The following is a 450,260-nucleotide window of genomic DNA, read 5'->3' as shown; positions in this document are numbered from 1 at the left end:
CTTACTAGGTACGTGTGTGTTTGTGTGTAAGCAAAAGCATGGGAAACAATCCAGAAGCATTGTCTGCTACTTGAGAAAACATTCAGCAATTGCAAAGACCTGGAGACATGTTTAAAAAATAAAAAAAATCACATGATCACTGAGTCATTTCCAGGAAGGGGAAACTCCCAGTAGCTGAAATCTGAGAAAACGAAACTTAACTCGGGTCTTCAGCACGAGGGAGCCATGGCTGCTGCAGGGGGTCACATCCAGAATCTCCGTGATGAAGCCACTTGCTCCATCTGCCTGGATTACTTCAAGGATCCAGTGACCATCCCGGAGTGTGGGCACAACTTCTGCCGATCCTGCCTGGTCCTGTTCTGGGGGGAATCGGAGGCAGAGGCTTCCTGCCCCCAGTGCAGAGAAAGAGTCCAGAGAAGGAGCCTCGTCTCCAATCGGCAACTGGCTAATGTGGCGGAAATAGTGAAGAATCTCAGCCTTCAAGAGGGAAAGGAGGAAGGAGGGAAAGGAGGAGTCTGTGAGAAGCACCAGGAGCCCCTGAAGCTCTTCTGCAAAGTCCACGAATCCCCCATCTGCGTGGTGTGTGACAAATCAAAGGAACATGAAAATCACAAGGTGATTCCTCTGGAGGAGGCTTTCCAGGAATACAAGGTAGGAGATCCCTGGATCTGGAGGGGGAGAAATAAATAGCTGTGGATTCTTCTTGGGAGGTTTTCTTTTGAATTCTCAGGTCCAAAGTAGACATGACATTGATTGGTCGTTGTTTATCGCCTTGGAAGCAGCCCAGGGGAAGCCTGAGGGCTCCTGGGGTGGCTGGAGGGGGGAGCTGAAGTCTTTCTCTCTGCCAGGGGGACAAGGGGATCTTGAAATACTCACAGCAGCTTCAAAGATTTGAACTCGGACCATGGCAGGGAGAGAAAGGGTTAACCTCGTCCACATCCCCCAGCAAGGCTGCTTTGTACATATTTAGAACAGTAGAAATGTAAATGGCACATAGACAACTAAGTACATGTCTCCTTTGGTTGCCAGGATGCCTCCTCAATGCCCTGCAAAACAGAGAGCAGCAAGGGATCAGCTGGGGGTGGGGCAGGGACTGTTAGCCAGGAATTGACCAGATGGTGCAGGATCCCACCCCCCAAGTATCTGTTGGAAGCAGATTTCGGAGTGGAAGCACTTACTGGTGGCTTATTCGGGGGGGGGGTGCCGTGGAGCCTCTGCAATGAGGTTTCGGGGGGGGGGCGGCTGAGGATCTCCTCCCATCCCAAATGGCAAAGGACTCCGTAGTTCAGAGTAGCATCTGCAAGGACAAGGGATATATATATAATGCCTTTTAATTTTAATCCCTTTAAAAAATATCACTTGTTCCACTACAGTGGTGCAAAAATGCTCCTGTGCCATGCTGGTGGCTTATTCTGGGGGTGCTGTGGAGCCTCTGCAATGATGTTTCAGCAGGGGGGGGGGGCTGAATATCTCCTCCCACTCCAAATTTTGAGATGCTCTGGTCTATCCCTGCATCTCTCGCCTCTTGGGCTGACCTCACTATCTCTTTGAGGCTAGACTGATACATCCCAGGTTGGATCCTGCCTTAGCTTCCTCCTCCTCTTCCCACTTCTCCCTGAGACCTCAAGTTGAGAAGTCAGGCTGGGACCCCCAAGGAAAGGAGGGGAGGCTGAGAGATCACTCCACAAGGGAGGGTGTTTGAGAAAGGGTGAAGGGCTGCAAGATCTGCAAGCAAGGGGGGACCTAACTGGGATCCTGAGCCCCACAGGGGTGCTGCAGATGAAGGTAGTTGATCCATGGAGCCGTGGACCCAAGAAGGCTGAAAACCTCTGTACTTTTATTTCCTCCAGGAAACTACTTTGCTATTCTAGCAAGGCCACTGGGCGCAAGAAGCCATTGTGATTTTCATCTCTCTGTGTGTCTCAATCGAAGCTGAGTTTTCCCTTTTCTCTTTAGGGAGAGATCTGTCACCGCCTGGAGATTCTGAGGAAAGAGAGAGAGGAAATTCTGGCCCATCAAGCAGATCTGGAAAAGGAAAGCAAAGACCTCCTTGTAAGTGTCTCTGTTGTTACCAGACAGGGAACAAGCACTTGAGACCTCCAGGTATAGGGCAGTGTATAAATTCAATAGAAGAGGAGGAGGAGGGGAAGAAGAAGAAGGAGAGGGAGAAGGAGAAGGAGAAGGAGAAGGAGAAGGAGAATTGAGTCAGGACTGAGAAGTGATGGGGAAATCTGCCCATTTCAGCTTCTCCTCATTTTTCATATCAGTCTGTTTATTATTTTATTGTTCTGAAAATGAATCAGATGTTAGGGTAGCTACCTCCTTGTATAAATATTTTGGTCTATACTTTACCCTCATAAATACATTTTTTGTGAATATTACCTGGCTGGGTGAAGCTTCAAAATATCAGAATTTTAAAGCTCTGTTTTGGTCTCCATATTTATTCAGCAAGAGCGAATTAGGCAAGTTCACCTTTGAATGCAGCTAAATTGAGTTTATTTCCCCTTGTCATTTATTACTTAGGAATCTACCCAGACCCGACAGATAGCTGAGGGAGCTAAGGAAAAAGCAGTGGCAGTAGAGGAGAAGCTACCACCCATTCAAAGGCAACTGGATGGTCATAGGTCGACGTTGTCTATGATCGAATTGAAGGAGAAAGAAACGAACCTAAGGATCAGAGCCGTACCTGAAGCTGAGAAAGATAACTTGGTTGATTTTCTCATGCAGGAAATTGCAGACTTTTGGAAATCAGATTTGGAAAAGGGAGAAATCAAGATAGTGAGGGCCTTTAGGCTTGGAGGAGGGGGGAAGAAGAACAGGGTGAGAGACTGTTTGATTACCCTCCGGACAAAAGAGGAGAGAGACAAAATCTTGAGTCTGCACTTCCAGAAGACTTTGGTAATACATCAGTCAAGAGTGGAGATATTCAAAGACATCCCGAAATACCTTTTGGACCTTAGATCTGACTACAGAGATTTGGTTGGTCTGCTGAGAAGCAATAGAATTGTTTTTAGGTGGGAATTCCCCCAAGGCCTATCTTTTAGCTTCAAAGGAAGAAAGATAAAAATAAGATCAGTGGACGACAAGGAAAGATTTTTGAGGGACCACGAGGAAGATTTACAGAAAGGATCTGGAGAAGAGCCAGGAGTACTGGAAAGAGGAATACTAGACAAAGCAATACTGCCTCTCGGATTGGACGATCTAGGAAAAGTGACACCACCAACAGAACAAGAACAAGCACTCGGCGCGGTTGGAGGAAAAGCAAAGTAACTACACCATAGCCCTGCAACTATTAAGTTGGAATACCAATGGTCTTAACTCCTCCCATAAGAGGAAAAAAATCTTTCATATATTAAAAAAGGAACATTTGGACTTGATCTGTTTACAGGAAACACATGTGATAAGACTACACAGGAAAGTATTGATAAATAAAAGATTGGGGCAAGAATTTATTTCATCAGACAAAGTCAAAAAAAGAGGAGTAGTGATTTACGCTAAGGAGAGCTTATCACCGAAATTTATTTTTAAAGATGATCAAGGAAGATGGGTTGCAATTGAAATTCAAACACAAGGAGAGAAATTTTTGATAGTAGGAGTTTATGCACCAAATGAGGGAAAATCAGAATTCTTTAAAAAACTGCACAAGACTTTGATGGACTATATGGATTATAATGTGATCTTGATGGGGGATATGAACGGAGTGGTGTCTACAAATATGGACAAGGCACAAAGACAGGTAGTTTTTAAGGATGGTAGACTACCAAAAACCTTTTTTGAAATGACTGATAATCTGGATTTAGTTGATATTTGGAGAACAAAGAACCCCTTAGGCAGAGAGGGAACCTTTTTCTCTGAATCCAAAATGACTTGGACAAGAATTGACCAAATATGGGTAACTAGAGTACTGGCTCCAAAGACAAGAAAAGTGGAAATTTGTCCTAAAACTTGCTCCGACCATAATGCTGTGAAGATGGAGATGCAACTAACACCAACTGGCTCTTTCAGATGGAGGATGAATGACACCTTGTTTAGGAGTGAAGAAGTGACTAAGAAGGCCCAAAAAACTTTGAGAGACTATTTCGAGATAAACATGAATACTACGGTTGAAAAAAGAGTAATCTGGGACGCAAGTAAAGCGGTTATGAGAGGGTTTCTGATACAACAGAATGCTATAAAGAAGAGAACTCAAAACGAGAAGAAAGATAAAATTTTGGAGAAAATAAAGGAAAGTGAGAAGAAATTGAGAGCAAAAGCAAAGTCGCAGGAGATTTTAAGAGAAATAAAGTTGTACCAAGTACAATATATGAAAATGATGAATCAGGAAATAGAATGGAAAATGAAACAGATGAAACAAAAGACATTCGAGTCGGCTAACAAATGTGGGAAACTGTTGGCTTGGCAAATGAAAAAAAGACAGAAACTTAATACTATTACAAATTTGGAAGTGGAAGGAAAGAATATACAGAACCTAGTGGAAATTAGAAAGTGTTTCCAGAGATACTTTAAACAATTATATACACAAGGGCCTCAAAAGGAAATTGACATAGATCGGTTTTTGAAAACAAATGGATTACAAAAAATCTCTCAAGAAAACAAACTAATGTTGAACTATAAAATAACTGAACAAGAGGTAGAAGGTGCCATTCAGAGTATGCAATTGGGTAAATCTCCAGGACCAGACGGATTGACTTCTAGATACTATAAATCTTTGAAAGAATGGCTAATACAACCTTTAAAGGAAGTCTGTAATGAAATATTGGAAGGGAAAAAGGCACCGGAATCGTGGAAGGAAGCGTATATCACACTTATACCGAAGACAGAGACTGAAAAGACGCAGCTCAAGAACTACCGCCCCATATCGCTGCTTAATGTGGATTATAAAATTTTTGCAGACATTTTGGCAAAAAGATTTTAAAAAGTACTAGTGGAAGGGATCCATAAAGATCAAACAGGCTTTCTCCTGGGTAGACACTTGTCTGACAATATGAGAAACATTATAAATATTTTAGAAAAATTGCAAGAAAATATAAATATAAAGGCAGTATTGATATTTGTGGACGCGGAGAAAGCCTTTGACAATATCTCTTGGAGCTTTATGAAGAAGAATTTACAGGGGATGGGGGTTGGTCAAGCTTTTGGAAATGGTATAGGTGCAATATACTCTGAACAAAAGGCCAAACTAATTGTTAACAACGTGGTGACAGAGGAATTTAAGATAGAGAAAGGGACACGACAAGGATGCCCAATTTCCCCATTGCTTTTTATATCGGTCCTGGAGGTCCTTTTAAATATGATTAGAAGGGACCAATTGGTTGAAGGTAGGTATGCATGTCGGAGTCAAACAGTACAAATTGAGAGCATTTGCAGATGATTTAGTATTAACGTTACAGGAGCCAGAATCTAGTACTAAAAGAGTGTTGGAACTGATTAAAGAATTTGGTCAGGTCGCAGGATTTAAGTTGAACAAGTTAAAAACTAAGGTTTTAGAGAAAAATCTAACAGCGATTGAAAGAGAGAGGTTTCAGAAGGAGACAGGTTTAACACTGGTTAATAAGGTGAAATACCTGGGGGTTAACATGACAGCTAAGAATGTGAATCTATTTAAGGATAACTACGAGAAATGCTGGCGGAAGTGAAAAAAGATCTAGAAATATGGTCAAATTTGAAGCTTTCACTGCTAGGCCGTATAGCTGCGATAAAGATGAATGTATTGCCAAGAATGTTGTTTTTGTTTCAAACATTGCAGATTTTGGATAAAATGGATTGTTTCAAGAAGTGGCAAAGAGATATTTCTAGATTTGTCTGGCAGGGCAAGAAGCCTAGAATAAAATTTAAAATATTAACGGATGCAAAAGAAAGAGGTGGATTTGCCCTGCCAGACCTTAAACTTTACTATGAATCAGCAGCTCTTTGCTGGTTGAAAGAATGGCTGCTTCTTGAAAACACAGACATTTTGGATTTAGAAGGTTTTAACAATGTATTTGGGTGGCATGCATATTTATGGTACGATAAGGTCAAAGCGCATAAAGCTTTTAAAAACTACATAGTCAGGAAAGCATTGTTTAACGTTTGGATAAGATATAAGGACCTGTTTGAAAATAAAACCCCAAGGTGGTTGTCACCGATGGAAGCGAAGGCTCAGAAAAAGCTCAATATGGAGGCCAAATGGCCGAAATATTGGGAAATTTTGGAACAAGAGGGAGATAGATTGAAACTGCAGAGCTTTGAAAAATTAAAAAATAAAGTGCGAGATTGGCTTCATTATTACCAAATAATGGAGGCATTCCATGTGGATAAGAAAATTGGCTTCCTGGTGGAAAAATCAAAATTGGAAACAGAACTGTTAGATCCCAATACTAAGACTTTGTCAAGAATGTATAATCTGCTGTTGGAATGGAATACTCAGGATGAAATGGTGAAATCTGCTATGATTAAATGGGCACAAGATGTTGGACATAACATTATGATGGCTGACTGGGAAAAGTTATGGACCACAGGTATGAAGTTTACGGCATGTAATGCCTTAAGAGAGAATATTATGAAAATGATATACAGGTGGTACATGACACCAGTCAAGCTTGCAAAAATCTATCATTTGCCCGATAATAAGTGTTGGAAATATAAAGAAACTGAAGGTACATTCTTTCACCTTTGGTGGACATGCCCAAGGATTAAGGCTTTCTGGGAGATGATATATAATGAAATGAAAAAGGTATTTAAATATACCTTTCTGAATTAACCAGAGGCCTTTCTCCTGGGCATTGTCGGCCAATTGGTGCCAAAGAAGGATAGAACTTTCTTTATGTATGCTACAACAGCAGCGAGAATACTTATTGCAAAGTATTGGAAGACACAAGACCTACCCACCCTGGAAGAATGGCAGATGAAGGTGATAGACTACATGGAATTGGCGGAGATGACTGGCAGAATCCGAGACCAGGGAGAAGAGTCAGTGGAAGAAGATTGGAAGAAATTTAAAGACTACTTACAGAGATATTGCAAATTTAATGAATGTTAGAATGATGTTGGATTGAACCTAACTGGTTTTAGTTGAAATGTTATTAAGAATTAGGTAAGAATAGATTGACTATAGGTAAAGGTGCAAATTTAAAGTTAAATTGTGTTAAGATTAATTATGGACTTAATTTCGAGAAAGAGGGAAAGGACTTGCTGAAATAACAAATTGAACTAGAATACAAAAAGGGAGGTGTGAGGAAGTCAAGGAAATAAGCAAATGAAAGATAAGAATATGAAAATAAGGGCTTTTGCTTTTTCTTTTTAAATGTTTTTGTTTGTAAAATGTTTTTCTTTTTTTATCTTTTTTCTGTATTGTAATCCTTTTATTGTTTGTATTTCTTTTTTTCTGTATTAGTTAAATACGAATAAATATCATTTAAATAAATAAATAAATAAATAAATAAAGGTTTACTTCTTTAGCCACTGGAGGTTTCATGTCTATAGAAAAATCAGAAGTGTCCACCCTGTTTAATTCTCATAATTTTGTTTCTGTTTTGAGGCTAAGCACCAAACACACTCAGACCTCCTCTTTTCTTGCAGAAATTAACAGAAACAGAGAGGCTGAAGATTGTGGAGAAGTTCAGAGAACTGCGCCAGTTCCTGGAAGAACAAGAAAAAGGTCTGCTGAATCACATGGAAGAGGTGGAGAAGGAGATTGCAGAGAGAAGGGATGAGCAGCTGGCCAGACTCTCCAGGAAACTCTCCTCTCTTGAGAGGATCATCCAGGAGTTGGAGGAGAAGAGTCAGCAGCCAGCAAGTGAACTCCTGCAGGTAAGATGGTGGCAGGAACAGCCCAAGGCTCCAGGAAAAGGCTGCCTCCAATCCTTTATGTGTCCCTTTCATGTATTCAAGGAGTGCAGGGGCTCAGATGATGGAGCCTCCAGTCAGGTTTGTAATGGACAGGAAGACCCAAGAGACCTGGGATGCTTAACTCACCTGAATGCAGACTAGAGATTCTTCTGTGTTCTTGATGGAACAGGAGGTGGTTTTCTGCTCTTTTGCTGATGATTTGTCTCCAAATGATGCCTTCCTTCTTGGCAATGCTGCCTTCCTGCCCTGGGCTGGGCTTCAGCCAGGACAGAGGGACTCATCCAGACTGCTGCTTGTCCCACCCCTTTCTTCCAGGAAAACCTTCTGTTTACTGTTGAATTAGAGCAAACCTCAGCCAGGTTTTTTCTGCATTGATGTTTCCTTCAATGTTGAACTAAGGAGCAGGTTTTTCCTGAGGGAAAGCGGCAGGGCAAAGGCAAAACCACATGGCCCCGTGTTTTCTGGACACAGGAAAAGCAGAAGTGTGGAGGAGCCCAAAGAAACACGGAGCTGTTTTATTACCCCTCTGGAGGCATTTTATGCTGCAGGTGCTTTTTAAATTTCCAGTTGGAAAGTAGAATTTGAAATTTGGGGACTTCTGTGGAAGACAATTTGGGACAGTTCCCTGGTAGGATTAACTTGTAGGCTTCCTTACGTCTGAATGGCACAATGCAAATGGGATTAAAGTTAATTAATTATAATCTAAGACAAGAGATGGGATGGAATAATTGTAAACAGGTATGGAAATGTGGAGAACTTGATACTGGAAAAATTATTAATTTCAGATTGGAGAAATAAAAGCTGTGAGAAACCAAAACTTATTGATTCCACCATCCCTGCCTACAACCTTGCCATGTGCCAGGCAGACTGACATCCGAGGGCCAGGGTCTGAGGGGGTCTTCCTAGTGTGGCCTGTGGTGTGCAGTGAATTCCCTTCTCTTTTCTCCTCTAGGATGTGAGAAGCACCTTGCAGAGGTAAGTGGATCTGGCTCATTTCCATTAGCATCACTCTTTGAAGCTGAGATGCAAGAACCTCAGACATGGCCCTCCAGGGGCTGCAGGGGGGAGACAGGTAAAAGCAGGGCCCCCTCTTCTGAACTTGTAGCCCCCCAATTCTCCCTCCAAGGTTGAAGGTCAACTGCCTCCTCCCTCCCTCCCCACATCACTTCACACAGGGATGGGGCTCTTTTCTTTCTCTTCCACCTTCTGTTCATTGACTTTGGTAATTTCAAACATGTAGAAGAGAAAGTGCCAAAGATCCCTTGGAACAGCTTAGGACGTATCAATATCTTTCCATGTCCCACTGGAAGCCCCCCAACTCTGGTAACTCAGCCCCTTTGTGGCACTGAGGGAGGGAAGGTCTGTTTGTCTAGAATGGGTTGGTTCTTTTTCTTGGGAGCGTTTCCAAGTGAGAGGCTGAAGGTGGTCTTGAGTGGGGGGTGAAAGTCAGGTTGTTTGATGCCTCTGGAGGGAGAGTCCCATGGGGCATGGGGTTGCACACTTCCCCATGAGAGAGGGGGTGCAGGGAGGGTTGAGGTTGCTCTCCTTGACCGTTTGGCAGCTTTGGACATCACTAACTAGCCAGTGTAGTGTAGTGGTTAAGAGCGGTGGACTCGTAATCTGGTGAACCGGGTTCGCGTCTCCGCTCCTCCACATGCAGCTGCTGGGTGACCTTGGGCCAGTCACACTTCTTTGAAGTCTCTCAGCCCCACTCACCTCACAGAGTGTTTGTTGTGGGGGAGGAAGGGAAAGGAGAATGTTAGCTGCTTTGAGACTCCTTAGGGTAGTAATAAAGCGGGATATCAAATCCAAACTCCTCCTCCTCCTCCTCCTCCTCCTCCTCTTCTTCTTCTTCTTCTTCTTCTTCTTTTTCTTCTTCTTCTTCTTCTAACATCCTCTGGAGAGGCTCAGGGAGGGAGGGATTACAGGCACTCCATTTCAGGGGTTTGGCCCTTACGTCCTGGGACCTTCCCAGAAAGTTGTTATGGGGCAGCAGAGTTTGAAGCCATGGGAGCCCTCCGGTGATGTCGCACAGGGTTGCCTCTTGTCCCTTGTGCTGTTTAGCATCCTTACGAAGCCATTGGCCAGGGCTTGGAGGTGGGTGTCAACAGATCACGTTGAATTACCTGTTGGGAAATAAACTTCAACTTTGTTCATGTTATTGAGATCTCCTGCAATAATTAGGGAGACGGTGCCACAATGGGGCCATTCATTGTTTTTCTTTTCACCAGGTATGAGAAAAGAGAGAGTCCAGAGAACCCACTGGCTTTCCCTCCAGAGCTGAGGAACAGGATCTTGGAATCCTGTGATCTAAATCACCTTGTGGAGGATACAATGAAACAATGGAAAGGTAATGAAAAATGGCTGCCAGGATTTCACAGTGGGAATTCTATTATTTCTTCAGAGTTGAACATGCCAGGCTCTTACTGCATGGAATTGAATAACCCCAGGATACCTTCCTTCTTGGTGCTCCAGCCTTCATTTCCTGTCCCCCAGAATGGCCCATGTATATTGTGACGCTGGATCCTGTAAAGAAAGCCTGTATCTGTTTTCAGTTATACGGAACCTCCTTTTCCTTTTGGTTAGCAGTCTACACAATCTGGGGTTGTCCTTCTGGAGGTTCTCCTGCTCTGAATGGAGTCAATTTAAGGATGCCACATTATGAAGTGTTACTTTTGTATGGAGATTTATCTCAGGTGGAAGAGTGTTGCCCTAACACTTTATATCTTTTTGCTTCCTCAGATGCTGTGTTATACAGAAAACAGACTCAGAAAGGTAAATTTCAAGGGGAGGAACAATTTGACAGGAGGGATGGGGACTGATATTTCATGGTGTTAAGCCGTCTTTTCTGCAGACTTTGGGACCCCCATCAATGGCGTCACTCTGGGTAACAGTCCTCTAGTGGTGTTTGGGTTCTTTGTCTGTCCCATGAATGAACTGGGAGCGAGGTTGAAGGCTTGGACTGGGGGCAGAACCTGCTCACCAGTCCGAGTTCCATTCCTGCCTATAGACTAGTATCCTGGTTTCACCCTCGATTTCTTTCCTAAAATCTGTATGCTGTTTGTTTGTAGGGAAAATCCTCAGAGCCTTACAATATCTTACAAAAGCCCTTAAGGAGGATCCTGCAGGGTCAGTCCAGTGACCATGATAGATAGATAATATTTATTGCGGCCATAGGCCCATACAGGTAAAAACAACACATAAGTGACAGCTTGTGCCGTGGGAGAAAAAAAAAAACAGTCGCTAAAACACCACTATAACAATAAAATACTATAAGATGGAAAGGCATGCTACGCCTTAATTAGCTTGTAGCGCTCCTTGGCGTCGCTTTTGGGAGAGGACAGCGACCAGGAACCTAGCCACTTTCAGGGTCGTGTGGGAATCCTTGTCCTGCAAGATTTGGGCAAGGTGGAATTTTGGTGGGGTACCCTCTAGTTTCTGTATGATTGATCTCAACAAATTTGCCCGTGGCACATTGAACAAGGGGCAAGTGAACATAATGTGCTGAAGCGACTCCGGCGTCACCTTATCACATTCGCACGTGGCGGGGTCTTGGCCCTTTGAGAATCTATGTCTCAGGACATTGGAGGGGAAAACGTTGAACCTCGCTTTGGTGAAGGCCAGTCTATGGGCAACAGTCGAAAGGGAGGAGAGGTATGATGGAACGCAATAAGTTAAAGTGATACCAATGTTCTGGGGCGAACAAACACCTCCCCCCAGCATATAATTTTGCTGTAAGTCGATGTCATCCAGTCTTTGACGGATCAGTCTTTGAGCAGTGATTTGGTCTAGTTTTAGGGAATCTGAGGGAGAGATTCCGTAACTCAGGAGTTTGGCATGAATTTTACTAGTCCAAAGGCTGGAGAATTCATCTCGCCATAAGCATTGGACAAGGTAATGGTTTGGTAATCTATGCCACAATGATAACCAGTAATTGAAGACTTGCTTCCACAGGCAAGTTTCTAAGGATGCGATCTTCAATTCTAGTCGCATGGCTGCGTTGCTTACGCACAGGGGGAGCATTAGGAGCCGACGTAGGAATTGGCTTTGCAGAGTCTCAAGGGGAGCAAGGTCTGTCATCACGGCCCAGAGCGGGGCAGCATAAGCAAGCACTGCAACCACTTTTGCCTTGAACACCTTTAGGGCCGAGGGAACATGCAGAGCTCCGTCCGAAAAGAAAAATCGGAGGAGCGCATATGACAGGGTTTTGGCCTTGTTAAGTAGGTGTTGAATTTGAGCTTTCCATCCCAAGTTGTATTGAAAAATAACTCCTAGATATTGAAATTTTAGGACTTGCTCTATTTTTGCTCCACCAAGCTTCCATTTGTATAATCTCCGGCTTCTGGAGAAAATCAGAATCTTGGACTTAGCATGGTTGATGGTTAATTGGTTGAGTTGGCAATACGTGGCAAAGATCTTCAGAGCTCTGGTTAGTCCAACACGTGTATAAGATAGAATTACCGCGTCGTCCGCATATAAAAGGAGTGGGCAGCGGTAATCCGCTAGTCTAGGCGCGTGTGTACTTGGAGATGAGTTAACTAGGGGTGCTCGCATGTCGCTGATGAAAAGGTTGAATAGGCAGGGAGCCAATATACATCCTTGGCGCACTCCCTTGTTTATTGGTATCGAATTTGTGAGGTCGCCCGCAGGAGTAAGTCTCACTCTGGCAAGGGTACCTTCGTGGAGCTGACTAATGAGCCATAAGAGTCTTCTATCAATGCCCTGTTTCGCAAGTTTCTCCCAAAGAATATTTCTAGGAACGCTGTCAAAGGCTGCCTTTAGATCTAAGAAGGCAGCACAGAGGTAGCCCCGGGGAGGGGAGGAGTACTTCCGTGCCAGATGATAAAGAATTATCGCATGATCTGTTGTAGAACGTTTAGTTCTGAACCCTGCTTGTTCGTGGCCAATCTGGTTAGTCTCATCTACCCATCGCAATAATTTAGTCAGCAAAAAGCTGGCATAAATTTTCCCTATGATCGAAAGGAGGCTGATGTTACGGCTCCGTTGGGGAACCTTTTTTATGAATTGGTACTATAATGGCCTCCTTCCATATTTTGGGGATGAGACCGGAAGCGTTGATTGCATCGAAGGTTTTGGCCAAGATGCCGGCCCACCATTTTGGGTGTAGTTTGATGGCTTCAGCAGGGATCAGGTCGGGCCCAGGGGCTTTGCCCGGTTTCAGCTGAGCTATTAGCTTGGCTATTTCGTCAGGATCGGTGGGAGGCCAGATAGGTAGGTGGGTAAACAGATGCATCAGATGGTCGGAGGGAGCATCTGCCTGTGAGAAGCATTTCTTCAGGAACAATTCCCATGTCGGTGCAGAGATGACTGCTCTTGGGTATTTCCTCACCCTTCTGTTAATCAAAGACCAGAATTCCCTGGATCTGTGTGGTTTTGACGCAGTAATCAAAGCCTGCCAACGATTATGTTGCCACTCACGCTTGGCGGTTTTCTGCGTGCGTTTGTAGACTTGCTTGGCTTGGGCATAACTAGCTGGCAGAGTAGATGCATCGGAGATCTTATATACATTATATATAGCACGGAGGCGCTGTCTTGCTTGTTTGCACTGCGAATTATACCAGGGGGCACCGTAAGTATACTCGTTTCGATTTAAATTTTTGGGTGGTAACCTAAAGAAGGACGAAAGATCAGTCGTATGATGGTGGAAGCGCTTCAGCACTATGCTATGCTCGTCTGAGGCAGAGCCTATGTTGGAATGGGGCCCGAGGATTTCTTTTTGAAAGAATTCCTGGTACCTTTGAGCCTGGGTCTCCGACCATTTGATTCCTCTTACTTGGAGAGATTCGTTGGTTACCATCTGGGTCGCATGTCTATGAGCCTCCGGCTGCCAGTTCAGGGAAAGCTTAGCTACAAGGGGAAGATGATCACTAAATTGTACATTCTCGATCTTAAAAGAGGAAATACACTTAAGTAGATCCCTAGAGACCAACAGGTAATCGAGGACGCTGTTTGATTTAACGCTCAGGTGAGTGAAATCCCCTGGAATATCAGGGAGGCATGTGCCATTTAAGGGGACCAAATTCAAACGGATGGCCATTTGATAGAGGAGTACCCCAGCCTCATTTGCTCTGTGGTCTTTAGAAGTTCTCCTCATGATATGTTCCAGGTCGTAATTATCAAGGTTTGGGGTAACCCACCATTTGGCTTTGGTCAGCGAGTCCCAGTTTGCTGCTGTGCGGGCATTAAAATCGCCACCTATTATGACCGGGGTGTTAGGGAACTTAACATAGCATGAGAGCAAATGCTCTTCTAGCGAGTCCCATTTAGAGCCCAGTTCGAGGGAAGAACCCCCAGGTGGCAAGTAAACATTTGTAACTAGGAGCGAGATCTTTTCCCCCGCAATCAGCCCGGTAAGGGCGTAAGGAGGCAAGGCCTGTACTAGAGTAAATTTAGAATGTAGGTTGAGGGAGATGCCTATTATTAGGCCCCCTTTAGGGCGGCCTCCTTTCAGGGAGGGGCAGGCAGGGAGTTCTAGCAGCTCAAAGCCATTTAGGACAATTTTCTCTACTTCCCACGATTCTTGGAACAAGATGATATGAAACAGGTTAATAAACTCCAAGAATTCTGGCTCATGTTTTTTTCCCCTCCAGCCCGCGATGTTCCAGCTGAGGACTGATAGGGGGGAGTTCCTGTTCTGTTCAATTCGCTGTCAATTCAGGGAGAGAAGTGAGTCCTTTGGAGGCAGAGCAGACCCCACAAAAAAGTCAGTTATTTTACTTTGCATGGCAGGCACCTGCTGGAGGTGCCTGATCTTGAAGTTGGTAGTGAGGTGTTCAGACTGGGGCGACAAAACGGGTCTCCCGCTGGCTGGCCCAAGGGCGGACACTTCAGTGGGAGACTCCACAGGATTTGCTGAGACTGCCACACCGCGAGGTCTAAAGGTCGCCGATGAAACCATTTGATTTATATGTCCGGCCGGGTCTTCAGTCCAATCCGGGTCATTTTTTGATGTAAGTGGAACACTCCCCTGACCTGATGCTAGCGAAGGTACTGGGGATGCTTGACGTACAGGTACTGTTTGTATGTCGGGTCTATGCCGCTCAGGGGAATATGAGGACTCCAGTTCCGGCATTGATGGATTGGATGGTAAGGAATTGTTTTGGTGGAAAGGACTCTGAGTTACACTCTTCGGCGGGGGACTCTTGGAGGGCGAGTCAAAATTTATCAAGAGTTGGGATGGGAGGCCAACTTGTGAGGCCAACTGGTTCTCATGTATAGGGAACCTCCCTTGCATTTTGTTTTCCCTCCACACAATCTGGAGAGGTTCTTTTGCGGCTTCTCTAGATTTGCTTGGATTTCTCCCTCGTGAAGTGTGTTAAAAAGGGCACCCGCAAGCACCCAGTCCCTCCTCCACCTCCTGCCCAGTCTGGTCTCCCAGCAGCAGAGCAAGGCCTGAGCTGCCTCCTCCTCAGTTTCAACCTCACCAGCCATCCCCATCTCCTGAGACTTCCCACTGTTCTTATGAGATCAGCCCCATTCCATGAGAGATGACTTCCCATTCCACGAGACCCTTGGAAGTACAGTGCAAAGCTCTGCTGATTCATCCTCTGCAGTTTGGTTTGTCAGCATGCTTGGAAATTCCGGTTTCAAGAGCTTTTCCCTACCAGTTTACTTGGTGCAGATGTTCACCTTCCTCCAGCCCTCCAGTACAGATCCCCATTTCATTCATGGCTTTTGAATGGTTGTATTCTGCCATTTTATAGCATGGTTTACCATTTCTGATTTCCCCATGACATCATGGAATAGTAGAGTTGGAAAGGATCCCAAGGATCATCTAGTCCATGGGTAGGCAAACTAAGGCCTGGGGACTGGATCCGGCCCAATCTTCTTCTAAATCCCAACTGCGGACTGTCTGTGAATCAGCGTGTTTTTACATGAGTAGAATGTGTCCTTTTATTTAAAATGCATCTCTGGGTTATTTGTGGGGCACAGCATTTTGTTCATTTCCCCCCCCCCCAAGATACAGTTGTACCTCGGGTTACAGACGCTTCAGGTTACAGGCGCTTCAGGTTATAGACTCTGCTCACCCAGAAATATTACTTTAGGTTAAGAACTTTAGGACGAGAACAGAAATCGTGCTTCGGCGGCGTAGCAGCATCAGGAGGCCCCATTAGCTAAAGTGGTGCTTCAGGTTAAGAACAGTTTCAGGTTAAGAACAGACCTCCGGAACGAATTAAGTACTTAACCTGAGGTACCAAGGTCTGAGGGACAGTGGACCGGCCCCCTGCTGAAAATGTTTGCTGACCCCTGATCTAGTCCAACCCCCTGCAATGCAGGAATCACAGCTAAACGTGTTACTTGTTTTAATTGCTTAGGCCTTCAGTTGTTGTCTTTGCAATTATTTGTTCTATGTTCTTTTGCTTAAAATAAGGAAAAAACAGATGCTTTCCTCCCCCCCCCCCAATATAAATTTTTGAGCTATTGCAATGTAGCCTCTTAACCCTCTTTTTGCTTCCTCAGATGTCCAGTCACTCAGAAGTCTCCAGAGAGGTAAATTTCACATGGAGACCCCAATTGACAGGAGGGGGGGACACTAGTGTTTCATGGGGGTCAAGAGTCTCTTCTGTACAGTTGAGAACCATCCACCGCTTGACTTTAGCCCTGCTGTTTGTGCCACAAAGGCAGAGAGGGTGGACTTGAAGGGGGGAGAGAAACTTCCCAGAAGGATCAGGCGGAGGAGGGAAGAGTTTTACCCCTGGCTAGAGAGAGTTGGGTTGCTTTTCCATCATGTGACCTTTTTCAGGCCTGGTTGCCATGTGTCCTCTTTTTCCCAGCCATGTCTTCTATTTTCATGATCAAAATTTCTTAACATTCGTATCGGGGCAGATTTTTAAAATTTGGCAGAATGTCCCCAAGTTTTTTGTTCGGTTTTTTGGTTTACAAGAACTCATGAAAATTTTAATATTGCATTAGAACAGGCATAGGCAACCTCAACCCTCCAGATGTTTCAGCACTACAATTCCCATAATCCCTGACCACTGGTCCTGTTAGCTAGGGATCATGGGAGTTGTAGTCCCAAAACATCTGGAGGGCCGAGGTTGCCTATGCCTGCATTAGAGTCAGATATAAGGCACCCGGTTAGGCTAATCTGCAGCAGAGAATCACAACAGAGCAGCATCTTAAGCTAGCAACATACTGTAAAAACCCCTTCTCTTGTGGCTGAACCAAAAGGACGCTGGCTCAGCTACAAGATCTTGGAGAAGGAGTCCGGGAGGGCAAGAGTTAAGACCCCCCCTGCCCTTAAGGAGAGTCCACATGCAGATGTTCAACAGGTTAATAAATTGTTCTGTGCGCACTTACATTCAGAAAGATGTGAACATGTGCCCAAATATTTCATGTGGCAAATGAGGGAGCTATATGTATTATTCTTATTCTTTTGTTGTTGAAAGTTAAGAGCACTGCTACTAGCAATATATCACACCTACTACAGCCTACATATAGTAGGGGTATTTCAAATGAAAGTCGTCATAGCGATCCATCGTTAAAAGACGAAGTTGGCCAATGTGTCCTCTTTCTTGCTCTTCAAAATAGGGCAGCCCTACACTTGCCTATCATGACTGTCTCAGCCCCAAACTGGTAACCTTTTGAGTTATTCCCCGCTTCTCTCAGGGAACTAGTCTTAAGGTATATATTAAATCCCAAAGAGAAGCATGGAATAAGGAGTCCTTTGTAAAATTGCCCTGCCACCTGCCTCCTCTTCCCTGGCGGCAAGGCCTAAACTTCCAAGATGGCTGGGAGGAAGTAGAGACCAAGTGGGTGAGAGAGATGGAGAGCAGGAATAAACAGGCCCCCCACTTAACACGATTTTCACTTATGTGCACGAGGGCCCAGAACATAACTCCCGCAAAAGTGAGGGGAAGCCTCTATGTGGTTTTGTGTTGTGTTTTTATGCTGTGTACCACCCTCAGACCTATATATGATGGGCAGTATGCAAATGTTGATATTATTATTATTGTTGTTGTTGTTATTGTTGTTGTTGTTATTGTTGTTATTATTATTATTATTATTATTATTACATGGGGGTCCTCATCCCCTATTCCAACCCAGAGGTCCCCGAAGGCCAATTCCCACGGAGATTGTCAGAGGAAAGCAGCTTCTCTCCTCTCCTGCCTCCTCCAGTTCTCCTCTCTTTCCTCTTAGATAACACAGAAGAGCTGAGTAAAAGGTTTCCTGGGTGGTTTTTCCTCTTAGAAAATGCCTGGTTTGGAAGGAGGGCAGGCACAATGCACATTGAATATAAGAAAGTGAAGGAAACTGATTTAAAAACCAACCAGAAGATATTTATTCTGATGAGAGTCTGCAAGGAGGCGTCTCAGTGTCCCATGTGATGCAGAAGAAATCCCCTTGATCTGAAAGGGAATCTGGGTTTTTGGGGTGTTTCTTGGATAAGGATGTTCACCTCTCTCTCTCTGCTGACTCTGCCTGATCTTCTCTCTCCCTCATCTTCTCCCAACAGCAAATGTCACTCTGGATCCAGACACAGCCCATCCCCGACTCATCCTGTCCAAGGATCGGAAAGGCCTGAGATGGGGAGACAAACCTCAAGCCCTGCCTGACAATCCTCAGAGATTCAGCTACTATTTTTGTGTGTTGGGACGTGAGGGATTCACAGCAGGCAGACATTTCTGGGAAGTCACTGTGGGAAGTGGGAGATGGTGGGCTGTGGGGGTTGCCAGGAAGTCTGTGGAGAGAAAGGGTATCTTCCCCTTAAGGCCTGAGAGAGGGATCTGGGCTGTGGGGAAGTGGGGAGGGGGGTACTTGGCCTGCACCTCCCCTTATGACTCTCCTCTGTCCCTGAGGGAGAAGCCCAGGAGGATCCGGGTGACTCTGGACTATGAAGGGGGACGTGTGTCTTTTTCTGACGCTGACTCAGGAGCCGAACTCTACACGTTCTCAGGAGCCTCGTTCTCTGGAGAGACCCTCCTCCCTTTCTTTTATCTGGGGGGAATTGAAACCCCCCTCATTATCTCCTGAGGAGACTAAATCTGCCTCTCAGGCCCAGCAGGAGTTTCTCTCCAGACCAGAGTGACTCATATAAAAAAACATTTACCCACCAGCAGAACCATGGGCAGTTTTTCAAGGGGAATTTGAGAGGATTCATTTTCCTTACTTTCTCCATAATTCCCTCTGCAGCTTACTTCTTCTTAAAGAGACAGTCACACTTTTAACAGTCCCAATAAATCATCTTTTCCTCACCTTCAGTCTTGTTTTCCTTTTGAGATGTCTTGTTCGGCAAAGGTTTCCTGCACTGCAGGGGGTGGGACTAGATGACCCTCAGGATCCAGCGCAACCCTGCAATTCTACGAAACCTTCCTCTCCCCACAAGACCTTATGCAGCTGTGAAAATCCATGCATAAGGATGGGAGCTGCAGTCCGGCAGCTTCCAGAGGGGGCCCCATGGGCTGTGCTGCCCTATACATTTCGCAGGGCACCTTCCCCATGTTCCTCAGCCCCACCCCAAATGCACAATGCTCCCCCAAGGAGGGTCTTTTCAGCACCAGCTGCATCTGATTTCTCTCCTGGGATGCCAAGAGCTAGAACAACAAATGTCTGTGGAATTGACCCCTCAAAGATCTGGCAGGACTCTCCCTGGCTCCACTATCAGGGCCGCCGACTTCTGACCGGTGCAGCCTGATCTCCTTTTCCTGCATTTCCCACGGGGTGGTGGCACATGTCAAAATAAAGACACCTTTGCCCCCCCCCACCTGCCTGAGGGCCACCTCCCCTTGCTCCATCCCCTCTATGATGTTGGCGATGTTTGTGTGTCATCATACGTTTCCCTGTGAGTTTCCACTCACCCCATGGAAGGACACAAAAAGCCTCCCATTTGGTCCAGCGCCCAACAGGGGCCACCCAAACGCCCGTGGGACACCTGCAAGGGGGACCAGAGAGCAAAACCAGCCTCCCCCCCCCCTTGCAGTTTCCAGCACCTGAGATTTAGAAGCCTTCTGCCTCTGGACTGTGGAGGCAGAGCAGAGCCATTGTGCTTCACAGCCTAGTGCTCCATGAATTTGTCCCCAGCTCAATGGGTGGAGCATGATAGCCTTAATCTAAGGGTCACTGGCTTGAGACCACGTTGGGCAAAAGATTCCTGCACTGCAGAGATCTGGAGTAGGTGACCCTGGTTGTACCGTTCAACTGTGCAATTCCATGATTTTAAGTTGGCTGCCATCTCTGCCTCCAGTGGCAGTGAGTTCCATGGTTCATTTACACGCTCCACAACGAAATGCTTTTTTCTGTCCTGGATCTCCCAACATTCAGCTTTGTTTGGGGGCCACGACTTCTATGAGAATCTGCAATGTGGAGATAATGTGTCTCTGTCTCCCTGCCTCCATCCATCGTGGGGACCAGAGCAGGGGGTGGACAGTTTTGTTTGTCCCCTCCTGGGGCAGGAAGCCTCAACAGAGAACTTTCTTGAATTAACAACAACAACTGGCCATCCGCCTATGTCTTGTGACCTAGATAAGGTGTGTGTTCTCCACTGCAAATCAGGATGTAACCAACATTTCTCCCTCTTTTTTCTGTGGAATGTGGCACTTTTCAAGAATATTTGCTGGTCGTATTCCCTAAATGAATTATCTGGTGCCCGATTAATCCCTTCCTCTGCATGTAGCTTTTTCCGCACTCGGGGCATTCATAAGGTTTCTCCTCCGCGTGGGTCCTTTGGTGTTTGATCAGCGTATCTCACGGAGAAAAGTTTTTCCTGCACTCAGGGCATTTGTGAGGCTTCTCTCCTGTGTGGATGTTCTGATGGTCAATCAACCTACAAGGATGATTTTTCTTTATTAACAGGAGGCAATCCAGAAGCATTTGCTACTACTTGAGAAAACATTCAGCAATTGAAAAGACCTGGAGACATGTTTTGTTTAAAAAACAAAGATCACATGATCACCGAGTCATTTCCAGGAAGGGAAACTCCCAGTGGCTGAAAACTGAAAAAGCGAAACTTAACTCGGGTCTTCAGCACGAGGGAGCCATGGCTGCTGCAGGGGGTCACATCCGGAATCTCCGTGATGAAGCCACTTGCTCCATCTGCCTGGATTACTTCAAGGATCCAGTGACCATCCCAGAGTGTGGGCACAACTTCTGCCGATCCTGCCTGGTCCTGTTCTGGGGGGAATTGGAGGCGGAGGCTTCCTGCCCTCAGTGCAGAAAAACAGTTCAGAGACGGAGCCTCATCCGCAATCGGCAGCTGGCTAACGTGGTAGAAATAGCCAAGAATCTCAGCCTTCAAGAGGGAAAGGAGGAAGGAGGGAAAGGAGGAGTCTGCGAGAAGCACCAGGAGCCCCTGAAACTCTTTTGCAAGGAGGATGAAGCCCCCATTTGCTTGGTGTGCGACAAATCAAAGGGGCACAAAGAGCACGAGGTGATTCCTCTGGAGGAGGCTTTCCAGGAATACAAGGTAGGAGATCCCTGGATCTGGAAGGGAAGAAATAAAAAGCTGGGATTCTTCTTGGGAGGTTTGCTTTTTAGTTCTGAAGTCCAAAGTAGACATGGCATTGATTGGTCGTTGTTTATCGCCTTGGAAGCAGCCCAGGGGAAGCCTGAGGGCTCCTGGGGTGGCTGGAGGGGGGAGTTGAAGTCTTTTTCTCTGCCAGGGGGACAAGGGGATCTTGAAATACTCACCGCAGCTTCAAAGATTTGAACTGGGACCTTGGCAGGGAGAGAAAGGGTTAACCTCGTCCACATCCCCCTGAAAGGCTGCTTTGTACATATTTATACCGGTACAAATGTAAATTGCACATAGACAACTAAGTACACGTCTCCTTTGGTTACCAGGATGCCTCCTCAATGCCCTGCAAAACAGAGAGCAGCAAGGGATCAGCGGGGGGGGGGGGAGATGGCCAGGAATTGACCAGACGGTGCAGAATCCCCACCCAAAAAAATATTTTGGAAGCAGAGAGTGGAGTGGAAGCACCTACTGGTGGGGAGCACGCTTATGGGGGGGGGGCTATGCAATGAGGTTGGGGGGGGGCTGAGGATCTCCTCCCATCCCAAATGGCAAAGGACTCAGTGATTCAGAGTAGCAACTGCAAAGGCAAGGGATATATATATATAATGCCTTTTAATTTTAATCCCTTTTAAAAATATCACTTGTTCCACTACAGTGGTGCAAAAATGCTCCTGTGCCATGCAGTGCTACTAATGCCACGAAATAGTAATAATAGTGGAAAAAAGCTGGTCCCTTTGAATTGGCAGGAGGACCAGACAGCAATCTTCTGACCAAAGGAGGACCAGACAGCAATCTTATGACCAAATCCACCAAAGGTGGATTTTGGCTGCAGCAAGAACTTCTCTGGCCCAGAAATGGAAGAAGCTGCAGCACTTAAATCTCCTCTGGTTGCACAAGCACACTTGGGGTCTGGCTACTGCAGAGAAAATAACTGACAAATAGCAGAAAACCAGAATTGCCATCTGACCCAAAAGAGGGGTTTGGAAGTTTTCAAATGGGTGAAGTTTTGAGAAGCGCTGCTCTATCCCTGCATCTCTCGCCTCTTGGGCTGACCTCACTATCTCTTTGACGCTAGACTGGTACATCCCAGGTTGGATCCTGCCTTACCCCTTCCTTCTCCTCCTCTTCCCACTTCTCCCTGAGACCTCAAGTTGAGAAGTCAGGCTGGGACCCCCAAGGAAAGGAGAGGAGGCTGAGAGATCAGGCCACAAGGGAGGGTGTTTGAGAAAGGGTGAGGGGCTGCAAGATCTGCAGGCAAGGGGGGACCTAACTGGGATCCTGAGCCCCACAGGGGTGCTGCAGATGAAGGTAGTTGATCCATGGAGCCGTGGGCCCAAGAAGGCTGAAAACCTCTGTACTTTTATTTCCTCCAGGAAACAACTTTGCTATTCTAGCAAGGCCACTGGGCACAAGAAGCCATTGTGATTTTCATTTCTCTTGTGTGTCTCAATCAAAGCTGAGTTTCCCCTTTTCTCTTTAGGGAGAGATCTGTCGCCGCCTGGAGATTCTGAGGAAAGAGAGAGAGGAAATTCTGGCCTATCAAGCAGATCTGGACAAGGAAAGCAAAGACCTCCTTGTAAGTGTCTCTGTTGTTACTAGACAGGGAACAAGCACTTGAGACCTCCAGGTATAGGGCAGTGTGTAAATTCAATAAAGAAGAAGAAGAAGAAGAAGAAGAAGAAGAAGAAGAAGAAGAAGAAGAAGAAGAAGAAGAATCATAGAGTTGGAAGAGACCACAAGGGCCATCGAGTTCAACCCCCTGCAAAGCAGGAAACACCATCAGAGCACTCCTAACATATGGTTGTCAAGCCTCTGCAAGAAGAAGAAGAAGAATTGAGTCAGGACTGAGAAGTGATGGAGAAATCTGCCTGTTTCAGCTTCTCCTCATTTCTCCTTTTTCCATATCAGCCTGTTATGAATCAGATGTTACGGTAGCTACCTCTTTGTATAAATATTTTGATCTTTACTTTACCCTCATAAATACATTTTTTGTGAATATTTCCTGGCTGGGTCAAGCTTGAAAATATCAGAATTTTAAAGCTCTGTTTTGGTCTCCATATTTTTTCAGCAATAGCAAATTAGGTAAGTTCACCTTTGAATGCAGCTAAATTGAGTTTATTTCCCCTTGTCATTTATTATGTGAATAGCAGTCAAGGAGAAGCTTGAGGACTTGTGAGCTGAAAGGGTGGAAGCATTTCAATACAAATCCTGATTTACCATAAATTCTACTAAAGAATTGTCTTTCTAAATGTGGGCTCTTGTTCATTTTAAGTAAACTCAGGCCATTTTGAACCTTTAAAGAAAACAGGGGAGCTAGGGGGATGAACTCTGCACTTTGTGCTCCTCTGTTTCTGTTCCTTCCTACACCCCAGTCTAAACTGAGGTGTGTTTTATGTCCGTGGAGGTTCTCTGAACAACTGTGAACTCTGGTTATGCCATGCCCCAAAACATGCAGGGGAAATCCATGGCTAAGAAAAAAGAGCTCCTTCCTTTAGGCTGTATCCGTCTGCAAAATAGAAGTCAACAGAAACAGCAGTGGAGAGGGCCTCCCCTCAAAATAAAGGTTTACTTCTTTAGCCACTGGAGGTTTAATGTCTATAGAAATATCAGAAGCGTCCTCCCTGTGGAATTCTCATAATTTTGTTTCTGCTGTTTTGAGGCTAAGCACTAAACACACTCAAACCTTCTATTTTCTTGCAGAAATTAACAGAAACGGAGAGGCTGAAGGCCGTGGAGAAGTTCAGAGAACTGCGCCACTTCCTGGAAGAACAAGAAAAAGGTCTGCTGAATCATGTGGAAGAGGTGGAGAAGGAGATTGCAGGGAGAAGGGATGAGCAATTGGCCAGACTCTCCAGGAAACTCTCCTCTCTTGAGAGGATCATCCAGGAGATGGAGGAGAAGAGTCAGCATCCAGCGAGTGAACTCCTGCAGGTAAGATGGTGGCAGGAACAGCCCAAGGCTCCAGGAAAAGGCTGCCTCCCATCCTTCATGTGTCTCTTTCATGTATACAAGAAGTGCAGGGGTTCAGATGATGGAGCCTCCAGTCAGGTTTGTAATGGACAGGAAGACCCAAGAGCCCTGGGTCTCTCCTGTGTTCTTGATGGAACAGGAGGTGGTTTTCTGCTCTTTGCTGATGATTTGTCACCGAATGCCTTCCTTCTTGGCAATGCTGCCTTCTTGCCCTGGGCTGGGCTTCAGCGAGGACAGAGGGACTCATCCAGACTGCTGCTTGTCCCACCCCTTTCTTCCAGGAAAACCCGCTGCTTACTGTTGAATTAGAGCAAACCTCAGCCAGGTTTTTTCTGCATTGATGTTTCCTTCAATGTTGAACTAAGGAGCAGGTTTTTCCTGAGAGAAAGTGGCAGGGCAAAGGCAAAACCACTTGGACCCGTGTTTTCTGGGCACAGGAAAAGCAGAAGTGTGGAGGAGCCCAAAGAAACCCGGAGCTGTTTTTTTACCCCTTTGGAGGCATTTTATGCTGCAGGTGCTTTTTTATTTCCAGTTGGAAAGTAGAATTTGAAATTTGGGGACTTCTGTGGAAGACAACTTGGGACAGTTCCCTGGTAGGATTATCCTGTAGGCTTACTTACGTCTGAATGGCACAATGCAAATGGGATTAAAGTTAATTAATTATAATCGAAGAGAAGAGATGGGATGGAATCTTCTCCTGAACCCACAAATATTAAATTTCCCTAAAATGCTGGTGGATTTTCATAAGGATTTAAAAAATAATAATTGTAAACAGATGTGGAAATGTGGAGAACTTGATACTGGAAAAATTAATAATTTCAGATTGGAGAAATAAAAGCTGTGAGAAACCAAAACTGGCTGATTCCGCCCTCCCTCCCCAGAACCTTGGCCTGTGCCAGGCAGACTGACATGTCAGGGCCAGGCTGTTCCTCCACTCCAGGGTCTGAGGGGGTCTTCCTAGTGTGGCCTGTGGTGTGCAGTGAATTCCCTTCTCTTTTTCCCTCTAGAATGTGAGAAGGACCTTGCAGAGGTAAGTGGATCTGGCTCATTTCCATTAGCATCACTCTTTGAAGCTGAGATGCAAGAACCTCAGACATGGCCCTCCAGGGGCTGCAGGGGGGAGACTGGAGGACTCACTCCCTGAGGCATCTCACAGGTAAAAGCAGGGCCCCCTCTTCTGAACTTGTAGCCCCCCAATTCTCCCTCCAAGGATCAAGGTCAGCTGCCTCCTTCCTCCCTCCCTCCCCACATCACTTCACACAGGGATGGGGCCTCTTTTCTTTCTCTTCCACCATCTGTTCATTGACTTTGGTAATTTCAAACATGTAGAAGAGAAAGTGCCAAAGATCCTTGGGAACAGCTTAGGACGTACCAGTATCTTTCCATGTCCCACTGGAAGCCCCCCAACTCTGGTAACTCAGCCCCTTTGAGGCACTTAGGGAGGGAAGGTCTGTTGGTCTAGAATGGGTTGGCTCTTTTTCTTGGGAGTGTTTCCAGCGTGAGAGGCTGAAGGTGGTCTTGAGTGGGGGGTGAAAGTCAGGTTGTTTGATGCCTCTGGAGGGAGAGTCCCATGGGGCATGGGGTTGCACACTTCCTGTGTGAGAGAGGGGCTGCAGGGAGGGTGGAGGTTGCTCTCCTTGACCGCTTGGCAGCTTTTGACATCACTAACTAGCCAGTGTGGTGTAGTGGTTAAGAGTGGTAGACTCGTAATCTGGGTTAACCGGGTTCGCGTCCCCGCTCCTCCACATGCAGCTGCTGGGTGACCTTGGGCCAGTCACACTTCTCTGAAGTCTCTCAGCCCCACTCACCTCGCAGAGTGTTTGTTGTGTGGGAGGAAGGGAAAGGAGAATGTTAGCTGCTTTGAGATTCCTTAGGAAAGTAATAAAGCGGGATATCAAATCCAAACTCCTCCTCCTCTTCTTCTTCTCCTCCTCCTCCTCCTCCTCCTCCTCCTCCTTCTTCTAACATCCTCTGGAGAGGCTCAGGGAGGGAGGGGTTGCAGGCACTCCATTTCAGGGGTTTGGCCCTTACGTCCTGGGACCTTCCCAGAATGTTGTTATGGGGCAGCAGAGTGTGAAGCCATGGGAGCCCTCCGGTGATGTCCCACAGGGTTGCCTCTTGTCCCTTGTGCTGTTTATCATCCTTACGAAGCCATTGGCCAGGGCTCGGAGATCATGTTGAATTACCTGTTGGGAAATAAGCTTCAACTATGTTCATGTTATTGAGATCTCCTGCAATAATTAGGGAGACGGTGCCACAATGGGGCCATTCATTGTTTTTCTTTTCACCAGGTATGAGAAAAGAGAGAGTCCAGAAAACCCACTGCCTTTCCCTCCAGAACTGAGGAACAGGATCTTGGAATCCTGTGATCTAAATCACCTTGTGGAGGATACAATGAAACAATGGAAAGGTAATGAAAAATGGCTGCCAGGATTTCACACTGGGAATTCTATTATTTCTTCAGAACTGAACATGCCAGGCTCTTACTGGATGGAATTTAATAACCCCAGGATACCTTCCTTCTTGGTGCTCCAGCCTTCATTTCCTGTCCCCCAGAATGGCCCATGTATATTGTGACGCTGGATCCTGTAAAGGAAGCCTGAACCAGAGTGTATCTGTTTTCAGTTATACGGAACCTCCTTTTCCTTTTGGTTAGCAGTCTACACAATCTGGGGTTGTCCTTCTGGAGGTTCTCCTGCTCTGAATGGAGTCAATTCAAGGATCATAGAATCATAGAGTTGGAAGAGACCACAAGGGCCATCGAGTCCAACCCCCTGCCAAGCAGGAAACACCATCAGAGCACTCCTGACATATGGTTGTCAAGCCTCTGCTTAAAGACCTCCAATGAAGGAGACTCCACCACACTCCTTGGCAGCAAATTCCACTGTCGAACAGCTCTTACTGTCAGGAAGTTCTTCCTAATGTTTAGGTGGAATCTTCTTTCTTGTAGTTTGGCTCCATTGCTCCGTGTCCGCTTCTCTGGAGCAGCAGAAAACAACCTTTCTCCCTCCTCCATGTGACATCCTTTTATATATTTGAACATGGCTATCATATCACCCCTTAACCTCCTCTTCTCCAAGCTAAACATGCCCAGCTCCCTTAGCCGTTCCTCATAAGGCATCGTTTCCAGGCCTTTGACCATTTTGGTTGCCCTCCTCTGGACACGTTCCAGTTTGTCAGTGTCCTTCTTGAATTGTGGTGCCCAGAACTGGACACAGTACTCCAGGTGAGGTCTGACCAGAGCAGAATACAGTGGCACTATTACTTCCCTTGATCTAGATGCTATACTCCTATTGATGAGGCCCAGAATTGCATTGGCTTTTTTAGCTGCCGCGTCACACTGTTGGCTCATGTCAAGTTTGTGGTCAACCAAGACTCCTAGATCCTTTTCACATGTACTGTTCTCAAGCCAGGTGTCACCCATCTTGTATTTGTACCTCTCATTTTTTTTGCCCAAGTGCAATACTTTACATTTCTCCCTGTTAAAGTTCATCTTGTTTGTTTTGGCCCAGTTCTCTAATCTGTCAAGGTCGTTTTGAAGTGTGATCCTATCCTCTGGGGTGTTAGCCACCCCTTCCAGTTTGGTATCATCTGCAAATTTGATCAGGATGCCCTTGAGTCCATCATCCAAGTCGTTGATAAAGATGTTGAATAAGACTGGGCCCAAGACAGAACCCTGTGGCACCCCACTAGTCACTCTTCTCCAGAATGAAGAGGAACCATTGATGAGCACCCTTTGGGTTCGGTCAGTCAGCCAGTTACAATTCCACTGAGTGGTAGCATAGTCAAGACCGCATTTTACCAGCTTCTTTACAAGAATATCATGGGGCACCTTGTCAAATGCCTTACTGAAATCAAGGTAGGCTATATCCACTGAGTTCCCTTCATCTACCAGGCTTGTGATTCTGTCAAAAAACGAGATCAGGTTAGTCTGACATGACTTATTTTTCAGAAATCCATGCTGACTATTGGTGATCACAGCATTCCTTTCTAGGTGCTCACAGACTGTTTTCTTAATGATCTGCTCCAGAATCTTCCCTGGTATTGATGTCAGACTGACTGGGCGGTAATTATTTGGGTCCTCTCTTTTCCCCTTTTTGAAAATAGGGACAACATTTGCCCTCCTCCAGTCTGCCGGGACTTCGCCTGTTCTCCAGGAATTCTCAAAGATGACTGCCAGTGGTTCTGAGATCACATCTGCCAGTTCTTTTAATACTCTTGGATGCAGTTCATCTGGCCCTGGAGACTTGAATACATCTAAACTAGCCAAGTATTCTTGTACTATCTCCTTAGTTATTCTGGGCTGTGTTTCCTTTGCTGAATCATTTGCTCCAAATTCTTCAGGTCGGGCATTGTTTTCTTTATCGGAGAAGACTGAGGCAAAGAAGGCATTGAGGAGTTCAGCCCTTTCTGTGTCCCCTGTTTGCATTTCACCATCTTCTCCTCTGAGTGACCCCACTGTTTCTTTGTTCTTCCTTTTGCTACGAACATACCCATAAAAGCCTTTTTTGTTGCTTTTAACCTCTCTAGCAATCCTGAGTTCATTCTGTGCTTTAGCTTTTCTGACTTTGTGTCTACACTTCGTGTCTAAGGATGTCACATTATGAAGTGTTACTTTTGTATGGAGATTTATCTCAGGTGGAAGAGTGTTGCCCTTACACTTTATATCTTTTTGCTTCCTCAGATGCTGTGTTATACAGAAAACAGCTTCAGAAAGGTATATTTCCAAGGGAGGAACAATTTGACAGGAGGGATGGAGACTGATATTTCATGGATGTTGAACCGTCTGTTCTGCAGACTTTGGGACCCCCATCAATGGCGTCACTCTGGGAAACAGTCCTCTAGTGGTGTTTGGGTTCTTTCTATGTCCCATGAATGAACTAGGAGGGAGGTTGAAGGCTTGGATTGGGGGCTGAGCTTGTCCCTGCAAAGAACCTGAACACCAGTCTGAGTTCCATTCCTGCCTATAGACTAGTATCCTGGTTTCACCCTCCATTTTACAGATTTTGCTTTCTTTCATAAAATGTATATACTGCTCAATTGTGGGGGAAAGCCTCAGAGCCTTACGATATCCTACAAAACCCTTAGGGAAAATCCTGCAGGGTCAGTCCAGTGTCCATGGTTTCTGGTTCTCATGGCTAGGGAACCTCCCTTGCATTTTGTTTTCCCTCCACACAATCTGGAGAGGTTCTTTTGAGGCTTCTCTATATTTGCTTGGATTTCCCCCTCGTGTAGTGTGTTAAAATGGGCACCCGCAAGCACCCAGTCCCTCCTCCACCTCCTGCCCAGTCTGGTCTCCCAGCAGCAGAGCAAGGCCTGAGCTGCCTCCTCCTCAGTTTCAACCTCATCAGCCATCCCCATCTCCTGAGACTTCCCACTGTTCTTATGAGATCAGCCCCATTCCATGAGGGAGGACTTCCCATTGCACGAGACCCTTTGAATCACAGGGTAAAGCTCTGCCGATTCTTCCTCTGCAATTTGGTTTATCAGCATGCTTGGAAATTCCGGTTTCAACAGCTTTTCCCCACCAGTTTACTTGGCGCTGATGTTAACCTTCCTCCAGCCATTCAGTACAGATTCCCATTTCATTCGTGGATTTTGAATGATTGTATTCCACCATTTTCTAGTATGGTTTACCATTTCTGATTTCCCCATGGAATCATGGAATAGTAGAGTTTGAAAGGATCCCAAGGGTCATCTAGTCCATGGGTAGGCAAACTAAGGCCTGGGGACTGGATCCGGCCCAATCTTCTTCTAAATCCCACCTGCGGACTGTCCGGGAATCAGCGTGTTTTTACATGAGTAGAATGTGTCCTTTTATTTAAAATGCCTCTCTGGGTTATTTGTGGAGCATAGGGTTTTGTTCATTTTCCCCCCAAAATACAGTGGTACCTTGGGTTACAAACACTTCAGGTTACAGATGCTTCAGGTTACAGACTCCGCTAACCCAGAAATATTACCTCGGGTTAAGAACTTTGCTTCAGGATGGGAACAGAAATTGTGCTTTGGTGGCGCGGGGGCAGCGGGAGGCCTCATTAGCTAAAGTGGTGCTTCAGGTTAAGAACAGTTTCAGGTTAAGAACGGACCTCCAGAACGAATTAAGTACTTTACCCGAGGTGCCACTGTATAGTCCGCCCCCCCCCCCCAGGTCTGAGGACCGTGGACCGGCCCCCTGCTGGAAAAGTTTGCTGACCCCTGATTTAGTCCAACCCCCTGCAATGCAGGAATCACAGCTAAACACGTTAGTTGTTTTAATTCCTTAGGCCTACAGTTGTTGTCTTTCAATTACTTGTTGTATGATGTCATCTTTTGCTTAAAATAAGGAAACAACAGATGCTATGTTATGGTGATGTTTTGTAAAAAGATTTTCTTTGAACTATTGCAGTGTAGACCATTAAGCCTCTCTTTTTGCTTCCTCAGACGTTCAGTCACTCAGAAGTCTCCAGAGAGGTAAATTCCACACGGAGACCCCAGTTCACAGGAGGGGGGGGACTAGTGTTTCATGGGGGTCAAGAGTCTCTTCTGTATGTTGAGAACCATCCACAGCTAGACTCTAGCCCTGCTGTTTGTACAGTGGTGCCCCGCAAGACGAATGCCTCGCAAGACGAAAAACCCGCTAGACGAAAGGGTTTTCCGTTTTTCGATGCGCTTCGCAAGACGAATTTCCCTATGGGCTTGCTTCACAAGACGAAAACATCTTGCGATTTTTTCCGATTTCCCCCCCTTTTTCTAAGCCGCTAATAGCCTTTTAGCCGCTTAGCCGCTAAACCGCTGATAGCGCTAATCCGCTAAGCCGCTAATAGGGTTGCTTCGCAAGACGAAAAAACCGCTAGACGAAGAGACTCGCGGAACGGATTATGTTTGTCTTGCGAGGCACCACTGTACCACAAAGGCAGAGAGGGTGGACTTGAAGGTGCCCACGGAGGGGAGAGAAACTGCCCAGAAGGATCAGGGGGAGGAGGGAAGAGTTTTATTCCTGCCTAGAGAGAGTCGGGTTGCTTTTCCATCATGTGACCTTTTTCAGGCCTAGTTGCCATATGTCCTCTTTTTCCTGTCACATCCTCTATTTTCATGATTAACATTTTTCCCCGGGCGGATTTTTAAAATTTGGCATAATGTCCCAAGTTTTTTCTTTGGTTTTTTGGTTTACATGAACGCACAATTTTTTTTCTAGTGTATTAGACTCAGATCTAAGACACCTTGCTTAGCTAGTCTGCAGCAGAGAATCACAAGAGAGCCGCATCTTAAGCTAGCAAAATCTCTTCGCTTATATGCTGAGCTACAAGATGTTGGGGAAGGAGTGCAGGAGGGCAAGAGTTAACATCCCCCTGCCCTTAAGGAGAGTCCATATGTACATATTAAACAGTTTAATGAATTGTTCTGTGCATACTTATGTTCACAAAGATGTGAACTTGTGCCCAAATACTTTCATGTGGCAAGCAAGGGAGCAATATATAGTATTATTATTATTATTATTATTATTATTATTATTATTATTATTATTATTTATTATTATTCTATGATGTCATAGATGATCAGGCGGAGGAGGGAAGAGCTTTCCTCCTGGCTAAAGAGAGTCTGGTTGCTTTTCCATCATGTGACCTTTTTCAGGCCTGGTTGCCATGTGCCCTCTTTTTCCCAGCCATGTCTTCTATTTTCATGATCAAAATTTCTTAAAATTTGTATCGGGGCAGATTTTTAAAATTTGGCAAAGTGTCCCCTTTTTTTTGTTTGGTTTTTTGGTTTCTAGGAACCCATGTAAATTTTAATATTGCATTAGAGCAGGCATAGGCCTCCTCGGCTCTCCAGATGTTTTGGCACTACAATTCCCATCATTCCTGACCACTGGTCCTGTTAGCTAGGGATCATGGGAGTTGTAGTCCCAAAACATCTGGAGGGCCGAAGTTGCCTATGCCTGCATTAGATTCAGATCTAAGACACCCGGTTAGGCTAATCTGCAGCAGAGAATCACAACAGAGCAGCATCTTAAGCTAGCGACATTCTGTAAAAATCCCTTCTCTTGTGGCTGAACCAAAAGGACGCTGGCTCAGCTACAAGATCTTGGAGGAGGAGTCCGGGAGGGCAAGAGTTAAGACCCCCCTGCCCTTAAGGAGAGTCCACATGCAGATGTTCAACAGGTTAATGAATTGTTCTGTGCACACTTACATTCAGAAAGATGTGAACATGTGCCCAAATATTTCATGTGGCAAGTGAGGGAGCAATATGTATTATTATTCCTTTGTTCTTGGAAGTTAAGAGCATTGCTACTAGCAATATATCACAGCTTCTATAGCCTACATATAGTAGGGGTATTTCAAATGAGAGTCGTCAAAGCGATCCATGGTTAAAAGTCGAAGTTGGCCAATGTGTCGTCTTTATTGCTCTTCAAAATAGGGCAGCCCTACACTTGCCTATCATGACTGTCTCAGCCCCAAACTGGTAACCTTTTGAGTTATTCCCCCCTTCTCTAAGGGAACTAGTCTTATGGTATATATGAAATCCCAAAGAGAAGCATGGAATAAGCAGTCCTTTGTAAAATTGCCCTGCCACCTGCCTCCTCTTCCCTGGCGGCAAGGCCTAAACTTTCAAGATGGTTGGGAGGAAGGAGAGACCAAGTGGGTGAGAGAGATGGAGAGCAAGCACGATTTTCACTTTTGTGCATGAGGGCCCAGAGATCCCCAAAGGCCAATTCCCACAGAGATTGTCTGAGGAAAGCAGCTTCTCTCCTCTCCTGCCTCCTCCAATTCTCCTCTCTTTCCTCTTAGATAACACAGAAGAGCTGAGTAAAAGGTTTCCTGGGTGGTTTTTCCCCTTAGAAAATGCCTGGATTGAGAAGAGGGCAGGCACAATGCACATTGAATATAAGAAAGTGAAGTAAACTGATTTAAAAGCCAACCAGAAGATATTTATTCTGATCAAAGTCTGCAAGGAGGCGTCTCAGTCTTGCATGCGATGCAAATAAATCCCCTTGATCTGAAAGGGAATCTGGGTTTTCGGGTGTTTCTTGGATTAGGATGTCCATCTCTCTCTCTCTGCTGACTCTGCCTAATCTTCTCTCTCCCTCATCTTCTTCCCAACAGCAAATGTCACTCTGGATCCAGACACAGCCCATCCCCAACTCATCCTGTCCAAGGATCGGAAAAGCCTGAGATTGGGAGACAAACCTCAAGCCCTGCCTGACAATCCTGAGAGATTCATTCAGTGGCCTTGTGTGTTGGGACGTGAGGGATTCACAGCAGGCAGACATTTCTGGGAAGTCACTGTGGGAAGTGGGGGGTGGTGGGATGTGGGGGTTGCAAGGAAGTCTGTGGAGAGAAAGGGCAGCTTCGTCTTTAGCCCTGAGGGAGGGATCTGGGCTGTGGGGAAGTCGGGAGGGGAGTACTGGGCCTACTCATCCCCTTTTCCCTCTTCTCTGTCCCTGAGTGAGGAGCCCAGGAGGATCCGGGTGACTCTGGACTATGAAGGGGGACGTGTGTCTTTTTCTGTCGCTGACTCAGGAGCCGAACTCTACACGTTCTCAGGAGCCTCGTTCTCTGGAGAGACCCTCCTCCCTTTCTTTTATCTGGGGGGAATTGAAACCCACCTCAATATCTCCTGAGGAGAGCCTAGATGGGCTCACCTCCAAGTACTACAAGACACTAAAAGACTACTTGATTCAACCACTAATGGAGGTTTGCAATCAGATTATGGGGGGAGGAAGGGCACCGAAAACGTGGAAAGAAGCTTTCATCACATTGATACCCAAAGTGGAAACTGAAAAGACTCAACTTAGGAACTACCGTCCCATCTCACTCCTAAATGTGGATTATAAAATATTTGCAGACATTTTGGCAAGCAGATTGAAAAAGGTTTTAAATGAAGTAATCCATAAGGACCAAGCAGGCTTTCTCCCTGGTAGGCATTTGTTTGACAATACTAGGAATATTATTGATATTCTGGAACTTTTGCAAACAAATATTAACACTAAAGCAGTGCTAATTTTTATTGATGCTGAGAAGGCCTTTGACAATATTTCTTGGAAATTTATGAAGAAAAACTTGGAAGGGATGGGAGTGGGACGGGGGTTTGAAAATGGCATAGAAGCAATTTATTCAGAACAAAAAGCTAAGCTGATAGTGAACAATGTGGTGACAGAGGAGTTCCATATTGAAAAAGGAACACGTCAGGGGTGCCCCCTATCCCCCCTATTATTTATATCAGTCCTGGAGGTTTTGCTGAACATGATTAGGAGGGACCGGCAAATACAGGGGATCACGGTCGGAGTGAAACAATATAAACTGAAAGCATTTGCAGATGATTTAGTTTTAACACTACAGGAGCCAGAATCTAGTACAAAAAGAGTTTTGGAACTGATACAAGAATTTGGTCGGGTGGCAGGATTTAAGTTGAACAAACAAAAAACTAAAGTTTTGGGGAAAAACTTGACGCCTTTAGAAATAGAGGGGTTTCAGAAGGAAACAGAGTTAACTGTGGTTAAGAAAGTGAAATACCTGGGGGTAAACTTGACGCCTAAAAATTTGAATTTGTTTAAGGATAATTATGAGAAATGTTGGTCAGAAGTTAAGAAAGATTTGGAAACTTGGTGGAGATTGAAGCTTTCCTTGCTAGGCCGAATTGCTGCTGTTAAGATGAATGTTTTGCCAAAAATGTTATTTTTATTTCAAACCTTGCAGGTCGTGGACAGAGTGGAATGTTTTGGAAAGTGGCAGAGGGATATTTCAAAGTTTGTCTGGCAGGGCAAAAAGCCCCGAATAAAGTTTAAAATACTAACTGATGCAAAAGAAAGAGGGGGGTTTGCCCTGCCAGACTTAAGGTTATACTATGAGGCGGCAGCCTTCTGCTGGTTGAAAGACTGGATCTTATTAGAGAATACAGATGTCCTAGACCTGGAAGGTTTTAACAATTCGTTATGATGGCATGCGTATCTGTGGTACGGCAAGGCAAAAACACATGGAATGTTCAAAAACCATATTGTCAGGAAAGCAATTTTTATGGTTTGGATGAAATACAAAGACTTACTTGAAAGTAAGACTCCGAGGTGGCTATCACCAGTGGAGGCTAAGGCGTGGAAAAAACCCAATATGGAGGCCGGCTGGCCGAAATATTGGGAATTAATAGAAAAAATTGGTGACAATTGGAGGTTGCGGAGCTTTGAAAATTTAAAGGATAAGGTGCAAGATTGGTTTCACTATGCCCAAATTAATGAGGTTGTTAAGTTGGACAAAAAAATAGGATTCCAGGTGGAAAAATCGAAACTTGAGACAGAGTTGTTAGAACCAAAGACCAAGGTATTATCGAGAATGTATAACTTGCTGCTTAAATGGAATACACAGGATGAGACAGTTAAATCAGCCATGATAAAGTGGGCTCAAGACATTGGTTACAATATCATGTTTGAAGACTGGGAAAGGTTATGGACCACCGGTATGAAATTTACGGCATGTAATGCCTTGAAAGAAAACATCATGAAAATGATATACAGATGGTACATGACCCCAGTCAAGCTTGCTAAGATATACCATTTGTCTGATAACAAATGTTGGAAGTGCAAGGAGGCTGAAGGAACATTCTTTCACCTTTGGTGGACCTGTCCAAGAGTGAAGGCCTTCTGGGAAATGATTTATAACGAGTTAAAAAAGGTGTTTAAGTACACCTTTCCTAAGAAACCGGAGGCCTTCCTCTTGGGCATTATGGGCCAAAAGGTGTTAAAGAAGGACAGAACGTTTTTTATGTATGCTACCACAGCAGCAAGAATCCTGATCGCCAAATATTGGAAGACTCAAGATTTGCCCACACTGGAAGAGTGGCAAACGCAACTGATTGACTACATGGAGCTGGCCGAGATGACCGCCAGAATCCGAGACCTGGGAGTAGAAGCAATGGAGGAGGACTGGAAAAAATTTAAGAACTATCTGCAAAAATTTTATAAATTATATGAACTATAAAATGACGCATAATTTGAAATGCTAGCCCCAGCAATGAGAGTGTAATATTTATGAAATTGGATAATATTATTGAAAGAATCAAGTTCAAATGTTAAAAATGAAAATATGTTTTGTTTTCAGAGTAAACGGATAATAAGGGATTTAAACTTAAATTGCAATTGAAAGTACAAAAGAAACACATGAAACAAGGTTATAATTTGCTGATAAATTTATTGTCAAGAATGCATTGTGCGGGAGATGTGGGGAAGTTCGATAGAAAGTTGAAATAAGCTGTCGAAAGGTGACGATTCTTTTTATCTCTTTTTTGTATCTTTCTTTTTTCTTCTTTTCTTCTTTTGTCTATGACTGAAAAAATGCAATAAAAATTATTAAAAAAAAAAAAAAATCTCCTGAGGAGACTAAATCTGCCTCTCAGGCCCAGCAGGAGTTTCTCTCCAGACCAGAGTGACTGATATAAATAACATTTACCCACCAGGAGAACTTTGGGCAGTTTTTCAAGGGGAATTTGAGAAGATTCATTTTCCTTCATTTTCCCATAATTCCCTCTGCAGCTTACTACTTCTTAAAGAGACAGTCACACTTTTAACAGTCCCAATAAATCATCTTTTCCTCACCTTCAGTCTTGTTTTCCTGTTGAGATGTCTGATTTGGCAGAGCATGAGACTCTTAATCCCAGGGTTGTGGGTTGGAGCCCCACGTTCGGCAAAGGTTTCCTGCACTGCAGGGGGTGGGGCTAGATGACCCTCAGGATCCAGCGCAACCCTGCGATTCTACGAAACCTCCCTCTCCCCACAAGACCTTATGCAGCTGTGAAAATGCATGCATAATTGGATTAATAGAGGGGAAAAAATGAACCCCTTCCCCCACATCAGGCAGGAAAGCTCCTTACTCTGGAGACCTCAGATGGGAAGAAAATAAAAAAGAAATTGAACAGGGCGTCAGCTTCAAATGTCCTCTGCAAATAAAGCCTCCCCATCTCCACACGTCAGAAATAAACCTCATTGCACTGAGTGGGGCTTCTGCCCAGTTATACGTGTTTAGGGTTGATGCATTAACGTTCCGTATTTACAGGCTGGACTCTGTCTATCAGGGGCCTCAAATGGGGTGTCCTCTGGATAATGCTGGACTCCCCTCTGACCCATCCAGCATGGCCAGGGGTCAGAGAGGATGGGAGCTGCAATCGGGCAGCTTCCAGAGGGGGCCCCATGGGCTGGGCTGCCCTATACATTTCGCAGGGCACCTTCCCCGTCTTCCTCAGCCCCACCCCAAATGCACAATGTTCCCCCAAGGAGGGTCTTTTCAGCACCAGCTGCATCTGATTTCTCTCCTGGGATACTAAGAGCTAGAACAACAAATGCCTGTGGAATTGACCTCTCTCAAAGATCTGGTATTACTCTCCCTGGCTCCACTATCAGGGCCGCCGACTTCTGACCTGTGCAGCCTGATCTCCTTTTCCTGCATTTCCCATGGGGTGGTGGCACATGTCAAAATAAAGATACCTTTGCCGCCCCCCACCTGCCTGAGGGCCACCTCCCCTTGCTCCACCCCCTATATGATGTTGGTGATGTTTGTGTGTCATCATACGTTTCCCTGTGAGTTTCCACTCACCCCATGGAAGGACACAAAAGTGTCCCATTTGGTCCAGCGCCCAACGGGGGCCACCCAGACGCCGTGGGACACCTGCAAGCAGAACCAGAGAGCAAAACCAGCCTCCCCCCCCCCCCTTGCAGTTTCCAGCATCTGAGATCTGTGGATATTTCACCCCTCCCATTGCAAGAATCTGCTGACAATGTTTCAGAAAGGAGGTTGGGATTTGCTCATCGCTTCTTCCGCTCCAGCCTGACTTCAAAAGGAGCCTGAGTGTTATCTGTACAGTGGTACCTCATGTTAAGTACTTAATTCATTCCAGAGGTCCGTTCTTAACCTGAAACTGTTCTTAACCTGAAGCACCACTTTAGCAAATGGGGCCTCCTGCTGCTGCTGCACCGCCGGAGCACAATTTCTGTTCTCATCCTGAAGCGAAGTTCTTAACCTGAAGCACTATTTCTGGGTTAGCGGAGTCTGTAACCTGAAGCGTATGTAACCCGAGGTACCACTGTATAGAGATAAGGTGACCGCTCAAGCAACTGTAACACTCATGCAGTTCAGCATCTCCGATAGTCTTCAGTAGTTTATTTTAGTTTTGCAGTAGCTGTAAAAGAATAAAGAAGTTATGCTTCAGAGCCGTCGTTCGTGTAATATATACTCTGCTGTGCTCGGCTGACTTTGGAACTGAGTTTGGTGCTCACAGCTCCGAGTTGTGAGTCCACAGCACTTAGACCTGCTCCCGGCAGTGGAAGGTCTCTGGAAGTGCTTTCCCAGCTCGCCTGGCCCAGTCGGGGCTGAAGAGGTTGAGCCCAGTCGTTGGCACCGGCTCATAGGCGAAGCTGACAAGATTTAGAAGCCTGCTGCCTCTGGACTGTGGAGGCAGAGCAGAGCCATTGTGCTTCACGGCCTAGTGCTCCATGAATTTGTCCCCTTGTCTTGTCCCCAGCTTGGTGGGTGGAGCACGATCGTCTTAATCTAAGGATCACCAGCTTGAGCACCACGTTGGGCAAAAGATTCCTGCGTTGCAGAGATCTGGACTAGGTGACAATTGTGGTCCCTTCTAACTCTGCGGTTCCATGATTTTAAGCTGGTAGCCATCTCTGCCTCCAGTGGCAGTGAGTTCCATAGCTCAATTGTGTGCTGCACAATGAAATGCTTTTATCTGTCCTGGATCTCCCACCATTCAGCTTTCTTGGAGGGCCAACATTTCTACTGCTATGAGGATCTGCAATGTGGAGATAATGTGTCTCTGCCTCCATCATGGGGACCAGAGCAGGGGGTGGGCAGTTCGTTTGTCCCTTCCTGGGACAGGAAGCCTTGACAGAGAACTTTCTTGAATTAACAACGACTGGTTTCTTGAGGCAGCAGGAAAACAAATCAGGAAGGAGCAGGCCTCTCAAACACAACACAACATCTCTCAGCTCCGGCCTCTGAACTGTGGGAACAGAAAGTCAATCCTGGAGATGCCATGCACTGGTGTGTGTGTGTGTGTGTGTGTGTGTGTGTGTGTGTGTGTGTGTAATTGAGCTGCATTGGTGCTTTAGATGCAGGGACATCTTGCTCTGCAGTGTCTACTTACACTAAGTGGCTGTGGCTCTACTGGATTTCAGACCGGCACCTTTCCCAGCGGAGATGACGGGGTTGAACCTGGAAAAAGCAGACGCTGTTCCCCTGAGCTGCAGCTCTTCCCCATTTTTGAAGTAATGCTCATGACCTTCTTTATACTATTCGTTTAACTTTCTGAAGACCCAACTGATTCCTATTTTAGGTGAAAAGCAATTAATAAGGAGTCTGACAAGTTCATATATTCACATCCAAAAGTCACACTCAAAACAAGACCCCATTTAGAGCCCCAGAGAGGAACATGCAGCTGAATGATATAGACCAGTCATGATGTTACAATCACTAAACCAAGATGGCATCGTAAGAGTTGAACAGAAAATGGCGTCCTCTTATCTTATCTTCACGACAAGGCAATGCAAATCCAGAGGCCCATCTAGTCCAGATTCCTCTTCTCCCAGTAGCCGATATGGTGCCCCAGTGGGAAGCCCCCAAGAGGACAAATATAGTGTGAGTTACTGGGAGCTGTGGTTGTCAGTGTGGGTCTGTGGCTGCCCTTGTGATGTGTCCCTGGCCTTGGTTGGGAACCATCAAGTTGAGATGCTTCATAATGGAGTCTAGAACATTTGGGGACTTAACTAATTAACCTGGGGGGGGTCTTGCTTCTTTTAAGAAAATAATAGCTATTAATCAACAAAACACAATCCATTTTGTTGTCAACTGCAGCTGGTGCAACACAGAAATAGACTCTTCAAAATAAACTTTCCTCCCACTCCATCCTTCAACCCCATTATTTTTCTAATCAGATCATCTATATCTTCTAGATCAAGCACATCCAACCACAAGTAGCCTGAGATCCACCATCCAATATCAAAAACTGGCAGTGATCTACCACACTCTCCCTTTGTCATTCTTCAGCTTAAACATATTATATTTGCCTGAGGGAGGGAACCGCCAGAAGGCCCTTGGTGCTGGACCTCAGTGTCTGGGTAGAACGAGGGGGTGGAGACGCTCCTTCAGGTATACTGGACTGAAGCCATTTAGGGCTTTAAAGGTCAGCACCAACACTTTGAATTGTGCTTGGAAACGTACTGGGAGCCAATGCAGCGCAGAAAGAGGGGGAAGGAGGTCAAATTTTGAAATGTTAAATTGATTGTAAAACTAATTAAATTTATAAATAAAAAACTTTTTAAAAATACACTGTTGAATTTATCTTAATGCTGCCAATGTTTTCAAGTGTGCACAATCCCCCCCCCATATATTCAATAAACATTTTCCAATGTGGCCCACCTTGTCAAGTTTCCTGTTCTCACAGGGCTCAGCTATACAGCTGCAAATATAACGTTTTAATGTGTTTTCAGTGCATTATACAAATGTGACACTAGATGGCAATGGTGAGCTCACGGCAAATTCAATATTTTTTTTAAAAAACCTTTTTTTTTTTAAAAAAAAAAGGCATTTTTATATGTGTCTAGATTCCACCACAGTGGTCAAACAGCTGCATGTGGGAAGCCCCTAAGTGCCGCAGTGCCTCTCCCCACCTGCAAATTCCCAGAAACTGTTATTCCAAGATAGACTGCCCCTAAGAATGGAGGCTCCATTCAGCCGGCCCAAGTGGAGCCCTGAAGCTGGACGCAGCCAGTGGCCCCTCCAGTCCAGCCTCCTGTTCTCACAGTGGTCCACCAGATGCCCCGATGGAAAGCCGGCAAGCTGGACACTTAACAGTGACACTTAAAAGATTCCCTGAGCCTGGTATTCAGACGCATCTCTTGTCTCCGACAGTGAAGGGGGAACTGTGCCAGGACTGCCCTGACGGCCTCATCCTCTAGGGAGGATGCTTAATCCACTTTTAAAGCCTTCCCAAAGGACCACAGCTTTCTGTTACGATATAGAAGCAATGCAGCTGCAAACTGCTAGCTTGAAAGCAAAACATAATGGGAATGTTGGGACTGCCCGTGGGAAACAGAGGGACAGTCAATTCACAGTGCGAAGCATCGCAATTAGCTCAGAGTGTAATATGAGCTGTACAGGAAGTGCAGGAAGTGTTTGCTACTAGACTGCTGGAGCTTGAAGAGAGCAGTCATGTTTTTTGTAATGCTGCAAAGACAGAAATAAAGGCATGTAAATATGTTTCTGTCTATCTCTTTCCCCTGCCAGGGGGGGCAGGAAAGAGGGGGGGGGTGTTCTTCCCACGTTTGAGAAGAATTGCCTATCGAGACCTAGTCTGGATCTTGCTGGGGAATGCAGCCAGGGAGGTCAACAGGAGATCAAGCCGGGTGCCTGGGATTGTTGCCAGTTTCTCCTGATATGGGCTTGATTTCCGACACTTTCCCCATCCATCCAGGCATCTGACTTTGCACCAGAGCACCCGTTCCCTTCTCTGCTCCCCTAATGCAAAGGTTTAAGGGGTTGGGGGAAGGGAGGGAAACCATTGCAATGGACGTTTGGGCCCTGCTTTTCTGATGTTTTGTAACTGCATGCAGAAATCTATACAAGAAAACCAGAGCTGGGAGGTTTCTTTCCCGTCTTCACGCTCCTGGCCACCTCTATTGCTCAAAGAAATTCACCAATTCCTCCAAATGGGGGAATACAATGCTGGCATTTCGGGCATTTCTGCTACCAGGAGGCCGAGGGACCCCGAGAGTCCACCATCTTTGCGCTCAGTGGCTGAAGCCGGAGAGACGCACCGAGGCTCAGATCTTGGATTTAGTGATCCTGGAGCAGTTCCTGGCTGTCCTCCCCGCGGAGACAGAGAACTGGGTCAGGGAATGCGGAGCAGAGACCAGTTCCCAGGCGGTGGCCCTGGCAGAAGGTTTCCTCCTGAGTCGGGCAGAGGACCAGAAGCAGCAGGAGCAGCAGGTGAGAGACAGTTTCACTGAGATAATAATAATAATAATAATAATAATAATAATAATAATAATAATAATAATAATTTTTATTTATATCCCACCCTCCCCAGCCAAAGCCGGGCTCAGAGCGGCTAACATCAAATGTATAACACATTAACATAAAATCAGACAATCAATTAAAATACATCCTCACCTGAGATATTTCCCAGGAGCTGGTAAAGTGAGGGGGAGATACCCTAAAACGTTTCACTAATTGCCCAAAGTCTTCTGGATTGTCTCAACTCTCCCCAAAAAGTGTTTTCCCTCTTAGAATTTTATTTTTGATCCTAGTCCTCATTGCTGTTTCAGGTAAAGGAACGAACTGCAGAGGCAGGAGGAGATTTCTCTGAGGCCAAGGAAACGTTCCTTGTGGTGGCCTATCAATCAGGAAGGTGACAGAGAAACCGCCTTACGGAGTAAGCATAGATGGGCCCCTTCGACCAGAAGAATGGCTCCTTGCAAGTTCAGGATGAGCATGATGTGCAACTTGTCTGAGTGCCAGTCCCTCAGGTTGCAGGATCCAAGGGGACATTGAAATAAGGCCATCCATCTGCTAAACCACGGGTAGAAACCTAAGGCCCGGGGGCCAGGTGCGGCCCAATCGCCTTCTCAATCCGGCCTGCGGACACTCCAGGACTTTGTCTTTTATTATTATTATTTCTTTGTTTATTATCTTTGCTACTTCTTTATTTTTCTTTCTTTATAAATGTTCTATTTTATATAATTTTCTTTCTTTTTTTACCTGTTAAGAGATAGTACATAATGTTTGTACAGACATGTAAATTTTTTAATCAATCAAGAATATTAATTTAAAAAAGAATGCTTTTATTTAAAATGCCTCTCTGGGTTATTTGTGGGGCCTGCCTGGTGTTTTTACATGAGTAGAATGTGTGCTTTTATTTAAAATGCCTCTCTGGGTTATTTGTGGGGCATAGGAATTCATTCATTCCTCCCGCTCCCCCAATATAGTCTGGCCCAGCACATGGTCTGAGGGATGGTGGACCGGCCCATGGCTGAAAAAGGTTGCTGACCCCTGTGCTAAACAGATCCCAAACTTCTTGTCTACGTGAGAAGCATGTGCTACTGCGAAAAAAGCGAGCAAAAGCAGGGAGACGTTCATCCAAACATAGCAGAGGAAAGCTCCCTCAGAACCACCCAGCCAATCCGAGCACGTTTCCTCAGTGAAGGTCATGCCGCTCTGCTTGGTTGCTAAGCAGCAGCTCCGCCCACCCCTCTTGGCCAGCTCTCTTTAAACACCACCAGATTTAACCCTTAGCTGATAAACTGCATGATCCCTGCTGTTGACCTTCAACATTCCTGACCTCTTTGTCTCTCGCAGGTGATGAAATCGTGCTGACGATTCGTGCTCAGCCATCTCTCCTTGGGTCACCAAATCAGGTAGAGGGAATCAGGACCGGGGACCCGGCCAGTACCGCTATCTTGCTACCCACTAGGAAGGCTGTCAACGCCACTCTTGAAGATTTGAATCAGGAGTGGGGAACCCCAGGCCTCATGGTAGGGGGCACTAACTGTGGCCCTCCACGCCTCTCTCTGGCCCTTGATCTTGCCTGTTGTTTCCTTGGAGGGAGGTAGAAAATTTTGCCTCTGGATCCGCCCCGAATATTGTCTTGAATGGAAAGAGGCTCCCAGGTGAGGGAAAAAGCTTCTCCAGCCTCTACAGTGGTACCTTAGTTCCCAAACACCTTGGTACTCCAACAACTTGGAACCCAAACACCGCAAACCTGGAAGTAAGTGTTCCAGTTTGCAAACTTTTTGGGAAGCTGAATGTGCCTCCGTTTTGAGTGCCTTGATTCAATTGTGAGTGTTATGCTTCTGTTTTGAGTGTTACGCTGAGGTCTGCCTGTGTTTGCTATTTATTTTGACTCGTGTTTTTGTGACTGTATGGAACCCAGTTCAGCTACCGACTGATTGATCGTGTGATTGCAGTACATTGTTTATTGCTTTCATTTTATGGATCAATGGTCTCGTTAGATGGTAAAATTCATGTTAAATTGCTGTTTTAGGGGTTGTTTTCAGAAGTCTGGGGCGGATTAATCCATTTTGCATTACTTTCTATGGGAAAGCGCGCCTTGGTTTTGGAATGCTTTGGTTTGGGAACAGACCTCTGGAATGGGTTAAGTTTGAGAACCAAGGTACCAATGTATATTAATCCTGAGGGTAGTGCCCATTCCCCTCCCCTTAACAAGGCTTTGGGATTTTGCTTGTAGGCCAGTCTATTTTGATATCTGCAAGGAAGCATTTTCCCCACCTGCCTTCTCCTTCTCTCCCTCTCAGGACTCAGTTTCACTGAAGAGGAATGGGCTCTGCTGGGTCCTGACCAGAGAGCCCTGCACAGCCAAATTATGAAGGAGATTTGCAGGATCGTGTCCTCTCTCGGTATGGTTCCCTTTTACTCTGCTTGATGATAATATATTTTCAGAAATGCAAGTAACTTAATTGGGAATACTCAACGGGTTTAACGACTGTGTGTCAGCATCACAATTCTTATTCTTTTGGTCCAGCGAGATTTATCTATTTGTGTATATCTTCTGGATATCTCTTTCTATAGCTCTGCTTCTGTTTATCTACCGTTTTCCCATTTAACAAAATTCCACAGGAGGATTAACCCTGGTCAGATGCCAGTAGAAAAAGTAAAAATTATTATCATATTATTTGTAACAATGATTCATTGATTTCCTTAAATACGATTGCCTTCTATGGCGAAACTTACCAGAAGAATAAGGAATCAAAATAACATTTTTTTAAAATAAAAGAATGGAAATGGTTTATTGAATATTTACAGATAAATTGTAAACAGATAAAAACATTGGTAGGATTATTGTAATAACCTGCAGTTTCATATGAGTATATATTTAAAGAAGATGAATAAATGAGCAAATTAAGTTAATTTGGATATGCAGAAGATATTAAAAATAAATTTGAGGAACTGCAGAGAGGGGGAAGAAAGTCAAACCTTGAAATATCAAAATGATTGTAAAATTAGTGAAATGTATTTTACGTGAAAAGTATTTTAAAAATATTTTTACAAAATAATTGATTGCCTGCTAAACCACCGTCTCAAGGCAATTTATACAAAAAATGTTTTAAAAAGCAGTTATATACACAAAGGCAACAAATAAAAATAAGACTAAAACCGTAACAAGTGGACACCCATTATTAAAATCTATTTATCCAGCTGAAAAAGGTCCCAATTCCCTCCCCCCCCGAAAGGGATGCCATTCCACAGAACACAAACAGTGACACTAAAAGCCCCATTCTGGGTGTGTGCTTTGGAGATCTTTGGAACTTGCAGGAGAATCTCTGCTGTATATCTGGGACTGAGCAGAACAGGGACTTGCATGCGAGTACAAACTCCTTGAACTCAGCCCAGTAGCAGATTGGTAGCAAGTGCCAATCCCACTAGCAGGCTGTTCTATGCTGGCAGTAGTTTCCTCCCACAAGCCTGAGGTGGATGGCACTGTGGTCTAAACCACTAAGCCTCTTGAGCTTGCTGATGGCAAGGTTGGCGGTTTGAATCTGTGCGACGGAGTGAGCTCCTGTTGCTCTCTCCCAGCTCTTGCCAACCTAGCAGTTCGAAAGCACGCCAGTGCAAGTAGGTAAATAGGTACCACAGTGGCGGGAAGGCACGAGTTCTGGTTTCCATCACGGTGTTCCATTGCGCCAGAAGCGGTTTAGTCCTGCTAGCCACATGACCCAGAAAGCTGTCTGCGGACAAACACCAGCTCCCTCGGCCTGAAAGCAAGATGAGAGCTACAACCCCATAGTCGCCTTTGATTGGACTTCGTAAAGCTTTTTCTGTTTCATTTTATGATGTACATGAAACAGAGATAGCAGCTATAACTATAGTGATCAGATGGGATTACTATGAGGAATGATATGCATCAAGCCATTGTGTCCGCAATGAAAGCACTGCGTTGACTGGGTTTGATTCATTGACAATAATTTCTGATCAAATCCCACAAGCCTCTGCACCTATGCCCTTTTTCTCTACTGCCATTTCTCTATGTCTGACAAACCTGTATAAGCATTCTAGGACACAGACCAGTTGCTGCACCAGGCATCCTAGGCCAGAAAGTTAATAGGTTACAGTGGTGCCCCGCAAGACGAAATTAATTCGTTCCGCAATTTTTGTTGTCTAACGAATTTTTCGTCTTGCGAAGCACGAAATCCCATAGGAATGCATTGAAAATCAATTAATGCGTTCCTATGGTCAAAAAAAGCCCAAACAAAGCCAAATTTGGTACAACAACAGTTTATTAACTGCTCTTTAAAGTCACATATACTGTAAAGAGCAGTTCGAAAATTTAAGGGAAAATAAATTAACTTTATAAACAAAACATGTCTTTGTTTTTAGTCAAAGAAAAAAAGTCGCGAGACGTTTTCGTCTTGCGAAGCAAGCCCATAGGGGAAATTCGTCTTGCGAGGCAAATCGCGAACGGAAAAACCTTTCGTCTAGCGAGTTTTTTGTCTTGCGAGGCATTCGTCTTGCGGGGCACCACTGTACTTTGATGTAGTTTGTTAATCTTTAGATAGCTCTTAGGGCCAGGAAGAGAGTTCACAAAGAGATGGTGAATACCACCCTTCTTTCCTTTACTGATCTAACTTTGTCCCACATGGGGTTTTTTGAAATGCTCAGAGGAAATCTGATTGGTTCTTACGAACACTGTGTACAAAGTTCTTTTGTGAATAAAACGACCTGGGCCAAGGGGTAGGGAATTATTATACGCACTCCTCCCAGAGTCTTGCTGGTCAATCCACGTGTGTATTTTATTAATCAGAGTCCAATCCTTCCTTGCTTTGGGAACGCTACATATAACAGCAGATGAAAATTAGGATATGAAAAGCAAAACTATAGAATGGGCACCTAGAATTGTACATGGATTCAAACAGCACAGTCCAAGTGAATAATATTGGCATTATCTGATGATCAAGTATATCTCCGGATTTGCCAAGCCTCTGACAACAGTTGTCTATCAGATGATGGTTCTGCTGTATATAGAATCACAGAACTGTAGTTATAAGGGACCCCAAGGGTCATCTAGTCCAACCCCCAGCAATGAAGTAATCTCGGCTAAAGCATCCATAGCAGAAGGCCATCCCACCTCTGCTTAAAAACCTCCAAGGAAGGAGAGCCTGCCACCTCCCGAGGGAGACTGTTCCATTGTCAAAACAGCTCTTACTGTCAGAAAGTTCTTCCACTCCAATAATGGCTGTCCTGGGGTGACCAAAACACAATCATTGGTTTACTCTCTGTAGGAGTTATTTGATATGATTAAAGATCTTCCCACACTCCAACCCTTTCTAAGATGTTTCCCTTGTACGAGTTCTTTATTGTTTAGGAAGGGAGCCCCTGCCACTGAAGTTCTTTCCATACGCCAAAAATTTCTAAGATTTCCTCCCTGTATGAGTTCTTTGATGCGACTTAAGGTGGCTACTCTGACGGAAGCTCCTTCCACACTCCGAACATGTGTACGGTTTCTCCCCTGTATGAGTTCTTTGATGCGACTTAAGGTGGCTACTCCGACTGAAGCTCCTTCCACACGCCGAACATGTATACGGTTTCTCCCCTGTATGAGTTCTTTGATGCGACTTAAGTGAGCTACCCTGACTGAAGCTCATTCCACACTCTGAACATGTATACGGTTTTTCTCCTGTATGAGATCTTTGATGCGAGGTAAGGGCACCATTGTCACTGAAGCTCTTTCCACACTCTGAACATGTATACGGTTTCTGTCCTGTATGAGTTCGTTGATGCAATGTAAGTAAGCTACCACGACTGAAGCTCTTCCCACACTCGAAACATTTATAAGGTTTCTCTCCTGTGTGCAATCTTTGATGCAAGGTAAGGCTGCCACTCTGGCTGAAGCTCTTTCCACACTCCAAACATGTATATCGTTTCTCCCCTGTATGAATTCTTTCATGCGAGGAAAGGTAGTCGATGCGACTGAAGCTCTTGCCACATTCCCAGCATTTATAAGGTTTGCTGCCTCGATGAGTTTGTTGATGTCTAGAAAGCCCATTGCTGCGAGCGAAGCTCATTCCACACTCCAAACACGTATGCGGTTTCTCCCCTGTATGAGTTCTTTGATGCGACTTAAGGGTGCTAATCCGACTGAAGCTCCTTCCACACTCTGAACATGTATACGGTTTCTCCCCTATATGAGTTCTTTGATGCGAGGAAAGGGAACTATTCTGACTGAAGCTCCTTCCACACTCTGAACATGTATACGGTTTCTCCCCTGTATGAGTTCTTTGATGCAACCTAAGGCTGTTACTATAAATAAAGCTCTTTCCGCATTCTGAACATGCATACGGTTTCTCTCCTGTATGAGTTTGTAGATGCAAGGTGAGGGAATAACTTTCACTGAAGCTCTTTCCACACTCCAAACATTTATATGGTTTCTCCCCTGTATGAGTTTGTTGATGTAACATAAGGCTCCTCCTCCAAATAAAGCTCTTTCCACACTCTGAACATGTATACGGTTTCTCTCCTGTATGAGTTCTTTGATGCGACTTAAGGGAGCAACTATGACTGAAGCTCTTTCCACACTCAGAACATATATATGGTTTCTCTCCTGTGTGCACTCTTTGATGTAAAGTAAGAGTTGAGTGACTACCCAATCTCTTTCCACACACGGTGCATTCATGCTTTTTCTCCTCTCTGGCAATTTGGTTTTCACCACCCTGAGACGTACCAGAGTCACCCGCCGGCTTCTGCCTTCGTCTCCCCTCTCGCCTGCTGCCTCCATCTTGAACCCTCAGCTTCCCTTGTTCTTTGGATCCTTTCGGTGACACTTCTGATTGTTCCCCTTCTACCAGCATCCCTTCAACATCTCCTGATGGAATAAAAAGGCAAACTGATGAAATGCTAAAGGAGCGTCTTCACCCCAATCATTCAGTCAGGACACAGAGATCCAGGTTCCAAGGGCCTTGTGGCAGTTCCTTCACTGTGAGAATGGAAGTTACAGGGACCGAGGCGGAGGGCCTTCTTGGTAGTGGTGCCCACCCTGCGGAACGCCCTCCTGTCAGTTGTCAAAAAAAATAACTATGCAACTTTTAGAAGACAATTGGAGGCAGCCATGTAGAGGGAAGTTTTAAATGTTTTATTATGCTTTTATATTTGTTAGAAGCAGCTAGAGTGGATGGGGCAACCCAGTGACATCAGTGGGGTACAAATAATGAAAGTATTAATATGGTATTATTATTTATTGAGTTTATATACCGCCCTATACCCGGAGGACTCAGCGTGGTTCACAGAAAAGATCACATATATAATCAGAATAAAAACAACCCAATAACACTCCCAAAAAAAGAGCCACGTTTGAAGATGACTATAGGATGTCAAAGATATCTAGCAAAAGCCTGGTTAAAAAGGAACATGTTTGCATGCCACCTAAAGGTGTAAACCCCTTCATGGATCACTGCCTTGTCGTGGCGAAGGGGCTTGAATAACTCGGCTATGACCTATGCCATGCAGGGCCACCTAAGACAGACAGGTCAGCCGAGAGTTTAGACTAAATGTGATCCACCTGGAGAAGAAACTGGCAACCCACTCCAGTATTATGCCATGAAAGCTCCATGGACATAAAACAGGAGAAGCTTTGAGAGGAAAGTGAGTTTCCAAGGCATGCTCTGATTCATGGGGAGTATAAGGAAGGCGCCAGGTGAACTTCCCTGGGGAGAGCACAGACAGGGAGCCACTGCAGAGAAGGCCCTGTTCTCGTGTTGCCACCCTCCGGACCACTTGAGGAGGAGGCCCACGAAGGAGGACCTCAGGATCCGGCTAGGTTCATATGGAAAGAAGCAGCCCTTGAAGTATTGTGATCCTGAGCCATGTAAGGCTTTATAGGTCAAAACCAGCACCTTGAATTGAGCCCGGAAACTAATTGCTAGCCAGTGCAGTCGGACCAGGATGGGGGTAATATGCTCAAACCGTCTTACTCCAGTGAGCAACCTGGCTGCTGAATTCTGCACTAGCTGAAGTTTCCAAACTATCTTCAGAGGCAGCCCTACGTATAACACATATCTATATCTAACCTTGAAGTTCCCGGAGCATAGACAATGGTAGATAGGCTATCCTTGTCCACATAGGGGTGTAGCTGGGCTACCAGCCAAAGGTGATGGAAGGCACTCCAGGCCATCTGAGCCTCGAGCAACAGCAAAGGATCCAGGATTACCCCCAAGCTACGAACCTGCTCCTCCAGAGGAAGTGTAACCCCATCAAGAGCAGGCGACCTTCCAGCCATCTGCTCTAGGGAACCACCCACTAACTGAGCCTCACTCTTATCTGGATTGAGCTTCAATTTGTTGGCTTTCATCCAGTCCATTACCGAGGCAAGACACTGGCGGGAGAGGGTGCTCAGGGGTGTTGGGAGTAGTAATAGTAATAGTAATAGTAATAGTATTAGCCTGTCTGTATAAGGCCTCAACCACTCTTGTAATTTTAATGTGAAGTTGCTTGTTTCTCCTTTTTTTCTTATAACGTCTTCTGCCCAGAACTCCTCTTGCAGAAACTGCTGTATTTAACTGAAACACAAATGTTTTAAAATGTGTGTGGTTTGGGGGGGTGTTATTGGGTTGATTTTGTTTATGTTTTGATTATGTACTTTGAGTTTTTATATTGCAATTTTATCCTGTGAACTGCCCTAAGGCCTGTGGGTATAGGGAGGTATACAATTTTAATAAAAAATAATAAAATCAGGCCAGATAAAAATTATTACAAGTTCCAGGTGCAGCCCCAGCAGAAGGTTTCCCAATGCTTAAGGGTTTGCCTTGACCCCAAGCCCTATGGGGAGCCCAAGGAAGGTCCCCTACCTGCAGGGAGAAGAGCAGGAGAAAGATCTGCCCTTCCATTGGGAAAAGATTTCCTATCCCCATACAAAGGGGGAAAGCCCTATAAATGCATTATTTTAGCGGAATTATATACAGAATGCATCCATTGTGGCAAATGTAAATATTTGGGGAAATACCCTTTGCAAAAGCGTGAGCATTAGGCGAGATCTTCACCAAAATGCTGAATAATTTTCAAGAGGTCTTTAAAAATAATAACGTGAAAATCTGGATAAATTGACGACAAAAGGAGACGCAGAAAAAAACTTACATTGAAACGCTTTGCCTAACAGGATTTTTTTTTAATCCGTCCCCACAACTCCCTCCAGCTGCACCCCCAGTCTCTCCCCCAGTTATAATACATAATAATATGACGCACCTCCAGCGCCTCCGCGAGGAAGGACAGCCGCCGCCATGTTCGGCATCTTCCCCCCAAAAGCAAGATAGGAAGCGGAAGCTGCTATTCTCCCGACAGCCTTTTTTCTTCCGCTCTAGGAATCTCAGCTCTGTCGCCGCTGCTCTTAACCGTTTCGGAGCCGAGCGGCAGGAGCCTCTGGGCTTCTCCGGGCAAAGAGCGAGGAGAGGCGCTGGTCTCGCCTCCGGAAAGCCCCGCTGGATCAGCTGCATGGGAGCCCCAGATAGTTTTCTAAACTATTAAAATTTTTTTATTATTTTCAATTTTCAAAATAACATTTTTCCAAATTTGCCATAAATGTCTTCCCCCCGGCCCCCCTAGTTTCCGTCCCCCCTTTATTCTCCTTGTATATAATTATATTTCTCCAATTAATTTCAACTTATTTTTCCCCTCCTAATTCTATTCTTGGTTCATAAATGTTACATCAAACCTGCTAATGTTTTGACGTTTTTACAGATTCTCTAAAGTAGTCTATAAAGTTTTCCCATTCTTGATTGATTTTTTTCTCATCTTGGTGCCTGATCTTTACGGAAAATTTAGCCATTCAAATTTAGCCATAGTCAATCATCTTTCCATTCTTCTTTCTTTGGGACCTTTTCTTCTTTCCACATCTGGCTGCTGTAGTCGCATAAATAAACAGTCTCTTGCTTCCTTGGCAACTCTCCTATTACACCTAGTAAAAAAGCCTCCGCTTTTTTAAACAAATTTAATTTTAAGAATTTTAAAAAGTTCAGTGTATATCATTTCCCAGAAGCCCTTTACTTTTTTACACGTCCACCACATATGAAAACAAAGTTCCTTCCTTATCCTTACATTTCCAGCATAAATTAGATATATTTTTATTCCTTTTCAGCAAGCTTTACTGGAGTCAAATACCATCAGTATATCATCTTCATATCATTTTCTTTTAATGAACTACATGCCGTGAATTTTAAAATCTCTTTCCACAAGTTTTCCTATGATTCAAGTGGTATATTATAACCTGTGTTTTGCCCAGTGTATCATTACAGCTTTAACCTCTTCATCTTTGTCTCCCATTCCAACAGTGGTTTGTACATTCTTGATAACAATTTCTCATTATTTTCTAATAATTCATTTTTGAACTTTGAGAATTCCTTCCCAAAGTCCTTCTCTTTGTCACCTCTGAATATGTCATTTATTTGGCAATATTGTAACCTATCTGTTAACAGAGCTTTTTTATCCTCATATTCTTTACCTTTAATTTGTTTTCTACTTCTGTTAACAGATCTTTGTATGTTGCCCAGTTTCGTGTTTACCTCTTTTTACAGATATGGTTTCTAATGGGGAAAGCCACAAAGGTGTCTTGTTCTCTAATAAATTCTTATATTTGTCCCATACTTGGTGAATTGATTTCCTTATAATGTGGTTCAGGAATCCCTCATGCACCTTTGTTTTCTCATACCAAAATTAAGCATGCTAACTAAATCTATTACCACGTCCTTCCAGATCTGATACTTCAGTATTGTTTACAGTATCCATTAGCCAATACCGTGGGGCCCATTGTGTAAATAATGTATATAAGGCAGATACTGTGGGGGAACATTCATTCCTCCTCACCACTATGAGCTGAATAAAGAGTATGAAATCCACTCTCGACTCCAAGTATATTTCACACCTTATAAACAATAAAAGAACAATTCTGCATTTGTTATCTTTTTCTGTTCTTCCTTTGAAAAAACAAAACGAAACAAGAAATCAGTCCCTGGGGAGAAGATGTTCCATGATGATTAGTAGGCCCTGCTTAGTGAGGCCTTTGCAGGAGACATCCCGGCCTGGTTGTTCTCCACAGCAAAACAAAAGAATTGTGGACCATAAAAAGGTCTGTTTCTTCATTTTAAAAGCACTTTATGTACCATTTATTTTGGTTGTGCATCTCACAAGAGTCGTGGAGCTCTGCTGCCGCCAATTAACCATGTTTTCCAAGTCCTGGGGAGGGACAAGCCCCGCTCTCTGACCCCTGGTCACCTTCCTCTCTGTTTTCAGAGACTTCACATCCACGTTGAAGTGTCTCCTCTGCTCTTCGGGGCTGGAAACTTCCCTCCCCCCCCCCCAAAGGGATAAATGAGATTTTCCAGAAGTTGTACTTTGCACCCAGTGGTCCCAACTCCACCTTCAGAAAAGGGCAACCCAAATTATCGAGGGGATGGAGGAACTCCGCTGTGCAGAAAGGTCGCGGAATTGGGAACTTTTTAGTTTAGAGAAAAAGCAAGTAAGAAGTGACACGATTATAAAATTGTGCATTGTGTGGAGAAAGTAGGTAGAGAAAAGCTTTTTATTTCTCCTAGCGCTAGAATTTGGGGGCGTCACAGGAAGCTGAATGGTGGAAGAGTCAGGATATATAAAAGAAACCCTTCGCACAGTGAGGAATTAAGCTATGGAACTCACTGCCACAAGAGGCAGCAATGGACTGCTGTAATAGAGGATTTGAGGAACCATTAAGGAGTACTCTTTGGGTTCAGTCAGTCAACTGGCTTGTAAACTATGCTGTTTTCAATGTGCATTTTATAGTTGGCTTCACTTAGCAATGTTTTCTTTTGAAATGTTCAAGTTGTTGTTGTTTTTTGTTAACTTTGTGTTAAATATGTATTCTGTAGTCGACCTCCTTTGTAATGTTTTATTTTGAAATATTTTAAGATAATATTTTAGTTTCCTGTTAAATATGTTGCTTTGACTGTATACTTTATATTTGACATTCTTCAGAAATGTTTGATTCTAGATTGTTTTATTGATGTTAAATATGCAATAAACTGCTTTGAGATTTTTTAAAAAAACATCAAGGGGTACAGAAATAATAATAATAATAATAATAATAATAATAATAATAATAATAATAATAAATTAATTTGGGGGGAAGTCTAGATGGCATCAGTGGACCTCACTACTCTCCCTTGTCAGTACTCCCTCTCTCCTTATCCCCCAAACTTGCTGGGCCCAATTTCCCTAATGGCAGAGGGGCTAGCAGCTTGGCTCCCTCTCCTTGCTGCTTCCACACATTTGGAGAGGGCATACACCAAACATTTCTAAGATTTAATCCCTGTATGAGTTCTTTGATGCGACTTAAGGGAGCTACTCTGACTGAAGCTTTTTCCACACTCTAAACATGTATATGGTTTCTCTCCTGTATGAGTTCGTTGATGCAACGTACGGGAGCTACTACACCGGAAGCTCCTTCCACACTCAGAACATGTATACGGTTTCTCTCCTGTATGAGTTCGTTGATGCAATGTGAGTTGGCTACCACGACTGAAGCTCTTGCCACACTCCAAACATTTATAAGGTTTCTCTCCCGTGTGCAATCTTTGATGCAAGGTAAGGCTGGAACTGTGGCTGAAGCTCTTTCCACACTCCAAACATGTATATCGTTTCCCCCCTATATGAACTCTTTCATGTGAGGAAAGGTTGTCAATGCGACTGAAGCTCTTGCCACATTCCCAGCATTTATAAGGTTTGCTGCCTCGATGAGTTTGTTGATGTCTAGTAAGCCCATTGCTGCGAGCAAAGCTCTTTCCACACTCCAAACATGTATGCGGTTTCTCCCCTGTATGAGTTCTTTGATGCGACTTAAGGGTGCTACTCTGACTGAAGCTCCTTCTACACTCTGAACATGTATACGGTTTTTCCCCTGTATGAGATCTTTGATGCGAGGTAAGGGCACCATTGTCACTGAAACTCTTTCCACACTCTGAACATGTATACGGTTTCTCCCCTGTATGAGTTCTTTGATGCAAGGTAAGGGCACCACAGTGACTGTAGCTCTTTCCACACTCTGAACATTTATAAGGTTTCTCTCCTGTATGAGTTCGTAGATGCAAGGTGAGGGAACTACTTTGACTGTAGCTCTTTCCACACTCCAAGCATTTATACGGTTTCTCCCCTGTATGAGTTCGTTGATGCAACATAAGACTGTTACTCCAAATAAAGCTCTTTCCACACTCTGAACATGTATACGGTTTCTCCCCTGTATGAGTTCTTTGATGCCTAGTAAGCTGGCCACATTGACTGAAGCTCTTTCCACACTCGGAACATGTAAATGGTTTCTCTCCTGTATGTACTCTTTGATGTAAAGTAAGAGCTGAGCGACGACCAAATCTCTTTCCACACACTGTGCATTCATGCTTTTTCTCCTCTCTGGGGATTTGGTTTTCACCATCCTGAGACATACAAGAGTCACCCTCCGGCTTCTGCTTTCGTCTCCCCTCTCGCCTGCTGCCTCCATCTTGAACCCTCAGCTTCCTTTGCTCTTTTGATCCTTTTGGTGACATTTCTGATTGTTCCCCTTCTGCCAGCATCCCTTCAACATCTCCTGATAGAATAAAAAGGCAAACTGATGAAATGCTAAAGGAGTGTCTTCACCCCAATCATTCAGTCAGGACACAGAGATCCAGGTCCCAGGGCCTTGTGGCAGTTCCCTCACTGTGAGAAGGGAAGTTACAGGGAACGAGGCAGAGGGCCTTCTTGGTAGTGGTGCCCACCCAGTGGAACGCCCTCTTGTGAGATGTCAGATAAATAACTATACAAATTTTAGAAGACATCTGAAGGCAGCCATGTAGAGGGAAGTTTTTTTATGTTTTTTATGCTTTTATATTTGTTAGAAGCCAGCTAGAGTGGCTAGGGCAACCCAGTCAGATCCGTGGGGGTACAAATAATGAAAGCATTAATATGGGATTATTATTTATTGATATGGGATTATTATTTATTGAGTTCATATACTGCCCTATACCCGGAGGACTCAGCATGGTTCACAGAAAATATCACATCATATATAATCAGAATAAAACCCAACCCAATAACACCCCCCCAAAAAAGAGCCACGTTTGAAAAAAACTATAGGATGTCAAACATATCAAGCAAAAGCCTGGTTAAAAAGGAACATGTTTGCATGGTACCTAAAGATGTATAACCCTTCATGGATCACTGCCTTGTCGTGGCAAAAGGGCTTGACTAAATCAGAGAAGGTATGACCTATGCGGTGCAGGGCCACCCAAGACAGACAGGTCAGCCGAGAGTTTAGACTAAATGTGATCCACCTGGAGAAGAAACTGGCAACCCACTCCAGTATTATGCCATGAAAGCTCCATGGACTAAAAAAAGGAGAAGCTTCGAGAGGAAAGTGAGTTTCCAAGGCATGCTCTGATTCATGGGGTCACGGAGAGTCGGACACTACTAAGACGACTAAACAACACCAAAGGTGTATAAGGAAGGCGCCAGGCGAACTTCCCTGGGGAGAGCATTCCACAGACAGGGAGCCACTGCAGAGAAGGCCCTGTTCTCGTGTTGCCACCCTCCGGACCACTTGAGGAGGAAGCCCATGAAGGAGGACCTCAGGATACGGCTAGGTTCATATGGAAAGAAGCAGCCCTTGAAGTATTGAGGTGGTACTTGAAGTATTGTGATCCTGAGCCATTTAAGGCTTTATAGGTCAATACCAGCACCTTGAATTGAGCCCGGAAACTAATTGATAGCAACCTGGCTGCTGAATTCTGCATTGGCTGAATTTTCCAAATTGTCTTCGGAGCCAGCCCTACGTATAACGCATATCTATATCTAACGCTGAAGTTCCCGGAGCATAGACAACGGTAGATAGGCTATCCTTGTCCACATAGGGGTGTAGCTGGGCTACCAGCCAAAGGTGATGAAAGGCACTCCAGGCCATCTGAGCCTCGAGCAACAGCAAAGGACCCAGGAGAACCCCCAAGCTACGAACCTGCTCCTTCAGAGGAAGTGTAACCCCATCAATTGCAGGCGACCTTCCAGCCATCTGCTCTAGGGAAGCACCCACTAACTGAGCCTCACTCTTATCTGGATTGAGCTTCAATTTGTTGGCTCTCATCCAGTCCATTACTGAGGCAAGACACTGGCGGGAGAGGGTGCTCAGGGATATTAGTAGTAGTAGTAGTAGTAGTAGTAGTAGTAGTAGCATTAGCCTGTCTTAAGTAAGGCCTCAGCCACGCTTGGAATTTTAATGTGGACTTGAAGTTGCTCGTTTTCATTTTTTAAAAACCTCTTCTGCCCAGAACTCCTCTTGCAGAAACTGCTGTATTTAATTGAAACACAAATGTTTTAAAATGTGTGTGGTTTTGGGGGGGCGTTATTGGGTTGATTTTGTTTATGTTTTGATTATGTACTTTGAGTTTTTATATTGCAATTTTATCCTGTGAACTGCCCTAAGGCCTGTGGATACAGGGAGGTATACGATTTTAATAAATTATAATAAAAACAGGCCGGATAAAAATGATTACAAGTTCCAGGGGGGAGCCCCTGAAGAAGGTTTCCCAATGCTTAAGGGTTTGCCTTGACCCCAAGCCCTATGGGGAGCCCAAGGAAGGTCCCCCACCTGCAGGGAGGAGAGCAGAAGAAAGATCTGCCCTTCCATTGGGAAAAGATGTCCTACCCCCATACAAAGGGGGAAAGACCTATAAATGCATTATTTTAGCGGAATTATATACAGAATACATTAATTATGGCAAATGTAAATATTTGGGGAAATACCCTTTGCAAAAGCGTGAGCATTAGGCGAAATCTGCACCAAAATGCTGACCAATTTTCAAGAGGTCTTTAAAAATAATAACGTGAAAATCTGGATAAATTGACGACGAGAAAAAGGAGACACAGAAAAAAAACTTACATTGAAACGCTTTGCCTAGTAGGGGTTTTTTTAATCCCTCCCCACAACTCCCTCCAGCAGCACTCCCAGTCTCTCCCCCAGTTATAATGCATAATAATATGACGCACCTCCAGCGCCTCCGCGAGGAAAGACAGCCGCCGCCATGTTCGGCATCTTCCCCGGGGAAGCTCCTATTTTCCCGACAGCCTTTTTTTCCTCCGCTCTAGGAATCTCAGCTCTCTGTCGCCGCTGCTCTTAACCGTTTCGGAGCCGAGCGGCAGGAGCCTCTGGGCTTCTCCGGGCAAAGAGCGAGGAGAGGCGCTGGTCTCGCCTCCGGAAAGCCCCGCTGGATCAGCTGCACGGGCGCCCCAAATAGTTTTCTAAATTATTTTAAAAATATCTATATTTTTTATTTTCAATTTTCAAAATATCATTTTTCCAAATTTGCCATAAATGTCTTCCCCCCTGGCCCCCCTAGTTTCCGCCCCCCCTTTATTCTCCTTGCATATAATTATATTTCTCCAATTAATTTCAACTTCTTTTCCCCCTCCTAATTCTATTCTTAGTTCAAACCTGCCAATGTTTTGACGTGTTTACAGTGTTCTCTAAAATAGTCTATAAAGTTTTCCCATTCTAGATTGAATTTTTTCTCATCTTGGTGCCTGATCTTCACGGAAAGTTTAGCCATTTCGGCAGTCAGTCATCTTAGTTATCCATTCTTCTTTCGTTGGGACCTTTTAATCTTTCCACACCTGTTTCTTCTGCTTCTTAATCTCTTCCTTTATGCCTATCAGTTCTGAAGACATTACTGAATGAAAGCATCATATAGCATTTTGTGTTTAACCATGTAGTAAATAATAATAATAATAATAATAATAATAATAATAATAATAATAATAATAATAATAATAATAATAATAATATTTGTATACCCCACCCATCTGGCTGAGTTTCCCCAGCCACTCTGGGTGGCTTCCAATCGAATGTTAAAAACAATACAGCATTAAATATTAAAAACTTCCCTAAACAGGGCTGCCTTCAGATGTCTTTTAAAGATAAGATAGCTACTTATTGCCTTCACATCTGAAGGGTGGGCGTTCCACAGGGTGGGCGCCACTACCGAGAAGGCCCTTTGTCTGGTTCCCTGTAACCTCACTTCTCGCAACGAGGGAACTGCCAGAAAGAATAAATGAGCATCTCCGACCCCATCATGCTGCTGCTGCTGCTCTGAGTGAGTGCTGGGAGGACCGCTCCCTTTCCTGCCAACTCCATCTGGCCTAGGGAGTGGGGCCTGCACTCACCGCCACAGTTGAGAGGCCTGAGCAGCTCCCTGCAGCAAGTGACAAAATGGTTTTAAATGTTTTAAGTGCTTTTAATTTGCTGCACTTTAAATTGTTGTTGTTGTTGTTTTAATAATATTCTATAATTTTATTGTTTTATTTCTGCTTGGGTTTGGAGAAGTATTTAGTCAGGGTGGGGAGTAATTTAATTTTAGCACTATTGTTTCTTGCTTTGCTTTTTTATTATTCTGTTAAGTTATTATATAGTTTGTATTTTGCCTTTTAAGGGGAAGGGTCAGGGCTGCCTGGGAGTGGGCCTCAGCCAATAGAATGGCTGGGGCAGGTTCCACAGGGGGGAATGTATTGGGACACCCGATCTCAGTGATCACGGGCAGGAGGAGGAGTTACGCTAAGACCAGACCATGTCATTACCGAGGAGGCAGGGTTAGTCGTTGTTTGAGGACTATCCCTGCCTCCAGGTCTGGTCCTGACTGGAAGGATACTGGAATCAGCAAGGGAAACCCACATGACCTGAAAGTGTTGCTGTGCAATGCCAGGTCAATGATGAATAAAACCACTGCCATCCACGACTTGATTGTGCATGGAGTATTTGACCTGGCATGTGTGACAGAGACCTGGTTGGATGAAGCAGATGGGCCTGTCCTTGCCGCTGCTTGCCCACCAGGTTTCTCTTACGCATAGCAACCCAGGTCAGGTGGGCGGGGAGGGGGGGTTGCAGTGATTTTTAGGAAGTCATTAGTCTGCACCAGGCGTCCTATTGGGAAGACCCAGTTCTCTGAGTGCATGTTCTGGAAGTTGGGCAATAGGGGCTGTACAGGATTCCTATTGGTGTACCAACCTCCCCGCTGCACCAAGGATTCCCTGCCCGAGCTGCTTCAGGTCGTGGCGGATGATCTCCTCGAGACACCTAGCTTGGTTGTCCTGGGGGATTTTAACATCCATACCGACACGACCTTACAAGGCGCCGCTCGGGACTTCGTGGAAAGCATGGCCTCCATGGGGCTGTCCCTGAATAAGTTTGGCCCAACTCATAGCCGCGGACATGCCTTAGACTTGGTGTTTACCTCTACGGATGTTGGTGATCTGACACTAACTAAAAGCAAAACAAAAGAAGTGCCATGGTCAGATTATTTCAGGTGCAACTGGACTTCTCCGCGACCTTTCCCCTCTGCAGGGAGGTGGGACCGATTCAGATGGTCCGCCCCCACCACTTAATAGATCCAACTGGTTTCCAGAGAGTGGTAGGGGATGTTTTATCCCAAGTTGATGGCCTCTCAGCTGATTCCCTGGTGGCCCGCTGGAATGCGGAGTTAACCAAGGCTATTGACTATCTGGCTCCGAAGCGCCCTCTCCGATTGCATGGAGCGCGGACAGCCCTGTGGTTTTCCCGGGGCTGAGGGCGATGAAACAATCGTTGAGACGGCTAGAGCGCCGGTGGCGGAAAACTCACTCTGAATCAGACTGGACATGGGCTAGAGCTCAACGTCGAGCCTACCCAGTGGCAATGGTGACGGCGAAGAGGGCCTTCTTCACAGCCTCCATTGCATCTGCAGAAAACAGCAGCAGGAGACTTTTTCAGGTGGTTCACAATCTATCGGAACCACCTGCACCACCGGGGCCTGGTAGGGACCCCAAGATCTCCTGCAATGCTTTTGCAAAGTTTTTTTGCAGATAAAGTCGCTCAGATTCAGAAGGAGGTAGATTCCACCGTGGGAGCAGGGCCAGGGCGGGAGAGTGCTAGAGTTCTGTCTAGTCCTGTTATATGGGATCAATTCCAATCTGTTACCTCTGAGGATGTGGACAGGCTGCTTGGACAAGTGAAACCGACCACCTGTCTCCTTGATCCTTGCCCATCCTGGCTGATAAAAGCGAGCCGGGAAGGGCTGGGCAATGGGCTCTGCGGGTGGTGAATGCTTCCCTCTGTGAGGGAGCCTTCCCAGACCCGCTGAAAGAGGCCGTTCTTAAACCGCTTCTTAAGAAAAACATCTTTAGACCCAGCCAATTTGGCTAACTATTGCCCAGTCTCAAATTTAACATTCTTGGGCAAGGTGATTGAGCGGGTGGTTGCCGAACAATTCCAAGCACGCCTGGAGGATGCGGACCATTTGGATCCCTTCCAATCGGGATTCAGGCCTCACCATGGGACTAAAACTGCCTTGGTTGTGCTGGTTGATGATCTCCGGCGGGCTAGGGACAAAGGTGAGAGCTGTTTCCTAGTTCTGCTGGATCTCTCAGCGGCCTTTGACACCATTGAGCATAACATCCTTCTGGACCGTCTTGAGGGGCTGGGAGCTGGGGGCACTGTTATACGGTGGCTCCGCTCCTTCCTCCTGGGCCATGTTCAGAAAGTGGTGGTGGGGGATGAGTGTTCAGACCCCTGGGCTCTCACTTGTGGGGTGCCTCAGGGTTTCGTCCTCTCCCCCATGCTTTTTAATATCTATATGAAGCCGCTGGGAGAGATCATAAGGGGGTTTGGGCTGGGTGTTCATCAGTATGCAGATGACACCCAGCTCTACCTCTCCTTTAAATCAGAACCAGTGAAGGCCGTGAAGGTCCTGTGTGAGTGCCTGGAGGCAGTTGGAGGATAACTATGCTTTCCTCTGCTTAAGAAATTTCTTGACGCTAAGACCCGTTTGAGAGTGGAAAGTTTCTCCAAGCAAAATTACCAGGTTTGTCCTTGTTTTCCTGCTCATTGTTTGGAGAGAAACAGACCGCAAGCCGGGTTCGGACATCCCAGTAAGTCAGACTCTGGTGTCTTTTCAATGGAGCAATGTCAGAAATCCGGGAGCAGCCGAAAGGTGTTACCGTATCTTAGCAGTGTATATACCTTGGGGCTTCCAGTTCACACGAAGCCATCACTTAAAAAAAATAAATGATTTTTATTTGATTTTACAAATTCATTCACACTCAAAATAACAAATAATAAAAATCATACAAGATTCTTCTGAATCTCAAGACCTCCCTCCTCCCCTCCATGGGTTCTTTAATTAACTTTTTCAACTGCATACTATAAATCCTAATTTTTCAGTCCTCCATTATATCCAAAGTCTATGTAACATTACAGTGGTGCCTCGCAAGACGAAATTAATTCGTTCCGCAAGTCTCTTCGTCTTGCGGTTTTTTCGTCTTGCGATGCACGGTTTCCCATAGGAATGCATTGAAAATCAATTAATGCGTTCCTAGGGAAACCGCCTTCAGACCAGGTCCGGGGACAGTCTGTCCCCGGACCTCTTCTGAAGGCTGGGGGGGGGGGGGACAAGGGCTTTTCTTCCCACCCCCAGCATTTTAAAAAACCCCGGGACAGCGGAGGACTTCTCCGCTGTCCGGGCGATCTTAAAATGCTGGCGGGCGGCATTTTAAAATCGCCCCGGGACAGCGGAGGACTTCTCCGCTGTCCGGGGCGATTTAAAAGCCCCTGGGAAGGCAGGCAGGGGGGACAAAGACTTTCGCCCCCCGCCCGCCTTCAGAAGGTGTTCCTGCCCCCCCCCCGGCTTCACAGCACTGCTCCGAAGCTCGGCGGTGGGGGCAGGTGTTCCCGCCCCCCCCCCCCGCTTCGGGGCAGCGTTCCGAAGCGGGGTGGCTGGGGCAGGTGTTCCCGCCCCCCCGCCCGGCTTCGGAGAAGCGATCTCCCTGCAGCCGCTTGCTTCAAAAGCTGCCCCCGATCTCTTTTGAATCAAGCGGCTGCGGAGAGAAGCGATCTCCCTGCAGCCGCTTGTTTCAAAAGAGGTCCGGGACCTCTTTTGAAGCAAGCGGCTGCGGAGAGAAGCGATCTCCCTGCAGCCGCTTGCTTCAAAAGCTGCCCCCGATCTCTTTTGAAGCAAGCGGCTGCGGAGAGAAGCGATCTCCCCGCCGCCCCTTGCTTCAAAAGAGAAGACCCGCTGTCCCCGGGGCAAGCTTCGTTTTGCGAAGCAAGCCCACAGGGAAATTCGTCTTGCGAGGCAACTCGAAAACGAAAAAACCTTTCGTTTTGCGAGTTTTTCGTCTCGCGAGGCGTTCGTCTTGCGGGGTACCACTGTACAAGAGTTATTTAAGACCTGCCAAAGAATTCAAATATTTACAGCAGTCTGCCAAATATGATATAAATTTCTCCCATTCTTTGTTGAAGTTTGATCTTCCTGGTTTCTGATTTTCCCAGTCATTCTTGCCATCTCTCCATAATCCAGTAGTTTGCCTGCCAGTCCACCCTGGTAGGGATTTTATCGTTTTTCCAACTTCGGGCAGGCAGCTTCCTTGCAGCTGTTGCTGCATACATTAACAGTCTTTTCAAAAAGGCTTCTGTTGTTGTTTTTTAACAAACATTATTTTAAACAGTTTCCCCCCAAATTCATTATATATCATTTCCCATATTTCCTTTGTTACTCTACAGTTCCACCACACATGGTAAAAGGTGTCTTCCTTTTCTTTACATTTCCAGCAAATATTTGAACTTGTCCTGTACATTTTTGCTAATTTACCCAGGAGTTAAATACAAGCTGTACATCATTTTCATATAATTTTATTTTGATGTATAAGGTAAAGGGACCCCTGACCATTAGGTCCAGTCGTGGCCAACTCTGGGGTTGCGGCGCTCATCTGACTTTACTGTCCAAGGGAGCCGGCGTACAGCTTCCGGGTCATGTGGCCAGCATGACTAAGCTGCTTCTGGCGAACCAGAGCAGCACACGGAAACGCTGTTTACCTTCCTCCCGGAGTGGTACCTATTTATCTACTTGCACTTTGACGTGCTTTTGAACTGCTAGGTTGGCAGGAGCAGGGACTCACCCCGTTGTGGGGATTCGAACCGCCAACCTTCTGATCGGCAAGCCCTAGGCTCTGTGGTTTAACCCACACCGCCACGCGCATCCCTATTTTAATGTATAACACGCTGTAAATTTCAAATCCCCTCTCCATAATTTTTCCCATGCTGGAAATGGAAAAATCACTTATTTTAACTGTGGTTTAACATGGCATGTGAACCTCACCAATGTCACTGAAGCACCAATCTGTTGCAAAATGTAAGTGAAAGTAGAATTATGGGTGATGTTTCACCTTAATTGGAATATTTACAATAACGCATATTTACGACTGGGTGGTCTACGGAAACTGAGCACAGAGCCACACCATTGAAAGCATATCCAATGCATATTTAAAGCAATTTCTTCCAAATTCTCAGAATTTGGAATTCTCAGAACTATGGTTCCCCCACCACAGAACTATAATTTGCAGTACCCTTAATGTTGTTGTTATATTTATATCCCACTTTCCCCCCACAAGAGGGTACTTTCTTCCATATGTGGGAGTTATGTAAGGTAGCAAAAGCTTTCTGATAAATGATTTATAATGAGCTGAAAAAAATGTTGAAGATAACTTTTGTTAAAAATACACAGAAGCTTTACTTTTAGGAAAGGTACCCAAAGAACAGAAAATATACCGTATTTTTCGCTCTATAACACGCTCCAACCATAACACGCACATAGTTTTTAGAGGAGGAAAACAAGAAAAAAAAATTCTAAATGAAACAGTGGATGTATGATTTTTGTGGTTCATGCTGTGGCCACAGACATGTGATCTGACGGTGAGTTTGGGGTAGCCCAGTGCAAAAATCCTGAGGATCCATGTGGATCCGTGCTTTGTAACCACGTTTTTGCACCCCTGCGGCCCCAGGCAACAGTGGGTGCGTGATTTTTTTGGTGCAAGCTGTAGCCATGGACATGCTATGTGATCTGATGGTGAATTTGGGGTGACCCAGTGCAAAAATCCTGAGGATCCATGTGGATCCATGCTTTGTAACCACGTGAATGAAGGAACTGTCAGTGATGAAGGAAGAGGAGAGGGGGGGAGCTCACATTTGTCCTAGGCAAAGCAGCCAACTTCTATGGGCCTAGGTGCCTTCACCCCCCATTAAATATTTGAGGGAGTCATCCCCCACCCCCCATTGTGGTATGTGAGTGGGGCTTACCTGGCTGTCCCCCAATATTTTTTGAAGTTGGAAGAGGGAGGGAGGGAGGGAGGGAAGGAAGAGAGAGGGGGAACTCACATTTGTGCAGCTGCCTTGCCTCGAACCGGAGCAAAAAGAGGAGGAGACTCAGGGACACGAGCCTTGTAAGCCGCTTTGTTTGAATTTACCGGTGAGGTGCTGGGGGAGGGACGGATGGGGATGCCCTCTTTGTCCCGCCTTCCAGCTCATTGTAAAGAAAGCAGAGTAAGAGCCGCTTACATTTGTGTAAGGGAGAGCCATCGAGCAGGCAGACACTGAGAAAGAGAGGCTGTCTCCCTTTCCCCACCTTGGCTTTTACACGCTGCGCGCAGCTCTTGCCGGCTTCCGAGCTGCCTCCCTTCTCCCACCTCCCAAAAAGCCATCGAGCAGGCAGACAGGAGGAAGAGAGGCTGTCTCCCGACACGCAGCTGTTGCTCAGCTCTTGCCGGCTTCTCAGCAAGCCAAGCGGAGGAAAAGAGACTGCCGAACAGCCAGCAAGAGTGGCTCCTCCTGCCTGCATTCGCTCCATAACGCGCAGACACATTTCCCTTTACCTTTTAGGGGGGGGGGGAACTGAGTGTTATGGTGCGAAAAGTACGGTATATATATTTATATACATTACAGTCGTATATCAGGTTACATACGCTTCAGGTTACAGACTCCGCTAACCCAGAAATAGTACCTCGGGTTAAGAACTTTGCTTTAGGATGAGAACAGAAATCGCGCAGCGGCAGCAGGAGGCCCCATTAGCTAAAGTGGTGCTTCAGGTTAAGAACAGTTTCAGGTTAAGAACGAACCCCCAGAACGAATTAAGTACTTAACCCGAGGTACCACTGTACTATAGCTGCCCAAATGATTTATGTCCAGAGATGGAAAGAAGAAACAGTTCCGACAAAGGAGGACTGGAAAATAAAATGGATGGAATATGCAGAAATGGTGAAACTTACCAGAAGAATACGAAACCAAGAAGAGAGATTTTTTGAAACAAAATGGGGAACATTTGTTGATTATTTGAAGATACATTGTAAATCTTGAAATATTAGCAGGATAGACATAAATTTGTGCAGTAAGAAATAATTAAAAGAGAACATAAGGGCAAATCAGTAAACAGGTTTGAACTGGATATGCAGTAATAAAAATATACAAAGTAAGTAACTGCAGAAAGGAGGGGAGGGAAGTCGAAAGAAACGCAGATCAATTTTGCTACAAATTTTTGTAAAAATATTTGTAAAAGGTGAAAACAAAAAATAAAATTATATTAAAAAGTAATTAAACTATAGCAGAATTAAAACAATATAAAAACAAATCTATTAACACACAGGTAGTAAAACAACAACAGCCCAGCCCCATTAAAAGCCCTTTCCTTAAAAAACAAAACAAAAAACCCACACCCCTTAATAATCTACTTTTCCCAGGATTTCTGAGGGAAAGTCATGTTCTTTAAATGTGTTGGATGTGCTTTGAATCTATGGTGTGGATCTGGCCTAAGAGGCAACACATGATATGTGGTTTCTCTTGGGTGTGAAATCTGAGAAGTTGTACTTGGATGAACGTTCTTTCTAGGCGTAATGCGTTTCTATACTTCCTCCTCTTCATGAGTTCTCTGATGCTTACTGAGGTATGATCTCCTTTTAAAGCATTTTCCGCACTCGGAGCATTTGTAGGGCTTCTCCCCGGAATGAGTCACTTGGTGCTTACTGAGGTTTGAGCTCGAACTGAAGCACTTCCCGCACTCGAGGCATTTATACGGTTTCTCCCCCGAGTGAATTCTCCGATGACATGTAAGGTGTGTGCTTCGACTGAAGCTCTTTCCGCACTCCGAGCATTGATACGGCTTCTCCCCTGTGTGGATTCTTTGATGAAACGTGAGATTAATCTTCTGATTGAAGCTCTTTCCGCACTCCAGGCATCTGTACGGCTTCTCCTCTAGGTGGATTCTCTGATGAGAAGTGAGGTCTTTGTTCAGGTTGAAGCTCTTTCCACACACCAAGCATTTATAGGGCTCCTCCTCCGAGTGAGTTGCTTGATGGTACATGAGGATTGTGCTAGAGCAGAAGCTCTTTCCACACTCCAAGCATTTATACGGTTTCTCTTCGGAGTGAGTCCTCTGATGCATACTGAGGGTTGTGCTGTTGTTGAAGCTTTTACCACACTGCAGGCATTCGTAGGGTTTCTCCCCCGTGTGAATCCGGTGATGGTTACTGAGGCCCGTGCTCAAACGGAAGCTCTTTCCGCACTCCGAGCACTTATATGGCTTTTCCCCTGTGTGGATTCTCTGATGGGTAATAAGGTCGGCGTTCTGACTGAAGCTCTTTCCACACTCTGCACATTTATAGGGTTTCTCAGCCGTGTGAATTCTCTGATGTGTGGAGAGGGCTGAGCTCTGACTAAAGCTCTTCCCACACTCCGAGCACGTATACGGTTTCTCCCCTGTGTGAATCCTTTCGTGATAAGTAAGACTAATTTTGACACTGAAACTCTTTCCACATTCCGAGCATTGGTACGGTTTCTCTGCCATGTGAGTCCTCTGGTGCATAGTTAGGCTTGAGTTGTGACTGAAGCTCTTCCCGCACTCTGCACACTTATACGGTTTCTCCCCTGTGTGAATTCTCTGATGAGCAGTCAGGCTCGTCCTCACCGTGAAGTTCTTCCCACACTCCGCACATTTATAGGGTTTCTCCCCAGTGTGAATTCTCTGATGACGAGTGACATACATCTTCTGACTGAAGCTCTTCCCACACTCCAGGCATTGGTAAGGCTTCTCCCCAGTGTGGAGGCTTTGATGCACGATGAGGGTTGTGCTGCGACTGAAGCTTTTCCCGCACTCCAGGCATTTATAGGGTTTCTTCCCCGTGTGGATTATCTGATGCTTCCTAAGGTCCGAGTTCGAACTGAAGCTCTTTCCACACTCCAGGCATGGGTGCACTTTCCCCGCTGTGTGAGTTCTTTGATGCCTGCTGAGGTTTGTGAACCAACTGAAGCTCTTTCCGCACTCCAAGCATTTATAGGGTTCCTCCCCTTTGTGGATTTTGCAATGAGCTCTGAGTTTAGACCTAGAACTGAAGCTTTTCTGACACACGAGGCATTGACTGGTCTTCTTTCTTTTATCAGTTTTTTCTGGGGTTGCGATTTCAAGGCAGCCACTGCCCTGGGAAGCGAAGGGTTTTTCCCTCCCCTGATTTGCTTTTCTTGCTGGCTGTCTCCTCTTTCCACACCGTTCTTTTTCCAGCGACACCCCCCATAGTTCTTCCGTTTCCTCAGTTGCCCCTTGGTCACCTGTTGCAATGAAGACAAGAAAACAATAAGAGTCCATATTGGAAATGGGAACTTCAAATAATTGAAGGACCTCAGGTAATTGTTAATTGGGATGTGCTACATAATTTCTCTCATAATGTCTGTCCTGCACTTGCAAATAATTCTCTGCCCCTTGATATAAGGCAAGTGCCTTCGCTGTGCTGTTTTCAGGGCCTGCTAAAAGCCTTTTTTACACAGGTAAATCTGATAAGTACCATATTTTTCTGTGTATAACACACCCCTGTGTATAAGACAACCCCTATTTTGGGGACTCTTAATTAAGAAAATGGGAGGAGATTGCCCAGAGTTGTTAAGCTTTTTTTGGGAGGGTTGCACGCGTCACCAAGAGTTTGGATTTGATATCCCGCTTTATCACTACCCGAAGGAGTCTCAAAGCGGCTAACATTCTCCTTTCCCTTCCTGCCCCACAACAAACACTCTGTGAGGTGAGTGGGGCTGAGAGACTTCAGAGAAGAGAACAGAAAGGGGCCACTAGGGGCGCATCGGAAGATGGCTGACAATAACATCTCTCCGACCCACACGAGGTAATTAAGAGGCTGTGATGGGAGTAAACAGCCTCCCGCCCCCCCTAGTGGGTGGGTGGGGGACTGCCCTTGCCTGCTGTGCCCTATACCACCCCCGAATTTGAGGGGGTGGGGGCACTAGGCAGAAAGCCCTTGTGCGGACTTCAGCGCTCCTGGACGCTGTCTGATTCGCGCCTCTAGCTGCAGCAACTTCAAAAGAAACAATTAGGAGGAAGCTAATGCACATATTTCAAGGAAGAAGGGGGAGTAAAGACTGCTTACCGAAGAGGTCTCTGAGAAACAAGACGGGTCGGAGGAACAGGAATAAATCATGAAATCATGAGAAGACACACCAAGGCTCGGTATGTTCAGCAACGGGACTGGATGGGGGGGGGACTTTCCTGTCTTTTCTCTATGTGATTAACCGAGAACCCCCCCCCACAAGTCAGAAATGCCTTTAAATGACTTAAGCTGAGGATTTAAGACTGTGTGGAGATAATTTTCTAACCAAAGCATGTTTTAAGGAGACTGTGGAAAGTATAAGAGCTTTGGAATGACGCAGCAAAAAATAGTGTCGCCATTTTGGCAAGCTCTGTCGAAAGACTTATGTCTGGGTGGAGGGATAGATCTGTTTTCATATTGTGGGTGAGACTCCTCAGAGGGACTAAAGAAGGCGATAGATGCGAGACCGATGATGGAAAGAGTGATTTTATTTATGAAAGTGAAGATATATGGAAACCATCTCGATATGATGATGGGACGACTGGAAAATTCACACAGGATTAAAACTGGTGTTTACCTGCTTAAGGAGATTATCAGAAGAGATCATAAAGAAAAAAAGAAAAATATACGAACAAGATGAGATGTGAGAACATCAAGATAGGACTGGATAGAATTATGAACATTATTTGGACAGATTTATGGATATTAACGCAGCAGCAAGATGATGATTGGAATCCCCTTCGGAACTTGAAATATGGGTCCCCTCAACAAAAATTTAAAATTCGGCTTTGTAATTCAGAATTTATGTGATGTGATGTGATTTGATTTGATTTGATTGGTTGGTTAATAAAAATTATTATATTTTTTTAAAAAAAAGAGAGACTTCAGAGAAGTGTGACTAGCCCAAGGTCACCCAGCAGCTGCATGTGGAGAAGCGGAGACACGAACCCGGTTCCCCAGATTACGAGACTACCGCTCTTAACCACTACACCACACTGGCTCTCGCCGACAGCAGCCACCAATCGCCTGCCCAATTGCCTCAGCGGCAGCCAGTCAACACCAGGCCTTGCCACAGCCACCAATCACCCACAAAATTGATGCAGAAGCAGCAAATCGACAGCAGCCACCAATCACCCACCCAATCGCCGCTGACAATCTCCTGCTCGCGGCTGCAACCAATCGCCCCCCTACACTATCTGTGTTTAAGACGACCCCCAATTTTTAACATTTTTTTTTAATCGTCTTATACACGGAAAACTACGGTATGCTACTCTGTGATTTTATTTTGGAATGTGTCTTTTTAAGACTTGCTGATTTTCTTTAAAAAACCGTTTCCACTCATTTGTTTTTAAGCTTATGGTTTTATCGGTAATTTTAATGTCTCTTTTATATTATAAGCTTATTGATTGATTGATTGATTGATTGCATTTATATACCGCCCTATACCCAGGGGGTATCAGGGTGGTTCACAGAATAAAATCAAGATATAAAACCACAAAATATCTAATCAAAATAAAATCAACAACCCAATAGCCCCCCCCTCTAAACTGCTCAGGGGTTCTGATGACTGAAAGGCACATCAATTCTGTTAATAAATATATAGAAATAATATGCATTTGTGGAACATTGATTTACAATTAATGATGTCTGTTGGCTGACAAAGTGAAGAGTAACTCTACTTGACATTCGGGGAATCTGTTAAAATTAAATGCAAGTCTATGCAGGAATTGAAATATGTAGTTGATGAGAAATGAAGGGGGGAATTAATGCTAAAATATTTTTAAGCATTGAAATGGAATTAGTAATGTATGTTACATTGAGCAGCAAGTAAGGGAGGGAAGAGAAACATCATGGAAGCGGGGTGGGAAGTCAATTTTTAAATTTGTATTATACTTGAATTAATTTTATTAAAACAATAAGGACCGAAAACAATGATTTAGTTATTTGCTTGTTGTTCCAGCTCTCAGCTATTAATGTGTCCTGCAACTGAGTATTAAAAATGGCTATTTTGATGACGCCAAGCCTTTAATATTTTGCACCAATGTATAACCATGCATAGGGAAGCGGGTGGCTCTGTGGGTTAAACCACAGAGCCTAGGACTTGCTGATCAGAAGGTCGGCGGTTTGAATCCCCACGACGGGGTGAGCTCTCGTTGCTCGGTCCCTGCTCCTGCCAACCTAGCAGTTCAAAAGCACGTCAAAGTGCAAGTGGATAAATAGGTACTGCTCCGGCGGGAAGGTAAACTGGTTCGCCAGAAGCGGCTTAGTCATGCTGGCCATATGACCCAGAAACTGTACGCTGGCTCCCTCATACAATAAAGCGAGATGAGCGCCGCAACCCCAGAGTCGGTCATGACTGGACCAAATGGTCAGGGGTCCCTTTACCTTTACCTATAACCATGCATAACACTCTAGTGCAGGCGTAGGCAAACTCCGGTCCTCCAGATGTTTGGGACCACAATTCCCATCATCCCTAGCTAACAGGACCAGTGGTCAGGGATGATGGGAATTGTAGTCCCAAACATCTGGAGGGCCGGAGTTTGCCTATGCCTGCCCTAGTGGGTGTGTTTTTTTAATTAAATTGAAAGGTGGGAGATAAATGCTCTTAATCAACGAAGAGATATCAAATCCCACTAGAAAAGGAGAATGGGATTTGGGACACGAAAGCATAGGAACCATTCAACAAGTAGGTTCTTAACTGCTCTTTTAGACAGACACCCTTACTGAGCGAGTCCAGGATCCTGCCCTTTTCCTCCTTGACTTCTCCATGCAGAGCCGCCCGGTCAGGATCCAGGGACGCCCAGGCCTCCTCCTCTTCCTCCTTTTTGAAATGCAGAGCCATCTCTTCAGTGGGTCACCGGATCCTGAAAGGCAAGATTTCGCTTTCACGCAAAACGCAAAGACCACCGATGGCAGAATCAGGAGACAGGGCTGAAGCAAAGCTGGTACTTCTGGTCAGCAGCTGGAAATGAACCCCTTGCATGATCCTTTGGCTTCACTGCCAAGGCTCATACTTTTATAATCTGGCTGTCACAGCCCTCTCTGCCCTTCTCCTCCTCTCGCCAACCCCACTAACGAATTTAGATGTTTACAATGGTTTATAAAATAAGATTAGGATGCGGATGGCACTGTGGGTTAAACCACAGAGCCTAGGACTTGCTGATCAGAAGGTTGGTGGTTCAAATCCCCGCGATGGGGTGAGCTCCCGTTGCTCCTGCCAACCTAGCAGTTTGAAAGCACAAAGTGCAAGTAGATAAATAGGTACCACTTTGGCGGGAAGGTAAATGGCGTTTCCGTGTGTTGCTCTGGTTCGCCAGAAGCGGCTTTGTCATGCTGGCTACATGACCCGGAAGCTGTACGCTGGCTCCCTCGGCCAATAAAGCGAGATGAGCGCCGCAACCCCAGAGTTATCCGCGACTGGACCTAACGGTCAGGGGTCCCTTTACCTTTGCCTATAAAATAAGATTATAAATGTTTCCCCATTCCTTATTGCAATTTTGGTCTTCCTGGTTTCTGATTCTTCCGGTCATTTTTGCCATTTTGACATAGTCCATCAACTTAGACCTGCCATTCTTTACTGGTAGGGACTTTATCTTCTAAAATCCACATTTCCAGTACATCCCTCATACAAAATACTGAGAGCCTGGAAGCGGGACCTAGTTTAGCCAAGTCTCACCCCCAAACCACCTCAAACGTGGTTGAAATTAAGGTTTTCGCTCGGCTGCAGTCAGGCTGCACAACCGATTCTTTAATTTGCAGGTGGTGTTTTAATCTACTGGGTGCACAAAACCTCACTTCCCTCCTTTATTTTAGAAATATTATTTAATATAAATTTAAAAGAGGGAAGAGCCATTTCTGCTTCTGCACCTGAAGTTCAATATGCAGCCCCTGCACATGAAGGCTTTAATAATAATAATAATAATATTTATACCCCACCCATCTGACTGGATTTCCCCAGCCACTCTGGGTGGCTCCCAACAAAATATTAATATTAATATTAATACTACTACCTAATGGTCAGGGGTCCCTTTACCTTTTTACTGCTCGGACACTGTGTTCTGCCTGGACACTGAGGTCCGGTGCTAAGGGCCTTCTGGCAGTTCCCTTGCTGCGAGAAGCCAAGTTACAGGGAAGCAGGCAGAGGGCCTTCTCGGTAGTGGCGCCCGCTCTGTGGAACGCCCTCCCATCAGATGTCAAAGAGAACAACAACTACCAGACTTTTGAAGACATCTGAAGGCAGCCCTGTTTAGGGAAGCTTTTAATGTTTAATAGGTTATTGCATTTTACTGTTTTGTTGGAAGCTGCCCAGAGTAGCTGGGGAAACCCAGCCAGATGGGTGGGGCATAAATAAATTATTATTATTATTATTATTATTACTAGTACTACTACTACTAAAGTTCTATTCCGCGCACGTATGAACTGTTTTGGTGAGGGATACCATGAGATGCACCTCCAACAGCCTCTTTACAGAAGTGACCAACCTTTGCAATGCTTTGGACCTCAAAATCTACCAGCCAGCGTTGTTCTGTTTCCAGGTTCTTCTTTAGTTTTTCTCCCTCCTTCCCTCTCTCTGACTGATATACCTTTCCATCCTTTCACCTGAAAGATTTAACCAGGCCGCTGAGTGCTTCACCAACTCCCCCTTTTTAGTAAAACTGATGAAACAGGCGCAATCAAAGAAAAGCCACCCATCTTAATCCCGTGGCCGTGGGTTCGAATCCTGCATTGGGATTGCTGCATTGCAGGGGGTTGGACTAATGACCCGTGGGGTCCCTTCCAACTCTACGGCATAGCTGTCAACTTTCCCCTTTTCTTGCGAGGAATCCTATTCAGAATAAGGGAATTTCCATTTAAAAGGGGGAAACGTTGACAGCTATGCTCTACATTCTATGGGCGGGAAACAGCGCCAAACCGGGATGGAGTGATGGACTCCAACTCCCATCATTCCTCATTGCCGGCCGTGCGGGCAGGGGCTGATGGGAGTTGGAGTCCTGCTGCAGGATCCCCACCCCCCACCCTGGTGCAAAAGGAGCCTAAGATGCCATTGGGGGGCAAGTAGGGGGTGGGAGGGCCAGCAGCAACCCCGCATCTCCCTGTCCTGCCTTGCAGTGCCCCCCCCCGCACCCTCCTCCCTCCCTGCCACCCCAGGGCTCCCCTTCAGCCCCCCATCTCCCCATGCACAGAGCTATGGGGGGGGGGCAGACGACTGACCAGATCCTGGGGGGTCTCCGATGCAGCGCTTGAGAGAGGCTGGGCTGGAGCTGGAGGAGGGAGCTGTTTGCACAGGCTTGCATTTGCTCCGGAGGACCCTCGCCTCACTCTCCTCCTCCTTTTGCACCCCCACCCCCCAATTCACATCCTCTCTAGGACCCGGAGTCAGTTCACTTTAACCCTTAGAAGGCAGGATCGCTTCCCTCGCTCTGCGCGTCTCTGAGCCAAGGAGGGAAAATCAGTTCTAATTGCGCAGCTCTGGTCTGATTGATTGATTGATTGATTGATGCTTATTCAAAGGTGTACCAAAAAAGGGAAAACGAGCGAGGTCCCAACTAAATAAGAGTGGCAACTTAAGCAGATAGAATATGTGCAGCTTGCAGACTTAACATATAGAATAAGAGAACAAGAACATACGCTTAGAGAAGATTGGAAAACGTTTATTGAATATATGGGGAATAACTGTGTACAGCTGAAAACGCTGGCAGGGTTAAGCTCTACCTCTCTTTTAAATCAGAACCAGTGAAGGCGGTGAAGGTCCTGCGTGAGTGTCTGGAGGCGGTTGGAGGATGGATGGCGGCTAACAGATTGAGGTTGAATCCTGACAAGACAGAAGTACTGTTTTGGGGGGACAGGAGGCGGGCAGGTGTGGAGGATTCCCTGGTCCTGAATGGGGTAACTGTGCCCCTGAAGGACCAGGTGCGCAGCCTGGGAGTCATTTTGGACTCTCAGCTGTCCATGGAGGCACAGGTCAAATCTGTGTCCAGGGCAGCTGTTTACCAGCTCCCTCTGGTACGTAGGCTGAGACCCTATCTGCCTGCGGACTGTCTCGCCAGAGTGGTGCATATGGCCGCCGAGACCATATAACACCGGACTTGAAAGACCTACATTGGCCCCCAGTACGTTTCCGAGCACAATTCAAAGTGTTGGTGCTGACCTTTAAAGCCCTAAACGGCCTTGGTCCAGTATACCTGAAGGAGTGTCTCCACCCCCATCATTCTGCCCGGACGCTGAGGTCCAGCGCCGAGGGCCTTCTGGCGGTTCCCTCACTGCGAGAAGCAAAGCTACAGGGAACCAGGCAGAGGGCCTTCTCGGTAGTGGCACCCGCCCGGTGGAACGCCCTTCCAGCAGATGTCAAAGCGATAAACAACTACCGGACATTCAGAAGACATCTTAAGGCAGCCCTGTTCAGGGAAGTTTTTAATGTGTGATATTTTACTGTATTTTTGGTTTTTATGGAAGCCGCCCAGAGTGGCTGGGGAGGCCCAGCCAGATGGGCGGGGTATAAATAATAAATTATTATTATTATTATAAATTCAACGGTGTAAATAAGTATTGATGGATGCAATAATGGAATACTGAATGGTATCGTTTCTGCGAAACATGCAGGGATTTATGATATGTAAAATGAACCATGGAAAAAGGGAAGTCCTTGATATCTTAAGGATGTAAAAATGAGTATTTTAAAGTGTAAAACAGAAAATTTAATAAAAATTATATACAAAGATGTACAAAAACGCATACCTATTTTAAAGCATCTTATATACTGAAATGAAACAACTGCCTGGTCGAAAAGAGAATGAAGGTCTAAAAGTCAGAAGGAAGATGTTATGTACTGTTATGTACTGAGTTGAATAGGATCCAAACTGAAGCAGTCTGATTGGTCCTAGAACAATAGGATCCAAATTGCAGCAGTCTGATTAGTCCTAGAACAATAGGATTCAGAATGCAGCAGTCTGATTGGTCCTAGAACAATGCAGCAGTATGATTGGTTGGCAGGAACCACCCAATCCTGCTCCAGATATAAGTGAATCCACAACCTGATTGGCTTACAGTAGAATTCCGGAATTAGCCAATCATGTGCAGCCCATTGTGTAAATAATGTATATAAAGCAGATACTGTGAGGGGACTTTCTTTCATTCCTCCTCACCACTATGAGCTGAATAAAGAGCATGAAATCACTTTGCGACTCTGAGTATATTTCACTGGCGACGAAGGTGGGATCCCGCTGAGCTGACTGCCACACACAGCACCGCAGCACCGCCACCTGCCGCACCGCTGCCTCGCACCGTGTATCGAGGCTTCAGCTCCGGGACACAAGGAACTCAGAATGGCAACCGACAGCAGCTTCTCACCATTCAACCCAGCATCTGGAGACTGGGAAGCGTACGCCTCCCGTTTCACCTTCCTCCTAGAAGCCAAAGGGGTCACCGACGAAGAAGACGCCAAGAAGAGGGCGATATTCTTCAGCGTCTGCGGAGAGGAGACGTTTGAAATTGCCCGGGCTCTACTTGCGCCTGAAGACGTCGCTACTGTTCCATACAAAACAATAATGGAACAGCTGAAGGGGCACTTTTCGCCACAGCCCTCAGTGGTGGCTCGTCGAAATGCCTTCTACGCAAAGCGACAAGCCCCTGGGGAAACCATAACTGGGTTTGTGACCTCTCTCCGCCAAGCCGCCCGGTTCTGCAACTTCTCAGAGCTGGAGAACATGCTTCGTGACCGCCTCATCGGTGGCCTGAAGGATGAGAAGCTGCAACAACGCCTCTACGCTAAGAAGGACCTAACGTTCCAGGTCGCTCTGGAGGAGGCCCTGGCAACGGAAGCTGCCGAGAGGTCGACGCAAGAGGCACGGCCGAGCCTGCCATCCCAACCGAGGGTCCACCACGAAGACCTCACCGACGACTCAGGATCCGACAGGGAGGAGGTGCACCGAGTACAGCAGCGCACTCAAGCAGCGCACAGACCACAGCTGCCTCGACGAGAAGGAGGAAACTGCGCAAGCTGCGGGGGGAGTCACGAGAGGAGGACCTGCCGTTTCCACAACGCAGAGTGCAGGCAGTGCAGAAAATTGGGACACATCGCCCGGGTGTGTCGGGCTCAGCTCACCCGACACCAGGCATCAGATGACCAACCCAAGAGCCCCAGGTCCCGGGGCCCAACACACCAAGGCAACTCGACGGAGCTCACGGACTGCCAGGTATACCAGTTGCCCCACCCCAACATAGAGAAAATTTATGTAGAGGTACAGATAGAGGGGGCCCCATGCCGCATGGAGCTTGACACGGGTTCAACTCTATCCATAATCTCGGCAAGGACCTTAAGGAAACTGTGTCCTACTGGGGGTCCCAAACTCAGGCCGGCCCCATTCACCCTACGGGACTTCCAGAAACGTAAGGTCCCCACAATGGGGGTGGGGACCTTCAGGGTGCAATACCGAGGGCGGACGCGGCAACTGGACTTGCTTGTGGTCAAGGGCCCCTACATTAGCTTACTGGGATTGGCATGGTTTGGACCACTGGGGCTAGCTGTCACCGGGGTGAACCACACTAGCTTACAAGTGGACGTGGACGCCATATGCAAGGAATTTCCAGGGGTTTTCGACGGGAAATTGGGACAGTATATGGGCCCCCCCATTGCACTACAGCTTGACCCCGCAGTACGACCGGTCAGGCTCAAGGCCCGCCGGGTCCCGTTCGCCTTGAAACCCCGTATAGACGAGGAATTGGACCGACTCGTGGAGCAAGGAGTGCTGGAGCCGGTGCCTAATGCCCCCTGGGAAACCCCAATCGTCACTCCCGTCAAGCCTAATGGTTCAGTCCGTATCTGCGCAGACTACAAATGTACCATAAACAAGGCCCTCACGGCCCACGCATACCCAGTGCCAGTGGTCAGCCATGTCCTTGCCACCCTGGCCGGGTCGAAAATTTTTGGCAAGCTGGACTTGGCCCAAGCATATCAACAGCTGCCAGTAGATGAGGCCACAGCAGAGGCACAGACGATTGTGACGCACAGAGGAGCGTTCAGGGTAAAGCGGCTGCAATTCGGGGTCAGCGTGGCACCAGGCATATTCCAGAATCTAATGGACTCTCTCCTTAAAGGGATTCCTGGCGTCACCCCCTTCTTCGATGATGTGTTGATTGCCGGGCCCACACCAGAGGAGTTTGAGGACCGCCTCCGCACCGTTCTGCACCGTTTCCAGACGGCGGGTCTCAAGGTGAAGCGGGAAAAATGTCTACTAGGAGTGCCTCAGGTGGACTTTCTGGGATTTATGGTGGACGCAGAAGGGGTCCACCCGACTGGGGACAAGGTACGGGCCATTTGTGATGCCCCAGCGCCCAAGAGCAAGACTGAACTTCAGGCCTTCTTGGGACTATTGAACTTTTACCATTCCTTCCTTCCCCATAAGGCGGCGGTAGCGGAGCCCCTACACAGACTCCTGGACAAGCGGGCCCCTTGGGTGTGGGGCCAGCGCCAGGAGGCCGCATTCCAGGCAGTCAAGGACTTGCTTGTCTCAAACTCTGTCTTGGCACACTTTGACGAGAGGCTGCCGGTGGTGCTAGCATGCGACGCCTCACCCTATGGCATTGGCGCTGTCCTGGGGCACCAACTCCCGGATGGAAGAGAGGTACCGGTGGCGTACTTTTCCCAGACACTCAACGCAACCGAGCGGAACTACTCGCAAATCGACAAGGAGGGTCTGGCAATCGTGAAGGGAGTAAAAAAATTCCATGATTTCTTGTACGGGCGGCCCTTCACCGTGGTGGCTGACCACAAGCCGTTGCTTGGCTTGTTTGCTCTCGAAAAGCAGACCCCCCAAGTGCTGTCTCCTCGCGTCCTCAGGTGGTCAATTTTCCTTGCCAGCTACCAGTATGCACTGATTCACCGACCTGGGAAGGCGATGGGCCATGCGGACGCCCTCAGCAGGCTACCACTACCGGAAACAGGCCCCGACCCAGCACCTGCACAAGAGGTTATGAGCCTGGAGCTGCTTCCCGACCGCCCCATTCAGGCACAAGAAGTTGCACACCATTCCAAGAAAGATAGGGTCATCTCCCGGGTCCTGGACTGGGTGTGGAGGGGATGGCCCAGCAACAGCCCCGGGCCAGAATTCGCCGGCTACACAACCCGCAAACATGAACTGTCGGCCCACAAGGGGTGCCTGTTATGGGGAAGCAGAGTCATTGTTCCCCAGCCCCTCCGCAAAAGGGTCCTCACAGCCCTACACGAGACACATCCAGGGGTAGTAAGAATGAAGGCCCTTGCCAGGAGTTATGTGTGGTGGCCGGGGATCGATGGAGAGATAGAGGCCTGGGTCAAACACTGCCAGGCCTGCCAAGAATCCCGCCCAGATCCCCCAAGGGCCCCAGTCCAGTCCTGGGAGTCCGCCCGAGCACCATGGTCACGCCTGCATGTGGATTTCGCTGGCCCCTTTCAGGGGAAAACATTCTTCATAGTGGTGGACTCCTACACCAAATGGCTGGAAGTCGCACTGGTACCGTCCACTTCCACGTCCACAGCCATCCGGGTACTACGCAGGCTGTTTGCAACCCATGGGCTCCCTGACACTCTCGTCTCAGACAACGGGACTGCATTTACGTCAGAATTCCAAACCTTCACAGCGCAGAACGCCATCCGCCACATCCGTTCGGCGCCATTCCACCCTGCCACCAATGGCCAAGCAGAACGCATGGTGCGGACCACCAAGGACACCCTCCGCCGCATGACGCAAGGGGACTGGGAGTACCGCCTTGCCACATTCCTTCTAGCACAGCACAGCACCCCCAGCTCAACGACTGGCCGGAGCCCCGCTGAACTACTAATGGGTCGGCGCCTTGCAATCAGATTGGACCGCCTTCACCCCGATAGAGCTCAGGATGAGGTAGTGGTGGGGGAAGGCAGGAACCCCCGGACCTTCGAGGCCCAGGACCCAGTGTACGCAAAGAATTTTGGGGCAGGCCCAGCATGGGTACCCGCCACAGTCACCAGGGTCACTGGCCCAGTGTCGTACGAGGTGCTAACGGATGGAGGGCAATGCTGGCGTCGCCACTGCGACCAGATACGGCGACGATTCCCGGGAGAAACCCAGGAGGAGGACAGGTCAGAGGAGTCCCAAGGGAACAGCGGGGCAGTGAGGCCCATAGAGCAGGAGGGGCCAGCAGGAGAGGCAGAATCAGTAAATACAGAGAGGACCCGTGAGGCCGAAAGGACACCGGAACCAGAACCACGCCTGAGAGAGCCGGTTGCACCAGACCAAACAGCCCCATCACAGCCAGCATCCTTGGAACATGAGCCAGAACCTGGAGCCCGGACCAGGGAACACCCCAGGCCGCAACGCACACGTAGGCCGCCGGCATACCTTGAGGACTATGAATGCGACCTCCCGGGCAGGACTGGAACTTAGAGGGGAGGGGTGTTATGTACTGAGTTGAATAGGATCCAAACTGAAGCAGTCTGATTGGTCCTAGAACAATAGGATCCAAATTGCAGCAGTCTGATTAGTCCTAGAACAATAGGATTCAGAATGCAGCAGTCTGATTGGTCCTAGAACAATGCAGCAGTATGATTGGTTGGCAGGAACCACCCAATCCTGCTCCAGATATAAGTGAATCCACAACCTGATTGGCTTACAGTAGAATTCCGGAATTAGCCAATCATGTGCAGCCCATTGTGTAAATAATGTATATAAAGCAGATACTGTGAGGGGACTTTCTTTCATTCCTCCTCACCACTATGAGCTGAATAAAGAGCATGAAATCACTTTGCGACTCTGAGTATATTTCAGAAGACATGGAAAGGAGAACACTAAGAAAAAGAGAAAGCGAGAGAAAAAGAAAAGAAAGGAAAAACAAAACAAATAAATACAAGGGCTTCCAGTTCTCTGTCCTGCAGCTACATGTGGTATTCATGCCTTAAGGTCCAACCATTCTGTCATCTATAAACCAGTATTATTTCAACCTTCAAATCCGGATATTACAAGATCGTTTTCTCTTTCATGCCAAAAGCCCATAAGAAATTCCCTAGTCCTTATTTGCACAGTAATTATTTTTCTCTAATTAAATGTGTTAACATTGGCATCTCAGCCAAATCCATTAGTTTTATTGGCCATTCTTCTGTAGCGCTTAGGGCTGTAGACTTTCCACCTTTGTTCCTGTAGCAACCTTGCCACCGTAATAACACAGGATTATTATACGCACAGCTCTGGCCTATAATGCATCGTCTCCCACACACTCCTAAAGGTTAAAATGATTATATATATAACATAATATAATTTATTATTTGTACCCCGCCCATCTGGCTGGGCCTCCCCAGCCACTTTGGGCAGCTTCCAACAAAGGCCAAAAATACCGGTAAACTAAAATGTCACACATTAAAAACTTCCCTGAAAAACTTGAATTGAATATGTGTTTTTGAGGACTGTGGTTGGAGGAAGAGGTGGCAGAAGGTGGTCAGCTAGTGGAAGGAATGAAAATGTTGCTTTTTCATAAAACCACAAAACATCAAAAGGCCTCAAACAGTTGCAGCATCTGAGCAGAAGGTTGCAACAGCGAAGAAACAGCAGACTCGCCTAGAGGTTTATTTTGAAGAGAGCACAGGAACATGCCTTCTGGTGGTTCCCTCACTGCAAGAAGCCAAGTTACAGGGAACCAGGCAGAGGGCCTGCTCAGTAGTGGTGCCTGCCCTGTGGAACGCCCTCCCAACAGATGTCAAAGAGATAAACAACCATCTTGACTTTTAGAAGACACCTGAAGGCAGCCCTGTTCAGGGAAGTTTCTAATGTTTGATGTTTTATTATAGTTTTTTATATATAAAAAAATTCTGTTGGAAGCCACCCAGAGTGGCTGGGGAGGGCCAGCCAGATGGGCGAGGTATAAGTAATAAATTATTATTGTTATTATTATTATTATTATTAAGAATCATAGTTTTGCAGAGTTGGGTCATCTAGCCCAACCCAACAGATGAAACTGTTTCTTCCTCCTTTTTTAAAGGTTTGCATTTTTTGGATGGCTTTGTTTGTTGTATCACTTCTAAATTAATAATAATAATAATAATAATAATAATAATAATAATAATAATAATAATAATAATAATTGCCACCCATCTGACTAGGTTGCCGCAGCCACTTTTGGCAGCTCACAACAAAAAATAAAAGCACAATACAACATTATTGTGTTCGTCTGTTTTATTGATCTGTTGCGCCCCCCACCCCACATGCTGGCTGTTTGCTGTAATAAACATTGGTTGGTTGGTTGGTATTGCGTAGGCTAGCAATTCATTGCTGGGAAGTGACCTATGTATGGAGAGAGAAGTATGATGCGCCTCTCCCTGGCCTCCCAGGGGTTAAAACGAAGTGAATCTGAATCCTAGACAGGACAAGGATTTGAGGCGGGAGGACCGGAAGTGGCGGAGGCGGAGTCCTTCCGCAGTTGTTCTCCAGCCTAGGTCGAGCCAGAGGCGATTGGACTACAACTCCCATCATCCTCAGCCCGCTGAGCCAGTTGCCGGGCATGATGGGAGTTGTAGTCTCCCAACTCTCCGGAGCCGATGCCTCCCCCTCCTCCCCCCCCCCCAAGTCTTTATTCCCCTGCCTGGCGGAGGAGAAAAGCGACCTTCTGCCTCTCCCCGGAGCGCTTCATCGGCGGCCCCGCTTGGAGCAGGTGAGCCCCCGCGCCTCTTGCGTGCCTCTGCAGGAAGGGGAGCCCCGGGGTGCAAAGCTGGCCTTAAGGGCCAGGGCGCCTCTGGCTGGGGAAGATGCCCAGATTCCTGCACCGGCCGCAGGCTGGAGGGGAAAAGCCACCATAGCGGGTGCAGGATCCTATATCTGCCCCTTCCCTCATTGCACCCCATGGGGAAATGGAAGGCAACCCTGTTTCGGAAATCTAGGTGTCTTTCTTTCTTTCCCTCTATATTTTCTTTGGAAGCCACCCAGAACAGCTGGGGGCAACTCAGTCAGTTGGGCGGGGTATAAGAAATTATTATTATTATTATTATTATTATTAATAATAATAATAATAAGACTGAGCTCAATCAGGACACACGCAGCATCCACATAACCACCCAAGAGGAAAATTTTATCCTCCTTGGGCTTCTCTGATAGGATGGCATCCAGTTGAGAATAATTTTTTTCTTTAACGTGTGGCTGGATGGTTACATGGGAGCCGGTTGAAGTTAAATCCTTCGAAGACAGAGGTCCTTTGGCAGGGTCCGGACGATATGGGATCGAGGGGGCAACTCCCATCTCTTGCGGGGGTGCAATTAGTGCCAGCACCGTCCGTTAAGAGTTTGGGTGTAATCTTCGATACCTCCCTCTCCATGGAGGCGCAGATTGCAGCTATAACAAAGGCGGCATTTTTTCATCTCTGCCAAGCTAAGCAGTTGGCTCCTTACCTCTCTCGCCCTGACCTAGCCACTGTGATCCACGCGGCGGTCACCTCCAGACTGGATTATTGTAACTCGCTCTACGTGGGGCTGCCCTTGAGACTCACCCAGAAACTCCAGCGGGTGCAGAATGCCGCAGCGAGACTCCTTACGGGGTCTTCGCTGCGGGATCACATCCATCCGGTGCTATACCAGCTGCACTGGCTCCCGGTGGAGTACAGGATCAGGTTTAAGGTGCTGGTTTTAACCTTTAAAGCCCTATACAGCCTAGGACCCTCGTACCTACGGGACCGCCTCTCCTGGTATGTCCCACAGAGGAATTTACAATCTTCAAACAAAAACATCTTGGAGGTCCCAAGCCACAGGGAGGTTAAGGCTGGCCTCAACCAGAGCCAGGGCTTTTTCGGCTGTGGCTCCGATCTGGTGGAACGCTCTGCCACAAGAAACTAGGGCCCTGCGGGACTTGACATCTTTCTGCAGGGCCTGCAAGACAGAGCTGTTCCACCAAGCCTTTGGCCAGGGCACAGCCTGACTCCCTCCTCTGGCAATCTTCACAGAACTCTAGCCCAATGGTTGCCATCAATTTGATTTGAATTAATTTTATAATGAAATGATTTTAGAATGTTGTATTATTTTATTGTTGTTAGCCACCCTGAGCCCAGCTTCGGCTGAGGAGGGCGGGATATAAATAATAATTTATTATTATTATGATGGGCATCCTATGCCCATGTTGTCTAGTCTGGGGTGCATAGGGAGGAATGGGGGGGACACCACAAAAAATCAAAACAAGGAAGAAAAAGAGTGGCGCTGGTGCTTACTGATGCAAGGCTAGTCTTAGGTCCATCTGCCAGGTGATTGGGGAAGAGGGTAAAAGCTCCCATTGCAGCATTTCCTCACCTATCTGCAGCATAGCAGGGTTATTTTAAGGAGAGGAAGGTTAACCTACTTATAGGCTGTGACCTACCTCCACCACACCTCAAAAAAAGAAAAGAAAAATCATTCCTGCGCTGCAACTGATTCCTGCACTATGCCATCAGACAGCTAGATATCTCACTGCTACAAGGTGCAGTAGATGGTTCTCCCCCTCCTGATTTAATCCCCACAACAGCCCTGCTAGGCTGAGAACCAGCAGCTGGCCCAAGGTCGCACCCAGTGAGTGAGTGAGTGGCAAAGGAATTGTGTGGGATAAATAGAATGTGGGAGGCGGGGCCTGGTTCTTGCCCCACCCACATTGGGCTCTGGCACCTCCCACCACATGTTCCAGCCCCTCCCACTTCTGGCATGCGTTCCCCCAGCAGATTCTCCCCCCATTTGCTAACGGGACAATGTCACACTTGGCAGGATTTGGTGGTCTGCTCCAATTGCTCCCCTCTCTGCCTCTAGACGGAAATCGGTGGGAGGTTTTCCCAATGGATGAGCAAAACCCAGCTGGCCTTGAAGGAGGAAGCGACCCCGAGCCTGGGAGCAGTGGGGAATTCTGGAAAAGAACTGTGGAGAACATCCTGGGAGAGGAAGAGACGCTCAGCTTAGATGTCCAGCGCTGGCATTTCAGGCAGTTCCGCTACCAGGAAGCTGAGGAGCCTCAAGAGGTTTGCAGCCGACTCCACCATCTTTGCCGCGAGTGGCTGAAGCCGGAGAGACACACCAAGGCTCAGATCCTGGACCTGGTGGTCCTGGAGCAGTTCTTGGCTGTCCTCCCTCCGGAGATGGAGAACTGGGTGAGGGAATGTGGAGCAGAGACCAGCTCCCAGGCGGTGGCCCTGGTCAAAGGTTTCCTCCTGAGCCGGGCAGACGACAGGAGGCAGGAAGAGCAGCAGGTGAGAACATTTTTATTCTTATATATTGCCCTTCATCTATAGATCTCAGCGTGGTTCACAACATAAAATGATGATATAAGAAACACAATGTTTTGTTAGCCCCAAAATGGAAAACGGGTGAGGTCCCAACTAAAGAAGAATGGCAACTTAAATCGATGGAATATGTGCAGCTTGCAGATTTAACATATAGAATAAGAGAAAGAGAAGAACATATGTTTAGAGAAGATTGGGAAATATTTATTGAATATATGGGGGGGGGAGACTGTGTACACTTGAAAACGTGGGCAGCATTAAGATAAATTTTTTACAGTGTAAATGAGTATTGATGTATGTAAAAATGGAATGGTTTAGTTTATGTATAATATGATGATGATACAACGGTGGTTGGTTTAATTACGGCTGGAGAGGGGGAGACGGCCTATAGGAAGGAAGTTGAGCAGTTGGGGGAGTGGCGCAGGAAAAAAACCACCTGACTGCTTAACTTAAAGAAAACAAAAGAGATCATTGTGGACTTTAGGAAATGTAAATTGAATATTCAGCCACTTATTATTGAGGGGAAGTGCGTGGAACAGGTCTCGGTGTTTTGATTTCTGGGAATGGAGTTGAGAGACGACCTAACCTGGGGAGAGAACAGCAAAGACCTGATGAAGAGAGCACAGCAGAGGTTATATTTTCTGAGAATCCTCCGGAAAAACAATCTCTCAAAGGACCTGTTGATGGCATTCTACCATTGCACTGTGGAGAGCGTACTAACTTATGGTCTGTGCGTGTGGTTTGGGAGCTGCACAGCCAGGGAAAAAAACAATGCTGTCCAGGGTTGTAAAGACTGCAGAGAGAATTATTGGGTGTGCTCTTCCCACCTTAGATCAAATCTATGCTGCCAGGTGCCATAAGAAAGCGGCAGAGATAGCGCAGGATAGTGCGCACCCCGGAAATGATCTCTTTCAGCTTCTGCCTTCTGGAAGAAGGTATAGGGTTATAAAGGCCAGGACTAGCCGCCTGAAAAACAGTTTCTACGCTAATGCAATTCTGGTTCTAAACGCAGCATAAGGGGTCTCTGTAGTATAGTGTATTTTAAAATGGGGTTTTAGAGTTTTTAGGGGCTTTTGAATGTTTTATGTAGTTTTTATGTAGTTTTATGTAGTTTTATGTAGTTTTGTGGTAGTTTTATGTAGTTTTTATGTAGTTTTATGTAGTTTTTATGTAGTTTTATGTAGTTTTCAATTTCATTGTTCCGCAAGGGACAATGACAATAAAGATATCGTATATCGTAAAATATGTAGAGATTTATGATATGCAAAATGACCCAGGGAAGAGAAGAAGGGAAGTCATTGATATTTTGATATTTTAAGGTTGTCTAAATGAACATTCTAAAACGTAAAACAGAAATTGTTAATGAAACTTATACTGACAGTATAAGAAACACAAAATACATAGTCAGAATTAGAACCAAACCAAACCAAAGGCAGTGAAGGTGAAGGAGGATTTCCTAAAACTATCTAAGAGGCGAAAAGAGATGACCTGATAGAAGTTTATAAAATGAGTCATAGTACGAGAACTCGAATAGATAGTTCCCCCCCCCCCATCCCTCTCTCATAACATGGTAACTTTGAGATATCCAAGCTGAATTCAGGACAGAAAGTAATTCTTCATGCAGCACATACTTTAAACTATGGAACTCCTTTTTTTAAAAAAAATAATATTTATTCATTTTTTTGATACAAACAACAACCGCAAAAGACACTACAACAAAAACCATAATAACAATTACACAATTTGACAATTCAGATTTAAATACACTGATATACCTAGGTATGCCAGTGTAAACTATGGAACTCCTTGCCACCGGAGGCAGTGATGGCCGCCATCTTGGATGGCTTCAAAAGAGAACTGGGCAAGTTAATGAAGGAGAGGCCTATTCACAGCTACTAGCCAGGATGGCTATGCTGTGGCTCCATGGCTTGTTGTTGTTGTTTAGTCGTTTAGTCGTGTCCGACTCTTTGTGACCCCCTGGACCAGAGCACGCCAGGCACTCCTGTCTGCCACTGCCTCCCGCAGTTTGGTCAAACTTATGCTGGTAGCTTCGAGAACACTGTCCAACCATCTCGTCCTCTGTCGTCCCCTTCTCCTTGTGCCCTCCATCTTTCCCAACATCAGGGTCTTTTCCAGGGAGTCTTCTCTTCTCATGAGGTGGCCAAAGTATTGGAGCCTCAGCTTCAGGATCTGTCCTTCCAGTGAGCACTCAGGGCTGATTTCCTTCAGAATGGAGAGGTTTGATCTTCTTGCAGTCCATGGGACTCTCAAGAGTCTCCTCCAGCACCATAATTCAAAAAGCTCCATGGAAGGAGACAGTAACTCTTTTGAATGCCAGTCGCTGGAAACCGCACACAAGAGCTCGAATCCTGCATTTGGGTTTCCCACGGGCACCTGGTTGGCCACTGTGAGAACAGGACGCTGGACTAGATAGGCCCTTAGCTTACGTTCCTGGAGGCTTCTAGTTAGCCAGCCTGGACTGTTGGGATACTGCCAGGGAGACAAAGTCCATCATGGCCCCCAAGCCGTCTCCGGACGTCCATCGATCTCCCGTAGACACGCAGTATCAGCAATTAGCCACACGAGCTCCAGAAATAGCCTGCCACATTCCAGAGCTGGTGCACGCTCTATCAGCAGATAATGCACAGCAAAAGATGCACACAGGAGAGCATTATTTACAAGTTTATTCAGCGTTTGATCAGAACAAAGAAAACATGACTGCCTGCTTCAGTGTCTCTGGCACAGAGAGAGAAACGAAAGCAAAGACACAACAGAAACATCCTGTGAACAGGAAATACGCAGGCTGTGACACAAACATCCTGCTCCCTTTTAAGGTCGAACGGAAATATCCTAACATGGACAACCGAATGCTGGAACTGGACAGGCTATTTTGGTCTAATTCTTCTGATGCATCTTTGCCTCTGCCATCCTTTTCCTAATGCTTTGCACTCCCATCTCTGCTCCAGGAGAAAGGCCTGCTTGCAGAAGCGAGCGCCAGATTTTCTGACTCGGAGGAAGCTCTTCTAGGGACAAGGCAGAGCCCCCCACAACGCGGGATCGCCCCAGAGCGTGGCAGAGGGGCCACCTTGCTTGGTAAGGATTCCTGCACGGGTGGGGAAACTGTGGCCTCCCAAATGTCGCTGGACCCCACCTCCCATCAGCCTCTGACTGACAGGTGTCAGGGACTGGGCAGAGGAGGAGGGGGAGTTCAGAATCACAAGAGGGATTTGAGGGAGGTCACAGCTCAGAGGAGGAAGAAGCACCGGGGGGGGGTGACGGACTTAGTGTCTTTAGAAAGCATTCCAGACCCCCCTCTCTCGGAACCTGGCGGGCCTTGAAAATAGGAGAGCAATGGACTATCCAGAACTAGATAAATTACAGTGGTACCTCGGGTTAAGTACTTAATTCGTTCCGGAGGTCCGTTCTTAACCTGAAACTTTTCTTAACCTGAAGCACCACTTTAGCTAATGGGGCCTCCTGCTGCCGCTGTGCCGCCGGAGCACAATTTCTGTTCTCATCCTGAAGCAAAGTTCTTAACCTGAAACACTATTTCTGGGTTAGCGGAGTCTGTAACCTGAAGCGTATGTAACCCGAGATACCACTGTAACAGGAAGGATTCTAAACCTGCAGGATCAGAGATTCTTAGATGACTGGAGTAAATATATGAACTACAGTGATACCTCTGGATGCGAACAGGATCTGTTCTGGAGCCCTGTTCGCATCCTGAAGCAAACGCAACCCGCATCTGCGTGTGTGTGGGTCGCAATTCGCCGCTTCCGCACATGCGTGTGACGTCATTTTGACCGTCTGTGCATGCACGATCGGCAAAACCCAGAAGTAACGCGCTCCGTTACTTCCGGGTCACCACGGAGCGTAACCCGAAATACTCATCCTGAAGCTACTTCAACCTGAGGTATGTACAGTGGTACCTCGGGTTACATACGCTTCAGGTTACATACGCTTCAGATTACAGACTCCGCTAATCCAGAAATAGTACCTCAGGTTAAGAGCCACACCATTGAAAGCATATCCAATGCATATTTAAAGCAATTTCTTCCAAATTCTCAGAATTTGGAATTCTCAGAACTATGGTTCCCCCACCACAGAACTATAATTTGCAGTACCCTTAATGTTGTTGTTATATTTATATCCCACTTTCCCCCCACAAGAGGGTACTTTCTTCCATATGTGGGAGTTATGAAAGGTAGCAAAAGCTTTCTGATAAATGATTTATAATGAGCTGAAAAAAATGTTGAAGATAACTTTTGTTCAAAATACACAGAAGCTTTACTTTTAGGAATATTTGGGGGAGAGGTACCCAAAGAACAGAAAATATATATATATTTATATACATTACAGTCGTACGTCAGGTTACAGACGCTTCAGGTTACAGACTCCGCTAACCCAGAAATAGTACCTCGGGTTAAGAACTTTGCTTCAGGATGAGAACAGAAATCGCGCAGCGGCAGCAGGAGGCCCCATTAGCTAAAGTGGTGCTTCAGGTTAAGAACAGTTTCAGGTTAAGAATGGACCTCCGGAACGAATTAAGTATGTAACCAGAGGTACCGCCGTATCTGAAAAGTAATTGTGATGAACAGACTACGCTAGTAGGACTGCAAGAAGTTTTGTAAGGTGGATTATTTGAAATATTGCAAGAGAGGCTATGAAAAGAATTATTAGTTAAGGACAATTAAATGTAATAGGAAATTAAGAAATGCAGAATAAGTGATAAAAAACGGAAAATCATCAGAGGTGTTGACGGAAGTCAAAAATATTGTATAAGATGGGAAGATATGTTGTATGACTCTTGGAACTGATATGTTAAAAAATCAATAAAAATGTATATATATATAAAAAGAAAGTAGGAGAGCAAAGAGTTCAGAGGGCACTTTGCAGCACCTGTAGCGATAACTCATAAGGAAATGGGAGAGACAGAGAGGGTGGAGATTCACTCGGGACAACACCATTATTCCGCAAGGCTGGATTCCCAAGCCTCTCTCTGTGAACGTTGAATAAAAAGCAGATGGCAAGGACTTTTCCTCGTTTTATCCGTTACTGGCAACCTGCCGTGGGGGTTGGTTCCTCTGCTGCCTGATGCTAGGCCACGGCTGAGGGATGCGAGGAGTTGGAGTCTAGCAGCAGCAGCAACAGCAGCTGCCGGCGGGCCAGAGAGTCCCTATCACAGGATTGCAATGATAATGCTTCACCCTTGGGTATGCTCATGTTTTTTTGTTTACTCTGTATCCATTGCGCTTGGATAGCTCAGTTGGTTAGAGCACGGTGCTGTCAACGCCAAGATTGCAGGTTCGAGCCCTGTACGGACTTCCTGCAACGACAGGATGTGGGGGCAAATCCGTTAAGTGGTTCATGGCACAACCTGGAGGCAAGGCAACCCAAAACAGCCTTCTCACCCCTTCAAAGTGTTGGTGCTGACCTTTAAAGCCCTAAACGGCCTCGGCCCAGTATACCTGAAGGAGCGTCTCCACCCCCATCGTTCTGCCCGGACACTGCGGTCCAGCTCTGAGGGCCTTCTGGAGGTTCCCTCGCTGCGAGAAGCCAAGTTACAGGGAACCAGGCAGAGGGCCTTCTCGGTGGTGGCACCCACCCTGTGGAACGCCCTCCCACCAGATGTCAAAGAGATAAACAACTACCAGACTTCTGGAAGACATCTGAAGGCAGTCCTGTTTAGGGAAGCTTTTAATGTTTAATAGGTTATTGTATTTTAATATTCTGTTGGAAACCGCCCCGAGTGGCTGGGGAAACCCAGCCAGATGGGTGGGGTATAAATAATAAATTATTATTAATTTTTTATTTGTCTCTTGCAGGAGATGGAATGATGCCAGCAGCATGTAGCGGGTCATCTCTCCCTGGTGGTGGAAGGGAAGGAGCTGTGATGGAAAAGGATCTGGTAAGGAGAAGGATCACTGGGGAGATGGAGAGGGGCTCACTTTTCTGGATATGTCTCATTCCCTCAGCATCTGCCCACCAGGCCTGTTATGGATGCCATTGTCAGGGTGAGACATTCGTTTGCCAGAAATCATGCAATTTCCAGAAGCTGCTTTCTTGCTGGTTTCGTTTGGTTTGGTTTTTACATCCGCAAGCTCAACACTCAATACATGCTCATTTTCTGGAATTGAGTAAGAGTCTGTTTAGTCTGAACATAAACCTCAAAATGAAAGGATGTAGTCCTTTGAGGGCGGGGTGTGTCTTGCAGCCAACTATGGCAAGACCTTAAAAAGACTTAGAAAGAAGTGTGCCTCTATTGGAGAAGCAGGTAAATAGTTTTTGGAATTGTTAAGCTTTTAAAGCCAGTAGTAAAAAAAAAAGTTCTATCTATACCAGATTGTGTTGCTGTGATTTATTGCTGTGCTGGCACCTGGAATTCCAAATAATAATAATAATAATTTATTATTTATACCCCACCCATCTGCCTGGGATTCCCCAGCCACTCAGGGCGGCTATCAACAGAATATTAAAAACACAATAAAACATCAAACATAAAAAAACTTCCTGATACAGGGCTGCTTTCAGATGTCTTCTAAAAGTCAGATAGTTCTTTATCTCCTTGACATCTGATGGGAGGGTGTTTCACAGGGTGGGCGCCACTACAGAGAAGGCCCTCTGCCTGGTTCCCTGTAACCTCACTTCTCACAGGGAGGGAGCTGCCAGAAGGCCCTCAGAGCTGGACCTCAGTGTCTGGACTGGACGATGGGGGTGGAGACACTCCTTCGTGTACACTGGGCCAAGGCCATTTAGGGCTTCAAAGGTCAGCACCAACACTTTGAATTGTGCTTGGAAACGTACTGGGAGCCAATGTAGGTCTTTCAGGACTGGTGTTATATGATCCCAGCAGCCGCTCCCGGTCACCAGTGTAGCTGCCGCATTCTGGGTTAGTTGTATTTTCTGGGTCACCTTCAAACGTAGCCCCACATAGAGCACATTGCAGTAGTCCAAGCAGGAGATAACCAGAGCATGCACAACTCTGGCGAAATAGTCTGTGGGCAGGGAGGGTCTCAGCCTGTGTACCAGATGGAGCTGGTAGACAGCTGCCCTGGACACGGATTTGACCTGCACCTCCATGGACAGCTGTGTCCAAAATGTCTCCCAGGCTGCGCACCTGGTCCTTCAGGGGCACAGTTACCCCATTCAGGACCAGGGAGTCCCCCACACCCACCTGTCCCCCCAAAACAGTACTTCTGTCTTGTCAGGATTCAACCTCAGTCTGTTAGCCGCCATCCATCCTCCAATCACCTCCAGACACTTCAATTCACTTCAAGGCTGTGTGGAAAATGTAATGGACCCAGTGTAGTGTTTCTGGCTGTGCAAATTATCAAGCCTTGGAAAAATGCACAACAGGTTGTTCTGGCAGCTTGCAGATTCTCAACAGATTATGGGTGGTTTCCATAATCCCTGACAGCCATTAAGTGCTATTCGCCCCTCAAAAGGACCCCAGGGCTGCAAATGCGTCTGTGATAAAAATCAGGGAATTTTGTTTTTGTTTTTTGGAGCAGGAACTGGGGGGAACTGAACTCCCTTACCTTTTAAAAATTAAATAATTATTATTTTTTTGTCTGAGGGGGCTGGAACGGATATATACCCACAGTGCCTCAGCCAAAAATCCCCCTCCATCTGTCATCAATAAAGTTTTAGCCATTTCAAATCCAGATCATTGTCTGCTTGAGTTTATTAATCACAACTTGCATTTAGCCACTGCCTGGGAGAGGGGCACTGTGACTGGGCCTGCAACAAACAAACACATTTAGTGGTAAGTTCCCCCACCTATTTTCCCGGGGGGGAAAATCACCGGATGAAATAATACAATTAAAAAGAAAACCGAATCGTTTTTAAAAACCAAAGACAAACCTATGGACCATGCAGCTACATGGTAGCCATTCATGAATTACCGCATTTTTCGCATCATAGGACGCACCGGACAATAGGACGCACTTTGTTTTAGAGGGGGGGAGAACAAGAAAAAAAAAAATTCTCCCCCTCTCTGCCCAGCGCCCCTTCAGTGAAGCGGCAGGAGGCGCTGCACAGAGAGGGGGAGAACTTTCCCCCTCTTGTTTTCCCACTCTAAAACAAGGTGCCGTTTTAGGGGTCGGTGTGCACTGACCCCTCTCGCTCTCCAGGCTTCAGGTTCCTTTCGACCTGCTCTTTGGGGCTGGCGGGGGGAAGCCCACCACCAGCTCCAAAGAGCAGGTCAGGGAGCAGCGGAAAGGTGCAGCGGAGAGGCTCCTGCCATAGCCGCGCGTCACCTCTCCAGCCGGGAGAGGGTCGTGGGGCTATGGCGTCTTCGCTCCATAGGATGCACACGCATTTCCCCTTCATTTTTGAAGGGGGAAGAGTGCGTCCTATAGAGCGAAAAATACGGTACGTCCAAATACAAACTTACAGCTGGCAGGCTCCTGTAAAGTATAGTTTTATCTGGATTTGATTGTATACCAGAACTTTTTGACTTCTCAGTTGCACTTCCATGAAATCATAGCCTTATCATTCGTAACATTGATTTTATCTCTCTGCAATAACCATTTCTCCGTTGTGCGTCATTTTCTTTCTAAAGTTGCGGGTCAAACAGGCAAGCTGCAACCTAAACCAAACAGTTAAAGCTAATGTTAAAAAATACACTAATTGGAGTAACGAAGGAGGTGCAGTGTTATAAATCTTAAAAATATAAGAAACCGCAAAAGGAGTGGGGGAAGTCAATTTATATTTTTATATTATTTATATTATTTATATTATTTATATTATTTATATTATTTATATTATTTATATTATTTATATTATTTATATTATTTATATTTATAGATTTATATTTGTTGGGAAACATTGGAGTGTTTTTACATCAAAACACTTTTGAAAAATAGGGGAAAAAATTATAATAAAGAAAAACAGGCAAGCTGTGGTTTGTTTCTGTATCTCTCAAACATGTGCATGTAATGAAATGAAATAGCTTTTAAAAAACGGTTTAATCAACAGTTGCAAGCATCTTAAAACACACATTGAAATGCAATTTAATACAGTGGTGCCCCACAAGACGAATGCCTCGCAAGACGGAAAACTCGCTAGACGAAAGAGTTTTCCGTTTTGGAGGTGCTTCGCAAAACGAATCTCCTATGGGCTTGCTTCGCAAGATGACAACGTCTTGCGAGTTCCTGCGGGGTTTTTCCCCTCCCCCCCTTTTTCTAAGCCGCTAAGCCGCTTATCAGCTGATCCGATAAGCCATTAAAAGGCGCTAATCCGCTAATCCGTCAATGGGCTTGCTTCGCAAGATGAAAAAACCGCTAGACAAAGAGAATCACAGAACGGATTCTTTTCGTCTTGCGAGGCACCACTGTAGAATGAAAATGTTTAAATGGATTTAAAACCACATGCACGTGGATTAACCCAAACCATCTTCGGCGCTGAGGGTAAAACCCACCCACCTCGTCTGCACTTGGGATTTTGCTGGTAAATAAATGTTCCGTCATCGGTGAGGAGGAAATGTTTGCTTCTCTTCCAGGATTTGGTGACCTTCGAGGAGGTGGCTGTGCATTTCTCTGAGGAAGAATGGGCCCTGCTGGATCCGGACCAAAGGTCCCTACACAGGGAAGTCATGGAGGAGAACTGGGAGATTCTGGCCTCTCTGGGTAAGACACAGCTTTTTTCTTTAGCTGATTATCTCTGCAGCACATAGAACTGTAGAGCTCGAAAATGACCAGGGATCACGTATTCCAACTCCCTGCAAGGGAAGCCTTATTCATTTATCCACTACCATTTTTAGCACTGTTGATTTTCAGTTCTTTTGAGTGGCTAAAATAGTTGTTTTTAACTGGTTTTTGCTGATAAGTTCATTGTTTTCTTCTTTTTTTAAAAAAATCTTTTTATTAGTTTTCCACATTTTTACAAACCAAATTACTTTAATATAATACAATTTCTTAAAATCAGGTTTCCCGCTCGTGTTGCAAACATATGTTGTTCGTTTCCCCCCATAGCTGCATCATTTCTTAATTAATGTTCGGTTGTCACCCAGTTGCTGACCACATTTTCCCATTGTCTTATTCTTTTTGTAAAATGCTTTGAGGGTTTTTCTCTTACAGTAAAGGGGTACCGTATTTTTCGCTCCATAGGGCGCACCTGACTATGGGGCGCACCTAGTTTTCAGAGGGGGAAATCAAGGAAAAAAATATGATTCCCCCCAGCTGTGGGAGCAGCGGACAGGCTGCAGGCGGCCTGTGTGCTTCTCCCAGACCTTCTCCCTGTTTTTGCGGGAGGTGGGGGAATTCCCCCATCTCTCGCAAAAGCCCACAGGAGCCACGCATCCTTTAAGGAGCGCACGGCTCCTGTGGGCTTTTCTACGAGGAGGGAGAAGAGACTGATGCGGCCAGTCAGTCCTTTGTCCCTCCTCGGGGAAAAGCCCCCAAGAGCGGTGCGCTCTTTAAAGGGGCTGCGCGGCTTCTGCTGGCTTTTTTACGAGGAGGGAGAAGGGACTTATGCAGCCAGTCAGTCCCTTCTCCCTCCTGGGGAAAAGCCCGCAAGAGCCGCACGGAGCTTGTGTGCGGCTCTTGGGGGCTTTTCCCGCCTGCCTCCCCCCTGCATTCGCTCCATAGGACGCACACACATTTTCCCTTTCTTTTTAGGAGAGAAAAAGTGCGTCCTATAGAGCGAAAAATACGGTATATAAAGCTCATTAATTAAATGTACGTCTCAAGAGGATGTACAGAATTATATATATATATTTAAGAAAAAAGAACCCAGATTAAAAACAGCACAGAACAGAATCACAGATAAATGTAGAAACACACACACACAGCGGAGAGACTAGGTGTTCCAGCAGGGAAACCTTGTCTGAACAAAAATGAGTGCTGAGAGTTGTCAAGAGAGACCCCTGTTCCCTTCACAGTGCTGTAGTTCCCAGAGTGGCTTAGGAGTCAATCCTTCTTCCCAGACGACTCTGGGAATTGTAGCTCTGTGAGTGGAATAGTCATTTTGGACTCACAGCCGTCCATGGAGGCGCAGGTCAATTCTGTGTCCAGGGCAGCTGTTTATCAGCTCCATCTGGTACGCAGGCTGAGACCCTACCTGCCCACAGACTGTCTCGCCAGAGTGGTACATGCTCTAGTTATCTCCCGCTTGGACTACCGCAATGCGCTCTACATGGGGCTACCTTTGATGGTGACCTGGAAACTACAACTAATCCAGAATGCAGCAGCTAGACTGGTGACTGGGGGCAGCCATCGAGACCATATGACACCAGTCCTGAAAGACCTACATTGGCTCCCAGTATGTTTCTGAGCACAATCCAAAGTGTTGGTACTGCCCTTTAAAGCACTAAACGGCCTCGGCCCAGTATACCTGCAGGAACATCTCCACCTCCATCGTTCAGCCTGAACACTGAGGTCCAGCTCCGAGGGCCTTCTGGCGGTTCCCTCCCTGCAAGAAGCCAAGATACAGGCAACCAGACATAGGGCCTTCTCAGTAGTGGCACCCGCCCTATGAAACACCCTCCCATCAGATGTCAAGGAGATAAAGAACTATCTGACTTTTAGAAGACATCTGAAGGCAGCCCTGTATCAGGAAGCTTTTAATGTTTGATGTTTTATCGTGTTTTTAATATTCTGTTGGGAGCCGCCCAGAGTGGCTGGGTAATCCCAGCCAGATGGGCAGGGTATAAATAATACTATTATTATTATTATTATTAACGACCACTCTCAGAGCCCTTAAGAAACCACAGCTCTCACGATGCTTTGAGGGAAGGTATAGGCAACCTGCTGTGGTCTACTAAAGATTCCTCAATTACAACTCCCTCCTCCATTCACCTTTGGCCATGGAGCTGCCCCGTCCATAGTTATTTCTGGCAGGAGCTTCTCGGTGCTGGCTCCCCCTCCTGAGTGAGGCGCAGCTGTCTCTGTTACTGATCTTCAGGAGAAAGTTAAGAGCATTCCTGTTTACCCAGGAGTTCGATTGCTGAGAGATACTGGCCATAGCAACCATGAAAGTAATAACTCTGGGGGTATGTTATTGTTGTCAGGTCGAAAGTAATAATTATGGGGGTATGTTATTGTTGTCAGATCTTCCAAATGTTCTTAAGACTGTTTTGAATGGTTTTTAAACACTTTAAATACTTTTTTTAAAAAAAATCAATTTTTAAATTGGGCTGTTTTAACATCTGAAGAAGAGTGCATGCACACGAAAGCTCATACCAATAAGAAACTTAGTTGGTCTCTAAGGTGCTACTGGAAGGAATTTTAAAATTTTGTTTCAACATTTTGCTGTTTGCTTTTCTGGGCTCCTTTGGGAGGAAAGGCAGGAAACAAATCTAACAAACTGTTTGTTAATAACAGTATTAATAAGTTTAGTTACGTTGGGGTCAGTCTAGCAGGCTTCCTCTCCCTGTGCTAAAATGGTGGTGATGATGCTAATAATAGTAATAATTTTATTACGGTCGTACCTTGGTTCTTGAACGGAATCCGTTCCAGAATCTGTTTGACTTCCGAAAACGGTCAAAAACCCAGGCGCGGCTTCTGATTGGCTGCAGGAGCTTCCTGCACTCAATCAGAAGTCGCGGAAGCCATGTTGGACATTTGGCTTCCAAAAAACATTCGCAAACCAGAACCCTCACTTCTGGGTTTGTGGCGTTCAGGAACCAAAACAGACGAGTACCAAGGTGTTCGACAACCAAGGTATGACTGTATTTGTACCCCGCCCATCTGTTTTGGTTGCCTCAGCCACTCTGGGCTGCTTCCAGCATATACAAAAACATTCCCTCTTAAGTCTTTTCAGCCCTTATCACAACTGTTTGAGTCGTTCTATGATTTGAGGCTCCATTTCTGACTGATTATCCCCCTCCGTTCCAGCAGGTGATGAATGGGACAGCGAGGAGAAGGGAGACTCTCCCAGGATGTCTCTGGAAAGAGACACATGTGAGAAGAGGGAACAGCAGAGAAGGAAAACCGAAGCAAATCAGAAGATGAGGGGAAAAGCCTCTGCCTCTCAGGACACTGACTGCCACGAAATCGCAGCTCAGGAAGACATGGATGAGAGAGGGGAAAAGAACAGCCCTTCCATGCTGAGGGAAACAGAGGAGAAACCATATCAGTGCTTGGAGTGTGGAAAGAGCTTCCATTTCAGTTCCGACCTGACTTGCCATTTCAGAACCCATACAGAGGAGAAGCCATATGTAAGCCTAGAGTATGGAAAGGGCTTTAGCGTGACAACAGGCCTCATGGGCCATCAAAGTATTGACACAGAAGAGAAACCATATAAATGCCTGGACTGTGGAGAGAGTTTCTGTTTGATCCACTCGGTGGAGGAACCATATCAGTGCTTGGAGTATGGAAAGAGCTTCACAGAGAATTCAAATCTCACTTCCCACCAAAGAGCCCATGTGGAGGACAGATGCCTGGAGCGTGGAAAGACTTTCGGTTCAAATGCAGAACTGTCTTCCCATCGAACAACCCACAAAGGGGAGAAACCATATAAATGCTTGGAATGTGGAAGGAGCTTCAGCGGCAGAACAGCCCTCGTCTCCCATCAGACGACTCACACAGGGGAGAAACCATTTAAGTGCACCGAGTGTGGAAAGAGCTTCAGTCAGAAGGTAAACCTCACTTCTCATCAGAGAACCCACACCGGGGACAGGCCGTACAAATGCTTGGAGTGTGGGAAGAGCTTCCATTTCAGTTCCAACCTTACTTGCCACCAAAGAGTTCACACAGGGGAGAAGCCGTATGGATGCCTGGAATGTGGAAAGTGCTTCAGCGGGAGAACAGGCCTCATTGCTCATCGAAGTATTCACACAGGCGTGAGACCATATAAATGCCTGGAGTGTGGAAAGAGCTTCAGTCAGAAGGTGAATCTCAATACTCATCAGAGAACCCACACAGGGGACAGACCATATAAATGCTTTGAGTGTGGAAAGAGCTTCCGTTCAAGTCCGGAACTTTCTTCCCATCAAACAACTCACACAGGGGAGAAACCCTACCAGTGCTTGCAATGTGGAAAGTGCTTCAGCGTAAGAACAGGCCTCATTGCCCATCAAACAACTCACACAGGAGAGAAACCGTATCAGTGCTACGAGTGTGGAAAGAGCTTCAGCCAGAAGGTAAATCTTGCTTCTCACCAGAGAACCCACACAGGGGACAGGCCATATCAATGCTTGGAGTGTGGGAAGAGCTTCCATTTCAGTTCTAACCTTACTTGTCATCAGAGAGTTCACACAGGGGAGAAGCCATATGGATGCTTGGAGTGTGGAAAGAGTTTCAGTGGGAAAACAGGTCTCATTGCTCATCAAAGAATTCACACAGGAGAGAAACCGTACCAGTGCTTGGAGTGTGGAAAGAGTTTCATTCAAAAGGTGAATCTCACTTCTCATCAAAGAATTCACACAGGAGAGAAGCCATATAAATGTTTGGAGTGTGGAAAGAGTTTCCGTTCAAGTCCGGAACTTTCTTCCCATCAAACAACTCACACAGGGGAGAAACCATATAATTGTTTGGAGTGTGGAAAGAGTTTCAGTCGAAGCCCAAACCTTGCTTCTCATCAGAGAATACACACAGGGGAGAAACCCTATCAATGCTTGGAGTGCGGAAAGAGCTTCAGTAGGAGCACATACCTCTCTTCTCATCAAAAAAATCATGTGGGGGAGAAGCCCTATAAATGTTCAGACTGTGGCATGACATTTTCTGTTAAATCAAGCCTTGCTTCTCATCAACGAATTCACACAGGGGAGAAACCCTACCAGTGCTTGGAGTGTGGAAAGAGCTTCATTCAGCGTGGAATCCTGACTACCCATCAAAGAACTCATACAGGGGAGAAACCGTATAAATGCCTGGAATGTGGAAGGAGCTTCATTCAACGCGGAATCCTGACTAAACATCAAATGACTCACTCTCGTGACGAAATATTAATGCACGGCATGTGGAAAGGTTTTCAGTAGAAGCATGCGTCTCACTTTCCATTAAAGAATTCACACTGGGGAGAAGCTATATAAATGTTTGGGGTGCAGGAAGAGCTTCTGCGTATGCAGGCACACCTGTGGACATTGAAGAATCCACAAAGCGGAGAACCCTATAAGTGAAGCGTGGAAAAATCTTAAGCATGCGTGAAATCCTTTCTGGGCATCCAATAATTCGTACTAGGAAGAACTCATTAAAAACGTGTATGGAGTGTTGAAAGGTTGTTGGTGAGAAGACTTAAGATGATCCCTGCTGGGTCAGCACAGTAGGAAGCATAATAAGCAGGGTGTGAGGTCAACACCCTATCCCAATTCTGCTCCCGAGTGACGAGGATTCAGATGCACACTGCCTCTGATTCTGAAGGCAATATATATCCATCATGAATGCTAGCCATTAGCAGTCTTATCCTCGACACATTTGTCTAATTGTACTACATCTTGTGGCAGTGAATTCTGTAGTTTAGCTATGTGCTGTGTGAAGAAGGTCTCCCTTACCCGTCCCGGATTTTCTACCGTTTACCTTCATTAGATGATAGTAGAACTGTAGCTTTGGAAGGAACAACCTCTTGCAATATAGGAATAACTGCGAAGGAATCCTTGACCACCCAACCTAGTTTAAAAATATCCTCCTTACCATCAGAATGACAATTGCAACTGACTACTCGCCCTCTACCTTCAGGTCCCAGGGCGGGTAACAACTAAAACACAAAATTAAAAACAATTTAAAACGACTTAGGGTGGGTCCTAAAAATATACATCTATAGCAGGGGTCTGCAACCTTTAAGACAAAAAGAGCCACTTGGACCCGTTTCTGAAGAAAAAACAACAACTGGGAGCCGCAAAACCATTGCGACATTTAAAACAAATATATCTCCGGAGCCACGATCTGACAGCGGACGGGAAGGTGACGTCGGGACGGTGCGTGACTAACGCACGCACCGCCCCCATGTGACGTCACAGCCAGTACAGCGCCCGCCACAGTGAGGAGTGTCGGGGCGCACAATGCGCCTCCTCCCCTCGCTATTATCCGCCCCAGAGCCACAGCAAAGATGTAAAAGAGCCACATGCGGCTCCGGAGCCGCAGGTTGCAGACCCCTGATCTATAGCGTCAGAAGCAGTAAGAGGCGCATCTTCAGCGTTTGTGAAAACGAAGGTGCCAGTTATGTCTCTGTGGGGAGTTTCACAATTTAGGGGCTGGCACAGAGAAGGCCCTCTTACAGCTACAAGATGGTATAGTGTAATGGAAATAACTTAGGGTTGATATATGTCTGGAATTTGGCCGCCGGCAATGGTAACCGGGTGGAAAGCACTGACATGTCCGGGAAAATCCGGAAGTGTCGATTTTTAGAAGGATCTTTAGAAAGGAAGTTTCAGAGCTCAACGACTTTGGCCACAACTTAAAAAAAAAAATAGCTCAACAATTTTTGTGTCTGGATTGTCACTTTTTGAAATACGGCACCCCTAAATAAATGCATGGGTGGGTAAGCCTGTTCTTTTCCTCTGAGGAGGCTGAAGAAAGGGGTTAGCTGAAATTTACATCTTGAAGCCAGCCAGAACCAGCATGATTTGAGGAAAGCAGCCTTGAGAAAGAACAAAATGTTAAATATAAGGAAATTGCCCAAAGCAGGGCTGCTGAGGGGTGTGGCTGAAGAGGTTTGGACCAGGAAGAGTTCTGAGGGGCTGGATTTGGCCCCCGGGGCTAAGGACCCCTATGCCTGCTCTGCTGGGTTGAGGTTGAGATGAGTTTATCTGAGAGATCGTCTTACCCCATATATAACCATTGACCACTTTGATCTGTGGAGCTGGCGCTGTGGCAAGTGCCACATAATAGTCATTCCGCATTTGTAAAAAATAAAATGTATTTTACCGTGGCAGCACCCACACTTTGGAACTCTCTGCTGATTGGCATCGGACAGCTGCCGTCCCTGTAACCTTTTCGTCAGCTGTCGAAAACATTTTTTGTTTAGGCAAGCCTATCCAGATAATGTGTTTTAGCCTGTGTTTTAGCATATCGTTGAATTTAATTGTTTTCCGAATGTTTAAAATAGTTGTTTTTAACAGATAATTCCGTTGTTTGATTCTTTTTTTAAATTGCTTTGAGTGGTTGTTTTTTTAAAAATAATAATAATCAAGGGTTTGATTGGCATCCGTCTGCCAATGGAGGACTGCGCCTTTGGTGATGAAGTCAAACCGTTGAAGAGTTACGGCACCTGCTGTGGCTATAGAGACCGATACAGGTGAGATGTTTCGTTGCAGCTTGGGAAGATGGAGGCGTCCGGCTGTGTAGCTGCAGTTGCACCGAGGCATTTATTCTCTCTGTGCTCGTCCCACCAGTCCTCCTTCCTGTGGTTACTGCTATGGATGCACAATTGAGCAGTATATAAAAAGGGTTAGCTTCCTTTTAAAAAAAAATATTGTAAGCCACTTTCGGTTCTTAATACAAACAAGAGTGGGATGCGCGTACAGTCATACCTTGGATCTCAAACGCCTTGGCTCCCAAACAAATTGACTTTCGAATAATCAAAACCCGGGGGTGAGGGTTTCGGTGTTTGAACAATTTTCAGAAGCTGAACGTCCGGTGTGGCTTCTGAATGGCTGCAAGCTTTGCTTCTCATCGCTTTCCTCCCAAGAAGCAGGCGTCTCTTAATTTCGTGACTGCTGTCACCATCTGCAGTGATCATGGAGCCCAAGAAAGTAAAATCTCTCACTGCCTCCATTTCTTCCCCTTCTATTGGCCAGGAGCTGATGGGACCAGTGGCCATGATCTTCTTTTTTTGATGTTGAGCTTCAGACCATATTTTGTGCTCTCCTCTTTCACCCTCATTAAAAGGTTCTTTAATTCCTCCTCACTTTCTGCCATCAAGGTTGTGTCATCTGCATATCTGAGGTTGCTGATATTTCTTCTGGCAATCTTAATTCCGGTTTGGGATTCATCCAGCCCAGCCTTTCACATGATGAATTTTGCATATAAGTTAAATAAGCAGGGAGACAATATACAGCCTTGTCGTACTCCTTCCCCAATTTTGAACCAATCAGTTGTTCCATATCCAGTTCTAACTGTAGCTTCTTGGCCCACATAGAGATTTCTCAGGAGACAGATGAGGTGATCAGGCACTCCCATTTCTTTAAGAACTTGACATAGTTTGCTGTGGTCAACACAGTCAAAGGCTTTTGCATAGTCAATGAAGCAGAAGTAGATGTCTTTCTGGAACTTTCTAGCTTTCTCCATAATCCAGCGCATGTTTGCAATTTGGTCTCTGGTTCCTCTGCCCCTTCGAAATCCAGCTTGCACTTCTGGGAGTTCTCAGTCCACATACTGCTTGAGCCTTCCTTGTAGAATTTTAAGCATAACCTTGCTAGCGTGTGAAATGGGTGCAATTGTGCAGTAGTTGGAGCATTCTTTGGCACTGCCCTTCTTTGGGATTTCTTTGGGATTTTGAGTTTTCCAAACTTGCTGGCATATTGAGTGTAGCACCTTAACAGCATCATCTTTTAAATAGTTCAGCTGGAATATCATCACTTCCACTGGCCTTGTTATTAGCAGTGCTTTCTAAGGCCCATTTGACTTCACTCTCCAGGATGTCTGGCTCAACAGAGGTTGGATGGGCTTCCATCAGGGATTTTTTTATCTGTGATTCCTGCATTGCAGAGGGTTGAGCTAGATGACCCTTGGGGTCCCTTCCAATTCTTATGATTCTGAGAAAAAGCACACACAAAAACCCATAAAAGAAACTAGGCCAGTTCTGCTAGGAAGGGCCTGATCAGGATATCTGATGTGGGGAGCACATTCATTGCAGGTGCTGAGACAGGCAGTACAGTGCAGTGGTTAGAATACTGATTGAGGCCCAGGGGGACCAGGGTTCAAATCCTCCCTCACTGGGTGATAATGGGCAATTCACAGTCCCCCCCCTAACCTACCTCACAAGAATGTTGTGAGGGTAAAATGGAAGAGGTGTGGGTGGGAGACCAATGTCAGCCACCTTGACCTCCTTGGTGGGAATCCGGGCAGTTTGGTTTAGAAAATGTAAGGAGCATAAGGATGGATGAAAACATAAAAGGAATTCCAGGAGGGTGCAAATCATATAAATTGAAAGCATTTGCGGACGACCTGTTCATAACTCTGGAAGAACCCCTGGAATATATTCCAAGGGTGCTAGGGAAAAAATAATTTTGGCATAAAAGTTGAATAAAAACAAAAGTATTACTGAAGAATATGTCAGAACAAAAGAAAAATGAATTTAAGTCAAAAACAGACCTAGTGATAGAAAAGAAAGTGAAATATCTAGGGGTGTGGTTAACAACTAGAAATATAAACATTTTTAAATAGAACTATTTAAAGGTCTGGAATGAAGTTAAAAGGGATATGGAGATATGGGGAAAGATAAACTTATCATTGTGGGGAAGGGTCTCTCTGATAAAAATGAATGTATTGACAATAATCTTGTTTTTATTCCAATCAATACCCACGGTCAGAGGAGTGGAACACTTTAAGCAATGGAAAAAGGATATTTCTAAATTTATCTGACGGGGGGACGGGACGGGACCTAGAATAAAATATAAATTATTAACAGGTTTAAAACAAAGAGGTTGATTCTCCCTGCTGGCTTTAAAGTTATATTATGAAGTGTCCTGTCTCTGCTGGCTGCAAGAATGGATACAGTTAAACAATACTGAGGTATTAGATCTGGAAGGACATGATAATAGGTTTGGTTGGCATGCTTACTTATGGTATGAGAAAACAAAGGTACACAAGGGATTCCTGAACCACATTATAGGGAAATCAATTTACCAAGTATGGGACAAATATAAGTATTTATTAGAGAACAAGACACCTTTGTGGCATTCCCCATTGGAAGCCATATCTATAAAAAAGGTAAACATGAATGGAAATTGGGCAACAAAGAAAGATCTGCTAACAGAAGTAGACTACAAATTAAAGGTGAAAGAATATGAGGATATAAAAGCTCTGTTAACAGATTGGTTACAATATTACCAATTAAATGACATATTCAGAGGTGACAAAGAGAAGGGCTTTGGTAAGGAATTCTTAAAATTTGAAAGGGAATTATTAGAAAATAATGAGAAATTGTTACCAAGAATGTACAAACAGTTGGAATGGGAGACGAAAGATGAAGAGGTTAAAGCTGTAATGATACAATGGACAAAAGATATAGGTTACAATATACCACTTGAATCATGGGGAAAGAGGTGGAAAGAGATTTTAAAATTCACGGCATGTAGTAAATTAAAAGAAAATTATATGAAGATGATCTACGGGTGGTATTTTACTCCAGTAAAGTTAGCTAAGTTTGAGAGCCAGTGTGGTGTAGTGGTTAAAAGCGGTAGTCTCGTAATCTGCGGAACCGGGTTCGCGTCTCTGCTCCTCCACCTGCAGCTGCTGGGTGACCTTGGGCTAGTCACACTTCTCTGAAGTCTCTCAGCCCCACTCACCTCACAGAGTGTTTGTTGTGGGGGAGGAAGGGAAAGGAGAATGTTAGCCGCTTTGAGACTCTTTATAGGGAGTGAAAGGCGGGATATCAAATCCAAACTTCTTCTAAAATGTATAAAAAATACATCTATACTGGAAATGTAAGGATAAGGGGAAGGTACTTCCCCCCCCCCCAAAAAAATGTGGTGGACATGTACAAAAGTAAAGGGCTTCAGGGAAATGATATACAATGAACTTTTAAAAAAGTTTAAAATTATGTTTGTTAAAAAAAAAACAGAGGCTTTTTAACTTGGTGTAATAGGAGAATTGCCAAGGAAGCAAAAGAGGCCAGATGCTACTAGCCGAGATGTGGAAAGAAGAAAAGGTCCCAAAGAAAGAAGAATGGATAACTAAGATGATTGAGTATGCCGAAATGGCTAAACTTTCTGTGAACAGATCTAAGCAGAAAAAAATTCAATCAAGAGTGGGAGAACTTTATAGACTATTTTAAAGAACACTGTAAAAACGTGAAAACATTAGCAAGTTTGATGTAACATTTATGAACTAAGAATAGATTTAGGAGGGAGAACAAAGGTTGAAATTAATTGAGGAAATATATAGTAATTACATGCAAGGAGAATAAAAGGGGGGGGGTAGAAACGGGGGCGGGGGAAAGTCAATTATTGCAAATTTGGATTGGATATGGATTGTACCAAAAGCAAAAATGTTGTTAATTTGAAAATTAAGAATAATTTTTAAAAATTAGTTTAGAAAAGTATTTGGGGCTCCCGCGCAGCTGATCCAGCGGGGCTTTCCGGAGGCGAGACCAGCGCCTCTCCTCGCTCTTTGCCCGGAGAAGCCCAGAGGCTCCTGCCGCTCGGCTCCGAAACGGTTAAGAGCAGCGGCGACAGAGCTGAGATTCCTAGAGCGGAGGAGAAAAAGGCTGCCGGGAGAATAGCAGCTTCCGCTCCCGTGGGAAGATGCCAAACATGGCGGCGAGTGTCGTTCTTCGCGGAGGCGCTGGAGGTAAGTCAAATCATTATATGTTATAACTGGGGGGGGGGGGTAGTGGGTGTGCTGCTGGAGGGAGTTCTGAGGAGGGATTTAAAAAAACCCTGTTAGGCAAAGCGTTTCAATGTAAGTTTTTTTCTGCGTCTCCTTTTTCTAGTCATCAATTTATCCAGATTTTCTCATTATTAAAGACCACTTGAAAATTGGTCAGCATTTTGGTGCAGATCTCGCCTAATGCACGCGCTTTTGCGAAGGGTATTTCCACAAATATTTACATTTGCCATAATTAATGCGTTCTGTATATAATTCCGGTAAAATAATGCATTTATAGGTCTTCCCCCCTTTTTATAGGGGTAGGAAATCTTTTCCCAATGGAAGGGAGGATCTTTCTCCTGCTCTCCTCCCTGCAGCCCAACTTGGGCAGGTGGGGGACCTTCCTTGGGCTCCCCATAGGGCTTGGGGTCAAGGCAAACCCTTAAGCATTGAAAAACCTTCTGCAGAGGCTCCCCCTGGAACTTGTAATAATTTTTATCTGGCCTGATTTTACTATAATTTGTTAAATTTACATACCTCCCTATACCCACAGGCCTCAGGACGGTTCACAGGATAAAAGTACATAATCAAAACAGAAACAAAAAGAACCAATTACACACACACCCAACACACACATTTTAAATTATTTGTGTAAGCAGTTTCTGCAAGAGGAGTTCTGGGCATAAGAGATTTTTTTTAAAAAGGAGAAACAAGCAACTTCAAGTCCACATTAAAATTCCAAGTGTGGCTGAGGCCTTATTTAGACAGGCTAACGCTACTACTACTACTACTACTACTACTACTACTAATAATAATAATAATAATACCCCTGAGCGCCCTCTCTCACTTTGTGGAGCCTGATTGGCTCCCTGGTACACTCCAGAGCTTAGGTGAGGAAACAAGCTGGGAGACTGCTTGAATGAAAGTGGAGGACAGATCCAAATGAATGCAACCGAACACTGGTATGGGCTCATTATCAAGCCTACCTAGTGGCAGTGAAGGGAGAAAAGAAGAAGAAGAAGAAGAAGAGTTTGGATTTGATATCCCGCCTTTCACTCCCCTTCAGGAGTCTCAAAGCGGCTAACAATCTCCTTTCCCTTCCTCCCCCACAACAAACACTCTGTGAGGTGAGTGGGGCTGAGAGACTTCAAAGAAGTGTGACTGGCCCAAGGTCATCCAGCAGCTGCATGTGGAGGAGCGGAGACGCGAACCCGGTTACCCAGATTACGTGACTACCGCTCTTAACCACTACACCACACTGGCTCTCAAAAAGGCATACTTTGCTGCCTCCATTGCATCTTCATTATGTCGTCTGGCAGAACTTTTCCAAGTTGTACAGAGCCTTTTACAGGCAGGCTCAAAGGAGGAGTAGAACCAGCAGTAGTTCGCTGTGACTTGTTTGCAAAGCATTTTAAAGATAAAATACTTGCATCCACCATGATCTTGACTCTGCTGTTACAGCAGATGAGTCTCATGGGGCGTCCAGAGCACAGTCTAGTCCTGTTGTGTTGGATGAGTTTTTTCAGTTGGCAAGACTCGAGGATATGGACATGGTGTTTTGATCAGTCAGGGTGACCGTTTGCATTCTAGACCCTTTCCCCTCTTGGCTGATAAAATCCAGCAGGGAGGGAACAGCAGGCTGGGCCAGGGAGATGATCAGTGCCTCTTTACAAGAGGGGGTGGTCCCTGCATGTTTGAAGGAGGCAGAGGTAAAACCACTCCTTAAGAAACCTTCTCTGAATTCAGAAAGCCTAACTACCGGCCAGTTGTTGATCTCCCTTTCCTGGTCAAGGTTCTGGAGCGAGTGGTCGCAGACCAGATCCAGGTGCTTTTGGAAGAAACTGATTTTCTGGATCCATTTCAATCAGGGTTTAGGCCTGGTTTTGGCACGGAAACTGCTTTGGTGGCCCTCTATGATGACCTCTGTCGAGAGAGATACAAGGGAAATGTGTCCCTGTTCATTGTTCTCCACCTCTCAGCGGCTTTCAATACCACTGACCATGGTATCCTTCTGGAGCGACTCTCTGAACTGGGGGTGGGTGGCACTGCTTTGCGATGGTTCCAATCCTACTAGGATGGTCATTTCCAAAGGGTGTTACTTGGGCAATGCGTTTCAGCCCCATGGAAGCTTCAGTGTGGGGTTCCGCAAGGCCCAATCCAATCCCCTATGTTGTTTAATATCTATATGAAATCGCTGGGAAGGGTTATCCAGAGGTTTGGAGTACGTTGCCAGCAGTATGCTGATGATACTCAGCTCTATTTCTCCTTTCTATCTGAAGATAAGGCAGTGGAAGTGCTGGACCAGTGTCTTGCCTGGGTAATGGACTGGATGAGAGCCAACAAATTGAAGCTCACTCCAGATAAGGCTCAGTTAGTGGGTGGTTCCCTAGAGCAGATGGCTGGGAGGTCGCCTGCTCTTGATGGGGTTACACTTCCTCTGGAGGAGCAGGTTCGTCGCTTGGGGATTCTCCTGGATCCTTTGCTGTCGCTCGAGGCTCAGATGGCCTGTAGTGCCTTCCATCAGCTTTGGCTGGTAGCCCAGCTACACCCCTATCTGGACAGGAATAGCCTATCTACCGTTGTCTATACTCTGGGAAATTCAAGGTTAGATATAGATATGCGTTATACGTAGGGCTGCCTCTGAAGACAGTCTGGAAACTTCAGCTAGTGCAGAATTTACTGGCCAGGTTGCTCACTGGAGCAAGGTGGTTTGAGCATATTACCCCCATCCTAGTCTGACTGCACTCGCTACCAAATAGTTTCCAGGCCCAATTCAAAGTGCTGGTTTTGACCTATAAAGCCTTAAATGGCTCAGGACCACAATACTTCAAGGGCCACCTCTTTGCATATGAACCAACTCGGACCCTGAGATCCCCTTCTGATCTCAAGTGGTCTAGAGGGTGGCAACACGAGAACAGGGCCTTCTCTGCAGTGGCTCCCCGTCTGTGGAATGCTCTCCCCAGGGAAGTTCACCTGACGCCTTCCTTGTACACCTTTGTTGTTGTTTAGCCGTCTTAGTCGTGTCCGACTCTCCGTGACCCCATGAATCAGAGCACGCCTTGGAAACTCACTTTCCTCTCAAAGCTTCTCCTTTTTCATGTCCATGGAGCTTTCATGGCATAATACTGGAGTGGGTTGCCAGTTTCTTCTCCAGGTGGATCACATTTAGTCTAAACTCTCAGATGACCTGTCCATCTTCCTTCCTCAGGACCTGTAAGACAGAACTATTCCGCCTGGCTTTCAATTTGAACCTGGCCTGATCTTTTGTTCCCCTTCCTTCCTCCCCCCCCTCCCTTTTTTGTGAAGATTACCCACTCTGGGATCCCACAGCTAGTTCTCCCCTGGTCTCCTCACTGGCCCAGGTGGGACTAATTTGGCCAGCTAGCTCGGGTGATCATCTAATGTTTATTAGATGGATTTCCCCCCTAAATTGGATTTTTGATTTTATTGTTATTTAAGCTTTATACCGTATTTTATGCATTTTTTGTAAAATCAATTAAGTGTTTTGTAGTATCAATAATTTTTCATTATTATTATTGTTATTATTATTATTATTTATTATTATTTATTATAGGTCATAGCTTCTCTGAGTTATTCAAGCCCCTTCACCACGACAAGGCAGTGATCCATGAAGGGGTTTACACCTTCAGGTGCCATGCAAACATGTTCCTTTTAAACCAGGTTTTTGCTTGCTATGTTTGACTCCTATAGTCTTTTTCAAAGGTTGCTCTTTTTGGGGGTGGGTGTTATTGGGCTTTTGTTTTTATTCTGATTATATACGATGTGATCTTTTCTGTGAACCATGCCGAGTCCTCCGGGTATAGGGCAGTATATAAACTCAATAAATAATAATACCATATCAATAAATAATAACACCATATTAATGCTTTCATTATTTGTACCCCACGGATCTGACTGGGTTGCCCCAGCCACTCTAGCTGGCTTCTAACAAATATAACAAATATAAAAGCATAATAAAATATTAAAAACTTGCCTCTACATGGCTGCCTTCAGATGTCTTTTAAAGGTTGTATAGTTATTTAATTGACATCTTACAAGAGGGCGTTCCACAGTGTGGGCACCACTACCAAGAAGGCCCTCTGCCTTGTTCCCTGTAACTTCCCTTCTCACAGTGAGGGAACTGCCACAAGGCCCTGGGACCTGGATCTCTGTGTCCTGATAGAATGATTGGGGTGAAGACGCTCCTTTAGCATTTCATCACTGTGCCTTTTTATTCCATCAGGAGATGTTGAAGGGATGCTGGCAGAAGGGGAACAATCCGAAGTGTCACCGAAAGGATCCAAAGAGCAAAGGAAGCTGAGGGTTCAAGATGGAGGCAGCAGGCAAGCGGGGAGACGAAAGCAGAAGCCGGAGGGTGACTCTTGTATGTCTCAGGGTGATGAAAACCAAATTCCCAGAGAGGAAAAAAAGCATGAATGTTTGGAGTGTGGAAAGAGCTTCAGTAACAGTAGCAGCCTTACCGTGCATCAACGAACTCATACAGGGGAGAGACCGTATACATGTTCAGAGTGTGGAAAGAGCTTCAGTCAGAGTAGCACCCTTAAGTCGCATCAAAGATCTCATACAGGGGAAAAACCGTATACATGTTCAGAGTGTGGAAGGAGCTTCAGTCGGAGTAGCAACCTTAAGTCACATCAACGAACTCATACAGGGGAGAAACAGCATACGTGTTTGGAGTGTGGAATGAGCTTCGCTTACCGCTATGTGCTTACTAGACATCAACAAACTCATCGAGGCAACAAACCTTATAAATGCTGGGAATGTGGCAAGAGCTTCAGTCGCATTGACTACCTTTCCTTACATGAAAGAATTCATACAGGGGAGAAACAATATACATGTTTGGAGTGTGGAAAGAGCTTCCGTCACAGTGCCAGCCTTACCTTGCATCAAAGATTGCACACAGGAGAGAAACCTTATAAATGTTTGGAGTGCGGGAAGAGCTTCTGTCGCGGTAGCCAACTCACGTCACATCAAAGAACTCATACAGGGGAGAAATCGTATACATGTTCGGAGTGTGGAAGGAGCTTCAGTCGCAGTAGCTCCCTTAAGTCGCATCAAAGAACTCATACAGGGGAGAAACCGTATACATGTTCGGAGTGTGGAAGGAGCTTCAGTCGCAGTAGCTCCCTTAAGTCGCATCAAAGAACTCATACAGGAGAGAAACCGTATACATGTTCAGAGTGTGGAAGGAGCTTCAGGTGCAGTAGCTTCCTTACGTTGCATCAACGAACTCATACAAGAGAGAAACCATATACATGTTCGGAGTGTGGAAGGAGCTTCAGTCGCAGTAGCTCCCTTAAGTCGCATGAAAGAACTCATACAGGAGAGAAACCATATACATGTTCGGAGTGTGGAAAGAGCTTCAGCTACAGTTGCAGCCTTACCTTGCATCAAAGATTGCACACAGGAGAGAAACCGTATAAATGTTTGGAGTGTGGCAAGAGCTTCAGTTGTGGTAGCTTTCTTACATTGCATCAAAGAACTCATACAGGGGAGAAACCGTATACATGTTCGGAGTGTGGAAGGAGCTTCAGTCAGAGTAGCTCCCTTAAGTCGCATCAAAGAACTCATACAGGGAGGAAATCTTAGAAATGTTTGGCCTATAGAAAGAACTTATGTGACAAGGACTCCCTTACTAAACTGAAAAGAACCTGTACAAGGGAAACAGAAAGGTTGGAGTGTGGGAAGATATTTAATCATATCAAATAACTCCTACAGAGAGTAAAACAATGATTGTGTTCAGAATTAGAATTTGCTTCCATTAGAATTTTTATTCCTTTTAGTGGCTGTGTTGCAGATTGTATTTATCACTTGTATATAGCGTTGCTTTAATATTTCTCCCATCCCCAAAATTTGTTAATCTGGTGTGAATTGATCTGATATTTTTCATAGACACAAATGGATTCACTGGTATTCTGTTGACGTATGATGTAAATGACGTATCTTTGCAATGAGTGTATAGCCCCTCAGATCGCAGCTCTAATGAACAAATGCTGTTGAAAAACATATACTGTATAATAAGCCTCAATACGCAGTCAAGAGAGAAATTCTTCTTCTTTGGTAATCGCTCATAGCTGAGTAAGATTGTCTTCCATAAACACGGTTTTAACAATGAGTCCGTAAGTGACTGTGGAGGCCAATTCTGGACCCACACATCCTTCCACAGTGGAGACATAGGTACCCAGTTAATCACGGTGTGGATTTGCCAAGCGTCCCTTCCTCTTAGCACGCTTCTCCCTTGCATCCTGAGTTCGAGTGTCTTCAAAGTCCATGACACCTTTGGTTGAGAGAGAAATTTGAACAGTATAGAAAATGCATTGATTTTCCAGCCACTGCCTGGATATTTCGGAGACATAAAACTGAAATCCCTCCTAGGCAGATGAAGGTGAAGAAATAAACATCCTGAAACAGTGACCTATTAGCACTCTAGTCCGAAATATCCAGGCAGTGGCTGGTTCCTGATGGGATGTATCTGGGCTATGTGTTCTCCCCCCACCTCTCCCCTCCCCTAGTATTTCCCGTAACCGCCCCCACCCCAAAATACCTGTGTGTGTTAGCAAGACAGTTTCCTTGTTGCATAGTCTAGTGAAAGGCAGTATTTCAGAAATGAACTTTGCTGATAAAATACCGCGTTACAGGTAGGTAGCCGTCTTGGTCTGCCGTAGCCATAAATAAATAAATAAATAAGAAGATAAGATAAGATAAGATTCCTTCCAGTAGCACCTTAGAGACCAACCAAGTTTATTATTGGTATGAGCTTTCGTGTGCATGCACACTTCTTCAGATACACTGAAACAGAAGTCACCAGAGCCTTATATATAGTGAGAGGGTGGGGAGGGGAATTACTCAGAAGGGCGGTGGGAATGGGTGACTGGCTGATAGGTGTGGTAAACCTGTTGAGGACTGTTAACGCCTGCAATTGGTCTTACAGGAAAAAACAAGGGTGAGATGGCTAAAATAGCTTTATCATGTATAACGAGATAAGAATCCAATGTCTCTCTTCAGACCAGGTCTCTCCATGGTTTTAAGTTTGGTAGTAAGTTGCAATTCAGCAACTTCTCTTTCCAGTCTATTTCTGAAATTCTTTTGTAATAAGACAGCGACTTTCAGATCTTGTATAGAATGTCCTGGGAGATTGGAGTGTTTTCCTACTGGTTTCAGAAATACCTGATAGTGCAGATAATAGTCCAGCAAACTTAACCCATCTTCTCCAATGGATGCCTGTTGCTCATGCCTAGAGATGGGAAGGCCTGGAAAAAAACTAGAAAAATTGGGGAGGGGGGAAAGTTTTTTTCTGAAGCCCTGTTTTTCTGGGGGGGGGGGAATTGTTTGATACAGTTTGAATATTCCATACACTTTCATTTTCAATTTTTCCTGAAAAAAATGACTTTGGGGAAAAACGGGGACGACGACCTTCCACCCCCTTTTCCACCCCCCAGGTCTTCCAGAACCCCCACTTTGCAGCTCCCTGCCGACAGACACAGGCAGGTGCTCTCACTTGTACTCTTTCCGGCAACTGCTCAAAACATTTTCGTTAGGGCCAGCGCATCTGAACACGTAGAAGCTGCATGCAATTTACTTCTTTTAAACCACTGCTGTCTCTTAAATACCTGCTTTTTAACTGTGTTTTATCCAACATTTTAATGTTCTGTTGTATATTTTTGTAAACTGTTCAGAAGCTCTCTTACCACCATGCGGTTTATAATATATAATAACAAATTCAATTTTAAAAACTCGCAGTCCTTTTCCTTTCAAACAGAGTTTGAGCCTTAGTGCAACATTGGTTGTTGTTGTTGTTTAGTCGTGTCCGACTGTTCGTGACCCCATGGACCAGAGCACGCCAGGCACTCCTGTCTTCCACTGCCTACTATTCGGTAACTGGATGTTGCTTCCTTCTGGGCCTGGCATGCAAAAAAATTGCCTTACGCTTTGCCCCAGCTGTCCTCAAGGAGAGATGGGAAGGCCTGGGGAAAAAACAGAAAAATGGGGGGGGGACAGTCCCCCCCCCCCGTTTCCCCCCAAAGCCATTTTTCAGAAGTCCATGGGGAAAATGACAAAGAGGAAGAGGAAGAAGAAATGGAAAATGATAGCAGTAGTTGAGAAAGTGAGATAGAATAAACTGCATGTATATGTTGTGTCTTCTATTGTTGCTTTTAAAGCACTACTCAAAGGGTAGGCCTTCCATGGAGCTTAAATATTGAGGTGGACCTTAACTTTATTTGCTGTTGGTGCTAAGGGGCAATTTTGATTATTATTTATGTTGGTGGTTTCTTGCTTTTTTTGATGCTTTTGAGAGAAAGTGGGGTGGTTACCTGTTTTATTGCAAGCCTAATACTTTTAGATACACTGTGTTTCATGGAATCTGAAAACTACTCCACACTGATTTTCCCCCCCCAAGTTTTACAGAAAGAAACAAGGAAAAACGTTTCTCCCCCCATGGCTTCAAAATTTCCGGAAATTTTACATCTCTACTCTGCTGCCTTCTTAGAAACTGTCCTCTGGTTCCCCCCATATGTCTGTCGTTCACTAAAATGCTTGCACTTCCCATGACAAGGTGCAATCCCTTCCTGGGAATTCCAGGCAGAGAGCTGCTGAACCCCAGACCCCAAAAAGAAATCCAACCTCATCCAGCAGGCAATGCTAAAGATTGAATTTTTTTATAATGCAGTTTTAAAGATATATTTGCACAGAATTGTTAAAAATGCCTGTGTTAGGAAAACAGTTGCCCTAGGTACTCTAGTGCAGGCTTTCCCAAACTTGGGCCTGTAGCTGTTTTTGGACTACGATTCCCATCATCCCTTGTGACTGCTAGCTGGGAGTGATGGGAGTTGTAGTCCCGAAAGATCTGGAGACCCAAGTGTGGGAATCCTCCTCTAGTGAAAGGTGAGGATACGGACGTGAACTTCGCTGATTCAGTTGTAGATGGCATCTTTCATAGCTCCGATAAGAGGAGTTCAGGGAGCAAACGGCCTCTTCCTCTGACGACGTCTCTCCCCCTGCCTTGCTGAGCTTGTGTGTTTCTGCTTCCTTGCAGCCATGGGATCTGCTGCTGTTCAGGCTCATGCCACTCTCTGTGTTGCCTTGTCAGACGCTGCCCACTGGTGTCCCCCAGCCCTACTCCCCCCCATGTGTGTCATTCACTATAAGGCTTGCCCAAGCCATTGTTCGCCACTGGCAGAGAGCCTGCCCAGACCCCAATGTGTCTGGTTGCTGTTCTGCCACTTCTTGTGCCAAAGGTTGCCCATTCTCCACCAGAGAAGAAGGCAAGCAGATCCTTAAGGCCGGGTTTGCTGCTGAGGTCCACAGGAACCCCAGGATCTAAGCCAGGAAACCTTGGTCCGTTGTGGGGATCTGTTTCTCTGTGCATCTTGATTTTGGAAATGCATGTTTTGCGATGATCCCAATTTGCCCAAAGGGGCAGTCAAAGAAATGAAAAATATCTGCACCCAACTTAGGAACTCCCTGCCTATTGAAACAAGGCAGTCGCTTTCACTGTACTCTTCAGCACCCACCAAAGACATTTTTGTTCATGCAGGGCTGTCCAGGTGTATCAAATGTTGATGTGCGTTTTAATCTGGGTTTTATCATTTATTTTAATTATTTTAAAATAATTAAATAGTCATTTTACTTTTTTTTTACTGATAATTTCATTGTTTTATTTTTCCTGAACTGTGGATTTTCTATATATCTATATCAGTGTTCCCCAACCTTGGGCCTCCAGCTCTTTTTGGACTACAATTCCCATCATCCTTGAACACTGGTCTTGCTAGCGAGGGATGATGGGAGTTGTAGTCCAAAAACAGCTGGAGGCCCAAGGTTGGGGAACACTGATCTATATCTATCTTTATATTTCTATCTATCTATATATCTGTATAGTAAAATTACGGAACAAAATAAACACCTACAAAAGATGTAATAGCAAAGGAGGTGTGCAATTCCTAAGAAGCCATTTACACCCCCCACCCCCCCATGCAGGTTTTCTCAGGAGTCAGTCCCACTGTTCCCAACAGGTGCTTAATCTCAGGGAAAAGCGGATAAATTCAGTTTTGGGATTCCCCTGGCAGAAGAGATTTGGGTCCTCTGAGGGTTAAATGCAGTGAGAGAGGAAATTATGCTTTTCTTTCCTCTCTGCTTGCCTGGACTCTGCAGGTTTTCCCCAAAGGTCTGGGGTGTTACAGATCCTTTCCTCACTATTAGTGCCACCTGGCTCAGATCCAGTTCCATCACAATGTGATTGCTTACGGGAATCTGTGTTTGACAGTGAATGGTCTCCCCTTCCTTGGAGGTTTTTAAGCAGAGGTTGGATGGCCACCTGTCAGGGATGCTTTAGCTGAGATTCCTGTATTGCAGGTGGCTGGACTAGAGGACCTTTGGGGTCCCTTCCAACTCTATCATTCTATGGAAGCTGCCCACACACACACACACACACACACACATCCCCCCTTGCCCAGCCCATTCACAAGGTGGGAACATAAATAACGCAGGAAAATTGAAATGCAATCTGTGACACCCCCCCCTTTTAACACAGTGGCTCCCAGGCTTTTTCTGGCTCCCATCTTCTTGTTTCCATAAAATTGTCCCAATGCCTATTATTATTATTATTGTTGTTATTATTATTATTATTAATATACCACCCTATACTCGGGGGTCTCAGTGTGCTTCACAGAATAAGCTTAAGATATAAAACCAAAAAACCTACAACAACCCTGTGAGTTAGGCTACGCTGAGAGGCATAGACTGGCCCCATGGCTACCCGGTGAGGAATTCGATCCGTGGTCTCCCAAGGCCATAGTCGAGCACTCTAACCACTACACGACACTGCCTCTTACCACTGCCTAAGAAGTCCCAACATTGTGGAAGTAGAGATCAGAGTTCCCACAAGGGAGAGATTTATTCACCCTCTCCCCCAGCTGTCTGGTGCTCAAAGGGTTAAAGATGAAGTGCAGGATTCCCAGAGAGGCAGGAAGCTGGAGGAGCAGCTTGGTCCTCCAGGGCAAAAGCCCCTCCTCCCTCCTGCCTTGTACATGGTCCTTTTGCAGAAGAGAGGCTGCAGAGGTCGGATGCATGGAAGGAAGCAGGCAGGGAGGCTGGGGCTGGATCCTGCTGCAACCCAGAGCAGCTTGGAGCAGGACCTGAGGTTCCCCCACCACTGGCTCAGCCCCTTTGTGGTCCACGCTCCCTTGGCCAGCCTTTGCCTTGAAGCAGAACCTGGAAAGAATAGGAAAAGAGGCTGCAGGGGACAACCCTTCAGCCATATTGGAGGCTGCTGCCCAAATCTCCAAACTGCCCCCTTGGGAGATCCTGGGAAGAGCTATTTTGACCCTCCTGGATGGGGACGCCCTCAGCTCACATGCTCAGCGCCAGAGATTCAGGCATTCCTGCTACCAGGAGGCCAAGGGACCTCGAGTTTTGCAGCTGACTCCACCGCCTTTGCAGGGAGTGGCTGGAGCCAGAGCGACACACCGAGGCTCAGATCCTGGACCTGGTAGTCCTGGAGCAATTCCTGGCTGTCCTCCCCCCGGAGATGGAGAACTGGGTGAAGGATCAGGGAGCGGAGACCAGTTCCCAGGCGGTGGCCCTGGCCGAAGGTTTCCTCCTGAGCCGGGCAGAGGAGAAGCAGCAGCAGGTGAGACACTTTCATCCTGGTAGCTCCCAGAGATCCATGGTGCCTGCTGAATTCTGAGGGTGGTTTCTCTTAAAAGGCGAAAGTGGCTCTTGGGTGCAGAAGGTTCCGGGTTCGATTCCCGACAGCTTCCGGCAGGGCTAGGAAATCATCCCTGCCTGAAACCTGGAGAGATGCTTCCAGTCAGTGCAGACAGCACAGATCTAGATGGTCCAATGGTCTGGTTCTGGACTAGGCAGCTTCCTTGGTTCCTATTTAAACAGCTCTTCATTCCAAAGCAAGAGAACTAGAAACTTGCTATGCCTTTCACCTGTGCCCTCGATATTATTTGAGCGCAATTTCAGCAGCCCTTCACATTTTTCTGTTTTTTCCTGTCTATGCATTATTTCCCTACACTGTGCCAACCCCCTCCAGGGATGTTCTCTCTCTCTCCCCCTGCTGAGTTGATTCCCCCTCCCCCCCCATATCTGAGCGAAAGGGATCCATAGGTCATAGAATAAACATGTCCCCCATATTGGTCTCTACAGCCAGAGAAGGCGCTGCAACTCTCCCAACATCTTGACCTGACCCCCAAAGGCACACTCCTCCATGGTCTCCCGAGACAGACGGATGCCAACATCATCATGGATTCCTGCATTGCAGCGGGTTGGACTAGATGACCCACAGGACCCTTCCACTCTATGATTCTATTCACAATATTTTCTTCACCCCCAGTCCTCAGAGGCAGCAATACTTCTGAATACCAGTTTCAGGAGAGGAGAGGGCTCTTCTGCTCGGATCCTGCCCTCTGGTTCCCTCTGGTTGGCCACTGTGAGGTCTGGTGTGTAGAGGTGTGTGGTAAGTCAGTATGTACTAGCATATCTCTTAGTGATCTGATGCGTCATTTATCAAAGCAGGGAAAGACCTGACAGCCTGGAATATTCAATCTCACTGGGCAAAAGACATGTACCACTTGAATCATGGGAAAAGATTTTAAAATTCACAGCATGCAGTTCATTAAAAGAAAATTATATGAAGATGATGTACCAATGGTATTTGACTCCAGTAAGCTTACTAAAATGTATAAAGATACCTCTAATTTATGCTGGAAATGTAAGGATAAAGTAGGTACATTTTTTTCATATGTGTGGTCGACATTTAAGAAAGTAAAGGGGTCTGGGAAATTATATACAATGAATTTTAAAAATGTTTAAAATTACATTTGTAAAAAACAACAATCAGAGGCTTTTTTTACTAGGTGTAATAAAAGAATTGCCAAGGAAGCAAAGAGACTGTTTATTTATGTGACTAAAGCAGCCAGAATGCTACTAGCCCAGATGTGGAAAGAAGAAAAGGTCCCAACGAAAGAAGAATGGAAAACTAAGATGAATGACTCTGCCGAAATGGCTAAACTTTCTGTGAAGATCAGGCACCAAGATGAGAAAAAATTCAGTCTAGAATGGGAAAGCTTTATATTCTATTTTAGAGAACACTGTAAAAACGTCAAAACATTGGCAGGTTTGATGTAACATTGATGAACTAAGAATAGAACTAGGAGGGGGGAAAGAAGTTGAAATTAATTGGAGAAATATGCAAGGAGAATAAAGGGGGGGGATGGAAACAGGAGAGGGGCGAGGAAAAACCATTTATTGCAAATTTGGATTGAATATATACCAAAAGGGGAACGGTTGTATTTTGAAAATTGAAAATATTTTTTTCTTAATAAAAAATTGTTTAGAAAACGTTTTAGGGCCCCCGCGCAGCTGATCCAGCGGGGCTTTTCGGAGGCGAGACCAGCGCCTCTCCTCGCTCTTTGCCCGGAGAAGCCCAGAGGCTCCTGCCGCTTGGCTCCGAAACGGTTAACAGCAGCGGCGACAGAGCTGATGTTCCTAGAGCGGAAGAAAAAAAAAGGCTGTCGGGAGAATAGCAGCTTCCGCTTCCTGTCCCGCTTTTGGCGGGGTGGCAGATGCCGGTCATGGCGGCGGCTTTCCTTCCTCGCGGAGGCGCTGGAGGTGCGTCGTATGTATTATGCATTATAAAGGGGGAGAGACGGGGGGGTGCTGCTGGAGGGAGTTGTGGGGAAGGAGTAAAAAACCCTATTAAGCAAACCATTTCAATGGAAGTTTTTTTCTTTCTCCTTTTTCTAATCATGAGTTTATCCTGATTTTCACATCTTATTTTTAAAGAGAGCTCTTGAAAGTTGGTCAGCATTTTGGTGCAGATCTCGCCTAATGCACACGCTTTTGCAAAGGGTATTTCCCATATATTTCCCATAATACCCACGCTTTTTAATATCTCTATGAAGCCGCTGGGGGAGATCATCAGGGGGTTTGGACTGGGTGTCCACCAATTTGCGGATGAGACCCAGCTCTGCCTCTCTTTCAAATGAGAACCAGAGAAGGCGATGAAGGTCCTGTGTGAGTGTCTGGAGGCGGTTGGAGGATGGATGGCGGCTAACAGATTGAGGTTGAATCCTGACAAGACACAAGTACTGTTTTGAGGGGACAGGGGGCAGGTTGGCGTGGGGGACTCCCTGGTCCTGAATGGGGTAACTGCGGCTCTGAAGGACCAGGTGCACAGCCTGGGTGTCATTTTTGACTCACAGCTTTCCATGCAGGTGCAGGTTAATTTTGTGTCCAGGGCAGCTGTGTACCAGCTCCATCTGGGACGCAGGATGAGACCCTACCTGCCCACAGACTGTCTTGTCAGAGTGGTACCTGCTGTGGTTATCTTGGACTACTGCAATGCGCTCTATGTGGGGCTACCTTTGAAGGTGACCCGGAAACTGCAACTAATCCAGAATGCGGCATCTAGACTGGTGACTGGGAATGGCCAGTCAAGGGACCATATAACACGGGTCCTGAGAGATCTGCATTGGCTCCCAGTACGTTTCTGAGCACAATTCAAAGTGTTGGTGCTGACCTTTAAAGCCCTAAATGGCCTTGGCCCAGTATACTTGAAGGAGTGTCTCCACCCCCATCGTTCAGCCTGGACACTGAGATCCAGCGGTTCCCTCATTGCGAGAAGCGAGGTTACAGGGGACCAGGCAGAGGGCTTTCTTATTAGGGGTGCCCTCCCTGTGAAACACCCTCCCTTCAGATGTCAAGGAAATAAGCAGCTACCCTATTTTTAAAAGACATCTGAAGCCAGCCCTGTTTAGGAAAGTTTTAAATATTTAAATACTGTATTGTTTTTAACACTCGATTGGGAGGCCCCCAGAGTGGCTGGGGAAACTCAGCAGCCAGACGGGCGGGGTATAAATTATTTTATTATTATTATTATTATTATTATTATTATTATTATTATTATTATTATTAACATTTCCCATAGTTCATGCATTCTGTATATAATTCCACTAAAATTATTCATTTATAGGTCTTTCCCCCCTTTTTTGGGGTAGGACATCTTTTCCTAATGGAAGGGCAGATCTTTCTCCTGCTCTCCTCCCTGCAGGCCAACTTGGGCAGGTGGGGACCTTCCTTGGGCTCCCCATAGGGCTTGGGGTCAAGGCAAACCCTTAAGCATTGAAAAACCTGCAGGGGCTCCCCCTGGAACTTGTAATAATTTAAATCTGGCCTGATTTTACTATAATTTGTTAAATTTATATACCACCCTATGCCCATAGGGCTCAGGACGGTTCACAGGATAAAAGTACACACATTTTAAATTACTTGTGTTTCAGTTAAACAGCAGTTTCTGCAAGAGCAGTTCTGGGCAGAAGAGGTTTTTTAAAAAAAGGAGAAACAAGCAACTTCAAGTCCACATTAAAAGTCGAAGTGTGGCTGCGGCCTTATACCGACAGGCTAATAATGAGAATACTACTAGTAATACGAATTTCCCTGAGCGTCCTCTCCCACTTTGTGGAGCCGATTGGCCCCCTGGTACACTCCAAGCTGGGAGACTGAACGCAAGTGGATGAAAGATCCTAATTAATGCAACCAGACACTGGTAAGGGGTCATTATCAAGCCTAGCTAGTGGCAGTGAAGGCAGCAAAGAAAGCATAGTTTTTTGCCTCCATTGCCTCCTCATTATGTCGTCTGGCAGAACTTTTCCGGGTTGTACGGGGCCTTTTACAGGCTGACCCAAAGGAGGTGGGAGAACCAATGGTAGCTCGCTCTGACTTCTTTGCAGAGCGTTTTGTTGTTAAAATTGCTTGCCACAATGCTACGTTGATTGCAGGAGAGATCTGACCAGGTTCATATGGCAGGGTAAGAAACCCCACATAAAATACAAATTACTGACAGACAAAAAAGAAAGAGGGCGTTTCGCACTCTCCGATTTAAGAACATATTTCAAACCCTATGTTTGATTAAGGATTGGATTTTATTAGAGAAAACATATACTTGATTTGGAGAGTTGCAACAACAGGTACGGATGGCATAAAGTCAAAGTCCACAGAGGGTTCACCAATCATATAGTCAGAAATGCTCTTTATAAAGTGGACAAAATACCAACCATTATTAGAACCCCAAACACCATGGCAGCTGTGCCCAGTAGAGACTTTTGCAGTCAAAAAAATAAATATGGAGGGAAATTGGGCAACCTATAGTCAATTATTAAAAGAAGACAAGGACATCTGAGATTGAAAACATTTGGAGAGAGAAGGCACTACGTCACCGATTGGCTTCCATATCACCAATGGAACAATGGTTTTAATTCGGATTTTAAAAAATTGGCTTTGGGAAAGATGAAGGAAAGACGAGGAAGTAAAGGATGTAATGGTTAAATGGGCCCAGGACATCAGCCCCACAATACAGATGGAACAGTGGGAGAAACTCTGGAGTTTAGATATCAGATTTACTGCCTGTTATACTATCAAGGAAAACTTAATGAAGGTGGTATGTGACACCTTCCAAACTAGCCAAGATATATAAACTCAAATCCAACCAATGTTGGAAATGCAATAATGCAGAGGAAACAATGATACATGTATGGTGGTGCTGTGAGAAAATTAATAAATTTTGGGGGTGTATCCATGAAGAGCTAAGAAAGATGCTGAAAGCTCCTATAGAAAAAAAGCCAGAGGCATACCTAATGGGCATTATAGGAAAGGACACCCCACGGATATCAAAAGGTTATTCTTATATGCCACAGCTGCAGCCAGATTATTACTTGCTAAAAATTGGAAAGGGGGCATTATTCCCACAAAAGAAGACTGGATAAGTAAATTAGGTGACTTTATAGAATTGGCCAAACTAACAGCAGCCATAAGACACCAGTCAAACCAGAATTTAAGGAAGGAATGGAAATGCTTTGAGGACCAAATGAAAAAACACTGTTCTAAAGAAAACCTGTTGATATGTATGGACTAAGGATGTAAAGTTGAATCAGATTATGACAAATTAATAATAGGTGAATGTTGAATACTATCAAAACACAATGTAAATAAGAGTATGGAATATTGAAAGATGTCAAGCTGAGGCGGAGGGAAGTCCCAGTGTTGGAATTTTTATTTATATATCTTTTTTTATGTTGGACTCTTTTATTTTATGAATGGTATATTGATTGTATATATACTTTCTATAATAAACTTTATTGAGGAAAAAGAAGGAGATAAAATTGCTTGCATCCACCATGATCTTGACTCTGACCTGGAGAGCCAGTGTGGTGTAGTGGTTAAGAGCGGTAGATTTGTTATCTGGGGAACCGGGTTCGCGTCTCCGCTCCTCCACATGCAGCTGCTGGGTGACCTTGGGCTAGTCACACTTCTTTGAAGTCTCTCAGCCCCACTCACCTCACAGAGTGATTGTTGTGGGGGAGGAAGGGAAAGGAGAATGTTAGCCGCTTTGAGACTCCTTCGGGTAGTGATAAAGCGGGGTATCAAATCCAAACTCCTCTTCTTCTTCTTCTTCTTCTTCTTCTTCTTCTTCTTCTTCTTCTTCATGGGGCGTCCAGAGCACAGTCTAGTCCTGTTGTGTTGGATGAGTTTTTGGGGGACAGGAAGCGGGTTGGTGTGGGGGATTCCCTGGTCTTGAATGGGGTAACTGTGCCCCTGAAGGACCAGGTGCACAGCCTGGGAGTCATTTTGGACTCACAGCTGTCCATGGAGGAGCAGGTTAACTCTGTGTCCAGGGCAGCTGTCTACCAGCTCCACCTGGTACGCAGGCTAAGACCCTACCTGCCCGCGAACTGTCTCGCCAGAGTGGTGCATGCTCTAGTTATCTCACGCTTGGACTACTGCAACGCGCTCTACGTGGGGCTACCTTTGAAGGTGACCCGGAAACTGCAATTAATCCAGAATGCGGCAGCTAGACTGGTGACTGGGAGTGGCCGCTGGGACCACATAACACCGGTTCTGAGAGATCTGCATTGGCTCCCAGTATGTTTCCGAGCACAATTCAAAGTGTTGGTGCTGACCTTTAAAGCCCTAAACGGCCTCAGTCCTGTATACCTGAAGGAGCGTCTCCACCCCCATCGTTCAGCCCGGACACTGGGATCCAGCGCTGAGGGCCTTCTGGCAGTTCCCTCATTGCGAGAAGTGAGGCTACAGGGAACCAGACAGAGGGCCTTCTCGGTAGTGGCGCCCGCCCTGTGGAACGCCCTCCCATCAGATGTCAAAGGGATAAATAATTACCTGACATTTAGAAGACATCTTAAGGCAGCCCTGTTCAGGGAAGTTTTTAATATGTAACGCTGTACTGTTTTTAACACTGATTGGGAGCCGCCCAGAGTGGCTGGGGAAACTCAGCCAGATGGGCGGGGTATAAATAATAAATTATTATTATTATTATTATTATTATTATTATTATTATTATTATGAGTTTTTTCAGTTGGTAAGGCTCGAAGATATGGACACGGTGCTTGGATCAGTCAGGGCAACCATTTGCACTCTAGACTCTTGGCTCTTAGACCCTCTTACCAGCAGGGAGGGAACAGCAGGCTGGGCCAGGGAGATGATCAGTGCCTCTTTAGAAGAGGAGGTGGTGGTCCCTGCATGTTTGAAGGAGGCAGTGGTAAAACCACTCCTTAAGAAACCTTCTCTGAATTCAGAAAGCCTAACTAACTACCGGCCAGTTGCTAATCTCCCTTTCCTGGGCAAAGTTCTGGAGCGAGTGGTCGCAGACCAGATCCAGGTGCTTTTGGAAGAAATTGATTTTCTGGATCCATTTCAATCAGGGTTTAGGCCTGGTTTTGGCACCGAAACTGCTTTGGTGGCCCTGTATAATGACCTCTGTCGAGAGAGAGACAAGGGAAATGTGTCCCTGTTCATTGTTCTCCAACTCTCAGCGGCTATCAATACCATCCACCATGGTATCCTTCTGGAGCGACTCTCTGAACTGGGGGTGGGTGGCCCTGCTTTGCGGTGGTTCCAGTCCTACTTGGATGGTCGTTTCCAAAGGGTGTTACTTGGGGAATGCATTTCAGCCCCATGGAAGCTTCAATGTGGGTGTTCTGTTATTTTCTTTTTTGGGTCTGAACACCTCTAGTCATCACATACAGCTCCCAAGTTAAAACAGTACAACGCATCATCAGAGACCTACAACCTCTCCTGGACAATGACAGTTCTCTTTCTCAAGCTCTGGGAGGAAGACCTTTCATTGCCTACAGACAGCCACCCAATCTTAAACAACTCCTAACCCACAATAATACTACAACCAGACTTAACACGGACACTGGCACCAGAGCCTGCAATAAACCCAGATGCCAACTTTGCTGCCACATACACCCGGACAACACCATTACTGGCCCCAACAACATCACACATACCATCTCGGGACTATTTAATTGGTCATCGTCTAACATTGTGTATGCCATCAAATGCCAACAGTGTCCTTCAGCTCTCTATATTGGACAAACAGGCCAAACCTTACGCCAAAGAATAAACGGACATAAATCAGACATCAAGAATCACAAAACAGAGAAACCAGTAGGAGAACACTTCAGTCTCCCAGGACATTCTATACAAGATCTCAAAGTAGCTGTTTTACTACAAAGGAATTTCAGAAATAGACTGGAAAGAGAAGCAGCTGAATTGCAACTCATTACCAAACTTAAAACCATGGAGAGACCTGGTCTGAACAGAGACATTGGATTCTTATCTCATTATACATGACTAAGCCATTTTTCACCTTCTCACCCCTTGCCTTTTCCTGTAAGACTTATTGCAGTCGTTAAGAGTCGTCAACAGGCTCATCTCAGCTATCTGCCAATCACCCATTCCCACCACCCTTCTGAGTAACACCCCTCCCCACCTTCTCACTATATAGAAGGATCTGGCAACTTCTGTTTCAGTGTATCTGAAGAAGTGTGCATGCACACGAAAGCTCATACCAAGAACTAACTTAGTTGGTCTTTAAGGTGCTACTGGAAGGAATTTTTTTATTTTGCCTATGGCAGACCAACACGGCTACCTATCTGTAACTAGCCCACATGGAACATTCTCAAGACTGGATGGTATTTTAATATCACAAGAGGCTAGGAAATGAATGAAGGGAATGGATATTGGAATGATTAAGATCACTGACCATGCCCCCATATCTGCTTTCCTTCAAATAGGTCACATTAATAGGTCTTACCCTTGGTTGGTAGCTGATGAGCAGAGTAAATTAAAATATAAATTGCGGTAGAAAGGTATTTTGAGGAGACTCTAGACCCAGAAATCCCATTAGCAACAAAATGGGAAGCAATAAAGGCAGTCATTAGGGGAGAATGTATTCAGAGTTTGTCAGTGTTAAAAAAGGGGAAAGCTAGAAGGATTAAGGAGGTAGAAAAAGAAATTAGGTTATTGGAGGAGAAATTTAGGATGTCTAAGCAAATGAAGGATAGGGAAAAATAGATCAAAAGAGAGAAGAGTTGAAAGTTTTGGATATAAATAGAACCACTTTAAAGTTATGGTATAGTAGACACAAATATTATGAATTTGAAGGGAAAGGAGGGAAAATATTAGCAAATAAAATTAGGAATTATCAGGAAAGGAAAAATATTAGAGCTATTATAGATGATAAAGGGGGATTGGAAACAGACCCTAATAAGATATTGGAGACCTTTTTAGGATTTTATAATAGATTGTATGCAAATAAAGGAATTAAGGACGAAGAAGTGGATCAATTTTGTGAAGGATTGGAGCTCCCAGAATTACAAGAAGAAAATAGAAGGGAATTGGATAAGGATATAACAGAGGAGGAAGTTAGATTAGCAATCGACTCTATGAATGTGCAATCGGCACCAGGATTGGATGGGTACAGTGTGGTGTATTATAAGCATTTTAAGGATATATTGGTGCCACCTGTGACTGTACTGTACCAAGGAATGTTGAATGGAGCTTCAACTCCACCTTCTGGTTGGAGCCAAGGTTGGTATTAATTCCCAATCCAGGGAAAAATCAAACTCTGCCGGACTCTTATAGGCCAATATCGATTACTAATATGTGTTATAGAAAGTGTATTGTACAATTGGTGGGGAAAGAGCAATTTGGGTTTATGCCTCAGACGTATTTGGTGGAGGCAGTTAGGAAGGTGATGGGTATGGTGTATTTAGTGAAAAATGAGGACCTGCCTCTTACTCTCATGTCATTGGATATACATAAAGCATTCGATTCGGTGGATTGGGATTATTTGAAAAAGATACTGCAAAAATATAAATTTGGAGTGAAATTTCAAAATGTGATAGAAGCAATATATACGGAGTACCCTGGGGGTACGCCCAGGTGCTAAGTGGTACAAAACAAGGGTGTCCACTTTCTCCCATGCTCATTATCTTAGCGTTGGAACCATTAGCAATTAAACTCAAAAAGAATAATGAGATTAAAGGATTTGAAATCCCGGGGGAAAGGAGAGCAGAGGGGGAGTTAATGACAATGTATGCAGATGATATGATGATGACGGTCAAGGACCTAGAGACCCCAATGGGGCCATTAAAAAGAATTTTGCAAGGATTTTCAAAAGTATCAGGGTTAAAAGTTAATTTTTCTAAATCACCAATGATGTGTTTAATGTGGAACATAAAACTCAATTAGAAGCCTCTGAATTATTGGGCACAGTGGTACCTCGGGTTAAATACACTTCAGGTTACATACGCTTCAGGTTACAGACTCCACTAACCCAGAAATAGTACCTCAGGTTAAGAACTTTGCTTCAGGATGAGAACAGAAATTGTGCTCTGGCAGCACAGCAGCAGCAGGAGGCCCCATTAGCTAAAGTGGTGCTTCAGGTTAAGAACAGTTTCAGGTTAAGAACGGACCTCCGGAACGAATGAAGTACTTAACCCGAGGTACCACTGTATTCCTATAGCAAATAAAATAGTAAAGTATTTAGGAGTAAGGATATCTCAAAATGTGAAGAAAATATTTGAATATAATTATAAAGAAATTTAGAGCGGTATTCAGTCGAAGTTGAGAATGTGGGAGAAAAGGAAGGAATCAATTAGTACAAGAATTGCATTAGTTAAATGCTTTTGTTACCCAGATTAACCTATCTTTTGTATGTATTACCCTGGCACATACCAGAACGGATTTTGAAGGGGTTGCAAGGGAAAATCGATAGGTTTGTTTTTGCATCTAAGAAACCAAGGCCGGCCAGCAGATATAGGTATCATAGAACCCAAGATGGAGGATGGGGGATTCCCAATTTGGTTTTATATTATGAAGCTTGCCAATTGAGACATCTTATGATTTGGTTGGAGGGAAAATAAGAATATTCGATAGGAGGAAAAGGAAAAAGGAAGTAGAAAAAATATCAACATTTACGGGGTCCATTTGGGTATGGGAGAAGTGGAGAAGGAAGCTTTTTCCTGACCTTCTCCCCTTACCCAAATGTGGTATTATGATAAAATGGGCCCGTTACGGGAGCTCATCCCAAAAGAGGTAGGGGATAAATTAAAGGAGATCTCAATTCAGGATATGGAGAAAAGTTGGGAAATTAGAAGGTACAATGGAAGAGGAAAGTGGAATTTGGAACAAAATTAATTGGTTACAGAAAAAGCAACTTTCCTCCCTGTTGAAGTAAGAAGAAGTTAAAGGATGTGGTAAAAGAATTATTACACCCTTCAAAGAATTAGTGAAAGAATATAGGTTAGATAGGGCCAAAATTGTATAACATGATATTAAATATAGGGAAATCACCAGAGGAAAGTTTGAAAGAATATTGGAGGTTAGATATCCAGGAACAGATTTTAGATGAAGATTGGGAAAGAATTTTTCAGCAATCACTCTTTGTTGTGACCTCTAGGATAATTCAGGAACAGCGGTTGAAGCTGGTACAAAAATGGTATTACACACCAGTAAGGTTGTATCCTATCACAAAATGTGGAAGCAAGAACTGCTGGAGGAAATGTGGAGTGATGGGAACATACAGTCATATGTGGTGGGATTATCCATTAGTTAAGAAGTTTTGGAAACAGATTGGTATAGAAATATTGGTAATTGTGGGTGGAAGTGTGGAGATATCTAAATTAATGGTTCTTATTAGCCTGGGTAGCACCGGGTTAAAAACAAAAGAGGAATGTAAATGGGTAAAATTGGTGGTAATTGCAGCTAGACAGGTTATAGCGAATAATTGGAAAAATGGAGAAGAGCTAGGGGTGAACAAATGAAGGGAAAAATTGAATAATATTATCATTTTAGAATACCTACTGTGAAGATACGTGTGAAGATATTGGTCAGCGAGAAAGAGGAGGACTGGTTTGAGAAGATGTTGAATTATTTGGGTGGTTTGAACAATATGGGGTGATTAAATGTTAAAATATTATGGAGTGTGGAGTTTAATATATATAGAATTGTACATATGGTTGATTTGAATATTTTTTTAAATAAACTTTTTTATTTATACAACAAGAAAAAACAACAAAAAACAACACAAATATCAAATTACACACAAATTACAAAAATAACCATAAACACATAATTTTCTTAGCAAACAATAAAACATCTATTGGTCTTAACACTAAAGACCCAACCTCCCGTCTATTCCATATTTCAAATTCATATTAATTATTGCCAATAGACATTTTTTCATAATTAAACTTATTCTCAATAAATCTAATTTCTTATATCTACCTTGCAAATATTACTGAAGTTCCTTGAATGCTGCAACAGAATTTAAACTACTATATTTATTTTTCAGATATTCTTTGAAAACCTCCCATTTAGAAACAAATTCCTGTTTTGATTTATTCTTTATTTTTTCTGATAAACCATCTAATTCGGCATATTCTGTCAGCTTTTGGATCCAATTTTATATAGAGGGGATTTCATTACTCTTCCATTTTGCTGCGATCAAAACTCTTGCTGCCGTCGTCGCCTATAAAAAGATACCCTTCCTCTTTTGTGGAATATCCAAATCAGTTATTCCCAGGAGGTAGACCTCTGTTTTTTTATTGAAAGAGATCTTTAGCATTTTTTGCAGTTCTGCATGTATACTCTCCCAGAATACCTGTATTTTCCTACATATCCACCACATATGGTAGAATGTTCCTGAGTCTCCGCATCTCCAACAATTACTTGATACATTTTTATACATTTTTGAAAGATTCCATGGTGTTAGATACCATCGATGTTGCACTTTTTGAAAGTTCTCTCTAATCGTGTAACAATTTGTGAATTTCCAATTGATCTTCCATAAATTTCCCCATTGGGCCATGGTTATTGAATGGCCAAAATCCTGGGACCACCTCACCATTGCCACTGTTACCTCCTCCTCCTTGACTGTCCAGTCAAGGAGGAGTCGGTAAGTTTTGGAAAGAGTTTTTCTTTTAGAATCTACAAGATCAGAATCGAATCGGGAAATTTCTGTTGAGAACCCCTTTTGTTTGTCAGATCTAAATTTTTCAAATAACTGATGGTATTGGAACCAGTCTGAAATGTGTTCTCTTATTTCCTCAAAGTTTTTAAATTTTATTTGGTTATCTTCGTTTTTTAGAAGTATTTTATATGTTGGCCAGCTTTCCTGAGTATTTTTCTGGTTTATCTCTATGGCTTCTACTGGAGAAGTCCACCACGGGACTTTAGGCTCCATCAGGTCTTTATATTTTTCCCATACAGCAAAGAGTGACTTTCTTATTATATGGTTGGTAAATTTTTTATGAATTTTCACTTTTCCATATATTAGGTAGGCGTGCCATCCCCAACGGTTGTCAAAACCTTCCAGGTCCAGGAGGTCTGGATCCTGCAACGTACACCAATCTTTTAGCCAGGTGAAACAGGCTGCCTCGTAGTAAAGTTTTAGGTCGGGTAGGGAAAAGCCTCCTCTCTCTTTTATGTCTATTAAGATCAGGTGCTTAATCCTAGGTTTCTTCCCTTCCCACAGGAATTTGGAAATTTCTCTTTGCCATATCTTGAGACAACCTGCTTCGCCCAGTATTGGAATCATTTGAAATAAAAAGATTAATTTTGTTTTTGTTTTTTGAAATAATATTTATTAAAAGTTTCAAGATTACAAAAAGAAAGAAGAAAAAAACAAGAAAAACCAACACCATAATATATAAAAAAGAAAAAAAAAGAAAAAATACATAAAAAACCAATACATCAGCACAACAAAAAAAGAAAAAGGAAAAAAAAAGAAAACACCAATCCCTTTTTGCATATCTTTACCTTTCATTTGCTTGTTTCATTGACCTCCTCACACCTCCCTTTTTGTATTCTAGCTACATTGTTTCAGCAAATTCCATCTTTCTCAATTTTTATTAAACAATTTATCTTAACAGTCTAACCTATTACTTAACTCAGCAGATCCTTTCCGTCTTTCACCATATTCTGTTATTCAATTTGCCTTAATTTATTTAACCTTATCTTACCGTAGAATACCTTAAAGCTTAAAACTTAATACTTATTTATACATAACTCCTTATATCATTTCTACCAAAGCCAGATAGTTTCATTCCAACATTTCCCCCAATATTCATTAATTTACACTAATTCCCAATGTAACAATTTTTCTTTATAGACTTTCTTCCAATCTCCATCCAACGTCCCTTCTTCCTGGTCTCGGGTTATGTCAGTCCTTACTGTCCATTCCATCTAGTCCATCAACCTGGTAATCTTATGTCCGAGGCTCTTAAGTCTCTTCCATGCCCCTTCTGCAGATCTTCTTCTTGTTTATACTTGCACTTTTCCTTGTCTTTTGTTGGTCTCTTTCTTAATTTCTTTCCTTTCTCATTGAAGAGTCGGTCTCTGGGGGATTCCAGCCCAAAATTATCTCCCCTCATCCGACCAGTCCATTCCCCAGAGTCCCACTCCCCGCAGTCATCAGCGTAATCCAAAAAATATTTAACAGCGTGTTTCAAAGTCCCTCCGAAATTAAGAGCCTCCTCAACTCCAGACTTCCCCTGGCCCACTCCAAATTCAATCTTCAAAAACAGCGGCTTATGCTCCTGCAGGGCCTCAGATCTCTCCATTTGTATTGCTTGAGGTGCTACCGCAACCTCGTCCATTATCTTCTGCACTTGTACTTGCCCAGTTAAAACAGGTTCCTGAGTTGGTCCCTGAATGATTTCTGTGTCAGTATTCCCTACAGCCGTCATCAAATCCAACTTTTCGTTCATCAAATCCATCTTCTCATGCATCTGCTCCAACAAAGCATTTGTCTTGCAAAAAGCAAGCACCAAAGCTTCCTCCCAACACATTTTTGTCCAAGGTCAAAAGACTGATCCCACGATCTTAATCTTACAGCTGTAGAGTCCCCAAGCAGACTGCAGCAACAATTTAACAAGCTCCCTCTAGAGGAGACAATTTTTATTTGTATCCATCTTTTTAAAGCAAGTCCAACAAAGGAAGATTACTTTCGTTTTTCAAATACTTTGTTTCTTTAAAATGCAAAAGGCAACATTGGAATCAGTTTGTTTCTCTTTTTTAGCTATCTGTCAAAATATTCACAGTCAATGAACGTCTCCAACAATTTCTGTCTCTGACACCCTGTTCCCAGGTTTGAGACGGTGGAAACTTATCTTTCTTTACTCCCTCTCCTGCAGGCTTAAACAGTCAAAGTCCCCCCCCCCCTTTTCTCCTGCTTCCAAGGGGGTTTTAGTGGTTCTAAATGAAGGAAATTTCGACCTTTATAAGCGACTTTCCAGGCTATTAGCTTACAAGGTTTTGCTTCAGTCTATTTACAAAAAGCGGAAGGCGGACTTCCTGTTTTGAACCTTCCCGCTTCAATGTCAAATTAATATGTTTCTTGATCCAATTTTCCGTTTCTACTCACGGGTACTTGTTTAGAGTCCAATTGTCCGCAGGAAAAAGTCAGCGCTCTCCGGCGATGGCTGTGCGGCTTCACTCCGTGGAAGTAGCAATCAGTTCGCAGCACCGTGCTGCTCAGCCCACTTCACTCCAGAGCCCCAAAATGGGGTTCCCCGCGAGTAGGGGAGGCGCTCCTGGTGCCCTGCCAAACCCCACGTTCCCAGGCTTCCTCCACCTGGGATTTCTAGCGGGTCCCCACCTTCGCCACAGCGGGAAGACCCAGTTTCCACAGAGCCAGTTCCTCCAGTCGGAGGAACTCCGCCATTCGCCGATGGCGCTAACCCGGAAGTCAATAAAAAGATTAATTTTCGAAGCACATTCATCTTTATAATGGAAATTCTACCCAGAAATGTCAATTTTAGTTTACTCCAGGTTACAAAGTTTTTTCTAATCTCTAACCAAGTTTCGGTGTAATTATCCTGAAATAAGTTTATGTTCTTGGGGGTGATCCAAATACCCAAGTATTTTGCTTTTGAGGAGATTTTCAGGCCCAATATTTTTTCTAAGTCATCTTTTCTCCTGTGGTTACATTTTTAACAAGCATTTTTGTTTTTGTTATATTCAGCTTAAAGCCTGCCACTTCTCCAAATTCTTTAATCAATTCCATTTGCCAGAATATTATTCATTATATCTTTCATGGGAAGAAATAATGCTTGTTCTAACTTTTCATAGTAATTAGCTGGGAGACCATCTGGGCCCGGTGTCTTTCCTAATTTTGATCTCTGTATAGCTTGTTGCACCTCCATAGCTGTTATTGGTGAGTTCAAGATTTCAGTTTTTTCCTTAGGTGTTATTGGTAGTTTATTTTTGCCCAAATAATCAATTATTTTTTCTAGAGTCTCTGGACCTTCTTTATATAGTTTTCCAAAAAAACTAGCAAAGTTTTTACTAATTTCCTTCGGTTCTTGAATCCATTTGTCTTCAATTTTAATTTTATTGATAATTCTATCTTCCTTTTTCTTCTTTAATTGCCAGGCCAGAAGTTTGCCATGTTTATTTGCAAACTCAAAATTTCTATTTCTCAACCATTTTATCTTCCATTCTATCTCTTCATTTATTATCATGGAGAATTGCGTCTATAAAATTTTTATATTTTGCTTAATTAGTTCATCATCTGGTTTTTGGAAAAGGATCCTTTCCTTTTTTCTAATTTCCTCCCAGATCTCCATTTTCTTCTTCTCCTTTATTTTCCTTTGGAATGCGTTTTGTATCGGCCGCTTGGCGGGTTTCACTGTTTGAGTTTGGTTCCTGGTGATCTACAAATTTTTTTAAAAAAAAACAACCAACCCGAACCTGAGATCATATTCTGAGGCCCTCCTTTGTGGGCCTCCTCCTCAAGAGATCCGGAGAGTGGCAACACGAGAACAGGGCCTTCTCTGCAGTGGCTCCCCATCTGTGGAATGCATTTCCCCAGGAATGTTCGCCTGGCCCCTTCATTATACACCTTTAAATGCCAGGCAAAAAGGTTCCGTTTTAAACAGGCTTTTGGTTGATATGTTTGACATCCTATATCCTTTTTCAAATGTGACTTTTTTGGAGGGGGTGTTATTGGATTGTTGTTTTTATTCTGTGATCTTTTCTGAGAACCACGTTGAGACTTCTGGGTATAGGGAGGTATATAAACTCAACAAATAATAATACTAATATTAATACTTTCATTATTTGTACCCCACACATCTCACTGGGTTGCCCCAGCCACTCTAGCTGGCTTCCAACAAATATAAAAGCACAATAAAGCATAAATCATTAAAAACTTCCCTCTACATGGCTGCCTTCAGATGTCTTCTAAAAGTTGTATAGTTATTTATCTGACATCTCACAGGAGGGCGTTCCACAGGGTGGGCACCACTACCAAGAAGGCCCTCTGCCTCGTTCCCTGTAACTTCCCTTCTCACAGTGAGGGAACTGCCACAAGGCCCTGGGACCTGGATCTCTGTGTCCTGACTGAATGATTGGGGTGAAGACGCTCCTTTAGCATTTCATCAGTTTGCCTTTTTATTCCATCAGGAGATGTTGAAGGGATGCTGGCAGAAGGGGAACAATCAGAAATGTCACCGAAAGGATCCAAAGAGCAAAGGGATCTGAGGGTTCAAGATGGAGGCAGCAGGCGAGAGGGGAGACGAAAGCAGAAGCCGGAGGGTGACTCTTGTATGTCTCAGGGTGATGAAAACCAAATTCCCAGAGAGGAGAAAAAGCATGAATGTTTGGAGTGTGGAAAGAGCTTCAGTAACAGTAGCAGCCTTACCTCGCATCAGCAAACTCATACAGAGGAGAAACCTTATAAATGTTTGGAGTGTGGAAAGAGCTTCGGTCACAGTAGTGCCCTTACCGTGCATCAACGAACTCATACAGGGGAGAAACCGTATACATGTTCAGAGTGTGGAAAAAGCTTCAGTCACAGTAGTGTCCTTACCATGCATCATAGATCTCATACTGGGGAGAGACCGTATACATGTTCAGAGTGTGGAATGAGCTTCAGTCAGAGTGGCCACCTTAAGTCGCATCAAAGATCTCATACAGGAGAAAAACCGTATACATGTTTAGAGTGTGGAAGGAGCTTCAGTAGGAGTAGCACCCTTAAGTCGCATCAAAGAACTCATACAGGGGAGAGACCGTATACATGTTCAGAGTGTGGAAAGAGCTTCAATCAGAGTAGTTCCCTCACCTTGCATCTATGAACTCATACAGGGGAGAAACCGTATACATGTTCAGAGTGTGGAAAGAGCTTCAGTCACTGTGGTGCCCTTACCTCACATCAAAGATCTCATACAGGAGAAAAACCGTATACATGTTTAGAGTGTGGAAAAAGCTTCAGTGAACGTCGCACCCTTAAGTCGCATCAATGTTCCCATCCAGGGGAGAGACTGTATACATGTTCGGAGTGTGGAATGAGCTTCAGTCAGAGTGGCCACCTTAAGTCGCATCAAAGATCTCATACAGGAGAAAAACCGTATACATGTTTAGAGTGTGGAAGGAGCTTCAGTCAGAGCAGTTCCCTCAGCTTGCATCTACGAACTCATACAGGGGAGAAACCGTATACATGTTCAGAGTGTGGAAAGAGCTTCAGTCACTGTGGTGCCCTTACCTCGCATCAAAGATCTCATACAGGAGAAAAATCGTATACATGTTCAGAGTGTGGAAAAAGCTTCAGAGAACGTGGCACCCTTAAGTCGCATCAACGAACTCATACAGGGGAGAAACCGTATACATGTTCAGAGTGTGGAAGGAGCTTCACTCAAAGTAGCACACTTAAGTCGCATCAAAGAACTCATACAGGGGAGAAAGAGCACACATGTTTGGAGTGTGGAATGAGCTTCACTCGCAGCAATGGGCTTACTAGACATCAACAAACTCATCGAGGCAGCAAACCTTATAAATGTTGGGAATGTGGCAAGAGCTTCAGTCGCAACGACTACCTTTTTTCGCATGAAAGAATTCATACAGGGGAGAAACAATATACATGTTTGGAGTGTGGAAAGAGCTTCAGCCAGAGTGGTAGCCTTACCTTGCATCAAAGATTGCACACAGGAGAGAAACCGTTTAAATGTTTGGAGTGTGGAAAGATCTTCTGTCGCGGTAGCCAACTCACGTTGCATCAACGAACTCATACAGGAGAGAAACCGTATACATGTTCGGAGTGTGGAAAAAGCTTCAGTTGCAGTAGCTCCCTTACGTTGCATCAACGAACTCATACAAGAGAGAAACCTTATACATGTTCGGAGTGTGGAAGGAGCTTCAGGTGCAGTAGCTCCCTTAAGTCGCATCAAAGAACTCATACAGGAGAGAAACCGTATACATGTTCAGAGTGTGGAAGGAGCTTCAGTCACAGTAGCTCCCTTAAGTCGCATGAAAGAACTCATACAGGAGAGAAATCGTATACGTGTTCGGAGTGTGGAAAAAGCTTCAGTCGTAGTAATATCCTTACTAGCCACCAAAGAACCCATACAGGGAGGAAATCTTAGAATGTTTGGCCTATAGAAACAACTTATGTCACAGGGGCTCCCTTACTAAACTGAAAAGAACTCGTACAAGGGAAACAGAAAGGTTGGAGTGTGGGAAGATATTTAATCATATTGAATAATGCCTATAGAGAGTAAACCAATGATTGTGTTCAGAATTAGAATTTGCTTCCATTAGAATATTTATTCCTTTTAGTGGCTCTGTTGCAGATTGTTCTCCTGATCAGAGTTAGATTTACATAGCTATGTTCTATTTTCCTTCCCATGTGTTATTTCCCGTGTATTCATCACTTGTTTATAGTGTTGCTTTAATATTTCTCCCATCCCCAAGATTTGTTAATCTGGTGTGAATTGATCTGATATTTTTCATAGACACAAATGCATTCACTGGTATTCTGTTGACGTATGTAAATGACGTATCTTTGCAATGAGAGTATAGCCCCTCAGATCACAGCTCTAATGAACAAATGCTGTTGAAAAATATATACTGTATGATAAGCCTCAATGCGCAGTCAAGAGAGAAATTCTTCTTCTTTGGCGATCACTCGTAGCCGAGTAAGATTGTCTTCCATAAACACAGTTTTAACAATGAGTCCATGAGGGGTTTCTGGTTTGCCTGCGAAGGGAAATGGCGGCGTGGTGCGAGTCGTCCGTCTAAAAGACGACCATTACCGGGTGGGGGGGTTAGAGCAATGGAGGAGAGTGCCAGGGTTAGGCAGCCCCCCCCAAAAAAGGCCCCACAGGCAGTGGGGTGTCGAGGGGACCAGCCAGGCATAAAGAGGCTTGTCGCGATCGCCGGAGCTCCGCCACTGCATTGGCAACGAGTGGGGTGTGTGTGTGTGTGTGTGAGAGAGAGAGAGACAGCGATTTGAGCCTGCCCGTGGCTCCAGCGTGGCTCAGAATCCTGAAACCATGAATCGCCACCTGAAGCAGCAGACTTGCAAAAGAAAAAAGGTGTTGTCAACAACAATGGACTTTTCAAAATCAAAAGAATTGCAGTACAGACTTCTAAATGGGGAAAAAACTTTGGAGACACATCAGTCTTCAGATACTTTTGAAACTGCACTTTGCTACTTAATAACACGATATACTTTGGATACAAGAAGAAACTGTTGCTCTTTGTTCTTTGATTTCTTAAAAGGAAGATACAGGAAGAGATTGGAGTACTCTCAGTTCTTATGAATAGGAATGCAGATTTTATGAGGGAAAGTACTGAAAGGCTTGGAAAAATTGCCAAGATTTAAAAAATAATAATTCTAAAAAGGACCTTGTATCTTGGCAAGTCCTACCAAACCTTGGCAGAAGGACACTTTTCCATAAGTGGGAGGTAATCCCAGGGAGGGAAAGTGCCTGGTAAGAGCTGGAGTAGGAAAAGGGGGGGGGGATTTCTGTTTAAAGAACAGGGCCTGTATTGGAATAAAAACTGAGAGAAGCAGCAGATATTGGATTACAAACATCATTTGGATTACAAATATCATTTGGATTATAAATACGCCTGGAAAATTTTTGGACTCACAGTGGAGTTTTAGATTACAAGACATTTTGTGGATTATAATATAACTAGAAGTTTGGCAAGTGCTAAATCATCATCAAGGAGACAACGTAACAGCGAGTTTGAACAGTGGTAACTATTAGACTGCTGTTGTGGCCTGCTTTTTTATTTTTTTTCTTCCGTAGATTGTATATAAAGGTGATCTTGCCCTCTTCTCTTTTTATTTTTTGGATATTGTGGAACTTTTATAATTTGCTGTAAACCTGAAAGTGTTGTTACAGTTTGGTTTAAAAGGGTGTGGGAACTGGATTGGTGGGAGAACTGCTGTATACAAGATAGGGGAAAAGACTTGTATACAAGTGAGGGAAAGACCTGAAGTGTCCTTAAGACAGAAGCGCTTGGGAACAGTTTGTTTTTGAGAACTGACATGGCAAAGAAATCTAAACAGGAGCCAGTAAAACAGAGAGTGTCAGAAAGAAGGAGAGTCTGAGCACAGGGAGATATAGAAAATACTCCAAAATCAGAAATGGCTGAACTTATGGCCTTACATTTTGCAGAATTTAGGAAAGGGTTGGAGCAGACTATGATTAAACCAGTGTTCCTCAACCTTGGGCCTCCAGCTGTTTTCGGACTACAATTCCCACCATCCTTGACCACTGGTCTTGCTAGCGAGGGATGATGGGAGTTGTAGTCCAAAAACAGCTGGAGGCCCAAGGTTGGGGAACACTGGATTAAACAATTTATGGAAATAAGATCAGATATAGAGAACACCAAGGAAGTATTGTCGCAGAAATTTGACAGACTGGATGAAAAAGTAAATGCTTTGGATGTCAAGGTAGTAAAACTAGAAAAAACTGGAATTAAGAGAGGAAATAAAGGAAGATCAATTGGCTTTAGCGGGGGCGGTAGGGGGCCTGGCAGACAGACAGAATGAACTGGAACAACAGAATTTACTTTTACAATTACAGTGGTACCTCAGGTTACATACGCTTCAGGTTACAGACTCCGCTAACCCAGAAATAGTGCTTCAGGTTAAGAACTTTGCTTCAGGATGAGAACAGAAATCGGGCTCTGGTGGCATGGCAGCAGCTGGAGGCCCCATTAGCTAAAGTGGTGCTTCAGGTTAAGAACAGTTTCAGGTTAAGTACGGACCTCCAGAACGAATTAAGTACTTAACCTGAGGTACCACTGTAAAATTAAATACAAAGACGGTTCGAATAAGAGGGTTGCCGGAAAAGGAGAAGAAACAAGGCCTTGCAAGTTATATGGGCGGGATATTGGGGAATTGGATGGGGGCACAGGAAGGTATGGAAGAATGCATTGGGAATGTTTACAGAGTTTGAACCCGAGCTTCAAGAGAGAAAAGAACAGCCATCAGACATTCTCTTGACTTTCACAACAAAGAAAATTAAAGATGCAGTAATGCAAAAAAGTTTTGAGGATGGTCTGGTGGTTGAAGGACAGAAAGTTGACATTTTTAAAGAAATGCCATTTAAATTGAGAGTTAAGAGAAGGAAGTATCAAAACCTGACAGCAATTTTAAGAGGAGCAGAAAATAAATTACAAATGTGAATTCCTGGAGGGAGTTTCCTTTACCTACAGGAGAAAGAGATTTAGACTAATCTTAGAGAGTCAGGTACAGGAATTCTTAGAGAAATATGGCAAAGACCCAGAGTTTCAAAGCTCGGGGAGAGACTTTAGAACCCCTTATGAGGTGCAAAGAGATGAACTGGAAAAGACTGAAGGAGCAGGGCAAAAAAGCAAATCTTTTAAAAATGAATTAGATAATGGCAAATCTTAAATTACTAACTTAAAATGTCAGTGGCCTTAACAATAATATAAAAAGAAACAGGGTGTGGCATGAAATTTTAAAACGGAATTTGGATATAATTTGCCTACAGGAGACTCACGTTGCAAGAAAGCATGAGAAAATATTGAGTAATGAGAGACTAGGGAGCCATTTCGTTGCATCAGATGTTTCCAAAAAACGTGGAATTGTTTTGTACATAAAACCTGCACTTGAACCACAATTAGTTCAAAAGGATGAGAAAGGGAGAAAATTAATGGTAGAAATTAAAGTTGAGGGAGAAAAAAGAATTTTGGTAGGGATATATGAACCAAATTAAAATAAATAAATAAAAATTCAGGATTTAGAGACAATTAGAGTCCCATCACTAGCGAAAGAACGATTAGGAAGAAAGACATGAAAGAGGGTAGACTTCTCAAAACTTTTTTTTGAAATGATAGAAAATGTAAAATTGATAGATATTTGGAGAATTAAGCATCCGTTCGAAAAACAGTTCACTTTTTTCTCTCATGTTCATGAAAGCAGTGCTTGACTGGATGCAGTTTGGGTCTCTAAGGAATCGGAGCCAAAAATTAAAAATATTGAAATAGATCCAAGAACAATGTCAGATCATAATTCTATAACTATGGAAATACAGAAAGAGATTCAGTCCACCTTTCGGTGGAGACTGAATGAAAAAATACTGGATGATATGACACAAAGAACGAGATTTTGAAAACAGGGGAAGTTCCAGAAACATGGAAAGAGGCTTATATAACTTTGATACCAAAACAAGATTTGGATGTGACGTTAGTTAAAAATTATAGGCTGATCTCAATACTTAATAATGATGATAAACTATTTGCATTTGTTTTGGCAAATAGAATGAAAAAAATCCTAAAAGAATTTATTCGTCATGACCAAGCTGAATTCCTTCCAGGCAGAGAAATCAAAGATAATATTAGAAATGTATTAAATATTATAGAGTACCTGGAAGTGAGAAATGAGAAAAAAGCAGCATTAATGTTTAGAGATGCGGGAAAAGCATTTGATAATGTTTCTTGGAGCTTCATGAACAGGGTGATGGAGGATATGGGATTTGGAGTAAATTTTAATAGGGGAATGCAAGCTGTTCACTCAGATCAAAATGCAAAAATGATTGTAAATTGGGTGATAACAGATAAATGTAGTATACAAAAAGGAACTAGACAAGGGTTCCCCTTGTCACCATTGTTGTTTGTTCTGGTACTGGAAGTCCTGACAAGAAAGATAAGACTAGAGAAGTAGTAGGAATAAAAATTAAAAAGAAATGAACACAAATTAAAAGCATTTGCAGATGACTTTGTAAAATTCTCTCCCAAAAGTAATGAATATAATAAAAGAATTTGGTCCAGTGGTCCAGTGGCAGGATTCAAATTAAACAAAAATAAAACTAAATTGTTATTAAAAAATATTAAAGAACAGGAATATTAAAGAACTGTAAAAGAAAGAAATAACAGAGATGGTAGGGATAGAGGCATATAAAAAATAAAATATTTGTGAGTATGGATAACATCAAAAAATATAAATATCTTTAAAGACAACTATGAAAAAAGTGGCAGGGAATTAAAAGAAATTTGGAAACATGGAACAGGATGAATCTCTCTTTGATGGGAAGAATTGCAAGTATAAAAATGAATGTACTTCCCCAGGATGTTATTTCTCTTCCAAACTGTTCCAGTAATAACAGGGGATGCGTGCTTCAAAGAATGGCAGAGAGAAATATCAAGATTTGTCTGGAATTGGAAAAAGCCAAGGATAAAAAATAAAATTTTAACAGATGTGAAAGAAAGAGACGGATTCTCACTTCCAGACTTAAAATTGTATTATGAAGCTGCATCCCTAATTGGGATCGAAGATTGGATCAAGCTAGAGAGGGAGGAAATAACAGACTTGGAAGGAGATGATAATAGGTTTGGATGGCATGCCTACCTCTGGCATGGAAAAAGAAAAGTACACAAAGGATTCCACAACCATTTAATAAGAAGATCATTGTTTAAAGTATGGGAGAAATATAAAGATTTATTAGAACCAAAAACACCCTGGTGGCTATCGCCTATTAAAGCACTATCAATTAAAACATTGGGGGGGGGGGAGGAGAGTGGCCATATAGAGAATTGCTGGTTGAACAAGAGGGAAAGTTAAAATTGAAAGAATATGACAAAATAAAATCTATGATGCTGGCTGCATCATAGACAATTAAAGGATATCTTTAAAGAGGACAGTAAGAAAGGCTTCTCATAGTAGGTTTCCAAATTCCAAGCAGGAAGTGATAGAAGAAAATACAAAATTATTTAAAAAGGCATATAACATTCTTTCAGAGTGGGAAACCAAAGATGAAGAAGTAAAATCGGTAATGATTAAATGGGCCATAACATACAATTTGAAGATTGGATAAAATTGTGGAAAGTAAATTTGAAATTTACAGATTATATACTATTGAGAGAGAATTATGTGAAAATGATGTATAGACTGTATCTATCACCGGTTAAACTGGCAAAAATGTATAAAAATGAAAAGAAAGAGTGTTGGAGATGTGAAACAGAAGGTACATTTTATCATATGTGGTGGGATTGTAAAAAGGTAAAAGCCTATTGGGAAATGATATATAATGAATTGAAGAAAATGTTGAAAATAACTTTTGTAAAAAAACCAGAAGCCTTCTTACTAGGTATTTTAGGCCAAGACATAAGGAAAGAAAAGAGGACTTTATTTATGTATGTCACTACAACAGCAAGAATGTTGATTGCACAAAATTGGAAGACTAGAGAAATACCAAGTAAAGAACAATGGCAAGAGAAGTTGATGAACTGTGAGGGGAGAGACTCCATCAGGCAAGGCCTCCTTCCACCTGCCTTGCCCCACTCTCTGCTTCTCATTGTCCTTTGTTTCAGTCCATGCTGAATCCACTCCCATATGCAAGTTCTTTGTGATCTTGATTGTCTTCTGTCTGGGATCATCAGGGTCGGCACAGCCACTGGGCAGGGCTCCTGCAGATGTGCTGAGACAGTGAAGGGATTATGGCTGACCAGGACTAAGCCACCCCCCTTTGTTAGTTCTTGTCATATGGAGTAGATGCAACCTCATCCAGCACATATTAAAAAACCAAATTATGTTTTAAATACAATTTTTAGATACATCAGTTTTGCACGGAAGAGCAGTCAAACATTTCAAAATACATGTGTGTTAGCGAGACAGTTTCCTTCTTGCATAGTCTAGTGAAAGGCAAAGTTTCAGAACAGAACTCTGCTGATGAAATACCGAGTTACAGGTAGGTAGCCGTGTTGTCTGCCGTAGTCGAAACAGAAGAATTTTTTAAAAAAGATTCCTTCCAGTAGCACCTTGTTGTTGTTGTTTAGTCGTTTAGTCATGTCTGACTCTTCGTGACCCCCTGGACCAGAGAACGCCAGGCACTTCTGTCCTCCACTGCCTCCCAGTTTGGTCAAACTCATGCTGGTAGCTTGAAGAACACTGTCCAACCATCTCGTCCTCTGTATTGGAGCCTCAGCTTCACGATCTGCCCTTCCAGTGAGCACCCAGGGCTGATTTCCTTAAGAATGGATCGGTTTGATCTTCTTGCAGTCCATGGGACTCTCAAGAGTCTCCTCCAGCACCATAATTCAAAAGCATAAGCACAAACTACAACTCCCGTTATTCTTTGGGAAGAATTAAACAGGTGTTGTGAATGGATGCACTGCCTAATGCAGTTAGATGTGGGAGGTAATGTTGAAAATACCTCTTTGGATTCGTTTTGGTTTGAAGTTGCTACTCCAATCAGTTTTGGAAAAATCCTTGATATTCGCAGACGTATATTTCTAAAGTATATTCCTGTAGTATTCATAGCTGGGCAACAAAAGGGGCTATGGGATTTAAGGAATCAGAATTGGTTTTTTTAAAAATAGAATATTTATTAAGTTTTCTGTTTTACAATTTAAAATACTCATTTTACATCCTTAAGATATCGGTGACATTCTTCTCTTTCCATGGTTCATCCTGCACATCATAAATCCCAGCATATTTTACAAAAACTAAACCATTCATTATTCCGTTATTGCATCCATCAAAACTTATTTACACTGTTGAATTTGTCTTAATGCTGCCCACGTTTTCAGCTGTACGCAGTTATTCCCCATACATTCAATAAACGTTTTCCAATCTCCTTTAAACGTATGTTCTTCTTGTTCTCTTATTCTATATGTTAAGTCTGCAAGTTGTGCATATTCAGTCAACTTAAGTTTCCAATCTTCTTTGGTTGGGACCGGACTAACGAAACACGGGTTGCAGTACTAGCATACGTAAATAACCTTTTTTGACACCTGGGAGTTTCAGTCTGAATTATCCAACAGAAAGGACTATGGTTTTGGGGGGGAAAGTACCATATTTTTCGCTCTATAACACTCACCAGACCATAACACGCACATAGTTTTTAGAGGAGGAAAACAAGAAAAAAATATTCTAAACGAAACAGTGGATGTATGATTTTTGTGGTTCATGCTGTGGCCACAGACATGTGATCTGACGGTGAGTTTGGGGTAGCCCAATGCAAAAATCCTGAGGATCCATGTGGATCCGTGCTTTGTAACCACGTTTTAAGTGGGGAGGGAAGGAAAAGCACTCAAGGGACAAGGAGCACGCGTGGGGTGTGTGGAGAAGGATGCTGCTAATAATGCAGGCGAGGGGTTTAAGGGGAGAAGGAGCACGCGTGGGGTGTGTGGAGAAGGATGCTGCTAATAATGCAGGAGAGGGGTATAAGAGGAGAAGGCTCCTTTCCTCTCCTGCTTTGCTCCTTTAAAGCAAGCAGGCTCTGCTTCTCTCCCTCCTCCCAGCTTGCTGAAAAACTTTGCTGCTATTTAGCGAGCTGAGTGGGGAGGAGAGAGGGACAGAGAGCCTGCTTGCTTTAAAGGAGCCTCTCCTCTCCCGCTTTGCTCCTTTAAAGCAAGCAGGCTCTCTGTCCCTCAGCGGCTCTTCTCCCGCTTTGCTGTTTCAAAGCGAGCCACGGAGGAGGGAAGGAAGGGAAACCATGGATCCTCTGCTCACAACTGCAGCAGATCCCCCCCCCCCGCCATTCGTAGGCATTCGCTCCATAACAATATACTTTTACAAGTCCACCACATATGAAAGTCCACCTCTTGCTTAGATGTATAAGACCGAATTAGTGCTGGAGATGCATAGAATCAGAACTGTAGACTTGGAAGGGACCCCAAGGTCATCTAGTCCAACCCCCTACAATCCTGGAAGAATAAATACCCACTGTCTATTAAGCAGTGGTCTGAGCACCTCACTGCTTTGGCTACATACTAACACATTTTATATAGGCGTAAATTTTGTGTGGATACCTGTTTACACATCTGTAAGACTTGTATTAACTTACAGGTTTTATTTAAGATCTATACAGAAGATCGCGAGATGCGGGTGGTGCTGTGGGTTAAACCACAGAGCCTAGGGCTTGCCGATCAGAAGGTCGGCAGTTCGAATCCCTGCGATGGGGTGAGCTCCCATTTCTCGGTCCCAGCTCCTGCCCACCTTGAGGAGATTTCACCCCTCCCATATCCAAGAATCTCCTGAGATCTCTGCTGATTCTCCAGAGAGGAGGGGCAGTGTTCTGCTCTCTACTTATTCTACTCCAGCACCAAGTCAGTCAGTCAGTCAGTCAGTCAGTCAGTGTGTTGGAGAGAGAGACGGAGTGTTAGAGATCGTGTGTATGGATAAGGTTGCTGCTAAGAGCAGCTGCAGACACTCAGTGCGGTTTAGCATTCTTTATGCTTAGACCTCATTAAGCTCTGTATATAGTTGTATAATAGTTGTAGATAGATAGAATAAAGAAGTTATTCTACAGAGCTGCTCTCCAAGTCGTTTATACTCTGCTAGACTCTACTATACTCTGCTGTGCGACGACTGTCTTCTTGTGGGAGTGAATCCGGTGCTCACAACTCTAAGCTGTGAGTCCACAGCACTTTGACCTGTTCCTGTCCAGAAGGTGGTCTCTGGAAGTGCTACCCAGCTCGCCTAGCCCAGTCGGGGCTGAAGTGCATGAGTCCAGTTGGTGGTGCTGGCTCAAGGGCGATGCTGACACACCTAGCAGTTCGAAAGCACGTCAAAGTGCAAGTAGATAAATAGGTACCGCTCCGGCGGGAAGGTCAACGGTATTTCCGTGCGCTGCTCTGGTTCGCCAGAAGCGGCTTAGTCATGCTGGCCACATGACCTGGAAGCTGTACGCTGGCTCCCTCGGCCAATAAAGCAAGATGAGCGCCGCAACCCCAGAGTCAGCCACGGCTGGACCTAATGGTCAGGGGTCCCTTTACCTTTACCTTACAGAAGATCTCTAGGTTCACAATGTGAATTGATGATTGCTGTTATTGTTTTCGATGTCTTTCTTTCTTCTTTAATGTACTTACTATTTCTTCCCTCTTTTTTCTTTGCCATGTTGAATGTGCTAAGAAAAATAAATCAATAATAATAAAGCGTGACAGGGAGATGTTCGCTTCTCCCCCAGGATCTGGTGACCTTCCAGGAGGTGGCTGTGCATTTCACAGAGGAAGAGTGGGCCCTGCTGGATCAGGACCAAAGGTCTCTTCACAGGGAAGTCATGGAGGAAAATTGCTGGATCGTGGCTCCTCTGGGTTAGGCGCCCTTTTTATTGTGCTTGGCTTTCTTAGTAGTGGTGCCCTCCCTGTGGAACGCCCTCCCATCAGATGTCAAGGAAATAAGCAGCTATCCTATTTTTAAAAGACATCTGAAGGCAGCCCTGTTTAGGGAAGTTTTTAATATTTAAATGCTGTATTGTTTTTAACACTCAATTGTGAGCCGCCCAGAGTGGCTGGGGAAACTCAGCCAGATGGGCAGGGTATAAATAAATTGTTATTGTTGTTGTTGTTAAAACAAAAAACAAGCAAACAGTTTGCAAGTTCTAACAAATTATTGGAGCTTTCATTTCTGTACTCTTACCCCATGGCATCACACACACACACACACACACACACACACACACCGAGTTTTCCTCACTAAGTCAGCTCCCTTCTGGCTTCCCAGAATCTTTTTCTAAATCACGGTAGGTGGTGATGTCAGAGGCTGCTTCCTTCCTTCTGAGTGTTGGGCTAGGACCTGGGAGACCAGGGTTCAAATCCCCCCCCCCACTTGGCAATAAGTTTTATTAAACATTTTGACAGCCACTGCTTTCCCATCCCTGATTGGCTAAACAGATTCTGAATATTCTAAGGCAGGCACCCCCAAACGTGGCCCTCCAGTTGTTTTGGGACTACAACTCCCATCATCCCTAGCTAACAGGACCAGTGGTCAGGGATGATGGGAATTGTAGCTCCAAAACATCTGGAGGGTCAAGTTTGGGGGTGCATGTTTTAAGGTCACCCACTGGGCTTCGTAGTCAGAAGAACAGTCTTGGTCTCCATGGTCTCAGTCTTGCACTTGGTGCATAGCACCAGTTCTAGTTGATGGGACTCATTTAAAGCATATCCAAGGCAAATGAGGATTCCTGCAAAGCAGAGGTTGGATGGCCATCTGTCCTGGATGCTTTAGCTGGGATTCCTGCATTGCGGAGGGTTGGACTAGATGACCCTGGGGTCCCTTCCAACTCTACAATGCTATGATTAATCCTGGGAACAGTAGTTTGTTAAAGCTACTGCAAATAATCAGTTATCTCAGCAAGTGTAAAATTATTAGCAAGTCGTTGTAATTTTTATAAATGCATTCCAATTATCATTACACTTATACATACACAACCTGCCTCCACAGGCCATCTGTTTCTATGTTGCCAGCATTGTCATGTCTTCCCTCCATTGATGAAAAGGGGGTCATGGTATTATATTTCCAATATACTGTACCGCGTTGCATTACAGTTTCATTCATTTATTTTTTTCTATTTGTTTCCCCCCCCCCTTTTTCTTTGCTCCCACTTTTTTTTTTCTCACTGAAAGCTTTTGATAAAATATAAACATTTTAAAAGGGGCTACTCTTCTCCTTCTCCTTTGGCGATCTCTTGTCGCTGAGTAAGATTGTCTTCCAAGAACACGGTCTTAACAGTGAGTCCGTAAGTGACTATGGAGGCCAATTCTGGATCCACACGTCCTTCCACAGTGGGGACATTGGTTTCTGGGCAGGAGTTGATCACAGTGAGGGTTTGCCAAGCGTCCCTTCCTCTTAGCATGTTTCTCCCTTTCGTCCTGAGTTTGAGCGTCTTCAAAGCCCATGACACCTTCGGTAAAGGCTGTTCTCCAATTGGAGCGCTCGCAGGCCAGTGTTGCCCAGTTGTTTATACTACTGCAAATAGTAGCTGTGTGAAGGGGGAACTACAATTCCCATTATTCTTTGTGGGAAGTCACGTGCTTTAAATGCCTGTTGGATTACCTTTAAGTGTAGGTAGGCAAACTAAGGCCTGGGAGCCAGATCAGGCCCAATCGCCTTCTAGATGCGGCCCACGGACAGTCCAGGAATCAGCGTTTTCACATGAGTAGAATGTGTCCTTTTATTTAAAATGCATCTCTGGGTTACTTGTGGGGCATAGGAATTCATTCATATATTTTTTTCAAAATATAGTCCGGCCCCCCCACAAGGTCTGAGGGACAGTGGACTGGCCCCCTGCTGAAAAGGTTTGCTGACCTCTGCCTTTAAGTATGTTGTGAAAAGCTGCTCCGTAACAGCTAACTGTGTGCCTTCATGGATTTCGGGTTCCCGTTTTCATTCTTGCCGCTGCAGTCACATACATAAATAAATTTCTGTACAGTTTGAGTAGTTCTGTTCCTACAATTCCCAAAAGGGAATTCCCAAAACGCTCCCCAGTGTTTCAGACAAGAACTCTCTCCTATCCCTACTTGGATAATATGTGGTGGAATTGTAAGGTAGTAAAAGGATTTTGGAAAATGATATATAACGAGTTGAAAAAAATGTTTAAAATAACCTTTGCTAAAAAACAACCACCCTGAAGCTTTCCTTTTAGGAATTCTAGGAGCTGAAATCCCAAGGGAGCAGAAAGGACTATGTATGCCAGCGGTTCTCAGCCTGTGGGTCCCCAGATGTTGTTGGACTACAACTCCCATCATCCCTGAGCTCTGGCCTTGCTAGCTAGGGGTGATGGGAGTTGTAGTTCAACATCTGGGAACCCACAGGTTGAGAAAGGCTGACGTATGCGACCACGACTGCGCAGATGTTATTGGCCTGGAGATGGAAAGATAAAGTTCCTACCAGTGAAGAATGGCAGATGAAGTTACAGTGATGCATCGGGTTACATACGCTTCAGGTTAAAGACTCTGCTAACCCAGAAATAGTGCTTCAGGTTAAGAACTTTGCTTCAGGATGAGAACAGAAATCGTGCTGTGGCGGCGCGGCGGCAGCAGGAGGCCCCATTAGCTAAAGTGGTGCTTCAGGTTAAGAACAGTTTCAGGTTAAGTACAGACCTCCGGAATGAATTAAGTACTTAACCTGAGGTACCACTGGATTATGCTGAAATGGCTAAAATGACTGGAAGAGTCAGAAATCAGGAAGGCCAAAATTTTATTAAGGAATGTGGAAAATTTATAACCCATCTTAAATTAGATCATCGTAAAGAGTTACAATCATTAGTAGGATTGGAATATCATTTGTAGTTTAAGGGTGAACTCTAGACACAATGGAGATGTAAAAAATTTGGATCATCATAAAAGATGCGGGAGGAAATGAATAATAACAGGACCCGCAAAGGGGAGGATGGAAGTCCAGGAGATTCCTTGGAATCTTGTTTTTATGATTTATGTTTGATATATCTATAAAAAATTAATATGAAAAACCAAATAATTTAAAAAAAAACAAGAGAAGATGCTCTAGCCTCCAACCCAATCAGCGCCTCAGGGTGTGAAGAAGGGTTAGTGAGGGGTGTGTGGCCAGGATACAGTTCCAAGAGCCAGATAAAGCCCAGGGGGCTGTATTTGGGTCCCGGGCCTGAGGTTACCTACCCCTGCCACAGAGAAACAGAAATACAAGCTTTTGCTCCCAGAAAAGAACACAGAGACACCAAGCGTAGTCACAACCTGATCTATAATGCAGGATCGTATGAGCTAACAGAGCTGGATTCCTGGTGTTGTTTTCATAGAATAGAACCATAGAGTTGGAAGACACCACAAGGGCCATCGAGTCCAACCCCCTGCCAAGCAGGAAACGCCATCAGAGCACTCCTGACATATGGTTGTCAAGCCTCTGCTTAAAGACCTCCAAAGCAGGAGACTCCACCACACTCCTTGGCAGCAAATTCCACTGTCGAACAGCTCTTACTGTCAGGAAGTTCTTCCTAATGTTTAGGTGGAATCTTCTTTCTTGTAGTTTGGATCCATTGCTCCGTGTCCGCTTCTCTGGAGCAGCAGAAAACAACCTTTCTCCCTCCTCTATGTGACATCCTTTTATATATTTGAACATGGCTATCATATCACCCCTTAACCTCCTCTTCTCCAGGCTAAACATGCCCAGCTCCCTTAGCCGTTCCTCATAAGGCATCGCTTCCAGGCCTTTGACCATTTTGGTTGCCCTCCTCTGGACACGTTCCAGTTTGTCAGTGTCCTTCTTGAACTGTGGCGCCCAGAACTGGACACAGTACTCCAGGCGAGGTCTGACCAGAGCAGAATACAGTGGCACTATTACTTCCCTTGATCTAGATGCTATACTCCTATTGATGCAGCCCAGAATTGCATTGGCTTTTTTAGCTGCCGCGTCACACTGTTGGCTCATGTCAAGTTTGTGGTCAACCAAGACTCCTAGATCCTTTTCACATGTACTGCTCTCAAGCCAGGTGTCACCCATCTTGTATTTGTGCCTCTCATTTTTTTTGCCCAAGTGCAATACTTTACATTTCTCCCTGTTAAAATTCATCTTTTTTTGTTTTGGCACTACCCACAGGGACCGTGGTGATGTTTTGAAAGGAGGAATAGAGAATCTGCACCTCCTAGTCCGGGATGCTGTTGGACTACAATGCCCATGATTGACAGATGGTATCTAACTTTGAGTAGACTACAGAGCCGTAGCTAGGTGATATTGCACCCCTGGCAGAACCATCCAGATTGCACCTCCCGCCACAGACAAATTAGCTCTTCTTTCCACCTCTCCTCCAATTCTTGGTATGAGCTTTCGCGTCTGTTTCAATTCCATTGGCTTCCTCAACTCTCTGTGGAATGAGCGATAGCCTCCAACTCCTGAGATGAGGAAGCTGACCACCATTTTGCTTTACCTCAAGGCTGTATCCAACCAAGATACACTCAGAATGAACCCACTGCAATTAATGGACCTAAGCTTAACCAATTGGCATTCAATATTTATTGATGTTTCTAATTATGATTTACGTATATTTTGCTGGGTTTATCCTTACATAGTGTACTCCACGTTATTATATTTTTTAATGAAAGTGCATATTACAAATTTGTAAAAATAAATTCAAAGAGCAGAACTAACATTGCATTCAGCCCTTAAGCTTTTTAAAAATGATGATTAAGCAGTTTCTTAATAACTCTTGTAACTCGCTCTACGTGGGGCTGCCCTTGAGACCGACCCAGAAACTCCAGCGGGTGCAGAATGCCGCGGTGAGACTCCTTACGGGGTCCTCACTGCGAGATCACATTCACCCAGTGCTATACCAGCTGCACTGGCTCCCGGTGGGGTACAGGATCAGGTTTAAGGTCTGGTTTTAACCTTTAAAGCCCTATACGGCCTAGGACCCTCGTACCTACGGGACCGCCTCTCCTGGTATGTCCCAGAGGAACTTAGGGTCTTCAAACAAAAACATCCTGAAGGTCCCAGGCCACAGAGAGGTTAGGCTGGCCTCAACTAGAGCCAGGGCTTTTTCGGCTGTGGCTCCAATCTGGTGGAACACTCTGTCCCAAGAGACTAGGGCCCTGCAGGACTTGACATCTTTCCGCAGGGCCTGCAAGACAGAGCTGTTCCACCAGGCCTTTGGTCAGGGCACAGCCTAACTCACTCCTTTGGCAATCTTCACAGAACTTTAGCCTAATGGTTGCCATCAATTTGATTTGAATTAATTTTATAATGAAATGATTTTAGAATGTTGTACTATTTTATTGTTGTTAGCCGCCCTGAGCCCGGCTTCGGCTGGGGAGGGCGGGATATAAATAAAATTTATTATTATTAATTTCTAAATTAAAGGAAAAGTCAGTGGGTATCCTTAAAAAAATCAAGTGAGAAGAAAGGTTTTATTTTGTTTTGGACATTTTTAAACTTTCCAGGATGGCTTTCCAAACAAGAATAACCACAAAACAGCAAAAAGCACGACTTTACACACAGACAGGAGCAATAAAACACCTCCAAAATGCCAGAGATTTTAAGAACTCTCTCTATAAAATTACAAAAAGTTGAGATAGAAAAGCATAGCTTTTTTCCACTCTGCAGGAGAAAGGATCAGAGCTCTGATGACAGATTTTTCCACAAGAAAGGGGAACAGGGGGTTTAGAAGATCTTTCCACAAGAAAGGGGAACAGGGGGTTTAGAAAGTTTATCCCACACCTGAATTTGAAGAGCTTAATTCCAAAAGGGGCTTAAGTCAATTGCGACCATAAATTTATTTCTGTCTAGGTCCTTTCTGAGTGCAAACACGATTTTCAAGGCTTGCTAACACAGTAACTTAGGCCCAAAATTTATACAAGACTCCACCCCCCCTCCCCATATTGGTGGGACTCACGGCAACATTGACAGGCCAAAACTGGATTTTTGGGGGGTCAAAATTAAGTCCCTTTTGGAATGAAGCTCTTCGTTTGTTCATGAGTAGCTATGAAGTTCGTTGTACACTAACAAATATGGCCATCACCCATGTGAGTTCTCTGATGTGAAGAAAGGTCCCAACTTTGATAGAAGCTCTCTGGTTTGTATCCAACCAAGGCTACATTCACACCATATCTCCGATTTACTATGATGCGGCTTTATACAGGCAAGGCTTCCCCCAAATAATTTTGGGAGGTGCCATTTATTAAGGGTGCTGAGAGTTCTTAGGAGACCCCCTGTTCCCCTCACAGAGCTACAATTCCCACGAGTGTTTTAACATGCCAGCTCCCATAATTCTGTGAGGGAAGCCATAATTGTTTGACGTGGCACCATAATGCGTCAAATGAATGGTGTGAATCGTAGAGTTGGAAGGGATCCCGAGGGTCATCTAGTCCAACCCCCTGCAATGCAGGGATCTCAACTAGAGCATCCATCACAGATGGCCACACAACCTCTGCTTAAAAACCTCCAAGGAAGCAGAGTCCACAACCTCCTGAGGGAGACTTTTCCACTGTCCAACAGTCAGAAAGTTCTTCCTGATGTTTAGTCAGAATCTCCTTTATTGGAGGTTGAAGCCATGAGTTCAAGTCCTACCCTCCAGAGCAGGACAAAACAAGCTTGCTCCCTATTCTATGTAACAGCCTGTGGCGATCACACAGGGTCCCCGGACGTTTAACTGTCTATTGATCCCTGTGCCACCACTGTGCTCGCTTCCCCACTGCCACCAACCAGTTAAAGGTAAAGGAACCCCTGCCCATACGGGCCAGTCTTGACAGACTCTAGGGTTGTGCGCCCATCTCACTCAAGAGGCCGGGGGCCAGCGCTGTCCGCAGACACTTCCGGGTCACGTGGCCAGTGTGACAAAGCTGCATCTGGCGAGCCAGCGCGCCGTTTACCTTCCTGCTAGTAAGCGGTCCCTATTTATCTACTTGCACCCGGGGGTGCTTTCGAACTGCTAGGTTGGCAGGCGCTGGGACCAAACAACGGGAGCGCACCCCGCTGCGGGGATTCGAACCGCCGACCTTTCGATCGGCAAGCCCTAGGCGCTGAGGCTTTTACCCACAGCGCCACCCCCATCCCCACCCAGTTACTCTCTGGTAAAACACTGAGTCCAGACAGTTGTTAAAAAGTGAACAACAACAACAAAAAAGAAAGTTTATTTTACAAACATTAACAAGTTTATGGTTTCTCAGATAATATCCCTGTCAGTATCTTAACTTTAGTTTCCTTACCTGCCTATACCTTCCTAATACCTTCTGACTGATTATCTCAACTGTTTGACTGACTCCTCTTAACGAATTCTCTCATTCTCTCACACCAGACTAGCCCAACCCACAGACTTATCTTCTCTGTCTCTTCTAAGTCCAGACTGTCTTCTCAAGAACTCTAACTCTAACCCCTAAAAAACCCTCTGTGCTTAAACCTGTTAGTATCTCAGCTCGCAGTCAGAGGTAACTGGCCTCCCCCGGGCAACCGACTGAGATACTTTGTTGACCTTCCGATCTGCGTCTCCCGGCAGGATACAGGCAAGGCCATAAATCGGCGATCCTCCTCAAGCGTGAGAAGAACACACCATCCTCCCTCCTCCCTGCATTCCCCCAGGGAGGGGAAAAGAGACAGACAGGAGTTTATTTACATGTCTTTATTCCTGTCATTTCAGCAGTACAGAGAAACGTTACTGCACTCCCCAGACTCTAGCAGTAGAGTCACAACTCCACCCCTGTACTTCCAGTACAGGTCAGATGACACTCTGAGCTAACATCCGGTGCTCAGTACAGAGAATGGACTGCCCCTTTTTCCCAACAGTACAGTTCCAGACATCAACATCCTGTTTTGCATTCCAGCCACCTGCAGCTGGCTTTTGCATTGCTGCTTTTTCCTGACAAAACCTTATACACAGTTAACTCTGCCCCCTGAGTTCCTATTGGTTAGACATTTTTCAATTAGTTAACCCTTTTCCTATGAACCCAGTATGATGTCACACACAGAGGAGGGCAAACGCCACACAGCCCTTCAGATCTTTGAAGATGGCTATTGTATCTCCTCTCAATCTCCTCTTTTCTAGGCTAAACATACCCAGCTCCTTCGACCGTTCCTCATAAGGCTTGGCCTCAGAGTAGACCCATTGCAAGTAATGAATCTACGTTAGTTAGGCCCACTGGCTGACTAGCATTGGCTTCAACTCTCCTTGCAGTCTCCATTTCTATGGGTTCTCTCCTCTGTGACTCCGTTGATGAGGCGCAAGGTACTTACTAGTACTAAAGCTCTTTCCACACTCGAGGCATTTAAAGGGTTTCTCCCCTGTGTGGACAGTTTGATGTGAAATAAGGCTAGTGCTAAAACAGAAGCTCTTTCTGCACTCTATGCATTTAAACGACTTCTCTGTGTGGATTTTTGGGTGGGAACTGAGGTACTAGCTATTACTGAAGCTCTTTCCGCACGCTGAGCATTTGAAGTAATTCTCTTTCGTGTGACAGATAGGTAGCCGTGTTGGTCTGCCATAGTCAAAATAAAAAAAATCCTTCCAGTAGCACCTTAAAGACCAACTAAGTTAGTTCTTGGTATGAGCTTTCGTGTGCATGCACACTTCTTCAGATACACTGAAACAGAAGTTGCCAGATCCTTCTATATAGTGAGAAGGTGGGGAGGGGTATTACTCAGAAGGGTGGTGGGAATGGGAGATTGGCAGATAGCTGAGATGAGCCTTTTGACGACTCTTAACGACTGTAATAGGTCTTACAGGAAAAGGCAAGGGGTGAGAAGGTGAGAAATGGCTTAGTCATGTATAATGAGATAAGAATCCAATGTCTCTGTTCAGACCAGATCTCTCCATGGTTTTAAGTTTGGTAATGAGTTGCAATTCAGCAGCTTCTCTTTCCAGTCTATTTCTGAAATTCCTTTGTAGTAAAACAGCTACTTTGAGATCTTGTATAGAATGTCCTGGGAGATTGAAGTGTTCTCCTACTGGTTTCTCTTTCGTATGGATTCTCTTGTGAATTGAGGTTGGGTTAGGGTTAGGGTGAATTCTGATTTTTTAGCATTGCGTGCTGGATAAGGTTGGTTTCTTTTTGCAGTCTAGGGTACAGCAGCTCTCTGCCCAGGAATTCCCAAGAATGGCTTTTGCCTCGTCACAGGAAGTGAAAGCATTTTAGTGAATGACAAACATGGGGGGACCAGAATACAATCATTGTTTTACTCTCTGTAGGAGTTACTTGATATGAATAAAGATCTTCCCACACTCCAGCCCTTTCTAAGATATTTCTCTTGTACGTGGTCTTTACTGTTTAGGAAGGGAGCCCCTATCACTGAAGTTCTTTCCATACGCCAAACATTTCTAAGATTTCCTTCCTGTGTGATTTCTTTTGTGTCTATTAAGGCCGCTACTCTGACTGAAGCTCTTTCCACACTCTGAACATGTATACGGTTTCTCCCCTGTATGACTTCTTTGGTGTCTAGTTAGGTGACTCCTGTTCCTGAAGCTCTTTCCACACTCGGAACATTTATATGGTCTGTCCCCTGTATGAGTTCTTTGATGCAACATAAGGGACCTACTGCAAATGAAGCTTTTTCCACACTCTGAACATGTATACGGTTTCTCTCCCGTATGAGTTCGTTGATGCAATGTAAGGGAGCTACCACGACTGAAGCTCTTCCCACACTCCAAACATTTATACGGTTTCTCTCCTGTGTGCACTCTTTGATGCAAGGTAAGGGTGCCATTCTGACTGAAGCTCTTTCCACACTCCAAACACGTATATCGTTTCTCCCGTATATGAATTCTTTGATGCAAGGAAAGGGAGTAGATGCGACTGAAGCTGTTGCCACATTCCCAACATTTATAAGGTTTGGTGCCTCGATGAGTTTGTTGATGTCCAGTAAGCGCACTGCTGTGACTAAAGCTCTTGCCACACTCAGAACATGTATATGGTTTTTCCCCTGTATGAATGTGTTGATGCAAGGTAAGGTCACTACTTTGAGTGAAGCTCTTTCCACACTCTGAGCATGTATACGGTTTCTCCCCTGTATGAGATCTTAGATGGAAGGTAAGGCCACTACTTTGAGTGAAGCTCTTTCCACACTCGGAACATGTATATGGTTTCTCTCCTGTATGAATTCGTTGATGGGAGATAAGGGAACTACTCTGACTGAAGCTCTTTCCACACTCCAAACATTTATACGGTTTCTCTCCTGTGTGTACTCTTTGTTGATGTGAGGTTAGAGCTGACCGACTACCCAATCTCTTTCCACACACTGTGCATTCATGCTTTTTCTCCTCTCTGGGAATTTGGTTTTCACCACCCTGAGACGTACAAGAGTCACCCTCTGGCTTCTGCTTTCGTCTCCCCTCTTGCCTTCTGCCTCCATCTTGAACCCTCAGCTTCCTTTGCTCCTCCTCCTCTTTGGATCCTTTTGATGACACTTCTGATTGTTCCCCTTCTGCCAGCATCCCTTCAACATCTCCTGATGGAATAAAAAGGCAAACTGATGAAATGCTAAAGGAGCGTCTTCACCCCAATCATTCAGTCAGGACACAGAGATCCAGGTCCCAGGGCCTTGTGGCAGTTCCCTCACTGTGAGAAGGGAAGTTACAGGGAACAAGGCGGAGGGCCTTCTTGGTAGTGGTGCCCACCCTGTGGAACGCCCTCCCGTCAGTTGTCAAAAAAATAACTATGCAACTATTAGAAGACAACTGGAGGCAGCACTGTGTAGGGAAGTTTTTAATATTTTATGTTTGATTGTGCTTTTATATTTGTTGGAAGCCACTTAGAGTGGCTGGGGCAACCCAGTCCAATCCGCGAGGTACAAATAATGAAAGTATTAATGTTATATTATTATTTATTGAGTTTATATACTGCCCTATACCCAGAGGTGTCAGCATGATTCACAGAAAAGATCACAGAATAAAAACATTTTTGCATGGCGCCTAAAGGTGTATAATGAAGGTGCTAGGTGAACCTTCCTGGGGAGAGCTTTCCACAGACGGGGAGTCACTGCAGAGAAGGCCCTGTTATTGTGTTGCTAGCCTCCAGACCACTTGAGGAGGAGGCCCACAAAAGAAAGCCTGAGGGTCCAGGTAGGTTCATACGGAAAGAAGCAGCCCTTGAAGTATTGTGGTCCTGAGCCATTAAAGGCTTTATAGGTCAAAACCAGCACTTTGAATTGGGCCTGGAAACTATTTGGTAGCCAGTGCAGTCAGACCAGGATGGGTGTAATATGCTCAAACCATCTTGCTCCGGTGAGCAACATATCTGCTGAATTCTGCACTAGCTCAAGTTTCCAAACTGTCTTCAGAGGCAGCCCTATGTATAACGCGTATCTAAATCTAACCTTGAAGTTACCAGAGCATAGACAACAGTAGATAGGCTATCCCTGTCCAGATAGGGGCGTACCTGGGCCACCAGACAAAGCTGATGGAAGGCACTCCAGGCCATCTGAGCCTCGAGCGACAGCAAAGGATCCAGGAGAACCCCAAGCTACGAACCTGCTCTTTCAGAGGACATGTAACACTATCAAAGGCAGGAAAGCTTCCAGGCATCTGTTCTAGGGAACCACCCACTAACAGCGCCTCACTCTTATCTGCATTGAGCTTCAATTTGTTGGCTCTCATCCAGTCCATTACAAAGACACTGGTCCAGCACTTCCACTGCCTCACCAGCAGATAGGAAGGAGAAATAGAGCTGAGTGTCATCAGCATACTGCTGGCAATGTACTCCAAACCTCCAGATCACCCCACCCAGCAGTTTTATATAGATGTTAAACAACATGGGGGATTGGATTGAGTCCTGTAGAACCCCACATTGAAGGTTCCATGGGGCTGAAAAGCATTCCCCAAGTAACACCCTCTGGGAACGACCATCCAAGTAGGATTGGAAGCACCGCAAAGCCAGTTCAAAGAGCTGCTCCAGAAGGATACTATGGCCGATAGTATCATAGAATCATAGAGTTGGAAGAGACCACAAGGGCCATCGAGTCCAACCCCCTGCCAAGCAGGAAACACCATCAGAGCACTCCTGACATATGGTTGTCAAGCCTCTGCTTAAAGACCTCCAAAGGAGGAGACTCCACCACACTCCTTGGCAGCAAATTCCACTGTCGAACAGCTCTTACTGTCAGGAAGTTCTTCCTAATGTTTAGGTGGAATCTTCTTTCTTGTAGTTTGGATCCATTGCTCCGTGTCCGCTTCTCTGGAGCAGCAGAAAACCACCTTTCTCCCTCCTCTATTTGACATCCTTTTATATATTTGAACATGGCTATCATATCACCCCTTAACCTCCTCTTCTCCAGGCTAAACATGCCCAGCTCCCTTAGCCGTTCCTCATAAGGCATCGTTCCCAGGCCTTTGACCATTTTGGTTGCCCTCCTCTGGACACGTTCCAGTTTGTCAGTGTCCTTCTTTAACTGTGGTGCCCAGAACTGGACACAGTACTCCAGGTGAGGTCTGACCAGAGCAGAATACAGTGGCACTATTACTTCCCTTGATCTAGATGCTATACTCCTATTGATGCAGCCCAGAATTGCATTGGCTTTTTTAGCTGCCGCGTCACACTGTTGGCTCATGTCAAGTTTGTGGTCAACCAAGACTCCTAGATCCTTTTCACATGTACCGCTCTCAAGCCAGGTGTCACCTAGTATTGAAAGCCACTGAGAGGTCAAGAAGAATTAACAGGGACATTTTTCCCTTGTCTCTCTCATGACAGAAATCAACATACTGTACAGGGCAACCAAAGTAGTTTCTGTGCCAAAACCAGGCCAAAACCTGATTGAAATGGATCTGGTCTGTGACTACTCACTCCAGAACCTTGCCCAGGAAAGGTTAATTAGCAACTGGTCGGCAGTTAGTTAGGATTCAGGAATTCAGGGAATGCTTCTTAAGGAGTGGTTTTACCTCTGCCTTCTTCAAACATGGAGGGACCACCCCCTCTTGTAAAGAGGCACTGATCATCTCCCTGGTCCTGCCAGCTGTTCCCTCCCTGCTGGATTTTATCAGCCAAGAGGGGAAAGGGTCTAAAATGCAAATGGTCACTCTGACTGATCCAAGAACCGTGCCCATATCCTTGAGCCTTACCAACTGAAAAAACTCATCCAACACAACAGGACTAGAATGTGCTCTGGACAACCCATGAGACTCATCTGCTGTAACAGCAGAGTCAAGGTCTTGGTGGATACAAGCAATTTGATCGCCAAAAATGCGTTGCAAACAAGTCACAGCCAGCTACTGCTGGTTCTACTCCTCCTTTGGGCCAGCCTGCAAAAGGCCCTGTACAAACTGGAAAATCTCTGCCAGGCGACATGTTGAGGATGCAATGGAGGCAGAAAACTATGCCTTCTTTGCTGCCTTCACTGCCAATAGGTAGGCTTGATAATGAGCCCTTACCAGTGTTTGGTTTCATTAATTCGGGTCTTTCATCCACTTGTGCTCAGTCTCCGAGCTTGGAGTGTACCAGGGGGCCAATTGGGCTCCACAAAGTGGGTGAGGACGCTCTGGGGTATTCATATTATTAGTAGTTGTATTACCAGTACTATTATTATTAGCCTGTCTGTATAAGGCCTCAGCCACACTTTTAAAGTGGACTTGAAATTGCTTGCTTCTCCTTTTTTTAAAAACCTCTTCTGCCCCGAACTGCTCTTGCAGAAACTGCTTACTTAATTGAAACAAAAATATATAAAATGTGTGTGTTGGGGGGGGGTATTGGCTTGTTTTTGTTTATGTTTTGATAATGTACTTTTTAATTGTAATTTTATCCTGTGAACGGCCCTGAGGCCTGTGGGTATTGGGAGGTATATAAATTTAATAAGTAATAGTAAAATCAGGGCGGATAAAAATTATTACAAATTCCAGGGGGAACCCCTGCAGAAGGTTTTTCAATGCTTAAGGGTTTGCCTTGACCCCAAGCCCTATGGGGAGCACAAAGAAGGTCCCCCACCTGCCAGAGTTGGCCTGCAGGGAGGAGAAAGATCTGCCCTTCCATTGGGAAAAGATGTCCTACCCCCATAGAAATGGGGAAACACCTATAAATGAATCATTTTAGCTGAATTATATACAGAATGCATTAATTATGGCAAATGTAAATATTATGGGAAATACCCTTTGCAAAAGCGTGGGCATTAGGAGAAATCTACACCAAAATGCTGACCAACTTTCAAGAGGTTGAAATAATTTAAAATTAAATTATTTAAAATTAACACTATTTAAAAATAATAACGTGTGAAAATCTGGGTAAATTGACGACTAGAAAAAGGAGACAGAAAAAACTTACATTGAAACGGTTTGCCTAATAGGGTTCTTTTTCATCCCTCCCCACACTCCCTCCAGCTGCACCCCCACTCTCCCCCCCCCCCTTATAATACATAATAATAAGACGCACCTCTAGCGCCTCCGCGAGAAAGTACGGCCGCCGCCATGACCAGCAACTGACCCCCACCCGCGCACCAAAGCGAGACAGGAAGCGGAAGCTCCTATTCTCCCGGCAGCCTTTTTCCCTCCGCTCTAGGAATCTCAGCTCTTTCGCCGCTGCTCTTAACCGTTTCGGAGCCGAGCGGCAGGAGCCTCTGGGCTTCTCCGGGCAAAGAGCGAAGAGAGGCGCTGGTCTCGCCTCCAGAAAGACCCGCTGGATCAGCTGGACGGGAGCCCCAAAACGTTTTCTAAACTATTTAGTATTATAATTATTTTCAATTTTCAAATTAAAAAACGTTTTTTCTTTTGGTACATACATATCCAATCCAAATTTGCAATAATTACCTCCCCCCCTTTCCATTCCCCCCTTTTATTCTCCTTGCATTACAATATATTACAATTACTATATATTCCCTCAATTAATTTCAACCTATTTTCTCCCTCCTAATTCTATTCTTAGTTCATAAATGTTACATTAAACAAGCAAATGTTTTGACTTTTTACAGTGTTCTCTAAAATAGTTTATAAAGTTTTCCCATTCTTGATTGAATTTTTTCTCATCTGCTCGGTATGTTTAGCCGTTTCGACATAGTCAATCATCTTACAGATAGGTAGCCGTGTTGGTCTGCCATAGTCAAAATTAAAAAATTCCTTCCAGTAGCACCTTAAAGACCAACTAAGTTAGTTCTTGGTATGAGCTTTCGTGTGCATGCACACTTCTTCAGATACACTGAAACAGAAGTTGCCAGATCCTTCTATATAGTGAGAAGGTGGGGAGGGGTATTACTCAGAAGGGTGGTGGGAATGGGAGATTGGCAGATAGCTGAGATGAGCCTGTTGATGACTCTTAACAACTGTAATAGGTCTTTGAGATCTTGTATAGAATGTCCTGGGAGATTGAAGTGTTCTCCTACTGGTTTCTCTGTTTTGTGATTCTTGATGTCAGATTTATGTCCGTTTATTCTTTGGCATAAGGTTTGGCCTGTTTGTCCAATATAGAAAGCTGAAGGACAGGAAAAAACAGAAAAATGTGAAGGGGTGCTGAAATTGCGCTCAAATAATATCGAGGGCACAGGTGAAAGGCAAAGCAAGTTTCTAGTTCTCTTGCTTCGGAATGAAGAGCTGTTTAAATAGGAACCAAGGAAGCTGCCTAGTCCAGAACCAGACAATTGGACCATCTAGATCTGTGCTGTCTGCACCGACTGGAAGCATCTCTCCAGGTTTCAGGCAAGGATGATTTCCTAGCCCTGCTGGAAGATGTCGGGAATCGAACCCGGAACCTTCTGCACTCCAGAGCCACTTTCGCCTTTTAAGAGAAACCACCCTCAGAATTCAGCAGGCACCATGGATGTCTGGGTGTTACCAGGATGAAACTGTCTCACCTGCTGCTGCTTCTCCTCTGCCCGGCTCAGGAGGAAACCTTCGGCTAGGGCCACCGCCTGGGAACTAGTCTCCGCTCCCTGATCCTTCACCCAGTTCTCCATCTCCAGGGGGAGGACAGCCAGGGATTGCTCCAGGACTACCAGGTCCAGGATCTGAGCCTCGGTGTGTCGCTCTGGCTCCAGCCACTCCCTGCAAAGGCGGTGGAGTCGGCTGCAAACTTCTCGGGGTCCCTTGGCCTCCTGGTAGCAGGAATGCCTGAATCTCTGGCGCTGAGCATGTGAGCTGAGGGCGTCCTCATCCAGGAGGGTCTTCATAGCTCTTCCCAGGATCTCCCAAGTGGGGCGGTTTGGGGATTTAGGCAGCAGCCTCCAATATGGCTGAAGGGTTGTCTCCTGCAGCCTCTTTTCCTATTCTTTCCAGGTTCTGCTTCAAGCCAAAGGCTGGCCAAGGGAGCGTGGACCACAAAGGGGCTGAGCCAGAGGTGGGGGAACCTCAGGTCCTGCTCCAAGCTGCTCTGGGTTGCAGCAGGATCCAGCCCCAGCCTCCCTGCCTGCTTCCTTCCATGCATCCAACCTCTGCAGCCTCTCATCTGCAAAAGGACCATGCACAAGGCAGGAGGGAGGAGGGGCGCTTGCCCTGGAGGACCAAGCTCCTCTTCCTGTTTCCTGTTGTCTCTCTAGGAATCCTGCACTTCATCTTTAACCCTTTGAGCACCAGACAGCTGGGGTGGAAGAAAATCTCTCCTTTTGGGGGATTCTGATCTCTACTTTCACAAGGTTGGGACATCTTAGGCAGTGGTGAGAGGCAGTGTGGTATAGTGGTTAGAGTGCTGGACTATGGTCTTGGGAGACCAGGGATCGAATTCCCCACCGGGTGGCCATGGGGCAAGTCACTGCCTCCCAGCCTAACCTACCTCACAGGGTTGTTGTAGGGGATTAAAGGAGGAGAGGAAGAACCATGTATTATATGCTACGTTCAGCTCCTTGGAGAAAAAGGCAGGATATCGAATCTAAGAATGGGAAAAAGTTGGAATGCGACCTAATGGTCATCTAGCCCAACCCAATACACACACACACAAACACAACAGATTTGTTCGGGTTGTTTTGGTTTTTATTTTGTATTTTGTGGTTTGGATCTTGATTTTATTCTGAGACCCCAAGGTATAGGACGGTGTATAAATAATAATAATACAGTGGTGCCTCGCAAGACGAAATTAATTTGTTCTGCGAGTTTTTTCGTCTTGCGAGTTTTTTTGTCTTGCGAAGCACGGTTTCAATTTTTTCAAAAAAATCTTCAAAAACCTCAAAAAAGGCTACTGCACCGCGTGCTATGAGTTGCTCCCCGAAGTCAAGTCGCAACTGCACCTCTTCAAGCAATGCACCCTGTATTACTGTAACGGTTTTAAGAAAAAGGAAACAAAACTTGCAAGACGTTTCCGGAAGCAACTCAAAAAACGAAAAACTCTTTCATCTTGCGAGTTTTTCGTCTTGAGAGGCATTCGTCTTGTGAGGTACCACTGTAATAATAATAAGAAGGCATTGGGACGATTTTATGGAACCAAGAAGGTGGGGGCCAGAAAATCTGGGAGCCACTGTGTTACAGGGGTGTGTGTGTCACAGATTGCATTTCAATTTCCCTGCGTTATTTATGTTCCCACCTTGTGAATGGGCTGGGCAAGGGGGGATGTGTGTGTGTGTGTATGGGCAGCTTCCATAGAATGATAGAGTTGGAAGGGACCCCAAAGGTCCTCTAGTCCAGCCCCCTGCAATACAGGAATCTCAGCTAAAGCATCCCTGACAGAGGGCCATCCAACCTCTGCTTAAAAACCTCCAAGGAAGGGGAGACCATTCACTGTCAAACACAGATTCCTGTAAGCAATCACATTGTGATGGAACTGGATCTGAGCCAGGTGGCACTAATAGTGAGGAAAGGATCTGTAACACCCCAGACCTTTGGGGAAAGCTTGCAGAGTTCAGGCAAGCAGAGAGGAAGGAAAAGCATAATTTCCTCTCTCACTGCATTTAACCCTCAGAGGACCAAAATCTCTTCTGCCAGGGGAATCCCAAAACTGAATTTATCTGCTTTTCCCTGAGATTAACGTTAAATAAGTTGGAGTTCTTGTTATTAAATATACCAAGAGAAAAGCACACCAAGAACTCAGGCCAATGTAAGTTTCAGTAGTGGGAATCATCCCTATTAGCAAATCAATAGTCAATTGTGACAAAAACTAATCCATTCAAAACTATGTATTCTGACAAGGATTATAAACTCAAATAGAGGTTACAAACTCAAACTCGTAAGGACATGTATAACACAAAAATTCGTTACAGAAATAGAGATAAGAGTTTATGAGTAGAGATAAGTACATGTTCATCCATAGTCATATTCGACGTGGAGGTCTTAGTTTCAATCATTAAACAGAAGTCAGAAGTCACATTATGGATCGGAAACCAGGACAGGGCCCTGTTTCAATGTATTCACCTTCATCAGCTGGTGCAAGGCAGCTTCTTTGGTTCCTCCAGTGTCGTTTTCGCAATTGAAATCATTCCTCTGGGGAGAAAGACAATACATGACCCTTCCATCTACCCTCTGGTGGGCGGTAGCAGCTGAATGGGGAGGGGGGGCAACTTGACCTTTTGTCTCAGTTCAGTGGCCCACAACAAGAAATCTTGAGCGTTGTCTCTTAATTCCCTGAGAAGCGTCAGACAGGCTGACATACAGCTCTTCCCTGAGATTAAGCACCTTTTGGGAACAGTGGGACTGACTCCTGAGAAAACCTGCACTGAAGCGAGTTGTAAATGGATTCTTAGGAACTGCACACTTGTTTTGGCTATTTCATCTTTTGTAGGCGTTCATTATTTTGTTCCCTAAAATTTACATGCAGCTTTACTGTACATATATGTTTGGGATTTTTTAAATCCATGGTTCAGGAAAAATAAAACAATGACATTGTCAGTAAAAAACAACAACCCAAAAATGACTATTTTATTGTTAAATATAATGAAATAAACAATAAAACCTGGATTAAAACACAGTGAAAGCGACTGCCTCGTATCAATAGGCAGTGAGTTGGGTGCAGTAAGTTGGGTGCAAATATTCTTCAATTTTTTGACTGCCCTGTTGGTACAACGCATTTCCAAAATTAATTTCCTAACGAGTCGCATGTGCACAGAGAAACAGATCCCCACAATGAACCAAGGTTTCCTGGCTTAGATCCTGGGGTTCCTGTGGACGTCAGCAGTAAACCCGGCCTTAAGGATCTGCTTGCCTTCTTCTCTGGTGGAGAATGGGCAACCTTTGGCACAAGAAGTGGCAGAGCAGGAAACAGACACATTGGCAAACAATGGCTTGGGCAAGCCTTATAGTGAATGGCACACATAGGGGGGAGTAGGGCTGGGGGACACCAGTGGGGAGCTTCTGACAAGGCAACACAGAGAGTGGCATGAGCCTGAACAGCAGCAGATCCCATGGCTGCAAGGAAGCAGAAACACACAAGCTCAGCAAGGCAGGGGGAGAGAAGTCATCAGAGGAAGAGGCCGTTTCCCCCCTGTACTCCTCTCTTATCGGAGCTATGAAAGATGCCATCTACAATTGAATCAGCTGACGTCCGTATTCTCACCTTTCAATGGAACAGGATTCCCACACTTGGGTCTCTGGTTCTTTCTGGACTACAACTCCCATCACCCCCAGATAGCAGCAGTAAGGGATGATGGGAATTGTAGTCCAGAAACAGCTAGAGACCCAAGTGCAGGAAAGCCTGGACTAGTGTATCTAGGGCAATTGTTTTCCAAACACTGGCATTCTTAACATTTCTGACTGATCTTCTGTGCACATATATCAGAAAAAACTGCATTTAAAACAGCATTGCGTGCTGGTTAAGGTTGATTTCTTTTGGGGGTCTGGGGTTCAGTAGCTCTATGCCCAGGAATTCCCAGGAAGGGCTTGTGCTTTTGTCATTGGAAGTACAAGCATTTTAGTGAATGACAGAAATATTGGGGGACGACGACGACCAGAAAACGATTCATGGTTTACTCCCTGTAGGAGTTATTTGATATGATTAAAGACACTCCAACCGTTTCTAAGATACTTCCCTTGTACGTGTTCTTTACTGTTTAGGAAGCGAGCCCCTGTCACTGAAGTTCTTTCCAAGTGCCAAACATTTTTAAGATTTCCTCCCTGTATGACTTCTTTGGTGTCTAGTTAGGTGACTCCGGCGCCTGAAGCTATTTCCACACTCGGAGCATTTATATGGTTTGTCCCCTGTGTGAGTTCTTTGATGCAACATAAGGGAGCTACTGCAAATGAAGCTTTTTCCACACTCTGAACATGTATACGGTTTCTCTCCAGTATGAGTTCGTTGGTGCAATGTAAGGGAGCTACCACGACTGAAGCTCTTCCCACACTCCAAACATTTATACGGTTTCTCTCCTGTGTGCACTCTTTGATGCAAGGTAAGGGTGCCATTCTGAATGAAGCTCTTTCCACATTCCAAACATGTATATCGTTTCTCCCCTATATGAATTTTTTGATGCAAGGAAAGGGAGTCAATGCGACTGAAGCTGTTGCCACATTCTGAACATTTATAAGGTTTGCTGCCTCGATGAGTTTGTTGATGTCTAGTAAGTGCAGTGCTGTGACTGAAGCTCTTTCCACACTCAGAACACGTATACGGTTTCTCCCCTGTATGAGATATTTGATGCAAGGTAAGGTCACTACTTTGAGTGAAGCTCTTTCCACACTCTGAGCATGTATACGGTTTCTCTCCTGTATGAGATCTTTGATGCAAAGTAAGGCCACTACTTTGAGTGAAGCTCTTTTCACACACTGAACATGTATAAGGTTTGTCTCCTGTATGAGTTCGTTGGTGCAATATAAGGGTACCACTCCGACTGAATCTCTTTCCACACTCTGAACATGTATACGGTTTCTCACCTGTATGAGTTCGTTGATGTGAAGTAAGAGCTGAGCGATTACAAAATCTCTGTCCGCACAATGTACATTCATGCTTTTTCTCCTTTTTGTCAATTTGATTTTCACCACCTTGAGACATACAAGAGTCACCCGCCGACTTCTGCTTTCGTCTCCCCTCTTGCCTGCTGCCTCCCTCTTGAACCCTCAGCTTCCTTTGCTCTTTGGATCCTTTTGGTGACATTTCTGATTGTTCCCCTTCTGCCAGCATCCCTTCAACATCTCCTGATGGAATAAAAAAGCAAACTGATGAAATGCTAAAGGAGCGTCTTCACCCCAATCATTCAGTCAGGACACAGAGATTCAGGTCCCAGGGCCTTGTGGCAGTTCCCTCACTGTGAGAAGGAAAGTTACAGAGAACGAGGCAGAGGGCCTTCTTGGTAGTGGTGCCCACCCTGTGGAACGCCCTTCCGTCAGATGTCAAATAAACAACTATAGAAGTTTTAGAAGACATCTGAAGGCAACCCTGTATAGTTTTTAATATTTGATGTTTTATAATGCTTTTAAATAATGAAAGTATTTGTTAGTATTATTATTTATTGAGTTTATTTACCGACCTATAACCAGAGGTCTCAGCGTGGTTCTCAGAAAAGATCACAACATATATAATCAGAATAAAAACAACAACCCAATAACACCCTCCCCTCACAAGAAACGAGCCATATTTGAAAAAGGGTATAGAATGTCAAACATATCAACCAAAATTCTGGTTAAAAAGGAACTTTTTTGCCTGGCACCTAAAGGTCTATAAGGCGAACTTCCCTGGGGAGAGCATTCCACAGATGGGGAGCCACTGCAGAGAAGGCATTGTTCTCATGTTGCCACCCTCTGGACCACTTGAGATCAGAAGGGGATCTCAGGGTCCGGGTAGGTTCATACGGAAAGAAGCAGCCCTTGAAGTATTCCTGGTCCTGAGCCATTAAAGGCTTTATAGGTCAAAACCAGCACTTTGAATTGGGCCTGGAAACTAATTAGTAGCCATTGCAGTCAGACCAGGATGGGGGTAATATGCTCAAACCGCCTTGCTCCGGTGAGCAACCTGGCCACTGAATTCTGCACTAGCTGAAGTTTCCAGACTGTCTTCAGAGGCAGCCCTACGTATAACACATATCTATATCTAACCTTGAAGTTACCAGAGCATAGACAATGGTAGATAGGCTATCCCTGTCCAGAAAGGGGTGTAGCTGGGCTACCAGTCAAAGCTGATGGAAGGCACTCTTGGCCACCTGAGCCTCGAGTGACAGCAAAGGATCCAGGAGGACCCCCAAAGCTACAAACCTGCTCCTTCAAGGACATGTAACCCTATCAAGAGCAGGCAAGCTTCCAGGCATCTGTTCTAGGGAACCACCCACTAATAGCACCTCAGTATTATCTGGAATGAGCTTCAATTTCTTGGCTCTCATCCAGTCCATTACCCAGGCAAGACTCTGGTCCAGCACTTCCACTGCCCCACCTGCAGATAGAAAGAAAGGAGAAATAGAGCTGAGTGTCATCAGCATACTGCTGACAACGTACTCCAAACCTCCGGATCACCCCTCCCAGTGATTTCATGTAGATGTTAAAGAACAAGGGGGATTGGATTGGGCCCTGCGGAAACCCCACATTGAAGCTTCCATGGGGCTGAAATGCATTCCCCAAGTAACACCCTTTGGAAACGACCATCCAAGTAGGACTGGAACCACCACAAAGCAGGGCCACCCACCCCCAGTTCAGAGAATCACTCCTGAAGCATACCATGGTTGATGGTATCAAAATCCGCTGAGAGGTTGAGAACAATGAACAGGGACATATTTCCCTTGTCTCTCTCTCTCTCTCGATAGAGGTCATCATACAGGGCGACCAAAGCAGTTTTTTGTGCCCAAACCAGGCCTAAACCCTGGTTGAAATGAATCCAGAAAATCAGCATCTTCCAAAAGCACATGGATCTGGTTTGTGACCACTCGTTCCAGAACCTTGCCCAGAGATTAGCAAGTGGTCAGTAGTTAGTTCCGTTTTCTGAATTCAGAGAAGGTTTCTTAAGGAGTGGTTTTACCACTGCCTCCTTCAAACAGGCAGGGACCACCCCCTCTTGTAAAGAGGCACTGATCATCTCCCTGGCCCAGCCAGCTGTTCCCTCCCTGCTGGGTTTTATCAGCCAAGAGGGGAAAGGGTCTAGAATGCAAATGGTCATCCTGACTGATCCAAGCACCTTGTCCATATCCTTGAGTCTTACCAACTGAAAAAACTCATCCAACACAACAGGACTAGACTGTGCTCTGGACAACCCATGAGACTCATCTGCTGTAACAGCAGAGTCAAGGTCTTGGTGGATACAAGCAATTTTATCTTCAAAATGCTTTGCAAACAAGTCACAGCCAGCTACTGCTGGTTCTACTCTTCCTTTGAGCCTGCCTGTAAAAGGCCCCTTACAACCCAGAAAATCTCTACCAGACGACATAATGAGGATGGAATGGAGGCAGAAAACTATGGTTTATTTACTGCCTTCACTGCCACTAGGTAAGCTTGATAATGAGCCCTTACCAGTGTTTAATGCATTAATTTGGATCTTTCATCCACAGTATTTTAAGCAACTATTTTTTTGTATTTTTCCCCCTACTACATTTTATAGTAATTTATATTTCGTGTTAGCCACCCTGAGCTAGGTCCTGGCCAGGGAGGGCGGGGTATAAATAAATAAATTATTATTATTATTATTATTATTATTATTATTATTATTATTATTATTAATGCACAAGGTTTTGCCTTGAGCCCAAGCCTTATGTAGAGACAAAGGAAGGTCCCCCACCTGCCCAAGTTGGCCTGCAGGAGGAGAAAGACCTGCCCTTCCATTGGGAAAAAATTTCCTACCCCTATTCAAAGGGGGAAAGAACTATAAATGCATTGTTTTAGCAGAATAATGTACAGAAATGCATTAATAATGGGAACTGAAAATATTATATGAAATACTAGAGAAAGGAGACGCAGAAAAAAACTTACATTGAAACGGTTTACCTAATAGGGTTTTTTAAACTCCCTCTCCACACTCCCCCCAGCTGCACTCGCGTTATAATACAAAATAATATGACGCACCTCCAGCGCCTCCGCGAGGAAGGAGAGCCGCCGCCATGGCCCGCATCTCCCGCCCCCCAAAAGCGGAAGCTCCTATTCTCCCGGCAGCCTTTTTTTTCCTCCGCTCTAGGAATCTCAGCTCTGTCGCCGCTGCTCTTAACCGTTTCGGAGCCGAGCGGCAGGAGCCTCTGGGCTTCTCCGGGCAAAGAGCGAGGAGAGGCGCTGGTCTCGCCTCCGGAAAGACCCGCTGGATCAGCTGCGCGGGCGCCCAAAAAGTTTCTTAAACTATTTATTACAAAAAATATATATTTTATTTTCGAATTTCAAAATAACAACATTTTTACTTTTGGTATACAGAATACATATCCAATACAAATTTGCAATAGATGACTCCCCACCCCGGTTTCCAACCCCCCCCCCCCGTTATTCTCCTTGCATATAATTATATTTCTCCCAATTAATTTCAACTCCCCCCCCCCCAATTCTATTCTTAGTTCATAAATGTTACACCAAACCTGCTAATGTTTTGCCTCTTTTACAGTGTTATTTAAACGTGTCTATTGAGTTTTCCCATTCTTGATTGAATTTTTTCTCATCTTGGTGCCTGATCTTCAGGCTTAGTTTAGCCATTTCGGCAGTCACTCATCTTAGTTATCCATTCTTCTTTCGTTGGGACCTTTTCTTCCTTCCACATCTGGGATAGTAGCATCTGGCCGCTGTAGTCGCATAAATAAACAGTCTCTTTTGCTTCCTTGGCATATTTTCTCCTATTACACCTAATAAGAAAGGCCTCTGATTTTTTAACAAACGTAATTTTAAACATTTTTTTTAAGTTCATTTTTTATAATTTCCCAGAAGCCCTTTACTTTTTTACATGTCCACGACGTATGAAAAAAGAAAAAAAAAGGACTTTCCATATCCTTACATTTCCAGCATAAATTAGAGGTATCTTTATACATTTTAGCAAGCTTACTGGAGTGAAATAGCATCGGTACATCATCTTCATAGAATTTTATTTTAATGAACTGCATGCTGTGAATTTTAAAATCTTTTCCCATGATTCAAGTGGTATATGTCTTTTGCCCAGTGAGATTGAATATTCCAGGCTGTGAGGTCTTTCCCTGCTTTGATAAATGACGCATCAGATCACTTAGAGATATGCTAGTACATACTGACTTACCACACACCTCTACACACCAGACCTTGACCACAGCTCCAGGAGGTTTTTTCAAATGCGGACATTGCACTGCTTGTAGATATGCATCACAAGTGGAATAATTTTCTAACAGTAGAGGCTTTAAGTTTACCATGTGTTGCCACATGTGCAAATGCAATTCCAACCCCACCCACCCCGCTCCAGGTTTCAGGCAGGGACGATTTCCCAGCCCCTCCTGGAGATCGAACCCAGAACCTTCTGCACCCAAGAGCCACTTTCGCCTTTTAAGAGACACCACACTCAGAATTCACCAGCCACTGCGGATTTCTGGGTGTTACCAGGATGAAACTGTCTCACCTGCTGCTGCTTCTCCTCTGCCCGGCTCAGGAGGAAATCTTTGGCCAGGGCCACCGCCTGGGAACTGGTCTCCGCTTCCTGATCCTTCACCCAGTTCTCCTGCAGGATCCATCTCACCCGGGATACAGTCTGTTTGCACTACTGCCTTCTGGCAGGAGGTATAGAAACATCAAGTCAAGGACAAATAGACTGAAAAACAGTTTCTATCCAAGAGCTGTGGCCTTTTTGAATGCTGTAACTCGATAGTGAGACCTGGGAGTTTGATGGGTGTGGGTGTGGTTGGAAGGTGGTTTGTTTGGTTGTTGTTGTTGTTTTGCTTTTGTTGTTTTTAAGGGATGGCATCCAATTTCGTTGCACTTGTGCAATGTTGCACTAGTGTAATGACAATAAAGAATCTATCTATCTATCTATCTATCTAATCTCCGGGGGGAGGACAGCCAGGAACTGCTCCAGGATCACCAGGTCCAGGATCTGAGCCTCGGTGTGTCGCTCTGGCTCCAGCCACTCCCTGCAAAGGCGGTGGAGTCGGCTGCAAAACTCTCGAGGTCCCTTGGCCTCCTGGTAGCGGGAATGCCTGAATCTCTGGTGCTGAGCATGTGAGCTGAGGGCGTCCTCATCCAGGAGGGTCAAAATAGCTCTTCCCAGGATCTCCCAAGTGGGGCAGTTTGGGGATTTGGGCAGCAGCCTCCAGTATGGATGAAAGATTGTCTCCTGCAGCCTCTTTTCCTATTCTTTCCAGGTTCTGCTTCAAGGCAAAGGCTGGCCAAGGGAGCGTGGACCACAAAGGGGCTGAGCCAGAGGTGGGGGAACCTCAGGTCCTGCTTTAAGCTGCTCCGGGCTGGAGCAGGATCCAGCCCCAGCCTCCCTTCCTGCTTCCTTCAACGCATCCTCTGAGATAGTGGGTGGACATATCAGATGACACAGAGGTTTCTGCAAGTAGCTCAGCGGGCCCGCTTTTATAGGCAGCCAGCTGTCAACATTGTAACAACAACAACAACAACATCCCAGGGTTTCCTGCCTAAATTATCTGATGTGGACCTGAGTGAAAACTACATGCACAATACCCCTGGCGGCCAGGGTGAGAACTTCAACACATAACACATCCAACCACTGCAGCCTCTCTTCTGCAAAAGGACCATGCACAAGGCAGGAGCGGCGCTTGCCCTGGAGGACTAAGAGCTCCTCGTTTCCTGCCTCTCTAGGAATCCTGCACTTCATCTTTAACCCTTTGACGACCAGGCAGCTGGGATGGAAAAAAAATATCTCCCTTCTAGGAATCTGCTTTGACAATGTTGGGACTTCTTAGGCAGTGGTGAGAGGCAGTGTGGTGTAGTGGTTAAAGTGCTGGACTATGGCCTCGGGAGACCAGGGATCGAATTCCCCACCGGGTGGCCATGGGGCCAGTAATGCCTCTCAGACTAGCCTACCTCACAGGGTTGTTGTAGGGGATTAATGGAGGAGAGGAAGAACCATGTATTAAAGGGACCCCTGACCATTAGGTCCAGTCGCGGACGACTCTGAGGTTGCGGCACTCATCTCGCTTTACTAGTTGAGGGAGCCGGCGTTTGTCCACAGGCAGCTTCAGGGTCATGTGGCCAGCACGACTAAGCCACTTCTGGCAAACCAGAGCAGCGCATGGAAACGCTGTTTACCTTCCCACTGGAGGGGTACCTATTTATCTACTTGCACTCTGGCCTGCTTTCGAACTGCTAGGTTGGCAGGAGCTGGGACTGAGCAACAGGAGCTCAACCCGCCGCAGAGATTCGAACCACTGACCTTCTGATCAGCAAGGCCTAGGCTCTGTGGTTTAGACCACAGCGCCACCCGCATCCTAAAAACTGCATTTAAAACAGAATTCAGTTTTTAGCATTGTCTCCTGGATGAGGTTGGATTTCCTTTTGGGGTCTGGGGTTCAGCAGCTCTCTGCCCAGGAATTCCCAGGAAGGGATTCTGCCTTGTCAAGGGAAATGCAAGCATTTTAGTGAACGACAGACATATGGGGGGAACCAGAGGACAGTTTCTAACAAGGCAACAATGGAAGGGGCATGAGTAGAGATGTAAAATTTCCGGAAATTTTGAAGCCATGGGGGGGGGGGGAGGAAATTTTGGAAAAATTGGGGGGGGGGGAATTCAGTGTGGAGTAGTTTTACAAATTGCGTCAAACACAGTGTATCTAAAAGTATTAGGCTTGCAATAAAACAGGTAACCACCCCCTTTCTCTCAAAAGCATCAAAAAAAAGCAAGAAACCACCAACATAAATAATAATCAAAATTGCCTCTTAGCACCAACAGCAAATAAAGTTAAGGTCCACCTCAATATTTAAGCTCTATGGAAGGTCTACCCTTTGAGTAGTGCTTTAAAAGCAACAACAGAAGACACAACATATACATGCAGTTTATTCTATCTCACTTTCTCAACTACTGCTATCATTTTCCATTTCTTCTTCCTCTTCCTCTTTGTCATTTTCCCCATGGACTTCTAAAAAACGGCTTTGGGGGGTAACGGGGGACAGACTGTCCCCACCCCAATTTTTCCAGTTTTTTTCCTTCCCTTCTCTACTTGAGGACAGCTGGGGCAAAGCGTAAGGCAATTTTTTTGCATGCCAGGCCCAGAGGGAAGCAACATCCAGTTACTGAATAGTATGTTGCACTAAGGCTCAAACTCTGTTTGAAAGGAAAAGGAGTGTGTGTGTGTGTGTGTTTTTAAATGGAATTTGTTATTATATATTATAAACCGCATGGTGGTAAGAGAGCTTCCAAACAGTTTACAAAAATATACAACAGAACATTAAAATGATTGATAAAACACAGTTAAAAGCAGGTATTTAAGGGTATTCAAAATATGATTATAGTCAGTAGTGGTTAAAAGGAAGTAAATCACACGCAGCTTCTATGTGTTCAGATGCGCTGGCCCTAACGAAAATGTTTTGAGCAGTTGCCGGAAGGAGTACAGTGAGAGCACCTGCCTGGTGTCTCTCGGCAGGGAGCTGCAAAATGGGGGGTTCTGGAAGACCGGGGGGGTGGAAAAAGGGGCGAGGGCACGTTTTTTCCTCTTTTCCCCCAAAATCATTTTTTTCCAGGAAAAATTGAAAATAAAAATATGGAATATTCAAACTATATCAAACAATTTTTTTCATTTTTTTCCAGGAAAAAAGGGCTTCAGAAAAAAACCTGTCCCCCCCCCCCCATTTTTCTAGTTTTTTTCCAGGCCTTCCCATCTCTAGGCATGAGCAACAGGCATCCATTGGAGAAGATGGGTTAAGTTTGCTGGACTATTACCTGCACTATCAGGTATTTCTGAAACCAGTAGGAGAACACTCCAATCTCCCAGGACATTCTATACAAGATCTGAAAGTCGCTGTCTTATTACAAAAGAATTTCAGAAATAGACTGGAAAGAGAAGTTGCTGAATTGCAACTTACTACCAAACTTAAAACCATGGAGAGACCTGGTCTGAAGGGAGACATTGGATTCTTATCTCATTATACACGATAAAGCTATTTTAGCCATCTCACCCCTTGTTTTTGCCTGTAAGACCAATTGCAGGTTTACCACACCTATCAGCCAGTCACCCATTCCCACCACCCTTCTGAGTAATACCCCTCCCCACCCTGTCACTATATAGAAGGGTCTGGTGACTTCTGTTTCAGTGTATCGGAAGAAGTGTACAAATAATAAACTTAGTTGGTCTCTAAGGTGCTACTGGAAGGAATCTTATCTTTTCTAATCTATTTATTTATTTTGTTTCGACTAAGGCAGACCAAGACGGCTACCTACCTGTAACTCGGTATTTCATCAGCAGAGTTCCGTTCTGAAACATTGCCTTTCACTAGAGTATGCAAGAAGGAAACTGTCTCGCTAACACATATGTATTTTGAAATGTTTGACTGCTCTTCCGTGCAAAACTGATGTATGTAAAAATTGTATTTAAAACATAATTGGGTTTTTTAATGTGTGCTGGATGAGGTTGCATCTTCTTCCTTTCCCAGATTATCAGATAAACAAATACCTGCACATAGCTGCATAGTGGATTTCACATTTCCAGACTGTGTGTGTGTGGGGGGGGGGTTACAGGAAATTCTAGGGGAGGGGAGAGGTGGGGGGAGAACACATAGCCCAAATATATCCCACCAGGAACCGGCCACTGCCTGGATATTTCTGAGACATAAAACTGAAATCCCTCCTAGGCAGATGAAGGTGAAGAAGCACACATCCTGGAACAGTGACCTATTAGCACTCTAGACACAGGCTGGAAAATCAGTGCATCTTCTATACTGTTCTAATTTCTCTCTCGACCAAATGCGTCATGGACTTTGAAGACACTTGATGTCAGAACGCAAGGGAGAAGCGTGCTAAGAGGACGGCATGCATGGCAAACCCTAACTGTCAGGGAACCGACATTGGAGCCAGAAGTGGAGGCTGGGCTCTCAAGCGATGCCAGAGAAGGGCCAAGCAGGGAGAGGGGTCTCAGTAGCGTAACACCAGGGATAAAGGAGGGTGGATGGGGGAATCGGAGAGAGGGCTCCAAGACTCTTCGCTGGAGACCAGCGGGAAGAGCACAGGTCCCCCGCTACCCACACCCACCCTGCGCAGAAGACTTCCGCACAGGGAAAGTAAGCGTAGACTTGGCGTCAAAGAACTTCTTTGCTGGAAGAGGTTCAAGAAACGCCCACTGACGGATTCTGCTAGCGACTGAACAGCCACGAAGTGAAGGGCTGTCCAGCCAGGAAAGGTTTAACTAGGCTACCTAGCCAGGAGTGGCGGCAACTTACGCACGAGCAACCCCATATAACCATTACACTAACCATGATCAACTCCCACCTGGAAAGCTATGTCCCCACTGTGGAAGGACGTGTGGGTCCAGAATTGGCCTCCACAGTCACTTACGGGTTCATTGGGGTTTTTTAATAAAATTTTATTCATTTTTCTTTTTCATTCATTACATACATCTCAAAGTCTTAACCTTTACTATGTATTCCTTCTTCCCTCCCCTCCTGGGCTTCCCCAACTTCCGCTTCCGGTTTGTTACTCTTTTCACCCACCTTGCTACCTCCTAACAGAAAAAGTTATTAATAACATAACATCAAACCTAAATACATAAAAGTAAACACACCATATTTCTCTTATCTTCTACACATTTTCTAATACTAATAGTGTGAATGTTTATTTAAATCCTGCCTCAAGCCTATCGACTTTCTTTGTTTCTATAAATGGTTCCGTTTGTTTTTCAAAGTCTCTGTTGTCCTTTTCTCTTAGTCTGTCTGTCATTTTTGCCAGTTCTACATCATCATCATCATTTTTAATTTGTATACTGCCTTTCTATCTTACAATACTCAAGGCGGTTTACACGCTGAAGAAACAAAAAATGTACATCTTATAACAATCTAATGCAATACAAAAATGTGATAATAAAACATAACTTTAAAATAGGCAACCTCCATCCAAAAAGTAACATTCAACAATCATTAGAATAGTATAAAATAATAGTATCAACATATAAAAGTTAAACAGAAATCCACTCAACAGTTACAATAATATCTAAACTGTAATCAATAAAACAATGGCAAGCCACAGTACATAAAACAATGCAATACACATTGAGAAGCAGAGAGTGGGGCAAGGCAGGTGGAAGGAGGCCTTGCCTGAGGGAGTCTCTCCCCTCACAGTTCTTCCTCCAGGCACAGCTTCCTTATGAGGAGACCCAGGGCCAGAGGGTGGGGCAAGGCAGGTGGAAGGAGGCCTTGCCTGATGGAGTCTCTCCCCTCACAGTTCATCAACTTCTCTTGCCATGGTTCTTTACTTGGTATTTCTCCAGTCTTCCAATTTTGTGCAATCAACATTCTTGCTGCTGTAGTGACATACATAAATATAGTCCTCTTTCCTTTCCTTATGTCTTGGCCTAAAATACCTAGTAAGAAGGCTTCTGTTTTTTTTAGAAAAGTTATTTTCAACATTTTCTTAAATACGTTATTTATCATTTCCCAATAGGCTTTTAACTTTTAACAATCCCACCACATATAATAAAACGTACCTTCTATTTCACATCTCCAACACTCTCTTTTCATTTTTATACATTTTTGCCATTTTAACCGGTGATAGATACAACCTATACATCATTTTCATATAGGTCTCTCTCAATAGTATACAATCTGTAAATTTCAAATTTACTTTCCACAATTTTATCCAATCTTCAAATTGTATGTTACGGCCCATTTAATCATTACCATTTTTACTTCTTCGTCTTTGGTTTCCCACTCCAAAAGAATGTTATATGCCTTTTTAAAATAATTTTGTACTTTCGTCTATCACTGCCTCTTTGGAATTTGGAAACCGACTATGAGAAGCCTTTCTTATTGTCCTCTTTAAAGATATCCTTTAATTGTCTATGATGCAGCCAGCTTTGAAGATGTTCTTTTATTTCATCATATTCTTTCCATTGCCTCTATTCCGGCCACTGCCTGGATATTTTGGAGACATAAAACTGAAATCCCTCCTAGGCAGATGAAGGTGAAGAAACACACATCCTGGAACAGTGACCTATTAACACTCTAGACACAGGCTGGAAAATACTATATTGAAATATTCTATACCGTTCTAATTTCTCTCTCGACCAAAGGTGTCATGGACTTTGAAGACACTCGAACTCAGAACGCAAGGGAGAAGCGTGCTAAGAGGAAGGCATGCGTGGCAAACCCCAACCATGATCAACTCCCACCTGGAAAGCTATGTCCCCACTGTGGAAGGATGTGTGGGTCCAGAATTGGCCTCCACAGTCACTTACGGACTCACTGTTAAGACTGTGTTCATGGAAGACAATCTAACTCAGCTACGCCAAAGAAGAATAATTTCTCTCTTGACTGCGTATTGAGGCTTATTATCCAGTATATGTTTTTCAACAGCATTTGTTCATTAGAGCTGTGATCTGAGGGGCTATACTCTCATTGCAAAGATACTTCATTTACATACGTCAACAGAATACCAGAGAATGCATTTGTGTCTATGAAAAATATCAGATCAATTCATACCAGATTAACAAATTTTACGGATGGGAGAAATATTAAAGCACCGCTATATACAGGTGATGAATACATGGGAAATAACACATGGGAAAGAAAACAGAACATAGCTATGTAAATCTAACTCTGATCAGGAGAATAATCTGCAACACAGCCACTAAAAGGAATAGAAATTCTAATGGAAGCAAATTCTAATTCTGAACACAATCATTGGTTTACTCTCTGTAGGAGTTATTTGCTATGATTAAATATCTTCCCACACTCCAACCTTTCTGTTTCCCTTGTACGAGTTCTTTTCAGTTTAGTAAGGGAGTCCTTGTCACATAAGTTCTTTCTATAGGCCAAACATTTCTAAGATTTCCTCCCTGTATGAGTTCTTTGATGCGACTTAAGGGAGCTATGTTGAATGAAGCTCCTTCCACACTCCGAACATGTATACGGTTTCTCTCCTGTATGAGTTCTTTCATGCGACTTAAGGGAGTGACTGTGACTGAAGCTCCTTCCACACTCCGAACATGTATACGGTTTCTCTCCTGTATGAGTTCTTTCATGCGACTTAAGGGAGCTACTGCACTTGAAGCTCCTTCCACACTCCGAACATGTATACGGTTTCTCTCCTGTATGAGTTCTTTCATGCGACTTAAGGGAGTGACTGTGACTGAAGCTCCTTCCACACTCCGAACATGTATACGGTTTCTCTCCTGTATGAGTTCTTTCATGCGACTTAAGGGAGCTACTGCACCTGAAGCTCCTTCCACACTCCGAACATGTATATGGTTTCTCTCTTGTATGAGTTCGTTGATGCAATGTAAGGGAGCTACTGCACCTGAAGCTCCTTCCACACTCCGAACATGTATACGGTTTCTCTCCTGTATGAGTTCTTTGATGCAATGTAAGTAAGCTACCACGACTGAAGCTCTTGCCACACTCCAAACATTTATACGGTTTCTCTCCTGTGTGCAATCTTTGATGCAAGGTAAGGCTGGAACTCTGGCTGAAGCTCTTTCCACACTCCAAACATGTATATCGTTTCTCCCCTATATGAATTCTTTCATGCAAGGAAAGGGAGTCGATGCGACTGAAGCTCTTGCCACATTCCCAGCATTTATAAGGTTTGCTGCCTTTATGAGTTTGTTGATGTCTAGTAAGCCCATTGCTGCGAGCGAAGCTCATTCCACACTCCAAACACGTATGCGGTTTCTCCCCTGTATGAGTTCGTTGATGCGACTTAAGTGAGCTACCCTGACTGAAGCTCATTCCACACTCTGAACATGTATACGGTTTCTCCCCTGTATGAGTTCTTTGATGCGAGGTAAGGGCACCATTGTCACTGAAACTCTTTCCACACTCTGAACATGTATACGGTTTCTCCCCTGTATGAGATCTTTTATGCAATTTGAGGGTACTACGTACACTGAAGCTTTTTCCACACTCTGAACATTTATAAGGTTTCTCCCCTGTATGAGATCTTTGATGCAAGATAAGGACAGTACTCTGACTGAAGCCCTTCCCACACTCCAAACATTTATAAGGTTTCTCCCCTGTATGAGTTCGTTGATGGGACTTAAGGTGGCTACTGTTAGTGAAGCTCTTTCCACACTCCGAACATGTATACGGTTTCTCCCCTGTATGATATCTTTGGTGCCTGGTAAGGCAACGATTGTCACGGAAGCTCTTTCCACACTCTGAACATGTATACGGTTTCTCCCCTGTATGAGATCTTTGATGTGAGGTAAGGGAACTATTCTGACTGAAGCTCCTTCCACACTCTGAACATGTATATGGTTTCTCCCCTGTATGAGATCTTTGATGTGAGGTAAGGGTACTATTCTGACTGAAGCTCTTTCCACATTCCGAACATGTATACGGTTTCTCCCCTGTATGAGATCTTTGGTGCCTGGTAAGGGCATCATTGCGACTGAAACTCTTTCCACACTCTAAACATATATACGGTTTCTCTCCTGTATGAGTTCTTTGATGCAAGATAAAGGCACTACTGTTACTGAAGCTCTTTCCACACTCCAAACATTTATAAGGTTTCTCCTCTCTGGGAATTTGATTTTCACCACCCTGAGACATACAAGAGTCACCCTCCGGCTTCTGCTTTCGTCTCCCCACTTGCCTTCTGCCTCCATCTTGAACCCTCAGCTTCCTTTGCTCCCCCTCCTCTTTGGATCCTTTCGGTGACACTTCTGATTGTTCCCCTTCTGCCAGCATCCCTTCAACATCTCCTGATGGAATAAAAAGGCAAACTGATGAAATGCTAAAGGCGCGTCTTCACCCCAATCATTCAGTCAGGACACAGAGATCCAGGTCCCAGGGCCTTGTGGCAGTTCCCTCACTGTGAGAAGGGAAGTTATAGGGAACAAGGCAGAGGGCCTTCTTGGCAGTGGTGCCCACCCTGCGGAATGCCCTCCGGTCAGTTGTCAAAAAAATAACTATGCAAATTTTAGAAGACAACTGGAGGCAGCACTGTGTAGGGAAGTTATTAATGTTTTATGTTTTATTGTGCTTTTATATTTGTTGGAAGCCAGCTAGAGTGGCTGGGGCAACCCAGTCCAATCCGTGGGGTACAAATAATGAAAGTATTAATGTTAGTATTATTATTTATTGAGTTTATATACCACCCTATACCCGGAGGTCTCAGCATGGTTCACATAAATGTCACATCATATATAATCAGAATAAAAATACCAACCCAATAACCCCCCCCCCAAAAAAAAATAGAGCCACGTTTGAAAAAGACTACAGGATGTCAAAGATATCTAGCAAAAGCCTGGTTAAAATGGAACATGTTTGCATGGCACCTAAAGGTGTAAACCCCTTCATGGATCACTGCTTTGTCGTGGCAAAGGGGCTTGAATAACTCAGAGAAGCTATGACCTATGCCGTGCAGGGCCACCTAAGACAGACAGGTCAGCCGAGAGTTCAGACTAAATGTGATCCACCTGGAGAAGAAACTGGCAACCCACTCCAGTATTTTGCCATGAAAGCTCCATGGACATAAAACAGGAGAAGCTTTGAGAAGAAAGCAACTGTTTCCAAGGCATGCTCTGATTCATGGGGTCACGGAGAGTCGGAAACGACTAAGACGACTAAACAACAACAAAGGTTTATAAGGAAGGCGCCAGGCGAACTTCCCTGGGGAGAGCATTCCACAGACAGGGAGCCCCTGCAGAGAAGGCCCTGTTCACGTGTTGCCACCCTCCGGACCACTTGAGGAGGAGGCCCACGAAGGAGGGCCTCATAAGGGGATCTCAGGGTCCAAATAGGTTCATATGGAAAAAAACAGTCCTTGAAGTATTCCTGGTCCTGAGCCATTAAAGGCTTTACAAGTCAAAACCAGCAATTTGAATTGGACCCAGAAACTAATTGGTAGCCAGTGCAGTCAGACCAGGATGGGTGTAATATGCTCAAACCGCCAGTGAGCAAGCTGGCTGCTGAATTCTGCACTAGCTGAGGTTTCCAAACTGTCTTCAGAGGCAGCCCTACGTACAACGCATATCTATATCTAACCTTGAAGTTCCCGGAGGATAGACAACGGTAGATAGGCTATCCCTGTCCAGAAAGGGGTGTAGCTGGGCCACCAGCCTAAGCTGACGTGATGGAAGGCACTCTTGGCCACTTGAGCCTCGAGCGACAGCAAAGGATCCAGGAGAATCCCCAAGCGACGAACCTGCTCCTCCAGAGAAAGTGTAACCCCATCAAGAGCAGGTGACCTCCTAGCCATCTGCTCTAGGAACCACCCACTAACTGAGCCTTATCTGGAGTGAGCTTCAATTTGTTGGCTCTCATCCAGTCCATTACCCAGGCAAGACACTGGTCCAGCACTTCCACTGCCTCATCTACAGATAGAAAGGAGAAATAGAGCTGAATGTCATCAGCATACTGCTGGCAACGTACTCCAAACCTCTGGATAACCCCTCCCAGCGATTTCATGTAGATGTTAAAGAACAAGGGGGATTGGATTGGGCCCTGTGGAACCCCACATTGAAGCTTCCATGGGGCTGAAATGCATTCCCCAAGTAACACCCTCTGGGAACGACCATCCAAGTAGGACTGGAACCACCGCAAAGCAGTGCCACCCACCCCCAGTTCAGAGTCGCTCCAGAAGGATACCATGGTGGATGGTATCAAAAGCCGCTGAGAGGTGGAGAACAATGAACAGGGGCACATTTCCCTTGTCTCTCTCTCGACAGAGGTCATCATAGAGGCCCACCAAAGCAGTTTCTGTGCCAAAACCAGGCCTAAATCCTGATTGAAATGGATCCAGAAAATCAGTTTCTTCCAAAAGCACCTGGATCTGGTCTGCGACCACTCGCTCCAGAACCTTGACCAGGAAAGGGAGATCAACAACTGGCCGGTAGTTAGGCTTTCTGAATTCAGAGAAGGTTTCTTAAGGAGTGGTTTTACCTCTGCCTCCTTCAAACATGCAGGGACCACCCCCTCTTGTAAAGAGGCATTGATCATCTTCCTGGCCCAGCCTGCTGTTCCCTCCCTGCTGGTTTTTATCAGCCAAGAGCGGCAAGGGTCTAGAGTGCACACGGTCACCCTGACTGAGCCAAGTACCTTGTCCTTATCCTTGAGCCTGACCAACTGAAAAAACTCATCCAACACAACAGGACTAGACTGTGCTCTGGACAACCCATGAGACTCATCTGCTGTCTTGGTGGATGGAAGCAATTTTATCTTCTTCTTTTTCCTCGATAAAGTTTATTATAGAAAGTATATATACAATCAATATAACATTCATAAAATAAAAGAGTCCAACATAAAGATATATATAAAATATATATAAAAAACACCAGGACTTCCCTCCGCCTCAGCTCGACATCTTTCAATATTCTATACTCTTATTTACATTGTGTTTTTGATAGTATTCAACATTCACCTATTATTAATTTGTCATAATCTGATTCAACTTTACATCCTTAGTCCATACATATCAACAGGTTTTCTTTAGAACAGTGTTTTTTCATTTGGTCCTCAAAGCATTTCCATTGCTTCCTTAAATTCTGGTTTGACTGGTGTCTTATGGCTGCTGTTAGTTTGGCCAATTCTATAAAGTCACATAATTTACTTATCCAGTCTTCTTTTGTGGGAATAATGCCCCCTTTCCAATTTTTAGCAAGTAATAATCTGGCTGCAGCTGTGGCATATAAGAATAACCTTTTGATATCCTGTGGGGTGTCCTTTCCTATAATGCCCATTAGGTATGCCTCTGGCTTTTTTTCTATAGGAGCTTTCAGCATCTTTCTTAGCTCTTCATGGATACACCCCCAAAATTTATTAATTTTCTCACAGCTCCACCATACATGTATCATTGTTTCCTCTGCATTACTGCATTTCCAACATCGGTTGGATTTGAGTTTACATATTGTCAGGGGTTCAGGAGCAGAGGCAAGGGCAAGGGAGGAAACAGAGAGCGAGGGGGAGGAGGCAGAAGAAAAGATGAGTGATGACGACGACCCGAGATCTCCGAGTCTTTCCAGTGAATCAGAAGATTCACAGAAAGGAGCACCAGTGGCCAGGGCAAGGGGGGAGCCTAGGGGGACACCCCAGGAAGATAGAGCCAGAGGGGACTCGGAGGGGAGCAGTTGGAAATCGGGACCAGCGTCACCGCCAGAGAGCAGGGAAGAGGAAGGGCGCCAGGGATCAAGCGCTGGCAGCTCACAACAGGAGGGAGGGCACGAGTCAGGAGTGGCCACACCTCCATCGGGGAGCGAAGAAACGGTCAGACGGAAGGTGGAAGGTTGGGCGCGCGCGCCAAGTTCAAATGCACAGGAAAGTGACGCAGTAGGCAGCCCGGAGAGGGAGCCAGGTCCTAAAGCCCGGCGCAAGGAGACAGGAGGGTCCGGGGGGTCGGCGTCAGAGGAATCCCGGAGGGAAGAGACCCCGGGGGGCAGAGGGACCCAGAGGAGAACAGTCAGGCGGAAAAGGTGGAGCAGGGCTAGGATATTAAGTTGGTGCACAAGGGGCGGAGACTCAGACGGAGCTTCGCCGATCTAACCATAAGACGTAGAGTTGCACGCAGCAGCTTGAGAATGGAAACTGTAACTCAATAAAGACTTTTACTTAATGATCGCTGGCTAGCGTGATCCTCTGTGAGCTAGGATCGGGGAGCAACTCTGACACATATCTTGGCTAGTTTGGAAGGTGTCACATACCACCTTCATTAAGTTTTCCTTGATAGTGTAACAGGCAGTAAATCTGATATCTAACCTCCAGAGTCTCTCCCACTGTTCCATCTGTATTGTGGGGCCCATGTCCTGGGCCCATTTAACCATTACATCCTTTACTTCCTCATCTTTCAGATACCATTCCAATAACAGTTTTAGATAATATTTTTTTTGTCATTTCGTAATAATGCTTTTTGTAGTTTGGATTCATCTTTCCCAAAGCCAATTTTTTGGTGATATGGAAGCCAATTGGTGACGTAGTGCCTTCTCTCTCCAAATGTTTTCAATCTCAGATGTCCTTGTCTTTTTTTAATAATTGACTGTAGGTTGCCTAATTTCCCTCCATATTTGTTTTTTTGACTGCAAAAGTCTCTACTGGGCACAGCCGCCATGGTATTTGGGGTTCTAATAATGGTTGGTATTTTGTCCACACTTTATAAAGAGCATTTCTGACTATATGATTAGTGAACCCTCTGTGGACCTTACTGTAGCCAAGGCATGCATGCCATCCGTACCTGTTGTTGCAACTCTCCAAATCAAGTACAGTGGTGCCTCGCAAGACGAAATTAATCCGTTCCGCGAGGCTCTTTGTATAGCGGTTTTTCGTCTTGCGAAGCAAGCCCATTGACAGCTTAGCGGATTAGTGCTATAGCGGCTTTTAGCGGATCAGCTGATAAGTGGCTTAGCGGCTTAGGAAAAGGGGGGGAAAGGGGGGAAAACCCACAGGAACTCGCAAGACATTTCGTCTTGCGAAGTAAGCCCATAGGGAAATTCGATTTGCGAAGCGCCTCCAAAACGGAAAACCCTTTCGTCTAGCGGGTTTTCCGTCTTGCGAGGCGTTCGTCTAGCGGGTTTTCCGTCTTGCGAGGCGTTCGTCTTGCGGGGCACCACTGTATATGTTTTCTCTAATAAGATCCAATCCTTTATCCAACATAGGCACAAGGCTTTGAAATATGTTCTTAATTCGGGGAGTGCGAAACCCGCCCCTTTCTTTTTTTGTCAGTCAGTAATTTGTATTTTATGCGGGGTTTCTTATCCTGCCATATGAACCTGGTCAGATCTCTCCTGCAATCAACGTAGCATTGTGGCAAGCAATTTTAACAACAACATGCTTTGCAAAGAAGTCAAAGCGAGCTACCATTGGTTCTCCCACCTCTTTGGGCCAGCCTGTAAAAGGCCCCGTACAACCCGGAAAAGTTCTGCCACACGACATAATGAGGAGGCAATGGAGGCAAAAAACTATGCTTTCTTTGCTGCCTTCACTGCCACTAGGTAGGCTTGATAATGAGCCCTTACCAGTGTTTGGTTGCATTAATTAGGATCTTTCATCCACTTGCGTTCAGTCTCCCAGCTTGGAGTGTATTAGGGGGCCAATCGGACTCCACAAAGTGGGAGAGGACGCTCAGGAATATTCGTATTACTAGTAGTATTATCATCATTTGCCTGTCGGTATAAGGCCGCAGCAACATGTGGACTTTTAATGTGGACTTGAAGTTGCTTGTTTCTCCTTTTTATAAAAACCTCTTCTGCCCAGAACTCCTCTTGCAGAAACTGCTGTTTAACTGAAACACAAATAATTTAAAATGTGTGTGTTGGGGGATGTTATTGGGTTGTTTTTGTTTCTGTTTTGATTATGTACTTTGAGTTTTTATATTGTAATTTTATCCTGTGAACTGTCCTGAGGCCTGTGGGTATAGGGAGGTATATAAATGTAACAAATTATAGTAAAATCAGGCCGGATAAAAATTATTACAAGTTCCAGGGGGAGCCTCTGCAGAAGGTTTTCCAATGCTTAAGGCTTTGCCTTGACCCCAAGCCCTATGGGGAGCCCAAGGAAGGTCCCCCACCTGCCCAAGTTGGCCTGCTGGGCGGAGAAAGATCTTTTCCATTAGGAAAAGATGTCCTACCCCCATAAAAAGGGGGGGGGAGACCTATAAATGAATAATTTTAGTGGAATTATATACAGAATGCATTAACTATGGGAAATGTAAATAACAACAACAACTCCACCTCCAGACCCATTGCTCAAATCCTTTAACCCAGCAAGGCAGGAGGGCGGGGAGGGGGAGGAGAAAGAGAAAAAAGAAAGGCTGGAAAAAAAGAAGGGGAAGAGAAAATATTTTTTTAAAAAAAGGAAAGAGAGGGGGAAAAGCGAGGGATGGAGGAAGGTCGTTCCTCGATAGAAAGGACTGAAGGGGTGGCAGCTGCGTGGCTGACAATGGGGGTGGCGGGGGGGGGGGAAGAGACGGGAGAGGGACCGTCTCTCCTTTTCTCCAGGCGAGAATGCTGTGTGACGGGACGGCGGTGTCGCCTCCTCTCTCTTTCTCCCTCCTCCGCGGCCGCTAGTGACGGGCTTTTAACTTCTCCCAACTTTTGTGTGCGCGCGCGGCCCTCGAAGTCCCCCCTTCCCGGGCGACCCGACTAGGCCCTGCCCGCGGCTGGGTGAGAGCGCAGCCTAGGGAGCCGCATTGCCGCTGCCATGCGCCTGGCTGGGTGGGGGGAGGGGACCCTGGCGGCGGCGGCCCCAGCGGCGCCTTGGTGCTCGTGCGGGACTCGCTCGGCTGGTGCCGGCCTCTCAGGGCGGAGGCCTAGTCGCGGGCTTCTGGGTGTTGGGGTTGCTACGCGCCTCAGTCCCCGGGGACCCAGCGTCGCAGCCTGACGCCGCCGAGTGTGTGGCTATGAATGGGAGGGTGGCGGTGGTGGGGCGGCGGCGGGCCTCTCCCCCTTCCTTTCTGCGAGGGACTCTTCTTGTTGAATGTGGGGCTGGGAGAGAGGCGCGCATTTCTGCTCCCCCTCCCGCTTTGTACATGGAGAATGGCCTTGTCCTCCTCCCTCCCCCTTCCGCCGTGTAGCGCGGAGGGTGTGCGTATAATCCCCTCTCCACCTGCTCCCTGAGCTGCTACCCTTGTGTAAGGGGAGGCTGCGAGTGTGTATCCGACGCAGGCAGCATGCTCTTATTTCTCCCACCTTAAGTCAGCGCTAATTGCGCCTGGACGCAGTATTTACTTCCGAGTAGGCCCCCTTCTCCCCCCCCCCCGTAGCACCTGACGTTGCTATTCGTATCATCAGGTTTGTTTGTTGATAATTTAATTGTTTTAAAAGCATCATGCTAAAGAGCTCTCTCCCACCCCCAGACCCTTGGGCAAAACAGAAACACACACATACACAAACACAGAGATTGAGCCCTGCAGGTTTTATGAAATGAATGGATTCTGAATGCCTGTTTCAGTGGCTTGTCCGCCTTAGGCTGCTGGGCCAGACACCTGTTACACGGTGCAGTCCGTAAGCTGTGAGCGCTGCTACCTGCCGCCGAGACCACGTAACGATAGTCTTGAAAGACCTACATTGGCTCCCAGTACCTTTCCGAGCACAATTCAAAGTGTTGGTGCTGACCTTTAAAGCCCTAAGCGGTTTCGGTCCAGTATACCTGAAGTAGCGTCTCCGCCACCATCGTTCAGCCCAGACACTGAGATCCAGTGCCAAGGGCCTTCTGGCAATTCCCTCACTGTGAAAAGTGAGGTTACAGGGAACCAGGCAGAGGGCCTTCTCGGTAGTGGCGCCCGCCCTGTGGAATGCCCTCCCATCAGACATCAAAGAGATAAACCAGTGTTTCCCAACCGGTGCGAGACGTTGCCTGGTGTGCCGTGGGAGGGAGGCGGGCGAGGCGGGCGGCGAGAGGCGGCGGCGAGGAGAGGCCGCCCAGCGCGGGGCTCTCGCCGTCTGCCTGCCTGGCTGCCTGCGTGGCGCTGATGTCACGGGGCTGTAACGTGCCCCACATAGGCACACGCGGGGCGGCGAGTGAGCTCCCTCCCACATCCCATCGCCGCTCGCTTCGGCCGGCCTACTGGGCTGTCGCAGGCAGAAGGCCTGTGCATGCGCGAGGTTTTCGCGCCTTCGGGATTCCCTTCACGCCTTCCACCTCCCGGGTCCTTGAGAGCGCGGGAAGCGGCAGCGCGAGACCGGCGTTGAGCCTGGTAGGTATTGCGCTTGCCAAGGCAGTCATTTGGGAAATGAAAACTTGCAAAGCAAGCAACCAGTTCAATCTGAAGTACGTGTATGCTTAATATCCTGTATCTGAAACCTGTTCTGCCCCCTCCCCCACACTTGGTGCCATTTTCATCTACACATGCAGCAGAGTAAGTTGACCCAGAATATTACCAATTCAGATGGCAGATGGGAGAATGACAGTGCTGAATGCTTTCCCATGTAGAACAGTCCCTGCAAATAAAAACCTAGCATATTTGGAAGAGGGATGCTAGCCTAACCATTACCTTCTATGCTGTCACTATTTTTTTATTTTTTTTTACATAAGTAAAAAGTGACCTTTCCCCATCTGGCATGGTGGTGTGCCTCGAGACTTTTTTTCATGAAACAAGTGTGCCTTTGCCCAAAAAAGGTTGGGAAACACTGAACTAGAGCATGCACCACTCTGGTGAGACAGTCTGTGGGCAGGTAGGGTCTCAGCCTGCGTCCCAGATGGAGCTGCTAAACAGCTGCCCTGGACACGGATTTGACCTGCGCCTCCATGGACAGCTGTGAGTCCAAAATGACTCCCAGGCTGCGCACCTGGTCCTTTAGGGGCACAGTTACCCCATTCAGGACCAGGGAGTCCCCCACGCCAACCTGCCCCCCCAAAACAGTACTTGTGTCTTGTCAGGATTCAACCTCAATCTGTTAGCCGCCATCCATCCTTCCCCGCCTTCACTGGTTCCCATTTGAAAGAGAGGTAGAGCTGGGTCTCATCCGCATATTGATGGACACCCAGTCCAACCCCCCTGATGATCTCTCCCAGCGGCTGCATGCAGATGTTAAAAAGCGGGGGTATTATGGGAAATATATGGGAAATACCCTTTGCAAAAGCGTGTGCATTAGGCGACATCTGCACCGAAATGCTGACCAACTTTCAAGAGCTCTATTTAAAAATAATAAGATGTGAAAATCTGGACAAATTGATGACTAGAAAAAGGAGACGGAGGAAAAGAACTTACATTGAAATGGTTTGCCTAATGGGGTTTTTTCATCCCTCCCCACACTCCCTCCAGCTGCACCCCCCCGTCTCTCCCCCTTTATATAATACATACGACCCACCTCCAGCGCCTCTGCGAGGAAGGAAAGCCGCAGCCATGACAGGTATCTCCCCCCCAGGAGCGGGACAGGAAGCGGAAGCTGCAATTCTCCCGACAGCCTTTTTCCCCTCCGCTCTAGGAATCTCAGCTCTGTCGCCGCTGCTCTTAACCGTTTCAGAGCCGAGCGGCAGGAGCCTCTGGGCTTCTCCGGGCAAAGAGCGGGGAGAGGCGCTGGTTTCGCCTCCGGAAAGACCCGCTGGATCAGCTGCGCGGAAGCCCTAAAACGTTTTCTAAACTATTTCTTATTATAATTATTTTCAATTTTCAAATTAACGATTTTCCTTTCGGTACACAGATATCCAATCCGAATTTGCAATAACTGACTCCCCCCCCCCCGTTTCCATCCCACCCTTTTATTCTCCTTGCATATAATTACTATATATTTCCTCAATTAATTTCACCTTCATTCCCCTCTCCTAATTCTATTTTTAGTTCATAAATGTCACATCAAACCTGCTAATGTTTTGAGGTTTTTACAGTGTTCTCTAAAATAGTCTACAGTGGTGCCTCGCAAGACGAAATTAATTCGTTCCGCAAGTTTTTTCTTCTTGCGAGTTTTTCGTCTTGCGATGCACGGTTTCCCATAGGAATGCATTGAAAATCAATTAATGCGTTCCTAGGGAAACCGACTTCAGACCAGGTCCGGGGACAGTCTGTCCCCCGACCTCTTCTGAAGGCTAGGGGGGGGGGGGGACAAGGGCTTTTCTTCCCACCCCCAGCATTTTAAAAAACCCCGGGACAGCGGAGGGCTTCTCCGCTGTCCGGGGCGATCTTAAAATGCTGGCAGGCGGCATTTTAAAATCGCCCCGGGACAGCGGAGGACTTCTCCGCTGTCCGGGGCGATTTAAAAGCCCCTGGGAAGGCAGGCAGGGGGGACAAAGACTTTTGCCCCCCGCCAGCCTTCAGAAGAGGTCCAGGACCTCTTCTGAAGGCTGGCGGGGGTGAAAGTCTTTGCTCCCCCCGCCTGCCTTCAAAAGCTGTCCGGCCAAAGCTTCGCGGACCTCTGCCGGCATGCCGAAGCCTGCGCGCGCTGACATCAGCGCGCCCAGGCTTCGCGGACCGCTCCGCCAGCAGCGGCAGGGTTGCCGCTGCTGGCGGAGACTTGCCGGCATGCCGAAGCCTGCGCGCGCTGACATCAGCACGCCCAGGCTTCGCGGACCGCTCCGCCAGCAGCGGCAATGCTGCTGCTGCTGGCGGAGACTTGCCGGCATGCCAAAGCCTGCGCGCGCTAACATCAGCGCGCCCAGGCTTCGCGGACCGCTCCGCCAGCAGCGGCAGGGTTGCCACTGCTGGCGGAGACTTGCTGGCATGCCGAAGCCTGCGCGCGCTAACATCAGCGCGCCCAGGCTTCGCGGACCGCTCCGCCAGCAGCGGCAGGGTTGCCACTGCTGGCGGAGACTTGCCGGCATGCCGAAGCCTGCGCGCGCTGACATCAGCGCGCCCAGGCTTCGCGGACCTCTCCTGCCTTCAAAAGCCGTCCGGGATAGCGGGAAGCGCTTCCCTGCTATCCCGGACTGCTTTTAAAATGCTGGCGCTGGGGAGCAAAGCCTTTTGGCCCCCGCCAGCCTTCCTGGTCCTCTTCTGAAGGCCGGAGGGGGGGGGAAAGGCTTTGCTCCCCACCGCTAGCATTTAAAAGAGGTCCCCGGAGATTTCCCTATGGGCTTTCGTCTTGCGAAGCAAGCCCATAGGGAAATTCGTTTTGCGAAGCGCCTCCAAAACGGAAAACCCTTTCGTCTAGCGGGTTTTCCGTCTTGCGAGGCGTTCGTCTTGCGGGGTACCACTGTATAAGGCTTTCCCATTCTAGATTCAATTTTTTCTCATCTTGGTGCCTGATCTTCACGGAAAGTTTAGCCATTTCGGCAGAGTCCATCATCTTTCCATTCTTCTTTCATTGGGACATTGTCTTCTTTCCACATTTTCCTATGTGGTGGACGTGTAAAAAAGTAAAGGGCTTCTGGGAAATTTTTAAAAATTCTTAAAATTACGTTTGTTAAGAAAACCCAGAGGCTTTTTTACTAGGTGTAATAGGAGAAAAAATGCCAAGGAAGCAAAAGAGACTGTTTATTTATGCGATTACAGCGGCCAGAGGCTACTATCCTAGACGTGGAAAGAAGTAAAGGTCCCAAAGAAAGAAGAATGGATAATTAAGATGATTGACTATGCCGAAATGGCTAATCTTACCCATCAAATGAGAAAAAATTCAATCAAGAATGGAGAAAGTTTATAGACTATTTTAGAGAACATGAGTTTGTTGATCTCAATGGTCACCTAGTCGAACCCCATATGTGTATATATGATAAATATGTGGGGCTGGTAGTTTCCTCCTCTCCGCTGAGATGTACAGAGGCAATACTGAGCCACCCACTTGGAAGGCTTAAAAAAGAGGATTGTATAAATTCGGGACTAGGCTGTCAGTGGCTACAAACCCTGATGTCTATGTTGTATTTATTTATTTTTACAGTGGTACCTCAGGTTACAGATGCTCCTGGTTACAGACTCCGCTAACCCATAAATAGTACCTCAGGTTAAGAACTTTGCTTCAGGATGAGAACAGAAATCGTGTGGTGGCAGCAGGAGGCACCATTTGCTAAAGTGGTACCTCAGGTTAAGAACAGTTTCAGGTTAAGAATGGACCTCCAGAACGAATTAAGTTCTTAACCTGAGGTACCACTGTATTATCTACAGATAACGTCTGGCCGAGGGTACCGGCGTACAGCTTCCGGGTCATGTGGCCAGCATGACCAAGCCGTTTCTGGCGAACCAGAGCAGCGCATGGAAACGCCGTTTACCTTCCCGCCGGAGCGGTACCTATTTATGTACTTGCACTTTGACGTGCTTTCGAACTGTTAGGTTGGCAGGAGCAGGGACCGAGCAACGGGAGCTCATCCTGTCACCGGGATTCAAACCACCAACCTTCTGATCGGCAAGTCCTAGGCTCTGTGGTTTAACCCACAGCACAACCCGCGTCCCATTTTATAGGTATAGGGTAAGGCAATTGGTTTTTTATGGGGGTTGTTTTGATTTTTATTATGTATTTTGTGGTTTAATATACTGATTTTATTCTGAGACCCCTGGGTATAGGGCAGTATATAACAATGATGGGAATCAGAAAAATTTGGGAGCCACTGTGTTAAAAGGGGAGGGGATCACAGATTGCATTTCAATTTTCCTGCGTTATTTATGTTCCTACCTTGTGAATAGGCTGGGCGAGGGGTGGGTGGGTATATGGGCAGCTTCCATAGAGTCGTTGAGTTGGAAGGGACCCCGAGGGTCCTCTAGTCCAGCCCCCTGCAATAGAGGAATCTCAGCTAAAGAATCCCTGACAAATGACCATCCAACCTCTGCTTGAAAACCTCCAAGGAAGGGGAGACCATTCACTGTCAAACACAGATTCTTGTAAGCAATCACATTGTGATGGAACTGGATCTGAGCCAGGTGGCACAAATAGTGAGGAAAGGATCTGTAACACCCCAGACCTTTGGGGAAAACCTGCAGAGTTCAGGCAAGCAGAGAGGAAGGAAAAGCATAATTTCCTCTCTCACTGCATTTAACCCTCAGAGGACCAAAATCTCTTCTGCCTGGGGAATCCCAAAACTGAATTTATCCGCTTTTCCTTGAGATTAAGCACCTGTTGGGAACAGTGGGACTGTTGAGAAAACCTGCATGGGGGGTGGGGGTTTGTAAATGGCTTCTTAGGGATTGCATACTTTTTGGGGGGCTGTTTCATCTTTTGTAGGCTTTACATGCAGCTGTGCATATATGGTTGGGATTTTTTAAATCCACAGTTCAGGAAAAATAAAACAATGGCATTATCAGTAAATAAAAATTAAAATGACTATTTTCTTATTAAAAATAATTAAAATAAACAGTAAACATGGATTAAAACACAGTGAAAGTGACTGCGTCGTATCAATAGGCAGCGAGTTCGAAAGCTGGATACAAATATTTTTTCTATTTTTTCACTGCCCTGTTGGGCAAATCCGGTACATCGTATTTCCAAAATTTATTTCCTAACGAGTCGCATGTGCACAGAGAAACAGATCCCCACAACGAACCAAGGTTTCCTGGCTTAGATCCTGGCGTTCCCGTGGATGTCAGCAGCAAACCCGGCCTTAAGGATCTGCTTGCCTTCTTCTCTGGTGGAGAATGGGCAACCTTTGGCACAAGAAGTGGCAGAGCAGGAAACAGACACATTGGGGTCTGGGCAGGCTCTCTGCCAGTGGCGAACAATGGCTTGTGCAAGACTTATAGTCAATGACACACATAGGGGGGAGTAGGGCTGGGGGACACCAGTGGGCAGCGTCTGACAAGGCAACACAGAGAGTGGCATGAGCCTGAACAGCAGCAGATCCCATGGCTGCAAGGAAGCAGAAACACACAAGCTCAGCAAGGCAGGGGGAGAGACGTCATCAGAGGAAGAGGCTGTTTGCTCCCTGAACTCCTCTCTTATCGGAGCTATGAAAGATGCCATCTACAATTGAATCAGCAAAGTTCACGTCCGTATTCTCCCCTTTCACTGGAGCAGGATTCCCACACTTGGGTCTCCAGATCTTTCGGGACTACAATTCCCATCACTCCCAGCTAGCAGTATTAAGGGATGATGGGAATCGTAGTCCAAAAACAGCTAGAGACCCAAGCCTGCACTAGAGTACCTAGGGCAACTGTTTTTCTAACACAGGCATTTTTTACATTTTGGTGCAAATATATCTTAAAAACTGAATTATAAAAGAATTCAATCTTTAGCATTGCCTGCTAGATGAGGTTGGATTTCCTTTTGGGGTCTGGGGTTCAGCAGCTCTCTGCCAGGAATTCCCAGGAAGGGCTTGCACCTTGTCATGGGAAGGGCAAGCATTTTAGTGAACGACAGACATATGGGGGGGGGGGGGAACGGACCAGAGGACAGTTTCTAACAGGCATCCCTTGAAGAAGATGGGTTAAGTTTCCTGGACTATGACCTGCACTATCAGGGATTTGATCAGCAGAGTTCAGGACCAAAATATCACCTTTCACTAGACTATGCAACAGGGAAACTGTCCCGCTAACACACATGAATTTTTAAATCTTTGATTGCTCTTCTGTGCAAATCTGATGTATCTAAAAATTGTAATTAAAACATAATTTGGTTTTTTTTAGTGTTGTGTTCTGGATGAGGTTGCATCTTCTTCCGTTGCCAGATTACCAAATAAGCAAATACCTGCACACAGCTGCATAGTGGATTTCACATTTTCAGAAGGGGGGGGGAATACTAGTGGAGGGGAGAGCTGGGGAGGAGAACACAGCATACATGTTTTTCAACAACATTTATGCAGAAGAGGCTAAAAACAGTTAAACTAAAATCAACACAAGACCATATTACAACTAAACATTGAGACAAATATCAAAATGTTGCACAATGAATCCATTAGTAGATTTATCAAATCATTGGCATCATCATTTAATATTTATATCCCACCTATCTGGCTGGGTTTCCCCAGCCACTCTGGGCGGCATACAGCACATAAAAAATTGTTAAAACATTAGACATTAAAAATTTCCCTATACAGAATTGCCTTCAGATGTCTTCTAAAAGTGAGATAGTTGTTTATTTCCTTGATGTCCGATGGGAGGGCGTTCCACAGGGCGGGTGCCACTACCAAGAAGGCCCTCTGCCTGGTTCCCTGCAACCTGACTTCTTGCAGTGAGGGAACCATCAGAAGGCCCTCGGAGCTGGACCTCAGTGTCCAGGTTGGACGATGGGGGTGGAGGTGCTCCTACAGGTAGAATAGTTCTGGCCACGCCAACAAGGGTTGGTGAGAGACTTGTGATGAATACATGGAAAATGCATGGGAAAATAACAGAATACAGCTATGTAAACCTAACTCTGATCAGGAGAATAATCTGCAACACAGCAACTAAAAGGAATCAAAATTATAATGGAATCAAATTCTAACGCTGAACATAATCATTGGCTTACTCTCTGTAGGAGTTATTTGATATGATTAAAGATCTTCGCACACTCCAACCCTTTCTAAGATGTTTCCCTCGTACGAGTTCTTTACTGTTTAGGAAGGGAGCCCCTGTCAGTGAAGTTATTTCCATATGCCAAACATTTTTAAGATTTCCTCCCTATATGACTTCTTTGGTGTCTAGTAAGCTGATAACTGTGACTGAAGCTTCTTCCACACTCCGAACATGTATACGGTTTCTCTCCTGTATGAGTTCTTTGATGCAACCTAAGGGAGCTACCGCAACTGAAGCTTTTTCCACACACTGAACATGTAAATGGTTTCTCTCCTGTATGAGTTCTTTGGTGTCTAGTAAGCTGATAACTGCGACTGAAGCTTTTTCCACACTCCGAACATGTATACGGTTTCTCTCCTGTAGGAGTTCTTTGATGCAACGTGAGATGGCTACCGCGACAATGGTGCAATGGTGCAAAAACGTGGTTACAAAGCATGGATCCACAGGGATTCTCAGGATTTTTGCATTGGGTCACCCCAAATTCACCATCAGATCACATGTCTGTGGCCACAGCATGAAGCCCAAAAATGATACATCCACTGTTTCATTCAGAATGTTTTTCCCCTTGTTTTCCTCCTCTAAAAACGATGTGCGTGTTATGGTCAGGTGCGTGTTATAGAGCGAAAAATACGGTAATTGGTAGCCAGTGCAGTCAGACCTGGATCGGTGTAATATGCTCAAACCGTCTTACTCCAGTGAGCAACTTGGCCGCTGAATTCTGCACTAGCTGGTTTCCACACTGTCTTCAGAGGCAGCCCTAAGTATAATGCGTATCTGAATCTAACCTTGAAGTTCCCAGAGCATAGACAATGGTAGATAGGCTATCCCTGACCAAATAGGGGTGTAGCTGGGCTACCAGCTAAAGCTGATGAAAGGCACTCCAGCTAAAGCTGATGAAAGTTTAACTGAACAAGATTGTTAAGGAGCTTCCCCCACACATCCAAGAACAGATCCTCACAAACACACCATCAGAACCTCGACCAGGAACTTTCTATCTTCTACCTAAAATACACAAACCAGGAAATCCAGAATGCCCCATCATTTCAGGTATTGGCACTATTACAGTGGGTGTCTCCGGTTATATGGACTCTGTTCTGAAACCATATGCCATCAGTGCTCCCAGCTATGTACGTGACACCACAGATTTTCTGAGGAAAATACAATCTTTAAATAATCTTCCTAACAATACTATACTAGCTACTATGGATGTGGAATCTCTGTATACCAACATCCCACACAACGATGGTTTACAAGCTATAAGGAACACCATTTCAGATAAAACCACAGCGGACTTTGCTACCAAACTGCCAATTTGTCCTTACCCACAACAACTTCAAATTCGGTGATGACCTGTTCCTTCAGATTAGCGGCACACCAATGGGCACCCGCATGGCCCCACAGTATGCCAACATCTTCATGGCAGATTTAGAACGTTTCCTAAACTGCTACCCACTCAAACCTCTCTTGTACCTGCGATACATTGATGATATTTTTATCATCTGGACACATGGTCAACAGACCCTGGACACCTTCCACCAGAAATTGAATGATTTTCACCCCACAATCAACCTAACAATGAATCAATCTATGCAAGAAATACATTTTTTGGACACTACTATAAAAATACAGGATGGGCGCATAGACGCCACCTTATACCGTAAACCAACTGACCGACAAACATATCTACATGCCTCTAGCTACCATCCCAAACAGTCCATTGCATATAGCCAGGCACTACGTTACAGCCGCATCTGTTCCAATTCTACAGACAGAGACTCTCACCTAAGAGATCTACAGCAAACCTTTTTAGAACTAAAATACCCAGCAGATGAAGTTAGACAACAGATCAACAGAGCCAGACTGATACCCAGAGAGAACTTGCTGCAAGACAGACCCAAAAAAGAAAATAACAGGACACCTCTAGTCATCACATACAGCTCCCAAGTTAAAACAGTACAACGCATCATCAGAGATCTACAACCTCTCCTGGACAATGACAGTTCTCTTTCTCAAGCTCTGGGAGGAAGACCTTTCATTGCCTACAGACAGCCACCCAATCTTAAACAACTCCTAACCCACAATAATACTACAACCAGACTCAACACGGACACTGGCACCAGAGCCTGCAATAAACCCAGATGCCAACTTTGCTGCCACATACACCCGGACAACACCATTACTGGCCCCAACAACATCACACATACCATCTCGGGACTATTTAATTGCTCATCGTCTAACATTGTGTATGCCATCAAATGCCAACAGTGTCCTTCAGCTCTCTATATTGGACAAAGAGGCCAAACCTTATGCCAAAGAATAAACGGACATAAATCGGACATCAGGAATCACAAGACAGAGAAACCAGTAGGAGAACACTTCAATCTCCCAGGACATACTATACAAGATCTCAAAGTAGCTGTTCTATTGCAAAGGAATTTCAGAAATAGACTGGAAAGAGAAGCTGCTGAATTGCAGCTTATTACCAAACTTAAAACCATGGAGAGACCTGGTCTGAACAAAGACCTTGGATTCTTATCTCATTATACATGACAAAGCCATTTTTCACCTTTTCACCCCTGCTTTTTCCTGTAAGACCTATTGCAGTCGTTAAGAGTCGTCAACAGGCTCATCACAGCTATCTGCCAATCACCCATTCCCACCACCCTTCTGAGTAATACCCCCCCCCCACTTTCTCACTATATAGAAGGGTCTGGTGACTTCTGTTTCAGTGTATCTGAAGAAGTGTGTATGCACACGAAAGCTCATACCAAGAACTAACTTAGTTGGTCTTTAAGGTGCTACTGGAAGGAATTTTTCTATTTTGTTTTGACAATGTACAATAATGCCCTAGCTCAACTGAAAGAGCACTTTGACATGAAAGATCTTGGTGAGGTAAACAACTACCTATCTCTGGAAATAGAGAGAGATCAAGATGGTAACATTCTAGTACACCAGTCACGGAAAATTGCTGATGTGTTAAGCAAACTAAACCTGATGGATGCTAACCCTGTAGACACACCGATGACAACAGGTTATCAGGTAGATGACACTGAAGAAGCATTTTCTGACACTACACTGTACAGAAGTGTGCTAGGCATGCTAAACCTCATTGCCAGATGTTCTAGACCTGACATTGCTGTTAGCTGTAATTTGCTAAGCAGACAAGTAAACAATCCTACTGTTAAGGATTGGAAAGCTCTGAAACGCATAGCACGCTATTTGAAAGGCACTATGCATTACAGACTGAGATTTAACAATCAGAAATCTGGTGGTCTTGAGATATTTGCAGATGCAAGTTTTGGAAGTGACACTACAGACAGGAAAAGTACGTCTGGAGTTTGCTATATGTACAATCAGGGTCTATTTGATTGGTCATGCAAGAAGCAAACAACAGTTAGCTTAAGTACTTGTGAAGCTGAACTGAAAGTGAACTTATTCACTTAAAGATTGTGAATGGTTGTTACAATTGTGCAAAGACATGAAAATTCCTGTCAAATGTCCAATCCAGGTTTACCAGGACAACAAGGCATGTTTGGCTTTGCTGAATTCTGAAGGTTGTAAGCAAAGCACGAAGCACTTGCAATTGAAGTTGCAACATGCTAGGGAACGTATTCAGAAGGGACTCGTAACGGTGTCCTATATGCCAGGTAATGAAATTCCTGCTGATGTATTGTCCAAGATGTATTGTCAAGGGATCAACACTATACCTATGTGCAGAAGTTGGGTTTGTACTGATATTGTACGAACACGCTGCCCAGTGATGTTCACAGAAAGGGGGAGGATGTTGGTTTCTGCTTCCTTCACTGTGCAGCGAAGTGCTTGTCCCAAGACAGGTGTTTACATTCCGCAGTCAGCGTACTGTTGGGTTTTCCCACGGGAAAGGGAGACTGGATGTGACGTACACTGGTTTCCTGTTTTTCTCAGTTCTCTCTGTGCTTCCGAGGAGAGAGATTGCTTCTCTGCTCTCGCAGAGGCAGGATGCATTTCTGTAATCTATCAGATTTGAAGTGTAAATAAAGTAATGTAAAGTATGTGGCACGTACTCCTCATCCTTCCGCTGTGCACAGGAGCCTGCAAATACAACACTTGCTACCTCCTAACAGAAAAAGTTATTAATAACATAACATCAAACCTTAATACATAAAAGTAAACACACCATATTTCTCTATCTTCTAGACATTTTCTAATACTAATAGTGTGAATGTTTATTTAAATCCTGCCATCAAGTCTATCTTTGTTTCTTTGTTTCTATAAATGGTTCCCATTGTTTTTCAAAGTCGCTGTTGTCCTTTTCTCTTAGTGTGTCTGTAATTTTTGCCAGTTCTACATCATCGTCATCATCATTTTTAATTTGTATACCGCCTTTCTATATTAGAATACTCAAGGCGGCTTACAAGCTGAAGAAACAAAAAAATGTACATCTTATAACAATCTAATGCAATACAAAAATGTGATAATAAAACATAACTTTAAAATAGGCAACCTCCATCCAAAAAGTAACATTCAACAATCATTAGAACAGTATAAAATAATAATATCAACATATAAAAGTTAAACAGAAATCCACTCAACAGTTACAATAATATCTAAACTGTAATCAATAAAACAACGCAAGCCACAGTACATAAAACAATACGCTACACATTGAGAAGCAGAGAGTGGGGCAAGGCAGGTGGAAGGAGGCCTTGCCTGATGGAGTCTCTCCCCTCACAGTTCTTCCTCCAGGCACAGCTTCCTCATGAGGAGACCCAGGGCCAGAGGGTGGGGCAAGGCAGGTGGAAGGAGGCCTTGCCTGATGGAGTCTCTCCCCTCACAGTTCATCAACTTCTCTTGCCATTGTTCTTTACTTGGTATTTCTCCAGTCTTCCAATTTTGTGCAATCAACATTCTTGCTGCTGTAGTGGCATACATAAATAAAGTCCTCTTTTCTTTCCTTATGTCTTGGCCTAAAATACCTAGTAAGAAGGCTTCTGGTTTTTTTAGAAAAGTTATTTTCAACATTTTCTTCAATTCATTATTTATCATTTCCCAATAGGCTTTTACCTTTTCACAATCCCACCACATATGATAAAACGTACCTTCTATTTCACATCTCCAACACTCTATTTTCATTTTTATACATTTGTTCCAGTTTAACCAGTGATAGATACCATCTATACATCATTTTCATATAGGTCTCTCTCAATAGTTTACAATCTGTAAATTTCAAATTTACTTTCCACAATTTTACCCAATCTTCAAATTGTATGTTATGGCCCATTTAATCATTACCAATTTTACTTCTTCGTCTTTGTTTTCCCACTCCAAAAGAATGTTATATGCCTTTTAAAAATAATTTTGTACTTTCTTCTATCACTGCCTCTTTGGAATTTGGAAACCGACTATGAGATGCCTTTCTTATTGTCCTCTTTAAAGATATCCTTTAATTGTCTATGATGCAGCCATCTTTGAAGATGTTCTTTTATTTCGTCATATTCTTTCCATTGCCTCTATTCCGGCCACTGCCTGGATATTTCAGAGACATAAAACTGAAATCCCTGCTAGGCAGATGAAGGTGAAGAAACACACATCCTGGAACAGTGACCTATTAACACTCTAGACACAGGCTGGAAAATACTATATTGAAATATTCTATACTGTTCTAATGTCTCTCTCAACCAAAGATGACACTTGAACTCAGAACGCAAGGGAGAAGCGTGCTAAGAGGAAGGCATGCATGGCAAACCCCAGCCATGATCAACTCCCGCCTGGAAAGCTATGTTCCCACTGTGGAAGGATGTGTGGGTCCAGAATTGGCCTCCACAGTCACTTACGGACTCACTGTTAAGACTGTGTTCATGGAAGACAATTTTACTCTGCTACGCCAAAGAAGAATAATTTCTCTCTTGACTGTGTATTGAGGCTTATTATACAGTATATGTTTTTCAACAGCATTTGTTCATTAGAGCTGTGATCTGAGGGGCTATACTCTCATTGCAAAGATACGTCATTTACATACGTCAACAGAATACCAGCGAATGCACTTGTGTCTATGAAAAATATCAGATCAATTCACACCAGATTAACAAATTTTGGGGATGGAAGAAATATTAAAGCACCGCTATATACAAGTGATGAATACATCGGAAATAATGCATGAGAAAAAAAATAGAACATAGCTATGTAAATCTAACTCTGATCAGGAGAATAATCTGCAACACAGCCACTAAAAGGAATAAAAATTCTAATGGAAGCAAATTCTAATTCTGAATACAATCATTGTTTTACTCTCTGTAGGAGTTATTTGATATGATTAAATATCTTCCCACACGCCAAGCCTTTCTGTTTCCCTTGTACGGGTTCTTTTCAGTTTAGTAAGGGAGTCCTTGTCACATAAGTTCTTTCTATAGGCCAACATTTCTAAGATTTCCTCCCTGTATGAGTTCTTTGATGCGACTTAAGATGGCTACTCTGACTGAAGCTCCTTCCACACTCCGAACATGTATATGGTTTCTCTCTTGTATGAGTTTGTTGATGCGACTTAAGGGAGTGACTGTGACTGAAGCTCCTTTCACACTCCGAACATGTATACGGTTTCTCTCCTGTATGAGTTCTTTCATGCGACTTAAGGGAGTGACTGTGACTGAAGCTCCTTCCACACGCCTAACATGTATACGGTTTCTCTCCTGTATGAGTTCGTTGATGCAGTGTAAGAAAGCTACCACGACTGAAGCTCTTTCCACACTCCAAACATTTATACGGTTTCTCTCCTGTGTGCAATCTTTGATGCAAGGTAAGGCTGCAACTGTAGCTGAAGCTCTTTCCACACTCCAAACATGTATATCGTTGCTCTCCTGTATGAGTTCTTTCATGCGACTTAAGGGAGTGACTGTGACTGAAGCTCCTTCCACACTCCGAACATGTATATGGTTTCTCTCCTGTATGAGTTCTTTCATGCGACTTAAGGGAGTGACTGGGACTGAAGCTCCTTCCACACTCCGAACATGTATACGGTTTCTCTCCTGTATGAGTTCTTTCATGCGACTTAAGGGAGGTACTGCACCTGAAGCTCCTTCCACACTCCGAACATGTATACGGTTTCTCTCTTGTATGAGTTCGTTGATGCAACGTAAGGTGGCTACTCTGACTGAAGCTCCTTCCACACTCCGAACATGTATACGGTTTCTCTCCTGTATGAGTTTGTTGATGCAGTGTAAGGAAGCTACCACGACTGAAGCTCTTGCCACACTCCAAACATTTATACGGTTTCTCTCCTGTGTGCAATCTTTGATGCAATGTAAGGGAGCTACCACGACTGAAGCTCTTGCCACACTCCGAACATGTATACGGTTTCTCACCTGTGTGCAATCTTTGATGCAATGTAAGGAAGCTACCACGACTGAAGCTCTTGCCACACTCCGAACATGTATACGGTTTCTCACCAGTGTGCAATCTTTGATGCAATGTAAGGGAGCTACCACGATTGAAGCTCTTGCCACACTCCAAACATTTATACGGTTTCTCTCCTGTATGAGTTCGTTGATGCAACGTAAGGGAGCTACCATGACTGAAGTTCCTTCCACACTCAAAACATGTATATGGTTTCTCTCCTGTGTGCAATCTTTGATGCAATGTAAGGGAGCTACCACGACTGAAGCTCTTGCCACACTCCAAACATTTATACGGTTTCTCTCCTGTGTGCAATCTTTGATGCAAGGTAAGGCTGCAACTGTAGCTGAAGCTCTTTCCACACTCCAAACATGTATATCATTTCTCTCCTGTATGAGTTCTTTCATGCGACTTAAGGGAGTGACTGTGACTGAAGCTCCTTCCACACTCCGAACATGTATACGGTTTCTCTCCTGTATGAGTTCTTTCATGCGACTTAAGGGAGTGACTGTGACTGAAGCTCCTTCCACACTCCTAACATGTATGCGGTTTCTCTCCTGTATGAGTTCGTTGATGCAATGTAAGGGAGCTACCACGACTGAAGCTCTTGCCACACTCAAAACATTTATACGGTTTCTCTCCTGTGTGCAATCTTTGATGCAAGGTAAGGCTGCCACTCTGGCTGAAGCTCTTTCCACACTCCGAACATGTATATGGTTTCTCTCCTGTATGAGTTCTTTCATGCGACTTAAGGGAGTGACTGTGACTGAAGCTCCTTCCACACTCCGAACATGTATATGGTTTCTCTCCTGTATGAGTTCTTTCATGCGACTTAAGGGAGGTACCACGACTGAAGCTCTTGCCACACTCCGAACATGTATACGGTTTCTCTCTTGTATGAGTTCGTTGATGCAACGTAAGGTGGCTACTCTGACTGAAGCTCCTTCCACACTCCGAACATGTATACGGTTTCTCTCCTGTATGAGTTCGTTGATGCAGTGTAAGGAAGCTACTCTGACTGAAGCTCTTGCCACACTCCAAACATTTATACGGTTTCTCTCCTGTGTGCAATCTTTGATGCAATGTAAGGGAGCTACCATGACTGAAGCTCCTTCCACACTCCGAACATGTATACAGTTTCTCTCCTGTATGAGTTCTTTGATGCAGTGTAAGAAAGCTACCACGACTGAAGCTCTTGCCACACTCCAAACATTTATACGGTTTCTCTCCTGTGTGCAATCTTTGATGCAAGGTAAGGCTGCAACTGTAGCTGAATCTCTTTCCACACTCCAAACATGTATATCGTTGCTCTCCTGTATGAGTTCTTTCATGCGACTTAAGGGAGTGACTCTGACTGAAGCTCCTTCCACACTCCGAACATGTATATGGTTTCTCTCCTGTATGAGTTCTTTCATGAGACTTAAGGGAGTGACTGTGACTGAAGCTCCTTCCACACTCCGAACATGTATACGGTTTCTCTCCTGTATGAGTTCTTTCATGTGACTTAAGGGAGCTACTGCACCTGAAGCTCCTTCCACACTCCGAACATGTATACGGTTTCTCTCTTGTATGAGTTCGTTGATGCAACGTAAGGGAGCTACTGCACCTGAAGCTCCTTCCACACTCCGAACATGTATACGGTTTCTCTCCTGTATGAGTTCTTTGATGCAATGTAAGTAAGCTACCACGACTGAAGCTCTTGCCACACTCCAAACATTTATACGGTTTCTCTCCTGTGTGCAATCTTTGATGCAAGGTAAGGCTGCAACTGTAGCTGAAGCTCTTTCCACACTCCAAACATTTATATCGTTTCTCCCCTGTATGAATTCTTTCATGCGAGGAAAGGGAGTTGTTGCGACTGAAGCTCTTGCCACATTCCCAGCATTTATAAGGTTTGTTGCCTTGATGAGTTTGTTGATGTGTAGTAAGCCCATTGCTGCGAGCGAAGCTCATTCCACATTCCAAGCACGTATGCGGTTTCTCTCCTGTGTGCGATCTTTGATGTGAGGTAAGGCTGCCACTCTGACTGAAGCTCCTTCCACACTCTGAACATGTATACGGTTTTTCCCCTGTATGAGATCTATGATGCACAGTAAGGGCACTACTGTTACTGAAGCCCTTTCCACACTCCAAACATTCATGCCTTTTCTCCTCTCTGGGAATTTGGTTTTCACCACCCTGAGACATACAAGAGTCACCCTCCGGCTTCTGCTTTCGTCTCCCCTCTCGCCTGCTGCCTCCATCTTGAACCCTCAGATCCCTTTGCTCTTTGGATCCTTTCGGTGACATTTCTGATTGTTCCCCTTCTGCCAGCATCCCTTCAACATCTCCTGATGGAATAAAAAGGCAAACTGATGAAATGCTAAAGGAGTGTCTTCACCCCAATCATTCAGTCAGGACACCAAGATCCAGGTCCCAGGGCCTTGTGGCAGTTCCCTCACTGTGAGAAGGGAAGTTACAGGGAACGAGGCAGAGGGCCTTCTTGGTAGTGGTGCCCACCCTGTGGAATGCCCTCCTGTGAGATGTCAGATAAATAACTATGCAACCTTTAGAAGACATCTGAAGGCAGCCATGTAGAGGCAAGTTTTTAATGATTTATGCTTTATTGTGCTTTTATATTTGTTGCAAGCCAGCTAGAGTGGCTGGGGCAACCCAGTGAGATGTGTGGGGTACAAATCATGAAAGTATTAATATTAGTATTATTATTTATTGAGTTTATATACCTCCCTATACCCAGAAGTCTCAGCGTGGTTCTCAGGAAAGATCACAGAATAAAAACAACAATCCAATAAAACCCCCTCCAAAAAAAAGTCACATTTGAAAAAGGATATAGGATGTCAAACATATCAACCAAAAGCCTGTTTAAAAAGGAACCTTTTTGCCTGGCATTTAAAGGTGTATAATGAAGGTGCCAGGAGAACATTCCTGGGGAAATGCATTCCACAGATGGGGAGCCACTGCAGAGAAGGCCCTGTTCTCGTGTTGCCACTCTCCGGATCTCTTGAGGAGGAGGCCCACGAAGGAGGGCCTCAGAATATGATCTCAGGGTTCGGGTAGGTTGTTTTTTTAAAAAAAAATTATGTAGATAACCAGGAACCAAACTCAAACAGTGAAACCCCCCAGGCGGCCGATACATTGGGTGTACATAAACAATAAAAACATATTCAAATCAACCATATGTACAATTCTATATATATTAAACTCCACACTCCATAAGATTTTAACATTTAATCACCCCATATTGTTCAAACCTACCCAAATAATTCAATATCTTCTAAAACCAGTCCTCCTCTTTCTCACTGACCTTAAACCCTTTCATTTTACGTACCTTCACAGTTAGGTATTCTAAAAAGATAATATTATTCAATTCTCCCCTCCATTTGTTCACCCCTGGCTCTTCTCCATTTTTCCAATTATTCGCTCTAACCTGTCTAGCTGCAATTACCATCAATTTTACCCATTTACATTCCTCTTTTGTTTTTAACCCGGTGCTACCCAAGCTAATAAGAACCATTTCCGTATTTTTCCTTATATAACACACATATTTTTTCTCCCAAAAAGGAAGGGGAAATGTCTGTGCGTGTTATTGAGCGAATGTGTGGTCCCTGGAGCCAAATGGTGCGAGGGGAGGCAAAAAAAATCAGGCAAAAATCAAATCGCGCGTCTCCTAGAAGGGAAACCTGAAAAGAGGAAGTGGCTGCTTTCCGGCATTCTGCCTCAGGGTCTTACTGCCCGCCCACCTCTGTTTCCTTGCTGTGTTTGCTCAAACGGAACGAAGAGCAGGGAAAGCCCCTCCCCTCCAAGCAAGCAGAGGGGAAAGCAGAGTGAAAACATGCAGGAGGGAGAGAGAGAGAGAGAGAGAGAGAGAGAGAGAGAGGGCGCGCTGGCTGGCTTGGGTGGGTAGGTGAAGGAAAACTTTTGCCTTCCTTTCCTTCCTCCCGTTTATACCCCTCTCCTGCATTCTTAGCCAGCTGCTTCTCTGCACACCCCTCTCCTGCTCCTTGTCCCTTCTGTGTTTTTCCTTCCCTCCCCACTTAAAATGTGGTTAAAAAGCATGGATCCACATGGATCCTCAGGATCTTTGCATTGGGTCACCCCAAATTCACCATCAGATCACATAGCATGTCCATGGCTACAGCCTGCCCCCCCAAAACCACGCACCCACTGTTGCCTGGGGCTGCAATGGTGCAAAAACATGGTTAAAAAGCATGGATCTACATGGATCCTCAGGATCTTTGCATTGGGTCGCCCAAATTCACCATCAGATCACATAGCATGTCCATGGCTACAGCCTGCCCCCCAAAAACCACGCACCCACTGTTGCCTGGGGCTGCAATGGTGCAAAAACGTGGTTAAAAAGCATGGATCTACATGGATCCTCAGGATCTTTGCATTGGGTCAGCCCAAATTCACCATCAGATCACATAGCATGTCCATGGCTACAGCCTGCCCCCCCCCCAAAAAATCACACACCCACTGTTGCCTGGGGCTGCAATGGTGCAAAAACGTGGTTACAAAGCATGGATCCACAGGGATTCTCAGGATTTTTGCATTGGGTCACCCCAAATTCACCATCAGATCACATGTCTGTGGCCACAGCATGAAGCACAAAAATGATACATCCACTGTTTCATTCAGAATGTTTTTCCCCTTGTTTTCCTCCTCTAAAAACGATGTGCGTGTTATGGTCAGGTGCGTGTTATAGAGCGAAAAATACGGTAATTTAGTTATTTCCACACTTCTACCCACAATTCCCAATATTTCTATACCAATCTGTTTCCAAAACTTCTTAACTAATGGAGAATCCCACCACATATGACTGTGCATTCCCATCACTCCACATTTCCTCCAGCAATTCTTACTTCCACATTTTGTGATATGATACATCCTTACTGGTGTGTAATACCACTTTTGTACCAGCTTCAACCCCTGTTCCTGGATTATCCTAGAGGTCGCAACAAAGAGTGATTGCTGAAAAATTCTTTCCCAATCTTCATCTAAAATCTGTTCCTGGATATCTAACCTCCAATATTCTTTCAAACTTTCCTCTGGTGATTTCCCCATATATAATAACACATTATACAATTTTGAAACCATTTTGGCCCTATCTAACCTATATTCTTTCACTAATTCTTCGAAGGGTGTAATAATTCTTTTACCACATTCTTTAACTTCTTCTTACTTCAACAGGGAGGAAAGTTGTTTTTTCTGTAACCAATTAATTTTGTTCCAAATTCCACTTTCCTCTTCCATCGTACCTTCTATTTCCCAACTTTTCTCTATATCCTGAATTGAGATCTCCTTTAATTTATCCCCTACCTCTTTTGGGATGAGCTCCCGTAACGGGCCCATTTTATCATAATACCACATTTTGGTAAGGGGAGAAAGATCAGGAAAAAGCTTCCTTCTCCACTTCTTCCATACCCAAATGGACCCCATAAATGTTGATATTTTTTCTACTCCCTTTTTCCTTTTCCTCCTATCAAATCTTCTTATTTTCCCTCAAACCGAATCATAAGATGTCTCAACTGGCAAGCTTCATAATATGAAACCAAATTGGGAATCCCCCATCCTCCACCTTGGGCTCTATGATACCTATATCTGCCGGCGATCCTTGGTTTCTTGAATGCAAAAACAAACCTATCGATTTTCCCTTGCCACCCCTTCAAAATCCATTCCAGTATGTGCCAGGGTAATACATAAAAAAGACAGGTTAATCTGGTTAACAAAATCATTTTAACTAAGGCAATTCTTGTACTAATTGATTCCTTCCTTTTCTCCCATATTCTCAACTTCGACTGAATACCGCTCCAAATTTCTTTATAATTTCCCCCTTCATTTTTGGAGGGGGAAAAGTGCGTCCTATAGAGCAAAAAATACGGTAATTCGTTCCGGAGGTCCGTTCTTAACCTGAAACTGTTCCTAACCTGAAGCACCACTTTAGCTAATGGGGCCTCCTGCTGCTGCTGCGCTGTGGGAGCACCATTTCTGTTCTCATCCTGAAGCAAAGTTCTTAACCTGAGGTACTATTTCTGGGTTAGCGGAGTCTGTAACCTGAAGCGTATGTAACCTGAAGTGTATTTAACCCGAGGTACCACTGTGCCCAATAATTCAGAGACTTCTAATTGAGTTTTATGTTCCACATTAAACACATCATTGGTGATTTAGAAAAACTAACTTTTAACCCTGATACTTTTGAAAATCCTTGCAAAATCCTTTTTAATGGCCCCATTGGGGTCTCTAGGTCCTTGACCGTCATCATCATATCATCTGCATACATTGTCATTAACTCCCCCTCTGCTCTCCTTTCCCCCGGGATTTCAAATCCTTTAATCTCATTATTCTTTTTGAGTTTCATTGCTAATGGTTCCAATGCTAAGATAATGAGCATGGGCGAAAGTGGACACCCTTGCTTTGTGCCACTTAGCACCTGGCCGTACCCCCCTGCCGACCCACCAATTCCTACCATTGCTTTGGACTCTGTACATATTGCTTCTATCACATTTTGAAATTTCACTCCAAATTTATATTTTTGCAGTATCTTTTTCAAATAATCCCAATCCACCGAATCAAATGCTTTATGTATATCCAATGACATGAGAGTAAGAGGCAGGTCCTCATTTTTCACTAAATACACCATACCCATCACCTTCCTAACTGCCTCCACCAAATACGTCTGAGGCATAAACCCAAATTGCTCTTTCCCCACCAATTGTACAATATAGTTTCTATAATACATATTTGTAATCGATATTGGCCTATAAGAGTCCGGCAGAGTTTGATTTTTCCCTGGATTGGGAATTAATACCAACCTTGGCTCCAACCAGAAGGTGGAGTTGAAGCTCCATTCAACATTCCTTGGTACAGTACAGTCACAGGTGGCACCAATATACCCTTAAAATGCTTATAATACACCACACTGTACCCATCCAATCCTGGTGCCGATTGCACATTCATAGAGTCGATTGCTAATCTAACTTCCTCCTCTGTTATATCCTTATCTAATTCCCTTCTATTTTCTTCTTGTAATTCTGGGAGCTCCAATCCTTCACAAAATTGATCCACCTCTTCGTCCTTAATTGCTTTATTTGCATACAATCGATTATAAAATCCTAAAAAGGTCTCCAATATCTTATTAGGGTCTGTTTCCAATCCCCCTTTATCATCTCTAATAGCTCTAATATTTTTCCTTTCCTGATAATTCCTAATTTTATTTGCTAATATTTTCCCTCCTTTCCCTTCAAATTCATAATATTTGTGTCTACTATACCATAACTTTAAAGTGGTTCTATTTATATCCAAAACTTTCAACTCTTCTCTCTTTTGATCTATTTTTTCCCTATCCTTCTTTTGCTTAGACATCCTAAATTTCTCCTCCAATAACCTAACTACTTCTTCTACCTCCTTAATCCTTCTATCTTTCCCTTTTTTTAACATTGACAAACTCTGAATACATTCTCCCCTAATGGCTGCCTTCACTGCTTCCCATTTTGTTGCTAATGGGATTTCTGGGTCTAGAGTCTCCTCAAAATACCTTTCTACCGCAATTTATATTTTAACTTACTCTGCTCATCAGCTACCAACCAAGGGTAAGACCTATTAATGTGACCTGTTTGAAGGAAAGAAGATATGGGGGCATGGTCAGTGATCTTAATCATTCCAATATCCATTCCCTTCACCCATTTCCTAGCCTCTTGTGATATTAAAATACCATCCAGTCTTGAGAATGTTCCATGTGGGCTAGCATAAAATGAATATGAGTAATCCTTGAGGAACAACTCCATCCATAGTTCCAATAATCCAAACCTCCCACATAATTTTTTAAACTTCATACCCTTTTCCTTTTTGGAACTATTTCCCCCTTGTAGATTAACATTAAAGTCCCCCCCCCCAACCACTTTTGTATAAGGCGAGAATTTCTCAAGCTTCTGTAAACACCTATAGAGAAAATCCAGCTGGTGCTTCTTAGGGGGATAAATGGACGCCAATGCCCCAGGCTCACCCTCCAAGCAACCTTGAACAAAAACAAACCTTCCATTCTTATCTCTTAACACCTTATTCTTCACAAAGTCAACATTGGATTTAATTACTATTCCCACCCCTCTACTTTTCAAAGTTCCAGAAGCCATAAATTTTTCCCCTTTTACAAAGCCAGGGAAATTAACCTCCCTCTTCCCACCCCCACTATATGTTTCTTGCAAAAAAACATCATCATCAAATCTACTTCCCAATCCTCACTCGCTTCACCTGATCAACCAAACCTCTAACATTAAGAGCTTTACACACAATATTCACATTCTTTATCACGTCTTGCCCAACCATCTCACTTCTCCTTTCCCCTCCTTTTGTACCATACCCGCCTGGAGGTAAACCCAACCCCAACCACCATCCCAACTAACCCTACTGTGAGCCCTACCCTTTCACCCCCACAAAAAAGTCCAGGAAAAAGAAACAAGAGAATAACTGTGTGCCGCCAAACTGTGTTCATACGCAAAACTTAGGTTCATAAGGATAGAAGTATTGTGGTCCTGAGCCATTTAAGGCTTTATAGGTCAAAATTTGCACTTTGAATTGGACCCAGTAACTAACTGGCAGCCACTGCAGTCAGACCAGGATGGGTGTAATATCTTCGAACCGCCTTGCTCCAGTGAGCAACCTGGCCAGTAAATTCTGCACTAGATGAATTTTCCAAATTGTCTTCAGAGCCAGCCCTACGTATAACGCATATCTATATCTAACCTTGAAGTTCCCAGAGCATAGACAACGGTAGATAGGCTATCCCTGTACAGATAGAAGCTTAGCTGGGCCACCAGCCAAAGCTGATGGAAGGCACTCCAGGCCACCTTGACCCCAAGCCCTATGGGGAGCCCAAGGAAGGTCCCCCACCTGCCAGAGTTGGCCTGCAGGAAGGAGAAAGATCTGCCCCTCCATTGGGAAAAGATGTCCTACTCCCATACAAAGGGGGGAAGACCTATAAATGAATCATCTTAGCTGAATTATATAAAGAATGCATTAATTATGGGAAATGTAAATATAATATATACTCAGCCCATCTGGCTGAGTTTCCCCATGACATCTGATGGGAGGGTATTTCACAGGGAGGGCACCCCTAATAAGAAAGCCCTATGCCTGGTTCCCTGCAACCTCACTTCTGGCAATGAGGGAACCGCTGGATCTCAGTGTCCGGGCTGAACGATGGGTGTGGAGACGCTGCTTCAAGTATACAGGACCGAGGCCATGTAGGCCTTTAAAGGTCAGCACCAACACTTTGAATTGTGCTCAGAAACGTACTGGGAGCCAATGCAGATCTCTCAGGACCAGTGTTATGTGGTCCCTGCGGCCACTTCCAGTCACCAGTCTAGCTGCTGCATTCTGGATTAGTTGCAGTTTCTGGGTCACCTTCAAAGGTAGTCCCACGCAGAGCGCATTGCAGTAGTCCAAGCGGGAGATAACCAGTGCATGCACCACTCTGGCGAGACAGTCCGTGGGCAGGTAGGGTCTCAGCCTGTGTCCCAGATGGAGCTGGTAAACAGCTGCCCTGGACACAGAATTGACCTGCGCCTCCATGGACAGCTGTGAGTCCAAAATGACTCCCAGGCTGCGCACCTGGTCCTTCAGGGGCACAGTTACCCCATTCAGGACCAGGGAGTCCCCCACGCCAACCTGCCCCCCCAAAACAGTACTTGTGTCTTGTCAGGATTCAACCTCAATCTGTTAGCCGCCATCCATCCTTCCCCGCCTTCACTGGTTCCCATTTGAAAGAGAGGCAGAGCTGGGTCTCATCCGCATATTGATGGACACCCAGTCCACCCCCCCTGATGATCTCTCCCAGCGGCTGCATGCAGATGTTAAAAAGCGGGGGTATTATGGGAAACATATGGGAAATACCATTTGCAAAAGCGTGTGCATTAGGCGAGATCTGCACCGAAATGCTGACCAACTTTCAAGAGCTCTATTTAAAAATAATAAGATGTGAAAATCTGGACAAATTGATGACTAGAAAAAGGAGACAGAGGAAAAGAACTTACATTGAAATGGTTTGCCTAATGGGGTTTTTTCATCCCTCCCCACACTCCCTCCAGCTGTACCCCCCCGTCTCTCCCCCTTTATATAATACATACGACCCACCTCCAGCGCCTCTGCGAGGAAGGAAAGCCGCCGCCATGACAGGTATCTCTCCCCCCACCCCCCCAAGGAGCGGGACAGGAAGCGGAAGCTGCAATTCTCCCGACAGCCTTCCCCCCCCCTCCGCTCTAGGAATATCAGTTCTGTCGCCGCTGCTCTTAACCGTTTCAGAGCCAAGCGGCAGGAGCCTCTGGGCTTCTCCGGGCAAAGAGCGAGGAGAGGCGCTGGTCTCGCCTCCGGAAAGCCCCGCTGGATCAGCTGCACGGGCGCCCCAAAACGTTTTCTAAACTATTTATTATTATAATTATTTTCAACTTTCAAATTAACAACGATTTTCCTTTCGGTACACAGATATCCAATCCAAATTTGCAATAACTGACTCCCCCCCCCCCCGTTTCCATCCCACCCTTTTATTCTCCTTGCATTTAATTACTATATATTTCCTCAATTAATTTCACCTTCATTCCCCTCTCCTAATTCTATTTTTAGTTCATAAATGTTACATCAAACCTGCTAATGTTTTGACGTTTTTACAGTGTTCTCTAAAATAGTCTATAAGGCTTTCCCATTCTAGATTGAATTTTTTCTCATCTTGGTGCCTGATCTTCACGGAAAGTTTAGCCATTTCGGCAGAGTCCATCATCTTTCCATTCTTCTTTCATTGGGACCTTGTCTTCTTTCCACATTTTCCTATGTGGTGGACGTGTAAAAAAGTAAAGGGCTTCTGGGAAATTTTTAAAAATTCTTAAAATTACGTTTGTTAAGAAAACCCAGAGGCTTTTTTACTAGGTGTAATAGGAGAAAAAATGCCAAGGAAGCAAAAGAGACTGTTTATTTATGCGATTACAGCGGCCAGAGGCTACTATCCTAGACGTGGAAAGAAGTAAAGGTCCCAAAGAAAGAAGAATGGATAATTAAGATGATTGACTATGCCGAAATGGCTAATCTTACCCATCAAATGAGAAAAAATTCAATCAAGAATGGAGAAAGTTTATAGACTATTTTAGAGAACATGAGTTTGTTGATCTCAATGGTCACCTAGTCCAACCCCATATGTGTATATATGATAAATATGTGGGGCTGGTAGTTTCCTCCTCTCCGCTGAGATGTACAGGCAATACTGAGCCACCCACTTGGAAGGCTTAAAAAAGAGGATTGTATAAATTCGGGGCTAGGCTGTCAGTGGCTACAAACCCTGATGTCTATGTTGTATTTATTCATTTTTACAGTGGTACCTCAGGTTACAGATGCTCCTGGTTACAGACTCCGCTAACCCATAAATAGTACCTCAGGTTAAGAACTTTGCTTCAGGATGAGAACAGAAATCGTGTGGTGGCAGCAGGAGGCACCATTTGCTAAAGTGGTACCTCAGGTTAAGAACAGTTTCAGGTTAAGAATGGACCTCCAGAACGAATTAAGTTCTTAACCTGAGGTACCACTGTATTATCTACAGATAACGTCTGGCCGAGGGTACCGGCGTACAGCTTCCGGGTCATGTGGCCAGCATGACCAAGCCGTTTCTGGCGAACCAGAGCAGCGCATGGAAACGCCGTTTACCTTCCCGCCGGAGCGGTACCTATTTATGTACTTGCACTTTGACGTGCTTTCGAACTGTTAGGTTGGCAGTAGCAGGGACCGAGCAACGGGAGCTCATCCTGTCACCGGGATTCGAACCACCAACCTTCTGATCGGCGAGTCCTAGGCTCTGTGGTTTAACCCACAGCACAACCCGCGTCCCATTTTATAGTTTGGGGTAAGGCAATTGGTTTTTTATGGGGGTTGTTTTGATTTTTATTATGTATTTTGTGGTTTTATATCCTGATTTTATTCTGAGACCCCTGGGTATAGGGCAGTATATAACAATGATGGGAATCAGAAAAATTTGGGAGCCACTGTGTTAAAAGGGGAGGGGGTCACAGATTGCATTTCAACTTTTCTGCGTTATTTATGTTCCTACCTTGTGAATAGGCTGGGCGAGGGGTGGGTGGGTATATGGGCAGCTTCCATAGAGTCGTTGAGTTGGAAGGGACCCCGAGGGTCCTCTAGTCCAGCCCCCTGCAATACAGGAATCTCAGCTAAAGAATCCCTGACATATGGCCATCCAACCTCTGCTTGAAAACCTCCAAGGAAGGGGAGACCATTCACTGTCAAACACAGATTCTTGTAAGCAATCACATTGTGATGGAACTGGATCTGAGCCAGGTGGCACTAATAGTGAGGAAAGGATCTGTAACACCCCAGACCTTTGGGGAAAACCTGCAGAGTTCAGGCAAGCAGAGAGGAAGGAAAAGCATAATTTCCTCTCTCACTGCATTTAACCCTCAGAGGACCAAAATCTCTTCTGCCTGGGGAATCCCAAAACTGAATTTATCCGCTTTTCCCTGAGATTAAGCACCTGTTGGGAACAGTGGGACTGACTCCTGAGAAAACCTGCATGGGGGGTGGGGGGTTGTAAATGGCTTCTTAGGAATTGCATACTTTTTTTTTTGGCTATTTCATCTTTTGTAGGCTTTACATGCACCTGTGCATATATGTTTGGGATTTTTTAAATCCACAGTTCGGGAAAAATAAAACAATGGCATTATCAGTAAATAAAAATTAAAATGACTATTTTCTTATTAAAAATAATTAAAATAAACAGTAAACATGGATTAAAACACAGTGAAAGTGACTGCCTCGTATCAATAGGCAGCGAGTTCGAAAGCTGGATACAGATATTTTTTCTATTTTTTCACTGCCCTGTTGGGCAAATCTGGTACATCGCATTTCCAAAATCAATTTCCTAACAAGAAGCACAGAGAAACAGATCCCCACAACGAACCAAGGTTTCCTGGCTTAGATCTTGGGGTTCCTGTGGACGTCAGCAGCAAACCCAGCCTTAAGGATCTGCTTGCCTTCTTCTCTCGTGGAGAATGGGCAACCTTTGGCAAAAGAAGTGGCAGAGCAGGAAACAGACACATTGGGGTCTGGGCAGGCTCTCTGCCATTGGCGAACAATGGCTTGTGCAAGCCTTATAGTCAATGACACACATGGGGGGGGGGGGAGTAGGGCTGGGGGACACCAGTGGGGAGCTTCTGACAAGGCAACACAGACAGTGGCATGAGCCTGAACAGCAGCAGATCCCATGGCTGCAAGGAAGCAGAAACACACAAGCTCAGCAAGGCAGGGGGAGAGACGTCATCAGAGGAAGAGGCCGTTTGCTCCCTGAACTCCTCTCTTATCGGAGCTATGAAAGATGCCATCTACAACTGAATCAGCGCAGTTCACGTCCGTATCCTCACCTTTCACTGGAACAGGATTCCCACACTTGGGTCTCCAGATCTTTCGGGACTACAACTCCCATCACTCCCAGTTAGCAGTATTAAGGGATGATGGGAATCGTAGTCTAAAAACAGCTAGAGACCCAAGCCTGCACTAGAGTACCTAGGGCAACTGTTTTTCTAACACAGGCATTTTTTACATTTTGGTGCAAATATATCTTAAAAACTGAATTATAAAAGAATTCAATCTTTAGCATTGCCTGCTAGATGAGGTTGGATTTCCTTTTGGGGTCTGGGGTTCAGCAGCTCTTTGCCAGGAATTCCCAGGAAGGGCTTGCACCTTGTCATGGGAAGGGCAAGCATTTTAGTGAACGACAGACATATGGGGGGGGGGGGAACGGACCAGAGGACAGTTTCTAACAGGCATCCCTTGAAGAAGATGGGTTAAGTTTCCTGGACTATGACCTGCACTATCAGGGATTTGATCAGCAGAGTTCAGGTCCAAAATATCACATTTCTCTAGACTATGCAACAGGGAAACTGTCCCGCTAACACACATGAATTTTTAAATCTTTGATCGCTCTTTTGTGCAAATCTGAGGTAGCTAAAAATTGTAATTAAAACATAATTTGGTTTTTTTTAGTGTTGTGTTCTTGATGAGGTTGCATCTTCTTCCGTTGCCAGATTACCAGATAAACAAATACCTGCACATAGCTGCATAGCGGATTTCACATTTTCAGAATGGGGGGGGGGGAATACTAGTTAAGCGGAGAGCTGGGGGGAGAACACAGCATACCTGTTTTTCAACAACATTTATGCAGAAGAGGATAAAAGCAGTTAAAATCAACTCAAGACCACACTACAACTAAACATTGACACAAATATCAAAATGTTGCATCCATTTATCAAATCATCATCATTTAATATTTATATCCCACCTATCTGGCTGGGTTTCCCCAGCCACTCTGGGCAGCTTACAGCACATTAAAAAATGTTAAAATATTATACATTTAAAACTCTCTGTACAGAGTTTCTTTCAGATGTCTTCTACAAGTCAGATAGTGGTTTATTTCCTCGACGTCTGATGGGAGGGCGTTCCACAGGGCGGGTTCCACTACCAAGAAGGCCCTCTGCCTGGTTCCCTGTAACCTCACTTCTCGCAGTGAGGGAACCACCAGAAGGCCCTCGTCGCTGGACCTCAGTGTCTGGGCTGGACGATGGGGGTGGAGGCGCTCCTTCAGGTAGAATACTTCTGGCCACGCCAACAAGGGTTGGTGAGAGACTTGTGATGAATACATGCAAAATGCATGGGAAATAAAACAGAATACAGCTATGTAAATCTAACTCTGATCAGGAGGATAATCTGTAACACGGCCACTAAAAGGAATCAAAATTCTAATGGAAGCAAATTCTAATGCTGAACATGATCATTGGCTTAAAGATCTTCCGACACTCCAACCCTTTCTAAGATGTTTCCCTTGTACGAGTTCTTTACTGTTTAGGAAGGGAGTTCTTTCCATATGCCAAACATTTTAAAGATTTTCTCCCTATATGACTTATTTGGTGTCTAGTAAGGTGGTTACTCTGACTGAAGCTCCTTCCACACTCTAAACATGTATACGGTTTCTCTCCTGTATGAGTTCTTTGATGCGACTTAAGGGAGCTACGGCAACTAAAGCTCCTTCTACACTCCGAACATGTATACGGTTTCTCTCCTGTATGAGTTCGTTGATGCAATGTAAGAAAGCTACCACGACTGAAGCTCTTGCCACACTCCAAACATTTATAAGGTTTCTCTCCTGTGTGCAATCTTTGATGCAAGGTAAGGCTGCAACTGTGCCTGAAAATCTTTCCACACTCCAAACATGTATATCGTTTCTCCCCTGTATGAATTCTTTCATGTGAGTAAAGGGAGTCGAGGCGACTGAAGTTCTTGCCACATTCCCAGCATTTATAAGGTTTGCTGCCTCGATGAGTTTGTTGATGTCTAGTAAGCGCATTGCTGCGAGCGAAGCTCATTCCACACTCCAAGCACGTATGCGGTTTCTCCCCTGTATGAGTTCTTTGATGCGACTTAAGGGTGCTGCTCTGACTGAAGCTCCTTCCACACTCTGAACATGTATACGGTTTCTCCCCTGTATGATTTTTTTTATGTGACTTAAGGCTACTACTCACACTGAATCTCTTTCCACACTCTGAACATTTATATGGTTTCTCCCCTGTATGAGTTCGTTGATGCGAGGTAAGGGCACCATTGTCACTGAAGCTCTTTCCACACTCTGAACATGTATACGGTTTCTCTCCTGTATGAGTTCTTTGATGCAAGATAAGGGTACTACTGTGACTGAAGCTCTTTCCACAGTCCAAACATTTATATGGTTTCTCTCCTGTATGAGTTTTTTGATGCGACTTAAGGGAGCTACAGCAACTGAAGCTTTTCCCACACTCTGAACATGTATATGGTTTCTGTCCTGTGTGCACTCTTTGATGTAAAGTAAGAGTGGAGCGATTACCAAATCCCTTTCCACACACTGTGCATTCATGCTGCTTCTCCTCTCTGGGAATTTGGTTTTCATCACCCTGAGACGTACCGGATTTACCCTCCGACTTTTGCTTTTGTCTCCCCTCTCGCCTGCTGCCTCCATCTTGAACCCTCAGCTTCCTTTGCTCCTCCTCCTCTTTGCCTCTTTGTGGTGACACTTCTGATTGTTCCCCTTCTGCCAGCATCCCTTCAGCATCTCCTGATGGAATAAAAAGGCAAACTGATGAATTGGCGCATCTTGCAGTTCCCTCACTGTGAGAAGTCAAGTTACAATGAACGAGGCAGAGGGCCTTCTCGGTAGTGGTGCCCACCCTGTGGAAAGCTATCCCGTCAGATGTCAAGGAAACAAACAACTATACAACTTGTAGAAGACAACTGGAGGCAGCCCTGTATAGGGAAGCTTTTAATGTTTAATGTTTTATTGTGCTTTTATACTTGATGGAAGCCAGCTCGAGTGGCTGGGGCAACCCAGTCAAATGGATAGGGTACAAATAATAAAATTTTTATCATTATCATTATCAGTGTTTGTATACTGCCCTATACCTGGAGGTCTCAGCGTGGTTCACAGAAAATATCACAAAGTATATAATCAGAATAAAAACAGCAACCCAATAACACCCCTCCAGAAAAGAGCCACATTTGAAAAAGGGCATAGGATGTCAAACAGATCAACCAAAGGTCTGGTTAAAAGGAACGTTTTTGCCTGGTGCCTAAAAGTGTATAATGAAGACACCAGGCGAGTGTCCCTGGGGAGATCATTCCACAGACGGGGAGCCACTGAAGAAAAGGCCAGTTTTCGTGTTGCCACCCTCTGAAACTTTCGAGGAGGCGGCACACAAAGAAGGTGATCTCCGGATCCGGGTAGGTTCATATGCAAAGAGGCGGTCCTTGAGGTATTGTGGTCCTGAGCCATTTAAGGCTTTATAGGTCAAAACCAACACTTGGAATTGGGGCCAGAAACTAATTGGTAGCCATTGCAGTCAGACCAGGGTGGGGGTAATATGCTCAAACCGCCTTGCTCTGGTGAGCAACCTGGCCACTGAATTCTGCACTAGCTGAAGTTTCCACACTGTCTTCAGAGGCAGCCCTACGTATAACGCATATCTATATCTAACCTTGAATTTCCCAGAGCATAGACAATGGTAGATAGTCTATCCCTGTCCAGATAGGGGTGTAGCTGGGCTACCAGTCAAAGCTGATGGAAGGCACTACAGGACATCTGAGCCTTGAGCGACAGCAAAGGATCCAGGAGGACCCCCCAAGCTACGAACCTGCTCCTTCAGAGGAAGCGTAATCCCATCAAGAGCAGGTGACCTCCCACCCATCTGCTCTAGGGAACCACCCACTAACTGAGCCTCACTCTTATCTGGATTGAGCTTCAATTTGTTGGCTCTCATCGAACCCATTACAAAGGCAAGACACTGGTCCAACACTTGCACTACAGATAGAAAGGAGAAATAGAGCTGAGTGTCATCAGCATACTGCTGGCAACGTACTCCAAACCTCTGGATAATCCCTCCCAGCGATTTCATGTAGATGTTAAACAACAAGGGGTATTGGATTGGGCCTTGCGGAACCCCACATTGAAGCTTCCATGGGGCTGAAATGCATTGCCCAAGTAACACCCTCTGGGAATGACCATCCTAGTAGGATTGGAACCATCGCAAAGCAGTGCCACCCACCCCCAGTTCAGAGAGTCGCTCCAGAAGGATACCATGGTGGATGCTATTGAAAACCGCTGAGAGGTGGAGAACAATGAACAGGGACACATTTCAATTGTCTCTCTCTCGACAGAGGTCATCATAGAGGGCCACCAAAGCAGTTTCCATGCCAAAACCAGGCCTAAACCCTGATTGAAATGGATCCAGAAAATCAGTTTCTTCCAAAAGCACCTGGATCTGGTCTGCGACCACTCGCTCCAGAACCTTGACCAGGAAAGGGAGATCAACAACTGGCCGGTAGTTAGGCTTTCTGAATTCAGATAAGGTTTCTTAAGGAGTGGTTTTACCTCTGCCTCCTTCAAACATGCAGGGACCACCCCCTCTTGTAAAGAGGCACTGATCATCTCCCTGGCCCAGCCAGGTGTTCCCTCCCTGCTGGATTTTATCAGCCAAGAGGGGAAAGGGTCAAGAGTACAAATGGTCACCCTGACTGATTCAAGCACCTTGTCCATATCCTCGAGCCTTACCAACTGAAAAAACTCATTCAACACAACCGGACTAGACTGTGCTCTGGACACCCCATGAGACTAACAGCAGAGTTAAGGTCTTGGTGGATGCAAGCAATTTTATCTTAAAAATGCTTTGCAAAGAAGTCACAGCCAGCTATGGCTGGTTCTACCACCCCCTTTGGGCCAGCCTGTAGAAGGCCCCGTACAACCCAGAAAAGCTCTGCCGGATGACATAATGAGGATGCAACGGAGGCAGAAAAGGATACAGTAATTTTTTTACTGCCTTCACTGCCACTAGGTAGGCTTGATAATGAGCCCCTACCAGTGTTTGATGCATTAATCCGGATCTTTCATCCACTGTATTTTAAGCCATATTTTAATTAACTGGTTTTTTAAATTTTCTATTACATTTTATTGTAATTTATATTTCATGTCAGCCACCCTGAGCCAGGTCCTGGCCAGGGACGGCGGGGTATAAATAAATAAATTGTTGTTGTTATCATTATTAATGTTATTACTAGTTTTAGGGGCAGCCCCTGCAGGTTTTCCAATGCTTAAAGGTTTGCCTTGACCCCAAGCCCTATGGAGAGACCAATGAAGTTGGCCTGCAGGGAGAGGAGCAGGAGAAAGATCTGCCCTTCCATTGGGAAAATATCTCCTACCACCATAGAAAGGGGGAAACACGTATAAAGCATTATTTTAGCGGAATTATATACAGAATGCATTAATTATGGCAAATGTAAATATTAGGGGAAATGTCCTTTGCAAAAGCGTGTCCATTAGGAGAAATCTGCACCAAAATGACTATCAATTTTCAAGAGCTCTATTTAAAAGTAATAAGATGTGAAAATCTGGATAAACTGATGACTAGAAAAAAAGAGACAGAATTTTTTTTACATTGAAACGGTTTGCCTAATAGGTTTTTTTTTATCCCTCCCCACACTCCCTCCAGCAGCACTCCCACCCCCCACCCCCCCGTTATAATATATTATATGACCCACCTGCAGGGCCTCCGCGAGGAAGGACAGCCGCCGCCATGTTCGGCATCTTCCCCCCTAAGCGGGACAGGAAGCGGAAGCTCTTTTTCTCCCGTCGGCTTTTTTCTTCCGCTCTAGGAATCTCAGCTCTGTTGCCGCTGCTCTTAACCGTTTCGGAGCCGAGCGGCAGGAGCCTCTGGGCTTCTCCGGGCAGAGAGCGAGGAGAGGCGCTGGTCTCGCCTCCGGAAAGCCCCGCTGGATCAGCTGCGCGGGCGCCCCAAAAAGTTTTCTAAACTAATTTTTTTAAAAAAAAAATATTTTATTTTCAAAATAACAAGAGTTCCCCTTTTGGTATATGGATATTCAAACCAAATTTGCAATAAATGGCTTTTCCTCGCCCCCCTCCTGTTTCCATTCCCCCCTTTATTCTCCTTGCATATAATTATATTTCTCCAATTAATTCCAACTTCTTTCCCCCCTCCTAATTCTATTCTTAGTTCATCAATGTTACATCAAACCTGCTAATGTTTTGACGTTTTTACAGTATTCTCTAAAATAGTCTATAAAGCTTTCCCATTCTAAATTGATTTTTTTCTCATCTTGGTGCCTGATATTAAAGGAAAGTTTAGCCATTTCGGCAGAGTCACTCATCTTAGTTATCCATTCTTCTTTCGTTGGGACCTTCCCTTCTTTCCACATCTGGGCTAGTAGCATCTGGCGGCTGTAGTCGCATAAATAGTCTTCTTTGCTTCCTTGGCAATTCTCCTATTACACCTAGTAAAAAAGCCTCTGGGTTTTTTTCAACAAACGTAGTTTTAATAATTTTTTAAAGTTCATTGTATATCATTTCTCAGAAGCCCTTTACTTTTTTTACACGTCCACCACATAGGAAAAAAATTACCTTCCTTATCCTTACATTTCCAGTATAAATTAGAGGTATCTTTATACATTTTAGCAAGCTTTACTGGACTAAAATACCATCGGTACATCATCTTAATAGAATTTTCTTTTAATGAACTGCATGCTGTGAATTTTAAAATCTCTTTGCACAGTTTTCCCCATGATTCACCTGGTATATTATATCTTTTGCCAAGTGTATCATTACAGCTTTAACCTCTTCATCCTTTGTCTCCCATTCCAACAGTAGTTTGTACATTCTTGATAACAATTTCTCATTATTTTCTAATAACTCCTTTTCAAACCTTTAGAAATCCTTCCCAATCTGTTAACAGAGCTGTTATATCCTCATATTCTTTCACCATCAATTTGTATTCTACTTCTGTTAACAGATCTTTGTATGTCGCCCAATTTCCTTTCATGTTTACCTTTTTTACAGATACAGCTCCGAAACTGCCGACACATTTGCAAAGCTAAGCAGGGTCCAGTATGGTTTCAAATTGGATGGGGGACCATGTGTTGAGATTCCTGCATTGCAGGGGGTGGACTAGATGACCCTTGGGTCCCTTTCAACTCTACAATTCTAAATTTTCTCACCAGGTTCTCGTCCTCTGCCCAGCTCAGGAGGAAACCTTCGGCCAGGGCCACCGCCTGGGAACTGGTCTCCGCTCCACATTCCCTCACCCAGCTCTCTGTCTCCGCAGGGAGGACAGCCAGGAACTGCTCCAGGATCACTAAATCCAGGATCTGAGCCTTGGTGTGTCTCCCCAGCTTCAGCCACTGACGGCAGAGATGGTGGAGTCGGCTGCAAACCTCTCGGGGTCCCTCAGCTTGGGGTCCCTTGGCCTCTTGGAAGTGGATCTGACTGAGCTGTAGGATCGCTTCCTTCTTCTGTCAGATTCCTTCCTGAAGCAAAGACTGTTGGAATGAGGGGGATCCCTTGCCCTGCAAAGCCACAAAGATGTCTTGTGACAATCCTGTTATTAACACTCTAGAGAAAGGATTAATTGATTGTTCAATTTCCAAATGCAATTCCACTCCTCCTCCTCAAAATAAAAAAAAATGTATAAATGGTTTCTAGAAAAGAAGAAAATTTCTAAGTGATACATGCCATTGGATCCTTTAACGTGTTTTATGGTAACATACCATTGCATACCATTCTTGAGAGTTCCATAGACTGCAAGAAGATCAAACGCATCCATTCTGAAGGAAATCAGCCCTGAGTGCTCACTGGAAGGACAGATCCTGAAGCTGAGGCTCCAATACTTTGGCGACCTCATGAGAAGAGAAGACTCCCTGGAAAAGACCCTGATGTTGGGAAAGATGGAGGGCACAAGGAGAAGGGGACAACAGAGGACGAGATGGTGGGCCAGTGTTCTCGAAGCTACCAGCATGAGTTTGACCAAACTGCGGGAGGCAGTGGAAGACAGGAGTGCCTGGCGTGCTCTGGTCCATGGGGTCACGAAGAGTCGGACACGACTAAACAACTAAACAACAACAACCATTGCATTCAAAACAGTAAATGGACCATTTTGACTCCCAAACTGACCAAATGTTTCTCTGCAAGGAGGGAGAGGGTGAGGGAAGCTTCCCATTGTCTCAGGAATTAAGTGATTACCATCTCAAAGGAATGGGCAGACTACCAGGAAAGACAATCAGATAAGGCATTATCAGATAACCTGGCAGACAGGAGTTAAACAAAGCACTCAGATTTGTGTTGCAGACCGCCTTTTCAGTTAGGGTTTACAACTCAGGGCTCCCACTCCAGATTAATCTCAAAGTTGTGGCGCCAGCCGCAAGACCGCACCTTTGCGCATCTCCGGGAGAGGCAGAATTTGCAAGAGCCGCGGTTCTTCTTTTCTAGAAACCATTTATACAATGGTTCGAGAACACTGTCCCACCATCTCGTCCTCTGTTGTCCCCTTCTCCTTGTGCCCTCCATCTTTCCCAACATCAGGGTCTTTTCCAGGGAGTCTTCTCTTCTCATGAGGTGGCCAAAGCATTGGAGCCTCAGCTTCAGGATCTGTTCTTCTAGTGAGCACTCAGGGCTGATTTCCTTCAGAATGGATGTGTTTGATCTTCTTGCAGTCCATGGGACTCTCAAGAGTCTCCTCCAGCACCAGAATTCAAAAGCATCAATTCTTCGGAGATCAGCCTTCTTTATGGTCCAGCTCTCACTTCCATACATCACTACTGGGAAAACCGTAGCTTTAACTATACGGACCTTTGTTGGCAAGGTGATATCTCTGCTTTTTAAGATGCTGTCTAGGTTTGTCATTGCTTTTCTCCCAAGAAGCAGGCATCTTTTAATTTCGTGACTGCTGCCTGGACGATATCCGATATCTTGATTGTCATTGTCCCATACAGAACAATGAAATTGAAAAACTACATAAAACATTCAAAACCCCCTAAAAACTCTGAAACCCCATTTTAAAATACAATATACTATAGAGACTCCTTATGCTGCGTTTAGAACCAGAATTGCATTTGCGTAGAAACTGTTTCTCAGGCGGCCAGTCCTGGCTTTTATAACCCTATACTGTACCTTCTTCCAGAAGGCAGAAGCTGAGGAAGGAAGGGTTAAAGCGAAGCGGAGGAGAGCGATTCCTAGAGAGGAAGGAAATTGGGAAAGGAGGGGGGGGGAGCGTGTCCTCTAAAGCAAAAGACTTCACCCCTCCAGCTTTGCAAAGGGAACCTTGGAGAGAAGTCGGAGGTTTGGTGCGCGCAAGGAGCGCAAAGAGAAGATTTTTTTTTGCAAGCCGGAAGCCGGTTCCTGGAAGGTGGTGCGCCTCCACCTGGGGAAAGTGGCCTTTGTCCTTTCCACCCGGGGGTGTGTGGATCTGGTGAGCCTCCTCCTCTTGCATTTGGGTGAAGGAGACCCACAGAGAATATGGGGAGGGGGGAAATGCAAGGGAGAAAAGCGAGAGGCGGGTTGCAGAGACGCAGAGTAGCTGGACAGTGACTGGAGAGAAAACGGGCAGGGGGTTGAGCAGAGCAGGTGCCTTAAAATAATAGCATTGTAGAGTTGGAAGGGGCCCCAACCCTCTGCAATGCAGGGATATCAACTACATTGGCCTTGCATCGGTGCCTTAATTTTGTTGTTGTTGTTTAGTCGCGTCCGCCTCTTCGTGACCCCCTGGACCAGAGCACGCCAGGCCCTCCTGTCTTCCACTGCCTCCCGCAGTTTGGTCAAACTCATGCTGGTAGCTTCGAGAACGCTGTCCCACCATCTCGTCCTCTGTCGTCCCCTTCCCCTTGTGCCCTCCATCTTTCCCAACATCAGGGTCTTTTCCAGGGAGTCTTCTCTTCTCACGAGGTGGCCAAAGTATTGGAGCCTCAGCTTCAGGATCTGTTCTTCCAGTGAGCTTTTTAGGATGCTGTCTAGGTTTTAATTGTTTTTCTTCCAAGAAGCAGGTGTCTTTTAATTTTGTGACTGCTGTCGCCATCTGCAGTGATCATGGAGCCCAAGAAAGTAGATATCTTAATATATCTTGCATTGATTGAGCTCCAAGCATGAAGGGTCTGGAAACCTAGCCTTAGGAGGGCTGTCACGTGGAAGAGGGAACATGCTTGTTTTCTCCTGCTCTGGAGGGTAGGATTCGAACCAATGGCTTCAGGTTACAAGAAAGTGGATTTATTATGTACTGAGTTGAATAGGATCCAAAAGGTAGGTCCTAGAACAATAGGATTCAGAATGCAGCAGTCTGATTGGTCCACAGGAGCCACCCAATCCAGCCCCAGGTAGAAGTGAATCCGCAGCCAGATTGGCCTACAGGTGAATCCTGGAATTAGCCAATCACGTGAGGCCCATTGTGTAAATAATGTATATAAAGCAGACATTCTGGGGGAACTTCCATTCCTCCTCACCACTATGAGCTGTCGACTCTGAGTGTATTTCAGGATTCCAACTCAACATTTTGGAAAACTTTCTGATGGTAAGAGCTGTTGGACAGTGGAACGCTTTCCCCCGGGAAACTGTGGGGAAATTGTGGACTCTCCTTCCTTGGAGGTTTTTAATCAGAGGTTCCGTCCGTCACGGATGTGTAAGAAACGTAAACATAAATCTGCCCTTATTCCCTTATGGGGGACACAAGAACCCTTATAGAGTCGTTTGCAGGTTCTCCATCAGTCAGAGAAAAGAACAGAGGCCAACCAGAGAATATGGAGAAGCAAAGCAGCTCGTAAGCCTGATCTTTACTGAACTGTTGCAACAGGTTGCTCTCCTCACCTGCAGGAAAGGAGGAGGACCCAGAACAAAGGTGTTCCCTCCCTTATATAGACACTTTAAACTGCCAGCCCTGGAGTCCAAGCCCACCCCCAGAAACATCATACATACATCACAGAAAGGGGTGTAGCCCAAGACCACCCCCCAGACACATCATACCGATATCACAGAAAGGGTGGTCTACAACAGAAATCTGAGTGCGTTGTTTACCTCCTGTCTGGCAGCTTACCTGTTAATGCTTACTTGATTGGATACCCTGGGGAGCCTGGCGAGTCTTTTGTAACGATAAATACTTAGTTCCTGAGCCAGGTCACAGGCTCACCCTATTCATACACAGACATACCCTTAAGACAGGATTTGTGAAGGAAAAGACAATGGGGAGGCTTTTCCATTTTCCTTGATCTTGCAGAGAAATCATTTGGTCAGTTTGGGAGTCAAAATGCATCCGGGGCTTTTTCCTGTGCTGCTTCAGACATGTGGTTTATATATCTATGTATGGGTTTGCTTGGTACATTTATGAACATTTATTATATATATATAAGACCTTAAATTTTTTTATTTCAGTTGCTTTAGCTGAGATTCCTGCATTGCAGGAGGTTAGACTAGATGACTCTTGGTATCTCTTCCAGCTGTGCAGTTTTATGATTCTATGACATCAAGGGGCTTGCCCAGAAAAAGAGATGGCAAGTTGTAAATATTAACTACCTGGAGGATACTTCCCCTTCTCTTCCAGGATCCTGTGCCTTTGAAGCGGAGGCTGTACATTTCACTGAAAATACCCTGATGGATCCGGACCCAAGGGAAGCCCTGGAGGAGGAGAAGCCTGGAATCGTGGCCTTTCTGGGTAAGAGCCCCCTTTCCCCTTGGTTGATGGTGAAAAACAATAATCACAGACTATTTTTCCCCCTTTTCTTGTATGTATCCTTGCTACATAAATAGCAACACCCTAGTGGTCCCGGGCCCTAAGGAAGTTAGATTAGCCTCAACCAGATCCAGGGCCTTTTCAATACTGGCTCCCGCCTGGTGGAACGCTCTGCCTCACGAGACCAGGGCCCTGCAGGATCTGATTTCTTTCCGCAGGGCCTGTAAGACAGAGTTGTTCCGCCTGGCCTTTGGCTTGGAGTCAATTTGATTCCCTCCCCCTCTTTCTTTTTCCTTTCTCCTCCTGCGATGAGGCTGCATTTTAATGTTTTAATGTTTTAATGTTGTATTTTAATCTTGTTTTTAAGTTGTATTCATTCAACTTGTTTTTATTATTGCTTGTTAGGAGCCCTGAGCCCGGCCTTGGCTGGGGAGGGCGGGGTGTAAATAAAAAATATTATTATTATTATTATTACATTTCGTCACCCTGCATCTTCGCCTTCCAGCCTAGCTGGGCTTCCGGGGTTCCTTTCCAGGAATCTCTTAAGCTGGCAGACCTTTGTCAAAGCCACAACAGATGGTGGCAGGCTTGGATGTTGGATGTTCACCGCCTTCCTTGATTTTATTTTATTTTTTATAAAATATTTATTGCAAATTTTAAACAGAAGAAAGATTAAGAAACATACATAGTGCCATCACCATACAGTCCAACAAAGAGAGAACAGAAAAGATTTACAAAATAAAAAGAAAGAGGGGAAAAAAAGAGAAAAAATGCATAAAAATCAATTTGTCCATAAATCAAATTTCCATAAACTTTGGACTTCCTCACATCACCTTTTCCTGCGTTCTCAGTCATACAGTTATAAACAGCAATTTATTACCTTATTTCAAATCATCTTAATGGTTCTTGGATATTATGTCCCCAATTATCAATGTTTTTATCATATATTAAACCAATTAACTTAGGCATAATATTATCTCAAATATCATCATTATCTTATACATCCCTTACTCATATCTCTTATAGCTGAATTACTGATGCCATATTATTTTCTGTCATGCATTCTCCTAACACTCATACAGCTTATAATGTTTTTGTAAATAGTCTTTAAACTTCTTCCAGTCCTCTTCCACCGCCTCTTCTCCCAGGTCTCGGATTCTGCCAGTCATCTCAGCCAACTCCATGTAGTCTGTCAGTTGCGTCTGCCATTCTTCCAGTGTGGGCAAATCTTGTGTCTTCCAATATTTTGCGATGAGTATTCTTGCTGCTGTTGTTGCATACATAAAAAAGGTTCGATCCTTCTTTAACACCCTCTGACCAACAATACCCAAAAGGAAGGCCTCTGGTTTCTTAGAGAAGGTATACTTAAATACCTTTTTCAATTCATTATATATCATTTCCCAGAAAGCCTTCACCCTAGGGCAGGTCCACCAGAGGTGAAAGAATGTTCCTTCAGTTTCCTTACATTTCCAAAATTTGTTATCAGGCAGGTGATATATTTTTGCAAGCTTGACTGGGGTCATGTACCACCTATATATCATTTTCATAACATTTTCTTTCAAGGCATTACATGCCGTAAACTTCACACCAGTGGTCCATAACCTTTCCCAGTCAGCAAACATAATGTTATACCCAATGTCCTGTGCCCATTTTATCATAGCTGATTTAACCGTTTCATCTTGTGTGTTCCATTTTAACAGCAAGTTGTACATTTTTGAAAGTACCTTAGTCTTAGGTTCTAACAGTTCTGTTTCTAGTTTCGATTTTTCCACCTGGAATCCTATCTTTTTATCCGAATTGAAAACCTCCTTAATCTGAGCATAATGTAGCCAATCTCGCACTTTATCCTTTAATTTCTCCAAACTCTGCAACCTCCAAGTATCTCCAACTTTTTCAATTATTTCCCAATATTTCGGCCATTCGGCCTCCATATTGAGTCTTTTCCGAGCCTTGGCCTCCATTGGTGACAACCACCTTGGGGTCTTGTTTTCTAATAAGTCTTTGTATTTTGACCAGACATTAAATATTGCTTTCCTGACAATATGATTCTTGAAAGCTTTATGAATCTTTACCTTGTCGTACCACAAATATGCATGCCATCCAAACGCATTATTGAACCCTTCCAGATCCAGGACATCAGTGTTCTCAAGAAGTAACCAATCTTTCATCCAGCAGAAAGCTGCAGCTTCATAATATAACCTTAAGTCCGGCAGGGCAAACCCCCCTCTTTCCTTTGCATCAGTTAATATTTTAAATTTTATTCTGGGCTTTTTGCCCTGCCAGACAAACTTAGAAATATCTCTCTGCCACTTTCCAAAACATTCCACTCTGTCCACAATCTGTAGGGTCTGGAACAAAAACAACATTTTTGGCAACACATTCATCTTTATAGCAGCAATTCGGCCCAACAAGGAAACTTTCAATCTTGACCAGGTTTCTAAATCCTTTTTAATTTCTGACCAACATTTTTCGTAATTATCTTTAAATAAATTCAAATTCTTGGCAGACAAATTAACCCCTAGGTATTTCACTTTTTTAACCACATTTAAATCTGTCTCCTTCTGAAACTTTTCTGTTTCCGACCGCCTTCCTTGATTTTAGAAGAAGCTGGAGGGTGCCCCAAGGTTGCAGTCTCATATGGACACATAAGAGCATCAGACATGCCCTGTTTTTGATCAGGGAAAGGAAGGAGATTAAATTATTTTTTATTATTAGTTGCACTCTTTTGCTTCTTGCCCCCAAATCCTTCCCTTGCCCCCATAAGACCTAATCTCCAGCCTCAATCTTTTCCTGTATGTGGGAGGTGATTAAATAATAATAATAAATTCCAGACTTTCCACCTTCCCTCTCCTTACTCACAAATCCTTCCCCTGCCCTTAGTCTTCCCCCCTCATCCTCTTAGTTTCACATCACATTCTCCCTCCCTGATGCTCCAAAATCCTAACCCTAGAGAATGGTGTTCAAGAAAGAATAAGAGATTCTATTCTATTCTATTCTAGTTTTTATTAAAATTTTCTGTTTTACAATTTTGAATACGTACTCATTTAAACATCCTTAGGATAACAATGACTTCCCTTCTTCTCTTTCCATGGTTCATTTTGCTAATCATAAATCCCTGCATATTTTACAGAAACTGTACCATTCAGTAATCCATTATTACATCCATCAAAACTTATTTACACTGTTGAATTTATCTTAATGCTGCCAGCGTTTTCAGGTGTGCACAATTTCCCCTCCTATATTCAATAAACATTTTCAAATCTTCTCTAAACGTATGTTCTTCTTGTTCTCTTATTCTATATGTTAAGTCTGCAAGCTGCACGTATTCCATCAGTTTATGTTGCCATTCTTCTTTAGTTGAGACCTCGCTTGTTTTCCATTTTTGGGCAAACAAAACACAGGCCGGAGTAGTGGCATACATAAATAACCTTTTTTGACACCTGGGAATTTCTGTCTGAATTATCCCCAACAAAAAGGACTCTGGTTTTTTGGGTGAAAGTGCTTTTAAACATCCCCCCCCCAATTCATTGTGGATTGTTTCCCAATACGTTTTTTTACCCTTTTACAGATCCACCACATATGAAATAACGTTCCCTCAATTTCCTTGCTTCTCCTCTGTATTCTAAAAGGGCAAGGAGAGAGGTTTGCCTAAAAGCAAACTTCCCTTAATCTTGAGTCCTTCTCTTGTCAGACTACAATCCCCATCATCCTTAGCCAGCATGGCCAGCAATCAAGGATGATGGGAGCTGTAGTCTTAACAACACCTGCAGTTTGGGGAAGGCTGGCATGAATTTTAGCAACTTAACAGCGTAATCCTGTACATGCCCATCTGATTCCGAACCAGGTTTTAAGGACCTTCTATTAGTTTGCAAAGCCCCAAACAGCTTAGGTCCAGGCTACCTCAGGGACCGCCTTGTGGCGATCACACGCAGGGGCCCCGCACGTTTGACGGTCTATTGACCCTGTGCCGCCTCTGCCATTGCTTTTTCCGCTGCCACCACCCCGTATCTCACGGGGACACATGGAGTCCAGTCAGTTGTTAACATAAACAAATAATCAAGTTTATTTTTAAATGCAGGAACAAGCTTATGGTTTCAGTTAATTTTACTTGGCAGTTTCTTATTCTTAGTTCCTAACAACTTCAAACTGATTATTCCCAACTATCTGACTCCACCTCACAAGTCCTCTCACTCTCTCACAATACAACTCTACCAACCCACATCTAAACCTCCCTCTTCCTTCTTCAACTCCCAAACCTCAACTCTCAACAACCCAAACCTCAACTCAACTGACTTTCAAAACCTCCCACTCTAACTTTTACTCCCCCCTTGCATTCTCACTGGCCAAACACAGCACACCTATTTTAACCCTTTCCTTCTGACCCATCCTAGGAGGCAAGCACCTGAATTACAATTAAAACCTACTTCAGTGATCTCAAGGTTGCCCGGAGCAACATTTTTCAGCCACCAAATGCCTGGGTGGACAGGAATCGTTTCTTTTCTTTTTTGATAATAATTTTTATTAGTTTTCAATTATAATTCAATAATAGCCTCATTATAACAATACCAATTTATAATACAATTACTAATACCAATCGTTCAAATACCGAATTATGTAATTTAGATAAGGTGTGTTAGAATTACAGTGGTACCTTGGGTTACATACGCTTCAGGTTACATACGCTTCAGGTTACATACGCTTCAGGTTACAGACTCCGCTAACCCAGAAATAGTGCTTCAGGTTAAGAACTTTGCTTCAGGATGAGAACAGAAATTGTGCTCCGGCGGCGTGGCAGCAGCAGGAGGCCCCATTAGCTAAAGTGGTGCTTCAGGTTAAGAACAGTTTCAGGTTAAGAACGGACCACTGGAACAAATGTAAGTACTTAACCCGAGGTACCACTGTAATCGTTTGATGATTTTTTTTTCTGTGTTCCAAAAACTTATAAATTTCAATTACATTCCGGTCATAATAATAATACCTTATACAACAACTGCAATATTAATAGCTTTTATTCGTATTGACACCTTAAATGATTTGTAAAACTACAAGTGAAGCACTCAAACTATATCCTTGTTCTTCCTGTGTGTGGCAGTTATTCTGTCCATGGTGTTTCTTCCTGTCCCTGTAAAATGTCATGTCCATCTTTTCCTGGTTGTTGCTGTTGCCTTGGGCGGAGCAGATATCCCATTGTAGTTCCATAAATATCTCCCTCACTCTGTCCCATACTTTGGTGTTTTGCAAAACAAGAATGTTTTCAGATTCCTCCTGAAAGATAATAATGATAGAGGCAGGCTCACCTTACTAGGGAGGGCATTTCCACTACTGGGGAGCCACCACCGAAAAGGCCCCGTCATTTGTCAAAATTACAAAGAGGTACTCACTGTTCTGACCCTTGCCACGAAAAAGGTTGTCCACCCCTGTGCTCCTTCTTTGATATCAGACTCTTATTTCCCACTTGGGCTGTTACTAATTAATTGTCTCTCCTTTTTCCAGGACATGACAGGGGAGAGAGGGATAATGAAGATGAACCACACAGGGTGTTGTTAGACAGAACTGGATGTGAAGAGGAGGAAGAAGAGAGAACAAAACCTGAAGTGAAATACACACTAAGCGAATCCTCTGCTTTTCAGAGCGCTGAGATTTCTGAAATCCCAGTCCAAGAAAACATAGGCAAAAAAGAGGAAAGCAGCCAGTGCCTTGTGTGTGGGGAAAGCTTTACCTGCAAATTGAGCCACATTGCCCATTGGAAAATCCACACAGCAGAGAAGCCATTTAAATGTTCGGAGTGTAACAAAAGCTTCAGTGATAAGTCAACCCTTAGAAAACACCAGAGAATCCACACGGGTGAGAAACCATATAAATGCATGGAGTGCGGACAGAGCTTCAGTCAGAGCACAAGCCTCACTTCCCATCACAGAATCCACACAGGGGAGAAGCCCTATAAATGCTTGGAGTGTGGAAAGTGTTTCAGCACTTGTAAATATCTCACGATTCATCAGAGAATCCACACAGGAGAGAAACCATTTAAATGCCTGGAGTGTGGAAAGAGCTTTAACAGGAGAGATGCTCTTACTTCACATCAAAAAATCCACACAGGGGAGAAACCATACAAATGCTTAGAGTGCGGAAAGTGCTTCAGCAACAGCAAGTATCTCACTTCACATCAGAGAATCCACACAGGGGAGAAACCGTTTAAATGTTTGGAGTGTGGGAAGTGTTTTAATAAGAGGGATGGCCTTGTTGCCCACCAAAATATTCACAGAGGGGAAAAACCATATAAGTGTTTGGAGTGTGGGAAGAGCTTCAGTAGCAGCAAGTACCTGACTTCTCATCAAAGGGTCCACACAGGAGAAAAACCTTTTAAATGTGTGGAGTGCGGAAAGAGTTTCAGGCAGAAGATAAATCTCACTACCCACCAACGAACTCACACAGGGGAGAAACCGTATCCGTGCTTGAGGTGTGGAAAAAGTTTTAGCCAGCAGACTAACCTCACTGCACACCAGAAAATCCACACAGGGGAGAAACCCTATAAATGTTTGGAGTGCGGAAAGAGGTTTAATCATAGCACAAGCCTCACTCACCATCAACAACTTCACACGGGAGAGAAACCCTATAAATGTGTGGAGTGCGGGAAGAGCTTCAGTACGAGCGCCAGCCTTACTTCACATCAAATTATCCACACGGGGGAGAAACCCTATAAATGTCTGGAGTGTGGAAAGCGGTTTAGCGATCGCAGAAACCTCCGTTCACATCAGAGAATCCACACAGGGGAGAAGCCGTATGTGTGCTTGGAGTGTGGAAAGAGGTTTAGTCATAGAACCAACTACAGTTCACATCAGAAAATCCACACAGGGGAAAAATCTTTTAAATGCTTAGAGTGTGGAAAGAGTTTCTTTTTCAGCACCAGTCTGATTTCACACCAAACTCTCCACACAGGGGAGAAACCGTATAATTGTATGGAATGTGGGAAGAGCTTCAGTAGCAACAAATACCTCACAGCTCACCAACGAATCCACACGAGGGGGAAGCCATTTAAGTGCTCAGAGTGCGGAAAGAGCTTCCGTCAGAGTTCAGACTTCACTTCTCATCAGAGAACCCACACAGGGGAGAAACCGTACAAATGTCTGGAGTGTGGAAAGAGGTTCAGTACTAGCAAATACCTCGCTTCCCACCAACGGATTCACAGCGGGGAGAAACCATATACATGCTCGGAGTGTGGTAAGAACTTCACACACAAGACAAATCTCACCAAACATCAGAGAATCCACAGAGCAGATAAACCGCAGTACTGTTAAGGAATGCAGAATTTGTTTCATCTAATCCTGAGGTCTGTTTTGGAATTGCTGTTGGTGAATGTACTGAATCTTAATCCAAGATGGAGGCACTATTGCTAGGGGTGCTGGCGACTTTGAGACTGGGTTTCTCTTCCACCTTTAGAAGCAAATCTGAAGCTTAGGGATACTCCTTCAGCTCCTAGGTTTTGCAGCTGAAGATAAGGCCTACTCTCCCTTGCTGTATCCTTTTAAGATAAACCTCACTACACATCACGGAAAAGGAAAACAAAAATTCCTGAATTGTTGGGTTAGGCAACGCAACGCATCCTCAATTCTCATCCACAAATTCACTCAGGAGAGAAATGAGATAACTGATCTGAGTTTCAAATCAGAACCAGTGAAGGCGGTGAAGGTCCTGTGTGAGTGCCTGGAGGTTGTTGGAGGATGGATGGCGGCTAATGGATTGAGGTTGAATCCTGACAAGACAGAAGTACTGTTTTGGGGGGACAGGGGGCGGGTGGGTGTGGGGGATTCCCTGGTCCTGAATGGGGTAACTGTGCCCCTGAAGGACCAGGTGCGCAGCCTGGGAGTCATTTTGGACTCACAGCTGTCCATGGAGGCGCAGGTCAATTCTGTATCCAGGGCAGCTGTCTACCAGCTCCACCTGGTACACAGGCTGAGACCCTACCTGCCTGTGGACTGTCTCACCAGAGTGGTGCATGCTCTAGTTATCTCCCGCTTGGACTACTGCAATGTGCTCTACATGGGGCTACCTTTGAAGGTGACCCGGAAACTACAACTAATCCAGAATGCAGCAGCTAGACTGGTGACTGGGGGCGGCCGCCGAGACTACATAACACCAGTCTTGAAAGACCTACATTGGCTCCCAGCATGTTTCCAAGCACAATTCAAAGTTTTGGTGTTGACTTTTAAAGCCCTAAACGGCCTCGGCCCAGTATACATGAAGAAGTGTCTCCACCCCCCTCGTTCTGCCCGGACACAGGTCCAGCGCCGAGGGCCTTCTGGCAGTTCCCTCACTGAAAGAAGCAAAGTTACAGGGAACCAGGCAGAGGGCCTTCTCGGTAGTGGCGCCCGCCAGGTGGAACGCCCTCCCATCAGATGTCAAAGAGTTAAACAACTACCTGACATTCAGAAGACATCTGAAGGCAGCCCTGTTCAGGGAAGTTTTTAATGTATGACATCTTAGTGTATTTTTTGTCTTTGTGGAAGCTGCCCAGAGTGGCTGGGGAAACCCAACCAGATGGGCGGGGTACAAATAATAAATTATTATTATTACAGAAAGCGCTACGCCAGGGAAAAACCGTATAAAAGCCTGGTGTATAGAGGGAACTTTTCTTGGAAGACCATTGTCACTAAACATCAAAGAATCCACACAGCAGAGAAACGACAGAAAAGCCGGGGTGCAGAATGACTTGGAGCTGAACTGATTTCCCTCTGGTTTTCTTAAACTACATGCTCCTTGGTTGGGGCTGGTGAAAGTTGTAATCTGAGGGCACCAGGTTGGACGACAGCTGAACTATAGTCATAGCACAATCCCAGAGTTAATTCTGGAATGGCCAGTATTGACTGTATTGAATTCTAATGGACATGAGAGAGCTGCTATTGGCTGAGATTCTTGTGGGGCTCCCCCTCGTTTGAATGGAGTCCACACCATACATTTAATGTATGCCACTTTTCAAATTCGTGGCAGAGAGTTGTTAGGAGAGCGTCTGTTCCCATCAGAGAGCTACAATTCCCAGAGTTCCCTGTGAAGACTGACCGTGAAACCAGTCTGGGAATTGTAGTTCTGTGAGGGGGCAGCTCTAAACGCCTCTCATAATTGATGTGTACACTTAACTGAAATGTGTTACCGAACTTACTGAAAATGTGTTGTCGTCGTTACCGTTTAGTAATAGGCAAATTAATGCATCTAGCTGAAAGTTGTTAGGAGACCCAAAATTCTCCTTACAGAGCTGCCAGTCTTGGAGGTCCCTGTAAAGAAGAACTGATTGTTAAATCCCCCTGGGAACTGTGGCTCTGTGAGAGGCGTCGGGAGTCCCAGTGCGGATTATAACAAATAAAACACAGTTAGAATCATAGAATCGCAAGGGTCTTCTCGCTCAGGAATTCTGCCCCAAGCCGTCCTTAGGTGGGCTCGAACCACCAACCTTTTGGTTAACAGCCAGAAACACTCACTTATTGGCCCGTGAGACTTTAAAGTAACTTATGAATCACAGAATAAGGTGGGTCCTAAAAATAAACATCTGAGGTGTCGAAAGCCAGGGCAAAGAGTATTGCCTTTTGGGGGGTGGGGTGGGGATTACCGTATTTTTTCCACCATAACACTCACTTTTTTCCTCCTAGAAAGTAAGGGGAAATGTCTGTGTGTGTTATGGAGGGAATGCCTGCAGGTGGCGGTGGGGATCTGCTGCCTTTGTGAGCAGAGGATCCGTGGTTCCCCTTCCTTCCCTCCTCCGTGGTTACAAAGCATGGATCCACATGGATCCTCAGGATTTTTGCATTGGGCTACTCCAAACTCACTGTCAGATCACATGTCTGCGGCCACAGCATGAACCACAAAAATCATATATCCACTATTTCGTTTAGAATATTTTTTTTTCTTGTTTCCCTCCTCTAAAAACTACGTGCGTGTTATGGTCTGGTGCGTGTTATAGAGCGAAAAATACGGTAATCAGAAAAGTCTCAAGTCAGTGGTCCCTAAACCTTTTCTCCCATGAACCACTTGGAAATTGATGAGGGTCTTGACCAGGGATCAGCAAACTTTTCCAGCAGGGGACCGGTCCACTGTCCCTCAGACCTTGTGGGGGCCGGACTACATTTATTTTTTGGGGGGGAGGGAATGAACGAATTCCTATGCCCCACAAATAACCCAGAGATGCATTTTAAATAAAAGGACACATTCTACTCATGTAGAAACACGCTGATTCCTGAACCATCCATGGGCCAAATTTAGAAGGTGATTGGGCCGGATCTGGGCTCTGGGCCTTAGTTTGCCTACCCATGGTGTTGACAGATCTCCCCACTCTCCCCTCCCCACAACACTTTTTGGTGCAAATCCATCATTTTAGAGAAGCCATTTTAAGATCCCACATCTATCGTGGCACAAATTCCCCCTGGCATTTAAACGGATTAATGCCTTTCTCCCTTTATTCATACATGTCCCAGAAATTCACGTCCCTACGATTAATTTAGGAGTGAGGTTTGGCTGTAAAATTGCCCACTGGCATTTCGCACCCGGGCCGCAGGCCTGAGTAGGCTGGCAGGTCGACCTGTGGAGCATTTCCCCGTTGCTACAAGACCGATTGCTTGATAAAATATATTTGTATATCACCATTTCATTTTTAAAAATATTGACGTGGTTTACAACAATTAGAGCACAACAAAGAAAAATACAAAAAATTGACGCAGATCGCCAGCTATTACAGAAAACACTTTTCTTTGATGGTCTGCATAACCCTGGAGGCAAAGACATGCGGAAGATTGTCTTGTGTTCTCTATTTAAATTACAGTAGAATCGTTGAGTTGGAAGGGACCGCAAGGGTCATGTAGTCCAACCCCCTGCAATGCAGGAATCTCAACACGCTGACGCCCATCCAGTTTGAAACCATATCAGACCCTGCTTAGCTTTGCAAATGTGCTAGCAGTATTTCTATACTTTGCAAATGCCTCTATTTACTAGTGCATGTAAATGTGGAGCAAATCTGCAGACTCTTTTCAGGGGCATGTCAACGCCTTACTTAGGTTGGGACCAGGGATCTTGTATTTTTTTCCTGTAGAAGATATAATCCAAGGGTCAGTAGCCTTTGCCTCATCCACATGATGAACTACAATTTTCATCATCCCTTGCCATTGGCAAGGGCTGATGGGCATTAACGTTTATTTATTAAATTTCTATACAGTGGACGCTGTTTATTTGTTCATTTATTAAATTTCTATACAGTGGTACCTCAGGTTAAGTACTTAATTTGTTCCGGAGGTCCGTTCTTAACCTGAAACTGTTCTTAACCTGAAGCACCACTTTAGCTAATGGGGCCTCCTGCTGCCTCCGCGCCGCCGCCGCACTATTTCTGTTCTCATCCTGAAGCAAAGATCTTAACCCGAGGTACTATTTCTGGGTTAGCGGAGTCTGTAACCTGAAGCGTATGTAACCCGAGGTACCACTGTACAGTGGACGCTCTGGTTGCGAATGTGATCCATGCGGGATGCACATTCGCAACCTGCAGCGGCGCGTCTGCGCAGGTTGCAATTTGGCGCTTCTGCGCATGTGCAAAGCGTGGTTTAGTGCTTCCGCGCATGCGTGACCGCCGAAACCCGGAAGTAACCCGTTCCGGTACTTCCAGGTTTTGGCGGGTCCGTAACCCGAAGAAACGCAACCTGAAGCGTCTGTAACCCGAGGTATGACTACTGCCAGCATCCTAGGATCAAAAACAACAAGCCCTCTTACAATGGCCATGGGTTGGCTAGTGAAGCAAAGGCCTGGGAGAAGAGGAATGTTTTTGCTTGGCGCTGATGTAAAGAAGGCGCCAGCTAAGCCTCCCCGAGGAGAGCATGCCACAAATGGGGAGCCATCACAGAAAAGGCCCTGTTCTCATGTTGCCACTCTCTGGACGTCTCATGGAGCAGGCACACGAAGAAGGCCCTCAGATGATGGTCGCAGGGTCCATGCTGGTTCATATGGGGGAGAGGCGGTCCTTGAAACCTGCTTGTTCCTCAGCCCTGGCATAACATAAACAGATTCTGAGGTGGAGTGGCGTTACCATGCCAGTGGTGGCCAAAACTGGGGGGGTACAGTGGAGGCAGGACATAGCTACCATGCCTACCGGCCACTGCTAACATTATCCTCCATGAATTACCGTATTTTTCGCCCTATAGGACCCACTTTTTCCCCTCCAAAAATGAAGGGGAAATGTGTGTGCGTCCTATGGGGCGAATGCAGGCTTTCGCTGAAGCCTGGAGATCGAGAGGGGTCGATGCCCGAGCCTCCCCCAACCCCAGCCCCCAGAACAGGCTGCTCTCCGCAAGCCGTAGGAGCCCGGCGCGAAGTTGCAGGCTTGCGGAGAGCTGCCTGCATCCCGAAGCCTGGGGCGCGCTGAGAAGCGCGCTCCAGGCTTCGGGCAGATATCCGCAAACCTGGGGAAACTGGCGCGACTTCCCTCCGGGCTCCCTAGGCTTGCGGATAGCAGCCTGTTCTGGGGGCTGGGGTTGGGGGAGGCTCGGGCATCCCCCGCCCCAGCCCCGTGCCTGGGGGAGAAAATAATTTTTCCCCTTTATTCCCCCCCCCCCAAAAAAAACTAGGTCCGCCCTATGAGCCAGTGCGCCCTGTGGGGCAAAAAATACGGTAGTTTAATCGCATTTGGGATACTCTGAATGCCAGTTAAACTATGGAACTCACTGCCACAGGTGGCAGTGATCACCGGTAGTAAGGGTGGCTTTAAAATACAAGAATCTGTAAGGATTATTTTTTAAAAAAATAATAATAATATTTTGCTCTTTATATTTTGACATTTACCTTTTGCACCCACCTGTCTCAGAAAACATAAGTAAAGCACTTAATCACTTTCTGCCCTATTGCAACACTGCTTATGGTTTCCGTTGTTTAAACTTGCCTACTTTTGTTTTCTCTTGGCCTACAAGCAACTGGATTTGTATTCGGCACAGCAATTTCGGAACCGTTTTCGTAATACTGAAACTCGGTAATAATAAGAGAATAATAATAAATAAAAGAGAATTAGACAAATTTCTGGGGGAGAGGGCTATTGCTGGAAACCACAAGAGGGGAGTGTGCTCCTGTGTTCGAATCCTGCTTCCGGGTTTCCCTCAGGCATCTAGTTGGCCACTGTGAAAACAGGATGCTGGCCTACATTGGCCACTGGACTGATCTGGACTGAGGGCTGTATTGGAAAGTCTACCTTAAAACCGCTGAGTGAGACGCCTGTCTGCTAATGATACCCAACTCTATTTCTTTTTCAACTTTTCTTTATGTATATAAAGATTTAAGAAGTATAGAAAATGATCTGTTACAGCCAAGTAGATAAAGTGCTTGAAAATCTATCCCATAGGATTGCAACCCCTAAAAATCTAAATGACAAAATAGGAACATTTCATTTAACACAAATCAAACAGAAGCCTGTTAAATAAACAAACAAACTTGGTTAAATTACATTTATTCTTACCCGAGAGATTTAAAACCGATTCATTTCCTTCCCCAATTCCTGTTGGGTGTTGCATAGTTCGCTCCATGCACATTTCCTCAAATTACAACGGATATTTAAATATCCAAGGTGGCAGTGATTTATGTAGCTTTTTTGGTTTTTTGGTTTTAAAAAAAGTTCTTTTTATTTGATCGAAACCACAGTTCAGTGACATGTAGCAAATAAGGAAACAGGAAGAAAAGTAAATAAAAATTCAACGTACGAAGAAAAAACAAGGAGGGAGAAATCAGGGTTGTTGCATTCACAATCCCTGGGAATAATAAGCCTAGAAGTGTGAATTTGGAAGGGAACCCAAAGGCCATCTAGTCTGACCCCCTGCAATGCAGGAATGATCCCACCAGCTGCAGAAATGCTGGTGAAAAGGTGCAATGCTGCAGCAGCGTTTGCTGGGGTAAAGGTCCCCAGCCTCTGCTGCGGACAGTTAACTCGGTGGCAGAATTGCACCGAAAACATCCAACTGAGATTTCCTTGGAGAACAGCAAGCTAGGAGCACCCAAAATTTGTCACAGGGTCAGCCGACTGCTGAAGGTCCCTATCCGGCCCCGGTCTTCCCAACGGCAGATGTTGCCGGACACTTCAGACGCCTGCTGGACGTCTGCTGAGCGTTCATCTTTCCATGCCACTGCTATTTCCTCCTGGGCGGCTGGAGAATGTGGCTGTGCCGGCAAGCTGCCTCTAAGACGAAGGCCGGCTCCTGACGAAGCCCCCAGCGGCCCCTTTGTAGCTGGCGAGTGTTCTCCGTCTGAGGTGGGGGGCGTGGAGTCGTCCTCCGAGTCTGTGGGGTCCTCTGGCAAGGCTGGAACGAAAGAGGAGGGCCTGGTTAGGTGGGGGCCAAGCTACACACCCACCCTGCCTCAGATTGTAAAGATGCACAAAGTCTTTGCAGGAGCCAACCAGCCGTAAATCACACCCAGCAAGCGAGAGTTAACTCTTTATTAGCAAGGTTCTTTTTATCATATGTGGTGGTCTTGTTACTAGGTTAAGGCTTACTGGGGAATGATATACAGTGGTACCTCAGGTTACAGATGCTTCAGGTTACAGACTCTGCTAACCCAGAAATAGTATCTCAGGTTAAGAACTTTGCTTCAGGATGAGAACAGAAATTGTGCGGCAGCAGCGGGAGGCCCCATTAGCTAAAGTGGTGCTTCAGGTTAAGAACAGTTTCAGGTTAAGAACGGACCTCCAGAATGAATTAAGTTCTTAACCCGGGGTACCACTGTACAATGAAATGAAAAGGATATTTAAAATAATGTTTGTAAAAACCCCCAGAAACTTTTCTTTTGGGAATTATAGGAATTGTTGTTATTTAGTCGTGTCCGACTCTTTGTGACCCCCTGGACCAGAGCACGCCAGGCACTCCTGTCTTCCACTGCCTCCCGCAGTTTGGTCAAACTAATGTTGGTAGCTTCAATTATAGGGATAGAACTACCTAAATTGTATAGAAAATTATTCATGTATGCGACTACAGCGGCAAGAATGTTACTTGCTGAAAAATGAAAAGAAGCAGAAGTCCTGGCAAAGGAAGAATGGATACAAAAACGTACGGAATATGCAGAAATGGCGAAACTTACCGGAAGAATAAGAAATCAAGATAAGCTTTTTATAAAAGAATGGAAATGGTTTGTTGAATATGTACAGATAAATTGTAAACAGATTAAAAGCACTGGCAGGATTACTGTAATAACCTGCATCTATATATTTAAAGAAGATAAATAAATGAGTAAGTTAAGTTAATTTGGATATGCAGAAGATATTAAAAGTAAATTTAAGGAACCGCAGAAAGGGGGGGGGGGGAGGAAGTCAAGTTTTAAAATGTCAAAATGAATGTAAAATCAGTGAAATGTATATATCTGAAAAGTACAAATAAAATTAAAGAACAACAACTCTTTATTAGCAAAATAGGATCCTCACAGGAGTGTCAGGCCTACAGAGCACAGCAACTCAGGTGTCGCTCTCATGAAGCTGGTCCCTGCTGTCAGCATCGCCCTTGAGCCAGTGCCGCCGACTGGACTCATCCACTTCAGCCCCAACTGGGCCAGCACTTCCAGAGACCACCTTCTGCACAGGAACAGGTCAAAGTGCTGTGCACTCACAACTCAGAGCTGTGAGCACCAGATTCACTCCCGAAGACAGTCGTTGCACAGCAGAGTACAGCAGAGCATAAACCACTTGGAGAACAGCTCTGTAGAATAACTACAGTGGTGCCCCGCAAGACGAATGCCTCGCAAGACGGAAAACTCGCTAGACGAAAGAGTTTTCTGTTTTGGAGGTGCTTCGCAAAACGAATCTCCTATGGGCTTGCTTCGCAAGACGAAAATGTCTTGCGAGTTCCTGTGGGTTTTTCCCCTCCCCCCCTTTTTCTAAGCCGATAAGCCGCTAAAAGCCGCTAATAGCGCTAATCCGCTAATCCGTCAATCATACACAACTATATACAACTATCATACACAACTATATACAGAGCTAAATGGAGATGCTGAACTGCTCTTAGCAGCAACCTTATCTATACAGAGATAACACACTCTCTAACACTCAGTCTCTCTCTCTGATGTGAGGCTGGAGCGGAATAAGTAGTGAGCAGAAACCGCCCCCCTCCTCTCTAGAGAATCAGCAGAGAACATCAGCAGATTCTTGGAATGGGAGGGGTGAAATCTCCTCACCTGCCTCCCCACAGGGACTATGTCTCCTCTTCTCCAGGCGTTTTCCCAAGCAATCTGAGACTGCACCTGCGGACAGCCAACCCCTCCTCTGCCCTTTTCATGCCTCTCTGGTTCTGGGAGAACAGGGAGGATGGGAGCTGGTTGCAGCAGGAGGGGGAGATAACACTGTGTTCTGGTTTTTGAACAATTTTCGGAAGCCAAACATCTGATGTGGCTTACACAGCTTCCGATTGAGTGCAGGAAGCTCCTGCAGCCAATCGGAAGCTGCGCCTTTGTTTCCGAACAGTTCCGGGAGTCAAATGGACTCCCGGAATGGATTAAATTTGAGAACCAAGCTATGGCTGTATTATAAAAGATGCAGATGGGAAGGATTAACAATGAGACCCACAAAGGGGAGGAGTGAAGTCCAGGAGCTTTTATATATTACGCTGCTATGTGAATATAAAATTTAATTTAATATATCATATATATAGTTGCAGCAACTAAAACATAAAGCCAGACGATAAAAATACTAAAAAGTTAAAAGCACGACAGCACCCTCTTCCAACTCACCACTGCGTGGCAGACATTCACGGTTCGCAACACCCGATCCGGCGGCCTTGACCCGCTTCCGGTAGAGCAGCGGGCGGATGACTGCCTCTTCAGGCCTCACAGCTTTCTCCACCGCTTTGTCGAATGGCAGGCCCTGCCGCCGGTAGGCCCTGACCCTCTTCCGGAGGTTCCCATACGTGTCGTTCCACCTCTTGCGGGTGGCGAGGCCTGACCTCTCGTAGTATCCCAGCGCAGACACCCTCTTGCCCGCGGCCGCAAAGAACGCCGCCTGCCGTGCAGCCGCCCTGCTCCCGGGGACGAGGCCCAGCGCCGCCTCCTTGTTCGCCACCACCAGCTTGTACAGCAGCGTCTTCTCCTCCATGTTCCAGTTGGGCTTCCGCCGCCGCTTCTTTGGTGTCCCTGGTTCAGGAAGGTCCCCTTCCATGACGTCCAACAAGCAAAAGGCAGGCCTGAGGTGCATGGCGGAAAGGTTTCTGTTGACCGCCTCCGTGCTCTGCTGGCACGGAAGTTTGTCTGTGCTCACCTGGCCCACCCAGCGGTTCCTCCTCCGCCTCTTCCGCCGGAGCAGCTGCTCATCGACCTCCTGGTCCTCACTCTCGGAAGCCGGCTCTCTCGGCCCCTTTCTGGAATGTTCCACTAGTGCAGGGCCTTCCCACAGTTGGCTCCTCCTCCCACACTCGTTTTCTGCTCCGTAACCTGTTGAGAGGAAGAAGGGAAGAGATGCCTGCTTGGGTGAACCTGGATGGCTAGTAGACAGACGCTGTATGTGGAGAGCCCCTCTTGGGGATACTCCATTCCATGCCTTCTCAGCATGCTTAAAGCTTCCCATCCACCCGGGCTGTCCATAACCCCTTCAGTGCAATGGTGGAGCCCTATAACACAGTGTGGCAGGGGATATTAGAAAACAGGACACAATATAATCAGGAAAAGGGGCACAATATTCCCCTCATATATTTTTTTCCTAGTAGTAGATGGACAACCAGTGTCTATCTTCTCCTCCTATATTTTATACATTTATTTACATTTTTTACATTTTATTTTTACAAAGTAATAATCGCAAATAAATATCTCCTGCTTGGACTACTGCAATGCGCTCTATGTGGGGCTACCTTTGAAGGTGACCCAGAAACTGCAATCAATCCAGAATATGGCAGCTAGACTGGTGACTGGGAGTGGCTGCTGAGACCACATAACACCGGTCTTGAAAGACCTACATTGGCTCCCAGTACGTTTCCGAGCACAATTCAAAGTGTTGGTGCTGACCTTTAAAGTCCTAAACGGCCTCGGCCCAGTAAACCTGAAGGAGCGTCTCCACCCCCATCATTCTGCCCGGACACTGAGATCTAGCGCCGAGGGGTGAGCTCCCGTTGCTCGATCCCTGCTCCTGCCAACCTAGCAGTTCAAAAGCACTTCAAAGTGCAAGTAGATAAATAGGTACCGCTCTGGTGGGAAGGCAAATGGCGTTTCCGTGCGCTGCTCTGGTTCACCAGAAGCAGCTTAGTCATGCTGGCCACATGACCCGGAAGCTGTACGCCGGCTCCCTCAGCCAATAAAGCGAGATGAGCGTCGCAACCCCAGAGTTGGCCACGACTGGACCTAATGGTCAGGGGTCCCTTTACCTTTACCACTGTATAAGAAATAACTGGCAATGCCTGGGATCAAACTGGGAACCTCCTGCTCACTGATGGACTTGAAAATGTCTCCTGACCTCTCTCCTGGCTCTCTCTCAGCCCGCTTCTCCTGTGAGGCACAGATTCCTCCAGCGTCTCCTCTCCGTCAGGTTCCTGCTGGAAGTCAGGCCTGGGCCAAATCTCGCCTCCATGACGACGGTAGCGAGGCTGGGAGATGTCGTCTTCTTCCCTCCACCTCAAGGCCTCGTATTGCCCCACAGCCGCCGACTGCTCTGGGGTCTCTCTGCCCTCCAAGCTTAGTCTCCTCTGCCGTCTACCTGCTTGAAAAAGGAAAAAGACGGAGAATAGTGCAAGGTGCACCAGACGTCTTCCGAAGGTGGCACTGTATTTTTCACTCCATAGGTTGCACTTTTCCCCTCTTAAAAACTAAGGGGGAAAGTCTGTGCGTCTTATGGAGCGCGTGCAGGGGGGAGGCACGCAGGAAAAGCCCCCAAGAGCCGCACACAAGCTTCGCGCGGCTCTTGCGGGCCTTTCCCCAGGAGGGAGAAGGGACTGACAGGGCCAGTCAGTCCCTTCTTCCTCCTCGTAGAAAAGCCCACAGGAGCCGCACGCTCCTTAAAGGGTGCGCGGCTCCTGTGGGCTTTTGCGGGAGGTGGGGGAATTGCCATAGCCTTGCGCAACCTCCCCCGGCTAGAGAGGCTGCGCACGGCTAAAGAGGAAGCCAAGGCAGCCAGCGGGATGGATCGAGCTCGCTGCCTTGGCTTCTTTAGCCACGCTTCTTTAGCCACGCTGGAGAGGTTTAGCTCCCGGCTGGAGAGGTTGCACGGCTATGTCAGAAGCCAAGACAGCCAGCAGGATGGATCCTGCTGGCTGTCTTGGCTTCTTTGCTCTTTGGGGCTGGGGGGGGGGAACCCGGGCTTCCCCCACAGCCCTAAGAAGCTCTGGGATAAGTGGACAGGTTGCAAGCAGCCTGTCCGCTGCTCTTTGGGGCTGGGGGGGGAATAATATTTATGGTCCGGTGCGTCCTATAGAGCGAAAAATACGGTAACTCAACAAGCCTTGCAAAACAGGAAAAAGCTGCAAGAACCCCCATTTCCCCTTCTCTGTCACACCGGGAGAGGAGGGGAAGTCGTGCGGAGTTGACAAATAAAGAAACGAACCACTGAGGGCTCTCCAGGAGGTCTGCAACATCCCAGAAATGAAGACCATTGCTTACCATGTGAGGTCACCTCCTCCTCCTCTTCCTCTCGCTTGATTTCGCGGCACAGCTGCCCCGGCCTAGCGTCTGCCACTGGGGAACTCACAGGTGGGTCCACAAATGGCTGAAATGACAGCAAAGACGCCCTTCAGGCTTGAGCAGGAAGGGGATGAGATTAGAAGAGCCCTTGAGATCGGTGGCAGAACACCCGCTGGGCATGCTGAATGCCACAGGTTCAATCCCCGGCTTCTCTTGTTTAAAATAACAAAGGGTCACCCAGCACAGTGTTCTTCTGTCAGATGTGGTTGGACTACAAATCCCATCGTCCTTGACCTCTGGGCTAAACAGTGGGTGATGGGCTTTGTAGTCCACTTATATCTGGGTACTCCAGGTTACAGCCACAGCGCCACCCGCGTCCCTTCCTTAAACTGCAATAAATAAACAGAAGTTTATGTTCCAACTTAACCCTGACTGGACTGTACCAGGTAGGGCCTGGGTGGTGGCAGCGAGAAATAAAGTGGTGGCACAGGGATCAACAGACAGTGAAACGTCCAAGGACCCTGTGTGATCGCCACAATGCCCTGCTCTTACGAGGCACAAACCAACCTCCCTCGCTCGGTGTGGCCCCCACTCCAACTGTTCCTTCCTCTGGAGGAAAAACTCAGCCAGGATCACAGCCTGGGCGCAGGTCTCGGGGTCCCGCTCCTTCACCCAGCCCTGGACTTCGGGCGGCAGGATGGCCAGGAACTGCTCCAGGACCAGCAGCTCCAGGATCTGCTCCTTGGTCGTCTTCTCGGCCTTCAGCCACTGCCGGCAGCGCTCCTGGAGCCGGCTGTAAGCCTCTCGGGGGCCGCCGGCCTCCTGGTAGCAGAAGCGCCGGAAGCGCTGCCTCTGCTTCTCCGTCCTCAGGGCTGCGGCCCGCAAGATGGCAGCCTTCACCTTCTGGTAGTTCTTCCAGTCCCGAGACTCCAGCTTGACGAAAGTCTGCTGCGTATCGCCGCCGAGGGCCGGCAGGAGACGGGCCACCCACTCCTCACACGGCCAGTGGCAGGCTTCGGCCACTTGCTCGAAGGAGGCCAGGAAGGACTTAGCGTCGTCCCAGACGCTGGGCTCCCCTGGTGACTGGGGGGTCCCCCGTTCCGGGCTAGGGGGCTCCAGCTTCCTCAGGAACTCCTGCCACTGGGCCTCCCAGCACTGCAACAAGTCCTCTTTTGAGTTCAGCGCGACAGGCGGTTCTGTGGACCCCTGCAGGAATTCCCCGATACTCCCAGCCTGAACGACGTGGGGGCCCCCGTCCTGCCCATCTCCCAATTGGTCTGTCACCTCTGATGGATCTGGGTCTTCTGTTTTTATCCCCAAGTGCTCTCTCGGCTCAGCAGCAGCTGGGACCCAGATGCTAACCTCCGCGCCCTTCAGCTCCAACCCTGCCATGTCCTTCCACGGTTCAGAGACACGTCCTCCCAACGCTTTCACAGCAAAGAGAGACATTTTGGTCCTGCAGGTGTCTCTCGGAACCCCCGGGCTATCCCACAAGGCCACTGCCTTTCTCCAGAGTGCAGATCTTCGGGGATTCAATGGGCGACGAGAGGGAAGCAAGGAGATCTGCCAGTGGTGGGGCAGGGTTGTTCCTGGAGGGGAGCAGAGAGGGAAGAGAGAGTTAAAAACACCATCTCCAACTCCTTGAAAAAATTTTGCACAATACTTGGGAAGACAGGCGAATTAATGCCCGTGTACTGGAAGAAGGAAAGATCACCCGTGTCGGAGCAATGATTCAACAACATCAACTTCGTTGGACTGGTCATGTTGTGCGGATTATTGTCTCCCAAAACAACTACAGTAGTACCTCGGGTTAAGAACTTAATTCGTTCTGGAGGTCCGTTCTTAACCTGAAACTGTTCTTAACCTGAAGCACCACTTTAGCTAATGGGGCCTCCTGCTGCCGCCGCGCTGCCATTTCTGTTCTCATCCTGAAGCAAAGTTCTTAACCCGAGGTACTATTTCTCGGTTAGTGGAGTCTGTAACCTGAAGTGTCTGTAACCTGAAGCATATGTAATCCGAGGTACCACTGTACTTTATTCCGAACTTACAAATAGAAAGCGTAATGCTGGTGGTCTTCAAAAGAGATTTAAAGACTCTCTCAAGGCAAATCTTTAAAAATGTTGTAGAAACAGTGACAAGTGAGAAACACTGGCCTGTGAGCGCTCCAATGGGAGAACAGCCTTTACCAAAGGTGTCATGGACTTTGATGACGCTCGAACTCAGGACAAAAGGAAGAAACGCGCTAAGAGGAAGGCAAGCTTGGCAAACCCTCACCATGATCAACTCCCTCCCAGAAACCTATGTCCCCACTGTGGAAGGATGTGTGGACCCTGAACTGGCCTCCACAGTCACTTACAGACTCACTGTTAAGACTGTGTTTATGGAAGACAATCTTACTTGGCTATGAGTGATCGCCGAAGAGAAGAGGGAGGGGAGCAGAGAGAGAAAAGAGAGCTGGGAACAGAAATATGAGACCAAACAGGACTGCAACAAAGTGTTGCTCCATGAAATGCTTCCACCTGGGATTCCACCCCCAAAGCCGCTCAGCATTCTGCAGCCACAGAGCATGCTCATTCCTCACATGGGCTGTTTTGAGGAATTGTGCTTTGTACCCCGACACGAACAGAAGAAGAGCACTACAGTGGTACCTCGGGTTAAGAACTTAATTCGTTCTGGAGGTCCGTTCTTAACCTGAAACTGTTCTTAACCTGAAGCACCACTTTAGCTAATGGGGCCTCCCGCTGCTGCTGCGCCGCTAGAGCATGATTTCTGTTCTTATCCTGAAGCAAAGTTCTTAACCTGAGGTAATATTTCAAGGTTAGCGGAGTCTGTAACCTGAAGCGTCTGTAACCTGAGGTACCACTGTACAAGATCAGTCCAACTTCCTGGGCAACTTTTAACTTTTTATTTATTTATCTGTTAGACTTAAATACCACCCTTCCTCACAGGCTGGCAGGACTGTTCACAGGATAAAAATACGAGGTTTAAAGCACAAGTAAATAATTCAAAACAAACACTCCCTCCCTTCTCACAAACGCATTTCATAGGCTATAGAATATGAATCAGCCCAAGGCCTGGTTGAAGAGGAACATTTTTGCCAGGTGAACTTTCTGCTGAAACTCACAAGCAGAACCTGAGAACAAAAGCGCTTCATCATTGTAATTTCATTTCTATACCGCTTTATATTCTTAAGGAGGGAGAGCTCAAAATATCAGTCGGGATCATTGGTAGAGCATGAGATTCTTCATCTCCGGGTTGTGGGTTCGAGCCTCGCATCGGGCAACATGCACTGCAGAGGGTTGGGCTAGAGGACCTTCTGGGTCCCTTCCAACTCTGTGATTCTATGATCAGGTAAAGGTAAAGGGACCCCTGACCATTAGGTCCAGTCGTGGCCGACTCTGGGGTTGTGGCGCTCATCTCACTTTATTGGCCGAGGGAGCCGGCGTACAGCTTCCGGGTCATGTGGCCAGCATGACTAAGCCGCTTCTGGCGAACCAGAGCAGCGCACGGAAACGCCGTTTACCTTCCCGCTGGAGAGGTACCTATTTATCTACTTGCACTTAGATGTGCTTTTGAACTGCTAGGTTGGCAGGAGCAGGGACCGAGCAACGGGAGCTCACCCCATCATGGGGATTCGAACTGCCGACCTTCTGATCGGCAAGTCCTAGGCTCTGTGATTTAACCCACAGCGCCACCGCAATCCAAAAACATGACAGAAGGAAGCCACATACAAGCTATGCATTCAAAGCAGCAGAAGTAACAGGAACGTAAAATATTATATTCTCCCCAGTTGGGATTGCCAGCATTCAGAGTCCCCACCCATCCTTTCTGCCTTGCTGCCCCTTCTGGAAACATAAGAAGAGCCCTGAATCTGGATCAGGCCAGGGGCCCATCGAGTCCAGCATCCTGTTCTCACAGTGGCTGACCGGATGCAAGCAGGATCTGACCTCAAGAGCCCTCTCCCTTCCTGCAGCTTCCAGAAGCACTGACCGTGGGTGCAAGACACAGCCATCCTGGCTGGTAGCCATTGACAGAGCTCTCCTCCATGAACTGTCCTAACCCACTTTGTAAACCCTCCAAGGGGACGCGGGTGGCGCTGTGGGTTAAACCACAGAGCCTAGGACTTGCCGATCAGAAGGTTGGTGGTTCGAATCCCCGCGACGGGGTGAGCTCCCGTTGCTCGGTCCCTGCTCCTGCCCACCTAGCAGATCGAAAGCACGTCAAAGTGCAAGTAGATAAATAGGTACCGCTCCAGCGGGAAGGTAAACAGTGTTTCTGTGCGCTGCTCTGGTTTGCCAGAAGCGGCTTAGTCCTGCTGGCCAAATGACCCAGAAGCTGTACGCCAACTCCCTTGGCCAATAAAACGAGATGAGCGCCGCAACCCCAGAGTCGGCCACGACTGGACCTAATGGTCAGGGGTCCCTTTACCTGTGAGCCCTCCAAGTTGGCAGCAACTCAAACTCTCTCCCTCCCTCCCAGCCAGCCCCACAACCACTCAGCCCTCCTTCAGAATCATAGTCCAACCGCCTGCAATCCAGGGGGGTTGGGTGGCCATCTGTTCTGCATGTTTTCGCTGAGTTTCCTGCATTGCCGGGGGTTGGACTAGATGACCCCCGGGGGTCCCTTTCCAACTCTGCAATACTATGATTCTATGAATGCAGGAATAGCTGTAACTGAGCTCAACTGCAAGCTACTGAAGCCACTGAAATGCACATTTTCTGAGATCTTGAAGGTCCAGGGCGCCTTGTTAACCAGAGTAGCTGCCTGGAGCCAATTCCCGTCCAGCCTTAAAACTCAGCGGGACGAAGGTGCAAATCCATTTTCCTCCTCCCCTTTCCCTCTGAGTCACCTTGTGCCTTTTCCTCCCCTTCCGAGGCCCAGGCGCCCCGCAGGCAACGGCTGCCCTCCGAGCCTTCCCCCTCCTGCAAGCCCAGCCAACTCTTCCTGCTCCTCCGGCGCCTGCCAAGAAGCAACATTTGGAAATCGCATCTCCGGGCGGGGCCAGCAGAGGAAGCGGCTTGCATGCAGCTGACATCCGGTGCTCACTTTGAAAAATAAATAAAACAAATGGGTTCTTTCTAGGAAGCACTGACTCTTTGCCTTTAACTCCTTGAGCAAGAATAAGAATAATAAAACGCGCTGTTGCAAGCTGCGTGCGCAATTGCGCAAAGGGTGCCTTCTGATCTCTTGCACCCACGTCTGTCACCCAGCTCTGTGGTGTTGTTGTTGAGTCGTTTAGTCGCGTCCGACTCTTTGTGACCCCCTGGACCAGAGCACGCCAGGCACTCCTGTCTTCCACTGCCTCCCGCAGTTTGGTCAAACTCATGCTGGTAGCTTCGAGAACACTGTCCCACCATCTCGTCCTCTGTCGTCCCCTTCTCCTTGTGCCCTCCATCTTTCCCAACATCAGGGTCTTTTCCAGGGAGTCTTCTCACAAGGTGGCCAAAGTATTGGAGCCTCAGCTTCAGGATCTGTCCTTCCAGTGAGCACTCAGGGCTGATTTCCTTAAGAATGGATGCGTTTGATCTTCTTGCAGTCCATGGGACTCTCAAGAGTCTCCTCCAGCACCATAATTCAAAAGCATCAATTCCTCGGAGATCAGCCTTCTTTATGGTCCAGCTCTCACTTCCATACATCACTACTGGGAAAACCATAGCTTTAACTATACGGACCTTTGTTGGCAAGGTGATGTCTCTGGCTGCAAGGACAGAAACATCTTGCAAAGTCCCTTAATAGCCTGGGACCAGTTTACCCGCGGGATTGCCTTAGCTGTATGAATTATGAGGGGGGGGGGGAATCCTCTGTCCACTTTTTTCATGTCATGTGCAGGGCCTTGCAGTGCCAGGCAGAGGCCCGGGCCAGGTAGATAATGTGCCCCCCCCTTTTTTACCCTGGGGATAAATAAGTATATAAATAATTTTCACTAAAGTTATGCTGACAAATAATTTTATTTCAAGGTTTGAACCGTATCTGCATATAAAGACAAAATGGAAAATATAGATATACGATTGTGAATATGCTGACTGGGGCCCCCTTTGGAATTGGAGGCCCGGGCCAAGTAGCCCATATGCCCCCCCCCCCATCTGGGCCTGGTCATGTGTTGCACTTATGTGTGTTTTTTGTTTTGGGAGAGAGAGATTAAACACAAACACATTATTATTATTTATCATTCTTTATTAAATTTGTATACAGCCCTTCATCTGAAGGTCACAGGGAGCTTCGCAACCTAAAAATACAAAAAAAGATCCCAGCAAAGGAGGAACAGGATACAAAAATTTATGGAATATGCAGAAATGGCGAAACTTACCAGAAGAATATGAAATCAAGATAACAAACTTTTTTAAGGAACTGCACAAAGAGGGGGAAGGAAGTCAAGGTTTGAAATATTAAAAGGACTGTAAAATTGGTGAAATGTATAAACCTGAAAAGCATAAATAAAATACATAGAAATACAAAAATGAGAACACAAAATACATAATAAAACAAAAACAAACCAATAATCCTCCCTTCGACAAACACATTTAAAAAGCCATAGATTGTTTACTTAGCCAAAGGCCAGGGAGAAATGGAACATTTCCGCCTGGTGCCTAAATATATATTATGAAGGCGCCAGGTAAGCCTCCCTGGGGAGAGCATTACTCAAACAGGGAGCCACTGCAAAAAAGGCTCCGTTCTCATGTTGCTACCCTCCAGACTTCACACGAAGCAGGGCTCCAGAACGAATTAAGTACTTAACCTGAGGTACCACTGTATAGGGATAGAGCTACCTAAACTGTATAGAAACTTATTCATGTATGCAAAGAATGTTCCTTGCCCCCAAATGGAAAGTAGCAGAGTCCCAGCAAAGGAAGAATGGATCCAAAACTTACGGAATATGCAGAAATGGCAAAACTTACTGGAAGAATAAGAAATCAAGATAACAAACATTTTTATAAAAGAATGGAAATGGTTTATTGAATATTTGCAGATAAATTGTAAAAAAGGTAAGAACATTGGCACGATTATTGTAATGGCCTGCAGTTTTGTAAGAGTATATATTTAAAGTGGATGAATAAATGAGCAAATTAAGTTGATTTGGATATGCAGAAGATATTAAGAATAAATTTAAGCAACTGCGGAAAGGGGGGGGGGGGAGGAAGTCAAGTTTCGAAATGTTAAGATGATTGTGAAATTGGTGAAATGTATAAACTTGAAAATATATTTTTTGGGAAGAGTCTCATGCTTTACCAACCGAGCTAGCCCATCGGTTGTCCATTTATTCCTAGCCTCCTGTGTGCGCGCGTAAAAAATAAAAATAAGAATCCAATTAAAATCCATGCAGCACGCTAGTCCGGAGAGTTACAGCTTGCTGCAACAAGCAGAAAAAAAGGGATCCAGCGGTGCGTCAGAGCTCTCCGCAATTTCCAAGCTTTCCAGGCGCCGGATCGCAGCCCTGCAGCGCGCCGGCGGCCATAGGATTGCAGGAGGCAGCGATCTTCCTCCCCGGTCCTCAGAGGGTTAACTGGAGGCCGGTTCCTAGAGAGGAGCGAAATCTGGGGCGCTGGAGGGGGGGAGGGCAAAAGCCTCCCTAGCCAAGGCCCCTCCCCATCCTGCCTTGCAGATCGGGGAAGCTGGAGAGGAGATCCCATGGAGAGCAGAGGGTGCTTTGCGGCGAGGCTGCGCCCTGATCCTGCGTAAGGAGCCGGGTGTTTATTTAAATCGGGGTAGCAGGGAAATCTGGTGAGTCTCTCTCCTCTTGCATTTGATGAAGGGTGGCCTGGGGGTGTCACTGCTATTTATTATTATGATTGTTCTGTTATGCATGTTTGTGTTTTCACGTTGCAAAATGCTCCGTGTTCTTTGGATGAAGGGCGGTGTGTAAATCTGAATAATAATAATAATGATCAGTGTTTTTTTCTAAAAAAAAATGTTTAGGGGGTACTCTCATTTTGACTCAAGAAAACCACCATTTTATAGTTCAAATAAATACAGTAAATAGACAAAAGTACAAAAATTTACAAAATGTTTAGGCATAGCTGTCAACGTTTCCCTATTTTTAAGGGAAATTCCTTTATTCCGAATAGGATTCCTCGCAAGAAAAGGGAAAAGTTGACAGCTATTTGTTTAGGGGTATGCGTACCCCTGCGTCCACCCCCCCCCCCAGGAAAAAGCAGCAATAATAATAATAATAATAATAATAATAATAATAATAATAATTTATTATTTGTGCCCCGCCCATCTGGCTGGGTCTCCCCAGCCAATCTGGGCGGCTTCCAACAAAGATTAAAAAATACATTAAAATGTCACACGTTAAAAACTTCCCTGAATAATAATAATAATAATACCACCATCAGATTTGCAGTAGAGCCTGGGAGCCTGGGAAATGCAAGCAGGGAAATGGAAGGGGTGGGTGGGAAGAAAGCCCCCAAGTGGGGAGAAGCCCAGTAGGGCTGGACAAAATGGATATTGACAAGCCGGAAGGTGGAGGAAGAGGAGGGCGGCCGGGATGATCAAGGGTCTGGAAACCAAGCCTTTGGAGGGAGATGGGTAGCCTGGAAAAGAAGAGACTGGGAGGAGATAGGAGAGCCATCTTCAAATATCTCAAGGGCTGTCCCATGGAAGATGGAGCAATCTTGTTTTCTCCTGTTCCAGAGGGTAGGACTGGAACCCATGGCTTCAAGTTACAAGAAAGGAGATTCTGACTAAACATACGGAAAAAACTTTCTGACAGTCAGAGCTGTTTGACAGTTAGAGCTGGTCTCCCTCGGGAGGTAATGGACTCTCCTTCCTTGGACGTTTTGAAAGCAGAGGTTGGATGGCCATCTGTCAGCGATGCTTTAGCTGAGATTTATACCTACGGTACCGCCTCTCCTGGTATGTCCCATGGAGGACCTTACGGTCTTCAAATAAAAACATATTGGAGATCCTGGGCCACAGGGAGGTTAGGCTGGCCTCAACCAGAGCCAGGGCTCTCCGTTCCGGAGGCCCGTTCGCAACATGAAAAGAGTGCAACCCGCAGCGGCCGTCTGTGCATGCGCACATTGCGATTTGCTGCTTCTGTGCATGCGCGTGACGTCATTTTGCGCTTCTGCACATGCACGAGCGGTGAAACCCGGAAGTAACCCTTTCCGGTATGAGGTAACCTGAAAAAACATAACATGAAGTAGACGTAACATGAGCTATGCCTGTATATAGTTTTGTAACTTATATGGTTTACAGTGGTACCTCAGGTTAAGAACTTAATTCGTTCTGGAGGTGCATTCTTAACCTGAAGCTGTTCTTAACCTGAGGTACCACTTTAGCTAATGAGGCCTCCCGCTGCCGCCGCCGCCGCGCGATTTCTGTTCTTATCCTGCCTGAAGCAAAGTTCTTAACCCAAGGTACTATTTCTGGGTTAGCGGAGTCTGTAACCTGAAGTGTCTGTAACCTGAGGTACCACTGTATTTTGTTATTGCTGTTCTCCTTGGCCTTTTAATTTTTTTTTAAGGTATCCTTTTTAATTTCCCCTTTACTTTTAATTTTCCTTATATATTTCCCTGCAATCGATAAAATGAAATATTTTCAAAATGTTCTTATTCCTAGGTATCTTTCTCGGCTGTGAAGGTCTCCGGGTCCTCGCTTCTTTGGCCAGATTTTTCCTTAAGAGGGCATCTGACTGAGGAGGGAAAGGGACACGTTTTTCAGCCATGTCGGAGGCTCCCTCAGATCATGCGCTGAAGGTGGAAGAGGCAGAATTGGCTGGCCCAGAATTGGCAGGGAGAGGATCCCATGCCGCAGGCAGCAAAGGATGCTGGGAAAACACCTGGCAAAAGGCCCTGGGCGAGGAGGACCCACTCAGCTCGGATGCTCGGTGCAGACGTTTCAGGCACTTTCGCTACCAGGAGGCCGAGGAACCCAGAAAAGTTTGCAGCCGACTCCACCATCTCTGTTGTCAGTGGCTGAAGCCAGAGCAATACACAAAAGCTCAGATGCTGGACCTGGTGATTCTGGAGCAGTTCCTGGCTGTCCTCCCCCCGGAGATGGAGAACTGGGTCAGGGAATGTGGAGCAGAGACCAGTTCCCAGGCGGTGGCCCTGGCAGAAGGTTTCCTCCTGAGCCGGGCAGAGGAGAAGAAGCAGGAAGAGCAGCAGGTGAGAGAGTTTCATTTTCATAGTTTTGTGCTGATGGCTGTATTTTCATAATATAAATAAAAACATTTTTATTGTTTTGGATATTAGAGGCTGCGGCAAAAATAAATTACTTGTTTAACTGCTATATTACAGCCGATGTGCTGGTCATCCATTATCCCTTTTCTTTTATTGTTTAGGTATTTAGAATATAAATGTTTAAAAATCCTATATATCTCTATCTATCTATTATCTATTATCTATTATCTATCATCTATCTATCTATCTATCTATCTATCTATCTATCTATCTATCTATCATCTATCTATCTATCTATCATCTATCTATCATCTATGTTTACCCAGGTATTCAGTGTCTGAAGAAGTTTTATCGAGTGACATGTTACATTAGGGCATCTCCTAACATGTATTCCATGTATATCCTTTTTCTCATCCATTTCTCTCTTTACTCCCAGAATCTGGTGAGAGACAGTTTCATCCTGATAACACAGAGATTTCCAATAATACAGTGGTGCCTCTCAAGACGAAAAGAATCCGTTCTGTGATTCTCTTCGTCTAGCGGTTTTTTCGTCTTGCGAAGCAAGCCCATTGACGGATTAGCGCTATTAGAGGCTTTTAGCGGCTTATCTGCTGATCGGATCAGCTGATAAGCGGCTTAGCGGCTTAGAAAAAGGGGGGGGGGGAGGAAAAAAAATCAGCAGGAACTTGCAAGACATTGTCGTCTTGCGAAGCAAGCCCATAGGAAATTCGTTTTGCGAAGCACCTCCAAAACGGAAAACTCTTTCGTCTAGCGAGTTTTCCGTCTTGCGAGGCATTCGTCTTGCGGGGCACCACTGTATTGCGAAACCCTGCTAGTTGGCCCACTTTCCCTACAAATCCTTTTCAGAGGTGACATCCCACTCCAGACCTAGGGCATTTCTTTTTGCTAATCCTTCTCTCTCTCTCTCTCTCTCTCTCTCTCTCTCTGTCTGTCTGTCTGTCTTTAATCCCTGTTTTCCTTACAGGGCTTGTTTGAAGCAGTGGCCACTGACGTTCCAGAGGCAAAGGAGGCTCCACTGATGCTGGAAAGATCATCTCTTTGTGCTGGAGCTACTTCTCAGCATACAGATCAAGTAAGAGGAGACCAGCGGGTTGGAAGTTGGAAGAAGAGTTGGAAGGGGGCCTGCGGGTCATCTAGTCCAACCCCCTTGCAATGCAGGAATTGTCGACATGCAGAGGGCCGGGAGGCCAGCTGGCAAGCCCCGGCTGGGCCGTCTCCTTCCAGCGGCCCGGTATGAAGACCATCACCTCTGCTCTGACGTAAATCAGTAACCCGGGCTTCTGGGCAAGGGCACACTATCAGCAGATTGAAGAGCACACACAGAATAGGTGTGAGGCTTGTGGAAGCATACTATAACTACAGATTTATTAATCATAAATCAGGACAAAGAAACATGTCGTCTCAGAGAGAACAGCAAAAGCTATACACACAAGGGAGGTTCCCAGCATACTGTGCTGGAATGTAAACAGACATGTGACACGTAACAATCCCATGTCTGTTCCCAGAAATTGTAATTAATCCAGAATGCGGCAGCTAGACTGGTGACTGGGAGCTGCCGCCAAGACCATATAACACCAGTCATGAAAGACCTACATTGGCTCCCAGTACGTTTCTGAGCACAATTCAAGGTGTTGGTGCTGACCTTTAAAGCCCTAAGTGGCCTCAGCCCAGTATACCAAGGCCTTCTTGGAGGTCCAGCTCCAAGGGCCTTCTGGCGGTTCCCTCACTGTGAGAAGTGAGGTTACAGGGAACCAGTCAGAGGGCCTTCTCGGTGGTGGCACCCGTCCTGTGATACACCCTCCCATCAGATATCAAGGAACTATCCGACTTTTAGCAGACATCTGAAGGCAGCCCTGTTTAGGGAACTTTTAAATGTTTGATGTTTTATTGTGTTTTTAATATTCTGTTGGGAGCCGCCCAGAGTGGCTGGGGTATTAATAATAATAATAATAATCTGTTGCATTAACTGTGAGTGGGAAATGGTCTCTTTCCTTTCAGGGTCTGGTGACGCTCGAGGAGGTGGCTGTGCGTTTCACGGAGGAGGAGTGGGAGCTGCTGGATCTGAGCCAAAGAGCCTTGTACAAGGAAGTCATGGAGGAGAATGGTGGCATCGTGGCCTTTTTGGGTAAGGCCCCTCTCCCCCTGCACTTTCCCTTGGTATGGGGATGATAAGACCCTAGTGAAGCTTTTCCTTTTAATAGATTACAAGGCAGGAAAGGTTGGCTGTTCCTTTTCTTCCTAAATATCAAGATGTGTTTTCCCCCTGGTGGTCTCATCTGAGAATAAGATATTTTCTGCCTATTTTCTGCAAGTGCTATGATACGATAACTAGTGGAAATCCATGAAGTCCATTAAAAAATTTTTTCGAGCTATTTTTAAAAGAAATTCGCCAAAGTCTACACCTTTGACACGGGTTGCGGGACATTAAGGCACTTTCTGAAGGGGAGCTGTTTCCGATGGCCGAATCCCGGACGTATGGCAACCCTATTTGCCTCAAGGCATGTTTTCTGGCAGCTTATCTAATGTATTCCTTTATTTGAATACATACCAGTCAGAGGGCCTTCTTAGTAGTGGCGCCCACCCTATGGAATGCCGTCCCATCAGATGTCAAGGAAATAAACAACTATCTGACTTTTAGAAGACATCTGAAGGCAGCACCGCTTAGGGAAGTTTTTAATGTTTGATGTTTTATTTTGTTTTTAATATTTTGTTGGGAGGCGCCCAGAGTGGCTGGAGAAACCCAGCCAGATGGGTGGGGTATAAATAAATCATCATCATCATCATCATCTCTTCTCAAATCCGAATTTCCTTCCTCTTGAGGAATCCAGTTCGTTTTATCCCTTAGAATGCTAAGCAGTAGGATGACCACCCTCTCTGCATTTCTCTCAAAAAAGGAGGCAAAAGGAGGAAATGTGCTGTCTGCACCCGGAACATTGCATATTATTATTATTATTATTATTATTATTATTATTATTTTATTTTATTGAAAGAGTGGGGTGCTATATTGGGAAATGCTTCAGATTGAGGGGAAGCAACCATCTTAATCGTGCCTTGTATAGCAAATTTTTCTCCTTTCCCCTATTTCTCACAACAGCAATCAATTCTTAGTTAGCGTACTTCTTGAATTTCAGGCTTTACATGTTGTCTCTCTTCTTCTCAGGAGACGAAAGAGCCAGGTGTAAAGAGAAGGAACAGCAGGGGAGAAAACCAGAAGGAAAACCAGGGACGAGGAGGGAGAAATCTTCTTCCTCCCAAAGGGGCGACGTCGCTGAAATCCCAGTGGGAGAGGAAATGGAGGACGGAAAACAGAGCGGCCAGTGCTCTATGTGCGAGGACAATTTCATCTGCACGGCAAGCGGCACGGGGGGAAAGCTCTTCGAATGCATGAATTGCAGCAAGAGCTTTTCCAAAAGTTCCTACCTTCGGAAACACCTCCGTATCCACACAGGGCAGAAGCCGTACAAATGCGCCGAGTGCGGAAAGAGCTTCAGTCAGAGGACAGACCTCAAGAGACACCAGTGGATCCACAAGGTGGAGAAGCCGTATAAATGTCTCGAGTGCGAAAAAAGCTTCACCCAGAAGAGGAGCCTCAGCACACATCAGATGAATCACAGAGGGGAGAAACCGTTTAAATGCCCCGAGTGCGGGAAAAACTTTGCTCAGAAAAATTACCTCACGATCCACCAGCTGACTCACAGGGAGGAGAAGCCGTATAGGTGCTTGGAGTGCGGAAAGAGCTTTGGCCAGCTCAAAGATCTCAACAGACACAGAAGGGTTCATTTTGGGGAGAAGCCGTATAAATGCCTGGCGTGCGGCCAGGGCTTTTGGTACGAAGGCCACCTTAAAAATCACCTGCGGATTCACACCGGGGAGAAACCGTATACCTGTTTGGAGTGCGGGAAGAGCTTTATTCGGAAAACGGACCTCAACAGGCATCAGAGGAGTCACACTGGGGCAAAGCCGTATCAATGTTTGGAGTGCGGGAAAAACTTCACAGAGAAGAAGAACCTCGGTTTACATCAGATGAAGCACAGAGGGCAGAAACCATTTAAATGCCCGGAGTGCGGGAAAAGCTTTACTCAGAAAAATTACCTCACCGTGCATCAACTGACTCACAGGGGGGAGACGCCATATAAATGCTTGGAGTGCGGCAAGAGCTTCACCAGGAACACTAGCCTTAGCTGTCATCAGAGAATCCACACCGGGGAGAAGCCGTACGAATGCCTGGAGTGCGGAAAGAGATTTTCTTGGAGGAAAAGCCTAAGTTGTCATCAGACCATCCACACGGGAGAAACTGTCGAAATGTCTAGAGAGCTTTACTCGGAACAGAAACCCGGCCACGTCTCAAATCAATTGCAGATGGCGAAACCCTATCAATACCCAGATAGTTCCATGAGCTGCGAAGAAGCTGGAGAAGAAAAAATGTCCGTCTCAATTTTTCTATGCCAATGATCTGGAATCTCTTCTATGGTTTTTGTCCAGTTACGTAACAAAAGCCGCAAGATGGAGTCAACCCCGCCATACCCACCTAGAGTCCTTTTTGCCAGGCGCCTGGAGGAAACATCTTTTGCTCCTGGAGGAAACATCTTTTGCTCTTTGCCTTGGTGCCAAAGGGTCATGCCACTCAGGGCGACTCATAAGCCCACCCTGTTTTGCAAATTTCCTTCCCCTTGTGCCCAGAGTTCCAGGGCTAAAAGTAGCACCCTTCCCATGTGAAATTTGTCATCCCTTTCAACATCCCTCTGCCGTCTCGCACTGCAAGGTTATTCCATGCATGTTTTGGAACTTCTCACAAAGTCTGTATGGTGCAAACGTTCCCAAACTTATTTGGCCTACTGCCCTCTTTCCAGAAAAATATATATTACTCAGTGCCCCCTGGAAACCTACCTTTTTAAGCAAACAAACAGAAAGATGCAGTGGCAAATTTCTGCTCTTTTAGATATCCGTGTTTCTATCTACATGGGATGCGGGTGGCGCTGTGGGTTAAACCACAGAGCCTAGGACTTGCTGATCAGAAGGTCGGCGGTTCGAATCCCTGCGACGGGGTGAGCTCCCGTTGCTCAGACCCTGCTCCTGCCACCCTAGCAGTTCGAAAGCACATCAAAAGTGCAGGTAGATAAATAGGTACCGCTCCGGCGGGAAGGTAAACAGTGTTTCCGTGTGCTGCTCTGGTTTGCCAGAAGCGGCTTAGTCATGCTGGCCACATGACACGGAAAACTGTCTGTGGACAATCGTCAGCTCCCTCAGCCAGTAAAGTGAGATGAGCGCCGCAACCCCAGAGTCGGCCAGGACTGGACCTAATGGTCAGGGGTCCCTTTACCTTTATTTCTATCTACATATTGCTGGCAGTAAGCATTGCTACACAACAGATGAAACGTACAGTTCTTCAAAATGTTCTTTCTTTACGCTTCCACTGCCCCCTTATTTTTATTAAATGCCCCCCGGTTACACACAAGGCCCTGGATTGTTCCAGCACCCACGGAGGGGGGGCGGCATAACCCACTTTGGGAAACAGTGATCTAGTGCGAAGTGATTTATTTCTTTTCATCCTATCTTTTTGTCCCTCCCCCCCCCTTTCCCTTTAATAAACCTTTGAAAATTTGCACCTGTGTGTATGCTTTGACGTTCGAAGACTAAATTCGTCCGCTGGGATAGCTCATGTCAGGAGAGCATGAAGCTCTTAATCTCTGGGTTGTGGGTTTGAGAGCCCCACGTTGGGCAAAAGATTCCCGCGTTGTAGGGAGCTGCGACTAGGTGACCCTATGCTCAACCAATAATGGGTTTAATTTTGGGGGGAAATTGTGCACACTTGAAAACATTGGCAGCATTAGGATAAATTCAACAGTGTAAGTAGGTTTTGGTGGATGCAATATTGGAATACTGAATGGTTTAGTTTATATAAAATACCCAGGGATTTATGCTATGTAAAATGAAACATGGAAAGAGAAGGGAAGTCATTGATATTTTAAGGTTGTTTGAATGAATACTCTAAATTGTAAAGCAGAAAGTGTAATGTGTGTGTGTGTGTATATATAATTTTTTTTATTTTGAAATACTTTATTGTCACTTGTACAACTTGTATACAGTGAGATTACACGATCACCCCCCACTCAGCTCTCTTAGTCTTAATTCCCCTCGTTTACTGACACACACACACACCAAACCCGAAAGTCAGTTGCCCTGTTGTTATCTTTTCATTCAGCAGCCTAACAGCCCACGGATAGAAACTGAGGGCAGGAGATCAAGAAAGTGCTGGCCAGGGTGTGTATTTCATCCAGCAGATTCACGGGACAGCCCATAATATCTTGTGCTGTATTCACCACCCTCTGTAGGCACTTCCTATCAGATGATGTCAAACCAGCGTAGTACCACACCGTGATGCAGTATGAAAGGACACTTTCTATTGTGGACCGGTAGAAGGAGATAATCAAATGTTGATTGAAATCGTTCTTCTGCAATACTCTGAAGAGATGGAGTCTCTGTTGGGTTTCTTAACCACCTGGGTTGTATTTATTTTCCAAGTGTGGTGTGGTGGTTAAGAGCGGTAGTCTCGTAATCTGGGGAACCGGGTTCGCGTCTCCGCTCCTCCACATGCAGCTGCTGGGTGACCCTGGGCCAGTCACACTTCTTTGAAGTCTCTCAGCCCCACTCACCTCACAGAGTGTTTGTTGTGGGGGAGGAAGGGAAAGGAGAATGTGAGCCGCTTTGAGACTCCTTAGGGTAGTGATAAAGTGGGATATCAAATCCAAACTCCAAACTCCTCTTCACTGAGATAAACTCCTAGGACAGGGGTATGCAACCTTTAAGACAAAAAGAGCCACTTGAACCCGTTTCCGAAGAAAAACAACAACTGGGAGCTGCAAAACCATTGCGACATTTAAAGCATGCGCGCCGCTGCCCTCCGATCTGACAGTGGGCGGGAAGGTGACGTTGGGACGGTGCGTGACTAACGCACGCACCGCCCCCATGCGACGTCACAGCCAGTACAGCGCCCGCCACAGTGGGGAGTGTCGGGGCGCACAATGCGCCTCCTCCCCTCGCTAGTATCCGCCCCGGAGCCGCGGCAAAGGTGTAAAAGAGCCGCATGCGGCTCCGGAGCCGCGGGTTGCAGACCCGTCCTAGGAATTTAAAGGAAGAGACTCTCTCCACACAGCCCTCCCCGATGTACAGTGGGGCTAGTTCTCCCCTGTTCCTCCAAAAGTCCATCTCCTTTGTCTTACTGATATTAAGGTGCAAGTTGTTCTCTAGGCACCATGTAGATCTTTTTTGGACCTCCCCTCTATAAGCTGATTCTTCTCCACCTGTTATTAAACCCATTATGGTGGTGTCATCTGCAAACTTAATAATGTTTATATGTGTGTGTGTGTGTGTGTGCGCGCGCGTGCACACACATACACACACTAATAATGGGTTAAATCCAGCAAATTTAATATACAAACAAGACGGGCTTCTGTTAAGATCGCATGACACACAAAAATATTTTTCTTAAGGCTTTATTTCTGTATTGCTGGGGGTTGGACTAGATGACCCTTGGGACCCTTTTCCTACTTTACAATCCTATGATTCTATTTTTTCTGGAATGCTGTCGAGGGTCGCCCAGAAACGCCTCGCGGGACAGATCTCCCTGCCATAGACGAAACTGGTCCGATCGGGGCGGGCCAACCTTGCAGGGCTGTTGCTTTGCTACGGAGCCAGCATGCAAGCCGGCCGGGACAGCCCTCCTCCCTGCCGGCAGCGGACCTTCCGAAGCGCAATTGTTTGCCAGGATCGATTCGCTGCGCGCGGATTTCGCGTTCCTGCTGCTGCTCCTCCAGCCATGCAAGGGTGAAAACGATGCCGATGCAAGAGAGGGCAGATTCCTAGAGAGGAAGGACATATTTTTTTGGGGGGGTGGATGCGTGGGGGTGGAGGGGAGGAGGAGTCCTTCGGAGCGAAGGCGGCTCCCCCATCCTGCTTTGCAAAAAAGAAAAAAAAAAGCCAGCCTTGGATTGCAGCCGGAGGTTGAATTGCACGGATGCATTTATTCGCTGCAAAGCTGACAGCTGGTTCCTGCTCCTGCCCCACTGCTGCTTGAACCGGGAGGTCGCATTCCCGCCCCCCCCCAAGCCCTCCCCGCACATTCCTGCAGGGGTTTCTTGCAGAGGGAAACTGTCCTTTGTCCTTCCCAATCACGTGAGTCTCTCTCCCCCCCCCTTTCAGCCTTTGGGTGCAATGTGTGGGGCTGGGGAATGAAGGGGCTGGATGCCCTCCTTTTACCCCCCCAAGTGGGGATCAGACAGCGCCTTGGGGGTGGCGGGAGGCCTGGGGAGCACAGAGGAGCGAGGCAAGCCCCCCTCCAGTAGCACCCTTTTCTGGTGTGGATCATCAGTTTCCTTAGGCAAGAGGGAGTTGGGTATGTATGTTTAGCTCGGATGAGAAGCGAGTGGTCTCTCCTTCCTTGGCAGGGCTTGGGTGAGCCACCTGTCAGGGATCATTGAGCTGTGATGTTGGCATTGCAGGGTGGGGGGCTGGGCTAGATGGCCTTTGGGGGTCTCTCCCGACACGACAGTTCAGTGATTCTGTGAAATCCTCGGCCAATGCTTCTGAAGGAAAGCACAGGAGAGGAGGGGAGAGAGGGATCTTGAGCTCGCGTCCTACCACTTTGGCGCGATTCTGCAGCAGGGCTCCTCTCAGATTCCCAATTTCACGTGCAGCGGATCCAGGATATTCTTTTTTACGTTGAGGAGCTTTGCTGTCTGGCATTCTGAGGGTTTGGCCTTCTCGGTGGTGGCACCCAGCCTGTGGAACTCCCTCCCATCAGATGTCAAGGAGATGAGTAGCCATACAACCTTTAGAAGACATCTGAAGGCAGCCCTGTCTAGGGAAGATTTTTAAATATGTAATGTTTTATTATGTTTTTATATATGTTGGAAGCTGCCCAGAGTGGATGGGGCATCCCAGTCACTTGGCTGGGGCAGAAATATTATTATTATTATTATTATTATTATTATTATTATTATTATTATTAGTTAAGATGCCACCAGGACCCCTTGGTGTTGCACACTGGACAAACTCCCTCCCCCTCCTTCCTTCTGTCGGCATCTTCTCTTTCGTTAGCAAGATGGCTGGCTAATATCTCCAGACAACCAAGAAATAACAGCCATAATAATCCGTGATTGATCATGCCTGCTTTGGAGCATCTTAATTTCCCCAACATCCCCAGCTAAAGATGATGCAATGGGAGCCTCTTTTTCTGGCCACATCATACGCTAAAGCACCGTGATGCCGGTTCGAACAGCTCTTGTTCCCAGAAATCTGGGAGCTGTAGTTTGTTATAAGGGTGCTGAGAGCTGGAGGAGAGACACCCTCCACCCCAAATTCCCCTTGCAGAGCTACAATTCCCAGAGTTTTCTGTGAAGTGGGATTGACAGTTAAACTGTAGCTGTGTGATGGAGAACCGGGATCTCTCCTGACAATGCTCGGCACCCTTAATAACGTTAATTTGGGGGAAATGTCCCAGATTATTAAAGACCTTATGGTAAGAATTTGAACTCGGGCCTGGTAGTAATTCAGCAACTGGTGGAGGTCCCTGAGCATGTTCTGCATTGCAGAAATGTATTGTTCTTCTTGTTGGTTTTGCAGGACCCACATTTTAGGGGGCAGATTTTGCTTTATGACCGGAATTGGCAGAGCAGGGAGGGCGTTCGTTGAACCACCTTGGTGGCCCTGCCTTGGAGCACAGATGGGATAAGTAGACGGTGAGAAGCAGAGGATTCTGGGAAGGAACCGTGCAGAAGATCCTGAACCAGGAGGACGCCCTCAGCTCAGATGCTCAGCCCCAGCACTTCAGACGGTTTCTCTGCCACAGCCTGCCGAAAGGTTTGTGGCTGACTCCACCATCTTTGCCCTGAGTGATTGCAGCCAGAGCGATAGACACGGAAAGCCCTATCTGGTTCTCCTAGAACAGTTCTTGGCTGTCCTCTCCACAGAGATGGAGAACTGGGCGAGGGAACGTGGAGCAGAGACCAGTTCCCAGGCGGTGGCCCTGGCCGAAGGTTTCCTCTCGAGCCGAGCAGAAGACGTGAAGCAGGAGGAGGAACAGCAGGTATGATATGATAATCTTTATTGTCATTGTCCCATACAAAACAACAAAATTGAAAAAAATCTACATCAGACATTCAAAAACAACAAGCCTGCTATCCCAGCCTGGTTAACCCCCTAGAAACTCTGATACCCCATAACTGAATACAATATACTCACACAGAGACAACCTTGTTGTTATTATTGTTTAGTCGTTTAGTCCTGTCTGACTCTTCGTGACCCCCTGGACCAGAGCACGCCAGGCACTCCTGTCTTCCACTGCCTCCCACAGTTTGGTCAAACTCATGCTGGTAGCTTCAATCATCTCGTCCTCTGTCGTCCCTTTCTCCTTGTGCCCTCCATCTTTCCCAACATCAGGGTCTTTTCCAGGGAGTCTTCTCTTCTCATGAGGTGGCCAAAGTATTGGAGCCTCAGCTTCACGATCTGTCCTTCCAGTGAGCGAAACTACCTTACACTGGGTTTAAAACCAAAATCGCATTGGATAGAAACTGTTTCTCAGGCAGCTAGTCCTAATCTTTATAACCCTGTACCTTCTTCCAGAAGGCAGAAGCCGAAAGAGATAATTTCCGGGGTGCGCACTATCCCGCGCTATCTCTGCAGCTTTCTTGTGACACCTGAAAGCATAATTTGATCCAAGGTGGGAAGAGTGCGCCCAGTTATTCTCTCTGCAGTCTTTATAACCCTGGACAGCATTGTTTTCCCCCTGACCGTGCAGCTCCCAAACCACAAACACAGACCATAAGTTAAGACACTCTCCACAGTACAATGGTAAAATGCCATCAACAGGTCCTTTGAGAGATTGTTTTTGTGGAGGCTTTTCAGAAAATATAACCTCTGCTGTGCTCTCTTCATCAGGTCTTTGCTTCATCTTGGTGGTTCCAGGGGGCTGAGAATATTTTCTAAGGATGTTGCCAAAATGTGCAACGGTTGTCCACTTTTCACCCGTTCTGGAAGTCCTCCAAGGAGAGGACCGCTCATTTCTTTCCTAATATCTCTCTCTCTCTCTCTCTCTCTCTCTCTCTCTCTCTCTCTCTCTCTCTGCCCTCTTTTCTCTTTCTGATCCTTGATGTTCTTTCAACTGCAGGGACTATTTGCAGAAGAAGCCGTGAACTTTCCTGAGGCAGAGGAGGACCTGTCATACCCCAGGCAGATGCCTCTCCCCAAGTGGTGGATCAAGCAGGAGGAAGAAGACGAAGGCGCTCCTTCCTTGGGTAAGGATTCACAAGACATTTCCCAGCTTGGGTCTTCCCTTCTTGAGCAGGTCTCTCTTGTTTTCCCTTGAGCCTGTGTCGGGGAGGAGCTGACTCCACCAAATTCTTAGCTTCCGTCGTTCGGGAATTAATACAGTATTTTCTGGAAGGGCGATTTTGTGGGAATTAAACTCTAGTTCCCATAGTAGCAGACTTTTGTGGAAGACACACCTGTGCCATTTGACCATTTCTCTTTTCCCTCCTATAAAAACTACACAAGACACTCTCTTTTTAAGTTTTTGTTGTTGTTGAAATATATATATTTTTGATTTTCCAAAATATAAACATGCAACAAAACAACTTCCAAATTTAATGATTGAGATTACTCTGAATCGCCTGACTTCCCCCCATCCCTTCCACGGGTCCTATTGATTCTCTTTCAACTGTATATCAATACTTCTCCAATTTTTTCATCTTCCTTATCTATACATTCTGTTACATTTCAAGTGTGTTTAAAATCCTGCTAATGTTTTGACCTGTTTACAATGATTTTGTATATAAATTATAAATATTTCACATTCTTATTAAAATTTCTTGTCTTCTTGATTTCTGAGCTTCCCAGTTAGTTTTGCCATTTAAAGTTAAAATAACATAAATTTTTTACTTAGCGTGCTTGCAGTTCTAACTTGCTGCTTTAACTGTTAAGACTGAACTGACAGTTCATCTAATAAGGGGGCAGGAGAGATGAAAATAATGCCAATGTGTTTCACCCTGGTTTCAGATAGTAATAATAATGATAATTTTATTATTTATACCCCACCCATCTGGCTGGGTTTCCCCAGCCACTCTGGGCGGCTCCCAACAGAATATTAAAAACACCAAACATTAAAAACTTCCCTAAGCAGGTCTGCCTTCAGATGTCTTCTAAAAGTTAGATAGTTTATTTCCTTGACATCTGATGGGAGGGCGTTCCACAGGGCGGGCGCCACTACCGAGAAGGCCCTCTACCTGGTTCCCTGTAACCTCACTTCTCGCAGGGAGGGAACCGCCGGAAGGCCCTCGGAGCTGGACCTCAGTGCATGGATAGACAGGTATAAGATGCCTGGGACCCAAATTTTCAGGAGCCTCTGACTCATTTACCAGAAGTAATGAATTTAGTGTTGACTCTGGAAGTGTATCCTCTATTCCGACCAAACTAAGCTCTCCTACTCCACTATAAATGTTGACCACTATTGGAACTGGATTTTGAACCAGATGGGCCCCCTTAGGCCTGATCCTGAAGGCTCATTTTGTGCTCTTAATCCTCCATTAATTTGTTTAGAGGAACCGCTAAACCTATTGTCTGGTTGTTTTGGTTTTTGTCGTAAGCCTGTCTTGGTTTAAAAGCAGGGCCTAAATCAGTGGTGTGCTGTGATTATTTTTCATAGGGGAGCATAAGTCCTAGAGGTGCCAGTTTGCAAGGAAGATTGCGGGGGAACAGACGTCATATTCCTGACATCTTTTTTAATTAATTAATTAGGTTTTTCAGATTACAATTTTACAATTACATATCCAACATACAACTTAAAAACAAGACTCCAAAGAATCTCCTGGACTTCCCTCCTCTCCTTTGTGGGTCCTATTAATCATTTCCTCCTGCATCTTTTATGTCAGTCACATCTTTTACATCTCCATTGTATCCAAAATTCACCATTAAACTACGGTGGTACCTTGGTTCTCAAACTGAATCCATTCCAGGAGTCTGTTTGACTCCTAAAACTGTTCTAAAACCAAGGTGCGGCTTCTGGTTGGCTGCAGGAACTTCCTGCACTCAGTCGGAAGCCGCAGAAGCTGTGTCGGACGTTCAGCTTCTGAAAACCGTTTGCAAACCGGAACACTCCCTTCTGGGTTTGTGGCGTTTGGGAGCCGATTTGTTCGACAACTAAGCTGTTCAGTAACCAAGGTACTACTGTACAAGTGTTATTCCAATCCTACTAACAATTTTGGCTGTTTACAATGTTTTTTAAGACAAATTATAAATTTTCCCCATTCCTTATTAAACTTTTGTTCTTCCTGATTTCTGATTCTTCCGGACATTTTAGCCATTTCAGCATCTTGACATCCTGACGTCCCATGCTTGAGCATCATGCCTCCCTCCCTAAGCCAGGCAGAAACTTTGTGGTCTTGGGGAAGAAGGCACGCGGGGAACATTTAAGGGACTAGCCTAGTCCCCTTTAGTCCATTGACTGCACACCACTGGTCTAAATAATTAAGAAACCAGTCTTCCTGTCATCTTTGTTCCCCTTGCAGGAGAAGGACTGAGGATTATTGTGGTATGTCCTCCATCGCCCCTTCCTGATGGCGGAGTGGAAGCACCTTCTGTGCCTCTGGAACAGGTAAGAGAAGAGGCTGCAGGTGAGTCTGGCTGCCTGTGTGTCCTGCACAACTCACTGGGCCTGGAAAAATTGTGGGAATGTCGTGGATAGCAAGAGAGGATATATTGATGAAATATTATCCTTCCTCACTCACGCTAGTGAGTCAGTAGCAGAGTACATTCTCCAGTATATTGCAGGAAACTAGTTGGTAGATTCGTTTGAATCTCTTTACTTAAGCAATCCAATCTAGGTTGTCCAGATTGGGTTTTGTTCCTGGTAAATTCCCTCTTCTTCTTTGTTTTATTCCATCTTGATGTATTGCGTTATCTGCTCTCAGCCAGCAGCACATGGGCTCATTCCCGTATGGGATGAACTCAAACTCTGTTCTGCAACTATAAGCTAAAGTCTGCGTTCAGTTTAATTACTGAACGTAAGTAAACTTCTTGTCATTATTTTAAGAGAAGACTGTTTTGTCTTTATTCTTTTCAGGAGGGATTAAAGGGGAATTTACGAGGAACAAAACCCCATCTGGACAAAGCCAGATTGGATTCCTTAAGTAAAAAGATTCAAATGAATCTACCAACTAGTTTCCCGCTATACAGTGGCGTAGCGTGGGTTATCAGCACCCCGGGCAAGGCAAGTAATTTGCGCCCCCTAACCCGGGGCAAGGCAAGTAATTTGCGCTCCCTAACCCCTAACCATGGTCATTAATACTGACGGCTCTACTCTGGGGCAAACTTCGTGGTGACTACTGCCCTCCGTGGTGTTGTTTTTGCAATTAAAGGACCCCTGCCTCAAATAAAGCATCTTGGGGATTGGGGACTTGGATTTGCCAAGGGAGCTGGAAATTGCAGTTCAGTGGCGGGTCAGGGGGAGAGGGTCCCTTCCGCGTCTGGGTACCGCGGGCCCCTTTGCGCCAAGACGTGCGTCTTTGGGCGTCGCGGCGCAGCCTTCTCGGTCTCCCTCCCCGGCCCGGCTAGTCCCGACGCGGCTTCTTTCTGGCGCGGGGAGGGGGCGGCTCTGGGGACAGTGCGTCGGCCGGCCTCTGGCGCGGGTGGGGGGGCCCCGTCAGGGCGGGTGGGCGGTCTTGGCGCGCAGGCACTAGAGCGCAGGTGGCTCCGGCTGGGCGCTTCATTCGCCGCCGATGCCGTGTTTGGCGGGCTGCGCGCGTCCAGACAGCGACCCGAGCCTGGGCGGCGTGGCGCTTGGTGCCGGAGCCTCCGCCCGCAGCGCCCCGTCAGGAGACCCGGCCGGAAGGAGCCTTGAGCCGGCTGTCGGACGCGGTTGAAGCAGCCAGGGCGGCATGGCAGGCGGCGGCGGCTCCTCGGCGACTCCACGCGGCCAGCCCCGCAGGCGAACGCTGCCCGTTGGTGAGGAGGGGCTGCCTGGCGCACCCTCCGCGGCCCTGACGCGCGGGGACCACGGCGAGCGCTGAGAGCCGCTGCCAGCTTGTTGGTTCCACGAGACATGGGGCTCTGCTACAGCCTGCGCCCGAGGCTCTTCGGCGACTCCGGAGGCAGCGAGCGCGCCCCCCCCCCCGAAGTTGCGCCCGGTGCGGCCGGCCCCCCCTGCACCCCCCATGCTACGCCACTGCCGCTATATATGGGGGAATGTACTCTGCTACTGACTCACTAGCGCAGCCTTTCTCAACCTGTGGGTCCCCAGATGTTGTTGAACTACAACTCCCATCACCCCTAGCTAGCAAGGCCAGAGCTCAGGGATGATGGGAGTTGTAGTCCAACAACATCTGGGGACCCACAGGTGGAGAACCGCTGCGTGACTAGCGTGAGTGAGGAAGGATCATATTTTTTTAAAATGTATTTTTATTAAAGATTTTCTTGATTTACAAAGGTATGTGCAATGTCTCCCTCTCGTATTTTTTCCCCCGTGTAACATTTTTTTTTACAAATCGGTTTCATTTGTTGAGACATTAGGAAGAAAAGGGGGAAAGAGGTGGAGTGCAAGAAAGATGAGTGGCGGTGGGGTCGGGTGGCGATGTTTCTATTTTATTTAATACATGTGGGGTTTTGTGTCAGCGTTGCTAGTGCAGGTTCTTTGCTGTTCACTTGTGTTCCTTTGGTGGTGAGAAAGGTTGGGGTTGGCCTGGTGTGGCTGTTCATTTGTGGTTGGCTGTGGTGGTCTTTGTTTTCGTGTGTGAGTGGGGTGGGTGGGTGTTTTGGATCAGGTTAGCCATACTGATTTGTATGCTGTTGGTGGGTTTTTGTCATTGTCTTGTTGTGCTGTGTGTGTGATAAAGGGGAGCCATACCGGGGTGAAGGCATCTTCTTTTATTTGTCCCTGCCTGTGTCAGTTTCAATTTATTGGTTAATTTTTCTGGTAAGGCTGTTTCCCATACTATTTGGTACCATTGCTCCATGCTTACTCCTGACAGGTCTCTCCAGTGTCTGGTGGTAATAATAATAATAATAATAATAATAATAATAATAATAATAATAATAATTTTTATTTATACCCCGCCCTCCCTTGCCAGAGCCGGGCTCAGGGTGGCTAACACCAATAAAATCACAGTAGAAACATAATAGGGGAAAAAGAGAGGGTGGAAAGAAAAAACCCAATTTAAAATACAGGTTAAAATGCAATTTAAAACGCAGCCTCATTTTAAAGTAGCTGATAAATCAAGACCATAAGGGGAGGGAAACATAAGGGTCAGACCGAGTCCAAACCAAAGGCCAGGCCGAACAGCTCTGTCTTGCAGGCCCTGTGGAAAGACGTCAAGTCCCGCAGGGCCCTAGTCTCTTGTGACAGAGCGTTCCACCACGTTATGATGTTTCTGGTTGCTGAGAGTAGGTGGGTTAAGGAAGGATAATATTCAATCAATATATCCTCTTCTACTATCCACAACATTCCTGCAAAAATCAACCTCTTCCCCATCTGCTCTCATCCTAGCTGCCCAGCAAGGAAGCTGCGAATGTTGTTTCTGATGATTTAAATATTGAAAGGCAGCTACATAAACAAGCTTTTCCTTTTACAGATAGGTAGCCGTGTTGGTCTGCCATAGTCAAAATAAAAAAATTCCTTCCAGTAGCACCTTAAAGACCAACTAAGTTAGTTCTTCGTATGAGCTTTCGTGTGCATGCACACTTCTTCAGATACACTGAAACAGAAGTTGCCAGATCCTTCTATATAGTGAGAAGGTGGGGAGGGGTATTACTCAGAAGGGTGGTGGGAATGGGAGATTGGCAGATAGCTGAGATGAGCCTGTTGACGACTCTTAACGACTGCAATAGGTCTTACAGGAAAAGGCAAGGGGTGAGAAGGTGAGAAATGGCTTAGTCATGTATAATGAGATAAGAATCCAATGTCTCTGTTCAGACCAGGTCTCTCCATGGTTTTAAGTTTGGTAATGAGTTGCAATTCAGCAGCTTCTCTTTTCAGTCTATTTCTGAAATTCCTTTGTAGTAAAACAGCTACTTTGAGATCTTGTATAGAATGTCCTGGGAGATTGAAGTGTTCTCCTACTGGTTTCTCTGTTTTGTGATTCTTGATGTCAGATTTATGTCCGTTTATTCTTTGGCGTAAGGTTTGGCCTGTTTGTCCAATATAGAGAGCTGAAGGACACTGTTGGCATTTGATAGCATACACAATGTTAGACGATGAGCAATTAAATAGTCCCGAGATGGTATGTGTGATGTTGTTGGGGCCAGTAATGCTGTTGTCCGGGTGTATGTGGCAGCAAAGTTGGCATCTGGGTTTATTGCAGGCTCTGGTGCCAGTGTCCGTGTTGAGTCTGGTTGTAGTATTATTGTGGGTTAGGAGTTGTTTAAGATTGGGTGGCTTTTCCTTCTTCCTCTTCTTTGCCATTCTCCACGCAGAGATCACATTTCTTTTTATCCCCCGCTCAGGTGACGTTTGAGGACGTGGCTGTATGTTTCACTGCGGAGGAATGGAGCTCGCTGGAACCGGACCAAAGGGCCCTGCACCGGGAGGTCATGAAGGAGAACTGGAAAATGGTGACCTCCCTGGAACAGCAAGGCTTGGCTGCCCACGAAGCAGCAGTGCAGGCTGGGAGCAGTGAGGAACTCTGGGAAAGGACTGTGCAAAAGCTCATAGGTGAGCATCTCCCTTTTTGCGGTGGCTAAGGCTCCCTTTTCCTCGTAGCTGGTAAAGTCACCCTCCCATTTGTGATATGCAGTGAATACAGTGGTGCCCCGCAAGACGAATGCCTCGCAAGATGGAAAACTCGCTAGACAAAAGAGTTTTCCGTTTTGGAGGTGCTTCACAAAACGAATTTCCTATGGGCTTGCTTCGCAAGACAACAATGTCTTGCGAGTTCCTGCTGGTTTTTCCCCTCCCCCCCTTTCTCTAAGCCGCTAAGCCGCTTATCAGCTGATCCGATCAGCAGATAAGCCGCTAAAAGCCGCTAAAAGCCGCTAATAGCGCTAATCCTTTAATCCGTCAATGGGCTTGCTTTGCAAGACGGAAAAACCGCTAGACGAAGAGAATCACAGAACGGATTCTTTTCGTCTTGCGAGGCACCACTGTACTCCCTTTCTCACTTCAGTACTTACGAAGCCTCCTTTTGTTCCAGGAGCAGGGAGTCAGGGCGAAGGGGAACGCAGCGCGGCGTCCTTGCCAAGAGCCCGACGCAAAGAAGGCAGAGAGCCGAGGAGGAAAGCGGAAGCTAAACAGAAGAGCAAGGAGTCGTCTGCCCGTCGAGGCAGCGGCGCCTGCGCAATCCCAGCCGAAGAGAAACAGGACAAGAGGAAGGAAAGGTGTCCGGTGTGCGGCAAAATGTTCAAATGGAAATCGAGCCTCGATGCTCACTCCAAAGTCCACACTGGGGAGAAGCCGTTCAAATGCCTGGAGTGTGGGAAGGGCTTCAGCCGGAGCTCCAGCGTGACGTCGCACGAGAAGATCCACAGAGGGGAGAAGCCGTACGAGTGCGCCGATTGCGGCAAGAGCTTCATCCGCCGGGACTCCCTCATCTCGCACCAGAGGATCCACACGGGGGAGAAGCCGTACAAGTGTCTGGAGTGCGGGAGGAGGTTCAACCGGAAAGGGAGCCTTATTTTCCACCAGAGAATCCACGCGAGGGACAAGCCCTACAAGTGCTCGGAGTGCGGCAAGAGCTACTGCAGGAATTCGAGCCTCATCTCTCACCGGAGAATACACACCGGCGAGAAGCCCTTTCAGTGCCTGGAGTGCGGACAGAGTTTCAGAGAGAAGAAGAGCCTCACCGCTCATCAGGGAACCCACACGGGCGAAAAGCCCTTCAAGTGCTTTGAGTGCGGGCAGAGCTTCAACAGCAAAGGCAACCTCAATTTGCACCAGCGGATCCACTCCGGCGAGAAGCCGTTCCGGTGCCTGGAGTGCGGGCAGAGCTTCATCCGGAAAGGCGCCCTTATCTCACATCAGAGCATCCACACCGAGGAGAAGCCCTTCAAGTGCGCCGAGTGCGGGAAGTGCTTCCGGAAGAACTCGAACCTCGTTTCCCACCAGAGCATACACACGGGCGAGAAGCGGTTCCAGTGCTTTGAGTGCGGGAGGAGCTTCACGCGGAGAGGCACGCTCAACTTGCACCAGCTGCTCCACACGGGCGAGAAGCCGTTCAAATGCCTGGAGTGCGGGAAGAGCTTCATTGTGAAAGGGTCCCTCGTTTCGCACCAGAGGATCCACACGGGCGAGAAGCCCTTCCAGTGCCAGGAGTGCGGGAAGAGCTTCATGAGGAGAGACTCCCTCATCTCGCACCAGAATATCCACACGGGAGAGAAGCCCTACACGTGCCCCGAGTGCGGGAAGAGCTTCCGCCAGAAGAGCAACCTCACCGCTCACGAGGGAACCCACACCGGGGAGAAACCTTACAGCTGCCTGGAGTGCGGGAAAAGCTTCCGGCGGAACGAGAGCCTGAAGAAGCACCAGAGGCTGCACCTGGAACAGCTGCCTTGGAACATGGAAATGGCTCCCATGGCGACTCCGGTCCACAGGGGAGGAACCATCCAAATGCTTCGGATGTGGGACGAGCTTCGGCCAGAATATAAGGATCACGTCACATTGAAGAACCCACCCATGGGGGAATCCTAGAAGTGCGCACAGCATGAGGGGAAAGTGCCAATCTTCTTTAGATTCCCTATATTGCAGGGGTTGGACTAGATGACCCCTGGGTCCCTTCCGGCTCTATCGTTCTATGATTCTGTCGTTTGCGATTCACATCCGAAGGAAGCATATGTAACAAAGTAGATTAGAGCAGTCGATGAAGTAGATTAGAGAATCCCCCCCCACCCATGGACCACTTGATGGTCTTGACAAACCATTTAATGACAGTTAATACCTCTTGTTACGTTTGCTTCAGGTTGAGCATTTTCAGGTTGTGTCCTGCAGCGACCCGGAAGTACCGGAAAGGGTTACTTGCGGGTTTCGCCACATGCGCAGACGCACAAAGTGACGTCATGCGCAGAAGCGGCGGATCGCGACCTGTGCAGACGCGGGTTGCGTTCTGCTCATGTTGCGAACGGGACTCTGGAACGGATCCCGTTCGCAACCAGAGATACCACTGTATTCCCCTCCCCTTGCCCGTTTTAGCAATTGTAACACACTGCTAGGTGCTGTATGATTTTAAATGGTATTTTAAATGCTATTTCATAGAATGACAATTTGCATTTGGATCGCAATAAAAGACAATATAAGAAATAAAAGAAGCAATGGAAAATACAGCTAAAAATCAATAGGAATATTTAACACGGACGTGCCATGGCATACCTGAATGAAGCTTGTGGACCACTGGGAACCCCTGGAATAGAACTCTAGTGACCAACTGGACCTTTGCAGCCAACAGAGAGTCCACACGTGAGACTGATGGTCTACAAATGTTCAAATCTCTACAAACCCTGTACTGTACTTAGAGAAATGAATAGAGTCAGAATCTTACAAAGTGTTTTGAGTAAGCATTTAAGCTCATCGCCTTTTGTGAATGAACGATCACTCCTAGTGACCTAGAGCGGCCACCGGCTGGGGACTCAAAAGAGAATTTGGGATGCTTCAGTGGGGTGATGACTAGATGGGGCAGTGATAGTGGCTGATAAAGCTACTATTGAGACACAGAGGGAGAAATGGACTCCCTCTCTCATTTTATGAGAACTCAAGTTTACCTAGTGAAAACAAGCAGCGATGTTTAGTGAGAGAGAGAAAAAGGACGATTAGGACCATCATCTTACACATCGATATAATATTGTGGTTAGGTAGTTAACTGCTTCACTCTTTTGTGAATGAACCATTTTGTGGCTGGCGCCCATGACATCTTCATCAAAATTCCAAGGGTATTCATTGGCAAAAAAAAAAAGTTGATGGCGACCACATCTCTCCCTATATTCTCAATCCAAGCGTACGAGAGGCATTTATCCAGAGTTGGAGGCCGCAATCCTGCCAGCCAAGCAAACACACTCAAGGTGAATGAGAAGCAAGGCCATTGAAAGGTATAGGTCCCCATACACATCTGGGAATATAACTGCCTCAAACTCCCTGGAAGTTTACTTCCAGGTCGACATCTTCCAATGGACTTGTATTTTGTGGGACTTTAAATTGGATGATTCCTCACCCCACCCCATTATGCTCTTTATTTTTATTTCGCAAGGATCGACCACATAGCCCTTTTAAAGTAGAGATCTTTATCCCAGTCTGCATCTGTATTAGATTTGAAACTCATATATGGTTTTCTCCTTGATGCCTCGTAGGAAGTGATTCATAAATTAAAGTAAATAAAGTCCTTTCCATTGTTGAACAAAGAGGCATGAATCCCTGAAATGCTTCCTCTCTCTCTCTCTCTCTCTCTCTCTCTCTGTCTGTCTGTCTCCCCCTCTCCCTCCGTCTCTTTCTTTCTCTCTTTCTCTCCCTCTCCATGACAGGTTGTCAATCAACTGGCGTTTCTGGACCTGGTTCTGTCTGTATCCCTGTAAGAAAAGAGTTTGGACCTACTGTGCGTCTGATGATGTCACCTGGCAGAATTATGGCATCATATGATTTGACAGGCGGGTGCTGCCACTCACCTGCCAAAGTTGATCTGCAAAGCCTGGGATTGGTGGGGAGCTGGGCTCAAACAATAGCTCCTACTGACAGAGAGCCTCTTATGCAAAGGTGCTGCAGACCTCCTGTACACTTGCCCTCTTCCTGGCTTTGCAGAAAAGGGAAGAGGTCTCTCTCTGCTCCCTGACTTGGGGGTCTCCCCACGCATGAGCTGAGCAGACCCTCTATGCATCCTCCCCTGCAGCCCTGGGACTTTCCCCCCTTCTTCCCAATACACCCTATGGGGAAGAGAGAGACTTGGCAGATCCCAGAAGGGGCACTGAGCAGGGGTGCCAACTTGAATAAAATATTTTTTTTGGGGGGGAGGTAAGTCCTGCCACATAATAAATATGTCATCATTTGGAATGTGTTTATGCAGAATGTAGCAGGATATTCACATCTAAAAATGTATTGGGATAATAACACTATATCAATTTATGTAAAAATGTATGGGATAGTACATTGCATTTTTGAACACTTCCCCCCTCTTTTTTCTCTCATGCATATCTTTGTTCGCTTTCCTCCTTCTTCCCCTCTTTATTTCTTTATAATTGATTTTTCCCCAATACAAATATCAAAAAAATCACATGACATGGTGAGCACACACCATTTGAATGCCAATACCCATCAACTTTTGGGGAGCCCGGCCTCCTAAAAAATATTTTTATTGGTCAAATCTTTTTTATTTCAATTTAAATTCAAACATTAAACATCAGCACCAACATTTAGGATTCCCTGAACCCTTTGACTCCCCTCAGCCCTTCAGTGGTTACCATTACAGTGGTGCCTCGCAAGACGAAATTAATTCGTTCCGCAAGTCTCTTCGTCTTGCGAGTTTTTCGTCTTGCGATGCACGGTTTCCCATAGGAATGCATTGAAAATCAATTAATGCGTTCCTAGGGAAACCGCCTTCAGACCAGGTCCGGGGACAGTCTGTCCCCGGACCTCTTCTGAAGGCTGGGGGGGGGGGACACAAGGGCTTTTCTTCCCACCCCCAGCATGTTAAAAAACCCTGGGACAGCGGAGGACTTCTCCGCTGTCCGGGCGATCTTAAAATGCTGGCGGGCGGCATTTTAAAATCGCCCCGGGACAGCGGAGGACTTCTCCGCTGTCCGGGGCGATTTAAAAGCCCCTGGGAAGGCAGGCAGGGGGGACAAAGACTTTTGCCCCCCGCCAGCCTTCAGAAGGTGTTCCCTCCCCGCCGCCGGGCTTCGGAGCATCGTTCCGAAGCCCGGTGGCGGCGGGAGGAGGCGTTCCCGCCCCACCGCCCGGCTTCGGAGGAGGTCCGAGGACAGTGGGGAAGACGCGCTGCGCTTCCCCGCTGTCCCGGATATTTCCCTATGGGCTGTCGTCTTGCGAAGCAAGCCCATAGGGAAATTCGTCTTGCGAAGCGCCTCCAAAACGGAAAACCCTTTCGTCTAGCGGGTTTTCCGTCTTGCGAGGCGTTCGTCTTGCGAGGTACCACTGTATCAATCTTTTTTCAACTGCTTCTCTTCTCTATTTTCCTTAATCCATTTTTACCATAATTTTTAGTACATTACAAGCATTACTCGAAATCCTGCCAAAGGTTTTAGTTGTTTACAGTGTTCTCTTAAATACATTGTAAATTTTTCCCATTCTTTCTTAAAGTTCTTCTCTTCCTGGTTTCTCCCACCCCCACCAATAAAATATTTTAGGGGTAGTCAGAAACCCTAAAAATATTTTATCGGGTGGTGGTGAAGGGACCTCTACCCCTATGAGTTGACTCCTATGGCACAGAGGCAAAATGTGCAGAGCAGAGACAGAAGCCGCCACCCCCCCTTGCAGAAACAGAGAGAGGAGGGAAGGGATTTTGCTCTTGGGGGTCTCCCCACCTCTGGCTTTTACTTCCTGTCCTTTCCAGGGATGCTGCTCAGTGCTTTTTAACCCTTGGCAAGCCAAACGTGCTCAGCTCAGCCCTCTCTGAAATTTCTCTCTTGAAAGCAGGAGTGAGACCATGTGCATTGCGCACCCCTCCCCAAGATGCTTTATTTAGGGGATCCTTTCAGCTGGCATCCTTGTGAGCTGTTCCTTTTGTTGGCTATTTAAAGACGGAGCAGTGAAAAGGCTCTGCAAGAAGGAGGAAACACCATCCTAGAACCAGAGAATGGGAGAGTTGGCAAGGGACCACCTACTCCAGCCCTCTGCCATGCAGGAATTATATATAATAAATGTTCATAAATGTACCAACCAAGCGCATACAGTGGTACCTCGGGTTACATACGCTTCAGGTTACAGACTCCGCTAACCCAGAAATAGTGCTTCAGGTTAAGAACTTTGCTTCAGGATGAGAACAGAAATTGTGCTCCGGCGGCGCGGCAGCAGCAGGAGGCCCCATTAGCTAAAGTGGTGCTTCAGGTTAAGAGCAGTTTCAGGTTAAGTACGGACCTCCGGAACAAATTAAGTACTTAACCCGAGGTACCACTGTACATAGATGTGTGGACCACATGTCTGGAGCAGCACAGGAGGACCGTGGTGAAACCATTTTCACTTCCAAACTGACCAAATGTTTGCTTCAAGGAGGGAGGAGGTGGGGGAGCCACCCCATTGTCTTTTTGTTCACAAATCCTGTCTTAAGGGTATGTCTGTGTATGAATAGGGTGAGCCTGTGACCTGGTTCAGGAACTAAGTATTTGTCATTACAAAAGACTGGCCAGGCGCCCCAGGGTATCCAATCAAGTAAGCATTAACAGGTAACCTGCCAGACAGGAAATAAACAACGCACCCAGATTTCTGTTGTAGACCGCCCTTTCTGTGATGTAGGTATGATGTATCTGGGGGTTGTCTTGGACTCCAAGGTGGGCAATTTAAAATGTCTATATAAGGGCGGACACACCTTTGTTCTGGGTCCTCCTTTCCTGCGTGTGAAAGGGGCACCCTGTTGCAACAGTTCAATAAAGATCAGGCTTACGAGCTGCTTTGCTTCTCAATATTCTCTGGTTGGCCTCTGTTATTTTCTCCAACCGATGGAGAACCTACAAAGGACTCTATAAGGGCTCTTGTGTCCCCCATAAGGGAAGAAGGGCAGATTTACGTTTATTACATAGGTTTATAAGCAGAGGCTCAATGGCCCTCAGTCATGGATGCTCCAGCTGAGATTCTTGCATTGCAGGGGGTTGGGCTAGATGACTCTTGGGGTCCCTTCCAACTCTACGATGATATAATATTGAGGAGAGCAGAACCAGGGGTGCGCAGGTGTAGTTTGAGACTGCTGGTGGTCTCGACAGACTATTTCATTAATTCCACCCCCCCCCCACCCACTGGGGGGTGGAATTAATGAAATAATCTGCATGACTTTTAAAAGATTGACGATTTGCATTGGGGTCGCGATAAAATACAATGTGAGAAGTAAAAGAAGAGGTGAAAAGGAATGCCACTAAAAATCCATATGAATATTTAACACGGGCGTCCCTGAACCAGGCCGCGGTTGCTAGGGGGGCGCCCGGTTGCTAAGCAGCCGGCAGCAGGCCCGGTTGCTAAGGGGCGGAGCCGGCCGAGGCGACGCGAGGGAAAGGGGAAAGGGACCCGGATGAGGCCGGGCGGAGCTGCGCTCGCGGCCGGAAGGAAGCCAGGCTCACCGCGACCCACAGGTAACCATGGCAACGGGGGAGGGGGGAGATTTCTCTGCGACGATATTAAGGGCCCCTCAGGCATCTGGGGAGGAGCAGGACTTGCATGTCAACCTTAAGATTCTTTTTTTCATCAGGGCCATTTTCTCCCCTGAGCTTAAGGAGCTCCAGAGACCCCGCTCCATTGCCTGAGCCCAGATGCCAGGGCTTAGGGCGGCCGCCTTTGATTGGGGGCGATTGATTTTCTCACCTGGTCCTGAATCCACTTCACAGCAACCCATTGCAATCTGTTGCAGCCTCACAGGGCGACCCCTCTGCAATTTGTCTCTCACACACTTATGAATGTGTAAATCTGTCTGTGCTTGGCCACCCAGAGCTTATTTTTACTACATACTTTGTGGTTTTATATCTTGATTTTATTCTGTGAACCGGCCTGAGACTCCCGGGTATAGGGCAGTATATAAATTAAATTAATAATAATAATAATACACGGCCTTCCACACACCCACGTTTTTTGGAAGAGGAGCCCTAACTCGGCAGGCAGGCAGGCAGAAGACCTGAAATTCAGGACAAAATAATAGCAGTAACAATAATAATTTAATTATTTATGCCCCGCCCATCTGGCTGGGTCTCTCCAGCCACTCTGGGCGGCTCCCAACAGAATATTTAAAACACAATAAAACATCAAACATTAAAAACTTCCCTACAACTGTATCTGTACATTTTACGTAGCGTTTCACACTGAAATACAGGACAATCCTGCATTATACAGGACAGGTGGCAAGCCTGCCAGCGCTGGTTCCCAGATACGAGAGACCATGTTGGAGGATACAGGAAGAAGCCCTCAAGCTGCCCAGGCTGAGAGCAGTGGGAAATTCTGGGAAGGCAGTGTGAAGAAGAACCTGGGTCAGGAAAGCAACATCCTCTGTTCAGATGCTCCAAGCCAGCGCTTCAGGCATTTCTGCTACCAGGAGGCTGAAGGACCCAGAGCGGTTTGCAGCCGACTCCACAATCTCTGCCATCAGTGGCTGAAGCCGGAGCGATACACAAAAGCTCAGATCTTGGACCTGGTGATCCTGGAGCAATTCCTGGCTGTCCTTCCCCCGGAGATGGAGAGCTGGGTCAGGGAATGTGGAGCGGAAACCAGTTCCCAAGCGGTGGCCCTGGCAGAAGGTTTCCTCCTGAGTCAGGCAGAGGAGAAGAAGCAGGCAGAGCAGCAGGTGAGACACTTTAATCTTAATAGTTTTGTGCTGATGGCTGTATTTTCATAAACTTAAAATAAACAAAAACATTTTTATTGTTTTGGATATTAGAGGCTGCAGCAAAAATAACTTACTTGTTAAATTTTAACTGCTATATTACAACCTATGCGCCAGTCATCCATTATCCCTTTTCTTCTATTGTTTAGGTATTTAGAATATAAATGTTTAAAAATCCCATATACAGTGGTCCCTCGGGTTACATACGCTTTAGGTTACATACGCTTCTGGTTACAGAGTCCACTAACCCAGAAATAGTACCTGAGGTACCACTGTATCTCTCTCTCTCTCTCTCTCTCTATCTATCTATCTATCTATCTATCTATCTATGTTTACCCAGGTATTCAGTGTCTGAAGTTTTATTGAGTGACATGTTACATTAGGGCATCTCCTAACATGTATTCCATGTATATGCTTTTTCTCATCCATTTCTCTCTTTACTCCCTGCATATTCTAGTTTCACGAGCAGGAAGCAGATGCTGATCTCCCCGAGGCAGAGGAGACGCCATGGATGCCGAAAATACCTTCTCTTCCTTGTGGTGGGGCAGAAGCCGCCTCAGTAAAACTATATCAGGTAAGCAGGCGGCGGGGAATGATCACTGGGTAGCCAAGTGGGGACAGGATCCTGGCCCTCGTTGCCAGACGAACTCAAGCTCCCGATTCTTTTTCTGACAAAGCCTTTGCTGCATCCATCGGATTGGTACAAGGTGTGGCTTACAAAGTATAGCAGGTACAAGACAGGTATTTCTGCACTAGCTAAGGTGTTGATCCAGCAGGTTTCGTGTCCAGTGTGTCTTCATTTTGAAGAGCGGGGCGGGCAGCAGCTGAAGTCCAAGAATTGGCAAGAAAGTGGGCATGCCTTCCACCTAAACATTAGGAAGAACTTCCTGACACAGGGGTCTGCAACCTTTAAGACAAAAAGAGCCACTTGGACCCGTTTCCGAAAAAACAACAACAACTGGGAGCCGCAAAAACATTGCAACATTTAAAACAAATATAACACTGCATATATTGTTTCTTACCTTAATGCTATATATACAGGATCGTGCAGTCAGCTGTCAATCTCAAGAAAAAAGGACAAATTAATAGCTAATTAAAGTATTTAATTTACAACCAGGTAACCAGGTTAATGGGACTTTTGCTCCTGAACCTCAGTGCTCAGTGTCTGCACATCAGGGCTGTAAGACGTCACCTTCATTTTCACACAGGCTTGCAAGCTGTCATCTGTGAGGCGTGATCGGTGTTTGTTTTTAAGATAGTTCATGTTGGAGAAGACCTGCTCACATACATATGTGGAAGAGACCACAAGGGCCATCGAGTCCAACCCCCTGCCAAGCAGGAAACACCATCAGAGCACTCCTGAGATATGGTTGTCAAGCCTCTGCTTAAAGACCTCCAAAGAAGGAGACGCCACCACACTCCTTGGCAGCAATTCACCAAACTTTCACCAAACTTTCCCCTGCTTAAGTTTAAAAAGGGGCTTCAAGCAACTAAAAAGGGGCTTCAGGCAACTAACTCCACGTGGAATTCCACGCGACCGCGACTGCATAATCAATGCCACAAAATGCCAAAGAAAATTAACCAGGGCCCCAGTGAACTATAAATCATAATCAGTGCCTGATGTAAATAATAATTAATTATGAGGGCCCAATGTCATCCTCGTCATTATAAAAATAATCCCTCTCTTCGCGCTGCCCAGCCTCCCAAGAAAAAACCCCCACTTCAAACGGTCACAAAGCACAAATTCCACGCGACCGCGACTTGCTATGCCCAATAATCAATGCCCCAAAATGCCATAGAAAATTAATCAGGGCCCCAGTGTACCATAAATCATAATCAGTGCCTGATGTAAATAATAATTAATAATGAGGCATTCGTCATTATAAAAATACCTTTTTTGACACTTTTTATTATTTCTTTGTTTGCCCCCTCAGAATTACTCCTCCTCATAGAAATAAACATTAAATTAACAAGTTACCTTTTTTTGACTGTGTGTTCTTCACTCCCCTTCAAAACAGTGACCAGTGTATATGCCCCCTTTCAATGCAGCCTGCTTACAAAGGCGGGACGACAAAGACCAGCAATAAGCTGTTGCATAACGTTCCCCAAGGAAAGTGTTAGCTATTCACCAAACTTTCCCCTGCTTAAGTTTAAAAAGGGGCTTCAGGCAACTAAAAAGGGGCTTCAGGCAACTAACTCCCACGTGGAATTGCCTATAGTAAGATGGCGGCCGCCTCAGAAGACCGCATGGGCAGATAAGATGGCTGCTGGGACGATCCGGTTACCCAGCAACAGCACAGCTGATTCCGACGCTTTTGAAAGCAGCTGGCAAAGCAAGCGTTGGAGTGCCGAAGGCACCTCACCCCCACAAGGAGAATGCTGCGCATGTGACCAAATAGCGAGAACTTACTTTGCTAGAGACAAGCCCCGACGCTACCACAAGCCTCCCTCTCTTCGCGCCGCCCAGCCTCCCAAGAAAAAAACCCCACCTCAAACAGTCACAAAGCACAAATTCCACGCGACCACGACTTGATCCGCCAACAACCTGATCCGCCAGGCGCGCCGAGTCCTCCCCAGGAAAGGTAAAATGCGGCAATGAGCTTGCATAGCGCGCTAGGCTCCCAGCAGCGAATCGACTTGGATAGGCAGCAAGCAATCCAAACGGAGAGGCGCCCCCAGTAGATAAGGGAGTGATCCAATCATAAGCGGCTTTTTGCGTGTTTCTGCCCAGAAAATGCGCCTCCTCCCCTCGCCTCCTCCCCTCGCCTCCGCCCCGGAGCCGCAGCAAAGGCTTTAAAGAGCCGCATGCGGCTCTGGAGCCGCAGGTTGCCGACCCCCGTCCTGACAGTAAGAGCTGTTCAACAGTGGAATTTGCTGCCAAGGAGTGTGGTGGAGTCTCCTACTTTGGAGGTCTTTAAGCAGAGGCTTGACAACCATATGTCAGGAGTGCTCTGATGGTGTTTCCTGCTTGGCAGGGGGTTGGACTCGATGGCCCTTGTGGTCTCTTCCAACTCTATGATTCTATGATTCTTGTGGGCTGGAGCCTGTGAAGTTGGTTTGCAGAGAAGTGGAGTTGGTCCTGGCTCAGCAACCGAATATGCTTTCAGTGACCTCCCCAGAAGTCTGTGGGAGAAAATTCCCTTGGTGGAGGATGGGGGTTCAAAGGGTCACACCAAACCCCCCAATTAGTCTGACTTCATTCAGTAATGCATTACCAGACGAAAGAGTCTGTGAGAGCATATCCATTAGCAAATGTGCATCGTCAAGGCTGTTTCTTCTCTAGCCAACCACTTTCTGCCACCTCAACACCCCACCATCTCCCCCATTCATCCAACTACAGTCCTTGAAAACACCCAACCCAAGTTTTTTTGCTCTCAGTTCAGAGCCTGCCTTCATGCCTTATCTGGAGTTGTCTTTCACACTAACAGTTAGCGCTGGGTTTCTCCTTATTTATTTATTTATTTATTTATTTATTTATTTATTTACCACCCTATACCCTGAGGTCTCAGGGCAGTTCACAGAAAAGATCACAATATATAAAATCAAAATAAAAACAATAACCCAATAACACCACACCACACCCCCAAAAGAGCCACATTTTAAAAGGGTGTAGGGTGTCAATCAGGTCAACCAAAGGCCTGGTTAAAAAGGAACATATTAGCCTGGCGCCTAAAGTTGTATAATGAAGGCACCAGGCAAACTTCCCTGGGGAGAGCATTCCACAGACAGGGAGCCACTGCAGAGAAGGCCCTGTTCTCGCGTTGTCACCCTCCAGACCTCTCGAGGCGGAGGCACATGAAGGAGGGCCTCAGAAGATGATCTCAGGTGCATATGTAAAGAGTCGGTCCTTGAGGTATTGCGGTCCTGACCCGTTTAAGGCTTTATAGGTCAAAATTTGGCCTGGAATTTGAATTTGGCCTGGAGACTAATCAGTAGCCAGTGCATTTGGACCAGGATTGGTGTAACATGGTCAAACTGTTGCTCCAGTGAGCAACCTGGCCACTGAATTCTGCGCTAGCTGAAGTTTCCAAACCGTCTTCAGAGGCAGCCCTACATACAACACATTGCACTTTGTAACAGTTCTTACCAGTTCTTTGGTCAGGCTTCACTCTGGTGTAGTGACCCCAGCCTCACTGATAATAGTTTTTGTAGAATTTCTACCTCTAGTGGGAGGCTCTTCGCTGATAGAAGGTACCAGAAGCAGCTCCACAATAAGGGGTGTCTTGAGTAGAGGTTTCCGATGTGACAGGCAGAACGCTTCTCTGTCAGTCTTCCTCGTTTCCTACCTTATTTTCCCAATGGCCCTCCTGAAGGATTAAATCCTATAAGGAGATACCCACCAACCTCACCCTTAATTGTTTTGTCTGATTGCACTTGAAGGGGGGAGAATTGAAGCAGTAACTGTGCAGGGTGAAATGTTTCTTTCTCTTTCAGGATCTTTTGGTATTTGAGGAGGTGGGTGTTTACTTCACTGGGGAGAAGTGGGCGCTGCTGGATTCAAACCAAAGGACCCTGCACAGGGAGGTCATGAAGAAATGTGGGATCATGACCTCTCTAGGTAAAGTTCCTTCTGTTTAAAGTTTGATAAAAATCAGTGTCCAAGTTCTAATAAATTATTGGAACCTTTTTTCTTTTTCCATTCTTATCTACTGGCAGAGGGCTCAGTAGTTATTTCTGATATTTTTAATTCATATGAGTTTGTATTGAACTGTTTTGATAAACTTGGTTGTGCTTTATTTAGATGTGACTGTATTTTTTATATAGTGGTACCTCAGGTTACATACGCTTCAGGTTACAGACTCCGCTAACCCAGAAATAGTACCTCGGGTTAAGAACTTTGCTTCAGGATGAGAACAGAAATCGTGCTAGGCGGTGCGGCAGCAGCAGGAGGCCCCAATTAGCTAAAGTGGTGCTTCAGGTTAAGAACAGTTTCAGGTTAAGAACGCATCTCCGGAACGAATTAAGTACGTAACCAGAGGTACCACTGCATTATAGTGACCATAATGAGAAGAGAAGCCCAGAATCACAGGCAGAAGCTGAAGCAGGAGAGGAGGGAGGCCAAGAGGCAAAGATGGGGCAGGCTGGTGAAGAGGCCACCAGCTCCCCTCTCTCCTGGTCTCCCTGAACCAAGAGAGGCATGAAGTGGGAGGAGCAAAGACAGCCACACTGGCATAGTCTCTGATTGCTTGGGAAGGAGAGGAGGAGATCCAGCCAGCTGTAGGGAGGTGGGGACCTCTGGTCTTGGCAACTGCTTCATGGGGACAAGACCTGAGTTCTCATTAGGCCTGACACTTGTGTTTTGCTAATAAAGAGTTACCGTATCTTTCACTCTATAGGACGCATCCTACCATAGGACGCACCTTGTTTTAGAGGGGGAGAACAAGAAAAAAAAAATCTCCCCCTCTCTGCTCAGCGCCCCTTCAGCGAAGCGGCAGGAGAAATGGAGCCCCTTCCATTTCTCCTCCCGCTTCGCTGAAGGGGCGCTGCGCAGCTCTCCCTCTCTGCTGAAGACAGGAGAGTCTTGCTCTCCCGGCTTCAGCAAAAGGAACCCGAAGCCTTTGGAGCGCAGCGCGAGTATCCCTGAAGCCTGGAGAGCGAGAGGGGTCGGTGCGCACCGACCCCTCTCGCTCTCCAGGCTTCCACGAAAGCAATGCGTAGCCTCCGGAGCACACACATTTCCCCTTTATTTTTGGAAGGGGAAAAGTGTGTCCTATAGAGCGAAAAATACGGTAACTCTAGCTTGCTTGGGGTGATTTACTGCTGGCTCGCTGCTGTCATCTAGCACCCTGCTTCCTTCAGTGGCCAGCCAGATGCTTCCATCAGCAGGGTGTAAAGGCATAAGCCCTCTGTGATTCTTCCTTCAGAGCAGCTGGTATTGAGAAGCAAACCTCTTCTGAAGCTCTAACTTAGTGTGACTTGGCCAGAGAAAAAGCCAGATGTAAATAATCTAAATACATAACAACAGAAAAAGGGTATAAATAATCCAATATCTTCCTGCCATTCTAGGCAGTGAAATAACAGCAGCCATCAGTTCGGGGCCGCCTGTTCTTCAGGATGGAATGGGAACGGATTCCACGCAACCAGACAAGGTAAGGGGTTGATCATCCCAGATCCTTCAGTGACCTTCAGTGCCCATTCCACCTTCATGCTTCAGTGATGAGTGTGAACAGGTCTCTGTCCTCTCCTCATCTTCCTGGGCCTGAACCATCACCTTTGCTTCTGTCAATTTGCCCACTGAGGAGATTGCAAGCGCCATAGCTCTGTTGCAGAACATCTGCTTTGTATGCACAAGTTCTTGGGTTCAGTTCCCAGCATCTCCATGTAGAGCTGGGAGACTCCAGAAACCCTGGAGGGCCTCTGCCGGTCAGTGTAGACTCAGTATAATGCAGCTTCTTTAAAGACTTTCTTTTCTCTCTCTCTTTTTTTTTGGGGGGGGGGGTAATCTTTATTTACTTTTCTTCACTTTTATTTGTACAAGAAACATGCAAAACAGCATTTGACAGCATATAAAGAGCAAAACATAAACATATATATTAGAAGCAAAAAAACTTGTCTTGATGATATGGAAGAGCCGCAAAAAGATCCATTGAGCACATGGATTGATAATATGGACAGATTAGTTACATACGAATGAATTGCATGTCGACGCAAAAAAAGAATGGATAAATGTGAAGAAATCTGGAACAAATATTTAAGCGATAAGGCGCTTAAGTGGTGGGAAGTAGGAGAGAGAGGTGGGAAAATATTGTTTTAAAAGGTGTAGTTGTAGGTATATCAGTGTATTCAAATCTGAATTGTCAAATTGTATTATTATTGTTATTATGGTTTTTGTTGTATGTGTCTTTTGCGGTTGATGTTTGTATCAAAAAAATGATTAAACAAATTTTTTAAAAAGCAAAACATATAATAAAAATAAAATGGCATGTATGTGCATGGCTGTGTATACGTGCATTGCGCCAACCTGGAAGTGATAAACGTCATAAAGATGTCACTGGAAGGGTGGAATAAGGTGTTTGCAGGCTTTTCCAATGGGTTTCAATTAAATGAAATTTTGCCACCACGCACGGTGCCTCAGAATGTAACCCCCCGCCTAAACGGGGGGGCTGCTTGTAATACATTTGTATTTGGGCTAAGTATCAAAGCTCAAGCTGTGAAAGGAAACAAGTTGTGTCCAGAGAGGGAGCCACCACGGAAAAGGCCCATTCTCGTGTTGCCACCCTCTGGGCCCCTTGTGGAGAGGGGGCGCACAGAGAAGGGCCTCAGAGGACGATCACAGGGCCCAGATTGGGGAGAGGCAGTCCAAATCAGATAAAAAGCACCCGGTGGCTCCGAGCCGTGTCTAAATCTTACGTCAACGTGTAATTTCCTCCATTATAGCCGACTTTCAGGACTTCCAACAAGCCTTTCAAGCTGAAAGCTTTCCCAGTTTCTAAGACGTTTTTACTGCTTTATCATTTGCTGCTTGCTGCCCTGGGCTGTTTGGGGAAGAAGTCTGGGATATAAATTTAAGAAATCGGATAGATCTGAGGGTGGGATCTGGCGACCCTCCAGCTGGACTCCCAACTCCCATCATCCCTGACTATTGGCCATGGTAGCTGGAGCTGATGGAAGTTGAGGTCGGGTGGCTTAAATCCTCCTGCGGAGAAAGGCCTGCTTGGCTGCCCCACTTTTACTGCCTTACTTGCAGTAAGTAGAAGGGGAAGAAGCATGACTTGTTGCCTGTTTGAACCCTATGTCTTCTAGGGCCTGGTGACCTTTGAGGACGTGACTGTGTGCTTCAATGAGGAGGAGCTGGCAGTGCTGGATCCGTATCAGAGAGACCTGCACAGGGAAGTCATGGAAGAGAACTTTTGGAACGTGTCTTCTCTGTGTAAGCTTTCCTCCTTTTTCACCTCCGGGGTCAGAAGCAGACTGTAAACATTAGGAAACAAATAATATGTTTCTGAGCACAATTCAAAGTGCTGGTGCTGACCTCTAAAGCCCTAAACGGCCTCAGCCCCAGTATACCTGAAGGAGCATCTCCACCCCCACTGTTCAGCCCGGACACTGAGGTCCAGCGCTGAGGGCCTTATGGCGGTTCCCTCCTTGCGAGAAGTGAGGTTACAGGGAACCAGGCAGAGGGCCTTCTCAGTAGTGGCGCCCACCATGTAGAACGCCCTCCCGCCAGATGTCAAGGAAATAAACAACTATCTGACTTTTAGAAGACATTTGATGGCAGCCCTGTTTAGGGAAGTTTTTAATGTTTGATGTTTTATTGTGTTTTTAATATTCTTTGGGAGCCGCCCAGAGTGGCTGGGGTATAAATTTATTATTATTATTATTATTATTATTATTATTATTATTATTATTATTAACATCCTCAACACAATGTAGTGGATTATGAAAAGGAGTGTCTGTTGACTTACAGCTGTAAACTAATTCCCTTACTCTCTTGTGGCCTTACTACATTGTGCCACTTCTCTTTTCCAGCATGTGATAGACTCACGTGGAAGAGTGAGACTGAGCAAGAACTGTGTGGCGCGTCACTGAAAAGAGACAGAAGCAGAGAGAGGAAAGAGTGGAGGCGGAAAACGGAAGCAAAACAGAAGGGAAGGAAAAGTTCTGTGGTTTATCAACCCTGTGGCTTCCAGGAAATCCCAACCCAAGACAAAATGGCGGAAGGAAAAGAAAGGAATAGGCATCCTGTGTGCAAGAAGACCTTCGGTTTGAAACCAAGTTTTAATGTTCAACGGAGAACGCAAACACTGGAGAAACCACTTCAGTGCTCCGAGTACGGAAAGGGCTTAAGCCACCGTTCAGAACTCAAGACCCGTAAGAGAGTCCTCCTAGAGGAGAAAGTGTTTCACTGCTTGGAGTGTGGGAAGAACTTCAGTGGGCATTCGAGCCTCAGGACCCACCAGAGAATCCACATAGGGGAGAAGCCGTTTCAGTGCTCCGAGTGCGGAAAGAGCTTCACTCAGAAAATCAACCTCCATTCCCATCAGAAAATCCACACGGGAGAAAAACCGTTCAGATGCTCCGAGTGTGGAAAGAGCTTCATCAAGAACACGGACCTCACACGGCACCAAAGGATCCACACCGGGGAGAAACCCTACGCCTGCTCCGAGTGCGGCATAAATTTCCGCCACAAGTGGAACCTGAGGAACCATCAGAGGCTGCACACAGGGGAGCAGCCCTTTAAATGCGCCGAGTGCGGGAAGAACTACGTCAACAGCACGAACCTCCTTTCACATCAGAGAAGCCACACGGGGGAGAAGCCATTTCAGTGCTTGCAGTGCGGGAACTACTTCCGGAGGAACGGGGACCTTGCTAGGCACCAGAGGGTCCACACAGGGGAGAAGCCCTACAAGTGCTTGATATGTGGGAAAAAGTTCAGTCAGAACTCGAGCCTCCATGCCCACGAGAGGAGCCACACAGGAGAAACAGTACGGATGCTCAAGGTGTGGAAAGAGCTTTGGCCGGAACAGGCCTAACACCACATCGGAGAATCCGCACGGGAATTTCATGTAGAAGTGTTGGAAGCAAGTGTGGGAATGTTCAGGGATGCAGGAGAGGCTATATTGTTTGATTATATCCTTTCCAACTTGTGTTAACAATTTATACAGTTTAGCAGAGTAACATTCCCCTTTTAAAACTTGCACAGCGGGTGCGTTTGCTCAGGCTCGCTAAAGCTTCTAAAATAAGTTTCGTTGATAATTCCCTATTCAGTCCCTCATAAAAAGATAAGACATGACACAGTCTTCTATAAAAGTATAAAAAGAGTTTACTCACACATTCTGTTCACAATTGTATCCCAGAAAGCAGACTTAAGTTAGAAAAGTAATATACCTGGAAACTATCCTTTAAGGAGATAGCCCCTTTGGAAACCAAGAGAGCATGTTAGGCTAAGCAGATGTTGCTTCTTCGATGGATATTGTCAGAGAGAGAGAGAGATGGATGACCAGTCTTGCTCTTTTGTCACCTGAGCAGGTGAGGTTACGCCCACCTTTAGTCACATGCAGAGTAAGCCTGCCCCAGCCTAAGAGAAAGTTCCGACTGGCTGGTCCAGACATCCCCTTTTATGTCCACTTTAGGGATGCTGTACTTCTGTTTCACATCCCACAGCAAGAACGTAAGGAAAGCCTGGCTGCTGGATCAGGCCAGGATCAGCATCCTGTTCTCAAGGTGGCCAGCCAGATTCTTGTGGGGAATCTGGCAAGCAGTAACCGAATACAAGAGCATTCTCCCCTGCTGCAGTTTCCAGAAATTGGCATTCAGCAGCGTTGCTGCCCCCAGCTGTGAAGGCAGTGCTCAGCTTCCATCATTGCCAGTAGCCATTGAAAGATTAAAGTAGGTAAAGGACCCCTATTCATTAATCTCAGTGGGTCTACTCTGAGGAGCACTTAGTTGAATACAACCCAGGATGTTTGGGGATCCTATGACTGTGCTGGCAAGTATTGTCACCCTCTTCCTTCACATTACCCTCTGCCAGCCTGGTGCTTTCCAGGTTTCTTGGACTACAAAACCCATCACCCTTGACCACTAGTTGTGCCGCTGGCAACTATACTACAAAACCCATGTTTTGCACCAGGTTGATGAAGGCTGCTTTACAGACAGTAGTAACATAGCCTTTCAGTTTTGTTTAAATGCTCTAATCTAAGTCGCCATTTGTTACAATAAACCATTATATTAAATTATTGGCTTCTTCTGGCATGTGTGTATGTTTCTCCTGGTTTCCTTTTAATTCAAATTTAAAGCTTTCGTGGATATAAGTGGCCTTTAAGCACTTAAGCAGAAGTGAGGGTTGGGAAGAGAAATGAAATGAAATGAAATGGAAAAGAAAGGAATGTCCACTTTGCATTTCTGTTAAAAACTCAAGGCAGTTCACATACAAAAACAATGCAAGCATAAAGAATTCATGAAACTTAGGCTCCATCTGCACAACAACAATTTATTATTTGTACACAGCCTTTTAGTTATTTGAAGATGGCAATCATATCTCCTCTGTCTCCTCCAGGGTAAACATACCCAGCTCCTTCAACCGTTCCTCATATGGCTTGGTTCCCGGAGACTTGCGGGTGATGGGAGTTGTAGTCCAGCAACATCTGGGGACCCCAGGCTGAAAAACACAGGCCTGTAAGCTCCTCCAGTGGCTCAGGAGCAGCAGAGCTACTCTTCTTTACAAGGGAAGCAGGAAGTTGGCAAATATCAGGGCTTTGTGGCTTGAGACCTCAAGGACCACTTCTCATATGAACTGACCCAAAGCCTGAGACCATCCTCTGAGGCCTTTCTTCATGTGCCTCCATGAGACGCCCAGAGGGTGGCAACACAAGAACAGGCCTTTTCTGTGGTGGCTCCCCGCTTGAGGAACGCTCTCCCCCAGGAAGCTCAACTGGCACCTTCATTATATACTTTTAGGGGCCAGGCAGAAAACGCCGTTCTTCAACCAGACCTTTGGCTGATTGACATTCTATGTCATTTAAATGTGTTTTTGGGAGGTGTTTTTATTCTGTATTTTGTGTTTTTGTTTTGTACTTTTATGCTGTGAACTGCCCCAAGATCTTCAGATGAAGGGCAGAATAAATATGTAATAAATAAATACAATAAATAATTCTGCACTAGCTTCAGATTTCTGATAATCTTCAAGGGGAGCTCATTACAGTAGGCCAGAAAGGAGGAGAGCATGAACAACAGAAGCCAAGCTATTCCTCCTAGCCATGATAAATCATATATAATTTTCAATAACTGTACTGTATTGTGCTGTTGCCTCCCTTTTGATCATAGTCTATTTGGTTCCATTTATCATGGATAAGAGCTACTGGGAGACCATGAATTCGTCTAATCCTTAATTTTGTTTATTATTATGTTTTTTATGCATTTCCTGGGAACCAGAGAATTGTAGAGTTGGAAGGGACCCCGAGGGTCATCTAGTCTCACCCCCTGCAATGCAGGAATCTCAACTAAGTTCTTCCTGATATAGTGGTTAAGAGCGGTGGACTCGTAATCTGGTGAACCGGGTTCGCGTCTCCGCTCCTCCACATGCAGCTGCTGGGTGACCTTGGGCCAGTCACACTTCTCTGAAGTCTCTCAGCCCCACTCACCTCACAGAGTGTTTGTTGTGGGAAAGGAAGGGAAAGGAGAATGTTAGCCGCTTTGAGACTTCTTACGGTGGTGATAAAGCGGGATATCAAATCCAAACTCCTCCTCTTCTTCCTTTCTTGTAACGTGAAATAATTTGTTCTGGTCCTGCTCTCTGGAGCAGAAAACAAGCTTGCTCCATCTTCCATGTGACAGACTTTTAGATATTTGAAGACAGCTATTGTATCTCAGAAAAGGAGAATATCAATAAGATACCCACGATCAACAAGTATGCAAAAGCTTGGAGTTTCGGAGTATGTCATCAGCAGTGTGCTGATGACACAGCTCTATTTCTCCTTTCTATCTGCAGGTGAGGCAGTGGAAGTGTTGGACCACTGTCTTGCCTGGGTAATGGACTGGATGAGAGCCAACAAATTGAAGCTCAATCCAGATAAGAGTGAGGCTCAGTTAGTGGGTGGTTCCCTAGAGCAGATGGCTGGGAGGTCGCCTGCTCTTGATGGGGTTACACTTCCTCTGAAGGAGCAGGTTCGTAGCTTGGGGGTTCTCCTGGATCCTTTGCTGTCGCCCGAGGCTCAGATGGCCTGTAGTGCCTTCCATCAGCTTTGGCTGGTGGCCCAGCTAAGCTTCTATCTGTACAGTGATAGCCTAACTACTGTTGTCTATGCGCTGGTAACTTCAAGGTTAGATTACTGCAATGTGTTATATGTAGGGCTGCCTCTGAAGACGGTTTGGAAACTTCAGCTAGTACAGATTTCAGTGGCCAGGTTGCTCACCGGAGCAAGATGCTTTGAGCATATTACACAGATCACGAGAACAGGGCCTTCTCTGCAGTGGCTCCCTGTCTATGGAATGCTCTCCCCAGGGAAGTTTGCCTGGCGCCTTCCTTATACACCTTTAGGCACCAGGCAAAAACGCTCCTTTTTAACCAAGCCTTTGGTTGATTTGATGGACATCCTATGCCCTTTTAAAATGTGGCTCTCTTGGGGGTGGGGTGTTATTGGGTTATTGTTTGTATTTTTATTTTATATATTGTGATCTTTTATGTGAACCGCCCTGAAACCTGCAGGTATGGGGCAGCCTATAAATTCAATTAAAAAAAATAGTAAAAAATGGAGTGTATATCAAACAATTAATATTTACAACAGTTGCCCTGTAATATTCTGAAAACCAAATACTGTTGTGCTGCATCTTGAACTCCATCTAACACATAATAAACTCCACATTTCAACACAGAGATTTTAGCTGCACCGGCAGCTAAAAAAGCCAATGCAATTCTGGGCTGCATCAATAGGAGTATAGCATCTAGATCAAGGGAAGTAATAGTGCCACTGTATTTTGCTCTGGTCTGACCTCACCTGGAGTACTGTGTCCAGTTCTGGGCATCACAATTCAAGAAGGACACTGACAAACTGGAACGTGTCCAGAGGAGGGCAACCAAAATGGTCAAAGGCCTGGAAACGATGCCTTATGAGGAACGGCTAAGGGAGCTGGGCATGTTTAGCCTGGAGAAGAGGAGGTTAAGGGGTGATATGATAGCCATGTTCAAATATATAAAAGGATGTCACATAGAGGAGGGAGAAAGGTTGTTTTCTGCTGCTCCAGAGAAGCGGACACGGAGCAATGGATCCAAACTACAAGAAAGAAGATTCCACCTAAACATTAGGAAGAACTTCCTGACAGTAAGAGCTGTTTGACAGTGGAATTTGCTGCCAAGGAGTGTGGTGGAGTCTCCTACTTTGGAGGTCTTTAAGCAGAGGCTTGACAACCATATGTGTCAGGAGTGCTCTGATGGTGTTTCCTGCTTGGCAGGGGGTTGGACTCGATGGCCCTTGTGGTCTCTTCCAACTCTATGATTCTATGATTCTATGAATAGAATCATCCAAACTTTGTTTAAAACCCCCCAATAAGTGTTAGTTCACTTCCCTTATCTTACTTTATCTTTGAGAATTTAATCATATATATCAAACCTCATATTCTTAAAACCCGTTTCTTAACAGAAAGGTAACATTTCCCCATATGCCATTCTGAGCAGCAATCTATATAATCATTTCAATATCAAGTGAAACTTGCTTTTTGTACACAACACAACTATGGAACTATTTAGGTTAACCTTGAGTTCTAACATGACGACAAAGGAAGGGTAAAGGTGAAGGAACCCCTGGCCTTTAAGTTGAGTCACGGACGACTCTGGGGTTGCGGCGCTCATCTCGCTTTATTGGCCGAGGGAGCCGGCGTACAGCTTCTGGGTCATGTGGCCAGCATGACTAAGCCGCTTCTGGCAAACCAGAGCAGTGCACGGAAATGTTTACCTTCCTGCCAGAGTGGTACCTATTTATCTACTTGCACTTTGATGTGATTTCCAACTGCTAGGTTGGCAAGAGCAGGGACTGAGCAACGGGAGCTCACCCCATCATGGGAATTCGAACCGCCGACCTTCTCATTGGCAAGCCCTAGGCTCTGTGGTTTTAACCCACAGCGCCACCCGCGTCCCTTGAAAGGAAGGATACTTTCCCTCTATCCCTCTCACCAGTATTCATACCTTCATAAGCTTCTATCAAAGCCCCATTTAGTCACCACCCCCCGAGTATCCCACAGTTCCTTATGAGTGATTTATCCCCATGGTGGTGAAGACCCTTATGACTACTGCATCATGATTCATTCACAAAATGTGGCAAGGAAAATGCCTAATCACAACATTGTACTAGTTAAGATGATGGACCTAATCATTTTCCCCACATACCATGTTTGGAATTGTACATTTATACTGTCAATCTCATGTGTGTGTGTGTGTGTGTGCTATAAAAGTGTGATTGGTCAGAAAAGCTGTAGTCGTCTTTCTTTAGACACTTCCTCCCTGTGTGAAGATTTATTTACATTTTCTTTCCACACTTCAGTTTCGTGGTTTCACCATTGGGTGGACTCTTCGATGTGATTTGACCCTTTTATTCTGCTTGCTCATAGATGACACTCCTACATTCCAAGCCTGTACATATATAGTTGCTCCTCTATGCGCAGTCTCTGATGATTTCTAAGGCTGTCTCTGTGGTGACAAATCATGCTACAGTCTAAGCATACATCTACTGAGGTCCCTGCTCTCCCTGAAGCTCTTTATGTATTCCACACGTTTGAATTCTTTGGTGTGATAAAAAGCTTGACCCGTGATTAAAGCTCTTTCTGCGCTCCAAACATTCAAATTTTCTCCTCTGTGTGGATTCTCTGATGTGAAATAAGGGAGCTTTCCCTAATATAGCTCTTTCCACACGCCAGGCATTTAAAGGGTTTCTCACCTGTGTGAATGTTTTGATGTGAAATAAAAGCATCTCTCCGACTAAAGCTCTTTCCACACTCGAGGCACTTAAATGGCTTCTCCACTGTGTGAATGCTTTGATGTGAAACAAGGGAGCTTTTCCTAATATAGCTCTTTCCACACTCCAAGCATTTAAAAGGTTTCTCCCCTGTGTGGATTCTCTGATGTAATTTAAGGACCCCTTTCCTGTTAAAGCTCTTTCCGCACTCCGAGCATTTATGTGGTCTCTCTTCTGTATGAGTTCGTTGGTGTGATGTAAAACTTGAGCTGTGATTGAAGCTCTTGCCACACAGCAGACATTTATATGGCTTCTCACCTGTGTGAATGTTTTGATGTGAAATAAAGCAGTCTTTCCTAGCAAAGCTCTTTCCACACTCCAGACATTTAAATGGTTTCTCCTCCTTGTGAATGCCTTGATGTAAAATAAGGGACCCTTTCCTAATATAGCTTTTCCTGCACTCCTGGCATTTAAAGGGTTTCTCCCCTGTGTGGATTCTCAGGTGTAATTTAAGGATCCCTTTCCTGTTAAAGCTCTTTCCACATTCCAAGCATTTATGTGGTCTCTCTCCAGTGTGACTTCTTTGGTGTAAGGTGAAGCTTGAGCTGTGATTGAAGCTCTTTCCACACACTAAACATTTAAAAGCCTTCTCCCCCGTGTGGACATGCTGATGTGAAATAAGGCAGTCCTTTCTAATAAAGCTATTTCCACACTCCAGGCATCTAAAGGGCTTTTCCTCCGAGTGGATTCTCTGATGTAAAATAAGGGAGTCTTTCCTAATATAGCTCTTTCCACACTCCAGACATTTAAAAGGTTTCTCCCCTGTGTGGATTCTTTGATGTAATTTAAGTGTTCCTCTCCTGTTAAAACTCCTTCCACACTCCAAGCATTTATGTGGTCTCTCACCTGTGTGAATTCTTTGGTGTAAAGCGAAGCTTGAGCTGTGATTGAAACTCTTTCCACAGTCCAAGCATTTAAAGGGCTTCTGTCCTGTGTGGATGTGTTGATGTGAAATGAGGGCGTCTCTCCGAATAAAACTCTTTCCACAGTCTGGGCATTTAAAGGGCTTCTCCCCTGTGTGGATTCTCTGATGTAATATAAAGGTGGATTTCCTATTGAAGCTCCTTCCACACTCCAAGCACTCATATGGCTTCTCCCCGGTGTGAACGCGTTGATGTAATGTAAGAGAGTTGTTCCAACGGAAACTTTTTCCACACTCCAAGCATTTGAATGGTTTCTCTGCTGTGTGAGTTATTTGGTGTGATCTAAGGTTGGAGTTCTTCCTGAAGCTCTTTCCGCACTTCAGGCAAGTATACGCTTTCTTCCCTGTGTGCATTTGTTGGTGTAAAGTAAGAGAAATAGCCCAGCAAAAGCTCTTTCCACATTCCAGGCATTTAAATAGTTTCTCCCCTGTGTGAGTCCCTTGATGATAAGTGAGATGGGTTTTTTGACTGAAGCTCTTTCCGCACTCTAAGCATGTGTACGGTCTCTCCCTTGTGTGGGTTCTCTGATGTAAAGTAAGAGAGGTAGCCCAACGAAAGCTCTTTCCACATTTCAAGCATTTAAATGGTTTCTCTCCTGTGTGCGTTCCCTGATGGCAAGTGAGGTGAATCTTTTGACTGAAGCTCTTTCCGCACTCCAAACATTTAAATGGTTTCTGCCCAGTATGGATTCCTTCGTGCGCTGTGAGATTGCTCTTCTGCCTGAAGCTTTTTCCGCACTCCAAGCAGCTATACGGTTTCTTACCTGTGTGAATTCGTTGGTGTAAAGTCAAGACGCTAGGCCAACGGAAGCTTTTTCCACACTCTAAGCATTTAAAAGGTTTTTCCCCAGTGTGAATTCTTTGGTGTGAAGTAAAGCTTGAGCTTTGATTGAAGCTCTTTCCGCACTCCAAGCATTTAAATGGTTTCTCCCCTCTGTGGATTTTATTATGTAAAATAAGCCGGTCTCTCCTATTAAAGCTCTTTCCACACTCCGAGCATTTAAATAGTTTCTCCCCTGTATGAGTTCCTTGATGAACAGTCAAATTTCTTTTCTGATTGAAGCTTTTCCCACACTCTGAGCATATATATGGTTTCTCACCAGTGTGTATTCTTTGATGTCTGCTTACACTTGATATCTGACTGAAGCTCTTTCCACAATCCAAGCACTGAAATGGCTTCCCCCCTGTGTGAGTTCCTTGATGAACAGTGAGATTTCTCTTCTCACTGAAGCTTTCTCCACACTCCGGGCACATATACGGTTTCTCCCCTGTGTGGATTCTCTGATGAGCAGTAAGGCTTGAATTTCTACTATAGCTCTTTCCACATTCGGAACATTGAAATGGTTTCACCCCGGTGTGGATTCTTTGATGAGTAGTGAGGGTTGACTTCTGACTGAAGCTCTTTCCACACTCAGAACACTTGAATGGCTTCTCCCCTGTGTGGAGCTTAGAGTGGGTATAAAGGCTCGATTTCCATTTGAACATTTTCCCACACACGGGACACTGACTGCTTTCTTTTCTGTTGTTAAGGTTCTCTTCAGCTGGGATCTCACAGATGTCACCTTCCCGAGAAGCAGAGAATTCGTTCCTGCTCTTCTGTTTTAGCTCAGGTCTTGCTCTCTGTTCTTCCTCCTCTTTACATCCATAACTTTCCAACAGCGCCATGTTTGATTCTCCTCCATCCTGCTTTTCACCTTGAGAAACAAGAGGGATACTTTGTGAGAAGGAAAGAAGAGGTTTAAACTGTTGGCGTCTTTTTTTAATGATCCCTAACATGAAATTTCACAGAATCACAGAACTGTAGAGTTGGAAGGGACCCTGAGGGCCATCTAGTCCAGCCCTCTTTCAACGCAGGAACCTCAACTAAAGCATCCATGACAGATGACCAATGTATGTTGCACACTAGTGGACAAAATTGTGGAAACCGTTTGGAAAAAGTGTATTTATGAGGTTTGATGGCTCACAACACCACTTTTTTTGGGGGGGGAGTAATACCATAAAATTATATATCAATGGAAATATAATTTTATGAAGCCTGTAATGCAACAAAGTTTGTTCAATAATCTGTATTCTATAAAAAGTTACAGTAGTACCTCAGGTTACGGACGCTTCAGGTTACAGACTCTTCAGGTTACAGACTCCGCTAACCCAGAAATAGTACCTCAGGTTAAGAACTTTGCTTCAGGATGAGAACAGAAATCGCGCAGCGGTGGCGTGGTGGCAGCAGGAGGCCCCATTAGCTAAAGTGGTGCTTCAGGTTAAGAACAGTTTCAGGTTAAGAACAGACCTCCAGAACGAATTAAGTTCTTAACCTGAGGTACCACTGTATAGCCAAATAACCAGAAAAAGGAAGCACAACTTGCTTAGGTTGCTATGCAGTAGCTTTCCTTCATTTGAATGTAGCCAGTGAGCAGGAGTGTTTAGAGAGCCAATCAGGTGTTATGAGCCATCAAACCTCGAAAATACTCTTTCCCCAAAAGGTTTCCACAATTTTGGCCACTAGCGTAGGTCCATCTGGGGCTCTTGCTATGGCAGAGAAACTTCCTGAAGGAGCGTCTCCACCTCCATCATTCTGCCCGGACACTGATGTCCAGCGCCGAGGGCCTTCTGGCGGTTCTCTCACTGCGAGAAGCCAAGTTACAGGGAACCAGGCAGAGGGTCTCCTCGGTGGTGGCACCAACCTGTGGAACGCCCTCCCACCAGATGTCAGAGAGAGAAACAACTACCAGACTTTTAGAAGACATCTGAAGGCAGCCCTGTTTAGGGAAGCTTTTAATGTTTAATAGATTATTGTATTTTAATATTCTTTTGGAAGCCGCCCAGAGTGGCTGGAGAAGCCCAGCCAGATGAGCGGGGTATAAATAAATAATTAATAATAATAATAATAATAATAATAATAATAATAATTTCTCTACCAATATTTCTCTGTGTACGATTTGCTACAGGTGCGCGGTTGACATACTCTGCATGCCAAAGTTCAGTGTATTTAGCACCTGCCAACTAATCTTATCAGCCACAAAGACAAAGGGAACCAGGCAGAGGGCCTTCTCGGTAGTGGCGCCTTCCCTGTGGAACACCCTCCCACCAGATGTCAAAGAGAACAACAACTACCAGGCTTTTAGAAGACATCTGAAGGCAGCCCTGTTTCGGGAAGCTTTTAATGTTTGATGTATTATAGTATTTTAATATTCTTTTGGAAGCCGCCCAGAGTGGCTGGGGAAGCCCAGCCAGATGGGCGGGGTATAAATAATAAATTATTATTATTAAATTATTATATTATTATAAAGGAGTCTTAGCCAATTAAAAAGAGAGATCCTCACCTAGGATCTTCTGCACGGTTCTTTCCCAGAATTCCTCACTGCTCCAAGCCTGGGTGGCATGAAGGTCTCCTGAAGCCTGGGGGTCACCAGAGTCTTGTCGCTCCAGAGAAGCAACAACCCCCCAATTCTCCTCCATGACTTCCTTGTGCAGGACCCTTTGGTCTGGATCCAGCAGTCTCCACTCCTCCTCTGCGAAGTACACAGCCACATCCTCAAAAGTCACCTGGGGTGGGGGAAAATAAACTTTATCTAGGAGCATGCTGTTTGGCACGATTCTATTCCCTTTACAAATTGATCTAATATACATTCTCTTCTCTCATGTACCCACCAGGGAGATGTGAAAGGGTTTCAAAGGGCACACAGCAGAAACTTTTATTTCATTTTCTTGTCATTTTTATTTTTTAGCTCCCATTTGTGGAATGCTCTCCACAGGGAGACTTGCCTGGCACCTTCATTATACAGTCAAACCTCGGTTGTTGAACGTAATCCGTTCTGGAAGTCCATTTGGTTCCGAAACGTTCTTTTTTTTAAAAAAAATAATTTTATTTAACATAATTATTACAAAATACAAGCAAAATACTGCAAATACATACATACATATATGTTTCAGATTAGCACACATATATAAAAAAGAACAAAAAAGAAAAAAGGAAGAAAAGAAAAAAGAAAAAGAAAAAAATAAGGAGAAAAAGAAGAAGAAAAATTGGAAGAATTTCTTCCAAATTTATTCTACAAATATCTCAATAATAAAATTTCACTGATTGACTTCCATCGCTTACACTGCACTTCCTATATACATTTTAAGCAAAATTGTATCTGTTATTCCGTATTTGTCCCATACAATCTCATACAAATATTATAATCAATAATGTCAGGGGTTCAGGAGCAGAGACGCAGAGAAGGGAGGAGACAGAGAGCGAGGGGGAGGAATACGAAGGAAGGATGAGTGGGGATGACGACCCGAGATCACCGAGCCTGTCTAGCGAGTCCGAGGATTCCCAGAAGGGAGCGCCAGCAGCCAGAGCAAGGGGGGAGAGCAGGGGGACACCCCAGGAAGAAGGGTCCAGAGAGGGATCAGAAAGCAGCAGTTGGAGATCGGGACCCACGTGCCCAGCCGGGAGCAGCGGGGAGAAAGGGGACCAGATATCGGGTTCCGGAGACTTTCAGAAAGAGGGAGGGCATGAGTCAGGAGTAGTCACGCCCACCTCGGGGAGCGATGAAACGATCAAGAGGAAAGTGGAGAGTTGGGCGCGCGCGCCAAGTTCAAATGTAGCGGAAGCTGGCGCAGTCAGCAGCCCAGAGAGTGAGCCGGGTCCCAAAGCCCGCCGCAAGGAGGCGGAAGGATCAGGGGGGTCCGCGTCTGAAGAGAGTAGGAAGGGAGAGACCCAGGGGGGCAGAAGGACCCAGAGACGGAAGGAAAGGCGCAGGAGGTGGAGCAAGGCTAGGGTATTAAGCTGGTGCGCTAGAGGCGGAGACTCAGACGGGTCTTCGTCGTTCTGACCTAGAAGAAGTAGGGCTGCACATTGCAGTTTGGAAATGGAACCTGTAATCCAATAAAGACTCTTTGAAACTGAACGCTGGCTGACTTGGTCCTATGTGAGCTGGGACTGGGCGGCAGCCCTGACAGTAAGACCCGTCTCTGAAGCTTCTGACACCTGATACCTCGCAGCGGAGACAGAAGCAGCTGGAGGAGGGGATCGGTGTTTGGGAGCAAGCTCACGACGGTTGGCAGAGATGACGGAAGCAGAGAAAGTTTCAGCGCTGCAACAGGCAGTTACCCAATTGAATGCGGAGGTACTGGCATCCAAGAAAAGGGAGGAGGATGCGGCAGCCGCCTACCGAGATCTCCACGCCAGGTTTGAAGCATGGGTTAAGCACGGGCAGCCAGGACCCAGACCGGAGGGGGTTGGGTTGGCACGGAGAGCAGGAGGGCTTGTGGCTCACTTCGATGGGAATTTACAACAGTACCCCAATTTTCGAGCAGATGTAATGTGCGCACTGCAACTGCTGGCAAAAGACTTTAGAGATGAGGAAGAGAAAGTGGGGTTTATACTATCCCATTTGCATGGGGATGCTAAAGCGTGGCTACGCAATTTGTGGAGGGATAAAGATCCGGCGCTTCAGAGTGCAGATGCCTTTATCAAAGCGATGGATGCATGTTTTTTGTCTACCATTGATGTGGATCTTGCCCGACGGGAGATTCATGGACTGAAACAAGGGAGGGCGAGCGTCCGGCAGTACCACGCCCGCTTTTTTGCGCTGGTCAGTGCATTGGAATGGGACCGGGATTCGCCCCCAGTCAGGGACCTGTTCTGGGAGGGTCTAAGCTCTGCTGTGAAGGATGAAATTGCGAGGGGGGAGAGGCCCCGAAGCACGCAGGAAGTGGTCCAAAGGGCGCTGACTGTGGGGGTGAGGCTGGAAGAACGTCCATGGTGCAGAGATGAAGGACGTGGAGGGCGCGAAGCAGCGAGAAGTTTCTCTTTCGTTCCAAGGGAAGCAGCGCGTGCGCAATCCACACCTCCGCCAGGAGGGGGGGTGGAACCGATGGAGGTGGGAGGCGCCAGGGCTCAGTCAGCTACCAGAGCCTCTGCACCGACGGCAGTCAAGACTAAACCTCCTAGAGGGACCAGGAAGTGTTACATACGCGACAGCCCTCAACACTTGGCGAAAGAGTGTCCCCAGAGGAGCTCCAAGCACACTGCAGCCTCCGCAACGGTGAAAGCGGCCACGCAATACAGCGAAACCCAGCAGGGAAACGACGATGTCTGGCTGGAGACAGAGGCACTGGGGCCCAGCCAGACGCATCAGTGAAGCAGTCCCCAGCGATATTGCAACCCACAGACCCCCTCCCGCCCAAACCAGTAGTGCAGCTCACAGCGTCTCTCCAGCTACCCAATGGCGTAACTATCGAAGTGCCGCTTTCTGTGGATTCTGGAAGCAACGCAGACTTTATAGCACAGGATTTTGTGGAGCAGCACGCTATAAAGCTACTGCCTGCCACTCTGCCCCTGCAAGTCGTCACAGTGGATGGCAGAGAGTTGCTAGGGGGGCAGGTGGTGAAGCAGACACCGCCAATGGTGATGCGACTTGGTAACCACAGGGAAGTCATCAGTTTTAATGTCACCCGACTGTCGGACACGCCCATTGTGTTGGGCATGAGTTGGCTGGACAGGCACAGTCCGACGCTGGCTTGGTACCAGAGACAGCTGATCTTCGGCTCCTCTTACTGCGCAGAACACTGCATCCTGCCCAGACAGGAGGGGGAGGAGGAGGAATCACAACTGCAGTTGGGAACGTTGCAAGCAGTCCCCCACAAATACGCGGAATTTCTGGAGGTCTTCTGCGAGAAAGAGGCAGACAAGCTACCACCGCACAGGCAATATGACTGCAAGATTGACCTCCTGCCAGGGGCGACGCTGCCGAAGGGGAAGCTATATTCCATGTCTGAGGACGAACTACAGGAACTCAAGCAGTTCATAGATCACAATTTGCAGCGCGGTTTCATCCGGGAGTCCGCAGCGGTAGGGGGCAGTCCTGTTTTCTTCGTGAAGAAGAAGGACACGCCCCAAAAAAGATTGGTTGTGGATTACCGCCTCTTAAACAAGATGACCAAGCCCTCCGATTTCCCCATGCCCAGGATTGACGAACTGCTGGCGACGGTGCGCAAGGGACGCGTGTTCACCAAGTTGGACCTGCGGGGAGCGTACAATCTCATCCGCATGAGGGAGGGCGATGAGTGGAAGACAGCCATGTTCACGCCTCTGGGCACCTACGAATACAGAGTGATGCCGTTTGGTTTGCAAAACGGTTCTCACTGTTTTCAAGCTTTCATGCATCACGTGTTGGCGGGACTCCTCTACAAGAAGTGCGTCTGCTTTCTGGATGACATCCTGATATTCTCTGACTCGCAGCAAGCACACGACCAGGACGTTCGGGAGGTGCTGAAGAGGCTGCAGCAGCATAGACTGTACGCCAAACTGGAGAAGTGCCAGTTCGACACGACGGAGGTGGATTTCTTGGGTTACAAGCTGTCGGACAAGGGGCTAGCCATGGACAGCGCCAAGGTTCGTGCGGTGTTGGATTGGAAGAGCCCGCGCAACCGGAAGGAGGTCCAGAGGTTTGTCGGATTCGCCAACTTCTATCGCAAGTTTATCAAGGGGTTCGCGATGCAGACGGCAGCTATTACGGACACGCTAAGCTCCAAGAAAAAGAAATTCATCTGGACGGAGCAGGCGGAGCGGTCCTTTCAGACACTCAAGCGTCTCTTCGCGTCGGAAGAGCAACTGTTGCATATCGACCCCAGCAGACCGCTGCGGGTAGAGACAGACGCGTCCGATAGAGCAGTGGGAGCGGTCCTGCTGCAGAGGGACCCACAGGGGGTCTGGAGGCCGGGGGCGTTCTACTCCAGAAAGCTCAGCAAGTCGGAGCAGAACTACACCATCTGGGATAGGGAGTTGCTAGCCATTCATGCAGCTTTCAAGGCGTGGAGGCACTTCCTGATCGGCGCCAAGCACACGGTGCAGGTCTGCACGGACCACAAGAACCTGGAGCACTGGCGCACGGCTCGGTTCCTGAACCAGAGGCAGATACGTTGGGCGGAGTTCTTTGCTGACTTCAATTTCCGAATTGAGTACGTCCCGGGCGACACCAACATCATGGCGGATGCACTGTCCCGAAAACCGCAATACCTCGAAGAGGCGACGCCAGCGGCAGCCATGCACATCTTCGCGCCAACAGCGTGGGCGTGCGCGTCAGCCACAGTAGACCTGGATGCGGTGCGACGGGCGTTGCAGGACGACTCATTCGCGCAGGCGAAGATGGCAGAGGTGCACAAGGGCACGGCGAAGGGCGACGAGTTCCAGATACGAGACGGTTTGCTCTTGCGTAAAGGGGCCATCTACGTGCCGGGAGACGAACTTCGCGCCAGGGTACTGCAGCAGCTGCACGACGCACCCACGGCCGGGCACTTTGGCACAGAAAAAACGGTGGAATTGGTCGCAAGAGACTTTTGGTGGCCCAAACTGAGGGGGGAAGTCGCGGACTACGTCGCGAGGTGCGACACCTGCCAGAGGGCCAAGCCGGTGCACAAACCACCGGCGGGACTGCTGGAACCGCTGCAAACGCCGTTTGAACCATGGGAGAGAGTGGCCCTGGACTTTGTCACGGATCTACCCAGCTCGAGAGGCAAGACAGCTGTACTAGTGGTGGTGGACTTCTTCACCAAGATGGCTCATTTCATACCGTGTGCGAAGGTGGCCACGGCAGAACAAACAGCCAAACTGTTCATAGATCACGTGTTCAAAGTGCACGGGCTGCCGCGGTCTATACTGTCCGACTGCGGGCGCCAGTTCATCTCGAATTTCTGGCAAAGGCTGATGGGCTTCCTGAACGTCAAGATCAACCTGACATCAGCAAGACACCCGCAGACCAACGGGCAAGCGGAGAGGGTCAATGCCATCATGCAGCAGTACCTGAGATGCTATGCCAATCAACAGCCTGCGACGTGGGTGGATTACCTGCCGCTCGCCGAATTCGCCTACAACAACACGAAACACGTATCCACAGGGGTGACGCCGTTCTTCGCCAACAATGGGAGGAATCCCAGAACCTTCCCGGGACTGGACAGAGTGGGGGAAGGGGAACCGCAGACGGCGGACGCTTTCGCATCTGAGTTGCAAGAGGTCCACGATCAACTCAGACGGCAGCTGGAGCTAGCGAAGCACGCATACAAAGTCCAAGCTGACAAGCACAGGCGAGTGGGCGAGGAGATCCGAGTGGGAGACTGGGTCTGGTTGGCAGCCCACGCGGTGCCGACCCGATCGTTAGCCAAGAGGAAGCTGGGGCACAAGCAACTCGGTCCATACCGAGTCGAAGCGCAGATCAACCCGGTGGCTTTCCGGCTGGTGCTACCGGAGGGTTCCAGGATGCATCCGGTGTTCCACAGGTCGGTGCTCACTCCCTACAGGGCACCGCACAGGTTCCAGGAACCAGGAACGGCACCGAGTCAGTCTCCGGAGCGGACGGAGGCGGGAAGATTGCCACAGCAGGACCCCATCAACGAAGTCACGGAGATTTTGGATTCCAGATGGGGGGAAGACGGGGTAGAATATCTCCTTGCAAAGGAGGGCACCCGGGCCAGTGCTAATAGCTGGGTGCCGGACTACGCCTTGGAGGAACCCCTGCTCAAGGACGAGTTTCATGCCCTTTTCCCACACAGACCTATGCCAGCGGGCTTCTTCGACGACTGGTTGTTCACGCCCACGCTTTCCTCCAGCACGTTCCATGGCTTCGACTCGGAAGGGGAACCCGCACCGCGCACACGTTCCCCAGAGGGGTCACCGGAGGGTTCGGCGTCCGACAACTCGTATTGGTGGGACGATCGGCCAGAGGAGCAGTGGTGCCGGAAGTGGCAGGAGATACCAGGTCCAGCGACAGACGCAGAGACTGACATGGATGTTTGCGGGGAGGATCTTGGTTTCGAGCACGGCGGCACCGAAATGGAGGCGGAGGAGATCACCGTTGACGAACGCGGGGAGGAAGACTCGGAGGTCTTCAGTTGGCGGCCAGCAACGGGGAGCGAACTGTATCCGACATTCACTCCCGTGATGACGGAGCACCCACCAACCACCCTTGAAAGCGGGGAGGGGGGAAGGGGGGGCTTCGAGGGGGGGATGGATGTCAGGGGTTCAGGAGCAGAGACGCAGAGAAGGGAGGAGACAGAGAGCGAGGGGGAGGAATACGAAGGAAGGATGAGTGGGGATGACGACCCGAGATCACCGAGCCTGTCTAGCGAGTCCGAGGATTCCCAGAAGGGAGCGCCAGCAGCCAGAGCAAGGGGGGAGAGCAGGGGGACACCCCAGGAAGAAGGGTCCAGAGAGGGATCAGAAAGCAGCAGTTGGAGATCGGGACCCACGTGCCCAGCCGGGAGCAGCGGGGAGAAAGGGGACCAGATATCGGGTTCCGGAGACTTTCAGAAAGAGGGAGGGCATGAGTCAGGAGTAGTCACGCCCACCTCGGGGAGCGATGAAACGATCAAGAGGAAAGTGGAGAGTTGGGCGCGCGCGCCAAGTTCAAATGTAGCGGAAGCTGGCGCAGTCAGCAGCCCAGAGAGTGAGCCGGGTCCCAAAGCCCGCCGCAAGGAGGCGGAAGGATCAGGGGGGTCCGCGTCTGAAGAGAGTAGGAAGGGAGAGACCCAGGGGGGCAGAAGGACCCAGAGACGGAAGGAAAGGCGCAGGAGGTGGAGCAAGGCTAGGGTATTAAGCTGGTGCGCTAGAGGCGGAGACTCAGACGGGTCTTCGTCGTTCTGACCTAGAAGAAGTAGGGCTGCACATTGCAGTTTGGAAATGGAACCTGTAATCCAATAAAGACTCTTTGAAACTGAACGCTGGCTGACTTGGTCCTATGTGAGCTGGGACTGGGCGGCAGCCCTGACAAATAAGTTTTCTAAATCTTTCATAAATCTGTTCTAAAAACACAACCAATACCTTACACTTAATCTTTGTCTACATAAATAATCATTTAAACATTTCCATGGTTCCGAAACATTCGACAACCGAGGCACGGCTTCTGATTGGTTGCAAGAGCCTTGGACATTTGGCTTCCGAAAAAACATTTGAAATCCAGAACATTTACTTCCGGATTTTCAGCGTTTCAGAGCTGAAATGTTCCAAAACGAAGCTGTTCAGGAACCGAGGTTTGACTGTACACCTTTAGGCACCAGGCGAAAACATTCTTCTTCTACCAGGCCTTTGGATGACTGACATCCGATGCCCTTTTTAAATGTGTTACGGAAGATGGGGATTATTGGTTTGGTTTTGTTCTTATTTTTAATTGTGCATTTTGTGTGTGTGTGTGTATATATATATATGTGTGTGTGTGTGTGTGTGTGTGTGTATATATATATATATATATATATATATATATATATAATGTGTGTGTGTGTACAGTGGTACCTCGCAAGACGAATGCCTTGCAAGACGGAAAACTCGCAAAACGAAAGGGTTTTTTGTTTTTTGAGCTGCTTTGCAAGACGATTTTCCCTATGGGCTTGCTTCGCAAGACGGAAACGTCTTGCAAGTTTGTTTCCTTTTTCTTAACACCGTTAATACAGTTGCGACTTGACTTCGAGGAGCAACTCATAGCACGCCGTGTGGTAGCCTTTTTTGAGGTTTTTGAAGACTTTGGTGATTTTTGAAGCTTTTCCAAAACTTTTCCGACACCGTGCTTCGCAAGACGAAAAAACTCGCAAGACGAAAAAACTCGCAGAACGAATTAATTTCGTCTTGCGAGGCACCACTGTATATATATGTGTGTGAGTGTATATATGTATATATATGTGTGTGTGTATATATATATATGTATGTATATAAGATTTATGTTGTGATCCGCCCTAAGATCTACGAGTATAGGGGAGTACCCAAATTCAAATAAATAAATAAACAAATAAATAAAATTGTTTTATGCAAACTACCCCAAAATTATATTCGTCCAAGAAGGGGTACTCTGGTAAGACTAAACTTAAAATTATTTAGCTGGGTTTTGCACTTCAGGGTTTAAGCTGTCTGAATGGGCATTCACACTGGTTTCTGTGAACGCAACTTTGATGGAAGCAGAGAGGGAAGGTGCAGATTCTTCCGGGTCCAGAGGCACCCTGGGTTTCCATTTCAGGCTCTCGGTCGATCCCTATATTTACCTGATCCAGCCGCACAGATGCAATTTCCACTCCACCGCAAGGAAGAGACGAACCGCAACATATTGCCCGCATCCTGCTGCGTCCATCTCCTGAGAGGGACACAAAAAGGGGGGAGATTTACTTGCCATTCCTTGCATTTCCAAATCAAACTGCTCCTGGGCAGCCAAAACAGTACCACCCATTCGGACGGCCAAAACCGTGTAACCGAACGGCACCACTGGTATCTTGCAAGCAAACTGACCCCAAGCTGTCAAAAAAACTTTATATGCTAATAGTACCACCTTGAACCTGGCTGGGTAGCAAATGAGCAAGCGGCGCAGATCCTTGAGCATGGCTGTTATGTGCCGACAACTCCTGTCAGCAACTATGCTGCAGCATTCTGCACTAACTGAAGTTTCCAAATCAAGTGTAAGGGAAGCCTCACATAGTTAGCATTGCAGTGATTCAATCTTGAAGCATTTCAGTTTCATGCAAGAAGGCAAAAATACCCAAGAGTTCTTTCTTTTGTTCTTTCTTTCTTTCCGCTGTACATCAGGAACGGCTATGTGGAGAGAGTCTCTTCCTTTAAATTCCTAGGAGTTTATCTCAGTGAAGACCTTACTTGGAAAATCAATACAACCCAGGTGGTTAAGAAAGCCCAACAGAGACTCCATCTCCTCAGAGTATTGCGGAAGAATGATGTCAACCAACATTTGATGATCTCCTTCTACCGGTCCACAATAGAAAGTGTCCTTTCATACTGCATCACGGTGTGGTACTCTGGTTTGACATCAACTGATAGGAAGTGCCTACAGAGGGTGAATACAGGACAAGATATTATGGGCTGTCCCGTGAATCCACTGGATGAAATAGCGGAAGAATGTTGCGTCAGGAGAGTGAGGAAAATTCTCAGGGATGATTCACACCCTGGCCGGCACGTTCTTGATCTCCTGCCCTCGGGCAGAAGATATAGAAGCATGATCAGTCACACCAACAGGGTAAAGAACAGCTTCTATCTGTGGGCTGTTAGGCTGCTGAATGAAAAGATAACAACAGGGCAACTGACTCTTGGGTTTGGTGGGTATGCATCAATAAACGAGGGAAATTAAGACTAAGAGAGCTGAGAGGGGGGTGCTCATGTAATCTCACTGTATACAAGTTGTACAAGTGACAATAAAGTATTTCAATTTCAATTCAATTCAATTTCTATTTCTTTCTTCTTTTCTCTCTCTCTCTCATTCTCCTTCCTTCCTTCCTTCCTTTCTCTCCCCTCCTCTCTTCTCCCTCCTCTCCTTCCCTAGGTTATGTAACTAGTACAGTGGTACCTCGATTTCTGAGCACCTCTGAAGCCAAATGTTTCAGTTTTCGAATGCCGAAAACCCAAAGTAAACGTTTCCAACGTGCCTCGGATGTCAAACTGCTTCTGCTGCGTTTTTTTCAATTTTCTCCATTGACTTTGCAGACTGCCCTTTGTGCCTCGGTTGTCGAACGTTTCGGAAGTCAAACGCTGTTCCGGAACGGATTACGTTTGACAACCGAGGTACCGCTGTATATTGAATTTTATTACTTGCCTCCCATAACAGTCCCAGAACGATTTACAAGAATAAAAAGCTTGGCTCTTTCAAGCCAGTGTTGAAGTTAAGTGTTGAAACTCAGCGTTTTTTTATTGCCACCAGCTTGTCCCCAACATGGGATTGAGAGAAATAATAATAATAATAATAATAATTTATTATTTATACCCTGCCCATCTGGCTGGTTTCCCCAGCCACTCTGGGCGGCTTCCAACAGAATATTAAAATACAATAACCTATTAAACATTAAAAGCTTCCCTAAACAGGGCTGCCTTCAGATGTCTTCCAGAAGTCTGGTAGTTGTTTTTCTCTTTGACATCTGGTGGGAGGGCGTTCCACAGGGCGGGTGCCACCACTGAGAAGGCCTTCTGCCTGGTTCCCTGTAACTTGGCTTCTCGCGGTGAGGGAACTGCCAGAAGGCCCTTGGCGCTGGATCTCAGTGTCCGGGCAGAACGATGGGGGTGGAGGCACTCCTTCAGGTATACTGGACCGAGGCCTGCTTATTTCAGGCGTACCTGAGAGAGAAGACCAAGATGGGCAATAATGCCACGCTAAGCCTTACCCAGTGATGTGACACCTCTACCTTCCTCCTGTTTGATCTGCTTGGAGTCTGACGGATCCCTCTCTGCCTCAGCAAAGTCCACGGCCTCTTCCAAAAATAGGTCCTGTAGGTGAAATAACAGCAGAGATCAGAAACAGAGAGGGACTGGGGAAGGAATGGGGCAGAATCAGGCCTTGGTGGGTTGTCCCCTCCTTTGAGGATTTCCAGAAAATGAACATGGGGAATATTCTGAGCCCCTGAAAACTATCAGGATGAAAACCGTCTCTCTCACCTGCAGCCCTTTCTGCTTCTTGTCCTCTGCTCGGCTCAGGAGGAAACCTTCGGCCAGGGCCACCGCCTGGGAACTGGTCTCCGCTCCACATTCCCTGACCCAGTTCTCCATCTCCGGGGGGAGGACAGCCAGGAACTGCTCCAGGATCACCAGGTCCAGGATCTGAGCCTTGGTGTGTCGCTCTGGCTTCAGCCACTGATGGCAAAGATGGTGGAGTCGGCTGCAAACTTCCTGTGGTCCCTCAGCTTCCCGGCACTGGATCTCCCTGAAACGCTGGCGCTGTGCATCGACACTGAGGGCATACTCCTCATCCAGGATCTCCTGTGCGGTTCTTTCCCAGGATCCGCCACTGCTCCCAGCCTGGGTTGTGCTAGGTTCTCCTCCTGCCCGAGAGCCAACCGAGTCTTTCTCGGCCATCTTGGACTTGTGATCTGAGGCGGCTCCCAAGATGGCCGAAGTATCCCCTGAAAGTTCCATGAGATTCTGTCTGGAGGCCAGGCGGTATTTTGCAATCAGATTCCAGATCGTGACCGAGTCCTTCCCCTGTAGAAAAAAAGCAGAGAGCCCAACGGGAAATTTTCTGTTTTACAATTTAAAACACTCATTTAAACATCCTTAAAATCTCACTGACTTCCCTTCTTCTCTTTCCATGGTTCATTCTGCATATCATAAATCCCTGGGTATTTTACAGAAATTTTACTATTTAGTATTCCATTATTACATCCATCAAAACTAATTTACACTGTTGAAATCATCTTAATGCTGCCAACATTTTCAAGTGTTTATATTCAATAAACATTTCCCAATCTTCTCTAAAACGTATGTTCTTCTTGTTCTCTTATTCTATATGTTAAGTCTGCAAGCTGTGTGTATTCCATCAATTTAAGTTGCCATTCTTCTTTAGTTGGGACCTTGGTCATTTTCCATTTTGGGGCTAACGAAACATGGGCCACAGTAGTAAAGGTAAAGGGACCTCTGCCCGTAAGGGCCAGTCGTGTCCGACTCTAGGGTTGTGCGCTCATCTCACTTAAGAGGCCGGGAGCCAGAGCTGTCCGGAGACACTTCCGGGTCACGTGGCCAGCGTGACGAAGCTGCTCTGGTGAGCCGGCACCAGCGCAGCACACGGAAATGCCGTTTACCTTCCCGCTATAAAGCGGTACCTATTTATCTACTTGCACTTAGTGGTGCTTTCGAACTGCTGGGTGGGCAGGAGTTGGGACCGAAAGACGGGAGCTCACCCCGCCGTGGGGATTCGAACCGCCGACCATGCGATCAGCAAGTCCGAGGCGCTGAGGTTTTAGCGTCCCAAAGGTCACAGTAGTAGCATACATAAATAACTTCTTTTGACACCTGGGAATTTCAGTCTGAATTATCCCCAACAGAAAGGACTCTGTTTTTTTGGAAAGTACTTTTAAACGTTTTTTTAATTCATTATGGTGATCATTAAATGTAATACTGTAGGAAATATTAATGTATTATATGTTCCCCCATTCTCCCCCCCCCCCATGGTATTATGTACTGTGTATTTTTCTTTGCTGTTAGTCGGTTGGAGACCCTTGGTGACAAGAAACTGCCACTACTACTACTTAAAATGTGACAAGCAACTAATAAGTTTCAATTATAATAATAATAATAACAATGTGGCAAACGACTAGTAAGTTTTAATGATGATGATAACAACAACAAGAACAAAAAGGACAAGAACAACAACTCCTCATTAATAGCTCAGTAAGTAGAGCAAAAGACTCTTAATTTCAGGGTTGTGGGTTCAAGTACCATGTTGGGCAAAAGGGACAGGGGTGGCGCTGTGGGTTAAACCACAGAGCCTAGGACTTGCCGATCAGAAGGTCAGAAGGTCAGCGGTTCGAATCCCCGCGATGGGGTGAGCTCCCGTTGCTCGGTCCCTGCTCCTGCCAACCTAGCAGTTTGAAAGCATGTCAAAGTGCAAGTAGATAAATAGGTACCACTCCGCCGGGAAGGTAAACGGCGTTTCCGTGCGCTGTTCTGGTTCGCCAGAAGCGGCTTAGTCATGCTGGCCACATGACCCGGAAGCTGTACGCCGGCTCCCTCGGCCAATAAAGCGAGATGAGCGCCGCAACCCCAGAGTCGGCCACGACTGGACCTAATGGTCAGGGGTCCCCTTTACCTTTTACCATGTTGGGTGGGGTTGGACTAGATGGCTCTTGCGGTCCCTTCCAACTCTACAATTCTAGGATGCTATGCTTCTTACCTGCTGCTCTCCTTGCTTCTCCTCTGCCTGACTCCAGGGAAAGCCTTCTGCCAGGGCCACTGCCTGGGAACTGGTCTCCCCTCCGCATTCCCTGACCCAGTTCTCTGTCTCCGCAGGGAGGACAGCCAGGAACTGCTCCAGGACCACTAAATCCAGGATCTGAGCCTTGGTGTGTCTCTCTGGCTCCAGCCACAGACGGCAAAGGTGGTGGAGTCGGCTGCAAACCTCTCGGGGTCCCTCGGGGTCTCGGTAGCGGGATTGCCTGAAACGCTGGCGCTGCGCCTCTGAGCTGAGGGTGCCCCCCTCACCCAGGATCGACCGCAGGATGCCTCCCCAGGATCCCTCGCCGCCCCCAGCCTGCACTGGCTGGGGTCGATCTTGCAGTTTGACATCATCCTTCAAGACATCCCCCGACATGGCCAGAAAGAGAGCAATTTTCCTCCCGCTGCTGCAAAATCCTGCAAAGCCTTGCAAACCTCCTTTGTCCCCGCTCTCTGCAACCTCCAGCACCTCTCCAAAGCAGGATGGGGAGGAGCCTTGTTGCTCTAGAGGAGACCCCCCCCCCAAAAAAATTGCCTTCCTGTCTAGGAATCCATCTCTGCCATTTAACCCTTGCTGTTGGTCCAGGGATTTCAACTTGAATGAAATATTGGGGGGGGGGGGGAGGTAAGCCCCGCCCCACATAATTGATCACATGACACTGTGCACGCACAGTATTTGAATGGCAATGCCCAGTGCTTTTTTTTTCTGGGGGTACTCAGGGTACGCACCCCCCTAAACATTTTGTGAATCTTTTGTACTTTGGTCCATTTACTGTACTGTATTCATTTCCCCCGATTTGAACTATAACATGGTGATTTTCTTGAGTCAAAATGAGAGTACCCCTAAACGTTTTTTTAAGAACAAAAAAGCACTGGCAGTGCCCATCAACTTAGGGGGACAGCCCCGTCATATATTTTATTGGGGGGGGGAGATCCCCTAGGAGTTGGCTCCTATGTGTGGGTCAGCAGAGAAGGCCTGCTTAGCATGCAGAAAGGGGTCATAGAAGCTATTTGTGGGACTGCTATTAGTCCAACCGCCTGCAACGCAGGACTTGGAGGTGGCCCAAATTGGGGATTGAACCTACGATGGTTCTCACCAACCTGAGCCTTTGTTCCTGCTTAAGCAGCTCTTCCTCAACGAGGACTGGCACCTTACATTATCTACAAGGGGCCACACAGCTCAGTGAGTGGGGGCTCAGTGGCTTGGCAGCCCAAGTGTAGTGCCAACCTAGCAGTTTGAAAGCACGTCAAAGTGCAAGTAGATAAGTAGGTACCACTCCGGCGGGAAGGTAAACGGCGTTTCCGTGCACTGCTCTGGTTCGCCAGAAAATGATTCTATGATTCTAAGTGGCTTTGTCATGCTGGCCACATGACCCGGAAGCTGTACGCCGGCTCCCTTGGCCAATAAAGCGAGATGAGCGCCGCAACCCCAGAGTCATCCGCGACTAGACCTAACGGTCAGGGGTCCCTTTACCTTTACCACATGAATAGGAGTTCACTTTTTGAATACAGTGGTACCTCGGGTTACATACGCTTCAGGTTACAGACTCCGCTAACCCAGAAATATTACCTCGGGTTAAGAACTTTGCTTCAGGATGAGGCCCCATTAGCTAAAGTGGTGGGGAAAAGTAGAATTTTTGACAGATACTGAGTGAATCCAGAAAATGATTAGAATGAAAGGAGAGTAAAGTTAAGATAGAAAAAGAGATCAAAGACATAATGCATTTAAGCTAGTTGGAAAAATAGAGTAGAGTAACAAGAACGGCTGGACGTCAAAGTCACTTGGTGGGGGTCTATGTGAGGTAGGTGTGTAGGTATGTTGATATGTATAGTATAGGTAGGTATTATATGTAGAGTAATGTAGGTATGTTTTATGCTATGAAAATAAGGTAGTATGTTTATATATGTATTGTGTAAATGTAAATGTATGCGTTTTATTAAATAAATAAATAAATAAATAAATAAATAAATAAATGGAAATCGAACGGAATCCGTTCCGGAAGTCCATTCCGACTTCCAAAACATTTGGAAACCAAATCGTGGTTTCTGATTGGCTGCAGGAAGCTCCTGCAGCCAATCGGAAGCCGCAGAAGCCCCATCATATGTTTGGCTTCCAAAAATAGTTTGCAAACCAGAACACTCACTTCCAGGTTTGCGGCGTTCGGGAGCCAAAACGTTTGAGAACTAAGCTGTTCGAAAACCAAGGTACAGCTGTATCATCTTCCTTATTGCCAGTATTCTGAATAATTCTTTTTATATGGTATGGGGCACTGGGGATGAATTTAAGAAACCAAGGGGGCAGCGGCCCCACAGTATTTGGGGGCCCTGGTATTATACAAAGATTTCCTTTTTTCACTTGGTCAGTATCTAACCCCCCCCCCCCCGCTTTCTTCATTGGTCTTCTGGATGTCCGGGGTGGTGGTGGTATTGATAATAAAATGTTTTCACGGAGAGTGCTAAGATGGGCAGGAAGCTTTTGTAGGAACCAAGGGAGCTGGGTGGGGATTTGAGGGCTCTGTGCTTGAGGACTCCCCTCCCAGCTCTAACTACTGTGCCACACTGCCTTCTGAGTCGTGTCCCCCACTGGAACGTGGGTTCTACCAATCCAGACGAGCATCTGGTCAGCTGCCTCTGTGCACCTCTTTCGAAAACTCAGGCAAGCTGATCTCGCACCCAAGACAGCCCTCTGTTCAGCTGGGGTCCTCCGGAGGTTTTGTGGAAAGGTTTTCTCAAGGCCACCTGTGAAAGTATAGCTGGGTAGGCAGGTGTTTGATCACAGCGACAGAGAAACGGTTCTGAACCAAGGGTTGGGAACCCATTTTTGCCAGAGGGTCCAAAATCCTTATCAGAGCCCAGCACCAAGACAGGCAAAAATTCAGAGGGGGAGCAGAGTTGCCTGCCTGTCAATCACCTGACGTCAGCCGATCAGGAGTTTTGAAGTCCCTTGTCTGAAACTCTGGAGAGATGCTGTCGGTCAGAGCAGACAATACTGAGCTCAATGAACTAACAATCGGACAACTTCTTATGTTCCAAGTTCAGATGCTTAGGTTGGGGGTGTGATAGGAATTTTGAGGTCTTTGATATATGGTAATGTTCATAACCGCACGTACATAGATCAGCACAGGAAGACCGACCTGAAGCCATTTTGATTCCTAAACTGAGCAAATATTTTCTCTGCAAGGTCAAAGTGGAAAAGCCTCCCCGTTGTCTTTTCCTTCACAAATCCCGTCTTAAGGGTATGTCTGTGTTTGAATAGGGTGTGAGCCTGTGACCTGGCCCAGGAACTAAGTATTTATCACTACAAAAGAATGGCCAGGCTCCCCAGGCAATCCAATCAAGTAACCTGCCAGACAGGAGATAAACAAGGACAGGAGAAAAACAACATTTAAATTTCTGTTTAGACCACCTTTTTGTGATGTAGGTATGATGTATCTGAGGGGTGGTCTTAGGTTACACCCCTTCTGTGATGTGTGTATGATGTTTCTGGGGGTGGTCTTGATCTACAGGGTGGCAATTTCAAAAGTCTTTATAAGGCCTTGCGCACCATTTTTCGGGGTTCCTCCTCTCTCCTGCGTGTGAGGGGAGCACCCTGTTGCAACAGATCAATAAAGATCAAGCTTACTAGCTGCTTTGCTTCTCAATATTCTCTGGTTGGCCTCTGTTATTTTCTCCTACCAATAGGGAACCTATGTAAGGACTCTATATGGGCTCTTGGATACCCCATTAGAGAAAAGGGCAATTTTTTGTTTACAGCAGGGGCGGGGAGTGTCAGTTTGGAGAATCAACGAAGGATGGAAGTTCTGTTTATTCAGGACATTTATCCCCCAGCTCCCAATTCCAGTGTTGCTTACAAGCATATTCAAAAGAACTATACAAACATACAGTGATACAACTTACCAAACAACAATAACAATGACAACCGCCCCAAAAGACCCACCATTAAAACACCATCATAAAAACTTAAAAAACCACCACCTTGCATATAAAGTTACGGAACAGAAAGCAGAAAGAAAAGATCGGAGGGAGAGAAGGAAGAGACAGCCCTGACCAGAGAAGAATGGCAAATCAAGTTGATGGACTAGGCCAAAATGGCAAAATTAACTGGGACGCTCAGGAATCAAAAAGACAATAAATTTAAAAAAGAATGAGAAATTCGTATAATGTATATGCAAAATCGTAAACTGGTCAAAACGTTAGCAGGATTCTGAATACACTTGTAATGTAACAGAACGTATAGATAACTTAGGAAGATGAAAAATTGGAGAAGTACTGATATGCAGCTGAAAATAGAATTAAAAGGACCCATCGGATGAGGAGAAGTCAGGAGATTCACAGCAATCTCGATATTTGGATTTTGTACTGTTTTATGTTGTGTGTTTATATCTTTGAAAATCAATAAAAAAGATTATTAAAAAAAAGATCAGGGGGAGAGAGAGAGGAATGTTCGGATTCGCTAATTATTATTCACATACCAAAGGGGAAATAAGGCAAAAACGAGTTAGTATTTAGTAATTCAATAATGAGCTACAAGTTCTCTTGGTTGAGGAATGTCATGGGCTGGTTGGACGCAGAGGAATGGGGAGAGGAACCAGAAGAGGTAACAGGGCTTAGTGAGCGGGGAGAATCTGTGGCAGAGAGAAGCCCAGAATCAGAGGCAGAAGCGGAGGCTGGAGAAGAGGGAGAGATGAGTGTGGCTAGTGAGGAAGCCAGGGAGTCTCTCCCTCCTGCTGCGACAGGCTCCCCTGACTCCCAGAACCAGAAGAGGTATGAAACGGGAGGAGCAAAGGCAGGCTGCTTGCTGGCGCAGTCTCCGATTGCTTGGAAGAAACCTTCAGTCCTTGCAACGGCCTCCTTGGGTCAAGATCTACCAGGAAGAGCAGCTGTGGCTCACTAGTCCTGGACTGTTTTGTTTCTGTTTAACTTCACTGAAACCTAGTGAGCTATTGATGACCCGGTCCCAACACCCGCCGTGACAGGAATCGACTTGTATGTTTCATGCTTGTGCCCAAAGTGTCATGACATTTGTGGGCACGGAGGCAATACTCTGTTTCCTAGGCTGTTCGGCCTTTCAAAAGGTCAACGGCCACACTTTGAACTGAGCCTGGAATGCCTCTGAATGCCAGTTGCTACAGGCCATAGGAGGGGAGAGTGCTCTTGTGTTCGAATCCTGCTTAATGGTTTCTCCAAGGCATCTAGTTGGCGACCATGAGAATGGGAAGCTAGATTAGAGGGGCCATTAGCTTGATCCAGTAATCTCTTCTTACATTCCTAACTCCCACCAATAATATCCCCCATATTGTCAGTTCATTCACCCCATCAGCTGTTTGGAAACTGAGCCAAGGGCCCTATTAGACCTGAAGGTCATTCTACCCTCTTGACTTTCTAAGGTGGATTCTCTGATGTGCAGTGAGGCTCGTCTTCCAAGGAAAGCTTTTTCCACACTCTGTGCATTTGTGCGCTTTCTACATTGTGTTGATTCATCAATGAGGAGCAGTGCACTTCCTGTAATTATTTGTACTTTCCCCAAACAGCCGGCATTTATGTGGCTTTCCCCCTTGTGCGACTCATCTGACGTACGGCAAGGGTTTTCTTCTGTGCAAAGCTCTCCCCTCTGGGCGTGGAGGTTTCGTTTTATTTAAAAGAATTTGTACACCACTTGTTCTTCCTTTGTGTGACTTACTTGATGGTCAGTTAGGCTGGCCTTCTTACAGAAGCTCCTCCCGCACTCAAAGCATTGGTACGGCTTCACCCCGGCATGGATTCTCTCGTGTCTCCTAAGGTTCGCCAGCATGCTGAAGCTTTTTCCGCACGCCGGGCATTTGTAGGGCTTCTCTCCCGTGTGAGATCTCTGGTGGGATCGAAGCGTCGCCTTGACGCTGAAGCTTTTCCCGCACTCCAAGCAAGTGTACGGTTTTACCCCCGTGTGAGATCTCAGGTGTGTGGAGAGGTGCGTCGTCTGCGTGAAGCTCTTCCCGCACTCGGGGCACGTGTACGGCTTTTCCCCTGTGTGGGATCTTCGATGGGCCGTGAAGTGCCCCTTCTGCGCGAAGCTTTTCCCGCACTCCAAGCATTGGAAGGGCTTCTCCCCCGTGTGAGATCTCTGGTGTGTAATGAAGTGCCCCTTCTGCGTGAAGCCCTTTCCGCACTCCAAGCAGTTGTACAGCTTTTCCCCCGTGTGATTTCTCTGATGGATAGTGAGGCTCCTCTTGCGCGTGAAGCTTTTCCCGCACTCCAGGCAGGTGTACGGTTTCTTCCCCGCGTGATTTCCTTGGTGGTGGTCGGTTAAAGTCCTCTTCCCGCTGGAGATTTTCGGGCACTTAGGCTGAGAGGCCACAACCTCAGAATCCTCAGGCATGGATTCTTTGCGGTGCACGGTGATTTTGCCTGGATGAAGCAGGGCACGCTCCTTTTCGGTGAAATGTACAGGCACTTCCTCAAAAGAAACCTGGAAGGAAGAAAGGGAGAGAGAGAGAGAGAGAGAGAGAGAGAGAGAGAGAGAGAGAATGCAACAGTTCTTATTCTCTTAACAGTTAATGCTGTTGGGCTATTTCCGTTCCACCTTAAAAGGGAGCAGGCTTTGTGAGTCACAGAGTCTGCGCATGTCCTGTTCACAGGATGTTTATGTTTGCTATTGCTTTCGATTTCTCACTCTGTCGGAGACACTGACGCAGAACAGTCATGTCTTTCTTTGTTCTGATCAACGCTGAATAAAGTCTGTAAATAATGCTCTCCTGGGTGCGGCTTTTTGCTGTGCATTATCTGCTGATAAGAGTGTGCATGAGCCCTGGAATGTGGCAAGGTATTTCCAGGAAACTCGTGTCGCTAAAAGCTCATACTGCGTGACTACGGGAGATCGATGGATCGTCCGGCAGCCGGCTTGGGGGCCATGATGGACTTTAACTCCCTGGCAGTATCCCAACAAATGCAACAGCAACTCTCTAGACCTGTGGTTCCCAATGTGGGGCACACCTCCCACGGGGGGGGGGGCGATTTGATTTTTAAGGGGGGCAATTTGAGAATGAGTTATTAACAGTTAATGGGCTTTTAGCCTTCCTCCACATGAAGAGGAGTGGTACCTCGGGTTACAGACGCTTCAGGTTACAGACTCCGCTAACCCAGAAATAGTACCTCGGGTTAAGAATTTTGCTTCAGGATGAGAACAGAAATCACACGGCGGCAGCAGGAGGCCCCATTAGCCAAAGTGGTGCTTCAGGTTAAGAACAGTTTCAGGTTAAGAATGGACCTCCAGAACGAATTAAGTTCTTAACCTGAGGTACCACTGTAATAAGAATTATATGGCACAGGGAGGGCGGATCAGGATTTTAAGGATGCTTAGGTGGGGCATGGTCAAAAAAAAAGGTTGGGAACCACTGCTCTAGACAATGGTTAGCCTGTATCGAATCATAGCTTTCTTTCTAAAGTATGGTTAGCATGAACCAGGCTTTGGTGCGAGGTTTTTCCAGTTTCTTTTTTCAAATGATTTGTAATAACTTTTATTTTATTAACAACAACAACAAAAGGGCAAATGTTAGAACAGGGGGGAAATAATCAAAAGTTTTAAACGATGCGGTGTCGCAGCCTGGAAGAACAAAAGTACAAAGATACAAGGCAGCTCTAAATAGATAAGAAAGTTTTCTCTTGCGAACCGCCCAGAGAACTTCAGATGCAGGGCTGTATATAAATTTAATAAATAAAACAATAAGCAAAGCATTAACTCTTTGTATGTGTCCCTTGACAGTTCTCCCACTGCTAAGCGTGGTCCAACAGCTGATTCCTCCAGGGGAATAATGGGGGAATTGGGCCTTTAGGGAGTGGCCTTGCAGTGGGCAACTCTGACTGATGGAAAGGGAAAGAGATTCTTTCAGGAAGAGGGAGATGGGCAGCAGGCAGAGGAAGTCAGAGAATCCCAGGGCTGTCACTCCAGAGATCCCGCCTCTTACCTGATCCGGTTGCCCAGAAACCACTTCCATTGGACCGGAAGGGAGAGATGAGGTAGAACATATAACTGGCATACTTGGCACATCTCCTATGTGGGGTACAAAGATATAAGGATGATCAAGAAATTACTAACAAATAGCTGTTGGAAATGTAAAGAAAAAGAAGGCAACTTTTATCATATGTGGTAGTCTTGTAAGGTACTAAAAACATTCTGGGAAATGATATATAATGAGATAAAACAAATGTTCAAATTAATTTTTTTTTAAAACCCAGAAGTTTTTTTTAATTAGGAATTATAGGTGCTGATATTCCAAGGGAGCAGAAAAGACTTTTTTATGTATGCAACGACAGCCGCACGGATGCTATTAGCCCAGAGATGGAAATGATAAAGTCCCTACCAGAGAAGAATGGCACATTAAACTGTTGGACTGGGCTGAAATGGCAAAACTGACTGGAAAGCTCAGAAACCAAGAAGACCAAAACTTTAAAAAAGAATTGGGAACATTGATTAAGTTACAGTGGTGCCTCGCAAGACAAAATTAATTCGTTCCGCAAGTTTTTTCTTCTTGCGAGTTTTTCGTCTTGCGAAGCACGGTTTCCCATAGGAATGCATAGAAAATCAATCAATGCGTTCCTATGGAGACCGTCTTCCCCTCTGTCCCCTCTTTTGAAGCAAGGGGCGGAGGGGAGAAGATCGCTTCTCCCTGTTGCCGCCCCTTGGTTCAAAAGGGGTCCAGGGACAGAGGGGAAGGCGTGTGCGCGCCTTCCCCTCTGTCCCCGGAGATTGTGGGGCTGGCAACGGGGAGAAGCGATCTTCTCCCCACCGCCCCTTGCTTCAAAAGAGGTCCGGGGTGCGGGGGCAAGCTTCATTTTGCGAAGCAAGCCCATAGGGAAATTCATCTTGCGAAGCAACTCGAAAACGAAAAAACCTTCCGTCTTGCGAGTTTTTCGTCTCGCGAGGCGTTCGTCTTGCGGGGCACCACTGTATCTTGGAGACCACTGTAAGCAGATGAAAACATTAGCAGGATTGTAATAACACCTGTAGTGTAGCAAGTACTAGGGAGACAATGGAATTATATAAAATATAGATTATTGGTAAAGATGCAGTAGAAAAGGATCAATGAAGGGGAGTTGGAAAGTCTGGAGATTTGGAGGAACCTGTAAATGTGGATATGTATGGTTGTATTGTTATTATTTTCTTAACTTGTAAAATCAAATAAAAACTATTTTAAAAACAACAACAACAACAAATTACTAACATGTGTCTAGTGAAATGTGTTGGTCTTGCCTGGCCCAAAATCCTGTTCTCAAGGTGGCTAACCGGATACCTACAGGAAGCGCCCCCGCAAGCAGAAACGAAGCACAACAGCATCCTCTCCGCTTGCGATCCCCAACAATTGTTATTCAGTGGAATGTACTGCCTCAGATTGTGGAGCGAGAGCATGGAGCCGTTGTGGCGAGAGGGAGACCAAGCTGATATTTTATCCTGTTAGCCCTTACTCCGCAAAGTGGCGTCTTCGTCCTCCTCCTGCTTAATCAGCTTGGACAGAAGCCTCTGCCGAGAGTCCACTGGGGCCGCATTCTGTACCTCGGAGAAGTCAGTGGCTTCTTCTGCAAACAGGCCCTGAAATACAAAGACCGGGTAGGGTCTTATAACAACCAATATAAAAACAAATTGGTTGAAATACAACTTAAAAAACAAGATTAAAATACAACTTTAAAACATTAACATGCAGCCTCATTTCAATGGAAACTCAAATCAAAAACGTTTTTTGGGGATGAAAACGTCAAGTCTTCACCAAGGCCAACTATCCAGACTGGTCCCCCATGGCCAGAAAAAAGTCCACAAATAGGAGTTCCATCATAGGAGGAGAAAGGAAAAAAGAAAGAGGGGAAGGGAATCAAATTGATTTCAAGCCAAAGGCCAGGCAGCCCTGCGGAAAGAAATCAGATCCCACAGGGCCCTGGTCTCATGAGGCAGAGCGTTCCACCAGGCCGGAGCCCATGTTGAAAAGGCCCTGGCTCTGGTTGCGGCTAATCTGACTTCCTTAGGGCCCGGGACCTCTAGGGTGTTGCTATTTATGGACCTTAAGGTCCTCCGTGGGGCATACCGGGAGCAATGAAACACCGTGACGGAAGCCAGAGCGCAGAGAAACACCGCTAACCTTCTTGATGCAGTGGCTCCTATTTATCTACTTGTACTGGCATGCTTTCGAACTGCTAGGTTGGAAGGAGCTGGGGACAGAGTAACGGGAGCTCACCCCGTCGGCGGAACTGAACTGCCGTGCTTCCGATCGGCAAGCCCAAGAGGCTCAGTGGTTTATTTATTTATTTATTTTTATGGTGACAGTCTGGGTGGTTTCTTTTTTATATATATAAATATTTATTGAAATTTTCATATTATTACAAAATGAAAAAGAAAAAGAAAAAATACAAAAATAAAAAACAGTTAAAAACAATTCCAACTTTTTGTCACTTGTCTTTCATTAACTTATTTCCCGGACCTCCTCATACCTCCCTTTTTTGTATTCCAATTCAAATTTATTTCGTTCAGCAATTTCTTTCCCTCCTTCTTACACCCTAGTCATTAATCTGAATGTATATTTCTGATAACCTTAAATTTTAATCTATTTAGAAAAATCCATTTTTCCCCCCATACTCTTTTAACCTTTACAGCTAGAAACCACAACCTCAATCCAACATCATTCTAACATTCATTAATTTTACAATATTTCTGTAGATAGTCCTTAAATTTCTTCCAATCTTCTTTCACCGTCTCTTCCCCCTGGTCTCGAATTCTGCCAGTCATTTCTGCCAGTTCCATATAGTCAATCACTTTCATCTGCCATTCTTCCAAGGTGGGCAGTTCTTGTGTTTTCCAATACTTTGCGATAAGTATTCTTGCTGCTGTTGTAGCATACATAAAAAAGTTCTATCCTTCTTTTGCACCAATTGGCCAACGATGCCCAAGAGAAAGGCCTCTGGTTTCTTCAGGAATCTAAATACCTTTTTAAGTTCATTATATATCATTTCCCAGAAAGCCTTAATCTTTGGGCACGTCAACCATTGGTGAAAGAATGTACCTTCAACTTCTTTACACTTCCAACATTTATTATCGGGCAAATGATAAATTTTTACAAGCTTGACTGGGGTCATGTACCACCTATATATCATTTTCATAATATTCTCTCTTAAGGCATTACATGCCGTAAATTTTATACCTGTGGTCCATAACTGTTCCCAGTCAGCAAACATGATATTATGTCCAACATCCTGTGCCCATTTAATCATAACAGATTTCACCGTTTCATCCTGAGTATTCCATTTCAACAGCAGATTATACATTCTTGACAGATTCTTGGTTTTAGGTTCTAATAACTCTGTTTCTAATTTTGACTTTTCCACCTGGAAGCCAATTTTCTTGTCCAAATTATATGTCTCCATTATCTGATAATAATGGAGCCAATCTCTCACCTTGTTTTTTAATTTTTCAAAACTTTGCAATTTCAGTTTATCTCCTTCTTGTTCCAAAATTTCAGAATATGTCGGCCATTTAGTCTCCATATTGAGCTTTTTCAAGGCTTTTGCTTCCATTGGTGACAGCCACCTTGGTGTTTTATTTTCCAATAGGTCCTTATATCTTGCCCAAACATTAAACAATGCCTTCCTAATGATATGACCTTTAAATGCCTTATGGGCTTTAACCTTATCATACCATAGATATGCATGGTATGGTAATATATCATATCTGAGGCTCAGTGGTTTAGACCACTTACCTTTGACTGGACTTAACTGTCCAGGGGTCCTTTACCTTTTACCTTTTTACAAGGTGACCACACCATACTCATGGTCTCTCACACAAAAACCTCTCACGATTCACATATTCATCCTTCCCCCCCCCCGCCCGAAATCCATCTCTTCTGCTCTCTTCTCTCTTTCTGTTTTTCTCTCGGTCTCTGTCTCTCTCTCTCTCTCACACACACACACACAAACGTGTCCATTAAAATTTTTCTGGGGCAGATTTTCCCCAGTGTGGGGCAGTCAAAGGAAAACGCCGTTACGGCTGAAGCGGGCTAATTTCTCACCCAAAAAATGGAAGAATTGTGTTTATGTTTTTGCCTCAGTTTCTTAAAACGCTAGGAATTTACTTTAAGAAAAATGACACCTGGGAATCTGGAGATTATGGTTTATCCCAGAGGAACAAGGGCTGCAGAATTGGACCAAGGCCGGGTTCCAGATTCCAAGGCTGGTGGTCTGGAGCCGGTCAAACCTGAATTGGGACCCCATGGGTATGAACACCTCACCTGCTGCCGTTCCTGCTTCACATCCTCTTGGTGGCTGAGGAGGAAACCTTCAGCCAAGGCCACCGCCTGGGAACTGGTCTCCGCTCTGCATCTCCTCACCCAGTTCTCCATCTCCGGGGGGAGGACAGCCAGGAACTGCTCCAGGACCACCAAGTCCAGCATCTGAGCCTTGGTGTGTCTCTCTGGCTTAAGCCACTCGCGGCAAAGATGGTGGAGTTGGATGCAGGCTTCCCGGGGTCCCTCAGCCTCCTGGTAGCAGAACCCCCTGAAGTGCTGGCATGGCACATCTGAGCAGAGGGTCTCCTCCTTGATTATGACCTTCCGCACCTTTCCGTCCCAGAAGTCCCCGCTGCGCCCACATCCGACGGTGTCGGTGCTCCTTCCTGCTTCAGGGCCCGTTGCTCCCTGCTCCCGCAACTTCGGCTCCTGCTCCAACATGGCTGAAGGTCGCTTCTGCTATAGTCAGTCTCACAGCAAAGATTGGCCACGCATGTGGTGGTGGTGGGGAGGAAGCCAAGCCCTGCAAAGTGAAAGAGATGGTCTGTGAGGGGAAAACTCTTGCTATATTATATACAAAGCTACAGCTCCCAGAGGGGCTTAAAATTCATAGGTGTAGGGCTGGAAGGGACCCTGAGGGTCATCTAGCCCAACCCCCTGCAAATGCAGGAATCAACCCCCTTCCCAGTGAATTCTGGGAATTGCAGCTCTGTGAGGAAATAGGGGATCTCCCAAGAGCTCCCAGAGCCCTTAACAGACGTCAGCTCCCAGAATCCTCTGGGGGAAGCTGTGGCCGTTTAAAATGGTATCAAATGGGGACGCAACTAGAATTATCTGCCTGTAATTGGTTGTGGATCCACTTACTGTCTGGCAGCCCTGCTTTCTGTCTTACCAGTCTTCAACAAATATTATTGGAAATATGATTTCCCTCAGCCCCTCCTCACAGGCACTCCCCTGCCTTTTCTTCCCCACATCCCTGGCCCTGCTCTTAGCCAAGGGTGCCTTCGCTCCCCTTGTGGGAATGTCTTCCTACCCCCACCTCAGTGCTAGAAACCCCCTGGACACTTTTCGGCCACGTGGAGATCTCTGGATGCCATGGTTGGCAACTGACATCTCCATCTGGCTGGCCACACCATCTTTCTTATGCAGGTCAGCAGGAGATCTCATTTACTGCATTTATATTCCGACTTTTTCTCCAAGGGGCATATGGTTTGCCCCTCTCCTCAGTTAATCCCTGCAATGACCCTGTGAGGCTGCCAAAGGTCACCCAGTGATGGAGTGGGGGGGGGGGGTTGAACCCTTATCCTGGTCTGACACGCTAACCCAGAGCATTCCAAACTTTTCATGTCAGACACACACTTTTTAAGACATGTATCATTTCGCGACATGTTGCTTCAGTTTTACTAGCAAACCAGAGGTTAAATGAAACCCTTTCCAGCCCCAGGAGGAACGTGAGAAGCGTTCGCAAGACACATCTACCTACTGCAGCCGAGTGACACAATTTAGAAAGCTCTGCTCTCACCACTACACCGCACTGCCTTCCTACAGTACTTCTGCTATGGGGCAGCTGGATAAATCAAGCGGGGAACTAAATATGGGGAGAACGCATTTCCTTCCCCCCAACTCTGCAATTCTATGATTCTATGCCAATCCCCGCCCCCCGCCTGAAACCCTGGAGAGCTGCTGCCAGCCAGTGTCGACAATATTAGGTGGCCCCATTGGTCTGTCTCAGTGCAAGGCAGCTTTTAAGCCCTTTCTCCCCAAGTCAACCTTCTGAGGGGTCTTCCGACCCGCCCCCTCCCCACTTTCTAGCCTCCACTGCGCCTCTGCATGGGGAAAAATGGGGAGGGGGCTCACCAGACCCCCTCCTGAAGCTGGAAACACCAAGGGGAACTCTTTCCACTGCGCTGGGAAAACTTTATCCCGGCTCGAAGCAATGAGCAGCAGCAAACAGCTCCTTTGCATCTTCCCTGCGCACCAGTCTCCAAGGAGCGAGCGGCCAGGCTGGAGGGGGCGGGGCCTCCGCTCTCGGAGGACCAAGAGCCTCCTCCCGCCTACTTCCTTCCTCTCTAGGATGCTGCCTACAAGCATCGGTGCATTTAACCCTTTGTAGCCACGAAATTAAAAGACGCCTGCTTCTTGGGAGAAAAGCAATGACAAACCTAGACAGCATCTTAAAAAGCCAGAGACATCACCTTGCCAACAAAGGTCCGTATAGTTAAAGCTATGGTTTTCCCAGTAGTGATGTATGGAAGTGAGAGCTGGACCATAAAGAAGGCTGATCGCCGAAGAATGGATGCTTTTGAATTCTGGTGCTGGAGGAGACTCTTGAGAGTCCCATGGACTGCAAGAAGATCAAACCTCTCCATTCTGAAGGAAATCAGCCCTGAGTGCTCACTGGAAGGACAGATCCTGAAGCTGAGGCTCCAAGACTTTGGCCCCCTCATGAGAAGAGAAGACTCCCTGGAAAAGACCCTGATGTTGGGAAAGATGGAGGGCACAAGGAGAAGGGGAGGACAGAGGACGAGATGGTTGGACAGTGTTCTCGAAGATACCAGCATGAGTTTGACCAAACTGCGGGAGGCAGTGGAAGACAGACACACACACACACACACACACACACACACACAGTATAATACTACCCTCGCAGTAGATTAGCTACCCCTCCCAATTTGGTGTCATCTGCAAATTTGATGAGCACCCCCTCAATTCCCTTATCCAAGTCGTTTATAAATACATTCCAAAAGACCTGAAGGGCCACAGCAGCCCTATCTCTGGGGCAGTTTAAAAGAGAGAGAGAGAGAGAGAGAGAGAGAAAAGAAAAAGGGTCTCTGCCCTAAAACATTTACAATCAAGAATGCTGACACTGGGGCTCACAGAAAGAACTAGCTCAGTTTCAGCAAGTTTATTTTTTGTTTCATAAAATTTATATACCGCTTGACTGTAAAAGAGTGAAAGAATTTCAGATGGAAATTCCCAGGTGTCAAAAAAGGTTATTTATGTATGCTACTACTACGGCCCGTGTTTCATTAGCCGAAAAATGGAAAATGAGCGAGGTTCCAATCAAAGAAGAGTGACAACTTAAGCTGAAAGAATACGTGCAGCTTTCAGACTTAGCATCTAGAATAAGAGAACAAGAAGAACATATGTTTAGAGAAGATTGTAAAATGTTTATTGAATGTATGGGGGGCGGGGAATTGTGTACACTTGAAAATGTTGGCAGCATTAAGATAAATTCAATAGTGTAAGTTTTGATGGATGCAATAATGGAATACTGAATGGTTTAGTTTTTGTAAAATATGCAGGGATTTATGATAGGCAAAATGAACCATAGAAAGAGAGGAAGGGAAGTCATGGATATTTTAAGGCTGTTTAAATGAGTATTTTAAATTGTAAAACAGAAAATTAAAAAAAAAATGGGGAGAGAGAGAAAAGAATGAAGCTATAACATTACAGTCGTACCTCGGATCCTGAACGCCTTGTGAGACGAATGTTTTGGCTGCAAACCTGGAAGTTACTGTTCCGGTTTGTGAACGTTCTTTGGAACCTGAACGTCTGACAGGGCTTCCACAGCTTCCGATTGGCTGCAGGAGCTTCCTGCAGCCAATCGGACACTGCGCCTTGGCTCCCGAACGTTTTGGAAGTTGAACGGACTTCCAGAACAGATTCCATTTGACTTCCGAGGTACGATTGTATTGAGAAAAGCGGTTAAAAAAAAAACCCCTTTGAAACAAATGTTAAAATAATTAAAATTAGTGATAAACTAAAAAAAGTTGAAAACACACACTTCAGCATTCTAGATAGCTGGACTAAGATTCAGTACGTCCACAGTCAGTCACTCGGAAACAGAGCCAAGGATTATTGGGGGGGGGGGCTTAAATTCATTCTACGCTCCTGGCCTTCGAATGTTTCCACACTGCAGCTGTTTGTCAACTCTAATAAAATCTTCAGGGGGCCCAGGTAAGCTACGCACCACATAATCGATCACAAGACAGTGCACACACACATTTGAGTGGCAATGCCCATCAACTTGGGGGGGGCAGCCCCCTCAAATATTTCATGGGGGGGCAAAGGGGCCTCAGCTCCTAGGTCCTAAGGAAGCCAGATTATCCTCCACCAGGGCCAGGGCCTTCTCAGTGATGGCTCCGACCTGGTGGAATGCTCTGTCCCTTGAGACCAGGGCCCTGCGGGATTTAACTTCCTTCCGCGGGGCCTGTAAGACATAGCTATTCCACCTGGCTTTCAATTTGAATTTAGCCTGATCTTTTATTCCCCTTCCTTCCCTCCCTCTCCCCTTTTTATGAAGATCACCTGCTCTGGGATCCCACAGCTAATTCTCCCCTGGTCTCTTCGCTGGTCCAAATAGGACTAATTTAGCCAGCTAGCCCTGGTGATCATCTAATGTTTATTGGATGGACTTCCCCCCTAAATTGATTTTTGAATTCTGAATTTATTGTTATTCACGTTTTATACTGTATTTTATGCTGTTTTTTTGTTGCATCAATTGTTTTAAATTTGTTGCTAGCTGCCCTGAGCCCGGTTTTCTGAAGCAGGAGGGGCAGGGTATAAATAAAAATTTAGGATTTATTATTAGTTGACTCCTAAGCCACCCTGTGCGGGTTCTCTGATGTGCAGTGAGGCTTGCCTTTCAATGACAACATTTTCCCCATAAGCTCCATGTGTTCCTGTTATTCTCCCGTATGACGTCGCTGGTGGTCGGTGAGGTTTTTCCTGTAATTGTAGCTTTTCTCACATTGCTGGCATTTGTATGGCTTTTCTGCCGCGTGACCCATTTGATGCACAGCGAGACTTTTCTTCTGCGTGAAGCTTTTCCCACACTCTGGGCACGGATACGGTTTCTGCCCCGTGTGACGTCCCTGGTGGTCAGCCAGACTCGCCCCGTCGCTGAAGCTCTTCCCGCACTCAAAACATTTGTACGGCTCCTCCCTGCAGTGCATCCTTTCGTGCCTTCGAAGGTTCGAGAGGACGCTGTAGCTTTTCCCGCACTCTGGGCACTTATAGGGCTTCTCTCCCGTGTGGGATCTCTGATGGGAACGGAGAGTTGCCTTCGCACTGAAGCTTTTCCCGCACTCCGGGCAGCTATATGGCTTTATCCCGGTGTGGGATCTCTGATGTGTGGTGAGGTGTGCTGTCTGCGTGAAGCTTTTCCCGCACTGCAGGCATTTGCAGGGCTTCTCCCCGGTGTGAGATCTCTGATGAGCAGTGAAGTGCCCCTTCTGCGTGAAGCTTTTCCCGCACTGCAGGCATTTATAGGGCTTCTCCCCCGTATGAAATCGCTGATGGATAGTGAGGCTTTTCTTCCACGTGAAGATTTTTCCACACTCCGGGCATGTGTAGGGTTTCCCTCCCGCGTGATTTCTCTGATGGACAGTGAAGCTCCTCTTCCAGTTAAATCTTTTCCCGCACTCCAAGCATGTACAGGGTTTCTCCCCTGTGTGGTTTCCTTGATGGTCTATTAAGGTTCTCTTGTCACAAAAGCTCTTCCCACACTCCAAGCATTTGTAGGGTTTCTCCCCTGTGTGCATTCGATGATGGGAAGTGAGGTTTCTTTGGTGGTTGAAGGTTTTTCCGCACTCCAGGCATTTATATGGTTTCTCCCCGGTGTGGGCTGTTAGATGAGAACAAGGTGTTATTTTACACGAAAGCTCTTTCCACACCCAAAGCATTTAGACAGTTTCCCCCACCACATCGGTTAATTTGACAGTACAGTGGTACCTCGGGTTACATACGCTTCAGGTTACAGACTCCGCTAACCCAGAAATAGTACCTCAGGTTAAGAACTTTGCTTCAGGATGAGAACAGAAATCATGCTCCGGCGGTGCAGCGGCAGCAGCAGGAGGCCCCATTAGCTAAAGTGGTGCTTCAGGTTAAGAACAGTTTCAGGTTAAGAACGGACCTCCGGAACGAATTAAGTGCTTAACCTGAGGTACCACTGTACAGTGGTGCCCCGCAAGACGAATGCCTCGCAAGACAAAAAACTCGCTAGACGAAAGGTTTTTCCATTCGCGATTTGCCTCGCAAGACGAATTTTCCGTATGGGCTTGCTTCGCAAGACGAAAACGTCTCGCGACTTTTTTTTCTTTGACTAAAAACAAAGACATGTTTTGTTTATAAAGTTAATTTATTTTCCCTTAAATTTTTTAACTGCTCTTTACAGTATGTGTGACTTTAAAGAGCAGTTAATAAACTGTTGTTGTACCAAATTTGGCTTTGTTTGGACTTTTTTTGACCATAGGAACGCATTAATTGATTTTCAATGCATTCCTATGGGATTTCGTGCTTCGCAAGACGAAAAATTCGCTAGACGACAAAAATTGCGGAACGAATTAATTTCGTCTTGCGGGGCACCACTGTATATTTTTTTCCAATACAGAGGGAAAGCTCTCAAAGATGGAAAGCTAATGGAAAGCTCTCAAAGAATCTTTGATTTCATTCTGTAACGCATTACTATACCCTCGGAAGAGCAGGAGACTCTTAATTTCAGAGTCATGGGTCCGAGCCCCACGTTGGGCAAAGGATTTCTGCATTACAAGGGGGTTGGACTAGATGACCCTCAGGGTCATTTCCCACTTTACAATTCTATGATCCTTACAGGGAATTTGGCATACTGACTTCCACAAAGGGAATTCCTGCCCATGATCAGATTGGTGGTGATGATGGTTGTTGTTGTTGTTGTTGTTGTTGTTGTTGTTATTATTATTATTATTATTATTATTATTATTATTATTATTATTATATTTTGACAAAATAATAATCATAAATGAATAAGAATAAAAATGTGCACCCCACCACTGAGACCATTCCATTTGTAACCATCCAACCTCCCAAAATTTCAACACCTCTTTGACCCTTTTCCATTTTAACAGTACAAATTCTACAAGCAGGCTCCATACCGCCTCAGAATCATTTCTCCTGCATATTCTCCATCTTACCTTAATGGCACATGTTAATTTATTGTTAATAGCTCTGTCCCACACCTCTTTATACCATTCTTCCATTTTGTATTCTGCTTGCCCCTTCCACTTCCTAGCTACAATAATTCGTGCAGCTGTCAATAAATTTGTGAGCGAGCCCTTCATGGCCTGCGAACCTTCCACCCCCTCGTAAATTGACAATAATGCCACCTCTGGACTTTGGGTCAGCTTTAACTCAGTGGTTTCTGTGGTCCCTTTATATACCCTTTGCACCAAAAATTGTACAAATTTACATCCCCACATGGTTTCAGGACTTTTTCTGTGGGGTTTCAGACATGTGGTTTATATATGCAGTTATGAACATTTATCTTTTATATACATATATAACCTATCCCTTCTTAAGGAAATCAGCCCTGAGTGCTCACTGGAAGGACAGATCCTGAAGCTGAGGCTCCAATACTTTGGCCACCCCATGAGAAGAGAAGACTCCCTGGAAAAGACCCTGATGTTGGGAAAGATGGAGGGCACAAGGAGAAGGGGACGACAGAGGACGAGATGGTTGGACAGTGTTCTTGAAGCTACCAGCATGAGTTTGACCAAACTGCGGGAGGCAGTGGAAGACAGGAGTGCCTGGCGTGCTCTGGTCCATGGGGTCATGAAGAGCCTGACACGACAACAAGGTGCTACTGGAAGGAATTTTTTGTTTGTTTGTTTCGACTACCGCAGACCAACACGACTACGTACCTGTGAATAGGGGTGAGAGGGAGAGAGAGATGCAGAAAGAGTTAAAGCAGAAAGAGGCTGCGATTCCTAGCAAGGACGCTGCAACACGGGATGCTTTTCAACGCAGCAGCCCCTCTCCCCCTCCCGCGCCCGGAAAAGTGGTGTGTATGTGTGTATGTGTACACACGCGTTGCGCGCCTGGTTTGGTGCACGGAGATTCTCGGGGAGGAAACGGGGCTGGGGGGGGGACTGCGTGCGGGGGGGGGCGCTAATTAGCGAAAGAGACAATCAGGGGGTTCCCCCCCCCGCTCCCAGCATCTAGGGGAGGGTCGCGTGTTCCTGTTTGGGGAGGAGAGCGGTGGGCTGGGGAAAAGGCTCCTTTGCAGATTTCTGCGCAGCAAACCGCCGCTGAAAAGGTGCGCCAGACGACTCTGCTGCCATATTATTCTTGTTATTAGAAGAATTCACTTGAAAAGGTTGGAATAGGCAATGCTGCTATATTGTCATGTTGATGCCGTATTACCGCTGTTTTATTTGACGGCTGTGCTGATGCATAATCTTATTTATTCCTGCGTATGATTTGATTTTACAAATTCGTTCACACCAATAATATTCTTGCACATATTAGAATTTTACACAAGATTCTTCCGAATATTAGGACTCCCTCCACCCTCATGGGTTCTTTAAGTAACCTTTTTAGCTGCATATTTTAGGTCAATCCAATTTACAGTCCTCCATTGTATCCAAATCATATTTATTCTTATGGAGAAAGCCATGCAGCTGTATTATTGCTTGAAAAAGTGCTTTGTTGTTGTATTATTATTATTATTATTATTATTATTATTATTATTATTATTATTGCTTGAAAAGGTGCTGTGTTATTGTTGTTGCTGTTGTTATGTATGATAATCATCCCTGTTGTCCTGGCCTCAAATGATGAGTTGTCAAGGAGAAGGCGAAAAATTGATTTGTGTTGACTTCCAAACTGCAGCAGCTTGAAAGGGAAGAAGCAGCACAATGTACAGAACAGCCTCCTGCCTTATCTAGTGACATGTTGTTTAGGTTGTTTTACAGGTCTGGGCAATTAAGCGGCATGGAGGGATCACTAGCCAGCATCTTTGGGGCCTTTGCCGTGATGTTAGCGGAGCCTCTTCTGCCCTGTGCCCTGGCTCCTTATTTTGGAGGCAACAACACTGCAATTATAATTACTGCACGACCCCCAGGGCCCCTTTCGACTCTGGGAACTGTAGCACAACAAGGAGAGACTAGAGGATGCCCTAAATCTCTCAGCACCACTAACAAATTATAGTTCCCAGGATACTTTATGGGAAGCGGTCTGATCCTGATATATCTTCTTCGGCGATCACTTGTAGCCGAGTAAGATTGTCTTCCATGAACACAGTCTTAACAGTGAGTCCATAAGTGACTGTGGAGGCCAATTCTGGACCCACACGTCCTTCCTCAGTGGGGACATTGGTTTCCAGGTGGGAGTTGATCACGGTGTGGATTTGCCAAGCGTGCCTTCCTCCTAGCACATTTCTCCATTGCGTTCTGAGTTCCAGTGTCTTCAAAGCCCATGACACCTTTGGTAAAGGCTGTTCTCCAACTGGAGCACTCGCAGGCCAGTGTTTCCCAGTTGTCAGTGTGTATACTACATTTTTAAAGATTTGCCTTGAGACAGTGTTTGAACCTCCTTTGTTGACCACCAGCATTATGCTTTCCATTTTTAAGTTTGGAATAGAGTAAAGTGGTACCTCGGGTTACATACGCTTCAGGTTACATACGCTTCAGGTTACAGACTCTGCTAACCCAGAAATAGTACCTCGGGTTAAGAACTTTGCTTCAGGATGAGAACAGAAATCGTGCTGTGGCGGTGCAGTGGCAACAGGAGGCCCCATTAGCTAAAGTAGTGCTTCAGGTTATGTACAGTTTCAGGTTAAGAACGGACCTCCGGAACGAATTAAGTACGTAACCAGAGGTTCCACTGTAGTTGCTTTGGAAGACGATCATCAGGCATCCGCACAACATGACCAGTCCAGCGAAGTTGATGTTGAAGAATCATTGCTTCAACACTGGTGATCTTTGCTTCTTCCAGTACACTGGGATTAGTTCGTCTGTCTTATCAAGTGATGTGTAAAATTTTTCGGAGACACTGCTGCTGGAATCTTTCAAGGAGTTGGAGATGGTGTTTATAAGTGGTCCATGATCCTGATATATATGTGTACAGTGGTGCCTCGCAAGATGAAATTAATTCGTTCTGCGAGTTTTGTCGTCTTGCGATTTTTTTCGTCTTGCGAAGCACAGTGTCGGGAAAGTTTTGGAAAAGCTTCAAAAATCACCAAAGTCTTTAAAAACCTCAAAAAAGGCTACCACACCGCGTTCTATGAGTTGCTCCTCGAAGTCAAGTCGCAACTGTATTAACGGTGTTAAGAAAAAGGAAACAAACTTGCAAGACGTTTCCGTCTTGCGAAGCAAGCCCATAGCGAAAATCGTCTTGCGAAGCAGCTCAAAAAACAAAAAAACCCTTTCGTCTAGCGAGTTTTTTGTCTTGCGAGGCATTCATCTTGCGAGGTACCACTGTACAGGGGCAGGGGTCTGGCAAACATCCTCACTTTTGACTTCCTGACTTTTCCTGAAGACATTTTTTTTTTAATGCTAACAGGCCTTTGTAGCTGTTTGACTTCTACAGTGGTACCTCTGGGTACGAACTTAGTTACCCTGAAACATTCGTATCCAGAGGCGCGCTGATCTGCGCAGACGTGGGCGGTGGAAACCTTTCCTTTACTTCCGGGTTTGCCACGTGCGTAGCCCGAAGCATTCACAAAGTGGGTGGTTCGTATCCAGAGGTACCACTGTATTCTGAATTAGCTGGTCACTTTTCTTTTTTTTAAAAAAACAGTGTTTTATGTTTTAACAGTGCCTTGGCACTTCATGATGCAGCAACGAAAAAAGATAGGATTTTGTACAATGCATAAAATAAATGTCAGTCGATCTATCAGGAATGATGGCCATGAGCAGTGTTTTTTTTCCTGGGGGTACACAAGGGTACACAAACCCCTAAACATTTTGTGAATCTTTGTACTTTTGTCCATTTACTGTATTTATTTTCCCCAATTTGAGCTATAAAATGGAGTCAAAATGAGAGTACCCCTAAACATTTTTTTAGGAAAAAAAGTAACTTGGGCCCATTTATTTTGATGGGTTTGCTCTAAATTCTGCCGGATTTTTGGCTTTTAGGTTCTAATTTTGTTGTAATAGAGACCCTGTTCATTTAATCGTACGTGGTACACACCACTTAAGGGACTTCTGAAAGGTTAAATGGTTTCTAAATCCATTTAATTGAATAGACCTGGAGCAGACCAGGAAGCTCTTAATCTCAGGGTTGTGGGTTTGAGCCCCACACCAGGCAAAAGATTCTTGCCTTTTTTACGATTCTGTGATCTTTCTTTGCTATACCCAGGGAGCGACCCCTAGAATGTGGCAGCATCAACCGCCACGACTCTCTGAGTTACTCTGAGTCCCTCGGGCTGCCAGCCGAGGTGGAACCGGCATGAAAATGGACCCAGGAAGCTGTCTGCAAGGGGAGGCGCTGGATGGCAGCGGAAAGGATCCCAATGAGACCGTTGGAGAAGTCGTCCAAAAAACACCAGACGCGACCTTAGTTAAACAAGAGCCCTGCGAGGGTTTGCTTCAACACTGGGAAGCCCAGTGGCAGGAGTTCCTGAAGATGGTGGAGGCCCCTCAGCCCCCCAGCCCCACTGGCCCGTTGCCGGAGGAGCCCAAGCCATGGGGCGACCCCAAGGCCTTCCTGGCCACCTTTGAGCAAGTGGCCGAAGCCTGCCGGTGGCCCCGGGAGGAGTGGGCAGCCCGGCTCCTGCCGGCCCTGGGCGGTGGAGCCAAGCAGGCTTTCCTTGGACTCGAAGCCCGAGACAGAGAGGATTATGGGAAAGTGAAGGCGGCCATCTTGCGCTGGGATGCCCTGAGGCGGGAGAAGCATCGGCAGCGCTTCAGGGGCTTCTGCTACCAGCAGGCCAAGGGACCGAGAGGGGCCCATAGGCAGCTCCGGGACCTTTGCCAGGCATGGCTGAAGATCGAGAGGCACTCCAAGGAGCAGATCCTGGAGCTGCTGGTCCTGGAGCAGCTCCTGGCCATCCTTCCGGCCGACGTCCAGAGCTGGGTCAGGCAGTGGGGGCCAGAGACATGTGCCCAGGCAGTGGCCCTGGCTGAGGACTTCCTCCAGAAGGATGCCGAAAGGATGGAGAAGCAGGTGAGGAGGAAAATATAATAATAATAATATTATAATAATTTATTATTTATACCCCGTCCATCTGGTTGGGTCTCCCCAGCCACCCTGGGCGGCTTCCAACAAAGTATTAAAATACAGTGGTCTGTTAAACATTAAAAGCTTCCCTAAACAGGGCTGCCTTCAGATGTCTTCTAAAAGTCTGGTAGTTGTTGTTCTCTTTGAGATCTGGTGGGAGGGTTTTCTACAGGACGGGTGCCACCACCGAGAAGGCCCTCTACCTGGTTCCCTGTAACTTGGCTTCTCGCAGTGAGGGAACCGCCAGAAGGCCCTCAGAGCTAGACCTCAGTGTCCGGGCAGAACGGTGGGGGTGGAGACGCTCCATTTGTAAATCTGTAAAAATGATTTACAGATGGTATTTAACTCTGAGTAGGCTTGCTAAGATCTTTAAGGCTGAATCAGATAAGTGTTGGAGATGCAAAGAGGTGGAGGGAACTTTCTTCCACATGTGGTGGACATGTAAAAGGGTAAAAGAGTATTGGGAAATGATCCATAATGAATTGAAAAAAATGTTCAAAAGCACTTTACCCCCCAAAACCAGAGTCCTTTTTGTTGGGGATAATTCAGGTGGAAATTCCCAGGTGTCAGAAAATGTTATTTATGTATGCCACTACTCCGGCCCATGTTTTGTTAGCCCCAAAATGGAAAACCAGCGAGGTCCCAACCAGAGAAGAATGGCAACTTAAGCTGATGGAATATGTGCAGCTTGCAGACTTAACATAAAGAATAAGAGAACAAGAAGAACATACGTTTAGAGAAGATTGGAAAATGTTTATTGAATATATGGTGGGGGGGGGGAATTCTGTACACTTGAAAATGTGGGCAGAATTCAGATAAATTTTGTAAATAAATTTTGATGGATGTAATAATGGAATACTGAATGGTTTAGTTTTTGTAAAATATGCAGGGACTTATGTTATGCAAAATGAACCATGGAAAGAGGAGAAGGGAAGTCGCTGAAATTTTAAGGATGTTTAAATGCGGATTTTAAATTGTAAAACAGAAAATTCAATGAAAATTATATATAAAAAAGAAAGAGAAGCAGGTGAGAGGGTTTCAGGCGGATGTGTGGGCCAGGTTTGGCAGAGGGACATGGCGCAAGTCATGTACACCTCAGCGCAGAAGGGGGAATGCAGAGCTTGTGTAGGGGAAAGGCCCTAGCTCAGGGGTAAAACGTCTGCCTTGCCTTCAGAAGTCCCAGATTCAGACCCCCGGGCTGGGGGAGACCTCTATCTGAAATGGTGAAGAGCACTTGCTGGTCAGTGTAGATAATGATAATAGTAATAGTAATAATAATAATAATAATAATAATAATAATAATAATAATAATAGTTTATTATTTATACCCCTCCCATCTGGCTGAGTTTCCCCAGCCACTCTGGGCGGCTCCCAATGAAATGTTAAAAACAGTACAGCATTAAGTATTAAAAACTTCCCTAAACAGGGCTGCTTTCAGGTGTCTTTTAAAGATAGGATAGCTGCTTATTTCCTTCACATCTGAAGGGAGGGTGTTCCACAGGGCGGGCGCCACTACCGAGAAGGCCCTCTGCCTGGTTCCCTGTAACCTCACTTCTCGCAATGAGGGAACCGCCAGAAGGCCCTCGGCGCTGGACCTCAGTGTCCGGGCTGAACGATGAGGGTGGAGACGCTCCTTCAGGTATACAGTACTGAGCTAGATGGATCAATGATCTAAATCAGGTTGCAGGCGGGCAGGGAGTATGTTGCATCAGTTTTCCTTCTTATAATTATGCTATCCTCTTAACGTTCCATTCACCTGTTGTGTTAGGGAAATGTGGCTTTTTGATCAGTGTGCTGGCAGGGTGGTTCAACGTCTCAGACCAAGTGTGCAGCAAGAATCGGATGTCAAGGAAATAAACAGCTATCTGACTTTTGGAAGACATCGGAAGGCAGCTTTCCAGGGCCAGTCAGCCAGTCAGAAGCCGTGCCTTGGTTTGTGAACGTTTTGGAAGTCGAATGGGCTTCCAGAGCAGATGTGCGTTTGAGAACCAAGGTACCAGGGGCGCCGACTTATAAAAAATATTGGGGGAGCCCGCGAAAGCTCATGAATAATAAATAAGCTCATGAATATGCAGATAAAGTGGCGCTGCCTCCTCGTGAGCGAATAGGGGAGAGCGTGCTGCGCCTATTAATCAGCTCCGAAGGAAATTGGGTGGAGCTTTTGCTTGGGAGGGAGGGCAGGAGGCATGCAGCCCGACCCTGTGCATTTTGGGCTGGGGGAGGGGCGGCGGCGGCGCTCTGCTGGAGGGGCGCCCGAGATTATTGGGGGGGCGGAGCCCCCCCAAACAAATTTTTGAGGGGGCTCGGGCCCCCTCAGGCCCCATGGAGTCGGCGCCTATGCAAGGTACCACTGTACTTGTGGGCCGCACCCTGAATTAAATTTCTGTAATGTAAATTAAAATATATTTCATAACATACAATATATGCCATTTATAGAGAGAGAAATTGTGTGTGTATTAAATGCACAACAGGTTTAATATACCGTATTTAAATGTTAAACCAATTTAATACACAAAATGTGTGTGTATGTGTGTGTGTTAACAACCTATGACACAAAAATATCTATTTTTTATTTTTTTTAAATAATCTTTATTAATTTAAATTACACACATATGTAAAGAATTTACAATCGCATACTACAAAAAGAAAATTAAAGAAAAAAATTAAGAAAAAAGAAAAGAAGAAAGTACAGAAAAAAGAAAGAAGAAAAAGCAGATTTACGTGCATAAAAAAACTCAATCTTCCTAATTAATACTTAAATAAACACTTAAATAAAAAAGACTTCTGACAAAACAAGTCTTCCAATCATTGTACTGTTTATACTGTCGTCGTTTTCCCCGCCCAGTTTTATATTCTTTAATATTGTTCCCGTCTACTCCACCAACGGTATTTGTTGCGTTTACAAGTATCACTCAAGTTCTGCTAATATGGTGTGGTTGGTACAATATGATCTTATACAATCCTTAAATATTCTCCATTCTCCAAATATTTTCTGGTTCAATGCTCCTCTAACTCTTCCCGTCAGTTTTGCTAGTTGTAAATATTCTAACATGAGTATCTGCCAATCTGTGATTGTTTCGTTTTTCCACTTCCTTGGAAATCTTGCTGCTGTGGTGGCATGCATGAACTTTTTCAGGCTTTAAGATGTTTTTTCCCCCAGCGTTGCCAAAGGCTGCCGAAAGAGGCCTCACGGGATACGGGTTGGTCCTTGTTGTTGTTGTTTAGTCATTTAGTCGTGTCCGATTCTACGTGACCCCCCCATGGATCAGGCACTCCTGTCTTCCACTGCCTCCCGCAGTTTGGTCAGACTCATGTTTGTAGCTTCGAGAACACTGTCCAACGATCTCGTCCTCTGTCGTCCCCTTCTCCTTGTGCCCTCCATCTTTCCCAACATCAGGGTCTTTTCCAGGGAGTCTTCTCTTCTCATGAGGTGGCCAAAGTCTTGGAGCCTCAGCTTCACGATCTGTCCTTCCAGTGAGCACTCAGGGCTGATTTCCTTCAGAATGGATACGTTTGATCTTTTTGCAGTCCATGGAACTCTCAAGAGTCTCCTCCAGCACCATAATTCAAAAGCATCAATTCTTTGGTGATCAGCCTTCTTTATGGTCCAGCTCTCACTTCCATACATCACTACTTCCATACAGTGGTGCCTCGCAAGACGAAATTAATCCATTCCGCGAGTCTCTTTGTCTTGCGGTTTTTTCGTCTTGCGAAGCTTAGCGGCTTAGCGGCTTAGCGGCTATTAACGGCTTAGCGGCTTTAAGAAAAAGGAAACAAACTCGCAAGAACTCGCAAGACGTTTCGTCTTGTGAACAAGCCCATAGGGAAATTCGCCTTGCGGAACGACTCAAAAAACGGAAAACTCTTTCGTCTTGCGCGTTTTTCGTCTTGCGAGGCATTCGTCTTGCGAGGTACCACTGTACATCACTTCCATACATCACTATGGGTTGGTCCACCCTGCTTTAAATTGTTGCTCTCACCCGTTTCCAGGTGCTCACTCTCCTCGCGGAGGCGGCCGTCAGTTTCACGGGGCCAAGCCAGGATCCTGTAGATGCCGACCAGAAACAGCTCAGCATGGCAGCCAAGCCGGAGGACTGTGGCAGCGGAGAGGCCGGTCTGATAGGTGAGCATTGTTACCTGCCTGACTTCCTGGCGGGAGTGGAGAAAATCCTGCAGAGCTCAGTCCAGGATCAGGCAGCGCAGCTCAGTGGCACTTGGGAGGTTGCGGGTTCGAGGCTCTGTAGGCTCAGCTCCAACACTGAAAGCCGCTGTAGGGCTCCCAGCTCTCCTTAGCCCCATCTGGGAGCTCCAGTCAGTAGAGCCTGAGACTGTTAATCTCAGGGTTGTGGGTTCAAGCCCCACGTTGGGAGAAAGATTCCCTCATTGCGGGGGTTGGACTAGATGATCCCCGGGACCCCTTCCAACTCTATGGTTCTGTATTGCTGGGAATCACAAATAGGGCTTGGCCCAGTACAGTGGTACCTCGGGTTACAGGTTACAGACTCCACTAACCCAGAAATAGTGCCTCGGGTTAAGAACTTTGCTTCAGGGTGAGAACAGAAATCATTTTACCATTGTACTGTGGAGAGTGTATTAACTTATGGTCTCTGTGTGTGGTTTGGGAGCTGCACGGTCGGGGAAAAACAATGCTCTCCAGGGTTGTAAAGACTGCGGAGAGAATAACTGGGTGCACTCTTCCCACTTGGATCAAATCTACACTTCTAGGTGTCATAAGAAAGCTGCAGAGATAGCGCAGGACAGTGCGCACCCCAGAAATGATCTCTTTCAGCTTCTGCCTTCTGGAAGAAGGTACAGGGTTATAAAGACCAGGACTAGCCGCCTGAGAAACAGTTTCTATCCAAATGCGATTTTGGTTTTAAACGCAGTGTAAGGTAGTCTCTGTGGGAATATATTGTATTTAATAATGGGGTATCAGAGTTTTTAGGGGGCTAACCAGGCTGGGATATCTGGGATAGCAGGCTTGTTGGTTTTTTAATGTCTGATGTAGATTTTTTCAATTTTGATATATGATATGTGATGTCTTTATTGTCATTGTCCCATACAGAACAATGAAATTAAAAATCATTGGGACAATGAGAATAAAGATTATCGTATGAAGGTCCTTTTCTGATATTCTCACTTCAAATTCTGGTTTCATTGCCCCTGGCCCCTGCTCTTCACTGGGCTGACCGTACATTTGTGATTGGGATGACTCTCTTTTTCCCTAGCCGCTGAAGGCTGTGTTGACGCTTGCGAAGAAGCAAAATACACCCCAGGCGGTCTGGAGCAGTTGGGGCTCCACGGTCTGTCTCCAGAGAGGGCAGAGCAGAGCATTTCCCCATGGAATAAGCAGGAGAATCGGCACATGAGAGAGAGCCATCAGGAGATCAACCTGGAGAAGACCACATGTGGATCCATTCCTTTTAGAGGAGATCTCAGTGATGTTGGTGATGTCACGGTCCAGCAAAGAATCTCCAACGGTAAGAGACGGGACACACATTCAGTGGGTGTTACTTGACTTAGGTAAAGGTAATGGGACCCCTGATTGTTAGGTCCAGTCGTGGCCGACTCTGGGGTTGCAGCGCTCATCTCGCTTTATTGGCTGAGGGAGCTGGCGTACAGCTTCTGGGTCATGTGGCCAGCATGACTAAGCCACTTCTGGCGAACCAGAGCAGCGCATGGAAACGCCTTTTACCTTCCTGCTGGAGCAGTACCTATTTATCTACCTGCACTTTGACGTGCTTTCGAACTGCTAGGTTGGCAGGAGCAGGGACCGAGCAACGGGAGCTCACCCCGTCGCGGGGATTTCAACCGCCGACCTTCTGATCGGCAAGTCCTAGACTCTGTGGTTTAACCCACAGCGCCACCCGCGTCACTACTTGACTTAAGTTTCACTCAAAGTAGAAATTAACGGACCTAACTTAGCTTCATTCATCAGCGGGTCTACTCGGAGTAAAATGCGATTGAATATTACCCACTGCTTGTGAGAAAATACAGTCATACCTCATGTTACGTTTGCTTCATGCAAATTAATAAGCAAAAATACTCATAATACCAGCTGCTGGGAACTCTAGGTGGTTGGTTCTTGCTGTCCTCATACATGCCTCTTTCCTTTCCTTCTTTTTTCCATGTTCTGTTAGATGGCAGGCAGGCGAGAGCGTTTGAAGGGAAGCACGGTTGCCTGGGGAGTCTGGAGCAAGCGGAATGGTACCCGATCCCTCCCGGGCGCCAAGGAAACGACCCCCCGCTCTCAGGGCACAAAAGAGCCCCGGCTCAGAAAGCGCCCTACCGGTGCGGCGAGTGCGGGAAGAGCCTCAGCCGCAAGGACAACCTGACCCGGCACCAGCAGGTGCACGAGGGGAAGAAGAAGCCCCACCAGTGCTCCTCCTGCCCCAAGACCTTCCGGGATAAGTCTCACCTGATCCGCCACGAGAGGATCCACACGGGGGAGAAGCCCTTCCGCTGCGCCGCCTGCGGCAAGAGCTTCAGCTGCAACTCCTACCTGGTGGTGCACGAGAGGATCCACACGGGCGAGAAGCCGTACGCCTGCGCCGCCTGCGGCAAGAGCTTCAGCTGCAACTCGTACCTCCTGCGCCACCGGCGCATGCACACGGGCGACCGGCCCTACAAGTGCGCCGCGTGCGGGAAGCGCTTCGCCTGCAGCTCCAACCTCATCCTTCACAGGCGGACCCACACTGGCGAGAGGCCCTACGAGTGCGCCTCCTGCCCCAAGACTTTCCGCCAGAGGTCTCACCTGATCTTTCACGAAAGGATCCACACCAAGGAGAAGCCCTTCCAGTGCCTCGCCTGCGGGAAGAGCTTCGGGCGCAACGCCCAGCTGGCGCAGCACAAGAGGAGCCACACGGGGGAGAAGCTCCACAAGTGCTCCGTCTGCGCCAAGCGCTTCAGCTGCGTCTCCTACCTCATCCAGCACGCGAGGATCCACCAGCGGGACAAGCCCCACAAGTGCCCTGACTGCGGGAAGAGCTTCCGACGGAGCGCCGAGCTCGCCTCGCACCGCAGGATCCACACGGGGGAGAAGCCGTACCGCTGCTTCGAGTGCGGGAAGACCTTTGGCTGGAGCGCGGGCCTCACCTCGCACCGGCGGACCCACACGGGCGAGAAGCCCCACAAATGCGCGGCCTGCGGGAAATGCTTCAGCCGCAAGCGGCTCCTCCTCGCGCACGGCAGGGTCCACGCCGGGGAGAAGCCCCATGAGCGCTCTTGACTGCGGGGAGAGCTTTGTTTCGAACTCGCATCTCGCGAGAAAAACCCACACAGAGGAAGCCATGTAAACTGGTGCTGGCCTGCTCGTCGTTGCGGGGGTCTCTGGCTGGTTGCCGTCGCTCGGAGGAGAAACTTTGCCTCCGTTGTTCGTAGGGGTTTGCTGGTTAATCGGAACTCTCCCTGGAATGAAAGGAGGAAAAGCACCACATGAACCTTACTTCCGGGTTTTGCCACATGCGCAGATGCCCAAATGACGTTACGCGCATGCGCGGAAGCGTCAAAACGCGACCCGTGCACGCGCAGACGCATCTTACGTTTTACTCAGCATGTGAACGGGGCTCTGGAATGGATCATGTTCGCATCCAGAGGTACCAGTGTACAGTTGTACCTTGGAAGTTGAACGGGATCCGTTCCGGAAGTCCGTTCGACTTCCAAAACGTTTGGAAACCAAAGCGCTGCTCCTGCAGCCAATCGGAAGCCCCGTCGGATGTTCGACTTACAAAAATAGTCTGCAAACCAGAACAGTCACTTCCGGGTTTGCGGTGTCCAGGAGCCAAAACATTCGAGAACTAAGCTGTTTGAAAACAAAGGCACTGCAGATTATTATCATTATCACGATCATCATTAAATTTAATTAATCATTAAATTTATTACCTACTCTTTGCCCACAGGTCCAAGTGTGGGTTACAACAATTAAAAATTCAAACGTTCCTCTTTTCCCAGGCCTTTGGTTAATTAACCTATCTTTGAAACTGTGTTTGTGTGTGTGTGTGTGTGTTGGGGCGGGGGTTATTGTTTCGTTTGTTATTATGTTATGTATTTTTGTGTTTTTATACTGTAAACCTGTGATCCTCTGATGAAGGACGCTATATAAATTTAATAAATAATTTTTAGAAAAAACAAAACTGGATTACAATCGCAAGAATGGAGTATGGCTTTCAAACACTCCTCTCAGGTACCAGAGGGGTACAGGGTAAAGAGGAGATGGTGACACCAGGGAGGAGTTGTTCTGTGTGCCCCAAAGCTAAACTCTTAATCTCAGGATTTGAGCTACATGTTGGGCAAAGGTTTCCTGCCTTGCAGGGGGTTGGGACTAGGTGAACACTGTGGTCCCTGCCAACTGTACGATTCTGTGATTTAGGAACACTGAAAACTTCCGTTTCAAAAAATGGTGTGCAAGCTCTTTTACGTGCAGTGTAGGTGCACAGAAAACAATTTAAGTCCCTCTGAAAGAAGATATCAGAGCACTCCAGATCATTTGCTTGGGTATACTGTCGTACCTTGGAAGTCGAACAGAATCTGTTCTGGAAGTCCGTCCGACTTCCAAAACGTTCAGAAACCAAGGCATGGCTTCCGATTCAATCGGAAGCCACGGAAGCCGCATTGGACGTTTGGGTTCCAAAAGAACATTTGCAAACCGGAAAACTCATTCCCGGGTTTGCAGTGTTTGGGAGCCAAAACGTTCGACTTGCAAGGCATTCGACTTCCAAGGTACAACTGTAAGTGCAAAACAAGAGATACAAAAAATTAACAGCAACACACTCCTCACAATACAAACCCCACTAAACAGTACCCCGGTTCAAGAGTCTGTTTGGCAGCCTCCGCTTTTGCAGCTGGAGTCAGTCCGGGGCCTGCCCTCTCAGACCAGGTGGGAAAAGACCTTCAAGGCAGGGAGCAGCTTTTCCAGGACTTGCAGACAATGAGGGGAACTCAGGCGGCAGTATGTCTTGAGCAATACTGAGATAGATGGATCTGATTCTGTTTAAGGCAACTTCCCATTTTCCTACTGTTCCCTGTTCAGAAAGCTTGTTTTTAAGAACATAAGAAGTTCCCACCCTGTTCTCACAGTGGCTGTGCTGATGTAAAAATTTGGGGTTTGGCATTTGCTGCCCAACTCCCCAAGGGACTTTTGAGTCCCCTAAATCCATGATCGGTCAGAGAAGTGTAATAAATGAAAATCTGCCCTTATTTCCTTATGGGGAACACAAGAGCCCTTGTAGAGTCCTTTGTAGGTTCTCCATCGGTCGGAGAAAAGAACAGAGGCCAACCAGAGGACATTGAGAAGCAAAGCAGCTCGTAAGCCTGATCTTTATTGAACTGTTGCAACAGGGTGCTCCCCTCACCCGCAGGAAAGGAGGAGGACCCAGAACCCAGGTGTGCCTGCCCTTATATAGACATTTTAAATTGCCCGCCTTGGAGTCCAAGACCAGAAACATACATACATACATCACAGAAAGGGCGGTCTACAGCAGAAATCTGAGTGCGTTGTTTATCTCTTGTCGTTTATCTCCTGTCTGGCAGGTTACCTGTTAATGCTTACCCGGGGGAGCCTGGCCAGTCTTTTGCAGTGTCGAATACCCAGTTCCTGAGCCAGGCCACAGGCTCACCCCATTCGTACACAGATATACCCTCAAGACAGGATTTGTGAATGAAAAGACAACGGGGAGGCTTTTCCATTTTCCTTTGACCTTGCAGAGAAAACATTTGGTCAGTTTGGGAGCCAAAATGGCTCCAGGACTGCCCTTCTGCACTGCTTCAGACATATGGTTCACATATTTATGTACGTGTTTGCTTGGTACATTTATGAACATTTATTATATATATAAGACCTTAATTTATTTATTTCAGAAGAATGGATGGAGGAGGCAGGAGGCAGTGAAAATCAAGGCTGATCTTTATTTTTCTGTTGCAACAGAGTTCCCTTCCCTCCTTGCAAGGATGTAGGAGAGACCCCGAACAAATATAGACTTGAAATTAACCCAAGACCACCCCAAAAACATCATACATCTCCCACAGAAATTTGAGCTTGAGGCTTCGCTCCTGTCTGCCTGGATATCTGAAAATGGATTTCCTGGGCGAGATGGTAAATACTTTAGTTTCTAAATTCTTTACTTACAAACTTAACACCTATTGACAGCTTAACAGAAACTTAGTGGGGATTTGCAATTGAAAAGACAATGGGGAAGCTCTCCCCATCTCCTTCCCCCAACTGCAAATGAATATTTGAGGTCATGTTGGAAGAGTCAAAATGGTTTTTTGGGATTGTTCTGTGTGCTAAAATAAAGTATCATTTCTCTCAAGGTATTTTCCTCTATGTGCAACTTAAATTTTACAACAGTGCCCATGGGGAACATGCAAGTAGGACCCGAGAACAGTACCACTTTCTCCCATAGCTGTCAAGTGTCCCTTATTTGAAGGGACAGTCCCTTATTCCAGCGCCATGTCCCGCTGTTGTCCCTTATTGATGGATGTCCCTTAAATGATGTCCCTTAAATTTCAAAGGAAGCAGCTCCTCTCCCTCCCTCCCTGCCGGCCAGGGAGGAGGGAGGCTCCAACTGTGTTGCTTGGCTGTGTTGCTCACCCAATAAGAAGTCTAAGAATGACTGGGGGGTGAAGCTTGCATGCCTTGTGTGTGGCTAGTTAATGCAAGCTGAGGGGTTTTTTGAATGCTGGACGCCATTTTGTTGCACGTGCTGCTGCAAACTTTGCAGTGCAAGGCCAGGCCGGGGAGCCATCTTAAGTTGAGGCTGCATAGGCCTTGTGGTGCATGTGATTCAGATTCTAGTCAGTTGAACCTCTGGTTACAAAGTTGGTTGGACAGTGTTCTCGAAGCTACCAGCATGAGTTTGACCAGACTGCAGGAGGACAGGAAGACTGGAGTGCCTGGAACAGGTGAGGCTGCAGGTCCCTTATTTTGGCTGCTGGTCCCTTATTTTCAAGGCTGCTGGTCCCTTATTTTCGAATCTGTAAGTTGACAGCTATGCTTTCTCCCCTCCTGCAGCTCCCATAAGCGGTATTGAAAAGCATTACGGCCTCTTGTCCATGGATAGAAGCCATTGATAGCCTCAACCTCCAAGACCAATCTTTTAAAGCCATGTTGGTGGCCATCCCTGGCTCCTTTGGGAACGTGTCCCATGTAACTATGCACTGTGTGAAGAAGCATTTTCTTTTGCCTCCAGTGGCAGAGAGTTCCGTAATCAGTTTTGCTCTGCTGTCCTGGAAATAAGACTTTTCCTTTTGCCTATCCCGAATCTTCCAATGTTCAGCTTTGATGTCCACAGGTTGTCACGTTAAGAGAGGGGGGGGGACGTTTCTCCATCCCTCCGCTTTATTCAATCAAGGGAGAATTTGTGGAATATGAAAACTTGCTCCTCAGAAAAAAAAAACACCTTTTTATTGGTCCTAACAAAAAGCATCATTATCTTTAAAAAAATTATTATTAGATTCTAACCCTTACCTATGCTTCACAAAGGAAGGAAACAGCAATGCGAAAACACAATTATACGTGAAAAAGGGTTTGCAATTAAAAGAAAAGGGTGGGTTCTTTAAAATAAAATGAAATAAACACCCTTATATCTCAGGTGTCAGAGTCCAGGGTAAAAAGATGCTTCTTCAGCCTATGATGAAAGCTATACTGTACAATTAAGGTGCCCGAGGAAACCCTGTCCCTGTGTGCAAAAGGGGATTTTCCTACTGCCTATGGAGGAGTTAAAACGAGAGAGTTCCTTGGAGGACCCTTCAGCTTCCTAGAAAGGAGGGGAAAAAAAGGAAGTGGTGAAAACATAACCCAGGATGTAAACACTGGAAAGCCCCTTTTCCTGTTCCATCCTCTTTCTCCTTCCCCCCGGAAACCGATTCTCTTTTTGGTGTGGGGCTATGCATTTAGGTGAGGTTATTATTACACAATCTCTTCGTTGTTGGGGCTGGAGCTCCTGAAGGAGAAGCCCGATTCTGGGAAGAGAAGGAGAGCAGACCAGGTCAAAGGGGGGAGGGGGAGGAATTCCACCTGCAAAGGGAGGTGTAGCAGGTGACAGGTGGTGAAGCCCAGGCAAGGCTGCAGCGTTCCTGAGACTCTCCTGCTGACTGACGTGGGTCTTGCACGATGGAATGCTTCCTAGTGGTCCGTAATGCCTTGCACCTAGAAAGCTAGCAGCTCAGGGTTCTAGCCTCCACCTTCTCCCTGATGCATTATTAGCTTTACATAAGACCCCAGGCTCAATCACCGAAGGGTAAGATGTGAAGGGGATATGCTCAGAGTGATTTGCAGCAAAAGGGGGGCTTTGCATGCAGAAGTTCCCAGATACAATCTCCCGCTACGATTGTAATTTTGCTGTACACAAACATGATTATTTTATGAGAGGGCAGTATATCAATGCAGATATCTATCATCTATCTATCTATTCATCCAGCCAGTGTGGTGTAGTGGTTAAGAGCGGTAGTCTCGTTATCTGGGGAACCGGGTTCGCGTCTCCGCTCCTCCACATGCAGCTGCTGGGTGACCTTGGGCCAGTCACACTTCTTTGAAGTCTCTCAGCCCCACTCACCTCACAGTGTGTTTGTTGGGGGGGAGAAAGGGAAAGGAGAATGTTAGCCGCTTTGAGACTCCTTAAAGGGAGTGAAAGGCGGGATATCAAATCCAAACTCTTCTTCTTCTTCTTCATCTATCTATCTATCTATCTATCCAGCGGCATAGCGTGGGTTGTCAGCACCCGGGGCAAGGCAAGTAATTTGCGCCCCCTAACCCCTAACCTGCCGCCACTGCCAGCTTCTTCTTGCTGCTGCCTGGTCTGGTCTGGTGTGGTTCTCTCCCGCGCTCAGCGCTGCGCTGGGCGGCCGCTGCACTGTCCCTCCCCCAGATAGTCCCTCGCTCTCTCTCTGCACCGCATGCCTGGCACCCACCCCCTCCACAGTGGGCGGCGACCCAGCGGCTCGGATCGGATTCGCACAGCCAGCACTGCAGTGAGAGAGAGTGAGTGAGCCAGGTAGGGGCAGAGAGCTGCGAGTGCAAGCGCGCCCCCCCGCAGATGTTGCGCCCAGTGCGGCCGGGCCCCCCTGCACCCCCCACGCTACGCCACTCTATCTATCTATCTATCTATCTATCTATCTATCTATCTATCTATCTATGTGTCTGTCTGTCTGTCTGTCTATGTCTTTGGCACCCCCAGGTAGGGTTGGGAATGTCCCCTGCCTGAAATGACTTTGCCCATTCCTGTACACGGTACTTGGCTCGCTGGGTCTGACAGTAGGGAGCCTCTTCCGATATTCCTGGATGCATTGGACTGCCATATATCTTGAATTTCTCAGGCATAGCTGGTATTCTGCCCTACATGCATAAAATCGCTGAACTGTCCAGGATAATGGAAAAAGCTCAACAACTTTTGTGCCCGGATTTTCACTTTTTGAAATATGGCAGCCCTGCATATGCAGATATTCCCATCACCACCATATGGTATTCAGTGACCTGAGTTTCCATCTTCAGGTTATAAACCAGAATAGCAGTAGCAATGGCATTCCTTCTTTTTCTTTTTGTAAAGGTTGTGGATTTGAAATGTGTGTTTCCATTGTTTGTCATTGAGGTGTGTGGATTTCTAAACTATGAGGCTCTGTGTGTGATGCAGGGACTTCCTATCCTCTCATGGCGGGGGGGGGGGGGCATTTGGTTATGTTATCCTCACCCCACAGGTCTCATTCTCAATGAGAGGATAAATCCGTGGCCACAGTTTGGCGTTTGTGGTTAGAGTGCCAGGCCAGGAGTGGGGACATTGGTTCAAATCCCCGATCGGCCGTGAAGCTCACTATGTGACTTTGAGGGCCAGTCGCCTGCCTCTTGGCCTAACCAACCTTATATATAAAAGATAAAGGTAAAGGGACCCCTGACCGTTAGGTCCAGTCGCGGACGACTTTGGGGTTGCGGTGCTCATCTCGCTTTATTGGCTGAGGGAGTACAGTTTCCGGGTCATGTGGCCAGCATGACTAAGCTGCTTCTGGTGAACCAGAGCAGCGCACGGAAACGCCGTTTACCTTCCCACCAGAGTGGTACCTATTTATCTACTTGCACTTTGATGTCCTTTCAAACTGATAGGTGGGCAGGAGCAGGGACCGAGCAACGGGAGCTCACCCCGTCACAGGGATTCGAACTGCCGACCTTCTGATCGGCAAGTCCTAGGCCCAGTGGTTTAACCCACAGTGCCACCTGCTTCCCTAACCTTATATGAGGAAGGAGAAAACATCTATGCCACCTTGATCTCTTTGGAGGAAAAAGATGGGATATAAATGAAATAAATAAATAATAAAGAAAATAAGCTGGCATAAAATGTTTGATGATGATCTTGAAACAAATGTTTATTTGTGTTCCTTTCTTCCTCTCCCCCACCCTCTGAAGAAGAAATCCCCTTTCCTGGGCACTTGTGGAAATATTCGGAGACTGTCAGTGTCCTGTGGAGGTATTGCCACCAGCCTGCAGATGGAAGACCCACTAGGCCTCAGACTGGTGGAAGGGTCGGAGGGATCTGGCGAAAATGCTCATGTTACCCAGAAATACCCAAGAAGGACGCCACATTTGCAGCAAAAGGTGAAACAGGAGCCAAAGGAAGGGATCCTTCAGTGCTGGGAAGCCCAGTGGCAGCAGTTCCTGAAGGAAGTGGAGTCTCCTCACTCGGCGTGGGGGGTCCCACAGTGGCCAGAGGAGCCCACCCCCTGGGACGACGCCAAGGCCTTCTTCGCCTCCTTTGAGCAAGTGGCCAAAGCCTGCCGGTGGCCCAAAGAGGAGTGGGTGGCTCGACTCCTGCCGGCCCTCAGCGGACAGGCCAAATGGGCTTTTGGCAGCTTGGAGGCCAGAGACAGAGAGGATTATGGGAAAGTGAAGGCGGCCATCTTGCGCGGGGACGCCATCAGCAGGGAGAAGAACCGCCAGTACTTCCGGCGCTTCTGCTACCGGGAAGCCGAGGGGCCGCGAGGGGCCTACAGCCGCCTCCAGGAGCTCTGCCGGCGGTGGCTGAAGGTGGAGAAGCACTCCAAGGAGCAGATCTTGGAGTTGCTGATCCTGGAGCAGTTCCTGACCATCCTACCATTGGAGATCCAGAGCTGGGTCAGGGAATGCGGCCCGGACAGCTGTTCCCAGGCGGTGGCCCTGGCGGAGGATTTTCTACAGAGGCAGGAGGAGACAGAGAGATGGGAACAGCAGAAGGTGAGGAGGTCTAATCCAGGTGGAGGAACCTCAGGTATGGTGGGCCAAATGCATCCCCCAGCCCCGCTCAGGGCACTTCCCAGGCTACAGCCATAACCAGCTCTGCTTCAGATCCTCCTTGAGTGTTGTCTGGCTGGGGTGACAAATAATAATAATAATATAATAATTTATTACTTATACCCCGCCCATCTGGCCAGTTCTCCCCAACAGAATATTAAAAGCACAATAAAATGCTAAACATTAAAAACTTCCCTGAACAGGGCTGCCTTCAGATGTCTTCTAAAAGTCAGGTAGTTGTTTATTTCCCTGACATCTGATGGGAGGGCGTTCCACAGGACAGGTGCCACTACCGAGAAGGCCCTCTGCCTGGTTCCCTGTAACCTCACTTCTTGCATTGAGGGAACCGCCAGAAGGCCCTTGGAGCTGGACCTCAGTGTCCAGGCTGAACAATGGGGGTGGAGACACTCCTTCAGGTATATTGGCCGAGGCTGTTTAGTGCTTTAACGGTCAGCACCAACACTTTGAATTGTGCTCGGAAACGTACTGGGAAGCAATGTAGGTCTTTTAGGACCGGTGTTATATGGTCCCTGTGGCTGCTCCCAGTAACCAGTCTTGCCGCATTCTGGATTAGTTGCTGTTTCCGGATCACCTTCATAGAGTGCATTGCAGTAGTCCAAGCGGGAGATAACCAGAGCATGCACCACTCTGGCGAGGCAGTCTGCGGGTGGGTAGGGTCTCAGCCTGCGTCCCAGACGGAGCTGGTAGACAGCTGCCCTGGACACAGAATTGACCTACGCCTCCATGGACAGCTGTGAGTCCAAAATGACTCCCAGGCTGTGCACCTGGCCCTTTGGGGGCACAGTTACCCCATTCAGGACCATGGGGTCCTCCACACCTGCCTGTCCCCCAAAAACAGTACCCCTGTCTTGTCAAAATTCAACATCAATCTGTTAGCCGCCATCCATTCTCCAACCGCCTCCAGACACTCACAGAGGACTTTCATCGCCTTCACTGGTTCTGATTTAAAAGAGAGGTAAAGCTGAGTGGCGCTGTGGGTTAAACCACAGAGCCTAGGGCTTGCCGATCTGAAGGTTGGCGGTTCGAATCCCCGCAACGAGGTGAGCTCCCGTTGCTCGGTCCCTCCTTCCAACCTAGCAGCTCAAAAGCACAAAGTGCAAGTAGATAAATAGGTACCACTCTGGCGGGAAGGTAAACGGCGTTTCTGTGTGCTTCTCTGGTTCGCCAGAAGCGGCTTAGTCATGCTGGCCACATGACCCGGATGCTGTACCCCGGCTCCCTCGGCCAATAAAGCGAGATGAGCGCCACAACCCCAGAGTTGTTCGCGACTGGACCTAACGGTCAGGAGTCCCTTTACCTTTACCATTAGAGCTGGGTATCATCTGCATACTGATGAACACCCAGCCCAAACAGGATCCTGGACTATATGGGCCATTGGCCTGATCCAGCAGGCTGTTCCTGTGTCCTTATTGCCACTAAAGCATTGTGAGTTAGGTCCTGCCAGGAATTTGCAGACCTTTGACTAAAACTGATTCATGTTTCTTGTTTCAGGAGCCTCTGCCGGGTGAGGAGGGTGCTGTTGGTTTCTTAGGAACAAAGCGAACCTCTGTGCTTCCAGCCCAGACGCAGCCAGGCAGAGAAGCAAAGGAGGAGAATGACTGTGGTGACAGCCTGCTGGGTAAGCACAAAATCACAGAATTATAGAGTCCAACCCCCTGCAGTGTAGGAATCACATCTAAAGAACCTACCAGGAACGAGCTGCTGAGCTCATTAGACATGACACTAATAAAGTTAACAGAAATAACAGAGGTAACAGAAATCACTGGGTTAAAGCTGACCCAAAGTCCAGAGGTAGCATTATTATCAATTTACGAGGGGGTGGAAGGTTCGCAGGCGAGCAGGGGCGAGCAGAATACAAAATGGAAGAATGGTATAAAGAGGTGTGGGACATAGCTATTAACGATAAATTAACATGTGCCTTTAAGGTAAGATGGGGAATATGCAGGAGAAATGACTTTGAGGAGATATGGAAGGTGTTTGTAGAATTTGTACTGTTAAAACGGAAATAATAATATTCTAATAATAATAATTTATTATTTATACCCGCCCATCTGGTTATGCTTCCCCAGCCACTCTGGGCGGCTTTCAACAAAATATTAAAATACAGTAATGCATCAAACATTAAAAGCTTCCCTAAGCAGGGCTGCCTTCAGATGTCTTCTAAAAGTCTCGTAGTCGGTGTTCTCTTTGACATCTGGTGGGAGGGCATTCCACAGGGCGGGTGCCACCACCGAGAAGGCCCTCTGCCTAGTTCCCTGTAACTTGGCTTCTCACAGTGAGGGAACCGCCAGAAGGCCCTTGGTGCTGGACCTCAGTGTCCAGGTAGAATGGTGGGGGTGGAACGGAAGAGGAGTTGAAATTTTGGGAGGTTGGATAATTACAATGGAATGGTCTCGGGGGTGGGGCGCACATTGTTATTTATTTATGATTATTACCTTGTCAAAACACACAAACAAACAGTTAACTCCAACTTTGAGTGGTGTGATTTACTGCCGACTCGCTCTTTGATAGGTTTGCTGGCCTGATCCCTCAGGCTAATCTTCTTTCTCTTGATTCCAACAGATTACAGGCAAACGAACGAGCACAACGATCTGCAGGCAAGGCCCAAGCCAGGGGAGTTGCATCGGGCACACCAAAGGAAGTCCGTTGATTGCAGTCCCCGGGGTCCTGAGCAGGGGCAAACTTCCCCGAAGGAGCTCAGACCCAAAACCCCGCAGGGAAACCACGTCCGGAACAGATTGGTGGTGTCCGTTTCCCCTGCGGCAAATGGAAAAATCCTTGTCGAAGGCCCGCCGCCCCAGACGCAGAAGATGAGTGGGGAGGACTTTGGACAGGACTCGGGTGAAAACGCTCCGGAGAGGCCCTACCACCGGTGCTCCACCTGCGGGAAAACCTTTGGCCAGAGCTCGCACCTTCTCTTCCACCAGAGGACCCACGACGCGGAGAAGCCGTACAAGTGCACCCAGTGCGGGAGCAGCTTCCACTCGCGCCAGGGCCTCATCTACCACCAGCGGAGCCATGCGGGCGAGAAGCCCTACAAGTGCTCCTTCTGCGGGAAGACCTTCAGCCAGAGCTCCCACCTGCTGGTCCATTGCAGGAGCCACACGGGGGAGAAGCCCTTCAAGTGCCCTGCCTGCGGGAAGTGCTTCAGCCGGAACTCGCTGCTGACCGTCCACGAGAGGACCCACACGGGGGAGAAGCCCTACAAGTGCTCACAGTGTGGGAGTAGGTTCCACTCGGGATCGGGGCTCATCAACCACAAGAGGATCCACGCCGGCGTGAAGCCCTACAAGTGCGCTGAGTGCGGGAGGGACTTCATCCGCAAAGCGCACCTTGCCAGGCACCAGAGCGTACACAGCGAAGACAAGGCGGGCACCTGACCCTCCTGTCTTTCCCCCCGGGACGGGTGGCAAGCCAGTGAGAGCCAGTGTGGTGTAGTGGTTGAGAGCAGTGGACTTGCAATCTGGTGAACCGGGTTCGCTTCCCCGCTCCTCCACATGCAGCTGCTGGGTGACCTTGGGCTAGTCACACTTCTCTCAGCCCCACTCACCTCACAGAGTGTTTGTTGTGGGGGAGGAAGGGAAAGGAGATTGTGAGCCGCTTTGAGAGCCTAGGACTTGCTGATCAGAAGGTCGGCGGTTCGCATCCCCGCAACGGGGTGAGCTCCCATTGCTCGGTCCCTGCTCCTGCCAACCTAGCAGTTTGAAAGCACGCCAGTGCAAGTAGATAAATAGGTACGGCTCCGGCGGGAAGGTAAATGGTGTTTCCTTGCTCTGCTCTGGTTCGCCAGAAGTGGCTTAGTCATGCTGGCTACATGACCCGGAAGCTGTACACCGGCTCCCTCGGCCAGTAAAGCGAGATGAGCACTGCAACCCCAGAGTCGGTCACGACTGGACCTAATGGTCTTGCGTCCCTTTACCTTTACCTTTAGGGTAGTGATAAAGTGGGATATCAAATCCAAACTCTTCTTCTTCTTCTTTCGGGGGCTTGCTGTTCGGAAGATGAGGAAGCATGGCAGAGGGATGCTCTGCAGTTTATGTCTTAGGAACAGGCATCCTTTAAATGGGTCTGGGGCCGAAAATAAACTCCTTTTTGTTCACCGCTCTGTAGTGGGTAAGGGGGCAGAATTTGTCGCCTCTTCTGGGAAGGAAAAAACTTAAAACACGATGCAGTGTTTTCAAAAAACAGACCAGAGGCAAATGAGCATAATGGTCACATTCAGGATTGGCACAGTCCTTGCAAACTTATAATAAGACTAAACCCTAACACCAGAGCATACAGAAACAGAACACTGGAACAAAGAGATAGAAAGAGAAAGTAAAATCCAGGATCATTATGGCCTGTATTTATCGTCAGCATGACCTTAACAGAAAGAGTTAAGAGAACCAGTTTTCCAAAAATCCTTGAAAACCGGAACACTCACTTCCGGGTTTTGATCGTTCGGGAGCCGATTTGTTCAGGAGCCAAGGCGTTCGAGATCCAAGGTACGACTGTATTCAGATTCAAAGCAGCTTACAGCTGTTTCTTGGTTCCCCTCCTATTCTCCTTGCTCTGAAGGGTGTCCCATTCCAAAAGCCAGAGGGAGAGGCCCAGCAATCAAGAGACGGGTCTGGAGCCTTTAAGCTTCCACTGAGGAAACCTAAACTCATCCTGGACTATTAGCTCGCATCAGCTTTACAAACAGGTGGTGTGTCCAGAGTCAAGAACACACATACACACATGAGAGATTTTCACATAAAAAGACTCAGGTGGATATTGGTTGTGGGACAGGGAGGAGGGAAAGGGAAAGGATAAAACAGCAGAGAATAACGTATATGGGCAGAGGACTAAGAATTACATACTATGTACTGCATGCATTTCCCCATAAACATTTCAATAAATAAATTTCTTTTCCAAAAAAGTGATTAAATGGTTTTTAAACAGTTGCTGTTAACTGGTCGGTTCCATGTTTTGTTGGGGTATCATACAGTGTAGAAAGTTCTCAGGCAATTCAGCCATACCCAAACAGTTACCACGTTTTTTAAGGGGCAGTGTGTGTAGCTCTTGTATATAAGAACATCATAAGAGCCATGCTAGAGCCGTGAGCTTAAACAACACCGCTGGTCCTTTTCAAGCTATCTTGGGATTCGTTTGAATGGGAAGCGGCGCAGGGATGCGAACAGCCGGGGGATCAAATGAGAAAATCAACGCAGCAGCGCCCTTAAGTGATGCCCCCCCCTTTTTGGGAGAGATCGGAAAGGCTCTCCGGGAATTGCAGCTCCGACAGGGAAAGACTACAACTCCCAGAATTCCCTTTTGCCCAGAAAAGTCCAGCCGGCGTGAGCCTGACTCCCCTCTCCTCTGTGCAAAAAGAGGAGGAGCTTTCTCCCCCCGCCCCCCCAGTCAATGCTAAGAAGGCAGGAGGGAGCCCTTTGCACAAAAAAATAAAATAATATACCCACCTAGAATCGGGGATCAGAGAGAGAGAGAGAGAGAAGCGTGTGTGTGTGTTTATGTTTATGTGTGGATCCAAAACTCCCCTTGTGGAATTGGATCTGGGCCAGCAAGATCTCTGCTAGAGAAGCTGGGAGAAGGAAAGAGAGAGCCAGCAGATCTAAATGTTCGCATGGAGAGCTAAGCTCCTTCCGCGATTCCTTTGAATGCATGCAGTTTTCTTGGGGCCGGCGGGTGTTCTTGGGGCGCACGTGGCGTCACGGGGGAGACGCACGTCTGAACGGACGCAGGAACGGGGAAGATTGGGGACGCGCATCCCTTCAAACACCAAGCCGGATCAGAAGGTGAGAGCGCCTCCTTCCTTCCTTTTTTTGCCAATTGTTTTTATTGATTTTCATAATAATAATAATAATAATAATAATAATAATAATAATAATAATTTATTTATACCCCGCCCATCTGGCTGGGTTTCCTCAGCCACTCTGGGCGACTTCCAACTACAATAATCTATTAACATTAAAAGCTTCCCTAAGCTTCCCTAAATTATTTCACGTCATTGCCAAATGAATGCAATTTAATGCAGTTTCCCAAAACTGGCTTCCAGAGAGCGCTTCCTCTTAAACGTGTGTGTGTGTGTGTGTGTGTGTGTGTGTGAACAGGTGCCAGCTCCGTGGGACCCTCCCACAAAATTCCCTATGAAGGGGGCGGGCACCCACAAATTTTGGTGCCAGGGCCATGCCCCATTGGCACCCATGGCCCCGGCCACCCAAGGTTGCAGGACAAAGTTGGTACTCCTCTCTCTCTCTCTCTCTCTCTGTGTGTGTGTGTGTAAGAGAGAACACTTACATGTCTAGGATGCTTAGCAGGTATACAGATCACAGAATCAGAGAACTGGGAGGGACTCCCGTGGTCATCTAGTCCAACCCCCTGCAATACAGGAATCTCAACTCAAGCATCTGTGACAGATAGCCACCCAACCTCTGCTTAAAAACCTCTGAGGAAGAAGAGGCCACAACCTCCGAGGGAGACCGTTCCACTGTTGAACAGCTCTTCCTGTCAGAAAGTTCTTCCTGACGTTGCAGGAATTTATGTATAGGTTGGGGGGGGGGTTGCCCCTCCAGCAGATATCATGCACATGCAGCCCACTACCAAAATTAGCACAATCACTCTTGTGACTTTTGTGATTTGTCCCCACAAAACACTTCATCACAGTTTCTTTCTATCTATTCAAAGGGCCTTTGCTGCACGATACCAAATGTAAGAATTCACTGATAAATGTACTTATGTACTGGCTCACAGGGAAAACTTCAGAAATTCATATAGACATGTGAGCTCAGCTACTCAGCAGCACCTCTGCCTGAGTGATAATCCCTGGATCCTGATACCTGAGTGCCAGACAGGTAGCCATTCCAGATATAACAAGCCCAGATGAAGACAAAAGGGTGTTATTGACTTGGCTGGGAAACAGGGAAATGTAAATATCTCTTGTTACACTTGATGGGTGTTTGGTGGAGGGCAAGGGGAACCATGGGGCAGGGTCCAGGATGCTCAGATTACTGCCACCAGACCTCCCCTTTCATGATGTATTAGTGATGTAGTTTGGGGGGTGTAACATGGGAATTAGCAGCTAATAAAAGTTTGGGCTCTCTTTTGTTGGGGGCTTCCATCTTGTTCCACCTTGTGGCAGGTGGGAGTCCTGTCGTGACAGTCTTCAATAAAGACCAAGCCTACTGGCTGCTGCTTTGCTCTGGTAATCCTGGCTGGTGTCCTTGTTTTTTGTCCAAGGGAGCCCTCAGATTTCTCCGTTAACAGCCGGGATCTCCTTTCTTGTAACTCAAAGCCATTGGTTTGGAAGGTTTTTTTAATGTTTTATTATGTTTTTATATATGTTGGAAGCTGCCCAGAGTGACAGCAGATGGGTGGGGTATAAATAATAACATTATTATTATTATTATGGAAGAGGATGTCCCTATTTTCATCAGAGAAATGTTGAAGGGTATGTAAGTTTAGCGCTCATTTCTGTATCATTTGCAAACAGATTCCCCCACCCCCCGCCCAGAAGCAAATACAGTCAAACCTCGGTTCTCGAACGGCTCCATTGCCGAACATTTCAGCTCCCCAACGCTGAAAACCTGGAAGTACCGTATTTTTCACCGCATAGGACGCACCGGCCCATAGGACACACCTAGGTTTTTTGGGGGGAAATAAAGGAAAAAAAATTATTCCCCCCCCCAGGTGCGCTGCGCTAATCCCGAAGCTTGGGGCGTGTGGAGCTCAGCGTGCCCCAAGATTCTGGGTGCCGGCAAGGTCTCCGCTAGCCGTGGGAGAGCCGTGTGGCTCTCCCAGGGCTAGCGGAGCGCTGCGCTAATCCCGAAGCTTGGGGCGTGCGGAGCTCAGTGCACCCCAAGCTTCTGGGTGCCGGCAAGCTCTCCGCTAGCCCTGGGAGAGCTGGGTCTCCCACGGCTAGCAGATAGCTTCCTGAAGCCTGGAGAGCGAGAGGGGTTGGTGCACACCGACCCCCCTCGCTCTCCAGGCTTCAGCGAAAGTCTGCATTCGCCCCATAGGACGCACACACATTTCCCCTTCATTTTTGGAGGGGGAAAAGTGCGTCTTATAGGGCGAAAAATACGGTAAGTGTTTTGGTTTTCAAATGTTTTTTGGAACTCGAATGGCTTCCAAGGCACATTTCTCTCCCCCCCCCATTGAAATTGGAGACAGCCCTTAGATTTTCAGTTTCCAAACGTTTCGGAAGTAGAACGGTCTTCGGGAACGGATTACGTTTGAAAACCGAGGTTCCACTGTAACTGAGAAATTAGTGTAAAGCTTGCACTGTATTCCCAGATGTGGCTTTCATGTTGTGTGAATGCCCAACCGTAATGTAGAAATTAACAGGGAAATGTCAGGAAAGCAAAATACAGTGGTACCTCAGGTTAAGTACTTCATTCGTTGCGGAGGTCCGTTCTTAACCTGAAACTGTTCTTAACCTGAAGCACCACTTTAGCTAATGGGGCCTCCTGCTGCTGCCGCACTGCCGGACCACAATTTCTGTTCTCATCCTGAAGCAAAGTTCTTAACCCGAGGTAATATTTCTGGGTTAGCGGAGTCTGTAACCTGAAGCGTATGTAACCTGAGGTACCACTGTATATGTCGTGCAACTGCAGCCTAAGAGAGAGAAGCTTGAGGTAGCTGTCAACAGGAGAAGGCGAGGCTCTCTTAAACTTTTAAGGTTTGAAGTGTGTGCAAATGTCTGTGTACCTTATACTCAAAGCGCTTTTAATACAACTTTCCACGGTTGTGGCTTCTCCAGAGAATCATGGGAACCTTTGTTGAAGAAGTTGAAATTAAGAGGTCCCATGTTCCCCTTGACTGACAATTCCCAAAGCGGTTTAGCAATCGGCTCCTCTTTCTGGGAAACTCTGGGAATTTGTGTGAGGCTCAAATCTTAACGTGGATGAATGGAAAAGCATCTTTTTTGTATGCAGAATGTCACAGGTTCGATCCCTGGCAATGTGGAAGGAAGGGGGTGGGGAAGAGAGCAAATTTAGGTCCTAAAACATTCTGGTTCCATAATAACCAGGTAGAATGTTCCAGAGAGGGAAGGAGGTACATGGCAGTTGGTTCCGCCCAGGCCAATGCCACTCTGGGCGGCTCCCAACAGAATTAAAAGCACAATAAAACATCAAACATGAAAAGCTTCTCTAAACAGGGCTGTCTGCAGATGTCTTCTATAAGTCAGGTAGTTGTTTATTTCCTTGACATCTGGTGGGAGGGTGTTCCACAGGGCGGGTGCCACTACCGAGAAGGCCCTTTGCCTGGGGAAAGGGATGCCACCAGGGAAGGAGTTTGGAAATGTTTATCTCACCTGCGTATTTTTTTCTCTCCCCCAGACAGAAGCTCAACGCACCCACCTCGATCACGGTAGCTTATTCTGGAGTTTTCCGGGAGTTTGTCCCAGGATGAAAATGGAAAGGGATGTTCCCGACGGCAGTGCGCAAAGGGAAAGCCCCGGGAAATCCATTCGCTTCCTCTGGGACAATGTAAGCCGCAAACCCAGGATGGGCTTCGAGGGAGAAAGCGAATCCCCTGAAGCAGTGCATTGTGGGGGATTGCGCCGCAGAGCGACTCTGCACCAGGTGAAGGAGGAGCCAGAAGATGGTTTGGCCCAGTCCTGGGAAGCCCAGTGGCAGGAGTTTTTGAAGACGGTAGAGTCCCCTCACTCGGAATGGGGGGTCCCCCAGTTGCCGGAGGAGCCCACCCCCTGGGACGACGCCCAGGCCTTCTTGGCCTCCTTCGAGCGAGTGGCCGAAGCCTGCCGGTGGCCCAAGGCCGAGTGGCTGGTCCATCTGCTGCCGGCCCTCAGCGGTGAAGCGGAGCTGGCCTTCAGCAGCCTGGAGGCAGGAGACAAGGAGAATTATGGGAAAGTGAAGGCCATCATCCTGCGATGGGATGCCCTCACGAGGGAGAGGTGGCGCCAGCACTTCCGCTGCTTCCGCTACCAGGAGGCTGAGGGGCCGCGAGGGGTTTGCGGGCAGCTCCAAGAGCTCTGCCGCCAGTGGCTGAAGGTGGAGAGGCACTCCAAGGAGCAGATCCTGGAGCTGCTGATCCTGGAACAGTTTCTGACCGTCCTTCCGCCGGAGATCCAGAGCTGGGTGAGGGAGCACAGCCCGGAAACCTGCTCCCAGGCGGTGGCCCTGGCCGAGGAGTTCTTGTTGAGGCAGCGAGAGGCCGAGAGACTGGATAACCAGGTGAGAGCTGCCATAAAACTGTGGTTGGCAGGTTACACCAAACCAGGTGTCCATGGAGGTGCAGGTCAATTCTGTATCCAGGGCAACCGTCTACCAACTCCATCTGGTACGCAGGCTGAAATCCTACCTGTCTCGCCAGAGTGGTGCATGCTCTAGTTATCTCCCGCTTGGACTACTTCAATGCGCTCTACGTGGGGCTACCTTTGAAGGTGACCCGGAAACTACAACAAATCCAGAATGCGGCAGCTAGACTGGTGACTGGGGGCGGCCGCCAAGACCACATAATACCGGTCTTGAAAGACCTGCATTGGCTCCCAGTATGTTTCCGAGCACAATTCAAAGTGTTGGTGTTGACCTTTAAAGCCCTAAATGGTATCAGCCTAGTATACCTGAAGGAGCATCTCCACCCGCATCGTTCAGCCTGGACACTGAGGTCCAGCTCCAAGGGCCTTCTGGCGGTTCCCTCACAGCGAGAAGCAAAGCTACAGGGAACTGGCAGAGGGCCTTCTCAGTAGTTGCGCTCGCCCTGTGGAACGCCCTCCCATCAGATGTCAAAGAGATAAACAACTACCAGACTTTTAGAAGACATCTGAAGGCAGCCCTGTTCAGGGAAGTTTTCAATGTATGACATTTCAATGTATTTTTAATCTTTGTTGGAAGCCACCCAGAGTGGCTGGGGAAGCATAGCCAGATGGGTGGGGTACAAATAATAAATTATTATTATTATGTTAATATATAACCTCTGGCTTTCCAGATGTTGTTAATCTATGACTCTCATCACCGTTGACCACGCTTCCTGGTGCTGATGGGAGTTGTTGTTCAGCAATGTCTGGAAGGTTCCTCACTCCCGGAATAAACTGTGGTTTGAGTGCTCTGCCTTGCTAGCATTTAACTTGCGCGATTTCAACCCCTGTGCTACTTGGTTTAAAAAAGAGAAAATTCATATTGTGAAAGGCCTATCTGGAAACAGAGCAAGTTTTCAGAGCAGGCCTGAAAGCCGCCAGAGCAGCTTACGGAAATGCCGTTTACCTTCCTGCCAGAGTGGTACCTATTTATCTACTTGCACTTTGATGTGCTTTCAAACTGCTAGGAGGGCAGGAGCTGGGACCGAGCAACGGGAGCTCACCCCGTCGCGGGGATTCGAACCGCCGACCTTCTGATCGGCAAGTCCTAGGCTCAGTGGTTTAACCCACAGCTCCTCACTCCTGACACTTGCCTCTGTCCTTGCCTGACCCTTGTCAGGCTGCTGTGGTCCTTAGGCTGAAAAAGGTGAACAGGTCCCTGTCTGCTGTTGCAGGTATTGTTTGAGGAGGACGAGGAGGAAGAGGGTTCGTCTGAGGTTGACCAAACTCCTCCGGATGCTGTGCAGAGGGCGGCCAACGTGGAAACCAAGCAGGAAGATGGCGGCCACTACGATGGGGATCCGTGCCCAATGGGTAAGCATGGTGGATGGCCTGCCATTGTGCTGGGCTCAAGATCAGACAGTGTCGTGGACATAGCTTCCCGCAGTCCAGAGGAGCAGTCCGAGTCAGAAGGGGAAGAGAAGCCAGCCAAAAGCTCCCTCTTGCTTACGAACATATTGGGTTAAACATGACGTCAATGTTAATGTTCTGATCAGTTTCCCTTGACGTGGTAGGGTTTTAGAATTCTGTTTTTGAGTTCAGTTATGATGACTGCATCTGGATTAAGTGCCCACTTTGCAGCCCTGTGTATAGCCTCTCAAGCTTTTACATACCTGTGGCTTCTTTTGTGCTGTTTGTTTAAAGAAGTAATTGTTGTGTGCTTTACGGAGTGTATAAGAATAAGAAGGACTCTTCATTTGACAATATACTGTAATAATAATAATAATAATAATAATAATAATAATAATAATAATAATAATATATTTTTATTTATATCCCGCCCTCCCCAGCCGAAGCCGGGCTCAGAGCGGCTAACAACGATAAAAGTAACACAGCATTCTAAAATCAATTCATTTTAAAATCAGTTCAAAATCAAATTAATGGCAACCATTGGGCGAGAGTTCTGTGAGGATTACCAAAGGAGGTAGCTGAGAACTACTTGTAAATCTGAAAAAAACTAATAATTTTAAAAAGAGAAGCAAAGAGAATATCATTTATACTCGCTCCTTCTCTGTTAGGTGTGTGAGCACCCTGAGATTTTTGAGTGAGCGCCGTGGTCACTTTTCTCCTCCAAGAGAAAACGCATGCACAGAAAATCAGTTGCCCTGGAGAGAAAGCGGCCAATTTATTTATTTATAAAATATTATGTTTCGAAGTCCGTTCTGACAGAACGACTCTGAAGCTTTAAAAGCACATAGAGCTGAAAGAGGAAGTGGGAAAGAGCGTCACTCTTCCAACTTCCTCCTTCAGGTCTTATGTGCTTTGCAAGGGAGAAGAGTTTAACCATCTTCACCACTCTTCTGAATCTTCCGAAATCCAGTTTCATTCGACATTCCTGAGTTCTTGAGTTATGAGAGGGGGAAAAAGGCTTTCCGCTGTCCACCTTCTCCACATCATGCTTAATTATGCACTTGATAATGTTGCCTTTTTCTTTTCTCTGATCCAAGAAGCTTGCTTGTCTTTTGTACCCCCATTTCCTCTAATACAGGTATGGAATTGTTTGGGATTCCCACTTTTTGTCTTCAGCAGGCAAAGGATGGATGACCGCAGATGAGGAGGGGAAATATTTGCCCGAAGATTCTGACACGGTGGCGCCACATAGGACTTCAGCATGGAAAGAGAGTTTTTCCTCGTCTCACAAGCTCAATAGTTCTTCAGCAAGTCAGGAAAGAACGAGGTGCTGTCAGGAAATCTGCCCAGCACAGGAAGCAGAACTATCCATTTCCTGTGGGGAAGGTCCCCAGGTCCCTAGTGAACCCACGATCCAAATAGAGATTGATGCCGGTAAGATACAGAACCCTTGAAGTGCTTGTGGCAAAAGCAGACAAAACTTCACGGACTCCCTCTTCCTAGAGTGGCCCACTGGAGGCCGCAGTGGGAAGCCCCCAAGCCAGGACCCGAGTGCAGCATCGACAGTCTTGCGATTGCAAGCAACTAGCATTCAGGGGGGGCACTGATTCCGACATTGGAGGTAGATTGCAGCTATCAGGGCCAGTAGCAATTGATAGATTTATTCTCCATGATTTGCTCATGTTAAATAAATAATGCCACTATCAAATGAGCAAATGGATTAAAAAACAACAACCACACACAGTGATAAACAGGTAACTGGAGATGATAAACATCAAACAAAACAATGGGAGGGGAAGCAACCACCACAACTTTATGATTCATTGAGAAAGGGGTGTGGGGGTGATGGAACCAGAGAAGAATGGCAGATTTGAGTTGATGGATTTATGCCGAAATGGCAAAAATGACTGGAAGAATCAGAAATCAGGAAGAACAGAATTTAAATAAAGAATGGGGCAAATTTATAATTTATCTTAAAACCCACTGTACAGTGGTAACTCAGGTTAAGAACTTAATTCGTTCTGGAGGTCCGTTCTTAACCTGAAACTGTTCTTAACCTCCCGCTGCCGTTGCCCTGCCGCCGCGCAATTTCTGTTCTCATCCTGAAGCAAAGTTCTTAACCTGAGGTAGTATTTCTGGGTTAGCGGAGTCTGTAACCTGAAGCGTCTGTAACTTGAGGTACCACTGTACAGTTGTACCTTGAAAGTAGATCAGAATCCGTTCTGGAAGTCCATTTGACTTCCAAAAAGTTTGATTTCAAAAGCATGGAACCAATCGGAAGCCACAGAAGCCCCGTCAGAAGTTCGGCTTCCAAAAGAACGTTCGAAAACCGGAACACTCACTTCCGGTTTTCGATCATTCGGGAGCCAAAACATTCGACTCCCAAGGTGTTTGGGAGCCGAGGTACGACTGTAAACAGTTGAAACTATTTGGATTAGTATAAAAGATGCAGGAGGAAATGACTAACAGTAGGGGAGGAGGGAAATCCAGGAGATTCTATGGAATCTTGTTTTTATGTTGTATGTTGGATATGTGATAGTAAAACTTTAATTCGAAGAACCAAAATAGAATAGAATTCATTATTTATACCCCATCCATCTGGCTGGGCCTCTCCAGCCACTCTGGGCGGCTTCCAACAGAGTATTAAAATACAGTGGTTAAACATTAAAAGCGTCCCTAAAGAGGGCTGCCTTCAGAGGTCTTCTAAAAGTCTAGTAGTTGTTCTTCTCTTTGACATCTGGTGGGAGGGCGTTCCACAGGATGGGTGCCACCACTGAGAAGGCTCTCCCATGTAGGGCACCACTACCCAAAATGCCCTGTTCACCACCAATTTATTACTATTGGGGGGGGGGGGAATGGGGATCCTTCCTTCCCACTGTCCAAGCCACCCCCAAGGTTGCATACAGTAATATTTGTTCACAGACAAAAAGACTCCCACAGACTTTTGCACTGATTATGGGAGTTGTGGTAGTGCCTTGTGGAAGGTCCCAAGCCTTTCCCAAGCTAATAGTGAACTTTGTCCCCCCCTTCGCCCCCTTGATATCTTACTGGGTTTCTCTCCTTATTCTTGCAGATGATGGGGAGTACGAGGAAGAACGGGAATTACCTGGGATATTGTCCGGAAGAGATGGGCATGAACAGTTGAAGGAGATCCTTTGGAATCGAGATGGACCACAGATGGAGGAAGGCAACCACACAGGGAAAAAGAATCACCAATCCATTCCTTATCAGGATGGGAACTTTTATGACATCCCAGATCAACAAGAACAGGTCAAGGGCCTTGATATTTGTTGGAGAATACACACAGAAGAGAAACCAGAACAGACTTTAGTGTTTGGGAAGAGCTTCACTGAGGGCGGAAATCTTCCGGAATTTCAAATGCTCTGTGAAGAGCAGAAACCGTACAAATGCTTTGTGTGTGGAAAGTGCTTCACACGGAGTACCAACCTTACTTCACATCAAAGAATCCACACAGGGGAGAAGCCCTATGGCTGCCCAGACTGTAGCAAGAGGTTTTCTAGCCAGTCGGATCTTATTAAGCATAAGAGAATTCACAGAGGAGAGAAACCGTACAAATGCTTTGTGTGCGGGAAGAGCTTTAGCCAGGGTGGGCACCTAACCTCGCACCAAAGAATTCACACAGGGGAGAAGCCCTATAAATGCTTGGAGTGTGGGAAAAACTTTAGCAAGAACACCAACCTTACTCTGCACCAGAGAATCCACACAGGGGAGAAACCATACAAATGTCTAGAGTGTGGGAAGAGCTTCACTTGGAATTCAAACCTTACCTCCCATCAGAGAATTCACACAGGGGAGAAACCGTTCAAATGCTCAGATTGTAGCAAGAGCTTCTGCAATCACTCGACGCTTATTAAGCACATGCGAATCCACACAGGGGAGAAGCCCTATAAATGCTTTGTGTGCGCAAAAAGCTTCAGTCAGAGCTCTAGCCTCACGGCACACAAGAGAATCCACACGGGGGAGAAACCATATAAGTGTTCTGAATGTGGGAAGAGCTATAGCAAAAACACAAATCTTATTTCACATCAGAGAATTCACACAGTGGGAAAACTGCATAAGTAAATTGTTGCATTAATGCTTGGAGTGTAGGAAGAGCCCTCGATGTATACCTATAGGGAAAACCATAGAAATTAAACTTTCTACACATGAAGAAATCCGGCTACCATCTTATTAGATATTCACACACAGAAGTTGCATAAATGTCTAGATGTCTGGAGGTCAAGTTATAAGTCCTGGAAAACCATACGAGTGACAGTGGACAAAATTGAGGGGGGATGGCAATAGTTTGAGCAACTTCCATTGTTTCTCCATCAGTCAGTTAAAATGTAAACAGGATAGTAATTTTGGGGGGCAGTTTTTCCTAGATAGATATTTCTTTTTGTCAACATTATGCAAACTACATTGAAATAAACGTTTCTTCCAGGTTTTTCAAGCAGAGCTGTGGATTGTTTCTTATTGTTTACATTTGCTGCAAATGGGGAAAAAAAAGATTTTATAAAGCTTTTGGAGTTGTTTTGGAAAAGCTTCTCGAGTGATGTATATTGATGTATCTTATATATACATACATATATACAGTTTAAACCAGGAGGTCTCAAACAGGCCCGCAGACCTGTCAACTCTGCTACAGTTGGTGAAGTAGAAATTCTGTAAAACACATTACCGGAGGCCAGAGTCGCTACACAAGAGTGAGGCCTGACCAAAGAACTAGTAAGAACCAGTTTAGGAGGAAGCTAAAAATGACTGTTAGAGTGAAAAACAAGTCCAGGTAAGGTGGAAGGAGGGGTCTGCATGTACAGTAAAAAAGGCTGGGCTGGTTAAGTGTCTCTAGGATTTATAGTTGGATGAGAAGGTGATTCTTTGGCCATCACTTGTAGCTGAGTAAGATTGCCTTCCATGAATATGGTTTTAACCGTGAGTCCATAAGTGACTGTAGAGGCCTATTCGGGATCCACACTTCCTTCCACAGTGGGGACGTAGGTTTCTGGGTGGGAATTGATCACGGTGAGGGTTTGCCAAGTGTGCCTTCCTCTTAGCACATTTCTCCCTTTTGTCCTGAGTTTGAGCGTTTTCAAAACCCACAACACCTTTGGTAAAGGCTGTTCACCAATTTGAGTGCTCGCAGGCCAGTATTTCCCAGTTGTCGGTCTTTATACTACATTTTTAAAGATTTGCCTAAAGAGAGTCTTTGAACCATTTTTATTGACCACCAGCATTACACTTTCCATTTTTAATGGAAGAAGAGTACAATGGTACCTCAGGTTAAGTACTTAATTCGTTCTGGAGGTCCGTACTTAACCTGAAACTGTTCTTAACCTGAAGCACCACTTTAGCTAATGGGGCCTCCTGCTGCCACCGCGCCGCCGGAGCACGATTTCTGTTCTCATCCTGAAGCAAAGTTCTTAACCTGAAGCACTATTTCTGGGTTAGCGGAGTCTGTAACCTGAAGCGTATGTAACCTGTAGCATATGTAACCTGAGGTACCACTGTAGTTGCTTTGGAAGATGATCATCAGGCATGTTGAAGAATCATTGCTTTGACACTGGTGATCTTTGTTCTCCCAGTACACTGGCATTAGTTCGCCTGTCTTCCCAAGTGATAAGGTACAATTTTTTGGAGGCACCGTTGATGGAATAATTCAAGGAGTTGAAGATGGCACATAGATTCACCACAGTTGGTTCCTGTGATAAGGAGAAACCTTCTGCTAAATCAGTCGTAAGACCCATCATCATACGACATCCTGTTCTCACAGTGGCTAACCAAATGTGAATGAGAATCCTCCCACATAATCTGAAACAAAAAGTAGTTTTGGCCTTGAACTTGATAAATGACACCTCTGGAAAACGGTTTCAGAAGTATCAGGTTTCCAAATTAGTTTTTGTGGTTAAATATGCCTTTGTATTCATTTCTGGCCTCAGTACAATAATGTAGCATTTAGGAATGAAGATGCAGCCCAGAAGCCCAGCACTGGAGGCCAAGATAGAGAAGACCTCGTTACTTCTTCAGGTTCTAACACTTCCTCCTCCCAGTCTTCTCCCCTTGATTGTTCATTGTCGTCCCACCATCAACCCCCAGGTTCTGAGCCTTCTTCCCTTGGGGGTTCTCCAGCTTGTTCCTCCACCATTCCTCTGCATCCAGTCCCTGACACAAATTCACTATGAATACATTTTCACCATTCATGATTTATAGGGATGGAAGAGAGATTCACAATTAAGCACCCATCTCCACATAACTATTTTGCTGGAGATCCATTTTCAAAATTTAAAAGGATATTTAAGAATCAGACGCCATCTTCAGTTTTTGTCTTTAGATGTTCCTTTGTGTTCAGATCAGGCCTCAGTACAATAACGTAGCACTTGGGAATGAAGATGCAGCCCAGAAGCCCAGCACTGGAGGCCAAGATAGAGAAGATCTGCACGGCTACCATGTATTTCCCCTTTGTGCTCAGGTAGGTGGGCACAAAGGACAACCAAACACTGCAGAAGACCAGCATGCTGAAGGTGATCAGCTTGGCTTCATTGAAGGCTCCAGGCAGGTTCCTGGCCAGGAAAGCCACCACGAAGCAGATGGAGGCCAGGAAGCCCATGTAGCTAAGGGCAGTATAAAACAGGGCAACAGACCCTTCATTGCATTGCAGGATGATCTCTCCAGCCTGGGAGCTCATGTCAGACTCTGGGAATGGGGGAGAGATACACAGCCAGATGATGCAGGTGACAACTTGGACACTGGAGCAGGAAATGATAATGGAGTAGGCCAGACTCTTCCCCAGCCATTTCTTCACTCTGTTCCCTGGCTTTGTGGCCAGAAAGGCTAGAACCACAGTGATGGTTTTTGCCAACAAAGAAGAGACGGCAACTGAGAAGATGGTGCTGAAGGCCATTTGTTGCAGAAGGCATGTCGCTTTCCTTGGCTGCCCGATGAAGAGGAAGGAGGACAAAAAGGAAAGCAGGAGGGAGACGAGGAGGATGTAGGAGAGGTCTCGGTTGTTGGCTTTGACTAAGGGAGTTTTTTTGTACTTAATGAAGGTTCCTAACACAAAGCCTGTAGTTAAGAATAAGAAGAGGGAAAAGGAAGCTAGGACGACCCCCAAAGGTTCTTCATAAGCCAGGAAGGTGATAATCTTGTGGACACATTGATCTCTGGCCTTGTTCGGATGTTGATCTTCTGGACAGCTGGTGCAATGCTCCGCATCTGCAGAAAAACAGGAGTATTATCAATCACGTAGCCCACTGTAACAGTGGCAAGAAAAATTGATGAGATATGTGGAATTGGCCAAGTTGACATATAAATTGCATGACAAGGACAATCATGACTTTGGAAGAATGGGAGCTTTTTACAAACTAATTAAAAAGACAACAAAAATGACTTGGACTCCTTGGCAGGTTTTGAATAAACACCCACAAATTTATTAGTTAAATATATGATAGACAAGGCAAGGATATGTACAATTTTATAATATGCAGGGAACAATATGTGCAAAGAAACCAGAGAGGGGAGCTGAGGGGAGTCCTGGGGGGGGGGGAGAGGGAGGGAGGGGGAGGGGGAAATAATGTAATTGAATATTTTGATTGATAAATTGTTATGTTGAAATTGTGTTTTTTTTAAAAAAATCATGTACTGCTATACATATATATAGTTCGAGTTTTTGCTCTGGGGAATATGGCAACCCTAGATTAGATGGTCATCTGGGTCCAGCTCTATGATTCTATGAATCTTTGTCCCCTTGCCCAAGACCCTGGTGCCACCCACCTTCCTGAGTGGAGATGGTCCCTTCTGCGCAGGACACGCAGTCATAGCAGCAGAGTGGCTTCCCTTCCTGAACCAGCTTGAGAAATCCGGGGCGACAACTTTCCACGCACCTGGAGGGAGGCAGGGTCTAAGCACAAAGACAGGGGAAACAAGGAAAATGTGTTTTCTATGGAAATGGGGCACGGGGTTGGGGAAGGGCATTTTACATTTGAAGCTTGTGACTAAGTGTAAGGCCGAAAAACTGTAGCAACTACCTAGGGACGCGGGTGGCGCTGTGGGTTAAACCACAGAGCAAAGGACTTGCTGATCAGAAGGTCGGCGGTTCGAATCCCCGCAACGGGGTGAGCTCCCGTTGCTGGGTCCCTGCTCCTGCCCACCTAGCAGTTTGAAAGCACGTCAAAGTGCAAGTAGATAAATAGGTACTGCTCCGGCGGAAAGGTAAACGGTGTTTCCGTGCGCTGCTCTGGTTTGCCAGAAGCGGCTTAGTCATGCTGGCCACATAACCCGGAAGCTGTACACTGCCAGTAAAACGAGATGAACGCCGCAACCCCAGAGTCGGTCACGACTGGACCTAATGGTCAGGGGTCCCTTTACCTTTGCCTAGGTACCAGAGGCCCATGTAGATTCAGTAGCATGGAGTATCTAGTTCCAGTTCTGGCAGGTTCACTAGTTCACTAGAAAGCAAAAACATGGTTGCAGAGATGGTCTGATAACCCGTCTTCAAGAAAGACCCATCAGACCAGCACTGCCAAGCGCCTTCCTGACCAACATCAGATCTCTCGTCCATAAAATTGATGAATAACAGTTACTGATGGTGGCAAGCAAGCTTCTTTGTGAGAGCTGTATGATAATTATTACAGAAACTTGGCTACATTCAGCAGTACCGGATGCAGCAGTAGAGCTGATAAATCGAGTAATTTATCGCTCTGATAGAAACAGTGATTCTGGTAAAGCTAGGGGCAGAGGAGTCTATACTTACATACACAATGGTTGGTGCGTTAACAGCAAAGTAGCTTACACGTATTGCTCCCCAGATGTAGAATTGATGGCAGTTACATGTCGGCCATTTTATCTGTCTAGAGAATTAACTGTCATAATTATTATAGCCGTTTATATTCCACCTGATGCTAATGTCAGTGTGGCACTTTCTAAGCTATATGATGTCATCTCTAGGCAGCAGCAAATCCACCCAGAGGGTGCCCTTGCTGTGGCAGGGGACTTCTGTAATCTCATTGTACAGTGGTGCCTCGCAAGACGAAAAGAATCCGTTCTGTGATTCTCTTCGTCTAGCGGTTTTTCCGTCTTGCGAAGCAAGCCCATTGACAGATTAGCGGATTAGCGCTATTAGCGGCTTTTAGCGGCTTATCGGCTGATCGGATCAGCTGATAAGCGGCTTAGCGGCTTAGAAAAAGGGGGGGGGGAGGAAAAAACCCCCGCAGGAACTCGCAAGACATTGTCGTCTTGCGAAGCAAGCCCATAGGAAATTCGTCTAGCAAAGCACCTCCAAAACGGAAAACTCTTTCGTCTAGCGAGTTTTCCGTCTTGCGAGGCATTCGTCTTGCGGTGCACCACTGTATACAAGTACAAGTGACAATAAAGTATTTCATAATTTTGCCATCACTGTATCACAGCAGTGGACACCTGGGCGCATTCAGTAAAAACATGTTTTAAAAACAGCATCATTTTTTATTTTTTAAAAATAGGAGTCTTGGGTGGCACATAAAATTTAAATAAATAATTTGGTGGGGAAGCTCCTTCCCCCAACCAGCCTTTCTCTGAAGTAGAGCTGGGAGAGAGGGTTTCCTGAAATTATAGACTACTTTCAAATTTTCAGGGATGGTTAAATTTCCTCGAAGGGTTTGGATGAGGAGGTCATCTCTCATCCAAGCACACAAATCTACCGCAGCCTTTCTGGAAGTTGCTGGGAAATGACCAGTTCAATGTGGCTTCTCATGAGCATTTCAGAAAAAGGGCTAAAAGCATAATTCAGTCAAGATAATGAGGGCTTTTAATCGTTTAAATATGGCAGAGGGTGGGGGAAGTTTTGGCCAACTCATTTGGCAGCTAGACTGGTGACTGGGAGTTTCCACCAAGACCATATAACACCGGTCCTGAAAGACCTACATTGGCTCCCGGTACATTTCTGAGCACAATTCAAAGTGTTGGTGCAACACACAATTTTACAGGGACCCACCATGAGATCTTCAATAAATGCTGAGCTTTGTTGTTGGCAGGTGTTTGGGAAATGCAATAGAACGAAAGATGATTTCCCCCACCTGGTTGAGCCATTTGGGCCACACAATGGCATCCTGATCAATTGTGAACTGTACGTCTGGGGATCCTCGTCTCTTGATACTCCCAAACTTGACCCTGAGTATGGACTTATTGGGAAACACCACCCAGTTTACAATGTCCAGGTCGGCTGCCAGTTCCCCGTTCTCATCCAAATACACTCTGTCCATGGAAGAATTGTAAAACTCAGCGTTTCCCAGGAAAGGGTGGAGCTAGAAGGGAAAGAAAACAGCAGCATTTAGGACATGGGAAAGGACACTGACTATCCAGCTCTGCCCGTTTCATGCCTGGCTCTCCTCTGATTTGGGGCTTGGTTAATGTTATGTACTGAAGTTCTCACCCTGAGCCAGCAGGGGGATACTGTAGATAGTTTTCACTCAGGTCCACATATGCAAATAGGGGATTGAAAGTGACGTTCAGTGATTGGCTAGTTACAGAAAGTTGCTACTGTAGCATGGAGCTCTATAGTGTACTGGATCTCTATATAAGCAGGCTGGCTGAACCCTTCAGTTCAGTTCTGTTCTGGCCTGTGAATAAACAAGAGCTGTTTTGAAGCATCGCTGTTTCGTCTGATATGTTCACCCACAACTTAACAGTTAAGGCTCAAGTAGTTGTGTGTGTTAAACAGTTTGTCTCCTGAATGAAGCACAAGAACTCAGATGCTGATTCTTTCCAAAAGCTTTCCCCCCCCAGTCGCCCTCTGCCACTGTTTATTTTATTTTTTATTTTTTATAATTTCATTTTGACAAATTAATAATCATAAATAAATAAGAATAAAAATGTGCATCCCACCACCGAGACCATTCCATTGTAACTATCCAACCTCCCAAAATTTCAACATCTCTTGCTACCCCTTTCCGTTTTGACAGTACAAATTCTACAAACACCTTTTGTATCTCCTCAAAATAATTTCTCCTGCATGTCCCCCATCTTACCTTAATGACACATGTTAATTTATCATTAATAGCTTTATTCCACACCTCTCTATACCATTCTTCCATTTTATATTCCGCTTGCCCCTTCCACTTCCTAGCTACAATAATTCGTGCAGCTGTCAATAAATTTGTGAGCAAGTCCTTCATAGCCTGCGAACCTTCCACCCCATCGTAAATTGATAATAATGCTACGTCTGGACTTTTGGTCAGCTGTAACCCAGTGATTTCTGTTATCTCCTTAAACACCCTTTGCCAGAAAAATTGTACATATTTACACCTCCACCACATGTGAGCATAATTCCCTGTTTCCTGGCACCCCCTCCAATCCCAAAAGCTTCAGTGCTCAAATAAGTATAGTACATATACAACTCAGCAAAGGCACAGCAGACAATACATATCTCTACTCAAGGCATGGCTATACAAAGACACATCATGTGACATGGTTAGCCAGTGGAAGATGCTGATCCAACAGGGATATGCCCCTTTCATTCCTGTTATACAGGAATGGGGCTGGCACAACTTAGTGCAGGACACTGAATACAGGTCCAGCAACACAAACACAGTCCCCTGGACAAAGGCTGGGACTTAGTGGAGCTCAGTAGGTGCCAAAATAATACCCTGGTGTCACAGAGCAAGCTGGTCAGTGAATCACACAGTTCAAAGCTGGAGTTAACTCTTTATATTAGCAAAACATGGTCTTCACAGGCTTTTCTGAGTTTCATGCCTAATGAGCACAGCAGCTCATGCACTGTAAGTTCTTACTCCATGTAACCAGTTGCCGAGACTAAAAGTCCCAACCTCCCCACAGCCTCTTCTCTAGGGTTTCTTCCGAGCAATCAGAGACTGTGCCAGCAAGCAGCTTGCCTTTGCTCCTCCCGTTTCATACCTCTTCTGGTTCTGGGAGTCAGGGGAGCCTGTTGCAGCAGGAGGGGGAGACTCCCTGGCTTCCTCACCAGACAGACTCATCTCTCCCTCTTCTCCAGCCTCCGCTTCTGCCTCTGATTCTGGGCTTCTCTCTGCCACAGACTCCCCGTGCTCACTAAGCCTTGTTGCCCCTTCAGCTTCTGACATCTCCTCTTCCCGGTCTTCTCCCTGTGACATCTTCTCCCTGTAACCACCCATCATTGTCCTACCACCAATCCCCGGGCTCTGAGTTTTCTGCCCTTGGTGGTTCCTCCTACCACCTTATCCTACTCTGACCATTCCTGAGGTCAGTGTATGGGGCATGGAGAGGGGCCAGTTCAGGATGCTTCCACAATGGGTTTGCAAAATTCCCCCTTCTGACACCATTTCACATGTTCTTTGTCAATTCTGGAATGGTTACACTCTATTGTCAGGTTTGGCAGAGATTTAAGTGATGGGAAAAGGAAATACCTGCCATGACTGTAGCTTTTGAACTTCCAGACTGGCCATCACCCTCCTGTTTGACCTAGAGGAATATGCCGCATTTAAGGCAGATGCCACAGCTTGGACGGCGTTGTAAATCCTGTAGCTGTCTAGAGAGAGGATTCTTTCCAGATCATCTTGAGGCAACATCTCCAGTTTCTCTCTCTCTCTGCATCTTGTCCAGCCTTTCACTGACAAGGCATGCTTTAAATATGAACAATTAAAGGCATATTTCCAAAACTTACTGATAGCGGAGAAAAAGGGAAGAGAGTCATCATATTGTGCCCATTTATTCGTCGCAAGGAAGAAAGAAAAAATACCATGGATGTGTTGGAAAGATAAATATCTGTATGTTAACTCGAAGGAAATGTCCCATGTAATAGTTGTGATCAAGACTTTCCCTGCAGTGGGTTTTAACAACCGGTGGAATATTTTTTCTGCATGTACCACTCCTCCTACAAAATAAGATGTTTCTACATAGTAAAAAAATACGTTGACTTGTCTCCACTTTTCGAATGGAAGAATATCAGTCATATAATTTGTATTGACTTGTGGAATGCTGTGTGAGATGGCAACACAAATGCCATTCTGGGTGAGCAAAGGCATCAAATTCTTCATGAACCTCTCTCCGTTGTCGGTGTCTTGAGTAAGAAGGCCAATGAACGTCCATCTGAAGTGATGGAGCAGCTTGACAATCCCTGGGTACAGGGCTTCTTCTTTGGGGACCATCGGGTAGAGAAAAGGGAACTGTCTCTTGTCATTCATCACATGAGAGACAAAAGCGTAATTGATCTGGCAAGAAAAGGAAGATTTATTTTGAAATTATGAAAAGCCGATATGAGTAGCAATGATCGTGTGAGAAAAGAAAGGCATGTGTTGGTCCTTATAAAATCAAAGGTCTGTCTCCAATCTCACATAACTTCCACCCCACCCAATTTTTGAGTTCTCTGGAATTGGGCTCAGTCAGAAAATAATAATAATAATAATAATAATAATAATAATAATAATAATAATAATAATAATAATTTATTATTTATACCCCACCCATCTGGCTGGGTTTCCCTGGCCACTCTGGGCAGCTTCCAGCAGAATATTAAAATACAGTAGTCTATTAAACATTAAAAGCTTCCCTAAACAGGGTTGCCTTCAGAAGTCTTTTAAAAGTCTGGTAGTTGTTTTTCTCTTTGACATCTGGTGGAAGGACATTCCGCAGGGTGTGTGTGCCACTACCGAGAAGGCCCTCTCCCTGGTTCCCTGTAACTTGGCTTCTCGCAGTGAGGGAACTGCCAGAAGGCCCTTGGCACTGGACCTCAGTGTCCAGGCAGAACGATGGGGGTGGAGACACTCCTTCAGGTATACTGGGCCAACTTTGAATTGTGCTCGAAAATGTACTGGGAGCCAGTGTAGGTCTTTCAAGACCGGTGTTATGTGGTCTTGGCGGCCGCTCCCAGTCACCAGTCTAGCTGCTACACCCCTCTCCATCCCTACCTGTGGGATGTTATAGATGCTCAACATTCGTGAAATCTGGATGGAGTTTGGAGAGTCGGCACCTTCGAGAACAGTTAGCAGATTATTCTGCCCTCCACAGCTGTAGTTTGGAACATTTGCCTGCCCAGTAGAGAGCAAGTCTACCAAAGCTTCGATTGTCACCCTTCCATCAAAAAAGTTCTGGTTGATGTTGTAGCCCAGAGTGATGTTGGGTAAGAGCCTGGGGTTCTGGTTGACCTCTTGAATGGCAAGCAAGAAGCACAGGTATTGCCAGTACTTTGTCCTCCCTCTCCTGCAAAAAAATATACACATAACAGCACCATCCAAGGTCATTTGGTAGAACATGAGACACTTAATCTCAGGGTCGTGAGATGGAGCCCAATGTTGGGCAAAAGATTCCTGCATTGCTGGGGGTTAATCCCTTGCAACTCTACAATTCTATGATCCTGCAATCAGTGAGTATATCAGATTCATCTTTGCCTCCCCCCGCCCAAGTTTTTATGGATAAATTCTGGATTCGGTTTGGAGAGCTTTTGCTAACACTGCTCCTTACTTAACGCTGAGTGGGAGGTGGGAGAGCCTTGTTCAATCCACAGGCATTTTCCCCTTTGGAAAACAAAACTTATTAGTATAACAGCAGATAAAACATTTTAAGCTTTCATTAAATGATAGGTAACATTCAGCGTTAAGCGTCAAGCAGAGACATCACCTTGGCAACAAAGGTCTGTATTAGTTAAAGCCATGGTTTTCCCAGCAGTGATGTATGGAAGTGAGAGCTGGACCATAAAGAAGGCTGATCCCTGAAGAATGGATGCTTTTGAATTATGGTGCTGGAGGAGACTCTTGAGAGTCCCATGGACTGCAAGAAGATCAAACCTCTCCATTCTGAAGGAAATCAGCCCTGAGTGCTCACTGGAAGGCCAGATCCTGAAGCTGAGGCTCCAATACTTTGGCCACCTCATGAGAAGAGAAGACTCGCTGGAAAAGACCCTGATATTGGGAAAGATGGAGGGCACAAGGAGAAGAGGACGGCAGAGGACGAGATGGTTGGACAGTGTTCTCGAAGCTACCAGCACGAGTTTGAGCAAACTGCGGGAGGCAGTGGAAGACAGGAGTGCCTGGCATGCTCTGGTCCATGGGGTCACGAAGAGTTGGACATGACTAAACAACAACAACAACAACATTCAGCGTCACCTCTCTCCCTCTCCCTCTGTCTTGTGGATTACAGGGAAGAATTGGGATTACTTCATTTGAGTCACAGTGACTTGTGAATGAATGAATTTTATTATTTCGGTCACAGACCAGTTCCAGCCCACATGCAATATCAAGGAAGTCATAAAACACGATAGAGATACATTTGAATTTGCAATTAGGTATAAGAGGGACAATACAGATATAGCAAGAGTTAAAAAATATATAAATTAAAACTTAGTCACTAACATATAACCTAAGATTATCATTAAAGACCTTAATCATTATGATTGCACAGCGTGTTCCCTTAGTTTTATGGCAATCACACAGAATTTGGCTACCTTTAATGTGATCTCAGGATCCTTGTCCTCTACCAGGGATTTTAGACACTGAAGTTTGGATTCATTTGGAGATTTTTGCATAGCAGGGGTAATAAATACCGAGTGTATATCCCCGTAGAAATGGCAGCATTACAAGGCACGAGAGTTTCTACCTCCATCAAGCCGCAGGGGCAGACTCGTTCCGCGTATGGTTTACCCTCAAATCTGCCCTGCAATAAGGCAGATGGCAGCACATTTTATCTAGCGAGGGTAAATGACCATCTGTATCTAGGTATTTGTAATTTTGACAATTTGCTGGGGTAAATCCTCTCCCATTATCTTTTATTGCTGGGTGTTTATTCAACTCGCTCGCATGGCATTGCAGTTCCACATCCCAAATTCGTTGGCGGATTATTGCTCTAGTTTACAGTGACTTGTGCTCTGGATGTTTTCTGAGATTTGGCCCTCTTCATTTGATTTGAAAACTGGGCGGCTTCCAACAAATTCAAACACAATACATCAAACACGAAAAACTTTCCTGATGTCTTCAGATGTCTTCTAAGAGTCAAATAGTTGTTTATTTCCTTGACATCTGACGGGAGGGCGTTCCACAGGGCGGGCGCCACCATGAGAAAGGCCCTCTGCTAGGATTCATCACAGCTGTAGAAACCACATTCACCTAAACCCCTACCGCATCCTGGAATTTCTGGGTTAAATAGATAAAAGCCAAAAGTAGCTGGAGTCATGTCTGTGTCTGAGACATGTGACTTCATTACAGCTTTTAAAAGTTGCAGAGTTACTTATCTCTACAAGGTAATCTCATAGTGACCTACTGTACAACTCTTTGCTTCTTTGGAAATTTACAAACAGCTCATAAGTTGCTGGAGTTTATATTGTGGATCTGGTGCTAATTTACTTCAGAAAAGCTGCAATCGGGGGAACATTTACTTATTTAATAGACAGGGATCATCTGGGTTGGGGGGAGGGGACAGAAAAGGAGAGGGTGCCCTGGCCTTCTCCACTTGCAAAGTCAAGCAAGAACCTCTTTAGGCAGCAGCCTTTTTCTCAAAGTCTTGGGCGCTTGTTCTGTAGGTCAAAGCTATGTTTCTCCAGGCTGCTCTGCTCTACAGCTGAAAAGGGACCTTTCTGTGACAGTGTCCAAATGGCAGGCTAGGCAGTTCATAGAATCATAGAGTTGGAAGGGACCTCAAAGGGGCCCCGAGGGTCATCTAGTCCAACCCCCTGCAATGCAGGAATCTCAGCGAAAGCATCCCTGACAGGTGGCCCTCCAACTTCTGCCCAGAAACCTCCAAGGAAGGAGATCGTCCTCAACCTCCGAAGGGAGACTGTTCCACTGTCAAACAGCTCTTACTGTCTGAACGTTTTCCCATATGTCTTGTTGGAATCTCCCTTCCTGCAACTTGAAGCCATGGGTTCGAATCCCTTGCTGGTTTCCCAGAGTCTCTCCCCAATTACATAACAGAACAGGGATTTAGGGGGAGCAGGAGAAAGCCTGATCATTGGGGGGCTCGTGAAATTGGTAGCTTGTGGGGCGTCAGCAAACTCATCCCCATAAAATGGCTTACAGGGAAAGGCTGGCTGAGGGAGACTCCTTGAAGGTGTGTGGATGGAAGAATCCTCTTGTGGGAGAGATGACCCCACTGATGATGTGATCTCCTGGCCTGTAATAACCGAATGGACCTATCTCATCACTCTCCAAAGTCAAGTGGCATTTCGCCTTCATCCGGCACTCTGCGTAATGGTGTTGTAGCAGCAACGGCAGCAACAGCCGCAGCATTCCTTGTCTGCTTGGAACAGCCCCCTCCCTTGTTACTGCTCCTTGCAATTAGGAAGCAATGAGATGAAGCCAAACGCTTTTTGCAATGGCTTTCCGAGCATTGACCGAGTCACACCAAGACTTGGCATCTGAAGTGGATGGACACCAACCTCAGCACCTGCACAGCCCAATTCCCCGGCCCCAAATCTCAGCCCAAGCTTTTAATGGCATCAAAGGCACCGATGCGCCAGTCCTTTCCAGCTCAGACGCAAGACATTGCCTCATGCTCTTCTCAATTCTGATGCTTATTTTAGTGGACTCGTAAGTGCCCCATTGGACAAATCTCTGGAGCTCTGTTGAGAAGATGATGGGGAAAATCACTATGATTTCAATCATTCAGAAGGGAAAAGGAGACAACAGGGCAGATTGATAGTCAAAGCTGGGGGGAAATATGGGAAAATCGTACATTGAAAATGTTGTCTATAAGAATAAAAGAAAATTATTATAAATTAATTTGGATATGGTATTTAACACCAGTCAGATCGAATCAAATAAACAAGGAATATCTGGTGTTATGTTGGAGGGGATGCCAGGAAACAGGGAATTATGTTCACATCTGGTAGGGGTGTAAATATGTGAATTTTTTTTAAAGCAAAGGGTGTTTAAAGAGATAACAGAAATCACTGGGTTAAAGCTGACCAAAAGTCCAGAGGTAGCATTATTATCAATTTATGATGGGCGTGGAAGGTTCACAGGCTATGAAGAATTTGCTCACAAATTTATTGACAGCTGCACAAATTATGATAGTTAGGAGGTGGAAGGGGCAAGCGGAATACAAAATGGAAGAATGGTAGGCAGAGGTGTGGGATATAGCTATTAATGATAAATTAGCATGTGCCATTAAGGTAAGATGGGGAATATGCAGGAAAAATTATTTTGAGGAGATATGGAGGGTGTCAAAATTACTTTGTCTATATATATATATATATATATATATATATATATATATATATATATATATATATATGCTTTCGTAGATTTTCACGGGTACAGGAATGCAGGTTTTGGTGTCCTCGGGTGTCTTCCCGTGTAAAAGTTGGGGTGTCTAGGCGACGTTTCGACGAGGTCTCACTCGTCATCTTCAGGCTGGTGCTTTCGGCTTCTTGTTACTGGAACAGAGCAGGATCTCAGTGTTTGAGTTCCTATAAATACTGTGGAGGGGGTGTGGTGTATAGCCTCCAACGTTCTGGGCAGAGAGGAAGTTCCCAGGTTAGTGTGCCTTTTCTTCTTTTGTTCCTTAATTGCTTGAGGGATATCTTGAGTGATTTCTTGAGTGATATTCTGAGTACCACTTAGGTGGGTCATTAAGTGTGGATTAGTTGCTAAAGCTTTCGTGTCTTGACCTCTTGAGCTTGTGAAGAGTTTTTCTGAGAAGATGGCTGTACTGCACTTAGTTGTGCTCTGGCTTGGCTTCGTGTATAGGGGCGAGCTGTGGTTTTGTGCCCTGTGCCAGCCAGATCTGTGTAGGGATTGCAGGGGGGTGCAGCATCCGGAGGTGCCACTATGGTTTGGCTACTGGATGGTGTCTGTAATTTATCTGTGGAGAGGGTCTGAGTTTGGGTCTGGTGTGGTTGATTGGTGATGGCGTTCTGTGTGCCTCTGGTTCTGGTGTTGGTTTTTGTGGGGAGGGCTAATTTCCAGATGTCACTCAAGAAATCACTCAAGATATCCCTCAAGCAATTAAGGAACAAAAGAAGAAAAGGCACACTAACCTGGGAACTTCCTCTCTGCCCAGAACGTTGGAGGCTATACACCACACCCCCTCCACAGTATTTATAGGAACTCAAACACTGAGATCCTGCTCTGTTCCAGTAACAAGAAGCCGAAAGCACCAGCCTGAAGATGACGAGTGAGACCTCGTCGAAACGTCGCCTAGACACCCCAACTCTTACACGGGAAGACACCCGAAGACACCAAAACCTGCATATATATATATATATATATATATGTTTTCGTAGATTTTCACGGGTACAGGAATGCAGGTTTTGGTGTCCTCGGGTGTCTTCCCGTGTAAAAGTTGGGGTGTCTAGGCGACGTTTCGACGAGGTCTCACTCGTCATCTTCAGGCTGGTGCTTTCGGCTTCTTGTTACTGGAACAGAGCTCGTCGAAACGTCGCCTAGACACCCCAACTTTTACACGGGAAGACACCCGAGGACACCAAAACCTGCATTCCTGTACCCGTGAAAATCTACGAAAACAAATATCTCACCTCTACGGGGAGGAAACCTTCCAGCTGACAAGAACCTACGAGAAACTAGAAATCCGAAGAGCCACCATCTTATGTGATCTCTTGTTCCTACGCAACTGCCGAGACAACAACTTAATTCCCACATGCTTCCAACTTAAATTCCACTCTAAAACCCCAGCTACCGAAAGGATCCTGAAACGAACTGAACTATCCCTAATCAGAAACGAACTACATAAGAAAAGATACCTACTAAACCAAACCAACAAAGATCTGCTCACTCTTCACCTCAAACTCTGTAACAAAATCCACCCTGCACTCTGGGACAAATGCAAACAACTAGCCGTCTGGAGAGCTGAAACTGAGACCTCACATAAGACAGACACACACACCAACAAACTCCACAAACTAGAGAGACGCCAGAAGCCCAGCCACCCTCCACAACAACCCATGAAACAAACAGTACATAACATATCAGACAGGATCCTCACCTCAACTGAAACCAAAGTACTCTCCAAAGGTTTCAACTTTGCAGTTACCCCGAGACGCATCCCCACGGAAAACATCATATGCGGAGTCGAAGCTAGCCTAACCAAAATCAACCCAGATGAAGCCAATAAAATCAGACTTGAAGTCACCAACATCCTCTGCTCCAGCAAACCACCCAGAAGCAATTTACACAAAGAAGAACAGAAAGCACTCACCAACCTGAGGAAAGACAACAACATAATCATTCTCCCAGCAGACAAAGGTAATGCCACTGTTGTGATGAACACATCGGACTACCAAGCAAAACTATCAAATCTACTCCAAGACCCTACCTACCAACCTATAAAAACAGATCCCACCACCTATCTGGAAAAAACCACCAAATCCAAAATAAAAGCCTCTCCTATTAGTGAAGAAATCCAGCTAAGAATCATCCCCAGAGAAAAATCATCCAGATGCCCCAAACTCTACGGCCTCCCCAAGATACACAAAGAAGGAACACCACTCAGACCAATAGTCAGCTCCATAGGCTCACCTCTACAAAATCTCGCTAAATTTCTCGCTAAGCAACTTCAGCCCTATGCAGAATCCATCTCTTCACACGTTACAAACTCCTTCCAGTTCATAGAAACAATAAAGAAGCAAAACCTACATCCCGATGACCTACTTGTGAGCTTCGATGTTGTATCTCTCTTCACACAAGTGCCCATTAATGAAGCCTTGACAGCCATTCAAAACAAATACAATCCCCCCGAATACATCCTGGACCTGACCAACCACTGCCTAACCAACACGTACTTCATCCACAATGGACAAAGATACAAACAGATAGAAGGAGCACCTATGGGATCACCCCTCTCACCGGTCATCGCAAATCTGTACATGGAACACTTTGAAACCAATGCTTTAGACAAGTCAGAACACAAACCCAAACTTTGGCTCAGATATGTTGACGACACCTTTGTAATTTGGCCACACGGGAAAGAAAAACTAGATAGCTTCCTCACACATCTCAACAGCCTACACCCCAAAATACAATTCACTATGGAAATAGAAGCCAACAACCAGCTTCCCTTCCTTGACGTCCTAATCTACAAAAAACCTGATGGCTCCCTAGGACACACTATCTACCGGAAAAAAACACACACCAACCGCTACTTACATGCTCAATCACACCACCACCCTGCACAAATAAACTCCGTAGCCAAGACCCTCATCTCCAGAACCAAACGCCTGGCTGACAAAGACCACTTGACAACTGAGTTACAGAATCTCTCAAATGTGTTAATCGCCAATGGATACCAGCAAAACAGGGTTAAGAAGCTAATCCAAAAAGAAACACCCCCCAAAAACCAAGACACGGAAGAAAACAATGGCATGGCCCTCCTTCCTTATATCAAGGGCACTACAGATAAAATTAGCAAAATCCTCCATAAACACAATATCAAAACAGCCTTTTGCACCAACCAAAAAATAGCCAATATCCTCAGAAACCCCAAAGATAAAATCCAGTTGGAAAACCAAGGGGTCTATGAAATACCCTGCAAAGTCTGCCCAGCCACGTACATTGGACAAACAAACAGACGAATAAATGCACGTATCGCAGAACACAAGAATGCCGTCAAAAAAGAAGAAAAATCTTCCTCTCTTTTCCAACACATGAAAGAAACAGGACACGAAATTAATTTTGCAGATTCCAAATTGCTCTTTAACATGGAACATCACCACAAGAGAATAATCATGGAAGCCATCGAGATAGAGAAACACCCTCACAACATGAACAAGCGTGACGACACGTCCCGCCTGCCAGACATCTGGAAATTAGCCCTCCCCACAAAAACCGACACCAGATCCAGAGGCACACAGAACGCCACCACCAATCAACCACACCAGACCCAAACCCAGACCCTCTCCACAGATAAATTACAGACACCATCCAGTAACCAAACCATAGTGGCAACTCCGGATGCTGCACCCCCCTGCAATCCCTACACAGATCTGGCTGGCACAGGGCACAAAACCACAGCTCGCCCCTATACACGAAGCCAAGCCAAAGCACAACTAAGTGCAGTACAGCCATCTTCCCAGAAAAACTCTTCACAAATTCAAGAGGTCAAGACACGAAGGCTTTAGCAACTAATCCACACCTAATGACCCACCTAAGTGGTACTCAGAATATCACTCAAGAAATCACTCAAGATATCCCTCAAGTAATTAAGGAACAAAAGAAGAAAAGAACACTAGCCTGAGAACTTCCCCTCTGCCCAGAACTTTTGAGGCAATACACCACACCCCTCTACAGTATTTATAGGAACTCAAACACTGAGATCCCGCTCTGTTCCAGTAACAAGAAGCCGAAAGCACCAGCCTGAAGATGACGAGTGAGACCTCGTCGAAACGTCGCCTAGACACCCCAACTTTTACACGGGAAGACACCCGAGGACACCAAAACCTGCATTCCTGTACCCGTGAAAATCTACGAAAACATATATATATATATATATATATGCATAAAATGTAATAAATGTATAAAATATAAATAAAAGAATGAATAAGGGAAGGGAAGAAGCATCAGCTTTGCAATATCTTTAACTCTTCACACAGCTCCATTCATAGGTGCAAAAGGCTGGAGGAAAACATGTTTGTGAAAACTCCCAGATCTGTCTCCAAACTGTAAGAAGGAAAATGTTTAGCCTTGGTGAGAAAACACCTTCACAAGAGTCAGGAGCAAGATTTCTTTTTAGGCCCGTGCTGGGAATCCTATGGAGCACAGGACAATTTAGGCCTGGCAACTCTTCCCAACAACAACAACAACAACAACAACAACAACAACAACATTTTTTTATTTATACCCCGCCCATCTGGCTGGGTTTCCCCAGCCACTCTGGGCGGCTTCCAACAGAACGCTAAAATACAATAACCTATTAAACATTAAAAGCTTCCCTAAACAGGGCTGCCTTCAGATGTCTTCTAAAAGTTTGGTAGCTATTTTTCGCTTCGACATCTGGTTGGAGGGCGTTCCACAGGGCGGGTGCCACTACCGAGAAGGCCCTCTGCCTGGTTCCCTGTAACTTGGCTTCTCGTAGCGAGGGAACTGCCAGAAGGCCCTTGGCACAGGACCTCAGTGTCCGGGCAGAACGATGGAGGTGGAGACGCTCCTTCAGGTATACTGGGCTGAGGCTGTTTAGGGCTTTAAAGGTCAGCACCAACACTTTCAATTGTGCTCGGAAACGTACTGGGAGCTAGTGTAGGTCTTTCAAGACCGGTGTTATGTGGTCTTGGCGGCTGCTCCCAGTCCCCAGTCTAGCTGCCGCATTCTGGATTAGTTGTAGTTTCTGGGTCACCTTCAAAGGTAGCCCCACATAGAGCGCATTGCAGTAGTCCAAGCGGGAGATAACTAGAGCATGCACCACTCTGGTGAGATAGTCCGCGAGCATTAGACAAGTGAGGCTGCTTTGGCCAAGCCATGCCTCAATAAGAGCTGGAAACGAAGGCCATTTCTACTCCATATGCTTTCTGAGTGGACAAGACTAGGCTCACATGACTTCCCCCACTTACTCTCAGTCACACTGAGATGCTCTCCTGCAGGTAGACCACCCCCAAGATGCAGCTCCTCAAGGCTTGGGGCCAGGGGCACTCAGAGTTTCCTCCTCACAAACCCACAGCAAAGCGAGCAAGAGTACCGGCTGCCAATGCGTGCAGCAAAGATTCCATATTGATGATTGCAGCTCAAGGAGTCTTGCTCTGCATTTAGGGTGGGGAGGTGCAGGGTGTTCTGGACATCTGCCCTGTTAGAAGTGGGTCTGAGACCCTCAAAATAAAATGTACAGTGGTGCCTCGCAAGACGAAATTAATCCGTTCCGCGAGTCTCTTCGTCTAGCGGTTTTTTCGTCTTGCGAAGCAACCCTATTAGCGGCTTAGCGGCTTAGCACTATTAGTGGTTTAGCGGCTATTAAAGACTTAGCGGCTTAGCTGCTAAAAGGCTATTAAAGGCTTAGCGGCTTAGAAAAAGGGGGGGGGGAAAGCGAAAAAAAATCTCAAGACTCGCAAGACATTTTCGTCTTGCGAAGCAAGCCCATAGGGAAATTCGTCCTGCGAAGTGCATTGAAAAACGGAAAACCCTTTCGTCTAGCGGGTTTTCCGTCTTGCGAGGCATTCGTCTTGCGGGGCACCACTGTATATCCCCTATACCCGAGCGCAGGTTCCCTCCTAGGGCATTCCACAGGGCGGGTGCCACCACTGAGAAGGCCCTCTGCCTGGTTCCCTGAAACCTCACTTCTCACAGTGAGGGAACCACCAGAAGGCCCTCAGAGCTGGACCATGGCTCAGCTGAATGCTATGATGGCAGAATCATCCCTGAATTGCACATGTGCTCTCTGGAAGAGCATTACAGTGGTACCTCGGGTTACAGACGCTTCAGGTTACAGACTCTGCTAACCCCGAGATAGTACCTTTGGTTAAGAACTTTGCTTCAGGATGAGAATAGAAATCACACGGTGGCGGCAGGATGCCCCATAAGCTAAAGTGGTGCTTCAGGTTAAGAACAGTTTCAGGTTAAGAACGGACCACCAGAACGAATTAAGTTCTTAACCCGAGGTACCACTGTACTTGCATAAAGACTAGTAAGAATAGTGTGGTTGCGTAGGTATTTTATCGCAACCTGTCTGAGATGAAAGAACTCATTATGCACAACCACAGCAGAGTGTCAGGAGCAAGCCAGCAGTACATCACATGAAGTAAGTGGAGTTAATTCTTTATTGAATGAAACAGGATCTTCACAGGAGTATCACATCTAATGAGCACAGTGACTCTTTTTCTGTACATCTTGTACAGCTGCAGAGACTGAAGCTCCCCGCCTTCCAACAACTGTTTAAGTCCACTCCTCCACAGGGTTTCCCCCAAGCAATCGGAGACTGTGTCTGCGGGTTGTCTTTGAATCATAGAATCATAGAATCATAGAATCATAGAATCATAGAATCATAGAATCATAGAATCATAGAATCATAGAATCATAGAATCATAGAATCATAGTGTTGGAAGAGACCACAAGGGCCATCGAGTCCAACCCCCTGCCAAGCAGGAAACACCATCAGAGCACTCCTGACATATGGTTGTCAAGCCTCTGCTTAAAGACCTCCAAAGAAGGAGACTCCACCACACTCCTTGGCAGCAAATTCCACTTCTTTCCTCTTCTGGTTCTGGGAGACCAGAGGGGAGGGGAGCTTGTCACAGCAGGACGGAGAGACACCCGTGACTCTTCACCAGCCTGACTCATCTCTGCCTCTTGGCCTCACTTCTGTCCTGTTTCAGCTTATGCTTCTAGATTTCTCTCTGCTACCAACTCTCTCAGTTCACTAAGCCTCGTTACTTCTTCAGGTTCTAACACCTCCTCCTCCCAGTCTTCTCCCCTTGATCGTTCGTTGTCGTCCCACCATCAATCCCCAGGTTCTGAGCCTTCTCCAGCTTGTTCCTCCACCATTCCTCTGCATCCAGTCCCTGACACAAATTCACTATGAATACATTTTCACCATTCATGATTTATAGGGATGGAAGAGAGATTCACATTTAAGCACCCATCTCCACATAACTATTTTGCTGGAGATCCATTTTCAAAATTTAAAAGGATATTTAAGAATCAGACGCCATCTTCAGTTTTTGTCTTTAGATGTTCCTTTGTGTTCAGATCAGGCCTCAGTACAATAACGTAGCACTTGGGAATGAAGATGCAGCCCAGAAGCCCAGCACTGGAGGCCAAGATAGAGAAGATCTGCACGGCTACCATGTATTTCCCCTTCGTGCTCAGGTAGGTGGGCACAAAGGACAACCAAATGCTGCAGAAGACCAGCATGCTGAAGGTGATCAGCTTGGCTTCATTGAAGGCTCCAGGCAGGTTCCTGGCTAGGAAAGCCACCGTGAAGCAGATGGAGGCCAAGAAGCCCATGTAGCCGAGGACACCATAAAACATGGCAACAGACCCTTCATTGCATTGTAGGATAATCTCTCTAGGCTGGGAGCTCATGTCAGACTCTGGGAATGGGGGAGAGATTCCAAGCCAGATGATGCAGATGGAAACTTGGACACTGGAGCAGGAAATGACAATGGAGTTGGCCAGATTCTTCCCCAGCAATTTCCCCACTCTGTTCCCTGGCTTTGTGGCCAGGAAGGCCAGCACCACAGTGATAGTTTTTGCCAACAGAGAAGAAATGGCAGCCGAGAAGATGATGCTGAAGACCATTTGTCGGAGAAGGCAGGTCACCTTCCTTGGCTGGCCGATGAAGAGGAAGGAGGACAAAAAGGAAAGCAGGAGGCAGATGAGGAGGATGTTGGAGAGGGCCCGGTTGTTGGCTTTGACTATGGGAGTTTCTTGGTATTTAATGAAGATTCCTAACACAACGCCTGTGGCTAAAGACAAGAGAAGGGAGATGGAAGTCAAGATGATCCCCAAATGTTCTTCATAAGCCAGAAATGTGATGATCTTTGGGACACATTGATCTTGGCCTTTGTTTGGATATTGATCCTCTGGACACAGGGTACAATGGTTTGCATCTGAGGAAGAGAGAAAGATAGACCACCGTAACCATCTGTATTCCAATAGACTTGGAAAAATAACATTGATGCAGGAGTGGTCAGGAAACAAGAAGGTGTGGTAGGGAGGGGCAACAGTTGATCTGTTATTTTCTCTTTTAATATTTACCCTTGAATCTTTCCTTTCCTTTGTGGAGACAAAGGTGGTGCACAAGGTTTTTCTCACTTCAGAACTGCAAAGAACACTATAGGTAAAGCTGAGAGGCAGGGACCTCCCCTAAGAGCTATAGAATCATAGAATCATAGAGTTGGAAGAGACCACAAGGGCCATCGAGTCCAACCCCCTGCCAAGCAGGAAACACCATCAGAGCACTCCTGACATATGGTTGTCAAGCCTCTGCTTAAAGACCTCCAAAGCAGGAGACTCCACCACACTCCTTGGCAGCAAATTCCACTGTTGAACAGCTCTTACTGTCAGGAAGTTCTTCCTAATGTTTAGGTGGAATCTTCTTTCTTGTAGTTTGGATCCATTGCTCCGTGTCCGCTTCTCTGGAGCAGCAGAAAACAACCTTTCTCCCTCCTCTATGTGACATCCTTTTATATATTTGAACATGGCTATCATATCACCCCTTAACCTCCTCTTCTCCAGGCTAAACATGCCCAGCTCCCTTAGCCGTTCCTCATAAGGCATCGTTTCCAGGCCTTTGACCATTTTGGTTGCCCTCCTCTGGACACGTTCCAGTTTGTCAGTGTCCTTCTTGAACTGTGGTGCCCAGAACTGGACACAGTACTCCAGGTGAGGTCTGACCAGAGCAGAATACAGTGGCACTATTACTTCCCTTGATCTAGATGATATACTCCTATTGATGCAGCCCAGAATTGCATGTCTGGCCTCTTTGTTGTACAGCTTATGCCAGATGCTGAAGGTGTGCCTTTTTACATTTATGTATTTATTCTATAACTCCAGCAATGTTTCTGTTAGCTGGATTGGAGGGAATTGGTTAGAAGAAGAATTGCTATCTAATTTTGAACTTTTTTTTTTGGTAGGATAACCAGCTTGGACTTAACCAAAACGCTTAAGTCCAATTGATGCATGAAGGGGTTAATGCCATAGATTAAGCTGTCCTGCTAGGCTTTGCTAGGTCGCTCTCCCTCACATTGGGAGGAAGGCAAGTCTATTGTTTCCTTCAGTCTACTATGTGAACTCCAGCATGTAAAGAGGCCTGAGCTTGTTGCTCCAAGCTCACTAAATGTTTTTTTTTTTTTTAAAGCCATCCTTGTGTTCCTATACAAATGATTTAGGAACATCCACCACTTTGGAGCAAGCCTAAGTTTTGCTGCCTGTGCTGTCTGAATGCTGTATGTAAAAGCACATGAATCTGACCTTTGAAGCATCTGTAAGTAAATAATTTTTAACTTACCAAACGCATGGTCTTAGCTGTGCTAGGGGAAGTGGGAAATTTTGGAAGGAACCCAGAAGGGCATATTTCAAAGGTCCAAAAGCCTCTATTACCATGCTTTCCTTTGCTGCATATTTTAAATCTCCACTGGGATTCTCTCACCAAAGAATACTTGCCCCTAACCTGGATTTTGGCATCAAGTAAATCCTTTTTATTTATCTATATTTTTCCTTTCTCTGCCAGTACTTCTAATGTATGATTTCTTCAGACAAAGTCATTTTATATTTCTTCCATGTAGTGCTCACAGTTGTTGTTGTTTAGTTGTTTAGTCGTGTCCGACTCTTCGTGACCCCATGGACCAGAGCACGCCAGGCACTTCACAGTAGCCCCGCTGTAATTTTTCATCTATTACATTATAATCACTTTCACAGAATTTATTTTCTCCCTTATAATGCTTTCGCTGTTTTAAATATTTACTACTTCCCGTTTGTCAGTTATTTTTTGTTAATATATATGAATTCATTTGCTTGCTTGCTTTTTGGTGGGGTTCTTGAATCAGTTTAAAATAGCTAAAGTAAGGCATTGTGGGCAGTGCAGGATCAGCCCTCTGCCTCTTCCCCTTTCTGTAGCACAGCGATCGCATCTGCAATGCCCTTTCTTTCTTTCTTTCTTTCTTTCTTTCTTTCTTTCTTTTTTATTCTTTTATTTTGCTTTAAACAAATACAGGTAAATATAAACAACCAAAATTACAAAAGAAAAATCCTTAATAATAATAATAATGATGGAAAAAGCTAAAAAAATACAAAAAAGTACATGGCATAGAACACAAGCCATTATGGGGAAGAAAAATGAAAAAAGAAAAAGGAAAGAAAAAGGAGGAGGAGGGGGGGAAAAAGAAAAGGGAAAAAAGAAAAAAGAGAGAGGAAAATGAGCCAAAACACAAGAAGGCTCGTCTGTTGTACGCTTCCATCAAGGTCACAACAGATCATTATTCTTATAAATTCTCTCTATCTGCATTCCATAGAATCCCTCATCTTCGTATCAGGGAACATTTCCTATGCGGTATCATTCTAAACATAACCAGGTCTTTATTGATGAACCCTTATCCCCTAGATAATGCCATTTCTTTCAACTCCCTGGAAAATATGTCTTTGGGATCTTCACAGAAAGTGTGTCTGAGTGAATCGTCAGCCTACTTTTCCTCTCCCAAGGAATGTCCTCTCTGTTGGAACCACCCACCTTCCTGAGTCGAGATGGTCCCTTCCACACACGGAGCGCAAGCATAGCAGCAAAATGGTTCTCCTTCTTGAACCACCTTGGCATAGCCAGGACGGCAGCTTTCTGTACACCTGGAGCGCGGCACGGTCTAGCCATAAGGAGAAGAAGGAGCACCAAAGGTAAATTGTTAGGAGGATTTGTGTCAATGGAATTCATTTATAGGACCCAGCAGAATCTCTAGTTCCACTGACTGGCAACACCCCCAACCGCCCGAGAAGCAAATTTGATGCAGAAAATCATGATGAGAAAACCTCTTGGGTGTGTTTTCTTGTTTGTTTGACATTTATATCCCTCTTTTATACACATTAGAAAACTCAAAATGCACTGCAAAAAATACAATAGCAAAATAACAGTCCTAGAAGGAAAGTAATTACAAACAACAAAACGCACTGATGAAGAGCAATAATAATAATAATAATAATAATAATAATAATAATAATAATTTATTTATACCCCGCCCATCTGACTTTGTTTCCCCAGCCACTCTGGGCAGCTTCCAACCGAATATTAAAAACAGTACAGCATCAGACATTAAAAACTTCCCTAAACAGGGCCACCTTCAGTTGTCTTTTAAAAGTAAAATAGTTGTTTATTGCAACAACCAGCCATAAGGTAAAAAAAAGGCAAAGGATCCCTGGATGGTTAAGTCCAGTCAAATTTGACTATGGGGTGCGGTGCTCATCTTGCTTTCAGGCCGAGGGAGCCAGCGTTTGTCCACAGACAGCTTTCTGGGTCATGTGGCCAGCATGATTAAGCCGCTTCTGGTGAAACCAGAGCAGCGCACAGAAACACCGTTCACCTTCCCACCACTGCGGTACCTATTTATCTACTTGCACTGGTGTGCTTTCAAACTGATAGGTTGGCAGGATCTGGGACAGTGCAATGGGAGATCACTCCGTCGCAGGGATTCGAATGGCCAACTTTCCCATCGGCAAGCTCAAGAGGCTCAGTGGTTTAGACCACAGCACCACCCGCGTCCAACCATAGCAACAACTGGAGACGCTAACCTAAAAAATGTCTCCTGAATTATTGTTGTTGTTGTTGTTGTTGTTGTTGTTGTTAAAGTTCCAACTCCTGCATTGTATTGAATGGGATTTACTCCCTGGTAAACGTGCAAAGGGTTGCAGCTGAAATACTATGTGAGTTATTAAGCACATTAGCCCATAACTGATGGCACATAGAATAAAGTGTTCTGTACCTTGTTAAAGCATTGGGGCCACACAATGTCTTCCGGGTTAATGGTGAATGCCTTTCTCTCTATACTCCCAATTTTCACTCTAACACGAGATTTATTGGGAAGCATTACCCAGTTCTCAATGTCATAGTTGGCTGGCAGCTGCCCGTTCTCATCCAAACGCAGACTGCCCATGGAAGTATTTGGAAACTGGATTGCCCTTAAGAAAGGGTGGAGCTGGAAGGACAGAGAAAGCATGAAACTACATGAGGTGGTCTTGTAAAGCAATCAGGGAATTCTGGGAAGTAATTGACAATGAATTAAAAAAGATATTTGAAAAAACCTTCTCCGCAAAACCCAGGGCATTCCTTTTGCGAATGGTAACAATGAAAGTCCCTAAAACACAAACAAACAAAAAATTATTATATGCTACCACTGCGGCTAGAATCTTATTGGCACAAAAGTAGAGAATGAATATGGTGCCCATCAAGGAACAGTGGCAGTTTAAAAGAGCTTTTTTTTGCTATCTTCTTGTTTCCTTACATCATAAACATCCCTGTGGTCTTTTCACAAGGAGCTGTATTGTTGTTGTTTAGTCGTTTAGTTGTGTCCGACTCTTCGTGACCCCCTGGACCAGAGCACGCCAGGCACTCCTGTCTTCCACTGCCTCCCGCAGTTTGGTCAAACTCATGCTGGTCTCTTCGAGAACACTGTCCAACCATCTCATCCTCTGTCGTCCCCTTCTCCTTGTGCCCTCCATTTCCCCCAACATCAGGGTCTTTCCCAGGGAGTCTTCTCTTCTCATGAGGTGGCCAAAGTATTGGAGCCTCAGCTTCAGGATCTGTCCTTCCAGTGAGCACTCAGGGCTGATTTCCTTAAGAATGGATAGGTTTGATCTTCTTGCAGCCCATGGGACTCTCAAGAGTCTCCTCCAGCACCATAATTCAAAAGCATCAATTCTTCGGCGATCAGCTGTAGATGAATGCTTAAATATAAATCCATATAGGTAAATGAATAAAAACACACTTCAGCTCACCATAGTGGGGAAGACTGTGACCAGGAGACCTTTGTGGCTGCTCAACCTGTGTCCCAGGTGTTTAATTGTTGGTGGGCAACTTCAATGTCCAGCAGAGATGCGAGGGGATGAGGAGTGTCCAGCTTTGGTTAGGAAAGCTGGATCTCTCTAAGGGAACCAGGGAGGAACCACTAGATACGGGGGAGCCTAATGATATAAACACCTTCGCCAACTCCTCGAAAGACTCCATCAACGGTGTCTCAGAAAAAATTTACACATCACCTGGGAAGACAGGTGAACTAATGCCAGTGTACTGGAAGAAGCATAGATCACCTATGTCGAAGCAATGATTCTTCAACATCAACTTCGTTGGACTGGTCATGTTGTGCGGATGCCTGATTACAGTGGTACCTCGGGTTACAGACGCTTCAGGTTACAGACTCTGCTAACCCAGAAATAGTACCTTGGGTTAAGAACTTTGTTTCAGGATGAGAACAGAAAACGCGCGGTGGCGGCATGGAGGCAACGGGATGCCCCATAAGCTAAAGTGGTGCTTCAGGTTAAGAACAGTTTCAGGTTAAGAACGGACCTCCAGAACGAATTAAGTTCTTAACCCGAGGTACCACTGTATTGTCTTCCAAAGCAACTACTCTATTCCGAACTTAAAAATGGAAAGCATAATGTTGGTGGTCAACAAAAGAGGGTCAAAGACTCTCTCAAAGTGAATCTAAAAAAATGTAGTATAAAGACCGACAACTGGGAAACACTGGCCTACGAGCGTTCCAATTGGAGAACAGCCTTTACCAAAGGTGTCATGGGCTTTGAAGACGCTCGAACTCAGGAGGAAAGGGAGAAACACACACTTGGCACACTTGGCAAACCCTCACCATGATCAACTCCCGCCCGGAAACCTATATCTTCACTGTGGAAGGATGTGTGCATCCAGAATTGGCCTCCACAGTCACTTATGGACTCACTTTTAATACCGTGTTTATAGAAGATCTTACTTGGCTACGAGGGATCGAAGAAGAAGAAGAAGAAGAAGAAGAAGAAGAAGAAGAAGAAGCACAGTGAGAAAAGAATGAGCTGACCTCCACCACGAGACTCACTAATTGGATTTCCTCCACAATGGGCACACTTTTTATCTGACAGTTAAATTTTATTCCATAGCTGGGAGAAGGGATTACAGTTTGCAAATGCACAAGTGAATACCTGCCATGGCTTCAGCCTTCGATGTTCCAACCTTTCTCCTCCACCCACCGTCAACATCCACTTTGCTCTAGATAAGTACATAGAATTTAAGGCGTGTGCCACAACTTGGATATTGAGGTAAGTGCTGTAGCTGTCTTGAGACAGGGCTCTCTCTTGCTCCTCTTTAGGCAAGGTCTCCAGTTTATCCTTCTCTGTGCATCTTGTCTGACCTTTTTTGGCCAGCGCGTGCTTTGAATATGAGCAATGGTATGCATTCTGCCAAAACTGCCCAAGGAGATAGGAACGTGGCTTATAGCAGTCATGTTTGGTCCTTTGTGGGGGTTTCATTAAAAAGGACAAAGAACCATGGATGTACTGGAAGAAATCAAGATCGAAAGACAAATTGAAGTTGATGTCCTGAGAACCTGCAGTGATCCAGACTTTGGCCCCAATTTCTTTCTCCAGTTTTCCTTGTAGTGCCTTAACTGGCATCCATCCCATTTGGGTGGTTTCGTAGTAAACCACTACAGTGAATTGTCTCCATATGGCAAATGGTTCACTCGGGCCGAGGATTTGAAGTGGATTATTTTCATGTACTCTTTTTGATAAGGCAATGCAAATTCCATTACTGGTCGTAAGAGCTGTGAAGTCTCTCAAGAACCTTTCGCCATTCTCATTGTCTGGAGCAATGAGACCAATCCACATCCATCCAAAATGCAGGAGCAACTTCACAACCCCCAGATATTGATTTTCTTCTTTGGGGACGATCCGGTATACAAAAGGGAACTGGGTTTTATCATCAAGAAGATGAGCAACAGAGCCATAACTGATCTGGTGAGGAAAGTAAGAATTAATGTTTTGCTTTCAGGCTAAGGAATAGACCGCAATACGTCAAGGACTACCTCTTTCCATCTGAACTTACCCGGACCATGAGATCATCTTCTGAGGCCCTCCTTTGTGTGCCTCCTCCATGAGAGGTCCGGAGGGTGGCAACACGAGAACAGGACCTTCTCTGCAGTGGCTCCCTGTCTGTGGAATGCCCTCCCCAGGGAAGTCTGCCTGGTGCCTTCATTGTACACCTTTAGGTGCTAGGCAAAAACGTTCCTTTTTAACCAGGCCTTTGGTTGATCCTAGTTACATCCTATGCCCTTTTAAAATGTGTGTTTTTTTGTCAGGGGGGCAGACTATTGGACTGTTGTTTTAATTTTTATTAGGTATTTTGTGGTTATACATCTTGATTTTATTCTGTGAACTGCCCTGAGTCTTATATAGGGTGGTATATAAATTCAATCAATCAATCAATCAATCAATCAAATTGTTACAAAAGTTGGGTGCCTCCCCCTGTCTCTGCTGACCAGTAGCAAGAGCCCATGGGGTTCCAGGCACTCACCCCGGGTCTGAGCTCCTTCAGACAATTAAGACATGGCAGAGACTGTCGTAGCTTTAAGAAATATGGTTTATTCACCTATTTACACCTTCAGTCTGCATGGAGCGAGTCCAGATCTTACAGCATTACATTTCAAGAGGGCCCAAGGCATCTCTTCCAGGCAGCTCTGCGGTCCACAGCTCTGCGGTCTGCCTGCCCAAAGATGGATCCCAGACCAAAATTCCAGAATGACTAGAATGGCGAGCTAAAATTTGTGAATTTGTGGAGATGGCAAAGTTAACAGCATCAATCAGAGGCTGTTCTAATATATTTTTTTTATAAAGAGTGGGAATGCGTAAAGGATTACATGAAAAGAGTTGGCATCAGAGCCTAAAATTAATATGCAACAGCTTAAACGGCGCAAGGTTATAGGATGATATTAAAAGAAATATGGAACAGCAAATATAAACAGCTGTTAATGCAACAAAAAACAACAACAGTATGTAAAGAAGATCGCACATGGGTGAAGGGAAGCAATGGGTTTAGGGAGAGGGCATTGATTGAAAAATTGTTAAAGATATATATGGGACCTAAGAGATTAAGGATAAGGAACCCAAAGAAGAAGACAAATATTAAGGAATAGTAAAATAAGGGAATATGAGAAGAATCAGTACAAACAAAAATATGAGACTCAAGGTTTTGTTATATACTGTTTTATCTTGGATGTGAAGTCTTCTGTTGTAAAGATTGTACATAAAATGAATAAAGAAGAGAAATCTAAGATGGATCCCAGAGGGATCTACTTGCATTTTGACATGCTTTTGAACTGCTAAGTGGGCAGGAGCTGGGACTGAACAACAGGAGCTCACCCTGTCGTGGGGATTCGAACCGCCAACCTTCTGATCAGCAAGCCCTAGGCTCAGTGGTTTAGACCACAGCGCCACCCGCGTCCCTAGCTTAGTCAGCTTGTTTTGCATAGGCTAGTCCAGAAAATCCTCTGCAGCTTGTATTTCTCCCTTCACATCCCAAATAATCAAAATCCTAGCATTTATTAATTTATAGGGTTTACACCCCTCAGTCAATAACAATATTTATTAACCAAAATGATTACTAATTAACTGTGTTGGCTGGTGATGCTAGGAGTTTTAATTCGAACCATCTGGAGGGTGCTAGGTTGATGGAGGCTGGGAATTGAAGAAAGTCTCAGGATTTTCATACTTTCTGATGCCTTTCACTCCTTGGGAGAAAAACTGGAATTTTATGCAGCTGAAGTTCTCCTCTGTCCACCCATACCCCACCTTCATACCTGTGGGATTTTGTAGATGCCTGACATGGTTGAAATCTCTATCGAGATTATAGAATTGCTTCCTTCAAGGATTGCCAGGAGTTTATTCTGTTTCCCACATTTGTAGTTTGGAATATTGCTTTCTCCGCCTGCAAGCAGTTCAAGCATGGCATGGGAAGTCCTCCGTGCGTCGAAATAGTTTTCGTAGAGGTTATAGCCCAAGGTGATGTTGGGTAAGAGCCTGGGATCCTGGTTGATTTCCTGGACTGTGAACAAGAAGGACAAAATGTGCCAGTAGTACATAGATGACAAGCTGCAAAATAGCAAACAATTAAGAAGCGTCAAAATGTTTTGCACCATTTATTAAAAACAAACATTGTTTGAACCCCAAATAATAATCTGGGTGTCCGTTATAGAATAACAATGGGGAGATGTCTGTTTCACTGCAGTTAAACACGAGGAGAGCATAGCCTTCAAAGTACATAATTTGAATATGAAATACTGCAGTTGCTTCAGGGCTGCAGAAATGTCAGGAAACACTATTTAATCAATGGGACTTATTTTTCAGTAGACAAATTTAGTATTTTCCTGTAAATCAGTATCTAGTTATGGGCAATAGAGACCTTCAGTGAAAGAAACCAAAGGAGATCAGAAGGACCTCTTGTGCCCTTTCTTTGAGTCTCCCCTTTGCAAGTGAAACCAGTTATTTCCTGTTACAGATAGGTAGCCGTGTTGGTCTGCCATAGTCAAAATAAAAAAATTCCTTCCGGTAGCACCTTAAAGACCAACTAAGTTAGTCTTTAATGACTTTAATGACTAAGCCATTTTTCACCTTCTCACCCCTTGCCTTTTCCTGTAAGACCTATTGCAGTTGTTAAGAGTCGTCAACAGGCTCATCTCAGCTATCTGCCAATCTCCCATTCCCACCACCCTTCTGAGTAATACCCCTCCCCACCTTCTCACTATATAGAAGGATCTGGCAACTTCTGTTTCAGTGTATCTGAAGAAGTGTGCATGCACACGAAAGCTCATACCAAGAACTAACTTAGTTGGTCTTTAAGGTGCTACCGGAAGGAATTTTTTTATTTCAGTTATTTCCTGGGTATTTAGGAGTGCAGGCAGAGAAGTATAACAGTCACCTGCTTATTGGAGAACAGCCTTTACCAAAGGTGTCATGGACTTTGAAGACTTTCAAACTCAGGACGAAAGGGAGAAACGTGCTAAGAGGAAGACACGTTTGGCAAACCCTCACCGTGATCAACCCCCAGTCAGAAACCTATGTCCCCACTGTGGAAGGACGTGTGGATCCCGAATTGGCCTCCACAGTCGCTTACAGACACACCGTTAAGACCTTGTTCATGGAAGACAATCTTACTTGGCTATGAGTGATTGCCCAATAATTACTTACCCATCAAACTTGGATAAGGGGGACTGGGAAAAGATGTATGGCTGTTGCTTAATAAAGTTTTGAGGTGATACGATCCCACTAATGAGGAAGTATCCAGGTCGGTAGTAATTGAGGGCTTCATTTTCTTCCCTGATCATATTCAAGGGGCATTTTGTCTTCAGGGCACTTTGTCCACAGACTCGATGGGGTATTAGCAGCAGAAGCAGCAGCAGAAGTAGCAGGGAGGTCATTCCGGTTCGGCCTCCTGATCTCCTCTCTTCTTCAGTGCCAGTTTATCAGAAGAAACGAAAAACTCTTGTATGATCAAAGCTGCAGTGACTTTATCAACGTGGGTGGTGTTCAGCTATGATTTCAGAGGCATTAAATGTCAAGCAGGTATCCCCCCCAATCTTCTACCTGCCCGAACTTTTGGTATAAATCTGTTTCTGATATGGGATATATTCTGTGCACAAGTGTAACCAATAATCTCATGCTGACCTTGATTCTGATGTTTAGGTAATTGCCAAAAAATACCTTTTGAGCTTTGGTGAGGGATTTTGATAATTCACCCTGGTTTTGATAATTATAAAGGGATTAAGAGTCACCTCTGCAGCTTCCTGTAGTCTTTGCATGACTCGAGGGGCAAGTGAAAAGCTGGAGAAAAACATGTTTGTGAGAAATCACAGAGGCAGCTCCAAAGTTCTTCAGTCGGGAGGGGCAGTTAGTATTGCCTGAACTTTGCTTGACATGAACTTAAGAAATATCCTATGACTGGCTTAGTCCAAAGGCCAATGCAGTCCAGTAGCTGGCTACCCACAGTGGGCATTCCGATACCTACGGAAAGCCAATAAATTCCACTGGAAAAAACGGTTATGTCCATGGGGAGATGGCAGTATTGAGTCAGTGGCTCATGTGCTTCTGGGTTGCACTCTTTACGAAGATTTGAGGAGTGAGGAGTTATTACGCTTCTATTATTGTCCATGCCGGGTCGCTCAACCATTGCTTTTTTTTTTGAGTTTTATTTATTTATTAACGTTCTTACGTTACATCGGTAAACATTATCATATTACATCACAAGGCTTATTATAATATAATTTTCAGCATGTATACAAAGTTTATATACAAAGTTTATATACCTAAAGAAGAAAAAAAACAAGGACAAAAAACTATTCCAAGATCATATATGTACCAACACTTTGGACTTTCTGTCTATCCCGTTGTATATTCTGTATCTAGTACATCTGTATTGCTTAGAGGGTACCAGTCCCTCATCCACGAGAAGCAGGCAGCCTCATAGTATAATTTTAAATCGGGGAGACCAAAGCCTCCCCTTTCGTTAATATCTAGTAAGACCTTAAGTTTTATTCTTGGTCTTCTCCCTGACCAAATGAATTTAGATATTTCTTTCTGCCAGCTGTCAATGCAGCCTGTTTTTCCAATAACCGGTATAGTCTGAAACAAGAAAAGCATCTTTGGCAAAATGTTTAATTTAACCACAGATATACGGCCCCAGAATGAAATTTTTAATTTGCTCCACATCGCCATGTCTCTTAATTCCTGCCCAGCACTTAACATAACATATCTATCTATCTATCTATCTATCTATCTATCTATCTCTCTCTATCTATCTATCTATCTATCTATCTATCTATCTATCTATCATCTCATCCAAAATGCTAACTGCTAAGTAAAGGGTTAATACTCTCAAGGGCTATAGCAGGGATGCAAACTTGAATAAAATATTGGAGAGGCCCAGGTAAGCCCCACCCCACATAACTGATCATATTATATCACACACACACACACACACACACCATTTGAATGGCAATGCCCATTAATTTTGGGGAGCCCAAGCCCCCCCAAATATTTTATTGGGGGCTGAAGAGACCTCAGCCCCTAGATGTTGGTTTCTATGGGCTATAGAATTCCAATATATAATTCTGTGATGCCATACACCTTCTGCCAGAGGCAGTTATGTCAGTTGGTACAGTTATGGAAGTTATGAACTGCACAGCCAGTGTAGTGTAGTGGTTAAGAGCGGTGGACTCATAATCTGGGGAACCGGGTTCGCGTCTCCGCTCCTCAAAGAGCTCCTCAAAAAAGCTCCTCAAAGAGCTCCTCAAAAAGCTCCTCAAAAAGCTCCTCAAAGAGCTTTTGAACTGCTAGGTTGTCTCAGCTGCTGGGTGACCTTGGGCTAGTCACACTTCTCTGAAGTCTCTCAGCCCCACTCACCTCACAGAGTGTTTGTTGTGGAGGAGGAAGGGAAAGGAGAATGTTAGCCGCTTTGAGACTCCTTAGGGTAGCGATAAAGCGGGATATCAAATCCAAACTCCTCCTCCTCCTCCTCCTCCTCCTCCTCCTCCTCCTCCTCCTCCTCCTCCTCTTCTTCTTCTTCTTCTTCTTCTTCTTCTTCTTCTTCTTCTTCTTCTTCTTCTTCTTCTTCTTCTGTGTTGGAGCAGTGGTTTTCAACCAGTGTGCTGTGGAACCCTGTGGTGCCTTGAATGATGGTCATGGGTGCTGCAGGCAACCCTGGCCTCTGTCCCTCTTTCCTTCTCTCCCTCCTCTGATGCCCTCTTGCGTCTCTGCCTCCCCAAAGGCTTGCACAACCGTTTGTTGCAGCAGCCGTGGCTACAAGCTCCGCTGGCGAATGGTACCTCTGGGGCTGGCCAGGGGGTGCTGAGTGCCAGGAGCTGAGGTGGCCTCGGAGTAAGCAAGCAAGGGGGTGAGGGAGTCCAGCCAGTCAGTCCGCCAGCCCCTGCTCTTGGGAATGGACAGACAAGTTCCAGGCCCCTCCAGTGCGAGGAGGTACCTGTCTTTGGGGCAGCAGGGTGCAGCTCAGAGACCAGGGGCAGCGCCCGGAGGACTCTCAAGGAGAGGAGGCTGAGGGAACACCTTACAAGGGACAGTGTTCAAAAAAGGGTGAGAGGCTGCCAACTCTGCAGGTAAAGGGTGACCCAACTGGGCTCCTGAGCCCCAACAGGGGTGCCACAGAAAGAATGTAGTTGGTCAAGGGAACTGTGGACCCAAAAAGGTTGAAAGCCTCCATGTTAGAGCATCTGAGCACTAGGCCTGTTCTGTTGTGCTGTGTTCTGCCTCAGAGTTAGTCAGGCTGTAACAGCTTTTGTCCTAGATTCAAATCTACGTAATATGTATTAGCAGCATAAGTCTGCCTTGTACACTTAATCTAACAAATGCAAGTATGCTGAGTAAAAGTTATTTGTTATTTAAACTTCAAAAAGAGAGTGCCTTGCATAATTGACAGAGGAAAGTGTTGGCACTTCACTCCTCCGTTGCTGGATGTGTAATTGTTACATCACATGTCTGTGTTTACTTTCTAGGCTTGGAAAGCCTGAGAACGGAAGCTAGCCTTATCTCTTCCGCTCTGTTGTGGTTTTGTACTTTTTACTTTCTGTTCTTTCTCGGAGCTGAAGTGAGAGAACGCCAGGGCCGCTTTGTCCTGCATATAAAGCTAAAGGGACCCCTGACTATTAGGTCCAGTCACGGACAACTCTGGGGTTGTGGCGCTCATCTCACTTTATTGGCTGAGGGAGCCGGCATACAGCTTCCGAGTCCTGTGGCCAGCATGACTAAGCCGCTTCTGGCGAACCAGAGCAGCGCACGGAAATGCCGTTTACGTTCCCACCGGAGCGGTACCTATTTATCTACTTGCATTTGATGTGCTTTCGAACTGCTAGGTTGGCAGGAGCAGGGACTGAGTAACGGGAGCTCACCTCGTCATGGGGATTCGAACCGCCGACCTTCTGATCGGCAGGCCCTAGGCTCTGTGGTTTAACCCACAGCGCTGCCCGCGTCCCTGTATATACTGCTTAATAAAAGCTTAGAATGAGCACACCAATCTCCACTTTGTTTCTGCTGATCTCTGCTGAGTGTGCGTGCACATAGGTATCTGCCATGTGTTGCTGGAGCGTGCCGGGACTGATGATTTATGGACGTCCTGGAGCTGCACAACTTCAGGAAGACACCCGGAGAGGTTTGTCTCATCTCACGGGCTGCGTTGACCCCCCCCCCGGCGTATTCCAACAGACAGTTGCTCTACACGAGGGAGAGTATGGGAGTGAGGTTATCTGAGCCTAGGTATGTCTACGCAGGAGATATGCTGAATAGAAATGACCCTCATCTCCACCTCTGCTCTGCAGGGGAACCCCAGGAAAAGGATACATTCTGTGTTGGGAAGGTAGCCAAAGTAGCCTTTTGGGTCAAATGGGGATGGTCTGGCAGTCCTAAGAAGAAGAAGAGTTTGGATTTGATATCCTGCTTTATCACTACCTGAAGGAGTCTCGAAGCGGCTAACATTCTCCTTTCCCTTCCTCCCCCACAACAAACACTCTGTGAGGTGAGTGGGGCTGAGAGACTTCAAAGAAGTGTGACTGGCCCAAGGTCACCCAGCAGCTGCATGTGGAGGAGCGGGGAAGCGAACCCAGTTCACCAGATTACAAGTCTACCGCTCTTAACCACTACACCACACTGGCTCAAATTGGCCTAAATTGGCTTGTGGGCCAAAGGTCCCTACTGCTTGTCTTAAAAGCAAATCTTGTTCCAGACACCTGTGAACACCACCCCACAGCGAGGTTAGACATGGTCAGCTGCCTCCATCTCAAAGTCTACAGCCAGGTATGGGAGTTTTTGTGAATATGTTTTTCTCCAGTCCTGCACCTGCACATGGAAAGAGTTCACATTGTTGCAGAGGCAATGCTTCTTATAATTATCAAGATAATAGTGATTCCCTTCCCTTTGGCACCTGCTTCTCAAGAAAGCTCCAGAGCTTTGTCCAAAGCTCACCTCTGAATCCACTAAAATAAACATCATTATTGAGAACGACATGACGCAATCTCTTTCATCTGAGCTGGAAAGGACCAGCCGATAAATGCTTTCTGTACCCCTGAGAGCTTGGCTTCAGTTTTAGGGCAGGTGAGTTTTATTATGAGACAGCGAGGTTGACTTCCATCCCCTTCAGATGTGGAGTCTTGGTTGGGCTCCACCCAACGTAAGGAAAGCCACTGAACTTTGCAAAAAGGGTTTGGCTTCGTCTAATGATTTTCTCACTGAGAGGAGCAGTCGCAAGGGAGGGGGCTGTTTCAGGCAGACACAGAATGGTTCTTGTTTTCGTTCTCCTCCTCCTCCTCCTGCCTTATGCAGACTGTGGGACGAAGGCAAAATGCTCCTTGACTCTGGAGGGAGATCAGATAGGCCCATTCAATTATCACAGGCCAGGAGACCACCTCATTAGTGGGGTCATCTCTGCCACAAGAGCTTTATTTAATCCACAGCACTTCAACGTCTCTCCCTCTACCAGCTTTTTCCGGTATGTCATTTTATGGGGGTGGGCTTACTGCTGCTCCACTCACAACTAATTTCAAGAGCTCCCAATTGCTCCCAATCGACAGGCTCTTTCCTGCTTCTACTAAACCCCGTTTTGTTTTTGGAGATTTTTTGGGTGCACCAGTGCTAAGGCACCACTGACTGCATAATAGCCTGCCTTTCAGAAAGTTGGCAAGGGTTCCCTTTCAGCTGTGAAGCAGAGTAGCTTCTACATACTCAGCTTTTTAGAGACTTTGAGAAAGAATCTTGTGGCTAAAGAGGTTCTTTTAAGTTCTGCAAGTGGGAAAGGCCAGGGCAAACCCCGCTTGCTGCTCCCCACATCTTATTCACCCCGCATCTGCCTTTTAAATCAGTAAATCAGTTGCAGATTTTCTTTTTTCATTTCCAAAACCAAAAAAAGAGAAAAATTACAAACATCAAATTCAGCATCCGTATTTGTTTCCTAACATAAACCTGTTACATGATAAACTAAATCAAAATATGCCTAATTACGCCAAACATCTCTTTGCTGTATACAAATACATCACAGAGATTTTGTATTAAAACTTTTATATTATAAATAATATTTCAAATAAATAATATTTCACATTCAAATTATAACAACACAACAAGACGGAAGAAGTAAAAAATTGAGATCACACATGGGTGAAGGGGAGTGGGGGGTATGGGGGAATCAGTTGCAGTTTTTCTTTAGGAAAGTAAGACCTGATCCACTCAAAAGACCTGATCCACTTCAAAGAAGGAAACAGTTCTATGTCACGTCAGATTAACTTTTTATTGAGCATTCCTTCTGATTGTTCCACAATGGTTGTAGGGGAGGCATATGACACCCACTGTTTATTGAGCTGTTTACATTATATAACATTGCAGAAAATGTTGCACTTTCAAGTTCACATTCCTGTCAGTATTTCTTTCTCATGGAAGCAGGATTATTGCCAGTGTGGTATAGTGGTTAAGAGCGGTAGTCTCGCAATCTGGTGAACCGGGTTCGCTTCCCTGCTCCTCCACATGCAGCTGCTGGGTGACCTTGGGCTAGTCAAACTTCTTTGAAGTCTCTCAGCCCCACTCACCTCACAGAGTGTTTGTTGTGGGGGAGGAAGGGAAAGGAGAATGTTAGCCACTTTGAGACTCCTTAAAAAAGGGAGTGAAAGGCGGGATATCAAATCCAAACTACTACTACTACTACTACTACTACTCTTCTCCTTCTCCTTCTCCTTCTCCTTCTCCTTCTTCTTCTTCTTCTTCTTCTTCTTCTTCTTCTTCTTCTTCTTCTTCTTCTTCTTCTTCCCCTGCCCATTGTTCTCCTACCCCTAGGATGACATGCTCTCCAGCCAAGCGATGGGGCTACCCCCTCCTTCTGCAGGCACCACTATTTGGTTGTTTCTTTGGCAACCCACCTGCATGTGACCAACTCTTTAGACATGTAAAAAGGATGCTTAACACCCTGGGTTAGGGCCACTAATTTCTCAGAGACTGGTTCGGCCACTTCAGTCCTGTCTTGTAACACAGCCTCTCATCTTGCAGATACCAAAACTACAGGCTTGGAGAAGTCCCCCAAAGTCTTTTAAATCTTATGGCACTGCAAAGTAATAATATAAAACCATTTAAATGGGGAAACTACAGAAACATAACTCCATATGTCAGGAGTGCTCTGATGGTGTTTCCTGCTTGGCAGGGGGTTGGACTCGATGGCCCTTGTGGTCTCTTCCAACTCTATGATTCTATGATTCTATGATTCTATAAGCTTTGTGGCTCTGGCCCAGCGGCCCAGCTATGTTGCTTTTGCTAAGGAATGATTTCTCCATGGAGGGCTCTTGTGAAAGGGGAATGAGGCCTCTCTCTCTCTCTCTCTCTCTCTCTCTCTTGCACACACACACTCATAATTGTTTTAGAAATTAAGTGGAAAGTTTTGGTTTTGCAGATAGTTTGAGGGAAGCATAAAAGAGTTTCTGGGTTTCTGGGAAGTGCTGAAGATCCCGAAAGCTTTCCCTTCAAAACTGAATGAGGAAGCAGCATCAGTTGGGAGTTTTTATGCTGTCAAGCTTCTATTTAGCTTCAGCCTGTATAGATGTGTAAATAAACCACACATCACAAAATGTCACAGGCTTCCAGGATCCTCCTTCCAAGGAAACAAAACTTGGCGGCACCCCTGGATTTCTCCTCCTCTTACTGTGGTACAATGTGAACCCTAAGAAAAAGTGGACTAAAATCTCAGAGGACATCCAGAACACATCAAGAGCACAGAGCTGTGCCTCAAATGAAGCCATCTCTATTTTCAGGAGACTAGGGAAATAACAGTAAATGTTGCCAGTCATTCAGTTAAGCTTTAAAATGTTTGTTTTCAAAAGGAAAATGTTGACTGGAAATATCTCGCCTTGTTCATGAATCAGTAAAGGTAAAGGGACACCTGGCCATTAGGTCCAGTCGTGGACGACACTGGGGTTGCAGCGCTCATCTCGCTCTACAGGGAGCCGGCGTACAGCTTCTGGGTCATGTGGCCAGCATGACTAAGCCACTTCTGGCGAACCAGAGCAGCACACGGAAACGCTGTTTACCTTCCCGCCGGAGCGGTACCTATTTATCTACTTGCACTTTGACGTGTTTTCGAACTGCTAGGTTGGCAGGAGCAGGGACTGAGCAACGGGAGTTCACCCCATCACGGGGATTCGAGCCGCTGACCTTCCGATAGGCAAGCCATAGGCTCTGTGATTTAACCCACAGCGCCACCCGCGTCCCCATGAATCAGTAGCCATCATGTAACACATCATTAGGAGAGGATTGGCTGTTGAGCTTCTGGATCAGGGGTGGTATAAGAAACGGAATAGAGAACTTTATATTATCTGTAGAAGCTTGCCCAAACATGCTGAGTTGAATCTGACATACTGGATGATGATGATGGTGATGATGATGCAATATGTACATTTTTGCAGAAAAACATTCACACAGTACTGGCAACCCCTTTCCTCCTTATTTGCCATTCAGGATATCAACCAGAATCCCAGGCTCTTGCCCAACATCACTCTGGGCTACAACATCCACGAGAACTTCTTTCATGGAAGGGTGACATGCGAAGCTCTGGTAGACCTGCTGTCTGCTAGGCAGGCGAATGTTCCGAACTACAACTGCGGGGGACAGAATAACTTGATTGCTGTTCTCGAAGGGGCTGACACTCAGAACTCCATCCAGATTTCAAGAATGTTGGGCATCTATAAAATCCCACAGGTAGGAATGGAGAGGGGTGTGGCATTTTGTGGCTGAGCCAAATTTTGGAGAAAGCCAAAAGAGGGTGGGGTAGATGTTAAGTGTGAATGGGGACAACTTAAAAAATTCCTTCCAGTAGCACCTTAAAGACCAACTAAATTAGTTCTTGGTATGAGCTTTCGTGTGCATGCACACTTCTTCAGATACACACTTCTTCAGATACACTTCTTCAGATACACGTGTATCTGAAGAAGTGTGCATGCACACGAAAGCTCATACCAAGAACTAACTTAGTTGGTCTTTAAGGTGCTACTGGAAGGAATTTTTTTATTTTGACTATGGCAGATCAACACGGCTACCTATCTGTAACTGGGGACAACTTGTTATTAATCTTAATTTATTTTTAAAACAAGACAGATGTTGGCAGGTTTTTAATATACCCTTTTATATACCCTTTCCTAAGAATCCATAGCATCAAATTTGCCAGTTTGCCGCATACTAGGGTAACAGGAGGCATCCACTATAACCCCAAGGTCTCGTTCCTGGCCAGTCCATGCCAGTTCAGCTCCATGAGCATAAATGGGTACTGAGCTGGCAGGGTCTGGCAGGGGAAGAGCCCATGAGGAGATAGTGGAAAGTGCATTTGGGATTGCATCCTTAAGTCTCTCTTTCTTTTTAATGTACAGTGGTACCTCGGGTTAACAACTTAATTTGTTCCAGAGGTCTGTTCTTAACCTGAAACTGTTCTTAACCTGAAGCACCACTTTAGTGCTGCCACACGATTTCTGTTCTCATCCTGAAGCAAAGTTCTTAACCCAAGGTACTATTTCTGGGTTAGCAGAGTCTGTAACCTGAAGTGTCTGTAACCCGAGGTACCACTGTAATGACTAAAAAGGGATACATGAGCAATAAGGGTCAATAACCAATAGGACTGTCCTTTCAGGCAAAGCAACAGACGTTCAGGAGTGGTCAGTGTTGGAACGTTTATATAATTTAGCAGAGTTTAAACGATTCCCTGTTTGAGTTTATGCAGCGACTAGTGGATTGCTAACTCGTTTGAGTCCTATCAATATTTATACATTCCTGGCTGATAATCCCTTCTGTCCCTCTAAACAAAACACACATGAATCTGAATCATATTAACATCAACTACTTTACTTCCAGTTTCATTCAGTTTACAGAGTTGTTACTGAAGGCAGGCTTTAGTTACTTAACAGATAAACTATATACTAGACAGTAGTGAGTCATGAGAAGATGGCATCCGAGCAGTTACCAGTTAACACTCCTTGTAGCAACCGACCAACAGACAAACTGCCACATAGAGGCAGTTAGTCCTCTGGGAATGTTGGGCTTGACTGACAGCTTTATATCCCACAGTCAGATGGTTTGCTGTGCTCTCTTTGAAAACACCTGTCCTTCCTTCTCTTTGTGTCAAATGGTGTGTGTGTGTGTTTGTGTGTGTGTGTGTGCAAGTAAAGGGGAACAGAAGTAATGTCTGTAGTATGGGTTGCTATGACACTAAATTCTGGGGCAAATAGAAGTTTCCCTCAAGTGAACCCTGAAGTATTATTATTATTATTATTATTATTATTATTATTATTATTATTATTATTAAAAATAACCCTCTTAATATTTTCAAACACTCTTAGTGTACCACAAAAACACCATCTTTAAAACAAAGAACAGTATCTTTTATTTTCCAAATCATTGCATATCTATTCCAGAAACAAAGGTAATCCACACCCAACAAACTCAAATGTGTTTTCCCCAGGGACATTATGCCTGTATTCTCATACATAAAACATGGCTTATAACAATATCCATCTGTAAAACTCATTTTTATTATGTGTTCCACAAATTTGTATAAAAGCTTGGAATTACTCTCTTGTACCAATTGTTGAAGTTTGGCCCTTTCAAGGCCTTCCAGAGTGCAGTTATAATCATACTTGCTGCCACTAGAAGAATCCAATCCGTGGTTTATCCACCAAGTCTCATTTAAATTTAGATTTAGTAACACAAGCTCTGGAGACTGATGAGTGTTTTGACTTATCTCATTAAAACTTGTTCCCCTCAAAACAGTCAAATAGTATCATAAAACAATATAAAAAGCAAACCAGAATTAAGGGAATTCCTAGAGATAAAAATACAGTGGTACCCCGCAAGACGAACGCCTCGCGAGACGAAAAACTCGCAAAACGAAAGGTTTTTTCGTTTTCGAGTTGCCTCGCAAGACGAATTTCCCTATGGGCTTGCTTCGCAAAACGAAGCTTGCCCCGGGGACAGCGGGTCTTCTCTTTTGAAGCAAGCGGCTGCGAGGAGATCGCTTCTCCCCACCGCCCCTTGCTTCAAAAGAGGTCCGGGGGCAGCGGGAAGCGCTCCCGCTGCCCCCGGACCTCTTTTGAAGCAAGCGGCTGCGCTTCTCCCCGAAGCCGCTTGCTTCAAAAGAGGTCCCCGACCTCTTTTGAAGCAAGCGGCTGCGGAGAGAAGCGATCTCCCCGCAGCCGCTTGCTTCAAAAGAGGTCCCCGACCTCTTTTGAAGCAAGCGGCTGCGGAGAGAAGGGATCTCCCCGCAGCCGCTTGCTTCAAAAGAGGTCCCCGACCTCTTTTGAAGCAAGCGGCTGCGGAGAGAAGGGATCTCCCCGCAGCCGCTTGCTTCAAAAGAGGTCCGGGGGCAGCGGGAGCGCTTCCCGCTGCCCCCGGACCTCTTTTGAAGCAAGGGGCGGTGGGGAGAAGCGATCTCCCCGTGCTCCGAAGCCGGGCGGGGGGGGGGGGTGGGAACACCTGCCCCAGCCACCCCGCTTCGGAACGCTGCTCCGAAGCGGGGTGGGGGGGGTGGGAACACCTGCCCCAGCCACCCCGCTTCGGAACGCTGCTTCGAAGCGGGGTGGGGGGCGGGAGCACCTGCCCCAGCCGCCGGGCTTCGTAGCGCTGCTGCGAAGCCGGGTGGGGGGTGGGGGTGGGAACACCTTCTGAAGGCGGGCGGGGGGCGAAAGTCTTTGTCCCCCCTGCCTGCCTTCCCAGGGGCTTTTAAATCGCCCCGGACAGCGGAGAAGTCCTCCGCTGTCCGGGGCGATTTTAAAATGCCGCCCGCCAGCATTTTAAGATCGCCCGGACAGCGGAGAAGTCCTTCGCTGTCCCAGGGTTTTTTAAAATGCTGGGGGTGAGAAGAAAAGCCCTTGTCCCCCCCCCCAGCCTTCAGAAGAGGTCTGGGGACAGACTGTCCCTGGACCTGGTCTGAAGGCGGTTTCCCTAGGAACGCATTAATTGATTTTCAATGCATTCCTATGGGAAACCGTGCATCGCAAGACGAAAAAACCGCAAGACGAAGAGATTTGCGGAACGAATTAATTTCGTCTTGCGAGGCACCACTGTAGAGCCTGATCTTATGTGTCAAGGAAAGCCTGGCAAAAACATTTGTCTTTTCGACTTCCAAAACGTTTGGAAACCAAAGTGCGGCTTCTGATTGGCTGCAGGAAGCTCCTGCAGCCAATCGGAAGCTGTGGAAGCCCCATCGGACATTCGGCTTCCAAAAATGGTTCACAAACTGGAATAGTCACTTCCGGGTTTGTGACATTCGAGAGCCAAAACGTTTGGGAACTAAACTGTTCGACTTTCAAGGTACGACTATATTCAGGGTTAGCTACATTTTGGCTTTGATCCAAAACTAAGTTAGCCAATAATGTTTATTTTCTTGCCAGGTCAGCTATGCTTTTGTCTCTCATGTTCTGGATGATAAGAGGCAGTTCCCTTTTTTCTACCCAATGGTCCCCAAAGAAGAAGCCCTGTACCCAGGGATTGTCAAGATGCTCCATCACTTCAGATGGACATTCATCGGTCTAATTGCCCCCGACACTGAAAATGGAGAGAGATTCATGAAGACCCTGACTCCTGTGCTCATCAGGAGTGGTATTTGTGTTGCCATCTCACAAACCATCTCGGTACTGAACACACATGGATTCGAGATCAATTTCCGCAAATTCTTAAAGTGGAGACAAGCCCGTGTGTTTGTTTATTATGCAGAGACACTTCATGCCTTGCATGGAATTTTCATTCTACAACATTTATTTGAGAACTTGATAAAGCCCACTGCAGGGGAAGTCTTGGTCACAACAGCTATGTGGGACATCTCCTTCGAGTTAATGTACAGCGGCTTATCTTACGAACACATCCATGGCATTTTTTCTTTCTACACTGAAACAAATAAAAGGAAAGAATCCAACGATATTCCATCCCTTTTCTTTGCAATCAAGCACTTTTGGGAGGATGCTTTCAGTTGTTCCTATTTAAAGCACGCATGGTCGGCGAAAGGCTGGATAAGATGCAGGGAGAAAGGAAAACACGAGATGCTGCCCCAAGATGATATGGAAAGAAGCCTCTCTCTAGACAGCTACAGGATTTACAGCACTGTCAAAGCTTTGGCACGTGCCTTAAATGCCGCATATTCCTCCAGGTCTCTGTGGCGGGTGACAGACAGCCTGGAACGTCAAAGGCTACAGCCATGGCAGGTATTTCCTTTCCTATTGCGTACATCTCTGGCAAACATGACAACCAGTGGTACAATTCTAGACTTGACAGAGAATATGTGAAATCTAGCGGGGAGGTGAAATTTGGCAAATTGAATTGGTCCCTCTTTCCATTCCCTTACTGAAATATACTCGGAGTCCTGCAGTGATTTCATGCTCTTTATTGCAGCTTGTAAAACAGCGACTGAATTCCCCCCCAAACCTCAGGCTTTTGTTTACATTATTTACACAATGAGTCCCGTCTGATTGGCTGATTCTGCTTCCCTCCTGAAGCCTGATTGGTCTTCTCCTACAAGCCAATCAGTTGTTCCATTCTAGGATCCTACCTAGACAACTGAGATCCTGAAGGAGGGTGGTTTGATGCCGCAATCTCTGTGTTGTTGTAAATAAAGAGGACTATAGACCTGTCAGAGGCTCGTTAATTCTTATCGAGAGTTCCCAGAGAGAAGGGGAAACTCCCATGCCTGCCTGCGTATCTCACAGTGGCTCCTGTACTCATTATGACGGTGTTTATATTTTTTGTCTTATTAATATGCAGCAAACCAATCATTTTCACATCATAAACAGCAGAGTTTCATACCGTTTCCACACAGAGCAGGTAGGAGCTGTGTGCTGGAAATATGTTTCAACCAACTGATGGTGAGGCAAGAAAGCCTGTCCCAACCATAAAGACACAGTATTTTTACAGCCTAGGGCTTGGCAATCGGAAGGTTGGCGGTTCAAATCCCCGCGACGGGGTGAGCTCCCGTCGTTTGGTCCCAGCTCCTGCCCACCTAGTAGTTTGAAAGCACGTCAAAGTGCAAATAGATAAATAGGTACCGCTCCAGTGGGAAGGTAAACGGTGTTTCCGTGAGCTGCTCTGGTTCGCCAGAAGCGGCTTAGTCATGCTGGCCACATGACCCAGAAGCTGTCTGCGGACAAACGCCAGCTCCCTCGGCTTATAGAACGAGATGAGCACGCAACTCCAGAGTCGCCCGCGACTGGACCTAGCGGTCAGGGGGTACCTTTACCTTTACCTTTTACCCTATATGTTGCTAGCCAGAAGTCCCATTAAGTTCAATGGGGGATACTCCCAGGTAAGTGTGCACAGGATGGCAGCCTAGACCTACTTACCTGGGAGTAAGCCCCGTTGGGTGCAAGTTTAAATGCAGCAAGCACTTGAAAACGGTACACAGCTTCTTGATTCTCTACGCCGTCCAAGTCAGAGGAGATCAAGGCATAAAAAGGTCAGAGTTGGATAGTCAGTGTCCTTTCCCATACATTGGTACAGTGGTGCCCCGCAAGACAAATGCCTGGCAAGACGAAAAACTCGCTAGACGAAAGGGTTTTGCGGTTTTTGAGCTGCTTCGCAAGACGAATTTCCCTATGGGCTTGCTTCACAAGACGAAAACGTCTTGCAAGTTTGTTTCCCTTTTCTTAACACCGTTAATAAGTTGCGACTTGACTTCGAGGAGCCTTTTTTGAGGTTTTTGGTGATTTTTGAAGCTTTTCCAAAACTTTTCCGACACCGTGCTTCGCAAGATGAAAAATTCGCTAGAAGAAAAAACTCGTGGAACGAATTAATTTCATCTTGCGAGGCACCACTGTACTTCAGGTTACATACGCTTCAGGTTACATACGCTTCAGGTTAAAGACTCCGCTAACCCAGAAATAGTGCTTCTGGTTAGGAACTTTGCTTCAGGATGAGAACAGAAATCGGGCTCCGGCGGTGCGGCAGCAGCAGGAGGCCCCATTAGCTAAAGTGGTGCTTCAGGTTAAGAACAGTTTCAGGTTAAGTACGGACTCCCGATACTTAACCTGATACTTAACCCGATACTTAACCTGAGGTACCACTGTATTCTAAATGCTGCTCTTTCTGTTCCCTTCCAGCTCCACCCTTTCCTGGGAAACTCCCAGTTCTACAATTCTTCCATGGATGGAGTGTATTTGGATGAGAATGAGCAATTAGCAGCTGACTTTAATGTTGTGAATTGGCTGAAGTTTCCCAATAAGTCCATCCTTAAAGTGAAATTTGGGAGTATCAACAGACGGGGTTTGCCAGACCTACAATTCACCATTGACCAGGATGCCGTTGTGTGGCCCAAATGGCTCAGCCCGGTGGGAGAAATCATCTTTCATGGCCCTTCCTAAACCTGTCCCTCATTTCCATGGGGGACAGGGGACAGGCTAACACATTTTTTGAATGCTCCTTTAATATGTATATATTATTAAATGGTTTACATAGTCCATTAAAAAACATCACGAGTTACCATTTTTGTTTTTCTTTGACTTCCCATATCACTCAATAATTGTTATATCTCTGCTCTCTGAACTGTCCATTTGTTTCTAACAGCACACACAGTATAAAATATAAACCTGAAAATACCATATTCTTGTTCTTCTGTTGCTCAAGATCTAAATCCATCTCGTATTGAAAAAGAATTATTTACTTAAGTAATCTGAAAAGGGTTTCCATTCTTCTACAAACACCTCATCCTTAGACTCTCTTAGTCTAGCAGTGAGTTTTGCTGTTTCGGCATAATCCATTAGTTTGTTAAGCCATTCTTCTTTTGTGGATATTGCTGTTTCCTTCCACTTCTGTGCAAATACAATACTTGCTGCAGTTGTTGCAAACATAAACAATTTTATCTTTATTTTCGGTATCTCTGGCCCTATCAAACCTAGCAAAAAGGCTTCTGTTTCCCCCTCCCCCTATTGTCATCTTAATTAATTCATTGTTTACCATTTCCTGGCAAGCTTTTGCTTTCTTACAAAACCACCAGATATGAATAAAAGTTGATTACATTGATTATTAGCATTTTTAGACATTTCAGCCATTTGAACGGGTGTTAGATACCATTTTCATATAGTTTTCTTTCAGCCCACTAGAGGCAGTAAAATTAAGATCGCTTTCCCACAGCTTTTTCCATTTCACCATTTCTATAACTTTTTAATAAAACGCTCCTTATCTTTCTACTTAGACCCTACCTACTTCCCGGTGTGTGGAAAGTTGCAGCCCTGGATTCGTCAAGGTTGTTCAGGAAGGAAAGCCACTCTGCTGCTATGACTGCATTCCTTGTGCAGAAGGGACCATCTCCACTCAGGAAGGTGGGTGATCCCAGTGGAAAGGGCTGACCTTGGGAAAGAGGGCATTTCATTCTGATATCAGTGCCTTTTGAAGAGAAATTTTAGAACTGGTTATTGAAATTCATATGCAAAATGTGCACAAGCAAGCCACACTACACTCCCCCCAGTTTCTCAGCCTGTTTCTTTTCATGTTTCCTGGAGCAAGCGAAGAAGGAGCAATGTGCAAGAGAACTGGATCTCTCTTAAATGAGATTTTTATGCACGCATATTGCAAGATCCTTCTTGTAAGGAAAACCAAATACCAAGTAGTTTTAATCTTTATTTTTCTGACAATGGGTGGAGATTTGTTTGCTCTTATTTAAGGAAACTCTAAGCAAAGCTAAGTATCTGTGATTTATTCTAGCCTATGCATTCTATTAGGGACGCGGGTGGTGCTGTGGGTTAAACCACAGAGCCTAGGACTTGCCGATCAGAAGGTTGGCGGTTCGAATCCCCGCAACGGGGTGAGCTCCCGTTGCTCGGTTCCTGCTCCTGCCAACCTAGCAGTTCGAAAGCAAGTCAAAGTGCAAGTAGATAAATAGGTACCGCTCTGGCGGGAAGGTAAATGGCATTTTCGTGCGCTGCTCTGGTTCGCCAGAAGCGGCTTAGTCATGCTGGCCACATGACCAGGAAGCTGTACGCTGGCTCCCTTGGCCAGTAAAGTGAGATGAGCGCCGCAACACCAGAGTTGGTCACAACTGGACCTAATGGTCAGGGGTCCCTTTACCTTTTACCTTTTATGCATTCTAGTGGGGAACATTTATCTACAAGTAGATGTGGGCCGATGCAAATTGAACCAAATTTTAATGTGCTTGGAACAAACACCACTGTGCTTAACTCTCCGACAAGAGGATAAGGACCTATCTTCCAAACTTCTCTCTCCAAAAAGAAAGACATAAATCTGTTGAGCCAGAAGCAAGAACAACTGGAGGACCTTTCGTCAGTCCATTTTTCTCACCCTGAACCATGTGACAGGGTTATTGTGACATTGAAGGAGGGCTTTTACATTGCGGTGTCTAGCCTGTGGAAGGCTCTCCCCATTGTTTTCACTAATAAATTAAGACATACTTGCTGCCCCAGGTTTTCCCTGACCTACAATATTAATACTGATTCCTGATGTCCTTGGTCATATGCAATTATTTTTATTGGATATAGAAATGTTTTCTTATTGTGGGAGCCACTTTGGTATTACTTTCTGCAAGGGAAAACCATTTCAGAAGGGTATAAATTTGATATTACTCTTGTTCTTTGCAGATGCAGAGCATTGCACCAGGTGTCCTGAAGATCAACATCCAAACAAGCCCAGGGATCAATGTGTCTTTAAGATTATAACCTTCCTGGCTTATGAAGAACCTTTGGGGATCCTCCTAGCTTCCTTTTCCCTCTTGTTATCCTTAACCACAGGCATTGTGTTAGGAACATTCATTAAGTACAAGGAAACCCCCATAGTCAAAGCCAACAACAGGGACCTCTCCTACATCCTCCTCATCTCCCTCTTGCTTTCCTTTTTGTCCTCCTTCATGTTCCTTGGCCAGCCACGGAAAGCAGCCTGCCTTCTTCAACAAATGGCCTTCAACACCATCTTTTCAGTTGCTGTCTCTTCTTTGTTGGCAAAAACCGTCACTGTGGTGCTGGCCTTCCTGGCCACAAAACCAGGGAACACGATGAGGAGATGGCTGGGGAAGAGACTGGCCAACTCCATTGTCATTTTCTGTTCCAGTGTCCAAGTTCTCATCTGCACCATCTGGCTGGGAATCTCTCCGCCCTTCCCAGAATCTGACATGAGCTCCCAGGCTGGAGAGATCACCTTGCAATGCAATGTAGGGTCTATTGCCATGTTTTATGCTGCTCTTGGCTACATGGGCTTCCTGGCCTCCATCTGCTTCACAGTTGCTTTCCTAGCCAGGAACCTGCCTGGAGCTTTCAATGAAGCCAAGCTGATCACCTTCAGCATGCTGGTCTTCTGCAGTGTTTGGTTGTCCTTTGTGCCCACCTACCTGAGCACAAAGGGGAAATACATGGTAGCTGTGCAGGTCTTCTCTATGTTGGCCTCCAGTGCTGGGCTTCTGGGCTGCATCTTCTTTCCCAAGTGCTACATAATTGTACTCAGGCCTGATTTGAATACAAAGGAGGATCTAATGACAAAATCAAAAGATGGTATTTGATCTTGTTCTATGGAAATGGTTTGATGATTTAGAGCTAGTGTTCTATCAGATTCTGAATCTGGCAAATGGCGAATCCACCATGTTTCAGCGAAAGAATACTACTTTCTATGCAGCTAGTGCACACCTGGGTTCAACTTGCAGAAAACAATGTTTATGCCTCCTTGTCTGATGGATTTAAAATATGTCTAAATGATTAAGTTTTACTTTTAATTGTGCTGTTTTAATTTGGAAAACATGACATCATTTGAGTGTTCTTCTTAAAAAATCATACTCTTTGGCAGTTCCTGTATTTTAAAATACTAATTTAAAAGAAAACAGATTAGGACTAATACTAATAAAAAACAAACAAACAGATTAGGACTACTACTAATAATAATTTATTATTTATACCCCACCCATCTGGCTGGGCTTCCTCTGCCACTCTGGGCCGCTTCCAACCAAATATTAAAATACAGTAATACATCAAACATTAAAAGCTTCCCTAAACAGGGCTGCCTTCAGATGTCTTCTAAAAGTTTGGTAGTTGTTGTTCTCTTTGACATCTGGTGGGAGGGCGTTCCACAGGGAGGGCGCCACTACTGAGAAAGTCTTCTGCCAGTTCCTGTATTTTAAAATACTGGTTTAAAAGAAAACGGATTAGGACCTCTTCCAATACATCTTTGAGCAGAGGTAGCAACAAGGGAAGTGCAGCCTCTCTAGTCTCAAAGCCACGGTCAGCTCCTTGAAATAAAAATTGCTTGAGTATTGCTAGCATGAGCTCCTATTTGACTCTGACTGGAGTTTCTGCTGCTGCTGCTCTTTTTCCACTACCATGATAAGTGGAGACATTCTCCATCTTTCATCTGGGCTATCTCTGATTCTCTGTAGCTGAAGCTCTGTCTCCTGGCTTCTTTAGATATGGGAGAATTTGTCATTATGGAAGTCAATCCACCCAAGATTAGCTCCAGCTGGCCCTCTGGCATATAAGAGGCAGGGCAGAACTGTTAAAATAAACACACACAGACAAATTGAATCCATAGATAACAGGTGGTGGGAAGACCTAGATTGTGGAGGGTGGGGACAAGGACACACTATCTGTGACACCCTCCTGCAAGGGGATCAAAAGAGATGCTCATTTGGACCCCCAGTGGAGCATGGCAAACTGGAAAGAGTCCATTGCTTGCTCATCTGCCAGCATGGATAATTATTTGGTGATAAAAGGTGGTCAGAATATCTGACTGCCAAGAATTTCTCTGTTAGGGTCAATGAGAGATTGATAGGCCGGTCTCTGAAGTTCTGAAAAGACACTCATCCATCATTATCAAGATGAAGATCAAACCTCCGAAGACATAGGGGGAGGGGTCTTGTTCAGAACATGGGGTTACAGCAACTCATAAACCAAATAATTGTCCTTATATTAGGGCTTCAAGTTTGCATCATCATTCTTTGGTTTTTTAAAAAAATTGGAAAGAAAAGTTCACTGGGCTCCCTATTTGCCCATTAAACAGCACCCAGGGACAAAAGTTGCTAAAGGCTACAAAATAATATAAAAAACCATAACAGGCTGAAAATGTCCTCAAGAAGCATTAAATATCGGCTAACTTAAAAAGATATACCGGACTGTGACTTTAGCAACTATTTACGATGTATTATTAATGTTCTTGCCCAAAGAGGAAGGCTTAATGACTCCCAACTAATAATGTCTGAAGAAAGCGCTATCGCGCTCTCTCTCTCTCTCTCTCTCTCTCTCTCACACACACACACACAATATTACATGTTACAAAGTGAGTTATATCTTTTGGTATCACCATACTTAAATATTTAATAGATTTTGAACAAATGTGGAAATGATACTCCTTAAATGAATGGGTAAGTCAATTTTGCAGTTTGCACAGTATTGTGATATTTAACCAAAGACGTCTATCAGCATAAACATGGGAACTGTAAAATGAGGTTTAGAAACAATCAAAAGAATATCATCTGCGTATGAATTCAATTTATATTCAACTGAATTGTGGACTACTCCATAGATCTCCCTATGTTGTCTAATAGCAGAAGCAAATATGAAAAAGCAAGGGTGAAATCAGACATGCTTGTCTAGTTCCTCTAAGTTGGGGTGCTCCAATGCACAGTCCCAAGAGCTGCATGCAGCCCTCAAGACCTTTGTCTCCTTCCAGAAGCCAAGGGTGGGGCCTGCGGACCATAGAGCTTCCTGCAGTGGCTGGGGGTGGGACACCTCAGTTGACCTGTGTCTCAACATGGTCCATATTCAAGTATCACAGCCTGGCTGGATGAGGAGGAGCGGGGGAGCCTCCCATCCAAGAGCCCCTCAAGGAAGACAGGGAAGATGAGGACTGAACCCCTGGGTCCTGGTGGTGGGACAAGGGGGAAGGGCTGAGCTGGGAGGAACTGGAATCAAGGGGTGTGTCAGAAGGAGGAGGCCCTTCCAGGACAAGGCCGGAGGCTGAGTGTCTCAATGTGAGCAGACAGTGAGGAATCAGGAGTACACCTGCCATCCCACAGCAGAACAGTCTCAGTCCTGCTGGCTCTCCTCCTCTCACACCCTGATCTAGAAGAGTCCTACATGTTGACAGACAGACCCAGGGGAGGAGCTCACCCCCATGTCGCAGTCTCCGTCTGTTGGGGAGGGCTCCAGAGTGAGAAGCTAGAGGGGAAAGGTGGGGCTGGAGCTAAGTTTCCTGCAACTTCTTGAGTTGAAGGAGTCAAGCCAGGATGACCTCGCTGTCTCCCCAGCCTCTTCTTGACCTGCAATGGCCCGGCACTTCCCTGTCAGCCCTTGTGATACAGAAGCACGACCCTTCTAAACCTTCAGCCTTCCATATCCCAGGCATGACCCTGCTCAAGCTTGCAGTGGTGCCGCACTGTCGCACAGGTCAGCAGGCTCCCGCGAGAGCATGGCACCAATCTATGTGCATCCCTATTTACATCAGAGGAATGTTGGAGGGTGTGGAATGAGCTTCTTTCACCAAAGTTAGACTTTTTAGTTGCCCATTCTGTTATGCATCTCAGAGTTTGAAGGCACATGTGGGAGTTTTTGCAAACATGTTTTTCTCCAGCCTGCACCTGCGCATGAAGCCATGTAAAGAACTGAGGGCATTTCAGAGCCCATGCTTCTTCCCTTTGTAATTATCAAAATCACAGAGGGGTTTTTCTTTCATCACCTTTTCAACAAAGCTCCGGAGATTTGTCCAAAGATCACCTTTGAGTCCAATCAAGGAGATGTCAGAACTGACAACAACACGAAGTTATTAACATATTTCACCAGAGCAGGGAAGGATTGGTACATAAAGGCCTTCTGTACCACTCAGAATTGGGGGTCAGATTTAGGAGAGGTGAGTTGCTATACAAGGGTGCAAGGCTGACTTCTATTCCTTCTAGTTGTGAAGTCTTGGTTGCATCCCAGCAACATTATCTAATTATTTTCTAGTTCAGAGGAGCAGTCACAGGAAAGGAAGGTGTTCCAAGCAGGCAAAGAATGGTACTGCTTCTCCTGCTCTTCCTGCCTCATGCAGACTGTGGAGTGAAGGCAAAATGCCCCTTGACTTTGGAGAGAGATTGGATGGAGCCATTCATTTATTACAGGCCAGGAGACCACCTCATTAGTGGAGTCATCTCTGCTAGATTTGCTATATTTAATCCACAGCACTTCAATGAGTCTCCCTCTACCAGCTTTAAGCAGTAAGTCCATTTATGGGGATGGGGTTACTGCTGCTCCATTCAATATTGATTTTTACTTATCATCATTTTGGGGCTTGGTGTATCTGTGTACTTTGGGCCTTCCAAGCTGTGATGCTTTTGGATTTAAATTTTTAATTCTTCGTTTTCTTTCTTTTTAAATGTTTGCACTTCTTTTTAAAAAATAAATCAATAAAATTAATTATAAATATAACCGGCTTGGGGGAGGGCAGAGGAAAGAGAGCAATAGATGCTCTGTGTCATTTAATGAGCCTTTAAAAACCTTTTAACTCCTATTATTATTTGAAAGTCTATGCATGTCTAATTCCATCATGAGACATTCATTCTGCTTTAGTTTTGTTTTCCAAGGGATAAGGGGTATTGACTGAACAAAGCTTTCCCAACACTCGTGCATCATTAATTGGGAATTTGCTATCAAACATCTGAATTTGGATCAGTGTTAGGGTGATTAAATTCTAGAAATTGAATCCAGGATTTTATATTATCCTTAGAAGCTTGTCACCGAATGTGATATGTACATTTTTTCAGCAAAGGAGGAACAAGGTACTGGCTGCCCCTGTCTTTCTTCTTTGCCATTCAAGAGATCAACCAGGATCCCAGGCTCTTGCCCAACATCACTCTGGGCTACAATATCTATGAGACCTTTTTTCATGGAAGGATAACGTATGAAGCTTTGGTAGACCTGGTCTCTTCTAGACAGGCGAATGTTCCAAACTACAACTGCGGAGGACAGAATAACTTGATTGCTGTTCTTGAAGGGGCTGACTCTGACTCTGAGAACTCCATCCAGATTTCCAGCATGTTGAGCATCTATAAAATGCCACAGGTAAGAATGTAGATGGAGGGATTATCTGGCTGAGCTTCTTAGGCATGAAAATTTGGCACATTGTCAGCTCAGAATGAGGAAGACATTGGATGTCAAGGCATTGAAGAAAGGAGATAAGGAATGGTAGGATGAATAGCTGTGCTCTTTTGGATATTAACTGTCCTTCCTCCCTTTCCTTTGTGTCAAATGCTGATTCCTGTGTTTGTGTGTTTGTATGCCTGTGCATATAAAATGAGAAGGAAGGGAACTTCCGTCGTACTAGTGGCCATGCCACTAAAAATTGGATAAAGCGGGGAAGTTTCCTCTGAGTGAAACTATGTAATTTGTTTATTAATTGAAAACATTCATAACCCACTCAATTATTAAAAAAACCTTTTAGTAGTGCACAACCTAAAACAGTAACAAAATTGTTGAAACAAATCAACAGTATAAAGCATTAAAATAAAAGGATAAAGGCGTATTTTAAAAAATGAAAACAGGAACTGTGGGGATTCATAAAAATAAAAAGGGAATCCTGTCTTATATGACAAGAAAGGTCTGGGTAAAAAACCAACAACACACGTGTTTTTACAAAGCAAATATATGTTATTTGGTGTATGAATTATTTCGTCTTTGATCTCAAACAATGCAAGCCAACAGTCCTCCTTTTTTTGCCAGGTCAGCTTTGCTTTTGGCTCCCATGTTCTGAATGACAAGAGACAGTTCCCCTTTTTCTATCGGACGGTCCCCAAAGAAGAGGTTGTTTACCCACCGATTGTCAAGCTGCTCCATCACTTCAGATGGACGTTCATTGGTCTCATTGCTCCAGACACTGAAAACGGAGAGACATTCATGAAGACATTGACACCTATGTTTGTAGAGAGTGGCATTTGTGTTGCTATCTCATTAAGCTTTCCACAACGTAATACATACCGTATGAGGTCCAAAGTTCCTCCATCAGAAAAGTGGCGACAAGTCCAAGTATTCTTATATTACGTAGAATCTACTTACTTCTGGAAGGGAATGAAAGTTGCTGAAATGATATTTGACAAGCTGGTCAAACCCACTGTGGGGAAAGTCTTGATCACAACATCGATGTGGGATTTGAGTGTAGACTTAATTGAGTTAATCAACAGTGGTTTAGATTTCCAGCATTTCCACAGTATTCTTTCTTTTTCTATTGGGCTGAATAAATGGGCCAAATATGATGATATTGATGCCTTTTTCTTTGCAATTAAGCAGTTTTGGGAGGAAGCTTTTACTTGTTCCTATACAGAGCATACATTGTCAGTGAAAAGCTGGACAAGATGCAGAGAAAGAGAGGAACTGGAGATGCTGCCCCAAGACCATCTGGAAAGACTCTTATCTCTAAACAGCTACAGGATTTACAACACTGTCCAAGCTGTGGCCCGTTCCTTAAATGCTGCATATTCCTCCAGATCTAAGTGGAGGTTGAAGGACAGTCTGGAAGTTCAAAGGCTACAGCCATGGCAGGTATTTCTTTTCCTATCAATGACATCTCAGCCAAACATCACAATCAATTGTACAATTCCAGAATGGTTGTCTTGGAGATTGTCTGAGATCTTGGGGGATGTAGGGGGGAGGTGAGATTTTGCAAAGCCCTTTGTGAAGTGCTATGAATTGAATCCTTTTTATCTCCTCTCCGGTGATAGTCTCTCTGGGAACAGTTCCCACCACTAGCCTAACCTCTTCTTTGCCTTGAAGTGGCCCATTCGACCCCCACCTCCTCCATAAGAATTCCCTTGGGCAGGGAAGATGGCATTGCACTGACTCTCCCCCCTGTTTAGGGTGTAACTTTGACATCTTCTGAGCTCCACTAAGCTCTACCCTTTCTCCAAAGGATTGTGTGTGTTGCTGGAGCCTGTATTAAGTGTCTGAGTGACTCATCTTCTCATTATGCTAAGAGTTTAATATATGTGGACATCTGTCATATTTTTGGTGTATTTACAGTGGTACCTTGGTTTGCAACCACTTTGGATTACAACCGTTTTGGATTACAACCATGTCATACCCGGAACTGCATGTCCCTTTTTTTGGATTACAACACATTTGTGGGGGGAGGCCCCATTGGTGAAAGCGCGCCTTGGGCTACAACCTGTTTTGGTTTACAACCAGACCTCCAGAACAGAGTATGGTTGTAAACCAAGGTACCACTGTATATTCTGATCCCATTAATATGCATTCAACTAAATTTTCCATTTTACATATCTTGAATTTTTTTATGCAGAGCAGATAACAGCTGCAATCATCATTTGAAGCCCTTCTTCATGTCCCTCCCTCATGAGGAGTCTGGAGGGTGGCAACACGAGAATGTGCCTTTTATGCAGTGGCTCCCCAGTTGGAGAATGCTCTCTCCAGGGAGGTTTGTCTGGCACCTTCATTGTACATCTTTTGGTGCCAGACTGGAGTCACATGCAGCTCAGAACACAGAGACAGTCAGTTGTTAACTATTTATTCAAGAAAACCGGCATATAACTCAGCAACACTTCCCATTCGGTCTTTTGTCTTTTTTAAAGTTTTTATTTATACTTTTAAAATTTATGCATTTCATTAGTTTTACAATCATTTTAACATTTCAACGTTTGACTTCCATCTTTCTCTTTCTGTGGTTCTTTAAACTTGCTTTCTTATATCTTCGGCATATCCAAATTCATTTAATTTGCTCATTTAATTATGTACTTTAAATATATATCCTTATGAAACTGCAGGTTATTACAATAATCCTGCCAATGGTTTTAGATGTTTGTGATTTATCTGCAAATATTCAATAAACCATTTTTAAAAAAGTTTGTTAACATGATTTCTTATTCTTCCGGTAACTTTTGCCATTTCTGCATATTCCATTAGATTTTGTATCCATTCTTCCTTCTGCTTCTTTCCTTTTTAAGGAGAGTAGCTGCTGTTGTTGCATGCATAAATAAATTTCTGTACAATTTAGATACCTCTGTCCCTGTCATTCCCAAATGGTCTTTGGGTTCTCCAGCAGCCTCTTCACCCTTCTCCCCTGCTTCAGCCTCAGAGTCTGAACTGCTCCCCATCACCGACTCTCCCTGTTCACTAAACCCTGTTGCCCCCTTCAGCATCCAGCCCCCTGCTGCAGTCTTCTTCCTCTGAGCTCTCCTCAATGTCCCACCACCAATCCTCTGGCTCTGAGGCTCCTCTCCTGGGGGTTCCCTTGGAAGTTCTCTGGCTGGTGCTTCCCACAATTCTTCAGACTGCCCAACCAGTCCCGACCAGTCCCAACCAGTCCCTGGCACTCTGTAGGCAATCCCAAATGAGAGCAGATCCAAGCATGAAATGTGCAGAGTTGAATAGTCAGTGTTTCCCCCCTATTCTATATATTTCCCCTATTCCCTTTTCTCTGCCATTCTAGCTCCACTCTTTCCTGGGAGATGCCCAATTTTACAATTCTTCAATGGACAGAGTGTATTTGGATGAGAACGGGGAACTGGCAGCTGACTTGGACATTGTGAACTGGGTGGTGTTTCCCAATAAGTCCCTCCTCAGAGAGAGGATTGGGAGCATCAAGAGACAGAGATCCCTGGCCCTGAAGTGCAACATTGACCAGAATGCCACTGTGTGCCCCAGATGGCGCAACCAGGTGGGGAGAAATAATTTGTTTCATTTTATTGGATTTCCCATCCCATAAGCTCTAATCATGTCACTGTCTGGAATGAGCCAGCTCATAGTGGAACTTTACAGCCAGCTGCAGAACAGAGATGGTCAGATCGGACACAGACTGAACAGTAGTCAGAGGAGACTTCCCCACCCCTTGGAATGAAGGTTGCCAGGGGAACAACCGAGAGTGGGCTGGAACTCAGCCAAAGCTCTCAGAAAGCTCAAATAGGCGTGAACAGACACAGAGATATTCTCTCAGAAAAGGAAGAGGCTGGAGCTGATCCAATAAGTCCGAGGAGTTGGTGAATGGGAGGACTGCTAGACAGGAAGCAAAACAAGAGATGTAAGAGGCATCGGTTCAATATATTCTGTAGACACCAGAAGGAGTCTTCAGAAGGCTCATCTTGAGTGATAATGGTGGTGGCTGTGTTAGAGCCATCCAGAGCTATCTGTTTTTGTAATAAATCTTCCTTTTTAATTACCTAAGCTTACTGTGTTATCAAGCTGGGAACTCCTGACAGTCACCATGCTTGGTGTGTGACTACCTTCAGGTGCCTTCTGCATTTCTTGAAGATTTTTTCCCCCACAAGATATTTATTAAAGTTTCACAAATTATATAATCAAACACAACAATACAAACAAACACAAACAAGAAAAAACAAGTATAATTTCAAATCCTTATTTTCTTAATACTTACTTCACCAACCTCCTCATACCTCCCCTTTCTGCATTCCAATTTCAAATATTTAGTTCAGCAAATCCTCACCCTTAATTTTATCTAATTGTTAACCTTTCTTTTCTTTTAACTTAATCTTTACAGTTGTAATCCACTTACTTTCTAAAGCCGCATCATTTTAACACTCATTAATTTTACAATGTTTCTTAAGATAGTTCTTAAATTTCTTCCAATCTTCTTCCGCCGTCTCTTTTCCCTGGTCTCGGATTCTGCCAGTCATTTCTGCCAATCCCATATAGTCTATCACCTTCATCTGCCATTCTTCCAAGGTGGGTAGATCTTGTGTCTTCCAATACTTTGCGATGAGTATTCTTGCTGCTGTTGTAGCATACATAAAGAATGTTCTGTCTTTCTTTGGCACCAATTGGCCAACAATGCCCAGGAGAAAGGCCTCTGGTTTCTTAAGGAAGGTATATTTAAATACCTTTTTCATTTCATTATATATCATTTCCCAGAAAGCCTTAATCTTTGGGCATGTCCACCAAAGGTGAAGATTTCTTGAAGATTTAAGAGTAGGTCCCTGTGAAACTGTGTATATGCAGGATTCAGCTGTTTGACTGGGTGATTTCTAGGCGGTTGCTTATTTTAGTAAGTAGAAGAGGTGGCCAATGGTTTTCCCCTTCCCCTGTCATATTTAAACCATAAAAAAATCTGTAGGAGAGTGTGGCTTTTAGCAGCATCTTGGTCTCTCCCACAAACAGGCTCATCTCAGCTATCTGCCAATCTCCCATTCCCACCACCCTTCTGAGTAATACCCCTCCCCACATTCTCACTATATAGAAGGATCTGGCAACTTCTGTTTCAGTGTATCTGAAGAAGTGTGCATGCACACGAAAGCTCATACCAAGAACTAACCTAGTTGGTCTTTAAGGTGCTACTGGAAGGAATTTTTTTATTTCTCCCACAAACGTGAGATGACTCTGGCTGTTAATTATTTCACATTTATTGTTAAAACAACAAACTAGCATGGAGCTCCTCTACTCATCATCATCACCAGAAGATGCCCAGACTGAGCTCCTCCCCCTTCCCCAGCACAGAAGCCCCCACCTTCTCTTCCGGTATCTTTGCACGCCTCTGCCACTTTTGAGCTCCTACAAGATTTGGGAGAGAATGTTTCCTGCATTCCAACGTCTGGCTCACTATTGGAGCTCTCACACAGCTGCCTGTCTCTCTGGCCCTGTTTATTCCCTCCCCTTTACTCAGAGCTCAGATTACAGCTGCTCTCCCCATCCTCCCTGCCTTCTGCTGCTAACTGTTCTCTTTCTCCTGTCAGCATCTGAGCTTTGCTGACAATCAGTGCTAGCAATATTTCCTGAAATGCTCCTGGAAATCCATGTTCTATGCAGCAATTTCCAGAAAAGTGTGCAATAGGTTTGTTTGCTAGAAGAGATGGCCTCCTAACTTGAACCCTTCAAGGAAATTTAACCATCCCTCAACTTTTGCAGTTAGTTCCTCTCCCAACCAATTTGGCGAATGAAACAAATATTGTTAGAAAATACTCTCCCAGCTCCAGTTCAAAAACAGGTTGTGGTGACAGAAACTTCTTCACCAGTTTATCATTTATTTATATGAAGAGTGGCTAATATCTGGACCCCCTCCCCCAAATTCTATATGGCACCTAGGACCACTTTTTTAAAAAAACAACAAGACAAGCATTATTTTCTGGAAATGGTTTTACTGTGCTGTATGTCTGCTGCAGTTATACTGTGATGCTTTGAGACACCTCCCTTTTGATAAAATATGTTTGTGCAAATATGTTTTATAAAACTGAATCGTACAATGAAATATAAAAATAATTTAGAGTACTGGAAAATGGCTGATGGTAAAACATATTGGACTGAGGACTTGAGAGCTGTGGTTCTCAATCAAGCCCACTCTTTGGCCAAACCAACAGAAGGTTCCACTGGGGTAACTATGGCCCTCAAATGAAAACAGTTTAGCTACCTCTGATTTATACAGCGATCATGACACTGTATCAAGTCCGAGAGGGGAGGTCTATGCTTTGAGGATTTTACAGCAGGAGGAGCAGGAGGAGGGAAGAGGAAGGAACTAGGGCTTTGATCAAACAGGGAAACATTATCGTTAGAGGTTTTGCTGCAATCAAGCAGTTAATAAGTTTTGTTGAAGATAATTAATCAAGTAATACATTGTTATCATTCTTAAATCATCAGCCTTAACACGTTTTCCTTGATGCCCCTTTATGCTCAGCCCCTGCCTACTTCCAGGTGTGTGGAAAGTTGCCAGCCTGGATTCTTCAAGGTAGTTCAGGAAGGAATGCTGCTCTGCTGCTATGACTGCGTTCCCTGTGCGGAAGGAACAATGGCCACTCAGGAAGGTGGGTGACACCAGAAGAAAGACCTGCCCTTGGGGAAGAGGACAAAGGATCTTTCTGGTGTCCAGAGTCTATTAAAGGGGAGTTTTTGAACTGATGCACTGCTACAACACAACTAGGCATTTTCCCCATTGGGTGTTCATATATGCTGTATTGACACATTGAATGACAATTAGAAGCGTACAAAGAGTGGGAGAAAATCCTGAGATGTGGGAAATTGACAAACCTGGCACAAGAGGCACCATGAACTCTAAGATGATTATCAGTCACAAATGTTTCATACAGTTGAGTCCAACAAGGTCGCTTTTGAGTGTCATCTTAGAAGCTTTTGGAATCAGGACCCTTATCCTAACATTGACACCCTTTCAGGAAAGGGGTCACCATGCCTTAGAATTCTTTTATTCCTGTCAGAAATATTACTGAGGGCCTCCTGCATTGTGATTCCTTTAGTATGTGGAATCCACTCCCCATTGTTTTTACCACCAAGTGCAGACATTCCAGTTGCCTCAGGTTTTCCTGTCCCGTAATATCATTAATACCAATAAATGCACTCCCTGGTTATATGCAGTGATTTTTATTGAATATAGTTAGGTTTCCTCTTAGTGGGGGCCACTTTGGTATTACTTTTTGTTAATGAAAAGCATTACAGTAAAGTTGATATTCCTTGTGTTCTTTCCAGATGCAGAGCATTGCAACAGGTGTCCAGAAGATCAGCATCCAAACAAGGCCAGAGATCAATGTTTCTACAAGATCATCACCTTCCTGGATTATGAAGAACCTTTGGGGATTTTCCTAGCTTCCTTTGCCCTATTCTTAACCTTAACCACATGTGCTGTGTTAGGAATATTCATTATATTCCGAGAAACTCCCATAGTCAAAGCCAACAACCGGAACCTCTCCTATATCCTCCTCATCTCCCTCCTGCTTTCCTTTTTGTCCTCCTTGCTCTTTATTGGAAGGCCAAGGAAAGCCACCTGCCTTCTCCGACAATTGGCCTTCAGCATCATCTTCTCAGTTGCCATCTCTTCTGTGTTGGCAAAAACTATCACTGTGGTGCTGGCCTTCCTAGCCACAAAACCAGGAAACACAATGAGGAGATGGCTGGGGAAGAGTCTGACCAACTCCATTGTCATTTCCTGTTCCAGTGTCCAAGTTGCCATCTGCACCATCTGGCTGGGAATCGCTCCACCCTTCCCAGAGTCTGACATGCATTCCCAGCCTCGAGAGATCATCCTACAATGCAATGAAGGGTCTGTCGCCATGTTTTATGGTGTCCTTGGCTACATGGGCTTCCTGGCCTCCATCTGTTTCACAGTGGCTTTCCTGGCCAGGAAGCTGCCTGGGGCCTTCAATGAAGCAAAGCTGATCACCTTCAGCATGCTAGTCTTCTGCAGTGTTTGGATCTCCTTTGTGCCCACCTACCTGAGCACAAAGGGGAAATACATGGTGGCCGTGCAGATCTTCTCTATCTTGGCCTCCAGTGCTGGGCTTCTGGGCTGCATCTTCGTTCCCAAGTGCTACATAATTGTACTCAGGCCTGATCTGAATACAAAGGAGCATCTGACAACAAAAGCTGGTTCTTAAATGACTCATTTTCGACAACTGTTGTCCAGCACAGCAATGATGAAAAAAACATACTTGCCTTGCAAGTGTATCTTCTTAGATTCAAAAGCATGTTTATGGCTCCTTTTCTGATGGTTACTTTTCAAACCTTTAAAAAGTGTCTAAATGTTTAAATTTTATTTTTAATTGTGCTATTTTAACTTGGAAAGCTGAATGTCTTTCTCTTAAAATTCAGGTTCTTTGGCACTTCCTGCATTTCAATATATTGATTTAATAGGAAAATTGATTGGGACTGCTAAAACAAATAGAGGAGAAAAGTGTAATTGAGTAGTGATTCCCCCCCCCCCCCCAGGAACAGTTAATAGAGGGCACAGAAACGGATATATATATATAGACCACAATGGGAGGGTTCTTAGGAGGGGGGAATAAACATGGTAAGAATAATTTATTCCTTATTGTAAAATGCCAATTAAAGCATGTTGAACTTTGAGATATGAATTGTTCTTCTTTCTACATACAATTAATATCTGTATTTTCCTTCACAAACATTATGTTAAAAATACTGAGATAATTGTGCCCTGATAAATCTGTTGCTCTTCACGGTGTCTCAGGACTTAGTTGCTTTTGAGCTGGCGAGAAAGAGTGCTGATTTTCTTCTTCTTCTTCATTTCTGTTGGGAAATATCATGGCAATGATAGCTAGACGAAGGAAGTAATGGAGAACAGGAAGATCATTTCTTCCAGAGAGCCCAGTGCCCTTTGATAGGGACTTGAGATAACTGCTTATGGTACACCCACTCATCCCATTTGCTTTGCATCTATTTTGCAGTTTTTTGCTATATATTCTAAAACTTCTTTGAGCAGAGGTAACAATATGGGAAGTGCAGCCTCTCTAGTCTCAAAGCCACTGTCAGCTCCTTTGGGGGTGGGAATGCAAACCATATCCACCATGCGTTCCTATTTGACTCTGGCTGGAGTTTCTCCTGCTGCTGCTCTTTTTCCACTACCATGATGAGTGGAAGGATTCTCCCCCCTTAATCTGTGATGTCTCAGATTCTCTGTAGCTGAAGCTCTGTCTCCTGACTTATTTAGACATGGTAGAACTTGTCATAGTGGAAGGAAATCCACCCTAGATCAGCTCCAGTTGTCCCTCTGGCACATAAGAGGCAGGGGAGAACTGCTAAAATAAACACACAGAGACACATTTAATCTATAGATAACAAGTGGTGGGGAGACCTAGATTGTGGAGGGTGGGGACAAGGTCTCACTATCCTGGACACCCTCCTGTAAGGGGATCAAAAGAGATGCTCATTTGGACTCCCAGTGGAGCATGGCAAACTGGAAAGTGTCCATTGCTTGCTCATCTGCCAGCATGGATAATTATTTGGTGATAAAAGGTGGTCAGAACATCTCATAGGGTCAATGAGAGATTGATAGGCAAGCCTAAGAAGTTCTGAAGAGACACTCTCCCATCATTATGAGGATCACAAACTGAGTGCATGATTTTAACTCAGGTTCCATGATGTATTCAGCAACGCCAATTAGTTCACATAGCAGAGTTGGGGTGTTAATGCCCTCTGAAACCCTGAGAAATGGCTGGGTTTGAGACTTCTGACTGACTAGCTCCATTTGAGTCAGGACTGTGCCATAGGCACAGAAAGCAATACCAACTGAGAGTGCCCATGAGCATGTGCAGAGTACCTTCATCTCATCCCTTATTTGCTCTTGTAAAGCTTATATAAATGTACTGCTGATCCAGGAATGATCCAGAAAGATTAATGGGTTACATGTAAAATTGAGTTATAATGGCTGGGTTTTAATTAGGACAAGACAAGAAAATACCAGTAAATCAAGCAACACAGTAAGCTGTCTTGGGATAAACCTCAAATGTAGGAAAATAAACTAAATTTTATCGTAGAAATTCATGCATGAAATATTATTCACAGAACAATCAGTTACATTCCAAGCTGCAACATGATGAGGAAGAAGATGAGGATCCTTTTGAGAAGGGGCAACACAGAAATCTTATCAACAATGAAAGTAATCCTAATAATTTCCTAACAATTCTGATGTGCTCCAAGGTGTTTCAGGGCAGAGAAAAGAATATCTGATAGTGGGCAAATACACAGCAAAAGGCACAAACAGAAAAGGATAACAATGTGGTGTGTCAGGAAAAAAATTGAAGCTACAAATGCAGAGAAAATGGTTCTATTTTCAAATAACAACCCTTTTGCTAGCGAGAAGAGCAAAGCACATCTGTTTTAACAGGCTTGCTGTAGATCAAATAATTTATGCAGCACAAAAGAAAGGCATTTAAGAAGAAGAGGAAAATGTCTGACTACCAATAATTTGAATAGACAAATAAGTTTGACTGGTTATTTGTGACCTCCAGGTAAATATGAGCAGCATAAAGACTACTATGGTTGGTCAATAATATAGCGGGATAAGCCTGTGATGAAGCAATGTCCAAGCTTATGCCCAAAGGACCTATGGCCATTGCAGAGCTATTATGACTTCAATTTCAACATTCATGATTTATTTGACAGGAAGAAAGATTTACATCTAAGAAGCTACATTTGCAAGTATGTCTGTGCTGGATGACAGTTGTCGCAAATGAGTAATATAAGAATCAGCTTTTGTTGTCAGACACTAGATATTAATCATCAAATCAGTTGCATAGAACAAGATCATACACCATCCTTCGATTTGGTCATTAGATCCTCCTTAGCATTCAGATCAGGCCTGGTTACAATTATGTAGCACTTGGGAATGAAGATGCAGCCCAGAAGCCCAGCACTGGAGGCCAAGATAGAGAAGATCTGCACAGCTATCATGTATTTCCCCTTTGTGCTCATGGAGCACTGCAGAAGACCAGCATGCTGAAGGTGAGCAGATTGGCCTCATTGAAGGCCCCAGGCAGCTTCCTAGCTAAGAAAGCCACTGTGAAGCAGATGGAGGCCAGGAAGCCCATGTAGCCGAGGGAGCCATAAAACATGGCAATAGACCCTACATTGTATTGCAAGGTGATCTCTCCAGCCTGGGAGGTCATGTCAGACTCTGGGAATGGGGGAGAGATTCCCAGCCAGATGATGCAGATGACAACTTGGACAAGAGAACAGGAAATGACAATGAAGTTGGCCAGACTCTTCCCCAGACATCTCTTGATTGTGTTTCCTGACTTTATGGCCACGAAGGCCAGCATCACAGTGATAGTTTTTGCCAATACAGAAGAGACAGCAACTGAAAAGATCTTACATCTATTCTATGGTTAGCAGAACCAGATCCATTGAGTAACTGAGCTTGTAGGGAAGGGAGGGTGAATGTTCAGGACGTGGGTTTGGTGTTACAACTGGGGTGTTAGTTGCAAGTGTTTTTTGCTGTTATTTTGGAGTGCGTGTATTTTTCGGGGGTTAAAGTTTTATAGTTTGAAGTAAACTACTAACTACTTCAGCTGCTCTAAACCTTGACTCAATATTTCTCTGGCACAGGATCTTCTGTGCACCAGATTTCTCTCCCCAGGGCCCCAGCACAGTGCAATGAATAACACTGTGCTGCTATTTATTCAGATGTATGGACAATTACGAAAAATATCGCTTGAGTTCTGGGGAGAATAAATCACTATGATTCTGATAATTATGTGGAAAACAAAGTTCACACTACTTTGCTGGTATTAATGGAACATTCAAAGAGTATGTTGCCATTTAAATGTCAAGCTGACCTTTGACCCCCCCCCACAAGCTGGCCCAGGTAAAGACCAGGGAGCCATTTCTGTGCATTCTTGTTCTCGTGTTTTCCTCCAGGTCTGCACCTGTCCCTTGAGCCACACAGAGACTCAGGTGATGCATCTCCCCCTTATAATTATTCTTATTCTTGCCAAATCACCAGGGATTGAGACAAATCAGCCAAACATCAGAATCAAGGCTAAATGAGGTAATTTATTACACTGTGCCTGAAAAGTTTCTTGCAGAAAATATACCCTATGCTATGGACCACTTTTCTTGTCCAATCCTCAGGGCTCGGATTAATCATGAGATTGTAAGAGCACCAAAAAGTCCATCCATTGAATTTTTAAGTATACCTTTTCAGCTGTTTCTGGGTGAGCCAACTTTTGTTAGTGCATCAACAGATCTTTCTTTGCTGTTGATGCAATAACAAAGTCTATTGTTTCAACGACTTTTCTTTATTCTCCTTCTGATTCCCCTTGAGCCTTTATCTAAGTTTTCTCTCCTTCAAACCCAACTTTCAGGCCCTGTGGCACAGTAGTCATGGGTTCCCCCCTCAAGATCTTTCTTCCAAATTGTCCCAAACAGTTTCAGCTGGTAAGAAGTACAGAATACACACCTTACACCACAAATGAGAAGTGACTGGTTCCTGTCTTCATTTTCACTGGAAGCCCTGCCCACACTCTGGATCATGTTTATCTATATGATTCCCCAAATTAAATATGTCAGAGTCACACAACAAACATTTGGAGGGGAGGTCAGATTGTGGCCACTCTAGCAACTATTTCACTCTAAGCAACTAGAACGGTCTCCCTCAGGAGGTTGTGGACTCTCCTTCCTTGGGTGTTTTTAAGCAGAGGTTGGGGGGCCGTCTGTCGTGGTTGATTTAGCTAAAATTCCTGCATTGCAGGGGGTTGAACGAGATGCCCCTTGGGGTCACTTCCAGTTCTATAATTCTATGATAACCCTGCAATCCTAAGTAATGGATTATTGCCCCCCCACATAAAATGTGACCCCATAACTCCTATTCTTGTTCAACAGTCCAATGAACGTGAAGATTATATTTGGGGTAGGTTGTGCGATACCTCTATGCCACCCTCTCATTGTTCTTGATCATAAAGTTCAGAGTTTCCCTGGCCTTCTCCGTGGCCCTTTTTACTTCCCTTTCCATGTAGGGGCCCAATCACCCTGTTTTTAGTGCTGGTTGTGACTATTCTGTGTGACCATTGCAACAATTCTGAACATAAAGTATGGGTTTGATTTTCATTGAACTTTCATGCAGGCCCTGCCCTGCACCCTCATTTTGATTCAAGAGCCCATTTAACAAAAAGTTAGTTTTGGTGGGTTGTGCTGCAGTTAAGTGACTCATCTTAACTGATCTGAAGTAATGGGTTTGGGCTTCCTCATAAACCTACATGTGGGCCTTGGATTCCCTTTTCAATTTAAAGGCCCAGTGAAACTAAATATTTCAATTATAGGCCAATTAGCCTGCTCTCAATAATTGGGAAGCTGTATGCCCATTTCCTCAGTAGCAAACTGACAACTTTTCTAAATGAACATAATATACTATCTGAAGCCCAGGCAGCTTTTCGTGAGAACCATTCAACAACAGACCACTGTCTAATGCTGTCCTTCCTAGCTGAGAAGTATACCAGGCCTCTACAGGGTAAACTCTTCGTGGCCTTCAAGGATCTGAAATCAGCATTTGACTCCATCCCCAGATCCCAGCTATGGTCCAGATTAAGTCTGATTTTGCAGGACAAACGACTTCTCTTTCTCATAAAAGCCCTGTACAATGGAACTAAACTGTAGGTCTGATGCGGTCAACAGGGACAGCTATTGAACAGCATCGAGATGACTAGGGGGGTGAGACAGGGTTGTATTTTGGCTCCCACATTGTTTTGTCTATTCTTGAATGACCTAGAAGAGAACTTAATGGACCCAGATGGACACATTCCAAAAATAGGAATGAGAAGGACCCCTTTGTTGTTATATGCTGATGACGCGGCCATCATCTCACGTTCCAGACCGGGTTTGAATTATCTGTTGAGGAAATTTTCTGATTACTGTTCTGGAGTAGGAGTTCAATATGGGTATGTCTTTAAGTTAACACCTTACATCAAAAACCTGACAGTACCTAACTACCAAAGGCTTTTCACCAAAGCCAGACTAAATGTCTTCCCCTCTGCAGTGTTGGATGGTAGGTTGAGAGGAGTTCCCTACCAGGACAGACTTTGCTTGTGTCCTCAAGACATCAATTCCATAAATCATATTTTGTTGCACTGTGCAAAATATGAGCAGGCCAGGGCTGAACTGATACTACCCTTGCTGGTATCTTTCCCAGGAAAATCAGAGGCTCACTATGTCAGGTTCCTACTGGAAGACCGGACAAAAGCTAGAACGTTAACAGTGGCAAAGTTTTTATCAGTGGTTGCAAGAACAAATGAGCCCTATATTCTAAACAAAATCCTTGATTAACCTGGAGGTAGGCTGTATGAATTGTGTATTGATTTGTAATGATTTGTTGGGTCTCTGGACCGTAATAAAGATTGACTGATTGATTTTTGGAATGTCATGTAACTTTTCTATGGGCCCAGCCTATTGACTTGCTCCTAAACAACAGGTTTCATTTCTGTCAAGTCATCTATGGGGCCCTGGAAACCTGTCAAGTCATCTATGGGGCCCTGGAAACCTGAGGGAAACCTATGATGAATATATTGCCTTAGGGTGTATTGTAAACCCTCCATGATCCAATTCCATCATCCATGATTCTGAGGGAAAGGATTTTTTCTCTGTACCTTTTCAGGACCCAAAAGGAAGTTTGAGACTCAAAATCATTTTGGGGAGTGTTGGGAGGTATCTGATAGTGGGGTAGACAGGTCACAAAACAGAATTCTTTTTTTTAAAAAATGTTGTTGTTGTTTAGTCGTTTAGTCGTGTCCGACTCTTCGTGACCCCATGGACCAGAGCACGCCAGGCACTTCTGTCTTCCACTGTGTCCTGCAGTTTGGTCAGACTCATGTTTGTAGCTTCGAAAACACTATCCAACCATCTCGTCCTCTGTCGTCCCCTTCTCCTTGTGCCCTCCATCTTTCCCAACATCAGGGTCTTTTCCAGGGAGTCTTCTCTTCGCATGAGGTGGCCAAAGTATTGGAGCCTCAGCTTCATGATCTGTCCTTCCAGTGAGCACTCAGGGCTGATTTCCTTAAGAATGGATGCATTTGATCTTCTTGCAGTCCATGGGACTCTCAAGAGTCTCCTCCAGCACCATAATTCAAAAGCATCAATTCTTCGGCGATCAGCCTTCTTTATGGTCCAGCTCTCACTTCCATACATCACTACTGGGAAAACCATGGCTTTTACTATACGGACCTTTGTTGGCAAGGTGATGTCTCTGCTTTTTAAGATGCTGTCTAGGTTTGCCATCGCCTTTCTCCCAAGGAGCAGGCGTCTTTTAATTTCATGACTGTTGTCACCATCTGCAGTGATCATGGAGCCCAAGAAAGTAAAATCTCTCACTGCCTCCATTTCTTCCCCTTCTATTTGCCAGGAGGTGATGGGCCCAGTGGCCATGATATTTTGATGTTGAGCTTCAGACCATATTTTGCGCTCTCCTCTTTCACCCTCATTAAAAGGTTTTTAAATTCCTCCTCACTTTCTGCCATCAAGGTTGTGTCATCTGCATATCTGAGGTTGTTGATATTTCTTCCGGCAATCTTAATTCCAGTTTGGGATTCATCCAGCCCAGCCTTTCGCATGATGAATTCTGCATATAAGTTAAATAAGCAGGGAGACAATATACAGCCTTGCCGTACTCCTTTCCCAATTTTGAACCAATCAGTTGTTCCATATCCAGTTCTAACTGTAGCTTCTTGTCCCACATAGAGATTTCTCAGGAGACAGATGAGGTGATCAGGCACTCCCATTTCTTTAAGAACTTGCCATAGTTTGCTGTGGTCGACACAGTCAAAGGCTTTTGCATAGTCAACGAAGCAGAAGTAGATGTCTTTCTGGAACTCTCTAGCTTTCTCCATAATCCAGCGCATGTTTGCAATTTGGTCTCTGGATCCTCTGCCTCTTCTAAATCCACCTTGCACTTCTGTTAAAAAAAATAATTTTTATTAAATTTCCCATTTTAACAATCCAATCAAATCACATTAAGTATTCCAAATTATACAAATACATATCATATAGTCCAAATATATGATATGTATTTGTATACAGTTTAACACACAGAGCCACCCACGTCCCTGTTGTTTGTGTAGGAGCAGGATTTTAATCACAACTGTAACAAACACTGTGAATAATATGGAAGAATACAAAATGTTATTATGGAATAATATGCAATTGTAAATGTTGGCAATAGGACCCATGGAGGGGATGGGGGGAATCTCTTTATATGGTTATGTAATGTGATAACTTTTTACTTGTAAAATCAAATATTTTTTTTTAATTTTGTTTTTGTTTTTGTTGGTTTCCACATTCCCTTTCCAGAGTGTAGACTCGGAGCGGGACATTCCCCATGCCATGCTTCATTTTCAGACATGCTTTGAATGCAAAATTAATTCAGCACTCACACACAGCCTTCCTTTAACCAGCCACACCCCTCTCTCTCCTCCTCCTCCAAGCCTGTGAGGAGCTGCTTCTTGAGAGGCATTTACATGGAGGAGAGCTGCTCAGCTGAGTGAGAATAAGGAAGTGAAGTTATGGGAGCATTGTCTTGTCTGCTCAGGAGACCTACTGAATTGCAATGAATTTTGGTTCCCTGCTTCCCTGTGAGATGGCAGCCCTCCCTCCAAGAAAATGTCAAGTGTGACGCAGTTAGGCCTGCCCAGCCCCAAAGTGACTAGCAGTTCAAGTGAGGAGGGTCTGGCATATCAGAGTTGGGAGCTAGATCTGGGAGTTTTCACAAACATGTTTTTCTCCCAATTACAACCCCTGCACATGAATATCCATAAATTCTTGAGGATGTTGTAGAGTTGCTGTTTGTTTCCTTTGTAATTATTAAAATCACAGTGGTTTCCATACATCTTCTTCTACTTTGATACTTGGGCCATACCCACTGAAGGTTCAACATGGGTTTCTGTGGTCGTTCATAAAAAAAAAAAAGGTTAGCCACCTCCTATTCAGCAGTGGTCTTTATTGGTGCAACATTTTACAGGGCAGAAGAGTAGAAGTATGTGCTTTCGAGAGTTTACAACCATGGAAGCAGACTCATAAGAGGATTTATTACAATCAGGTAGTACAGAAATTTTGTCATAGCTTTCAGTTTGTTAAAGCAATCGAGTAAATTCACCATTCACCTTCTCTATTTTCCATGGTGTGTTACATGGAAGATTGATAAATGAATTTCCATATCTGTGGTGCTGCAACATGCTATGCTAATTGACTGAACTATCCTGCAGATCTCAACATTCACCATGGCACAGATTGGGGTGAAGGTGTCCTCCTCTAAGAACTTGGGCTCTGATCCAAGTACCGACATGCTGAATTGAGCTCAGTAGCTACAAAATTATATAAAATACCACAACAACTGGAAAGGTCCTTAAGAACCTTTAAATATCAGATAACCTTAAAAGATATATGGGAATGTGACTTTATCAACTGTTTGTGATGTATAATTTATGTTCTTGCCCAAAGTGTAAGGGTTAATGACTCCCAGCTAATAACGTGTGAAAAAATCTCTCTCTCTCTATATATATATATGTTACGTGTTACAAAGTGAGAGTTAAATCTCATGGTATTACCATACTTAAATATTTTATAGATTTGGAACAAATGTGGAACTGATAGTCCTTAAATGAATGGGTAAGTAAATTTTCACCTATAGGCAACAAACCCTATTTGTACCAGTTAATAGAGTATTGTGAAGACATCTATCATCTGCACAAACATGGAAATTGTAAAATGAGGTTTAGAAATCCTCAGAAGAATATCATCTGCATATGAAATCAATTTATATTTAACTGAATTGTGGACTACTCCATAGATCTCCCTATGTTGTCTAATAGCAGAAGCAAATATGAAAAAGCAAGGTGAATTTGGACATGCTTGTCTAGTTCCTCTAAGTTGGGGTGCTCCAACTTCTTTGTTTCCTCCCAGAATCCAAGTGCAGGACAGACAGTTTTTGCAAACATGTTTTTCTCCAGCCTATGCCTGCACATGAAGCCACGTAAAGAGTTCAGGATATTTCAGAGGCCATGCTTGTTCCCTTTATAATTATCAAAATCATAGAGGGGTTTTTCTTTCATCTTCTTCTCAACAAAGCTCCAGAGATTTTGTCCAAAGATCACCTTTGAATCCACTCAGGGAGATATCTGAATTGTCAACAACTTAAGGTAATTAAGATATATCATCAGAGCAGAGAGGAATTAGTGCATAAAGGCCTTCTGCACCACTGACAATTTGGGTTCAGATTTAGGAGAGGTGAGTTGCTATACAAGGGTGCAAGACTGACCTCTATTCCTTCTAGATGTGAAGCCTTGGTTGGATTCCATCCACATTATCTAATTATTTTCTAGTTCAGAGGAGCAGTCACAAGAAAGGAAGGTGTTGCAAGCAGGCACAGAATGGTACTGCTTCTCCTGCTCTTCCTGCCTCATGCAGACTGTGGAGTGAAGGCAAAATGCCCCTTGACTTTGGAGAGAGACTGGATTGAGCCATTCAATTATTACAGGCCAGGAAACCACCTCATTAGTGGAGTCTTCTCTGCCACAGGTGCGATATTTAATCCACAGCACTTCAATGAGTCTCCCTCTACCAACTTTATCATGTAAGTCCATTTATGGCGATTTGGTTATTGCTGTTTCATTCAATATTTATCTTTATTCATCAGCCTTTTGGAGCTGTGGTATATCTGTGTACTTTAGACCTTCCAGGCTGTGATGCTTTAGGCTATAAATTTTTAATTTTTAATTTTCTTTCTTTTTTACTGTCTGCACTTCTTTTTAAAAACAAATCAATAAAACTAATTATAAAAATAAAAGACTGGGGAGGGTGGGAGAGAGGAATAGATGTTCTGTGTCGTTTTATGAGCCTTTAAAAACCTTTTGTCTCGTATTGTTATTTGAAAGTCTGTGCACGTCTAATTTCATCATGAAAAATTCACTCTATTTTAGTTTTGTTTTCCAAGGGATAATGGGTAGTGATTGAACAAGGCTTTCCCACCAGTCAGGCATCATCAAGTGGAGATTGGCTGTCAAACTTCTGAATCTGGATCAGTGTTAGCATGATTAAATTCTAGAAATTGGATCCAGGACTTTATATTATCCTTAGAAGCTTGTCCAAAAAAATAAAGAGTTGGAAGTGTTATATTCACTGAATGCTGGAGGATATGATGTGATTTGTGCATTATTGCAGGAAAGCAGGAGCAAGGTACTGGCTGCCCCTGTCCTTCTTCTTTGCCATTCAAGAGATCAACCAGGATCCCAGGCTCTTGCCCAACATCACTCTGGGCTACAATATCTATGAGAACTTTTTTCATGGAAGGGTGACGTATGAAGCTTTGGTAGACCTGGTCTCTTCTAAACAGGCGAATGTTCCAAACTACAACTGTGGAGGACAGAATAACTTGATTGCAGTTCTGGAAGGGGCTGACTCTGACTCTGAGAACTCCATCCAGATTTCAAGCATGTTGAGCATCTATAAAAAGCCACAGGTAGGAATGGAGATGGAGGGATTATCTGGCTGTGGTTCTCAGCCATGAAAGTGTTGGGTAGTATCAACTCAGAATGAGGAAGACATAGGATGTCAAGGAATTGAAGAAAGGAGATAAGGCATGGTCAGATGAATTGCTGTTCTCTTTTTGATACTACCTGTACTTCTTCCTTTCCCTTTGTGTCAAATGCTGATTTCTCTCTCTGTGTGTTTGTATGCTTGTTCATATAAAATGGGAAGGAAGGGAACTGCCCTCGTACTAGCCACCATGCCACTAAAAATGGGATAAAGTCGAAAAGATTTACCTGAGTGAAACTGTGATATTTTGTTTTTCAATTGAAAACCCATTCAACAAATAAAAAAACATTTTAGCATTGCACAACATAAAATAGTAACAAAATTGTTGAAAGATATGTACAGTATAATACCAGTAAATTAGAAGTATACAAGCATATTTTAAAAGATGAAAACAGGAACTGAGGGAATACATAAACATAAAAATGGCATCGAGTTTTATGTGCCAAGGAAAGTTTGGGCAAAAAAAAGTGTGTCTTTACAAAACAGATATATGTTATTGGGGGTAAGAATTATTTCGGCTTTGATCCCAAACATTGCAAGCCAACAGTCGATCTTTTCTTGCCAGGTCAACTACGCCTTTGGCTCCCATGTTCTGAATGACAAGAGGCAGTTCCCCTTTTTCTATCGGACGGTCCCCAAAGAAGACACCATATACCCAGTGATTGTCAAGCTGCTCCGACACTTCAGATGGACGTTCATTGGTCTCATTGCTCCAGACACTGACAATGGAGTGAAGTTCATGAAGAAATTGACACCTGTGCTATTAGAGAGTGGAATTTGCGTTGCCATCTCACTAAGCATCCCACAAATTAATACAATCCGTGTGAGGTTCAATGTTCCTCCATTAGAAAAGTGGGGACAAGTCCATGTATT

General features: G+C 45.7%; 22 protein-coding genes and 3 long non-coding RNA genes across 45 annotated transcripts; 13 read left to right on the top strand and 12 right to left on the bottom strand.

The window, feature by feature from the left end:
* Positions 1–214: 214 nt before the first annotated feature.
* LOC310701599 (zinc finger protein RFP-like) lies at positions 215–19,043 on the top strand (the record flags this gene model as incomplete). 2 transcript variants are annotated; one of them, XM_083492742.1, is made up of 8 exons in its annotated part: positions 226–651; positions 1,957–2,052; positions 7,558–7,788; positions 8,780–8,802; positions 10,059–10,177; positions 10,570–10,602; positions 16,309–16,338; positions 18,305–19,043. In XM_083492742.1, the coding sequence occupies 8 exons, from the start codon at positions 226–228 to the stop codon at positions 18,820–18,822; spliced, it is 1,476 nt and encodes a 491-aa protein (XP_083348868.1). In that variant the 3' UTR covers positions 18,823–19,043. The 2 variants fall into 2 exon arrangements, with proteins under 2 accessions (XP_083348869.1, XP_083348868.1); XM_083492743.1 differs by lacking the exon at positions 16,309–16,338 and having other exon boundaries at positions 215–651.
* Positions 19,044–19,953: 910 nt separating this feature from the next.
* On the top strand, positions 19,954–36,829 carry LOC310701600 (zinc finger protein RFP-like). The gene is made up of 9 exons (XM_083492744.1): positions 19,954–21,250; positions 22,782–22,877; positions 24,002–24,232; positions 25,279–25,301; positions 26,563–26,681; positions 28,956–28,988; positions 30,692–30,721; positions 33,352–33,874; positions 36,614–36,829. Exons 1-8 carry the CDS (start codon positions 20,825–20,827, stop codon positions 33,867–33,869), a joined length of 1,476 nt encoding a protein of 491 aa, XP_083348870.1. The 5' UTR covers positions 19,954–20,824; the 3' UTR covers positions 33,870–33,874; positions 36,614–36,829.
* Positions 36,830–42,116: 5,287 nt separating this feature from the next.
* LOC310701614 (uncharacterized protein) lies at positions 42,117–112,728 on the top strand. 5 transcript variants are annotated; one of them, XM_083492776.1, is made up of 2 exons: positions 42,117–42,222; positions 111,313–112,728. In XM_083492776.1, the coding sequence occupies exons 1-2, from the start codon at positions 42,132–42,134 to the stop codon at positions 112,674–112,676; spliced, it is 1,455 nt and encodes a 484-aa protein (XP_083348902.1). In that variant the 5' UTR covers positions 42,117–42,131; the 3' UTR covers positions 112,677–112,728. The 5 variants fall into 5 exon arrangements, with proteins under 5 accessions (XP_083348902.1, XP_083348903.1, XP_083348904.1 ...); XM_083492777.1 differs by lacking the exon at positions 42,117–42,222 and adding an exon at positions 106,978–107,048 and having other exon boundaries at positions 111,310–112,728; XM_083492778.1 differs by lacking the exon at positions 42,117–42,222 and adding an exon at positions 107,010–107,048.
* Positions 47,022–51,588, bottom strand: LOC310701588 (uncharacterized protein). 2 transcript variants are annotated; one of them, XM_083492718.1, is made up of 2 exons: positions 51,481–51,588; positions 47,022–49,108 (listed from the first exon to the last, which is right to left on the bottom strand). In XM_083492718.1, exons 1-2 carry the CDS (start codon positions 51,524–51,526, stop codon positions 47,658–47,660), a joined length of 1,497 nt encoding a protein of 498 aa, XP_083348844.1. In that variant the 5' UTR covers positions 51,527–51,588; the 3' UTR covers positions 47,022–47,657. The 2 variants fall into 2 exon arrangements, with proteins under 2 accessions (XP_083348844.1, XP_083348845.1); XM_083492719.1 differs by having other exon boundaries at positions 47,022–49,105; positions 51,481–51,550.
* On the bottom strand, positions 53,125–58,385 carry LOC310701673 (uncharacterized protein). The gene is made up of 2 exons (XM_083492930.1): positions 58,270–58,385; positions 53,125–55,840 (listed from the first exon to the last, which is right to left on the bottom strand). Exons 1-2 carry the CDS (start codon positions 58,313–58,315, stop codon positions 54,558–54,560), a joined length of 1,329 nt encoding a protein of 442 aa, XP_083349056.1. The 5' UTR covers positions 58,316–58,385; the 3' UTR covers positions 53,125–54,557.
* Positions 65,878–74,751, bottom strand: LOC310701439 (uncharacterized protein). Of its 2 annotated transcripts, none has more exons than XM_083492270.1 (3): positions 73,920–74,155; positions 72,163–72,302; positions 65,878–68,674 (listed from the first exon to the last, which is right to left on the bottom strand). In XM_083492270.1, exons 2-3 carry the CDS (start codon positions 72,278–72,280, stop codon positions 66,975–66,977), a joined length of 1,818 nt encoding a protein of 605 aa, XP_083348396.1. In that variant the 5' UTR covers positions 72,281–72,302; positions 73,920–74,155; the 3' UTR covers positions 65,878–66,974. The 2 variants fall into 2 exon arrangements, with proteins under 2 accessions (XP_083348396.1, XP_083348395.1); XM_083492269.1 differs by lacking the exon at positions 73,920–74,155 and adding an exon at positions 74,650–74,751 and having other exon boundaries at positions 65,879–68,674.
* Positions 68,722–70,697, top strand: LOC310702192. Its single transcript, XR_014523341.1, has 3 exons — positions 68,722–69,237; positions 69,418–69,578; positions 70,316–70,697. It is a non-coding gene; the product is annotated as an uncharacterized lncRNA (long non-coding RNA).
* On the top strand, positions 82,868–102,659 carry LOC310701119 (uncharacterized protein). The gene is made up of 7 exons (XM_083491423.1): positions 82,868–83,088; positions 85,193–85,626; positions 88,626–88,752; positions 91,485–91,567; positions 95,162–95,288; positions 98,496–101,357; positions 101,701–102,659. Exons 2-6 carry the CDS (start codon positions 85,219–85,221, stop codon positions 100,574–100,576), a joined length of 2,826 nt encoding a protein of 941 aa, XP_083347549.1. The 5' UTR covers positions 82,868–83,088; positions 85,193–85,218; the 3' UTR covers positions 100,577–101,357; positions 101,701–102,659.
* On the top strand, positions 108,078–281,022 carry LOC310701313 (uncharacterized protein). 3 transcript variants are annotated; one of them, XM_083492033.1, is made up of 7 exons: positions 267,557–267,831; positions 269,281–269,517; positions 269,628–269,743; positions 270,824–270,950; positions 273,219–273,304; positions 277,147–277,354; positions 277,833–281,022. In XM_083492033.1, exons 3-7 carry the CDS (start codon positions 269,630–269,632, stop codon positions 279,323–279,325), a joined length of 2,028 nt encoding a protein of 675 aa, XP_083348159.1. In that variant the 5' UTR covers positions 267,557–267,831; positions 269,281–269,517; positions 269,628–269,629; the 3' UTR covers positions 279,326–281,022. The 3 variants fall into 3 exon arrangements, with proteins under 3 accessions (XP_083348158.1, XP_083348159.1, XP_083348157.1); XM_083492032.1 differs by lacking the exon at positions 267,557–267,831 and adding an exon at positions 108,078–108,193 and having other exon boundaries at positions 269,281–269,743; XM_083492031.1 differs by having other exon boundaries at positions 267,558–267,831; positions 269,281–269,743.
* LOC310702079 lies at positions 154,996–156,350 on the bottom strand. Its single transcript, XR_014523205.1, has 2 exons — positions 155,766–156,350; positions 154,996–155,299 (listed from the first exon to the last, which is right to left on the bottom strand). It is a non-coding gene; the product is annotated as an uncharacterized lncRNA (long non-coding RNA).
* LOC310701743 (uncharacterized protein) lies at positions 156,908–162,315 on the bottom strand. Its single transcript, XM_083493064.1, has 2 exons — positions 162,243–162,315; positions 156,908–158,337 (listed from the first exon to the last, which is right to left on the bottom strand). The coding sequence occupies exons 1-2, from the start codon at positions 162,277–162,279 to the stop codon at positions 157,211–157,213; spliced, it is 1,164 nt and encodes a 387-aa protein (XP_083349190.1). The 5' UTR covers positions 162,280–162,315; the 3' UTR covers positions 156,908–157,210.
* On the bottom strand, positions 165,886–171,752 carry LOC310701808 (uncharacterized protein). Its single transcript, XM_083493207.1, has 4 exons — positions 171,692–171,752; positions 170,038–170,075; positions 167,298–168,847; positions 165,886–166,930 (listed from the first exon to the last, which is right to left on the bottom strand). The coding sequence occupies exon 3, from the start codon at positions 168,831–168,833 to the stop codon at positions 167,817–167,819; it is 1,017 nt and encodes a 338-aa protein (XP_083349333.1). The 5' UTR covers positions 168,834–168,847; positions 170,038–170,075; positions 171,692–171,752; the 3' UTR covers positions 165,886–166,930; positions 167,298–167,816.
* On the bottom strand, positions 179,014–224,205 carry LOC310701578 (uncharacterized protein). The gene is made up of 2 exons (XM_083492698.1): positions 223,971–224,205; positions 179,014–182,430 (listed from the first exon to the last, which is right to left on the bottom strand). Exons 1-2 carry the CDS (start codon positions 224,014–224,016, stop codon positions 180,551–180,553), a joined length of 1,926 nt encoding a protein of 641 aa, XP_083348824.1. The 5' UTR covers positions 224,017–224,205; the 3' UTR covers positions 179,014–180,550.
* Positions 205,250–215,058, bottom strand: LOC310701426 (uncharacterized protein). Of its 2 annotated transcripts, none has more exons than XM_083492241.1 (2): positions 215,001–215,058; positions 205,250–207,202 (listed from the first exon to the last, which is right to left on the bottom strand). In XM_083492241.1, the coding sequence occupies exons 1-2, from the start codon at positions 215,035–215,037 to the stop codon at positions 205,407–205,409; spliced, it is 1,833 nt and encodes a 610-aa protein (XP_083348367.1). In that variant the 5' UTR covers positions 215,038–215,058; the 3' UTR covers positions 205,250–205,406. The 2 variants fall into 2 exon arrangements, with proteins under 2 accessions (XP_083348367.1, XP_083348368.1); XM_083492242.1 differs by having other exon boundaries at positions 205,250–207,199.
* LOC310701405 (uncharacterized protein) lies at positions 227,473–241,167 on the top strand. The gene is made up of 4 exons (XM_083492205.1): positions 227,473–227,686; positions 229,802–229,912; positions 235,424–239,529; positions 239,901–241,167. Exons 2-3 carry the CDS (start codon positions 229,852–229,854, stop codon positions 237,223–237,225), a joined length of 1,863 nt encoding a protein of 620 aa, XP_083348331.1. The 5' UTR covers positions 227,473–227,686; positions 229,802–229,851; the 3' UTR covers positions 237,226–239,529; positions 239,901–241,167.
* Positions 243,184–254,523, bottom strand: LOC310701160 (uncharacterized protein). Of its 2 annotated transcripts, none has more exons than XM_083491553.1 (6): positions 254,364–254,523; positions 250,082–251,103; positions 249,494–249,599; positions 248,355–248,597; positions 246,647–247,342; positions 243,184–244,233 (listed from the first exon to the last, which is right to left on the bottom strand). In XM_083491553.1, the coding sequence occupies exons 1-6, from the start codon at positions 254,488–254,490 to the stop codon at positions 243,941–243,943; spliced, it is 2,487 nt and encodes an 828-aa protein (XP_083347679.1). In that variant the 5' UTR covers positions 254,491–254,523; the 3' UTR covers positions 243,184–243,940. The 2 variants fall into 2 exon arrangements, with proteins under 2 accessions (XP_083347679.1, XP_083347680.1); XM_083491554.1 differs by having other exon boundaries at positions 248,355–248,594.
* On the top strand, positions 256,986–265,267 carry LOC310701348 (uncharacterized protein). Its single transcript, XM_083492106.1, has 5 exons — positions 256,986–257,233; positions 259,076–259,623; positions 260,624–260,731; positions 261,658–261,784; positions 262,820–265,267. Exons 2-5 carry the CDS (start codon positions 259,180–259,182, stop codon positions 264,109–264,111), a joined length of 1,971 nt encoding a protein of 656 aa, XP_083348232.1. The 5' UTR covers positions 256,986–257,233; positions 259,076–259,179; the 3' UTR covers positions 264,112–265,267.
* A 3,794-nt stretch (positions 281,023–284,816) lies between the features above and the next one.
* On the top strand, positions 284,817–296,818 carry LOC310701411 (zinc finger protein 75D-like). The gene is made up of 7 exons (XM_083492220.1): positions 284,817–284,907; positions 285,659–286,106; positions 286,603–286,719; positions 290,580–290,703; positions 292,152–292,234; positions 293,889–294,015; positions 294,615–296,818. The coding sequence occupies exons 2-7, from the start codon at positions 285,705–285,707 to the stop codon at positions 295,616–295,618; spliced, it is 1,857 nt and encodes a 618-aa protein (XP_083348346.1). The 5' UTR covers positions 284,817–284,907; positions 285,659–285,704; the 3' UTR covers positions 295,619–296,818.
* Positions 296,819–300,095: 3,277 nt separating this feature from the next.
* LOC310701058 (uncharacterized protein) lies at positions 300,096–319,773 on the bottom strand. Its single transcript, XM_083491173.1, has 6 exons — positions 319,136–319,773; positions 316,906–317,448; positions 316,635–316,737; positions 314,523–314,611; positions 305,831–306,053; positions 300,096–304,204 (listed from the first exon to the last, which is right to left on the bottom strand). The coding sequence occupies exons 1-6, from the start codon at positions 319,550–319,552 to the stop codon at positions 301,413–301,415; spliced, it is 4,167 nt and encodes a 1,388-aa protein (XP_083347299.1). The 5' UTR covers positions 319,553–319,773; the 3' UTR covers positions 300,096–301,412.
* A 3,190-nt stretch (positions 319,774–322,963) lies between these two features.
* LOC310701613 (putative zinc finger protein 75C) lies at positions 322,964–339,260 on the bottom strand (the record flags this gene model as incomplete). Of its 2 annotated transcripts, XM_083492774.1 has the most annotated exons (5): positions 322,964–325,621; positions 327,117–327,202; positions 328,615–328,738; positions 331,419–331,938; positions 339,095–339,260. In XM_083492774.1, 4 exons carry the CDS (start codon positions 331,854–331,856, stop codon positions 324,812–324,814), a joined length of 1,458 nt encoding a protein of 485 aa, XP_083348900.1. In that variant the 3' UTR covers positions 322,964–324,811. The 2 variants fall into 2 exon arrangements, with proteins under 2 accessions (XP_083348900.1, XP_083348901.1); XM_083492775.1 differs by lacking the exon at positions 339,095–339,260 and having other exon boundaries at positions 328,615–328,719; positions 331,412–331,856.
* An 85-nt stretch (positions 339,261–339,345) lies between these two features.
* LOC310701191 (uncharacterized protein) lies at positions 339,346–351,500 on the top strand. 2 transcript variants are annotated; one of them, XM_083491662.1, is made up of 6 exons: positions 339,346–339,549; positions 342,534–343,340; positions 345,196–345,369; positions 347,385–347,517; positions 348,623–348,874; positions 349,535–351,500. In XM_083491662.1, exons 2-6 carry the CDS (start codon positions 342,624–342,626, stop codon positions 350,620–350,622), a joined length of 2,364 nt encoding a protein of 787 aa, XP_083347788.1. In that variant the 5' UTR covers positions 339,346–339,549; positions 342,534–342,623; the 3' UTR covers positions 350,623–351,500. The 2 variants fall into 2 exon arrangements, with proteins under 2 accessions (XP_083347788.1, XP_083347789.1); XM_083491663.1 differs by lacking the exon at positions 345,196–345,369 and having other exon boundaries at positions 349,535–351,499.
* A 3,561-nt stretch (positions 351,501–355,061) lies between these two features.
* LOC310701506 (uncharacterized protein) lies at positions 355,062–363,565 on the top strand. Of its 6 annotated transcripts, none has more exons than XM_083492507.1 (4): positions 355,062–355,287; positions 357,787–358,587; positions 360,157–360,283; positions 361,228–363,565. In XM_083492507.1, the coding sequence occupies exons 2-4, from the start codon at positions 357,865–357,867 to the stop codon at positions 362,043–362,045; spliced, it is 1,668 nt and encodes a 555-aa protein (XP_083348633.1). In that variant the 5' UTR covers positions 355,062–355,287; positions 357,787–357,864; the 3' UTR covers positions 362,046–363,565. The 6 variants fall into 6 exon arrangements, with proteins under 6 accessions (XP_083348633.1, XP_083348628.1, XP_083348631.1 ...); XM_083492502.1 differs by having other exon boundaries at positions 355,063–355,287; positions 357,784–358,587; XM_083492505.1 differs by lacking the exon at positions 355,062–355,287 and adding an exon at positions 355,333–355,378 and having other exon boundaries at positions 357,784–358,587.
* Positions 363,566–364,010: 445 nt separating this feature from the next.
* Positions 364,011–374,771, top strand: LOC310701171 (uncharacterized protein). 3 transcript variants are annotated; one of them, XM_083491590.1, is made up of 6 exons: positions 364,011–364,442; positions 366,137–366,236; positions 367,986–368,843; positions 370,141–370,279; positions 371,495–371,749; positions 373,389–374,771. In XM_083491590.1, exons 1-6 carry the CDS (start codon positions 364,309–364,311, stop codon positions 374,396–374,398), a joined length of 2,496 nt encoding a protein of 831 aa, XP_083347716.1. In that variant the 5' UTR covers positions 364,011–364,308; the 3' UTR covers positions 374,399–374,771. The 3 variants fall into 3 exon arrangements, with proteins under 3 accessions (XP_083347716.1, XP_083347718.1, XP_083347717.1); XM_083491592.1 differs by lacking the exon at positions 366,137–366,236 and having other exon boundaries at positions 364,014–364,442; XM_083491591.1 differs by lacking the exon at positions 366,137–366,236 and having other exon boundaries at positions 364,014–364,442; positions 371,492–371,749.
* A 40,285-nt stretch (positions 374,772–415,056) lies between these two features.
* On the top strand, positions 415,057–426,502 carry LOC310700961 (vomeronasal type-2 receptor 26-like; the record flags this gene model as incomplete). The annotated part of the gene is made up of 5 exons (XM_083490918.1): positions 415,057–415,389; positions 419,067–419,873; positions 421,761–421,988; positions 422,852–422,978; positions 424,251–426,502. 5 exons carry the CDS (start codon positions 415,057–415,059, stop codon positions 425,159–425,161), a joined length of 2,406 nt encoding a protein of 801 aa, XP_083347044.1. The 3' UTR covers positions 425,162–426,502.
* Positions 426,503–430,247: 3,745 nt separating this feature from the next.
* On the bottom strand, positions 430,248–430,831 carry LOC310702214. Its single transcript, XR_014523364.1, has 2 exons — positions 430,596–430,831; positions 430,248–430,494 (listed from the first exon to the last, which is right to left on the bottom strand). It is a non-coding gene; the product is annotated as an uncharacterized lncRNA (long non-coding RNA).
* Between the last annotated feature and the right edge of the window lie 19,429 nt (positions 430,832–450,260).

The sequence above is a fragment of the Podarcis liolepis genome (genome assembly GCF_965112155.1).
Source record: "Podarcis liolepis genome assembly, chromosome: 2".
Classification (NCBI taxonomy): Eukaryota; Metazoa; Chordata; class Lepidosauria; order Squamata; family Lacertidae; genus Podarcis; species Podarcis liolepis.
Note: the sequence above shows the minus strand (reverse complement) of the source record. Positions and strands in the feature narration are given on the sequence as shown.

Coding starts and splice junctions, on each gene's coding strand:
- LOC310701808 (XM_083493207.1), bottom strand. CDS start 168,833: ATGCTGGCAGAAGGGGAACAATCAGAAATGTCACCAAAAGGATCCAAA.
- LOC310701058 (XM_083491173.1), bottom strand. CDS start 319,552: ATGTCGGGGGATGTCTTGAAGGATGATGTCAAACTGCAAGATCGACCC. Junction 316,738..316,905: donor AGAAGCAGAAAGGGCTGCAG/GTGAGAGAGACG, acceptor TTTCACCTACAG/GACCTATTTTTGGAAGAGGC. Junction 304,205..305,830: donor AACCGTGCAGAAGATCCTAG/GTGAGGATCTCT, acceptor TTGTTTCTCAAG/GTGAAAAGCAGGATGGAGGA.
- LOC310701614 (XM_083492776.1), top strand. CDS start 42,132: ATGCGGAGCAGAGACCAGTTCCCAGGCGGTGGCCCTGGCAGAAGGTTT. Junction 42,223..111,312: donor AGAAGCAGCAGGAGCAGCAG/GTGAGAGACAGT, acceptor TTCCATCAGGAG/ATGTTGAAGGGATGCTGGCA.
- LOC310701426 (XM_083492241.1), bottom strand. CDS start 215,037: ATGGCGGCGGCTTTCCTTCCTCGCAGAGGCGCTGGAG. Junction 207,203..215,000: donor TCCTCGCAGAGGCGCTGGAG/GTGGGTCGTATG, acceptor TTATTCCATCAG/GAGATGTTGAAGGGATGCTG.
- LOC310701348 (XM_083492106.1), top strand. CDS start 259,180: ATGTCGGAGGCTCCCTCAGATCATGCGCTGAAGGTGGAAGAGGCAGAA. Junction 259,624..260,623: donor AGAAGCAGGAAGAGCAGCAG/GTGAGAGAGTTT, acceptor TTTTCCTTACAG/GGCTTGTTTGAAGCAGTGGC. Junction 261,785..262,819: donor TGGCATCGTGGCCTTTTTGG/GTAAGGCCCCTC, acceptor TCTTCTTCTCAG/GAGACGAAAGAGCCAGGTGT.
- LOC310701600 (XM_083492744.1), top strand. CDS start 20,825: ATGGCTGCTGCAGGGGGTCACATCCGGAATCTCCGTGATGAAGCCACT. Junction 21,251..22,781: donor AGGCTTTCCAGGAATACAAG/GTAGGAGATCCC, acceptor TTTTCTCTTTAG/GGAGAGATCTGTCGCCGCCT. Junction 22,878..24,001: donor AGGAAAGCAAAGACCTCCTT/GTAAGTGTCTCT, acceptor ATTTTCTTGCAG/AAATTAACAGAAACGGAGAG.
- LOC310701439 (XM_083492269.1), bottom strand. CDS start 72,280: ATGGCTCTGCATTTCAAAAAGGAGGAAGAGGAGGAGGCCTGGGCGTCC. Junction 68,675..72,162: donor CAGGATCCTGGACTCGCTCA/GTAAGGGTGTCT, acceptor TCATTGCAACAG/GTGACCAAGGGGCAACTGAG.
- LOC310701506 (XM_083492507.1), top strand. CDS start 357,865: ATGGAAGACCCACTAGGCCTCAGACTGGTGGAAGGGTCGGAGGGATCT. Junction 358,588..360,156: donor AGAGATGGGAACAGCAGAAG/GTGAGGAGGTCT, acceptor TTCTTGTTTCAG/GAGCCTCTGCCGGGTGAGGA. Junction 360,284..361,227: donor CTGTGGTGACAGCCTGCTGG/GTAAGCACAAAA, acceptor TGATTCCAACAG/ATTACAGGCAAACGAACGAG.
- LOC310701160 (XM_083491553.1), bottom strand. CDS start 254,490: ATGTTGCTTCTTGGCAGGCGCCGGAGGAGCAGGAAGAGTTGGCTGGGC. Junction 247,343..248,354: donor GAGAGAGAGCCAGGAGAGAG/GTCAGGAGACAT, acceptor TCCTCTCAACAG/GTTACGGAGCAGAAAACGAG. Junction 244,234..246,646: donor TGAATGTCTGCCACGCAGTG/GTGAGTTGGAAG, acceptor CTTTCGTTCCAG/CCTTGCCAGAGGACCCCACA.
- LOC310701411 (XM_083492220.1), top strand. CDS start 285,705: ATGTTGGAGGATACAGGAAGAAGCCCTCAAGCTGCCCAGGCTGAGAGC. Junction 292,235..293,888: donor ATTCCACGCAACCAGACAAG/GTAAGGGGTTGA, acceptor TATGTCTTCTAG/GGCCTGGTGACCTTTGAGGA. Junction 294,016..294,614: donor TTGGAACGTGTCTTCTCTGT/GTAAGCTTTCCT, acceptor TCTCTTTTCCAG/CATGTGATAGACTCACGTGG.
- LOC310701588 (XM_083492718.1), bottom strand. CDS start 51,526: ATGCCGAACATGGCGGCGGCTGTCCTTCCTCGCGGAGGCGCTGGAG. Junction 49,109..51,480: donor TCCTCGCGGAGGCGCTGGAG/GTGCGTCATATT, acceptor TTATTCCATCAG/GAGATGTTGAAGGGATGCTG.
- LOC310701743 (XM_083493064.1), bottom strand. CDS start 162,279: ATGGCGGCGGCCGTACTTTCTCGCGGAGGCGCTAGAG. Junction 158,338..162,242: donor TTCTCGCGGAGGCGCTAGAG/GTGCGTCTTATT, acceptor TTATTCCATCAG/GAGATGTTGAAGGGATGCTG.
- LOC310701578 (XM_083492698.1), bottom strand. CDS start 224,016: ATGCCGAACATGGCGGCGGCTGTCCTTCCTCGCGGAGGCCCTGCAG. Junction 182,431..223,970: donor TCCTCGCGGAGGCCCTGCAG/GTGGGTCATATA, acceptor TTATTCCATCAG/GAGATGTTGAAGGGATGCTG.
- LOC310701313 (XM_083492032.1), top strand. CDS start 269,630: ATGGAGAACTGGGCGAGGGAACGTGGAGCAGAGACCAGTTCCCAGGCG. Junction 269,744..270,823: donor AGCAGGAGGAGGAACAGCAG/GTATGATATGAT, acceptor TTTCAACTGCAG/GGACTATTTGCAGAAGAAGC. Junction 277,355..277,832: donor GACTGTGCAAAAGCTCATAG/GTGAGCATCTCC, acceptor CTTTTGTTCCAG/GAGCAGGGAGTCAGGGCGAA.
- LOC310701405 (XM_083492205.1), top strand. CDS start 229,852: ATGGATCCGGACCCAAGGGAAGCCCTGGAGGAGGAGAAGCCTGGAATC. Junction 229,913..235,423: donor TGGAATCGTGGCCTTTCTGG/GTAAGAGCCCCC, acceptor TCCTTTTTCCAG/GACATGACAGGGGAGAGAGG.
- LOC310701171 (XM_083491590.1), top strand. CDS start 364,309: ATGCAGTTTTCTTGGGGCCGGCGGGTGTTCTTGGGGCGCACGTGGCGT. Junction 364,443..366,136: donor ACACCAAGCCGGATCAGAAG/GTGAGAGCGCCT, acceptor ATTTGCAAACAG/ATTCCCCCACCCCCCGCCCA. Junction 370,280..371,494: donor TGGGGATCCGTGCCCAATGG/GTAAGCATGGTG, acceptor TGTCTTCAGCAG/GCAAAGGATGGATGACCGCA.
- LOC310701673 (XM_083492930.1), bottom strand. CDS start 58,315: ATGCCGAACATGGCGGCGGCTGTCTTTCCTCGCGGAGGCGCTGGAG. Junction 55,841..58,269: donor TCCTCGCGGAGGCGCTGGAG/GTGCGTCATATT, acceptor TTATTCTATCAG/GAGATGTTGAAGGGATGCTG.
- LOC310701191 (XM_083491662.1), top strand. CDS start 342,624: ATGAAAATGGACCCAGGAAGCTGTCTGCAAGGGGAGGCGCTGGATGGC. Junction 343,341..345,195: donor CCGAAAGGATGGAGAAGCAG/GTGAGGAGGAAA, acceptor GTGTGCTGGCAG/GGTGGTTCAACGTCTCAGAC. Junction 345,370..347,384: donor AATGGGCTTCCAGAGCAGAT/GTGCGTTTGAGA, acceptor ACCCGTTTCCAG/GTGCTCACTCTCCTCGCGGA.
- LOC310701119 (XM_083491423.1), top strand. CDS start 85,219: ATGGATGAGCAAAACCCAGCTGGCCTTGAAGGAGGAAGCGACCCCGAG. Junction 88,753..91,484: donor CAGAGGGGCCACCTTGCTTG/GTAAGGATTCCT, acceptor TGTCTCTTGCAG/GAGATGGAATGATGCCAGCA. Junction 95,289..98,495: donor GGAGATTCTGGCCTCTCTGG/GTAAGACACAGC, acceptor CCTCCGTTCCAG/CAGGTGATGAATGGGACAGC.